This window comes from Clarias gariepinus, chromosome 21 (genome assembly GCF_024256425.1).
Source record: "Clarias gariepinus isolate MV-2021 ecotype Netherlands chromosome 21, CGAR_prim_01v2, whole genome shotgun sequence".
NCBI classification, from domain to species: domain Eukaryota; kingdom Metazoa; phylum Chordata; class Actinopteri; order Siluriformes; family Clariidae; genus Clarias; species Clarias gariepinus.
Window position 1 is genome coordinate 2,315,001 of NC_071120.1, and position 427,500 is coordinate 2,742,500.

Consider the following 427,500-nt stretch of genomic DNA (forward strand, 5'->3'; position numbering starts at 1 on the left):
GATAATTGATTGATTGGTTGATTGCAGGTATATCGAGTACATGTGTGACATGATGGCGGAGGAGCCCATCATCCCCCACAGCAAGCCCATCCTGCTGCGCTCCATCATCATGACGCCCGTGCCGCTCTTCAACAAGCAGAGGAACGGCTGCCGGCCCTTCTGCGAGGTGTACGTAGGGGACGAGCGGGTCGCCACCACCTCGCAGGAATACGACCGGATGAGGTGAGTCACATGATCAGACGCTGACGGTTTGGAGTTCATGCAGTCTGGAGATGATGATGATGATGATAATGATAATGGAATTCTTTCTCCCTTGCTTTGTGTGTGTGTGTGTGTGTGTGCAGGGACTATAAGATCGAGGAGGGCAGAGCTGAGATTCCCCTCAACGTGTTGGTGCAGGGAGACGTGCTGGTGGTCATCTACCACGCCCGTGCGACACTCGGGGGACGCCTGCAGGCCAAGGTGTCAATCATTAGGAAATAAGATAGACTCGTTTGTCACGTGTACCTTACATAACAAACGTCATCACAGTCTGGAGTCAGAGCGCAGGGTCGGCCAGGACACAGCGCCCCCTGGAGTAGATAGGGTGGAGGGTCTCGATCAGGGGCTCAACACTGGCAGATTGGCAGGACTGGAGCTCGAACCTCCGAACACCAACGTTTTAAACTTTAAAGATCCGAACCCGAGTTCTGTTCAGGGTCAGAGGTCGTGAACGATCAGTGATGAGTAACTGACTTTTATTGAACGTTTTTATTCACGTTGAAGACAGTCTGAGACACAGGACATTCACACCTAGTGGACAAAATTTCCCTGTTTAACTGCAGTCAGAGGCTGAAACCAGGGCAAATCTAACTCACATTCAAGTGTTGGAAAGACTTAACATACGTTCCAGGTTAGTGCAAAAGTAATGGCACTGTTTGCCCGCAAATTGTTCCTTGCGAACCTAAAAGCTCCAAAATTTTAATATTATTTGTCACATACACAGTCGTACACAGTACGATATGCAGTGAAATGCTTTACAACCGCCAGTGACCTTAAAAAGAAAATTAAAGCTTATAATAAGAAATATATAGGAATAAAAGAAATACAATAGAAAATTAAATTTAACTAGGATAAAAATAGAAATATACTGTATAATAGAACATTTGAATTTTTTTTTTTTATTTGGTGACAGAAAGAGTTTTTTTTTGTGCAAATAGGCACAAAAAGTCTTTTATTAAACTTATTAAAGTGTCTTTGTGCAATGGTCCAGAATGTAAACATTATTACAAGCTCCAGTTGTAATAATAAATTATTAAGTTTATAGATGTATTAGACATAAAAACAAATAACCAAAATAGAAAAAATCTTTACTTACTGTTTTTGATGGCGAAACCTTTCAAACAAGTGGTGGTGTTTTTTTTGTTTTTCTGATGCGTGACTAAACCAAGTAAACAAACTGACCTTAAAGGACGACACAACATGGCGCTGTGTCAGCAAAATGGATGTGAAGTAAAAGTTACGCCAGCTGATCCAGGAGGACAGAAACAGTGACGCTCTGAAAAGTATGGATTTTAAATCCATCTCCGGCGTTTGCACGTTTACACGTGATGTCCACTGACAGACGCTGCAAGACTTTCTCTAGAAGGCAAAAGTCTTTTACTTGACCCTTGACCTCAACAAAGACGTCAAACAGGGAAAGGGGCGGGTTAAGTTATGTTTCGCATCCAGGGTCTCTGTAACGATCTCCAGATAGACCACAAGACTAACGGTTTATTAATGATGATGCAATATTATCTCAGGGTAGTTAACTTGTACTTATACAGTGTATTACTGCATTGCTAATCTGAGGTGTGGGCCAGGTCCCATATTCTGTAACACCCTGTTCTAGAGTGTTGTGTGTGTGTGTGTTAATATATTTCGGTGTGTGTGTGTGTGTTTTGTATAGATGGCCTCCATGAAGATGTTCCAGATCCAGTTCCACACTGGTTTTGTTCCTCGAAACGCCACGACCGTCAAATTTGCCAAGTGAGTGAGGGACAGAGCTGATCTCAGATCAGAGACTCATTTACTCTCTCTCTCTCTCTCTCTCTCTCTCTGTCTGTCTGTCTCTCTCTCTCTCTCTCTCTCTCTCTAATGATAATTTGGAGTTATTTGTATATTTAAACAAATGTATAAATGATGTACTGTTGTATAAGATATAATGCTGATGTGTGTGTGTGTGTGTGTGTGTGTGTGTGTGTGTGTGTGTGTTACAGGTATGATCTGGACGCATGTGACATCCAGGAGAAATACCCCGACCTGTTCCAAGTGAACCTGGATGTGGAGGTGGAGCCTCGCGATCGCCCCGCCCACAAGACCCCACCCTGGGACAACTTCTCCACTAAAGGCCTAAATCCCAAGATCCTGTTCTCCAGCCGAGACGAGCAGCAGGAGATCCTGGCCAAGTTTGGTGAGGAGCTCCACCTCCAGTCTGTCTTATTCTGGTTGTTGGTGTTGAGATACGGGAAACGTCGGTTCTCTGCAGTTATACGATCGGTCCTATATATCAGCGTGTTCGTTCTTCTCTTGCCGTTTCTGCAGGGAAGCCAGAACTTCCTCGGCAGCCGGGTTCTACAGCGTTCTATGACTCGGGCAGTGCAGAGCCGGATTGTTCTCCTGAAGAACCTCATGAAGACTCCCCCTCACCGCCCAGCACCAGCACAGACTCCAACGCTAACAACTTCTTCCAGACGCTGGACTGGGAGGGTAACGCTGCTCTCACCTCACACTTACAATGGGGTCTAAAGAGGGTGCCAATATTAATGCTCTAAAGCCCAGTACTTGCACAGCTTTGCTGTAATAATGACAATGAGCAATGAGCTGTTTCACATTCCACAGACTTGATCACATGACCTCGTTGCTAGCCTTTCTTCTGCTTAGCTAAGCTAGCTTGCCTTTATTTATCACTGTGCTGATGCTAACGTTCAGGTCGCTAGTCAGGTTATTAGGCTAATTATAATGTTGCTTCATTAAACTGTACGCTAAGTAAATAATTGTGATCAAGTTTACGTTTGTTAATTAAGCCCCGCCCCCACTGAGAAACCTGTATAGGAATGTGCGAGATGATTTAAAGTATTATGGGATGTACTTTACCAAGGAGCTTACTTTAGATGTTCAGACGTTCCTGTAACTGTTGGTTCTGTTGTCCAGACATGGGCGGGTCGCGTGTGGACGACCAGGACGATCTGAGTGGCGGCGAATCGGGCGAGGAGTCCGTCTCCTACTCCGCCCCTGTGGAGGGGCCCCTGTCACGTGATGCCAGCGAGCCCCTGTTCGAGGCGGAGTTCGGCCCCTCTGACCCGCAGCCTGACACGGAGGACCTGCTGGGCCTGAACTCTGACCCCTGTCCTCCGCCCGTCGCCCCGGAAACAGGGATGAAGAGTTGCTCCAGTAACAGTGATCTGCTCAACGACTTGTTTTGCGCCGCCCCTGGCCCCGCCCATACACCAGACACGGAGGATCTGTTCTTCAGCAACGCGCCCAGCCAGCCTGCAGCTGCCCCCAACACAACTGCCCCCACCGCTGCTCCTGCTGCCCCCAAAGGTAGGACACGGTACTGCCCCTCAGCTCTACCTCCACAAGGTTCCACCCGGGATCTGATGAGTGTTTTAGAAGCTCCATGAGGTTTATGACAGAATCATCACCGTAGTGGAAATGTTCTCCTGTAGACCTCTGGATCCTCAGGTCTGGGGTGTTCAGAACTCTCACCTCTCTCTCTCTCTCTCTCTCTCTCTCTCTCTCTCCACAGTGAATGACATCTTCGACCCGTTTGGCGTGGGGTCAGGGGTCACAGGTGGATCAGACCTCTTAGGTGACCTGCTTGGGTCAGAGGGGAGTGGTTTCAAAGCTCCGCCTCCTGCCACCAACTCCAGCCTGTTTAACCTCAGTAAGACCTCACGTCTCTTATCACCACTCTGTAGAGTCACATGACCTCATCCTAAAGCCTGATTGGCTGTCAAATCCTATGGCAGTGTAATTCTCCTGTCTAAGCTGATTTTTGTCGATTTGGTGTTGGGAGGTGTGTGTGTGTGTGTGTGTGTGTGTGTGTGTGTGTGTTTAATAAATCAGAGTGTTAATCAGATGTGATCTTAATGCTAATTGATTAGATAAGCTCACGGCGGATGTGCCCAGGATGACATCATCAGCGAGTCAGCCTGATTTATTGGGAGGCTGGGACAGCTGGACCTCCGGAACCTCCGGAACCACCGCTAGCATGTCTGCTAATGCTAAAAAACCCGCCTTCACTGGTAACCAATCAGCTGATCAATCACACAATCAGTGCAGCTGCAGTTTCTACACTGGTGTATTACTGGTCTACTGGTGTTTGTGTTTGTATAGATACAGATGTATACTGTGTGTGTGTGTGTGTGTGTGTGTGTTAGCTCCAGGTGTGAACACATCATTTTCCAAGGCCAAGTCTCAGAGCTTTGACCCCTTTGCTGACCTCGGGAACCTGGGCTCCACTCTGCCAGGTCAGAATCTCACACACACACACACACACCCACACACATTAAACCAGATCATTTCCGACTGACCCCGTGTGTGTGTGTGTGTGTGTGTTTCAGGCTCCTCCAGCAGCGGGTTCTCAGGTTCTGGTTTTAAATCAGCGCCCCCTGCTGGACCGTCAAAGAGTCAGTCGAGTCAGTCGTGGCAGCAGCAGCAGGCGGCGTCTCAGCCCGCCAATAAACCCTGGGCACCTCCAAGCTCCGCCCCCAAACCCAGCACCACCCAATCAGCAAAGCCCAACTACAACCTCGGCTTCAGTGTGATTGGAGGACGAGACGAGCGAGGTCACAGGGCACCTGGATTTGGTACACACACACACAGCCGCGCACACACACACACACACACACACACACAGGAAAACGTCTATAGACAAGAACGCTGTAATGTAACTGTGTGTGTGTGTGTGTGTGTGTGTGTGTGTGTGTGTGTGCGCGCAGGTCCGAGGCCCAAAGTGAAGGAGGATGATTTTGAGGATTTGTTATCCAATCAGGGCTTCGCCTCCAAACCGGATAAAAGGGGCGGGGCTCGCACCATCGCAGAGATGAGGAAACAGGAAATGAGTCGAGATATGGATCCACTCAAACTACAGGTACACACACACACACACACCTACGCACACACATAAGTGTAAATTGTTAGTGTGTGTGTGTTAATGTGTGTGTTAATGTGTGTGTGTGTGTGTGTGTGTGTGTGTGTGTGTGTGTTAGATCTTGGACTGGATCGAGGGGAAGGAGAGGAACATCCGCGCTCTGCTCTCGACACTACACACGGTGCTGTGGGAGGGAGAGACGCGCTGGAAACCCCTCAGCATGGCCGACCTGCTCACCCCGGACCAGGTCAAGAAGTTCTACAGGAAAGCGGCGCTGATCGTCCATCCCGACAAGGTCTCTCTCTCTCATACACACACACACACACGCATCATTCAGTACATATCAAGTTGTAACTTTCCCCATGACTAGATTAAACTCAGTTCCTCTGGTGTGTGTGTTTGTGTGTGTGTGTGTGATGCAGGCGGCGGGGAAGCCGTACGAACAGTACGCTAAGATGATCTTCATGGAGCTGAATGACGCCTGGTCCGAGTTCGAGAACCAAGGATCTAAAGCGCTCTTCTGAGTGACGGAACCGCACGCTCCTCTGTCTCTGACGGGAAGACGGGGAGACGCTTCTTCAGACAGGAACCTGCTACAGAGGGAAAGCGCAGCGTAAACACACCTCTCTGTAACACAACATGCCTTTAAACAGACAGACAGACCGGTCTGTCTCTCAGTGAAAGGACAGACAGCTGGAGGAGGAAGTTCTGTGTGTGTGTGTGTGTGTGTGTGTGTGTGTGTGTGTGGTTAAGGGAACACAAATGAAAGCAATGTGGGTCACTTACTCTTCTTTACTTTTGTGTACTTATTTCTTTTAAATCTTATTTTTCTGTCATCTGGTATTTATGTTAACGTTCCGTATCACCAATCAGTGTATTGTTAAATCCGTCGCTGTGTGTGTGTGTGTGTGTGTGTGTGTGTGTGTGCGCGTCTCTGTGTTTATGAACAGTCTTATTTATTGTTCGTGAGGCTGCACGCAGGCCACTGATGTCACCATGAAGCATGAGTGTGTGTGTGTGTGTGTGTGTGTGAGAGAGAGAGGGAGTAAGTGTGTGTATGCAGCAAAAATCATTCCAAAGCACCTACAGATGTGAATGTGCTTTCTATCTTAAAAACAAAGCTCTTATCAGCTGAACTCCAGCGTGTTCCAGAGGCATTCATCATTCATCATTCCCCTCTTTAACGTTTCATCATCATCATCATCATCATCAGTGTGGCGCTAATCATCATCATCATCATCACACGGCGTGCGTCATTCCTCTGCTCCGAAACATGACCAAATGTACAATATTACCCTGTATATCACGAGTGTGTGAGAGAGAGAGAGAGAGAGAGAGAGAGAGAGTGTAAGACAGAGAAAGAGAAAATGAAGCTTTTTTGTTGTTGTTGTTGTTGCTGTAGTTGTTTATGAATCATTATTTAATCGCTTTATAAAAGAGGACTGATTACAGATTTTAGCTCGAGGTTAAAAATATTTTTGTGTGAAGATGTAATTAAGAGGAGACGCTGAAGGACTTGTGCAGTATTTATGGTGTTGGAGAAGCTGATCATGACTCACAGTGATGGACGAGGTGTTAGAGCTCAGGGTGGGGTAGGAACACACACACACACACACACACACACACACACACACACACACACACACACACACAGTAACACACTGGATGATGAAACCTGTAGACTTGATCTCACATGAGAGAGTGTGTGTGTGTGTGTGTTCAAGCACAGCGCACTAACCAGCAGAGTTGGAGAGATCCTCAGGCTGAGAGACACGCCTCCTTTGTGTGTAATGATGTGACATCATAGTCTGATCTTACACACACACACACACACACACAAGCGTTAATGTTGTATTATAGTGAAAGGAAGCGTGATTGATTGATTGTTGTTTTTTTGTTTTTTTTGGGGGGGGGTCATGAGAACACTATAAAACCTAATTTAGTTAGAAAAACACAATGCTGGTTAGTGCGCGCGCGCGCGTGTGTGTGTGTGTGTGTGTGTGTGTGTGTGTGTGTGTGCTGAGTCGGGGAATAAACCTCCATTTTTGTGAGATTTAACAGTGAGTTTTCATGAGAAATAAAACATCAGCATCTTCAGATTTCAAAGGAAATTGATTGTGATTAAAGTTAAACTTACTGATGATGATTTTGTCTCGTTGCTCGTCAGTGTGTTCCGGTTCCTCATCCCTCCTTCATGAACAGAACTCTGTAAAATAATGCTCTATTTTGGTAAAGGACGCCTCTTTCTATTATTTTGTAGTTTTGTTGTTCTTCAGGGCCTTACACCTTAGTTTCCCTTTATTTTCTTTAATCGGTCTTGCTAAAGACTGACTCACATGATCTGCCTGTTTTTTGTTTTTTTGATTGAATGAAAAATAAACCTCAATCAACATCTAGATCAGACTCAAGTGTGTTTTTATTTATTTAATTTATTTATTAAATTTTAATTTAGTCCATCGTTAATTGCGGGTCTTTAATTCTGATTTATCGTCATGTTGCGGTTTTAAGACTGAACCCAGTGCTGTGTTGTAGACGTGTGTATGAGACAGTGAAGAAGAACACACTCCATGTTACACACTCTTACAGGAAAACTATCAACAACTGGATTTGTCTTAGGAACCCAAATTATTGTAAGTTGGTTATATTCCAACAACAGCTAACAGTTTTATTGCTTTTATACTTTAGCACTTTGATTATGATTCGTGAGTCACATGTCCTCGTCTCCACTGTCTAAACCTCCACCTGGGTTTCACCTGCAGGTATCTCAGCAGTGTTCCTCACAGCTCCAGACCGCTGCTGTCTCCTGTAGTGACATTAATCCTCCACTTAAACATCTACAGACACACACACACACACACACACACCTGAGTTTATAACCTGAGAAATCCAAACTGAGCTTTAAAACTTGATCACGCTGAGACACACTCGTACACTTTCCTGTCCACTGGATGGAGGTTCAGCTCTACACCCTACACCAGGTATTATTTATTACAAGCCTTACAGCTCAGCTTGGAGTGTGACACGACAACATTCAGTGCATTGCTATATGTGTGTGTGTGTGTCTTGATCCCACTGACCCACTTAGTAATTTGGGGGGAAAATCTGAGAAAGTTGAATTTTTCCCCTGATAAAACAAAGTGTGTTTTAGAGTGAAATGTTGACTTCCTCTGATGTTCTTCATACTGACAGTGTTGGTTATTGAGGTGGAGACGAGGACAGGAACGCAGATTTGGTCTGAATGTCACACGCCAGAGCTGAGACACGGGGCGTCGACTTCACACCAATTACACACAATAACAGGCACCAGTGGGGCATTTGTGGGGCATTTGTGGGGCACTGGAATGAGAGTGCTGGTCAGAAGGGTTGTTCTCTTCACCATGTTATGAGCTGAATTCAAGTGGAAACGTGACATTGTGTGTTTTAACATGTAAATCATGTGATGAAGGATGAATCTGGTGAGTAAATAAAAACAATATATTATACTCGCTACAATCACACACAACATTTAAAATTAGAAATTACAATAAAAAAACAAACAAGTCTGGAAGTGTATTCTAGAAGCATTCAGATTAGCCGTGTAAATATGATTCTGATATCATCAGATATAATTGTTCACACTGATAAGACGGAAGTGTATTATATAATATAATCTAACATAAACACAGATTCTTTATACGTTTAACACAAGAGCAGACATGATGTAATGAGTAATACATCATTCTTCGTGTCATTAGCGCGCGTCTCGTGGCGTCTGTTAGAGGACCAGACTACGGGGTCGTACTTTATTCCCGCCCTCCGTCATGTGGCCGTGGTTTAGTCTAAGCGGGACACAGAAAGGTGAAGATCAGCATCTAAGTAAAGGATTAGAGCGAGACTCGTAGTGAGCGCCGGCGATATCATGTGATAAAACGAGGGGGAAATGAAACAGGGTTGATCGTTTTAGCTGGAGAAGTTCTAGCGTTAGAGAGCTGATTAGCTGTTCGGCTAACAGGCTTCAGGTTTCATGATTTTGATCTTAATGAGCAAGTCGGTTTAAACAGATGCACACAGGTTTTTAGCTAGCATGCTAACACACGGTGGCTAGCAGCGCGTACGTTAATCAGATTACTCTAATTCAGAGCTAAAGGTTGACAGTAAAGTGCTTTTCACAGCTACTGGTTGGAGGTAAAATGCTAACGTTAGGCAAAAAAGTAAGTGTGTCCCTGCAGTCTGTTGTACTAAGACACAATGTCTCTCTGTCTCTCTGTCTCTCTCTGTCTCTCTCCAGAGTTCCAGCATGATGCTTTCTGAAGTAGAGATTTGCTTAATCTGATTAAAATGCGAGTGTGTGGTGTGAAAGAGTGCTCCAAGAGGAGAGCGCCAACAATGGGCCTCCCTCCAGCTCACACTGCACCTGTCCACACACACACACACACACACACACTGTGGACAGCCTGTCACATACTGATAACGCTCTCTCGCTCTCTCTCTCTCTCTCTCTCACACACACACACACACACACACCCTCCACCTCAATGCGATTTTCTTTTCAGGGATAAAGACAGAGCGATTCAGAGAGAAAGTGGAGAAATGTTAACATGCAGAGTGTGAACTCGCTACAGGGGCAGATAAAGAGATCAGGCTAATCGGCTAATACCACACACTCATTCATCCAACTGCACGCACACACACACACACACAGAAGTGCTTTAGAGACGAAGATGGTATGAATGAGCGTGAGATGTGTATGTGTGTGTGTGTATGTGTGTGTGTGTATGTGTGTGTGTGTGTGTGAGTAAATGTTATGAGAGACAGAGAGAGTGTGTCTGAGAAAGAAAAGGAAAGAAGGAAGAAGAAACGGGTTTAAGAAAGGGTGTGTGTGTGTGTGTGTGTGTGTGTGTGTGTGTGTGTGAGATCTGCTGTAGTGTGATATCAGATTTAGTCTGAGTGTGAGAGAGAGATAAGGAAAGATGCTCAGAGCTCTTTATTATCATCACATTAAGACTCGTGTGAGGGGAGAACACACACCCCACACACCCCTCACACACTCACACCCACACATGCACACACACACACACACACACACACACACACACACACACACACACACACACACACACATGGGAGGAAACAGCAGGTCTGAGTGTTTAACTCTGCTGTTTACTCAGGGGTTTTAGACACTAACACAGCCGCCGTGTCTGAGTTGTGGAACAGCAGGTTGTGTGTAAGTGTGTGTGTGTGTGTGTGTATCAGCTGCATTTATGATCCTCGGTTTGTTATTGTGTGTGTAACAAATAATATTAAAATTGAATGTTAAAATTAAATATAGTCGTCTAAAATGAAAAGCGAGCTCATTACTTATTAAACTCATCTCTGACTCAGCACCAGCACAACAACTTACGACTGTAACTAACGTAACAACAACTAACGACTGTAACTAACCTAACAACAACTAACGACTGTAACTAACCTAACAACAACTAACTGCAACTAACGTAACAATAACTAACGACTGTAACTAACCTAACAACAACTAACTGCAACTAACGTAACAATAACTAACGACTGTAACTAACGTAACAATAACTAACTGTAACTAACGTAACAATAACTAACTGTAACCAACGTAACAATAACTAACGACTGTAACTAACCTAACAACAACTAACTGCAACTAACGTAACAATAACTAACGACTGCAACTAACGTAACAATAACTAACGACTGTAACTAATGTAACAATAACTAACGACTGTAACTAACGTAACAACAACTAACGACTGTAACTAACGTAACAATAACTAACTGTAACTAACGTAACAATAACTAACTGTAACTAACGTAACAACAACTAACGACTGTAACTAACGTAACAATAACTAACGACTGTAACTAACGTAACAACAACTAACGACTGTAACTAACCTAACAACAACTAACTGCAACTAACGTAACAATAACTAACGACTGTAACTAACCTAACAACAACTAACTGCAACTAACGTAACAATAACTAACGACTGTAACTAACGTAACAATCACTAACTGTAACTAACGTAACAATAACTAACTGTAACCAACGTAACAATAACTAACGACTGTAACTAACCTAACAACAACTAACTGCAACTAACGTAACAATAACTAACGACTGCAACTAACGTAACAATAACTAACGACTGTAACTAATGTAACAACAACTAACGACTGTAACTAACGTAACAATAACTAACTGTAACTAACGTAACAATAACTAACGACTGTAACTAACGTAACAACAACTAACGACTGTAACTAACCTAACAACAACTAACTGCAACAAACGTAACAATAACTAACGACTGTAACTAACGTAACAATAACTAACTGTAACTAACGTAACAATAACTAACGACTGTAACTAACGTAACAATAACTAACTGTAACTAACGTAACAATAACTAACGACTGTAACTAACGTAACAATAACTAACGACTGTAATAATACCTATTAATTGATTAGTAACTTTCAATTAAATTCAATTTTATTTGTATAGCGCTTTTAACAATTCTCATTGTCGCAAAGCAGCTTTACACAATCAAAAGAATATTATGGAAATTTGTATAAGTTTGTATGGAATGTGAGTGTGTGTGAATCAGAATGATCAGATTGTCCCTGATGAACGAGCTGAGGGTGACGGTGCTGAGGGAAAAACTCCCTGAGATGGGAATAGGAAGAAACCTTGAGAGGAACCAGACTCAACAGGGAACCCATCCTCATCTGGGTGATAACAGATAGCAGGGATTGATCTGCACTCATACTGTGTGTTAGGACGCTGGTTAATATGGATTCCAGGTCCAATAACTAACGACTGTAACTAACTAAATAACACACGACTGTCACTAATGTAATAATAACTAACGACTGTAACTAACAAAATAATAACTAACTATAGTTATACTATAGTAATAACTAACGTAAAGATAACATACAACTGTAACTATCAATAAAAACATAATAATAACTGATGGACAGAATCGCTGGCAGATAAAGTGATCAAATTAAAACTAATATTAAAGTGATTATCTAATAAATCTAATAATATAAAGTGAGAACAGCTGAAGAAGGGAACTGAAGCTCCATTAAATCAATCCTGTCTAATAATGATTATTAATATTAACCTCATACAAAAACCCAGTGAATAAATCATCACTTCATTTAGCAGCTGGTGTTAAACAAGTCAAACTTCTAACATAAGAATTACTGTAAAACCTTCCACTTGATCAGACGTCTGAACTCTTTCTGTCTGGAACTAAACAACAACAACAACCGTCATCAACTCCAACAGGAAACAAAGTTTATTTGGCTAGAGGTCTCACACACACACACACACACACACAGCCCTACTTGGTCAGTTTTGACTCCAGCGTGACCTCTGACCTTTAGGTGATAAGTTAAGCTGTGCTTTCTCTCTGCTCTCAGGACACTCCGGCCATCACAAAGCTCATCGCTATGGTCACACATCTCCTAAATGACCCCACAAAGGCTGTCGTCATGGCAACCTGACTCTCGGTTGACCATCGGTGGGGTCATCACTATGGTCACACACCTCTTAAATGATCATCAGAGCCAATAAACACTGCTAAACACACACACATGTGCTTTTATGACGTTTCCATTGTGGCATCAGGTTTAATGGCACCGTGTGTTTGTATCCTTTTAATACGAGTTTATCTAAACTATTTCACACACAAACTTCTCAGTGGACACCTTCGATTTGTCCCAGCTTTAGTCCTACTGGGCTTATCATTTAGAAACTCTGACTGATTTTGTGTATAGTGTGTGTGTCTATAGTGTGTGTGTGTGTGTATAGTGTGTGAGTGTACAGTGTGTGTGTCTATAGTGTGTGTGTCTAAACTCACACTCTAAACTCTTCAGGATGTTTGTGTTCACATTTTATTGAGTAAAAGTGTTACATTGATCCAATTAATAATACGTTCCAGTGTTGACAAACACTCAGAGGTACTGGGCAGAAATATAAACAATAAATAAAAACAATCTTTGGCTGTGATTTTGTTTTCAAAAAATCTAAAATTTTATTTCTGTTCAATAAATTAACAAATAATTTAGAAATGTAAAAAAACAAAAAAATAAAAATAAAAATGGTTATTATGTACAGAGTAATCACGACAGGACGATATGATGGTCATAAATATAAAACAGAATAAATACAAATAAATAATTTACCTTTAAAAGAAAAACTGTTAATATTAAATATTTTTTTACATTCCTTAAAAAAATATTTTAATGATAACAAATAAATGCCATAAATAATAACGCTACATGAGGTCAGGGACAGAGTTAAACCTGGCGCAACTTGGAAATGTTCCTGAACGGGCTCTGAACGTTTCTACAACGCTGCTGCAACGTTATCACAACGTTCACAACGTTATCAGAACATTAGTTTCAGCCCAACCTTTAAAACCCACTAAATCCTGTCTACCACATTGGAAATCATTATAGTGCTGTTCTTGGTCAATGTGTGTGTGTGTGTGTGTGTGTGTGTGTGTCTTCTAAGAGAAAGGAAGTGCGAGGACAGGATCTAATATAGATTCCTCACTATTAGAACAGAGGTTCTAGAGCCTCCTATTGTGAACACAGCCGAGGTTCTAGAGTTTGCTCGTGAGGTTCCAGGCTTCCTACACAGCGCTGCAGAGGTTCTAGAGTTTGCCTGTCGTTGTACATTTGGCTGCTCTGTTCATCACAAATGAAAGAACAATTTAAGAACTACATCATGGTGGAGTAAAAGTTCTCCATCTGAATTAAAGCAGATGATTCATGCAGATCAAGCAGGGGCTCGAGATGGAGAAGTTTGTGTAAGTACTGCAGAGGAGCTCATTACAGTGAATCTAGAGCCCAAACACTCGATGCATTTTTCCCACACAGTCCGTGTAGCTCCAGAAGGTTCTTTAAGTTCTCCAGACTGTATTTTCGGTTCTACCATGTCTCCGCACCGTCACTGCCGGACCCAGGAGAGTGCGTTTCCGTCTGTGAGCTCAGGTTCCTCATGTTCCCCGTGATGAGCGTGATGAGGGTGGAGGAGGAAGGTTCTGTCGCTCTGTCTCTCTGGTTCTCCAGCAGCGTGAGCAGGAAGGTGATGTAGCGCATGGCCAGTCTCAGGATCTCGTTCTTGCTCAGCTTCTTCTCAGGAGGATGAGTTGGGATGAGCTTCCTGAGTTCCGCGAACGCCGTGTTCACGCTCTGCTGCCGCCAGCGCTCGCGGGTGTTACTGAGCACCTTACGTGTCATGCTGGAGCTGAGAGACAGAGAGAGAGAGGGTGGGGGAGGGGGGGGTAGGGGGGATTAGTCTCTCGCTTTTCTGCATCATTACATCAGAAGGGTTGGGGGTTTAATCACTGACATTACAATAAAAAAAGCTTGATTTCATCTGTAAAAAGAGTAAAAACGTAAAAAGAGAAACTAGCTTGTGTCTCACAGATTTCTTGCATCATAAAATAAAAGCAAATTTTCTACAGTGATTCTAAAATATTACATACAAACACCTGAGATAAATAAATATAAAATGACTAGATATGATCTTTAACACTGTAGTTACATTATAAAAGAGGATGAGATTTGTTCTGTAAAGTTGCAGCACTAGAGAAATTATAACATAATTCCACATAGGAACTTTTATTTTGTAAAACTATAACATGGGTTCGGAATTTCTGTATATTATAATAAGGTTCAGATAAAAAAATTAGATTTTTAAAGAAGCAGATTGCTTTAGCTCTATTTGCACTTAAAAATCTTTATAGTTAAATAAATCTGCTTCGTTCAGTCGGCATCATCATGATGAAGAGCTTAAACACACACATTAAAAACAAATACCGGTTTTCTAGGTTATTATGAGATAATAATGATGAGATTATCAGACTATATTATAAACAACATGTGGAAGATGGTTCTTAAGATTCTACCTCAAAGAAGTCACCAGTCACCAATCATTACTGCAGATTATTTATATACACTAATACACTGATATACTCAAGACACTAAATTTATATGGCGTCACAATTTACTAGGAAGCATCTGAAGCCCATGTAGAGAGCTTACCTGTGAGTGTGTCTCACTACAAGCTTCAGAGAGTCCCGTCTTCTCACCCAGCTCTCGGAGAGATACCAGTCAGTGTGTCCTCTCCCTGTGGGCGTCAGTGTGTCCTCTCGCCGAGACTCGGGCAGTGCGTCTCTTTACTGCTCGCTTCTGAGAGACTCTGAGACGGAAGAATAGATGAAGAGAGGGAGGGATGGAGGAATGGAGGGGGGGGGGGACGGCAGTACGGGAAAGGGATTATGAATTTTATAGCTGTATTGTATTCACTCGGACAAACACACATCCCTAACACACACACACACACACACACACACACACACACACACACACACACACTTCAACCAGCCAGTAATAACAGTACAATAACATTAACACACTTGTTTTTAATCAGAACTCTCATGGGGAGCATTTTTGTGATTTAAACAAATTATAAAATCAGGCAGTCGAGACATGTCCTTTTAAAGCACAATAGGCTTTTATGATACTGTCTTAACTTTTAGTAAACACAGCAGTGGTTGTAAAACGGGTTTATAAACTTTTCCCCAGGAGCGAGAGTGTTTAAAGATAGTGTATGTGAAATTACGATGTGGATTATTGCTAGAATGAAACCAGATTATGCTGAATCAAATGTTTAAGAATGTATCTGTTCAATAAAATCTCTAGTCCTAAATGTATCAGGAAGCTGTTACTTGTGATTATTACATTACATGAAGTGTCGTCCCTAATATAATGTCAATATAGTTATTTACTGAGGATTTGTTCAGTGAAAGAAACATTACTTTAATCCAAATTACACATACAGGCTGACGGTCAGACCTCAGGTGTTAGTTTCTCGTGTTTTTTATACCTCTGTGTGTGTGTGTGTGTGTGTGTGTGTGTACTCAGTTGTCGTCTGTCTTCTAATAACCCTGTCAGTAAGAGGAGGTTCTGATTGGCTAGACTCGGGCTCTATCAGCTGTGTGGGGATCTGGTTTAGCCTGACCAGCGGCGCTGCACATCATTTACACACTTATGAAAAAATTCACCAAAACCTGAGGGTTTACCAAATGACCCAAAGCTCTCTCTCTCTTCTTTCTCTCTCTCTCTCTCTGTATCTCTTCAAATTTTAAACTTTTATATATGTACTGTATATATAATTTTTTTCCGGAAAATTCAGCCAGTGCAAATTTTTTTAAACAAAATATTTTTCCTTTTATGTTTTTCTCCCTCAGTCTCATCACTCTCTTGCTTTTTCACCCCTCCACCACCCCCCTCTATCTCTCTGTCTCACTCTCTCCTCTCAGATCTGAAGCGTCTGTCTAGCTGAAGACATTGTGTGTGTGTTTTCTCCTCTAAGCGCTGGAGTGTTTTTGTGAAAAGTCTCTTGGATTTTTGGGGATTTGCATAATGGGATTATGGAGGGCAGCCGGAGTGTATTCACACACACAGACACACACACCCAAACACACACACACACACACACACACACACACACACACACACACACACACACACACACACACACCACCTGCACTGGCCATTCAAAGCTGAACTAAATTTGTCCTGAGCGTCAGTAAAATGATCGTACGTCTACTTCCTCCTGCAGCTCTCTCACCACAAATATACGACATACGCAGTGTACAAGTAGGAAATTCAGACCTAAAGACCTAAAGTTTGATTCCCAGCCAGTGTTCCAAACCCACAGGTCATCCTTAGTGCGAAAGAGCATGGAGAGCATCCTGAAGTATAGAAAAGCTACAACATACAGTAGTGACGACTTCATAAACATTAGGCCAAAAAAAATATTCAGGCCTTGAAATCAGACAATTTAATTGATGCAGATGATGAACTGACCACACCACATCACAACCAGGAATATTTTTTTGATATTTTTGTAGATTTAAATGGTGATTATTAGGCATGTTCTCAAGTTAAGTTTAGGCCCATTGCTTTCTTTCTCTTTACGCACTTCCTCTGGGAAACATAATTCATAAGCATGGTGTTAGTTTTTCCTGTTATGCTGATGACACACAGTTTCATGTCTCAGTTATGTCAAATGAGAAAAGCCTGCTTAATAAAGATGAGGTATGTGTGCAGGACATAAGAGACTGGATGTTGATTAACTTTCTTCTGCTTAATCCTGACAAGACAGAAGTACTGGTACTAGAACCACATGCAGCTAGAAGTAAGCTTTTTGATCACATAGTAACTATGGAAGGCATTTCTGTTCCATCTAGTGCAATAGTAAAAGACCTCGGTGTGATAATATTACCAGGATAGCATTCTTTCACCTTAGAAATATTGCCAAGATAAGAAATATATTGTCACTAAACGATGCAGAAAAACTAGTTCATGCTTTTATCACCTCTAGGTTGGACTATTGTAATGCCTTACTGTCTGGTTGTTCAGCTAGATGCATAAATAAGCTTCAGCTAGTCCAGAATGCAGCAGCGAGAGTCCTCACTAGAACCAGAAGATATGAGCACATCACCCCTATCTTATCTTCACTCCATTGGCTCCCTGTGTGCATTGATTTTAAATGGTCTCGCGCTGCAGTACCTGAGCGAACTGCTAGTGTCTTACGATCCGCCACGCCTACTTCGATCAAAGGATGCAGGCTGCTTATCAGTACCGCGTATTATGAAAAATACAGCTGGGGGCAGAGCTTTTTCTTACAAAGCCCCAAAATTATGGAATAGTCTTCCAAACAGTGTTCGGGACTCAGACACAGTCTCAGTGTTTAAGTCCAGGCTAAAAACCTATTTATTTAGCCAAGCATTTTTATAAATAGATTAGCCTTAGGTAAAGGAGCAGATCTGGGGGACTCATGGACGTAGAGTATTATGGTGAACTGGTATGTTTGGATGCTGTCTTCCTCACTCTCATTGATCACTCAGGTTTGTTGACGGTGAGGTGATTAGTTGCTTTACATCTCAGTTTCCCCTCATGTTTGTGTTTCCTTCCGGCTCCTCACTTTTAGTTATGATGTCATAGTTAGTCCTGCCGGAGTCTCTGCTTGCACTGTACACTAAATATACATTCACATTATACATTATCTGACTGCGACCATACCTAACTGTTATCTCTCCTCTTCTGCTCTCCCCTCTTCTGTTCTCTCTCCCCCTCTCTCTCTTTCCCTCTCTCTGCCGAGCTACACATGTCGTTCCTGAGCTGCCAGTGATCCAGACTCCCTCTGCCTTTTGGACCTGTCTGACCCATCCTGGTGCCCCGCTTCTGGTTGGAGATTTTGCGCATGGATGCCCTGTGTGTCTCTTTGGGATGCGTCTGGTGTCTGGGGATGGTTTAACTCTACCATGAAGATGGTTCTGGCCTCGCCTGGTGTTGGCAGCTGTTTCTCTGAGGACCTTACTTGGCTGCAGTTGCTCAATAGTTCAAGACTGGAATTTCCTACAAGTCTACCTGAGCCTCCAATAACTACCTGGACTTTATATTAACATCAATTAACATCAGCTATTATAGCTGAACTGCCTCCCACCCTACACACTGTATAAATGCAGATCATTTACTGCTTTCTGTTTCACCCAAATGAGGATGGGTTCCCTGTTGAGTCTGGTTCCTCTCAAGGTTTCTTCCTATTACCATCTCAGGGAGTTTTTCCTTGCCACTGTCGCCCTCGGCTTGTTCACCAGGGACAAACTGATCATTCTGATTCATACACACTCACATTTCATACAAACTTAAATAATTCTTTTGATTGTGTAAAGCTGCTTTGCGACAATGACAATTGTTAAAAGCGCTATACAAATAAAATTGAATTGAATTGAATTTTTCTGTCATAGCAGTGATAGCTTTGACCTTGTTAGGATCGTTTGAGTCAGCATTTATATCCACAACATGCTCCAAGATCCTCACACTTCTTCCGAGACATTTTTTGGGGTCCAGTTTCAATCCTTGAGCATGCAATCTGCTAAAGACTATCTCTAGCGTCCTGAGAGTTTCATTTTCATTGGGCATATACACATGCACATCATCCAAGTAGCAGACAGCGTCAGGAGGTTCTGGTCACTAAAAACACCCATCATGAGCTGCATGAGGCTTGTAAGGCTGTTACAAAGGCCCTGTGGGAGTGTGTTGAACTCATAAACCCCCACCAGCATGGTGAAAGCTTAAAGGTTATGTCTTCCTCTGCCATGGCGATGTTTTAAAAGCCAGAAGTGAGGTCCACGGCACTGAAGATGGCACTCCCTCCCAGAGCTTCAAGACAGTCAGACTGGTGTGGCAGAGGGTGCATATCCTTAACTGTGCGCTTTCAACCGGCTGTAATCTGCACATATTGTGATATCACCATTCTGACCCTGCAACTTGAGTTCTCCGGCTGTTTTCTGCCCAGATCTTCAATGACAATGCAGGGTGACACATCTGCCACCTTGGTGTTATGCTTTAAGGTGAGAGGCTTTTCAGTGGTGTTCTTGCTTTGGAAAAAGAGTCAAGACACAGGTGATCACAAGGAAGAACTAAAGCTAAGGAAAACACAAATGACCTCTAGAGGCCTGGAGAGAAACTTCAGAAGGAACAAATGGCTGACACAACTTAAAACATATCTCTTTCTTTAATACTTGGACTAACCCCTGGATTATGAACATAATTCCCCATAAGAAATAATGGAAACTCAAATCATTCATTCCACAGCCCAAAAAAATAAATACATAAAAATAGTTAATACAATATATAAAGTAAAAACACAACAAATTAACCTGCACTTTACCTTTAAATAAAGGAAAAATAAATCCCAACAGATAAGTGTTTCCATTTGTCCACGCAGGCGCTGTGTGTGTGTGTGTGTGTGTGTGTGTGTGTGTGTGTGTGTGTATCTGTGTGAAGCTAAAGTAAGAGGGATTATGTGACACATGGCATGTGCGCACTAAGACAGAGCAGGGGAGACGATTACCCACAATTCTGAAGCACAAGAGAGAAAAAACATTGGCTCAGCTGTGATTATGTGACACACGGCATGCGCGCATGCGTGCTAAATGATACTCTGTATTCGTAAAACCAGGCTTGTTCATTTTTCAAGTCTGATTTAAAAAAAAATCTTTGTTCATCTTGCTTTGTTCAACACTCACAAACCGCGTTACTCACAATCCAAGGTTCCACTGTAGTCCTACAATTTGCCAGCCACATTAAACAAGCCCGCCTCTTTCTGCAAGTGGTGTAGAAATATTTAAGGTATGTTGACTCCTGCCTGCCATGTTTAACATAAAGTCACAAAGTGACAGTGAGCAAAAATATTAGCAAATCACATGAAATATTACCCTCATATCACTTTACCTCTATCATGAACTTGTGTTTGTGATGACTGTGCTTATGCAAATTGCCAGAAACCACCTTGGCATCTAAACTAATTTGCATCCCACCCATGCCCATGGAGCTATAGTGAAGTTATAACCATAGGGATTGTTGCCAGAAATGTAAACGGCAAATATACAGTAAATATTGTTTTGCTTAAGGGCACTGCATTTTTGAATGTTTATGCAGTCGTTGACTATATGTACTAAGGTAGTCTACATGTGAAACATATCATTTGGCAATTTTGCTAGGTTATTTACTGCTCGAATTGCTTTGTTTATTTAGTTTCATCTGGAGAAAAATATGTGTGCTGTAAAACTGGAATTATTGTTAAACTCAATTGAGCCAAATGTAAAAAATTTTTGTTTTTTTATTGTCTATAAACTTTTATTTTACTGTTTGTTCATTATTTTGCTCGTTGAAAAATAATATTTTGAAGAACATATTTTAAAGTACATTTTAATATACAATGATTAAATTATTGATGTATTTATACATATTAAAGTCACAGTTCTCTAAGGATTCTGTAATGTTGATGTTAATGATGATGATGATGATGATGATGAACTACAGTGACCAAGCTGATGGTGAAAGTACCGAGGTGAATGATGATGAGGAAGATGCAGAGCCACCTGATCTAAAAGAGAGTCTGAGGCAATGGGTACTTTGTTTTTTATTTTCATTCACCTTGTTTATCACCATAATGGTTACACCTATTTTCTTAGTATGTAATCATTTTATAACCAATAAAATTAATAAATACATTTCTGGAGATAGAAAAGTGTTTTCTATGGCCGATGATGAAAAGAGTCTAATTTAATTTCCAATTTCCAACTTTGCCATCACTTATTGTGCCCAAAATGGGTTAAATATCTTTTTAAAAGTCTGTGCTATTTGTTCAGAGCAGGCTCTAAGGAACTACCTTAACATCTCATCTGGTATGGCAGCTTCCTAGGGTTCACTTTCCTAAATCATTCTTACATATCTTGCTTAAATGCCATTAACAGTACTAGCACCATAAGCATTGCTAGTGCCGTTAGAGCTGTTAGCAACAATCTCAGTGTGAGAGAACAAAGATTTTAGTGTGTGTACCAGAGAGGTGACTTATTTCATTAGTCCAGAGGTTGTTTATTAATAGTTCATTATTTTTTTATAAAGTTCTGATTTTTTTTATGACAACCCACCAATTGGTTTGTCCAGCTCGTGACTTAATGGAGTACAATATTGTGGAGTCCTTGCACAACTTTCATTCTGGGAGAACATTTGTAAGTCGGATTCATTCATAAGTCTGACAAACTTATACACCTTTGACACAAATATACAATGTAAAGCATAAGAAAAAACAAACACACAGGTTTTGTACTCTTTAAAAAGGGGGGGGGGGATCCTGTGATGCAGCGGGGTCAGCTGACCGTTTTTATAGGGAACCCAGAAGGGTGGGACAATGCTAAATGGTGGTTACTGTGTGCCTAAATGGACACCATTTTTTCTCAGAGATCTTTTCCACTGTATTGTATTGAACTGTTTAGGATTATGATTATCGAGAAATTAGGATTTTCGGGACAGTTTTACAAGACAGTAATTTTTTATCATCGTGCTCTTGAACTGATTCATTAAACCCCCCACATGCACACATCTACAATATACCAGACATAACAGAACAGGACATTTTATATATTCACCAACATTATATTGTATATAATTGTACATATTGGTATATATTTACATTTACATTTGGCAAACACTCTTATCCAGAGCGACTTACATTTTTATCTCATTACACATCTGAGCAGTTGAGGGTTAAGGGCCACGCTCAAGGGCCCAACAGTGTCAACTTGGTGGTTGTGGGGTTTGAATCTGGGATCTTCCGAACCGTAGTCCAATGCCTTAACCACTGAGCTACCCCTACCTATAGTATATAGTTCATTATTGGTGCAGTGTCCTTTGTTTTCTACAGTTAATCTTTGATAATTTGATCTGGAAGCATGCTTTTATATCTAAGCAATCATATATCAAAACGAATTTCCCCACAAGAATATTAATAACAAGAGTAATGGACCTGATTATGCATTGCACAACCCAAAAATATTAATATAAAAATAATTAATACAAACTATAACCTAAAATAAAATAAATTAACCTGCACTTTACCTTTGAAAAGAATTGTGACTGGTGTTAGACGATATAAGATCAGGAGGAGGGTGTCTACAGTGTAGGCAGACTTTCACACACTAACGGAATCACTCTTCTCTGACCGAGTCTCCATCTGGTTACTGAAATCTTTTTTTTTTGCATGACTTTATCACGTGATCTTGTTAAACAGATTTTTATCTCCCGCACTGCTACAGACTATAAAAAAATGTCAGTACACACGCACAGATGTTGACTACGTATACAAGTGACGCACGTGCACTGAGACTGAGCATGGGTGACCTTTACCCACAATCCCGTGGTGTGCGCAAGATAATAATGATTGGCTCATGTGACGCTCGGCAGACAAAGTGTATACATGCTACAGTACTCTTATATCAAGACCTCACTCATTTAACAAGTTAAAATTAATTAAAAAATTTTGCTGATTTGTGATTTGTTGTTGAAAGTGTGGCACTGTGTGTTTGAGGTTGACACAATGAGTGCAGCATCCCAGTGATGAATCTGGTGTTGCATGAGACCATGTAGTTCACATAAGGTGACGTCCCTGCCTCGCTGATATGGAACATAAGTGGTACTTCCAGAGGATTGGAAAAAGGTGACATTTTGTGGTACGAACCTCAAGTTTGTGTACCATACAGTACACAAACCACCTTCTCTAGACTTATCTAACCCCATTGTGCTGTTCAAAACTCTGGTGGTTACATGATGTGGTCACGGTGACTCTGGATGCTGCTCTCTCTCTCTCTCTCTCTCGGGCACCAGCTTGAATGACTAGCAGAATAACTGCAATTACAGGTTTGTTTGTTAAACTGTCCTTAAGGTCTTAAGGTCTTAAGACTGACATTGAGGCATAAATAACTAACTATCTAATTAAACAGAAAAACAAAAACAAACTGTTCTTTTTCCATAATTCAGCACTAGTGATTTTCCAGGCTGGAAATGGAATATGTCTCATAATATGCAGCAAATTCACCAAAACTATAAATCAAATATCTGAAATAAGCTTCTTGAATTGATTTAGCTTCTTTACCAGAATAGCAAGGTTGGGCTTGATTTGATTTGTGTAATAATTAAGTCCTTTAATCTTTATTGTTTCTGAAACTGAAATCTGCAGTTAAATCTGTGGGTTTGTGAGCATAGAATAAGAGCGAAAATAAAAGAATGAAAGGTCAGATTTGAACAGCATGCGTGTTTCTCACAGTCTGAGCGAGAGAGAGAGAGAGAGAGAGAGAGAGAGGCACGGTCACTACTACAGTGCTATAGCTGTGCTTATTTCCATGCTGCTCTCCTTCCCACACTAACTGTCATTCAGAGGTTTTTATTGAGGCAGATACAGTAAGTGGAGAAAAGTAAACACACACTCAATAGATCGGTGGTGTGTATCATTTATAGAAACTGGATAGAAGCCGAGAGAGAGAGAGAGAGAGAGAGAGAGAGAGAGTTAAGTTAAACACAAAAACACATGAGACTAAAGGTTGAAAATAAGACACAACTGGAAGAAAGAGACGGACAGAGACAAAGAAAAATGGAGGAAAAGAGAAAGAGGGGAGTGTGATGTCCCTTGGGAATAGTTTTGTCCGGGTTCATTCCTCTGAGGGCCTGGAGTGAGACTGCTGCTCTCTCTGATAAGCACTGACTCTCCTGTCTCTCCTCAATCCTCCCTGTCTGTCTTCTACAGATAAGGAGACTTCTGTGCTACCTTTCCTACATTTAGACAGACAGACAAACCACACACACACACACACATTGGAATTGGATGCTTATCATTTTTATTTGCTTAGTAACTACAGAAGCCCGAAGAAACACATTCAGAACAGAAAAAAAACAAAAATCCCAAATTTCCAAAATCGTATATGACTTCAATCCTCACTGATTATTACTAATAACATCTGGAAAACATCATGATTACCCTCAAAGAGAAAACCCTCTTACAAACTCAAGTTAAGTAGCTAAGAAGAAAATGATGAAAGGTTTTAAAAGAAGCATTACAAGGCAGTTTATGCATGTTTTGTTTTTCCCATCACCTAATACCATTCTTATTCATTTTAACTGTGTTTTAAACCCCGTTAGTTCACTTGTGTTCTAGTCTAAATGCTTTGACATGAATATGTTGTCTAAATGAGATTCAGTGTGAGATAGAAGCTAAGATAGGAAACTCTGATTATGATAAATGTTAAAGAAAGTAAATAAAACTTGGCAATATTCATGGATGCATGCTGCAGATTCACTTCACACAGATTTGGTGTTTTTTATCCCTTTCTTGATCTGCACTGCTAGTTTCCACAGAGCGATGCCGTATTTCATCTTCATCTCTGGAAGAACCTTCAGACACTCGATAGCCTTCTTGTTGATCTCATCACAATCACAGAAGGCGTCAAAGGTTTCCATAATTCTGTGCACGAGATAGACATATTGGATAGTAACATTATTAATAAGCTCATGCTTGCTGACTTTCTGACATACTGGCTCAGCAACTCAGCCAACATCAACAATTCATTAATTTCAATTTAAATCATTTATTATTTTGTGTTCATGAGAGCTTCCTGAAACAGAGCACACCTACAGTATCTATTACCTAATGATCTGGCAAATCTAGTAATAGACTAGTAATAGAATAGACATGTAGCAAAAAACTACCTGTGTGGTGTAACATATTTAATGAATAAAAAACTCACGTCCATTTTGGTTGGACTTCTTTGAGCTTCATGTTTAGAATGACGTAGTGAAGCTCAGTGATAAGAATATCCAATTCAGTGATGTCTGCCAGAATCTTCATATTTTCTTCCTCCTGATTTTTTGTGAACATCTCATGAAACTGTTGGTCCTCGATCATGATGAAGGGATTCTAAAACAAAGAAGTTACACATATAAGTTCTGAAAAATTTGGTTCCATAACTGTTGTTTTCATTAGCACTTATAACTGTACTCAAAATATTGCATTACTAATTAATACCTGTTTTATAACCATCTTATACACTTATATAATGCCTTTATTAAAGTTTATACATTGCTCAAAATGATTTAAAATGCAGCCTTTATGGAAAGCGACCTAAAGTAGAATGAGAGGAAGTTAAAGCTTAATTGTACCTGATTCATCTCAATGAGCAGTGATGACTGTCTCAGTGATAACGCCTCCCACAGGGACTGAATGTGCTTCACCTGGCTGGATCTCAGCACCTAAAACAAAAGTGAAAATGTTATTAAAATACACAATTATATATTTATACACTTTTATACGGAAAACAATATAATACAACAATACATAAAACATCATAATACAATAATCTTTTTACCCTCAACATCAAGGCTTGTAAACGTTTGACTTTTTCTGTATGTTGATCTCCATTCTAACAATGTTATTCGACTAAAAGAATAATGCATTTTTTTCTTACAGAGTTAAAACAAGTATTGTCTCTAAAAGGAAAAGTAGGAATAGAGTCCTGTTGTATGGAATAACAGAAAGTAGCAGTTAGAACTATGTAGAAAAAGTGGATGCACCTGTAAGTTGAGTGTGTGTGCTCGGTCTTCCAGTTTCAGGTCTTTCTTCAGGTACATCACAAGCTTCAGCTCAGGTGAAGGAAACGACAGCTTCAGAAATCCAATAACAATGCGGAGAGTGGAGAGCGCTGCGGAAATCTCATTCAAAAACCGGAAATCATTCATTATGCAGTTCCTGTCATTGGTGTTCAAGGGCTCCTGGTGGGGGAAAAAACATAAAAAGTCATGTTTTTTGTCAGATGTCAACATATCTATTTGTACAATAATTTGTAATGTTTAGAAATGACTGCTAAGCACTTTTATTGGTAATAAATGTCTTTGTAAAACCTCATTTTATTTTCAGTGCTACAATTTTCAATGTTTTTACATTACTGTGTAAAGAAGAAACAGTACAGCTGTAAAGGAAACAAGTGGACTGAATGTCATGGAGTTCTCTGCTGATTACAGTATAATAATGAAACATTAATGCAGAGTAATGATCAGTTCATACCAACTTGTCCTGCACTTTGCTGAAAAAGGCACGCAGCGTTGTTCCTGTGTTATATTCAAATAACGGGACTGTCTATAAAAGGAGAAAATAAGATTCTTTTAAATATAAAACATCCTTCATTGAGATAATTTGGTGTAGACAATAAACTTTGTATAATTAAGCACTTTTCAACATTTTTAATCATGATCAAGTGATTAAAAATAAATAATTTGCCTAAAACAGAACATCACTAAATCTTTTACTCTGTTGTAATATTTGGCAAATATGTGTGGTTTTAATAAAAAACCACACATATTTGCCAAATATTACAACATTAACAACACAGCTATAAAAACTTTGGAGACTCCTTAAATAAATGTTAAATTAATCAACTATTAACTGTGTGCTTCTATGCTACAGTATTTCTTTTTTAGGGTATGATGGTGGTGACACTGTATGATGGTTTATATTCTGGCAAAGAAGCAACTTTATTGCAGGATAGTTGAATTTTTCACAGCATTGTGTATTATTTTCTAAAGTCTGAAAACAGCTTACAGTGACTTTGATCTTTGGTTTCTCTGCGAAGAATCGATCTATTATCTGGCTCTCCACAGTTTTAAAATTATAGTTGGTGCTCTGTTTCCCGTCCTGATACACCACATGGTCGATGTTTGAAATGGCAATAGTGAGGAAGTCTTGCTCAGGAACACAGGTGATGACATGGGAAGGCTTCAGCTCATTGACGGTTATTTCTCTTAAACACAGAAAGTATAGAAGATAGTAATAAGAAAACAAAGTCATGTAACAATAGGCCTCAATCAATCAATCAATCTATCTATCTATCTATCTATCTATCTATCTATCTATCTATCTATCTATCTATCATGTTTAGAGGCTATTCCAGGCAGGGGAAACCTGGACAAGGCGAATCTGTATGCCCTGGAGGGAACCCACCATGCCCGGGAAGAACAAGAGGGTTTTAGTGTACAGTTTAAATACTGTACATACAAATTGCACAAAAAGTCCTTACTGTCAGTCAAGGTTTATTAAATAGTACAGCTCTGAAAATCGACTGTCAATCAGAGCATATTAATACTGCTGTACTATTAAATAGTACAGAATGTCTGAAAATGAACCTCCATTGCTGTTACGCACTCCCAGTCTCAGTTACACTCCAGGTGTTATAGTATACCTGTCTGCATTAGGGTTGGTCATCTGTATGAAGTTGTTCTGCATCTGGACGAGGTACTTTGTTATAATCCGAGTGACCGAGCATTCCGTTGGAAGGAGGTCCAGTATCTTTAAGTCATCCTCATGTTTATCTTTCACCTCAGCTGGTATCTGTAAGTCTAAACAACAAATGCTTATGATACTGCAACACATCCTCATGTAATTTTTCTATCTAACTGCTAAATTTATCTTTACAGGTGTATGAAGTTTTGTTCTATTTTGCTTCACTTTTACAATATTGAAAAGAAGAATAAAAACAACTTACAATTAATTGACTTTAAATGTTTCCATAATGACTTCACAATGTCAGCACTTTTAATGAACACCAGTTGCTCGTTATCTAAAAGAGATAGATGTTTATAAAAAGGTTCACGACATCATCTTCATCAGCTTACAGTGCATACAGCTTTAACAGCTTACTACAACAGCAGAGGTACGGGATTTCAAAGTTTGCTAATAAATAAAATAAATAAATAACTTCTAGCAATTCTCATTTGAGCACTGCCACTGGCACACTGCCACCTCCTGTTTCTTTTTTCCCTCCTTCCAGACCACTCTTCCCGCACACCGGCTCCTCATTGAAAGATGATTACCACAGGTATATAAAAAGCTCAGGGTTCACCTCATTGCCCGATTATTGCGTGCTCTCTAGCCCAATTCTCTTGCATTCTTCCTTAATTGCGTTCGTGTTTCAGGTTACCTTTTGTCTCACATTTACACCTTTTGTCTTATGATTTGGACTTATTGCTGCACTAACTGGAATCACAGCTTTGAACTCTCGCTCTTGCTTTCTTGACAACGACTCAGCATCGTGACTTGGATTTGTTTCAGCATAAACTGAAATCACAGCTCCAAACTCTTGCTTCTGCTTCCTCAACCACAACTCTGTGATCCGGATCTAACACAGCACTGACTGAAACCACGGCCCCAAGCATTTATCTCCACACCTTCAACTACAGCTCAGCTGTACAAATTAAGATTCACGCTTAGAAATTCTTTCACCAGATTTTTCAATAATGCAAGTGCCCAAATGGCTAAAGGTAAAGACACATGCTCCTCATACATCAATCTCCTACTACTGGACCCATTCACTCATGGCGCTTTGAAACCCCTGACAGAAATATAAAAAATGTTATGTCTCACTTCAATGGCCTCTTTGGCTAAACTTAATGAGTAAAAAAAAAAGCAGTGTTTTTATATTTCTTTATCTGGAAGCAAATACTGTATGTAGAGCAGTTTGCATAAAATCCAAGATGACAATCCATATTTATTTGCATATGTGGCTGTTCTATACACCTCACCTGCCACATGTTCCTTCATGAAGGTGTTTATGGGCACTTTACTGTAACACTGCAGATCCAGGTTCTCAAAGTAATACATCAGTTTCTGCTGGAGGCTCAGCACTTGTGGGAGATATCGGAGATGTTGAATGTGAACATGCTGAAAACAAACAAAAAACAAACAAATAATAATGAATCTATCCAATGCATTTATTTGTTTTATCACAAACAAATGATGTGTGGTGGTCAGTTTTCCTGCAAAGGGGGTGAGCGACTGCAGGTTTTTATTACAATCAATCATGAGCCACAGCTGCATCAGCTGATCACTCATGTAATGTCTATTAAAGACCCGCTGATTTTCCTGACTCCTAACTAAATGAAAGCCAACAGTCACACCAGGAAATTTTGATTGATTCATTCATTTTTGAGGTCATTGATGATTCATTCATTCATCCATTCACTTATTTATTCATTAATTTATTAATAAAAACAATTCACCAATACTCTACTCTCTTTTCTGTTGTATGTATAGTACTTCTGTTGGTTTAAAGGTCCTACACATCATATTTTTCATTAAATGTTAATATGATCTTTAGGGTCCTAATGAAAAGTTTGTATTATACCTTAATTAAAAATTCAAAATTATTGTGTGAAAAAAACACTACTTTTACCTGGTAAAAACTAGCTCTGTTCTCAGCAACCTGTTTCAGTACATGCTAATTTAAATGCTCATGACCTCTGCTGAGCCCGCCCCCCCCAGTTCTGTGGGGCGTGTCTTCACAACACACGTGGGGTATAGCCACGGAAGTGTAGTCCAGTGCGGGCAATGCTTTGGACTGCATTACCCACAAAGCATTGCCCACAACGCAGTGCTTTGTGGGTAATGCAGTCCAAACTGGAAAACGCTGTAATATAGAGCCTGAGTCTGTTTTCTTCAGTCGATTTTGGTTTGATTTAAGTACGGAACCTACGCGGAAGTTTGTAATATCGCCTGACAACGCAGAAATTAAAAGAATGGACATGCATCGACTCGATTTGTCTTTCTCATCACTGCATGGGCATGAATTAACAGGCTGTTGCACTGCCGCGAGCAACAACAACAAAAGCGGAGAAACTTACTGAGAGAGATACGGACGCGATGTGTTTACTGATGTGTTTACATGACTTCTTAATCTTCGACAGACATCGTTATAAACCATCTAACGTGACAAAGGTAAGCATAATATAGTTTTCCGACTACGTACACAGTTTGCAACTAGACAATCACCTCAATGCATTGTTTATTATAAACGGGCGATTAGGGATTATATAGAGACGGATGTACATAGAGAAGAAGCCATAACCATGTTCTATGAGAGTATAAGTTAACTTACACTCCGCATTCATCGTGATTATTAGAAAAGGCGATCTGCAAAGAGTCATAGTAAAATAAATTACACTCACTGAGCCTGGTGAAGATGAAGCAGGAACACGAAGCGTTAGTACAGATCCATTTTTAGGAGCAGCTTCTTAGTAAAACCTGCTTTATATTGACCCGCGTTTATAAAGCAGTCTGGTGAAAAATGATTATCGCAAACATGAACGCATTTAGGTAAATCGGCGGGGACGTTAGCTTTAAAAACTAAATTCAGCCACTGCGTCCTCAGTGGCTCAGATACCTAACCCTAGGTAGGTACCCTAGGTCACTAACCCTAGGTAGTGAATGACAACTGCTGTGTTCGCTATTACACCCAACAACTGTACACAACACTCGCTTAGGCGCCATTTTGCTCCAGCGGCGAAAAACAATGGCCGACAGCTTCTTCTCACTCGGGGCGGGTCTTTGCTAAAACACCAGTGTCAATCAACTAGTGTAGGAACGACCTCTTGTGGTGTGGCGTCACAGTGACAGGCATTTGCGATTGGCCTGATTTCAGAAGGGGCATGTTATTGTAATAAATGAAAAGAAAAACACTGGGCGGCTCTTTATCATCGTAGAGTGGTTGTGTACGCACTCTCCTAACACACAGTTCAGTCCAAACAGATTAAAAAAGTGCATGTAGGCCTGTATGACCCCTTTAAATGTTCTTCATAAATAAAATTGTGACATTAAGTCTACTCATTTAGCACGGTATAAATGATATGTAAATGAATTACAATCACTACATCATAAGACTCATACACTTTTCAGGAGTTCTGAGAGAAGAGGAACATTTCTCCTTTCATCTTTCTGCTCAATCAGGTGACTGAAGCGCTGGATGGTCATCCTCTGCTCGAAGCTCCACATCAGTGGAAGGTTGAACACTCCGGAGGTGGGCAGGTCCTCCAGCGCTGGCTCCTTACTGTAGATCAATTGTGCCAAAGTATCCATGCCACTTAATTTTAGAATATTACTCTGTACCTCCAATAACTGTGCCTCAAAAGTCTTCAAAAACAAAGAAAAAAAAAAGATTAAAATACAAATATTATAAAATTGAACTCATACTGTTTATCATAAAGAGCTTATAAATAAAATCTTTCAAGCAGGTTGAGGCACACATTTATGGAGGCAGATCGGTCTCATAAATAATTCACACAAAAGATTGTCTTTTGTCTGAGACCGATCTGCCTCCATACATATAGAAAGTAAATTCCTCACAAATCTGTATTAAAAAGTGAAAATTTTACCTGAAAGAAGACCTGAAGTCTTTGGTAAATGTTCTTCTCCCATTCCTCCCGTTTTTCCTCACTGTCTGTTATCTGGATCTGAATGTTTGGCTCTGCAAGAGAACAACACAGAGTTTATCATTTTTGCCTTTTTTATTTAATAGAATTAAAAATACTTGGATTAAATGATCTTACATGAAGATATACTGTATATTTAAGATTTTAGTCCCATGATAATCATTCATGTCAGTGTTTTATTAATTATTATTATTATTATTATTATTAATAATAATATATTTTTTTTACAAAATAATAAATTAACAGATTTGGATATACGAATGTTATTATAGGACACATGGCAAAAAAAGCTGTTTCCTTTTCTAAATGTTTATGTATAAAGACAGCGGTCTATATGCTTTTAAAGATTCTGAGATGTGCTTCTACTCCAGAAAAATATAATTTAGTTTCTGGTTGTGAATCCAAGTTTTTTTTTTACTGGCGTAACAGTGTGTGCATTTGTGCCATACCATTAGGTACAGGACACTCAGTTTGGTTTACGTAAAGTGAATATAGTCTAGTTTAAACATTACGTGCGTAACTGTGTTATGCTCTGATTGACAGTCAATCTAAACGATAATAAATAGACAGTGTGGCTTCTCTTCTATTGAGTGTGGAACTGCAATTTAAAACTTCCATGATGGAGCCATAGCTTAGCAACAAAATTAGCACATGTTCAGTGTTTAAGAGTTAGCACAATGACAGTATTTTTTTTTATTATACATATTCTTTTATAAAAGTACTTTTTTTTATATATCAACCTATTGAGTGAGTGGAAAACTTGCAGGTCCTAGTCAGCATAAAAAAAAAAAAAACTTGCTCCTCTACTGAACTTCAGTTGATGAAACTGCCACCACAGTTTCCCCCTCCCTATACGATCTCCTTCAGTGTGGAGTGCAACAAGGTTGCTGATAAAGACACTTGCTAATGGCTTGATGATGTAGGGTGACATCTGATATAAGGAACCGGACAGCTACTGGACTGAGTCTCCAAAGAGGCTCTTACATGCATCAGTATCTGACGATTACACATCTAAGTACTGTATAGTCATTGAAGCAGTGAAAAAAAACACCAGCACAAGATAAATGAGCATCAAAACATCAAACAAATAGGCAGGAACTGACGGCAAGTTGACAAACACACTGGTGCCATCTTGCCCCACCCTAAAGCAGGGGAACATAGTCCATGGAGCTGTGAATGATTTGTGACCAGCCTTGGAGAGGATTAGACAATGGATTAATGCCGTTATGTGCAATTCTTATACATTAAGGAAATGATGACCAGTTTGGCACTGTTTACAAGTTTGAACAAGGTTATATGTTAAATGAAAGGATATTTCAAATTTTTTTTTTACTTCTCTGTAACAAAAATGTACTGTGACCTAAACTGAGGTACGTACTGGACTATGACTTGAAAATGATGGTACAAGCCAAACCTTGGCTTTTGCATTTTATTATATCCCTACTAGTTACAGATACTTCTGAAATACTAGTTACTAAATCTACTATTATAACTAAAGTGCTCCTGCTGTGTATCAGTCAATATATTTCCTAACTGGCACTGATGTAACAATTATTTACATTATCAGATTCATGAAAAACAGTTACATTTGAAAATATTACCAGAGGAACTTTCCAACAAGAGCTTCAGAAATAAGTGGACAGTCATCTCAGCATCTTGCTCACTCTTTCCTAAAGCTTTGGCAAGTAGTTCGATGTCCTTCCGAAGATGTTCAAGGAGATACTTCCTGACATCATGTGCTCCTTGTGGCATCACAATGAGATTCTGCACCTCCTGAACACCACACAAACATGTTAAAGTTAACTCAGTACACTACATGGTGGTAACTATTAATCACCTGGTAACTACTTTAAATATTACATTTGGATCAGGTCAAAATGATCCAACTGAAAAAAATAGGTTTAAAAATCTGAAAGTATAGGAAAATACTCCTGAACTCGCTGAGGGCATAATGTACATATAGAATTCAGAAGTACATGACTGCCTATGGAAGCTGTGAAATTTATAAAGCTCTATTTTCTGCTTAGATTTAGTCAAATGCTGCAAAACTGATATCAATGATAGTGTTTCACAATACACTCGGATAACGACCCAAAATGCATAAGGAAATACAAGGCAATGAGCAAAAATGTTCTTGAAGGGCCGAATCAGTTACCTGACCTCAACCCAATAGAGCTGCTTTTCACTTACTGAAGACTGAAAGACTCAAAAACAATCAGCAGCTAAAGGCAGCTGCATTAAAGGCCTGGCAAAGCATCTTAAGGGAGGAAACTCAGCAGTTGATGACGTTCATTCGCTCCAGATGTCATCAAGTGCAATTTATTCGGATCTAAGTATTACACCTACTTTTAATATTTACTATTACTTTGGTTGTCCACTTTGTGGAGCTTTTTACAAATTACTGTAATTTCAAAACGGTTATTACAATATTTTTGTTAAACCCATTGAATTAAATCTGAAAGTCTATACTTCAATTATATATTGTTTTTTTTTTATTTCAAATTAATAAAAAATAATATGAAAACTGTGTAATTCTAAAATACTTAGAATCCTATTGTATTCAAATAAATTTTATCGTTTCAAAAAAAAAAAGAAGCAAGAAGTAAGCAATGGCACATTTATAAAGATATATTTATGCTCCATTTTGTCATTTAATACCAACAAAAGTAGAAAAGTTTGTGTAGTATGTTTAATAATCCCTCACTGTGATTACCTGAAAGCTACCTTATTATTTCCTTATAATTATAATAATCATAATGCTACAGTTTGTGCTGTTGTGACTGCTGACCTAGAAGTAGCTATACTGTATGAACACTTTTAAATATAGCATTTGAAACACACACACACACACACACACACACACACACACACACACACACACACACATTGAAAATTAAAAGTTCAGCAAAAAAAAACTTAACATACCTCAGTGTGTTCACTGGTACCCCAGAGCATAGAGGAGTGGATTAAAGCTCGCACCATGTGAAGGTTAGCACCATAAAGACTCCTCTTTCCATCCTGCTCCTTGCGATTGTTGGGGTCACCAAGGTTGTGACCTCTTCCGCTACCCTGTGCATCACTTATTTAAACAAACAAGAACTTGTAACTAACCTATGACACTATTATTAAAATCACCTAAACCATAGCAGTGTATTTTCTGTCTTTGTCATTATCTCAACATTTTAAAAGTAGTGTCAAACACCTGTAGACTGCTTCCACAAATCATTTAAAACATGCAAGGGGTTAAATGTACAGATATCAGACTAATGAAAATAATAATGAAAAAGGTATTACTGAGAATATGTGCAAAATATGATAAATATACTGTAAACAGGGCCTTGTCAAGTCTAAATCTAAGTTCAAAGATCTAAATCCAATGTTTTACATCATATTAATGTAAACTCCCATAATCAGAACTTGAGTAAAAAAATTACTTAGACAATAAGTGAAAATATGGTATACTGTGCACAGTTTGGTATTAAGTTTAACAAAGTTTTTTTATTCATACAGTCGCACAAACACTTACTTAAACTCTGTAAAACCTTCTACTGGGACGTATCCTTCACCACCAACTTCATTGCCACAGCTTGCACACTTTGATTTTTCATTTGGTCTACCACACTGGGTTAAACACATACACATTTTATAGTGTTAGTACTGTATAGCTTGAACATGAGCAAAATCAAAAGCATTATTTGATGAAATGGATACTTACATTACCAATCAAAACAGGTTCCCCACACCCACACACTAGAGAGAAAGTATTAAAAATATAATTTACAAAAAGAATTTATGAAGAGCAGTGAGTAAGGGTTAAATGAGCAGCAGTGTCGTGCCAACAACAGGCCATCACAAACTAACAAACCTGGCACAACACTTCACCACCACACGAACAATTACCCAAGTATTAATTACACCCTGCTGTTCCACACTCAAATCCTATATATACAGTCTTTGAACTTTTCCACTTTGCAAGGTAATGCCTGGTGTGCAATACCTGAATTTACAAGCCTTGCAGTTTTTCTATTCTCAAGTCAGCAAGAAAGTATTTTGGACTTGCCCTTAATACCCCTTTTTGCCACACAGTTTGACTGTTTGCATGTGCCAGGTGGCATTAAAAACTTTACTTTGCCACCACTGTAGATGCAGCAGGAGACATAAATCCAGTGTAACAACCAGATTTGCATCAGGCATTTCTATTGTTTCTGTATATTTTTAAGGGTTATGGAAGAGATACAAAATTATCTGTTAATGTGGCTTAGGCAAAGTGCATTCAGAAGTTATATTGAGTTCATTAAGTTTAAAATTCTTTCACTGAATAATGTCTTATGTACGGAATGTAGCGGTGTTATTATATTGTGAGTCTCCCTCCACATTGTCACCTGTGGTGGTGCGTAAGGAGTTGAGGGGGCGGAGCCAAGGAAAAGAGAAAAAAAAAAGGAAAAGACTTCAACAGTCTTATACTGAAAGAGAACAGACTTTTGTTTTGAAATACTTTTATTTTTCTTGTTGATTCTGCTTAAAAAACACTAAAAGGTGCACATTTCATGTTTGGTATAAGTTGGACTAACAATGTTTGTATGCTAATATCTGTTTCTTTGTCTTACCGGTTCCTGGAGTTGACTAGTGGGAGGGGCCGCGAACAGGCAGTAAAATATATGTCCTCCTGAAGGGGTGGCTTTGGGCTATTATGGATGTTTGGACTTAAAATTCATCAACGTGTAAATATTGGATTACCAATACCAAAGATGAAGGTTGTTTAAAATACTTTTTGTTCCCTGTAAAAGGCTCATTTAGTAACTACCTTTTTGGAAAACCTGTGGCACAGGAAAAAAAAAAATTCTTGGACACTGTTGGAGTCTTTGCCATTTCTCTTCACAGCTGGTATTTAGAAATACGCATGCTGGAAAACGCGTGCTTCATGTCCATAGACGCAGGTTACGAAGGAGGACGGTAAAGCTGCTGCACAATAGTGAACATTTGGCGACTGAGTGGAAGTTTGGTTCTGGTGAAGCAGTAAGAGCTGTTTTAAATGTATGTAAAACGTGGACGTCCTACAGTTTCTTCATGAGCTCCAACAGTTTTATTGACCTTTAAGCAAAATAGAATATGTATTGTTTTATGCAAATCACTGTTTTAACTTTGACTAGTTTTGGAAGAATAAAGTTATGTTTAGTTTTTTTTGTGTGTGTGTCCAATCACTTCATGGCACAATGCACTTTGTTGGATAAGTAGTAACAGATCAATTGCATTTTATGGAGGACTTCACAAGCACCCCAGACGTTCATATTGATCATTCCGATAAGGTATTCAGGTAAGCCATACATTTGTCCTCTCACCACTTACTGACTTTGGGGCAGCAGACTAATTAATGGATCAAACCACTGTACTTTGTTCACAATGATAATTTCATGGATCAAAATAAAGGTAATTTGTTTATAACTAGTGCAATTGCAAAAATCATCACAAGAACAAGACAGAAGGATGCACTATACTAATACATCAGTTGTTCCTGCTTAAGTTAAAGTGACTTCACACAGCTGACATTTATTTGCTCATTACCTTTGTTCAAAGCAGTTGTATTCACAGCAAAGGAATTAAATTTACTTGTAGTTACTGATATTGTGACCACTCTTAGGTTTTATAATTAGTGAGGTAAAAGAGAATGCACTATAATGTTAAGCTAGTGTCACCAATTCAAGAGTGGCTAACATGTCAAAGAGCACAGACGCTAATGATAAGCTAAAGTTAGGTGCCTGCAATCAATAACATTACTACACAAGCTCAAGGTTAAATAATGCCACACTTTTAAAAGTCAACTGTATTAATGCAATGCCGTGTTCACTGGTGGTGGTTCAGGCTGGTGAGCATTGGCGGCGGGCAGACTGGCAGCGTGGGTTCGCTCGTGCTAGCTCTGCTCTCAGGGAATGGTCGGACCGGCCCCTCCCAGCTCTATCTGTGGGCGCGGCCTCAGACGGGAGTCCTCTGTGATGTCCAGCGGCCTGGCGGCTTTCCCTGGCTGGGAACGGGCCGTGACGTGTACCTCCTTGTGGCCTTGTCCTTCTCCGCGGCAGGGTCATGAGAATCCGGCTCCGAGTGAGTGTTGAAGAGCCACGGGAGCCCTGGAGTGAGTTTAAAGGTGTCCTTGTCTTGAAGGTCAAAGGCGCATTCCACTCGCCTCTGTCCCTGGGGCTTGTTCCATTGCGCATTTTTAGCAAGCGCATCCCACTCTATGCTTAGGAAAGTCCAGTATCCCAACAGCATCCCCAGAGCTACGCTCCCCGCTGTGTTTTATAGTGCCGGAAAAAAGCCTGGGATCCATTACTGGAGATTGCTCACCAGTGCCTATTTCTGTTGCCCCGCCCCTTTGCACACCTGCAGAAGGGGAGGCCGCCTAGCTAGTGAGCTTTGGAGTGAGCGTCAAGCAATATTAGATTTGTGCACACGCCCATCACAGGTGCACGCTGTGACAATAGTATACAGGTGCCTCTTAATATATTAGAATATCATCAAAAAGTTGCATTATTTCAGTAATTCAATTCAAAATGTGGAACTTATATGCATTCATTATACACAGACTGTTATCTTTCAAGTGTTTATTTGTTTTAATTTTAAATAATATGGCTTACAGGTAATGAAAATCCAAAAGTCAGTTTCTAAGAAAATTTGACTTAAGACCAATAATAAAAAAAGATTTTTAACACAAAAATGTTGGACTTCTGAAAAGTATGAACATGTACAGCACTCGGTACCTGGTCAGGGCTTACTTTGGATGAATAACTGCAGAAATGCGACAAAAAAAAAGGCTGGACTGTTGCTCAGTGGGCCAAAGTCCTCTTTTAAGAGGACTTACTCTCAGAAAGTAAATTTTGCATTTCATTTGTACAATAAAAGGTCCCAGAGTCTAGAAGAAGAGGAAAGGCAAAGAGTCCAAGTTGCTTAACGTCCAGTGTAAAGTTTGCAGTCAGTGGTGGTTTGGGGAGAATTGTCATCTGCTGGTGTTGGTCCACTGTGTTTTATCAGGTCCAAGGTCAGAACATTCATCTACTAGGAAGTTTTAGAGCACTTATTGTTTAGAACATGCTTTCCTCCGCTGACCAACTTTATGCAGATGCTGATTTCATTTTCCAGCAGGACTTGGGACCTGCCCACACTGCCAAAAGTACTAATACCTGGTTTAATTATCATGGTTTCCCTGTGTTTGATTGGCCAGAAAACTCGCCCAACCTAAACCCCATAGAGAATCTATGGAGTATAGTGAAGAGGAAGATGCGAGACACCATACCCAACATGCAGAAGAGCTAAAGGCTGCAGAGCAACCTGGGGTTTCATAACACCTCAGCAATGCCACAGACTGATCGCCTCCATGCCACGCCGCATTGCTGCAGTAATTCATGCAAAGCGAGCCCCGACAAAGTATAGAGTGCTATACATGTTCATACCTTTCATTAGTCCAACATTTCTGTGTTAAAAATCATTTTTAAATGTATTTATTGGTCTTAAGTAATATTCTGTTAAGTTTGGGGTTTCATCAGCTGTAAGCCATAATCATCAAAATTAAAAAAATTTTTAACCTGAAATACATAGAATAGTCTCTGTATAATGAATATATATGTATATGATGTATGAACATACATACAATAGTCTCTGTATAATGAATATATATGTATATGAGTTTTGGTGGATGAAGAGTGATGTTCCATTTTAAGAATGTTGAAAAATTGCTCTTACTCCTACTGCTCAAAGTAGGACCAAAATTGCATCACTCTGAGAATTTTTGGCCCCCTTCTAGTGTTGAGGATGCTGTCTTTTTCTAAGATCCACCTAAAGGCTGTGACATCAGTGATGGGATGCTGGTGAAGAGTGATGTAACCTCAAAGGAAACCATGGTTTGATCAGCATCCAATTTCAGTTCCCTGATCTTTGAAGCAAGATCAAAGACCATTTTGATTCATACACATTCACATTTCATACAATCTTAAATAATTTGTTCGATTGTGTAAAGCTGCTTTGTAACAATGACAATTATCAAAAGCTCTATACAAATAAAACTGAATTGAATTGAACAATTTTGTATGTTACTGCATCAATCCTACTGGCTATTGGTCTGAGGGGGCACCTCCCTTGTGAATTTTAGAAAGTCCATAAAAGCACTGAGTGGCTTCTCCAGGGTACAAGCGATGGTGAAAAGGTCAGTGTTTTTGTTGTAATAATCTGCAGTAGTCAAGACAAGAGTGCATCATTCTTTTTCTGAAGGTAGGATGATGGTTTTATCTCTGCCATCTCTCCTGTGTGGTGACAATGGATGACCATTGATCGATGCTGCAGAAACTTTCAGTCAGTTGTTCAGCTTTTGCCACTTATAGATTGTTATTGTAGATGGTGGATTCTATTTCTGTTTCAACAATAGGAACATGTTTGGTTGCGATGGCAAAGTTAAGGCCTTAAGTCAGGCTGAGTTTCCTGTATGAAGTGTTCTTTACCCACTTTCCTTTGTGTCTTCTGTTATCATACCATCCTTTTTTCTCCAGACAGGCTCCCCTGTAGTCTGTTTGGAGCAGAGAATGTAATCAAATTCCTTTGTTTGTCACTCCTTTTCTTTGTGGATCGTAGGTGTACATTTTTGGGGATGAGTCTCTATTGTCTGCATCTGAGGTTGATTCATAGGTGGTTCCTGTAATCTGCCACATTCCTTGATGTCCTTTCATATTCCTGTCAGGGAGTCTGTCCCAAAGTGTGCAGCTATATGTCTGTGAAGACTCTTAGTAATCCAGGTGAAGTTATCTTCGCCTCAATATTCTCGCGTTTTGTTTCATGGTTTTCACTTTGTCGATCCCGCTTTTTTTTTTCTTGTTTCCCCGCTTCTCGTCTCACGATTTGGATTTGTCGCTTTGCTCTGATGTAACGGCTTTTGATCTCTCGCTCTCGTTGATTGCGGTTCTGCTTCGCGTTTTTGCACGATACGTTCACTGATGGATCTCATGGCTTTGAAATCACGCTTCCACTCTGTCAACCATGCCCCGCTTAGAAAATTCTTCTGATCACAACTCTGATGGATCTCACAGCTTCAGGCTCAAGGCCTTGAGACCACACCTGCAACTCTGCACCTGAAACCATCTCTCCGCCCCTTCGTCGCCCTTCTGACAAATAAAGGTTAACATTAAGAGACACATAGCCACTGCTTTTTGCACATAGCCACGGTCATTGAACCAGGTTTTGGTGCTTTTGGCAGTGTGGGCAGGTGCCAAATACTGCTGGAAAATTAAGTCAGCATCCCCATAAAGCCCGTCTGTGGAAGGAAAAATCTTCTGGTAGACGGCTGCGTTGATCCTGGACTTAATGAACCACAGTGGACCAACACCAGCAGATGACATGGCTCCCCAAATCAACAAAGACTGTGGAAACTTAACACTGTACTTCAAGCATCTTGCAGTGTGTGCCTCTCCATTCTTCCTCCAGATTCTGGGTCCTTTGTTTCCAAATGAGATGCAAAAGTTGCTCTCATCAGAAAAAAGGATTTTAGACCACTGAGCAACAGACCAGTTCTTTTTTTCTTTAGCCCAGAATAGATGCTTCTGACGTTTGTTGTTCAGGAGCGGCTTGATAAGAGAAATATGACATTTGAAGCCCATGTCCAGGATCCGCCTGTGTGGGGGCTCTTGATGCACTTACTCCAGCCTCAGTCCACTCTTTATGAAAAACCCCAACACTTTCCTGACAATCCTCTCCAGGCTGCGGTCATCGCTGCTGCTTGTGCACCTTTTTCTTCCACACTTTTCCCTTCCACATAACTTTCTATTTATGTGCTTTGATACAGCACTTTGGGAACATCCAACTTCTTTTGCAATTATCTTTTGAGGCTTTCTATATCCATTTCGATTTCCATTTAGGCATTTGGCAGACGCTCTTATCCAGAGTGACTTACAAAAAGTGCTTTGACGTTTTCGTCACTGGATGGTTACTTACACTGGGTTACTAAGTTATTAACTAAGTGCCATTAGTCAAACACAATTAGGAAGGAGATTTTTTTATGGGGGAGGGGGGATAAGTCCAAGTATTGACAAAACAGATATGTCTTGAGTCATTGTTTAAGGATTGTCAAGACTCTGCTGTGCAGACATCCAGAGGAAGTTCGTTCCACCACCTAGGTGCCAGAACAGAAAAGAGTCTGGATGAATGTCTTTCTTGATCCCTGAGAGATGGTGGAACCAGGCGAGTGGTGCTGGACGATCGGAGGAAATGTGGTGCAATGAGCGGTGTGATTAGAGCAGAGAGATAGGTGGGTGCTGGGCCATTTTTAGCTTTGTATGCAAACATCAGGGTTTTGAATTGAATTTCTCTCCTTATGGTGGATGTCAATGATGGTTTTCTGCACAACTGTCAGGTCAGCAGTCTTTCCCATAATTGTGCTTCCTACTGAACCAGACAGAGACCATTTAAACGCTCATGAACCCTTTGCAGGTGTTATGGCTTAATTAGCTAATTAGAGTGGGACACTTTGAGCCTAGAATATTGAACCTTTTTTACAATATTCTAATTTTCTAAGATTGTGGATTTGGAGCTGTAAGCCATAATTATATCAATAATGACAAATCACGGCGTGAACTATCTTGCTTTGCATGTAATGGTTAATTTTTCGAGTTTCACTTCTCTAATCCATTGTTTGTTGTGTAGAAAATTATTATTTTTGTTAATTTTCTTTTTTTTGTATGTAAAGACTATTTTGTAATTAAAATAAAAGTTTTAATTGTGGACTGGAAATAAGGCATCTCTGTTCTTATTCAATACTTACCTGTGAGTCCTTTGACTTTTGACTTTGAGTCCTTTGACTCCTCTTTTTGAGGAATAGGTAAAATCTAGATCTTGGAGTGAAAGTTAAAATAGTAGAATGGTTACCATGCCCACTGGTCACACAGGCAAGCAAAAATGCACATTATCTGATGCAACAGTGTATAAGTTCCTAAAGAAGAGGAACACCTCTACTGAGCCAATTAAAGTTTATTTGTTTATACCGATTATGCTTATGATTATGATTATGAGATTTTTCTCTTTATTTTTTTGCCAGCAAGGTTTATATAGGTTTCATTCATCAGGGATTTATTTACAGTAGGTTTTATTTAGCAGAATTTATTAGGTTTTATTAATTACTTAATTAATTAATTAATTGGGAAATTTGGGGTGGGATATGCAGCTGTAAGGTCTAACTAAGGTTTTGTTGTTATTTCTACTTAGGGAAATTTTGTTTAAATAATAATAAGCTGGAATGTTAACGCTGATAAGTGTGTGCTTCTTTCTACTGGAACAATAATTTCTGTAGCATATTGACAGTTAACCTAAACTCTGCATAAGGGAAATATCTCTCACTAATCAACAACCAAGTCATCACTGTTGTACTATATATACTGTAGAAAATCTGTAACCCTTGTAGGGGCAAGGAAGGTGGACTGAAATCTTGAATCCATCAACCATGTAACTACAACTCTCACTGCACACATACAGAGACCGCGTAGGATAAAGTAGAAACCCAGTTTCATTGTACTTCTGGAGGAGCTTTCACATAAATTGTTGAGGCACAATTAATAGACCTTCATTAAATTTGCAAAACACATGCAGAAAAGATCATCAGACATTAGATTCCAACATCAAAAAGCAAGTGTGGATCTCTAATCAAGAGTTTAGGAACAAGATTTTTTGTTTTGTCTTACTATACCTAGTCCAATCTTTTCCACTACAATTTCCTCACCTTGCCATAACATGGCTGCTTTGCCATCACCATGACAGAGTCTCAATATATCAAGGGTAATTGTACACATTGATAAAGGGGAGGTGAGTAATTCTAGTGTCAGTAAAATGTATTTAGACGAAATAGGAAAGCATGCAAAAACTTTACCCCATATTTTCACATTCTCTGCTGATTTCGTCGCATCCTTAGTCCAGTCTTTTATTTCATTTACTGGGTTTGGCATGGTTGGGATGAAGAAACCCTGTACATAAATAAGTGTATGTTTGAGGGGAAAATGAATGCACATGGATGTCTTCATAGCTTCAACAACATCAGCTTAATATTGTATGAATGTGACATTGTAAGAATAACACAAACAGGAGGTCGCAATAGCAACCAGTGACTGAGACATTGTGGCTACTTTGTTTATTTTAACAAATTACATTTACATGCTGCAAAAAGAAAAAGCTTTTACACAAAATTGTCATCAGACCTTGACCTACCACTGGCAGTTAATTAACCATAAAACCAGACCATTCATGACATTAGCTTTGTACCCACCTTGCATTGTCCTGGATTGAAGCACAGAGCATTTAGCAGTTTCATCTCTGGTCCTGAAGATACTTGTGCTACTAGTGCAGTGTGTAAAACAATTTGAGACAAACTGCAATCCTTTATCTCGGACAAACAGATTTTAACAAGCTGTCCCCAGCTGGGGTCTGTGATTGATTTCATCTTCATCTTGGAGATCTAAAATTACAAAGTTAACCATTTGATCAGATCTGCCCAACATTTACACTACGCTCTTATCCAGAGTGACTTACAAAAGTGCTTTTAAGTTTCTGTCATTGGATAGATCTTTACACTGGGTTATCAGGTTACTAACTAAGTACCATCAGTCAAACAATGTTGGAAGGGTTTTTTTGGGGGAGTGGAGGTGGGGGGATAAGTCCAAGTATTGACAAAACAGATATGTCTTGAGTCATTGTTTAAGGATTGTCAAGACTCTGCTGTGCAGACATCCAGAGGAAGTTCGTTCCACCACCTAGGTGCCAGAACAGAAAAAAGTCTGGATGAATGTCTTTCTTGATCCCTGAGAGATGGTGGAACCAGGCGAGTGGTGCTGGACGATCGGAGGAAATGTAGTGCAATGAGAGGTGTGATTAGAGCAGAGAGATAGGTGGGTGCTGGCCATTTTTAGCTTTGTATGCAAACATCAGGGTTTTAAATTGGATGCTGGCTTTCATTTATTTATTTATCATTTAAAGACTGCCAGAAACACAGCTGTATGGCAAGCATCTGTGTTTTGAATTTGATGTGAGCAGCTACAGGAAGCCAGTGCATGGAATGGAGAACCGGGGTAGTTTAGGAGAAGTATGGGAGCTCCGGCAGTAAGCTTGCGGCTGTCCTAGTTGCAGAGATCAAAGTACTCGCCTCTTTGAAGTCCCTGGGGCTTGATCCATTGCCCCATTCACTTGCATTCTTTCGCGCTCTTGCGCGTGCATTGCACTCTCCACTTTAGTAAGTCTAATATCCCAACAGAATATATGTGGGGAGAAGCCCGGGATCATTAGCGGAGATTTCTCACCAGCCTATTTCCGTGGCCCTGCCCCTTCGCACACCTTTAGAAGGTGGCCATGCCTAACTGTTATCTCTCCTCTTCTGCTCTCCCCTCTCCTGTTCTCTCTCCCCCTTTTTCTCTTCCTTCTCTCCCTCTCTCTCTTCCCCCTCTCTGTTAAGGTACACATGTCATTCCTGAGCTGCCAGTGATCCAGACTCCCTCTGCCCTCCGGACCTGTCTGACCCATCCTGGTGCCCCGCTTCTGGTTGAAGATCTCGTCGCATGGATGCCCCGTGTGTCTCTTTGGGATGCGTCCGGTGTCTGGAGATGGTTTCACTCTACCATGAAGACGGTTCTGGCCTCGATTGGTATTGACAGCTGTTTCTCTGAGGACTTGACTTAGCTGCAGTTGCTCGATAGTTCAGGACTGGAATTTCCTACCTGAGCCTTCAATAAATACCTGGACTCCATATTACCATCAATTAACATCAACTGTTATAGCTGAACTGGCTGCCACCTAACACACAGTATAAATGCAGACCAATTCCTGCTTTCTGTTTCACCCAGATGAGGATGGGTTCCCTGTTAAGTCTGGTTCCTCTCAAGGTTTCTTCCTATTACCATCTCAGGGAGTTTTTCCTTGCCACTGTCGCCCTCGGCTTGCTCATGAGGGACAATTTGATCGTTCTGATTTATACACATTCACATTCCATACAAACCTAAATTATTCTTTTGATTGTGTAAAGCTGCTTTGGGACTATGCCAATTGTTAAAAGCGCTATACAAATAAAATTAAATTGAACTGATTAAAAGGGGGTTGTGATTCAGAATAGAACGTGCATGGGGTCCAATGCATTTATGTGATTTAAATTATATGGATATGGAGCTTTACTCACTTTTTTCAACACACTGCTATTATTTTGAACACCACTGTATGGTATCTGTTTCTTCACTACTTCAGTTAATCCCAGTGTAAGGATCTATCCAATAACTGAAACTTAAGCGCTTTTGTAAGTCATTCTGTATAAGAGTGTCTGCAAAATGCTTAAATATAAATACTATATCAGTTTATAAGCAGTGGTTTGATATTTGATGATTTTGCTTAATCCACCACAGTACAAATAAATTTAGTGGCCTCTGACTGACATGTTATTTACCTTGTTTGAAATTTCTGTTAAACCTGTCTACATTGGTCTGTCATCAAAATAGCTAAAATAAAATAAATTTATAACTGTATGAAAAAAAGTCTCACCAGAGATCCTTCATTGTTGGTTGAGGCTGTGTTGTGTGAGGCCTGTCTAACTGCAGCCAATGCCATACACACATAGAAACATGGACTGCCGTCATCAAACTCCTGTTAAATTAAACACATTATGCAAAGTAAAGGGATTGGTGTTAGCATTACAACATGGCATTTCCTAATATTTATTCATTACAGAATTCTGTTGTCTTCCTATGCACCGTCCATGTAGAAAGTAGAATGTAGAAAATAAATCACAAACAAAAACAAAGAAATTTGCAAGTGACCCCAAACTTTTTAACAGGAGTGTATGTGTGTGTGTGTGTATATATATATATATATATATATATATATATATATATATATATATATATATATATATATATATATATTGTACATACATACAGTACATACCCACATACACATACACAGTGGGTACGGAAAGTATTCAGACTCCCTTAAATTTTTCACTCTTAGTTATATTGCAACAATTTGCTAAAATCATTTAAGTTCTTTTTGCCCTAATTACTGTATACACAGCATCCCATATTGACAGAAAAACACAGAATTATTGACATTTTTGCAGATTTATTAAAAAAGAAAAACTGAAATATTACATGGGCATAAATATTCAGACCCTTTGCTCAGTATTTAGTAGATGCGCCCTTTTGATCTAATACAGCCATACGTCTTTTTGGGTTTTTCCACACCTGGATTTGGGGATCCTCTGCCATTCCTCCTTGCAGATCCTCTCCAGTTCTGTCCGATTAGATGGTAAACGTTGGTGCACAGCTATTTTTTTAGGTCTCTCCAGAAATGCTCAATTCGATTTAAGTCAAGGCTCTGGCTGAGCCATTCAAGAACAGTCACAGATTTCTTGTGTGTGCTTGTGTGTTCTTGTGTGTGCTTAGGGTCATTGTCTTGTTGGAAGGACCTCAGACTTCGGCCCAGTCTGAGATCCTGAGCACTCTGGAAAAGGTTTTCCCTATACTTGGCCGCATTCATCTTTCCCTCGATTGCAAGCAGTCATCCTGTCCCTGTAGCTGAAAAACAACCCTTACAGCATGATGCTGCCACCACCATGCTTCACTGTTGAGACTGTATTGAACAGATGATGAGCAGTGCCTGGTTTTCTCCACACATACTACTTAGAATTAAGACCAAAATGTTCTATCTTGAAAAAGAATCTTATTTCTCACTATCTTGGAGTCCTTCAGGTGTATTTAGCAAACTCCATGCGGGCTTTCATGTGCCTTGCACTGATTCGAGGCTTCTATCAGGCCACTCTGCCATAAAGCCCCAACTGATGGAGGGCTGCAGTGATGGTTGACTTTCTACAACAAAAGATCTGTGTCTTGCCACAATTCTGTCTCTGAGCTCTTCAGGCAGTTTCCTTGACCTCATGATTCTCATTTGCTCTGACATGCATTGTGAGCTGTAAGGTCTTATATAGACAGGTGTGTGGGTTTCCTAATCAAGTCCAATAGTATAATCAAACGCAGCTGGACTTAAATGAAGGTATAGAACCATCTCAAGCATGATCAGAAGAAATGGACAGCACCTGAGTTAAATATGAGGGTCACAGCATGTGTGTATCAAACACGCCAAATTTTGCCTTATATAACCTCGGTCGGGTGACGTCATCTGATGAGACGCACCTGCAGGTTATAAATAGGAGTGAACCGGAAACATTCCTCAGATCTTTTGTCTTCACTGACCTTGTTGTGTATGCGTGTGTGTTTAAACCAACAAAATAAGAAAGTGTTAAACTCACCGATATGGCAGAGTTTTAATTGAGATATCCCTACGTGTCTGATAAATACATATCGGAGGGCGATCTCTACACTTTACTATTTCGAATAAAGTGCTCGCGCGCGCCCCGCATTCCTTGAGAAGCACCGGGCCGCGGCGCATTTCTGGGGCTTAAAACGCGTGTATCCAGCAGAGCTGTGAGAGACGGATTTAAAACTCCAATCTCTCACTTCCTCGTCGGATCGGAAAATTCTTCTGTCCGCTCGCAAGCGCGCGCTGCGCTTCTTGTGAATGGGCAAGGATAAACATTCTCTCTCGGAAATAGCACCCAAGCACTTAAAAAAAAAAAAAAAAAAAAAACATTAGACGGCAGGTTCTGTCGGGTGGCCGGGGGGCGGAGCCTCAACAACGCTCTCTCCCTTTTTCTTAGCAATCTCCATATGAGTTAACCCTTTCATAGAGTAAGCTGTATCTATCATGTGTTTTCCTGCCATCTACTTTATTTATTTGTTTAAATATAGTTGAGGTGGAAGCGCAGGGTTATATGATGACACCCAGATAGAAGAGACGCTTCCAGGCTATCTCTCTCCTGGGACATCATCCTCCCTGAAAAGCTAATACTTCCTTTCAAGCTGTGTAGACTTTTATCTTCCCTGGAGGAAAAAGCTTTTCAGGCAGCAGGTCTGGTTGGTGCTCCATTGCACACCATGACGGTTTTGCAGGTCTACCAGGCTGACCTGCTGAGAGACTTGAGTACTGGCGGGGCTCTTCAAGATAGGGCTTTCTGGAATTACGCCGGGCCACACTTATGGCTGAATCTCAGCGGCATCAAGCATAGGATTGCGCATTCCTCCTTGATGCCCCTATTTCGCCTTCCGGCCTGTTTGGCAATGTCGTTAACTCGTTCGCCACTAGGTTCATGAGGCAAAGTTATATGAACAAGCCTTCGGAAATTCCTTCCCCGCTGTGCCCAAGAGTTGGGACTGTCGGCCACCCAGTCTCAACCGGGTCTGACGCTTGCAAGGCGTGAAACACACAAGGAGAGTGCTTTTGAGCCGGGCACCCCCTCGTTAAAGATTGGGGTGTGTTGCGCTGCGCTTCGCAATCCGCCTCAAAAGAGCTCAGACTGGCATATTGTCTTCTTCACAAAGAAGTCCTGAGGTTCATGTGCCCAGGACCATGGGGGTGGCCCCCAATGGGGAGAGGCACGCAAAATTCCTTTCGAGAATGAAGTGTTCCACCTGGCACCCCAGGGGGTCGGTGTTTTTGCTCCGCCACCACGTGTTTCGGGCAACAACAGTCTCCAATAAAGTGTTAGCGCTTCGGTTTTTCCTGCTATGTTTCAGGATGCCGAACATCTAACATGCCCCCCCCCCCCCCTTAACCAAGCCACCGAGACTTTTGCCCCTTTCAGAGAAACAGCGTGGAAGCTACTGCCAAGCATATCTCCTTGGGTACTAAGCACTGTAGAGAGAAACTACGGGATACAGTTCTCACATCACCCTCCGTGTTTCAACGGCGTGGTCTCCTTTTCCGTAAAACCGGAAAGTGCGCATCTGCTGACAGAAGTTGCTGGGGAATGGGGCCATGGAACATGTTCCCCTACCAGACAGTGAGTCAGGCTACTACAGTTGGTATTTCTTGGTTCCCAAGAGGAACGGGGGGCTACGTCCAATTTTTAGATTTTCGCGGGCTGTTCCGCTATCTAAAATAAATAAATACAGCTTCAAAATGTTGACTGTCAACGTGATTGCTCTCAAATCCTATCAAGCGATTGATTTGGGACAATCGATTGAAGGACGCTTACTTCATATAGAAATATTGCCACAACACAGGAGGTTCCTAAGGTCGCTTTCGGGGGCAAAGCTTACCAGTATCGGGTCCTTCCATTTGGTCTAGCTCTCTCACCCGCACATATATGAAATGCATGGATATAGTTCTGGCGCTTACGACTCCAGGGCATCCGTATTTGAATTACATAGATGACTGGCTGGCCCAGTTTCAGTAGCTAGCGCTTTGACATCAGCATGTCATCCTAGCTTATCTTTGTTTCTTAGGATTGAGACCCAACGCCATGAAAAGCGTGCTCTTTACTGTTCAGAGGACAACATATTGGGTGTCACATGTGATTCGATCGTAAGCAGGCACAGCTGTCTCCCGCTCGTGTCGAATCCATTCTCAACACCCTCAAGGAAATCAAGCTAGACCAGAAAGTGACCATCACTTTCATAGATCTTAGCTCTTATGGCAGCTGTATCCACGGTGACACCTTTGGGCCTTCTGCACATGAGAGCATTTTAGTTGTGGCTAAGAACCAGGGGATTTCACTCTAGGGCCAATCCCCAATGAAGGTTACGCGCCAGGTGCTTCGTACCCTTCCTATGTGGTTCAGACCCCGGTTTCTGACTTTAGGTCCCACTCTAAGTTTGTCTTGTCAGATGCTAACAACAGACGCTTCCTCTTATGGGCTGGGGTGCGGTCTTAGATGACCGTCCAGCCCAAGGGAGCTGGAGAGGCCATCTTTTCGCGCGGCACATCAATTGCCTCGAAATGATGGCTCTATTTCTGGCCCTAAAGCACTTCCTCCAGCAGTTGAGAGGCTACCATGTCCTAGTGCGGGTGGACAACACCTGGTCTCTGGTTCCTGTCTCTCAGGGCAATTTACATTCCAGGGCATATGAATGTGGGAGCAGTTGTTCTGTCCAGTCAATCTCTGACACACGGGGAATGGAAACCCCACCCCAAAATAGTCAGTCAATCTGGGAGAGATTTCAGGTAGAAGAGGTGGACCTCTTTGCCTCGCAAGATCAGCAAATGTCCCCTTTACTACTCTCTGACTCTTCCAGCTACCCCGGGTCTGGACGCCATGGCCCGTACATGGCCCTGGTTACGCCTTTATGCGCTTTTCCTGATAGCTCTAATCCCGGGAGTCTTGGCGAGGGTCCATCAACAGTGTTTGCGCCTCTTATTGATAGCGCCCTGTTGGCCGACCAGAGTGTGGTTCTCGGATCTAGTATCCCTCTTCAACGGCTCACCATGGGTGATTCCAATGAGGTGGGATCTTCTGTCTCAGGCGCAGGGGACGATATTTCATCCCCGGCCCGAGTTTTGGAACCTTCACGTTCAGTCCCTGAACGGGACCAACTAAGTCAAGCTGGTCTTTCAGCCAGCGTAATTAAGACTATTCTAAGTGCTAGGGCTCCCTCCCCTAGAAAAGCTTATGTCCTCAAATGGAATGTATTTGAAAGTTGGTGCATGACGAAGCAGGTAGACCCAGTCCACTGCCGAAATGTTTCAGTGCTGGAGTCCCTGCAGGAAAAGTTGTCCTCGGGCTTGTGCCCTAGTACCCTCAGGATGTACGTAACTGCTATTTCAGCCTGCCACGTCCTGATTGGTGGGGTTACTGTGACACAGTCCCTTTTGTGGGTTTTATCTATCGTGCTTGAAGAGCCAATTGACACCCTTTTTTTTTGAACCACTAGAGTCAGCGCCTCAGGTTTCTGACCTTTAAGATGGTTTTTCTAAGGGCCGTTACCTCTCTGAGAGGATTGGAGATCTGTCAGTCTCCCCATCCTGCCTAGACTTTGCCCCTGGGCTAGTCAGGGCCATTTTGCATCCTCACTGAACTATCTTCCGAAAGTTCCATTCTCAACATGCACCCTATTGTTTTTGAAGCCTTCTGTCCTCCGCCTTTTACAGCTTCGGAGCAGGAGAGACTTACTGTGTCCAGTACGTGCTCTTCAGATTTACGTCCACCGCATCAGCCAGTGGCATAAGTCAGAGCAGCTTTTACATGTTTTGGGGCCGCAACCAGGGGGGCGGCAGCCACTACACTGGGTGAGAGATGCTATTGCCCTCTCCTATGAGGCGCGTGGGCTCACTTCGCCTCTAGGAACCAGGGCTCATTTAACCAGGGGGATCGCCTCATCTACTGCACTAGCAGGATGTATTCCCCTGCAGCAAGTGTGTGACGCGGCGGCGTGGTCCTTTCCGCACACATTTGTTATTTTATAATCTGGATGTTCATGCCACTCCGGGCTCACAGGTCCTCGAGTCAGCTTTCCAGATATAGTTCTGAGACCTTCTCGGCCTTGTGCGCACACGCTACACAACCTTTGGGGTCCAGACACTTGCAGTGCGGCGGCGTTGGTATTCTCGTTCCCATAGCGTTTTCACGCAGCATCGAGTGTAGCCTTTGAAATGGAACGTCTCGGGTTACTTTGCTGTAACCCTGTTCCCTGAAAAGGCGGGAACGAGATGCTGCGTCCCAATGCCGCACTGCCTATGTGACCGGACGTCCGTTCAGACAAATCAATCTGAGGAATGTTTCCGGTTCACTCCTATTTATAACCTGCAGGTGCGTCTCATCAGATGACGTCACCCGACCGAGGTTATATAAGCAAAATTTGGCGTGTTTGATACACACATGCTTCACAACCGGCAACATGACAAGATGTTTCCCATAGCGTTTTCACGCAGCATCTCGTTCCCGCCTTTTCAGGGAAAAGGGTTACAGCAAAGTAACCCGAGACGTTTTTCTGTCAATATGGGGGGCTGTGTGTACATATACAGTGGGGGAAATAAGTATTTAATCCCCTACAGATTTTCTAAGTTTGCCCACTTACAAAGAAATGAAGGGTCTATAATTTTTATCATACATTTATGGTAAAGGATTGAGACAGAATATCAACCAAAAATCCAGAAAAAGCACATGATACAAATGTTATGAATTAAGTTGCATGTTGCTGGCAACTCAAAGTTACAGCTCTCTCCATAAATTTTCTATTGGATTAAGGTCTGAAGACCTTCTCCATGCCCTTAATGTGCTTATTCTTGAGCCACTCCTTAGTTGCCTTGGCAGTATGTTTGGGGTCATTTTCATGCTGGAAGACCCATCCGCATAGCATCTTCATTTTTCTCATGATTATTCTTACTCCATGAGGTGAAATCTTGCATACTGTATAGGGCCATTAATGGTTATTTTGTATTTCTTCCATTTGTAAATAATCGCTCCAGCAGTTGTCTCCTTTTCACCAAGCTTCTAACTGATGGTCTTGTAGCCCATTCCAACCTTGTGCTGGTCTAAAATCTTATTCCTGACTTGCTTTGACAGTTCTTTGGTCTTGCGGATGGTGGTGAGGTTTGAATGAAAGATAGAGATTTTGTGGACAGGTGGCTTTTATACACATACCACATTGTTGTTATAACCACCTTTTTAAATTAATATGTGTACCACAAGAGCACATAACCAGTCTGTGAAAGGCAGAATTATTGTTGGTTGGTAGGGGATCAAATACTTATTTCCCTTATTGAAATCTAACTTAATTCATAACATTTGTATCAAGTGCTTTTTCTGGATTTTTGGTTGATATTCTGTCTCAATCCTTTACCATAAACTTATGATAAAAATGATAGACCCTTCATTTATTTGTAAGTGGGCAAACTTAAAAAATCTAGGGGATCAAATACTTATTTCCCCCACTGTACATATACACACACATACACGTACATACATACATACATACATACACACACACCAGGAACTAACACTAACATAACATCACCACCAGTTGACAGGTTAATGGCCTCTCAAGCCTCAACAATGCCAGACCCGTTCCAGGGGCACAAGGGGAAACACAAGCACCCTGTGCTCTTTGTAGGTATTAATGTTATGGCTGATCTGTGTATATATAAAATGTGTAATACTAATAATAATTATTTACATCCATATGCAGTACCTGTGCAATTTCGTGTGAAGGCTCTTCTAGAGCTCTGAATGAATCCAAGGTAATCTTCTTGTACATTTCACCATACATCTGGAATTGATCCACTGTTTGTTTAGACATGTCCTGCTGCGATGACAAAATGTATTACATTTAGAATAAAATTACAAACAAAATAAAAATAAAAAATTACATGCTAAAAAAGGCCATAACAAAATGTATGTTTTAAAGATGCAACTATCTGTATTTTTGTCCTAACTGATGTTAAATACATTAAGAATTAATAGTCAATTCATCCTTAACATTTGATAACAAAACGTACATTTATCTCAGTTTAAGCTAAAAAAAAACAACTCCAGCAGAACAATGCTAACAATGCAAACAGACTTTAAAAACTGTCAAGAATTGTTATTGTCTCTCTGTCCTCATTCAAAAAAGAGGCTACTTAAAATGTCCAGTATTGCACTTCCCCTAAACTGAGATTGCAATACATAGTTGAGCCACAGAAATTATTATGCAAACATTGCACAACATTTAAAAACATAAAAATATTGATTAAAGGTATGTTGCCATTTAATTAATAATGATTGAACATTAACTTTCAAGATGTTAAGGTTCTCCTTGGGAGTGACAAGGATGGATAGGATCAAGAATGAGTTTATCAGAGGGACAACCCACGTTAGATGTTTTGGAGATAAAGTCAGAGGGGCCAGATTGAGGTGGTTTGGACATGTTCAGAGGAGAGATGGTGAATATATCGGTAGAAGGATGCTGAGGTTGGAACTGCCAGGCAGGAGGTCTAGAGGAAGACCAAAGAGGAGATTTTTGGATGCAGTGAGAGAGGACATGAAGTTAGTTGGTGTGAGAGAAGAGGATGCAGAGGATAGGGTTAGATGGAGGGAGATGATTCGCTGTGGCGACCCCTGAAAGGGAACAGCCGAAAGACAAAGAAGAAGAAGAAGATTGAACATGAACTTCCCTAGTATGTTGTGTAGAGTATGTTCATGCATTCCTTCATTAATTCATTCCCAAATTAATGATTGACAAGATTCCAAAGACAAATGAACAGATTTGTACCTGTTCTTTCAAGACTTGTCTCGGTATAGTCCACCAAAATGTTTCACTTTGTCCCAGTTGATAGATGAAGCTGGATCCATGCGTCTCACAGATGTTGCGTAACAGAAATATCTGAATCCATGGATTGCCAGTGTTAGACAAAAGCTCCTTCAAGTTTTGCAGGAGTTTAGAGTCTTCAGCATCAACTGTTCCTGCTGAGGTATAAAATATTACACATACTTTATATTTTTAGAACCATTTTACAGAATTTTTCCCTTTATCCTCAAAAAACCTTTAAAATATAAAAAGATATGGTTTCACTCCAAACACGATGAATGTATTTTATACTGTAATATATAAAAAGAAATTGCCCTCCAAATTGTGTCCAAATTTTATATTCGGCTAAACCAGTTACATTTATATTAATTTATAAAAATCAGAAGAGTTTGTATTGTAAAAGTTAAGAAACTAAAGGACCTTTAGACAGAACAGTCCTGATGGCATCTGAGGCAACTGTGATGGCAAAGCGCAGTTTTGCGATGGTGTGTAAATCCTTGGCGATCATGTTCTGGTCAGACTCACTGAACACACATGTACTAAGACATTTGATTGCCTCTTTGATGAGACGGCCTTGACTGGAAAAGTGGATGTGATCCTGTGGGACATTTTAATAAGTACAGTTTATACATTGCTGCTTGTGTGTTAATTACTGTACTGGTGTCTTAAAGATTTTTTACACTAGTTACCTGGACCTTTAAAACAGAACTGTATGTATAAATGTACTAGAAAAAAAAAAAAAATTATAGATAAAATGATTGGAAGTGAGATGAGAAAAGCAATGGTGACAACAGACCTCGATGCTGCGCACCACCATGAAGTAGATATCATCCGAGTTTCTATCATTTGATTTCACAGCCCCTTCAATGAACCTCTGAAGCTCTGGTGCCGTTTCCTCCATTCTGCTCAGAACACAAGTGCTGTTTCTTAATTTGAGAAGCAGTTTGAACGAAATAGTACAGCATGACAATATAAACGCCACAGTGCTACTAAATTCTACCTTCCGTTTGGCCTGAAGTGAACACAGGACTTATTTACTGACACTGCACAATATTTCACGTACATTAAATGGAATTTGATATGGAAATAAAAAAAGAAATTATTTAATAGATACAAAATTTTTGTCAATCTGACTTCATTGTGTCACAGCAAAAATACACAAAATTGATTAATCATATAGTTTCAGTTCTAACACTATACCAATATGGATACAAAGTGAAATTCATTAAAAGTTTGTTTTCTTAATTATATTGCAATGATTATATTCAGTGCATCACCTTTTAAATGTGCTAATTGAAACAAAATTGTCAAAATTATAAGACATTTAAACACAATACCCGCATTTCAGCAGGATCTTGAGTATGAGAGACTGGACAGCACGGTCTGGCTTCATGCACTGCTCTAATGTAGACCTCACACTTGAAACTGAGAAAGGAATTTGTAACATATTTATATCCCTGAGATTAAACAATTTTACATAATAAGATAAAATTCTTATCTGTATTTTAATGTACTTTACTTAGGCTTGCACAAAGATAAACAGATTTAAATAGCCTAATTCTTTAGACTCCTTCACTACTTCAACTTCAACATTATTATTATTATTATTATTATTAATAATAATAATAATAATAATAATAATAAATAGTATTTTAGTGCTTTATTGAATATAAAATATTAGTAAGTCTCTTCACTGATCACCTTCTGGAGCTGGGCTACATCCTACATAGTCCATGAGCTTATTTAATACTTTTTCAGTCAGTTGCTCTTTGCTGCTGATGAAGTTCCACATGAACTCCACAAAGAATGAGTTGCACTTTCTTCTAAATCTGTTGACTTTTAGAAAAGTTTCTCTGGGGAAGAGAAAAGGGGAAAGGAAAACAATTAAACTCATGTATACTTACTGTTTACTGTATACATTTCTGAATTTCTGTACGCCAAAATAAAACGGTAAAAAGGAAATAGAGATGTTCCTACTTGGCCACAACTCCACATGGTTTGTAATCTTGGGTGATCTGTTTTTTGCACTTCCTACACTGAGTGTCACTGTGCTCTCTTAAACAGGATAAGTGAAACATGTGTCCACATTCCACCTCAGCTGTGTCGTCCTCAGTGAAGTCCTTGTCGCAGTAGCCACACACGACGCTGATGACACAAGAGAACAAAAATATTACTTTAGCGGCATAACTTTAAATTATTATATTGATAGCTGAGTAACATTTAATAGTGAATATGTTAGAAATTTGTGGTATGTGTAAGTTTATCTTAAGTTTATTCTCCTTTCACACATATTCCAGTGTTTTTTGTGTTCTCCCACCAGACAGAATGCGTTATACAAAATGGTATTTTGTACTATGTGAGTGTATTTACCTTCACAAGACATACAGTATGGTATTACCACTGGATATTATTTCTACCAAGGGTCATTTTGCATGTGTGTGCTATACTGTACATAACGCTTTCCTTAACTATTAACATTGACAGGTAACATTATCAGCATTTATACACCATATTTTTTTAATAAAGTGAATTCATGAATAAAATGCAATAAAATAAGCAAAATAATACAAAGCTGCTTTACTCTCTTAATTAATACTTAACTTGATGTTTAATTTGCTACATTTATAAGTAAGAACGAATAGTAAGCAAGAATATCTAATTGAGCTGACAGCTGGTTCATTAATTTGATTATTGGTTTAAAAGGAAGTAATTAATCAATAAAATTTTGTATACACACTGATCAGACATAACATTATGACCATGGACACGTGAATGTTTAATGGATCACAGATGGCATCAGGATGCACAGAAGGCAAGCCAGCTGGGGAACTTTAATGCTCTGAGCAAAATCCTGCTGGGAATCATTGGTTCCTGCTGTTCATGTGAACTTTAAACGAGAGGGGATAACACGGCACATATCGGGCAGAGCCCCGCCCTCACCTCGGCTACTCGGACCAGATCTCTCTTACGCTAATCCCAGCATAAAGACCACTTGTCAGGCGTTCAAAACCAGTTTTGAAGCAGGTGAAAGTGAAGACAGCAGAGAAGATCATCAGGGTCTCTCTCCCCTCTATCTGAGACATCTACACCACACGCTGCATCCGCAAAGACACCAGCATTGTGGCTGACCGGACACACCCATTACACACACACCCATCACACACACCCCCCTCATACACAACCCTCTCACACACACCCCTCACACACACACACACACACACCCCTCACACACACCCCTCTCACACACCCATCACACACATCCCTACACACCCCTCACACACACACACACCCCTCACACACACCCCTCACACACAAACCCCTCACACACAAACCCCCCTCACACACACCCATCACACACACCCCTCTCACACACCCCTCTCACACACACCCCTCACACACACCCCCCTCACACACACCCCCCTCACACACACCCCCCTCACACACACCCCCCTCACACACACCCCTCTCACACACACCCCTCTCACACACACACCCCCCTCTCACACACACACCCCTCACTCACACACACCCCTCACACACACCCCTCTCTCACACACCCATCTCACACACCCATCTCACACACACACCCCTCACACACACATCCCTCTCACACACCCATCTCACACACACCCATCACACACACCCCTCACTCACACACACCCCTCACACACACACACCCCTCACACACACCCCTCACACACACACCCCCCACACACACACCCCTCACACACCCCTCTCACACACCCATCACACACACACCCCTCTCACACACCCATCTCACACACACCCCTTACACACACCCCCCCCCTCACACACACCCCTCACACAAAAACCCCTCACACACACCCCTCTCACACACCCCCCACACACACACCCCTCTCACACACACCCCTCTCACACACACCCCCCCCCTCACACACACCCCTCACACAAAAACCCCTCACACACACCCCTCTCACACACCCCCCTCACACACACCCCTCTCACACACACCCCTCTCACACACACCCCTCACACACACACACCCCTCACACACACACACCCCTCACACACACACACCCCACACACACACACACCCCTCACACACACACACCCCTCACACACACAAACCCCTCACACACACAAACCCCTCACACACACACACCCCTCTCACACACCCATCACACACACCTCTCACACTTACCCATCTCACACCCCTCACACACAAATCATTCAGTTGGTCATAATATTATAGCTGATACCTATAAAAAAGATTTCATTGATTCTGTCGACACCCTAGTTTCTGGGTCTGTATTTTATGATTTAAATATGTGAATAATGTATATTGGTTGTGTGTGCTAAAGTGAAAAATTTTTTTTCTCAATTGACACACTCACATGAACACATTACAAGCATTCTTGTTACATTTAGCCAGAATCGCTGTGACATGATCGATCACACTCTCCATCTGCTTCCCTTCTTCTGAGTTTAGTTTCTATACAGTGCATTTAAAATATCAAGTGTTATATACAGGAAGATAATTTCGAATAATTAAAGATATATGTTAAAAATGACAAAAAGGACAGAAATACTCTGTATTAAAAATACAGATATACAAAATACCTTCCATGCAAACAGCAGATTTCTCACGAGAAAGGTCAGAAGTTTTTTCTCCATTTCCTGCTCGTTTTGCAGAAGGTGGTCCATCAGTAAATAGATTATCCAGATATTTTGCCAGAAAAGTCTAAAATGTAATATAGATTTTAATGATCTTGTTTATTTCCTGAAACTACTCTTCTGCAACTTGTATTTCCATGTGTTGTTTGAGGTGTTACTTTTTTTTAAATGGTTAATCATTTAAACCCTGAAACAATTAAACTCTGCAGTTACTGTATCCCAAAATTGATCTATTCCTTCATAATAAAACTAAATTAATAACATTTAAACACAGAAACTTAAGACCATTGTCAGTGTGTATGTAGAAATTTAGCTTAGAACATACCTGATTTTAGTGAGTAGCGTTTCTGCATTTTCAGCATGACGTGTCACCAGAGAGTCCTCTGAAAGGATCAAGTCAACAGCCACAGACACAGACTTCACTTTCTTTAGCCACTGCTGGCAGCTGTTGAAGTCTTTCAGCTCACTTTCTTTTGGCTGAAGGCCCTGAAGTACCTGATTAAGTGCCTTAAAAATACCAATATTAATGTGTTTATTGTGCATTATTATCTGTGATTGTGTTGTCCAGCTGAGATGAAAGACTTTTAAATAGCAAAACTGAAAATCAAGCAATAAATCCTACCTCAGTTGCTTCCCCTGCAGTGACCACATCTGTGTTTTGTAAAAATAAACTGTATAAAAGTTGATGGTTGTCATGCATGTATTTGTTAACTACATACAGCCAGGGCAGAGGGACACCTTCAGGATCATTTCCCGTTAAATCATGATAGAGACGTGGTGTGAGTCTTGTGAGTGTTTCTGAAAAAGACTGTAGGAAAGAACCAGTGCACATTCTTTTAGTTTATAAAAGAAATTAAAAGTAAGATACAACATCCATCTGTTCTATAGGAAATAATGTCCCATAGGAAATCATGTAAATGCAAATAATCTGTTTCAGACACCCAAAAGTGTTATCAATACAGTATTGCCAAGGTTCCACTCTACATAAAATCTAGCAGGAGTTTATTTTTTTACTTACTTTATTTAGGTCATGTGGAAACAATGGCATTGAGATGTTTACAAGATCTTCAGAAAAATTGGCAAACAGGTTATGGTCTTTTGTTATGCTCTTAATCCAGGGAAGAGGTATCAGTTCTTCAAACTTCTCCAGGTACTCCTTAGCAGGTCTAACAGCTGGCCCTTAAAGTACATATGATTGATTTAATATAAGTAAGTATGTATGTATGTATGTATGTATGTATGTATGTATGTATGTATACATGCATGCATACACACATACTGTACATATTGCACATACTTACTGTACACCTCACCTATGTAGTGTACAGTACTAGTCAAAAGTTTGAACACAAATTTGAATGTACAATACTGGATTTTGTAAAAACTATGAAATAGCACATATGGCATTAAGTAATTACGTAACAACAACAACAGTCAGTTGTTCTTTTAAGACAGCAAGGTGAGCTATTCTGGAAGAGTCAACTGTTCAAATGAGATTATTGCGTATTTAGGATGCCTTCAGCATTGTTTTACAAAAAACTAAACTTTTACAATGTAAAAAAAAAAAACACCCAAAAAAGGCCATGGAATTAGGTGTGTCCAAACTTTTGATTGGTAGCTTATGTTTATGTTCTTGCAATGTGTGTGTCTAGTAAATTTGCTTTTAGTTTAGGGTTTTTCCTTCTTATAATGTTTTCTTTAATAAATCCATAGTCCAAGGTCTATCATGTCAATTCCAGTATCAGGTCTATCATGTTAATTTCAATAAGTAGTGCAATGTCAACATGTAGACATAGTTTTGTGGCATTTGTTCTTCAAGCAGCTCAAACCTCTTGCATGTGCATGCATTACCTTTCAGACTGATGACACATGACCATATCTCATCAAATTTCTCTTTTAAAGCCCAGCTAAATGGGAAATGACATGTCCATGACTTAGTGTGGTCACCACTCGTTGAAAGAATGGATACTTTCCCTTGAAAGCTGGAAAAAAAGCTGAAATTTATTTCTCAAAATTCTAAATTCCAAAGTAAATTACAGTATGTGTATATAAGTTCCAAGATTTAATCTATGCACAAACATACTGTATGTACAATACACATGTAACAGCATTGACCATGGGTCTAGTAAGATACTTGTTTGAGTTGTTTGAATTTTAGGATGTACATTCTGCCTTGATAAAAAAAAAAAAGAGATAATACTGACGTAGTGACTGGAATCTTCAGCAGATCCCACTGATCCTCCTGAAATACTCGCAGCCAGAAGTCAGTCTTTTCTGTCGGTTGATTATTGATCAGATTATCCAGGTTATTGTCTCCATCAATGACCGCCAGTATGTGGGCTAGAGCTGAGGCCACAGTGTCCTCCAGATGAACCCACAGCACATGTCTGGAAAACAAATATTATTGTTCTTACACAATTATTTCATTATTATTTTTCTTTTAATGATAAGTTTAATAAAAATGAATTATGCACAATACAGTTATTTACCTAAATGAGCTGCCTTCTGCAACAAAGCCATCAGAAAGTGCCTGAGCAACAACCCAGTTCTCTTTTCCCTTTATTTTCTCCTGCTCTGAAAGAAAGCTGACTATTCTTCTTTCCATGGATTTAATGAAAGCATCAGACACTGAGGAGAGCAAATTCATCAATATGTACATTTAGTCATCAGATTGCATGGAAGTATGCATCACAGTAATTGTATTTTCTATAGACAATTGTGTACAATTATACACTACAGTTACTGAGGAGCCCACAAAAAATTATACACACATCAACAGTCATTATCTATGCCCTTCTGTAATTGAATTGAATTATGGCAGCAGTGTGTAGTATTATGTTTCTTCTAAAGATGTCAGTAGTTGCAACTTACAACTAGCTCACTCACTCGCTCATTGTCTATAACGCTGTATCCTGTATACAGGGTCATGGGGGCCTGGAGCCTATCCCAGGAAACTTGGGACACGAGGCGGTGTATACCCTGAAGGTCTTGCCAGTCCATTGCAGGACACACACATACAAGCAGTCACACACTCTTTTGCACATTATGGGCAATTTGGGGAAAGCCAATGAGCCTTATCTGCATGTCTTTGGACTGCAGGAGGAAACCGGACTACCCAGAGGAAACCTACCAAGCACGGGGAGAACATGCAAACACCATGCACACAGAGGCGGGAATCGAATTTGACTGGAAAATGACCCAAGAGCTGCAAGGAGACAGTGAACCACTAAGCCAATGTGCATACTTATAAGTTTCTGTTTCTGAAGAAATATTAAGGGAATTAAAATTTATGGTCAAAAGTCTGGTCAATAAAATTTTCTTTCAGCCGAGGTCTGTGGTGCTTCACAATACTGATTTTTATTAGCCTCATGGTTTCGGAACGTATGAGACGAATTGATTTTAAACTTGCATGAGGAAGAAGGAACATACAGTACATTGATCTGTCCACTCATTTTTGAAGGTTCAGTTTTCATAGTCTACTTTAATCTTATTGAGGTAAGCCATGCTGTGTGGCTCTATTGTTTCTGTTTCTTTTGTTGATTGGCTTTGTTGAGTGATGTGTATAGCCATGCACATCTATTACTGGTATATTAATTATTCTAATTTATCAGAAAAGCATCAGGGTCCGCATGGAACTGTCACTTGGTCCGGATCCAGATATTTAGTGATGCCTGCTATATATAATAAATACCATACTTAAAAATTAATAAGTAAATAGCATTACAGGGGAATATTTAGATGACGGTAAAAAAAGAAATATAGTACAATACCAGTTTTCAGATGAAAACTATTTACACTGCTGGAATTTGCATAAAAATATAAAGGAGCGAGCAGCAAGCTCAGTAAAACCTAACAACTATTTTACTTATAGTTCTGTGCAAAGGTTGTGGGCACATACAAAAATATGGCTTAAGCAAAAGATGCTTTTGGAAAAATTTCTGCATAAAAGAAACATCTATAAAGAGCAATAAAGAGCAATAAAATAAACAGTCAATATTTGGAGTGAAAACTTTTTTTTAGAGTTTAAGACACAGATTTGTGAATTTTTCTAAGAAAACTGCTGTTGGATTTTACTTAGCATGCTGGAGAATACAGTATGAGTTCTTCTGGTAACTTTGTCACACTCGCTCCATTCTATTTTTATACAAATCCCAGAAGCCTACATTAGGTTTTTTGTTTCCACCTGGTCTTGTACTATATTTCTTTTCTTACAGTAATGCATATATTCCCCTGTAATGTTATTTATTTATTAATTTTTAAGTTTTATATGGAAATACTAAATTATTTTGTACATAATTATGCAGACATGATAATCATACAGTATATGGCAAAATTGGTACAGCATATAATATGGTACTTTTGCACAGTACTGTATTTTGTAAATATTGTTTTCTTTGTTGGTTTTTGGTGCACCTTTTTGTTTAGTTTGTGTGTATAATACACTTTTGTTTTTTGCTAATTGCTCGTGTTGTCCTTCTTGTTTGTGGGTTTTTAAAATATCACCAACACCAAAGATAAAGACCTCATTAATAACTGGGGTTGTATAATTAATCTGATCATTACAACTGAGGCAATTATGCAAAAATGTTTAAACTTGACTCCTCACCAGTGTATTTCTTTTGCAACAGCCCATGGAGAATTTCTACACGTGTTGTTGCTCTTTGTGTGTTATCTGCTTTGTCACGCAGCTGCAAAATACCCTTCTGTAAAGATTTCTTCATTAGCAAGAGTGTGTCAACCAAGACATCCTGCAATCAAAAATTGGGATTAAACATATGTGAATTTAAATATTAACTTGAAAACAACAAATAGCCCAGCAGAAGACACAAAGAACAAATAAAATGATTAAAAGAAAGCTTCCATCATAACAATAAATCTGGCAAATATTTTGCGAAATATATGTAACAAAATAAAGATAAAACAACACTCTAGATTATTAAGGACACAGCAGTGGAGCCGACCAATTCTCCAGAAGAAATAAAACTTTCAATGTTTTTTTACAGCAAATTATATTAATCAGCAAAAGACCTGAATCAAAACAATATCAATTCATTCTTTAACAGTATCAACCTACTGCAACTTAGTGAACATAAAAAAAATAGCCTGGAACCACCCATATCACAAGATGAACTTTCTACTGCTCTTAAACTCATGCCAAGTTACAGTACAAGGCACCAGGTCCTGATGGCTTTCCTGATAAAATCTATAAAGATTTCTTGACCATTTTATGAATGGGTTTCCCAGATAGCACTACTTTGTTGGCCGAACATTGGCAACATTTTTAGTAACCTTTTTTTTCAGTACGCTGATGTCGGGCAAACATTGGCTCAACGTCATTTTGTCTGTTAGCCCAACGTTGGCCCCTTGGTGTATGGTTTAGTAGATAATTACAAGGTAGGTACAACAATTGTTCAGTAGATAATTACAAGGTTGGAAATTAGAAATAAAATTATATTGCTTTAGCCAGTGCAACGGGCTCTCTCAATGATGCCATCACATCAGGAGCTCATATGAGGTTTGATTACTACTCTAGTACATAAATAGCATTAAAAGAACCATATATCTAACTCAGTGGACACCGCCGTTGGCCCAACGTTGGTCCAACAATGTCATCTGTGTTGCTCTCCCTGATAGGCGGCCACACTTCTCTGCGTTCGTTCTACTGACTGACCAATGCTGAATGTGTGTGCGCCTGTCAGGAAGTATCACCACTTTCCACTTGTGAACAATGTGTACAAGGACAGACATTGCTTTTTTTGAGAATTTCTAGCTATTTATAAGTATAATTCTGTTTCCTAAATATTGCATATAGAACTATGAATATAACTATAAATATTTAGTGATCCACGAAGCCTGTGAGCTTACTGTCTGGATGTTCAACTGGGTCAATAAACAAGCTCTAGAGGACAAAGAACTATAAAGGTAAAAATTAGAGAATGTAAAATGTTTGCGTGAACCCGCGGCGTGCGCGTGCGCTCTTTTCCTTTGCCGAGTTTTGATCTAAAGTCAGATGAATGCCCGCGCTGAGAGATTTATAAGAGATTTCTTTTTCCCAGAAATATAACAAACACACATTTATACGTGTTAAATAAGCGCTGTCTTTGCGGCGCTGTGCGAAACGCACGCCAAAGTGAGCCGCCTTCCTATCTCAGTCATAATATACAAATATGTTTTTGCTGTGTAGTGGACCGCGCGCGCACAACCTCTCGCGGGTGAGCCTCTGAATACGCCATTTTAACGGGGCTGGGAATAAGAAACACCGCACTGGCAGAACTAGACTAATGATTATGAATGCGTCGGGGAGGAAACTGACTGGCCATTTTGATAATTTATTGATAAGTTTATGTCTCTGGTTTCGTCTGTGAGTAGATGTGCTGTAGTAATCCTGATAAAATATAAAGGCTCACTGTGTTAACATTTACTTTGCTTAAATTCGATGGAACTAAGAAACGCCTATATTTAAGTTCTAAATTTGTACTGTAATTTTAGTACTGTGATGATAAATTCGTTTAATGTTTCACTTGTATTTTATAAGGTTTTCGCCGGCGGTGATGAAGCGCAACGGGGGTGCTGGGATGTGAAAATGTAATTTAGTAAAACGTTTTCATTATTTATAAAGGACATGATCATAACAGCCTACTGCATTTAATTCTTATAATAATGCAAAAACACATCAACATGTGCTGACGCAGTAGCACGTTTCAATTTTTATGGTCCTTTATTTTCGTTTATTTCAGTTAATAAATCTACTACAAATTTAAAGAACACAAAATATAAGATGACAAAAAACATACATGCGTAGCTTTTCTAATTACACATAATAAGATCTAAAGGCTCACTGTGTTAACGTTTACTTTGCTTAAATTCGATCCTAATTAGATTTAATTTAATTTAAATTCTACATTTGTACTGTAATTTTAATACTGTGATTATGAATTTGTTTAACTACAACGTTTCACTTGATTTCATCCGCTACTACGTGCAGCTCTAATGGAGCGCGGCTCATTAATCCCTGAGAGAATGAACTGATGCCTGAGGCGTCAGTCTATACTTATATAGCGCCACTCAGCGGTAGAAGCCAGCAAACACACAAGCCCAAATGTAAAATGGGAATACAGATGAGTAACATCTGTATAATTCACTTTTCCAATTATGGATTACATCGTCTAAAATTGGACGTCTAAAACAGTTTTGGTTCATTTTCTGACACGCTCAAGTTCATCGAAAAACAATACAGAATAGCGCACTCTGTTTGCTTTCATTTTACAAAATCATAAAGTTTTTGCGTCATTGTGAGTGCGCTTAAATAAAAGTGGATCTTATAAAGGCTATGTAGCTTATATAGTTTCATTATATCATTTTTGAATATTAATCTGGCAAACTTTTTCTAATGCACACCCGGAGCCTGTTATCTGGGTATATGCTAGTGTTACGCATGATATAATCTAAAGGCTAAATATAAAAGGAATAAATTTACTTTGCTTAAATTCGATGCAAATAAGAAGCGCCTAAATTCTATTTAAATTCCAAATCTGTACTGTAATTTAGTACTGTGATGGTAAATTCGTTTAATGTTTCACTTGTATTTCATAAGGTTTTGCCAGCGGTGGTACAGCGCAACAGGGGTCATTATTTATTAGTAAAGAAAATTATGATGATCATAACAGCCTACTGCATTTAATTCTTATAATAATGCAAAAACACAAGCGGGGCTGAATGACCGACATCTGCTGACGCAGTAGAATGTTCTGACAAAGTTTTAATTTTATGATCATTTATTTTAATTAATAAATCTACTAAAAATTTAAAGAACACAAAATATAAGATGACACAAAACCCTATAGATTTAAATCGACTGCTGCTTGCCAAGAAGGCCATGGAATCAACTTCCATGCACTCTCTTTCCCCACTTTTACACACACACCTGCATCTGACCTGCTGCTTCTTTTTCCTTTTTGCTCGCCCCCCAAAAAAATTTCTTCCCCCCCTTTATCCGCATCTCCTTGTGTCTGTGTAATGGGTTTCTCAGCCTGACAACTCACTATATATCACATGTAATGTCAAATTCTTTGTTTGTATAAAAAACTAAAAAAAAACCATATGCACATGCATGCGCACATACACAGAATTTACCTGTTTTCCACACAATGGGGCTTTAGGAATATTCATGTCAGGATTCTCTGTAAATATTCAAAATAATTACTTTAAAATTATTACCAAAATACAAGAATGATTTCTGATGTGAGGATAAAAGGATTTAAGATCTGAATACAGGATGCAAAATTATATCAACATTACCTGTTGCAGGTAAGGAACTTTTTGCGAGACTTTCAGAGATAGTCAAGCACTGTAGCTCGTAAATGTCACCAGGAAATCCTGGAGTTTTAATTAGTTCATCCATGTGTAGTGAAACCCAGCCATCTAAACACACACACACACACACACACACACACACACACACACACACACACGTACATATATACCTACAGTTAAATATATGGAATTTATCAGATGTCCTTTTCCAGAGTGAAAAAAGGCAGTCTTTTTCATTAGTTCCCTTTCAAAGGCTGCGTGAAAACGCTATGGGAACATCTTTCTGTGTTGCCGGTTGTGAAGCATGTGTGTATCAAACGCCAAATTTTGGCATATATAACCTCAGTCAGGTGACGTCATCTGATGAAGCGCACCTGCAGGTTATAAATAGGAGTGAACCGGAAACATTCCTCAGATCTTTTTGTCTTCAAAGGACCGTATTGTGATTGTGTGTAATGTGTGCAAGCGAATTTAAAAGTATTAACTCACCGATATGGTGGAGTTTGAAAAAAAAAAGACGACAGGCTGCTGTCGGGTGGCCGGGGGGAGGAGCCTCGGATAAACGGCACTCTCTCTCTCCCTTCTTTCTGGGCAACCTTCATGACGAGTTAACTCTTTCATGGAATAGCCTCATTCATCCCGTGTTTTCATGCCATCATCTTCGATTTATTTGAATATTGTTGATGCAAGGCACGGTTATATGATGATGTCCCAGATAGAAGAGACGCTTGGGGCTATCTCTTTCCTGGGACATCATCCTGCCTGAAAAAGCATACACTCCCCACCAAGCCGTGTAGACTGACATCTTCCCGGGTGGGGAAAAGCTTTCAGGCAGCTGATCAAGCTGTTGCTCTACTGCACACCATGGCGGTTTTGCAGGCTTACCAGGCTGACCTGCTGAAAGACTTGATCATTGGCGGATCTCTTCAACGTCGTTCCTGGAATTACGCCGAGCCACAGACCTCTCTCTTCGTGCAACAAAGCAGACGGCCCGTGCTATCGGCTGTTTTTACGGCTGCAATGGTGCTCTGCAGAGAGTTACCTGTGGCTAAATCTCACGGGAATCAAGGATGAGGAGCGTGCATTCCTTCTTGATCCCCCCCATTTCACCCTCCAGCCTGTTTGGCAATGCCGTTAACGTCGCCACTAGGTTGGGAAGGCGAAATTATATGAACAAGCCTTCTGGAAATTTCCTCCCCGCCATGCTCAAGAGTCGGCCACCCAGTCCCGACCGGGTCTGACTCTCGCAAGGCGTGAGAGAGAGATAGTGTTATGAACCTGGCACCCCCTCGTAATACTGGGGTGCGACGCGCCACTCTGCCCCTTTCGGAGAAACTGGCAACGTGGAAGCTACTGCCAAGTATATCTCCTTGGGTACTGAGCACTGTAGTGAAAGCTACAGGATCCAGTTCTCACATCGCCCTCCGTGTTTTAACGGCGTGGTCTCCACTTCCGTCAAACCGGAAAGAGCGCATCTGCTGACTCTGGAGTTACAAGACGTTCCAGGGAATAGGGGCTGTCAAATTTTGACTGTCAAAATGATTGCTCTCGAATCCAACCAAGGGATTGGTTTGTGATAATCGATCCGAAGGACGCATATTTTCACACGGAAATATTGCCACAACGCAGGAAGTTTCTGAGGTTCGCTTTCGGGGGCAAAGCTTACCAGTATCAGGTCCTTCCATTTGGCACATTAGACGACTAGCTATGCTGGCTCAGTCTCAGAAGTTAGCGCTTTGACATCGGGATGTCATCCTAGCTCATCTCCGTCCCTAGAATTGAGACATAACGCCATAAAAGTGTTCTCTTACCTGCTCAGAACACAACATATTGGGTGTCACCTACGATTCGATCGCAATGTGAACACAGGGGTCTCCTGCGCGTGTCAAATCCATTTCCAACACCCTGAAGGAAACTAAGCTAGGCCAGAAAGTGACTGTTTATTACTTTCAGAGATTTTTAGATCTCATGGCAGCTGTGTCCACGGTGATACCTTTGGGCCTCTGCACATGAGATCGTTTTAGTTGTGGCTAAAAGCAAAGGGACTCTGGGCCAATCCCCAGAGGCAAATAAGGGTTACGCGTCAAGGGCTTCGTACCCTTTCTATGTGGTTCAGGACCCAGTTTTTGACTTTGGGTCCCACTCTACGTGCGACTTTTTGTCGTCGCAGAAGCTAACGACAGACGCTTCCCTCACGGGCTGGGTTGCGGTTCTGCTTTGGGCACAGGACGAGTTTCTGTCTCTCAAGGCAATTTACACTCCAGGGCATATGGAGTTGGGAGCCCTGGAACCTTCAACGCACTAGAAGAACTTATGCCCTCAAGGAGAGGGTATTTGAAAGTGGTGCATGGCGAAACATGTAGACCCAGTCCACGGCCGAATTGTTTCAGTGCTGGAGTTCTGCAAGGAGTTGTCCTCAGGCTTATGCACTAGTACCCTCAGAATGTACGTAGCCACTATTTCGGCTTCTCATGTTCTGACGGATAGGGTCTGGGACACCCCTTCCAAACCACTAGAGTCAGCGCCTGTCTGGCTTCTGACCCTCAAGATGGTTTTACTTATAATCACTTTTGGAGATCTGCAGGCTTTCCTTCCTGCCTAGACTTTGCCCCTGGGCTATTCAGAGCTATTCAGCATCCTCACCCGAACTATTTTCATTCTTGACCATGCACCCAGTCTTCCTCGAAGCCTTCTTTCCTCCGCCTTTTACAGCTCCGGAGCAGGATAGGTTTCATTTACTATCTTCAGTACGCACTCTTCAGATTTACGTCCACTGCCCTAGCCAGTGGCGTAAGTCAGAGCAGCCTTTTTTCATCATATCGGTGAGAGATGCTATTGCCCTAGCCTACGAGGCGCGTGGTCACACTTCGCCTCGAGGAATCAGGGCTCATCCGACCAGGGGGATTGCCTCATCTATTGCGCTGGCAAGAGGTGTTACCCTGCAGCAAGTGTGTGATGCGGCAGGTTGGTCCTCTCCGCACACATTTGTAAGATTCTATAGTCTGGATGTTCATGCTACTCCGGGCTCACAGGTCCTCGACTCAGCCTCCCAGAGATAGTTCGTCTCGGGTTACTTTGCTGTAACCCTGTTCCCTGAAAAGGCGGGAACGAGATGCTGCATGAAAACGCTATGGGAACATCTTGTGTACCAAACATGCCAAATTTTTGGCTTTTATCACCTCGGTCAGGTGACGTCATCTGATAGGACGCACCTGCAGGTTATAAATAGGAGTGAACCGGAAACATTCCTCAGATTGATTTGTCTGAACCGACGTCCGGTCACATGGACGTAAATCTGAAGAGCACGTACTGGACACAGTGAGTGAAGTCTCTCCTGCTCTGAAGCTGTAAAGGCGGAGGACGGAAGGCTTCAAAAACAATAGGGATGTACAAACCTCTTAGAGAGGTAACACCATTTAGAAAAACCATCTTAATGGTCAGAAACCTGAGGCGCTGACTCTAGTGGTTCAACAAGGGGGCACAAGCCAAAGGACAATTTTTTTCTGCAGAAACTCCAGCACTGAAACAATTCGGCAGTGGACTGGGTCTACCTGCTTCGTCATGCACCAACTTTCAAATACATTCTATTTGAGGGGAGGCAGCCCTAGTACTTAGAATAGTCTTAATTACGCTGGCTGGAAGACCAGCTTGACTTAGAGAGTCAGAGAGTAGTAAAGGGGACATTTGCTGATCTTGCGAGGCAAAAAGGTCCACCTCTGCTAAATGAAATTTTCCCAGAATGTAAATCGCCCTGAGGGACAGGAATCTGGTGCGCTAGCTATTTAGCGGCGCGAGCACAGTCCGCCCTGGCGATTAATATATGAGACTTCCATAGTGTTGTCCACCCGCACTAGGACATGGTAGTCTCAACTGCTGGAGGAAGTGCTTTAGGGCCTGAAATAGAGCCATGATTTTGAGGCAATTGATGTGCCGCGCAAAAAGATGGCCTCTCCAGCTCCCTTGGGCTGGACGGTCATCTAAGACCGCACCCCAGCCCATGAGGGAAGCGTCTGTCGTTAGCATCTGCGACGACAAGACGAACTTAGAGTGGGACCCAGAGTCAGAAACCGGGGTCTGAACCACATAGGAAGGGTACGAAGCACCTGGCGCGTAGCCCTTATTAGGGATTGGCCCTAGAGTAAAATCCCCTGGTTCTTAGCCACAACTGAAATGCTCTCATGTGCAGAAGGTCCAAAGGTGTCACCGTGGATACAGCTGCCATGAGAGCTAAGATCTCTGAAAGTGATGGTCACTTTCTGGTCTAGCTTGATTTCCTTGACGGTGTTGAGAATGGATTCGACACGAGCGGGAGACAGCTGTGCCCGCCTCTGCTCAAATTCCATTCCAAATTCCATCTCAATCCTAGGAAACGAAGATTAGCTAGAACGACATGCTGATGTCGAAGCGCTAGCTACTGAGACTGGGCCATACGATCCTTCTCCTTGATGCCCCTGAGATTCAACCACAAGTGGCTCTCCGCGGAGACCATAGCAGCCATAAAACGGCCGATAGCACAAGCCGTCTGCTTTGTTGCACGAAGAGACAAGTCTGTGGCCCGGCGTAAGTCCAATACACCTCACCTTGCAGAGCCCCGCCAGTACTCAAGTCAGCAGGTCAGCCTGGTAGGCGTGCAAAACCGCCATGGTGTGCAATGGAGCACCAACCTGACCTGCTGCCTGAAAAGCTTTTCCCTCCAGGGAAGATAAAAAGTCTACACAGCTTGAAAGGAAGGATGATGTCCCAGAAGAGAGATAGCCTGGAAGCGTCTCTTCTATCTGGGAGTCATCATATAACTCCGCGCTTCTACCTCAACTATATTTAAATAAATAAATAAGTTGATGGCAGGAAACACGGGATGAATACAGCTTACCCCATGAAAGGGTTAACTCATATGGAGATTGCTAAGAAAAGGGGAGAGAGCGTTGTTGAGGCTCCGCCCCCTGGCCACCTGACAGAACCTGGCGTCTATGTTTTTATTTATTTATTTTTAAGTGCTTAGAGGCTATTACCATCTCTGCGGAAGCAAAAGAGGATGTTTATCCTTGCTCATTCGCAAGAAGCGCAGCGCGCGCTTGCGAGCAGACAGAGGGATTTTCCGATCCGATGAGAACGCGAAAGAAAGGAGTTTTAAATCCGTCTCTCACTGCTCTGCCGGATGCACGAGTTTAAGCCCCAGGAATGCGCGGCGGCTCGAGGCTTCTCAAGGAATACGAGGCGCGCGCATAGCCCTTATTTGAAGCAGTAAAGTGTAGAGATCGCCCTCCGATATGGATTATACACACGGAGGGACATCTTGTTTAAACTCTGCCATTATCGGTGAGTTAAACACTTATTTTGCTGGTTTGCACAACCCGCTCACAACTTGGTGAAGACAAGAATCTGAGGAATGTTTCCGGTTTACTCCTATTTATAACCTGCAGGTGCGTCCTATTAGATGACGTCACCTGACCGAGGTGATAAAAGCCAAAAATTTGGCGTGTTTGGTACACACATGCTTCACAACTGGCAACATAACAAGATGTTCCCATAGCGTTTTCACGCAGCATTGAGTGTAGCCTTTGAAAGGGAACTGACACCTCCTCTGTCTTTGTGCGCACACGCTACACAACCTTGGGGTCCAGACACTTGCAGTGCGGCGGTGTTGGTATTCTTGTTCTCATAGCATTTTCACGCAGCATCAAGTGTAGCCTTTGAAAGGGAACGTCTTGGGTTACTTTACTGTAACCCTGTTCCGTGAAAAGGCGGGAACGAGATGCTGCGCTCCAATGCCCCACTGCCTGCGCGACTGGACATCCTTTCAGACAAAATTGATGTGAGGAATGTTTACGGTTACCTCCTATTTATAATCTGCAGGTGCGCAGATGACGTCACCTGACCGAGGTTATATATGCCAAAATTTGGCAATTTTTGTACACACATGCTTTACAACCGGCAACACAGAAAGATGTTCCCATAGCGTTTCCACGCAGCATCTCGTTCCCGCCTTTTCAGGGAACAGAGTTACAGCAAAGTAACCCGAGATGTTCCTCATGGTGTAGGTCAGGTACTAAGTGTACAAGCATCGCTATACAGATTTGTGCATATAATTCACAAATGCAACATAAAAATTGTTACACATTGGCACAACTTTGTAAGAGAATAACATATGAGATCTTCTTCATTTTCACTTTATTTGAATTATTTACTAGAATGAAGTAATGTAAACAATACATTAAACATAAATAACCTTCAAAGGTAGCAATATATCCACAGCCTCCTGAAATCCGAGGTAGACTTGTAAGGAGCACAATGTCAAAAGCAGTTCCATCTGAGAATGAAGTTTTGATTTGTGTAATGCTGTGTCTAAAAATCACACACATTAAAAAAAACAACAACAGTAAAAAATTTTTTAGATGAGGATTTAACAGTCAGTAAGCAATCACAAGGGCTTATTTATAGGCAGACACAAACAGTGCAATATTTATATATTTAATATTACGGTGGAACCTCGGATTGCGAGTAACACGGTTTGTGAGTGTTCCGCAAGACAAGCAAAGACTTTTAATAAAATTTGACTTGAAAAACGAACAAGTCTTGGTTTACGAGTACCGAGTATCATGTATCACGCATGCGCTTCTTGTTTTGACGCTGACCGTCATGTGATCACAACTGAGCCAGCGTTTTTTGTCTCTTTTGTGCTGCGGAATTGTTGGTAATCATCTCCCCTGCTGGGTCTTAGTGCTCGTCTCTTACTAGTATAATCAATATGCGTATATGTGTGTACTGAAACACTGTGACCACATGTGTGTGCGCGTTAAACATATTTGATTTTGTGTTCGAAATCGTGTGTGTACAGCATCTGTGTACTGTCTCCCATAACACACGTGTGTGCATGCGTGTAAAGCAAAAGAAAATCTCATTAGAGGTTAAAAATCCATTTACTCGCGCGTAATTTGACACCGTGCCGGTTCACTCTCTCTATCTCGCCTTCAGTGTGTGTGTTTGTTTGTGTGTGAAGCACCACCTCTCTGCTTCACACACACACACACACACTAAAGGCGAGAGAGAGAGAGAGAGAGAGTGAACCGGCACGGTGTCAAATTACGCGCGAGTAAATACTAAAAAAAATTTGTTTTAATAAAAAAATTAAAACTAATTTTATATTTTGTATTAGTTATTTTTATGTATTTTTTTTTGGTGAAATGAATAATTAAAATTTCTATTATTTCTTATGGGAAAATGTGCTTTGATTTATGGTGTTTTGGAATACGAGCCACTTCCAGGATAAATTATGCTCATAATTCAAGGTTCCACTGTATCCTTAGATGACATAAAATGCTTAAAAACTTTTTTTTTTTTAATTTACAGCCAAAATAAAACTTTCAGTAACACTTATTATGGTTACAGGATAAGAAGGGAAGCGCATGAAGTGATGCACCTATCATGCATAGTGTCCTATCGTACAGGCCTCTGGAGACAGTCTTATGATCTGGGGTTGCTTCAGTTACTTAAGTCTAGACTCAGCAATGTTGGGTGGAAATAAAATTAAATCAGCTGACCACCTGAATGTACTGAATCACCAGGGTATTACATCTATGGAGTTTTAAATCCTTGCTGGCACAGCCATATTCCAGGACCCAAATTGTAAAAGAACAATTCTGGGACCGTGAGAAATTATTTTCACAAATTATATACTTTAACATTATCACCAAAATAATAGTCTGTGGACACCACAGTATGTGCACAATCATCAAAGTTGAAGGAGGTCAAGGGGTGATCTGCCATTAGTTTGTTTGTTTTTCTCTTAAAGTGGCAAATTTAAGATGCTTTAAACTGTTTATAGACAATTAAAATACTCATTCTTCATTTCTCAGCAGACTGAAATATTGGCGATAACTATTCAATGACTTTACAGTGTTAATGAATACTTCAATACTACTACTACTACTAATAATAATAATAATTTTAATTTTTAAGTATCATTATTACCTCACACAGAAGAGAAGCCGCTGACTTTGCCTTGGATCATCAAAGTAAGACTGTAGTAGCAGGAGTTTGCGTGCTCCTTTATCAATACCAAGAAATTCACTGGAAGAAATAACGACCTCATCAGTTTTGTCACAACCCTGTGCAGTGTCCCAGTAAGTCAATTTGTTTTTTTTGTAATAGAGTAGTTTAAATTGTTCATCAAAAAATGTCCATAATGAAATATATTTCATAAGAGAATAACATCGTTACCTTACTGCTTGAGAAAATGACTGCTCTGTGTAAAATTCATTCAGTAAGAAGAGACACGAATCACGATCTGCAATACCAAGCTCCTTACTGATCTTCTCCACATCTCTTTTATTGAGCAGTCGAGAATATGTGGATACCTATTGCAAATATAAAATTCCAATAAACATCCAAAATGCATAATAATATAAAATTACATAAAATATTCAGTGAAGAATTCACACATAGAACATACCTCAAGACAAATTCCATCAGTTTCATGCTCTCGGTATGTCTTTAAAGCCTTTATTAGGTTGCCATGTGGCTGCTTTGAAAAGTACACCTCTAGAAGCTTCTCAGAATTTTCCTCCATGTATTTTGTGGCTCTCAAAACAGAATCTGGAGTTGCACACTGAAGAAGCATTTCCTGGGCCATTTCAAGAGTTTTCTCTCTCTCATCATGATCCAGTTCCCGGGACACTATTTGTGGACAGCAGTGTAAAAGTACAGATGCACACGTATCTTCTGTGTAGCCAACTATAGTGTCATATTTCTTCTTGTTAGAGAAGAGCTGGTTTCTTTCAGATAAATCCTGTGTCACGAATTTGTTAAGCCCTTCCTCCAGTTCAGCCTGCAGCTCTTGAGCATGGTCTGGGAGAATATCACTAATCTCCAAGCAGTGTTTTTCCAAGCGATTTAGCAGCGGTGTAGGGAACTGCTCATACACTGTGCTTTTCTCTTCGATGACAATCAGTCGAAATTCATCTTTGACTCTGCATTTTACTCTATGAGATCCCAGCCCCAGGTCAACATAGTAACTCCCCCCTAATTTCACATAGCATTGATTCAAAGCATCGTAGAGACTCTCATAAAGGCTCTGAATATTGAGTAGGACAACTGACCTTCCTGTCTCCATGCAGGTCTTTATTTTGTTTACTGTGCGGCAAACCTGAGAGTATTCTTCATCATGTGGAAATCCTGATCCAAAGATGATTTCAACATTGCTTTCATTAATGATCTTCTGGGATTTCAAAATCTGAAGAGCAGCGTGATTAACTGTTGGCAGTAGAAGGTACCTGGAAGTAAACCCTGAGGTCTCTATGTTCAGGTTTTCTCTGAGCAGAGAGACAGTGTCACATTTTTTTGTTATTTCCATAAAAAAATCCCTAAATATTTTCAGAACATTTAGAGAATCCAAACCATCAAAATTCCTTTGCACAGCTCTGGTTAGATCTTCATCTGCTGGCCTGCCATTTGCTTCTATGACATAGGACATGATCAACTTTACAAGACTGTAAAAATCCCTGAGTCCAAAGAATTCAGTTTTCTGTTCTTCAAGCACTCTTAAGTAGAACTTGGTAAGCTTGGGAATCAAGCCCCTAATCGCACTGTTGACTGCCTCCTTATCGCTTGAACAAATGTCATGAGCTGTGTTTTTAAGCTCTTCTGCCAGTGGTGATGTTCTCAGAACCAAAATGCCACGGTTCATCTTCGCTGGATCCAGTGACCAGTTGGAAATTCCAATAAATCCAACTTTCTTGAATTCATCAGGACTTTCATCATCAACACATCCATATTCCAGTAGGGGGTGTAATGTTTTTAGTGGCATTTTTGGAGAGTCTTCTGCTAATCCAATTTCATCAAGAACCACAACAGCAACATATTCATTCAAATTTTTATTATACTGAAACTGTGCACATTGCCTGAATATTGAGATGATCCCATCAGGAGTCGAGTGTGGGCTGCACTGGAATGAGGCCAGTTGTGCCTGCTTGTATCCCTTAAAAAGATCATTTGGGGAAGCCTTTCCCTGCATTGCATGAGCAGCAATTGTCTTAGACAAAGATTTTGAGCTCCCAGGTTTTCCAACTAGAAACAGTGGAATTCTTAAGTTCATGCATACAACCATCATGAACACATTTTCCTTTAGAGCATTATTCTTTGCCACTGAAGTGGGGCAGTCAACATTTGATATAAATGCTTCTTTGCAAAACTCAATCTCTCTCTGAATGTCAACACAGGACAAAGCGAAAGCTTTTGAAATTTGTTTTAAGTATTTATTTCGATTTTCCAGTGAAGCCAAGTAGCAAACTCCAACTGCAAGAATAAGCGACCGAACCAAATCATTATAAATTTCTTTGCTTCCTTCTGCTTTCTTCCTTTTGTCAATTTCCTTAAACAATGAGTGCCTTTGTTGGTAAAACCACATGACTGTTTTCATGCACCGCTCTATGTCTCTGAGACTGACCATCCGGCATTCATCAGTTAACTCTGCCATATGCTTCTGAGAGGCAGAAATAACCTTTGTAAATAATGCTTGATTTCCATCATTTGGAAGTTTTTTTTTGTCAAAAAAAGTCTTGACCATCTGTGTGATGTAGAGCTCCTGTGTGTGCTCGTTTAACTTTCCAAAGTCCCATACCAGAGGAGTAAGACTTGGCGGTAATGGCTGAACTCTGTAGACCAGCTGCCGCATTGGTATCTGCCCAAGTTTCTCCCCAGTGTTCTCACTTCTGACTCTGTATCCCAATCCAGCTCGTTCCAGTTGCTCTATGGCCTCCTTTGAGTGCTTCCTGTAAGGATTACATGCTGCAATGATTTTAAGGCGAGGTGCATTGATCTGTTCTCCATTGACAGACTTGTCACAGATCACCTCCTTAATTGCATTAACGGCCTCTGTTGTATTAGCTTCATCAAAAAACAGCACTGTATCCAATTTATGCATTTCATTCTCTTTTGAAATCTTAATTGCCTTTCTTACTTTGCTGTAAATTACCTCTGATGATGTGCCTCCATGTACCCGCACCACAATCAGGTTTTGTCTCTTTTTCTTCCTTGATCTCAGCAAATCACACATGAACTGAACCAGCCGGGTCTTTCCACATCCTGTTTCTCCCATGATGATTACAGGAATGTCTGACTCAAACCGAAGATGAATGGCAAGGATTTTCATCACATTATCTAACGTCAACTGATATGTATCATCAGGATCCTCAATGGTCTGCACTCCTAGCACTCTGCCTATAATACCAAGCTGCTCTTCACGGGACAGATCCTCAAAGTCAATGTTAAATGGCACTCTTTGAGCCTTTAATTGGTTAAAAAGTCTCTTATCAATAATATTCTTCTCCACTACAACCTTAGTACGAGCATCAACTGCATCCAAGTTGTGAATGTGGAATCCTAAAAAAGTCATGGACTCATTGTCTGAATTGAATACAATGTAAGGGTGAGCCTGTTGTTCCCATCGTCGTCGGAGTTGGAATTCTTTGAGAGCCATATCTTCTGCTGCTGCATCCTGCACATTCTTATCACTGTCATCCGACGTCTTTAGGGATCTCATGGAAAAATCCTTGGACATTATCATCATGAATTTCACAACAAATTTTTTAAAGCCTGTCAGGTCATCTTTTAAGGCAGCACTACAAAAACACGATTGTTCGCATTTCTTCAATTGGCTGTTTAGAAAGTGTGTGAAATTCCTCAGTTCTCCCCAAGATGGGTTTTTAAGGTCACAGAACTGCAAAAGGCACTCCAACCACTCCTTTGGTGAATCTTCAACAACTCTGGGATTAAAAGAGAAACCCTCAAGGTGGTCTGGTTTGAGTCTGTAGATTTTAAAGTATTGGTAAGTGCGCTGAAAGGCTTCACTATGAAACTCTGCATCATCCATTAGTTGGTAGTCTTTATCACATGATCCCTTCTGCTCTAGATATCTCAGCGTTTTCTCAGGAGAAAGACACTTAACAGTTGGCAACATTTCCAAAAATACATCTTCTACTTGAGGTGATATCTAAGAGCAAAAATAGTGACAAAAATTATTAAAATGTCCTTAAAAATTCTAACACAATGAGAAGCTAACCATGTCACATAAAAAGTGTTAAGAATTGTAATTCACAATAACACAGAATCTAGTCAAATCACAAAAGCCAGAACCTTCTGGAACTTAAATTTACAACAGCTACAGAAATTTAATTCACAAACGAATTTTACTACGGCGATTACCTCCGAGCAGTGCTGGTCACATTCCCTGTACTTTTTTTTTGTGTATTCCACCAAGTAAATGTGGGAGTCATTGCACCTCCATATGGTACCATCAGGGCTGTGGAAACATCTCAGCACAAACAGCTGTAGCAGAAATGTGTACAGTCCTTTTGTCACCTGAACACAGGATGCAAATTAGTGCTAGAACAGTGTATGACGTGTGGTATGCAGTATTCTTTGGGCACTATAGAAACACCACATACCATGTTCAATAAATCCTTTTCTAGTTCAAAGTAATGTATCAAGATTACATGTATTTTATTTCATCAGCATTTTATTTAAACAGTACTAACCACAGGGGGAATGTCAAAGTGAAATATTCTTGGGACTTTTTCCATGGGTTTGTCCTCATACTGTTGCAGCTGAGAGACAATGTCTTCAGTCCTCAGCTGCGACTGGCTCATCCGTATTGTTTTATAAGTAAATCCTGAATTTTTAAGGTTTTCTTCAGACACTTTTACAAGATTTTTCGCATAGAGGGATTTACCTGTTGTACAAAAATAAATAAGAAAAAGTAAAAAAGTAAAAAGGCAAATGTCCTGAACAATTTTAGCTTAATAAATGATATTTTATTTATATTATATTTCATTTCAGATATTTCATATACTGAAGACTTTGATAATAGTCAAATGAATAATTCATCTTACCCATGCCAGCATGTTCTGAGAAAATGAGTTTTGTTTTCAGCTGAAATTGATCAGGTTGGTTCAATTTCATAAATCCAGTTTCATCTTCTGGGGATGTTTGGTGCTTGTGTAGAAGATACTGTTTAATTTCCTCATTTCGTTTCAGATTTTCAGTGACTGTTCTCTTATACATGTCAAAAGCAGTGGCAACATAACTCTGATGTGCCTTTGAGTCACACAAGATAATGAACTGGTAATTTCTCTTGTACATGTCTCCCTGGACATGAGTCTCCTGTGTTTTTTGGTAGAAAATGGATTCAAACTTTCGGGACACATCGTGATTGAGTTTTTCTGCATTCAGTAAGCAGTAGATCTTCTCATGCATGCTGCCAGACTGTACAGCTCTTCTGATTATCAGTTCCACCTCTTCTGCGGTCGTGTCAGAGGTACAGACCAAAACTTCATCGTAGGCTGGTAACGGTTGATCTTTATCATTGTACAGAGACAGACAAAGTGGAAGCATTTCAACATCTTTACAGGAAATCAGGTTGGGTTTGCCACCTTCCAAAATAATTGGCAGTTTTCGTTTCACGGTCACTTCTGCAGATTTGGAAAGGTGGTTCATGGTTTCCCCAAGAACATCTAAATCTACAAACTTGTCAGATACGAGTCCTGAGAGTTTGTTGTGGTATGTCTTCCAAAGCATCGCAATCTTCTCATCTGAATTTTCCAAGTTGGCAAATGCTGCTTCAATCTGCTCCTCAGTCATTGAAAAAGACACTTCTTCTGTTGTGAGTCCACCTTTGAATTTCATTTGATTTTTAAGGACGCATTCCCTTCTTTCCTCATACTTCTCATACCATTCCTGGACCCATTCGTCATCATTTTCATGATCATCAATGCATTCCATCACAGTGTTTCGGTACTCCTCTGTAGTCTCTGAATCATTATAATCTTCTGGTACTTGCTCATCTTCTTCACAAAACTTTATTGCTGCTTTGATCTGTTCCTCTCTATATCCTGTATCAAGAAAGTATTCTATTATGTCTGGATAATCATTGAGGAACTTCTTGAGCTCAAGTGATTCCTGTGAACCACCGCTGTCAACTGGGGTTTCGAGTGCTTTGATGAGTGCATTTTTCACATCATCTTCTTTAATGCTGTCCTTTATGATAGACAACATGTTTAGAAGTCCAGTGCTGATGTTCTCCCACCCAATCCGAAATTCAGCCAGAGAGCAACACAGATAGACCAGCTGTTTGGCTGTAAAGTAATTTAAATGGTAGTATGTGTTCCTTTTCTGCTCTATGTACTTTAACCATTCAGAGAGACAACCTCTCATGCTTTCACACAGTCCTTTCAACTCATCAAGCAACTGTCTGTAACCTTTGATCTCTACACTTGTAATACCAAATTTCACCCAAATTTTAATATCATGTGCTTGTCCGCAGTAGGCCGCCATCTCCCAGTCTTGAAACAGAATATGTCCAGCATCACGGAGCTCGAGGAAGCACTTTCCCACATTTATCATCTGCTCCAAAACCTAAAAAAAAAAGAACATGGCAAACACTGTTGCTTTTTCAGAGTAGCAGCAGCAATTCTACACCATGTGCGTAAACCCCACCTTAAATTAAGGTGGAGGGTTTATACCCAAGCACTACCAATCTGCCACTCCTAAGCTGTTAAGCAAAACCCTTAAATATTTGCTCCAAATAAGCATGGCTGATCCTGGGCTGTGCCAACCTTCCTAAATGGGATATGTGAAAAAAGACCTGAACTCTGCTGTAGGATACATGAGACAAACTGTCTAAACATATCTAAAGTGTCTGTCATTTGTTAACATGTCTACATTTATTTAAAATTTTGATGGTCATCAGTGTTTTAAGAACTGATCAAGCAAACAAAGTCTGCAATTAAACAGAGAAAAGCCTTTCAACTGAATTGCCTAATAATTAAATTTAAATTACTTCACTTTCAGATTATTCTGACTCCATATTATTCTGTCTCCTTCCTCCTCAAGTTTCCTAGTTTCGCCTGTGCTAGCTCGTTTGCCTGTATGTTTGTGGCCTTGATTCTGCTTCACGTTTTGGATGCAAACATTTCTTTGCATTGCCAAACCATTTATTTATTTTTTCAAGTATATGACCTTCTTTAAATTCTGAAGTATCAAGTTCTCTGTTTTTGTATCTGTGATTTTGTCCTAATGTTTTTTATTCTCTTTTGATTTACCAAAGTATACATGCATGCTTTATTTCATTGTTTGGATTTAACTAAGAGCATTTGCATTTAAGATTTGCATTTTAAACAAAAATATCTGGGGGCAAGCTGTTGCCCCATCTGAATTGTCTTAGACCTGTTGCCCTGCATTGACTTTTAACATTGACATGTTCCTGAAGGCTTTGACTAACAGGAGTGGGGTTGGGAAAGTAGAATTCAAGCCAAATGTGCATTATGGTATTACCTAGTGATGCATTAAACATTCTACAACACAGATATAGATAATTATAGTCTTTCTTTTTAGTTTATAGACCCTGTGAGAATTTTGATTCTTCCTACTTTAATTCTTTCAGCTGAGATTATTCAAGGTACATACAGTTTCTTGTTAGTAAGGTGGGCCCAGAGAGCAGGGTCAGCCATTATACAGCGCCCCTGAAGTAGACAGTGTCAAGGGCCTTGTTTAAGAGCCCAACGGCAGCAACCTGGTGGGGCTGGGACACGAACCGTCGACCTTTCGAACTACCACCCCCACTACTATTTGGTAGTATTTGGTAGTATTTAGGGAGACCTTTTTGTTATCTCTAGCTTTGTTTACTACTGTACAGTACGTAGATAGTGACCTGTTTAACTACACAAAAAAGGAAATAGCTACATTTCTATGAAATGGTTTATTTTTGCAATCAGATGTGTAAATTCTGTCATTACTTAAGTATTTTGAGGACATTATAACTTCAACCATAAACCTACCTCAATATAAGTGGTGATTTCATCCTCTCGGTTTTTAACACTCACAGTAATCAGCATCAGTTTGTTTTGCAGTTCTTGAAGCTCAGCAAGATTGTATGTTCTACACTTTACATCATGTCCACCATATACATTTTCTTTGCATCTTAATGTGATGCAGTCTTCCAGATAAATCTTTAATACATAATCAGGGAATGCAGCAAGTCATTTAGTACAAACAAATCATGTATTTTGCTTTAATTTTGTGTCCTCAAAATTATATAATTAATAAGTTATAGTGCAAGAGCTTAAACTATAACAGTGTCTGATAGTAATATGTTAGGTGCATAACTAATATCCTTAGTGATAAAATAATAGATATTTAATATTTTACCTTGGTTTGAGCTCCAGATGGAATTTTGATGCTGTAAATCCCACTTTCATTTATATCAGTGGCCTGTTGCAAAGACGATCTCTCAACAGATCCATGAGTCTCATAGGCGATTTTAAGCCACTCCATGTTGGCACAGGAGTCTCTCTGTTAAAATTTTTAGTAACACATTTTTTCATTATGTAATAGTGGTGTTTTGTGGTGCAGATAAGAAACACACAAAAATTTACATTCCTATACACATCACAAATTTCTTAGTGGGGTTTGGGGCAGCAAGGGGAATATTCTGTCCTGAGATCAGGACAGTGGTAGTGTTTGCACAGTGTAGAATAAAGTTACTGCACGTGTGTTTGTGGATATTAGTTTGTGGCTTTGGTAAGGGTGTGTGTTTGTAAGAGGGATGCTGTTCAAGGAGATTCAAATTTGGTAGTTTTAATTTTAATAATGTAGAGTTACTTACATTTTTATTTAATCAACTAGGTTTGTGTGTTTATAACATTGATTGTCAATTTTATCAGTTTTTTTTTTTTTTTATAATTGAAGGTTTATATAAAAGAATCTGTATAAAATATACAACAATATTAAGTTTAATTTTTAGCATTCACATCAGATTATATTAATTTTGTTTCTTTTAAGATTGTGTGCAATTGCAGAGTGCTCAAAAAAAAAAACTCCACATAGTGTAGGACAGAAAAGTAGGAATAATCAAGAAGCAAAGCTGAGGCTGATTTCTTTTTCCCCAGACAATAGATTTATGTATAAGTGACAGATATGTTTATTACACATTCTGATTTTGTCAACAATAAGTGCAATGGTATGTCTAGAAACCTGTATTGCTGTGACAGCGAGCGGTGCAGTAACTATAACCTTTAGCAGTATAGTGCACAAGGGGGGAATCTTTTTTCATGTACACTGTAAAAAATCCAACTAGATAAATGTTGAATGAATTAATACTGTATTGTTGGCCCAACTTCTTACAGTGGTATTTGTTGACACAACAGGTAACAATGTGTTCCTAAAAGGTTTTGGAGACACAGGTTAAATAATTTAAAAAAAATCAAGTTGAGCCAGAAATTTACGTTTCCTGAGATGCAATCATTTGATTTATAAGACTCCCCCCCCCTCCCCCCTGTCGGACTGATGCTATAAAACTGGTGTATTTTACTGATCTTTAAGCAAAATAGAACCTGTGTTCTTTTATGCAGATCACTGTTTAAACTTTGACTAGTTTGAAAGAATAAAGTTTTTTTAAGTAATGTTTGTGTGTTTTAATTGTTGTATCAACTAGAGATATCTTACCTATTTAAATAGGTGAAACCTCGGGCTAAGTATATTTAAATTGAGCCCACAACCAATACTACTTGAGTTGACTTTAATATTTAAATCACAAGTTGAGTCAATTTAAGATTTTGAACTGGGTACACAATGTGTCAACTAAACAGCAATGTGAAATACTTTTTGGCCAGCAGCTTTTTCTAAAAATGGTTTAAACTTGTTACTAATCTTTTATATGTTGAGGTAGCTTTATTATATATATTTTTTTTTACAGTGTAGAAGCAAAAATGCATTTCAAATTAAACATACCAATTTATCTTTTAGTTTTTCATCACTTTCTAAAGCACGTTGAATCTTTTTGACAGCTTGAAGGAGCTCTTCAAGGTTTTCAGATGGATGGTATATTATTGGTGCAGTGGCAGATATGGCGTCTCTGAAACAGCACACTTTGTCAATGTCCATGGTATTTTCTCCAGCAGAGATCGAGGCCAGCTCCACAAACGCAGTTAGCTCTGCAGTGTCTAAAAAAAAAAAAAGATAAATTAAGTAATAAATAGTAAGCAAATTTCATTATTTTAATTTAAATAGAAATAACTGTGGCTTTATTATTATTATTATTATCATTATTATTATTATTATTGTTATTATTATTATTATTATTATTTATAATTGCTTTGTAAGCATTTTCAAAATTTCAATAATGGCTCATAAAGAATGTGCAAAGAATTTAATTACTTCTCGGCCAAGAGGTGTTCAATATTCATGTTACTATTATAAAGAAAGAAATATTGAACACTAACCTTTTATGATTTCTTTAATCCAGGAGATGAATCCTCTTCTGATGCATTCATTTAATTCTCTTAGAAAGCTAACTGTTTGTTTTGGAATTTTCATCAATTTGTTTCCAACTTTTAACATACTTTCACTGAGATCACACAAGCGCTTTCCATCCGTATGCTGCAGTTAGACATTAGAACAACTTCATATGCAATGTTTAAATTATATTAATTATAGGCATGGCATTTCCAAGGATTAATGAATACATTTTATTTAAAGTTTACTAAGGAACGTATAACGTTAATTAAATATGATTATCTTTTATGCTGTTTTATCTATACATTTTAATAATGCTCAGCTTCAGAATATTCATGTATGTTCCTTATGTCCCATTTCTCCTTTATTTTAGTCATAGCCAATTCCCATTTGTCTACCATCAAGGCAAAAACTACCAAACAGGGAGGGTGAAGACTTTCACGTGCTTCCTCCGAGCAGTGTTAATGAGAGATGCACCACTGTCACCACCACTTTGTATTGCATGAGCTCACAGATGCCCATGATTAGCTAGTGTTGCTTAATTGATGTAAGCTGTGAGTGTGCCATTGCTTTCTCCGATAAACATCCAGAAAATAATGCTGTCACACTCTTTATATAAAATTGGCATTGCATATACTCCTGCTCAGGTCTGATTATATAATTCTTGTGACAAAAGTTTGAAATTTTTGCTAAAGTTGTAATCTGGAAAGAAAAAATTCAAAACCTTCATACCTCGATGTTATCAATGCCATCAAAGTCTCCACATAGACCAAGGTTATTTTTCATTTCAATGATCACATCTGCATTTTCTTTTGCAGCCTGAAGGGCTCTGTATCTTTCAATGTGTTCTTCTGTCTTCTGAATCCATTCATCTTTATCGTCACCAAACACTTCCCCCATTGTCTTCAGTTCTTTTGACATGTTATCTAAAAAATTGCCCAGTTTAGTCTTCAGGTCCTGCAGACTCATTGACAGATCCCTCAAGGTCTCATACGAGTTTTTAAAATCTTTAAATGCTGGCTTGTAAATTTCATCGTACACTTCATCCAGTGGAATTAATTGAATATCTCTGAACTCAGTGTCCTTGACATGATTTGCTGTTTTTCGCCACAGTTCTTTAAAATATGTGCTTGTACGCAAACAATTAATCTTCTCAAATGGCTGAGCATTGAGGAAATATGTATCACTTCCAGGTTCTTCACTGAATAGCGTGTCCATGATTGTTTTCAGAGAACGTTCCTCCTTGTCTAGATCGATCAACAAAGTTGTCTCAAGATGTTTTACATCAACTGAAAAACAATAATAGAAAATGTAGTTACTGTATATTAGAATTTCATTTTTTCTGCATTAATTTGTCACAAAATGTGATCTGATCTTCATTTAAGTCAAGAGTACTGACAAAAATAACAACACAAACTAACAACACTGTCTAAAATAACAACACAAAAATAATAATGTAAAAAAACATGTCAACAACAACCATAAAACCTCTAGTGTGTGAATCCTGGAGTTACTGACCTCAAAAAAGCTCATTAGAGTCAGGTGTTAGCATACCTGGAATCCTGTTAAGTAAATGAGTTTGGAGGTGTGGACTAAAGCTCCTTTGACTGTTAACAATCACACAAAATTTTGGAGTTTGCTCCACGCAAGAAGAATACACTAATGTGAGCCAGGCCTTGCCAAAAAGAGCTTTCAGAGGATCTACGATCAAGAACTGTTGATTTACGTAAAGCTGGGAACGGATACAATTCAACTGTCTATAGGTGAATTACAAATAATAGTTAAATTAGAGTTAAAGTACAAATAATCTACAAATGAAGACACTTTGGGACTGTTTCTACTCTACCAAAAAGTGGGTGCTGAGTCAAAACGACCCCAAGAGCACAACGAAGACTCATCAGTGAAGTAAAGGAACAACCCCGAGTGACAGACAAAGATTTGAGGGCATCTTTGGAACTGGGTAACGTCTGTGTTCATGTGCGTAAAACATTAAACAAGCAGGGTGTCCATGGCAGGACACCACAAAGGAAGCTGCTGTTTACTAGAAAGAATATCGCTGCACATCTGAAGTTATTGAATAAACACATTGACACTCCACAACAGTATCAGCAAAATGTTTTGTGCACTGATGAAATTAAGATTGAGCTATCTGGAAAGAACATGCAGTGCTACATTTGATGTAAAAAGGCACTGCATATCATCATGAAAAGCATTAAAGCAGCTTTGCCAGGAAGGTGGTGGGCAAAGTGGCGGAGTGGGCCCACGTGAGCAGCGGCTCCTGCATGCTCCCTAAAGCTGCTCCACTCACTGTCTTGGCCAACTGGCCCCTCCCTGCTCTCCTTGGGTGCAGCCACAGACTGGAGTCCAATCCAGCATCTGAAGGCTTGGTGGCTTTCCTGGCTGCGAACAGGGGCCTTACCCAAAGCACAGTGGCCTTTTCCCCTTTGGCGGCAGGATTACAATAGCTGGCTCTTGGCAAAAGTGAAAGTGCCTCAGAGCCCGTGCAGTCCTTTCGCGGCTGTCCATAGGGCGAAGATAATTACAAAAAACACTGTCTCGGTTCGATATTTTATTTTTTTTTACTATCATTTTTTTGGATTTTTACCAGATTTTTCTCCCTAATTTGGTCGTGTCCAATTCCTCCCAGTCACTAGGGGGCTCCCACATTAAGCTTCTACTACCATTCAGTCGGGAGGGACGCAAACTATCCCGTGTTTCCTCTAAGTAATTATTTAAGAAGGATTGATTGGGGCATGAAATTATACAAAATCAGTTTTTCATACAGGTGTGTTTTATATAAATATTTTGGCCTGTAATGAATGATGAGTGGTAGTGAAAATAAATTGTAATATAATTATAATAAAACTGCTTAAAAAAGGAAACATTCCACTGTACCTGGCAGATCTTGATTAAGTTCATTGAGTACCTTTACTTTGCTTTTTTGGCTTTCAAGTCTTTTAAAATTCTCCTTTGCTTCCTCTATTGCCTTCTGAAATACATCCATGTTTTCTCCTACACAGAAAAAAAAACAGACTGTGTTCTCTAAAAATATGGTTTTGGTTCAGTTCTAGGTTACCCTGAAGTATTTGTTTAAAATTATTCTCAGTTGCTAAATATGTATTATAACAAACATCCATTCATGCCAGCATTCTCAACTTCTAATTTATCTCCTAATCAAAGGCATAGCTTTGCTAAATAGCGTTGCTGTGGGACTTTACCACACATATAGTACCAGTCAAAAACTTGGACATACCTTCTAAATCCAAGGACTTTACTGATTTTTATTTCTTTCTACATTGCCAAAAAAAAAGAGAAAAATGCTGAAGGCATTCAAAATATACAATCATCTCCTTTGAATAGTTGATATTGAGATGTATCTGCATGTATTCCTGGGAAGGTCTTCATGAGAGACAGTTTCATCATGGAGCTTGATTGGTTTTGCAAATGTACTTGACAATACAGTGGAACCTTGGATTGCAAGCATAATTCGTTTTGGAAGCGGGCTCATATATCAAAACACTTTTTGACACAGATTATTCGTACAACAACCCAAAAATAAATACATAAAAATAATTTATCCAAAATATAAAGTAAAAATAAAACTTAAAAAACTTTACCTTTAAAAAAAGTAAAAATAAATCCTGACAAATAAGTGTTTCCATTAGTATTTCTGTGCGCATGCACTGTGTATGTGTACGCACATGGTGTATATGGTTGTGTGTTTGTTTGTGCGCGTATGCGCTGTGTATGTGTGTTTATGTGTGTAAAGCTAAAGTAAGAGAAGAGGAGGAATGACTCCCTCTCCCCCCTCTCATCTTACACAGTAACCCTTCCTCCTCTCTTATTTAAAAGGAAGAGGACTACTGTGCTGGACGAATTTCACACAAACACATACACATACACACTAACGGAAACACTGCCCCATTGGGAAAATTAACAAGAAACATCTCTGACACTCGAAAGCATGCACAAACTAACAGACTCACTGCTGTAAAGTAAAAATAAAACTAATTAACCTGCACTTTACCTTTGAAAAGAATTGCCACAGAGCAGTGTTTCTATTAAGTGTGTGTGTGTGTGTGTGTGTGTAGGAAAAGAAGGCGTGTGTGATGGAGGGAAGGCGGCACAGTGTCCAATGACTCGCGCACAAACATTAAGAGAGAGAGAAAATGGATCTTTAACCTCTCTAATGCCACTTGCTTTTGCTTTACATGTGCGCACACACGTATTTTATAATAAACGCTGTACACACACACACACACAGACACAAAATTAAATGTGTTTTACACACACACACACACGTGGTCACAGTGTTATAGTAAACAGTACACGCGTGCACAGATGTTAAATATACCAGTAAGAGACAAGCACCAAGACCCAGCAGGGGAGAGGATCACCCACAATTCTGTAGCGCGTAAAAGAGAACCGTTGGCTCAGTTGTGATCACGTGACATTCGGCATCAAAACAAGAAGCTCATGCGTGATACATGATACTCGGTTCTCGTAAACCAATACTTGTTCGTTTTCCAAGTCAAATTTATTAAAAATCTTTGCTCGTCCTGCGGAAGGCTTGCAAACTGCATTACTCGCAATCTGAGGTTCCACTGTACTGTTCTTGCATGAACTGTTCCAAAACAGCCGCATGTCCTAAAATAACATTCGACTGTTGCTATTGTTGTTTTTACTTTACATTACCTAATGCCATGTGTGCTATTTTTATAGCTGTGCAGTATTGTTCCAGAAAGTAGAAAATAAATCACAGGAAAAAACCTTATATTAGAAGGTGTGTCCAAACCTTTTAACTGGTACTGCCAAAAAATTGCTCATTTGAAATTACCATGATTAATTAACTTTGGTATACATCATGAAAAATGAGGCTATGGTCTGTATAAATCTGTATATGTTGTGCTGGAGCATGGTCGAGCGTTGCCTGCAGATTGAGAGGACGGGCAATGCCTCCCACCCGTGGTTTGTTAAATTTACTTATGGTGTATTTTTGTCAGGGGAGAGAGAGCTGAGCAGCACAGAATTTTGTGTGTGTTTGCGTGCATGCATGTGTGTGGGTGTGTGTATTTGTGTCAGAATATCAAAAGCATAATGACAAATAGTATTTTAACCCTAAGGGATATTGAACCATTTGTTATTGAGGTGGGAACCTGTCTCATACACACAAAATGTGCCTAGGGAAAATTTACACAAATCGAAAGTTTAGAACTTACCTAAAAAGTAACGGTTGATCTGTTGCTTTCTTTTGATGATCTCTTTCAATAGTTTGCATGGTAGAGACTTGTTCATAATTTTCCTAATCAGTTGGTCCATTAGATTCTTTACTCCTTGTATTTGTTCTTTTATTTTGGGATGTTTCTTGCAGATTTTGTCCATTCCTTGTTGCTCTGCATGGACAGATGGAAATTCTCATTAGTACCAGATATATATATATATATATATATATATATATATATATATATATATAGTATGAATCTATCATACAAGTGGCACCACAGATATACCTACACGAGATGAGGTCTCATAAAAAAACAGTAATTTTATTAAGGAAAATGGGAAAAGGTAAGGAGTGTTTTATTGAAGTAGGGAGGATGAAAAAAAGGGAAGGAACTCAGAGGAACCTCACCATGCTACATACTGTACTACCTTTGAGAGCTCTATCATACAAATTTGAGAAATTTCTGTTTCACAGACGTACTTTGTGATTTTAATCCCGTCCGAATCTGCCATGTCTGTCTTTCTCTCACACGACCTCTGTAAAAATTCCAGAGCAAATTGCCTACTGTTTTTCAGCAAACTCTGCGATCCTCAAAGAAATCTAATCCCGTCCGAATGCGAATGTCTGTGATTGCCAAAATGTTTTTTTTTTAAACGCGTTTTCTTTTGTGTTTTGGTCAACGTGAACTACGGTACTATCTCTAGCACGCCGGTATTCAAGTTTGCGCACCAATAATGGATGTAGATGTGGATGGACAAACGTGACAAAGTTTTTTATAAACTGCCTCCCAAACCTTGTGGTTGTGTACACAATTTTCAAACTGAAAACTGAAACGTAGGTTCGCTCCAAACAGAAATTAAAGCTAATGTTTGCTCCCGACTCCAGTGTCGCATTGCTTTCTTTTTCGCGGCTATTTCACCATATCGGTCATATGACCATACGCAATCCACGCATCCTGGACATGTGGTCTTGTGCAACGCCCACATGTAAAACACAGACACTCCTACCTCACGGAGATGTTAGTCCCATCCGAATGCATACATGAAACGACAGACGTCGTCTGAAAAAACTTTGTTTGGAAAACTAGTCCCGTCTGAATAGGGCTATAGTTCTCGAAGAACTGAGAAAGGCAGAGCTAATAGCAAACCCCAAAAAATTTCATCAGCACATCATGGCAATGATAACGGCCTCCCCATGGGGCATGCTATTTTCTGGTTGTCCAAGCTCCACTGCACACAAGTGAGGGGAGGGGGGAACCTTAACTCAATTATAACTCAATTTTAAGCCACCATCTTGCTGTCATCTGCTCCTCATAAAAGGATCACTGAATGTCAGTCCAGGGAGTAGTATGACAAATCTGGGTTTGTAATGGAATGTTTGCAGGGTGTTTTAAAGCTACGCTAGACACATCAGTGACATGGTGTTCATGGTGATGGTGGCCATCCAGTGTTCTGGTAAGATGTTAATGGGAAAAGATCAGCTGAAGCCATAAAACCAGGACCAAATCAAAAAGCTGATACATCTTCTGTACCTGAGTTGTTTGCTGACTGCAATATTTAATCTGTGCCACACATCCATTTTCCTTTCATTTTTTAAAAAAGAAGCCCATATTCTGTGAGTGAAAACCATTCCATTCCAAAACCATTCCATTGTATTACTGCCACCTCTATATTACTTAATTTCACCTCTATATTTGTTAATTGAGGTTATAGTGGCTTGCACATACTGTAGTGCTTTAACCTTTTATAAAACAATTTAAACAATTGTACTTCTTTTTTTTCAGTAGATATGTTTCACTACTCATCCAAGTAGCTTCTTTAGTCCAAGATAAGTTGGAAAATCCTTCTCTCAACAGAGGTAGAGGTGTTCAACACAACCTGTCCCCTATTTTTTATGCCACACTTTCATCCATCCCGAGAAAGATCAGGACACATATCACATATCCATCAAAAAATCCACACTTAAGGACTCCCCTAACTCTCTCTAGTCGTTACACCTTAACTACTCTCCCTAATCTCTCTCTATAGTCATTCTAACAGCTCTCTCCCTTCTATTCCCTCGATTGTTAATGCAACAAGCCTTTTCAGAAAGGGAAGGATCCTTTGACCTTGGAGGAACTTTCCAACTTACCTTGACTGAAGAAGATTCTTGGATGAGTAGTGAAGTGTATCTACTGAAATAGGTACATTTGACATAATTCAACTTCCAGATCCTTCATGTGTGGTTGTACTGTATGCAACTACCCATATAGAGTATTCAAATACAATAAAATATGAACTTGAGGAAATGCTTGACATGGGGGTAACTGTCGTCGGATTGCTGGTCATAAACCGGTAAACCCTAAAAAGTGCATGATTGGTCATGTGAATGTACGATATTTTGATTTCCACTTGGGTTAAAACCAAGTACTTAGTGCTCCCCCAAGTTTGTAATTCCCAAATGTATCCCCAAGTTTGATTCCACAGCTATCCATAACCAGTACTCTAGAGAGCAGATTGATTGGTGATTTAAAAAGATGTTGTCTGTGATGAAGTCATGCCTTAAGAGATGAGTGGGGTATTGGACACGACTAAAATTATTGAGTAGGATCCCAATGTACCATGAAAACAGCTATGATCTGTCAAGGCAATGACTTCATTAGACCTCTGAAGGTGTGTGTGGTATTTGGCACCAAGTCCTTAGGAGCAGATACTTTACTGTAAGTCCTGTAAGTTGTGAGATGGGGCCTCTGTGGATCAAACTTTTTTTCCAGTATATTCCACAAATGCTCGATTAAGACCTGGATAATCTGGAGGCCAAGTCAACACCGCCAACTCATTGTCAGGGTCCTCAAACCATTCTTAAACCATTTTTGCAGTGTGGAAGGGTGCCACTGCCATTGCTACAGATCTGGCCTTTAAAAACGCACGTTTTCGGGAAAAGGGATCCCACGACTTGCCGCAGCTGCGCGTGGCAGGCTGTGAAAATGCCCTTAATTACCTGTAGGGGGCAGTCGTGTTTCAGTCTAAAGTATTGTGTGTCTATATGCAATTTATGCTTTCATAAGGAAAATATCAATTTCTTCCATTTCGAGGATTAAAAACCATAACAATGTGAACTTTAGAATCTATAATCCAGAAGATAAAATTTACACAAATTTAAAAAGAGGCCTTAATCACTGAAAGTCTTCAGAAGAGCCTCAGATTCAAGAGGTTTTTAAAGTGTGGAGAGGCGCATTACAGTTCCTCTTAATGTATACAGTAGGGAAGAAACAGCTGATTCACACTTGGGGAGAGTGAATAATTTGCATTTGAATGTTGTCTGGCATTGTAAAGCACACACACACTAAAAGAACAACAACCCAGGATTAATAGGAATAGGAGGCACTAAAGAGGAGGATTTTTATTTAGACTATAAAAAAATTAACCTGCGTCTATTTTTAGGCGTGCCAGCTGCCACTTTTTAGTTGGAAGTTTTCAGTACAAATCTTATAATAACATCAAACATTCCCCTTGTTAATATTTTAACTATTACCATCCGTGCCTAATTCCGCAGCCCCACTGCTTCGCATATCTGAAGGAGAGGCCGCCTAACTAGTGAGCGAGGAGCGATATTGATTTGGGCGCACGCCGTGAAAGGCTAAAAAAAACTATTGTCCTCAAAAATGTAACAGATGAGGACTCTGATTAATGTGCAAAAACTATATAATAAAACTATATAAGACTACATGCCTTTATAAGACTCAACTTTTATTTAAGCGCACTCACAATAACGAAAAAACGTGATTTTATAAATGTTTGAAAGCAAATAAGGTGCGCTGCTCTGTATTGTTTTTGGTGAACTTGAGCGCGTCAGAAAATGAACGCAAACGTTTTTTAAATGGTCAGAGTCAGTCTGCTTGCTGTTTTCCCGACGCGTTCATAATCATTAGTCTACTTCTGCCGGTGCGCTCTGGAAAACTCCATGCATGCGGCTGAGCGCTGATTAAAACTATGGAGTAAATTAAAGAGGAGAATCACGATGCCGAATCAAAGTCCTGAGCCCAAACCTCATTTAAATTAAATTAACAAATACTATAAGTAAAAAAACAATAGCCCACGTTTAGAAACCGTTTATAAATTCTTTCCAACATGAGTTGGCCCGATGTTATGCGCAGAGCGCCGGGAGATTTCCTGAAGCTCCGAAATCACTGGGGCATTTTTTCTAAATAGATGCTATTGTTAATAACTGATGGAGGTTTTGAGCTGTATACACACACATTTTTGAGGGGTTTAAAACGAATTAATAAGTCCGAGCAGACCTACATGAAAGGTGAGAAGTGAGTAACTGCGCGCGCTGTCGCGGTGTATATACTGTACAACACACGTTTATCAACCTTTTGATAAAAACGCTGCCTTTTGTAACGTGAAAGTAATTTACAAAAGACGAACAGCTTTATTTCAGTCATGAATTCACAATCACATCACATTCCAGCTATTATTTCCAGCCGTGGTTAAATAATGGATGAAATAATTATTAAATGCTGGACACAAACAGCAAATATGATGATTATTATAAAAAGCCTGAAGAACTTTGTTTTCATAAAATTATATTTACTTACTATGATAAACCATTACGTTTTAATACGTTTTAAATAAGATACGTTTTAAATAAGATATGTTGGCATATTCACGAATCAGGACATTCGCATAGTTAACACTATCAGATAGCGTACTATCAGGAAATTAAATTAATTTCAACACCATGTAAACCGAGACATTGCCATGTCTTTCACTGTTTTGTCCGTGTTAAGGCATTACAAAAAGTATATAAGAAACTTTTAAAGCACGAATTTGGGCATCTCATTTCATCATTATGAAAATAATATGAAGCACATATACACACATTTATCATGAAAGATCTGTTGTAAAACAAAATAAAATTCATGTTTGCTTCAGCATTGGGAACAATATTGTTTTAGACTAAGTAATTATACACAGTTCTTCATTGTACAGTACTTGGTCCGGCTTTTAGATAAAGTCCTTCCATGCGCCATCTGGCGGATATTCAGTGAAGCACAACACATTTATTTAAATTCCCGGATGTTGCTTGTGGCAAGTCGCGGCACGCTAAATTTGCGGCATCTCGCGGGAAAACACACGCAGTCTTAATGGCCACATCTGTATTAGGGAACACTGTTTCAATAAAGGGATGTACTTGTTCAGCAATGTTTAGGTTGGTATGTGTAAAGTAACATCCTCATGAAAGGCAGGACCCCCAGGCTTCACAGCAGAACATTGCTCAAAGCATTTCCTCACCTTCTTTCCATAGTGCCTCGTGCTCCAATCTCTTCCCAGGTAAGGGACACACATGCACCTTCCCATCCACATGAATGTGAAAACATTAGGACAGGCCACCTTCTTCCATTACTATGTGGTCCAGTTCTGATGCTCCTATGCCAATTGTATGCAGCCCCATCTGCAACGAACTTTGATGCGCTGTGTGTTCTGACTCGTTTCTATTGGGCCAGCTTTTACCGGTCCAACTTATTCAGCAATTTGAGCTATGCTAGCTTTTCTATTGAATTGAACTACATGGGCCAGCTCCCCATGCGCATCAGTGAGCTCTGGCCGCACATGACCCTGTCACTGGTTCATTGGTTTTCTTTCTCTGGAGCACGTTTGATTGGTCCTGACCACTGGAGGTGGCAACATCCCAGCAATTTTGGAGTTGCTCTGACCCAGCTTTTACCCACCACATTCTGGCATTGTCAAAGTCACTCAAATCCTCATGCTTGCCTATTTTCTTCTGTTTCTAATACATCAACTTCAGGAACAAAATCTTAACTTGATGCCTAACATATTCTAACCACTTCCAGGCTAGAATACTTTAATATTATTCATGTCATTTGTCAGAGGTTAAAAGGCGTGATAATAGAATGCAAGATTATGTATGTACCCTGTTCTATAATTACTTAGTTCATAATAAAACATGGTATCGATTACTTTTTTTTCAGAAAATCATGCAATTTTCAGTGTTGTAAAAGTGAAAGTAGTGACATCACCGAGAATTAATATTTCATCATAACTTTATACACACAAAAATATAACTGACATAACTAGCTGAATAAGTCATATTTTAAAAGGAAAAAAAGATCTTACCTATTGTCAAGAAAACATCTTTTAGTTGTTCATCATAAAGAAGATGAAAGCAGTTCTCATGGTTCCAGTCTAGACCACATAGTTTGTTGTCGATAATGATGGACAGTAGTGTTGCACATTTAGGAAACTTTGATGTTGATTGTAATAGATTCCTCTATTTGACAGCACAGTTGTACTTGTTAAGGACATACATTATAATGCCAAAAGAATACAGTGCATTAAAGAAATATTTAACCTCAGAATTCAAATTCAGCTGGATTACAACGGACACTTTTGTAAGTCTTACAACTAAAATGCTGCTTGCAGAAGTATTTGTCCACTTCAGACTAGTAATTGGCAGAATCACCTTTGATGCAATAATTAAATCTGTTTGTAATTTTGTGATCTTTGATTTTAGCTTATTATTCCTGCCAAATTTGATGTGGTGCAGTATATTTGTTGACTGCAATAATTAATTAGTGCCACACATCCATTCTCCTTTAAAATAATTTTTAAAAGAAGCACAGATTCTGTGAGTGAAAACCATTCCATTCCAAAAACATTCCATTGTATTACTGCCACCTCTATATTTATTAATTTCACCTCTAAATTTGTTAATTGAGGTAATTGTGGCCTGAACACAAATTTTGGGCTCATCACACCAAAAACCCCACATCTTTACTGGGTCACTCTGGTGCATTTAAAGTTCTCTCTCTCTTTTTTTTTTTTTTTTTTTTAGAAATTGTGTCCTTTTAACCAACCACCTTAATTCTTAATTATGCAGAGCCACCCCTCTAAATAACAGTCCTTAATTATGCAGAGCTACCGAAATGGTTTTCTGGCATCTCTGTTATCCACTGTTCTATGTAACTCCTTCAGACTGACTGGTGGCCTCCCTGTAGCTTTTCTCACCAGTCTCATGCATGTGTGCTACTGTATGTTTTGAGGGAAGGCCTTTTCTAGGTAGCGCTTGGGTGATAAGCTTCCAGTTCCTGCAGTGTTTTATTTAAAAAATGGGAGCTGTTTTAACTTTCCCTTGTTTAAAATATCTTAGGTAGGTCCTGGTATTGGGGAGTAAAAGCTTAATGCAAGCAACACTTTTCATTTTTTTATTTTCTTTTTTGAAATATTTTATATATTATATTTTCCTTTTTTTTAAATACTGCTGATCAAATATCTTTTTTTTTCTGATCAAATAAAAATAATCTTGATCTCACTGTTTTAGAACATGAATTTACAGTAGAAATAATGACAGAAAGAATATGCTTATTTATCTTTTGGTATTCAGAAAAATATTTTCAGCACCAGTTGGTAAATACTTTACTTTTACTTTTTACTTTACTTTTTAGAATACTCTGAATGTGGACACCTGACCATCACATCCACATACACCATACCAGTAAAAAGTTTGGACACGCCTTCTAATTCCATGATCTTTCCTTATTTTAATTTCTTTCTACATCTTTATATTATGAACAGATCTTAAAAGAGCTCTAATCTGAGGTGCTGGTTGTTAATTGGTGATTTCTAAGGCTGGTGACTCTAAATGAAATTCTTCTTTGCAGCAGAGCTCAGTTTTGGTCTTGTTTTCTTGGGAAGATCGTTATGAGAAGACGTTATGAGCTTAATGGGTTTTGCAAATGCACTTGACACAATACTGTTCTTGCAAAAACTGCTCCAGAACAGCTTACCTTCATGTCTTTAAAATAACAACTGACAACTGTTGTTGTTGGTACTTAATTACCTAATGCCATGTGTGTATTATTCATCATTTTTAAATCTCCAGTATTGTTTTAAAATGTAGAAAATAAATCACTAAACAAAAAAATCATAATTAGAAGGTCTGTCCAAACTTGTGACTTGTACTGTATGCTTTTGCCTTCCATTTGTGTCGCCCAACTTTGCTGTTATAATACACTCCACTCCATGTGTGGGGAATTTGGCCATTCAGTTAGAGGCCTGGTGTAGTAAGTGTTCCAGTTCAACCTTAACACATCGTTTATACAATTTTGTGCTCCCAGGTTTGTAGCAATAGTTTGGAAAAGGTCCAGATATGTGAGATGTGAGATAGTCAGGTAGTCTTTACTAGTCTGTACTTTTATACAAAGTCTATCAACAAATAATCCATAACATCATTTATAATCTGGTACATGTTTATATTGTATTATGTCTGTGTCTATATTAGACTTACCAAACTGGACTGCGGTCCTTTCGGGATGCTCTAAAAATGCCGGGGGGGGGGGGGGGGGGGGGGGGGCCGGAGGGACGATGAGGCAGTGGGAGAAATGCATAAATTACAATTGCTATACTTGCAATAAAAGAAATTTAGAATTCCATAAACTGAACACATGATTGCACACCATAATCAGAGATAAAGGCGGTCAAATTAAATATTAGAAAGTGTGATTCAAGTGTGATTTAAGTTAAATGTCTTAATATTATTTGTTCAGCTGTCAGTGTGTTTATACGGGTCTTTATACAGGTTTGGTAGGTTTTTGATATTAGCAGTGTAACTGGTTGCTTAGGGCCCCAAATAATCATGATAAACAATTATTTAAACAGACATGCATAAAGGCAACAATTAAAACAAAGGTTTATGTATTTAGCAGTCCCAGGCGCCTTTCAATGGTGTGAAAAGAACAGGAAACTCATTAAATTGATTTCAGAAAATCCTGAGGAAACAGTGACCAAAAAGTGTTCATATCCATATAGAACAGAAAAAAAGAAAGAAAAAAAGCAGAAGAAGAGTTACTCACTCTCACTCATCTACTAATACTGCTTTATCCTGTATTAAGGAGGGGGGCCTGGAGCCTATCCCAGGAGGCTTAGGGCACAAGGCGGGGTACACCCTGGACAGGGTGCCAGTCCATCACAGGGCACACACACACACATACACTCACTCACACAATACGGGCAATTTTGGAACACCAATTAGCCTAATGTGCAGGTCTAACACATTAACTACCATGCCGCCCAAGAACAGTTATTGCAAAACTTAATTATACTGTAGCTCTTACCTTAGACGTCAGTTTGTTAATTGCATCTTGGGCACAAACTAACATGCACTCTTCCATTGCTGGACAAACACCATAATAATAACAGTAGTATTTCACTTGGTCAGTGATGTTTTTCTGTTCAAACAGAATAATAAATATGCATAAATATAAATTAATGCAAATACATTTAGGTTATTTTTGTGTGTGCTGTTAAGTAACTGATATATTATACTCTATATATTCTTGTCGATTAGCAATTCTATTTTTCGTCAGAGCCAATCTTAATTTTTTTAACTAAATAAAAATAAGTTATATATTATTAGAACAGACTCTATGCCTGTCTACTTTAATATGCCTTTAATAGCCTGTCTACTTTAATGATTTCAAATAAAACTTGCCTTTTTCAGGTGCTCTTTATAGTGCTTCTTTAAAATTTCCTCCCAGTCTTTTTGCCACATATTTGGTAATCGAAGATTAAACACGCCATTCCAATGCTGAGAAAGAAACCACAACCATTCTTATACTAGTTTGTTTGGAGTCTGTGATCTGAACATTCATTTGCAGAAATGCAGGTGTATTCAGTAGAAATGCATATTCTTTTCATGATATAGCAAAAAGAATTATTATGCGTACTGTTATTTTCAATGTGTCTCTGCCTTGCTGGCATCTGGAGATGCATGCAGACATTTTCTCCATTAGACGAACAATACTGGGCTTGTAATCATCTGTGTTCTGCAAAATAATAAAATATAATATATGAACGGAAATACTTTATTGTCCCAATATATTTACTAGAATTTCTTAAAAATTAATCTTACAAACTATAGTGTTGGCTAGTCCATTAGGACATCTACTTCATGCATGACACAAGTAAATTTTTTCAAACATTTCTTGACAAATAAATTATTACTTCTTATTCACTATATCACAATTGCAGTGGGTCAGACTTTTACTGTACATACCCTCAGTTGTGAAGATGTCTTAGAAGTTTCTGATAGGGTAATAGACGTCATTTGAGTCAATTTGGAGTGTACTTGTGAATGTACCCCGCCCAGCCAAAAAAAGGTCACGGACTGTAATATTTTGTTGGTTTACTTTTTGCTTCGATTACCGCATACATTCGTGGTAGCATTGTTTCAATTTGCAATGTCACAACTGAAAAAGTGTGTGCGAGCAAAGTGGCCTATAAACCTGACTCAGTTACACCACTTCTGTCAGGGGGAATGGGCTACAAGTCCAACAACTTGTGCAACCAAGCTCTGGAGCTTATGGAAGACAACCTGAATCTTTTGACCCAAGTTAAACAATGTAAAGGCAATATCACCCAGTACTAGTACAGTGTACAGTATGTAAACGTCTGAGCCACTGGAATTGTGATGAAAGAAATAAATCATTAAATAAATCTTTCTCTCTACTATTATTCTGGCATTTCACAAAAAAAAGTAGTGATAGTAACTGACCTAAGACAGCGATTACTTACTAGAATTAAACTCAGGACTTTGCAAAACTGAGTTTAAATGGATTTGGTAGTGATACTAACTCACCTAATCCTAGTAAGTATTCGGTCAGTTGATATCACTACTGACTGATCTATTCCCTGTCTTAAGATCAGAAATTAAAGATCAGTTATTGTAAAAAAATTAATTTAACTATATCTTTGGTGATATTAAATGTAACAATTTATGCAAAGTGAACTCACACTTAATGCACACTATTTTGAAACCTTACATAGTGAACTACTAATTATTAATAATACATTAATTAGTAATATTTAATATTACTAGTTATTAGTAATATTAGATATATTTACATTTTAATTGAGATCAATATTTAACTCTTGAATAGAATTTATATATTTACCTGTTCATTTTTCACTAAATGTGTAGATTTGGTAAATGTAATATGTTAATTAAAAAAAAAATCTAGTAATATGATTATGTTTAAATTTTAGCTAACAGTGTAATTTCAATAACTGATTTTATGCACATAGAGTCATGCTTATAAACTGTAAAGATTTACCATGTTTTCTACAAGACGGTCAAAACAGTCAGTGAAAGCGTTCAGAAGCTGTAGCGCTACTAGGACATTGTCCCAGTGTTCTGTCCACTTCATTTCGTTTAATGATGTGGTGAGGAAGCTCAGTGTTTTTCCCAGGCAGGTGTGTACTTCCTCCTTCAATATTTCTGAAGTTGTTCTTTCTTGGCTGTTTGTTGGAAATATGGAGTAATTTTAACAGAAACAGAAATAATTACAATCTCTTGTTAAAAAAAGGTATATATTTAAGTTACAGTTAATCATTACGTTGTTAGGTTTGACTTACCTTTTTTGTAACCAGTAATTAATCTGCACAGCAACTGTTTTTGCAGCCTGATGCAGTTTCTGGCAAAATAAAGAGAAATCCTTTCTGAACCTTTGGAGCCCTTAGTTACAGCATTCCACTTTAAATTTATATCTTTCATTATCAGAAAGGAAACTTTCCAAAGACATCCTTTTTAAAAACAATCCCCCCCCCCCAATTTGGTCACCTGCCAATTTTCAACCACCAGCCAGCTCTCCTTTATCATGAAACAATTAACAATAATTATTTCATTTTATTTATTTATTTATTTTTTTACATTGTTTTCCTGAAAGGGAGCTGAAAGGGAGAGGAAATATTCTTTTGTGCCAGAATATTTTAAAATAGTTGCTCCTAATAAGCACTGTAAATCTTAACAGTCATTTGATGACTGTTGCTTTGTATGCCCACAATAATGATCCTAAATATTATTTGCATTATTGTTCATACTGCCAATTGTCACGGCGTGCACCTGTGATGGGCGTGTGCGCCCAAATCTATTATCGCTCCTCGCTTACTCCGTAGGCTCCCTTGGTAGATGGCACCCCCTTCCGCAGGCATGCAAAGGGACGGAGCTGCTTATTCTGGCCGGCTGGCGCTAATTAACGTTAATAGGATCTTGGGCTACGCATTATAAAAGCAAGGCGCAGAGTTTAGTCCGGGGTCTGGGAAGAGTGTAATGCGGTAGAGCAGGAGAGTGGCATGCGAGTGGGGCAATGTGACGTGATGCGCCCCAGGGATTTTTTAAAAAAGGACACTGGAATTCTGTCCTTGGATCTTCTCGTTGAGGACACCTTTACTCCTGCGCCGAGCCCGCCTCCAAAGCCACGCCTTAAAGCAAAAGGCAGAGAGGAGAACTGCGTTAAGGCCCCCGATCCCAGCCGGAAAAGCCGCCCAGTCGACAGACGTCAGCGAGGACTCCCATCTAAGGCCGCGCCCACGGAGAGCTGGGAGGGGCCAGGCCAGCCATTGACAGCAGGAGTGGAACCATTGCGTTCAAGAGCGCTGCCTCCGCATGCTCCGTTCTGCCACTCCGCCTACCGCCACCTTTCGCCAGCTGCATGCCCGCATGCCAGCGTGGCACTGCCCTGGACCTGCACGTGCACCTCACCCTTTCTTTTCATCCTCCCGCAATTTAATAAAATATTACATTGAGTTGAACAAGATTTATCTGAAACAAACATTCGTAAAACTGGGTGGACTACTTTTTTTTAATATATATATATATATATATATATATATATATATTTTTTATTTGGCATGATTATAGATTCAGAATCAGGACACCTATATATTTAGCCAAGCCTTTTGTAAATACATTTGTCATAGGTGCAGATCTGGGGGACTCATGGTCGCAGAGTATTACAGTGAATTGGTATGTTTAGATGCTGTCTTCCTCACTCTCATTGATCACTCAGGTTTGTTGACGGTGAAGTGATTGGTCGCGTTACATATCAGGGAGCCCTCATGTCTGTGTTTCCTTCTGGCTCTCCCTTTTAGTTATGCTGTTATAGTTAATCCTGCCGGAGTCCCTGCTTTCACTCTGCACTAAATATACATTCACCTTATACATATAACTGTGACTATACCTAATTTATGTCTCTTCTCTTCTCTTTTCTTCTATCTCTGTCAAGTTATACATGCTGAGCTACCAGTGAAATAGACTTCCTCTGCCCTCTTGACCTCTCTGACTCGTCCTGGTGCCCCGCTTCTGGTTGGTAATCTCATCTCACCCCGTGTGGTCTGCTTGGGATGTGTGTGGTAAGTGGGGACGGTTCCACTTTACCCTGAAGATGTTCTGACACAGGCAGGTGTTCCTTGATGACTTGTGACTGCAGTCATCAATTGTTCAAGCCTGAAATTTCCTCAATCTATTTTGTACCTAAGCCTCTAATAACAAACGTGAACTTCATATTAATTTAAACACATCTTTTATTACATTAAACCTCCCGCCACCTAACAATCAATTCCTGCTTTCTGTTATCACCCAAATGAGAACGATATCACCCTGTGAATCGGGTTACTATCAAGGTTTATTCCTATTGTGATCTCAGGGATCTCAAGGTTTTTCCTTGCCACCGTCACCCTTGGCTAGATTATCAGGGACAAATTGAAATTAAATTAATTGAAAGGGGCATTGTGAGAACTCCATTGACAGAGCAATGACACAGTGACATAGCAATGACCACTCTGGAATACAAGCTTTCCTGTCTTTACTGTGCTTGTAGTATGTCAATGAAGTCCCTAAGAGGTGTTAGTTATGCTGTTGACTGGTCACTGCCATCATTCTTATTATGTTCGTCCTGCGTCTTGCTTCGCCCATGTCCTCAGGCTTTTTTTAACATGTCCAAAAAAGGGTGATAGCTCTTTTGTCAAGGGAGATAATAATACATTATTATTTGTTTCTACTGGATTCCTGTCAAGTTGTACAAGTTCATACTGTGTTCACCCAATTCATAGTGAGAACATGGTTTAGTGGGAAGAGGGTTACCAAACAAACATTGTCTCAAACTGCATATTTATCTCTTACTCAGACCAGTAGTTTAAGCAGTCCAAGTAGTATTTGAATTTTATTTGAAAACTTTTAATGTCACTTTAAAAACCACCATTTTTCAGAGTTTTTTAATAGAGATGTTTTTGATTTGAGATGACAAGACAATTTGTTTAAAATCAGTCTGAACAGAATTGGCAAACATTTCACAGTTCCCTTTCAAAGGCTACACTCGATGCTGCGTGAAAACGCTATGGGAACATCTTTTTGTGTTGCCGGTTGTGAAGCATGTGTGTGCCAAACACGCCAAATTTTTGACATATATAACCATCTGATGAAGCGCACCTGCAGGTTATAAATAGGAGTGAACCGGGAACATTCCTCAGATAATTTTGTCTTTAAAGGACCGAATATTGTGTTTGCATGTGATGTGTGCGAGCGAATTTAAAAATAATAACTCACCGATATGGTGAAGTTTGTTAGGAGATCCATGCTTCCGCTCTTTCGGAGCGCGATCTCCACACTGTTGTTTCGGCGCATTCCTGGGTTAAACAGTGCAATCTGGCAGACGTGCACGAGACGGGAATCCCCCTTTCTCTCTCGTCCTCACCGGATCAGGAAGTTTTGCGTCCACTTCTCAAGTGCGCTCCGGCGCTTCTTGTGAATGAATAGGAAAGACTTACTCTCGCTTTCGCAGGTAAGTAACGCATGCGATCAAGCGATCGCGTTTCGTATTTCGCCGCAGAAGCGGGATTTCCCCAAGCGCTCGAAAAAAAAAAAAAAAGACAGATTGCTGTCGGGTGGCCGGGGGGAGGAGCCTCGGATAAACGGCGCTCTCTCTCTCTCCCTTCTTTCTTGGCAACCTTCATGACGAGTTAACCCTTTCATGGAATAGCCTTATTTATCCTATGTTTTCATGCCATCATCTTCGAATTATTCGAATGCTTGATGCAAAGGCGTGGTTATAGGATGATGTCCCAGTTAGAAGAGACGCTTGGGCTGGGACATCATCCTTCCTGAAAAGAAGCATACACTCCTCACCAAGCCGTGTAGACTGACATCTTCCCTGGTGGGAAAGAGCTTCAGGCAGCTGATCAGGCTGGTGCTCTACTGCACACCATGGCGGTTTTGCAGGCTTACCAGGCTGAACTGCTGAAAGACTTGAGCACTGGTGGGGCTTTACAACGTCATTCCTGGAATTACGCTGAGCCACAGACCTGTCTCTTCGTGCAACAAAGCAGACAGTCCATGTTATCGGCTGTTTTTATGGCTGCGATGGTGTTCCGCAGAGCTACCTGTGGCTAAATCTCACTGGAGAATCAAGGATAAGGATCGTGCATTCCTCCTTGATGCCCCATCTCGCCCTCTGGCCTGTTTGGTGACGCTGTTAATGTCGCCACTAGGTTCGGGAAGAGAAATCATATGAACAAGCCTTCGGGAAAGTCCTTCCCCGCCATGCTCAAGGGACGGGACTGTCGGCCACCCAGCCCCGACCGGGTCTGACTCTCGCAAGGCGCTAAATGCAGGAATAGAGCGTTATGAGCCGGGCACCCCCTCATTAGACTGGGGTGCGGCGCGCCATGCTTTGCAATCAGCTTTGAAGAAGTCGGACCTACGTATTGTCTCCATCACAAAGAAGAAGTATTGAGGTCGTCCAGGACCATGGGGGTGGCTTCCCCCGGGGAGGGGCACGTAGAATTCCTCTCAGGGATGAAGTGTTCTCCCTGGCACCTCCAGGAGGTCGGTGTTCCTGCTCTGCCACCACTGATGTTTCGGACAACACCGGTCTCCAAGAAATGTTAGTTTCTTGGTACCTTTTTCCTTGCCATGTTCAGGATGCCGAACAGCTAATAACCCCCCCCCCACACACCCCCCCTGTCTAACCACAAAGACTCTGCCTCTTTCGGAGAAACTGGCAGCGTGAAAGCTACTGCCAAGTATATCTCTTTGGGTACTGAGCATTGTAGTGAGAGCTACAGGATCAAACTGGAAGGGTGCATCTGCTGACTCTGGAGTTACAAGACGTTCCTGGGAACAGGGGCCATAGAACATGTTCCCCAACCAGGCAGAGAGTCAGGCTACTACAGTCGGTTTTTTTTTTCTTTCCCAAAAGGAACGGAGGGTGGGGGGGTGGGGGGTTTGGGTAGTGGGGGGCTGCGTCCGATTTTGGATCTTCGCGGGCTGAACCGCTATCCAAAATAAGACAGGTTCAAAATGTTGACTGTCAAAGTGATTGCTCTCAATCCAACCAAGGGATTGGTTGTGACAATCGATCTGAAGGACGCATATATTTCACACGGAAATATTGCCACAACACAGGAAGTTCCTGAGGTTCGCTTTCGGGGGCGAAGCTTACCAGTATCGGGTCCTTCCATTTGGTCTAGCTAACCCACACATTAGACGACTAGCTATGCTGGCTCAGTCTCAGGAGCTAGCGCTTCGACATCGGGATGTCGTCCTAGCTCATCTCTGTTCCTGGATTGAGACTCAACGCCATAAAAGCGTTCTCTTTCCTGCTCAAAACACAACATTTTGGATGTCACCTAGAATGCGATCGCAGTGCGGGCACAGGGGTCTCCTGCGCGTGTCAAATCCATTCCAACACCTTGTAGGGAAACCAAGCTAGGCCAGAAAGTGACTGTTCATCACTTTCAGATATTTGTAGGTCTCATGGCAGCTGTGTCCACGGTAACACCTTTGGGCCTCTGCACATGAGATTGTTTCAGTTGTGGCTAAAAGCAAGGGGATTATACTCAGGGCCATACCCCCAAAGCAAATAGCGCCAAGGGCTTCGTACCCTTTTTATTTTTGGTTTAGACCCCAGGTTTTTGACTTTGGGTCCCACTCTACGTGCGTCTTTTTGTCATCGCAGATGCTAACGACAGACGTTTCCCTCACGGGCTGGGTTGCGGTCTTGAATGACCGTCCAGCCCGTAGGGAGCTGGAGAGGCCATCTTCTAGCGTGGCACATTAATTGCCCCCACTGATGGCTTTATTTTGCCCTGAAACACCTCCTCCAGCAGTTGAGGCTACCATGTCCTAGTGCGGGTGGACAACACTACGGTAGTCTCGTACATAATCGCCAGGGCGGACTGTGCTCGCGCCGCTTGAATAGCTAGCGCACCAGGTTCCCCTTGGGGGCACAGGACAAGTTCCTGTCCCGCAGGGCGATGTACATTATAGCTAAAAGCCAGGGGATTACTCAAGGGCCAATCCCCGGAGGCAAATATGGGTTAAGCGCTAGGTGGCTTCATACCCTTTCTATGTGGTTCAGACCCCGGATTCTGACTTTGGGTCCCACTCTACGTGCGTCCTTTTGTCGTCGCAGATGCTAACGACAGACGCTTCCCTCACGGGCTGGGGTGCGGTCTTAGATGGCCGTCCAGCCCAAGGGAGCTGGAGAGGCCATCTTCTTGCGTGGCACATCAATTGCCCCGAACTGGTGGCTTTATTTTGGCCCTGAAACACCTTCTCCAGCAGTTAAGAGGCTATCATGCCCTAGTGCGAGTGAACGACACTAGGGTAGTCTCGTACATAATCGCCGGGGCAAACTGTGCTCACGCCGCTTGAATGAGCTAGCGCACCAGTTTCTGCTTTGGGCACAGGATGAGTTTCTGGCCCTCAAGGCAGTTTACACTTCAGGGCATATGGAGTTGGGAGCCCTGGTAACTTCAACGCACTAGAAGAACGTATGCCCTCAAGGAGAGGGTTTTGGAAAGTGGTGCATGGCGTAACAGGTAGACCCAGTCCACTGCCGAATTGTTTCAGTGCTGGAGTTCTGCAAGAAGTTACTCGGGCTTATGCCCTAGTACCCTCGGAATGTACGTAGCCGCTATTTCGGCTTGTCATGTTCTGACGGATGGGGACTGGCTGACACCCCTCCCAAACCACTAGAGTCAGCGCCTGTCTGGCTTCTGACCCTCAAGATGGTTTTTCTTATAATCACTTTGGGAGATCTGCAGGCTTTCCTTCCTGCCTAGACTTTGCCCCTGGGCTAGTCAGAGCTATTCAGCATCCTCACCCGAACTATTTTCATTCTTGACAATGCACCCAGTTTCCTCAAAGCCTTCTGTCCTCCGCCTTTTACAGCTCCAGAGCAGGATAGGTTTCACCTACTATCTTCAGTATGCACTCTTCAGATTTACATCCACCGCATTAGCTAGTGGCGTAAGTCAGAGCAGCCTTTTTTCATCACATCAGGGAAAGATGCTATTGCCCTAGCCTACGGAATCAGGGCTTATCCAATCAGGGGGATTGCCTCATCTATTGCGCTGGCAAGAGGGTTTCCCCTGCAGCAAGTGTGTCATGCGGCAGGTTGGTCCTTTCCGCACACATTTGTGAGATTCTATAGTCTGTATATTCATGCTACTCCGGGCTCACAGGTCCTTGAGTCAGCCTTCCAGAGATCGTTCTGAGACCTCCTCGGCCTTTGTGCGCACATGCTTCACAACCTTGGGGTCCAGACACTTGCAGTGCGGCGGCGTTGGTATTCTCGTTCACATAGCGTTTTCACGCAGCATCGAGTGTAGCCTTTGAAAGGGAACGTCTCGGGTTACTTTGCTGTAACCCTGTTCCCTAAAAAGGCGGGAACGAGATGCTGCGCTCCAATGCCGCACTACCTGCGTGACTGGACGTCCTTTTCAGACAAAATTGATCTGAGGAATCTTTCCGGTTCACTCCTATTTATAACCTGCAGGTGCGCTTCATCAGATAACGTCACCTGACCGAGGTTATATATGGCAAAAAATTTGGCGTGTTTGGCACACACATGCTTCTCAACCGGCAACACAAAAAGATGTTTCCATAGCGTTTTCACGCAGCATCTCGTTCTCGCCTTTTCAGGGAACAGGGTTACAGCAAATTAACCCGAGACGTTCAACTTGGTAACCTGATGGACAGTGAAGTTCTGGCTCTGACATGACGTGTAGTTAATGTCACTTCTAAATGTTCTGGATGTAAGGAACAGATTTACAATTTATGTGAACAACGTCACTTGCGTACCCACTGCTGATGCAGATGGCAAGTATAAATCAGGCTCTTCTGCTTAATGTAAGGTCATATCACACCACTCTGGTGTGGATTACTTAACTAAAAACAGCACAACACTAGATCACAATGCAAGATCTTGGGCTTAAGTCGAAAACCAGGTACTGTTTTTATATTTTTTACACCATGTCAAACACAAGGCTCCACTAGACTGGCAAGTCAGTGCAAGGTTTCAAAAGAAGAAAAAGAATAAAAAATTCAAAGTACAAGAATGATTTGAAAGAAACAAGTCTCCAGTCATTTTTTGGGTAAACCAGACATGTCAAACATTAATTATGATCAGCTTTTTGCTAAACCCTTCAAAGCTACAAGTCTTTTTAGAAATTGATATTGTAAAAAAGGTTCCCATCCTGGGTGGAGCCCACCTTGTGCCCCAAGTCTCCAGATTTTAAATGATGAGTGAGTCAAAATGCTGAACAGTATTGTACTGTACTACATACACTATACTATAATTCACATTATCATATACATGACACAAAGCTGTGAGATGAACAAAGAGTTTAGTGGGGTGTGTCTGACATGTGTGACATGGAGTAAACAATATAAAACAATAACAAATCTTAGGCATCAGTCTGAAAAGAAAACCTGCGGTAACACTGACCCTTTCTGAACCTCTGGTATAGACAGATATACAGTATATAAACACAACCCAATCAATACTTACATGGAAACTGTAGGAGTTCTGCCATTTTATCAGCTTTGACAGGTGTTCATCTGGAGTGATGATGAGATTCAATAAGCATTCAAGGTGTTCTAGATTAGCCATATCTAGTACAGCAGTTCTGAATGCTTTCTGTCTGTTTATCACTGAGGAGTGGGTCTTGGTCATTTCTGAAAAGTCCCTAAAGAAAAAATACATGATTTAATTGTAAATAAAATTTATGAAACTTCCAAAGAACACATGTGTCAACTGCCCACTGAACATGCTACTTCTAAAACTAAAATAGCTAGTGAACATCTACAGTCTTATGCAAAAGTTTGGGCACCCCTTGATAAATAACAGATTTTCGTGCACAATATTTTCAGCAAACATTGATGCCTCGTTATTTCCTATGCCATCAATTGAACAAAAATAAAAACATTATTATGGCACTGTGCAAAAGTTTGGGCACTTTAAGAGTTTTAGATTATTTTTACAAGGTTTTAGACCTTAATCAGCTGGCTAGATCTGATGCATGGCAACAGCTGTCATTAGTAAATGCTAATTTCAAAGCTTTACAAATATTTTGACTTCTCAAACCTTGTGCACGCACTTGCGGACACCCAACAACCATGGGTTCCTCTAAGCAGGAACCCATGGACCCATAGACCCCTCAGAAGTGTGCAACAGAACATTATTTTTACAAGGTTTTAGACCCTAATCAGCTGGCTAGATCTGATGCATGGCAACAGCTGTCATTAGTAAATGCTAATTTCAAAGCTTTACAAATATTTTGACTTTTCAAACCTTGTGCACGCACTTGCGGACACCCAACACCCACCTCTAAGCAGCTGTGTAAGACCCGAAAATGAAAGTTATTGATGCCCACAAGCAGGAGAAGGCTACAGGAAGATAGCAAAGTGTTGTCAGCTTGCAGTTTCCACAGTGAGAAATGTAATTAAGAGATGGCAGTTTAGGGGATCTGTGGAAGTCAAGATAAGATCTGGAAGACCAAGAAAACTCTCGGAGAGAAGTGCTCGTATGCTGGTCAGAAAGACGAATCAAAACCCCCATTTGACTGCAAAAAACCTGCAGGAAGATTTAGCAGACTCAGAAGTGGAGGTGCACCGTTCCACAAGACCTTCATGGAAGAGGTAGCAGAAGAAAACCTTACCTGCATCCCCATCATAAAATCCAACCCCTCAGAAGTGTGCAACAGAACATCTACAGAAGCCTGATGCGTTTTGGAAACAAGTGCTGTGGACGGATGAAGTTAAAATAGAACTCTTTGGCCACTTTCAGCAAAGGCATGTTCGGAGAAAAAAAAGGAGCAGCATTTCATCAGCATTTCACCTTGCTAACTATTAAGCATGGCGGTGGATCTATCATGCTTTGGTGTTGTGTTGCAGCCAGTGGCACAGGAAATATTTGCACGGGGTGGAGGGAAGAATGGATTCCACTAAATACCAGCAAATTCTGGAAGCAAACAGAAAAGCTGAATCTGAAAAGCGGATGGCTTCTACAACAGACAATGATCCTAAACATTGATCCTAAACTCATATTTATCTCATGGTTATAACTGCCAGCTTCTTTGTTTTTCTCTTATAAATAAATCCTTTTTTAATTTATTATTGAATGCATCTGGGTGGATAGTTGCATGAATTAAATGCTTAGAACCGTGTATGTGAGTGAGAGTGTGTAACGTCAGTAAACTCAATCATCAGCTGGAGTGTCTGCTGTGCATGTGCAGATGTGTAACAGCAAGTTTCACCTAACAGGAATTTGCATAACACAATTTTGTGTAAAATCATACTGGGTGCTCTTGAAGTTCCTTTGGTTACATTTCATTGGCTGTTAAAGTAGCAAGGTATGATGGACAGCAGACACACACATGAGCGCACATGCAGTGATAACACAGAGGTCGGATGAATATCGATCCCTTTATGTGTCACCTATGCTTTACAGGCAGGTGACACGAATTTTTTTTTTTGTCTTCTTTTACCACACGATGATATTATCTTTTCAAATTACATATACATATTCACATTAAATATATAGGATTGTCAGATTATTTTATATTCACAGCCCTTGGTGGAGTGGTACCAGAGAGCAGATCGATGGTGCAATTATATGCTTGATGAGAAGCAAGAGAAATGGCTCAAGACTTGTTGAAAACGTTTTATGTATTTTGCAAGTACATTGGAGATATCTGGTTCGCTTGTAGCCAAGCAGGTGGAATGTGGAGAGACAGGAGAACGCAATAGAACATGATGTGGGGCATGAGTTGCTCCATCCTGCGATGTCCCTGGCCCAGACAATTTGTGGGCAGATTTCTTCAGAATAATTAAAAGAAACTCTTAAGGTCAGTGAGGAGGTTTGATGTGTAATGGATCCCGTATTGTGTATTGAAACCCTGTACAGTGAATAGAGGATCAACAGGTAAGAAGGGAATTCTCTGGCAGTGGAGGAACCTGGGGTTCATAGAGGAGCATCATGGACAGTAACGGGTGTTGGTCCTGGAGTCCCTTTAAAGTCTTACCCTCTAGTGCTCCCAACCATGCTAGAGGGTGCCTCCTTCTACTGGGCAACCTCTGAGTATGTGACTGAATTTCCCACAGTGAAAACAAGCTCGTTCCAATGCCACCACTCCTCCAAAGAGATCCAAGTTCTGTTCAGCTGGATGGGTTACTTCTGATCGCTCTGTTGTGGAGGAAGAGTCATGTGGGTTGTCCTCGGGGATGGCTTCCTTGTTTGTCTTCTTAAACAGAGGCGTGAGTCCACAGGGCCCATCAGGTCCATCAGTTCTGAGAGTCCATAAGATTTGAGAGTTCTGAGAGTCCATGAGAGTTGTGGGTAGTTCTCAAAAGATCAGTTAATCTTTGACTGCTTTTGACAATCCTTCTGTGAAAACCTTTGACAGCGATTGATCAGTCCAACAGCTTAAAACTGCTACGGTCCAAAAGTTATCATAATCAGGTGAAGTCTAATTAATTTGGTCGCAGAAACAAATCCAAACCATGAGGCAAAAATGGAAAGGTAAGACTAAAGTTAAGGTAACGTGAATGCATGAAATTAGTCCAAAAACGACCACCAGGGAACTTAGGAATTGAAGATCAGAGTAGAGAAAACATGACTGCGTGGGAAAGGAAACATCATTCAAAGAGATGAATTGGAGTTGTGGGAGGTGGACGTGTAACAGTTTGGGATGGCTGGCACAAAACTTTAAATGGTTCTGGGATGCACTAAAACACATAAACACACCACACCACTCCATCTTTTCCCCAGTGCACATTACAGAAAAATTTTAACTGCATAGTGAAAAAAAAAAACATTCTTATTTACTTGGTGGCTGTTTTCAAATAGTATGACCCAACTAAGGTCTATGAAAATGAGTACAAGTGTGACCAGTTAGGTATTCATTTTTATTGGGTTGACCGCTTTGGAGTTTAATTTTTTTGGTATTTGACTCGTGGGAAGACACAAATATTGGCATGGAACGGCATCAGGAAATTACAGTAGGTGCACTTAATAAAAGTGTTTTCAGTAGCATACAGCGACGCTCCTCTTGCCGGTGTTCCTGTTCTATGGGCAGCAATATTGGTTTCTCTCTCTCTCTCTCTTTGCATTTTGTTTCCGGTGAGTCGCCTGATATATTCCCTTTTTGCATAGTCACAAGTCACTATCTTAACATGTGTTTGTCATAAGGTAAGTGTGTGTGTGTACCGAATGCTGGTAGCAGAGAGTTTATTATAGTCTGAGAGTCTCACTTGGGAGGCAAAAGTTTATTTCAGGGATTTTTTTTTTTGGAGAGGGGGAAATCGTATAAGGCATCTTTCAATAACAACCTAGTTGGCGTAATCAGGTCGTATCACTTCAAGCCAAGGGTTACACAAGCAAACTAAAAAGATCTGCATTTTCTTCCTAAACCATTGCTTTATTGCACAAGTCTTCACTTAGTGTTCATTAAAGTATTCATAAATGCGGTGTGTCCTGTTACTACTGTAGATTACTAGATAATGTCCATAAGAAAAAAAACTTATAGGTTTATGTGTAGCTTTACCTTTTTGATATTTGTACTGTAGGTTGCTGTATATCTGTGAACAGCTGAACAGGTTCTGAAGATACTGCATAGAAGAGGGCCATAAACCAAAGAGCTGCATTTGGTGATTTGTTACAGGCCAAGTTGAACATAATATGCACAGCTTGAGAAAATGACCTGAAAATTAAAGCAAGGTTATTTTAGTGGCGTATTGTCATCATATATAGGGATTGGACAATAAAACTGAAACGCTGGCCAATTTAGTGTTCGAGGTTTCATGGCTAAATTTAACAGTTTTATTTATTTATCATTTTACCAGTAAGAGCAGAGTGTGAATGTTTAATTAACAAAGAAATAGCACAGTTTTGCTCTAAATATTGCAATGCACCAGAGTTCAAAAGAGAACAAATTGTTGGTGCACGTCTCGCTGTCGCATCTGTGACCAAGATAGGAAGTCTTTGTGATGTATCAAGAGCCACAATATCCAGAGTATTGTCAGCATACCACTAAGAAGGATGAACCAACAGGGGTAACTGTGAAGGCAAGAGGAAGCTGTCTGAAAGGAATGTCCAGGTTCTAATCCCGATTGTATCCGAAAAACATAAAACCACTTCTGCCCAACTCACTGCAGAATTAAATGTGCACCTCTCTTGTTTCCACCAAAACCTTTCGTTGTGAGCTCCACACGGTCAATGTATATGGCCGAGCTGCTATAGCCAAACATTTGGTCACTCATGCCAATGCTAAACATTGGTTTCAATGGCGCCAGAAGCGAAAATCTTGGGCTGTGGACATGTGAAACATGTATTGTTCTCTGAGTCCACCTTCACTGTCTTTCCCACATCCGGAGAGTTAAGGTGTGGAGAAGCCACAACGAAGCGTACCACCCAGACTGTTGCATGCCCAGAGTGAAGCTGTAAAGTATGATGAACATGAAAGTAAAGTTGAACATCTTCCATGGCCTGCACAGTCACCAGATCTAAATATTTTTGAGCCACTGTGTGGAGTTTTGGAGGAGCGAGCCAGGAAACATTTTCCTCCACTAGCATCACATAGTGACCTGGCCACTATTCTGGAAGAAGAATGGCTCAAAATCCCTCTGGCCATTGTGCAGGGCTTCAATTCGTCTTGGGAATGACGGATAGATGCTGTATTGCCTGCAAAGGAGGCCCTACACCATACTAATGAATTATTGTGGTCTAAAACCAGGCGTTCAGTTTCAGTGTCCAACCCCTGTACATGATTGTGTATTGTGAAAAATATTCATACTATGTTTTTGTCACCAGGCCTACTTGTTTACAGACATCTGATTTATACAGTGTAACTTCTTTTGGTTATGTTAATCACGACATTCCCAAAGTAAGTTAGTTTGAAATAATCAGGAGAAATTAATCTATTCCATATTCATAAAACTGAACTGCACATGAAATTATATTTTATTTATTACTGCATTGAAAACATGTTCACAACAGCATGGTTGAATTTTAAATTATTGACCAGAATTGTTAATTTTCTATAACAGCAGGTCTAACACCTGGGAGCTTCCAGACACAGATTCATATTTTATGTATGTAACTTTAATACACTGTTCTAACTAATGCTAGACTTAGCACACACTATTGGTACCGTGTGAGTCTTGTATTTTCAGGGGGGTTAAATTATTGTCCTGCATCAAGCAAAGAACACAACTAAGGAGACTGAGCTGAAATAACTGGAATTATGTTAAGAGCTGTCCAACACATTATTGAATCCTAGAAGGATAGTGCTGAATACTAAACTTCACAGAAGAAATGTAGTTAGAAAAACATTGAGTGAGCATGATTAGAGATCACTTAATCAGTTGAAGTTGCATGATGATAAATGGACAATAGAAACTACAGCCCGGTTTCTCGAAAGCTACTTATAGTTCTTAAGTTGTACCTTAACCTCTCTCTTAACGTTATGGCGCCATTCCCGAAACGTTCGTACTGGACTAACTCACTCTTAGCGTAGTTTCAGCTCAAGCTGATAGTCGTCGCCACTGAGCAGCAGTCTTTATAAATCAGCGGCGTATACAAGCACATTATGGCACGTTATCAAAGTCGTATTAATGATGGAATATACTGTAGGCCTGTTTAAGGATTTTATTTTATTTTATATCAGAACTAATAGAGTGACTTTTAATTAGCCTATTTCATAATGTGACTAATGCATTAAAATTGGCAATCACTTTTAATATTGAACAGGTGGCAAACAATTTGGCAGCGATACAGCGTGTTGTTGTGCTAAACTGAAGACGGCGCCGTCCGCGAAGCCGTGTGAGTCTTGTATTTTTTTTTTCTTTAGGCCCTTTTCATATTTTGCCTGAGGTGACTGACCTGCTCATACCTGCACTTGCCAGGCCAACGCGTCGAACAAACACTCAACGTGCCGATGTCCAGCTGCTTGCTGCTTTTTGTTTAAAATATCATTGATTAGCCATCATTCATGACTGGATGGACTTTTCTTTTGACACATTTTATTTTATGATGAAATTTATAAAGAAAATAAACTCGGGAGTTTTATACCTCGCATGCATTCATTTTTCTGAGTGACTGTAATGCTCTTGCGCGGTGGCCATAAGTACGGTTCACCCTGATTTAGCGCAAGTTTTGGCGCTGTGATTACGTTTCCATCCTTCCGCGCGAAAAATTAAACATTTTTAATTTTTTTTATTAAATTTTTTAATTAAACTAAATTTTTTGCCTGTCCCTCGCGAAAGCTGCGGCCTACGGCCACCGCGCGAAACCGCGTAGGTAAGATAGGGGTATTAAACCTCGACTCTGTCATCTATACAACCCCAAAATCTGACATGCTTCACATTGTTTCTGAAGCTGGTGAAGAGTGCTGTCAGCTGTTTGTCAATCAACTATGATTGTATACGCGGTTCGTTTTACCACCACTACAGGTTACATGGAAATATTAGCGACAGTTTGGTGATTTAATTTATATATTTGTCTATTATGGCATGCTATTGATAAGTTAACCCATGTCGAAATAAACGTTATTAAAAGAATTTAGTGCCATGTTTAATTTGCATAGAAAGTGCCGTCTTTGAAAAATCGATTCCTGAGCAACCGATGTCAGCTAATTCAGTACCTTCACTGTAGACAGCGCCTTGTAACATTGGACGTAAGAGGCAGAGACTTAAGAAGACTTCTAAGGGACAGTTTGAGAAATACACTTGGAAAAGTTATCACTTTACGTAAGATATATCTTAAGAGTCTTCTTAGCGCGCAAAGAGTGTGTGGTATCGAGAAACCGGGCCCAGAGCATTTCCATAACCACAATGTAAACTTGCAGGATTTGAATTAAGCAGCTGCGTTCATAAGAAAATCACTTGTTAGTGAGAATCCTCAGGAAAAAATTGCTTAGTCTGCTAGGAAGCATAATGTATGGACTTTGGAGCATGTGATCTGATGGGTCCAGATTGAGCCTATTCTAAAAGATTCAATTCAGCTGGCTCATCATGTTATATGGCAATAAAATGAAGTTAGGTGGGTTCTGACATTTGACATGCTATCTAAGAATGATGTACTGTATTTTGCTTAGACCAGAATATTAACAGGATCATACGGTACTCTGGCTATTTTTAATTATCTCTCAAAACAAAATTAATTATCTCTGTTAAACAAAATGAAGGGACCCGAACTCACCCTCTCACTGAGTCTTTGAGACCTCCAAGTGTGCCTTGAAGCTCACCATTGCTTTTGATCATTTTAGACAGCTTTTCAATGGTAGCTTTTTCAGGATTTAAATCAAAATACATTGAAAGAAATGCTGCAGCAAGAACATACTGAACTGGAGTGTTATCTTTCGACTGCTCAATTGTATGCCTAAAGGCTTTGTCCAGTTTTTCCTTCAGACTGTCCTAAATAGGAATACAGCACAAATGATTAGTATATAGTAAATGTGTTTTAAGTCTTAATCTTATTTAGAATAAGAAAAATTCATTGTGTGCTTGAAAATATATATTTTTTTTCTCCAGCAATAAATTTGCTGAGTTTAAACAACATTCTGTAATTATAGCAAATATATTGGTTTTGCATTATTAAAAAAAAAAAAAAACATTATTATAAATCAATAAATTAAGTAATTGTAGTATTTCTCTAAATTATTACTTCTGTACTTACCCAAGAAAAGTGTAATTTTAAAGCACTCATTTTTACAGAGTTTAAAAAACTTCTGGTTTGTAGACACTGATTAAAAAAATATATTTTAGAGTGCAGATCTGATAGTTCTGCATTTGTGCAGTTCATTAGCTGTGTTAATGTTAACTGAATGAATTCCAGTTGTATTGTCATAATCTCCAGGGTCCTATTCAACATCCATCCTGGTTGCATGCATACATCATCAAACTGGTAGAATACTGTAAAATAATAATAATTATAATAATAATAATAATAATAATAATAATAATAATGCATTTTACTTATATATGCATCTTTCTAGTCACCCAAGGCCACTGTCTAAAATTCAAACAAGAAATAAATTAATAACATTGAGTAGAAAATAACATTATAACAATGTTAAATGAAACAGCTGACAGTGTCATCACCTTAAATATTTAAGATCACATGGAGATTTAAATTCAGCCTTACATAATGCGGAATAGGCACTTCTAAATAAAGGTCTTAAGATGAGATTTGAATGTGGTTAAAGAGTCTACAGTATAATACAGATGTTTTCAGGACGGGAATTCCAGAGACAAGGGGCAATGCAGCTAAAGGCTCTAGAGAGGGTAGAACTGTATAGTATGTAATTATGAAGTCCTTAAAAAGTGAGGAAGAGAATTTGAAACTCTATATGGTACTTGATGCGGAGCCAATAGTGTTGTTGAAGGGTGGGGGTGATGTGATGAATTATGGGTATTTGGGTTTTGATATAGGCAGCTGAATTCTGGATAAATTGAAGTTTATTGAGGAGATTTGTGGTCGACCAGTTAAAAGTAAATTACAGTAATCAATACGGGAGTTGACCAATGCGTGGGGTGAGGAATGCTTTGGAGTTGGAGTTAACATGACCTACAGACAATATTAATATGGGACTTGATAGGACAGAGTGCTTTTAGAGATGACTCCCAGGTTTTTAACCTGAGAAAAGGGAGAAATTGGGGAACCACTGATGCAAAATGAGAAACTGTTGGATGTGGATTGGATGGATTTTGACCCTATGGATAGCAAGTGCTTTTTAAGGAGTTATAGCAGTTGTTTTGAAGGATGATGGGACAATGCTGGAAATGTTAGAGGAGTGAATAATACGAATTATGAGTCAGGAGAGTAAGGGTGGACAGGCTTTAACCAGCTAAGCTGGCAGAGGATCAAGCTGATATGAAAGATTTATGTTTATTAATGAAATATGAAATGCCAGAAATGTGAAAGTGCGTCAGATAGTTTCAGAATGCTGTTTACAGTGGAACACAAGGCTTTTGTGTTCCATTCACCAGATGTAAGCAGCTTATTGTAATTAAGAGATTTAGTTGAAGTCAGAGCATCTTTATAAAGCTGCACATGCACACCAAACTGTGATGTGCTGTGTGTTCTGACTCCTTTTATTCAGAACCAGCATTAACTTTTACAGCAATTTGAGCTACAGTAGCTCTTCTACTGGATCAGGCTACACGGGCCAGCGTTCACTCGCTGCATGTGTCAATAGGCCTTGGCTCACAGGTTTTGCTTCCTTGGGACACTATTAGTAGGTCCTGACTATTGCAGACTGGGAGCATTCTCAGTATGGAAAACATGATGATGTTCTATAGCTATGGCCTGGAGCAGCCAATGCAGTGTCTAGGTATTGATGTCTATGGTAAAAATGCTGCTAAAAGTAGCTAGCCAATAAGGTGGCAGCACTGTAACACAGATGTAAACCCAAAATCATCTGACCAATGGTTATCCAGCCCTGTTACATCCAATTAAAGCAGCTGGCCAATGAAGGCCCAGCCATGTTACATCCAAGCAAAAACAGCTGGCTAATGAGGATGCAGCCCCTTAATGACTGTAACACCCACTTGGTCATTGAGGAGCGATGTGCTGAGCGATCTGTTTTTGTTGCATTGTTCTGGTTTTGTTAAGTTGTTAACATACTAAATAAACACAAGGCTGGAGTATCGTTTAAGTTCTGCCTGTTTTCCAAGCCTTCCTCCAGACTCTCAAACACAAGGGTTTTCCACCATACAACCATTATGTTTCTACTTTGTGTACAATTTTTTATAAATTACATGAAATATTTGACACTTTTAAAATAGGCTTTGTGTGATTTTCCAACTGTAGAATAATTTAGCAACCTATCAGCTGTAGGTAACATGTAAAAGAGGCTAGAATAAGCTATAATGTTAGGTAGGTTTTTTAACTTTTTATTTTCAACAAATAATAGTTTTTTTTTTTAGAAAAAACCCCATCATAAGTCAAGGACTATCTGTATACAGAACATGTCTGTTTGTGTGAATAACACTTGACCATAAAACTGTGATTACGAATTATCCAAACAACAAAGAACTGATTGTGTTCTTAGAACATTTCTGTACTTAGTATGTATTAATTAATAACAGGGATGTGGGCACCCAAAGCTCAAAGGCTGGCCCATCTGACCTGCTCGCACAGAAGAGCTACTGTAGCACAAAATTCTGAAAAGTAATGCTGGCTCTAATAGAAAGAAGTCTGAATACAGAATGCATCACAGCCTGCTGTGTACTCTGTTGCCATCAAGAGGTGTACTTTCATCAGAGGCCTCTTTCATCAGAATAAATCACTCTGCCAAACTGCAAAAACTGTCTACCCCTCAGATCGGTTATCTCTCAAATGGCCTATCACAAAATCTGTTATTTTTTTAATGACACAAAATACATGAGTCAACAGCCACATCACCATGCTGTCACCAGTCTGGGAATGTTACCAAGTCTCTTTAAAAGATGTCAAACTTGCAATATGCAACATCTGCCAAAAGCTTTAACACAACAAACCTAATTTGTCACTTAAGAACAACACAGCGTGAAGAATTTGTGTATGAAAACGTATCCACAAAGGCAGTGTATAAATCTTGTAAGTTAACCCCCCTACTCAGCCACGCATAGCAGAAGCACTCAAAAGCTTGAGCATTACACTGCGTAGACTAAAACTAATAAAACCATTTTTACTCAAATAGTAGCGAAGAGAAAAATAAAGAGCGGTTCCCAGCTCTGGCCGAGACAGCGCAGGTTTACCTCACTGCTTCATGCATGCGGGCTGATAGTGAGCGACTACTGTACTTAGCAAGCCTGTACACATTCTGATTGATAAGAGGAAAAGACTGTCTCTTAAAAATGCAAAAATTCTGATATTTACAAAGAAATACCTGCCCTCACTGCTTACTATTGAGTAGCCATGATTGTCTCGCCAAATACAAAGTGACACTGGTGTGCAATGTGAGTTTCAATTTAATATTCATTGATGCAGCCCTGTTCCATGTGCTGTTTGTTATAACAAGTGAGTATAGCAGAACAGTCACATTTTAGATAAGCATTTTGGTGTGTGTTAGAGCCCCTTGATGCTAGTTAAGGAAATATTTTGCTCTTTAGTCAAGGATAGGCTGTTCTCTTGGTTTCAGTTTCTTTATAATCTACATGAAATTGTATGAGAATGGACTATGTTGCCTTCCAATAAATAAAGGTTTTTACTGCTATGAATAGTAAATAAGTAAACAACACTACACAATAAACAGCACACTTTAAATTGAACACTTTAACCCGTAATAATTTTAGCTCTTTTTGACATAACAGGCTGATAGACAACAGGATGATCTTACCTTCATCCTTTTCAGAGATGTTTCTGAACAAAGTTCTGTATGAATACTTCTGATTTTCATCTTCAAGGGTTTCGAATTTGTCTTTCTTCTTTTCAGTGAGACAATATATGTAGTGAAACATACTTGTCCTGGGAAGTAACAGCTCTCGTGTGAAAATCTGTCCATCAGCATCACTCCTGGAGAAAGGAAGTTAGGTTTCTACATTCTCCCCTATGAAAATTATGTTCTACCTCCCTTTATGTTGTAAAGGTTTAATTCAGTGAAATGATGATACTGTACTATATTTTAAATTTTGTTATCATTTTGCATATCATATTGCATTTTATCATTTTGCATTTTGCATATCATATTGCACACTTTTTTATTGTGTTATTGATTCTCATTCTGCCTACAACAGATTTTAATAATGAGGTTAGTTTTGGCTGAATTTGGGACAATTCTGAAAAATGTTAACTTCAACAATGTTGGATTATACTGCATTAAATATGACAATTGAGACTTTTTACTTTCATTACACAATAACTTACTTTAAAAATAACAGTTTTGTGATTTCTATTTCAGCTTTCATCATCTACCACACATTTTCAATGTGTAAATAAGCTTTGTTAGAATGTGACTTAACTTTAATCAGTTAGCTCAAGTTAGCTTTTTTAAAAAAAAAGAAACTGTGTATCATTTTTATTTCATTATAGAAAGCAAATAAATAAATACAATGAAATAAAACAAGTAACCAACCGTTTTTAAATATTTGCTTCAAAACACAAAATTAGAAAATAAGCCGTGACCTGTTTATTAATTTTGGTTTTGGAAGAAATTCTGGAAAACATGGTTCTTGTTTTTGATAATTGGTTTTATAATGAAAAATTAATGAATAAATAATACATAGATTCAATATTAGAGAAGATAGTTCAGGGTCAATGAACTTCACAACATAATGTACAATCAGGCTGTAATTATTTCTGAGGTCTGAATACCAATATGCTTAACATAATTATTAAATGTTGAATTTGAATTCCTTTCTTTTTGTATTAGTGCAAAATGTATAATTCAACTTTCTTACTGCAGATACTTTGCTTACTAAAATGTCAGTCAGTTACTTACTGAAATGTCAAAAAAGTCTGTGTGGTTATAATGAGCCAGGTCCTTGTGTTGGTTAAAATAGAATTATAAACTTACCTTAATGGCTTCATCTTATATTTTTTGCCATCGCAGATAAGATGCATCTCATCATGTCCTGTACCAGCTCCCTTCCGAAGAACAGCATAGAATTTCACACAAATCTTGTTTTCGCTGTAATATCCAGCCCCACTGTAAAATGAGAGGTGAAGTGTGGTCACTATAGAGGTTAGCTATCTGTGCGAATTCATATGCCTACCATGTCTGGTTGGTATATGAGAACTAATTACATACAGCATCCAAATCTGAGTGAGACAGAAAAAAAGCACAGTGGCAAAAGCTATTTACAAACTGAGATGAAGAGAAGCCCTCTGATTCTCTTAGACAACTACTGATTCATCATAATATGAAGAGTGAACCATTTTGCATTGGGACATAAAATTGGGACTACACTCCAGCATGTTAACTACATTTACTGTAGAGGCCTTAAGACATACACAGTCATCCCTGTTTCAAAGTGGAAAGTGGTCTATGGTCAGCCAAGTCCAAATTTGACATTCTTGTTGGAAATCACAGATGCGGTTTCCTCTGGGCTAAAGAGGAGGGAGACCTTCCAGCGTGTTCAGAGATGATGGTATCGGGGTGCATAAGTGAATACAGTATGGCCAGTTTTTTTAAATGTTTTTTTTTAAGGCACTATGAATGCTAAAAGGTATATAAATGTTTTAAATGACGACTTTTTCAAGGAAGGACTTGCGTATTTTAGCAGAACAATGCAAAACCACATACTGCAGCTATTACAACAACACTTTAATAGTAGAAGAGTCTGGGTGCTGAATGGCCTGCCTGAACATTTGGTGGATCATTAAATGAAAATTACGTACATCAAAGATAACCACGAACTCTTTAGCAGCTGGAAACCTATATCAAGAAAGAATGGGAGCAAATTCCAAAACCAAAACTCCAAAAACTCACAACCTTAATGCCCAGATGTCTTCAAACTGTTTTGCAAAGAAAAGGAGATGCTACACCAGGGTAAACATGTCCCTGTCCCAACTATTTTGAGATCAGTAGCACGCATCCAATTTGAAATGAGCTCTGTTTATTCTCTATATTTTTTATGTTTTATTGTGAATAAAATATTGGCCCATGCGATATAAAAGTCTTTTAGTTTTCATTTTATTCAAATAAAAAAAAAAAAGGCCCATCTTTTCCGGAATTCGGGTTGTACCAAACCTGAGTTGACAAAGCATTCTATATCGCTTCCTCTACCCTCTGAAACTGTCTTCCATTGTATATTTAACACTCTGCCATCCTTTCTCAATGTAATTCAGCACTGAAAATTTATCTTTTTAGGGTTGTTTTTAAATTATGTTAAGCTCTGTTTGCAATGCTGTATTTACGTTAAATCTTGTTTTTGCATCTGTGAATTTATTAGTATGTTTTTCTCATAACCTGAGCAAAACAATCCATTAAACTACTTTGGAATCCACAGTGCATCAAATCTATGAATTAAGAGCTGTTGAACAGGAAGAAGAGAGCCTTCAGGGATGGGGACAAAGACCTGATGAAGAGGGTGCAGATCGACTGAAAGTTAAGCTAAGATGTCTACAGGAGGATGCTTGAAAATAAGCTCCAAGCAAACAATGTGAGGTGTGTGTGTGATCTGGCATAAAGAATATTATTGGTTTTAAGGCCAAAGATGGCTAGACTGATAAAGACCTGAGCAGAGCCAGTTAGCTGAGCCGTTTCTTTAACAGGTTTAGTACAAGCTGTCCCCTCTGCTCCCTCCTCCAGCCACACAAATGTCACATCCTCTCTCCCCACACAGTTATTACACAAAACCTAACAATAGCAGATCTCTCTGTTTATATCTCCATACACAAACCCCTACAATGTACCTCCTTCCACCTTGTCCAGCAACATGGATGTACCCTCTAATCCCCTTACCCCCTCTCTGTTTCTAGAACTGGCAGCTGAAGAGACTGAATTAAACAAAACAAGGCACAAGGTAATGATGGTACAGTATCAGCTCCAGAGTTGGGATGAGTTAGATTGGGATGCTGTGGAAGACATATTGCCTTGTTTTAGTCCCAACAAAGACAGTTTAAACCACCCTCAATGACTACAGACCAGTTGCCTTACATCTCACTCACCTTACACGTTCTAAAACCCACTGCAGTTTGTCCACGACCCTCAGGTTAGTGTGGTCGATGTGATCACTCATTTTCTCCTCTGTATTATATGCTAAAGTGTACAAAAAGGACTTAAGATGAGATTTTAAAATAGGAAGAGTTGAGGCCTTCCTGATGTACAGGGGGAAACTTATTCCAAAATTTTGGGCCTGTGTGCTCACCCCGACTCTTCAAGTTTAGAAAATGTAAGTAAAAGTAGCTCCCCATGCTGGCTTTAAAAGTTCAGAAATATATTGAGGTGCTAAATTATTCAGGGCTTTATATAACAATACTTTTTTAATTAACCCAGAACATCACAGGTAGCCAGTGTAAGGAGACAACACCAACATAAAGGGCATTACAGTAATCAAGATGACTGAAATAAAAGTGTGTATAATCTTTTTCAAATCTTATTTTGTTAAAAATGGCTTGTCCTTGGACAAGAGCCTAAACTGAAGAAGACCTAGCTTTAACAACAGAGTTAATTTGGTGTAAACACCCAGGTTCCTAGCATTTGGTTTTAGATGAGAGATAAGACTTAGATAAGGGAACATGTCTCAGTGAAAGGGTTAACACATGCTCCACTGTGTCCAAATACTAACACTTCGGTTCTTAAGCCATTCACACTTTGAAATTCTCTAGTTATTCCAAAAGTGGTGTTAAACTGTTTGTATCCCTCTTTTTCAAAGATAAATTTGAATATCATCTGCAAAAAAAAGTGAAAAGACATTCTGTACTTCCTAATAATGGATCCCAATGGCAGTAGATAAAGTAAAAATAATAAAGGCCAAAGAATAGACCCTTGTGGGACCCCACATGTGGAACTGCTGATGAGGATAGAAAGACACCAAGACCAGCAGAAAAACTTCTGTCTAAAAATCTTCAGTAAGATCTAAACCAGTCGAGAGCAAAACCAGTAATGCCCACACTGTGCTGCAAACGATATACAGTATGAAAATGGAATGATTCACAGTGTCAAATGCAGCAGTAGAAGTAGAAGTACTGAACTGAAGGTATGGTACAGTACATACGCACAAATCCTCTTAGTGGAGATGCAATGGAAGCGAAGGATTCGGTTTAACACGGGAGTTTTCAAAATGACTGACAGCTTTAATAATTATAAAAGATGCATTCTTTACCCAATTTGTGTAATTTTGTTCTCAATTTAAAGAAAAGGTTTTGTTTTATTCCATTTTGTTAATAAAACTGTTCTTAAAAATGTGACATTTTGCAATCATTTTATATGGTTAATTGTACCACACTCCCTTTTCAGTTACGCTGTCATAGTTAGTCCTGCCGGAGTCCCTACAGTACTTGCACTCTGCACTAAATATACATTCACCTTATACATTGTTCAACTGTGACCATACCCAACTGTTATTTCTCCATCTCTTTTGCTCTCTCCTCTTCTGCTCTCTCCTCTCTCTCTCTCCGTCTCTCCTTTTTCCTCTACCTATCTCTCTGTCGAGCTATACATGTCGCTCCTGAGCTGCCAGTGATCCAGACCCCCTCTGCCCGCTGGACCTCTCTAACTTATTCTGGAGTCCTGCTTCTGGTTGGAGATCTCATCACATGGATGCCCCCGTGTGGTCTGCCTGGAATGCGTGTGGTGACTGGGGTTGGTTCCACTTTTCCATGAAGGTGGTCCTGTCCTCGACTGATGCAGACAGCTGTTCTCTGAGGACCTGTGACTTCAGTCGCTCAATAGTTCAGGACTGGAATTTCTCACAGTCTACCTGAGCCTCCAGGAACAAACTGGACTTTAATCTTACACATCTCCTCTTATACTGAACTTCCAGTCTCGCATATTATTATGCACATCAATCCCTGCTATCTGTTTTCACCCAGATGAGGATGGGTTCCCTGTTGAGTCTGGTTCCTCTCAAGGTTTCTTCCTATTACCATCTCAGGGAGTTTTTCCTTGCCACTGTCGCCGTCGTCCTAGGCTTGCTCATCAGGGACAATCATATAATTTTGATTCATATACATTCACATTTCATACAAACTTAATTCTTTTGATTGTGTAAAGCTGCTTTGTGATGATGTAAATCGTTAAAAGCGCTATACAAATAAAATTGAATTGAATTGAATTGACTAAAAGGGACTACAAGGCTATAGATCAGAAGACTGAAGCAATGCGTGGCTGGCATGGTATAATCTCTCCATGACTCTTTACCCTCCCGGAGTTACCCGGACTATAAAAATGAGAGCTTGAAAACATTGGGAAACACTTGCTATTCTGTTGTCTTCCGACTCCAGAAGGCCACTCAGCTGCTGCCTTCACTTTCTGCTTGGAAGATTGCATGCTTACTGAATTCTTGTAGAGTGGTTGTCAGTGGTTAAATGAGTTAGGTTAGGTTAGTTAGGTTAATAGTTCAGTGAGTAGGAAAGTGAGTAAATGGTAAGTAAGTAAGTGAATGGGTAAATGGTTGAGTGAGGTAGTGAATGTGTAGACATGATTCTGTCAAGACTCCATGGAGAGAAGGTAAAATATCTGATACATATAGATGACAACTTATGTATACTGTACACCTTTGATATAAATATCAAAGCTCCATATGTATGTAAACCAAACTGATTTGACATTATATAAAAAGTTATATAAAAATAAAAATATTCTTACCCGTCTTCATAATGTGGCCCATGTTGTCCATATTCTGACTCTAAAAAGGAATTTCATGTATATAAGCTTTTTCTTCCAGTGAAAGGGAGCAAAATTATTTGTGTATAAATGAAAACTGAAGGGGAATATAAACACTATTACAGTTAGCAGTAATAAAACTAAAAGAAAAGAAAAAAACTTCTTATACAGTACCTTCATCTGCAAATTCAGACACAACCTATAAGTAAGGGATGAAACTAAGTAATCAAAATCGAATTTGATATATGCACAGTACCAGTCAAATGTTTGGACATACCTTCTAATAATTTTTTTTTTGTTTTGTTATGTATTTTCTACATACAGTAAACTCTAGAACTTTAGGCTTTACAGAGCATAAGTAAGACACATTTAAATATCAACTGTTAAAAGGACATAATTGCATATTTTGGACGTCATCAGCATTTTACATGGGATCATCACATAGAGCATGGGATTAGAAGGGGTGTCCAAACTTTTTACTGAAAGTGCATTTACTTATATATATATGCAATGAAAACATGCAGTACATGATGCACGGTGGTATACAATATACAAAATGCAAGATTTTCATTTCCTAAAGTGTGTATACATTTTTTGGACACACAAAAAAATATTTGCCCCTTTCTAAAAAAAAATGTATGTTGCCTATTTGTCACACTTAAAAGATTAAAATTTTCAAACAAAATTTTAACAAAGATAACCCCAGAAAATACAGAACACAGTGTTAAAATGTTAATTACATTTACTAATGAAAAAATTCTTCTGCAAAGAAGAGTGAGCCAAAATTCCCCCACAGCGACAGGGAAAACTTGTTGCCAGTTATTGCAAATGCTTTTTTGCAGTTGTTACTGCCAAGGGTGGCACAATCAGTTATTAGGTTTGGGTTGTTAGGTACTTTTTCATATTGGGAATTTAATTATTTAAATCTATTCCATTGATATATATAAAAAAAAAAGAATTACTCCTTACCACATATTCATCCTCAGGTTGAACAGACTGGGAAGGGTCCTGTTTAGGATCATTCTCAGGAGGGTTCCCTTTTAGTTCACCTAAATACATCCAAACATTTTTACTGTAGATGGCTTGTGGGTCACAGACTTCTGTCTGAAACATTTGTAATATGTGTTAAAACGGCATATTCAGAGAAAGGCTCTAAAGCGAGAGGTTGTGCGCGCACGGTCCACTACACATTAAAAATATGTTCGTATGTTACTGAAATAAAGCGTCTCACATCGGCGTGCGTTTCGCACAGCCCGCAAAGTCAGCGCTTATTTAACACATATACATTTGTGTTTGTTGTATTTCTGGGAAAGAGAAATCCCTTATAAATTCCTCATATTGATGCACAGGTTCTTCTGACTTTAGATCAAAACTCGGCAAAGTAAAAGAGTGCACACGTGCGCTGTGGGTTCACAAACATTTTACATTTACTAAAAAGCTTATTCACAACCACATTTCAGCCATTCACACACATGCATTGTGCTATGTTGTTTGTACACACTTTCACTTTTCATCTCCCCTTTGATCAAAATGTCTCGATATGAGCCGACATGAGCAGCCTTGTTTCAGTTATCATATTCATCTATCATAAAGAGGGGCGACATTTGCAAAGCAAATGTAAAATTAGTACACCAGAAGAACAAAAGAGCACAAATATATACCTTGCTGATTAAACACTACATTTTTTCAAAGTGAAAGCAATGAGTTAACTCGCTCTTGGAGCAAGCCCTATTCATCCCGTGTTTTTATGCCATCGACTTCGATTTATTCGAATATCGTTAATGCAGAAATGCGGGGTTATACGATAATGCCCCAGATAGAAGAAACGCTAGTGGGCTATCTCTCTCCTGGGACATCATCCTCCCTGAAAAAGCCAAGACTTTCCTCCAGGCCGTGTAGACTTTAATCTGCCCTGGTGGGATCTGCTAAAATACTTAAGCACAGGCAGCACTGTGGATGATAGAGCGTTTCTAGAATTACGCCGATCTACAGACCTATCTCTTCCGAACTTCTAACTCCAACCCGCCCCCACCCCTGAATTGCTAGAACTTGTGCCCCTTTCTCAGAAACTGATGGCGTGGAAGCTACTGCTAGGTATATCCCCTTGGGTACTAAGGACTGTAGAGAAAGGTTAGAGGAAGGACTAAAGGAAATCAAGCTAGACCAGAGAGTGACTGTTCATCACTTCCAGAGATCTTTAGGCCTCATTGCAGCTGCATCCATGGTGATACCTTTGGGCCTCCTGCATATGAGAGCGTTTCAGTTGTGGCTGAGAGACGGGGATTTCACTCAAAGGCCAATCCCCGAAGGCAAATAAGGGTTACGTGCCAGAAGCTTTGTACCCCTTTTATGTGGTTTAGACCCCGGTTTCTGACTTTGGGTCCCACACTTAGATGGCCGTCCAGCCCAAGGGAGCTGAAGAGGCCATCTTCTCGCATGGCACATCACTTGCCTTGAAATGATGGCTCTATTTTTGGCCCTAAAGCACTTCTTTCAGCAGTTGAGAGGCTACCATGTCCTAGTGCGGGTGGACAATACTAAGCTAGCGCACCAGTTTCTGCTTTGGGCACAGGACAAGCTCCTGTCCCTCAGGGCGAATATACATTCCAGGGCATATGAATGTGGGAGCAGACTTGCTGTCCAGACAAGTAACCCTGTACATTGCTGTAACCCTGTTTCCTGAAAAAGCGAGAACGAGATGCTGCGCTCCAATGCCACACTGCTTGCGTGACTGGATGCCCTTTCAGACAAAATTGATCTAAGGAATGTTTCCTGTTTACTCCTATTTATAACCTGCAGGAGCGCTTCATTAGATGACATCACCTTACCGAGGTTATATAAGACAAAATTTGGCGTGTTTGATACACACATGCTTTACAACCGGCAAGACGGAAAGATGTTCCCATAGCGTTTTCACGCAGCATCTCATTCGCGCTTTTTCAGGAAACAGGGTTACAGCAAAGTAACCCGAGACATTTCTCCGAGTGTAAAGGTGAGAACACCTGGGGAGGGTGTATTATTTGCATTTAAATGTGTCTGACGTCGCAAAACTCCCAGGTGAAAAAACACTGCTTTGTGTAGTTAACATCAATGACAAAAATAAATAAATAAAATAAACATCAATAACTACCACCAAAAAGTCTGGAACGCAGAGTACAGGATGTGTCAAACAGCGGCGATATATTACACTATAACCATATTATACCAAAGATAGAAATGTATTTTTTAGTTATTTTAATGCTCTATTCTCAAAGTCTATTTTGAAGTTATTTCTAAATTTAAATTTTGATGCCTTTAAATGTAACACTTTTTTTTAACAATAAACAAACAAAAACTATATAACAGTTCATTCTTTGTAAATCGTTAGGTAGCTAACTTAATTAGCTAGTCTAAATAATAAAAATGTTTTTACAAGCCCTTGACAAGCCTGTTGTTAGTGCTTGTTTGGCCAGTCAGTTTCCTTGCTGTTTTCCCCGACGCATTTATAATCATTAGTCTAGTTCTGCCCGTTCGGTGTTTCTTATTCCCACCCCGTTAAAACGGCGTATTTAGAGAAAGACTTGCCCGCGAGAGGTTGTGAGCATGCGGTCCACTACACAGAAAAAAACGTTAGTATATTATGACTGAAATAAAGCGGCTCACATCGGCGTGCGTTTCACACAGCGCCGCAAAGACAGCGCTTATTTACCTCGTATAAATTTGTGTTTGTTGTATTTTTGGGAAAGAGAAATCTCTTTTAAATCTTTTATATCAACGCGTGCATTCATCTGATCACAACTCGGCAAAGTGAAGGTGAGCACACGCGCACCGCGAGGGTTACACTAACATTTTACATTCACTAAAAGGCTTATTCATAACCACATTTCAGCCATTCACACACATGCATTGTGCTGTGTTGTTGGTTACACACTTTCACTTTTCACTTTACATCTCCCCTTCAATCAAAATGCTCCCAATATGAGTTGACACGAGCAGCTTTGTTTCAGTCATAATATTCATCTATCATAAAGAGGGGCAACATTTGCAAAGCAGACAAAATTTTAAATCAGTACCCCAGAAAAACAACAGAGAACAAATATATACTTGCTGATTAAACATTCCATTTTTTTAAAGCGCACGCGATGTGAGCAGCTTTAATTATTAATAATTAAATATTATTATATTAATAATTTGGATTATTATTATTATTATTATTATTATTATTATTATCATCATGTTTTTGCTGTTTGGGTTCAGCGTTGAATGATTATTTGAAACTGAAGTGCTTCATGTAAATTCATTCCACGAGTCATTTTATCATACAAAAATTATTACATTAAGTTCGGACCACTGAGCTTTTGCGGATTCCAGTTACCGTTAAAAATATAAATGTTTTTACAAGCCCTTGAGCTATTGTTTGTGCTGTTTTCTTTAATGATAACAATAGACAGATAGAAACAAAGAGTCTGTATAAACAAAATTAATTGCAGACGTTTTGCAAAATGTCCCTTTTCGCCACCTGGCGGTCATTTTACAAATTACTTTGAATTACGACTGATTTATTTTGGCTGTTGCCGTTTGGCCACGACAGAGTGCGTGGCAGTCATAGACATTCCCCTTGAGTAACCACTGTACTTGGATGCTTATGGTGACATGCAGTTAGTAAAGTGAATAACAAAAAAAACACAAGATATTAATTTAACACTTAATTTAGCCTTTTCTGATTGCTGTTAAATTTATTAAGTTAAGTAAAGCCTTTATTTGTCACATATACATTACAGCACAGTAAAATTCCTTCTTCGCATATCTCAGCGTAACTGGGGTCAGAGCGCAGGGTCAGCTATTATACAGCACCCCTGGATCACATAGGGTTAAGGGCCTCGCTCAAGGGCCCAACAGTGGCAACCTGGTGGAGCTGGGGATCGAACCGCCGATCTTCAGAACGGTAACTCAGTGCCTTAGCCCTCTGAGCCACCACTGCCCCAATGATGAAGTAATATGAATTTAAGTATGAATGAGGTTCAGAATTTCCTATTTTATTCTCGGTAGCTGGTGAAATTAACCCAGTGTTGGTGTAACTGGAGTAAGTTAGTTAATATTGGACAGAAACATATACAACATTGCAAAAAAACTAAGTTGTCGTACAAAAGATCTCTCATGCCTTCCCATCCAAACCCTGCCTCGAGTCGATCAGTAAATATTTCCAGTCGGGATTCAGTCACAATTACGCTAACAAAGCAAAATTAAGTATTTTGTAAATCACAGTGGCTACATGAGTCCACCTAATTAGGTTATGAAAAAGGATCAAATTTTGGCTACTAAAAGTAGGTTTTGGCACCTAAATATTTTGAGTTTAGAAGTTGAAGCTGCCTAAACATATATGATTGTCTGGAGCCCTGCTATGTAAGTGTACATTAAATAGTAACATATACTTAGTTGTGGAACTTATAGTCAAGTGTCACAATTTACATGCTATATATCCTCCATGTTAGCAAATTGTTGTTTTCTCATTCAGGAAGTTTTACCTTGAGGAAAGCTCTGGGGAAGCCTGTCAGCATTCTCCACAGCATCCAATCTTGCTTCAGCAGGGTTCTGAAAGAAAGTTAATTAAAAGAACTAAATTACAATTCTGTATGCTTTGTCAACAGAAAGAACTGAAGAAATGAATATTCCTTACATTTTGAGCACCCTGTTCTGCTTTTGCACCTGTTTCCGGAAAATCCATTTTTACCTCAGTATCAGTCACGGGTTCTCCTGTAAAAAGTATTATTATTATTATTGAGTGAGTTTTATACTGACAGCATTTGGCGAGTGCTTTTATCTGGAGTGACTTTTATTTATTAGATTTATGCAACCTAAGTAATTAAGGATTAAAGGTGTCCATCCAGAGACAGATCACAAGATGTTGGCTCGAGTTAGGGGGAGAGGGGGAAGGAGACAGGGAGAGAGAGAGAGGGGGAGAGAGAAGGAGAGGGAGAGAGAGAGAGGGGGAGAGAGAAGGAGTGAGAGAGAGAGAGGGGGGGAGAAAGAGAGAGAGACATACAGTAAAGAGATAATGGGAAGGTGAGCGTGGGAGCGGATCCAAGAGGAGACAGGAAGATAGCAGCAGGAAAGATTTAACACATTAATATCAGATCTATGAGGAAGAGAGCAAGAAATAGCTTATTTATATATAAAATAATTCTAACAAACAATTTCTGTAAATGTAATGTTTTTGAGCATAATATAAACTAGAGTATTTTACCTTAATTTTTACATTTTTTTGTTTGGCAGCCGTTGCTGCCAGTCATTTTTTAAAACGTTTTTTTTTTTTTTTTACAGTGTAGGAGTATAAATGAGGGTGTGGTGGCAAGGTTGCGGTTGGGTGCACCCTCGAGCACTCCCAGCACCCTGCTAATATGTCTGTGTGTGTATTGGTGGTAATTATAATGATTTTCCAAATGCTGTAATGCAATTAATTATTTCACAACAATCAAGAGAATAATAGTTTGACCACCATAGATCAATCTTAAGTTCCTAGAGCCTTTTAACAAATAGGAATGAACATTTTCTTATTTGTCTTACCTGTTAAAACATTGGCTTGGTGTGTTTCAAATGGGTAAGTTAATTTATAGGCGTTTTCTTTTCATTGATCATTTTTATTCTGAATACAGTTAAAAAGGATATCTTCTCATTTGCAAAATCCAGCAGGTCACACAGTACAGGGGACTTAAAGGTATCTTGCTTTTGTCTCAGACAAGTTGGACTTACTACATTTATTTTTCTACAGTACATCAAAAGAAGAAAAAAAAGGCTCTAAACACAACACTGGTCTGCCTGCATGCTGCCTGTGAGCAGGTCTGCCAGACTGGTAGTTATTGCAAGACCAGCAAGAACGAAATGTACTTACTCTGAAAATCAGCTCCTGCTCAAACTGAACATCAAAGTTACACATTAATAATTTAAAATAGCTCCACTGTTATAAATTTTAATATATCATGTTTCCATATTTTACAAAGCATTTTATTAATGCCAATTTTTTCCATAATTTTTTATTGCATTAAGTTTTTTTGCAATGTCTATTTTACCATAGGAATATTACCCTAACTTGAGTAAAATTATTTACTACTTTAATTTTTTTTAAATAGGCAACAATTAATAATAATAATAATAATAATAATAATAATAATAATAATAAAACATACTGAAGATTTGGTCAATGCAATTATGAATTATTAAATCATGAAGTAAATCTTATTGCAAAAAATATCTTTCCAAAAAATCTTACCTGTTCATGTTGCATTCTACAGTAGACAAAATTTCTGTCTCAGCAAGCAAATGAAAAGCACAAATCACAAAGGGGCAAGTATTTATATCAGACACAAAGTCACATGGTTTCTGAGAAATTTTACATCGTTCTATAAACTTCTGTTAAAAGAAATCACATGATCTTAGTGAAACGCAGATCCTCCAGGGTTTTTACTAATTGTGGTTCAGTTTCAGTTTCAGTATGAAAAAAGGATATGACAATCCTAATTCCCATATATATTTATTAAAACATAGTAATAAAACAAGTGGATAAAAATGCTCGGGGTTTTAAGGGATATATGCTTTAAAACACAGTGCCATCTTTGTACACTAAACAGTGTTAAGTTATTAATTTTTGACTTGATATAACTGTATGGGAGATTCTCATGAAACCATTAGAACACCACGGCACTAATGATTTTTTATATAAAATGTGTAATTTTGTAATATAAAAAAAGCATCAAAATACAGACAATACTTCTTTCTAAACTTGCACAATGTGTCATTTCAACATGAGAATTAATTATTTTTTTATTTTACTACATTTTCTGCTGAAATTCTCAAAACCGCAATGCGTCCAGTTGAATGTGCGTTATGTTGTACAAATGAACATAAAAAATTTTTTGATGTTGTACTAGTTTATTTTGGATGTCAGAAAAAAATATTTGCTGAATATTCATTTATTATGATAATGAAAAAAGTAGGAAAATGTGTCCATTTCTGATGTTCCCATCCTCCACAACACTTTTTAAGGACTGTTTAAACACATACAGAATGTAAATAAAGTTTGATTATGAGTGATGGAGCATATGGGACAGTTACTTCAAGATGGCTACCAGCTTTTGCAAGCCACTGTGTATATATATATATATATATATATATATATATATATATATATATATATATATTACAGTGGCTTGCAAAAGTATTCGGCCCTCTTATGCTTTTTTACAATTTGTCACATTATAGCCACAAACATGAATCAATTTTATTGGAATTCCACGTGAAAGAACAATAAAAAGTGGTGTACACGTAAGACGTGGGACAAAAATCATACATGATTACAAACATTTTTTACAAATAAATAACTGAAAAATGGGTGTTGCACCTTTTGCTGCAATTACAGCTGCCAGTCTCTTAGGGTATGTCTCTACCAGCTTTGCACATCTAGAGACTAAAATTCTTGCCCATTCTTTTTTGCAAAAAAGCTTCAGCTCAGTCAGATTAGATGGACAGCGTTTGTGAACAGCAGTTTTCAGATCTTTCCACAGATTCTCGATTGGATTTAGATCTGGACTTTGACTGGGCCATACTAACACATGAATATGTTTTGTTTTAAACTATTCCATTGTTTCCCTGGATTTATGTTTAGGGTCGTCGTCCTGCTGGAAGGTGAACCTCCGCCCCAGTCTCAAGTCTTTTGCAGACTCCGAGAGGTTTTCTTCCAAGATTGCCCTGTATTTGGCTCCATCCATCTTCCCATCAACTCTGACCAGCTTCCCTGTCCCTGCTGAAGAGAAGCACCCCCAGAGCATGATGCTGCCACCACCATGTTTGACAGTGGGGATGGTGTGTTCAGAGTGATGTGCAGTGTTAGTTTTCCGCCACACATAGCGTTTTGGATTTTGGCCAAAAAGTTCCATTTTGGTCTCATCTGACCAGAGCACCTTCTTCCACATGTTTGCTGTGTCCCCCACATGGCTTGTGGCAAACTGCAAACGGGACTTCTTATGGTTTACTGTTAACAATGGCTTTCTTCTTGCCACTCTTCCATAAAGGCTAACTTTGTGCAGTGCACGACTAATAGTTGTCCTATGGACAGATTCCCCCACCTAAGCTGTAGATCTCTGCAACTCATCCAGAGTCACCATGGGCCTCTTGGCTGCATTTCTGATCAGCGCTCTCCTTGTTCGGCCTGTGAGTTTAGGTGGACGGCCTTGTCTTGGTAGGTTTACAGTTGTGCCATACTCCTTCCATTTCTGAATGATCGCTTAAACATTGCTCCGTGGGATGTTCAAGGCCTTGGAAATCTTTTTGTAGCCTAAATTTCTCAATAACTTTATCCCTGACCTGTCTGGTGTGTCTTTTGGACTTCATGGTGTTGTTGCTCCCAATATCCTCTTAGACAACCTCTGAGGCCGTCACAGAGCAGCTGTATTTGTACTGACATTAGATTACACACAGGTGCACTCTATTTAGTCATTAGCACTCATCAGGCAATGTCTATGGGAAACTGACTGCACTCAGACCAAAGGGGGCTGAATAATTACGCACACCCCACTTTGCAGTTATTTATTTGTAAAAAATGTTTGGAATCATGTATGATTTTCGTTCCACTTCTCACGTGTACACCACTTTGTATTGGTCTTTCACGTGGAATTCCTATGAAATTGATTCATGTTTGTGGCTGTAATGTAACAAAATGTGGAAAAGGGGGCTGAATACTTTTGCAAGCCACTGTATATATATATATATATATATATATATATATATATATATATATATACATACATATACCCTAACCCTATAACTTCCAAGGAGAAAATCAACACCTTCAGTTCTGCTTCCTCCAGCTCTGGCTCCTGTCTCTCACTATACAGCATGGCCGGTCTCACCACTTCTTGCACATCTTCTCCATGATTTTCACTGATATTTTCACACAGAACTCTCTACACCTTAGTCCATACATTCCAATCTGCCTGCACTCGCTTCTTCACCTCTTTCTTACACTCTCCATTATCTTGGACTGTTGACCCCAAGTACTTAAACTCCTGTACCTTTTTTACCCTGTGTTCTTACTGTTTCACTTCGCTCCATTTCATTGTAGCATTGTTGAGTACTGTAGCATGGTTGTTAAGAATTAATAAACATTACAATATACAGGACATGTTCTGACGCGTCTCAGAAGCGTCTTTCAGCAGGCTATATGGATTCTCAATCATAACACCACACGGGACCTAACACTCTAATCTGCTTTCTTACATTACACAATATATATTAACTCACATTTGCACATTTTGCACACCATGGAACATTATTCTGAACATTGTTTTGCTCATTACTGGAAATTGTTTTGCTCATTACTGTGGTCCAATGACCACAAAAAAACTCGTTTAATCCGACGTTGTGCAGTCAGAGGGTGAACCCAGTATATTATATAAAAATATAATAATTTAATTAGAATTTTTAAAACAAGAAGATTAATGTCTAATATATTAAAATGGTCCATATTAAAAATAGGCAATTCAAATAAAACGACAAGGGCTTTTATATCCAGTTCCCGACACACTGCCCCCACAGGTTAACACACAAACTACAATTTGGGCTGCAGGCTGGAGTTAGACAGAGCCAAACGAACGCCGGTGTAGAAGTCAATCAAGCGCCGCTACAAAACGCAACATAAACGTCTAGGACGTTCAGAGCACGTTTGTTTATCCAAAAAAATTAAGCCTGTGTAAACAAGGCCTAACCTCTCTAATAAGACTTGCTTTTGCTTTATTCATCACGCATGCTGTACACACACGCATACAGACACAAAATAAAATATGTTTTACACACACACACACACACACACACACACACACGTGGTCACAGTGTTATAGTAAACAGTACACGCAGCACAAGAGAGAGAAAAAACGTTGGTTCAGTTGTGATTACGTGACACTTTTGACCCCAAAAGGACAAAAACCCTAAGGAAGTCTACAGTAGGATAGAAGAAGGTAAGTTAACATCACAACTGCAACCTACAACATCTTCCAAGCAGCACGGGCCGCTGCTGGCGTCATCCGCTCTTCAAGAACTCTCAACGAGACTTCGTGCCAGAACTCCAAAGTCCCGCAACGAAGGAAACCTCAGGAGAAGTTCCAGAGCGCAGCCATCGGTAACCAGGCAACCAACGCCTCACCGAAGGGCTTTCCCGACAGACGTCATCTCTACAACAGCGCACCAACCAATCAGCAACGCCGTGATTCCCTTCGCTGGAGGCGAACCAACGGATGAGAACGAAACATAACGCAAGTAAACAAACAAAGCTGCATACCTTGCTGAAGTTGGTGCTCGTTTCATAACTAAACCGTAAGATTAAACCCAAGACTCTGCTCTTGTGACTTTCGTTGATCTAGTAACCAGCACTGGAATAACTTCAATTCATTTTCACTTGCCAAACTGTTTGTATGTATGTGTGTGTGTGTGTGTGTGCGTGCGTTCAAGTAGTGTAGTTTCATGTATCGTAGATTAGTCAAATAAATTCTTGTTTCTTTATAAAGTACTGTTGTCTTGGTCATGTATTTTAAAGTCTAAACATTTGCCCAGATCGTGTTACCTTGCTAATAATTGCTAAATACTAGATTTTGTGTTATAGCCGTTGGCACACGGTTCGAACATGGTATTTGTTATGGACAATCCATGAATAGCACAGAAATCCAATAACAAAACACAGCTTGGGTTTGGACCAGGGAGGCCGTTCCTCCCAATCACACCCCTCCAAGTATCTCTGTCATTGCCCACATGTGAAATAAAGTCCCCCAGCAAGATTATGGAGTCCCCTACTGGAGCCCGATGCAGTGCTCCATTCAGAGTCTCTAAGAAGGAAGAATCCGTCCCTAAACCCTATATATATATATATATATATATATATATATATATATATATATATATATATATTTTTTTTTTTTTTTTTGTATTATTCAGGATTGTAAAGTCAAGAAAGTTCATGCCACCATGTTCCTGTGTATACTTCCTCTACACAACATATCCAATAACATTCTGTCAATTCAGTTTAAATTTGAATCATCAACATATAAAGAGAACACTGCATGTTTGAGTCTGGAGAGGCCTTAGAGAGCAAAATTCTTCCCTTTAGAGATAAATCTTTCTGAAGCCATAAATTGAAAAATTTGAAATAGAAGAAAAATTGGAAAGGCATGTTGTTTACAAACTTAGTATAAAATTATAAACTTCTAAGTACAGCATGTAACATGATTTTGGATAGAAATATTGCAAATACATAAATGGAATTCTGCAATTGTTTATTGCTGTTAACTTACATTTGTTTATATTCACGCATAAAGCAGAATCAATTAAATCTAAAGCATGAGGAATTTGGGATAAATCTTGCAAAAACAGAATGGTATCATCAGCCAACTGACTGATAATGAAATGTCTTTCTGCCCCCCTAATGAAACTCAAATCACTTTGCCATATATTTTTTTTTTTTTTTGCCAGGAAGCGAGAAGCAATTAAGAAAAGGTAATAGGAGATCTTTGTCTAATATCACAAGATTAATTAAAATGAGAAGTTCCATATTTCAATGTAATAGAGCTGATATTGTACAAATTTTTAACTATTTGTTTTAAAGGGCCCAAACCCACATTTTTTCAATGCAAATAAAATTATGCTCTACAGAGTCAAACGCTTGGTGGAAAACAAAAAAATAAAACAAAACTTTCAGTGTCAAAGAGGTCACAATAATCCTCACAAGTCCTTTGAGTCACTTGAGTAGGGATTCTGACTGTGTTTTTCTATGGTCCCTCCACTAGAGGGCGCTCATCAAATACTTAAAATCCACAGAATCCTTGGAGATGCGTCTGGTGTCTGGGAATGATTCTCTCTACCTAGAAAATGGTTCTGGCCTTGACTGGTGTTGGCAACTGTTTCTCTGGGGACTTGACAGTTCGATAGTTCATGACTGGAACTTCTTACAAGTCTACCTGGGTCTTCAATAACTACCTGGACTCCATATTAACATCAGTTAACATCAGCTATTATAGCTGAACTGCCTCCCACCCTACACACTGTATAAATGCAGATCATTTACTGCTTTCTGTTTCACCCAAATGAGGATGGGTTCCCTGTTGAGTCTGGTTCCTCTCAAGGTTTCTTCCTATTACCATCTCAGGGAGTTTTTCCTTGCCACTGTCGCCCTCGGCTTGCTCACCAGGGACAAACTGACTATTTTGATTCATACAAATTCACATTTCATACAAACTTAAATAATTCTTTTGACTATGTAAAGCTGCTTTGTGGCAATGAAAATGCTAAAAGCGCTATACAAATAAAATTGAATTGAATTAATTTAAACCTGACTGGCTGTAGGGTTTTATTTTGTGTGTAGAGTTTTCATAGATTAAGCTTGAGACTTAAACTGTTGACCATAAACTCAGGGCTCAGTCACACGTCACTGTACACCAGGGAAAAGTACAAGGACAGTAAAGTTTTATTGCTTTCTCGACAATAACAATTGTTGGAGTGCTATAGAAATAAAAATTATATTAATTGTATTTTTGTAACTTATAAAACTGTATAATTCATAACTATAAAACATTATGTGTACAACTAAAACATATTAGATATGTAGACTTAGTTATTCATGTATTCACAATTAAAATGCATTAATATAACCTGTCATAAACAATAGTGATGAACTGAGATAACACATATCACTCAGGAAGTTATTTATTGTTAGTCACATGACTTTTTGCCATTGAAACATTCTGGAAGTAAAATGAAAGTCACTGAACAACTGCAGCACACAAATGAACGAGTCATAATTATAGCATTTCCCACATGCCTGTTGTACTGCTTTAGAGGCTTTTACAGACATTGTGAAATTATTCCATATACATTTTTATTTTACAGATTATTGCATCATAGTCATCATTGAAAACTTATCAAGGGCCAATGCAGTATTACGTGAGATTTGCGAAAACTGCCCTCATGTGCAAAATGTAGAAACAAAAAATCTCTTCTTTGCCTTAGATGGTGAATGAACCACTATCTTGTAAACAACATGGACGCCAGAAGCATGCCATTAGGGAACAAATCCAGATCACTAGACAAAACAGGTCTCATGTTCATGTGGTGTGTGAGAATCTCGCAAATGCTTATAGGAATGCTTTAAAATAACAAGTCTGATTACAGATAAAACATTGCTTCTCCACTTTTCTTGTAAAAGTCATTTAGTCATCCTGAACAAGCAAAGGTATAAACATGGTATTCAGAGCTGTTACAGGAATAAACTGGACTGCTTATTTGTTAAAAAATTGTTTTAAAAAAATCGCTAAGAAAAATTCTAAACATTATAAACGTACAGTATTTATTACATTATAAACAATACAAGCCAGAAATTTACCAAAATTAAAGACATGGAATGGCCATTAACGCTCCTTAGAGATACAACCCAATCACTGCATGTAGTGCCAGTCCAAGGCCTTGTTACAAACGTTATCTAACTGAGCAGATCAAATGATCCAATGTGGCAATTCCTAGGGGAGAAGGGACAAGGAAAAAAAACACTTCAGGAGTTTTAATGTTATCACAGGCTTTAAGTTTAAATTGTACTCCATGCACAGACTTAAATTCCATATTAGACTGTAAACTCCATCATGTCTTACTCTCTCAGTTCAGCAGGAAGACACACAGTCAGACTTTAAGAGTTGTTGGAGGAAGAATCTCCTTCAGAGGCTGTAAAACATTCACATCCATCACAAAGTGACTAAACACTGTGTATAAATAATGTAGTGGTTTTAAACATCATTTATGGATCATAAAGGTTCACTTACAGGGTTTGGGTGGAACAGGTTTGAAGCCTGAAACACAGATGATGGACAGACAGTTAGTATTAAAAATAAACTATATCTATATAAACTTGACATCTGCCTCCTTCCTCCTCTCACCAGAGTTCTTCTTCTTCCAGACCACAATTCCAGCAAGAACGGCGACGAGAGCGACGAGAGCCGCGACTACAGCAACGATGATAGCAATCGGTGCTCCACCTGTTAAATCAGCACAGAGTCTTTATTATCTGCTGCAGCAAGAAATCAGCTTTCACTCTCTACAGCTCTAGTTTATTAGGACCTTTTGGTACTTCTTGCACTAAGTTCTTCTCCAAGCTGCTGTGCTGAACCACGCAGGTGTAGGTGTGTTTCTGCAGCACCTCAGCTGGGACTCTCAGAATGCTTCTCCTCTGGAAGCTTCCATCCTGGTTATGTAACGTCTCTCTGAGCTCCACGTCCTCATGCACGTCCTCTCCGTCCTTCTGCCAGGTGATCATCACTGCTTTGGGAAAGAAACCTGTAGCGTGACACACCACCTCTGGAGAAGACGAGTGTTTATGGAACACTGACACCTCGGGACGAACTGCAGAGACACACAGACTCAATATAATATTGATTTTATATAGAAATCATTATATCATTAAAATTACTTTAGCTGGGTTTTCATAGTCACACATATGAGGAAAAGTGTAAGTTGCAACGTAATTCAAGGTGAACAACATAATTTTTTCTCTGGACAGTAAAATTAAAGATTATTATTAGATGTTTTAAAACGATGCAGATGTACAAAGCAGTTAGAAAACTATAATTAGATCTCAAACTACATATACAGTAAAAGGTTTATTAAAAATAGACACATTTATGTCTGTGTTCTTTTGTGTGTGTGGTGAAGGAGTGTGTGTGTCTGACAGATCACAGATTAGGTCACACACTCTACCTTTCTGCTCCAAAGTCTCTCTGCCGTAAACCAGGTACTTCTTTAATGACTCAATACACTCTTCCTCCAAGAATTTGTTCACAATATTAGCCCAGGTTACATCAGCGTCCCATATGTGTTTAGTGATGACCGCTTGAGGTGTCGGAGCAATCCAGGTGTCACTTCTCAGGTCCAGACTGATGAAATCTTCTCCATCATAACCGTCTTGGTAGTATCCTCTAGTGCTGCCGTCATCATCCAGCTCACAGCCGTACATCCTCTGGACTGTGTGAACTCCTGCACACACACACACACACACACACACAAATAAATCACACACCTTTCATTTAAGTGTGAATTTTTACTTCTATTTTGTATTTTTATGTACTTGTTTTTTTACCTTAATAAGCACATTTTTTTGCAAATACATTAAAACCTTGGCCTGTGAGTAACTCTGTTAGTAAGTGTTTTGCAAGAGCACAGATAGCGCAGCATGCTATCTCATTGCCAGATTATTGTGTGTTGCATTGTTGTCAATAACAATTTTATGTTTTCCACGTTGCTGATTTTACTTTGTTTTCATGTTTTCTCGCCCCTCGTCACACGATTATGGCTCAGTTTACCATCTTGGCACTGTTAAATCATGCACAAATTTCACAGCTCTAATCTAATGCTTTCGCCTTCACAACAGTGGCTAAGTTTAACATCTCAGCAATGTTATATCGCGAACAATTTCACGACTCTATCTACATAACACTGATCTAACAGCACCTCTATCTCTACCTGGCCATCACACGTAGGACCCCTCCATTAACATTATATAACATCCAGAACGTCAGCTACCCATTCTGAGGAGATCTGCCTCTTCATCCTTAACAAGTCACACGCCGCTTTGGTCCTTGGGCTCCCCTGGCTAGCGCTTCATGGCCCCCAGATCGACTGGACCAAGCATGTCATCACAGGTTGGAGTCACTCATGTTCCGCGAGCTTTCTCTATCTCCTATTCCTGCTACGCTCGACGAAACCACGGACATCTCTAATGTTCCCACTGAATACCACGATCTCAGGCAAGCCTTTAACAAGGCCCGAGCCATGTCTCTCCCACCATACCGAACATATGACTGTACTATTGACCTCCTCCCGGGCACCTCCCCTCTCAAAGGCAGACTTTTTGTTAAAGAGTGGGAGGCCATTAATAAGTACATCACAAAGTCCCTTGCCGCCAGAACTATCCATCCATCTTCCTCTCCTGCTGGGGCGGGGTTTTTTTTGTCAAGAAATAAGACAGGACCCTATGTCCCGCTCATGACCACCAATTTCGAACTTCTCCAGGGAGCCGACATCTTTACCAAACTTGACCTAGGAAATGCTTATCACCTCATCCGCATCCGGGAGGGCGATGAGTGGAAAACAGCCTACGACACCCCTACTGGGCACTATGAGTATTTGGTGATCCCGTTGAGACTGACCAGTGCAACCTCCATTACTTCCTGAATTTCTTCGTGTTCGTCTAATTGGACGACATTTAAATTTTTTCTCTAGGCCTGGAGGAGCGCCGGCACCACATTCGCGGCTCCAATGGCTCCTGGGGTCCGCAAACTTCTCTTGCCATTTCTTGTTGGAGGGCACAGTTCCATCACCCATCCCACAGCAATGTTCTGGTGGCCCAGGTTAGGGGGGAGGATGTAACCAGGTTTGTGGCAGCTTGCGACATCTGCACCCGAAGTAAGCACAACAACCGACCCCCTGCTGGCCTTCTCAGAGTCCTACCAGTGCCGTGCCATCCCTAGTCCCATATTTCTCTAGACTTTGTCACTGGCTTACCCCCACCTGACAGCAACACCTGCATCATGACCATTGTTGACCGCTTTTATAAGTCTGTTCACCTCGTTACACTTCCCAAACTACCCTCCACCAAGGAGACAGCAGAGCAACTAATACTTCACATTTTTCCGACTTCATGGCCTTCCCACTGACGTTGTCTCAAGTCGGGGTCCACAATTCACCTCACGATTCTGGAACGCCTTCTGCAAGCTCATCAGGGCCATTTCCAGCCTGTCCTCAGGATTCCATCCCCAGTCCTATGGACAAACAGAGTGGAAGAATCAGGCACTGGAGGTCTCTCTGGAGGCATGACCACTCAGGAACATACATCCACAACTCCCTACCATCCACCTCCATAGGGCTGTCCCCGTTCCTAGGCTCCCAGCCTCTGCTAATCTCAGCACATGAGGCAGAAGTGGATGTCCCCTCAGCCCAGCAGTTTGTCTGCCACTGCAAACAAACATGGTTATGGGCAAGCCGTCAGCTTGTACAAGAAACAGGCAGATCACCATCGTACCAAGGCCCCTAAGTACTGTACCATGTAGGGAACAGGGTCATGCTCGCTATCAGGAATATTCCCCTAAAAACACTGTCACGCAAAGTCACCTCGTTTCATTGGTCTCTTCACTACTGTTACCAAGATTGTCAACCCGTGCTCCCCTCTTCTATGTGACACATTCACCACACTTTCCATTTGTAACACCTCCGACGCATCATGAACTGCCCACACGGCTCTGATCTAACACTTCCTCCTTCACGACTGCTGCTCAGTCTCATGTCTCAGATGGATCCATCTTCACAGCCCACGACTCCCATCCTTCTGACACTGCCTCTGTCCCATTGCCGTGCGTTATCGTATAGTCAACTGTGCGCATGTACTATTTCCTATAACATTGTAAACATGTGTGTGTGTGTGTATGTGTGTGTGCATGTGCGTAAAGCATTTTTTTATTTTGTTTCCAAGTGTAGTGACTGTTCATTAGTAATTGTACTGCAACAAAGGCCTCCGCAAAGAAAATGGTTAAAAAGTCTGCAGCAGTGCAGGAGATCAATCTGTTTAAAAAAAAATGTAATGTCACATTTTAGCGAAATCCTCAATAGGAGGCACAAGCAAGTGTCATTAGAGAGGTTCCATATTAAAATCACACAAATAAAGTCTGCCTGACAGGAGTGCTTCCTTTAGTGTGAAAGTCAACCTACACGATAACCCTCTCCCCCTCCTTCTCCATCTTGTCTCTCTCATCTTCTTCACTACAGCCACGATTCATTTCAAAGGTAAAGTGCAGGTTAATTTGTTTTATTTTATTTTATATTTTGTATTAATGATTTTTATATAATTTTTGGGGGGTTATGGGCCGAACCAGCTAAGTTTCCATAATTTTTTATGGGAGAAATTAGCTTATACGAATACGAGTGTTTTGGATTACAAGCATGTTTCTGGAACAAATTATGCCCACAATCCAAAGTCTACCTGTACTCAATTTCATATAAAATACTGATCAAAGCAGTGTGTGTGTTTCACCTTCAGTCTGATTATAGCGCTGCATCAGTGTAGCCACGTCGCCTCTGAACATCTCCTGCGTAGACTGCATCACCTCTGTGTAACTGTCCCAGTACTCCGGTTCATCATCACTGATCCTCCTTATCCACTCTGTCTTTGGGACGTTCCTTCCGATAGTGCTGTCATAGTACTCGATCTGCACTCCATCAAGCTGACTAAGAGAAATAAATTCTGGGAAATGGATTCCTGGTGTCACTCCTGTGTCGAAGATCTGCAGAGTGTGTGGGTCTGTAAAAGTGTGTATATAGACATTCTTACTGTGTTAGTAACTGATCAGGTACAAAAATGCAAAAGAATCTACGTATCACTATCACAGAGGCTTGTGTGTGTGTGTGTGTGTGTGTGAATTAAAAACAAAATCCTATGATAAAATCCTACCTCTAATGAGTCCAAAATTATGACTCATGAACATGTACTGAAAATAAATACATAAATAAATACACACACACACACACACACACTATTTACACGCAAAATTCCAAACAGTCGCATATTTTACCAACCTTAAAAGTCATTCACAAAAAATAGATCTAACATCTTCCATAACCTTCCATAAAGAATCAGTCATTATCTATAATAATTATCTATAAATATTTTCAAACTCACCTTCCAATGAAAACTTCACAAAACATGTGAGAAAAGTCAGCAGGTTCCCGGTTACTGTACTGAACACCATGTCTATCTCTCACTGTAGATCATAGGGATGTTAAACAGAAACGATTTAAATAAACTAAATACCACTTCAACCTTTTCATAAATGTGAGATATCTTATAACTAGAATCAAAAATGTGATCACTTCCTCCTCTTCAGTTCACCAGGACACCTGTTACTGAAAACAAACAAAATCCCATCAATTAAAATTTACAATTCAGTTTATGTCATCTGTTGCTATCCAGAACTGACACGTGCAATTGTATACAGAAAATGAAACTCACACACACACACACACACACACTTGCACACATGCACACATACACTTAAATTAAGGAAGAAAATAAAGATAAATGGTTTCTATTTTACTTTTTACTTTTGTTAAAACTGTTATAAACCCCATAAAGCACTATAAAAGTGTGTGTCCTGCATTAAACAATGCACCGAATCCACTGCAGAATTTTTCTCTGCATCAGAGCTACAGAATGAAAGATTCATGAAACTTCCAGACCCTGTCTGGTAAATTGAAATGCTACCGAGACCTAACCATGGAAAACAATTGAGCTCTTGGATTTCTATTAAAGGTCAGCAGATTGTTAGTTAATGTATTAAATTGTAATTGACGTGGAAGCCAGATAAATATGAGAGGAAATCCTGTAATTTCTTTACTAAAATACCCCTTCACAAGGCGATCAGATAAAGAAAGAAAAAAAGGCTAAAGAGCTTGGACCAGATCGATCTGATCTTCTAATTAAGCAGCAGTCAAGTGATCAAGGCTGAGCTTACACTCTGTGCTTTTCCAGCACTTCATATGGCTATTTACAGGCGATTATTAAAAGTTTAATTTAAATGTATTTGCGCAAACCCAAACATTTAGCACCAGCCATCACTGCCCTACACTCTGAGCAGTATTCTGCCCCTTAAGAAATAAGCATATCTCCTGCTCATTTTTAAACTGTTAAAATGACCTGGTATTATTGTTATTATTATTGGATACCTGCATCTCTGTAAGACTTCTGTCGGATGTGGGGAATCTGCCTGTGTTCTCTCCTTATGCTCTTTCGTGTGCCAGTTTTGCATGTGTTTTATCAGGGTTATGGTACTGACTCAACACCATACCAACTTTATATCTTCTGTCACCTCTTCTCTTTATTGTTGTTTACAAGCAGGAAGCAGCTATGAACACAGCTTTATTATCTTTCTTCCACTGTACAACTAATGTTTAGAATGTCTTTCTGCCCGACTCCTCCTGGCCTTCTGTACGCCTGAGGGAGCAGACTGACAAGGCAGAAGGTAAAGTAGTTCCTATCCTAAACAGCAATTGAAAATCAATAATGAATCAAATGAAGATAACATCATCACTACTTAAAGACAGAGCACAATATAAATCTGTTCATATAGAGATCGCTTCTCAAAACTGGACCATCAGGATCAGAAGTGTTGATGCGTTAATATTGATCTGTCCATATGCTTTAAATTATTGTACTTACACAATTATTTCATTTATATTTGCTCAGTCAATGAAATAGTTCATGAAGAAGCTCCAGCTGGACTGAACAGTGTGTGTTTCCATGGTAACACACAGCATGACTGATAAGTATAAAGAACTGTCACTACAGACGAGTGGAGTGATGCACACGGTAAAATACTAAAACTGGAATACATAGACATGCAAGCACAAACAGTTCTGATAACAGTATTAACTTAAATTGGCTTAGATTAGATTTAATCAGTTTTATTGTTATTGTCCAAAGTACATGTAAAAGACATGACTTAACTGAATAAGTTTAGAAGAAGAGAATCTGTAGAATATTCAGTAAAAAAGTAAAATGTACAATGTAGAGGTGAAAGAGTGCTGCAGGTGTAGCTGATGTACAAGACTCTGATTTAGTATTACATACACACACACTCCACAATGACAGGGGGAAAGCATTGCATACACGATGTAATGTTTCAAATGAGCAGATAAGCTATTGCTCTGCACCCCACCAACTCTTTAACAAGCTCATGCACCAGTAGCTGTGTGCTGGGATAACGTATCAAACATTAAATTAATCATTTAGTTTAAATTCCTAAAAGAGAGAGAGACAGCGAGAAAGAGAGCGAAAGAGAGAGAGAGAGAGAGAGAGAGAGAGAATGCCTTTAGGTTTAAATGGTGTAACAGGACCACAGGCTGAAGCGTCCAGTGACATCATGCAGGAGGAAAAGGTCCAAGTCCAGTCTCTAAATAATCCCAGAGCTGGGGTACGACTCAGTTAACCACACGCCAGCTGTGTTTTAACATTTTAACTCTTGTTACTGTCCAGATAAAAAATAATCTCTCCATGGCACAAAAAATAATGTTTTTATTATTCATCACAGTCCAACGGCAGCACCAACAGCAGTCGGCTATGACTTAAGATTAATAGACTACTTACACAGTCTATAGTGACTTGCAGTGTGCAGTGATTCATGTCTGAGAATGTACCTGGTCACAAAACAACTCACAGAAAAGCATAAACAGAAGTGTTAGTATATAAATAATAATAAATAATATATAATAAAATTTGGACCGATAGTATTAAGAAGGTGAAAGTTGCTTATAGAGAATCACTACAGGAGACGAGACACAGATTCATCACTATGAGCCTGAGAATAAACAGCAGAGTCTGGAACGGAAACATCCTTAATCACTAACCGAGAAAAAGTTTAAAAGTCGACCATCAGCTTTAAAATTCATTAAAACTTTTGAAACTTTTGAAGTATTCTGGGATTCTCTAGGGCCAGAAGTATTGGAACAGTCTCAGGAAAAGGGTCAACAATCAACAGTAAATTGCTTATTTAAAAGCTGAAGATTAAACCACTGATTAAACACAGAGAACTGATATCGAAGTGCGTCATGATCTCGCATGACGATGCACGTCCTCAACCTTCTGCACACGCTGTCGACACTTTAAGGTGTTAAAGCTCCTGGTGGAGCTGGGGCTTGAACCACCGATCAGTTACTCAGAGAATTAACACACTGAGCCACCAACACCACATCTTAATTTCTTTTGGTGTATAAAAACAGATTTTCGTAATGGATAACAAAATGACAAAAAATCATAGCATTTTGTCTGTAATCAGATTCATTTATTAATGATTTAAATATTTGTTATCTTTTAATTTATTTAATGTTAATTTTTTTTTAAATAATGAAGTTTATAATGTATAAAATCTACTACATTTAGTACAGTTGTTTTCTTCATGCATAAACAGAAATCTCATCTACAGAAGAGCTCACTGACAGCTTCTCAGATCCTGTAGTGAAGTTGACACTGAATATCAGAATAAGTAAATCAGATTTACTTTATTTAATGGCAGGGTGTTTATCACCTAGTTGTTGTTTCTTACAATCTCTGGTTTTGGCATTTCCCCTGATCAATATCCAACCTATAATCCCCTGCCTGTCTATTTCAAACCAAAATGCCGTTACACACAAAAAAAAAACAATCAACCACACAACACATTATAATGAAACACATTAAGCCTTGTATTGTGCTAGTTTCCCTTGTGCCAATGAGGCAGCTCTGGCGGTGTGACTCCACAAGATCTCTGAGGGTGTGCTGTGGTGTCTGACACCTGGATGTTAACAGAGAATCCTTTGGGTGCTGTGGGTTATGGAGTGTGACCTCAATGGATCAGACTTCTTTGTCCGGTGCATGCCATGATGCTGGATCAGATTGGGGTCTGTGCAGGGTGGGCAGTTTTAGACTGTGTTCTGGTGCCTTTCTATCCAGGCTAGCATTGACTTGTTCTAGTGAGATGAGCTGCACTGTTTTTTCTGTGGAGTCAGACCAGACAGGCTGATGTTTAGTCCCTGTGGCCATGGGTGAGCCTTGGGTGCCTATGATCCTGTCACCAGTTTACTGGGGTATAAATAATAATCAGTGTTATTTACTTCACCTTATTTTTGAGTTAATGTTGTGTATAATCATAATCCATAATGAAGGTTTTATGAACATGTAGAGCATGACGTCTTTAAACAAAACATCTTCAGCACCCTTATTGATATCTGAGTTGTTTTAAGGTTTTTTTTTTTTTTTATAAATAACAAAACATTGTCATTGTCTATACTGTTTGGGCCTGGGAGCCTATCCTCGGAGACGGTTTAAAATTCAAAACTGGAAATTAAATTATATTGCTTTAGCTTTGTGCAGCAGGCTGTCTCCATGATGCCATTACATCAGGAGCTCATATGACGGTTGGTTACCAATCTAGTACGTAAATAACATTGAAAGAACTATACCTCTTACTCAGTAGATACCGCCATTGGCCGAGCATTGGTCCAACAATGTCTCCTGTGTTGCTTATATTCTCCCTGATAGGCGGCGACACTTCTCTGCGTTCGCTCTACTGTACCCAATGCTGTGAGTGTATGTGCGCATGTCAGGAAGTATCACTACTTTCTATGTGTGAAAAATGTGTACGAGGACAGATGTTTTTTTTTAGGATTGCTAGCTATCTGGGTGTATAATTCTGTTTCCTAAATATTGCCTAATCCTATAACTATGAATATTTACAGATCTAAAAAATAATTTGTAAGGAAATGCAACGAATTGAGAGAATGTGACAGAGAAACAACAACTTGCCAATTATCATTGCCAATTATCAACACAAACATTATGTATGCTGCCAGAAGTCCCATTATCATAAATTTTATCTAAATGGATTCACTATGATGTCATCTCTTACTCACAGTGCTAACCACTAAGCTGGCACCAAATAACAAAATATTTTAATTGTATTTAATAACATAGATAAACACATAATTAACCCAAAAGAACCCAGACTCATTTTTCCTTTAATGATAATATAACCCATACATGTGATATATGTCACAGCCATATTTTCTTTATTTGAATTATATCAATTTGTTCAGGAAACGCAGTCAGAACAGGTTAAATATAAAATATGAGACGTTGTTAAATAGAAGGAAAAACAAGCTTTTTAAAATGAGCTAGCTCTGTCACGTGATACCCAGACACACCAGTGGCGGCTGGTGAAAATTTTTCCTGGTGGGGCTGATGTGACAAAATGTTTCGTTGCTTAGTCCAATATAAGAATTAAAATCAACAGTCAGACGATGATTACAATTAACAGTAATGATTTAATCTCCTCCTCAAAATCACCAGTTTCACAGATAAAGTAAATGAACAAATTTCCATTGTATAATACGCCATGCATGCTTAAGAGAGTATCAAATACAATAATCAACATCAAAGGGTATGATCAGCTGGATCACCTTTCAAGCAAAGTTGCATCTCAAAGTGGTTCACACAAAGAAAAACAGTTTTAAAAATACAATTTAACACAACAGTCTAAAACGGGTATATTAATAAGGATCTCACCGAATTTGGTGGAAACTGCTCTTCGCTCGTTAAGTTCGCCATCATTACTCTGATTGACCGCGCCTCTCTCTGATTGACGGCGCCTCAAAAGAAAAAAAACTTAAATCTCGCGGTATTTTCTGCGGCTTGGGGCAGAATTTTCAGCGCCCCAAGACCATAAAATTCTGAGAACCTGATTGGCCGCATATTTATTAATTTACCCTAGCAACAGCTACATGACTGGCTATTTGGCTGCACTCAGGGGCGCTTTTTCTCAGCGCCCCATGACAGAAACGATACAAGTCTGTCTGTGGAAATTCACTGTTGAATGAATGTCACTAGGTGGGAAATGTTGTATATGTTATTCATATCGCATGTAGGCACATACTGGTGGGTAAACCGAATTTAAAAACTTAATTTGTAAAAAATATATTTTACATTTTTAGCCCCTCTTATCAGGGAGGGCGGTGCCCCAGCGCCCCCTATGGGCCGGCCGCCACTGAGACACACCACCATTTCGGAAATTATGTCATGGTACACAAGTTCATAAGTGTCTCATGACTGCACCAAGACACCTGTGTCTCTGTGAGTTCTTATGGGTAAAACCTGCACACCTGTCCCAGCTCGCCAGCTAAGTGGGTCTCTAAGTTAGCTGGTTACTTTTTTGTTAATTTATGCTGTTAATTTATGTTGTATGTACAGTAGCACCGTGGTCTTGGAGGAACGCCGTGTCGTTTCATTTCACTGGTACTAAACTGTATATGGTTGTAGTGACAGTAAAGGATTACTGGACTGGACTTAACTTAAAATCAGCAATAAACCAAACCCAAGCTAACTTGTAATCAACGAACTAATCCACTGAAATATTAATTGACAAATAATACTTAAAGGGAACATTTTGGTTAAAGTACATTGATGTACATTATTGTTACGTGCGGCTGTAGTGCACGTATGTGCGCGTGCGCCCGTGGCTGCTGGTGCTGCTCTCTCTCTCTCCCTGCCTTTCTCTCTCTCACGCTCTCCCTGCTGCAGGAAGTCCCGCCCTGATTGAGCGTGCTGCGACGTGCGACGGGATTGGCTGGCCGTGAAGAAGCGCGTCCTTTTAACCGGGCTGGTGAAACCCGGAAGCGCGCGTGTTGGGAGTTGGAGATGTGTGTGTTGTGTTGGAGGTTATATTTGCTAGTGATTATAAAACTGTTGAGTCGCGCCGGTGTTTTTGTGGGTTGTAAAGTGTTGGTTTCTTGTTTCTTTTGTTTCTATCTTTTTGTTGTTGTTGTAAATATTGTAAATAGTTTTCGGTTTGTTTGTACTTTTTTTGTTGGAAGCAGTAGGGGTTGGGTGCCATTTCCTTTAAACCCATTTTTCTTCTGTTTTTGTGTTAGTTAGGAAGTTAGGTTAGTTTATGTATTTTGTTTAAAGTTTTCTTTTTGATAGGTTAGTTAGCTTGTGGGAGGAGATAGGGGGAAGTTTTGTTTATTGTTTTGGCCTTGGCCCAACCCTGAAGCCTAGAGCTTCCTGTATGTGTATGTGTGTGTGTGTGTGTGTGTAAATAAAAGACCACGCACACTCTATCCTGTTGTAAAGGATTTCTTTCTTTATTTTCTTTTTTGTTGCGGCCCTGAAACCTAGACTAAGGGGTCGTAACAATTATATAGAGCATTATTATTAATGTCCACAATGTGTCTCTGTGCATCAGTACAGTAAGTACAAAGTTAGCATGGATGCTAACAGGAAAAACTATTCCTCAGATTGTTTCTTTTTTTTGAGAGCAACTTATCAAGTTAGCTTTGTACAATAATCTGAAATAAATATGTAACTAAACCAACACAGAACAAGTCATGGTGTCCGAGTATACAGGCTAAGTACTTCTTACCCAAATTATTTAAAAGGTTTAAAGCATTTTATTGGATACCACAACAGATCCAGGGTCAGTTTCCTCTTATATGTGTATATAAAATGAATAAACACTGATTCAAAATCAGACCTACGCTGTCAAACTATGACACTAAATTATCATACATTTAAGGATTTTTACAATTTCTGCATTGTACAGAGACCCAAAGTATCATACAAATAACAAATGTCATTTTTATAACAAACCTTAGATACAACCAGACGAGAAGAATGTTAATTTATGGGATTATGTTCATTTAAAGTCATTGGCTGTGTTCCATTATTATATATATACACTCAGCAAAAAAAGAAACGTCCTTTGACTTTTAGCTGTTTTTCCTTTCAGTAAACTTAACGTGTAAATATTTGTATGAACACTAAAAGAGTCAACACCATAAGACATAAACTAAAAATGTTTCCCAATGTGTCCCTGAATGAAGGGAGGCTCAAAATCAAAAGTACCAGTCAGTATCTGGTGTGGCCACCAGCTGCTTGAAGTACTGCAGTGCATCTCCTCCTCATGGACTGCCTATTGCGGACAGTCTGAGCACTGATGGAGGGATTGTGTGTTCCTGGTGTGACTCGGGCAGTTGTTGTGGCCATCCTGTACCTGTCACGCAGGTGTGATATTCGGATGTACCGATCCTGTGCAGGTGTTGTTACACGTGGTCTTCCACCGCGAGGATGATCAGCCGTCCTTCCCGTCTCCCCGTAGCGCCGTCTTAGGCGTCTCACGGTGCGGACATGGCGATTTATCGCCCTAGCCACATCAGCGGTCCTCATGCCTCCCTGCAGCATGCCTAATGCACATTCACGCAGATGAGCAGGGACCCTGGGCATCTTTCTTTGGGTGTTTTTCACAGTCGGTAGACAAGTCTCTTTAGTGTCTTGCGTTTTTAGAACTGTGACATTAAATGCCTACTTTCTGTAAGCTGTTAAGGTCTTAACGACCATTCCACAGGTGCATGTTAATTAATTGATTATGGTTAATTCAACATGCATGGAAAACATTGTTTAATATTCTGATCTTTAATGAGTTTGGAGAGACAAAATAGCAATAAACAACAGTTATAATGAATTAAACAAAACAGATGGAATAAATTACTGGTTAGTTCGAAAAAGCATTTTCACTAATATATCCAAAGTAACCACTGAGGCGGCCCCCTTAGACTGTTATGCTCTTATGTACAGTGAGGTCAATAAGTATTTGATCCCCCTGTGATTTTGCAAGTTCCCTTTCAAAGGCTACACTCGATGCTGCGTGAAAACGCTATGGGAACATCTTGTCATGTTGCCGGTTGTGAAGCATGTGTGTATCAAACACGCCAAATTTTGGCTTATATAACCTCGGTCGGGTGACGTCATCTGATGAGACGCACCTGCAGGTTATAAATAGGAGTGAACCGGAAACATTCCTCAGATCTTTTGTCTTCACTGACCTTGTTGTGTTTGCGTGTGTGTTTAAACCAGCAAAATAAGAAAGTGTTTAACTCACCGATATGGTAGAGTTTTAAACGAGATGTCCCTCCGTGTGTATAATCCATATCGGAGGGCGATCTCTACACTTTACTGCTTCGATTAAGTGCTACGCGCGCGCCTCGCATTCCGAGCCGCCGCGCATTCCTGGGGCTTAAACACGTGCATCTGGCAGAGCAGTGAGAGACGGGTTTTAAAACTCCTTTCTTTCGCGTTCTCATCGGATCGGGAAATCCCTCTGTCCGCTCGCAAACGCGCGCCGCGCTTCTTGTGAATGGGCAAGGATAAACATCCTCTCTTGCTTTCGCGGAGATGATAATAGCTCTAAGCACTTAAAAATAATATAAAAAAAAACATAGACGGCAGGTTCTGTCGGGTGGCCGGGGGCGGAGCCTCAACGACGCTCTCTCCCCTTTTCTTAGCAATCTCCATATAAGTTAACCCTTTCATGGAGTAAGCTGTATTCATCCCATCAACTTATTTATTTATTTAAATATAATTGGGGTAGGAACGCGGAGTTATATGATGACACCCAGATAGAAGAGACGCTTCCAGGCTATCTCTCTTCTGGGACATCATCCTTCCTGAAAAGCTATTACTTCCTTTCAAGCTGTGTAGACTTTTTATCTTCCCTGGAGGGAAAAGCTTTTCAGGCAGCAGGTCAGGTTAGTGCTCCATTGCACACCATGGCGGTTTTGCACGCCTACCAGGCTGACCTGCTTAGAGACTTGAGTACTGGCGGGGCTCTGCAAGGTAAGGCGTATTGGATTTACGCCGGGCCACAGACTTGTCTCTTCGTGCAACAAAGCAGACGGCTCGTGCTATCGGCCGTTTTATGGCTGCTATGGTCTCCGCGGAGAGGCACTTGTGGTTGAATCTCAGGGGCATTAAGGAAAAGGATCGTGTATTCCTCCTCGATGCCCCATCTCGCCTCCCGGCCTGCTTGGCGATGTCGTTAACTCGGTCGCCACTAGGTTCATGAGGCGGAGTTATATAACAAGCCTTCGGGAAATTCCTTCCCCGCCTTGCTCAAGAGTCGGGACTGTCGGCCACCCAGTCTCGACCGGGTCTGACTGTTGTGAGGCATGAAACACAAGAAGAGATCCGCCTCAAAAGAGGTCAGACTGGAATATTGTCTTCACAAAGCCCTGAGGTTCAACAGGATCATGGGGGGTGGCCCCCCAATGGGGAGAGGCACGCAGAATTCCTTTTAAAGAATGAAGTGTTCTCCCTGGCACCCCCAGGAGGTTGGTGTTCTTGCTCCGCCACCACTGGTGTTTCGGGCAACTCCAGTCTCCAATAAAATTGTTAGTTCTTCGGGTTTTTCCTGCCGTGTTTCAGGATGCCGAACATCTAACATCCCCCCCGTTTAACCAAGCCACTGAGCTTTGCCCCTTTCTGAGAAACTGGCAGCGTGGAAGCTACTGCCAAGTATATCTCCTTGGGCACTAAGCACTGTACAGAGAAACTACAGGATTCAGTTCTCACATCACCCTCCGCGTTTCAATGGCATGGTCTCCACCTCCACGAAACCGGAAAGTGCAAGAGGAACGGGGGGCTGAGTCCAATTTTTTTTAGATTTTTGCGGGCCTTACCGCTATCTAAAAATAAATCAATGGAAATATTGCCACAACACAGGAGGTTCCTGAGGTTCGCTTTCGGGGGCGAAGCTTACCAGTATCGGGTCCTTCCATTTGGTCTAGCTTTTTCACCCGCACATACACAAAATACATGGATGTATTTTTGGCTCTTACGACTCCAGAGCATCCGTATTGAATTACATGACTGGCCGGCCCAGTCTCTGTAGCTAGCGCTTCGACATCAGCATGTCGTTCTAGCTAATCTTTGTTTCCTAGGATTGAGATCCAATGCCATGAAAGCATGCTCTTTCCTGTTTAGAGGACAACATTTTTGGGTGTCACATGGAATTTGAGCGTAAGCGGGCACAGCTGTCTCCCGCTCGTGTCGAATCCATTCTCAACACCGTCAAGGAAATCAAGCTAGACCAGAAAGTGACCATCACTTTCAGAGATCTTAGCTCTCATGGCAGCTGTATCCACGGTGACACCTTTGGACCGTCTGCACATGAGAGCATTTCAGTTGTGGCTAAGAACCAGGGGATTTTACTCTAGGGCCAATCCCCAATAAGGGCTACGCGCCAGGTGCTTCGTACCCTTCCTATGTGGTTCAGACCCCGGTTTCTGACTCTGGGTCCCACTCTAAGTTCGTCTTGTCGTCGCAGATGCTAACGACAGACGCTTCCCTCATGGGCTGGGGTGCGGTCTTAAATGACCGTCCAGCCCAAGGGAGCTGGAGAGGCCATCTTTTTGCGCGGCACTCAATTGCCTCAAAATCATGGCTCTATTTCAGGCCCTAAAGCACTTCCTCCAGCAGTTGAGACTACCATGTCCTAGTGCGGGTGGACAACACTATGGCAGTCTCGTATATTAATCGCCAGGGCGGACTGTGCTCGCGCCGCTAAATAGCTAGCGCACCAGATTCCTGTCCCTCAGGGCGATCTACACTCTTGGAAAATTTCATGTAGCGTAGGTGGACCTCTTTGCCTCGCAAGATCAGCAAATGTCCCCTTTACTACTCTCTGACTCTAAGTCAAGCTGGTCTTCCAGCCAGCGTAATTAAGACTATTCTAAGTACTAGGACTACCTCCCCTCAAATAGAATGTATTTGAAAAGTTGGTGCATGACGAAGCAGGTAGACCCAGTCCACTGCCGAATTGTTTCAGTGCTGGAGTTTCTGCAGAAAGAAAGAAAAAAAAAAAAAAAAAAAAAACTGGCTTGTGCCCCTTTTGAACCACTAGAGTCAGCGCCTCAGGTTTCTGACCCTTAAGATGGTTTTTCTAAATGGTGTTACCTCTCTACCAGGGGAATCGCCTCATCAATTGCATTAGCAAGAGGTATTCCCTTGCAGCAAGTATGTGACACGGAGGGTTGGTCCTCTCCGCACACATTTGCCAACATGCATCCTATTGTTTTGAAGCCTTCTGTCCTCCGCCTTTACAGTTTCGGAGCAGGAGAGACATCACTTACTGTGTCTAGTATGTGCTCTTCAGATTTACATCCACCGCATTAGCCAGTGGCGTAAGTCAGAGCAGCTTTTACATGTTTTGAAGCCGCAAGCTCCGTGAGAGATGCTATTGCCCTCTCCTATGAGGCGCGTGGGTTCACTTCGCCTCTAGGAATCAGGGTTCATTCAACCAGGGGAATCGCCTCATCAATTGCACTAGCAAGAGGTATTCCTTTGCAGCAAGTCTGTGATGCGGAGAGTTGGTCCTCTCCGCACACATTTGCCAATATGCATCCTATTGTTTTGAAGCTTTCTGTCCTCCGCCTTTACAGCTTCGGAGCAGGAGAGACTTCACTTACTGTGTCCAGTACGTGCTCTTCAGATTTACGTCCACCGCATTAGCCAGTGGCGTAAGTCAGGGCAGTTTTTACATGTTTTGAAGCCGCAAGCTACGTGAGAGATGCTATTGCCCTCTCCTATGAGGCGCGTGGGTTCACTTCGCCTCTAGGAATCAGGGTTCATTCAACCAGGGGAATCGCCTCATTAATTGCACTAGCAAGAGGTATTCCTTTGCAGCAAGTCTGTAATGCGGAGGGTTGGTCCTCTCCGCACACATTTGCCAATATGCATCCTATTGTTTTGAAGTCTTCTGTCCTCCGCCTTTACAGCTTCGGAGCAGGAGAGACTTCACTTACTGTGTCCAGTATGTGCTCTTCAGATTTATGTCCACCGCATTAGCCAGTGGCGTAAGTCAGAGCAGCTTTTACATGTTTTGAAGCCGCAAGCGGCGTGAGAGATGCTATTGCCCTCTCCTATGAGGCGCGTGGGCTCACTTCGCCTCTAGGAATCAGGGTTCATTCAACCAGGGGAATCGCCTCATCAATTGCACTAGCAAGAGGTATTTCCTTGCAGCAAGTCTGGGACGCGGAGGGTTGGTCCTCTCCGCACACATTTGCCAATATGCATCCTATTGTTTATGAAGCCTTCTGTCCTCCGCCTTTACAGCTTCGGAGCAGGAAAGACTTCACCTACTTTGTCCAGTACGTGCTCTTTAGATTTACGTCCACCGCATCAGCTAGTGGCGTAAGTCAAAGCAGCTTTTACATGGTCTGGGGCCGCAACGGGGGGTGGCCCCCACTACACTGGGCTATTGCCCTCTCCTATGAGGCGCGTGGGCTCACTTCGCCTCTAGGAGTCAGGGCTCATTCAACCAGGGGGATCGCCTCATCTATTGCACTGGCAAGAAGTATTCCCCTGCAGCAAGTGTGTGACATGGAGGGTTGTCCTTTCCGCACACATTTGTTAGATTTTATAATCTGGATGATCATGCCACTCCGGGCTCACAGGCCCTCGAGTCAACTTCCCAGATATAGTTCTGAGACCTTTTTGGCCTTGTGCGCACACGCTACACAACCGTGGGGTCCAGACACTTGCAGTGCGGCGGCGTTGGTATTCTCGTTCCCATAGCGTTTTCACGCAGCATCGAGTGTAGCCTTTGAAAGGGAACGTCTCGGGTTACTTTTCTGTAACCCTGTTCCCTGAAAAGGCGGGAACGAGATGCTGCGTCCCAATGCCGCACTGCCTACGTGACCGGACGTCCGTTCAGACAAATCAATCTGAGGAATGTTTCCGGTTCACTCCTATTTATAACCTGCAGGTGCGTCTCATCAGATGACGTCACCCGACCGAGGTTATATAAGCCAAAATTTGGCGTGTTTGATACACACATGCTTCACAACCGGCAACATGACAAGATGTTCCCATAGCGTTTTCACGCAGCATCTCGTTCCCGCCTTTTCAGGGAACAGGGTTACAGCAAAGTAACCCGAGACGTTCTCTTATTTAGAAATCATGGAGGGTCTACAATTTTTAGCATAGGTGCATTTCCACTGTGAGAGACAGAATCTAAAAAGAAAAATCACATTGTATGATTTTTAACAATTTATTTGTAACTTACTGTGTGTAAATAATAAGTATTTGATCACTTGCTTATCAGCCAGATTTCTGACACTCAAAGACCTGTTATTCTGCTTTTAAATAGTCCAGCTACACTCTGCTCATGATCCTAAATTAGCAGCACCTGTTTGAGGTCGTTAGCTGTCATAAAGACACCTGTGCACCCCACAATCAGCCAAAGTCTAAGTAGATACATGGGCAAAACCCCCCCAAAAAAAGAGCTGTCAAAAGACACATGAGACAAAATCATGCTGGAAAGGGCTACAGGGCAACTGCCAAGCAGCTTGGTGAAAAAAGAACAGCTGTTGGAGACCCATATGTCTAGTTGTATTACGTGTAGAGAGGATGAGAGTAAGTGTAGAACTGATCCTGAGATCATGTGCTTTAAAGAACAGAGATATAAAATAAAACTCAGAGCACAGACTTTAAAAAATAATCCACTTTATTCTTCATTCAGATTGTTACACTGACAGAACAGATGCATTGTGGGAGAGATTTGGGTGGTACAGGATTGTAACAATGGATTGTTTTAGCTTTAAACTGAGTTGAATAATAAATAATCAGCAGCTTGTGGTTTAGTTGATTTGAGTTTACACTTCAGTCACTTTATCTCTTCAACACCTCTCACATCTGAAGAACCCAGGTTCTGTTTGAGAATAATGTGTGTCTGTGTGTGTGCGTGTGTGTGTGTGTGTGTGTGTGTCTGTGTGTGTCTGTTTGTGTCTCTGTGTGTGTGAATCACACCTGTCATGTACTGACCTCATCATCCCTATTAAACTCTACAGGAAATCATGTGATATACATTATGTACAGAGTAAAGAAGCTCATACACACTCCTGAAACACATTAAACTCAAGTACATATAAAACTCAGAGTATTTACATAGTGCAAAAACTAAAACCTCCAACAAGAAACTGTATCAGTCCCCAATAATCCAATTTTACAGCAATAACAACAGATTCATAATCAAATTATACACCAGGATTACACACTGGAATAGTGTGTGTGTGTGTGTGTGTGTGTGTGTGTGTGTGTGTGTGTTGAGAGTCTTCCTTCTCCCTCGCTCTTCGTCTCTCCTAGAGAAACAGACAGAAACAGGATGAGCTCTGAGCTGAGACTGAATGTTACTTTTCTGCTGGATTTTCTCTCCACACACAGATGTTTATTCCATATTAGACTGTAAACTACACCATGTCTTACTCTCTCAGTTCAGCAGGAAGTCACACAGTCACAGTTTGTTGTTAGAGTTGTTGGAGGAAGAATCATCATCAGTGGCTGTAAAATATATAAAACATTAATAGTTACATTTTGAAATAAAATAAAATTCTTTAAACTTTAAATATTTGACACATCAACTGTTGTGACACCTCAACACCAGCAGAGGCGCCCTCCCCAAGTACCAACTGTCACATCATCTCTTTATTTACATTAACAGTGGTGGCTGGTCAATAGAGAACGCTAAGACTCAGTCCTTCCTGGTGGAAAGTGCTTATTTTTAAAATTAAAACTATTTTACAATTTTGTGCAATGTTATCTTTATTAAACTGAATTTGATGGAATATGATTTAAAAGCATAAAACAATTATATTTTAGATTCATTACATGTAAAGAATATATTTTAAGTCTTTTTTGTTTTCATTTTAATGATGACGGATTATAGTTCTAAAGACAAAAATCCTAAATCTATCTCAAATTATTAGAATAGTATATCAGATTAAACAAAAAAGGATTTACAATACCAACTTTTAAGAATTATGTAAATTTATGCAGTTAATAGTCAGTCAGGGCTCTGTTATCATGAACTACTGCATCAGTGTGGCATGACTTGGAAGTGTTCAGCCTGTGGTACTGCTGAGGTGGTACTGAAGACCAAGTTGTTTTGATAACAGACTTCAGCTCGCTTGTATTGTTTAGGTCAGGTGAGTTGGCTGGCCAAACAAGTACAGTAATATAATCATTAACAAACCAGTTAGTGGTAGTTTTGGTGCTGTGGGAGTCTTCTCAAGATTTTTATCACCAGACCCATGACAACAGCAGAATCAAAGAGGTGCTTTTCTATTTTATAGATGATCAAGACCTTCTTGAGGAACACCATGATACAGGAATATCTACTGTAAATGCTCTCGCTGTCTTTATGAAGAAAAACTGATCAGAGACATCCCTGACTTCACTTATAGGATCATTGAAGAGTTCGCCATGGAAGGAAATAAGGGCAATATTTCTGTACACCAGTGGCGATTTCTTTAAGACCTTTGCAGGTGAAGTGCTACGAAGAACTGCTGCACTCTGTATTGTTTGCTGGTGATATAAACCATTTTTGTTTGTACAAATCATTCTTTAAATAATAAAAAAAACATATTATAGCATTCTTAACTTTGCTCAGTGTTTCAGCATTGTAAAGTTAGTTTGTTTATATAATTAAAGTAGCTTGTGGAAGGGGAAACTAGCCAGAATTTACGTACAAATAACATAATGAATTTTTTGATGAAGTCCTAATATGAGCTTCCCCTGTTTCAAAAGCTAGCAGCCGCCACTGCAGTACACACACCGGTTCTCATACCGGGAACTAGGTTCTCATACACACACCGGTACACACAAAAGACACATGCATGTTCCCCAGCTCTATTCTTTATTGTATATAGTGTATGATTACAAATTTATAAAATGTTATTTATAAAAATCTAGCTTCCAGTGTAATAGTATATAAAGAGTTATGTACATTGGGTTTTACATTTTGACAGTGACATTGACATTTAGGCATTTGGCAGACGCTCTTATCCAGAGCGACTCACTTTTTTTTTTTATCTCATTATACATCTGAGCAGTTGAGGGTTAAGGACCTTGCTCAAGGGCCCAACAGTGGCAACTTGGTGGTTGTGGGGTTTGAACCTGGGATCTTCCGAACCGTAGTCCAATGCCTTAACCACTGACCTACCCCTGGCCCCCATTTTAAGGTAAAGAGGTGGACCAGGTGTCAGAGACATTAACCTCTTGTCTTTATGTACTTCCTGACCACTGGGTAGGGTCCCAAAGTCAATGTGAATGCGAATCTCAAGGCCAGGCTATGCCTTTGTCTCTATGATAATGTAAAGGTTTGGGTGATACTGTCAGGCTGATTAGATTAGCACCTATACATTTGAAAGCCACTGTTATGCTGATGAGATCAGAGCTGGGAAACTTCAGTTACCAGGCTGACTTCTGTACTAGACTATGCTTTGTTTAGCTTGTCTCCACCTCTTCGTATCCCTCCCTCTTGTAAAGCATAAACTCTCCAGAGCTGAGTTTTTAGTCAAGACTTGGATGACTACAGCGATGCTCGGCGAGTAACTTCTGCTTGACTGATATCCCAACATCTCCTGGTCTCTGAAAAAGTTCCCAACAGTTTTGGTGCCATGACCCGGATAAAGCTCCTCACCTAAATCCAGATTAAAACTTCAAGCAAAGATCTGACTTCATTCCAGAATGAATCTTTTTGTACAAGCAAGGATTGGTGAGTGCCACTCTATCCAAAAGAACCTTTAAGACCACTACAAATTTGTTATCCTCTTTGCCGTCAGAGAAGAGTTAACAGACTGCTGTAGGGTTTGGTTAACTAAGTTATCCTCTAAAAGTTTCTGTTTAGAGATGGTTATCCTCTGTTCAGGCAGGGAAGATTAGCATTAAGTGCTAATATTTTTGTGTGTTATTCTCTGTTTTGGCAGGAAAAATTATCATAACATGCTAATATTTGTGTTATTCTCTGTTGATCAGAGAAGTTTTTGTCACGAACCGGGTGTAATGGCGGATGTTGATCGCCGTGGGCAGAGAGAGCAGGCATAAAGGCAGAGGGATTGTGTAACCACAAAAGTCCATTAATAATGGTTGTCACAGAAATAATAAAGACACAAAACAAACAAAGGAACAAACTCAAACAATACTTAACATGGGGTTAAGCATGGGTTCTCTGGCAGGACACAGACTAAGGGACACCAACAGGCTCTAATACCTGTTACACTACATTTAAGCTATGTGGCGAAACACAGGCTGAAGGACTCCTAGCAAATTAACAATGGCAGTCAGCTACACATACATCTAGCTAAGCATGTCTTTAGCCCGACATGCACTAAGCTACACTTACCTAATAGCTCAACACAACACTAGGGAATTGGGGCACAGAAACACAGAGACGGGATACCCAGTGGCTAGGCTAGGGGACCCTCAAAGGCTAGGATCACTGGGACACTAGGGAGGCAGGAAACACAGAAAGGCTAGAGACACAAAGGGGCTATGGCTAGAAGCATGATAGTTAGCTATTGTGCACTCGCATCACCTGACCGAGCTGCCTTCTGGGAAACTAAGTCAGCCAACAAAAACTACACAGGACAAACAGCGACTTCTAGTGGTGGTCCCTTACAGTTTTAGTGTTTTGTCTTAACAAGCATGACAAGCCTGTGTTGATCAGAGAAGTTTAGTGTTTTGATTGTGTGTTAACCAACAAATTTACAAAAAGTTTAAAAAACTAAAAAAAGGTGACCTTGCGACCCCTTCATGGTCTAATAGTGAATTCAAATCACTGTTAGGAATGCAAATGAACCTAATAGTTACTGAGGAAGTGAGACAAGAACTCAGAAGTCAGAAGTATGAGATCCATCCAGACAAGAGTTGGTCTGTAGATGAGTGTAAAAAGGTATTAGGAGCATGTATTCGTAAGAAAAATGTGAAAGGCATTATCTGCTGCCATAGAGAATTTGGTTTAACGCTAAGTACACAACGCTAAGTCTCAGCATATCTCAGAGCTAGAGGAACAGATCCAGGAGCTCCGTGCCACAGTATTCTCTTTGATTAAGAAACTGAACCGCAACAAAGCTTCAGCAAGAATTAATGTGGATGAAGTTAGTCAGTCTAATAACAACTATCCTGACTTTATTTAAAACCAATGTAGCCATTAAATCAATGTGCCTGTAGAGTCAGTGAACGTATCTGGTGCTAGGAAGAGATCTCAGGTAATTGTGGGAATTGCAAGTGTTACTCGCAACTCTTCTGTTGTCCAAGTCCAAACTGTTACTAAATCACTAGGACCTAAGGATATAGAGAGACTATCCCAAAGCTTACCCTCAGCACGCAAATTTTTCTGAATTAAGAAGAGCTTTGATCAGCAAAATGCGTCTCTACAACATGTCATTAGAAGAAGTCACACAGCTGATGTCACAATTAAACCGTTTTGAGTCTGCTGTTACTTGTGAACTACAACATGCCAGTAAATGTAATTTGAGAGAAGGTGTCTTGAAAATTCTTAAGTACATCATAGGACCCAAGGTAGACTGGTCAAGAACTATTAACTGTGTGCAGAAAAAGAAGAATCTGTAAATAAATACATTGAATAGTTTTGTCAGTCAGCTGTAACTTACAGTGGAATAGTTGAGGATTCTGAAAGTGTGCTTGATGATAAGGGACCCCTAGTCCGCATCTGGTCAGATGGCCTTATGGCCGAGTACAGTAATAGATTGCCATTTCTAAATCTAACTTGGTCTACCATAACTCTCAAAAGTAACTATGACAGGTTAGCTGCATGGAAAAGGGATGCTGATGTTAAGGCAAGGGTGAGAGTGGCAGCAGCTTCATTTAGCACAACAGACCAAGACAATGGATGGGCTAAAAAAGAAAGGCAAATGTAACTACTGTGGAAAAATGGGACATTGAAAGAAAGAGTGTAGGAAGAAGTTGCAACATGGTAGAAGAAATACTTTGCATGATTCTGCAAAGTATATCCTGCCTACAACCCTGAAGTAGTTTCGCCATTGTATACTTAAACTTTAGGAAAGCTTGCTCAGGCTATTCTAAGAGCACAAGAGAAACAGGAAAAAAAACTAATTATTGGGGCTGTGAGGAGCTACCTTTCCCCTGTAATCCATCACTTTGTATCCCTCCCTCTTGTAAAGTATAAACTCTCCAGAGCTGAGTTTTTAGTCAAGACTTGGATGACTACAGCGATGCTCAAGAACATTATCCAGCAATAAATTGCAAAAAAAGTTTTGTCGTTTTATTGTTTTTGCTAATATTGTTGTGTTTCTGACATGCACCAAGCTAATGCTAATCAAAATAAAAAGTATTATAAAAATAAATAAAAAAATATAATGTAACTTGATAGTAATATAAACTGCAGTATCATTTACTGTGAATTCCAATAAAATAATCACTCTAATAAAAAATAAAAGTTATCATCCAGGTGTATTTAAATGTATCAGCACTGTCTCATGGATTCTGTTATGTTTAATTAAAATCCTCCTGCATGTGGATCCCAAAACCCTCACCCGAGTCTCTGGTGCTACAGTTTAGTTAAAAATCTTCTAAACGACACTTACGTGGTGAGGAGTTTTGTGGAACTGGTTCAAAGGCTGAAACACAGATGAATTAATTAGTTATTACTGAATTACTTATCATGTATAAAAATTAATCTAATTTTAAACACAACTATATCAGATTAGTGACTGCTGGAAAATCCACGTCTCTAAATCTGTTGTTGTAAAACATGCCTTTATTCCTCTCACCAGACGAGTTCCTCCAGACGAGAAAACCAACACAACCGGCGAGAGCAGCAAGAGCGACGAGAGCCGCAATTACACCAATGATGACATCAATCGATCCTCCACCTGTTAAATCAGCACAGAGTCTTTATTATCTGTTGCAGCAAGAAATCAGCTTTCACTCTCTACAGCTCTAGTTTATTAGGACCTTTTGGTATTTCTCGCACTAACTCCTTCTCCAAGCTGCTGTGCTGAACCACGCAGGTGTAGGTGTGTTTCTGCAGCTCCTCAGCTGGGACTTTCAGAATGCTTCTCTTCTGGAAGCTTCCATCCTGGTTGGGTAACGTCTCTCTGAGGTCCACCATGTCCTCATGCACGTCCTCTCCGTCCTTCTGCCAGGTGATCATCACTGCTTTGGGGAAGAAACCTGTAGCCTGACACACCACCTCTGGATAAGGAGACGAGTGTTTCTGGAACACTGACACCTCAGGACAAACTGCAGAGACACAGAGAAACAGAAATATTTTGTCTTATTATAAATAATATGAGGGAAAGTGTTTTAACACAAAGCTAAATTCTGTTAGAACTGTGCCAGAAGGTTTTTTGCTCTAAACACTCAAATTAACTTGGTATGTGATAACAAGGGAGGGTTTCGTCAGGAAGGGCATCTGACATAAAACCTGTGCCATGTTGTTGTGAGGTTGGTTTGCTACTAGTGACCATTCGATGGGAGCAGCCGAAAGACGTAGTTAGCTAGTGATCAATATTTCAAACCTCTAATGTTGTAAAACCAGAAAATATTGTGGCGTGGGCGGGGCAGCGGCTGACGACCAGCATGCCTTGCAGGGATGTCGGTGTGTTCACCATGTTGGGGAAAGGTGTTTGGGTTAGTGGCTTCGGCCCTGTTTGTGTGTGGTGTGTGTGTGACGTGTGGAATGTGCTCCGGTTCATGCTTAGGCTGAATTGGAGGAAGGCTTCGGAGTATTATTTATTAGAGTAAAACGCTACAATATATTTCAATATTTAAATTGCATAGAAAAGATACATGTATTTATTAAAAACTCCTATATAACAGACATGTAGGATAGAAAAAGTGTGTGTGTGTGTGTGTGTGTGTTACATTAACAGAGCAGCTCACACACTTTACCTGTCCTCTCCAGAGTCTCTCTGCCATAATTCAGGTGTCTCTTTAACTCCTCGATACAGGTGTTCTCTAGGTAGTTCTTCCACTGATTAGCCGCAGCTCCTGTTTGATCCAACTCGTTCTTGGTGATCAGAGCCTGAGGTGTCGGAGCGATCCAGGTCAGAGTCTCCAGATCAAAGCTGAGGAAATCTTCTCCATCATAACTGTACTGTGTGTATCCTCTAGTGGTGCCGTCATTATCCAGCTCACAGCCACACATCATCTGGACTGTGTGAACACCTGCACACACACACACACACACACACACACACACATATGCGCACACACACATTTGGTATTTAAACAATCCCACTACATTCTACTCCACATTTTGTGTGCGTTAGAACGTACGTTTTTAAAGCTTTGAGTGTGTTTACCTTCAGTCTGATTAAAGCGCTGCATTCCCGTATCCACATTGCGTTTGAAGATCTCCTCCTGAACCTGTCCAGTATGTGTGCTTTCATCCCAGTAATCTGCACCTTCATTTTTCTGTATCCACTCAGTCTTTGGGATCGCCTCCCTGATGTTACTGTCGTAGTACTCAAACTGCACTCCATCCAGCAGAACCACAATAGTGAATTCTGGAAAATTTATTCCTGGTGTAACTGCTGTGAGGAAGTGCCAGTAAGTGTGTGTATCTGTAAGAGATCAAAAACACATATTTATATTGTTTAATAACAAACAACAGGGGAAACTCTACCCAAATTATAATGTTATTAAAACGCTTTTGTTTCAGTTCAGTTACTGTATATTCCTAACATTAGAAAACTCTATATTTCTGATCAGTCTGAATAAATAAATCATCATTAATCAAAAATATATAACTTTAATAAAAGAAAAGTTAAGGAACAGTGTTTATGTTGTTTTGTTATGAATTATTTGTTTTTAGTTCTAATCTTAAGTTCATTGTAATTAGGGAACTGATGGTGTGTACACACTCTATACACTGTCAGAAAAAAGGGTACGGTTGGGGTGCGTTTGTGACACTTAGGGTACAATTTGTGAAGTTGTACCCTCAATGGTTCATAGTCGCACCTTGGGGTACTTATATGTACCATTTAGGGGTGAAAAGGGTACAAATATGTTTTCAACTGTCTGAGGGTCCATTATTGGACCATTTAATCCCCAAACAAAGGTACAATCACTTGTGTGACAAAAGGAGTAGGCCAAAGTGTATAAAACAGTCACCTCAAATAGATTAAACAGAGAAGATAATCATTTTCATGAGTTGGTTATTTGGAAAAGATGCATAAAATAACCAAATATATTCATGAGCTCACATCTTCACTGAGTAGTTCTGAACAGTACACAAGCACATGACATTTTGATTATGCAGATCATCAAGATAATAACTTTTAAACATAAATCACATGCATTAAAGGCTGTATTTTTTATTGTAATTTTAAACTGATATAAGAGCGGTTTTAAGTTTTGCTTTTAGAGTTAAACAAATACATGTACTAATCTTTTTTAGCAAAATCACAATGTATTTTACATTTTGTTTATTTAACATTACATGGTGAACTACTTTGCTCAAAGTTCAAGTACGCATTTTTGCAGCCACTCTCCTTTAAATATTTGTCGTCCAATTGTACCCCGCGCGGTGCATTTTATGCGCGCGAAGAAGTTGAGATTGTGCACGACGGTTATTCGACATCATGGCTGACTCACTGCTGATGCTGTCGACAGAGGATCTTTTTCAAAAATTAAAAGAAGCTGGAGTAAACGTCACTGAAGACGAGGCAAAGAAATTCAGAGGTAAGTTTTGCTTTAAGAACTGTGAAAAACCGTTGATTCAAGTTCACTTGACATTGCGTCTGTAGGCTTAACGTTACCTGACGCGTGAGGGAAACCTTTCTTCAAAACCACTGTCTCCTAATTAGCCTGAAATACTATAATTTACGGATATAATCCGTGTTGATTAATATCAGTTTTATTTGCTATAGCGTTACGTTCTAAACATAAGAATCATTTGTCCTGTCACATCGAGGAGTTACGTCACGTCGGCATTGAGCCCTTTCAAGAGCAACAAGTGAAATGTGTTTAACGTTACCGTTATTTATCAAAACTGGTAAACTCGTGAAATAAGTTCTATGAGCTGCTTAATTAAATAATTTTGCGTCTAATCGGTTATTCTCAGGGGAAAAAATGCAGTTCTCTGTTAGTGCGTTAAGTGTACATATTGGTACCTTTCAGCTTTTGTACCTAAGGGTACTACCCAAATGACAGTTTTGTACCTTTTTCTGAGTGTGACGCTATGCCAGAGGTTCTCAACTCTGGTTGGCGAGATGCATTTTCCTGCAGAGTTTAGCTACTACCTTGATCAAGCTCACCTGCCTGTAACTTTCTAGTTATCCTAAAGACCTTAATTAACTTGTTCAGCTCCATATCCATATAATAACTTTTAATTTAAATCACATAAATGCATTGGACTGAAAAAAGACATGAACATCTTGGATGACAAGGGGGCGAGTACATCATCTGTAAATTTTAGTTCTAGAAGTGAACTTCTACTTTAAAAAAAAAATGTCTATAAAAATACTAGTCTAATGTACAGTAAAACATTTTCAAACCTAAAGTAGAAAATAATAATTTTAAATAATAATAATTATTATAAATTAATAATTTAATTTAAGACACCACACTGTAACATGCAAGTGTATAACAGTGGAGACAATAGTCCAAATTTTAGTTATTGCCCACTCCTACTCTGATCAGCAGTTTATGGACCTTACTGAGCCTAATTAAAATTTAAAATTTTAAATTAATGAATAAGATACAGGCTATTTATAATATAAAATGTTTGAAAAGTACTTAATTTATTTATTTTTACAATAGATTCTGACTTTCGTGCAGCACTGATCCTGCTGCCCCACATCTTTAAAGAGAAAGCTGAGAGCTTAATCACATTGGGAGAGGTATGGAACTATTTGTTAAACTCTCACTTTGTAATAATCTGATACAGGTCTGGTTATGTAATTGTGACAGATGTTGCGTTGTTTAGATGTTTAGATAGATGTTTAACATTTTCTTTTCTTCTCACAGTGTGATGCTGATAATTCATACCCAACCATACAGTTGGTAGAAACTGACTGGAAAATGGCTTTCTCCAAGAGGGTTCAAGTCCTTGTCAAAGCAGATGGTGTGGAGGTGTACAGGGGAATAGGAGATGAAGAAGGGATACTTGCAGCCTTTAGTGCTCACTATGTTTTCAACTTGGCTTATCTACCCTACATGAAGAATACACTGACTTTCCTGCAGCATGCCATAGCAAAGATTACTGAGGTGGGTGGGAAGCCCCTTCCAATAACTGTCAGCCGAGTACTTAATATCCTGTGCTAAATATGCCACAACCATATCGATGCACAAGGTGTAAAAGAAAAACCTTTACCTTAATGAAACTAGTTCAACATGTTGGTCTGGTTCACAACCATGATTAAATACATTTTAAATATCAACACTGTATGGTTTCTGTGCGGCAAGTGTTTAATACAATTGTTGTATGATTCGCACTTTCACGCTTGCACAGTTAAAGTTGACTTTGAATGGAGTGTAATAAAACCAGGGCAAGAGATGGACTTTCAGGCCCTTGATACGTAATTTGCTGATGATAAATTGTTTGTGATACTCAAGAATGTTTAAAAGATTCAAATGAAATGTGTAGTACTGTGTTTATGATCAAATGTTTTAAGGGTATAAAGTTACAATTCATGTGTAATGTGTACAAAAGATTGCTTTGTGAATTTACTTAACATGAGATCTAGTGCTGTTTTAAAAAAGTGAAATTACTATTCTTAATGTTACATGTTTTAATACAGGTTTTAAAAAGTTAATGTTTTTTAAAAGGTTCTAAATTTTTAAAAAGAGATTTAAAAATTTGTTTAATATGCATCCTTTTGACACATTGTGATAGAGATTAAAACATTAATCGTATGAAAAATGTGAGAATGTATTGAATGTTCAATAAATGTCATGAATAGCATTCTGGCCTTTTTAATATGTTGTATGGAGTACAGATTTGCCATCACAAGGTACAGAAGGCTTGTCACTGGGGCAGTACCCTGCACTTTTTTTAAAGGTACACTGTGGTACCATAGCACTATAAGGTACAATTAAGTCAGCAGGAGGTACATATTTGCCTTTGAAAGGTACATACTGCAAGGGTACAGATATGTACCCATATAAAAGGGTACAAAAGGTGTACCCTTGAGGGTACTGCCTCAGTGACAAGCCATTGTACCCCTAAAGGTACAAATTTTGCACATTTTTTCTAACAGTGTAGTGAATGTATTTTTCCCACTTTTTTAATATTAGTAGTAGTAGTAGTATGCAATACCATTTTTCTTTTTTTTTCTTTTTATTATCTATTATATTGTATTACTTATTATCTTCACTCCCCCCATTTTTGGCACTGCTCCTGCACCCAGAGCTTTTATATTATGCCATGTTTGTACAGATCTAATGTGGTCCTGGTGTAGAAATGGCATTGTTCTTTCATCACTCTTTTTAACATTGAAATAAGCAGCCATGCATTTAAACATAATAATAATAATAATAATAATAATAATAATAAAACGGCCAAACAAACATCAGATTGTGACATTATTTACTTTGCCATCTTTAAAGTGCTCTCTGTTGCTGTTGAACAAGAACTCTTTGTCTAGTTATTAATATACTAGGTATGTGGCAGCACATGGAACACTTTATGTACTTTGTGCATCAGGTGTAATATGATTTACAAGTTAGTAAAACTGCTTAGAACCTTTGAACAGCTTTGTTGTTAAGGTTAAAGGGTGAGAACAGAAGACCTGCTGCTTGTAGCTATATTTACATGAACTTGTTATGGTGAATAAAGTAAAAGGATTGTGCTGGAGAATATATTCCTTAATGGTTACATTCAAAAGTAGGAACCAGTGGCGATTTCTTTAAGACTGCAAGGGAAGCTCAGCTTCCCCTATAATGTCACAAAATTAATGGTCAAATTATGTACTATTGTATTAACATTTTATTGACTAAAAATGCGTTAGAAAACGTTCATCTCAAAGACGAGTTCGTTCAGAATCAGTTAGATATAGCAGGTCGGCTGACTTGATTTTCTTCTCATACATTCCCGTAGCGTCTCAGTGCATTTCCCCGTTGAAGCCCAGCGTCCATTGACTTCAATGCGGCTGCTTTGAACAGTTTTTTTCAGTGCTTTGAAACTAGACGGTCGTTGGATAAACGCTGCGATTATGTCCCGCCAGGGCCTGGATGCTGGAATGCTGCATGATGATTGGAGGAGCTGTTTAAAGGGCGGAACCCCTTTTTTGATTGACAGCATGTCTTAAGTATACATCAGCGCTACAGAGATTCGAGTTCAGTCCCATGCGGATTTGCAGGTGAACTGGTACGACGATGCTGCACTCTGTAATGTTTGCTGGTGATATAAACCATTTTTGTTTGTACAAATCATTCTTTAAATAATAAAAAAAACATATTATAGCGTTCTTGACTTTGCTCCGTGTTTCAACATTGTAAAGTTAGTTTGTTTATATAATTAAAGTAGCTTGTGGAAGGGGAAACTAGCCAGAATTTACGTACAAATAACATAATAAATTTTATGATGAAGTCCTAATATGAGCTTCCCCTGTTTCAAAAGCTAGCAGCCGCCACTGGTAAAAAGATATGCAGGTTAATTATAGTGTGTACATCCTTATTATATAACCATGATTCTTCACACCAGTTGTGTAAATAGTGTCTTCACATTCTGTTCATTGAGTCTACTGTACAATTTCTCAGTATATACAGTGTTTACTTCACTCTGGAAGCTCAAAGTAAACTGAAGTCTCTGCTTTACTGAATCCACTATGATTACATGATGTTTGTGTGCACTATACTGATGTTCAGCTATAATATATTTGAATTCTAAAGCCAGATCTGGTCAGTATCTACCACCACGAGAGAGATCATGGGGCTTTACTACATACATCTACACAAGTTTCAAATATACTGTAGTTATTATAAAATGTGTTGGTGAGTTAGTATTGTATAAGGATGGGAAAAGGACAGTTCTTTTGTCAATATTAAAAATCTCTCCAGTCGATCACTGTTACTGTCAGTATATTGTGTCACGTCCTCCTGCTCCATATCTCAGTTCATTAGATTGTCTGTCTTCTTGTGTTAGTTTGGTTTTTATTATTTAAAAGCAGATTATAAACAAAATAAAATACACAGAATAACAGACTGCATCAGTGTGTAGGAGGAAAAATTATAAGCAAGAGTTAGTAATTAAAAATAGCATAGCATTAGGGAAACAGCTTTACATGGTAGAAATTAAAGTTTAAAAAAAAGGGTGTATATTACAAATATATAAGTCCAAAAAAAAGAATAGAGAGAAAAATCTGCCCAATTTTATTATTAGTTGTTTGTGATTGCATTTGTGATGTATTTCCTCTTTAGTTAAAATGTGTTGTTTCTGTTTGTTTCTCCTCTTCCTTTTGCAATTCTCATGATATTAGGTTATTAGGATATTAGATAAGAGACTTTTGTATGTGGGCACAGGGAAGGAGTCGTGAGGTGAGAGTCACTGGCGTTTTAGTCTCATACGCAAAGAGTTATGAAGTTTGTTTAGAGTTCCAAAAATAGCTCATTTTAAAATAACCACATGTTTGGTTACTGAGAACATACAGTAAGTGTGTGTATACAGTAAGTGTGTGTATACAGTAAGTGTGTGTATACAGTAAGTGTGTGATGTGACAGAAATGAGCAGGTCCAGTCCAGTCCAGTGGAGTGGATCATTATTCAGAGTTATTTTCATCTCTTAATCATGACTCCTGGTTTAAGATGGAACTGAATCTCACATGCAAGTGATGTACAGTATATAACAATTAGGAAGAAAACCAAGTCAGACATTTCAACCTGAGAATTAGCTCAGTTATTAAGCCACGCCCCCAAAGCCAGTCTACGTCATCGGTAACCAGGTAACTTTACCTGCTTCATGTTATAAATGAAAGTAAACTGGCATCCTGGTGTTTATTATAGTTTTATAATAAACACTGAGTACTGAAGGTGAAGTGGCTAAAATAAAGTCAGTAGATGAATACAGAACAAATGAATAAATCCTGGACAACGTGTGATCACATTTTATTACAGCTACTGTAGAAATTAATTACTCAGAGGTGTAAGTTGTAAATAAGTGAGCCTATTTTATAATAATTCAGTGTTTTCATTAGGAGAATGATTTAAAAAGCAAATACAGGGTTTAGTGCTTATTAAAGTTAAAATAGTGTTTATTCATTTAGTTTTTAGCGATTAACGATTCAGTTTTAATTTTTAATGACATAAACATTTCCCTCTAATCAGCTGTTTATGACTTTAAAATCTTGTATCTTCCTAACTGATCATTGATATTGTATAGTGTATATAAATATCTGATTAGCAGCAGGACTCACTGTGCTGTCTGCAGACTTTAGGAGCAACAATAGAGATTCGGGTTTATAGCAGGACTTTAATATTTAATCTACTGAATATCACTGTATATAATGTTCACTTCTATTCAGTGAATATAACACTTTTACAGTGTAATAGTTCTGATACATTATTCACACTTTTACTAAAGAAAAGACACAGAATCAGTGTGTGTGAGCTAATAATGAACATTTATAATGTAACTGGTTCATGTTTAGAATAAAGTTATAAATAAACCTGACCTGCTGCTGTCAGATGAACCCCGAGCGCGAGGAGAAGCAGGATTTCCATCAGTGTATAAATATTGTGTATATAAATATAGAATAAGTAGATCCTCGGGTCCCTACATGTCCTCAGTCTGTCTCTGCGCTTCTGTAATTCTTCTCTTTCCTTTCTTTCTGTTTTGTGTTTACATACCTGGGGAAATATACTGACCAATCAGAATTACTGTAGAATTCCGGTTACGTCACCAGTTGCCAGATGATAAAGAATAGTGCAGGTTTACACTTCACCACCAGGTAATGTTCCTCAGTGTACACCCGGAAATGGTGAGGATTAAATTTAAATAAAATGAACACTAAAAGACTTTCAATTCACATCAACCAATATTTTATTCACAATATAAGATATTAAACATATGTTTATAAACTGAGAACACTTGTATGCACAAAATGATCTCATGTCAAATTTGGTGGCTGCTACAGGTCTCAGAATAGTTAAGATGGCGGGGTGTTTAATGTTGAGGTTATGAGTTTCTGTATATGAGTTCCATTCTTGTCTGATATAGGTTTCTAGCTGCTGAAGAGTCCGTGGTCGTCTTTGACGTATTTTTCATTTAATGATGCACCAAATGTTCTCTACAAGTGAAAGATCTGGACTGCAGGCCAATTCAGCACCAGGACTCTTCTACTACGAAGCCATGCTATTGTAATGGACGTCATCTAAAACCTTTATTTACCTTTTAACATTCATAGTGCCTTCCAGAACATTAGTGATGGGATTTGTGGCTCTTTAAAGGGATCCGGATCTTGGCGATCCATTCCTTTCAAAGAGCCGTTCAAATTTATATAGCAGAATGCAATATAATTTACAATAATAAGCTTTTTTTTCAAAATGGGTTCCATTATTTCACAATATCATTCTCATATTACATATATGTGTCCTATTTATTCATAGAGTTATTTATTTCATCATGTCCTATTGATTTATTTATTTTTGAACACTTTGGAGTTCCATAGCTGGAAGGTCTCCCTCCTCTTTAGCCCGGAGCATGGGCGTCACTAGGCCATTCTTAGGGGGGCTTTAGCCTCCCTAACATTTGTACTCAGCCCCCCTAAAAATTCTCTATAAACTTCACACACATTGCTGGTTGCCCATCGTCCCCTTTAAATTTGATATGAAAGCGGTGACAGACTTCGGCTCCTCCCCGTCTTTCAGCGGCTCTTCAATTCACCATCACAGAGGGAGGATTAAGACAAGGTGTGTGTTTTTCGATAAATTGTTCTATCTGCATCAGTTCAGTCCTTTCTCATAAATACAGTTTACAAAATGTCCTGAGGGATTAATCAGTTAAATCTTCGCTGTGTTCACCCTCATCACACCAGCTGTCTCCTCTAGTGAACATGAAGCCTTTAATACACACTGAACCTATAGTCTACTTTATACAACAATCATGCTGCTGCTGTTTTAATTGGAAAACCTAACTGTCTATATAAAACATTACACAGTGCTTATGGCATTAACTACCATAGAGTTATACACATAAATGATTAAAAATACTGACAGACAGCATTCAGTGCACTCGGTTTAACTGTATATCAGTGTGATTTACAGAGATAAAAAAAATATTTTTTTTTAATTTGTATTTATATTAGTATTTAAATGTATATTAGTATTATTTAATTGTATTAAATAATATTCCAGATCATGAAATACATTTATTAGCCTTAGAGTAGGGTTTTGGTCACTTTGATTTAGAAAAAGTTACTTTTTTATGAATAGAAACAAAAAAAGAATGATATTAAAAACATGCTTTGTGTAATTACATTAAAACAATGTTTGTCTATATTAATAAATTTAAATAAATAGCCTAGTAGCTATAATACGTTAAGCGGTTGAATAGAGAACCTACTGTCTAATTTATGTAGCTAAAACACTAAATTAAACCAGATAACATGATGATCAAAGTTTTAATATTTATATTTGACTGTAGATGGAAGGTTTTTCAAGTCAAATGAAAAAAACATGTTCTATTCTTACCTGCTGCTTATTTGGAGACCTACTCCCATGTGAGTTATAAAACCCTTCCATCTCCAGTTCTCTGTTCAGTTCTACAGTTAGTTCTCTGAAAGCGCAGCCTCTCAGGAACATTAACACTGGTTTCCCAACATTGATTGAAGTCATTGCATCAGACACTATTTTTCACATTTTTTATGTCTGCCAGTTTCCAACAAAAAGCAGCAGTATTGTCAAAGAATGAACAGATAAATGTTTGACATTATTGGCACCCACACAATTTATTCCATTGTCCAGCCTCATACAGTGGTGTGAAAAACTATTTGCCCCCTTCCTGATTTCTTATTCTTTTGCATGTTTGTCACACTTAAATGTTTCTGCTCATCAAAAACCGTTAACTATTAGTCAAAGATAATATAATTGAACACAAATTTAAGTTTTTAAATAAGGGTTTATATTATTTAGGGAGAAAAAAAATCCAAACCTACATGGCCCTGTGTGAAAAAGTGATTGCCCCCCTTGTTAAAAAATAACTTAACTGTGGTTTATCACTCCTGAGTTTAATTTCTGTAGTCACCCCCAGGCCTGATTACTGCCACACCTGTTTCAATCAAGAAATCACTTAAATAGGAGCTACCTGACACAGAGAAGTACACCAAAAGCACCTTAAAATCTAGACATCATGCCAAGATCCAAAGAAATTCAGGAACAAATGAGAACAAAAGTAATTGAGATCTATCAGTCTGGTAAAGGTTATAAAGCCATTTCTAAAGCTTTGGGACTCCAGCGAACCACAGTGAGAGCCATTATCCACAAATGGCAAAAACATGGAACAGTGGTGAACCTTCCCAGGAGTGGACTGGCTGACCAAAATTACCCCAAGAGCGCAGAGACAACTCATCCGAGAGGCCACAAAAGACCCCAGGACAACATCTAGAACTGCAGGCCTCACTTGCCTCAATTAAGGTCAGTGTTCACGACTCCACCATAAGAAAGAGACTGGGCAAAAACGGCCTGCATGGCAGATTTCCAAGGCGCAAACCACTTTTAAGCAAAAAGAACATCAAGGCCATCTGTTAGTCAACTCAAGCTGAAGCAATCTTGGGTGCTGCAGCAGGACAATGACCCAAAACACACCAGCAAATCCACCTCTGAATGGCTGAAGAAAAACAAAATGAAGACTTTGGAGTGGCCTAGTCAAAGTCCTGACCTGAATCCTATTGAGATGTTGTGGCATGACCTTAAGAGGCGGTTCATGCTAGAAAACCCTCAAATAAAGCTGAATTACAACAATTCTGCAAAGATGAGTGGGCCAAAATTCCTCCAGAGCGCTGTAAAAGATTCGTTGCAAGTTATCGCAAACGCTTGATTGCAGTTATTGCTGCTAAGGGTGGCCCAACCAGTTATTAGGTTCAGGGGGCAATTACTTTTTCACACAGGGCCATGTAGGTTTGGATTTTTTTCCTCCCTAAATAATAAAAACCATCATTTAAAAATTGCATTTTGTGTTCACTTGTGTTATCTTTGTCTAATAGTTAAATGTGTTTGATGATCAGAAACATTTTGTGTGACAAACATGCAAAAGAATAAGAAATCAGGAAGGGGGCAAATAGTTTTTCACACCACTGTAGGTGTGTTGTTTATATTGTTAATCAATGTAAGTTTAAAGTTATATGCTGTTTCTGGTTATATTTTTCTGATTATACCTGTACATAGAAAAAGGTTTATACGGTAAGCAGCGTGTGTGATCAAGAAGACTCATTTGAGTACTGATTCTGAACAAGACAAATATGTGTTAAACATATAATAGGGGCTGAGCCCCCTTAACTGAAAATCCTAGAAATGCCCCTGGCCCGAGGGACACGGCATCCAGGATTTCCAACAAGAACATCAAATTTGGACTCGTCTGACCATATAACACTTTTCCACTTTGAAACAGTCCATTTTAAATCAGCCTTGGGTCACAGGACACAACAGTGCTTACTTGTGTCATCTAAGGCCCTGTAGACCACGGGTATCTAACAAAGCCCTCGTCCCTTATGCACAAAGATTTCTCCAGTTTCTCTAAATCTTTTGATGATTTTATGCACTGTAGATGATCAGATTTACAAAGTCGTCGAAGTCGATGAACGTTGTTTTTAAAGTATTCCACATTCCATCTTTTTATGCACTCTTTCACAGATTGGAGAGGCTCTGCCCATCTAAGACATCTCTTTTATAGCTAATCATGTTGCAGACCTGATGTCTAATAACTTAATTAGTTGCTTGATGTTCTCCCAGCTGAAACTTTCCCAACGTTCCTGCTTTTTCAGGTGGATAAAAGTGTACAGTTTCTCCATTTAAACATTTATGTTCTCTATTTTCTATTGTAAGTAGAATATTGGCTCATGTGATTTAAATGTCTTTTAGTTTTCATCTTATTAAAATTAAGAAAATGTCCCAACATTTCTGGGATTTGGGTTGTATTTACCTGAGCATGCTGTAGACTTCATGTATTCATGCATTTTAAACAGAATAATATTACTGGTACTTTGTGCTTTATTCTAACTTTTTCTTTTTCACATATCTTTTTTTAAGTTGATGTGTTTAAAGCAGAAAAAATGAGCAAGTGTAAGAATCTGATCAACAAGGGACAAATTGTGATGGCTAGATGACTGGGTCAGAGCAACTCCTCAATATCTGCAGCTCTTGTGCGGTGTTCCTGGTCTGCAAAAGTACATAAGATCATGAGCTCCCAAGGCACATTGATGCATGCAGGAAACAAAGGCTTGCCTGTCTGGTCTGATCCCACAGCTCAGCTACTGTAGCACAAATTGGCTAAAAGTAACTAGTTATGGGGATGTGAGCCTCAGAACTGGATCATGGAGCAATAAAAGAAGGTGGCCTGGTCTAATGGATCACATTTTATTTTACATCATGTGGTCCTGCAATTCATTGGGATGTTAATTCACATAGCTATTTAATACATACCACCTAAATAAACATTGTTGTGTATGCACTTACTTCATGCAGATACGTACATCAATCAGAGGTATTACAAAATGGCCAGATGTTCTTTTAAAGAAAGGAGAATGTGCTAGAAAGATGAACATCTCTACAGCACTGCAGCACTTAGGCCTTCTCAATAAACCCCAACCACCTATTGTACTTACAGGGGTTGGACAATGAAACTGAAACAATTCATCTTAAGAATGACAGAAACAAGTCCTGCATGCTGGCCAGAGGGATTTTGAGCTATTCTTCTTGCAGAATAGTGAATAGGTCACTATGTGATGCTGGTGGAGAAAAACGGTTCCTGACACCCCTTCTCCAAAACACCCCAAAGTGCCTCAATAATAGTTAGATCTGGTGACTGTGCAGGCCATGGAAGATGTTCAACTTCACGCTCATGTTCATCAAACCACTCTGTCACCAGTCTTGCTGTGTGTATTGGTGCATTATCATCCTGATACACGGCACCGCCTTCAGGACACAATGTTTGAACCATTGGGTTCACATGGTGCTCCAGAATGGTTCGGTAGTCCTTGACAGTGACGCGCCCATTTAGCACAAGTATTGGCCCTCGGGTATGCCATGATATTGCAGCCCAAATGATCACTGATCCACCCCCATGCTTCACTCTGGGCATACAACAGTCTGGGTGATGCGCTTCTTTGGGGCTTCTCCACACCGTAATTCTCCCGGATGTGGAAAGGACAGTGAAGGTGGACTCATCAGAGAACAATACATGTTTCATATTTTCCACAGCCCAAGATTTTCACTGCTGTCACCATTGAAACTGACGTTTGGCATTGGCACGAGTGAACAAAGGTTTGGCTATAGCAGCCTGGCCATATTGACCCTGTGGAGCTCCAGACGAACAGTTTTGGTGGAAACAGGAGAGTTGAGGTGCACATTTAATTCTGCAGTGAGTTGGGCAGCTGTGGTTTTATGTTTTTCTGACATTACCCTGGCTCCTGATACATCACAAAGACTTGCTGTCTTGTTCACAGATACGCCAGCGAGTCGCGCACCAACAATTTGTCTTCTTTAGAACTCTAATATGTCACCCATAATGTTCTGTGCATTGCAATATTTTAAGCAAAACTGTGTTTTAGTTTCATTGTGCAACCCCCACCCCCTGTACTTACTTCAGGTTGTGATTAAAACCATAAGCACACTCAGGCTGTGAGAACTAAACTCTATTAGTCTAAAATTTACATGTGAAAAACAAATTAACACTTCTTTTAATTAACACTGATAAATTCTGTATCTGTAGTGAAGCATGGTGGTGGCAGGATCGTGTTACAGGGCTCCTTCTCACTGACAGGGACTGGAAAGACTGGACGTGTTGGATGGATAATATAATAAACCGGAAATTCTGCTCAAGACAATGTAAGAGTGGCTTTGTTGCTGAGAACAGAAGACAGTGCTGCATATACAGTGGGGGAAATAAGTATTTGATTCCAAGTTTGCCCACCTACAAAGAAATGAAGGGTCTATAATTCTTATCATAGGTTTATGGTAAAGGATTGAGACAAAATATGAACCAAAAATCCAGAAAAAGCACATGATACAAATGTTATGAATTAAGTTGCATTTCAATGAGGGAAATAAGTATTTGATCCACAAGCAAAACATAATTTAGTACTTGGTAGAGAAACCCTTGCTGGAAAGCACAGTGGGAAGATGTTTCTTGTAGTTGTTTACCAGATTTGAACACATCTTGGGATGCATTTTTATCCACTATTCTTGACAGATTTTCTCTAAATGTTTAAGGTTTCTTGCCTGTTGCTTGGCAACTCGAAGCTACAGCTCTCTTTGTGAATTTTCTATTGGATTAAGGTCTGAAGACTGAATTCGATCCATGCAGGCGTATTGGGTTACCAATGGTTTGTTTGGTGATTGAGCTCCCAACTGCCTTGAGATCATTCACAAGCTCCTCCCGTGTAGTCCTGAGCTGGTCCCTCATTTTTCTCATGATTATTCTTACTCCATGAGGTGAAATTTTGCATATAGGGTTATTAATGGTTACTTTGTATTTTTTCCATTTGTAAATAATCACTATAACAGTTGTCTTCTTCTCACCAAGCTTCTACAGTAGCTGATGGTCTTGTAGCCCATTCCAGCCTTGTGCTAGTCTAAAATCTTGTTCCTGACTTGCTTTGACAGCTATTTGGTCTTGTCGATGGTGGTGAGGTTTAAATGGAAGATAGAGATTTTGTGGACAGGTAGCTTTTATATACACACCACATTGTTGTTAGGAGCACTTTCTTAAATTAATATGTGTACCACAAGAGCACATAACCAGTCTGTGAGAGGCAGAATTATTGTTGGTTGGTAGGGGATCAAATACTTATTTCCCTCATTGAAATGCAACTTAATTCATAACATTTGTATCATGTGCTTTTTCTGGATTTTTGGTTGATATTCTGTCTCAATCCTTTACCATTAACCTATGATAAAAATTATAGACCCTTCATTTTTTTGTAAGTGGGCAAACTTAGAAAATCTGTAGGGGATCAAATACTTATTTCCCCCACTGTATATGAGCTGGAAACTGACTCAAGATGAAAGGGTCCAAAAAATGTAAAAAAAAAAAAAAAACTAAATAAAAAAAGTGGAGGGGGCATAGAACTCTGTAAGAGGATTCTTCCAGATAAGATGGAAAAGATATCTGAAGCTATTGACATATCACATCGCAGGGGAAAACCAACACAAATGACTCCCAAACCAAAAGCCAACATCATCCACTTTGCTACAAGAACCAAGAGAGATTCCCTTTACTGAGAAGGTCTTCATGAGAGACAGTTTCATCATGGTGTTTGATGGGTTTTCCAAATACACTCGACACATTACTGTTCTTGTAAGAACTGTTCCAGAACAGCTGACCTTCATGTCTTATAATAACAACTGACTGTTGTTGTTGCTGTTACTAATTACCTAATTTCATGTGTTATTTCATAGTTTTTAAATCCCCAGTATAGTTGTAGTATATAGAAAATAAATCACAAAAAAAAAACATAATAATTTGCAAGTGATCCCAAACTTTTGAGCGGTAGTGTGCAACACTTTCACTGCCCTGAGAAATCAGCAGTTGTTGTGTCTCTGCAAACAAATTCACTGGTCTACATATGGACACTGACCCAACACAACATTTTTTTTTTTTAGCTTGTGAAGCTCAACAAGGCTGTCTTTATCATCTGTATATGGATATAATTCCATATCAGAAAACATACAGGTATTATTAGAGAAAACACACTGGTTAAATAAATTTCCAAATTCTTTTGGAATTGGAGGAGACTTTAATGTAATCTTGTTTTTGTCCTTAGCCTCCCAGCTGCTCCTGGCAAGGGGTCACCAAAGTGGACCACTTTAAAGTACAGTGAAATCTCGGATTGTGAGTAACGCGGTTTCTGGTTTCCGAGTGTTCCACAAGACGCGTAAAAGGTTTTAAATAAATTTTGACTTGGAAAATAAGCAAGTACCAAGTATCATGTAGCATGCATGCACTTCTTGTTACTACCACCTTTTGGGTGGTATGCCCCTCCCTGAAAAAAACCCTAACCCACTTTTCCTTACCACCTTCTTGAATAATTGTCGACCAGAAATCGTGAAAATTTTAAAGTTTCAATTGTCAGATCGTTCTACAATGACTATTAAAAAGTTAGGTGAGCGTGTAAGAACACTAGAAGGAGATGGTATTTTAGAAAACAAACAAGTGGCATGGGTCAGAGTGTACCCCGTAGATCTGGTTATTGTTATTATTGTTATAAAGAAGGTCATTGGGCTTGTGAATGTCACACGAAGGCCCGAGATGAGGGACATAGTGGACAAAATGACTCAGCTCAGGTAAATGAGTTGCCCTTTATAGAATTATGTAAAGATGGTTCCGTATTCTCTTTCTTGGTTGATACGGGAGCCACAATGTCGTCTTTGGGTCATAATTACGAGGGGCCACTCTCGAATAAAAGTATCAGCTCTGTGGGAATTGAAGGGGTTGCTCAACGGAATTATTTTACTCCTCAGTTGACTGTAACATGTCCTTTAGATAAGGGAATTCATCTTTCTCATCGTTTCGTTTGCATACACATGTCCATGACTTTTTCTGGAGCGAAACTCACTGTTGAAGTGCCTGATTCAGTTCCTTTTTCCCACCTTACAAATATGCGTGTAAATAATTGTTTCCCTTTTTTCACAGAACAGCTCTCTTCCTCCTGCCCTTGAATGTGTGCCAAGCAGTCTGTGGGCTGAACATAAGGATGAGGTGGGGTTAGTTCACTGTGTGCCTTATAAAGCTAAATTAAAACACTTGCAACCTGTGTACATCAAACAATATCCACTCTCCGAGGCCAAGGCTTCAGGAATAGATGAGATTTTAAGCTCACTGCTCAAGCAGGGTGTTGTTAAACCATGTGTAAGTTCTTATAACACACCTGTTAATCCAGTAACGAAACCTGATGGTACGTGGAGATTTACACAAGATCTGAGAAAAATAAATGACATAATTATCCCTGTAGCACCTGTTGTGCCTGATGTGCTGTCCATTGTTTCTTCTATACCTTGTCATCATTCGCATTTTTCTGTTATTGACCTTTGCTCTGCCTTCTTCAGTGTTCCTGTGGAAGAGCAGACACAGCCATTGTTCGCCTTCACCCACAGGGGGTGTCAGTTCACCTGGTCTTGTCTTCCTCAGGGCTGTGTTGACTCACCGGCTGTTTTATCAGCTGTAGTAAGAGATGCATTTGGTGATCTAACTCTCCCCACTGATTCTGTTGTCCTATCTTACGCGGATGATCTACTGGTGTCCGCCGCTTCGCCTGCTGTCTACGAAGAAGCCACCATTTGTTTTCTGAAACACCTGGCACAGAAGGGTTTCAAGGTATCAAAGACTAAATTACAGTTTTGCAGAGACACTGTAAAATACCTGGGTTTTGAGCTCTCCCAAGGCCAAAGAAGGCTTTTAAAGGAACGAATCCAGGTTATTCTCAACACTAAACGTCTCAGCACTAAACATGCTCTCATGTCTTTCCTGGGACTGATCAACTACTGTTGTCAGTGGATTCCTGACTGCTCATTTCATGATAAACGCATCAGAACAGTCATCTCACACAACGATCCGCTCCAACAACCTCTGACATGGACTGCTGACATGATTGAGGCATACAAGGAACTAAAAAAGGCCCTATGTTCCGCTCCAGCACTGGGCCTGCCTAACTATCAGAAAACGTTCCATCTATATGCGTGTGAGCACGGGGGCACCGCTTCTGCTGTATTGGCACAGAAGAAAGGGGGGGGGGATGATGAGACCATGTGCTTTCTTATCTAAAACTTTAGATGCTGTGGCACAAGGTTTGCCTGCCTGTCTCAGGGCTGTGGCCGCCTGTGCGATGATGGTACAAGATGCTGAGAAGATTGTTCTCTCTCATCCTTTCATTTTGTATTCTCCACATCAGGTTAAACAAGTGCTACAGAACCTTCAAACACAACATATGACGGTCAGAGACGGTCTGGGTATGAGATTGTCCTTTGTTCTACAAGTAACTTAGAGATAAAATCCACCTCTTCTTTTGACACCCTTGGATATGCCCTGGCACGCTTGATCAATGCACAGGACGACAGATAGATACAGATCATGACTGCTGTTCAGATATCATTCACTCCACTAGTATACGCCCTGATCTGTCTTCCACTCCATTACCAATTGGTGACACTCAGTTTGTAGATGGTTCCTGTTCAAAACCGTATGATGGGAAATTTCTCTGTGGTTATGCTGTGTGTGCATTGCCAGATATAACCATTGAAGCTTACTCTCTCCCTTTCTCATCTGCTCAGGCAGCTGAACTTTTTGCTCTAACTCATGTGTGTGTTCTTTCTGAGGGAAAAGATGTCACTATATACATTGATTCTCGTTACGCTTTAGGTATCGCTCATGACTTTGGCCGCAATCCAGGGGTTTTCGTTCTGCTGAGGGTAAGCCAATTTCTCATTCTTCTCTAGTTCAGAATTTGATAGATGCATGCCATCCACCTAGTACTCTCGCTATTGTAAAAACTAAGGCTCATTCTTCTGGTGACTCTACGGAAGTGCGAGGTAATTCGCTAGCTGATTGTATTGCTAAAAAAGCAGCTCAAAAACAGACTTACTCTGATTCTGATTTGATCAATACATCCTTACTTGCTAGCTCTTTGATTCCTGATGTAGATTTATGGTCTTTGCAAGCTTCAGCCACGCCAAATGATTCCTCTTTTTGGCAAGCTCAAGGTGCCTACCTTGCTTCTGATAATTTATGGTATTGTGCTGATGGTCGTTTGTGCCTGCCAACTCATTGTCTTTCGTTCCTCGTGCGCGAGTTCCACGGTGTTACACATCGCGCGAAGGGGGGTTAATGAAGATATGAAAAAACTCTTTTGTATAGCCAACATGCTTGGAACAATTCATTCATTAATATCTAGATGTTTGGTGTGTGCTCAGAATAATGTGACAAAGAGTTTAGGTAAACATGAAAGTCTTCCATTACCTACTGCCCCGTTTGCAGAGGGGCAAATTGATTTTACACATATGCCTGCATGTGGCACATTCAAATATCTTCTGGTTTTGGTCGACAAGTTTTCTAGGTGGGTGAAAGCTTTCCCGTGTGCTCGTGAGAATGCAAAGGTGGTGACCCGAGTCTTAGCGAAAGAAATAATACCTTGTTATGGCGTGCCTCATGCTATTGACTCAGATAAAGGAACACCTTTTACATCTCAGGTAACACAGAATTTGTGTAGATATCTTTCACTGTCCTGGTATTTTTACATTCCTTATTATTCACAGTCATCAGGTATAGTAGAAAGAACAAATAGGACACTGAAAGAAAAATTAACTAAAGTAATGCAAACCATGGGGAGTAAAAACGTCTCGGGTTATTTTGCTGTAACCCTGTCCCCTGAAAAGGCGGGAACGAGATGCTGCGTGAAAACGCTATGGGAACATCTTGTCATGTTGCCGGTTGAGAAGCATGTGTGTATCAAACACGCCAAATTTTGGCTTATATAACCTCGGTCGGGTGACGTCATCTGATGAGACGCACCTGCAGGTTATAAATAGGAGTGAACCGGAAACATTCCTCAGATTGATTTGTCTGAACGGACGTCCAGTCACGTAGGCAGTGCGGCATTGGGACGCAGCATCTCGTTCCTGCCTTTTCAGGGAACAGGGTTACAGCAAAGTAACCCGAGACGTTCGCTTTCAAAGGCTTCACTCGATGCTGCGTGAAAACGCTATGGGAACGAGAATACCAACACTGCCGCACTGCAAGTGTCTGGACCCCAAGGTTGTGTAGCGTGTGCGCACAAGGCCGAGAAGGTCTCAGAACTATATCTGGGAAGCTGACTCGAGGACCTGTGAGCCCGGAGTGGCATGAACATCCAGATTATAAGATCTAACAAATGTGTGCGGAGAGGACCACGCCGCCGAAAACACCTTTTACATCTCAGGTAACACAGAATTTGTGTAAATATCTTTCACTGTCCTGGTATTTTCACATTTGTTATCATCCACAGTCACCAGGTATAGTAGAAAGAACAAATAGGACACTGAAAGAAAAATTGACTAAAGCAATGCAAACTATGGGGAGTAAAAACTGGGTTGATCTGTTACCTGCTGTTCTAGCTGAAATAAGAATGACACCAAGAAAAGACGTGCACATGTCCCCACATGAAATTATATTTGGCAGACCTTTTCCCGTGCCATGGAGGAAAGGTAAACCCGCGTTAGGAACAACTGATCTTGATGTACATATTACTGAATATTCTGCTGCTCTAATAAATACTCAAACTTAACATTATGAACAAATTGCTGATGTGACTCCAATACCCTCAACAAAACCCTCCTTCCTTTTAATGTGGGAGATACTGTTCTGGTAAAATCTTTGACCCCCAGAAAACTGGGAGATTGTAAATATGACGGACCAGCAGAAATAATCGCAATTACTCGTACTGCTGTCTTAACTGATCTTTTTCCACAGTGGATCCATGCTACTAGGCTGAAGAGATGTCCTGTCGGCGTGAGACCAAAAGATGAATAAATGCGTGTGTATTATTATCTTTCTGTCTCTGTGATTTTTGTTTCCTAGACTAAAGACGTGCTGCAGTGATGTCCAACCCGTGATGTGACATAGAGAGAGTGATGTGACACAGAGGGATCGTCTGGGGTTGCCACTGAACGACTTTACTTATGCTATTAGTGTAGCATTTCTGGTGGTGTCTTAGTGCCTCGTAAGGTGGGACGAGTGCAGATTGGGCGTGCCCGCACTCTGAACACTGTATCGTCAAGAAAGGCAATAGTTCACCACTAGTAGTTATTTATGAGTTTGCACTCAACCTGTTGTATTTCTGTGTATTCTTTAGGTCACACTCCATCCTGTAGAGTTTGTAGAACAGCACTAGGAGTAGAGTGGAAGCCTCTCCTGCCTAAGGATGAAGTTTCTTTTTGTCCTCCTAATCTTGAACAAGGGATTGTTGTACATAGTGCAACCTCATTCCACATGATAATGTTTTTTGGCGATTCGCTAATTAGACCGCTAAGCAATATACCAATGAATCTTGTTATGTGTGCCAACATTTCCCTTCTGCTGTAGGACAGACGTCACTGAGACCCCTACCTGGTAATGAATCAGCTCTCTTAGTAGCTGCAAGAGTTCCTACTGTCGAAATGGTACTCAGTATATTAACTCTAACCTAACACATAGCTTATTTTTAAATCAAACCGGGTCTGACTGGTGGTGCAGACTGATGCACTATGATCATAATTTCTCAAACCCTTGTGACTATTCACTTACCTTTAGATATTAGCCTCCTCCGCTTCAGCACGAGGAAAAGAGCTCTCGTCACTGCTTTCCAGGTCTTCACCTTGCCCGATTTTAAATATCCTTACTGCTTTATACTTTGAACTCTTTTACACTGGTCGCACGAAACCCACGTGGAACCCAACATCATGCTCGCCTTAAGCGAGATAGTGATCCATTCCCTCCCCCTGATCATCAGTTACAGATTAAGGCAGTTAAATTTTGGCATGCTTTTTTCCCTCAGTATGGTGTGACTCAGTTATGGAATCAGATTGAGGTATCACATTACAGGTTAGCTTCTTTTGTTAATGCCACTAATATTGCTGTAACCCTAGAAGGTATTAAAGGGGAATTAACTGCTCTTCGACTGACCACGGTATAGAATGGCCCTCGATTTATTCCTTGCAGAGAAGGGGGGTGTTTGTGCTATGGTAGGTGGTAGACATGTTTACAGCCTACAAGTGACTCAGCCGAGGTTCATCATTCTAAATATGTCCAAGATAACAAGGGAAACACATCCTGATGGCTAGAGTTCATCAAAGGATTAAAAAACGCTAACAATGTCCTTTTTGGCCTTTACTGCGTTCTGTAGAAGCTCAGTGGTCCGGGCATATAGACAATGTCTTATAGCCAAACGAAGCTACCTTCGGTATTATTTCGCGAACTGGCGCGTTCACGTTGTTGTCACGTGTTGGACGCTGTCGAATCAAAAGAATCTACGGTACTGTGATTGGATGTCGTGCCGAATGCGCGCATGCGCTCTGTCACACACACGCGCACAGACTCATAAACAGAGATAGAGCGGACCGTGTTAACATACTTTTTATCTTTGGGCTTTTTATGGGAAGTAGCAAGTCTTTACAAGTCAATAGGCGCAAGTCCAAGTGAAAGTCCGAGTTATTTATGGTAAAGTCCAAGTCGAGTTGCAAGTCTTTTTATATTTTGTCAAGTCGAGTCTAAAGTCATCAAATTCATGACTCGAGTCTGACTCGAGTCCAAGTCACATGACTCGAGTCCACACCTCTGCTGATCATCGTAGAGTACTATGAGAGTCATTTTTTTTTAAACCAGTTAAATTTTCTGTGGCACAGAATAACCACTTTTGTGCTATCTGGCAAAACTGACCAGTTGGATGTATTTGTTAAAAACAAAAGCTCAAATATACACAATATACCTATACTTGTAATAAACACTGTACAGTATGAACACATTGACAATTTTCTCATGTAGCTCTAAAAAGCCTACTGTTATCATAATGGTCCTCAGTTTTGTTCCCTCATGAGCATGTTGGGTAATATACTAAGGTCGGTACATGTTCTTTGCAAATATATAAACAATATCTGCCGCACACAAAGCTTGTTTTTTATCTGTTGGTGTACAAAGTTGGCACCTCGTTCTTTTGTCTCCTCCTTCTTTGGTTATAGTGGATGTTACTCACCAATGCAGCAGAGGATGGCGTTCATGAAAGGTGCCGGCACCCCTGAATGATGGGCTCCTCTTGGGCTCCCAGTCTCCTCTTGTAGTTTTTGCCCTCCAAACTACAAAGTCATTATATTCCAATGCTTCAATGATATTGAAAAGTCTGTGAGGAAAATTTCAAACAGGACTGATGTGATGTCCATCCATGCAGGATGTGGAGTATCACATCCTGATCACATTTTCACTTGGAAGCCAACCTCTTTTCTCAGGTGGGGAAATTTGCATTTTTTGACTAAAAGGAAACCACAACTTCAGCTGGGTCTTTTTCCTCATCAGTGTCTCATCAGGACAGTCTTCCAGTCAAATATAATTCCACAGCTTTACATGCAGTATATCTCTTGGGCATCATGCTCATAAAGACTGAACTGTAAGGCCACAAAAAAAGATTTATATTCCAGAGCTGGATGAAAGTTATGATTTAAGAAATGTTGCAGTTTGTTTTTTCAACAAGCGTGGTTCCCGTGGGGTAAAAATTATATTATTAATAGGTTCCTGTAAGGGTTGACATGAAAGCCAAAAAGAAACCTTGAGAGCAACTGGACTCAACAGGAAACACATCCTCATCTGGGGGAAACAGAAAGCAGGAATTGATCTGCATTCATACTGTGTGTTAGGTGGCAGGCAGTTCAGCTATAAAAGTTGATGTAAATTGATGTTAATATGGAGTCCAGGTAGTTATTGAAGACCCAGGTAGACTATCGAGCAACTGCAGCCAAGTCAAGTCCTTAGAGAAACAACACCAGTCGAGGCCAGAACCGTCTTCATGGTAGAGAGAACCCGTCCCCAGACACATCCCAGAGAGACACACAGGGCATCCATGTGACGAAATCGCCAAGCAGAAGCGGGACACCAGTATGGGTCAGACAGGTCCGTAGGGCAGAGGAAACTGGATCACTGAGATATAACAGTTAGGTATGGTCACAGTCACATAATGTATAATGTGAATGTATATTAACTGTAGAGTGCAAGCAGAGACTCCGGCAGGACTAACTATGACATCATAACTAAAAGGGAGAGACAGAAGGAAACACAGACATAAGGGCTCTGTGTCTGAGTCCCGAATACTATTTGGAAGATTATTTCATAACTTTGGGGCTTTGTAAAAAAAAGCTCTGCCCCCTGCTGTAGTTTTTATAATATGCGGTACTGACAAGCAGCCTGCATCCTTTGATAGAAGATAGTCTTACATATTAATTTCTAATAACCAGTTATTTTTGACCGGGAACACCATGGGTGTATAAATGTTCCATAAAACACACAAATTTTTATAGAATTATTTATTTTTAAATGTATGTGTTTATATGAACCTTATGACAACCAGATGTAATTAACTGCACTTTTTTGAGAGATGAAACATGTAAATCGGTCACATTTGACCAGAACACAACATGAGGGTTAAAAACAGAAAAGTCATGCTGAATAAATCAATTGGAGATCATATGCAGTGACTAACATACCATCAGTATAAATTTTTAAACAAAGATACGTTGTTTTTGCGTGGGGGTTACATGTTTTCCTGATGCTTGTAACACTACACCATCAGTGTTATGATTTATTGCATGTTGTTTTATATATTCATTTGTAGTAAGATGAAGTGACAGCATAATGGGCCTTTTTTTTGTTTCTTAGTAGTAGATACTATTGTAGTAGATGCTTGACACTGCTGCCAACACATCTCTCCATAACCTTTCTATTATTAATGTTTAAATACGTATTAGAGATATTTATGTGCTCTGAAGATATTATATATCAAATATATTGCTTTTTAAAGTCAAATTCAGTAGTATTTACATTTCACAACTAACAATTTAACAGTGATTAAATTTCAAAATGTGTTTTTTGAAAGGCTGATATAATTTAAATATTATAATGCCAATTTGCTTCCATAGTGGTTTGGAAGTAAAAATGAGTGGTTTGCACCTTGTGGTGAAGTGCCTGTATTTACTTTATAAAGCTGTCTCTTGACTTATAGCCTTTAGTTTATGGTTGTAATAATTACTTTTTACCACCAGATGTCACCAGATTAGTTTTCAATGCTTTCAATTTTGGCTTAAATGTCACCTAAACATTAACTTATTAATTCTGGTCTGTCTGTTTCTTAAAAGGTAAAGAAGGCTTGGTCACACTCAGTCACTAACTCACTAACTAGGATGCTACTGTAAATAATGCAAAAAATGTTTAGCTCCTAAAATAGATTGAGACCTATATCAGACTACTTTTAATTTATATTGTAGCGTTTTTACGCCGGAAAGAATGCTGGAGAGACGAGTGAGCTTTTTGCTGCCCAATGCAATGGCTGGGAGTACTTTATTAGGCACACAGCAGGTATGGAATGAACAGCACCTTCACTCAGGAGCCTACATCCAATTCAGCGTCAGCCTGAAATGGAGCACATTTCACACGTCACACCCTCAACACACACGCAACAGGGCCGAAGTCACTAACCCAAACACCTTTCCCCATCATGGTGAACACACCGACATCCCCGCAAGGCATGCTGGTCGTCAGCCGCCGCCCTGCCCACGCCACACTGCCCCCACCCGAGCTGTGACCGTCCCCGGTCACCACGACGAACTTTGTTTCGGAGGCATGGAGCGGTCGGCGCTGGCGGTGGGAACGCAGGCGTCCTTTGGCAGGTGAGGGATAAACGCGAACATAGTCCTGAGGCGGTCCGGCCTCTACAAAGTTCGATGTTTCATCGGCGTGCGGCTGGTGAGGCGCAAGACGGTCCCGGTGGAGCAAAACTCGTACCCGCCCCGCCAACCGCACCCGGTAGATGACATCGGAGAGCCGAGCTATTACCGTACAGGGGCCCACCAAAAATATATCCTAACAACCTTTCGTCAAAACGAGAGTTGACAGTTTTATTGCCCCTTTGGGATTTTTTTTATGACCCTAGGAATGTGCAGGGAGGGGTGGGGGTGTTTCACCTAAGCATTCCTAGACATTCACTTATTTCATTTATTTTTATTTATGTACGTATTTACTCATTTATTTAATCATCGTTTATTTCATTTATTTCATATATGTTTTTTTCATTTACTTTTTGTAAGAATTTGTTCAGTGTGTTTTTGTTTTATTTTTTGAAACAACATGCTTAGTGTGTGAACTCATTTCAAGATGTTTGTGCTTAACTATTAAGACGGGGAAGTGTATTTATTACCAACGGGAGAACATGGAAACGTTTATTCAGTGTGATAAGAAAAAACGTGCATCACTTTAAATGACTGAGGCCAATAGAACTTGTTACTTTTTTTTTTAAGTTACTTTTTTAAAAAAAAGAAGAAGAATAAGCGTTACCGGAGGGTGAGAGCCCTGAACCTTTGAGAAGGAAAAACTATTGCGGCGTGAGCTTGTCCGATGTTATACGCATGCGAGGCGTGATCAGCGTTGTCTCGTCTGGTACAGAATGAGCGCTGAGTTTGTCGAGCGACTGAACGAAACGAAATGGCCTTCCCTTCAGAAGCTGCGATTGGCCGGATCTGTGCGTGACGAAACTCCGCCTCCTCTTTTTTTAATTTTTTTTTTTAAAGTAAGTTTCTCTAACGTTCATCTAAAAGCTTATGTTTTTTCACTAATAAAAAAAATAGTTTTACAACTTTTTAAAACAATTAGAGCTAAAGAAGGTGTCTGAAATAAAATACTAATAAGAGAAAGAGAAGCGAGCCAGGGTCCGTGAAATATCAATGTAAAATGTCTTACGACCTAATGGGACAGAAAGGCTCTGATGGTTAGCAGGGCGTCGCTCTAAGGAGATGGGTTGTAGGCCTAACTGTTTTTTTTTTTACCTATACTTATAAGTCAAAACTAGAGTAAAAAATAAATAAAATAAAATAAATAAAAATAAAAATATATATATAAAACATGGTATTTTTTATAACTTTAAGAAAAAACTTTCACCGTTAGTGTTAACAACCACTATGTTATGATCGATCTCTAGGGAGCGATTATGGCCATTGGGTAGACTTGTATGTTAAAGAAATAACAGGGTAGCGCGAAAGTTCTTGACGTTTATTTTATGACCGTTTATGTTTTATGTTCTCGGGGGTGTGCTATGAGGTTGTATAAAAAAAAACTACAATTGAGTGAAGCCGCAAAAAAACTCTGGCATTTCTCCGTGGGTCTGCACAACAACGTGTCTTCGCTTCTCGCGTCTTCGCTATGGCTCCAGGTAGAGACTAGATTCAAATGTTATTTATCTACACTAGTTTTATGTTGTCCTTTTTTTTTAAAAAAAAAGAATTCGTTTTAAACTCCGCAGTAAACAACCTGACTATTGATTCTTACGACGTTGTATCAGAAGCCACCTGGCAAGACGGTGAGTTTTTTTTTTTCTCTTATGTATTTGTGTATATATATATATATATATTTTTTTTTACCTTCTAGAGAAATTGTTGTTGTAGCTAAACTGAGTTTCACTTTTTTTTTAGAATTAGAAACGTTAATTTTTTAAAACAACGGAGCCGTCGCGATCTACGCCTAAGGTTATCGGTGAGTTTACCGTGATTTAGAGGGGAAATATATATATATATATATATATATATATATATATATATATATATATTAACCTAAAATATTAACCTATATGATGTTTCAGAAACTGCTGCTGACGGAATATCCGATAAAACGTCTGGTCCGCCTCATCTACAGAGGCAATCTGATCCTAGTTACGGTGGGTTATTTTCTACTCGTTTATTTATTTTATTTTTATGTTGATGCATTGAAAAAAAAAAGGTTACTCTTTTTTTTTCTTTTTTCCTTCATTGGTAGTAGAAGACGTTGAGCTGATGAGCGTCCTTGAGCCCGAACCCTTAGAGGTGACAACATCAGGGGGAGCGGAAGCCCCCGAGCAAACTTTGAACGGGTCTACAGCAGGAGGAGCGGAGGCCTCCGAGCAAACCTTGAACGGGGCTAAAAGCAGCTCCTTGCCGGAACAATCTGAGCAGCCGGGTGCGCTTCCTCTTCAAGCTCGAGGTGAACAAGAGGGGTTAAGCGAAAGATCCCGACCAAGTCGTCGTCTGAGAACTTCGGCTTCGCCCTCTTCATCCTCATCATCACACGGTGAGTTTTTCCCCCCAGGGGCTGTATCTTTATCACAGGAGTAGAAAAAAAAAAAATTCCACAACCTAATTTCTTGCGCTTCTGATATTCCTACACAGAGAGTCATATTCGACGAAGAAGAAGAAGAAGATTGAGCTACAGGAGCGTTTCAGCACCGTATCGCCGTTATCACCAGCCTCCGAGGAAAGAGGTTCTCTGGGCAATCGGTATTACGTTTAGCGCAACTTTGCACTCGCTTCTCCGTTGATTTTTTTTTTCTGTACCAGGGTGTTTTTTATTTTTGTGTTTAAACTGTGTTGAAAAGTATGGCCTTTCATGTAAATGTTGATGATGTTGATGTTGCTACCATTGACTTTACAGAAATGTTAGATATGGAAAATGAGCTAGTAAATAATGATAACCAACACTCTTTGACGTCGTCTTTGTCTGATTCACGGGGTTCCCAACCAGAGTTACACACACTATCAATAAACGTTCCATCGGTTCCTAACACCGACGCTGCGGATCAGCAACAATATCAAGTGTTAATAAATTAGATATTATCCCTTCACCGTCCAGACTCTGTAAATACTCATAACACAAACTCTATAAACAATGAAACAGATAAAGAGTCTCTGACATTTCAGCTTTCTGAAATAGAAGCTGCGCTACTACAGTTAACAAACGGTTTACGCGGCTCGAAAGATGACGAGGTAACCTCTACAACGAATCATCAGCAGCGAATAGAATATCAGTCATTAATAAACCAGCTAAAATCCCTCCGACAGCCCGAGTCTGTAAATGAGGACGTACAACATCACCAATCACAGACATCACCAGATCACGCACATCACCAATTATTATCAGATAACGCGCCCAAGTCTTTAGCTTCACGACTCGCGCAAATAGAAAACACGTTACTTCATTTGGCAAGCATAAACAATCTTATGCAGGAAGCTTCCACGGATCACCCCTGTTCTGTTTCTCCCCCTTCTCATTCCGTAAACTCAACGGTAGACATTATCCGGAGGCTCGAAACAGAGCAAATAGGAAGAGGAGGTGACGATCTCGACACCTCGATAGTAGAACCCCCCGCTGATCCCCCATGCTCTAATAATCAAAGTAGCACTAATAACCCATCGGAGACTGCCTCAGACGAACCCCGGGTGGTGACGAGGTCACGATTTAATAATATAGAAATAAGACAGTTATTAAATTTGCCACAGAACGAGGTAGCAGATTACGGCTCTTTTTACGGGGACGTGATGGGTGGCGTGTTTGACATAGTCAATAAAGCGCTTTCATACGCTCAGGAGGGAGACGTGATACAGCTAGAGTTAAGAGGCGAGAGTCTGAGAAACGGTCTCTCTTCCATGCTACAAGTCTCAGAAGGAGCCGATCTGTCGGTTTTCCAGGATTTACTAGACCGCTTAGTTCAATCTAACATGTCGTTGTTATGCGATAAGACCCTAGAGCTTGTTGTTCAGATTGTTAGAAATCATCGGGGCGGGGGGAAGAGGTTGTTAAAAAAAACGTTGGACTGTGAAATCCTTAAAAAGAAGCAGAGATTGCTCTATTTAGTAGAAAATCCGTCCGATCAGTTATGTTTCGCCATCAACCTAGCTCATTTGATTCAACCCGAGATCACTGATGCTGCAGCCGAAACGCTCGGTCGGGAGATTCAGATAAAAGCGGGATTGTCTGAGCATACCCCGTATCTTTTTCAGACATACCTAAATTCGAACGTGTGTTGGATTGTAAAATTGTAGTGTTTTACAGAACCGATGAGAGAGAGACACTGGCTAATTTCCATACTTCTACCCCTCAAAAATCCACCACGTTGTTCTTATTTCTCTTTGAGAATTATTACTACGGTATAAAAAATTTCGCAGCTTTTCTAGGTGTGCGTAAGGTCTGCGATTTCTGCTACAAGGGCTACGAAAACGCTCTGTCGCACATGTGTGAAGGTCATTGACGTGTGTCTGGATTCGGGGTGCAGCCATCACGAACCGGAATATATAACGTGTCATGAGTGCAATAGATCCTGTCGCTCTCTTTACTGCTTAACCATGTATAAGGAGAAAAATTGGCATCCGAGAGCCGGTGTCTACGCGAGTCAATGTGACACGGTCAAGAAATGCTTAACGTGTAAAAGATTGTATTCTGTGAGTTTAACTAAACCTTCAAAACCTCACGAATGTCCAGGCTTCAAGTGTCAGATTTGCGGTCAGAAAACAGAGTTTATTTCAGAAGCAGACCGGCACCAGTGTTACATACTCCCTATGCTCATCGATATACGTTACACAAGGAAAATCGTGTTTTACGATTCTGCGCTTCAGGAGGCCCTGCTACACCCGAGCCATCTTTGTCGCTCATAATTCAAAAGGATTCGACGGGTACATTATAATCAACGCAATGATCGACCTTGGCATAAAACCAGAGATCGTTATGCAGGGGAGTAAAGTGATTCTATTCACAGAGCCCGATTATAAACATAAATTTATCGATTCCGCGTCTTTTCTCCCATTCCCTCTCTCGCAGCTTCCAAAAGCCCTGGGTTTTTCCGAAAAGGTTAAAGGCTATTTTCCACATCGTTTCAGCTCCGAGGGGAATCTGACCTATGTAGGTGCTTACCCTGGCCCCGAATATTACGGCGTCGATCAGATGACCGAGAAACACAGAAGCGAGTTTCTGACATGGTATAGCACCGTGTGTGAGGGGACTTTCAATTTTAGGGAGGAAGCCAGGTATTATTGCAGGAACGATACCGAAATACTCAGGATGGCTTGCTCAAAGTTTAGAAAAGAGTTTGTAGAAGAGGCCGGGGTCGATCCCTTTAAGTCAGCCACCATAGCGTCGGCCTGTATGTCTGTTTTCTGCACTCATTTCCTACGAGAACGCACAATCGCTATACCTTCCCCCGACGATTACAGGAAACAGTATAAACGATATTCGGATGCTGGTATTCAATGGTTAGAATGGGTAATGTTCAGCGAAAATATATTTATCCAACATGCTCTGAACACGGGCGAAAAGAAGCTGGGGCGGTATTTTGTAGATGGTTACTCCGTGGTAAACGATGTGCCGACAGTTTATGAATTCCAGGGTTGTTTTTATCACGGCTGTACGCAATGCTTTTCTCCACAAGACGTTAATCCTTTAACGGGTAAAACATACGAATGCATAAACGAGGAGAGTGAGGGGAAACTGCGGCGCTTACAACATACGCACGGGGTGAAACTCGTAGTTATAAGAGAGCATACGTGGGTCGAGATGAAACAGACCCATCAAGGTCTGCAGAGTTTTCTTAAAAGCTTTAATCCCCCTCAGCCGCTCTCCCCCCGCGATGCGCTGTACGGTGGCCGGACCTGCCCCGTAAGATTGCGTTACACGACGGGTCCCTCTGAAAGCGTGAGGTATGTAGACGTGACGTCCCTCTACCCCTATGTAAATTATTCATTCACTTATCCGATGGGTCATCCTGAAATAATCTTTAAGGATTTCGGAAACCCCCGCGAATATTTCGGATTAATAAGAGCTCGAGTTTATCCGCCAAGAGGTTTATTTTTCCCTGTTTTACCTTATAGATCGGCGCAAGGCCGTTTGGTTTTTACTCTCTGTCGTACATGCGCCGACCTGAATTTCCAGCGAGGTTCATGCACACACACTGACGAGGAACGCGCATTGACAGGGGTCTGGGTAACGCCAGAGTTTACTCTAGCCTTAGACAAGGGTTATGTAATAGCTGAGATCACCGAGGTATGGCACTTTAATGAGAAGAGTGCCGACCTTTTTAAGGGTTACATTAAAACTTTTTTAAAAAGTAAACAAGAGGCAAGCGGATATCCATCGGAGGTTACGGACGAGGAGGGTAAACAACGTTACATAGCCGACTATAACACTAAGCAGGGAATTCTGTTAGACGCCACCAAAATCGCCTTTAACCCTGCCAGAAGACAAGTGGCTAAACTCTGTCTGAACAGCTTCTGGGGTAAATTCGCTCAGCATTCTAACATAATTAACACCGAACTCATAAACGATCCTGAAATCTTTTTTAATTACATGTTTTCAGGTAATTACAATGTTAACTATTTTAGTTTTCTAAACGAGAACGTAGCGATGTTACAATGGCAGCACAGCGAGCGTTGTATCGCTCCCCCCAACAAAACAGATAATGTTTTTATTGCGGCCTTTACAACGGGCTACGGCTGAATGACACTGTATGGTTATTTGGATCAGTTGCAAGAGCGAGTCTTGTATTATGACACCGACAGCCTGATTTATATAACCAGAGAAGGCGAGACCCCTCTCGAGCTGGGGAATTATTTAGGCCAGTTAACGGACGAGTTGGACGGTGATACGATAAAAGAATTTGTTTCTGCCGGTCCTAAAAGTTACGCCTATCAGACTAGAGCATCTAAAGTAGTGCTGCGTGTTAAAGGCATTACACAGACGTACGAATGTTGTCAAAGAATCAACTTCGACACCGTGAAAGACCTCGTTGAAGATTATATCGGTGGTTCACGCGAGAGTTTTCTCACGACGCCGCAACACACCATCGTTCGCGAGAAGAACGGTTTTCGCTTAAAAAACTCCTCGATCGATAAAAAGTTTCGTGTCGTTTTTGACAAGAGACGTCTCTTGACCGGAGGCGCGAGCTTACCTTTTGGTTACTGAAAGAATGTCGCACCTCGAAGTCTCAGAGCAAATGGTTTTCGACCCTAGACTAAAATTACCATTTTCCTGTCTGGTTGTGGGACCCAGTGGGTCAGGGAAAACATTCTTTGTTAAGAACGTGTTGGAAAATTGTAAACATGTTTTGGATACACAGCCTGATAATATTGTATGGATATACACGTGTTTCCAGCCAATGTACAGTGAAATGCAAAAAATCTTGAATAAAAGGATAACATTTTTAGAAGGTCTGCCTGATTCGTTTGATGATAAAACAATTTTTCCTCAAGATAAAAATCATCTGATTATTTTGGACGACGTCATTTTGGAAGCCTCCGATCATCCCGAAGTTGTTAAAATTTTCACGCAGTATCGTCATCACAGGAATATGTCCGTTATGTTTCTGACTCAGAACATTTTTCATAAAGGTAAATACAGTAGAACCCTCAACTTAAACTGCACTCATCTTATTTTATTTAAGAACCCCCGTGACAAGCTACAAATGTCTATATTAGCAAATCAGATATTACCGAGGCAGAGGGCCCCCATGGCTATTTATTAGTAGACTTGACACCCTCTTGTCCAGACCGCTTCAGACTGAGAGCCGGTCTACTACCCGCAGAGACGGCTTGTGTATATTTACCCAAGAAAAAGTAATCATTTAAAAATAATAATAATAAAATGTCTGCTCGTATGAAAAGAAACATGCCCCTGCTCAGATCCTTAGTCTCCATTCCTCCGCGTCAGCGTAAAGCTATATTGGAAACGTGTTCAACTGATGTCATTAGAGCTCTGTGTGAGATTGCTTTAAACCTCTTGAAAGGGAATATCCCCGTGTCGAGACATCAGTATAATAAACTCAAGCGACAGAAGAAGCACATTAGACTGATCGTCGATAAGAAGACGCCCGTATCGCAGAAAAGAAAAATTCTTCAAACAGGCGGTTTTCTCCTACCTTTACTTACCACGGCTCTACCGTTCGTAGCGCAGCTGATCGGCGGTGCTATTTCTAAATAAAACAATGACCTCGCGCAAAATGTATCTCATCACCCCTGAACAACTAAACCAACTAAACGACAAGGTTAAGCACGGTGAAAATATCAGAGAGACGGCCGAGAATGAGCTGGATCAGAAGATGAGAGAGATCCTGGATCAGAAAGGCTTATCACCCGACGAGAAAATAAAAAAGTACAACGTTCTCCTGCAAAGATACCTTAATCTTCAGAAACAGAAGCAAGGGGAGACTCGAGAGATCACCCTTACTTTACCTAAAGAATCTGAAGGGCGCATCGAGGACCAGAAAGAAAAGAAAGACGTTATTTTAAACGACGTTATCGACTGCGTTAACCCTCGTTTCAAAAGGAATGCAGGTTATATTTTACAAAAGATATCAGAGGCCTCAGGGCCTGGGGAGTGGAACGAAAATGGGGAGTTTATTTTTAAGAAGCGTGTGATTAACGGTTCCCACATAGTCGATTTGATGAAACATTTAACAAGTACACGGAAGATGTCTCTTATCAGGCGCCCCGCTGGTTGGAACGCTTTTACACAGACACTCTCGATCCTGAATATCCCCTTGTCTATCATCCCCAACAACCAAGTGCGGCGGGACATTGAATCGCTTAAAGACGGTGGCGCGGACGGCTCGTCGGGTAAAAGTTACGACGCTGATACCACCGCCTCGCCGCCTCATCAGGCAACGCGTGCGAAAACGGCCGAGACACCACCGCTATTGGTATTTGAAAAGAGGAGGAAGAAGCGGCGACTCGCAAATATCTCGCCGCGATGGCTTAATATTTCATGAATGAATTGAGTGCATAAACAACACATTGTTTTTATCCTTTTTGAAAATAAAATCTTTATTGATTCGAATACAATATATCATGTCTTTTTTTTATGTTCACTCTTTTAATTATATATCAAGGCATATGAAGAATAATATTAGAAATAAAATAGAAATAAAAAAGGGTATTTTTATGTTCACTCTTTTAATTATATATATCAAGGTATATGAAGAATAATATTAGAAATAAAATAAGAATAAAAAAGGGGTAACACTCTTTTAAATATATATCAAGGTAAATGAAGCTAAAATATTAGAAATAAAATAGAAAAAGGATAACACAGTCTTTTGATTATACTGCATATCAAGGTTTATAAAAAATAAAATAACACACTCTTTTTTGACTATATAGGTTTACGGAAATAAATATTAGAAAATAAAAGGGGTGTAACACACACACACACACACACACACACACACACTTAAAAAAAAAAACTATTACATATTATGACACTTGGTGAACATCTTTAGAGAGCAGACAGTGTGATTAAATAGAACCGCCTGATGATTCCTTATACAACTCTGATATCTGTTCATAAACTCCGAGACCATCCTGTCATTTTTTATCACATCATCTCCGTAAAAAGATAGCACGTCTTCGTACGCCACTCCGCATGCCCTATGACACAGATAATACACGCAATGTTTCCCGCAGACAGCCGACACGGGGCTCTGCAGCTGTCTGTTATGATAGAAAATGTTTTTCACCCCTCTCTGATTTTCCAGAAAATCCAAGATTGCTTTTGGGTAATACATAAAGTCCGGAGGGAAACCGAAAGATTCGAAAAAGCTCGCTCCCCCGTCGGCGTCCAGAGAGAGAGCGAGCCAGTGTTCTCCGGGCATGTGTCGCGGGTGCGTGTTAACTATGAAATAGGCCGGTCGATGAAAACTTTTAGGCAGCATTGGTAGCTCGTCAGAGGCGTAAACCCCGCTGAACGAATCTCCCAGTAGATGACGGAGAAGATTTTCCAACTGATGAACCTCTCCCGTCGGTACAGACTCAGTAATAGTTGAGTAGGACGTTTCTTTTAGAGTTTATTTCAAGAATTGAATTATAGCACGCGTACACTATCAGCGTGGTTGTGTGAGGTAACGGGGTGCGAAAACGTAACTCCAGTCTGAGAGAACCGTTGGATACAGGAGAAACAGCCTCTGTGTCTTCGGAGGGGCTGAGGTTAAAAACGAATAAAGCGTAACCCTCGTGGAAATCCTGTCTGTCGATGGCGAGTGGTAGATCTTTCAGATGTCTTCCTGTAGCTGTAAATATGTTGTAAAACTCTCTGACGGCCAAGCCGTTGTTAAATTGAGGTTGGAACGCTTTGGCAGGGATTTGTCTACCGTCTTGACACAACGCTAGATATTCGACGTCGTTATGCATAAAATTAAACGGTGAAAGGTCACATTTACCTGTGAACGCTTCGTGATTCACCATAGCCAACACCACGTATTTAGGGGTAGCCCCTAGAAATAGATTCTCGTGGTTACATACGCGGGAATTCTCAGGGATCGAGTAGGTCTTCACGTTTATACGCGAAATAGGATACAAGGCATTGCCTCGTGCCAAGGCCGTCTCGTGACCTAAACGTACAGCTGCGGCGACCGAGACCTTCTTGACAAAGAGAGACGCTCCCAGTATTTTTAGATTTTAAAAACGATTGCTCGGATGCATGAGGGAAAATTCTTCGCTAGAGCGAATCAGCCTGATTCGCAAATCCACACCGTTTAATAGGAGCCTTTCGCAGAAGAAAATGTCTGCATGAAGGGCGCCTAGCAGATGAATCTCCCTAAATTCCTGACTGAATCGGGCCCTCTGAACAAGGCCTCGATTTGGGCCGTTTATCACCACCACTGAATCCATGGCTCCCGCTGTGTCTTTGTAAAACAGACCGGCGCTGAATTGACTTTTCAGAGTGTCCTCTGAATAATTCAGCAGAGTCTCTATAATAGCCCTGTAAGGATGCGTGGCGCTGGCTTGGAAGATCAATCGGTCTCCCAGTGTAACGTCGCATTGTGAAAAAATTGTGTTTAAGGGGTAATTCACTAACCCCACGGGCGCGTCGGGTGCGATATCAGATCCGTCTGGATTAGTAATTTTTAATCTTAAAAATAATAATGTTTCAGAAAGGTCCAGATATTGATGTCCGCTACCGTTTATTATGAATTCTATCGGACCTCTATCGGTTATTGCGGATAAAGGTTGAATCTCTATGCGTTGGCTCTCTTCGATAGAGAGCTGGGTCATAGGGGCCGAAAATAAATCAAGCTCCGTCATGGCGCATTCGGCCGATTTCTCGTGTAAAAGAGCCATGTCTGATTTTTGTTTCTTTTTTTTTTTCAACTCTGAAATATGTCTCTAGACCTCGCCGTCGACCTCCTTCCCGCAGATCTACTTTCACCAACTGATTTCCTCTTCTTAGATACTCTTCGTTTTTTAGACTTTGATACACGCTGACCGGGCGGGCGTTTTAGAGCTCTCCGAGATAGAATTCCGATTCCTGACCCTTCCTGATCTCCCGAACCTTCGCCTGTTTTCCTGACGGCTCTGCTAATCACGTCCGAGGCGATGCCCTTAGCAGCTGTTTTTAGATGAGGCTTAGCAACGCTAAAACCCTTTTTTACCAGAGGTATTATAAAACGAAACAGTCTCGAAAAAACCGACCCGACTCCTCGTCCGTACATAACCGGGGCGCCGGTAAACCCCGGTAAGCCTCCTACCTGGTTTTCATAGTAAGTTACAAAGCGCCTGGGGTCCGCTCTGTAAGTTAACGAGGCCATATTGACGTTTTAACAGGTCTGAAATGGAGCGTGAGTATCGTCTTACCGTAGGTGAAGACTACTTGTTTATTCTGATCAGATTTAATCTCCACGTGTATGTTTTCAATATGGTTCTTAGCCACTGGTACGTATTGGGGAGTGCCGTACGAGTGAGTGATAACATCACCATATTTCCCCTCTATTTTAACCGCGCGGAGCAGAGGCGCGTATGCGTCACCTACGATCTGAGGGGTGATAACGTCGGTATAGAAATAGAGATGATAAAATCCCGCTTCCATGTCGGCGGGAAATGGGGAAATTTTTGGTCCGGGGCCTGTCGTAAACCATTTAGCAGGCTTCACACCTAACATGAAACACAGAGGCGCTGTAAAACGCACACGATAGCGCCCGCTCCCCATCCATTGGAAACTCTGTAGGTTTCTGTTAAAGCTCAACCCAACGTCACATCCTATCAGTCTAAACTCCTCGTTCAGAGTTTTCATGAGGTGATCTTTATCTTCATAAACACCGTATTTTATTTTTGCTCTGTGCGGGGTAAAGGCGCTCAAATCCAGCTCGTCGGCGCCACCGCGGCCTCCGTGTTCCCATGTGTCTATCCACGTAAATTCCGCTCCCTCTCTTGGCAGGTTATGCCAGGAATGCAAATATGATACATCGGTTAGCGCCACTTCCCAAGCACCGGCAAGGACAATATGCTTCGCCAGGTCGACACGAAAACTCGAGTTTGTATTATTTTTAAACACGTCGTAGCTGGCGTTCGAGGGTAAGGTGATGTAAAAAGCCTCTCTGCTTGAGCGTTCCATAGCGTGAATGATACTGCATCCTCGAGTTTGATATTTTATACATTAATCAGATCGCAGGCTTTCACGTAGCTGTTGAATTTCTCAGGCCAGTTTCGCCATTTCACTAGATAATGTTTCACCCCCCTTATCATACGCTCACCCCGAATTTCTTCTATCTGAAAGACTCTGTCTTTTGCGACCTTTACTTTCTGTAATTCGGCCTCGTAGAAAGTACCCTCTAACGCTTCACCGTCATAATCCTTTAATCTATACACGGGAGGGAAACGCGGTATGCATTCGGATACCTTAAATATCTCATCCGTGAAACTCTGTGTATATTTTTTCTCGAAAACACCTCTCAGCTTGGATATTCTGACCAGGTCGCCCTCTTTAAAATTCATCTTTAATTTTTTCTTATGCCGTAGAGGGAACGTACCGTAGAGGTTTTGAAAAACTTGGGAAGTGTTTTCGGAGGTCACTTGCATAGGGGTCATTTTTATACTGGAATGGTAGGTGTTATTATAGCTATTGACGAAATCCTGCAACACGTCAATGTATCTTAAAGTGTTTTTAGCGGTAAAATAGCGAAAGAGTTTCGATTTCAACGTCCGATTATATCTCTCGACCACGCACGCTTTCACATCGCTGGACGTGCTGAAAAGCGTGATATTATTCTTTTTCATTAAAGTTTGAAAGGTTTTATTGTAGAATTCGCTCCCCTTGTCCGTTTGAAGGAAACGTGGAATCCCGCTGTCTTTTAAAATCGACGCAAAGGCGCTGGTTACTTCGGTAGCTGATTTTTTCTTTATAGCTCTTACATATGCTTTCTTTGAAAAAATATCTATCACCGTCAGTAAATACTTAAAACCGTCGTTATAGGACGCCAGTTTTTGCATATCACAGAGATCTGCTTGGAACTGATTGAGAGGTCTTGAAGTAAAAACTCTATTTCGCGGAAATCGCGTCCTGGCCGTTTTATGCAGTGTGTACGCGTCTTGTTCGGCTAGAAAATCCTTAACCCTCTTGATATTTATTTTCTGCCCAGACTCGTTCTGTACGGCCTTATGCAGCCTCTGCACCCCTCCAAAACTAGCGGGGTGCGATGGATCGTAATATATTTTTTCCATCATCTATCGAGGTTTCGAGACATCTCTCTCTATCCGATTAACTTTATCCTTGATCCGAGTTAGTGTTTATGGTTAAGACTCAGTCTACTCTTGTCGTTTAAGGTGTGTGAGTTTTTTAAAAAAAAAAAAAAAGATCTGTTAGGCTTAAAACCGATTCATGTTTTATGACACTCTAAAGTGTTTTATGACCCATTTAGCTTTATCACTCGTCTAGGAAGTTTGTTTACATGTTGTGAGAATATTCTTTATTTTGCTAAATGCTCAATTAGGAGGTGTGAGTGTGTTTTTTACGACCCTTAGGAAGTTTGTTTACAGGATGTGAGAATATCCTTTATTTTGCTAAATGCTCAATTAGGAGGTGTGAGTGTTTTTATGACCCTTAGGAAGTTTGCTTACACGCTGTGAGAATATCCTTTATTTTGCTAAATGCTCAATTAGGAGGTGACATGAGAAGACATGAGAGTTAAAAAAGAATATCCTTTATTTTCAGAAAAACAACATACAAGAAGAAAAAAATCACGTATCCCTTCAAACCTTGTGTAAGGATTACATTAAAAAAAACATACAAGAAGAATCGTGTAGTAATATTAACAGCGTTTGATTACGTTCAAAAGCTTGTATAAGGATTACATTTATATATATAAAAAACAAGAAGAATCACGTAGTAATATTAATAGCGTTTGATTACGTTCAAAGCTTTTATAAGGAATATATATATATATAAACAGACAAACAACAAAAAACAAAAAGAAGAATCACGTAGTAATATTAATAGCGTTTGATTACGTTCAAAGCTTGTATAAGGATTATATATAAACAGACAAACAACAAAAAAAAAAAAAAGAAGAAGAATCACGTAGTAATATTAATAGCGTTTGATTACGTTCAAAGCTTGTATAAGGATTACATTGCCATTTCTATATAAAACAGCATCATGTATTTTCCGCAAGTCGTTAACAACGTCTACAGAATGATTGTTTTTTAAAAAAATAACCATAATATCGATAAACAACGCATAAAGTGTAAACATATGATGCATGTTCATTTCTTTTTCAATCAAAACATCAATAATCTTACAAAAAGTAATAACTGGGGAATTCTCGTTCATGTGTAATACAGCCTGCACAAGCTCGTCCCAGTATGTAGAACCGGTTACAGATTTAATAATACATAGAATCTCTTCGAATCTCTTTACCTCGCCGGGTACACAGTTGAAATTGGATTTAAACTTTAAAGAGTCGTCGACTCTGTTTTCGAACCCGTGGGAATAAGTTCGGCCACCCACCTGGACTCGCGCTGTGCGACACGCCCGTACCTTGACGCAGCCCCCAGCAACGGTGCGGATGCTGAAGGCAGGATCAGGCCATCGGCGAACACGCTTGCTTTGCCCCAGTACTCCGGAGCGCAGCAGCGAAACAGTGGAGCCGTTGTCCACGAACGCCCGCAGTAAGACGCCATCCAGCACACAGTCAATGTAAAGCCCAGCGCGGCTTCCCAAGCGTCCTCCCGGCGCTAGTTTAGCGGCTGCTGGTGTACGCTGTCCCGTGCCTCGTCCTCGCCGCGAAACGTCGGAGAGTTGCTCGTTGCCTAGCCGCGACGGGTAGCCCTGTCCCCGGCTAGGTTCACGAACCGAGCGCCACTGAGCTGCGGGCAGTCGCTCGGCTCTTCCGCCGTGATGTACCGCCGATATGGGCTCAGCGCGCTCGGCCTTGCGCAACGGCAGGTCGCTTTGCCGGCTAACGGCGCGCGGAGCTGTATCTTGCTCCGGCGCTTGCGCAGCGCCAGCCTCTGCCCCGAGATCCAGCGCCGGGACTTTCTTCTTGCCGCTCCGCGTTGGTTGACGTGGTGTGCTCGCGCTAGCTCCGTCAGGAAAGCGCTTCTTCTGCGCGAGTAGTCGCTCCGCTACTCAGCGGCCCGCTTGGATTTTCAGAAGGTCCTCCGTTGTGCGCTCGAACCCGTTACTCTCCATCCCACTTCTGACACCAATGTAGCGTTTTTACGCCGGAAAGAATGCTGGAGAGACGAGTGAGCTTATTTGCTGCCCAATGCAATGGCTGGGAGTACTTTATTAGGCACACAGCAGGTATGGAATGAGCAGCACCTTCACTCAGGAGCCTACATCCAATTCAGCGTCAGCCTAAAGGACATCACCTTAAAGCTCTAAAGGAGGTCCAACAATTGAAGCAAAACCAGGTTCTTCTCAAACAGGTCCTGGAGCGAACCTTAACCTCACACTCAACAAGCTCATCCATCACATCTCCGGTAACTTCAACCCTGGCCTCACCTCATTGGTGACTTGGCCGGAAAATATGCTTTTTAACAGCATACAGTACTGTGCAGAGGATTGGAGGGAATAAGCTCAGTTCCTTCGAACGGCTGAGTATACACAGAACTCTCTCATCTACTCCAGCGTGGGACTGACCCCATTGCAATGAATGTTAGTATAGGAACTACTGTTTTTGTTGTTTTTCCAGTGGAATGCCACGCTATATCACAAATACATCTGACCTTACAAGATCATACAACAAATCAATGATGTAACCTACAAACTGGAGTCACCTTGGCACTGCCACCTCACTCTCTCCTTACATATTTTACAGCTTAAACCAGCAAAAGTAAATGTATTACTTCAACACACCTTCTGAACCTTTGCCGATCAAGATATGTGCCAGCATACAGAATAAAGGCCATGTATAAATCATGATGAAGACAGGGAAAAATATAATAACTAATTGACTGGGAAGGGTATACTCTGGAGGAACTGTTGGGTCAATTGGCAAACATGCTAGATCCTTTAATGATTTAAGGAATTTTATTCCAGCCACCCCTGCCAGCCACAACTGCGCCCTAGAGGGAAACCTAGGAGATAGGGGCTCTCTCAGGCCCCCAGCAACCAAGCTGTTTATCTTCATTGTGACTTTTGTGTATGACCCTGCTATGAATTCATTGACTACTAACCCTGTTTTTCCATCTATGGATATTTTTCTTACCTGATGGCACAGGCAAATTCATCAGGCTCAAATTGTGAAAGGGTCTTTTGGGAACGCGAATAACCCACATGTCTTTGGACTGTGGTAGGAAACCCACCAAGCACGAGGAGAACATGCAAATTCCATGCACACAGAGAGGGGAATCGAGGTGCAAGGCGACAGTGCTTACCACTACACCACCGTGCCGCCTACTGATTTTATTCTGATTTTATTTAAATTATATGATTGTTATTTTAAATAAACTTTTACTTGAAAAACGAAAAAGTCTATTATACAAAACAAACCAACAAACAAACAACAAGGTGCACCAAAAGCAATATATACAAAATAAGTACAAATATAAATAATGGATGTAGTGTATGCGAGTGTGTGTGTGTGTGTGTGTGTGTGTGTGAAAGTCCAAAGTCAGTGTTATTGCAGTGGATGAAATGGTGTACGGGGGAGTTGGCTCAGCCTCACCGGTAAAGATCTTGAATCCGGGAGTTCGAGAAACGGAACGAGAGGTGAAATGTAAGTGTCCACAAAGATTAATTCAACCAGGGAAAAGTAATCCTTTGGAAGCAACAAACAAACTCTCTCTCTTTATCAACCCTCGCGCTGCGATCACTCATGCTCGCGAGAGCTTAACCCCTGTGGACTCGAACACTGTCATGGGACATCTAAAACCATATCAGGCACATTTCCTTGTGCAGGTGAGCTGTATTAGCTCTTTAATTATTAGCCTGCTATTTTACAATGCCCTTTTATGTGGTCGCGCTTCAACGTGATCACAACTAAGCCCAGGGGCGTCGCACCCGTGGGGGATGTGTGTGTTTTAACACCCAGACTTTTCCCGGTGAGAGGGTTTAACACCCAGACTTTTTCTACAGTTTTCCCGCAGTTTTAAACAAACACCTTCACATTCGCTCCTCCGTTTCTCTGGCCGCTCTGTGTCTCCGCTCGCTTCAGCTCTCCTCTCCCCTCCCTCTCAAACATGACACCGGCTGATGATTGGCTGTTCTGCCTTAAGTCCCGCCTCTCTTGGTGTGTTAGATTTATCGGTCAGCTCATGCAGAGGAGGCGGGAACTTATGGTTGTTATGATTATTTACATCTCCATTTTCCAGCTACTTTGAATGTTTATGCTTTTGAGGTTTTTAAATAAGCTTGATATATGTTTGGGAAGATGTTCTGTTTATGTTTTGTTGACATGTTTGTTGACATTTTCTGTATTATATTTCATTTTTTAGACTGATGGTAATTGCTAATTGGGATAGTGTTCAGTAGCTAACTGAGCTAAATTCGGTTATGTGTGTGGCATTAATGCATAAAGTAACTGTGATGAAGAAGGCAGGAAATTGATGAGGAGGGACAAACCAACAATGTTAAGCAATGTATTTATGGGTTTATTGCCAGTGCAATTGATTTTGATATTTTGAGCATTGTTTGTTCATTAGCTGACCGGCCTGTTGTGTTTGATTGGATCTGTTGAGGAGAAAAAAGTGAGAAATAATTTCAGTTTGCATAGCTGTTGACTATGGAAGAATATTATTTTAATGTGTATATTATTATAATGTTTAAAAACAGTAAATTATTTATACTATTATTTACATTATTATACTTTTGTTTATAATATTATTATTATTATTTAGAAAAAGCTTTTTGTGAGGACTTTTTTTTTGTTTTATATCTTCATTGCTTACTTGCTTATCTGCAAAATGTATCAGTCCCAGTCCTGTCAGACCCATGCCACTATCAAGCTTCCCACTGTCCTTTTGTCACGCAGTATCATTAAGATGCAGAAAAGAAAGAGGCAGGAGAAGATTGACACCTTTTATAAGAGAAATCCTGTAAGTGAATTTGAGAGATGAAAGTTGAAAAATGTTGACATTAAACAACAGTAGCCTATTACCATTAGATGCTGTTTGCATTTATTTCATTGTATTACTTTTCAATATTCACTGACCCAAACTCGCCTCAACAGTGTTGCTGTGTGCCGTGTACATAAAGACAAGCTGGACAGGGGAAATAGAGAAAAAGTTGCTGAGCAGTTTGTCTCTTGTAAGGAGAGCAGAAAGAGCACTTCTGGTTCTTTTAAATGAGAGATATAGTTGGTCATATATTATTTGGTCAGTTGTTGTTGTTGGTTGCATTTATATATGTACATAGTTGTTTATATTTTTGAATATACAGTATGTTGTTTGTATGAAATGTTGTCTGTATGTTTGGAGTAACAAAATAATTTCTCCCTGAGATTATTAAAGCATTTCTAATTCTAAATATTTTCAATTGAAAGCTTTTTATATCTTGTACAGTGGTTAATCAATCGGAATGTAGGTCCTACCGTTGCCGCGCTCGGCGGTACCGTTTGGCTTTGTGCGTTTGCTGGCTTTTACCGTTGAGTGGCGCTATATAACTACAGACTGACGCCTCATGCCTTAGTTCATTCTCTGCTGGATTAATGAGACACGGAGTTTTAGAACTGCACGTAGTAGCGGATAAAATCAAGTAAAACATTGTAGTTAAACAAATTTATAATCACAGAACTAAAATGACGATACAAATGTAGAATTTAAATTAAATTAAATCTTATTAGGATCAAATTTAAACAAAATAAATGTTAACACAGTGAGCCTTTAAATTTTATCACGTGTAATTAGAAAAGACGCGTGTAGGGTTTTGTGTCGTCTTATATCTTGTGTTCTTTAAATTTATAGTAGATTTATTAACTAAAATAAATGACCATTAAAAATTATAACATTGTCAGGACGTTCTACTGCGTCAGCTAATGTTGGTCATTCAGCCCCGCTTGTGTTTGTGCGTTATTATAAGAATGAAATGCAGTAGACAGTTATGATCTGTAACAGGTTCGACCCATGTTGCACGGGCGGCACCATAAAGCACGGACACGAGGCGAGGTCTTACGGGAAAAGGGTCATTTATTTAGGTAAAATGGGGAAGGAAAGTGTTGAAGGAGGAAGAATGGGATAAAGGTTGTGCATGTGCAGTTCCGGGGGCTGTACCACACTGGCATGCGGGCACACAGCTGACGATAAGTGTTGGTGCGCGGAGTGGCAGAACTGAGCACGCGGAGGTAGCGCTCCTGCACGCTCCCTCGTGACGGCGCTTCTCCCGCTGTCGATGGCCGGCGCGAGTTCTCGCTGACGCAAAAACCTAACCACACTTTTCCTCTTCGGCAGCGGGGCTGCGAGGGCGGGAAGTGTAGATGCCGCGGGAGCTCGCGCAGCTCTTTCTCGCGGTGTCCTCAGCGCGGAGAACAAAGGGCGGAATTCTAGTGTCCTTGTTTAAAGTGCCTGGCCGCGTCACATCTCCCCACTGACATGCTTTTTTCATATTCTCCATTACATCACGTACTTCCCAGACCTCAGACAAACCTCCGCGCCTTGCTTTTATAATGCGGAGCAAGCCCGAGATCATATTAACGTTAATTATCGCCAGCCGGCACAAATAGGTGGCTCCCGTCCCTTTGCTGCCTATTCAGGGAGCCTACGGAGTGAGGGAGTAGTTATAGTAGATTTGGGCGTACACCCATCACACGCGCACGCCGTGGCAGATCATCATAATTGTCTTTAACTTGTATTTCATAAGGTTTTCCGAGCGGTGGTACAGCGCAACGGGGGTCATTATTTACTATTAAACATTAAACGAATTTACAAAACTTAATGCGTGCGATTAAGCGCTGATTCCACGTAGGAAAGTAAAGAAGAGGATCCTGATGCTCAACATTCCGGAGACCAAACCCCATTTAAATTAAATTAACAAATATTGCATGTAAATAACAATAGCCCACGTTTAAAAAAGCATTTTTATTTAGATTATAAAAAAAATAATCCTGCATCTGTTTTAGGTGTTCCAGCTGCCACTGTTCTAGAATTCAAATTAAATCAAATCTTATTAGGATCAAATTTAAGCACAATAAATGTTAACACAGTGAGCCTTTTGATTTTATCACTTGTAATTAGAAAAAAAGCGTGTAGGTATTTGTGTCATCTTATTTCTTGTGTTCTTTAAATTTATAGTAGATTTATTAACTGAAATAAATGACCATAAAATTAAAACAGTGTTAGGACGTTCTACTGCGTCAGCAGATGTCGGTCTTTCAGCCCCGCTTGTGTTTTTGCGTTATTATAAGAATGAAATGCAGTAGACTGTTATGATTTGTAACGGGTTCGACCCATGTTACTCAAACAACTCAGTTCAGGTGTAAGTTAATGGATAGAAAGTAATTGTCTGTGCTGTTTGGGGGAGGGACGTGCTAATGATTTGTTCGGCTCTGTGTGTGTGTGTGTGTGTGTGTGAGAGACAGAGAGGGGTGTCGCGGTCGTTTTCAGTGAAACAAAGGCTCAGCTGAAAAATGTTAGGCACATCAGTCACTTAACCCCCAATAAAAGGTATTTGAGTGTTATGATAGTTGTAATATAACAGATGCGCACTGAATACTAAACCAGGCACGGAGATTAATGAACCAAGATAGCCCCCATACCCGTTTAAAAAAATAAATAAATAAATAAATAAATGCCAAATAATATTATTGTGTATAGACTGATTAAAAACAATGCAATTTATGCTATCATAAGGAAAATAACAAGTTCTTCCATTCCAATGATTAAAAACGGTAACAATGTCAACTTTAGAATCTAGAATCCAGGAGATTAAAATTACACAAATTGAAATCACTAAAAGTCTCCAGAAGAGCCTCAGATTCAAGAGGTTTTTAAAGTGTGGAGAAGTGCATTTCAGTTCCTCTAAATGTATAGGTGAGAACAGCCGATTCACACCTGGGGAGGGTGAATAATTTGTGTTTGAATGTTGTCTGGCATTGTAAAGCACTATAGTGACACTAAAAGAACAACCCAGGATTAATAGGAATTCTTATACTGCATAAACATTATTTAGCACAAAAAAATTCCTCGCGCTCGGGAAAACTATGCGTGCGGTTGAGCGCTGGTTAGACTATAGGAAATTAAATCGGAGGGTTTTTATTTAGACTATTAAAAAAATAACCTGCGTCTATTTTTAGGCGTGCCAGCTGCCACTTTTTAGTTAGAAGTTTTCAATACAAATCTTATAATGCCCACATGACATGACGGAATAAGGCACGGCTGGTGATGATTGGGGTTTGTTGGGTTACAGTGGATTTTACTACGCGGTGTGAGTGCAATGGCCATCCGTCTGCTCGCGCTGACTCTGCTCTCCGCGGATGGCCGTACCGCCCCCCTCCCACCTCTCGCTCCTTTGAAGTCCCCGGGCGCGTTCCATTTGCCCTGCTTGCATGCCGCACTTCCGCGTTGTTGCACGCGCGCTGCATACACAGCGCGTAGTAAAATCCACTGTAGCCCAACAAACCCCGAGTATTTTATAGCGCGGGGTGCAAGCCCAGGCAACGATAGCAACGATAGCTCACCAGTCATGTGTAATTCTGCGGTCCCGCTGCTTCGCATGTCTGAAGGGGAGGCCGCCTAACTAGTGAGCGAGGAGCGATATTGATTTGGGCGCACGCCGTGACAGGCTGAAAAAACTGTGTCAGATTAATGTGCAAAAACTATATAATAAAACTATATAAGACTACATGCCTTTATAAGACTCAACTTTTATTTAAGCGCACTCACAATAACGAAAAAACGTTGTGATTTTGTAAGTGTTGTGATTTTGTAAGTGTTGTAAGCTGCGCTGCTCTGTATTGTTTTTGGTGAACTTGAGCGCGTCAGAAAATGAACGCAAACGTTTTTTTTAAATGGTCAGAGTCAGTCTGCTTGCTGTTTTCCCGACGCGTTCATAATCATTAGTCTACTTCTGCCGGTACGCTCTGAAAAACTTAATGCATGCGGCTGAGCGCTGATTAAAACTATGGAGTAAATTAAAGAGGAGAATCACGATTCTGAAGTCCTGAGCCCAAACCTCATTTAAATTAAATTAACAAATACCATAAGTAAAAAAAAAAAACAATAGCCCACGTTTAGAAACCGTTTATAAATTATTTCCGACATGAGTTGGCCCGGTGTTATGCGCAGAGCGCCGGGAGATTTCCTGAAGCTCCGAAATCACTGGGGCATTTTTTCTAAATAGCCGCTATCTTTAATAACTGATGGAGGTTTTGAGCTGTATACACACGCATTCCTGCCTAAACAACTCTTAAAACTACACCTGTGACACATAACAGTAATATTTCAAACATTCTGCAGGCTGATATTTGGAGAAAGGAAAGAATAATGAATAAACCAGTTGTTGGGTCAAAATAACCCAACCAGGTGTTCATTTGTAAACTACATCTCATATGAGCCAACATGAGCAACCCAACAATGTGTTTAAAGTACCTGAAATAATCCAGAACTTAAATAACAATAAACAGATACAGAGATACGCTGTATAACGGTCACTGTTGTATTTACGGCAACTAGCGAAAATGTCACTTTGCGCCACCTGGCCGCCATTTTACGAATGACTTTGAAATGCAACTGATTTATTTTGGCCGCTGACGTTTTTACGCGGCGGTGAGCGCGACGGTAATAACCATTCCAATTGATCAACTACTGTATGTTAATACCTTTTGTACCCTTCTGTCATTGTATTCATTATTTTTATTCTTAACAAACCACATTCCTCCCCCACACTTTTGAAAAGATTGCCACGCCCCTGACTGAGCCAACGTTTTTTCTCCCTCTTGCGCTGCAGAATTGTGGGTAATTGTCTCCCATGCTTGGTCTAGGTGCTTTCACTGGTATAATCAACATCTGTGCATGCATGTACCGTTTACTATAACACTGTGACCATGTGTGTGCGCGTAAAACATATTTTGTGTTCGTATGCGCGTGTACTGTTTATTATAACACACAGGTCTCATTAGAGAAGTTAAAGATCTATTTTCTCTTTCTCTCTCTCCCTCTCTCTCTGTATGAGTCTGCCGTGCCCCTTCACCCACACGCGTGCACACACACACACACACACACACACACACACACACACACAGAGCGCCTGCGCGCACAAATGGAAATACTTATCTGTCGGGATTAATTTTTACACTTCCCACAAACCTGTTTCCGGAATGAATTATGTTCGTAATCCAAGGTTCCACTGTATGTTTGGGTCAAAGTAGGAAAATTGTGGTAAAGCGCTCGCCCTATCATCCGGAGATCGCTGGTTCGAACCCTGGGTGATGCTGTTTTCCTCTCACAGCCGGAGGCACAGAGAGAGCTGATTGGCCGAGCTCTCTCAGGGGGGAGGGATGAGAGGTACTTGCGCTCCCACATTAATCACGGCTCTACAGCCAATCAGGGGCGTCTGTGAGCTCGCGCACACTGAAGGAGCAGCTAGCGCTTACCTCCGAGTGTGTTACTCCGCCCCTAACGGTGCGTGAGCGAGCAGTTTGAAAAAATGCGGTCGGCTCGGAGGAAACACGTGATAGCTTGCGTCCTCCCGACTGAGTGGTGGTAGTAGCCTTAATGTGGGAGCCTTCTAGTGACAAGGAGGAATTGGCCACGACTAGATTGGGGAGAAAATCGGGGAAAAAAGAATTGGACAGGACTAAATTTTAGCAAAAAAAAAAAGTAGGAAAATTCTTTGCATTGTTTATTATTGTATAGTAATAGCAAGAAATTGGGAATGCAGGACTATGCAAATTAGCAAAATAAGCTCAGATCTTTTGCAATGTTTACAAAGCAGATTTTATTAAAACTTCATAAGCAATAATAAAAAAAATCTTGTAAAGAAAAAGCAGTTTAAAATAAGACATAATTTTTACTGATGCACATCTATTATGGTTTTACAATGTCATTATTCTTAAATACACACATATATAATGTCAGCATGGTAACACAACATTGCTAGATTATTCTCTAATGGCTGAATATACAACATGTGGATCCACCACTTCACTGTGTCTTCCTGTCTTTCTGATGTTCTTCCTAGAGATATGCAAAGCAGCATAATTCACTGAATCAGGCCCCTGCAATGACACAGACGATACATCAGACCAACTAGTGCATTTGCATGCACCATGAAAGAACACTGATCTGCAATCAAAAGTTGCAAGCAGTATTCATAGTGCCCTTTTATATTGTTATAACCCTTAAATGTGGCTTTCATTGGTACAACCCTATATTCTTCATCATGTCATAATACAACTTAAACACTAATTTATTTGTCATATTTTAGGAGACTGTTATTAATTCTTGGGACCACTGAAGTTTACAAAAATTATTTCCTTGCTTAGATTTACCTCATCATGCCTAATGGTGTTATCACCTATAAAAGGGGGAAAAAACAAATTATTTCATTATTTTAACATTATACTGGATAGATAGAGAGAGAGGGGGGGGACTTCATTAGATTAGATTCAACATTATTTTCATTGTGCAAAATACATGTACAGAACCAATGATATAGTAGCATGAAAAAGTATGTAAACCTTTTGGAATTTCATGGTTTTCTGCAATAATTTGTCAGGAAATGTGATCTGATATTCATCTAATTCAAGAGTATTGACAAATATAATGTACCTAAAATAACAACACAAACAAATTCTGATCTTTCATGTCTGTATTAAGAACAACTATAAAAAAAAACAACTCATAGTGCTAGTGGAAAAATGTGTGAATCCTGGAGTCTTGTTAAGAAATGTACATTTACTTTATGAGTTTGTTTCACACAAGAAGAATACGCTAATGTGAGCCATGCAAAACACCAGAGCAAGTCCATAAAAGTACGGCTTCAGAAAAACAAAATCCACCATTTGGAGTGGCTGAGTCAGAGCCCAGACCTCAACTCAATAAAAACGATGTTAAACGACTTAAAGAGAGACACACATGAGACGTCCAGAGAATATGACAGAGCTAACGCAGTTCTGTCAGGAAGAATGGACTAAAATTCCTCCTAAACCGTGTGCAGGTCTGATCTACAGCTACAGGACGTGTCTGGATGAGGTCATTGCTGCCAAGGGGGCGGGGTCAATCAGGTATTAATTCCACGGGTTCACTTACTTTTTCCACTACTATTTTAAATGTTGAATGAGTGTGTTCAATAAAGACATGAAAGATCTAAATTATTTTGTGTTATTATTTTAGAATTTAGATTTGTCAATACTTTGAACTTAGATGAAGATCAGATTACATTTTATGACAAATTAATGTAGAAAACATATATGTTTTGGATCTGCATAAAAATAGAAATGAGCGAGTGTGACAAAGTTACCAGAAGAACTCATATTCTCCAGCAAGCTCAGTAAAATCTAACAGTTGTTTTCTTATAAAACTGCTGTTTCTGAAAACTTGTCTGTCTTGTACAATTTTTCTTTCTTTACAGTCATGCATATAATCTTCTGTAATGTTATTTATTTATTTTAAATTATATATGGAAATACTGAATGGTTTTGTACATAATTACAGTACAGTATGCAGACATGATAAAATATATAACAAAAATGGTACAGCATATAATATGATGCCTAGGACTTTTGCACAGTACTGTATTTTTTTTTATAGAGTTATATATTATTACACTGAATTGAGAGCAGACGCTTACCACTGTGTCTTTTTCTGTACTTCTGTATGATGAAGATCAGGACACTGAGAAGAATCACAATCACCACACCAACAACCACAGTCAACACAAAGAACACAGCAGGAGTGTCTGGAGCTTGGAAAAGGAGAAATCGCTTAAAGTCAAATCATGTTTTAAATTAAAAGATATGGAGATACACATCAACAAACCTGTAATCATATATACTGTATACAAAGAGACTGCAAAAGCTTTTTTTGGAATAACAGTTAAACGACAAACCTTTTGCTCTGTCTGAGATCTTATCTGCCTGAGATCCATCTAAAAAAGAAGAAGCATTATTCTAACCTCAGTAATCTCAGTGAATCTTTAATGAAACTATTGACTCTGTATAAACTTACCTTTCACTTGTAAAGAGGTCGAGTTACTAAATATCATTTTATCACCAAAACCGCAGTAATAGAGTCCTGTATCAGAGACATTTACTGCAATGATGGTGAGAGACGTGTTCTTGTTATGAACAGACATCAATATTCTCTCACTTTCTGTAAAAAAGTAACACTTTTCTGATGGAGCTGACGTCCTAAATTGTTTACATGCCAGACGAAGTGGAACTGAATCACACGTGTGTTTTACCCAAAAGATGAAACTTGTAACAGTCAGGTCATGTTGGCACCAAATTCTAACTATAGTTCCAGCTTCTGCCTCCAAAGTTAAAGAGCACAGAGTCTCTGAGAGCAAAACTGTAGCAGAAAAACACAGACAGCATTTATAACAGAATATCTCAGAAACAGGTTTTGATTACAAAAGTTTCTAAATAAATATTTTTATTTTCTCTCTACATTTTAGCTTAACTTAAAGTAATGAACTTTAGACATCGTGGGGTTCAAATTATAACCATTGCTTATGGCAGAAATGAATAACTTTATATTTTACAATATAATTAAACAATTTAAACTTTTGTTTTAGCATTGCATTTAATTGTGCTTTAATGTTTTAATGTACCAGAATTTGTGTGTATTTAGACAAATGTTAATCCTTGAGGTCTATATTCTTCTTTTTTATATTAATTAAGGCTATTAATAAGATCATTAACACTTACCATGCATGAAGAAAAACAAAGGCAAAGTCATAAACTGAACCATTCCTGCTGTGTATCAGGCAAGAGAGAAGAAGGAAGCTGACTGACGAGTGAAACAAATTATGATATATACTGTATATGTGTAGGGGGAGTGGTATACGATCCTAGTTGTTTCATCACCAGGACTTATCATATTATTCAGCCCACAGTGTAGCTCGTTTATTTAACTAACAACTACTACATTTAAAAAAATTATAAAAAATGAATAAAAAAGGGGCCTGTTTGGCAAACATTGCTGCAGATCAGCCTATTCCACAATGTTGTGTAAATAATGATTTCTGTCCAGTTAGACTTATATAAACACTGTAATATTTATCACGAATGTACACACTTGATGTACATAGCACTCAGATCACTGCAAAAAATTACAGCTAAAAACCATCAAGGGTAATCATCAAGGTAAGCTATGTACAGTGGTGAAATTCAGTAATCTAATGACATTCTCATTTTTAAAAAAAGAATAAATTATCAAGAAAATAAGAATATTTTTTTATTTATGCAGTGAAATTGCTCCACAACGATCAATATTAAGTATGAAGCCCTCTATTCTTCAGAACCTGCTGGATCCTGCTGGGTATAGAGTCAAAAAGATGTCTGCAGTGCTCGATGTGTCACTCACTCAATCGATGCCTGCTTGAATGCGTCCTAAAAAAGCATCTACAAAAGACAATTTGTTACATACCCAGTTTCAGTTTTCAGTTAATTAACTCTTTATCCAAATAGACTCAAACTGGTTAATAACATGACCCATTTTAGGCACAAGGAGAACTATAATACATGGTACAGTATATGTTGTCTTAATACTACTGGCCACTATTATAAATTGTTTTACTTTTTTTTTTAACAAATGCCTTTTCTAAAACATTTGGCATACAATATAATCTGACTTCTGTATTTTTGCTTTCATAGACCTTGCCTTCTTAAAACAAACACTGTCACAAAAGTATTTACTCCTATTGCCATTTGATACTTTTGTCCCTTGTAAACCACTGGCTATGACATAAGCCTTATTATGGAAAATAAAGTTTGTTTGTCTGGTTGCGATACTGCAGGTGGGGACAGAGGGGTGCTTGTGGTTGGGCTAGCAAAATAGCTGTGCATCACTTTGCGGTTGGAAAATATTCTGTTGTGCATGTCTTTCTCTGAAATGGGCAGATGATGTGTTAGTTGAGGCAAAAGGTTGTGGTTTATTGTTAAGCTGTCTGTATATGTTTAGAGTTGTATCTAGTCTAGGCTCTTTTTTGCTCCTGTGGTACAATTCATCAATATCTCTTTTTTTAATGGATGAAATTATTAGTAAAATTAGTAAAGCTGGTGGTGACAAAGCTTGTACGTGTATACTGAAAAACAGTGATTATTCAGTGAACGTGTATCAATACTTCTTTTAGATTAGCAATTAACTTGAGGATGACAGTTGTGACTTTGTAGAACCAGTGTAAAAAATATAAATGGGGCTCTTGTAGTGCAGCCACATAAAAGGTACTTTTATAAAGGCTTGTGCAGGCAGTTTTTATGATAAAAAGCTGCGGTGCCTTGTAAATAGGGCCCGGTATGGTTTAAACCACCTTTGGACTTTGTGTTTTGGTTCCAGGTTGAGCTCTTGCAAGAATGCACAGCCAGTTCGCACGGGAAGACGGTGATGCACGAGGTCACCTGACTCGGCTTAAAAGTGCACCCAGGAAGAAGCTTAAGGAGGAGAGAGTATGGTATGGTATGGTATGGTATGGTATGGTATGGTTCCGCGTCCTGGTTTTGCTGCCATTTTCACATGGAGTTTACAAAGAGAATCGTGGAGACTGTACTGTTGAGGATTTTCTCATTTCAGTATTATTGCCAACTGGACTGCTTCACAAGATTACTCTTATTCCTACACTGTGCATCACATACAGTACATATGTTTCTTTGTTTTGTTTTGGTGCACCTGTTTTTTTGTATAATACACTTTTTGGTTGTTTAATCTGTGTTCATCTTTCTCGCTCTTTAAATTTTAATGCAAAACCAACACTAAAGATAAAGATCTCTAATTTAGTGTAACTTAGTTAAAAAAAATTATAATCTGATCGTTACATATTGGTGCCTTGTGGGAGGAGCTTGTTTTGCGTGCTTTTTGGTGTTTTAAAATTGAATGAGCAAGATGGATAGTACTGTTAAAATCGCTAATGGACAGGATTGCAAAATGGCCGACCCTGGCGCTCTTAGGTATGTACACTGTAAAAAAAATCCCGTAGTTTTTACGGAAAAAAACTGGCAGCTGGGGTTACCAGAACAATTCCGTAAAATATACAGCAAAACAGTAATTGCTTTTACTGCATAACATGTACATTTTACAGTTTAAACCAGCATATAACACACTAGACTTCTGTTATATTTACTGGTTTAAACTGTAAAAAATACATGTTATGCAGTAAAAGCAATTACTGTTTTGCTGTATATTTTACGGAATTGTTCTGGTAACCCCAGCTGCCAGTTTTTTTCCGTAAAAACTACGGGATTTTTTTTACAGTGTATATAAAAGTAGATTACATCTTAACATGAACTACCGTTAGGTACACCACTATTTAATAGCTATTAAACATAATATTTCAGTAATTTTAGGTCCATTTGTTGTTTATTGTACATCAAAACCCATTTGATTTCACTAAAAAATAAACATTATTTTACTACGAAATCACCATTATTATAGGACTATACTGGAACAGAAATCAAGAACTGTCACAGATATTCTGTTAACCACACAGACTTTATTGTAAAAACAAAGCCCAACTTTTGTTACCACAAGGCTGCCACAGAACCGTCAAATGTATTATCTCAAGAACATTGGTTCACTCAGAATCAAACATGTTCACACAGCATCAGAATCAAACATGTTTTGTGTGTGAGAGTAGATGTCTGTGTTAGAGTGAGTCTCTCTCTGTGTGTGTGTGTGTGTGTGTGTGTGTGTGTGTGTGTGTGTGTGTGTGTGTGTGTGTGTGTGTGTTTGAGAGAGAAAGTGTGTTTGTCTGAAAGTGTGTGTATATAAACACGCCCCATGTGTGTGACATTGTAATAAACAATAAAGAACCAAAGCCCAACTTTCAGTTATCACAAGACTGTCACAGAACCATCAAACATAACATTATCTTAAGAACATTGGTTCACTAGAGCATAAGAATCGTGTGCGTGTGTGTGTGAGAGTACATATGCCTGTGTAAGAGAGAGTCTCTCTCTCCTCTTATGTGTGTGTGTGTGTGTGTGTGTGTGTGTGTGTGTGTGTGTGTGTGTGTGTGTGTGTGTGTGCATATGACTGCATGTAGGAGAGTATGTGTTTGAGAGGATCATCAAAGATGAACCATACTATAGGTCATTAATGTGTTTGTGTGTGTGTGTGTGTGTATATGTGAGATAGAGAGAAAGTACATATGTCTGTGTAAGAGTGAGTATGTGTGTGTGTGTGTGTGTGTCTCTGAGTGTAGATGTGCACATATGAGTGCATGTGGGGGAGCATGTGAGTGAGAGGATTGCCAAACGTGTGTGTGTGAGAGAGAGAGAGAGAGAGAGAGTACATATCTCTCTCTCTCTTGCTCTCTCTCTCTCTCTCTCTCTCTCTCACACACACACACACACACACACACACACACACACACACACACACACACACACACAGAGTGTGTATGTGTTTGCATGCTTGTACATGTGTGTGTATGTATGTGTGTGTGTAATGCATGTACTGTATGCATGTATGTATGTTTGTGGGCGGATGAGAGAGAGAGGGTGGATCATCGAACACGCTTACTGTGAGCACCATTCATGGTCAGACAGGTCTTGTATAAGTGTAAGAACTCTCGGGTTCACATGGAGGCGGGATTTGCTGGTCTTTTCCACCTTGGTCCCCCTCTCCGGATTGATGGAAAAGAAGGAGAACAGTGAAAAACGAGAGAAAGATAACCAAACTATGTTAAAAGCACAAAGGCTTCATAAAAATAAAAATAAAACATATATATATATATATTTTTTTTTTAAATCTGCTCATTAACCATTTCCTCAACATTCAATGACAAATTATACAAACTATAAAGTCAGTATAGGTACTAAGGCTGATGCCAAATATTTAATATTTAATAATAAAAAAAAAAGAAAAACCTCTGTAAGAACTCCAGCGTGGATGCGAGGGCTACTGGATAGTAGATATTGAAGACATAGAAGCTGCCAAACATCAGACACAGGGCCAGTATGAATGATGTGATACTGGGCTGTACAATCATTTGGTCCACACTCAGCATCCATCTCTTTGCCGAGAAGCACGATTGTCCTACAAAAACAAATACAATTAACAACAAAAAGGTGAGAGGACAATGGATGTGGGTGTGTTTCTGGGACACAGTTTGGCATGTGTATGCCTGTGTGAAAGAGCACATGGTCAACTTACCACAGACAACAATGGTTGGTGTCAAGGGAACTTGGTCCATCTGCACCTCCTCCGCCAGGCATGTTTCTTCCACGTATGTGAACATCATGTCTTCCTTCTCGTCGAAGTAAGACAACAGGAGCAACACCATTTCCAACACATCGTCTGAGGGCCCAGTGTGCTCTCTCCTCATCAGCTGAATCTTGGTAAAAGCTTGGACTAGCCTCTTTGACTTGTTCACAGCAACTGTTTTCAAGTAATTTAAGAGTCGTTCCCCCTTTAGGTCCAAATTCCTAACAAATTGGCTCTTTAAGACTAACTCCAGTGAGTAAGTGAACAGCCATGCCCATCTCATCAAACAAAAATGGCCAGTCTTCCAGTAAGTATTTGATTTCTTTCCCGTTGTTGACCTCTTTGCGTTGGGTGTAGAATGTTGACCTGGTCAGCTTTTTAACCACATCCTGGTTTGGGGCAATTTGTTTAGACAGGCTTTTCAGTTTGTCTCGGCTCTGCTGTTGGCTCTCTGCAGTCTCCCCAAGGGGCATGAACTTCATTTCCCATTTGATACAACCATAGATCTCCTGAATTGGAGCTCTCTTTTCAGCAGGCATTTCATCTGTGTCAGACTCTGCGTGCAGTTTTCTTTTTCTTGTTTTTGGTGTTGTGAAGCGTTTTGCATTTTCAATTCTATTTTGGAGCTGTTTTACGAGGGAATGGTACCCTGACCCAATTATGTCCCCTTCAATTACATCCTGCAGTGATTTGGGATATGTAGCCACTATTTTTTTGGCCACAATAGTGGTGTGCCTTTTACTTATGTGTGATGACGTCTGCATCATTTCACGTACCACAATCCTCACCATCTCCCTCCACTTTTGTGGACTTGGACGCTTCCCTCTCTCTAAGGACTGTATCAATTCTTCAGGAAACTTCTTCCACGGAATGTCAAAAGTGTCTGCCCAGTCAACATCTGGGGTGCGAGAGCCACTGGAAGAGGTTGATATTGGTGAGAGAGACTGAGAGGATGAAGAAGGTCCTGGTGAGACTGAGGGAAGAGATGAAGCACCTTCCTGGATGCTCGATAAACTGTTGCTATCCTGGGTAGTATCCTGGCCTTTAAAACACACACAAATACACAAAAGATTATTAGGGACATACACATTTCAGATCAATCTTATTTCCTTTTATGGGTGACTGCATGATACTCACATTTTACCTTCCATGCAGCCACAGCTTTCCGTGCTTGAATGGGTCTTAGCGCTGACAATAAATCTGCCTCTGTTACATACTGCAAGTCAGAGTATGTCTCTACACCCTGTGCTAACAGTGTTTCCACTAACATGTCTTTTGCCACATCAGATAGGTCAGGCAGGACCTCACGGATGGAATCGTGTAGAAATGCCATTTTTCTAGCAAGCATATTAACTATATACATGTTCACCTATAAACTATATGCATAAGTACCTGTCATTATGCCTGTAATAAGTCATGCCTTACTGGTTGATGCAGTATGTCTGATAGCATGCTGTAGACAGACATTTTATTTACAGTACAGTGTGTGTGGAACTTCATTGTGACAATATACTGTGCTTTAATGGAATGATTCTGTGCCCATTGATGATGTATGACTTTAAGGGATAAAAATCTACCAAATTAGCAATGTTAAGGCACAGCAACTGTGCAGTCAGTTTTGTTACAGAGTACATGTGATATTCATTGTGATACTCAGATGTGTGGATGTCCAACACAAAATAAACAGTTGCATTATGTTGGATTAAAATGACAACAAGCTCTCCAAACTCCATGTACTCATCATTTTTTGTAACGAGGAAATCTCCCTTCTTATATGATGTGCCCTTATACTGGATGTCTGTGGAGACACATGTGTCATTTTCTGAAAAGCCAAAATCAGTAACAGCATGCCTAATTGCATCACTGTAAAAACTGTTTTTCACATGTAACAACTGACTGCATCCTAGTCCAGCCGATAGATACGCCTGAAACATTTGATGTCTTTCAGATAAAGTGGAACAGATGTTTTTAAAGTTTTTTAAATGCCTTTTGAAATAGGCATGCTTGCTTTCAAACCGCATTGTCCATAGTCTGATAAGTGGGCCAAATTTTAGAATTAGTGCAGGATAATGCCACAAGTAATGATGTTTTGGCTTTAGGTGATTCTCAGGAAACAGGCCCTTTCTTGAATCCAAATAGTCTTGGATTGTGATTTCAAGATAAGCTACCTGTGGCATGGAAATCTTCTGAGCACAAACCAAATCCACAACATCTTTAAGCTGTAGCGTTAACTGCCACACATCATCATCTTGATCTTGCACCTTATCACCAATCAGCACAGGCAACAACCTCAAAAAATTCCAATTTTGCACAGCCTGACCAGAGAGTTTGCATGCAACAGGGTTGACACTGCATGGCTTTGTGAGGGCATCAGATCCTTTATATTTGAATTGTTTGATTCGCCGATTTAAAATTGAGTATGTAAACCATTTCTTTGTTTTTATAAAATACTTCAAGAAGAGTGCAACATCATAGGATACGATACCCTCGAATAAGTCATGGCCCAAGCAAGGTGGAAGACCCGGCTGACATACATGAAAGGATTCCAAGTTATTGAAAACGGAATTTACCTTAATTCCTTTTACGTCTTGGATGCCTTCAGCTTGTAGGTGTCCAAGAGCTGCCTCGTAATTGTCTGGGTTGCGCTGTGGACCACAAACATGTGGGTCATCATGAAACTCACGTCGTGTAATTTCACAGTATCTGCAAAAGTACTGAGATTGACTGAAGTTTTCTGTAAACCCTCCAATACTGTGTGATCCCAAATTGTCACCAGCAATACAATACAAAGCCCCTTTGACTGTTTCACCACCAACAGTAATCCCCTTTTCTTCCAAATCTTTTAAATCCTGTAACAACTCTGAAAAGATCTTTTTCAAAGTGTCCAAAGTGTTTTAAATCATTCTCACCACATAGTAAGACAAGGGACATGTGATCAGTGTTGGACCTCACATGAACAGGTAAGTTAGCAACAGAAAAGTAGACTGCAACAAGTTTGTGTTTTTTCTTTGCTGATCCAAGAGGATTTACGATTTCAAATGCATCCTGGTACAGAATCAGCTTAAGACACCCTGGATTTTCTTTAAAGAACTTGTTTGACTTGCAGATTTTTCCATCTTTTATATCACAAAGCACATCTGTATCTGAGTCACAAGACTGTGATTTTGCATTTTTCCATAATTCAGATTCTAATAAGTTGGCCAATGTCTGCTTCACTGGAATGTAATAAGCAAACATCTGTGTCAAACTTTCATCACTTCCTAATGCACCTTTGTAGGTTCTATGTACCGGAACATGCTTTTGAATGTCTGTGCTCTTGAATATATTGACCTTAGTGGGCCCTGGTGAGAGTTGCAGAAGAGATCTGAATCCCTCAAACAGGCTTCAATTTTATCAATGGCATCATCTGTCAGACTCAGTTCCTCTCTCAAAAGTGTATGCAGTTTACTTACTGTGTATTCCTGTCCCATTTCATGCAAATTTGGCATTTCTTCAACAATTATTTGTATGGTTGAATCTGGAAGGAGGAGCTGGCCTTGCAACTTAAGATAGAACATGCACATATTTCTAAGAAAAGTCTCGTTCAAATTCTGAGGCAAGTCATTATTTGGCGCATCATTTGGGGCTAGATTCTGGGAGGCATCATGAAATGCAGCATCAGAGGACTGTGGTGTAACCTCCTTATATATTTCACTGATGGTACTAGCTGAACACTCCCTATGTTTCCTGGACATGTGAGCAGTAAAGGATGACTTTAAAGTAAACGAACTTTTGCAGCCTGTTACCGGACATGCCACAGGTCTCCCCTCCACAAGATGTTCTTTTAAGTGGGATATAAGTTCTTTAACGACCTGAAATTGGCGTGCACACAGTGGAACAGCACAAGCAAAATTCGCAATAATGGCTGATGTACCACAATCAGAAAGAACAGAGTGCGTGGGCGCATTGTGTTTGCGATAGAAATGACCCTTAAACGCTGAATATGTACAAAATGTCTGCTTGCAACAGGCGGATTCACATTTAAAAACACAACGGGGTTCATTTCTGTGGATTCTACAGTGCAGTACATAACATTTCAAACTTGCAAAATATCGGTTGCAAAAACGGCAGACAACCATTTTAGCTAGTGCTAAACTCTCACATAACACTCGAAAAATTACCTCACAACTGACAAACACATATTTGAAAAACGTTGTCTCTAAAAGGCAGTGCAGACTTACCACGCTATATAAGCAGGTGGCACTTAATTTTCTATAAAAATTGTATAAAGCGTTATAAACACCACGACAAGAAGAGAGAGATTTCTTGCTGTGAGGGCGCGCTGAAACTTTCTTCTTCTTCAATTTAATTGGCGGTTGCCATCCAACATGGTGCATAACCGCGACCAACTGTTGTGGATGTGGGGACTTAGACTCTTTACATTAAAAATAATAATGATAATAATAATAATTTAAATTCTCTCAAATAGTCTAGTTGATTTTAGAAATGTCATAACATGCTTCCTTGCTGATGGTCTAACTGCAGAACGTCTGAACTGAAGCAGAAGCAGAAAAAAAGAGGGATTTTTAACGATTTTAGGCTACTTACCAGAGACACTTTGCACTGATCCTTCAACGTTCTTCAGTGTTCATTTATCCAGGGTGTTTTGTTTAAACATTCCCCCTAAAATTATCGCTAAAACAATCCAAATACTGCTCACCTTTGAAAAAATAATAACATACTAAATAAATAGGCAACATTGAAGTGACCGTCTTTCTTACAGCATTTTGGAAACCATGCATGTTTTTATTTAAGTCTACAGAATTTAATTGAAATTTTAACACTATTTCATTGCCATTTATAATGTATTGCATTGTATTGCAAAAACAGTGTTTGTGTGTCAAAATAACATCAATGTCTTTTCAACAAACAAATTCTGTTTAAAAAACATCATATTGATGTTGAATTTACAGTTACATTTGGTTTAACATTTTACTAAATTACACTGTAAAGTATACAATGTTTCAGTGTAATTCCCTTTACAGTTTTTTTGATGTTGTGATTTTACAGCCTTTCACTGTTATTTTAACGAACATTTTTTACAGTGTACATAATAATGCTGTAGATTTTTCAGTAGGTCCTTTTGTCACTGTCGCAATCCTGCAGCTAAAATAAAGTCTTTACTAAGTACATATCTGATGAACATTTTAATGGTGATGCTGATATTTGTGATGATGGTGTGTCTAGCACGGGTGCGATACAAACAATGCAAGTAGATGTGATGCAGGTTAAGGTGGATTTATTGACCTTAGTTTTCCTCTGACCAAGCTATTGATCTTTGTAAGATATCGAAAGCCCAACAGGAAGACAGGAAGATAGCTCAGCTGAGTACTGGAAAAAAACAGAGGAAAACACAAGACCAAAGGATCAGCTTTGAACATCACCAGGGGGCATTATGTCATTAAGTTCCTGTGAAGCAATATGAACGATTCCAACTGGTGGTCCCCCAATCCTTAACACAGAGGTTCTTGCAGTACTACCATAACCGCCAATCAGGCGGACACATGGGTAGGCTAAAAACCCTTTTGCAGCTTCTAGACGTCGTCTGGTGACCCACTGTTAGCAAGGGTGTCTGGCACCATGTCAAGTTATGTAATGTCTGCCAGAGCCTCAAGCTGGGTAGCATCAAACCTGGTAAAGAGCACAGATGTGTCCAGGGCATTTCTAGGAGCTTGACATCATGGGACCACTTCCCAGAAGCAAAAAGCTAAACTCTATGTCCTTAACTCTGCCTATTGAGAAACCACAGGAAACACTCCAGCGGACCTAATGCTTGGCAGATCACTCATGAGACCACTAGAAAGGCTAATTAACCAACCACCCACTCCTGATCAAACAGCCTACATATTGAGAGACAAAGAACCACCGTAAAGGGAGTAAAATACCACAGAGAAACACAGAAAGCCAAACAATTAAAATTTAATGTCTCTGAGCCACTCACATAAAAACTGATATTGTAAATGGTTAATTTAAATGCTATTACGAACGCAGCCACATATAGGGTACTTTTATATCGGCTTATAGTGTTTCGTCTTTCTTGTTCATTGGGTTTTAAGATAACACTAGCACTAAAGATATAGACCTCTCTTAGTGTAACTCCGTTAAAGTAATTAATCTAAACATTACACTCTGATCCTAATCCAGACATTCTGGATGGATTGGAGGCTCAGGAACTAAACTGTAGGAAATTATACAGACCTGAACTACTGAGCGACTGCAGTCATAAGCCCTCAGAGAACAGGTGTTAGCATCAGCCAAGGCCAGGACTGTCTTCATGGTAAAGTGGAACCATCCTCAGTCACCACACACATCCCAAGCTGACCACATGGGGCCTCCATGTGACGAGATCTCCAACCAGAAGAGGAGCACCAGGATGAGTTATACAGGTCCAAGGGGGAAGAGGGGTCTGGATCACTGGAAGCTCAGGAGCAGCATGTGTAGCTTGATAGAGAGAGACAGGGAGAGGTAGAGAGAAGAGAAGGAGAGAGAACAGTTAGGTATTATCACTAATTACCAGTTAGGTAATAATCACTAATAGTAAAAATTATTATTATTATTATTAAAAAGTAAAAAAAAAACAAAGAGTAACAAAAAGTAAAACAAATTAATCTGCACTTTACCTTTGAACAGAACTGTGGATGTAGTGATTAAGACCAGGGAGAGGAGACAAGAAAAAGGGGAAGGGGGCTGCTGTGCGTGAAAGTCGTCATATACACACACACACACACACACACACACACACACACACACACATACATACAAACACAAAATAAAAGATGCTTTACACGCACACGTGGTCACAGTGTTATAGTTAACAGTACACGGATGTTGTCTATAGTGACGCACACACACTGAGACCAACACGTGATACGCATGTTAGAAGCGCATGCGTACCACGTGATACTCGATGATACTTTGTACTTGTATATCAAGACTTTATCAATTAAGAATTTATCAAGTAAAAATTTATAACCAAATTTTGCTTTTCTTGCAGAATGCTTACAAACCGGGTTACTCAGAATCTGGGGTCCCACTGTATTTTAAAATCAATCTGAAATTTACAGGGAGCCAATGCAGTGAAGATAAGATAGGGGTGATGTGCTTGTATCTTTTGGTTTTACTGAGGACTCTCGCTGCTGCATTCTGGACTAACTGAAGCTTGTTTATGCATGTCATTTAGTGACATTATACTCCTTATCTTGGCAATATTTCTGAGATGAAAGCATGCTATCCTGGTTAAATACTACATGAGCTTCAAATGACAGATCTATAATCACACCAAGATCCTTTACTGTCTACATGATGAAGCAGAAAGGCCATCCAGAGTTACTGTGAGATCAGAAAACATACTTTTAGCTACATGCGGTCCTACGACTAGAACTTCTGTCTTATCAGGATTAAGCAGAAGGAAGTTAATTAACATCCAGTCTCTTATGTCCTTCACACTTTGCTCAAATTTATTAAGCTGGCTTTTCCATCTGGTTTTGCTGAGACATATAACTGTGTGTCATCAGCATGACAGTAAAAACTAATAACATGCTTATGTGACCAGGTGGTAAATAGAAGTTTATTTCTTTCTTTGCATGGTGAAATTTTCTAATTCCTGTATTTTCCCTAAAGTGGACTACTTATCGTAGTGTCCTGTTCAGATGTAATTCTAGAAAGTGGAATACAATAAAATTTACAAATGTTTCATGTGTTTTCATGTGCCTTACACATAATGTGGTTATTTACACAGTGTACTGCTTGAATGCTTGAGATTTTAGCCTTTGTAAGAAAATGTGACTGTTATTTCTTTTAATTTTTTTTCACAATAAATGTGCAAACGAGTAATATAACAATGTACTAGTTTTTGTAATGCAATGTAATGTTTTTGTTTTGCACAGTGTTCCCCCTGCCATATTGTAATGTGTATTACCACATTTCTTCATTCCACATTTTTGTATTCTCATGACGACTGTATTTTTACCATCTGTGCACTGATGTTTAAGAGTGTTTTTTTTGTTTCCTTGCGTACTGACTGTGAAACTTAAGTGTGTAGCAAATTAGAGAGAGATAAATATGCACTACGTAATATAAAGCTGTGGAAATTTAAGTTGTATCATCAGCTCTTGCCATTTTTGTTTTCTTTATCTAAGATTAATTATTTGCTTAATATTAAAAAATTTCTTATTATTATAATTTTTTTTTTTTCATTTATTTTTTATACTGACACCTTTTTCGATGAAAGCTGTGAGCTTGCACTGCTTCCCATAAATTTTTGAGAAAACGGTGTTAGAACAAATTCTTTTTAAAATAATAATTGAATAAACTACAGAATAAGTGAAACCGCTTTATGTGTTCCTGGTGGTAATTCAAAATCCTAGGTCACACTTACGAATTATGTTGCCCAGAGGGGGCATGTAAAGTGAAAAAAGGAAGTGGGCCTAAAACTAAATCCTGTAGAACACCAAATTTTACTTAAGAACATACAAAATAGTCACCATTTAAATCTACAAACGATCATTTAAATAGGATCTAAGCAGGAGAGGCAAAGAAACACAAGCAAAGAAACCCAACCCTGATCAGAGGCCAATAGGATGTCATTTACTACTTTTACAAGTGCTGTCTCTGTGCTGTGATGAGGCCTAAATCCTGACTGATACAGTTTGTGTATGCTATTCATATGTAGATATGAACATAGATACTGTACTATCTTTTCCAGGATCTTGGAGATAAAGGTGAGGTTACATATTGGCCTGTATTTGGACAGCTGACAGGGGTCAAGGTCAGGTTTCTTAATTAGTGGTTTAATAACTGATCATTTAAAAGATTTTGGAACATACCCAATGCTGAGTGAAGAATTATTTATTTTCAACAGAGATTTCTTTTTTGCTTGTACTACCTGCTTGAAAACATGTGTTGGTATAGGATCTTCAACCCGAATTCCAAAAAGTGGGGAAATTTTTTAAAACATTTGAATAAAATGAAAACAAAAAGACTTTCAAATTATATGAGACAATATTTTATTCACAATAGAACATAGAGAACATAAATGTTTAAAAAAAAGTTTTACATTTTTATCCACTGAATAAGCTTATTTCATATTTGATTTATGCAACACGTCTTAAAAAAGTTGGCATGGGGGCAACAAAGGGCTAAAAAAGCAAGCAATTTTGAAAAGATTCAGCTAGGAGGGCTCATCATGCACAGTACTCAGGGGTCCAGGAATACTTTCACTATCTGCTGTGCCATCTGCAGATGCCAACTAAAGCTCTATCATGCAAAAAGGAAGCCATATGCGAACATGGTCCAGAAACGCCGTTGTGTCCTGTGGGCTCTTTTAAAATGCACTGTTTGTGGAAAAAAAAAGAGGAAAAGTGTTCTATGGTCATACAAGTCCAAATTTGACATTCTTATAGGAAATCATGGATTCTGTGTCCTCCGGGCTAAAGAGTAGGGAGACCTTTCAGCGTGTTATCAGCACTCAGTTCAAAAGCCAGCATCTCTGATGGTATGGGGGTATTACAACAGCATGGCTTTATAGTAGAAGAGCCTGGGTGCTGTATTGGCCTTCTTGCAGTCGAGATCTTTCACCTATCAAGAACATTTGGCGCACCATTAAACAAAAAATACAATCAGAGGAATAATGAGATAAAAATCTGCCATATATATACAGTATATATGCCCCTGTCCCAACCTTTTTTGAGACTTGTAGCAGGCATCAAATTTGAAATGAGCTCATTTTGTGCATAATGTTGTAGAATTTCTCAGGTTAAACATTTATGTTCTCTATGTTCTATTGTGAATTAAATATTGGCTTATTTAATTTAAAAGTCTTTTAGATTTCATTTAAGGCGGCATGGTGGTGTAGTGGTTAGCACAGTCACCTTGCACCTCCAGGGTCTGGGTTTGAGGCCAGGCCAGAAGAAGCAAGGGCAGGTCTTTCTTTAAAAAAATAATTTCTGCATCTTTAAGTCTGTTCCTGTTTTTTATTTTCCTCTGCATTCTTATTTCTGTGATAATGATTTTAGCCTTTTTACTTGTAGTAAATAATAGTTCCCCTTGAACAAATCACATAAAACATTGTTAATGTCTGAGTGCCCTCTACTGGCCAACTACTGCAATTTTACTAAAAGACCCCCAGAAAAGAGACAGGGGTAGCTACAGATCGGAGTAATGGGCGTGTCGAAAGGTTGGGGCGTGCCGAAAGGTCTTTATAATTGGTTGTGCAAGTTGCCTGTTTCACACAAAGGCTAATATTAAACGCTATTGTTTTTTCTAATGCGTTTAAGTAATGCAGCGTTTAAGTAATGCATACGGTGGCCCAGAAGGTCAAATAATCTTTCCCGTATATGTGTATGTTTTTTCCCTTGTGTGTTTTTTCCCTTGTAAATGTGTTGTTGTTTTTTTATTTGAAAATGTTTGCTTTTTCCCTTTATAAATGTGTGCTTTTTCCCTTGAAAATACATTTTAGCGCATAACCCTGGCTTGATTTCGAGTGTTCATTTTGTCCGTGTTGGCCTCAAATCGCATAGTGCCTTGCGCATTAGCTTTAGCGTTTAGCTTGCAACTTAAACGAGAAAGTTAGTTCTCGCACACAGGAGAGATGCTTTGCCATTTTTTCCCCCTTGTGATTGTATTATTTTTCCCTTGTGAGTATATTATTTTTCCCTTGAATATGTGTACTTTTTCCCGTGTACGTATATTAGTTTTCTCTTGTAAATGTGTGCTTTTTTCCGTGTAAGTATATTATTATTCTCTTGTAAATGTGTGCTTTTTCCCGTGTAAGTAGGCTATATTAGTTTTCCCGTGTACGTATATTATTTTTCCCTTGAAAATGTGTACTTTTTCCCGTGTACGTGTATTTTTTTTCCCATGTATATATATAATTTTTCCCGTATACATATATTATTTTTCCTGTGTAAGTATATTTTTTTTTTCTTTTTATGTGTATGAAATTTCCCTTGTGTGTGTGTTTTTTTTTCCTGTGTAAGTATATGATTTTTCTCTTGTAAATGTGTGCTTTTCCCCGTGTACGTATATTATTTTTCCCTTGTGTGTGTATGATTTTTTTCTCTTGTGAATGTCTCATTTTCCCCTTGTGGTCTATGATTTCTTTTCTTTCTATGTGTATGACGTTTCCCCTGTGAGTGTGTTTGTTTTTTCTGTGTATGTGTTTTTTAAACACTTGCATGAGTATTGTAATTATTTGGCAATTTATGAAACTCTTATTCTTAAACATTCCCTTTGCAGTACATAGATATAAGTTGTTACTATTCATAAGCCTACATGTTTTTAAATAGTTGGTGTTTTTATGTAACCCATTGCATTAAGCTGTTAAACATGACACCCTGGTTATGTTAGCAAATCACACTTGAAGCATTCAGCTTGTAAATTTATCCCAGATTTCAGCTCATCTTTCCCATGAAACCTAAGGTCAGGTGAGATGGCTGGCCAATCAAGCAACAACATGGTCAGTGAAATAGTTGGTGGTAAAGTTTGACCTTAGGGGGCTTACACTCCTTCTGGAAGGTATAGATGATCATCTTCTGGACAACTTGTTAGGTCAGCAGTCTTCCCCATGATCGAAGTGAAATATTCTAATATTTTAACATACAAGATTTTTTATGAATAACAAAAAGTTATTTTTGGAAATGCGCTATAAGTAAATGTATGCAGAGGTGTTTGTTTTACAGTTGAAGGAGTCCTTCGCTGTAAAATGTTTAAGAACGTCTGTTTTAACTGCTGAACATATGGGATTAATGAATTCATAAATATTACTGAATATGTTATTCGAACTGAAACAGAGATGTCACTAATATCTCAGCATGCTTCAGTTAGTAGAAAAACATTATTGATGCTAAAATCACATACTGTATATAAGCCTGTACCCTCACACAGAGTGGAGTAACATCTGATTCTATTCAGTGTCATTTGCAGCAATGCTTTACATGCACTTTAACTGTTTTGCTAAATAATAAGCAAACTAGAAATAAATACTCAACTATAAATTATATTAAAGACTTTATTTACAAATTAATAAAATACATGTATGTATTGGTGGTGAAAGAAGGCAGAGCATCAAGGGTCCGTCCTCTCCACGACAATCTACAACAGGGGAGAAATAAAGACATGTTATTATAAGTGTCTAGTAAAAAGACTTCATGGTGTTACTATGCAGCTCCATGGCATCTCTGTAATATACATCCACATATGGGTTTATAAGCAAGTTAATATCACTTCATGATGTTTGACATCATATGACATCAGTTTGACACACGCAGGCAGGACATGCACACAAAATTTCATAGAATGCAAGCTTTTAGTAATGCTGTGTATTAAAACCAATTATTTGGTTTTGCTATTAAGGATTGCTGCAAAATTTGGCCCCATCTTCACCATTCATTAACACACACATGTTCATGAAGAGAAATGTGTCCCTGTCCCCTGATTAAGATGTGCTCAGTGGTGTTCTTGAAAAGAGAGGTAAATACTTCTGAGCACTCACCTTCTGCTCAGGATGTAAAGCTGGTGTAGAAATCAGCTGATACACAGGCAGTTGATGATTTACACACAGTTCACTGTGAGAAGAAAAACACACAATCATACATATTATAAGGAGTATAAACATATATTTTAAAGGGGTCATACAGCACTACATGCACTATTTTAAGCTGTTTGGACTGAACTGTGTGTTAGGAGAGTGCGTACACAACCACTCTACGATGATAAAGAGCCGCCCAGTGGTTTTCTTTTCATTTATTACAATAACACGCCCCTTCTGAAATCAGGCCAATCACAAATGCCTGTCACTGTGACGCCACACCACAAGAGGCCGCTCCTACACTAGTTGATTGACACTGGTGTTTTAGCAAAGACCCGCCCCGAGTGAGAAGAAGCTGTCGGCCATTGTTTTTCGCCGCTGGAGCAAAATGGCGCCTAAGCGAGTGTTGTGTACAGTTGTTGGGTGTAATAGCGAACACAGCAGTCGTCATTCACTACCTAGGGTTAGTGACCTAGGGTACCTACCTAGGGTTAGGTATCTGAGCCACTGAGGACGCAGTGGCTGAATTTAGTTTTTGAAGCTAACGTCCCCGCTGATCTACCTACAGTGGTGTGAAAAAGTATTTGCCCCCTTCCTGATTTCTTATTCTTTTGCATGTTTGTCACACTTAAATGTTTCTGCTCATCAAAAACCGTTAACGATTAGTCAAAGATAACATAATTGAACACAAAATGCAGTTTTTAAATGAAGGTTTATGTTATTAAGGGAGAAAAAAAACTTCAAACCTACATGGCCCTGTGTGAAAAAGTGATTGCCCCCCTTGTTAAAAAATAACTTAACTGTGGTTTATCACACCTGAGTTCAATTTCTGTAGTCACCCCCAGGCCTGATTACTGCCACACCTGTTTCAATCAAGAAATCACTTAAATAGGAGCTACCTGACACAGAGAAGTAGACCAAAAGCACCTCAAAAGCTAGACATCATGCCAAGATCCAAAGAAATTCAGGAACAAATGAGAACAAAAGTAATTGAGATCTATCAGTCTGGTAAAGGTTATAAAGCCATTTCTAAAGCTTTGGGACTCCAGCGAACCACAGTGAGAGCCATTATCCACAAATGGCAAAAACATGGAACAGTGGTGAACCTTCCCAGGAGTGGCCGGCCAACCAAAATTACCCCAAGAGCGCAGAGACAACTCATCCGAGAGGCCACAAAAGACCCCAGGACAACATCTAAAGAACTGCAGGCCTCACTTGCCTCAATTAAGTTCAGTGTTCACGACTCCACCATAAGAAAGAGACTGGGCAAAAGCACCCTGCATGACAGATTTCCAAGGCGCAAACCACTTTTAAGCAAAAAGAACATTAAGGCTCGTCTCAATTTTGCTAAAAAACATCTCAATGATTGCCAAAACTTTTGGGAAAATACCTTGTGGACAGACGAAACAAAAGTTGAACTTTTTGGAAGGTGCGTGTCCCGTTACATCTGGCGTAAAAGGAACACAGCATTTCAGAAAAAGAACATCATACCAACAGTAAAATATGGTGGTGGTAGTGTGATGGTCTGGGGTTGTTTTGCTGCTTCAGGACCTGGAAGGCTTGCTGTGATAGATGGAACCATGAATTCTACTGTCTACCAAAAAATCCTGAAGGAGAATGTCCGGCCATCTGTTCGTCAACTCAAGCTGAAGCGATCTTGGGTGCTGCAGCAGGACAATGACCCAAAACACACCAGCAAATCCACCTCTGAATGGCTGAAGAAAAACAAAATGAAGACTTGAGTGGCCTAGTCAAAGTCCTGACCTGAATCCTATTGAGATGTTGTGGCATGACCTTAAAAAGGCGGTTCCTGCTAGAAAACCCTCAAATAAAGCTGAATTACAACAATTCTGCAAAGATGAGTGGGCCAAAATTCCTCCAGAGCGCTGTAAAAGACTCGGTGCAAGTTATCGCAAACGCTTGATTGCAGTTATTGCTGCTAAGGGTGGCCCAACCAGTTATTAGGTTCAGGGGGCAATTACTTTTTCACACAGGGCCATGTAGGTTTGGATTTTTTTTCTCCCTAAATAATAAAAACCATCATTTAAAAACTGCATTTTGTGTTTACTTGTGTTATCTTTGACTAATAGTTAAATGTGTTTGATGATCAGAAACATTTTGTGTGACAAACATGCAAAAGAATAAGAAATCAGGAAGGGGGCAAATAGTTTTTCACACCACTGTAAATGCGTTCATGTTTGCGCTAATCATTTTTCACCAGACTGCTTTATAAACGCGGGTCAATATAAAGCAGGTTTTACTAGGAAGCTGCTCCTAAAAAATGGATCTGTACTAACGCTTCGTGTTCCTGCTTCATCTTCACCAGGCTCAGTAAGTAATTTCTTTTTCTATGACTCTTTGCAGATCGCCTTTTCTAATAATCACGATAAATGCGGAGTGTAAGTTAACTTACACTCTCATAGAACATGGTTATGGCTTCTTCTCTGTGTACATCCGTCTCTATATAATCCCTAATGGCCCGTTTATAATAAACAATGCATTAAGGTGATTGTCTAGTTGTAAACTGTGTACGTAGTCGGAAAACTATATTATGCTTACCTTTGTTACGTTAGATGGTTTATAACGATGTCTGTCAAAGATTAAGAAGTCATGTAAACACATCAGTAAACACATCGCGTCCGTATCTCTCTCAGTAAGCTTCTCTGCTTTATGTTGTTGTTGCTCGCGGCAGTGCAACAGCCCGTTAATTCATGCCCATGCAGTGATGAGAAAGACAAATCGAGTCGATCATGTCCATTCTTTTAATTTTTGCGTTGTCAGGCGATATTACAAACTTCCGCGTAGGTTCCGTACTTAAATCAAACCAAAAACGACTGAAGAAAACAGGCTCAGGCTCTATATTTCAGCGTTTTCCAGTTTGGACTGCATTACCCACAAAGCACTGCGTTGTGGGCAATGCTTTGTGGGTAATGCAGTCCAAAGCATTGCCCGCACTGGACTACACTTTCGTGGCTATACCCGACGTGTCACGCCTCACAGAACTGGGGGGGGGGGGGGTTTCAGCAGAGGTCATGAGCATTTAAATTAGCATGTACTGAAACAGGTTGCTGAGAACAGAGCTAGTTTTTACCAGGTAAAATTAGTGTTTTTTTTACACAATCCTTTTGAATTTTTAATTGCCGTATAATACAAACTTTTCATTAGGACCCTAAAGATCATATTAACATTTAATGAAAAATGGGATGTGTGGGACCTTTAATGACTTCATAATAGAATAGATTGAACCTAAACAAAAGCCCCTTTTCTTGACTGTTACATACATTGTGTAAGCACATAACTAACTATTCAGAAGATCTCTAGCTATGATAAAACCACTACATTATACAGCAGGATACATTATATGGCACTCAGGAGCTCCAATGAACTACATACAACAATTCATTAACCATCTGTAACATTACACATAACAGGAGCAGCTCAGGGATAATTAGCAATAGTTAATACGCAACAGTTGACATTGTGCTATATTTTATAAGCTAGCGCTTAGCATAATTATATTATGGACAGGCATCACGTATATGTGTCCAACAACATTATTAAATTATTATATTTTATATAAATGAACAAGCTAGTTTCCGGGTGCTAAGTGCTAGTGGTTAGCATAGAAATATTAACTTGTTTATAAATCCATATGTGGATGTATATTACAGAGATGCCATGGAGCTCCAATAGTGTTAACACTGCTACAAAGTTATCATTAGTGCCTAAAATAGTAACATCTGAATAATTTTATATATTAAACATTACCTGGTAAGTGTATCTAGTTAAAAATTTTGTGAAAATTGTAACGTTATCATGCTATAATTGACTGTATACTCCATCATGTTGAGTCCTGTAGCTAATATCCGGAAAGGGACAAGGGGGGGAAAAAGCACACATTGACAAGGGGGGGGGGGGGAAAGCACACATTGACAAGGGGGGGGGGGAAAGGCACACATTGACAAGGGGGGGGGGAAAGGCACACATTGACAAGGGGGGGGGGGAAAGCACACATTGACAAGGGGGGGGGGGAAGCACACATTGACAAGGGGGGGGGGGGGAAAGCACACATTGACAAGGGGGGGGGGGAAAGCACACATTGACAAGGGGGGGGGGGAAAGCACACATTGACAAGGGGGGGGGGAAAAGCACACATTGACAAGGGGGGGGGGGGGGGAAAGCCAGACATTGACAAGGGGGGGGGGGGAAAAAGCCAGACATTGACAAGGGGGGGGGGGGAAGCCAGACATTGACAAGGGGGGGGGGGGAAAGCCAGACATTGACAAGGGGGGGGGGGGGGGGAAAGCCAGACATTGACAAGGGGGGGGGGGGGGAAAGCCAGACATTGACAAGGGGGGGGGGGAAAACCCAGACATTGACAAGGGGGGGGGGGAAAGCCAGACATTGACAAGGGGGGGGGGGGAAAGCCAGACATTGACAAGGGGGGGGGGGAAAAGCCAGACATTGACAAGGGGAAGAAAAAAGCCAGACATTGACAAGGGGAAGAAAAAAGCCAGACATTGACAAGGGGAAGAAAAAAGCCAGACATTGACAAGGGGAAGAAAAAAGCCAGACATTGACAAGGGGAAGAAAAAAGCCAGACATTGACAAGGGGAAGAAAAAAGCCAGACATTGACAAGGGGAAGAAAAAAGCCAGACATTGACAAGGGGAAGAAAAAAGCACACATTTACAAGGGGAAAAGCACACATTTACAAGGGGAAAAGCACACATTGACAAGGGGAAAAGCACACATTGACAAGGGGAAAAGCACACATTGACAAGGGGAAAAGCACACATTGACAAGGGGAAAAGCACACATTGACAAGGGGAAAAGCACACATTGACAAGGGGAAAAGCACACATTGACAAGGGGAAAAGCACACATTGACAAGGGGAAAAGCACACATTGACAAGGGGAAAAGCACACATTGACAAGGGGAAAAGCACACATTGACAAGGAAGAAAAAGCACACATTGACAAGGAAGAAAAAGCACACATTGACAAGGAAGAAAAAGCAGACATTGACAAGGAAGAAAAAAGCAGACATTGACAAGGAAGAAAAAAGCAGACATTGACAAGGAAGAAAAAAGCAGACATTGACAAGGAAGAAAAAAGCAGACATTGACAAGGAAGAAAAAAGCAGACATTGACAAGGAAGAAAAAAGCAGACATTGACAAGGAAAAAAAGCACACATTGACAAGGAAAAAAGCACACATTTACAAGGGGAAAAGCACACATTTACAAGGGGAAAAGCACACATTTACAAGGGGAAAAGCACACATTTACAAGGGGAAAAGCACACATTTACAAGGGGAAAAGCACACATTTACAAGGAAAAGCACACATTTACAAGGAAAAGCACACATTTACAAGGAAAAGCACACATTTACAAGGAAAAAAACACATTTACAAGGGGGAAAGCACACATTTACAAGGGAAAAAGCACACATTTACAAGGGAAAAAGCACACATTTACAAGGGGAAAAACACATTTACAAGGGAAAAAGCACACATTTACAAGGGGAAAAGCACACATTTACAAGGGAAAAACACATTTACAAGGGAAAAACACATTTACAAGGGGAAAAGCACACATTTACAAGGAAAAAAACACATTTACAAGGGGAAAAGCACACATTTACAAGGGGAAAAGCACACATTTACAAGGGGAAAAGGACACATTTACAAGGAAAAAAGGACACATTTACAAGGGGAAAAGCACACATTTACAAGGGGAAAAGCACACATTTACAAGGGAAAAAAGGACACATTTACAAGGGGAAAAGCGGACACATTTACAAGGGGAAAAGCACACATTTACAAGGGGAAAAGCACACATTTACAAGGTAAAAAACACATTTACAAGGTAAAAAACACATTTACAAGGGGAAAAGCACACAATTACAAGGGAAAAAGCACACATTTTCCTGTAAAATATCGATATTACAAATATTCCTTTTTGAACGTTCTACTGCGTTGCCACGGGTTACTGACGTCATCCTCGCGCGTTTGAGTCATGGTCGTGGCTAGAAGGGATATATAGCTTCGACCGGAAACTAACAATGAAATTTATTGATATACCTATTGGATCGTTTTTCACGTCTAAACCTAATCCTTTCTTTAATACAAAAAGTTTTATTGTTGTACAGTGAGAGAAAAATAACGTTAGATTGATGTGCGCATGCCCAATAGCTAGAGCTGTATGCCGCCATGTTCTTCCACGCTAAACTAAAGGTACTTACTGTACATATAAATAGGATTACCGCTGATTGGCCAACATGAAGCTCCTTTCACCAATGATAAACCTTTCGACACGCCCCCTACCTCTCGGCACGCCTATTGCTCCAGCCTGCAGTTATCCCTACTTGCCAGAAAATGTGAACGAAACGCCTACAAAAGTTTTCTTGACAGTGCTAAATATACATTTATCAAAATGAAGTAGTTTGAATATTACAGTACTACTGTCTGGGTGTTTCTAATTGTCACGACCCGCTCGTTTAAGGTTGCAACATAAAAGGGGATCACACCAAAATATATAATCAATAAAGACTATTTATTTATTGATATGAATCCAACAATAAAAATAATTAACATAAAGTCTAGGGATAAATAAGCGAACAATCATAAACAGAACTTAATCTACATGTTACCAAAAAGAGAAATGCACAAGAGAAAACACAAAATTAAAGAGTCAACAAAAAGGTGACATTACACAACAGACCCACTCCTGAGACTCCCTCCCCACAGAGCCTAGCCTCAATTAACCCCCACAGAGTCTTATATAGGATGCCAATTAGCGACTAATTATAGGATAGGCCAATCAAGATCAGCTACTCTCTTCCCAGTAGGATATGAAGAAATCTCAGGGTCGTCACACCTCCCAATCCAAAAGGAGGTTATCTAAAGAACCGACAAAAACAATAAAAATATACACCAACCAAAAACACTAATTTAATAAATAACATTTTATAATTTAGAAAACTAATACTCATCTCCATAAATTCCACTCCACTTCACTCTCAGACCCCTGGGCCCTAGGATATCAGAGAGGAAACTAGAGAGAAAAAGAGGGAGATTGAAAACAAACAAACAAAAAAAAAAACTAAAGGAGAGAGAAAAACAAAACAAAAAAACTAAAGGAGAGAGAGAAAAAATATATATATACCCAACACTACTGGGATACCTTTACCGCCGGGAAAGAGCATCAGCAACCATGTTGTCTTTGCCACGAATATGTTTAAGGAGTAAGTTGAATGGCTGTAAAATAAGACTCCATCTCATGAGTCGTTGATTCTTACCACGCATTCGATTTAGAAAGGTCAAGGGATTATGGTCGGTATAAACAATGATAGGACCACAGATTGAAGTTAAGTAAACCTCAAAATGTTGAATGGCTAAAATCAGGGCTAAAGCCTCTTTTTCAACCGTAGAATACACTTGTTGGTAACGATTAAATTTTTTGGAAAAATAGCTCACCGGATGTTCAATTCCCTTAGCATCTTCTTGCAAAAGAACTGCACCAGCACCATAGGCACTAGCATCAATGGCAAGCAAAAATGGTTTTTCAAAATTTGGTGCCATCAACACAGGAGCATTTGCTAAAAGAGCTTTAGCATTATCAAAGGCACACCGACACTGCTGTGACCATTCAAATGGCTTCTTTGGACTTAATAAATCTGTTAAAGGGGCAACTACACCTGCAAAGTTTTTACAAAACCCCCTATAGTATCCTACCATCCCAAGAAAACGTCGTAACTCACGTCGAGTAGTGGGAGCAGGAAAATTACAAACGGCTTCCACTTTTGCGTTGTTCGGTTTTACACATCCTCCACCAACCACCTTCCCTAAATACATCACTGTAGCCTTACCAAATTCACACTTGGCCAGATTTATGGTTAAATTTGCCTTAACCAGATGCTCAAAAAGTTCATTAATTTGTGCAAGATGTTCAGACCAAGAAGAACTGTACAAAACAATATCATCCAGGTAAGCTTCACATCCCGTCAACCCAGACAACACTCGATTTACTAACCGCTGAAATGTAGCTGGAGCGTTTCGAACTCCAAAGGGCATAACAGTATATTGTAAGAAACTATCAGGTGTAACAAAAGCAGATAGTTCCTTAGCACGAGATGTTAAAGGCACTTGCCAATATCCTTTCAGGAGATCGAACTTGCTGACAAACTGTGCAGAACCCACATGATCGACGCAATCATCAATTCTGGGTAAAGGGAAACAATCAGGTTTTGTGAGAGAGTTAAGTTTCCTATAATCTGTACAAAATCGATAAGAATGGTCCGATTTATTCACTAAAATACAAGGAGAGCTCCAAGAACTAAAACTTGGTTCTGCCAAATTATGTGTTAGTAAATAATCCACCTCTTTTTGAAGCAACTTCCTTTTTATAGGGTTTACTCGATATGGATGTTGCTTTACTGGTTGAGCTATACCAACATCGATGTCATGTTCGATGACATGAGTTCGAGTAGGAACATCAGAAAAAAGACAGGAGAAAGAACTTATCAAGTTAATTATATCAGTCTTCTCTGGCTCACACAAATGAGGCAAATAATCAGGCAAATTTTCAAGAACGTTAGAGTTGTTAAGTCGCCCTTCCACCATATTACGAGAAGGTCCATTTTCCACCTCCAAAACACCAGACATCTCTACAGATGTTGCTGAGACACTTGGATTTACCATATCAGCTACAACCTTAACAGGCAGAGATAGTACAGGAGTTACATAAGCCTTCAATAAATTAATATGACAAACCTGTACTTTCTTTCGACGATCAGGCGTATTTAAAAGGTAATTGTTATTAGGATAGCATTTTGCTATCATATAAGGTCCCGTAAACCTAGCCTGGAATGGGCTACTTACTACAGGTAATAAAGCAAGGACTTGATCACCTACCTGAAAACTTCTGGACTCAACCTTACGATCATATAACCTCCGCATCTTTTCCTGAGACTTACCCAGTTTTCGTAGAGCAATAGCTCTGGCTTCATATAGCCGATAACGAAAACTATTCACGTAGTCCAAGACATTCTCAGGTGGATCAGACATCTTCCATTCATCTGCCAAAATGGCAATAGGGCCTCTGACAGTATGCCCAAAGACTAACTCATTAGGGCTAAAACCTGTGCTCTCTTGCACAACCTCACGAATAGCTAACAGCATCCAAGGAAGTCCCTCTTCCCAGTCACAATCAAGTTCAACACAATATGACCTCAAAAGTGACTTAAGAGTCTGGTGAAATCTTTCCAATGCTCCTTGGCTCTGAGGATGGTAAGCACTTGAGATGTTATGTTTAACCTTAAGTTGTTGCATGATCTTTGAAAACTGTCGAGACATAAAATTTGAGCCCTGATCAGACTGAATGGTTTTTGGAATGCCAAAAACAGATATGAAACTCGTTAAAGCCTTTAAAATTGATTTAGTGGTTATCGATCTCAGTGGATAAGCTGCAGGATAACGTGTAGACTGACACATTACAGTAAGCAAGAACACATGTCCTGCCTTTGATCGAGGTAAAGGACCAACACAATCTAAAATCAAATGTTCAAATGGAGTGCCGACCACAGGAATAGGTTGCAAAGGGGCCAGTGGGACCCTTTGATTTGGTTTCCCAGTCGTTTGACAAATGTGGCAAGATCGTATAAAATTAATTACATCTTTCTTAATTCTAGGCCAATAAAATTCCCTCAGAATTCTATCATACGTCTTCCGTACCCCCATATGACCAACAAGGCCCTGGTGTGCTAGTTGTAAGACAGGCTGACGAAAAACTAGAGGAACAACAATTTGACTCCTAGGATGTGGAAAATCAGAGCTCATAGGTGGTTGTCTGCAAAGCATTCCATCTTGGAGATAGTAGAAAGAAGACGAAGTTTTATTTTCTTGTCCAGCAGCAGCTAAAGAATACAATACTTGAAGAGCTTTATCTGCATGCTGTGCGTTAATCAACTCAGCTCGAGTCACACTATAAAGTGGAGACAAAGAACAAATATTAGCTTGATCACATATGAATGGTCTTTCAGACATAAAAGCAGACTTGTCAACCTGGTCACCAGCACATGATAACTTGTATACAGAAATCTCATCTTTTCCTGCAGTGCGCACAGTATCAGGCTCTGATTGAGAATTTATAGATGAAATAAAAGTGTCACTTAGAACATCCATTTCATCTTGCACCTTCCTCTTGGCCATCGCTCGAGTTATTGCACAAGCTGGAAACAAGTTAGAACAGTCATCTCTAATCGATTGCTCTATAATAGGAGTAACTATAGGTGAAACTTCACCATCCGGCTTCTCCCAAACATCACCTCCAGCCAAGTCATTGCCAAGTATAAAAGTAACCCCAGGAATAGGAAGCATTTCACGAATTCCTACTACCACATCACCGGTCACAAGTTTGGAGTTAAGGTGAATACGGTGTAAAGGAACCTTCATGTAGCCCATTTCAAGCCCTCTAACCAGCACATGAGATCCAATGGCAGTATATTCAGATAAAGGCAAGAGTCCTTCCATCAGAAATGACTGCCCAGCCCCAGTATCTCTAAGGATACGAACAGGTACTCTTTCATCACTGCCTAGTAAAGAAACACTTCCATCAGTAAGAAATGGCCCAAAATCAACACCATTTTTAACATTCTCCATTTCAGGGATGTTCCTCTGCTCAATTTTCTTATCAGGACTAAAATTCACATTCGAAATAGAAATTAACCCAACAGGTTTAACAGCTTTGTCTTTTTTTTTAAGAACACTACAATCTGATATTTTATGTCCTGGCTTCCTACAATAAAAGCAAACCAACTCTCCTTTTGTACGTGTAAACGAAGCATTATCAGCAAAAGTAGACAAAACACTCTGACGTGCAACCATCTTTTTATTTTTAACACTCGGCTTCGATCTGCTCAGTTCATTTAAATGAGCAGTTCCTTGATGAGTAAGAACAAATTCATCCGCCATAAGAGCAGCATCAGACAATTTAGTCACCTTATGTTCATTAAGATACATAGCAACAGCATTTGGAACACAACCTTTAAACTCCTCTAAAAGAATAAGCTCCAAGCTGTTCCTTAGTGGTAATTTTTACAGAAGAACACCAACGATCAAACAAATTCTCTTTCTCTCTAGCAAACTCAAGATAAGAACTCTTCTCAGACTTAATATAAGTCCTAAACTTCTGGCGGTATGCCTCCGGTGCTAATTCATAAGCATGTAAAATAGCAGGCTTTACGACCTCATAATCAGCGCTTTGCTCAGTTGTCAACGCGGAATACACCTCTTGTGCTCTCCCTACTAACACGCATTGTAATAATAAAGTCCAAAATTCTTTTGGCCATTTTAAGGACTCTGCTACTCGTTCAAAGTGTTGGAAATACTTCTCTACCTCTTTCTCCAAAAACGGCGGCACAAGCCTAATGTTTTTATAAACATCAAACACCGGCGCAGCAAACACAGACTCACCAGATGGCACTTGAACAGCAGGTGGATCGGTTTTTACTTTCAGCTCTAACTCAAGTTTCCGCAGCTGAAACTCTCTCTCCTCTCTTTCCTTTTCAAACTGTAATTCTAGTTTACGTAACTCTAACTGCTGTTGTAACCTCTTTATTTCAAAATCATTCTCTAACTCTTTTTCTTTTAAAGCACAAACATCACGTTCGGCACGAAGTTTCTCCGCATCAATACACAACTGCTTCTCTTGTAGAGACATCTCGTTAAACTTTGCATTTTGATCGTCATCACTAGGAGGGGGGGATAAACACTCCTCAGGATTAATAGGTCGAGCTCTTACCTCTAAAACGCCTCGCTCAGAAAGTGCGCTCTTCACAACTTTAAACAGCGTTTCCTTGAGCTTCTTATCACTGCCGGTTACCTCCACATTGAATTGTTCGGCAATCTGCAAAAGCTCTTCCTTCGTGCACCTCTCCAATAATATTTCTGAAGGAAATGCAAAGAAATCCTCGACTACTGAGGACGACGACATACCTACTAGAAGGGACAGCAGAACAAACACATCAGCGTAATCACATGTGTAACTAGAGCGTAAAAAATACAAATCCCATCAGACACTTTGCCAGGGACCATCAGCAAACAGCAAACACGCTCAAAAAGAAACCTCACTGTTACAAGATAAATAAAGACTTATCACAAGTCATTTGTCAAATTATTCTGATCTCTGGAAGGCATCACAAACCACACATATACGGACAACCAACGACAAAGTGTTACCTTATGAAAAATGAAAGACTCCAATGACTACAAACAAAACTTAAACCTACCTAGTCTTCAAAGGCGTACCGGACTCGAGGCGGCATTTAAACGCTGAACTCGAAGACAATTGGCATTTCAAAACAAAAGCCCGAAGCGTACCCCCGACAGAGATTTAAAACCTCCATCCAGAATAACCTTCAGAAATAACAAAGGAAAAATAACAAACAAAAATAACAAACAGTGTCTCGATGGAAGGATTATAAATCCAGCTGAAGACACTCTAACTACTGAAGTCTCATTTACACAGGTAAACACACAAAATCTCTATGCATTTGCGTACACATGTAGTATCGCGGACGAGCTCCCAATTTTATGTCACGACCCGCTCGTTTAAGGTTGCAACATAAAAGGGGATCACACCAAAATATATAATCAATAAAGACTATTTATTTATTGATATGAATCCAACAATAAAAATAATTAACATAAAGTCTAGGGATAAATAAGCGAACAATCATAAACAGAACTTAATCTACATGTTACCAAAAAGAGAAATGCACAAGAGAAAACACAAAATTAAAGAGTCAACAAAAAGGTGACATTACACAACAGACCCACTCCTGAGACTTCCTCCCCACAGAGCCTAGCCTCAATTAACCCCCACAGAGTCTTATATAGGATGCCAATTAGCGACTAATTATAGGATAGGCCAATCAAGATCAGCTACTCTCTTCCCAGTAGGATATGAAGAAATCTCAGGGTCGTCACACTAATGTTGCATTGCACTCTCTATACTCATTACACTAACTGTATTTATCCACATTTCTGCACTTCCATTTTCCCTGCAATTATTCCATTTAGCCATTCAGATGTAGATTTACTGGTGTGCTTTAAATTATTTTCCTGTTGCATGACCCAATTTTGACTTGTTACAAATAGCCTCACATTTGCCTCTATTCAATTCAATTCAATTCAATTTTATTTATATAGCGCTTTTAACAATGGTCATTGTCCCAAAGCAGCTTCACAAGAAAAAAAATGAAAGATATTTTTTTTTTTTTTTTTTAAGAAAGAAAAGAAAAGAAAATATTTGGAAGTGTGTATGTGTGAGAAAAATGTGTCTAGATAATAATTAAATGAATGAATGATGAATGAAATGTCTCTGATGAGCAAGCCAAGGGTGACGGCGACAGTGGCAAGGAAAAACTCCCTGAGATGGCAATAGGAAGAAACCTTGAGAGGAACCAGACTCAACAGGGAACCCATCTTCATCTGGGTGATAACAGATAGAAATAACATCAAGTGTGTTGTGCAGGTGAAAGTTCAATATATCAGAAGTTGTGTAGATTCAGTTCAGCAGTAGGTGCAGAGGGCAGATGGGGTCAGATCACTGGAAGCACAGGAGCAGGATGTGTAGCTCCAGCCATCATAAAGCAGAATCTAGCTGGAGCAGGTCCTTCTCAAGATGCTTTAGAAACCTCGCAGGGTTGGCCTTTGTCTACTGAAGCTGGCACAATCTCCAGATGTCTCAGGATGGGTAGAAAAGTACAGAAAAGATGGAGAGAATTAGCGTAGTTGCCATTCAGGATAAGTGTAATGGAGTATGAGGTTATGGGTTGAGTTACGCGTATGCCAGATTAAAGAGATGTGTCTTGAGCCTACTTTTGAATTGGGAAACCGTGTCTGCTCCCCGAACAGTGTCTGGAAGGCTATTCCAAAGCTTTGGAGCCAAATATGAAAATGCCCTGCCCCCTTTTGTAGATTTTAAAATTCTGGGAATTACCAGAAGTCCGGAGTTTTGTGATCTTAAGGGACGTGGTGGATTATAGCGTATCAAAAGACTGGTTAGGTATGAGGGAGCTAAACCATTTAAAGCCTTGTATGTAAGTAGTACTATTTTGTAATTAATTCTAAATTGAACAGGTAGCCCGTGCAGGGATGATAATATAGGTGTTATATGATCATATTTTCTTAATCTGGTGAGAACCCTGGCGGCTGCATTTTGGACTAACTGTAGCTTGTTTATTGAGGATGCAGGACAACCACCTAGTAATGCATTACAATAGTCCAGTCTGGAGGTCATGAATGCATGAACTAGCTTTTCTGCATCAGATACGGATAGGATACTCCTAAGTTTGGCAATATTTCTAAGATGGAAAAAGGCTGTTTTTGTGATATTGGAAATATGATTTTCAAAAGACAAGTTGCTGTCTAATATCACGCCCAGGTCTTTTACTGTTGAGCTAGTAGTAACAGTACATCCTTCTAAACGCAGGCTGAATTGTGAAAGCTGTTGTGTGCTGGTTTTTGGGCCGATGAGCAATATCTCTGTCTTATCTGAATTTAGTAAAAGAAAGTTATTGGTCATCCAATCTTTTATGTCCTGGACACACTCTGTTAATCTAGACAACTTGGGTATTTCATCTGGTTTTGTTGAGATGTATAATTGGGTATCATCAGCATAACAATGGAAACTAATCCCATGCCTTCTAATGATGTTTCCCAGGGGAAGCATGTAAATTGAGAACAGGAGAGGTCCTAAAACTGACCCTTGTGGGACACCATATTTCACTGGCATTACATCAGACGGTACTCCATTTAGATCTACAAAATGGTATCGATCAGACAGGTATGATCAGACCTTGGTCTGAAGCTAAAAACAAGTCGTTTGCAATCTTAACTAGTGCAGTTTCTGTACTATGATGTGGCCTGAAACCTGACTGAAATTCTTCTAGGATGTTGTTTTCCTGCAAGAATGTGCATATTTGAGCTGATACTACTTTTTCTAATATTTTTGATATAAACGGAAGGTTTGAAATCGGTCTATAATTTGTTATTTTATTCGCGTCCAAATTAGATTTTTTAAGAAGCGGCTTAATAACTGCCAGCTTTAAAGGTTTAGGGACGTGACCTAGATATAATGAAGAATTAATAATGTTTAGAAGTGGCTCTCCAACTGTAAGCATCACTTCTTTTAAAAATCTGGTTGGTATTGGGTCTAACAGGCACGTTGTTGATTTAGCTGAGGTGATAAGTTTATACAGCTCTTCCTGTCCTATACCTGTAAAGCACTGAAAATCTAAATGTGAAGCTCTAGGCTGAACTAGATCATGAGATGCTATTAGAGGTTGAACCTCTGTTATTTTCTTCCTTATGCTATCGATTTTTTCATTAAAGAAGTCCATAAAATCTTCACTACTAAAATGTTGTGGAGTACTCTCTGCAGGCATCTTAGGTTTTGTTAGGCAGGCTACTGTACTAAATAAGAACTTGGGATTGTTTTGGTTTCTTGCTATCAGTTGGCTAAGATGCTCGGTCCTAGCGGTTTTTAGAGCCCGTCTATAGCTGCACATACTGTCTTTAAACGCAATTCGAAAAACTTCTAATTTAGTTTTTTTATTTAGTTTTTCTCCATTTTCGCTCAAGGTTACGGGTTGCTCTCTTTAGGGCGCGAGTATGACTATTGTACCAAGGAGCAAGTGTTTTATCTCTGACTTTTTTTAATCTGATGGGAGCAACAGTGTCGAATGTACTGGTAAAAATAGTACCCATGCTGCTGGTCACTTCATCTAGATCGTCTGCATTTAGGGGTCTAATAAGAATTTGGGACAGATCCGGTAGATTACTTGTGAATCTGTCTTTAGTAGTCGGATTCATATTTCTAACAAATCGATAACGTGGAGAGACACAGCTAATCTGTTCTACGGGTAGAGTATATATCAGGAGGTGATGATCTGTGATATCATCACTTTGAGTTAAAATCTCTATATTAGTGACATCTATACCATGAGATATAATTAAATCTAGTGTATGATTACAGCGGTGAGTTGCTCCATTTATATTTTGTTTAACCCCAAAGGAATTTAGTAAGTCCATAAATGCGAGGGCTAAAGTGTCATTAGCATCATCTACATGAATGTTAAAGTCACCTACTATCAACACTTTGTCAGAGTTAACAATTAGGTCTGATAGCAGATGTCCAAATTCTTTTAGAAAATCGGCATATGGCCCTGGGGGTCTGTACACGGTGGCCAGAGTAAAATATAGCGCGGGTTTATTATGTATTTCATTAAGTGCAACATTAATGACGAGCACTTTAAATGAGTTAAACCTGGGCCTTATTTTCTGAGTAACAGTGAGTACATCTTTGTAGATAGTGGCGACACCACCACCGCGACCAATTAGACGGGGCTCGTGCTTATAAAAATATCCTGACGGAGTAGACTCATTCAGACCAATATATTCATTTGGTTTAAGCCAGGTTTCAGTGAGGCAGAGTGCGTCAAGGCAATGATCTGATATAATTTCATTAACAATAAGTGCTTTAGGCGTAAGGGATCTAATGTTGAGAAGTCCAAACTTTAGAGGTAGACTTCGATTACTTATTTGGCCTTTTTCTGGTTTAATGGTTACCAGATTGTTTCGGCTGGATTTAACAAATTAATTCTTTTTTCTCACTAATCGGGGAATAGACACAGTTTCTATAGTACAAACTATGTGTGTGCGTCTATTAGTATGGTGAGTTGTATTGTGGCAATACACAATATTGCCACAATACAATATAGAATACTCTGGTATACAAAGGAGTTCATGGTTGACTCAGTGACTGCAAGGTGTCCAGGTCCTGTGGTTGCAAATACAAGCCTAAATCATCACTCTTCCACCACTATGCATGACAATGTGTACGAGGTGTTTCTGCTGAACTGCTGTTTGGTTTTCCCCAAACATGGCGCTAGGAATTTAGGCCAAACAAATTTACCTTGATCTCATCTGTCCATAGAGCATTATTCCAGAAGTATTATGGCTTGCTCAGATGCAGTTTTGCGAAGCTCAGTTGTACTTCTATGTTCTTTTTAGACAGAAGAGTCTTTCTCCTTGCAACCCTTAATAATAATAATAATAATAATAATAATTTTTTTTTTTATTTATATAGCACTTTTCAGAGCTCAAGGACACTTTGACACGAGTAGAAAACAGTCAACAAACAGACACACACAAAAAAAAACAGACATGCAGAGGACAGGTGAATTCAGGTGTACCCTACACTCGGAGGTATTAATTATACCGAAGATGCTTTGGCTGCATTAGGAGAACAATTAGTAGCTACTAGTACAATGACCTGGCAAAATAGACAAGCATTAAATTGGTTATTGGCTGAAAATGGGGGTGTATGCATTCTGTTTGGTGATCAATGTTGTACGTATATTCCTAATAACACAGCACCTGAGGGAACTTTTACTAAAGCCATGAATCAACTAAAAAATCTGAGACGTGAAGTAACCGAAAATGCTGGGAGGGATAGTAAAATATGGGACTGGTTAGAGCTTGGGGAGCATGGTTTGCTAAATTTAGTATGTTCTTGGGATTTGCCATATTAATAGGAGGATTGTTGTTCTGTTGTGTGCTTCCTTTGTGCTCCTACTGTGATTCACAAGAATCAAAAGAGGATTCAGGCACCTCGGACGAGGATGAAGAAAACGATGAGCCATGCCTTGGGTGAAAGCACTGGCCTGGCCTCTCCCCAAAAGGCGACCCTCTATGATGCACAAAGTATCTGGGTTGAAGATTCATATATTAGGACACAGCTGTTTAAAATTATATCTGCTTTTTAAATTGTACTGTATTATGCGTGCTTCATGTTAGACTATATATGTTATCCAGGTTATTTAGGTTAGTGTAATCCTAGAAAATCACTGTATTAATCACATATTCATGTCATGCTATTGTGTTATGGAAAGTATAAGGTCATGGAGGTCGACTCTTTTACTTTGTCCTAGTCAAATAAGGGCGGAGAGGTTTGGCTCAATCTTCCCTAGAGTACGAATACATAGGTTGGTCATTGATAAAAGCGCTGCCACATAAAAGGGTCATTTTAAATAGCGGGCTAGTAATTAAGGAGCTGATAAAGCTCACCTGCGCAGGGAAATGAACCCGATATGGTTTTAGTTGTCCCAGTTGACAGTGGTTGGTTACAGGGTTAAGCTCTCGCGAGCATGGGGAACCCAGAAGCAGAGTCGGGTTATGTGATCCGACATAAAAGTGGAACCGGCAAACATGTCGAGGAGGAGAGATGATGATACACAGCGCTGTTTCTAAGAGAGAGAGAGATTGTTTGCCGCATCCGAAGGATTATGGTTCCCTGCTGGATTAATCTTTCTGGACACTTACAATAGACCACTCATTCCATTCCTCGTGCTCCCGGACAGAAAATCTTTTACCGGTGAGACATAGCCATCTCTCCCAGCCACCATTACACACACACAAACAATAACACAGACTTTGGACTTTCATACATACATACACACACATACTCGTACATTATTTATATTTGTATATATTTTGTATAGATTGGTTTTGGTGCACCTTGCTTGTTTGTTTGATGTTTTGTTTTTCACTACCTCCTACTTCCTCTTACACTTTGGGTTTGTTTTGAAATTGTTAGTGTCGTGTCGTTGCTTGTTCTTCTACACTTGCGCAACACCGGAAGTGATATTTACTAGCCCTTATTTAGATTCACGACCCCATAGCATTGTAACTAGCTGTAATGTCAAACTCGAACGTTACAAGCTGTCCAGTTACAGGCCAATATCAAACCTCCCCTTTATCTCTAAGATTCTGGAAAAGATAGTAGCGGAGCAGCTATGCTCATATCTACATAGAAATGGCATACATGAACTGTATCAGTCAGGATTTAGGCCTCATCACAGTACAGAGACAGCACTCGTTAAAGTAGTAAATGACATCCTATTGACCTCTGATCAGGGTTGTGTAACCATGCTTGTATTACTCGACCTCAATGCAGCTTTTGACACCATTGATCATAGCATTCTCCTTCACAGATTAGAAAATGTAGTAGAAATTAAGGGTACAGCCCTCTCCTGGCTCAGATCCTATTTGACTGATCGTTATCAGTATGTAGACTTAAATGGTGATTATTCTGCATGTTCTCTAGTGGAGTTTGGCGTTCCGCAGGGTTCAGTTTTAGGCTCACTCTTTTTAGCATGGTATTAGTTCTCATTGTTATGCTGACAACACACAGTTATATGTCTCATAAAAAACAGTTTTTTAAAGAAAAAACAGCTTACTAAAGTTGAGCAATGTGTGCAGGACATAAGAGATTGGATGCTAATTAACTTCCTTCTGCTTAATCCTAAGACCGAAGTTCTAGTCATAGGACCGCACACAGCTAGAAGTAAGATTTTGGATCACACTGTAACTTTAGATGGCCTTTCTGTTCCATCAAGTGCAACAGTAAAAGACCTTTACTGTTGACCTTAAAAGATCTTTGATTATAGATGATTATAGATATTTGATTATAGATTCCAGCCTTTCATTTGAAGCTCATGTAGATAATATCACCAGGATAGCATTCTTTTACCTCAGAAATATTGCCAGGATAAGAAATATATTGTCGCTAAATGATGCAGAAAAACTAATTCATGCTTTTATCTCCTCTAGTTTGGACTATTGTAATGCCTTACTGTCTGGTTGTTTAACTAGATGCAAAAACAAGCTTCAGCTAGTCCAGAATGCAGCAGCGAGAGTCCTCACTAGAACCAGAAGATATGAGCACATCACCCCTATCTTATCTTCACTACATTGCCTCCCTGTGAAATTTCAAATTGATTTTAAAATACTACTCTTGACATATAAAGCATTAAATGGTCTCGCGCCGCAGTACCTGAGCGAACTGCTAGTGTCTTACGATCCACCACGCCTACTTCGATCAAAGGATGCAGGCTGCTTGTCAGTACCGCGTATTATGAAAACTACAGCTGGGGGCAGAGCTTTTTCTTACAAAGCCCCAAAGTTATGGAATAGTCTTCCAAATAGTGTTCGGGACTCAGACACAGTCTCAGTGTTTAAGTCCAGGCTAAAAATCTATTTACTTAATCAAGCATTTTTATAATTAGATTTGTCTTGGGTAAATGAGCAGATCTGGGGGACTCATGGACGTAGAGTTTTATGGTGAACTGGTATGTTTAGATGCTGTCTTCCTCACTCTCATTGATCACTCAGGTTTGCTGATGGTGAGGTGATTGGTTGCTTTACATCTCAGGGAGCCCTCATGTCTGTGTTTCCTTCTGGCTCTCCCTTTTAGTTATGCTGTTATAGTTAGTCCTGCCGGAGTCTCTGCTTGCACTCTGCACTAAATATACATTCACATTATACATTATGTGACTGCGACCATACCTAACTGTTATTTCTGCTCTTCTGCTCTCCCCTCTTCTATTCTCTCTTACCCTCTGTCTTTCCCTCTCTCTTTCCCTCTCTCTGTTGAGCTACACTGTTGAGCTGCCAGTGATCCAGACTCTCTCTGCTCTCCAGACCTGTCTGACCCATCCTGGTGCCCCGCTTCTGGTTGGAGATCTTGTCACAGGGATGCCCTGTGTGTCTCTTTGGGATGCGTCTGGTGTCTGGGGACGGTTTCACTCTACATAAAAGACGGTTCTGGCCTTGACTGATGACAGCTGTTTCTCTGAGGACTTGACGTGGCCGCAGTTGCTCGATAGTTCAGGACTGGAATTTTCTACAAGTCTACATGAGTCTGCAATAACTACCTGGACTCCATATTAACATCAATCAACATCAACTGTTATGCTGAACTGCCTGCCACCTAACACACAGTATAAATGCAGATCAATCCCTGCTTTCTGTTTCACCCAAATGGGGATGGGTTCCCTGTTGAGTCTGGTTCCTCTAAAGGTTTCTTCCTATTACCATCTCAGGGAGATTTCCTTGCCACTATCACCCTCGGCTTGCTCACCAGGGACTATCTGACCATTTTGATACATACTTCACATTCCATACAAACTTAAATAATTCTTTTGATTGTGTAAAGCTGCTTTGCGACAATGACAATTGTTAAAAGCGCTATACAAATAAAATTTAATTTAATTTAATTATTTACTGAACCAACGCTGAATCTTTGGCCCCATCAATAGGCCAACAGTGGGCCAACAGACAAAATCACAGTGGGCCAACCTTTGATGCCAATATGGGCCCAACGTATGCACTGCCATTGGCCCAACGTAGGGCCAACATAGGAACACTGACCAAAGGTTACCAAAATTTTGCCGACATTGGGCCAATAAAGTAGTGCTATCTGGGCTATGAACACAGCTGTTCAGAAGCAGTCCTAAACATAAGCACATGGTCTATTTTTGTTTTTAATTGAAATACATCAATACATTAATAATTTTGTCTCTGTTACACAGTTATTTTGATGCATTCAAGGTAAACTGGCCATAGACACTGTTTATTTTGCTGAACAGTGCATAGTTGATAAACAATATTTAAAATAAAACAAACCAGGAAGTAAGTGTTCCATGCATTACAGTACTGTTTATAAATAAGTGCTCTGACAAACAGCTGCACTGTACAGTAAAAAAGCAAAGTATGTGCGCTGCTGGGGATTGAAAGATTTTCCACTGTGCCCCAGTGTTTTTCACTATCTTAGTACATTATGAAGGTTAGTGATTAAAATGGTATGTGTGTAACCCTCCAACCTACACAAACAATACCAAATTTACAAGTCAAAAGACGGTCAGTGGTGTGAATGCGCGTTTCTGCTTTGCTCTGCGGTGTGCGTTTGTGCTTTAGATTCCTAGGGATGCATTCTTAAATTCAATCTGTCTTAAACGCCATATAAACGCCAAGTTGGGAAAATCATTGTTGAGAAAATGACATTCTATATCTGCAACGTTAGGAAATTCTCTAGTGTAAATACACTACCGTTGAAAAGTTTGTGGTCACTTTCTAACTCCATGATGGTTCCTGATTTTTATTTCTTTCTACGTTGTAAAGGAATGCTAAAGGCGTCCAAAAAATGCATTAATCTCCTTTGAACAGTTAATGGTGAGATGTTTCTGCTACTTCTGCTCTGTAAAGACTTCATAACGCCTCTAATCTGAGGTGCTGTTAATTGGTCATTTTTCAGGCTGATAACTCTAAATGAACTTCTCGTCTGAGGCAGAGGTAGGTTTTGGTCTCGCCCTCCTGGGACGGCCTTCATGAGAGCCAGTTTCATTATGGTGCTTGACGGATTTTGCAAATGCACTTGACAATACTGTTCTTGCAAGAACTATTACAGAAAGGCTGACCTCTGTGTCTTAAAATAACAACTGTTGTTTTTCTTGTTGTTATGTAATTACCTAATTCCATATGTGTTATTTTATAGTTTTGAAATCCCCAGTATTGTTGTAGAATGTAGAAAATAAATCAGTAAACAAAAACAAAGAAATTTGCAAGTGTTCTAAAACCTTTGAACGGTAGTGTATATATAAAAATATCTTTTTTATTTGTTTATTTATATACATTTTTTGACACTCATTTCATACTTTTGTATATTTTTAATTTTCTTGCTTAATTCTAGGTTTGAGATTTTGTATACCTAATTTTTTCTTTTTTAATTATTTAAATTATATATTTATGCTTATTTTTTTGTGCCATTCATTAGGCGGCCAGCAAAGAAAGAATTTCATTGTTATGGGGGGAACATGTTTCTTTATTGTGCATATAACAATTATTAGTCTATCAGATTAGTTTTAACTAGTCATTGTGCAAAGTAAATGTACAGAGCGAATAAAATGCAGCTAGCATCTAACCAAAAATGCAAAAGTAGCTTGTTTACAGTAAAATAAACACCAAGTAAAACTGATTAAAAGTAAAATGAAAAGTACAATACCACAAATGTCAACCTTAAACATTTCAATGTAAAGTGAAAGTAAAAATCACTCGACAAAAGTACCCTAAACCCCGCAAAATTTATTTGGTTCTCAATTAGTTGTACGTTTTTGTAAAGTAAAGTGCATTATGTGTGTCAAGTCACCAATAAACAAGCACAAAATTAAACCATAAATTGGTGGAATAAAAAAAATCCACGTCAAGACAGTCATTTTTATAGATATATTTTTTTTCATTATGAGGACTAAACTATGAGGAAAGCAGTATAAGCACAATAAATGGACACAGCCAATCTGCATCAGTGGGTGTCGCTGCCCCTCTCCTCATCTCCCCTAAAAATCAGACAGACAAAAACAGAATGAGCTCTGAGCTGAGACTGAATGTTACTGCAGGCTTTTCTTCTGGATTTTCTCTCCACACACAAACTTTTATTCCATATTAGACTGTAAACTACATCATGTCTTACTCACTCAGTTCAGCAGGAAGTCACACTTTAAGAGTTGGCGAAGTTTGTATAGGAATTTCCCTTCTTTAGGAGCTGCAAATAAAGCAAATAATTTACATCCATCTGAATATAACACTGCTACTGAACAAAATATTCATTTTAAAATATTTCTTAAGAATGAAATGTTCACTTACTGTATGCAGAGTTTTGTGAAACAGGTTTGAAGTCTGAAAGACAGATGATGACAGACAGTTGTTACAAAAATCTGTGTACTAATGTAGTATGGAATTAAACTAATCTTTATATGACATTGGGTCAGTATCGGATTGGAGTCTCATCTCAAAACCAACCAACTTCAAATACAGTGGTATCTGAAAGCTTGTGAACTTTTTTCTATAGTATATTATTATGTAATTGTGACCTAAAACATTATCTAGTTTTCACACAAGCCCTAAAAGTAGACAAAATATTTAACTTGGACATTTATTTATTGAGGAAAATGTTCTGTAGCAAAATCATGTGAAACTTTGTGTTTGGTATCTGGAGTGACTCCCTTTTGCAGCAATAACTGCAATTAAACAACTTGATTAACTTTGATCAGCCCTGGACGTCACCTTGGAGGAACTTTTCGACTCTTTGCTCCATACAGAACAGCTTTAACTCTTACTGTAATTGATGAATTTCCTCAAAAAAGCTTCTTACTTCATGGGTTTCCATAACATTTCAATACGATTAAGGTCAGGACTTTGACTTGGCCATTCCAGAATATTTACTTTTTTTGTTTCTTCTTTAGCCATTCTTTGGTAGAAAACTTGAATGTGTTTGGGATTATTGTTTGCTGCATGATCCACTTTTTACCTTAAAAAAACCATATCCCAAACACATATTCTGATACTTTACTTTAAAATTAGCTCGTATAATTCATAGTTCCATCTATAATGGCAAGCTGCACAAAAAAAGAGGTCCATATATGTTGATAGTACCACCACCGTCTAATGATCTTTGGAAATCTCTGAATGTTGTTTTTGGATAGCACTGCTGTTCTCCTTGCAATCATGCAATGCACACTATTGGTGTTCAGTGCTCTCCTGATGGTAGACACATGAACATTAACATTAGCCAATGCGTGATAATCTTTTAGTTGCTTGGAAGTTACCCTTTTTTTACATGCTTCATGCTTGGAGGGGTCTTAGTCTACCCCTTCTGGGTACAGTTACAGTGGTCATAAATATCCTCTTTTTGGTAAAGTCCAAACTCTTCAGAGATGGTTTTATAAGCTTTACAAGCCTGATGAACATTAACCACCCTCTTTTGCCGAGGTCCTTGAAAATTTAGTTTGGTCAATCCATGATACTGTACACATCCACAAATGTGTGTTGTCCGCTAACACCTGATTGTCATCCCACTAAACACCTGCTTGTGATTTCATCTTAATTATTATCACCTAAATTAACTGCTAATCCTAGAGATTTACATATAGCTTCTTCACACGTCACTGGATAATTTTTCCTAATAAATAAATACCTTTGTGAAATTTGTTTAATTGTGTTCTCTTTATCTACTTTTATGACCTGTGTGATTGTTTTAGTATGACATTTTTGTGAAATATAAAAAGTTTTAAAGAGTTCACAAATATCCAACCACCACTGTATCTGTTCTCTGGAAACTTCCCATCTGCCTCCTTCCTCCTCTCACCAGAGTTCTTCTTCTTCCAGACCACAATTCCAGCAACAACGGCGACGAGAGCGACGAGAGCCGCGACTACAGCAATGATGATAGCAATCGATCCTCCACCTGTTAAATCAGCACAGAGTCTTTATTATCTGCTGCAGCAAGAAATCAGCTTTCACTCTCTACAGCTCTAGTTTATTAGGACCTTTTGGTACTTCTTTCACTATTCTCTCATCCCCCAAGCTGCTGTGCTGAACCACGCAGGTGTAGTTGTGTTTCTGCAGCTCCTCAGCTGGGACTTTCAGAATGCTTCTCTTCTGGAAGCTTCCATCCTGGTTATGTAACGTCTCTCTGAGCTCCACGTCCTCATGCACGTCCTCTCCGTCCTTCTGCCAGGTGATCATCACTGCTTTGGGTAGGAACCCTGTAGCCTGACACACCACCTCTGGAGAAGGAGACGAGTGTTTCTGGAACACTGACACCTCAGGAACAACTGCAGAGACACACAGTTTAAAAAATTGGTACAAAATATATAAATAAAAATGTATGTTTAAAACATGAGGTTATGTTACGTGTAGATATTTAAATATGAAATGAACAGAAGTGTGTGTGTGTGTGTGTGTGTGTGTGTGTGTGTGTGTGTGTGTGAGAGAGAGAGAGAGAGAGAGAGAGAGAGAGAGAGAGAGAAAGAGAGCTGAAAAAGTGGTAAATTGAAATACAGGTTTTTTTTTTAAGAGTTATGTATAAACATAAACATTAGACACTGCAATATTTGTTATGTAAATATTCTCTGGGTGTGTGTGTGTGTGTGTGTGTGTGTGTGTGTGTGTGTGTGTGTGTGTGTGTGTGTTTCAGTGACAGAGCAGATCACACACTTTACCTTTCCCCTGCAGATTCTTGTTCCTGTATGACAGGTATCTCTTTAACCAGTCGATACACTCTTTCTCCAGGTAATTCTTCAGGTGATTATTATACTCAGTATCAGACTCCCACTTGTTCTTGGTGATCAGAGCCTGAGGTGTTGTAGCGATCCAGGTCAGAGTCTCCAGATCCAGACTGAGGAAATCTTCTCCATCATAACCGTCCTGGTAGTATCCTCTAGTGGTGCCGTCATCATCCAACTCACAGCCGTACATCAGCTGCACTGTGTGAACTCCTGCACACACACACACACACACACACACACAAAGCCATTTAAATAACATTTAACTTTTCATTTTCTGTTTTAGCTCTTGATTTAATAAAATGTACCTATTGGTTGTTTTTAATAATTTGTTCTTTCATACAATCCATCCATCTAGGAAGCTCTGTAGTCTATCTAGGGATCATGGACGGTAATAGTAATCATTGAATTTATTTCCATTTTTACAACTGTGGTAGGACCTCCGGTCAACATTAACACATTTATTCACTCAGTGCTGGCAATTTGGGAAGACCAATTAGCCTAATCTTATACATCATGTGACTGTGACCATACCTACCTGTTATTACTACATCCTTTCTTCTCTCTCCCTCTTCTCTTCTCTTCTCCCTCTCTCTCTTTCCCTCCCCCTGTTACTCTGTTGAGCTACATATGTCTTTCCTGAGCTGCCAGTGATCCAGACCCCCTCTGCCCTATGGACCTGTCTGACTCGTCCTGGTGTCCTGCTTCTGGTTGGAGATCTCGTCATCTCGTGAATGGGGATGGTTCCACTTTACCATGAAGACGGTCCTGTCCTCGGCTGATGCAGACAGCTGTTCTCTGAGGACTTGTGACTGCAGACTGGAGTTTCCTACAGTCTACCTGAGCCTCCAATAACCAACTGGACTCCATATGAACTTCTCCACATCTCCTGTTATGCTGAACTTCCAGCCTCCTAACACACAGTATGAGTGCAGATCAATCCCTGCTATCCGTTATTACCCAGATGAGGATGGGTTCCCTGTTCAGTCTGGTTCCTCTCAAGGTTTCTTTCTATTACCATCTCAGAGAGTTTTTTCCTCTCAGCACCATGAAGGTTACTTTCATATAAAATACTCAATAGGTTTCTCCTTGATTTATGAAATAAAAAGCTGATCTTAAATTATCCTCCTGCAGCAAAAAAAAAAAATGCCGCCTGCTTCTGTGACATCATCCTTTTATCACGTGTACTGGAGTGTGCAGTCAGTGGTCAACCTGAATTAAACCTCGAAAAGCTCAATAAATCCTGTGGCGGTGAGTGCTGCACATCAGCAATTTTTACACATATTTAGAGCGATGAAAAATGAAACATGTTCTATTTTAATCTTACAAGATCACGATAATCTTTGAAATTTTAATTACATAAAAAATAACTAATTAAATTAAATACATTTAAATTAAATACTTCCAAAATTTTCCAAAGCCACAGGGAGCCAAATCAAAGGGATGAAAGAGGCACATGTGGCCCTGGCCCACACAGGGTTGTGCAAACAAACAACAAACAGACAGGAAGCCATCCACCAACTACAGCACATGAACAGGATGTGTGCTTCACATTAAGGTGCAATAAACATGGACATTCATATTAAATGCACATTCTTGATACTTGTTTATAAGTGTATGTTGATAAGTTGATAAGTGTATGTTGTCAAAGTATTTGTGGACATATAATTAGGAGAAAAATGTAAATTAAGGATGTCTTGAAACATAATGCAGTAACTATTTATTTGAACACGGTAAAGGTGTTAATGTTTCGATGTTTCGTACATTCCTTTATTCGTCCTTTCTGTTTGTGTTTATATATATATATATATATATATATATATATATATATATATATATATATATGATGGAGATTTACACTGACCTAAAGGATTATTAGGAACACCATACTAATTTTAAACTAGTTTGACCCCCTTTCGCCTTTAGAACTGCCTTAATTCTATGTGGCATTGATTTAACAAGGTGCTGAAAGCATTCTTTAGAAATGTTGGCCCATATTGATAGGATAGCATCTCGCAGTTAATGGAGATTTGTGGGATGCACATCCAGGGCACGAAGCTCCCGTTCCACCACATCCCAAAGATGCTCTATTGGGTAGAGATCTGGTGACTGTGAGGGCCATTTTAGTACAGTGAACTCATTGTCATGTTCAAGAAACCAATTTGAAATGATTGGAGCTTTGTGACATGGTGCATTATCCTGCTGGAAGTAGCCATCAGAGGATGGGTACATGGTGGTCATAAAGGGATGGACATGGTCAGAAACAGTGCCCAGGTAGCCCGTGGCATTTAAACGATGCGCAATTGGCACTAAGGGGCCTAAAGTGTGCCATGAAAACATCCCCCACACCATTACACCACCACCACCAGCCTGCACAGTGGTAACAAGGCATGATGGATCCATGTTCTCATTCTGTTTACGCTCTGACTCTACCATTTGAATGTCTTAACAGAAATCAAGACTCATCAGACCAGGCAACATATAATTATATATATATATATATATATATATATATATATATATATATATATATATATATATATGTGTGTGTGTGTGTGTATAATATGAAATATTATATATATTATGTTATAAATAAAAAAATAAAAGCTTTGAGATGATATATTTGGCGTATGTTGTGTTTAATTGATTAAACTTAAACGGAAACGGAAAGTGCAAGTGCAAGCCACGGGTTTAAGCACGCCGGTTTTAAATGAATTTTAGAAAATGTTTAATGCACTGCAAACCCGAATAAGTTGGCAAAACTCAAAAAATTTATAAAATACTCACCAAGGTCTATTAATGTGAACTAATTGTAATTATTTAATAACATGAACAGAGCTAGTTTTTACCAGGTAAAATTAGTGTTTTTTTTAACGTATAATACAAACTTTTCATTAGGACCCTAAAGATCATATTAAAGGTCCTACACATCATATTTTTCATTAAATGTTAATATGATCTTTAGGGTCCTAATGAAAAGTTTGTATTATACGTTAATTAAAAATTCAAAATTATTGTGTAAAAAAAACACTACTTTTACCTGGTAAAAACTAGCTCTGTTCTCAGCAACCTGTTTCAGTACATGCTAATTTAAATGCTCATGACCTCTGCTGAGCCCGCCCCCCCCCAGTTCTGTGGGGCGTGACACGTGGGGTATAGCCACGGAAGTGTAGTCCAGTGCGGGCAATGCTTTGTGGGTAATGCAGTCCAAACTGGAAAACTATGGAATATAGAGCCTGAGCCTGTTTTCTTCAGTCGTTTTTGGTTTGATTTAAGTACGGAACCTACGCGGAAGTTTGTAATATCGCCTGACAACGCAGAAATTAAAACAATGGACATGCATCGACTCGATTTGTCTTTCTCATCACTGCATGGGCATGAATTAACGGATGTACAGAGAGAAGAAGCCATAACCATGTTCTATGAGAGTATAAGTTAACTTACACTCCGCATTCATCGTGATTATTAGAAAAGGCGATCTGCAAAGAGTCAGAGAAAAAGAAATTACTTACTGAGCCTGGTGAAGATGAAGCAGGAACACGAAGCGTTAGTACAGATCCATTTTTTAGGAGCAGCTTCCTAGTAAAACCTGCTTTATATTGACCCGTGTTTATAAAGCAGTCTGGTGAAAAATGATTAGCGCAAACATGAACGCATTTAGGTAAATCGGCGGGGACGTTAGCTTCAAAAACTAAATTCAGCCACTGCGTCCTCAGTGGCTCAGATACCTAACCCTAGGTAGGTACCCTAGGTAGGTACCCTAGGTCACTAACCCTAGGTAGTGAATGACGACTGCTGTGTTCGCTATTACACCCAACAACTGTACACAACACTCGCTTAGGCGTCATTTTGCTCCAGCGGCGAAAAACAATGGCCGACAGCTTCTTCTCACTCGGGGCGGGTCTTTGCTAAAACACCAGTGTCAATCAACTAGTGTAGGAGCGGCCTCTTGTGGTGTGGCGTCACAGTGACAGGCATTTGCGACTGGCCTGATTTCAGAAGGGGCGTGTTATTGTAATAAATGAAAAGAAAACCACTGGGCGGCTCTTTATCATCGTAGAGTGGTTGTGTACGCACTCTCCTAACACACAGTTTAATCCAAACAAGTGCATGTAGGCCTGTATGACCCCTTTAAGGCTGTGGGTTTATACACGCCGATGAATGAATTTTTAGATGAATTTTAAAGCATCTTTTTAGGCCTAAATATAAATTTTTATTTATGGCCCAGGTGTATTACAAAGTGAAGACCCATTGTTCGGTTATTCCCTGCACGGTGTATCTGCAACAGTTTGTGGGTGTCCGCGCGCGTCTCATACTGTAAGTCTGTATGCAAGTAGAGTTTGTGTGTGTGCTTGTGACGTTATCTTCTCCTTCAAACATGCTTCCAACCAACCAACCCTGGCCTCCAAACTCAGAAGCTACGTGTCCTAGCCGATAACTGCTCCTTTGATCTGCTGCTTACAGCGGGGCGCCGACTGCTGATCAGCGTATAGTAACCTGTACAAGCCAAGCTCTTCCCCAAAAAATAGTGTTAATGTCTGCAACAATCACTAACCATTAAAATGTTAAGAAATTAATTAAACACAAATATATAAATTAGAATTTTTTTTATACATAATATTTTCATTATATATAAACTCATGCTAGGGTACTTTTACTACGCTGAAGTACCATTTAAACCTATTTATTCATTTCTCTTTTATTTGCTTACTTACTTACTTACTTACTAACAAGACAATGCTTTAGTAAAGACCTTTGAAACAACGTCAATATGAATGACAATGGAATATTACAGAACGTGCGAGTTGACGCCTATGCACCCATCACTAACATTAAAATGTTGGATTTGAATTAAAATGCCACATATATATATTTACTGCATAAACACTGGAACAAAAGGGAGAAAACCGAGAAGTTTCTTTTTCCGTTTTTTTTCACTGAGTTCAATCATGCAGCACTTTTAGTATTCATAGCAAAAGCAACCCAACAGTGTGATTAAAGTACCCGAAATAACAAAAAATTTTGACCCAGCATAAACAACCCAACGATATGTTTACAGAAACCCAGCATTTTTTTGTGTACTACTACAGTACGAACGAATAAACAAAGTGCAGTCAAAGCCCGGGGATTATGTGTGCTGTCGTGTTGTATTCAGAGAGTAGTACATATTTTTGTGTTTGTTTAATTTTATGTCTGTAGTTTTATCGATAAATCTGCTCATATCTGCACACGCGTTTATCAGACTTTTGATCAAAAAGGCGCACACGCAACTCACTTTCACTTTGCACAAGGCACTGTTTATTGTTTAGTGTATATTTAAAGCACATAAACACAATAAAACAATAATGTTTTAGGCTAACATATTATACATCTTTGTTTTTCATTTCGCAGGAGCCCTTTTCTCGAAACATGCGTTCTTAATGGCCAGATCTGTATCCTTGACCAGTTTCGCCTGTTCCTCTTTGCAGCATTTCTCAAGCTCCATCAGGTTGGATGGGAAGCGTCGGTGCACAGCCATTTTAAAATTTCTCCAGAGATGTTTAATCAGATTCAAGTCTGTCCTTGAGTGGCCCAGCCTGAGCCCATTAACAGATTTGTCCTAACGCCAATTCTTTTGATATCTTAGCTGTGTACTTAGTGTCACTGTCCTGCTGAAAGATGAATTGTCTCCCCAGTCTGAGGTCAAGAGCACTCTGGAGCAGGTTTTCTTCCATTCATACATTGCTGCAGTCATCTTTCCCTTCATCTTGACTAGTCTCCCAGTTCCTGTCGCTGAAAAACATCCCCACAGCATGATGCTGCCACCACCATCTTTACTGTAGGGATCGTATTGGCTTGGTGATCAGCGGTGCCTGGTTTCCTCCAAACGTGACGCCTGGCATTCACACCAAAGAGTTAAATCTTTGTCTCATCAGACCAAAGAATTTTGTTTCTCATGGTGTGAGAGTCCTTCAGGTGCCTTTTGGCAAACTCCAGACGGGTTGCCATGTGCCTTTTACTAAGGAGTGGCTTCCGTCTGGCCACTCTACCATATAGGCCTGATTGGTGGATTGCTGCAGAGATGGTTGTCCTTCTGGAAAGTTCTCCTCTCTCCACAGAGGACCTCTGGAGCTCTGACAGAGTGACCATCGGTTTCTTGGTCACCTCCCTGACTAAGGCTTTTCTCCCCCGATCACTCAGTTTAGATGGCCGGCCAGCTCTAGGAAGATTCCTGGTGGTTTTGAACTTCTGCCACTTACGGATGATTAAGGCCACTTTGCTCATTGGGACCTTCAAAGCAGCAGAAATTTTTCTGTAACCTTTCCCAGATTTGTGCCTCGAGACAATCCTGTCTCGGAGGTCTACAGACAATTCCTTTGACTTCATGCTTGGTTTGTGCTCTGACATGAACTGTTAACTGTGAGACCTTATATTTACCCCTTTTCCACTGCTTTGGTTCCCGTGCCGATTCTATGCCAGTTCCCAATTTTGGAACCAGTGCCGCGCTTTTCCACAGAAAAAAATTGGTGCCAGTGCCCTAAAATGAGCACCGAACCAGCCCCTAAACTCTGCTGGTCTAGTCACGAGAACCCGTGACATGACGAGCGGTGGGCGGAGTTATAGGGATCGTAAAATAAAAAATGGCGGAGACCCAAAGTCCATTAATGTGAAGCGCGGAGAAAACAAAAGCGCTTTTGGACATCCACCGAGATTTAGCAGAAATTGGAAAGTGCTTTAAGAAAAAAAAAGTGTTTGAGGAAATGAGAGAAGAACTAATAGTCGCAGGCTTCACACGAACAACCGACCAAATAGTGAATAAGCTAGTTGTCTATGTCGATCTCTTTCAGCGGTTATAAGCGTCGAATAAGCTGCCTTTGGATACTGAAATACATTTTCATAGTTTGGAGAATAACCAGTAAACTGACTTCAGAAACTTTTTTGTTTAGTGGGCGTGGCCTGTAACATATTATCATGCAGCTCCCGCTGTGCTCCTGTCTAGTGTAAATGCGGGCCGGTTCTCAGTGGTTCACAGTCCAGCACCCAGTCCGGCACCTGGCACCAGCACCAGTGTAGTGGAAATGAGGTAATAGACAGGTGTGTGCCTTTCCAAATTATGTCCAATCAACTGAATTTACCGCAGGTGGACTCCAATTAACACTAGAAGCGCCGAGCAGCGGTCATTTGACCGCAAGGGGGTAAAAAAAAAATAATACTTCACACTCGATCAACTTCCAGGACCCTCCTTTCATGACTTTTCCTAGTTCTGTGAGCTTAATCACCCTGTATGCTTAAATTTTTAAAATCGCACCAGTAAAAGCCAGTATAAAGCTATTTTGCTCTTATTTACGTGAAATCGCTGACAGCTGCGCGGCGGCATGACGTTTCCTGTCTTTTCCAACCTGCGATTTTCATTTCTCTCAGCAGATGGCGCAAGGAATCGCGCATACTATCTATGCGTCATTCAGTGTGTATGTGTAACTAGCTCATGTTTCATTCCATATATGCAGTTTATATATATATATATATATATATGCTTCCGTAAAATATCGACAATTCGCCATTCGTTCTGGCGTTGATAATCAGCGATATTTTATAAGGACATTTAGGGAATTTCGCTTTATTTAATTTTTATAAGGTTTTGAGAAAATTTATTAGTTTGTTCGTTCTGTTAGAAGCTTCCGTGAAATTATCTCTAAAACAATATTGTTTTACATATTACATATGTAATGACCCCTCCTGAGGATATAAAGCCTCATTATTAAATGTAAATAAATCAGATCTACCACAGCAGATAATAAACTATGCTATGTCATAACCGAAGCAAACACCACGATTATGCCTCGTTTCGTTTAATGTTGCTAGGCAACGGACCACGCGCCTAATCGGCGGAACGTGGTTCACTTGGCCGCAGTGTATTATAAACCTGCGGAGTGTTTCACTGCTTATGCATAAAAGCGAGTGAAATGTGGAGGTGATGTGTGGCCACTGAATGAGAACTAAATCAAAGATTTCGGTAACTACACTGAGTGTAACATCTGCATAGTGACACTAAACAGCTGAACAACTTCACTTTCCCGTTTACCTCTGAGAAAGAAAAGCTGTATGTTGTTTGTTTATATGTAGAATGTTTATAAAAGTACAAGAAGTAGGCGCGCACACAGACACACACACACACACACACACACCTCCCCTGAGCCCTCGGTCAACATCTAATGACCGTCGATATGCAAATGAGTCAAGACGTAGCCTAACGTGGTGTCGTGTCGGATTTCAGCGGTCAAAGAAAGTGGAAAGACTTTGAAACAGTTGCAGCGTTTTTTTCAGTTACAACAAGCACAGCGATGAGTCCACGTTGTTTCACTGGTTATGACATAGTGACACTAAACAGCTGAACAACTTCACTTTTCTGTTTACCTCTGAGAAAAAAAGCTGTATTTAGTTTGTTTATATTCAGAGTAACACCTTCCAACCACCTCTCATAGTCTATTGTTAGTTTTAATGATTTGGCTGAAACTAATTATCACTACATAAGTACCCCAACACCCCTGATCATGAGTTTCAGCTGAAACTAATTCTATACATGCAACAGAAAATGTAGATGCAGATTCCAAATGTATAAAGATACATGCTATATATATATATATTCCGCTTCAGCGTGTTTCTTAATCTTTCCCTATATATATATATATATATATATATATATATATATATATATATACTTTTCAAATAATTTTCGCTATTACTTGACCCTGAAGTTTAGTTTAGCACACAAAAACTGAAAAGTCCTTTCTGGTAAATCAACTGCATATGTAGTTTATTCACAGCAATTCATTAATAAAATGAATATATATTGTACAGTACAAGGTAAACACGAGAAAGATTACAAAATAAAAAAACAAACAGTGTCTTCTTTACAAACAGCTTCTACTGTGCGTCGAGATGCTGAAATCCCTTGCATGTTGCCCCTCAATTTTGTGCTTCCATTTCAAGTGGAGAGATATTTGACCAACAGCTTAGAACAAAAGAACTGTAGGTGTGATCACAACCCCCTCCGAACGACCGTGCCATCAATCACTGACCACCTCAGAAGTTCCCTCCAATGTATGCTGATGTTTTGCAAGTATTTTTGCAAAACTATGGCACTCTTTTGAGAGGTGGTTGGAATGTGTTATTCGTTCATTTATTCTATTCTGTAGGGCACTAACTACACAGACCAAACTGATACCTTATTTTATTCTTATACTCATCGCTGTGCTTGTTGTAACTGAAAAACGCCGCAACTGCTTCAGGGGAGGTGTGTGTGTGTGTGTGAGCGCGCGCGCTGCAGCCTGTGAATGAATACGCACAGCAGAGGGACAGAGACATGAGGGACATCTAATACCTTATTGTGTAGTGTCCCTTTTTCAGCGGATTTCTCTGCTACCGCAGATCAGTTTATCAACTTGTAATATATTAATTTTAGGAATATATTAACATGTGCAGACATTTAGTTGAGCGCTGCCCCTCTTGCCCCTGAATAGAGCCAGCCTCGATTACACTCACATACACACACATATATATATAGCATGCATCGAATACACACACACATATATATATATATATATATATATATATATATATATATATATATATATATATATAGCATGTATCTTTATACATTTGGAATCTGCATCTACATTTTCTGTTGCATGTATAGAATTAGTTTCAGCTGAAACTCATGATCAGGGGAGTTGGGGTACTTATGTAGTGATAATTAGTTTCAGCCAAATCATTAAAACTAACAATAGACTATGAGAGGTGGTTGGAAAGTGTTACTCTGAATATAAACAAACTAAATACAGCTTTTTTTTCTCAGAGGTAAACAGAAAAGTGAAGTTGTTCAGCTGTTTAGTGTCACTATGTCATAACCAGTGAAACAACGTGGACTCATCGCTGTGCTTGTTGTAACTGAAAAAAAAAACGCTGCAACTGTTTCAAAGTCTTTCCTCTCCGTGACCGCTGAAATCCGACACGACACCACGTTAGGCTACGTCTTGACTCATTTGCATATCGACGGTCAATAGATGTTGACCGAGGGCTCAGGGGAGGTGTGTGTGTGTGTGTGTGTGTGTGTGTGCGCGCGCCTACTTCGTGTACTTTTATAAACATATAAACAAACAACATACAGCTTTTTTTTTCTCAGAGGTAAACGGGAAAGTGAAGGTGTTCAGCTGTTTAGTGTCACTATGCAGATGTTACACTCAGTGTAGTTACCGAAATCTTTGATTTAGTTCTCATTCAGTGGCCACACATCACTTTCACATTTCCCTCGCTTTTATTACATGAACATAAGCAGTGAAACATTCCGCAGGTTTATAATACACCGCGGCCAAGTGAACTGATTAGGCGCGTGGTCCGTTGCCTAGCAACACTGAACGAAACGAGACATATTCGTTGTGTTTGCTTCGGTTATGACATAGCATAGTTTATTATCTGCTGTGGTAGATCTGATTTATTCAAATTTAATATTGTTTTAGCGATAATTTCACGGAAGCGAGTTCAGAACTAAATCGCTGCTCCGAGACGTTCAGAAGCTTCAAATAGAATGAACAAACTAATAACATTTTCTCCATACGATATAAAATTAAGTAGAGCTTTCCTTTTTGTTATAGTACTAAGCCCCTAGATGGACAAAGGAGGAGAAAAAACGGCAGAAAAAAGTCAAAAACTTTGGGTTATAATTCCAAACATGACTTGTTTTTCCCCTCTTCGTTTGTCCCCTTAGAGACTCTGTAGTAGGTTTTCTCAGTTGAATATGAAAAAAAGATACCGCTTATTACCAACGCGGGAATGAATGGCGCATTGTCCAAGTGCAAGTTGATCTTGGAGCTAAACTATTTGCTTTGGGTGAAAGCGCCATCTAGCGATCATTGTGTGTCAGCAGCAGCTTCCCATTCAAAACAATAGGCGGTCAAATGACCGCTGAACCGCGCTTTTAGTAGGTGACACTGGCGCGGCGCTTCTAGTGTTAAGCTGCAGAAACATCTCAAGGATGATCAGGGGAAACAGGATGATCAGAGGAAACAGGATGCGCCTTCATGACAAACACTGTGAATACTCATGTACATGTGCTTTCTCAAATTTTTTATTTTTTTATAAATTTGGAAAAAATCTCATGTAAACTTTTTTCATGTTGTCATTATGGGGTGTTTTGTGTAGAATTCTAAGAAAAAAATTTATTTAATCCATTTTAGAATAAGGCTGTGACATAATAAAATGTGGAAAAAGTGGTGCGCTGTGAATACTTTCTGGATGCCCTGTAATATGGTAATATTATTAATATTATAATAATATAATAGACACCATACTATTTTTCTTTTCTGAAGAGTGCACACTTTTTTTTTTAGGCTGACTCTGTATATAAACAGTGATAATGTATTATCATGAATAGAACATCTGGAAAACTGTATTAAATCATTTATTTTTATTAATTACCTTTATCTTCCACCACCATTTAAAGCTAGACTGGATTCACTAATATCAATATGTGTATTGCTATACCCCTTTGAGACCATGTTCATTTCCATTACAAATTCTCAATATAATCCAAATTGGCAGTGAGATAGAAGAGATGATTAAATGTGTAATACTGCTAGAAAACCAGAAAACTAGGAAACCAGCATGATCCAGCCTGATTCACTTCTACTTCACACATCATACTTTTACACCTTCAGACTTCCACCCCAAACTATTAATTACAAATTATTATATTCACATAAATACAATGGTGTCAACAGAGCAACAGCATATTGTGAAGAGTTTCTGTACTGTAAAGCAGGTTCTTTGTGTTTTGAGTGTACTGTAGGTGAAGTGCCATGAAAGGCTACACAGCATAGTTTAAATTATTGATGCAGCACTACAACAGTTAACAGTAAATAAGCTAGGTAGCACACTTAGCTACTAACTATGCAATATAATAATCAACCAAATAACTTCCTAGTGAAATAGACACTGTGTGTGTTTACCTTTAGTATGGTTAAAGCGCTCCATCAGTGTAGCCACATTAACTTTGATGGTCTGCTGAGTAGCCTGCAGTACCTGTGTGTACCTGTCCCAGTAATCTGGGACATCTGCATCAATCTTATTCATCCACTCCGTCTTTGGAATCTTTCTTCTGGTGTTGCTGTCGTAGTACTCAAACTGCTCTCCATTTAGCTGACTGAGAGCATTGAATTCTGGGAAATTTATTCCGTCTGTGACCGCAGTGTAAAAAATCTCCATGATGTGTTTATCTGAAAAAATACTTTTTTTTTAGTAATTGATCAGATGCAAAAATTATACATAAACAATACTTTGACTGAGAATTGAGATTAATGTCTCTTCTGACCACATCAGGTTAATCTCTAATCTGACCACATCACACAGGACCAGTGCAGAATCAGCATTTTGTCTGTAATCAGATGTATTAATAAATAAAGATTTTACCACTGTGTATTTAATATTTATTTTTATTCTTGAGTCTAGTGTACTGTTCTTTGCATCTTTTCTAAGGGAGCACATAACAGCTTTGTTAAACTGAAAAAGATTATTTAGGATTTGTGCAGGACCAAGCACAGCAGCACCATCAGTGTTTGCAGATAAACAAGAAAAGTGGTATGAATGAACAAAGTAGATACAGCCTGTGAGATACAGTTGAGCTAGGTGATTAAACAGGGAAACAGGCCATTAGATTTCATGTACATTGGAGCTAAAATTTTCAGTCCACTTTTGCAATATAGAAATAAAAGTAAAAACTCTATCCTAGTCATTAGGGATGGAAATCACCAGTCACTACTCAATACAATGTTATCACCATTATCGATTTATATTGCAATTATGTATCATAAATTCATAAATATCCCCAAATTGATATTACATTTTTTTCCAATTTTGTTACAATTCTAAAACCTTAAACCTTTAAAATAAAAAAGTTGCCAGAATGCAAACATTTTATATCTTAGCTTTATCCAACAGCTTCAAAACTGAATTCAACATGAGCAAATTAAATGTAGCCCGTTCCTTATAACATCAGTTTTCTCACTTACTAACCAAGTGCAGCATTCAAACAATTGGCCCAAACATGGTATTGGTGCTAAAAAGTGTCTCACCTGGGTGATAAAGTGATTTTTAGATAGCATCATATAACACCATTGTAACGACGCAGGTCTTGCGAGGGGCAGGACGGCGTAAAATACTCTGCACAGTTCAGAATGGGCAGCGGCGCGGCTATTTATACATGCGGTTGCCAGGTAATGCCACATGTTAATCAGCCAAACAAGGCATGTTAAACAAAGCAATCAGCCTGAACACGCCACACCTGGCAGCGTGTCTATTTAAGCATCCTGATAGCACTCCACTTCATGCGATCATTAGGTAGCACCGGTAAGGTATCAGAGCCAAAGACAAGCAAAGAAAAAGAAAAGACAAAACACATTCAAAAGACAAGAAGCAGAGACGCAGCCTCTGTTTCCTAAGACGCCAACGAGTGAGAACAAAAGAAAGACTAACACGCTTCAGTTCACCATGCTCTCTTAGTTTAAGTTATAGTGCAAAGCACAAAAATACAAATAAAGTCTCTCATAAAAATCCTTATTAAGAGCATAGGCTCCGAGGATCATAATTTAGTTTCCAGGGCCTTGACAGGTCTCGCGGAGATGGCGGAGCTCTGTTTATTTTGTGTTTTCAGTTGTTTTTTTTTTCCTTTTAGGTTCCTAATTAATAATCCCACGCTATCTCCAAATGGAAACGTCTTCCCATCTTCCACTCTCACAACGTCCTGTTCCATTGACCCCGTCTGAACTCCTGCATTAGGGCTCTTATGAATACTATTACATCTCCATACCACACATATACAGAATTTTTGCACCACCAGAGGAGCCCAGTGTAATATTTTTCCTACTTTTTTTTCTTCAAGAGGGGTAATTGGTAGCAGATTATGCAGTCAAATTTCATACCCGGGCCACCAGCTCAGGGTGGAATGATGCAGCCCTAATGGCTGCGTACTGTATATTCAAGGGCTCTCCTAATGGCTGAAGGAAGAGCTACCTAGAGGATCCTCTACGGGATCTGGAGGAATTACAGTATATAAGCTAGCCATCTGGGTAGATAACTGCCTTCATGAGTGTCAGGCTGGACACTGGCAGATCCAGGTGGGGAACATCCCCCGGCTATAGGGGCAAAGCCTCACCTCTGCTCATGGGAACTGAGTCTGAGGGTCCATATCTGTCTCTGATTCGGAGCCTGAGTTAGAACTAGAGCTGGAAGACATGGGAGAGCCCACGCAGATATTTGTCACTAGACATGTCCCTTTTATTGACGGGAGACCGCAGCACTGGGCATTCCAGTTAGCCTGCTCCTTTCTGCCATCCTGTTTTTCTCCCTGGCCGGCCAGTGAATAAAGTTGGGGTGCATGATGCAGAAGACAGCCCAAGTTACACTATGGCTGGGACGTCATGCTGAGCGAATCTTGTTTCTGGTAACCCGGGTGCCAGAACAGAGTAGTCCTGGGGTTCCCCTGGCTTCAACGTCACAACCCTTGCATCGACTGACCGACCCATTTAATTTCAAACTGGGGATGTCAATCAGCCTTCTGAACCTGATAAATGTCAAATTTGAAGAGTCGGATGAACAAGTTTATGTCGAATAGAATGCTGGATTACACCATAAGCTGTAATTCACTGATTGGAAACTGAAGGACACATTCCCATATGCACAGTCATTAAAGCATTTCCTTAAATAACCTGAAAAGATTATGCGCTCTGGCAAACAGTGAAAATGTATGTATACAGTAATGAAATTAATTTATCATTGATTACAGCAATCAATTATTACACATTTTTTACGTTTCTTAAAGGTATAATAACAGCTCCTTCAGATTTCTTTTCCATGGGCATCATATTGACTGTTTATCTTATTACAGCACTACATGTACAAACTTTAAATGTTAATTATTGTCTGTGCAGTCGAACTATAAATAATGGGGTTGCTGATATGGAACAAGTGTTATTCATTCAGCTTCCCATGGTAACCTTTATACCTGATAGTTAATAAACCACGCCCCCAGAGTCATAAGTTACTAGGTAAATTCAACTGCTGTACATTAGAAACGAAAGTAATTTGTTCCGTGGTTCGTTTCTGTTTTATAATAAATACTGATCGTAAATATAAGGGTCACTGTTTATTAAATAAAAGCAGTGGTTTAACAAGTTTTACGAGCTCTACTTCATAACAGTTGATCGTGCAACTGATTTAAGAAGTAAAAACAATGTTTACGGCTAACTGAAGCTCAAATTGTGTTTATTTAGTTATTTAGTTAAGCCTTGTTGTTCCTTTAGTGAAGCAAACAATGAAGGATTTAGCTTTATTTTAATGACGCAAAGGTTTTCCCTTCAAATCACCTGTTTAAATAAGGGTTTGAGCGAAGCTTTTAGTTAAATATCGAATGTCTTGTACTTATAGAGCACTGAATTCAGGCATAGTATAGGCTAATGACTATTTACAGATTATCGGAATACAGTTATTAATAATCCATTAAACTGACCTGCTGCTGTCAGATAAACACCAAACGTGAGGAAAAGGATTTTCATTAAACGCGTCATCCAGCTAAATTTCTCGGTTTTCCGAGAGTTTATTCTTTCTGATGTTCCACTGTCCGCGTTCCTTCTCAGGTCTTCCCGTAAGAGGAGAGGTTGCTCGCTACAGAGCCAAATGGGAGGAGTTCAATAGATCTAGTGGGCGGGGCTTGAGACGGTATCAAGCGCTACCAAGTGGATGTTAATGTCAGTGCAGGTTCAACCATAACGGAAGTAAATGCTTATCTTTCTTTAATATTTGTCATGATTATGATTTATTATTTTTAGCATGGCCAGTACCATTTTTGTGACTAACGCATTATGTAAATCCTTTATTTTAATAATGCTTTATTGCCCACAAATAGTGTAGTTTTACACAAATACTTGATAAGAACATTACTCACACTATATATATGTGTGTGTGTTTCTAATACCTTTTTAAACGTTGTATTTATGTAAGCTTGTCTTATTTACTACTTATAAGGATGAATAGTTTCTTCACTTTTTAAGTTGCTTTGAATAAAACCGTTGGCTAACTCTCTGTGCACCCCTCTTTAATTCATAGACTGTTCTAAAGCATCTGATTAATAATGTAATAAATAATAATAATAAATAATGAAGTTTATTTAGATTGAATTTTGACTATAATTTTAGACAGACTCCACCGTCATGTGATAGGCTACACATTATGCTATTTTTTATGTTTTATTATTATTATTTTAAACGGAAATAAGTGACCAGTCCAGTAGCCTAAAACCAGCCATGCCACTTCATTTAATGGTCACATACTCCACTGTCCTACAAGTCTTTTGCTGGATTTATTTGGAAAACAGAAAAATGTGCATCTAAACACAAAATAAATCTTAAATTTAGATAAAATGTCATAATAAGAAGTCATAAAATTATAAATATATTTCAAGAACACAACACTTCTTTTCACACAAGATTTTAATGGTATAACTATATTAAAATAAATAAATATATATTAAAAAGAACACAACACTAATTTTTTACACAAAATATTAAAGAATTTTTACAAAACAAAAATCTATATTTACATTACAGTACCCCACTAGTACATTCACAAGTGAGGGTTGTGTAAAGAAAACACACGGATGTCTCTTTTGTCTCGTATTTCCTGCAAGAAAATGTCCATGTCCTCAACTCTCTGAAAAGTAAAAAGAAAGGGAGCCCAAATTTCTTCTTTATCCCTTTCACCTTCATAAAACATGGTGTTTAGGAACAAGTCTCGCATTGTGATAGCCAACAATGCATCTTCCTCCTTCATCTTCAGGATCTTTGGCAGTTCAATCTTTCCAGCAAATTGGTGTTGGTTCTCCTCCACCCACTTACAGGCCAGCAAAATGTTTTTCATCGCCGCTGTGCAATATAAGGATTCCAATAATAATGTAATTATTGAAGTTCTGCTTATAAACACCCATATAAAACAGAAAAGATAAATGCATAAACGATTCAAGCAATACATAAACATTGTGTCTACATACATAGATTCCTGTGGATGGGGTGATCTCCAAGCTATCTGACTCAGCTGGAGTGACTTCCATCATGTCATCTGGATTTGGTAGTTGTTCCTGGGTGACTAGTTGTTGGACTTGACTGTGGCAAACATTAGGCATGGTTTTAGGCATGCATTGTTTATATATTGTCTGCACACTGAAAATCCACAGTATGGATGTTTAAATCAAAAGTATGATTATCAGTATCATACCTTGTCAGAGGAAATGTCTGAATTAACTGATAGCACCACCACTTCATGATTATAGGCATGTCAGACTAATAAAAGATAGGAATTGAAAGGCTTAGACTTTTTTTTAATGTTCTCATCGTCCTTTTTGCTTTATAAATAACCATAAGTTGATGCAAACTCACCGCAGGGCAAAATCAAATGGCTTTAAGAGCGTAACATGGAGTGCAAACTAAAAACCAAAACTTTATTAATAAATGTGGTGTTTAGCACACAAACACAGCTGCATAGCAATTATAAGACCACTTACCATCAACATGAATTTCCCACAATCAGTATTAAATGAACAATATATTTTAAGATTTAAATGCTAGGGAGAAATGACAATGCAAAAACTTAAAGGTTCAACTAGCATGATGTGTTTCTCACACGCACAGTACCACAATTAAAATTATTCACAACACACATACCTTCTTCTTGAACTGCATTTCGCATGTATTGAGCTACATGATGCCGGAGCCCATGCTAATGGTGAGCTACAGTGGTATTTTTGGCAGCACACTGTGCATCTCTGGATAGACAGCAGGGGATCCTGTCCTTCCAAAAGTATTGTCTGATGCATCTGTACAGGTTAATCTGAAATAATAATAAAAAAAAACTATGATTATATATAAACACTACACATGCTAAAATGTAGCATGGGAGATGGGAGAATGCTAGCATTAGTTACGCGAAAAAAAAAAAAACCTGATTAACGTTTCTGTTCAAGGGTGTGAAAACATAGCAACCATAGTCATGTTGAGACATGTTGAGGTGTGGTAGATGATAATTTTGCATTCACTTTATAAAATATTATGTACAGGATAACCAAAGAGTGCTCTGTATCGTGTGACCTGATTAATTATAATATTTTATAAGCAAAATACTACATTTATAAATGCAGATATCTTAAATCTCCTCCTCTGTTTATGACATTTAAAAATGACCTAAAATATTTCTCGGATGATTTAAATCTCATTCATCACAATGGACTGATCCTTTTTTGAGTCATTTAGTTAATTTCATTTGTTTGATCAGAATTAAAATAAAATATAACATTTTTAATAAACAGACCCCCAACACGTCTTCCATGGACGCTATGCAGTGCAGTACACAGGAAACAGAATTGAGCGATTCTTTCTCAAGGACTCTTCTAGTCCGAGTCGCTTGTTCTTTTGTCACATGCCCATTCAAAAGAACGAGCGACTTCGACTGGAGGATATGATGGTGAGCTACTCATTCTGTTTATTATAATATGTCCTTAGCTGCATTGTAATATTATCATAACTGGAACTACAGACTAAATTAGTGTATGTAGACATATTGGGGGTCGGTTTATTGAAGATGTAACATTTTATTTTATTTCCGATCAAAAGAATGAAATGAACTAAACTTCCCATCACTGACAAACCCACAGTCTCACATCCACACACACAAATGGGGCTTGAATGATTGAGCGGTTCAGCTGTAACGTCACAGGAAGCAGTGTGGCGGGTCTTTTACCTCCAGTGTTGTGTCCAAGTTGGTTCCCCCATCGGAAAAAGTGAGAGAAAAAAACTGTTAGATTGATGTGCGCATGCCCAATAGAGCTCGAGCTGTATTCCTTCTAGCCTTAACTGTATTAAACCCATAATCAAAATCAAATTACAATTATTTAAAAGAATATAGTACCACAAACTGTTCATAAAAATTTTAATGGAATTTTAATATTTTTGGAATACTATTAACTTTGTATTGGTTAAACAAGACCGAAAAAAGTTACAGAATTAGTCATTCAGAATGTTTTGAACTGACAGTTGTTTTCTGTAGTTTTACTAGAAGTGTTTGTGTTCTTAAAGTTTTTTTTTTTTTTTTAGGTTTATTTAAGTTTTTTCAGTATTATTTGTAACAAGGGTTGAGAGAAATGTAATTTCAATTCTCTATATGTATGCACTGTACATGTAGCAGAATTGACAATAACGTTGACTTTGACATTGCCTGATAAGGACAAATATAGTTAATAAAACACCACAATAAAGAGGAGAGGGAGTTTACAGTTTAGTAACCTTTGAAGTGGCACTTATTTAGTAAACAGACACAATTTTAGCCAATAAAACATTTTATTTAGAGGCAGAGCTGCTCAGTTTAAGAGTGTACTCCACCCAACCTGTACACTCAATCTGCTCATTCATTCATTTATTTATGCTGTAGTAGCAGTCCATGGAACAGAATTCTTCAAACTCTCGGTCAGAATAAAATGACGAGGCCTAAAACATTTCACGAGGCCTAAAAACATCTGTAGCACAAAACCGATTCAAACTGCCAACCCTTACTTCGAGGGAAAACCTGTCCGTGTTTCATCTCACAGTAATATGTGTCTGTCAACAACAATTAAATGAACAAAAAAATTAAGTAAATAAAGAAAAAAATTATAACGACTCAGTTAACCACACGCCAGCTGTGCTTTAACATTTTAACTCTTGTAACTATCAGGATAAAAATAATCTCTCTTTGACACAAAAAAATAATGTTTTCATTATTCATCACAGTCCACCGGCAGCACCAACAGCAGTCGGCTATGACTTTAGATTAATAGACTACTTACACAGTCTATAGTGACCTTCAGTGATTCATGTATCAGAATGCACCTGGTCACAAAACAACTCACAGAAAAGCATAAACAGAAGTGTTAGTATATAAATAATAATAAATAATATATAATAAAATTTGGACCGATAGTATTAAGAAGGTGAAAGTGTCTTATAGAGAATCATTACTGGAGACGAGACACAGATTCATCACTATGAGCCTGAGAGTAAACAGAGTCTGGAACAGAAACATCCTTAATCACCGACCGAGAAAAAGTTTAAAAGTCGACCATCAGCTTTAAACTTCATTAAAACTTTTGAAACTTTTGAAGTATTCTGGGATTCTCTAGGGCCAGAGGTATTGGAACAGTCTCAGGAAAAAGGATCAACAATCAACAGTGAGATGCTTATTTAAGAGCTGAAGATTAAACTTCTGATTAAACACAGAGAACTGATATCAAAGTGCGTCATGATCTCGCATGGCGATGCACGTCCTCAACCTTCTGCACACGCTGTCGACACTCTGAGGTGTTTAAGCTCCTCCTTATAATCCTGATTTCACTCAATCAGACTTTCACCTGATTGGTCCCCTGAAAGCAGCCCTACAAGTACGAAGATTCACTTCTGATGAAGAACTGAAGACAGCGGTGCATTCGTGGCTCACAGCTCAACCTAAAATAAGCAACAACTTTTACTGAGGGAATACAAAAGCTTCTTGACAAGCAAGGGGATTATGTCGAAAAATTATGTATTTGTATTAAGGACTCTTTAACATTTAATAGAATGACAGAGCCCCTTTACATTCCAGGTAATCACCTTAAGTGGAATTGACATCTTAAGTGTACAGAATAAATGTAATTACACTGGCCTACAAGACAAAAAAATTATCAGAATTAATTGAGTTCATTTAAACCAAGATAATGGAAAACTATAAAAGCCCTGCCAGGCAGGTACAGTACAGGGCCAGCCCTGCCCCCAAACAAAATTACAGAGATAACAATCAGTAACAGTATAACTTCCCGAGCAACCACCACACAAACAAAAACAAACAACAAAAACTTCCCTACATCCCTTAATGTCAAGTAAAGTCACCATAGTTGTTTCAGTTATTCAACTGCTGTAACTGTTAAACAGTAAACTGTTTCAGTGTCAATAAGTGTATTCAAGTGTATTCTTGTTTTAAAACAATATTTGTATTACAGTTTTTACCAATTGCTTAAACACTATTGACAGATGCTAAAACCAAAGGAACCCAACTTGAAGTTGTTGTGGCTGTTCCTTAAACAAAGTGTAACCATACCTTAAACAAAAGTGCTGCTTTGCACTTTGGTTGCAATTCTGCAAAACACTAGCTCCTTTCTACAACACACTTGCTCCTGCTCACAACACACTATTTCATACATAAGACACTTTGTTCAAAAATGAAATCTCGCAGTACCATTGGGAAAACACATCTATTCAAAATACAAAACACAGTCTGTCATTGAAAACAATTAGACACACACCTGAAAACATTTACTAACAAAACTGAACACCAATCAGTCAGCTACAAAAAGGCCTTAGCTAAGCCATTTTGGAGAACTTGCCAGCATGGAGGGAGGGAGAGCTAGAGGCAGAGGCAGAGGAGGACGTGGACGAAGAGGCCGTGCAAGGACCATCATTTCTGATGACATTAGGGCAACTTTGGTGGACCATGTCATGGTCTGACTATGAGGGAAGCTGGACAGAGAGTCCACCCCAATCTTAGCCGTTTCACGGTCGCATCCATCATAAGGACATTCCGACAGGAAAACAGGCATGTCTTCAATTCCTCTACTACAGTAATGTAGCTTGAGTATTTACAGTACTGTCTCATCTTACATGTATATGTTACGTACATGTACTGTTACACCAGTACTGTACTGAAGGGTGGCTCCTTGTTTTGTGAAACATATAATCATGTCTTAAGATGTTTTACAGTACTGTAATACAAGTACAGTAAATACAGTAAAATACAGTTTGTACAGTACTGAAAAATAGAAGAAAACAATTACAAATTCTGGTTGCATTTTTTCTACAGAATGATTAGAAGACCTACTGGCGGTGGACGTCAACGCCTATTTACTGAACAACAAGAACTTGTATTAGTGGACATGGTCAGGGCAAATAATGCGATCCGTCTCCACCAGCTACAGAGTCACATAATTGCAGATAGACAGGTTTTTGGCAATATAAATACAGTAAGCATTACCACCATTAGACGCATCTTGACAAAGCACCATAATACAATGAAACAACTGTACAGGGTTCCATTTCAGAGGAACAATGCCAGAGTGAAGGAACTTCAACGTGAATACGTACAGGTAAGTGTTTCAGTCCTCTACATTTACAATACAAAAGAGGAGCAGTCAAATAGCTAAGTCTGTACCATTGGATCAGTACCACATTGACACTGTATATTCAGAAAGCTAAACAGGCCCCTGTGTGATGAGGTGGTTCAATTCTGTATGTGTATCAGTGTAGTTGTGTACTTTGAGTAATGCCATCCATACAGTACTGTACAGTACAGTAATATGTACTTTTTCTTGAAGAGAATGCTCGCCATGGATGGAGCTGCTCAGCCTCATGAGTGTATTTACATCGATGAGGCTGGATTCAATCTGACAAAAAACAGACGACGGGGGCGTAATCTTATTGGCCAAAGGGCAATTGTGCACGTCCCTGGGCAACATGGAGGAAATATTACATTGTGTGCTGCCATTAGCCTTCAAGGACTACTGCACCATCATGCCAAATTGGGGCCCTATAATACACAGGAAATACTCACATTTCTTGATGGTCTTCATGACATAGTCATACAGAATAGACCAGAGCAGCCCAGGTTTGTTGTTGTGTGGGATAATGTTAGTTTCCACCGGGCTGCTCTGGTCCAAGACTGGTTTACTAATCATGAAGGATTTGAAGTGGTGTACTTGCCCCCTTACTCCCCATTTTTGAATCCTATAGAGGAGTTTTTTTCAGCATGGAGATGGCCGCCAACCCCACGCCCGAATGCCACTTTTACAAGCAATGGAACAGGCCTGCGGAGATATTGAAATCAGGTCAATTCAGGGATGGATTAGACACACAAGGGGATTTTTTCCCCGATGTTTAGCCAGAGAAAATATTGCTTGCGATGTGGACGAGGTCCTGTGGCCCGACCCCGACACACGGCAGGATCCATACATGTAACTTCTTTTGTGTGAAGTTCAGTTTGTTTTATTTTTGCTTTAACTGAATTTCCTGTCATATAAATTTCACTACTGTAATGTAATTGCAGTATTTTGATTTCAGTATTTTATTTTTGTAATTATGTGAAACATTTGGAATTGTAACTGAATAAAAACAGTAAAAGTGAAAGACTGCAGTGTTTTATATAAAGTAGACTAGTGTGTTGCCGCTGATATGAGAGTGTATTGACATGTGGAAGTGGGCATCATTTAGTCATCAAAGTGAGGTTTTGACAAAGGATTGTTCAGTTTTGATGGCAGAGTTTGTATTTGGCATAGATGTGAATGGTTTATTTCCCAGTGTTTTTCCTTACTTCCTTGTGTGTAGAGTTTTGGCACCATGAGCCAAGTTTTGCAAAATGTGTTCAAGCAATGGACAAAAACTGTAAACAAGAATACACAATTCCATGTTTGTTTGTGAATGAAAATGACATTGTCTCCTTATCATCATTACCATCATCAAACACTCCTTAGCCTTTGACAGAATGTCTTATAAACAGTGCATTATAAAGTGAGAGAAAAAGAAGAAACAGAAGAAACTAACTGCATCACCACCTTAATCAAATAAAATACACAGTTTGTTCTTTAATTTATCCATCTGTGGAAAAGTTGCTGCTAAATAAATTGTCTGGTTCCTTTGTTTGTCCTTTGTCCTCAGTTTACATGGCTGGATGTTGAACCCACAGTAGATGGTCGCGTCCATAAAAAGATTTTTAACAAAGTTGAACTCACATCACTGCCTGATGGTTTTTATTGAAAGGTTCTCAGTAAAGTTCTGTATAACTTAATCCTGCATGGATAATTTTTCAATTCTTACATGACCAAAAAACTAATTTCTTCTTCTGGAATTAAAAAAAGATTAATGAGCACCGCTCTGTGCTGGTTCGGGATTGGTGATGCTCGTGTCCAGTGAATTCCAAAGTGAAAGAATTATCTGATGCCACTGAGGGACACAGTCAGACTTTAAGACTCGTTAGTTGAAGAATCTCCTTCAGAGGCTGTAAAACATTCACATCCATCACAAAGTGACTAAACACTGTGTATAAATAATGTAGTGGTTTTAAACATCATTTATGGATCATAAAGGTTTAGTTACAGGATTTGGGTGGAACAGTTTTTTTTTTTATTCATCAAATTTATCAGTTCAACTTAAACAGATGCAAAATATTTGGGGAAGAAACCTGAATCGTGATACAACACCTTTGGAGAAGACGAGTGTTTCTGGAACACTGACACCTCAAGAGGAACTGCAGAGACACACACCGACATAAACTTTAAAACACTCTGTCAGATTTCTACATTCACAGCCAAGTTCATAAATACTGGAACAATGATAGGTTTGTTGATATTTGTCCTCTGTACACCACTACACTGAATTTAAAGTGAAACACTCTAAATGTGAGCAAGGTGAAGGACTTTCAACTATAATTTAAGGGGTTTGACTAAAGTGTGGCAGTAACCTTTTAGGTATTACTGTCCTTGTCATACACACACACTTTTTAAAGTGGGATTATAAATAATAGGAAAAAAAAACATAAGAAATCCTTTACAGCCTGGAAGTCTGGAACCCATGGACATGAGCAAATGCTGAGTTTCTTCCCTCCAGATGCTTTACCTTCAGTTTCTGCTGGTCTTTAGTCTTGTCTTTAGTAGGTGAAAAGTATGCTTTATTGGGCTGAAATCAGGTGGTTACAGTTTTTGCCCGTTGCTTGAACACATTTTGCAAAACTTTGCTTATTGTGCCAAAACTCTAAACACAACATGACACAACACTAGGAAATATACCATTCACATCTGTGCCAAATTGAAACTCTACTCTCAAAACCTAAACTCTACTCTCAAAACCTAACATTCCTTTGTCAAAATGTAACTCTGTTGACAAAATGAAACAAACTTGCATCATATGCAAACACTTTCAGATCAGGGGGAACACACTAGTCTACTTTTTATAAAACACTGCAGTCTTTGATTTTCATTGTTTATTCAGAAGGCATATTTTCAGGAGACACATTTTCAAACAACCAAAAAAGCAAATAGGCCTACTCAATATTGTACATTGCAGCACTGTACATTGCAGTACCATGAATTCAGATAAAGCAAAAAAAAAAAAACAGTAATAGAAAAAACACTATACTGTAAACACAAAAAAATCATGACTCATGGCTCATGGATCCCGCCTTCTGTTGGGGTCTGGCCATAGGACCTCATCGACATCGCAAGCAATGTCTTCTCCCGCTAGGCACCGGGGAAAATATCCTCTTGCATGTTGAAACCATCCATGGATTGCTGTCACCTGAATGTTGCCTGTTCCATTTCCTGCAGAAGAGGCATGCGGGCATGTGGTTGGCGGTCACATACACGCCATCTCCAAGCCGAAAAAAATTCTTCTATAGGGTTTAAAAATGGTGAGTAAGGGGGCAAGTATACCACTTCAAATTGATTGTGGTAGGAGAACCAGGCCTGGACCAGAGCAGCCCGATGGAAACTGACATTATCCCATACAGTATCACCACAAACCTGGGCTGATCTGGTCTGTTCTGTACAACCATATTATGGAGAGCATCTAGAAATGTGAGTATATGTTGGCTATTGTATGGACCTAGCTTTGCATGATGATGCAGAAGCCCTCGAAGGCTTATGGCAGCACACAATGTGATACTTCCCCTGTGCTGCCCTGGGACGTGCACAATTGCCCTTTGGCCAATTACATTACGACCCCGTCATCTTGTTTTGCACAGGTCGAATCCAGCTTCATCAATGTAAATGAATTCATGAGGCTGTGCAGCTCCATCCATGGCCAAGATTCTCTGTAAAAAAAGAGAACATATTACTGTACTACAGTGCTACACATACAGAACCCTCACCCCATCACACAGGTACCTGTGTAGCTCTCAGAATGGATCCATGTGGTACTGATATGGTACATATTCAGCTGCTACTGGATTTCACCAATACTGTATTGTAAATGTAAAGGACAGTTACACTTACTCGTACATATTCAGCTCGAAGTCCTTTGACCCCGTCACTGTTCCTCTCAAATGGGACTCTGTAGAGCTGCTTCATGGTGATGCTGTGTTTTCCCAGGATGCGTTTGATGGTGGTGATGCTTACATGGTTTATGTTGTTCAACACTTGCCTGTCTCCAAGTATTTTCTTTCATAGCTGGTGGAGACGGATGGCATTGTCTGCCCTCACTAGGTCCACCATGGCAAGTTCCTGCTGTGGTGTGAACAGGCGTTGGCTTCCTCCCCCAGAAGGTCTTCGAGTATAAGTAATCATATATATAAGTATATAAGAATATAAGTAATCATGGTATGTTTCACAAAAACTACCACTTGGGCTGCAAAAGGAGCATTAGCACCCTGCAATACCCTGTACACTTGATATGGTAATGTGATATACTGTAGAAGAGTGCTATAAAAACCATCTGAGTAGAGTAGAAGGTAGAGAGGTGAAGACATACCTGTATTCTAGTCGGAATGTTCTTATTACAGATGCCACTGTGAAGCGACTTAGATGTTTGTGGACTCTCTGCCCAGCTTCCCTCATAGTCACTCCATGGTTGATGACATGGTCCACCAAAGTTGCTCTTATATCATCAGAAATATGGGTCCGTGCATGGCCTCTTCGACTTCGACTTCGACCTCGACCTCCTCCTCCTCCTCCTCCTCCTCCTCCTCTTCCTCTCCCTTCATCCATGCTTGCAAAGTTCTTGAAATGGCTAAACTGAGGGCTTTTTGTAGTTGGCTAATTGGTGTTCAGTTTTGCAAGTAAGTGCCTTCAGGTGTGTATTTGAGTGGTTGCAATTACCCGATGTGTTTTGTATTTTGGATACATGTGTTTTCCAAATGGCACCCTGAGATTTCATTTTTGAACGAAGTGTCTTATGTATGAAATAGAGTTTAGTATGCAGGACCATGTGTGTTGCATAAAGGAGTAAGTGTGTTGCATAATTGCAACTAGAGTGCAAAGCAGCGCTTTTGTTTAGGGTATGGTAACAAAAGCTTCAAGTTGTGTTACTTTAGTCTAAGCATAAGTTTATAGTGTTCAAGCAACTGGCAAAAACTGTAAATTGGCCAGTAAAGAATATTTCATTTCATTGCCTCGAGTCGCTTTCACTGTATGTTTTGGATTATTATTCGTCTGCAATATGACATCAGTTCTGCCCTTTACACTTCAGAATACATCCTGATACTTTTATCAGCAGTGAGGTCATCAATAAACAACATCAATAAACACCAAACATCATTTTTCATGATTTTCTGTTATATTAAAGAAACAAGATTTATTTGTAAAAAGATGTTAAGCATCTATATGTTATTGAAGTGCCCCTCTGGTCTCCCTGATGTAATCAGCATTAACCTTTACCTCAGTTTGATCTACACTAGCTCTTCTATTACATCAGACTACGTGGACAGCCGTCACTCCCCATGTGTTATTTGTGAGTCTTGGCCACCCATGACCTGGTGAGTTAAGGCAGGAGGCAAGTGTAGACTGTTCCTTAATGAAGTGAAGCTTAAACCTCATAAACAACAAACAGGAAATCCAAACAGCAACAGAACAACAGTGACTGTAATGCGTGTGTGTGTGTGTGTGTGTGTGTGTGTGTGTGTGTGTGTGTGTGTGTGTGTGTGTGTGTGTGTTTGTTTAGTTTGGTTAAAGCGCTGCATCAGTGTAACCACGTTGGCTCTGAAGGTCTCCTGATCCCTCTGCATGTCCTGTGTCCCCCTGTTCCAGAACTCCGGATCGTCAGCAGTGACCTTCTGTATCCACTCTGACTTCAGGATCGTCTCTATGATCTTACTGTCATAGTACACAAACTGCTCTCCATCTACCTGACCAAAAAACAGTTTCTGATGTTACCCCAGTGCAGAGAGTGTGCGAGAAGAAATACAAAAATAAATGTGGCAATGTGGGCAGTGGGGTCTTCTTCTCATTGGCTCACAGGTAGGTGATTTGTCACCCACAATAGCCTATCAGACTGGTTCCCGATAGTACTTAAGGCTGGATTTTATCTTACCTGGTATACGTCACGACTAGGACCGCCGTTACGGTGTGCGCGTAGACAGAAGGTGTGTGGTTGTTGTTTTTAGCTATGTGGCTAACGGAGAGGTGGGCATGCACATTAAAATGCAGATGTTTTATTTTTTCCCTTAGTGCGCGCATTGGCTAACTGATATCTGGTTAAGTCAGACTGTCCACTCGTTATCGATAGGTATACGCTCATTACGTGCTGCGCATACGGTGACAGTGGCAAGGAAAAATAACTGGTGTCACGGTCACTGGTGTTGATTTACAGCAGGTAGAACTACATGACACCCGTATAACAGTGTGGACTGAGGTGTAGAAGGAAAATTGATTCTTATAAAAGACAAATAACCGAGCAGAATATTTCCTGAAGTGAGCTTAAATGAAATGTAACAAATAACACCAGCGTAAAAGGTACAAAGCTTATGCCTGATAGTTTGGTACTGTATAATCTGCTCAGTTACGGCTCTGGTGTGATGGAGAAGGTGTAGACTTGAATGTTTTGGTGTCTCTGTGCATCAGTCATTGAGTACAATGTTAGCATGGATGGAATCTGAAATAAATAAGTAACTCAACCAACACAGAACAAGTCACGGTGTGTGAATATCATACAAATACGATAACTATTATACATCTGGCAACACTGGGACACACCCACTAAAGCTCAGAGTCTACACAGTCAAATTGCGAACGTTAATAAATAATAGTGTTAAAGTTACCTTCAGAAGATAAATGTATTTTGCTAATACCCTTATTTACTACTAATTATTAGTGATGCCATTCATCTTTGCATTTTGCATTAAACTTTATCTTTAGCTGCATCTTTTATTATATATGACTTTTCTTCTTTTGCATTTCTAGTTTTACTAGCGGAGAAAATGAAGCGAAGAGCGTTAACATTAAAGATGTGGTGTATATGTAATCTACCCAAGTCATTTTTATAACAAACCTGAGACACAACCAGACCAGAAGAATGTTCATTTATGTCATCATGTTCATTTGAGGTCATTTACTGAGTTCCATTATGAGATGATGTAAAAGCAGTAATTCTGAACACGAGTGTGTACTGTGACAGGGGGGCGTATTTACAATGACACATCCAGAAGAACAACACTGTAGTTCTCCAGTTTAATGGCCGCACACATAAATACAAACATTATATACTATTTATTTTGTTATTACAGAATTTAATATGTAGGTCCGTCCTTTAGCCCCATCTCAAAAGGAAACAAACACACAGTCCATGTTTTATCTCCTCAGTATCACAGTTCCTGGTTCTCTTTAAGTTAGTGTTGATTTTTGCACTCAAATGCTGCAAAGAAAAATTCTAAAGAAAATCAGTCAATGACGTCTGCCTTTAGGCCTGTTAGTCACTAATCTAAATGATAACAGTTCAATCTGATGGTTGGTCACTGGATAATTATGGTTATGAATATTGACAGGTCTTCTTTGTAATTCTTGCTAACATATACAGATATAATAACAATACTCAATATTTGCACATTTATAAGAAACTATTCTGGACCATAAACATCTCCACCCAACAGAGAATGTAATAATAGATGGGGATTTTAATATGCTGACAGATGATTGGTTGAATCGATTCCCAAGTAAAATGTTGTATAATGACCAACACAATAATGGCAATATTCTGATCTTTAATAAATGTTTGGAGAAATAGGAATAGCAATAAACAACAGTTATCATGGATTAAACCAAATAGATTCATAGAATAAATTACTGGTTAGTTAGAAACAGCATTTCCACTAATATATCAAAGTAACCACTAGTTGTATTACGTGTAGAGAAGATGAGAGTAAGTGTAGAACTGATCCTGAGATCATGTGCTTTAAAGAACAGAGATATAAAATAAAACTCAGAGCACAGACTTAAAAAAAAATCCACTTTATTCTTCATTCAGATTGTTACACTGACAGAACAGATGCATTGTGGGAGAGATTTGGGTCGTACAGATGTGAACAGGTGTTTAATGGATTGTTTTAGCTTTAAACTGAGTTAAATAATAAATAATGTGATCAGTGGTTTGTGGTTCAGTTGATTTGTGTTTACACTTCAGTCATCACATCACACATCCGGAAGAACCCAGGTTCTGTTTGAGACACACAGATCAGCTCCACACACACACACACACACACACACACACACACACACTGATACTGAGGACAATCTCACTGTGTTAAAGATCAGTAATGTGTGTGACCTCATCATCTCCATTAAACTCTACAGGAAATCATGTGATATACATTATGTACAGAGTAAAGAAGCTCATACACACTCCTGAAACACATTAAACTCAAGTACATAGAAAAACCTACTATTTGCAAAGTGTAAAAACTAAATCCTCTAACAAAAAACACTAACAATCCCTAATAATTCAATTTTACAGCAATAACAACAGATCCATAATCGAATCATACACTAGGATTACACACTGGAATAGAGAGAGAGTGTGTGTGTGTGTGTGTGTGTGTGTGTGTGTGTGTGTGTGTGTGTGTGTGTGTGTGTGTGTTCGTGTGTGTGTGTGTGTGTGTGTGTGTGTGTTCCTCATCCCCTCTCCTCGTGTCTCCTATAAAAACAGACAGACAGAAACAGGATGAGCTCTGAGCTGAGACTGAATGTTACTTTTCTGTTAGATTTTCTCTCCACACACAGATGTTTATTCCATATTAGACTGTAAACTCCATCATGTCTTACTCTCTCAGTTCAGCAGGAAGACACACAGTCACACTTTGTTGTTGGAGTTGTTGGAGGAAGAATCATCATCAGTGGCTGTAAAATATACAAAAAAAAAACATTCATAGTTACATTTTAGAATAAACAAAAATTCCTTAGACTGTAAATATTTGACACATCAACTGTTGTGACACCTTTACACCAGCAGAGGCGCCCTCCCCAAGTACCAACTGTCACATCATCTCTACATTTGCAAAGACTCAGTCCTCCCTGGTGGAAAATTTTTAAAACAAAACTATTTCACGATTTTGTGCAACAATATTTTAACAAAATTGACTCTTATATTCTAGATTCATTACATGTAAAGCAAATATTTCAAGTCATTTTTGTTTTAATTTTAATAATGACGGGTTATAAAACAAACATCCGCTGAAATGAATGTATATTTATGCACTGGTCAGGGCTTTTTTTTTTATCATGAATTACTGCATCAGTGCTGCATGACTTGGAGGTGATCAGCCACTGGCTCTGCTGAGGTGGTACTGAAGACCAGGTTGCTTTGATAGCAGCCTTTGGCTCATCTCTATTGTTGGCTCAGGTGTTTCTCACCTTCCTCTAAACAATAGCTCATAGATTCTCTATAGGGTTCAGGTCAGGTGGGTTGGCTGGCCAATCAAGTACAGTAAATAATCATCAGCAAACCAGTTAGTGGTAGTTTTGGTGCTGGGGGCAGGTGGTCCTGCTGGAACAGAAAATGAGCATCTCCATAAAGATTGTCAGGAGACAGAAGCATGAAGTGATTTAAAATCCCTGGTAACGATGCTTTATGGGTATTTGCTTCCAGAGCACCAGGTAAAGTTCCCTGATTCAGGCATGGAAATCACATTTGAAGTCTTCCTCATGATGGCTTGCGGTGATGCGGTGGTGCACTCTGATGCAGTTTCTCATGGAAAGAACATTCAGGGCATGTTCAGTGAGACAGTGAATCTTCTCAAGATTTTCATCACCACATCCATGACAACAGCAGAATTAGAGAGGTGCTTCTCAACTTTATAGAGGATCAATACCTTCCTGAGGAACACCATGATACAGGAATATAGAGAAGACACAGGCATGTTCCCCTGGCTCTATTCCTTAATGTATATAGTTTACCCTGGAATAACACATTATCCAGCAATAAACTGCAGAAAGGTTTTGTCTTTTTATTGAGTTTGCTAATATTATTGTGTTTCTGACATGCAACAAGCTGATGCTTGGAACCAGGTGTAGCTCAGAGGTTAAGGCATTGGACTACGGTTCAAAAGATCCCGGGTTCAAACCCCACAACCACCGAGTTGCCACTGTTGGGCCCTTGAGCAAGGCCCTTAACCCTCAACTGCTCAGATGTGTAATGGGATAAAATTGTAAGTCGCTCTGGATAAGAGCGTCTGCCAAATGCCTAAATATAAAGCTAATCTACATAAAAAGTTAAATAATATGTTACTTGATAGTAAAATTGTGCATTGTTCTTTCTATAATATTTATTATATAAACTTTAAACAATACTGTACAATATTTTGAACATAATATAAACTTCAGCAGTATAATTTAACAAGAATCCAATGAAATAATCACCCCAATAAAAAATAAAAGTTATCAGCCAGGTGTATTTAAATGTATCAGCACTGTCTCATGGATTCTGTTATGTTTAATTAAAATCCTCCTGCATGTGGATCCCAAACCCTCACCCGAGTCTCTGGAGTTACAGTTTAGTTTAAATTTTTCTAAAGGACACTTACATGGTGAGGAGTTTTGTGGAAGTGGTTCAAAGGCTGAAACAGAGATGAATTAATGAGTTATTACTGAATTACTTATCATGTATAAAAATTTATAAAATTTTAAACACAACTATATCAGATTAGTGACTGCTGGAAAATCCACGTCTCTAAATCTGTTGTTGTAAAACTTGCCTTTATTCCTCTCACCAGACGAGTTCCTCCAGACGAGAAAACCAACACAACCGGCGAGAGCAGCAAGAGAGACGAGAGCCGCAATTACACCAATGATGACACCAATCGATCCTCCACCTGTTAAATCAGCACAGAGTCTTTATTATCTGCTGCAGCAAGAAATCAGCTTTTACTCTCTACAGCTCTAGTTTATTAGGACCTTTTGGTACTTCTTTCACTATTCTCTCATCCCCCAAGCTGCTGTGCTGAACCACGCAGGTGTAGTTGTGTTTCTGCAGCTCCTCAGCTGGGACTTTCAGAATGCTTCTCTTCTGGAAGCTTCCATCCTGGTTATGTAAAGTCTCTCTGAGCTCCACGTCCTCATGCACGTCCTCTCCGTCCTTCTGCCAGGTGATCATTACTGCTTTGGGTAGGAACCCTGTAGCGTGACACACCACCTCTGGAGAAGACGAGTGCTTCTGGAACACTGACACCTCAGGACGAACTGCAGAGACACAGAGGGACAGAAATTTTTAGTATATTCATTAATAATATGAGGGAAGGTGTTTCAACACAAAGGTACATTCTGTTAGATTGGACTTTTTTATTGTCATTGTACAGGTGCCTGAACAACAAAATTAGCCAGCCAGGCCACAAAGGTGCAAGAAAAAGTGACAAGTGACAGTACAATAAATAGAAACAATATTAGAAACATTATATGCACGTGGGAATGTGTACAAGGGCATCATAAATACAATAAAGGGTAGTTTAGAATAATTAAAACTATTAGGTAGAATGGTAATTGCACATCTCAAGGATTAAAGGATTCAAAGAGCTTTATTGTCATACCAGCACACTTCCATGTTCTGGTACGAAATTTGGACCCAGGTCTCGTTTAAGCCACAGAGATAGCATAGTAGTATAAATATGAGGGTGTAAATATGTATATACATGAATATAAATAAGAGCAGTCAGAGATATATTATGCAGGAAATTATACATAAACTATACATAGTGTATTGCACATTTTCAGAGGTTGGATTGCACACGTTGTTTATTCGACTTATAGGGTTATATATATGTATTGCACCATAGAGTTATATATTACACTAAAAGTTTGATTGTGTTTAATGGGAGAGGACCTACAGAGCACGGCTAGAGTTCAGCAGTCTAATTGCTTCAGGGTTAAAGCTGTTTTTGAGCCTGGTGGTCTTGCACTGAAGGCTCCTCAGCCTTCTGCCCGAGGGAAGAGGTTGAAATAGAGCATGTGCAGGGTGGATGGAGTCCTTAATAATGCGGAGGGCTCTTCCTCTGCATCTTGCAGTGTACCATTCGGTGATAGAGGGGAGCCTGCTACCCACTGTCCTCTGTGCAGCCTTAACTACTCTCTGCAGGGCTTTCCTCTCAGCTACGGTGCTATTGCCATGCCACACAGTGATATAGGAGCTGATGATGCTTTTAACCGCTCCTCGATAGAAACTCTTCAGAACCAGGCTTCAGCTCGTTTTAGCTTCCTGAGGAAGTAGAGGCGCTGGTGGGCCTTTTTAATATCCCACAGATTCTCTATGGGGTTCAGGTCAGGAGAGTTGGCAGGCCAATTGATCACAGTAATACCATGGTCAGTAAACCATTTACCAGTGGTTTTGGCACTGTGAGCAGGTGCCAGGTCGTGCTGTAAAATGAAATCTCTCCCCAGTCTTCCTCCAGACTCTGGCACCTTGATTTCCGAACGACATGCAAAATTTGCTTTCATCCGAAAAAAGGATTTTGGACCACTGAGCAACAGTCCAGTGCTGCTTCTCTGTAGCCCAGGTCAGGCGCCTCTGCCACTGTTTCTGGTTCAGAAGTGGCTTGACCTGGGGAATGCGGCACCTGTAGCCCATTTCCTGCACACGCCTGTACACGGTGGCTCTGGATGTTTCTACTCCAGACTCAGTCCACTGCTTCCGCAGGTCCCCCAAGGTCTGGAATCGGTCCTTCTCCACAATCTTCCTCAGGGTCTGGTCACCTCTTCTCGTTGTGCAGCGTTTTCTGCCACACTTTTTCCTTCCCGCAGACTTCCCACTGAGGTGCCTTGATACAGCACTCTGGGAACAGCCTATTCATTCAGAAATTTCTTTCTGTGTCTTACCCTCTTGCTTGAGGGTGTCAATGATGGCCTTCTGGACAGCAGTCAGGTCGGCAGTCTTATCCATAATTGCGGTTTTAAATAATGAACCAGGATGGGAGTTTTTAAAAGCCTCAGGAATCTTTTGCAGGTGTTTAGAGTTAATTAGTTGATTCAGATAATTAGGTTAATAGCTCGTTTAGAGAACCTTTTTATGATATGCTAATTTTTTGAGAATTTTGGGTTTTCATGAGCTGTATGCCAAAATCATCAATATTAAAATAATTAAAAGGCTTGAACTACTTCAGTTGTGTGTAATGAATCTAAAATATATGAAAGTCTAATGTTTATCAGTACATTACAGAAAATAATGAACTTTATCACAATATGCTAATTTTTTTAGAAGGACCTGTACTTAAAGCTGGAGACCACTTCCACAGCTGCTCCATCAATGTGTAGGGGGAGAGGAGTTAGCTTGTCCTTTCTGAAGTCCACCACCATCTCTTTGGTCTTTTGTACATTGATGCAGAGGTTATTTCCCCTACACCACTGTACCAGTTGTTCTACCTCCTCTACCAACATATTGCACATAAATAGTAGCAGGAATGAAATAACGGCATGGGAAAAGTCTGCTAATGAGCACACTCACACTCACACTCAACATGTTGCACATAAATAGTAGCGGCAATGCATAACGTCGTGGTAGAAGTCTACTTACGCGCACTCGCGCACACTCATGCACACTCACGCACTCATGCATACACTCACGGTCACCATCGTTTGTAGAGGAAGATTGAAGATTGAAGGAGTGGTGTCAGTGTTCTGGTGCATTAAGAGTTCTGACAGCTCACGGGTAGAAACTATTTTTTTTGTCTGTTGGTTGTGCACCTGATGGATCTGAACCTTTTTTCCAGAGGGCAGGATGTTAAATAGGTGGTGGTGGTTAGGATGGAGGTGGTCTTCTATAATCGCCCTGGCTCTGGAAAGACATCTAGAGCTGGCAATGGAGTCCAGTGAGGGGAGAGGACAGCAAATCACCTTCTCTGCTGTTCTGGTGACCCTCTGGAATCTCTTCTTGTCGGCTGCCGTGCATCAAGCGTAAAGTCTTTGAAGAGCATACTTACTGAAGTCCCATAGTCCTTCAGGTGATGCAGTGCAGAGTGGAGGGCAGTGGAAATTGCATCCTTGGTGGACCTGTATGCCTTATAGGCAAACTGGTGGGGGTCAATGCTGGGTGGGAGGCAGTCCTTTATGTGCTTTAGGAACAGCTTCTCAAAGCACTTTGCGAACACGGGTGTCAGTGCAATGGGTCTATAGTCATTAAGGCCATTGATGGTGTTAGACTTGGGGACTGGGACTATTATTGCAGATTTTAGGCAGTGAGGGACAGTGGCGTGTGACAGGGAGAGGTTGAAAAGTCTGGTGAACACAGAGGACAGCTGGTCAGCACAGGCTTTGAGTACACTCCCAGGTATTCCGTCAGGGCCAGCAGCTTTCCTCTGATTTACTGCTCTAAACACATTGCAAACCTGATGTTCATGTGTATGGTCTGAGCTCAGGCTAAGGAGGCTATGGGCAAGGCAGTGCCCGTGGTAGGGGTATCTACAGTTCTCTCAAAGCGGGCAAAGAAGTGGTTTAATTCATCTGATAATAAAATGTCCATGTTACCTGTATTTGTCCTGCCACCTTTGTAATTGGTAATATATTTTAGGCCAGATAGCTTAGTTGAATAGTTCAGTTTTGCTTCTCTGATGCCTTTTTTGAGGTCTGCTCTTGCTCTGCGGTATATATCCTGGTTCTCAGATTTATATGCAGAGTGACGTGCCTTTAACAATGCCTAAACCTTACTCGTCATTTTGCGGTTGGGGTAGACCCGAACCCGCTTTTTCATGGTGACAGTGTCCATGCAATGCGTGATGTAACCCAACACTGCAACTGTAGGAGTCTCTAGGTTGTCATGTTTGAATACACTCCACTCTGTGAGAGCAAAACAGTCCTTTACCTGAGCCAGAGCTTCATCAGAAAAGGTGTTAATGGTTCCGGTAGTGGACTTTTTTTTTTTTTTTTTTTTTTCCCGGCCTGTCAGTATCACAGATAACACATAACAGAGTGTATCATTCACAGCCATTTTTTTAATTATTATTATTATTTTTTCTTGTTTGTTTGTTTGTTTTACCATATTATGACAGACAAGACCAGGGGACCAAAAAAAAGAGAAGAGAGAGTAAAAAAAAATAAATAAAATAAAAAATAAACAAAAACATTTAAGGGAAAAAAAAAAAAAAAAAAGGAAAGGAGAAAAAAAAAGGGGGGAAGGGGTGTGGGGTGGGAGGGGGTGGTGGAGAGAATATAGCCAGAATCTGTTTCCGTACCTGCTGAAGAAAAAGAGAGAAAACAACAGAAGACACAACAGCAGAGAAATTGCAGCCACAACCAACATCTGTATGATTCGCAGTAAATCATAAAACCTAAAACCTGTTGAGCCGCGAACATAATAAAATATTTTGAAATAAACATTTTGTTTTGAAGCAACCGCAAAGACAGTGTGTGTGTGAGCACCTGTTTGTACACCAGTGTGAACGTTTGTGTGCACACCTGTGTGTGTGAGCGCGCTTGTGTTCATAAGGTTCCTCCATGTAAATGTTTAATAGTGTGTGTGGGGAACCACAGTCCCGTCCCGCAAGGCATGGAGCAGACACGGCAGAGACACGGGTCCCAGACATCCAGAGGCCCCCCAGAGCACAGGAGTCTCAGGAGAACCACCGCAGGGACAGCCCCCCCACCCCGAAAGGGGCAGCGGAGAGCCCAGAGGGGGGTCATCTAACAGCCCCAGTGCAGACGCCCCAGGGGGCCGTGGCGACAGAGGCAGTCCGGTCCCTGGGTCCAGAGATCCCAGGGCCCCTCCATCCCCCAGCCGGTGCCCAGCCAAGCCAGGAGAGCCAGATCCCGCCCAGCGACCGCCGCGAGTGAGCCAGCGCACACCCGAGCGCCCCGCCCCGGAGCGAGAAACCAACAACCCACCAGCGGCTGGGGGCACCCCACAGCTGGGTGTGGTGGCAGAGCAGGGGGGGCCTGGGATGTTGAGAGAGGTGGAGTCTAGGACCTGACCTGACACCTAAACGTAGACAGCCAGGCACACACATACACAAACATACCTTCCCACCCTCATACAAACAAATATTCACACACTCACACATGTAGACACACAAAAATAGACAGTATACACACTCACACTCCCCATATACCCACTTCCCTCTGCCGTGGGTACAGAAAGACCCCGCAGCAGCGGAAAAGCAGCTCCGGTCCCCGCAGCAGCGGAAAGGACCACCAGCCCAGACCCCGACCGAACGGCCAGCTCCTCCTCTCAGCCCCCGGCCCTGGACCACGGATAGAGAACGGGGGTGTGGAAAAAAAGAAGACCCCCGCTTCGCTCCTCCTGCTCTAATGTAGTGTTGATGTGTGTTGTTCTAAAGTGCTTTAAAACAAGGGAGGGGCAAGGCACTAACCACCCTCCGGCAGCTCGTGTCAGCTCTGCCCCTCCCAAGAACCCTAAATGTCTACGTGCCACTTAAAATTGGGAAGTGGGCACTGGCACCAGAGGTAAGGCTGATTAAACAGCCCGCCCTCTGGACGCCATTCAGTGTGCCCACCCCCAAGGCCCTATATGTATGTGTAACATGACAGTAAGTAATGAGAGTGTCTAAGATGTGATATAAAATTGAGATGCAGGTGGTCACAAGGAGACAGGGGAGGAAAACCTCCCCTGCATCCCAGCAACACCCCCGCACCCCAAAGCCCTACCTGTATGGTGTTGTGATGGAGCGGAAGAGGGAAGCATCGGAGATGGGGAGGAAATAATCAGAGGGGATAAGTACCCCCCTTTTGGGACCAGCTCCCCTACTGACCCCCATAGGCACCCCCGTTGCTCAAAAATCCACCCAGGGCCAGGGGCCCGGGCCCATCCAAACCAGGGCCCATGGCAGCGTCCCCACCGGCCACCGCAGAGCCCGGGGCAGCCCACCAGGCCCCACAACAGAGGGGAAGAAGAAGGAAAAAAAAAAAACTACTCCCACCCCCACATTCAGTCGACTCCCAGATTACATAGAACAATAGACACCCAAGTTAGGCCCGTCCTCCTCCTGTAATGGACCCCCCCTGCAGAGAGGATACTCGCAGATGGTATAAACACACCCACCAGCTGAAGAGGCCTCCAGGGCCGGGCACCAGGGCAAGCACCAACCCACATCCCGGCAGCACACCAGCCAGGACCCACGCCCCCCAGGCCCAGCCGGAACCCCAGCCCAGAGGCAGAGCGCCCCCAGGACCCCAAACCCCCCCCGGACCTACCTCGGAGCGGTACGGCCGCCAGGCCGGCAACCTACGTCCGCCGACACGGGCCTCCCCAGCAGCGCCGCGTGCGGCCGGTAGAAAAAAAAGAAGAAAAAAACACCGCCCAGGAGCCACCCGCGCCCCATCCAGGCCAGGACCGCAGCCCCAGCACCGGACCCCCCAAGAAACCCACCCCCCGAGAACACCTAGACGGCACAGGCCAGCATGCCCCCCGCCGCATCAGCAACCAGAACCAAAACCGGACAGAACTGCGGCCCCCAGCCGCACTAGGTAATGGAGCCGATCAAAGGAACCCAGAGAGATTGATCTAATGTGGCAGCAGACGCCGTGTCAAGACTAATATAGTCTAACAAACGATCTCTATATTGGTTGATATTATTATTATTGGTTAAGATTATTTCTATTTTTCCAGTTCATGAGGACAGTCTTCTTAGCAATGCATAAGGCGGTGAAAGCCATGTGGATTGTGTTGACCTCTGTAGTGACACCCTCTAGGTCACCCAACAAGCAAACTGAAGGAGAGGCTAGAATGGAACATTTAAGACACTTTGATAAGTCTTTACAAATCTCATACCAGAATTTCTGAACAGGTGGACAGAACCATAGAGCATGTATGTAATTGTCAGGTGTGTTGTTTTGACAGTGTGAGCAGTTGTTAGAAGCTGTAAGACCCATCCGGAACATCCGATTACCTGTTTAGTGCACTCTATGCAGAATTTTGTATTGTATTAATTGTAAACTGGGATTTCTAATCAGTTCAAAAGGTTTTAAACATATCTGAGACCAGAAATTATGGTCCCAGCTGACTGATAGATCTGCCTCCCATTTTGCAATAGGAATCAATACTGATTCATCTATTTTGGATAGTGTCCTGTATATATTAGATAATAATTTGGGGGTCCTGAGATTAAGGAATTCTGCCACTCTTGGTGGTATTTGTAATTTGATACGACCGGAATTAAATTTCTTTTTTACTATAGATTTAACTTGTTGATCTTCTAAAAATCTGTTCTTGTTAATCCCATATTGATTGACCAATATATCAAAAGGAATAAAATCTGTCCCTTCGAATATATGTTCCAAGTATTTAATACCTTTACCACTCCAGTCCATGAAGTTTATCATATTATTGTTTTGTACTATGTCAGGGTTGTTCCATATGGGAGTGCGTTTGCATGGGATTAGTGAAGACTCAGTCATTTTAAGAAACTCCCACCATGCTGTCAGAGAGGAGCTGATACTGATGCTTTTGAAGCAAACATGTCGTTTGATGATCGGGCTAATGAATGGTAGATCTGAAATCTCTATATTATTGCATAGTGCCTGTTCTACATCTAGCCAAGGCTCATCTAAGAGGGTGTGTTTTAACCACCCTGATATGTGTTGAAGCCTGTTGGCTAAGAAATAGTGGTGAAAGTTCGGCAGATCTAGTCCTCCTTTGTCCTTGGTCTTTTGTAGTGTTTTTAAGCTAATACGCGGGGGTTTACCTTTTCAAAGGAATTTAGAGATGGAGGAGTCTAGAGATCTAAACCAGTCAGTTGACGGTTTGCTTGGGATCATTGCAAATAGGTAATTAATTCTTGGCAAAACCATCATTTTTATTGAAGCTACCCTTCCCATGAGTGATATGGGTAGAGACTTCCATCTGGTTAGATCATCTTCTATCGTCTTTGAAAGTGGGATGTGGTTTAATTTTGTTAAATCTGACAGCCTAGGTGAGACATTAATACCTAAATACTTAATATTTCCAGATTGTAGTGGAGTGGAGGAGGAGGACTGAAAGGAGCAGTTAATCGGAAGAACAGTAGATTTTAACCAGTTTATTGAATAATCGGAGATTCTTGAGAAAGAGTTTATTAATGTAATTACCTCAGAGAGAGTGGTTTGTGAATGCTGGAGAAAAAGTCATCTGCGTAAAGACTAACTTTATGTTCTATATTCTTGCATTTAATGCCTTTAATTGCTATAGTCTGTCTAATAGCTGCTGCTAGTGGTTCAATAAAAATTGCAAAAAGTGAAGGGGAGAGAGGGCATCCCTGCCTGGTGCCCCTCTTAAGACGGAAGCTGGAGGATGATTGGTCATTTGTCCTGACACATGCTGTTGGAGAATTATATAATATTTTTATCCAGTTTATGAAGAAGTTTCCAAAACCAAATTTGTGTAAAGTTGCAAATAAAAAATTCCAATTAACCCTATCAAAAGCCTTTTCTGCATCTAAAGACAATATTGTAATTTGAAGGTTTTTATTGCATGAATAGTCTATCAGGTTAAGTAATCTGTGCGTATTTGTTGAGGAGTGCCTTCCTTTTATGAAACCAGTTTGGTCTGGATGGATTATGAGAGGGGTTACCTTCTCTATTCTTTTTGAGAGCGCTTTGCAGATTATTTTAATGTCAACATTAATAAGGGATATTGGACGGTAGCTGTTAGGCAGTACCGGGTCTTTACCTGGTTTTAGTAAGAGACTAATGTTAGCAGAATTCATATTTGGCGGGAGTCTACCATTTTCCTTAGATTCCTGCAACATTCTGTTGAATGTTGGTGCCAGAATTGTCCAGAATTCTTTATAGAATTCTGCTGGGAATCCGTCTGGACCTGGAGCCTTTTTATTGGGCATACTGTTCAAGGCTTCCTGGAGTTCATCTGATGTCAGTGGAGAATCCAATGCCATCGCTTGATTGTCTGATAATTTCGGAAGAGTTATATGATCAAGAAACTGGTCAACTTCTTCTTTAGACGGGTTCATCTGTGGTGAATAAAGAGATTCATAAAAGTCCCTGAAAGTATTGTTTATTCTTCCAGGGTCATATACTGTGTCCCCAGTTGAGTTTTTAACAGCATATATAGTTGTTTTTTCTTTATTTATTTTTAACTGGTTAGCTAGGAATTTACCAGATTTGTTACCATATTCAAGGTTTTGCCAGCGGAGTCTTTGTGCTAAGAACTGAGTATTTTTATCAATAATTTCATTTAATTCTAGTTTTGCTTTACATATTTTCTTCAATATTTCCTTCTCTTGAGAGGATACATAAGCTTCTTCTAGAGATTTGATTGTTTCTTCTAATTCCTGAATATATTTATTTTCTCTTTTCTTTTTATGTGATGAGAATGAGATTATTCTACCTCTCATCACAGCTTTGCCTGCTTCCCAGAGAACAGATGCTGAAGTTCCAGGCTGGTCGTTATAGTCTAGATATAAAGCCCATTCTTTCTTAAAATAATTAATAAAATCTTCATCTTTAAGCAATGATGTATTAAATCTCCAGTTTTTACATGGTGGAGTGTCCTTCTTGTTTTTTAAAGTTAAAGATACAGGAGCATGGTCGCTGACAGCTATGGTGTGTATTTCTGTGTCTGAAATGTCACTCAGCAGTGAGCTGCTGACTAAAAAATAATCCAGACGAGAGTGACTGTGATGAACTTTTGAAAAAAAAGTATATTCTCTACAGTTGGGGTGAAGAGATCGCCATGCATCGCAAAGTCCGTAGTCGCTCATGTACTGTTTAACTATATTAGTTGATTCCCAATTACGCTGAGTTCCAGCTGTGCTGAGCCTGTCCCTTTCTTTATTTAGTCCAAAGTTGAAGTCTCCACCAAGAATCAGTGTACAGTCTAGATGTTCAGAAAGTGCAGTAAAAAAAAAGTGTGGAAAAAGGAGGGGTCATCAACATTTGGACCATATATACTGGCAATACATAACTTTTTATTAAATATAGATAATTTAATGATTAGATATCTACCCTCTGGGTCTATAACTGTGTTGAGTACTGTAAATGTAACATTTTTATGTAATAAAATTGCTACCCCCCTTTGCCTAGAGTTATAGCAGGCTGCGAACACATTAGGGAACTCAGCTGTTTTAAGTTCATCTATAGCTGTGGCAGGTCTATGAGTCTCTTGTAATAAAACAACGTCTGCCTGTAGTTTTTTAAGCTGGTAGAATATTTTTAATCTCTTCTCTCTGGAGCCAGCTCCATTCACATTCCATGTGACAAGCCTTAGTGCACCCATGGATGTGTGTATGTAGCTAGTATTGCCTGCTGTGTGTGAAGCTCAGATGAATGAAATATGAGCGAGCGTGTATGTGTGTGTGTGTGAATATGTCCTGTGTGTCTGTGTGCGCTAAGAGTACGGTGTGGTAGTATTGACGCTGAGTGAATATATATATATGGTCGTGCCGTGCCGATGTGTAAAGATAAAGTGCTGTGTGTCTGTGTGTGTGTGTGTGTGTGTGTGTGTGTGTGTGTGTGTGTGAATAAGGCGGGTGATCAGTGCAGTGAGAGAGGTTAGTATTGAGAAAGACAGCAGAAGAGGGAAAGAAGTAAACAGGAGGGGATGCATAAAAATAAAATAATAAAAAAACAAAAAAAATAAAAGTCCGGTGGTGGACTTTGTCTTTTTCCTAAGTGTGTATGTCGGGACAACGAGCAGGGAGAGGTAATCAGTCATACTCAGGTGGGGGAGGGAAACATATCTGTAGGCTTGCTTGATTTGTGTAAACATGGTCCAAGATGTTGTTCCCTGTCATAGGGCATTTCACATGTTGAACAAATTTGGGCAGCACAGTTCTTAAGCATGCTTTGCTGAAATCCCATGTTGATTATATGTACTCCTTCTGGATAAGTCTGTTGTTGTTCAGAAATTGAGTCGTGGAGGTAGGCAAGGGCTGAGCTAACGTTAGCATCTTGAGGTATGTAGACTGCAGTTATTAGCACTGCAGATAGTTCTCTAGGCAGATAGAATGGTCTGCACATGACAGACATTGTCTCTATGCCTGGGGAGCAAACTGTGGTAATGATCTAAGTGTTTGTGCACCAGTTGTTATGTGTGTAAATGCACAAACCTCCACCTCTGCTTTTTCCACCTGTAGCCTTTCTATCACTGCGGTGTTTTGTGCGGCCTGCTAGCTGCATCAAGGCATCGGGAATTTTCTCTCGTAGCCATGTCTCCGTGACGACCAAGGCACATCAATCACAGACGAGTGGCCGTTCAGCGAGTAATAAGTTCAGTTCGTCAATTTTGTTGATGACCAACCGTGCGTTGGTCAGGAAGATGCTGGGTGGTTTAAAGGGCTGCTGTGCGCGCCGCCATTTTGGAAAAGTAAAAAAAAAAAAAAACTTAAAATGGTGTCAGAAGGTTTTTTGCTCTAAACACTCAAATTAACTTGGTATGTGATCAAAATATTTAAACCCCTGCTACTAGATTCAGTGCCGGTCCCGAACCTAGATAACAAGGGAGGGTTGCGTCATTTGACAATAAGCCTGTGCCATGTTGTTGTGCGAGCCGGTTGGTTTGCTATTGGCGACCATTTGATGGGAGCAGAAGAAAGACGTAGTTAGCTAGTGATTGCATAGAAAAGATGTATTTATTAAAAACTGCTACATAACAGACAGGTAGGATAGAACAAGTGTGTGTTTGTGTGTGTGTGTGTGTGTGTGTGTGTGTATGTTACATTAACAGAGCAGATCACACACTTTACCTTTCCTCTCCAGAGTCTCTCTGCCATAAGACACATACTTCTTTAACTCCTCAATACAGGTGTTCTCCAGGAAGTTCCTCCACTGATTAGCCGCTGCTCCTGTTTTATCCCACTTGTTCTTGCTGATCACAGCCTGAGGTGTCGGAGCGATCCAGGTCAGAGTCTTCAGATCAAAGCTGAGGAAATCTTCTCCATCATAACTGTACTGTTTGTATCCTCTAGTGCTGCCGTCATCATCCAGCTCACAGCCACACATCATCTGCACTGTGTGAACACCTGCACACACACACACACACACACACACACACACACACACACACACACACAGTCGGTATTTAAACAATCCCACTACATTCTACTCCTCATTTTATTTCTAACATACAGTACATTTTAAATGTATTTATTTACCTTTAATGATTGTTGTTCTGCTATTTTTTTTATTATTGTTGTTATTGATTTTTTTTAACTGAATCATGAGATAGAAGGCTTTGTTGATTAAATTACAAGAGTTATATCACAAATATGCTCAGAATCAGAAGCTGATGATCTCCTGCTGGGATTCACACACACACACACACACACACACACACACACACACACACACACACACACGTCACTCCTATTCACTCACTCAGTGTGTCTGGGTTTATCACACCACTGTGATAGACTAGTGTGTGTGTGTGTGTGTGTGTGTGTGTGTGTGTGTGTGTGTGTGTGTGTGTGTGTGTGTGTGTGTGTGTGTGTGTGTGTGTGAAACAGTGTGTTAATGCTAGCAAGGCAAGAAAACCACCACATGGATGGAATTAGTACAGCATGAGTGTACTGTAAGTACTGTAACCATTTTTTTTTAAATTCATACATATCAACAATTTGACAACACACACACACACACACACACACACACAAATGTACTAACTGCTGTCAGTGTATGTGCATGTGTGTGTGTTTACCTTCAGTCTGATTAAAGCGCTGCATTAGTGTATCCACATTGCCTTTGAAGCTCTCCTCCTGACCCTGTCCATTCTGCGTGTTCCTTTTCCAGTAATCTACACCTTTGTTTTTCTGTATCCACTCAGTCTTTGGGATCGCCTTCCTGATGTTACTGTCATAGTACTCAAACTGCACTCCATCCAGCAAACCCACAACAGTGAATTCTGGGAAATGTATTCCTGGTGTAACTGCTGTGAAGAAGTACTGGTAAGTGTGTGTATCTGTAAGAGTGTAAAAACATATTTATAATGTTTAATAACACAAAGAACAGAGGAAACTCCTATAACTAAATTATAATGTTATTAAAACGCTTTAGTTTCAGTTCAGTTACTGTATATTCCTAACATTAGAAAACTCTATATTTCTGATCAGTCTGAATAAATAAATCATCGTTAATATGAAACATATGACTTTAATAAAAGAAAAGTGAAGAAACTGTTTATGCCGTTATGAATAATTTGTTTTTAGTTATAATCCCAAGTTTATTGTAATTGGGGAATTAAGCACTGATGGTGTGTACACACTCTATAGTGACTGTATGCTTCCCACTTTATTATTATTATTATTATTATTATTATTATTTTAATATTGTAGTAGTATGCAATAACATTGTTCTTCTTTTTTTCTTTTTATTATCTATTATATTGTATTACTTATTATCTTCACTCCCCCCTATTTTTGGCACTGCTCCTGCACCCAGAGCTTTTATCTTATGCCATGTTTGTTCAGATCTAATGTAGTCCTGGTGTAGAAATGGCATTGTTCATTATTGTAATTTTTCATCACTTTTTTTATCATTGAAATAAGCAGCCATGCATTTAAACATCATCACAATAATAATAATAATAATAATAATAATAATAATACGGTCAAACAAACATCAGATCGTGACATTATCTACTGAACTTGTTATGGTGAATAAAGTACAATAATTGTGCTGGAGAATATATTCCTTAATGGTTCCATTTAAAAGTAGGAAGATATGCTGGTTAATTATAGTGTGTACATCCTTATTATATAACCATGATTCTTCACACCAGTTGTGTAAATAGTGTCTTCACATTCTGTTCATTGAGTCTACTGTACAATCTCTCAGTATATACAGTGTTTACTTCACTCTGGAAGCTCAAAGTAAACTGAAGTCTCTGCTTTACTGAATCCACTATGATTACATGATGTTTGTGTGCACTATACTGATGTTCAGCTATAATATATTTTAATTCTAAAGCCAGATCTGGTCAGTATCTACCACCACGAGAGAGATCATGGGGCTTTACTACATACATTTACACAAGTTTCAAATATACTGTAGTTATTATAAAATGTGTTGGTGAGTTAGTATTGTATAAGGATGGGAAAAGGACAGTTCTTTTGTCAATATTAAAAATCTCTCCAGTCGATCACTGTTACTGTCAGTATATTGTGTCACGTCGTCCTGCTCTGTATCTCAGTTTATTAGATTGTCTGTCTTCTTGTGTTAGTTTGGTTTTTATTATTTAAAAGCAGATTATAAACAAAATAAAATACACAGAATAACAGACTGCATCAGTGTGTAGGAGGAAAAATTATAAGCAAGAGTTAGTAATTAAAAATAGCATAGCATTAGGGAAACAGCTTTACATGGTAGAAATTAAAGTAAAAAAAATAAAGGTGTGTTAGTGTGTGTGTGGGGGGGGGGGAGCAGTGAGTGAGTGTTCAGGGCTGGAGGTCCATTCAGTCTTAAAACTGAGGAAAAGTTTGCTTATAATTAAATTAGAATGTTTTATCATTGTTAAGTAAAATACATATTTAAAATGTGTGTGAGAGTGTGTCAGTGTGCGAGTGTGTGTGAGAGAGAGGGTGTGTCCGCGTGTGCATGTGTATGTGTCCTCACAAACACTTTCGATATACAGCACGTAGATCACAGACCCTCTACTGGTCAAATGTATTACTGCAATAACATTCCTGCAGTCATTAATGATGAGGCAGATTATCTACCAGGTTAAAAAAAAATAACTATTGCAATGACTATGTTTCAGCAACTTACAAATATATATGGGTCATTGACGGATAAGACTTTTTAATAGGCCAATTTTAAAATACCAAAAATATGGATATGTTTGACCATTTTGTATCATTAAGACTAGTTGAACTCATATCAGTAAATAGATAAACTGATGAAGAAAGATAAACTTTAGTGCCCTTTCATTTTATGAAAACCATTATTTCACAAGTTTATTCTATAATATCAGAGTCTCCTTCATTATCCAGTTAAAATAAATGTTTATCCCTATAAAAGGAATGGAAAATGGCTGAATTTAGAAAAAAAAGATAAAATATACAAATAATTATACTTAAACAATTAACTCTATGTATATAATTGATGTATAGAATATGAAAACTACAAATATAGGACATATATCTATCATTTAACACATTTAGCAGTGGTCGCCCCACATGATACTCGGTCGCCCCATATGATGTTTTCAAGTTTACTCAGGTATAACAGGCTAACAGTTAGCCTCAGAAACCAAATTAGCCTCTTCTAGTGACAAAGCACTATCAAATTTATCATCAAAATATAGATTTGTGGATAAAAATTATAATTCACAGTTTTGGGGTGGTCGCCCCACATGATGACCAAAAGTGACTACGACATCACAGCCGTTAAAAAACAGCTTTTGTCTGTGTGTATTGGTGCATTATCATCCTGATACACGCCACCGTCTTGCTGTGTGTATTGGTGCATTATCATCCTGATACACGCCACCGTCTTCAGGACACAATGTTTGAACCATTGGGTGCACATGGTCCTCCAGAATGGTTTGGTAGTCCTTGGCAGTAACACGCCCATCTAGCACAAGTATTGGCCCTCGGGTATGCCATGATATGGCAGCCCAAACCATCACTGATCCACCCCCATGCTTCACTCTGGGCATACAAGAGAAAAGGCAGTGAAGGTGGACTTGTTAGAGAACAATACATGTGTCACATTGTCCACAACCCCGGATTCTCGCTGTTGTCACCATTGAAACTGACGTTTGGCATTGGCACGAGTGACCAAAGGTTGGCTATAGCAGCCCGGCCATGTACTCTGACCCTGTGGAGCTCCAGACCAACAGTTTTGGTGGAAACAGGAGAGTTAAGGTGCACATTTAATTCTGCAGTGAGTTGGGCAGCTGTGGTTTTATGTTTTTTGGATACATCCCTTTCAGACAGCTTCCTCTTGTGCCACAGTTACTCCTGTTGGATGTGGTTCGTCCTTCTTGATGGTATGCTGATGTTACCCTGGATACCGTGGCTCCTGATACATCACAAAGACTTGATGTCTTGGTCACAGATGCACCAGCAAGTCGCGCACTAACAATTTGTCCTCTTTCAAACTCTGATGTGTCACCCATAATGTTGTGTGCATTGCAATATTTTAAGCAAAACTGTGCTGTAACTCCGCTAATTAAACTTTCACACTCTGCTCTTACTGGTGGAATGTGCAATCAATGAAGACTGGACACCAGGCTGGTCAAACTTAGCCATGAAACCTCCAACACTAAATTAGCCAGTGTTTCAGTTTCTTGTTCAACTCCCACCCCCTGTACTTACTTCAGGTTGTGATTAAAAGTCACCATAAGCACTCTCAGGCTGTAAGAATTAAACTCTATTAGTCATAAACATTAAGATTTACATGTGAAAAAAATTAAACAAACCCTTTAATTACCACTGGTAAATTCCGTATCTGTAGTAAAGCATGGTGGTGGCGGCATCGTGTTGCAGGGCTCCTTTTTACTGACAGGGACTGGAAAGAAAAGTGTTAGATGGATAATCTATTAAACCGGAAATTCTGCTCACGACAATACAAGAGTGGTTTTGTTTTTGAGAATAGAAGAAAGTGCTGCATATATTCCTATATTTCCATCAAAGCTACACTCTCTACATGCAAAATCACTTTTGTTTTCGATAGGTAATAAAATCAAACAGGACATCCTACTTAGCAGCCATGGCAGAAAATTACTGATCATAGAGATTAATTTAAGTCCCTATACATGAGATGTGACAATAGAGACATATTAGAGTGAATGATGTGCAGCTGCACTACTGTCGGAGCTGATGTTATAGAATATTAATCACCACCTTCTGACCAATCAGAGCCCAGAAGCACCTGGTGAATAAACTGCACAAACTCAGACTGGTTGTTTAGTAAAGACTTTAGAATATTACAATGTGTACATGATTGAATTGAATAAGTTTACATTGTACAGAAGAAATATTATTACACATGATAATACAGAAGTTTACAGTGACGCTGCTTCTCACATTCCTATAGTCACCTGCTGTTTCTGTAGTGCAACCGAGTCCAAGAAACATCCTCAAGCACAGAAACCACAGGAAAGAAGAAGAGTTTAGTCTTTTAAGGTAAAGGAGGGGGATTTTATGACATCATTAAAGTCTGAAGATCATCAGTCACACTCAGGCTGTAACTTCTGTTCTCTTTAGTTTGTTTTGCATTAAAGGTCATCTCTTCAACCAATAGAGCAGGTACACACAGACACACACAGGGATGAGTGTATGAAGACCAGGCACACACACACACACACACACACACCGCTCCATCTGGATAAAAACACAGTCCAGAGCCCGTGGGTTAAACTCTACAGGATCAGCAGCATTGTTCAGCTTCAGTCGTACAGAAAAGAGGATTCGAAAGAAGAAATTCAGACGGATGAGAGCAGAATACAGAGCTGTTAGTCAGAACGGGGGGACGAGTGAGACAAGCAGCAGTGACTCCCGAACCTGGAGACTTCTGAGAGAAAAAAGACGTCTGTCCAGGATCAGTCACATGACAGCAGTGCTGTGTGAATGAGAGACACTAATACTGGGATTAGAAGGACAGAATGTGGACAATATGCAGTAATAATGTGGAGATGATTTAAGAGTCTGATTTAGGACCACACACACACACACACACACACACACACACACACTAGACAGGGAAAAGCACTGCACTGTATACACAATGAGCAGACAAGCTATTGCTCTGCACCACAGCAGCCCTTTAACAAACTCCCGCACCAGCACCATGCTTCAGACGTCTCCTTCATCATCACACTCTTCATCTGTACATTCCTAAAAGAGAGGGGGGGGGGGGGGGAATGCCCTCGGGTTTAAATGGGGTAACAGGACCAGAGTTTTGAGGCGTCCAGTGACATCATGCAGGAGGAGAAGGTCCGAGTGTGTTAGAGTCCAGTCTCTAAATAATCCCAGAGCTGGGGGACGACTCCGTCTTCTCCTTCAATATGGCTTGTTTCCAGTGTAACACTCTTAACACTCGTGCTGGAGCAGTGTGTGTGCGTGTGTGTGCGTGTGTGTGTGCGTAAAATAAAGACATTCCTTCACATCATCTCCACTCGAGACAAAAACACACAGTACAGCGCCTCCATGGGGTCAATAAACATGAAGCAGGAATTAAAACAAATGGTAAAATAATTAATCACCTGAACAAAGGAACATTTTGGAGGGAAAAAAAACTATTAGTGGGAGTCATGTGACCCAGGATGGGGCGTCTCAGACACACACACACCTTAACAGACTGCGTTTGTGTCGCGCTGCTGGTGGTTTGTGCCGCGCGGATCCGTCAGTTTCTCTCTGATCGTCTCAACGTTACAACAATAAACTCCGTTAAACTGTTAGTCTGATTAATTTCCACGGAGACTCCAGACAGCCGGGGCTACATTAAATAACGTGCAAATAATAATAACAATAATAATAATATTAAATAACGTAATGTTAATACGTTCTCTCTCCTCCTGTAGTGTGAACACAAAAAACATGGGAATTTATTATTCTAGATTTTTCACACAGGGAAATCCTCAGCTGTAGTTTCTCTTAAAGTTTTCTTCATGTGTGTGTGTGTGTGTGTGTGTGTGTGTGTCATGGCTTTGTGCTGCATCTGTATTGGTTTCTGTTGCGGAGAGCGAGAGACCGAGAGACGAGTCTACGTCTCCGAGTCCCCGTCTCTGTCCGTAAGCCTGAGAGACACCCTCGGACGCGTTACTGTGATGACGTGACTAACGTGAGGGGTTCCGTCCTGACCCTCACGCAGAGTTTAAAGCTCCCTCCAAACGAGTCGTGAGATATTTTATAGCTAAAGGGTCACGAGGTCGAGCTGATACATTGAGGTCATACATTGAGGTCGGGGTCAGGGGTAGCTCAGTGGTTAAGGCATTGGACTATTGTTCGGAAGATCCCAGGTTCGAATCCCACAACCACCAAGTTGCCACTGTTGGGCCCTTGAGCAAGGCCCTTAACCCTCAACTGCTCAGATGTATAATAAGATAAAAATGTAAGTCGCTCTGGATAAGAGCGTCTGCCAAGTGCCTAAATGCAAATGCAAATGCAAATGCTGATGAAGATGAAGTGAAGAAGGATCTGCTGGAGGGGTTTGAATAAGGCCAGTACAGACACTTTGGTTTCAGATGCTGAGTAGAGCTGAGGTTTCCATTCAGTGTGTGTGTGTGTGTGTGTGTGTGTGATGAACACACTGACTGATTCCTGTGTGCTGCAGGTAATGTCTCTCTGAACGTCAGAGGTCTGGATTTCCGCTTCCTGTCTGCCTTCTGATCACTGCTGATGTGTGAATCTCTGACGGAGTGTGTGTGTGTGTGTGTGTGTGAGGACGTTCAGGTTTGTGTTAAGAGAGCTCGAAGCCCGTGTTCATGCTGATGGCGTAGCGCAGTTTGTCCCTGAGGACGTGCTTCTTGCTGTAGTTGGGCAGTTTGAGCAGGTTGAAGCAGGTGGAGGATGTGGGCAGGCGGCCGGCCGGCTCCTTCTTACGGATGGTGAAGAAACCACGGAGCACACTGCCCAGAGTGTCCCCCGTGTCCTAAACACACACACACACACACACACACAAATACAAAAATACAAAAACACAGGGACATGAAATACCATCTAGAGTAAATGATACTTAACCTCAGTATTGGCTGTTAAACACCAGCGCGCTAACAAAGTCTCGTCACAACGAACCTCATCCTCATCTGTACGAGGTGACTCGATTTGACTTAGAGTATTATGTAACAAAAACATAAAACATTCACGTATTTGAATAAAATATCGATTGACCAAATTTTTTCCTGTGTCTAAGATGAGACGATCGTGAGACGACACGAGTATTACTCGGGCCAAAGAGAAGTGACGACATTAGGCACATTTTTATAACACGCCGTATACGCTTTAAATCAAACTTCACTCAAACACACACATGCAACAGTCACACATGCATGAATAATACCAACTTTAATGTGTGTGTGCATGAGTGAAGTCTGGTACATTTTCTCCATATCAAACTGGAGAATAAAAGTATGTGTAGTAATATCAGAGGGGAAACAGGGGGGCACACAATTACTGGAAAAAAAATACCACACACCTGAAGAGACACATCAAGGTTTGTTTGTTGTAATTATGTTACACATGTTACCATAATTATGTTGTGATTTTATTTTATTTTATAGTTAATCCGTTGCTAAACACATTAAGCTAACAGGTTAGCAAATGATTGGGACCCAAAGGAGCTACAACAGTCCAAGTGTGTAAATTCATATTAAAGAGAAAAAAAACGTTTCAACACACTGTCCAAAACACTCCTATTGTTTTGTAGTAAAATAAATAAGGATAAGCAGCAGTTGTTGTTAACTAAAAACATCAGATAAAATGATACATTTAAATAATGTATCTGTGCCATTTCTTTGCCTATGTGACCCATATTTATTTGTGTGTGTGTGTGTGTGTGTGTGTGTGTGTGTGTGTGTGTGGTGTTGATATCTGACCTGGTCGTCGGACACTTCCACACAGCGGATGGAGAAGGGGGGTCGGAGATAGGCGAAGCCCAGCAGAGGAGGTCTGGAGCAGCTGGTGACAAACTGAACATCACACAACACCATGAGAAACACGTCTGGGACGTTTACATCGTGTCTCATCATGTCCGTGTGTCAGTACACACACCCTCCAAAAGTATTGGAACAGCAAGGCTATTTCTTCAACATGGCAGCTTTTGTTGTTTGAACCATATGAACCTTTCTGTCACCACTGACTCAAACAGATCAGACTCTGTGTTCCTGGTCAGGATGTGGATGTAGGGAGCTCGACCTCAACACCACCATACTGCCCCGGTTAAACCCTTCAACAAGACCCTTAACCCTGTCTGCTCCAGGGGGCGCTGTATCCTGGCCCACCCTGCCCTCTGACCCCGCCTTCCTAACTGGGATATGACAAGAAATCATTGCTGTGACTTAAGGTTCATGTGACAGTAGGAGAATCTTCATTTTAACTTTTAAATGATCAAAAGTATTGGAACATGTCGCTGATAGGTATTTCTTGTTTCCCAGGTCTTTCCTGTTAGATTATTTGTTTAAAAAATCTCTGAATGTGTACTCTCGGTCTCAGCCGTGGGTTTTACCTGTGAACGCTGCATTTGTTATTAAAATGGATGAACCAACATGAAGACCAGAGAACTGTCCAAAGGGGGGGAAGCGAACCACACAAACATTAGGAGAGCACTTAGATTTCAAACCCAAACTGTCCTCAAAGTGTAACAGGAACTAAACAGTTAGCCTAGCTTTTCCTGCACTTTTAGAGTCGGGTGTACACACACACACACATCTGTCCCTGCTCAGTGTGCTGCGGTGCTTCACCTTGAGGAACATGGCTCTCTCGTCAGGAGTGAACTCACTGGACAGGATCTCCCACAGCCAGATTATCACCCTGTGGCTGCTGTGGAAGCCGCCGTAGTACACAGTGTGCTTCCTGAAAGACAAAAACAGCTTCCTAGAGTCTTCTGTAATGGACGAGTTCAGAATAAAGGATTTCATACTGTAATTAAAAAAAAAAATTGTTTGAACCATGTCCTGTAAAAGAAAAAAAAAAAGAAAGAAAGAAAAAACTCTCTCTTATAAACATCTACATAGACATAATAAAGCAAAGACGAAGACAGTGACACAGAGACAGACACAGGAAAACAGAGAGACGGGTGTAGACGCACTTGAGGTCGTCCAGGTCGATCTCTGCGTTGTCCCCGGAGATGAGACGCTGCACCTCAGGGGTACAGAACATGTCCAGCCACTCGGGGTTGATGATGCTGCGGAATCCGCGGATAAACGCCCCCGTCTGGTCCTTTATCTGTGTGTGCATGCGGAAATGCGCCATCAGGTGGATGTAGCTGATCCTGGAGAAACACAGAGACGCATTTTAAAGGTCAAACAGTTTGATATCCTTCAGGTAAAGATATTAACATCACATTTTACAGTCATGTCTTTATAAATGCACAATAAATGGTACAACAGGACACAAACTTGAAAACAAACCTGCTACTATTAAATTATAGACATGAAAATAAAGCAGAGAAAGTTACACACTACACGTCGTCCCCCACTTATGAACAAGTTCTGTTCCGGGAGCACGTTTGTAAGTCCGATTTGTTCTTAAATCTGACAAAGTGAGTTTTATACAATATAAACAACACCAATCCACTTGACTTTCACTTAAATCTGTCCCCTTTCCCCACACTGCCATCATGTGGCCAAAAACCATAAGAAATGAATCTCACACATGAAATGTAACAGTGTTCTCTCTGTGTTTTTAAACTGCGAGGGGAATCCCGGACGCCATTTTGTCTCAGAGCTGTTTTCCACTGTATTAGACTGTGAACTCCGTGTTTTGGTCTGTTGAGTATTTTCTGAAATTAGGATTATTCTCCATCAGGACAGATTTACAGGACAGACATTTTCTACTATCGTGCTCCCAGACTGATTTACTGAAACCAATGAGGCCGACTCATTTCTCCCCTCTCACACACGCACACAATATGCCGGACTTTAGACATTTATACATTCACTTCCACACTGAAAATATTGTATATAATTGTAAATATTGGTATCTGTTGCACTGCAGTGTCAGTGACTCTATACAATACACATGAGCTACTTCAGCGATTAAACCAGAAGTAGAACCGCGGTCCGTTCAGATCTGCGGAGATCCATAACTCTAATGTTCGTAAGTTGGGGACGACCTGTTCACACTCTGACACTAGTGTGCTAACGCTGTTTGAGATGAATAAAAGCATGAAGGACTCACTTGTTTTCATTGGTAACAGGAATAGTCTTTCCTCCTGGAACCAACTCGTGACACACTAACTGTTAAAGAGATAAAAACATGTCTGAAGATGAACAGAATCAACTAGAAGACGGAGGAAGTAAAGACGGAGAACAGAACGAGAGTAGGAGAAGAAGACAGAAACATGTCTGTGATTACCTGCCCCATCACATCCTCATCGTATGATAAAGTCAGACCCAGATCACTGACATCACCATCGTATCGCTGCAAATAAAATAAAAAAGAAAGTGTGTTATAAGTGGACGTTTATAAACGAGTTAGCGTTCTGGTTTCTACATCCGAGCTGTGCGGAGCATCTTGATGGACGTGAGGTTCTTGTAGAACTCGGAGTCGAGCGAGGGCAGCTCGTCGATGGAGCTGTAGAAGGAGCTGTGGTGGTGTCCGAGCACCTGACTCAGGAAGAACGAGGCGAAGGGGACGTCCAGCACGATGCCCTCGTACAGAGCCTTACCCAGCATCTTACCCACAAACTCGAACAGCAGCAGGTGGTTCTCATGGAGCCCGGACGTGGGGGACGGGTACAGGCGCTCGTTCCCACTGGTCGTCTGGACGGGCGAGAGGAGAAAAACAAAACGGCTGATTATAGTAACGAAGGGGAATTCGGTAACATGATTAAGGTCTGTGTAATTCCACAGAAACAAATCATAATTAAAATAATACACAAAGAGATGGAAAGGAAAAAGAAAAATTAAAAAAATGTACATTTTTAAACTCACTTGTTGAGAAAGAAAGAAATTAAGTATGGTAGAAATTTAGAATTACAATTCCAGTGTATAATCAATTTATCTGTCTAAGGACATTTTCTAATACAGCTTGGTTATTAAATATTTTTATTTATTTACATTTTTGCTGTAAAAGACATATTTTAGTGATTTTATTGTCCACTGAAACACACACACACACACAGAGCATTTTACCCCATAAACATCTGATTAACACCCGACCCTGAAGACATTAGTGTGCTGTACAAGACAGAGACAGAGAGAGAGAGAGAGAGAGAGAGAGAGAGAGAGAAAGAGAGAGAGGGAGAGAGATATCCTGTTAAACACCTTGAAGAGGTTGAGCGCAGGGTTGAAGACCTTCTTAATGATCCCCTCGAGGAACTCCTTAAACACTCCGTCCTGATCGATCCCTGCCTCGTCCATCCCCAGGTCGTTCACAAACTTCACACGGATCACGGATGAGGGATGTACTGCAGCAGCAGCTGAGCTCTCTTCCTGCCTTTATCCAGCTCCTGGAACAGCGTACTGGGCTTCAGGTCCCTGATGTACACACACACACACACACACGTAAACACACACACAGTGAATACACAAGCTCTACACACAGAGCTATATTCCAGGTTTTACGTCTTCTGGGACGTTCAGACATTTTTGAGAGAATGTCCACTCAGAGTGTCTCGTGTACAGATTAAACCCTCTGAAACTCTGGACCCTCCCACGGTGAGACTCACCTGCGCAGCCAGTGTTCATCAGGTGTGAACCTCCTGCGACAGTCTCTCTCATACAGCACCATCAGCCAGCCGTGCACGCTGTGGAACAGGTCCAGCTTCTCCCCTCTCGCATTCTCTGTACACACACACACACACACATCATCCCTGCACTCACACACACACACACCTTCCTGTGGTGTAGTGCAGAGTGAAGAGTGACTCACCCAGAATTCCGTCCCAGATCATTTTATACACAAACGTGTTCAGGAAGGAGGAGATGGTGATGAGCTCCTCCATCTTAAAGGAGATCTGCTCCTCATAAACCTCGATATCGTCCAGGATCCTGTTCATCACACACCACACACACACATCAGACAGATAACCAGACACTGGTGTAATCAGATAAGGTTAAAATACATTTTAACAATAGTATGTAAAGCTGACACACCAGTCAAAAGTTTAGACACACATTCTTCTTCAGTGGTTTCTCTCTATTATTATTATTATTATTATTATTATTATTATCAACATTAATACTGAAGACACCTCGACTGTGAAACAACACATGGAATTATAATGTAGTAAACAATGAAGTGTACACAACCCTGAATGTGTTTTATATTTTACATTATCCAAAGTAGCTACATTTAGCTTTAATGCTAACTCGGCACACTCATAGGGTTCTCTCATTTAGACTCATGAGCTCGTCACCTGGAATGGTTTTTATTACATAGCTATGCCGTGTCAAGTGTTATTCTGTGACATTTCTTTACACTTCATTAATGTGATTTAGACCATCAGTTGTCCAGTACAGAGTCAAAACCAGGTTACTGTAAAAAACACTCAGTTAAATGAAGAAAAAAAAATCCATCATTACTTTAGGAAATGAAGATCAGTTCATTAAAAACAAAAACTTTGAATGTATCCCAAAGTGCAGCTGTCAAAACCATCAAACTCTGTGATGAAACAGACAGAGAGAGAGAGAGAGAGAGGGAGAGAGAGAGAGAGAGAGAGGGTGGAGAGAGGGAGAGAGAGAGAGAGGGTGGAGAGAGGAAGAGAGAGAGAGAGAAAGAGAGAGAGAGAGAGAGAGAGAGAGAGGGTGGAGAGAGGGAGAGAGAAAGAGAGAGAGAGAGAGAGAGAGGGTGGAGAGAGGGAGAGAGAGAGAGAGAGAAGGGAGAGAGGGAGAGAGAGAGAGAGAGGTGGAGAGAGGGAGAGAGAGAGAGGGTGGAGAGAGGGAGAGAGAGAGAGAGAGAAAGAGAGAGAGAGAGAGAGAGAGAGGGTGGAGAGAGGGAGAGAGAGAGAGGTTGGAGAGAGGGAGAGAGAGAGAGAGAGAAAGAGAGAGAGAGAGAGAGAGAGGGTGGAGAGAGGGAGAGAGAGAGAGAGGGTGGAGAGAGGGAGAGAGAGAGAGAGAGAGAAAGAGAGAGAGAGAGAGAGAGAGAGGGTGGAGAGAGAGAGAGAGGGTGGAGAGAGGGAGAGAGAGTAAAATCGTACAGTAGCTCTTCTGAGGGACCGGACCAGTCTCCCCTCAAAGATAAGTGAGACTTGGGTGCCCAAGACCATGTTGCTGGTTTGACAATTGTCCTTCCTTGGACAACTTTTGGAAATTACTTGCCTCTGCATAGCAGAAACGAACATTATTAATGGAACAGTGTTTGCATGCTAAAATCGTTCTTCTTAACCCAGATTCCTGGAACAAAGGTCGCTGCTGCAGATTCCTTCAAACGGAGGTGATTTGTTCGCATAATGTTGTTTTTCTGCTCTCTCTCTCTTTAACTCCTCCCCCTTCTTTCTACGCAAGTCTCTCCTGAGCTGCCAGTGATCCAGACCCCCTCTGCCCTCTGGACCTGTCTGACTCGTCCTGGTGTCCCGCTTCTGGTTGGAGATCTCGTCACCTGGTTGCCCCGTGTGGTCTGCTTGGGATGCATGTGGTGACTGGGAATGATTCCACTTCACCCTGAAGACAGTCCTGGTCCTGACTGATGCAGACAGCTGTTCTCTGTGGACTTGTTACTGACTGCAGTCACTGGATAGTTCAATACTGGAAATTTCTAAAACAAACTGGACTCCATATTTACTCAAAGCCATATCCTGTTGTACTGAACTTCCATTCTTCTAACACACAGTATGAGTGCAGATCAATCCCTTCTATCCGTTATTACCCAGATGAGGATGGGTTCTCTGTTGAGTCTGGTTCCTCTTAAGATTTCGTCCTATTGACGTCTCTTCCTATGTTCATCAGGGACGATCTGATCATTTTATTTTATACACTTTCATATTTCCCTTGTCAAAAAAAAATATTTTAGTGTATTACAAATATATTGAAATCCTCGATAGTACATTGCAAATATACTAACAAAAAATTGTACCATCAGTTAAAATATAAAAAGTATACTAACATGATGCTTTTACCAAATTTTGGAATTAAACTTTCAATATACTTCAAAATTATTGTACTATACAGTAGTACACTTTCCAAAAATATATTATTGGAAAATATACTTTAAATAAAAGGTTAGTCTAATTTTCAAAGTAAACTTATTTAAACTTTGTTTTTCAATGTATTTTTGGTATATAAAAAAAAATATGCTCAAAATAATCATTGTACAAATGTACAGAAAGTATATATTAAAATAAAAAATTATATTATACGGTAGTCTATTATATATTATATATTATCAGTTACATTTAAGTGGACTTATATTTAGTGCACTACTCGTTTTTGCACGCTAAATTTCTCTCTTGCGCGCTTTCTTAAACTCGTTTTTGTGCGCTGAAAATCGTTTTTGCACGTTCAGGATCATTTCTGTTTGCACTCTCTCACTCTTCTGTGTGCTCAGTGTCATAAAGCTACACTTGCACAAACTGTAGCAGCGTTAGAACTCTGCAACTATTCCAGCCAACCAGAGACCAGAATCGGCGCGACACCAGCCAATCATCTGTTTCCTGATTGGCTCCCTTTATGCTATTAATTTATGTTGTATGTACAGTAGCACCGTGGTCTTGGAGGAACGCCGTGTCGTTTCATTTCACTGGTACTAAACTGTATATGTTTGTGGTGACAATAAAAGATTACTGGACTGGACTTAACTTAAAATCAGCAATTAACCAAACCCAAGCTAACTTGTAATCAAGGAACTAATCCACTGAAATAATAATTGACAAATAATACTTAAAGGGAACATTTTGGTTAAAGTACATTGATGTACATTATATAGAGCATTATCATTAATGTCCACTGTTCACTATGGCTTTAGACCGAATAAACTCCACAAACTGTAAACAAGATGCAGTTCTGGACGTTCAGTGTCAAATACAACAAAACAGAGGAATTTACAAAATGTATGGAAAAAAAACCTTGTGTGTTTGGACCTCTACTGGTCAAGTGTGTTACTGCAGGGACACACCTACAGTCATTTACAATGTTTCTGTCACTGGTGTTGATTTACAGCAGGTAGAACTACATGACACCTGTAGAACAGTGTGCACTGAGGTGTAGAAGGAAAATTAATTCTTATAAAAGATGACAAATAACTAACCAAGCAGAATTTCTCCTGAAGTGAGCTTAAATGAAATGAGACAAATAATCAGGGCCGGTTCTAGACAGGCACATATGGGGGAGGGGGGAGGGGGGCAGTGAGAAATGTGAAGGGGGCATCATGTGTACACATCATGTTCGAGCACTGTTTTTCCCCTGTGCTTATAGTAACAGTATTGTCCTTGCTGAATTGTGTTGTTAGCTGCATCAGAAGCCTGGAGAAGTGGATTGCACTTTGTCAGACCTCTACCTTCAGACCTGTCCAACTTGGGTGTCCCACTTGAAGACTAAGCTCCTGCTGGTATAGATCTTAAGGTCACTGAGGCACGCAAACCCCCTGACCACAATAAGGTGGCAATCCCTCAGGGGGGGAACTAAAAATTTTAAATTAAATAAATAAAACTAAATAAAATAAAATATCCTCAATCCAGACTTTATCAATCAATGACATAACATTTATCTTAGCTGGATGGTCTAATTCTCAAAAACTTTTAACCTAAAGTAAGACTTAACACACTATAACTAGAATATTTACAAAACTGAAAGGTTGTCTTATGAATAATAAATAAAAACTAAGTTAAAACAGATGGGCTATAGAACAGATCATATTATATATATATATATATATATTATTTATATATTTTTTATAATTAATAAAGAGCTCTCTTCTCTCCAATCCACTCTTGCTACTTCTTGACTCATTTGCATACGGATGGTGATTGGATGCTTACCGAGGGCTCAGGGGAGGAGTGTGTGTGTGTGTGTGTGTGTGTGTGCGCGTGCGCTGCAGCCCGTGAATGAATACACACAGCAGAGAGATAAATGTATATTGCAAATACCCTTATTTACTACTAATAATTTGTGATGCCACTACTCTTTGCAATTTGCATTAAGCTTTATCTTTAGCTGCATCTTTTATTTTAAATGACTTTTCTTCTTTTTTCTCTGGTTTTGTCCTACATGGAATTAAGTGCAGAGAAAATATATATGGTCATGTTCATTTGAAGTCATTTGCTGAGTTCCATTAAAAGCAGTACACGACTGAACATGCTGAACATGACTGAACATGACTGTGTACTGTGACAGAGGTTTGTATTTAAAACAAACCGCGGAAAGATCGGAAGAGGGGCGCAAATTGTTTTCAAGAAAAAACAGAGACAATGCATTATTTGGGCACTGGGTGTATTTTATTGCATTTCACCTTTCAGGTGATCGTATGAGTAATAAAAATGTTGACATGTTTCCCAACTTCGCTGACTGTGTGCGAGAGACAGGGATAAATATCTCTCCTTTGATTGATACAGTTGCTCAGCATGTAGAGGGACTAAAACAGCAATTCAGGCATTATTCCGCTGAGGATTTAAGTTCATCTACGGAAGCAGTTGTGGGATTCATCGGGAAACTAGCGGATGATACCGTGGAGAAAAAGACTATCAGAACATTTCCCAACCAGAAGCCGTGGGTGGATAAAACCATCCGCGACGCTCTGAGATCTCGCACCGCTGCCTACAACTCTAGGAGCCTGTGGCAGGGATTAAGGACAATTACGGACTATAAAACACCAACATCCGGTATGACGATGCGGACGTGACTCTGGCAGACAAGCTGAACACTTTCTATGCTCGCTTCGAGGCTGCAGCTAAAGACGCTAGCGATGCTAATGCTAGCGGCGCTAACGGCTGCAGACAGGAAGACACTGCCAGCACCGGAAACGCGTTCATCATCACCGAGCATGACGTGAGGAGAGCCTTCAAGAGAGTGAACACCAGGAAAGCAGCAGGACCAGACGGCATCTCAGGCCGTATTCTCAGAGCCTGCGCAGACCAGCTAGCACCTGTGTTCACTGAGATATTCAACATCTCTTTATCTCAGTCGGTGATCCCCACATGCTTCAAAGAGTCCATCATTGTTCCTGTTCTGAAGAAACCTCATCCTGCTTCTCTCAACGATTATCGCCCTGTAGCCCTCACCTCAGTAGTGATGAAGTGCTTTGAACGCCTAGTGAGAGACTTCATCATTTCTTCACTACCCGACACACAGGACCCACTACAGTTCGCATACCGTCCAAACCGTTTCACAGACGATGCAATCTCACATCTCCTCCATACATCTCTCACTCACCTGGGGCCTCATGTATAAAACTTTGCGTAGATTTCATCCTTAAAGTGTGCGTACGCACATAAGGCAGAATTTGCGTACGCACAAAAGTTTTCAGATTTATAAAACCGTACGTACGCCAGAACCTGTGCAAGGTTTGCTTTATAAATCACAATTATCTGAATATTGTGCGCAGATGCACGTGCTTATAGCCCAATCTCCTCCCGAAATAACCATATTTGGAGGTTAAGACCACCTATTTTGAATATGTATGATCTCCCTGCATATTAATACGACCGATAATTGTCATTGATCTGTTGGCTAAAAATGGAAGAACAGAAACGAAAAGCAAAAAAAAAGAAACTTCACCGACTGCGAGATGGAGGTACTGTTGTCTGAGGTGGAGGGCCGAAAAAAAGTTTTATTTGGTGGGCTCTCTGCGGGAATTTCAAATAAAAGAAAGATGGTAGAATGGGAGCAAGTAACAGAAGCAGTCAATGCTGTTACATCGGTGCCTCGCACAGTCCAAGAGACCAAAAAAAATGGTCAGACTTAAAAGTTGTGGTAAAAAAAAGAATATGTGCACACAGGCGCAGTGTTGTAACAATTGGTGGTGGTCAAGGAATCACTGAGCTCTCAGCCTTTGATGCAAGGGTGGGCGCGATTATAGGGGAAACAGGATTAAGTGGAGTTCTTCCAGAATTCCAAAGTGATACGGATGTGATTCGCAGTGACGATGGTAAGTAATTGATTTATCTACACATTATATAAGTTTTTGTCTGTTTAAAATTCTGCTTTTTATTGTGGATAATTTAAATCAAACAATTCAAATTCTGCAGAAGTGGAAAGTCCTAAAATATCCAAGTGACAAATCTAGCAATAGATGCAGCTGTATTTAAGATATACGTTTATTAAAACAGTCGATTTTCCTGTTTATTCATATGCAAAAAATTTAACTTAAAAAGACAAAAGCAAGTCATCAAGTGCACATTTTATTTCACACATTTACAGATATGCAATACAACCTTTAATTAAACGTTTTTTTAATGATTAAAGGAAAAGTTAATCCTGGAATGTCTCAAGCCCGGTGAGTGGTCCAAGTAGGGTAGACAAGGGATGTAGGCTTAGATCCTACGTGCCACCGCCGCTGCCATCCTGTGTGCCTCCACCACCATCCTGTGTGCCACCACCACCATCCTGTGTGCCTCCACCACCATCCTGTGTGCCACCACCACCATCCTGTGTGCCTCCACCACCATCCTGTGTGCCACCACCACCATCCTGTGTGCCACCACCACCATCCTGTGTGCCTCCACCACCATCCAGTGTGCCACCACCAACGTCCTGTGTGCCACCACCAACGTCCAGTGTGCCGCCATCATCAAATGCCCAAGCAACCCCATCCTGTGCGCAATCCAGTGCATCATCATCATCATCCTTTGTGCCACCACCGAGCGCTGGTAACTCAAGGCGTGTACTGACGGAAGAAGTCATGCAGACCCAACGTCACATGGTTCATGCTGTTAATGCGGTGTGTTCCGAACTGAAAGAAATAAAAACAATTTTATCAGAAATAAGTGGTTCACTTAAAAAACTTGTAAAAAAAATAAACAGTTTAAATTCACTTGCCTTTTTACATTGCATTTATTACATTAATACGCCGCTGTATTGCCATAGCATTATGCACTGCATTAGGAGGGCCAGGGTCGGGTTCATTATCTTCAGGCTGGGCATTCGATGGAACAGGTATACCTTTCTTTTGAGCAATGTTGTGCAACACTGCGCAAGCCACAACAATGCGGCAAACCTTTGTAGGGGTGTACAATACTGTGCCACCAGACGTATCCAAGCACCTCCAGCGTCCTTTTAGCAGACCAATAGTGCGTTCGACCACTGAATGCGTCCGGCAATGCTTCTCGTTATAACGCCGTTCTTGTTCGGTTTGGGGTCTAGTTAGTGGAGTTAGCAGCCACGTTCTAAGGGGATAACCACTGTCTCCTGAGAGGTAAAACATTTACAATTTATTTAAAGGAAATATAACAAAACAATGAATGTAAATACAATGGGACAATTACAAGGACATCATTTCAAGTGCTAGGCAGAGGTAACAATTATAAACAATATTATAAAAATACTTTAAAGAAAGTACATGCTTGTAATAGCCTCCAGATAGCTTTTTGTTTTTTCCAGGGCAATATTGATTCAATATAACATTTCACTTAATTTTAAAATGCTATGAAACATGTTTTGTTTCCTGAAAATTTGCATTGATGTGAAATTTTGCATTAAAAATATTAAAATAAGTGTGGGGTTGTTTATCATTGGAGATTATAATTATACCTAAAAGAAAAAACAATTTAAAAGGTATGCCCTAAACACATTTGCATCATTACTCAATTACAATTACATGCGCATTCCTGCCGACTTACCAAGAAGCCATCCATCACGCACAGCTCCTGTTTGCAGTCTGTTCCCTACACTGCTGTTGGACAAAATGTAGGAATCATGAGTTGACCCAGGCCATCTCGCAACTACATTTGTCAGAGACATATGCGCATCACATATGATCTGCACGTTCAAAGAATGAAAATGTTTTCGGTTAACGAAAGCAAATTTATTCTCAGATGGTGCCTTTATTGCAACTCGAGTGCAGTCAATAGCACCGATTACATTGGGAAAACCGGCGATTGCTGCAAATTGCATTTTGATGTTGGCCTGTTCAGCTTGCGTGTAAGGAAAACGGATGTATCGGGGTGCCATCCCCACTATGGCATCCCATACATATGGCATGACACGGCTCAGGGATGACTGCGACATACCCGATTGGTCTGCCAACTCTCGCTGGAAAGTACCAGTGGCCAAGTGGCCTAATGTGGTCAATACTTGTACTTGAACACACAGCGCGTGGTTTCTCCGCGAGGGTCTTTCCAATACTGGCCGTAATTCAGAACACAATTCCAAGAGGATGGCTCTTGGGAATCGAAATAGGCTCATGAGCCAATCATCATCATGAGCAAGGAAATCTTCACAGTCTCTGAAAACACGCTCCCTCCATAGAGCGTCATTAGCAAGGTCTTCTAACAGCGCTAGAGCATCCATTATGATGATATGTTATATACGCACATACCTTTTTATAGCCCATTCATTTAAAAAAAATAGTTAATTCAAAGTATTTGCACCTGGTTAAGAATGCTGATAATGATAATTCAGGTTGATGCAATTTGATTAATTGGGTGATGACTATTTTAAATAGTTATTGCTATTTGGGCCAGTTGGTGTCGCCAAAACACATACTCTTCTAAAAGAGTGCGTACGCACGGTCAAGAGCATCCTTACGGTGCGCACTTATTTACGCCAAGTTTATTTTTTATAAATCCCGATATGTGCGTGGAAAAATGCGTACGCATATTTCTATGCCCATTTTGGGCGTACGCAACGTTTATACATCAGGCCCCTGGACACTCGGAGAGGGAATTATGTTAAAATGCTCTTCATTGACTACAGCTCTGCATTTAACACCATAATTCCATCCACACTCACCACCAAGCTGGAGCACCTGGGACTCAGCTCATCTACAGTATGTATATGTTTAAAATTATATAAAATGTCTAAAGGTCCTTTACAGGATATAGTGTTCTGGCATTAATGTTCTTTCAGCTTGCATTTAGTGACAGTGAAAGACCTGGGTGTAGTATTAGACAGTAACTTGTCCTTTGAAAATCATATTTCCAATATTACAAAAACAACCTTTTCCATCTTAGAAATATTGCCAAGCTTAGGAGCATCTTATCTGTATTTGATGCAGAAAAACATCTCGGATTACTTTGCTGTAACCCTGTTCCCTGAAAAGGCGGGAACGAGATGCTGCGTCCCAATGCCGCACTGCCTACGTGACCGGACATCCGTTCAGATAAATCAATCTGAGGAATGTTTCCGGTTCACTCTCGTTCCCGCCTTTTCAGGGAACAGGGTTACAGCAAAGTAACCTGAGACGTTTCCTTTCAAAGGCTACACTCGATGCTGCGTGAAAACGCTGTGGAAACGAGAGTACCAACGTCGCCGCACTGAAAGTGTCTGGACCCCAAGGTTGTGTAGCGTGTGCGCACAAGGCGTCAGAACTATGTCTCAGCCTGGGCAGCTAACTTGAGGACCCGTGGGCCCGGAGTAGCATGAACATCCAAACTATAAATGTAACAAATGTGTGCGGAGAGGACCAACCCTCCGCGTCACACAACTGCTGCAGGGGAATACCTCTTGCTAGTGCAACAGATGAGGCGATCCCCCTGGTTGAATGAGCCCTGATTCCTAGAGGCAAAGTGAGCCCACGCGCCTTGATTCAGCCACAAGTGCCTTCCCGCGAAAACCATCGCAGCCATAAAACGGCCGATAACACAAGCCGTCTGCTTTGTTGCACGCAGAAACAAGTCTGTGGCCGGGTGTAATTCCAATACGCCTTATTATTTTTTTTTTTTTTTAGGAGCCCCGCTAGTGCTCAAGTCTCTCAGCCGGTCAGCGTGGTAGGCCTGGAAGACCGCCATGATGTGCAATGGAGCACCAACCTGACCTGCTGCCTGAAAAGTTTTTTCCTCCAGGGAAGATGAAAGTTTACACAGCTTGAAAGGAAGTATTAGCTTTCCAGGAAGGGTGATGTCCCAGGAGAGAGATAGCCTGGAAGCGTCTCTTCTATCTGGGCGTCATCATATAACTCCGTGCTTCCACCTCAACTATATTAAAGTTGAGTTATATTAAGTTGATGAAGATAGCTAAGAGGGGGGAGAGCGCGTTGTTGAGGCTCCACCCCCCGGCCACCTGACAGAAACTGCCATCTAATGCTTCTTTTTTTTTTTTTTTTTTTCTTGGAGGCTATTTCCAAGAAATTTCGCGGAAGCAAGAGAGGATGTTTATCCTTGCCCATTCACAAGAAGCGCAGGGCGCGCTTAAGAGCGGACAGAGGGATTTCCCGATCCAACGAGGACGTGAGAGATAAGATTTTTAATTCCGTCTCTCACAGCTCTGCCGGATACAGTTTTAAGCCCCAGAAATGCGCGCAGCCCGAAGCTTCTCAAGGAATGCGGGGCGCGCACGGGCACTTTAAACAAAGCAGTAAAGTGTAGAGATCGCCCTCCGATATGGATTATCACACGGAGGGACATCTCGTTTAAAACTCTGCCATAACGGTGAGTTCAACACTTCTTATTTTGCTGGTTAAACACAGACACACAATCACAACTAGGTCAGTGAAGACAAGAATCTGAGGAATGTTTCTGGGTCACTCCTATTTATAACACGCAGGTGCGTCTCATCAGATGACGTTACCTGACCGAGGTTACAAAAGCCAAAATTTGGCGTGTTTGATACACACATGCTTCACAACCGGCAACATGACAACATGTTTTCCATAGAGTTTTCACGCAGCATCGAGTGTAGCCTTTGAAAGGGAACTAGTTCATGCGGTCATGAACTGTTAGGTGTTGGACTGTGGGTATGAAGATGAGGCATAGGCGCAGAGGGGGATGATGGCAAAGTCTTTTAATGATACAGCCAACCATGAACTAAACATGAACAAAAGATGTTGGCTTTATCTTGGAGCGTGCTATAAACAGAACTTATGTCTTGTCTGGTTTCTATCCCCTGTCTGTATGGTATATTAATTTGTGTAATCCCTAGTCTGTGTATGTTTGAGTATTATTTGAGTATAATACTCAAACATACACAGACTAGGGATTACATAAACTAATATACCATACAGACAGGGGATACAAACCAGACAAGACATGACACACTAAATAGACTAGAGGACTAAACACAGTGGACTATACATGCAAGGGGCTAAACACCCAAGACAGACTTGGCTAGACTTACTAGCAATTATGCACATTAGCTGCTAAGCTAGATAGTAGCTAAACAGACTAATTGCTAAACAGACTAGTAGCCAGAGACCCAAGAGACAAACAGACTAGGTACACAGCAGACCTGGTATGAAACAGACTAAGAACTATAAAGGTTAGTAGTTACTAACCTGTTCAGCCAAGCAGACTAAGATCCAATCAGACTAGGAGACTAGACAGACAAGGAGACCAGACAGACTATGAGCTAAACCGGTTAGAAGTGCAATGGTTAGTAGTTATACAGAACAAGAACTAAACATACGAGAGGAACTTACACACAAGGGTAAATACACAAGAGGCCAATTCTCCTAGAGGCTAATGCAAGGCGACACAAAGAAACATACTAAATCAAGACTGATGCAAACTTAACTTAGCCAGCTCCATAAACCAAATGCCAACTATAACAGAATAAACTTAAAACAGAACAGAACCAAACAAGTCAAAACAAATACCGACTTAACAGAACTATCAACATTACATTAATGCTCCACCCAGTTTCCCAGAACAACCAGCAATTTATAACATAACTAATGAGCTGCCTTGGTTCAGATGAGCCCCTGCATCACGAGACCGAGGTGCCTTCTGGAAAACTGAGTCTACAAACAAAAACTACAAACACAAAATATTGTGAACTAGTGGTGAACCCTCACACATGCATTCATGACCTCCAGACTGGGCTTTTGTAATGCATTACTAGGTGGTTGTCCTGCATCCTCAATAAACAAGCTACAGTTAGTCCGAAATGCAGCCGCCAGGGTTCTCACTAGATCCAGAAAATATGATCATATAACCCCAATATTATCATCCCTGCACTGGCTACCTGTTCAGTTTAGAATTGACTACAAAATAGTATTACTTACATACAAGGCTTTAAATGGTTTAGCTCCCACATACCTAACCAGTCTTCTGATACGCTACAATCCACCACGCTTCTTAAGATCACAAAACTCCGGACTTCTTGTAATTCCCAAAATTTCAAAATCTACAAAAGGGGGTAGGGCTTTTTCATATTTAGCTCCAAAGCTTTGAAATAGCCTTCCAGACAGTGTTTGAGGCTCAGACACAGTTTCCCAGTTTAAAAGAATACTCAAGACACATCTCTTTAATCTGGCATATACGTAACTCATCCCATAACCTCATACTCCAGTACATTTAAATACAGATTCTCATCTAGTGCTGCTAATATAATGAATGGCAACTACGCTAATTCTTTACCACCTGTTCTTTTTTTCTACCCAACCCGAGGCATCTGGAGATTGTGCCAATAGACAGAGACAATACCTGCGAGGATCCTTAGGCATACAGAGATAACCCGCCTCCAGTTGGATTCTGCTTCATGATGGTTTGGAGCTACACATGCTTGTCCTGAGCTCCGAGTGATCCAGACCACCTCCTGGACATTTTTGTCTGTGCAAACCTAAATTTCCTGCATTTAAAAAAAAAAATCCATACCAAATTTATCTTGTTTAAAAAAATAAACAAACAAATGAATGAATAAATTAAAACTTCTCCATCCCCTGATACAGGGTAATTAACTGAGAAAATGTAATTAATTACCACCAGCACAAGGTGGCGTGTAACACTGGGTTTGAATAACACTGAATTATAGTCATATTTACTGTCTGAACATTTAGTGATCTCTTAGACTAAACTGAGACTTTGTTATTAAAAATAAACCTGACTGGCTGTAGGGTTTTATTGAGGTTGTGATCCTGTATGTATACACTACCGTTCAAAAGTTTGGGGTCACCTGCAAATTTCTTTGTTTTTATTTAGTGATTTATTTTCTACATTCTACAACAATACTGGGGATTTCAAAACTATAAAATAACACATATGGAATTAGGTAATTACATAACAACAACAAAAACAACAGTTAGTTGTTGTTTTAAGACACAGAGGTCAGCCTTTCTGTAATAGTTCCTGCAAGAACAGTATTGTCAAGTGCATTTGCAAAATCCGTCCAGCGCCATAATGAAACTGGCTCTCATGAAGGCCGTCCCAGGAGGGCGAGACCAAAACCTACCTCTGCCGCAGACGAGAAGTTCAGTTAGAGTTATCAGCCTGAAAAATGACCAATTAACAGCACCTCCAATAACAGATTAGGTCACACACTCTACCTTTCTGCTCCAGAATCTCTCTGCCATAAACCAAGTACTTCTTTAATGAATCAATACACTCTTCCTCCAAGAATTTGTTCACAATATTAGCCCAGGTTACATCAGCGTCCCATATGTGTTTAGTGATGACCGCTTGAGGGGTCGGAGCAATCCAGGTGTCACTTCTCAGGTCCAGACTGATGAAAACTTCTCCATCATAACTGTCCTGGTAGTATCCTCTAGTGCTGCCGTCATCATCCAGCTCACAGCCGTACATCCTCTGGACTGTGTAAACTCCTGCATACACACACACACACACACACACACACACACACACACACACACATCAATCACACCTTTCATTTCAGTTTGACTTGTGATTTCTATTTTGTATTTTTACGTACTTTTTTTATCCTAATTTAGCAAAAAAAAAATTTGCCAATACATTAAAACCTTTGCCTCTGAGTAACTCTGTCTGTGAGTGTTTTGCAAGAGTGCAGATAGCGCAGCATGCTATTTCGTTGCCAGATTATTGTGTTTTGCATCGCCTTAATTTTCTTGCATTTTATTTAATGTTTTCCACGTAGCCGATTTCGCTTTGTTTTCTTGTTTTCTCGCCCCTTATCACACAATTACATCTCAGTTTACCATCTTGGCACTGTTACATCAGGCACAGATTTCATAGATTTCATGACTCTGATTTACCACTGATCTAACAGCACCATTATCTCTACCCGGCCAACACGCATAGGACCCCTCTGTTGACATTAAGAACATCAGGAAACCATTCTGAGGAGATCTGCCTCTTCGTCATCGACAAGTCACATGCCACTTTGGTCCTTGGGCTCCCCTGGCTAGCGCTTCATGGCCCCCAAGATCGACTGAACCAAGCACGTCATCACAGGTTCCCTCATGTTCTGCGACATGTCTTCACTCAATGCTTCCTCTACCTCCTATTCCAGCCGTGCCTGACGAAACCACGGACATCTCTAATGTTCCTACGATCTCAGACAGGCCTTTAACAAGCCATGTCGCCAGTTTATGGTAGAAGTGGATGCTTCCAAAACTGGCATTGGGGGAATCTTCTCCCAAAGATGCCCATGAGACAACAAGATGCATCCTTGCTCATTCTATTCCCGTTTCCTAATGCCAGTCGAGAGGAACTATTTCGAGGCGACCGAGAGCTCCTGGCCATCAAGATAGTTCTGGAGTGGAAATATTGGTTGGAGGGGAACGAGCTCCCCTTCATAGTCTGGACCGACCACAAAAACCTAGACCAGAAGAATGTTCATTTATGTGATCATGTTTATTTAAAGTCATTTGCTGAGTTCCATTATGAGATGATGTAAAAGCAGTAATTCTGAACACAAGGGTGTACTGTGACAGGGGTGTGTATTTACAATGACACATCCAGAAGATGAACACTGTAGATCTCCAGTTTAATGGTCACACACATAAATACAAACATATCTATCTATCTATCTATCTATCTATCTATATTTATCTATATATATATATATATATATATATATATATATATATATATATATATATGTAGTTTCAGTTTTTTCTCCGTCCTTTAGCCCCATCTCAAAAGATAACATATACAGTGGAACCACGGATTACGAGCATAATTCGTTCCGAGAGCAGGCTCGTATTCCAAAACACTCGTAAATCAAAGCACATGGAAATTAAAATTATTCGTTCCACAGCCCAAAAAAATTAATACATAAAAATAATTAACACAAAATATAAAGTAAAAATAAAATGAATTAACCTGCACGTTACCTTAAAAAAAGTAAAAATAATTTATGCGCATAGGCGCTGTGTGTGTTTTTCTCTCTCCTGCGCTGCTAAGTGTGTGTTTTGTTTGTGCGCGCGCATAATTTGACACCGTGTTGATTTGATGCCGTTAATTTGACGCCGGTTGTGTGTGAGTAAAGCACCCCCTCTCTGTTTCACACAGACACACACACACACACACAAAGACATTAAAGGCGAGAGAGAGAGAGTAAACAGGCACGGTGTCAAATTACGCGCGCGCACACACATAACACACACACTCAAACACTGACACACACACTAACGACGAGAGAGAGAGAGTGTGTGCGAACCGGCCCGGTGTCAAATTACGCGCACGCACACGCATAACCATAACACACTCTCTGCAGCGCAAGAGAAAGAAAAACACACACACAAACACACACACAAATGTTGATTATACCAGTAAGAGATGAGCACTAAGACCCAGCAGGGGAAATGAATACCCGCAGCGCAAGAGAGAGAAAAAAAACGTTGGCTCAGTTGTGATCACGGGACACTCGGTGTCAAATCAAGAAGCGCTTGCATGATACATAATACTCGGTGCTCGTAAACCAAGACAATGCTTGTTTTCCAAGTCAATAAATAAAAATCTTTGCTCGTCTTGCGGAACGCTCGTAAACCGAGTTACTCGTAATCCGAGGTTTCGCTGTACACATATAATAACAATACTCAGTACTTGCAAATTTATCAGAAACTATTCTGGACCATAAACATCTCCACCCAACAGAGAATATAATAATAGATGGGGATTTTAATATGGTGACAGATGATTGGTTGAATCGATTCCAAAGGAAAATGTTGTATAATGACCAACACAATAATGGCAATATTCTGGTCTTCAATAAATGTTTGGAGAGACAAAAATCATCATGGATTAAACAAAATAGATAGAATAAATTACTGGTTAGTTAAAAGCAGCATTTTCACTAATATATCCAAAGTAACCACTGTGGTGGCCCCCTTAGACTGTTATGCTCTTATATATGTCTATTTGTATTACTGTATGTGTAGAGAAGATGAGAGTAAGTGTAGAACTGATCCTGAGATCATGTGCTTTAAAGAACAGAGATATAAAATAAAACTCAGAGCACAGACTTAAAAAAAATATCCACTTTATTCTTCATTCAGATTGTTACATTAATAGAACAGATGCATTGTGGGAGAGATTTGGGTGGTACAGATGTGAACAGGTGTTTAATGGATTGTTTTAGCTTTAAACTGAGTTAAATAATAAATAATGTGATCAGCAGCTTGTGGTTTAGTTGATTTGTGTTTACACTTCAGTCACATCTCTTCAACACCTCTCACATCTGAAGAACCCAGGTTCTGTTTGAGACACACAGATCAGCTCCACACACAGATACTGAGGACAGTCTCACTGTGTTAAAGATCAATAATGTGTGTGTGTGTGTGTGTGTGTGTGTGTGTGTGTGTGTGTGTGTGTGTGTGTGTGTGTTATGTACTGACTTCATCATCTCTATTAAACTCTACAGGAAATCATGTAATATACAGTATGTAAAGAGCAAAAACCTCCAACAAGAAACTGTATCAATCCCTAATAATCCAATTTTACAGCAATAACGACAGATTCATAATCAAATTATACACCAGGATTACACACTGGAATAGTGTGTGTGTGTGCGTGTGTGTGTGTGTGTGTGTGTGTGTGTGTGTGTGTGTGTGTGTGTGTGTGTGTGTTCCTCATCCCCTCTCCTCGTGTCTCCTATAAAAACAGACAGACAGAAACAGGATGAGCTCTGAGCTGAGACTGAATGTTAGATTTTCTCTCCACACACAGATGTTTATTCCATATTAGACTGTAAACTACATCATGTCTTACTCTCTCAGTTCAGCAGGAAGACACACAGTCACACTTTAAGAGTTGTTGGAGTTGTTGGAGAAAGATTTATCACCAGTGGCTGTAAAATATATAAAACATTAATAGTTACATTTTTGGAATAAACTAAAATTCCTTAGACTTTAAATATTTGACACATCAACTGTTGTGACACCTTTACACCAGCAGAGGCGCCCTCCCCAAGTACCAACTGGCACATCATCTCTTTACATTAACAGTGGCGGCTGGTCAGTAGAGAACACTAAGTGTAAATGACCATTAAACCCCCCCGAGCACAGAAGTGGGACGTCATCTTTACCTCCAGCAATAGAGGGCAGTGTTGCCATAAATGACTTATAAAAGTTTCACAAAGAAGGCCTTTTATTTAAGAACATTTATAAGAGAAACTCTTTAATGGTTGTGTTTTGTTTCTTACTTGACGTTAATTAGAATATGGAACCTTTATTCTTATTTGTTTTACATTTGTGTTTGCATTTTATATCACAGACTTTTATTTTGACGTTCATAAAAGAAAGTGCAGTGGCGCTGTTTGTGAATGCGCACTTTATATGTACTTTACATGTGATGAGCGTCTGGCTGGTGTGCACAAAGGAGCATATATTAACTTGCTTGATTTAAGGCTTTTTCCTACCTCTCAGCACCTGGCTGATAAAGGGCAAAAGGTACAGTTTTGGGCTGTTATATTGTTTACAGTAAATGGTTTATTTTGTCATTGGTATATTTTATGTTTCTTAATTGCACTCATAAGGAGAGGTTGTCAATGTTTAAAATATTTTGTTTTTGTTGTTGCAAATGCTTTATATACATTTAGAAAATAAATGATCAGTGTTAAAATAAGTCTATTTAAAATATTGTAAGGCAAGGATATAATTTAATATATATTAAAAGGGATGACATTGTCATTTAATTTATGGTAAATACGTATACATTATTGTACATGTTTATTGTTAACATTGGTGATGATTCATACCATTTACAAGCAATGTCTATTGTTTGTTTGTTTGTTTGTCTTTGTTTTTATTTATTCAGCTCTTACGGTGTTTTGGATATTAAAATATCTTTTTAAACATCAGTCAAGAGAGTAAAGTGCTTATGTTCAGCCGGGAATGCTACACTAAGACTCGGTCCTTCCTGGTGGAAAGTGCTTATTTTTAAATCAAAACTATTTTACAATTTTGTGCAACGATATCTTAACAAAATTTAATTTGATGGAACATGATTTAAAAAGCGTGAAACTCTTATATTCTAGATTTATTACATGTAAAGCAAATATCTCAAGTCATTTTTGTTTTCATTTCAATGATGACGGGAAAGAGTTCTTAAAAATTAAAAATCCAAAAAATATATATTAAATTATTATATTTTATCTGTTTTACAGTACCATCCTCTAAAATGAATGTATATTTATGCACTGGTCAGGGCTCTGTTATCATGAATTACTGCATCAGAGGTGATCAGTCTGTGGCACTGCTGAGGTGGTACTGAAGACCAGGTTGCTTTGATAACAGACTTCAGCTCGTCTGTATTGTTGGCTCAGCTGTTTCTCATCATCCTCTGGATAATAGCCCATACAGTAGATTCTCTATAGGGTTCAGGTCAGGTGGGTTGGCTGGCCAATCAAGTACAGTAAGATAATCATCAGCAAACCAGTTAGTGTCACACACACTCGCGCCACGACCGGCACTAGGACCCGGAAGTAGTCAGGTTGCAAAACAGGAAGCATAAAAGGAGACAAGATGGCGCTTTACATCGCTCAGTCATTGAGTTCGCCCATGTCGGTCAGACTGTTCGTCTGCCATTTCGTGAGTACTCACTGTCTTGGGTTTTCTTTCTGATTCTGTGTGTGTTTATAGGACGCGGGTTAAATTTGTGTTTTTCCATTGCTCCCCTTCTGTGAGAGTCCTTAGACTAAATCGCATGGTTATCCTGCCTACTCGCTTGCTTCCGTGTTTGGGTTCACCATCCACGCTACAAAGGGCTAACCACTAAAGCTACGTCTTCTGGTCAACCCAGGTTAGTTCACTGACAATTAGTGATAGTTTTGGTGCTGTGGGGAGCTGGTCCTGCTGGAACAGAAAATCAGCATCTCCATAAAGCTTGTCAGGAGACAGAAGCATGAAGTGCTTTAAAATCTTCAGTAACAATGCTTCATGGGTATTTGTTTCCAGAGCAGCAGGTAAAGTTCCCTGATTCAGGCATACTAAATATAGAACTGGCCACCATCTACAAGAGTGATGATTAAAAGGCTTGAGGTCGTGCACTGGCAGTTTCTCATGGAGAAGAACATTCAGGGCATGTTCAGTGAGCCAGTGAATCTTCTTAAGATTTTTATCACCACATCCATGACAACAGCAGAATCAGAGAGGTGCTTCTCCACTTTATAGAAGATCAATACCTTCCTGAAGAACACCATAATACAGGAATATCTACTGTGAATCCTCTGGTTGTGCTCTGATCAGGGACATCTCCCTGACTTCAATAATAAGATCATGGAGAAGTTCACCACACAGAATGAAAAAAGGGCAAAATTCAAGTAGGTTCTCATAAACACACCAGCACACACAGAAGACACAGGCATGTTGCCCCGGCTCTATTCTTTATCGTATATGTTTTACCCTGGAATAACACATTATCCAGCAATAAACTGCAGAAAAGTTTTGTCTTTTTATTGAGTTTGCTAATATTATTGTGTTTCTGACATGCACCAAGCTAATGCTAATCAAAATAAAAAGTTAAATAATATGTAACTTAATAGTAAAATTGTGCATTGTTCTTTCTATAATATTTATCATACACCCTTTATACAGAACTTATACTTCGGCAGTATCATTTAATGTGAATTCCAATAAAATCACCCCAATAAAAAAATTAAAGTTATCAGCCAGGTGTATTTAAATGTATCAGCACTGTCTCATGGATTCTGTTATGTTCAATTAAAATCCTCCTGCATGTGGATCCCAAACCCTCACCCGAGTCTCTGGAGTTACAGTTTAGTTTAAAAGTTTCTAAAGGACACTTACATGGTGAGGAGTTTTGTGGAACTGGTTCAAAGGCTGAAACACAGATGAATTAATTAGTTATTACTTAATTACTTATCATGTATAAGAATGAATCTAATTTTAAACACAACTATATCAGATTAGTAACTGCTGGAAAATCCACGTCTCTAAATCTGTTGTTGTAAAACTTGCCTTTATTCCTCCCACCAGACGAGTTCCTCCAGACGAGAAAACCAACACAACCGGCGAGAGCAGCAAGAGTGACGAGAGCCGCAATTACACCAATGATGACACCAATCGATCCTCCACCTGTTAAATCAGCACAGAGTCTTTATTATCTGCTGCAGCAAGAAATCAGCTTTCACTCTCTACAGCTCTAGTTTATTAGGACCTTTTGGTACTTCTCGCACTAACTCCTTCTCCAAGCTGCTGTGCTGAACCACGCAGGTGTAGGTGTGTTTCTGCAGCTCCTCAGCTGGGACTTTCAGAATGCTTCTCCTCTGGAAGCTTCCATCCTGGTTATGTAACGTCTCTCTGAGCTCCACGTCCTCATGAACGTCCTCTCCGTCCTTCTGCCAAGTGATCATCACTGCTTTGGGGAAGAAACCTGTAGCGTGACACACCACCTCTGGAGAAGGAGACGAGTGTTTCTGGAACACTGACACCTCAGGAACAACTGCAGAGACACAGAGGGACAGAAATATTTAGTATATTCATTAATAATATGAGAGAAGGTGTTTTAACACAAAGCTAAATTCTGTTAGACTTAGATTTTTTTATCGTCATTGTACAGGTGCCTAAACAATGAAATTAGCCAGCCAGGCCACAAAGGTGCAAGAGAAAGTGACAAGTGACAGTACAATAAATAGAAACAATATTAGAAACATTATATGCACGTGGGGAGAGGGATGTATACAAGGGCATCATAAATACAATAAAGAGTAGTTTAGAGTAATTAAAACTATTAGGTAGAATGGTAATTGCACATCTACCAACATATTGCACATAGACAGTAGCAGCAATGAAATAACGGCGTGGTCGAAGTCTTCTAACGAGCACGCTCACACTCAACATGTTGCACATAAATAGTAGCAGCAATGCATAACGGCGTGGTAGAAGTTTACTTACGCGCACTCGCGCACACTCACGCACTCATGCATACACTCACAGTCACCATCGTGCATCCAGCATAAAGTCTATGAAGAGCATCCTTACTAAAGTCCTCCAGGTGATGCAGAGCAGAGTGAAGGGCAGTGGAAATTGCATCCTTGGTGGAGCTGGCATCCTGGTGGACCTTATAGGCAAGCTGGTGGGGGTCAAAGCTGGGTGGGAGGCAGTCCTTTATGTGCTTTAGGACCAGCTTCTCAAAGCACTTTGCGACCCTGGGTGTCAGTGCTATGGGTCTATAGTCATTAAGGCCATTGATGGTGTTAGATTTGGGGACTGGGACTATTATTGCAGATTCCAGGCAGTGAGGGACAGTAACGTGCGACAGGGAGAGGTTGAAAAGTCTTGTAAACACAGAGGACAGCAGGTCAGCACATGCTTTGAGCACAGTTCCAGGTATTCCGTCAGGGCCAGCAGCTTTCCTCTGATTTACTGCTCTGAACATATTGCGAACCTAATGTTCCTGAAGCGTTAATGTGTATGGAGAAGACTATGAGCAAGGCGGTACCCATGGTAGGGGTATCTACAGTTCTCTCAAAGCGGGCAAAGAAGTGCTTTAATTTCTCTACTAATAAGATGTCCATGGTATCTGTATTCGTCCTGCTGCCTTTGTAATTGGTAATATGTTTCAGGCCTTCCCATACCTTGCTGGGGTTGTTGTCTGAGAGGTGGTCAGATAGCTTAGTTGAATAGTTCAGTTTTGCTTCTCTAATGCCTTTTTTGTCCGTTGTTGTTCAGAGATTGAGTCGTGGAGGTAGGCAAGGGCTGAGCTAACATTAGCATCTTGAAGTATGTAGACTGCAGTTGTTAGCACTGCAGATAGTTCTCTAGGCAGATAGAATGGTCTGCACATGACAAACATTGCTTCTATGTCAGGGAAGCAGACTGTGGTAATGATTTTGTTTGTGCACCAGTTGTTAAATAAATGCACAAACCTCCACCTCTGCTTTTTCCGCCTGTAGCCTTTCTATCACTGCGGTGCTTTGTGCGGCCTGCTAGCTGCATTGAGGCATCGGGAATTTCCTCTCGTAGCCATGTCTCCGTGACGACCAAGGCACATTAATCACAGACGAGTGGCTGTTCAGCGAGTAATAAGTTCAGTTCATCAGTTTTGTTGATGACCGACCGTGCGTTGGTCAGGAAGATGCTGGGTGGTTTAAAGGGCTGCTTCTTTAGCCTGGCTAGCAGGTCTGACCAGCAGCCATGCTTTGTTTGTGTTCCTTCCGCCGCCTACGTCACTTGGTAGAGCCGATAACAATCCACGGAGTGCCCAGTATCCGCGCTATCCCTGGGGGGATATTGTTGAACCTCTGATAATCACTGGTAACGGAGATCTGGCTATTGTATCCGATGTTGCATAATTCCAGATGTCTGTAGATAAGTTTGCAGCAGTTCATACAGTAAAACACTATAAGAGCGAAAAACAAATAAAACAAATAAAAAGAGAAGCACCTAAGTGGAGAGCCTGAAGCCGCTGCATCTGTGCGCGCCGCCATTTTGGAAAAGTAAAAAAAAAAACTTAAAATGGTGTCAGAAGGTGTTTTGCTCTAAACACTCAAATTAACTTGGTATGTGATCAAAATATTTTAAACCCCAGCTACTAGATTCAGTGCCGGTCCCGAACCCAGATAACAAGGGAGGGTTGCGTCATCTGACATTAAGCCTGTGCCATGTTGTTGTGCGGGCCGGTTGGTTTGCTATTGGTGACCATTTGATGGGAGCAGAAGAAAGACGTAGTTAGCTCAATATCAATATTTCAAACCTCTAATGTTGTAAAACCAGAAAATATATTTCAATATTTTAAATGCATAGAAAAGATACATGTATCTATTAAAAACTCCTAAATAACAGACATGTAGGATAGAAAAAGTGTATGTGTGTGTGTGTTACAGTAACAGACCAGCTCACACACTTTACCTTTCCTCTCCAGAGTCTCTCTGCCATAAGACACATACTTCTTTAACTCCTCAATACAGATGTTCTCCAGGTAGTTCTTCCACCAATTAGCATCAGTTCCTGTTTGATCCCACTTGTTCTTGGTGATCAGAGCCTGAGGTGTCGGAGCGATCCAGGTTAGAGTCTTCAGATCAAAGCTAATGAAATCCTCTCCATCATAACCATACTGATCGTATCCTCTAGTGGTGCCGTCATCATCCAACTCACAGCCAAACATCACCTGCACTGTGTGAACTCCTGCACACACACACACACACACACACACACACACAATTGGTATTTAAACAATCCCACTACATTCTACTCCTCATTTTATTTCCAACATACAGTACATTTATTTACCTTTAATGATTTGTTTTGCTATTTTTTATTATTGTTATTATTAATTTTTTTATTGTTCTTCTGTTTTAACTGAATCATGAGATAAAAGGATTTGTTGTTTAAATCACAAAAGTCAAATCTCAAATATGCTCAAAATCAGAAGCTGATGATCTCCCGCTGGAATTCTCTCTCTCTCTCTCTCTCACACACACACACACACACACACACACACAATCTCTCTCTCAGTCCCTGAGTGTAAATGATTTGATCAGACTGGATGTTGTTCCTGATCTCCATCAGTGTATCTCGTTCCCTCAGTCTCCTGTTCCTGATTGACAGGAGAGGAACCAGGTCATGTGATCTCCTGCTGTTGGAGCTCATCCACCTAAAGGTTTCATGTGTTTAGATGCTTTTCTGCTCTGTATAAAGAGTGATGGTATGAGTGACTGTATCCTTCTGTCAACTTGAACCGGTCTGATCATCATCCCTGTTCTCTCTCATTAACACACACACACGTCACTCACTCACTCACTCAGTACAGCATGAGTATAAGTACTGTAACATTTTTTTATTCATACATACATATTTAACAATTTTTAATTCATACATATCAACAATTGGACAACACACACACACACACACAAATAAATAGTATAAACTAACTTCTGTTATTGTGTGTGTGTGTGTGTGTGTGTGTGTGTAATTCAAGCTGTGTGTGTGTGTTTACCAGTAGTCTGATTAAAGCGCTGCATTAGTGTATCCAAATTGCCTTTAAAGATCTCCTCCTGAACCTGTCCATCCTGTGTGCTTCTTTCCCAGTAATCTGCAGTTTCATTCTTCTCCATCCACTCAGTCTTTGGGATGTACTTCCTGATGTTGCTGTCGTAGTACTCAAACTGCACTCCATCCACCAGTCCCACAATAGTGAATTCTGGGAAATTTATTCCTGGTGTAACTGCTGTGAAGAAGTACTGGTAAGTGTGTGTATCTGTAAGAGATTGAAAACACATTTATAATGTTTAATAACTTAATTAACACAAACAACAGAGGAAACTCTACCCAAATTATAACGTTATTAAAACGCTTTTGTTTCAGTTCAGTTACTGTATATTCCTAACATTAGAAAACTCTATATTTCTGATCAGTCTGAATAAATAAATCATCGTTAATATGAAACATATGACTTTAATAAATGAAAAGTTAAGTAACTGTGTTTATGTTGTTTTGTTATGAATGATTTGTTTTTAGTTCTAAAATCATTGTAATTATAGGATTGAGCACTGATGGTGTGTACACACTCTATAGTGTCTGTATGTTTCCCACTTTTTCATAATAAAAAATAATAATAATAATAATTATTATTATTTTAATAGTGTAGTAGCAATAGCATTGTTCTTCTTTTTTTCTTTTTATTATCTATTATATTGTATTAGTTACTATCCACACTCTCCCCATTTTTGGCACTGCTCCTGCACCCAGAGCTTTGATATTATAATGTTTGTTCAGATCTAATGCAGTCCTGTAGAAATGGCATTGTTCATTATTGTAATTTTTCATCACTCTTTTTAACATTGAAATAATAATAATAATAATAATAATAATAATAATAAAAATACGGCCAAACAAACATCAGATTGTGACATTATTTACTTTGCCAGCTGTAAAGTGCCCTCTGTTGCTGTTAAACAAGCATTCTTTGTCTAGTTATTATTACACTTGGTGTGTGGCAGCACATGGAACACTTCATGTGCTTTGTGCATCAGGTGTAATATGATTTACAAGTTAGTAAAACTGTTCAGAACCTTAAACAGCTTTGTTGTTAAGGTTAAAGGGTGAGAACAGAAGACCTGCTGCTTGTAGTTATATTTACATGAACTTGTTATGGTGAATAAAGTACAATAATTGTGCTGGAGAATATATTCCTTAATGGTTCCATTTAAAAGTAGGAAGATCTGCTGGTTAATTATAGTGTGTACATCCTTATTATATAACCATGATTCTTCATACCAGTTGTGTAAATAGTGTCTTCACATTCTGTTCATTGAGTCTACTGTACAATCTCTCAGTATATACAGTGTTTACTTCACTCTGGAAGCTCAAAGTAAACTGAAGTCTCTGCTTTACTGAATCCACTATGATTACATGATGTTTGTGTGCACTATACTGATGTTCAGCTATAATATATTTTAATTCTAAAGCCAGATCTGGTCAGTATCTACCACCACGAGAGAGATCATGGGGCTTTACTACGTACATCTACACAAGTTTCAAATATACTGTAGTTATTATAAAATGTGTTGGTGAGTTAGTATTGTATAAGGATGGGAAAAGGACAGTTCTTTTGTCAATATTAAAAATCTCTCCAGTCGATCACTGTTACTGTCAGTATATTGTGTCACGTCCTCCTGCTCCGTATCTCAGTTCATTAGATTGTCTGTCTTCTTGTGTTAGTTTGGTTTTTATTATTTAAAAGCAGATTATAAACAAAATAAAATACACAGAATAACAGACTGCATCAGCATGTAGGAGGAAAAATTACAAGCAAGAGTTAGTAATTCAAAATAGCATAGCATTAGGGAAACAGCTTTACATGGTAGAAATTAAAGTTTAAAAAAAAGGGTGTATATTACAAATATATACGTCCAAAAAAAGGAATAGAGAGAAAAATCTGCCCAATTTTATTATTAGTTGTTTGTGATTGCATTCGTGATGTGTTTCCTCTTTAGTTAAAATGTGTTGTTTCTGTTTGTTTCTCCTCTTCCTTTTGCAATTCTCATGATATTAGGTAAGACTTTTGTATGTGGTCACAGGGAAGGAGTCGTGAGGTGAAACTCACTGGCTTTTTAGTCTCATACGCAAAAAGTCAAAGTTGTAAAGTCTGTTTAGAGTTTCAATAATAGCTCATTTTAAATAACTATTTTTACAACACATTTGGTTACTGAGAACATACAGTAAGTGTGTGTATACAGTAAGTGTGTGCATACAGTAAGTGTGTGAATACAGTAAGTGTGTGAATACAGTAAGTGTGTGAATACAGGAAGTGTGTGAATACAGTAAGTGTGTGCATACAGTAAGTGTGTGAATACAGTAAGTGTGTAAATGCAGTAAGTGTGTGAATACAGTAAGTGTGTGATGTGACAGAAATGAGCAGGTCCAGTCCAGTCCAGTGGAGTGGATCATTATTCAGAGTTATTTTCATCTCTTAATCATGACTCCTGGTTTAAGATGGAACTGAATCTCACATGCAAGTGATGTACAGTATATAACAATTAGGAAGAAAACCAAGTCAGACATTTCAACCTGATAATTAGCTCAGTTATTAAGCCACGCCCCCAAAGCCAGTCTTTGTCATCGGTAACCAGATTAACTGCTTTATGTTGTAAATGAAAGTAAACTTCCTGGTGTTTATTATAGTTTTATAATAAACACTGAGTGCTGAAGGTGAAGTGGCTACAATGAAGTCAGTAGATGAAAACAGAACAAATGAATAAATCCTGGACAACTTGTGATCACATTTTATTACAGCTACTGTAGAAATTAATAACTCAGAGGTGTAAGTTGTAAATAAGTTAGGCTATTTATAATAATTCTGTATTTTTATACGGAGATTGATTAAAAAAGCAAATACAGGGTTTATTGCATAATAATGTTAAAATAGTGTTTATTCATTTAGTTTTTAGCGATTAACGATTCAGTTTTAATTATTAATGACATAAACTTTTCCCTCTAATCAGCTGTTTGTGACTTTATAATCTTGTATCTTCCTAACTGATCATTGATATTGTATAGTGTATATAAATATCTGATTAGCAGCAGGACTCACTGTGCTGTCTACAGACTTTAGGAGCAACAATAGAGATTCGGGTTTATAGCAGGACTTTAATATTTAATCTACTGAATATCACTGTATATAATGTTCACTTCTATTCAGTGAATATAACACTTTTACAGTGTAATAGTTCTGATACATTATTCACACTTTTACTAAAGAAAAGACACAGAATCAGTGTGTGTGAGCTAATAATGAACATTTATAATGTAACTGGTTCATGTTTATAATAAAGTTATAAATAAACCTGACCTGCTGCTGTCAGATGAACCCCGAGCGCGAGGAGAAGCAGGATTTCCATCAGTGTATAAATATTGTGTATATAAATATAGAATAAGTAGATCCTCGGTTCCCTGCATGTCTCTGTTCCTGTTTTGTGTTTACGTAACTGGGGAAAACTGACCAATCAGAGTTCAGGGTTCCAGTTACGTCACCTGTTGCTGGATGATATTGAATAGTGCAGGTTTATACTTCACCACCAGGTTCCTCAGTGTACACCCCAAATTCCGGAAATGTTGGGACGTTTATTAAATTTAAATAAAATGAACACTAAAAGACTTTCAAATCACATCAACCAATATTTTATTCACAATAGAAGATAGAAATTAAACATATGTTTATAAACTGAGAACTGATTTTACACCTGTATGCACAAAATGAGCTCATGTCAAATATGATGGCTGCTACAGGTCTCAGAATAGTTGGGACGGGGACATGTTTACCATGGTGTATCATCTGCTCTTCTTTTTAAAACAGTGTGAAGACGTCTGGGCGTTGAAGTTATGAGTTTCTGTGTATGAGTCCTATTCTTGTCTAATATAGTGGAGCATTTTTACCGCTGGAAGGATCTTGGAGACACAAGTTGGCTTGATTGTTACCCAATGCAAATGGCTGGGAGGAATTTATTTCAGCACACAGTCACAGTAGAGCATGGGAAACACATTCACCCAAGAACCACACCCACGTCATTCAGCCAAAGCATAAACTGGAGCACATTTAGCATGAGGTAACACTGACCCCTAACACCCAAACATGGCCGAAGCCACCAACCTAGCTAATCTTACCCAACAGGGTGAACACATAACCACCAACCCTACCCCCAATTCTGAGAGACTCTGCCTCTCTAAGACATCATTTTTATAGCTAATCAGACCTGATGTCTAATAACTTAATTAGTTGCTAGATGTTCTCCCAACTGAATCTATCCAAAAGTTTCTGCTTTTTCAGGTGGATAAAAGCATACAGTTTCTTCATTTAAACATTTATGTTCTCTATATTCTATTGTAAATAGAATATTGGCTCATGTGATTTGAATGTCTTTTAGTTTTCATCTTATTAAAATAAAAAAAAATGTTCCAACATTTCTGGGATTTGGGTTGTATTTACCTGAGCATGCTGTAGACTTCATGTATTCATGCATTTTAAACTGAATAATATTACCGGTATATTATATATATGGTACATATACTATGTGCTTTATTCTGACTTTTTTTTCATATATCTAATAATTTTTTTTAAAGTTGATGTGTTTGAAGCAGAAAAAATAAGCAAGTATAAGAATCTGATCGACAAGGGACAAATTGTGATTGCTAGATTGTGATGGGTCAGAGCAACTCTTCAATATCTGCAGCTCTTGTGCGGTGTTCTTGTGCTGGTCTGCAAAAGTACATAGGATCATGAGCTCCCAAGGCACACTGATGCATGCAGGGAACGTCTCGGGTTACTTTGCTGTAACCCTGTTCCCTGAAAAGGCGGTAACGAGATGCTGCGTGAAAACGCTATGGGAAACATCTTGTCATGTTGCCGGTTGTGAAGCATGTGTGTACCAAACACGCCAAATTATTGGCTTTTATAACCTGGGTGGGTGACGTCATTTGATAAGACGCACCTGCAGGTTATAAATAGGAGTGAACCGGAAACATTCCTTAGATTGATTTGTCTGAACGGACGTCTGGTCACGTAGGCAGTGCGGCATTGGGACGCAGCATCTCGTTCCCGCCTTTTCAAGGAACAGGGTTACAGCAATGTAACCCGAGACGTTCCCTTTCAAAGGCTACACTCGATGCTGTGTGAAAACGCTATGGGAACGAGAGTGCCAACGCCGCCGCACTGCAAGTGTCTGGACTCCAAGGTTGTGTACCGTGTGCGCACAAGGCCGAGAAGGTCTCAGAACTATGTCTGGGTAGCTGACTCGAGGACCCATGAGCCTGGTGTAGCATGAACATCCAGACTATAAATGTAACAAATGTGTGCGGAGAGGACAACCCTCCGTGTCACACACCTGCTGCAGGGGAATACCTCTTGCTAGTACAATAGATGAGGCAATCCCCCTGGTTGAATGAGCCCTGATTCCTAGAGGCGAAGTGAGCCCACGCGCCTCATAGGAGAGGGCAATAGCCCAATGTAGTGGGGGCCGCCCCCCGGTTGCGGCCCCAGTCCATGTAAAAGCTGCTCTGACTTACGCCTCTAGCTGATGCGGTGGACGTAAATCTGAAGAGCACGTACTGGACACAGTAAGTGAAGTCTCTTCTGCTCAGAAGCTGTAAAGGCAGAGGACAGAAGGCTTCAAAAACAATAGGGTGCATGTTGGCAAATGTGTGCAGAGAGGACCAACCCTCCGCGTCACACACTTGCTGCAGGGGAATACCTCTTGCTAGTGCAATAGATGAGGCGATTCCCCTGGTTGAATGAGCCCTGATTCCTAGAGGCGAAGTGAGCTCACGCGCCTCATAGGAGAGGGCAATAGCATCTCTCACGCATCTTGCGGCTTCAAAACATGTAAAAGCTGCTCTGACTTACGCCACTGGCTGATGCGGTGGACGTAAATCTGAAGAGCACGTACTGGACACAGTGAGTGAAGTCTCTCCTGCTCCGAAGCTGTAAAGGCGGAAGGCTTCAAAAACAATAGGGTGCATGTTGGGAATGGAACTTTCGGAAGATAGTTGGTGAGGATGCAAAATGGCCCCGACTAGCCCAGAGGCAAAGTCTAGGCAGGATGGGGAGACTGACAGATCTTCAATCCTCTCAGAGAGGTAACACCATTTAGAAAAGCCATCTTGAGGGTCAGAAACCTGAGGCGTTGACTCTAGTGTTTCAACAAGGGGGCACAAGCCCAAGGACAAATTTTCCTGCAGAAACTCCAGCACTGAAACAATTCAGCAGTGGACTGGGTCTACCTGCTTCGTCATGCACCAACTTTCAAATACATTCCATTTGAGGGCATAAGCTCTTCTAGGGGAGGCAGCCCTAGCACTTAGAATAGTCTTAATTACGCTGGCTGGAACACCAGCTTGACTTAGTTGGTCTTGTTCAGGGACCGCCAAGGCATCCAGACGCAGGGGCTGGAAGTCAGAGAGTTGTAAAGAGGACATTTGCTGATCTTGCGAGGCAAAGAGGTCCACCTCCGCTACATGAAATTTTCCCAGAATGTAAATCACCCTGAGAGACAGGAACCTGGTGCGCTAGCTATTTAGCGGTCCGTCCTGGCGATTAATATATGAGACTGCCATAGTGTTGTCCACCCGCACTAGGACATGGTAGTCTCATCTGCTGGAGGAAGTGCTTTAGGGCCCGAAATAGAGCCATCATTTTGAGGCAATTGATGTGCCGCGCAAGAAGATGGCCTCTCCAGCTCCCTTGGGCTGGACGGTCATCTAAGACTGCACCCCAGCCCATGAGGGAAGCGTCTGTGGTTAGCATCTGTGACGACAAGACAAACTTAGAGTAGGACCCAGAGTCAGAAACCTGGGTCTGAACCACATAGGAAGGGTACGAAGCACCTGGCGTAGGCCTTATTGGGGACTGGCCCTAGAGTGAAATTCCCTGGTTCTTAGCCACAACTGAAATGCTCTCATGTGCAGAAGGTCCAAAGGTGTCACCGTGGATACAGCTGCCATGAGAGCTAAGATCTCTGAAAGTGATGGTCACTTTCTGGTCTAGCTTGATTTCCTTGATGGTGTTGAGAATGGATTCGACACAAGCGGGAGACAGCTGTGCCCGCTTATGCTCAAATTCCATGTGACACCCGCCTCATGAACCTAGTGGCGACCGAGTTAACGACATCGCCAAGTAGACCGGGAGGCGAGATGGGGCATCGAGGAGGAATACACGATCCTTCTCCTTGATGCCCCTGAGATTCAACCACAAGTGCCTCTCCACGGAAACCATAGCAGCCATAAAACGGCCGATAGCACGAGCCGTCTGCTTTGTTGCACGAAGAGACAAGTCTGTGGCCCGGCGTAAGTCCAATACGCCCTACCTTGAAGAGCCCCGCCAGTACTCAAGTCTCTCAGCACTCACTGGAGAGAAAAGCTTTTCAGGCAGCAGGTCAGGTTGGTGCTCCATTGCACGCCTACCAACCTGACCTGCTGCCTGAAAAGCTTTTCCCTCCAGGGAAGATAAAAAGTCTACACAGCTTGAAAGGAAGTAATAGCTTTTCAGGAAGGATGATGTCCCAGAAGAGAGATAGCCTGGAAGTGTCTCTTCTATCTGGGTGTCATCATATAACTCTGCGCTTCTACCTCAACTATATTTAAATAAATAAATAAGTTGATGGCAGGAAAACACGGGATGAATACAGCTTACTCCATGAAAGGGTTAACTCATATGGAGATTGCTAAGAAAAGGGGAGAGAGCGTCGTTGAGGCTCCGCCCTCAGCCACCCGACAGAACCTGCCCTCTATGTTTTTATTTATTTATTTATTTTTATTTATTTATTTTTAAGTGCTTAGAGCCTATTACCATCTCCGCAGAAGCAGGAGAGGATGTTTATCCTTGCCCATTCACAAGAAGCGCAGCGCGTGCTTGAGAGCGGACAGAGGAATTTCCCGATCCGATGAGAACGTGAAAAAAAGGAGTTTTAAATCCGTCTCTCACTGCTCTGCCGGAATGCACGAGTTTAAGCCCCAGGAATGCGCGGCGGCTCGAGGCTTCTCAATGCGAGGCGCGCGTAGCACTTAATCAAAGCAGTAAAGTGTAGAGATCGCCCTCCGATATGGATTATACACACGGAGGGACATCTCGTTTAAACTCATTATCGGTGAGTTAAACACTTATTTTGCTGGTTAGACACGATACGCTCACAACTAAGTGAAGACAAGAATCTGAGGAATGTTTCCGGTTCACTCCTATTTATAACCTGCAGGTGCATCCTATCAGATGACGTCACCCACCGAGGTTATAAAAGCCAAAAATTTGGCGTGTTTGATACACACATGCTTCACAACCGGCAACATGACAAGATGTTCCCATAGCGTTTTCACGCAGCATCGAGTGTAGCCTTTGAAAGGGAACAAAGGCTTGCCTGTCTGGTCTGATCCCACAGCTCAGCTACTGTAGCACAAATTGGCTAAAAGTAACTAGTTATGGGGATGTGAGCCTTAGAACTTTCATACAAACTTAAATAATTCTTTTGATTGTGTAAAGCTGCTTTGCGGCAATGAAAATTGCTAAAAGCGCTATACAAATAAAATTGAATTGAATTGAATTGAATAGAACTGGACCATGGAGCCATGAAAGAAGGTGGCCTGGTCTAATGGATCACATTTTATTTTATATCATGTGGTCCTGCAATTCATGGGGATGTTAATTCACACAGCTATTTCATACATACCACCTAAATAAACATTGTTGTGTATATGTATATTACACACACATATCTAATTGGTCATAACATTAAAGCTATGCGTCAGAGTAACATCCACATGAATGGAGGGACCCCAGGTTTTAACGTTTTTAGCAGTTGAGCAGTTTTGAGCAGTTAAGACCATGTTGCTGGTTTGACAACTGTCCTTCCTTGGACAACTTTTTGGAAATTAGTCGCCACTGCAGACCAAAAACACACATTATTAACGGGACAGTGTTTGCATGCTAAAATTGTCTGACTGTTCATTACTGTAAACATTGTGCAAAATGCTCCACTGCATAACGCTTTCTCACAAAAATAAATAAAATGCCTTATGTGTACTCCAACCAGCACGTTTGTCATTTGGACTTATTTAGACATATTGTAGTGCACTTGATCTGCAACTGAGTGGAAATGTTTGCATCATATCTATGGTCTCCTGGTGACAAATATAGCAATATGTACTGTATTTTACACAAGATATTTACCCTAATGATTATAATAAACAGCTCTTTAAAAAATTCTCACACTATTAGATACAGTACACACATCTCCTGCACCACTGCACAGCCTATTCCATTGCACATACAGTATGTGCCGACCACGGTATGTGTGATATTAGTGTGTGTGCACCACCTCACTGTAGACAGTGTTCATATCGTTCACGTAGATTCTCAACCCAGATTCCTGGAACAAAGGTCGCTGCTGCAGATTCGAATAATTACAATCAGGCCAAATCTGAAACGATTTCAAAATTAAAATAGGGTACATACTGTATTTTGTTTCATTTATACTTACTTTATGCAGATACGTACATCAATCAGAGGTATTACATAATGGCCAGATGTTCTTATAAAGAAAGGAGAATGTGCTAGAAAGATGAACATCTCTACAGCACTGCAGCACTTAGGCCTCCTCAAAAACCACACCCACCTACTGTACTTACAGGGATTGGACAATGACACTGAAACGCCTGGTTTTAGACCACAATAATTCATTAGTATGGTGTGGGGCCTCGTTTTGCAGCCAATACAGCATCAATTCGTCTTGGGAATGACAGATACAAGTCCTGCACGGTGTCCAAAGGGATTTTCAGCCATTCTTCAGAGTAGTGGCCAGGTCACTACGTGATGCTGGTGGAGGAAAACGTTTCGTGACTCCAAAACACCCCAAAGTCCCTCAATAATATTGTAGCGTTTTTCACTGCTACGGAGGGACTTGGAGAGACGAGTGAGCTTCCTTGCTGCCCAATGCAAATGGCTGGGAGTACTTTATTCATCATGGCACGAAACAGCACAAACCACACAGTCAACAGTTGATAAACACAGATCAAAAGACACACTTCTAACCCACACACACACCCTGGCCAAAGCCACTAACCCAAACACCTTTCCTTGACTGGGTAAACACCTAACAACCCCTCCCGCAAAGCATGATGGTTACTATTCCAAAACCCCGGCCACGCCACAATATTTAGATCTGGTGACTGTGCAGGCCACGGGAGATGTTCAACTTACACTCATGTTCATCAAACCACTCTGTCCCCAGTCTTGCTGTGTGTATTGGTGCATTATCATCCTAATACACGGCACCACCTTCAGGATACAATGTTTGAACCATTGGGTGCACAGGGTCCTCCAGAATGGTTTGGTAGTCCTTGGCAGTGACGCACCCATCTAACACAAGTATTGGCCCTCAGGTATGCCATGATATGGCAGCCCAAACCATCACTGATCCACACCCATGCTTCACTCTGGGCATACAAGAGAAAAGGCAGTGAAGGTGGACTCGTTAGAGAATAATACATGTGTCACATTGTCCACAACCCAAGATTCTCGCTGCTGTCACCATTGAAACTGACATTTGGCATTGGCACGAGTGACCAAAGGTTGGCTATAGCAGCCCGGCCATGTACACTGACCCTGTGGAGCTCCCGACTAACAGTTTTGTTGGAAACAGGAGAGCTGAGGTGCACATTTAATTCTGCAGTGAGTTGGGCAGCTGTGGTTTTATGTTTTTTGGATACATCCCTTTCAGACAGCTTCCTCTTGCGGCCACAGTTACTCCTGTTGGATGTGGTTCGTCCTTCTTGATGGTATGCTGACGTTACCCTGGATACCGTGGCTCCTGATACATCACAAAGACTTGATGTCTTGGTCACAGATGCACCAGCAAGTCGCGCATCAACAATTTGTCCTCTTTCAAACTCTGATATGTCACCCATAATGTTGTGTGCATTGCAATAGTTTAAGCAAAACTGTGCTGTTACTCTGCTAATTAACCCTTCACACTCTGCTCTTACTGGTGGAATATGCAATCAATGAAGACTGGACACCAGGCTGGTCAAATTTAGCCATGAAACCTCCAACACTAAATTAGCCAGTGTTTCAGTTTCTTGTTCAACCCCCAGCCCCTGTACTTACTTCAGGTTGTGATTAAAAGTCACCATAAGCACTCTCAGGCTGTGAGAATTAAACTCTATTAGTCTAAGATTTACATGTGAAAAAAATTAACACTCCTTTTAATTAACACTGGTAAATTCCATATCAGTAGTAAAGCATGGTGGTGGCGGCATCGTGCTCTAGGGCTCCTTTTTGCTGACAGGGACTGGAAAGACTGCAAGTGTTAGATGGATAATCTATTAAACTGGAAATTCTGCTCAAGACAATACAAGAGTGGTTTTGTTTTTGAGAATAGAAGAAAGTGCTGCATATATTCCTATATTTGCATCAAAGCTAGACTCTCTACATGTGAAATCACTTTTGTTTTCGATAGATAATAAAATCAAACAAGACATCCTACTTAGCAGCCATGGCAGAAAATTACTGACCGTAAACCAAGAGATTAATTTAAGTCCCTATACATGAGATGTGACAATAGAGACATATTAGAGTGAATGATGTGCAGCTGCACTACTGTCGGAGCTGATGTTATAGAATATTAATCACCACCTTCTGACCAATCAGAGCCCAGAAGCACCCGCTGAATAAACTGCACAAACTCAGACTGGTTGTTTAGTAAAGACTTTAGAATATTACAATGTGTACATGATTGAATTGAATAAGTTTACATTGTACAGAAGAAATATTATTACACATGATAATACAGAAGTTTACAGTGACGCTGCTTCTCTCATTCCTATAGTCACCTGCTGTTTCTGTAGTGCAACCGAGTCCAAGAAACATCCTCAAGCACAGAAACCACAGGAAAGAAGAAGAGTTTAGTCTTTTAAGGTAAAGGAGGGGGATTTTATGACATCATTAAAGTCTGAAGATCATCAGTCACACTCAGACTGTAACTTCTGTTCTCTATAGTTTGTTTTGCATTAAAGGTCATCTCTTCAACCCATAGAGCAGGTACACACAGACACACACACAGGGATGAGTGTATGAAGACCAAGCACACACACACACACACACACACACACACACCGCTCCATCTGGATAAAAACACAGTCCAGAGCCCGTGGGTTAAACTCTACAGGATCAGCAGCATTGTTCAGCTTCAGTCGTACAGAAAGGAGGATTCGAAAGAAGAAATTCAGACGGATGAGAGCAGAATACAGAGCTGTTAGTCAGAACGGGGGGACGAGTGAGACAAGCAGCAGTGACTCCCAAACCTGGAGACTTCTGAGAGAAAAAAAGACGTCTGTCCAGGATCAGTCACATGACAGCAGTGCTGTGTGAATGAGAGACACTAATACTGGGATTAGAAGGACAGAATGTGGACAATATGCAGTAATAATGTGGAGATGATTTAAGAGTCTGATTTAGGACCACACACACACACTCACACACACACTAGACAGGGGAAAGCACTGCACTGTATACACAATGAGCAGACAAGCTATTGCTCTGCACCACAGCAGCCCTTTAACAAACTCCCGCACCAGCACCATGCTTCAGACCTCTCCTTCATCATCACACTCTTCATCTGTACATTCCTAAAAGAGAGGGGGGGGGAATGCCCTCGGGTTTAAATGGGGTAACAGGACCAGAGTTTTGAAGCGTCCAGTGACATCATGCAGGAGGAGAAGGTCCGAGTGTGTTAGAGTCCAGTCTCTAAATAATCCCAGAGCTGGGGGACGACTCCGTCTTCTCCTTCAATATGGCTTGTTTCCAGTGTAACACTCTTAACACTCGTGCTGGAGCAGTGTGTGTGCGTGTGTGTGTGGGTGTGTGCGTAAAATAAAGACGTTCCTTCACATCATCTCCACTCGAGTCCGAAACACACAGTACGGCGCCTCCATGTGGTCAATAAACATGACGCAGGAATTAAAACAAATGGTAAAATAATTAATCACCTGAACAAAGGGACATTTTGGAGGGGAAAAAAAAACTATTATTCCGTTAGTGGGAGTCATGTGACCCAGGATGGGACGTCTCTCACACACACACCTCGAGCTCCACCTGCTTGTTTAACAGACTGCGTTTGTGTCGCGCTGCTGGTGGTTTGTGCCGCGCGGCTCCGTCCATTTCTCTCTCTGATCGTCTCAACGTTACAACAATAAACTCTGTTAAACTGTTAGTCTGTAATTTCCACTGAGACTCCAGGCAGGGGGCGCTACATTAAATAACGTGCAAATAATAATAATAATAATAATAATAAACGTTAATACGTTCTCTCTCCTCCTGTAGTGTGAACACAAAAACATGGGAATTTATTATTCTAGATTTTTCACACAGGGAAATCCTCAGCTGTAGTTTCTCTTAAAGTTTTCTTCATGTGATGTGTGTGTGTGTGTGTGTGTGTGTCATGGCTTTGTGCTGCATCTGTATTGCTTTCTGTTGCGGAGAGCGAGAGACCGAGAGACGAGTCTACGTCTCCGAGTCCCCGTCTCCGTCCGTAAGCCTGAGAGACACCCTCGGACGCGTTACTGTGATGACGTGACTAACGTGAGGGGTTCCGTCCCGATCCTCACGCAGAGTTTAAAGCTCCATCCAAACGAGTCGTGAGATATTTTATAGCTAAAGGGTCACGAGGTCGAGCTGATGAAGATGAAGTGAAGAAGGATCTGCTGGAGGGGTTTGAATAAGGCCAGTACAGACACTTTGGTTTCAGATGCTGAGTAGAGCTGAGGTTTCCATTCAGTGTGTGTGTGTGTGTGTGTGTGTGTGTGTGTGTAATGAACACACTGACTGATTCCTGTGTGCTGCAGGTGATGTCTCCTGTCTCTGAACGTCAGAGGTCTGGATTTCCGCTTCCTGTCTGCCTTCTGATCACTGCTGATGTGTGAATCTCTGACGGAGTGTGAGTGTGTGTGTGTGTGTGTGTGTGTGTGTGTGTGTGAGGACGTTCAGGTTTGTGTTAAGAGAGCTCGAAGCCCGTGTTCATGCTGATGGCGTAGCGCAGTTTGTCCCTGAGGACGTGCTTCTTGCTGTAGTTGGGTAGTTTGAGCAGGTTGAAGCAGGTGGAGGATGTGGGCAGGCGGCCGGCCGGCTCCTTCTTACGGATGGTGAAGAAACCACGGAGCACACTGCCCAGAGTGTCCCCCGTGTCCTAAACACACACACACACACACACACAAATACAAAAATACAAAAACACAGGGACATGAAATACCATCTAGAGTAAATGATACTTAACCTCAGTATTGGCTGTTAAACACCAGCGCGCTAACAAAGTCTCGTCACAACGAACCTCATCCTCATCTGTACGAGGTGACTCGATTTGACTTACGTATGATGATGTAACAAAAACATAAAACATTCACGTATTTGTATAAAATATTGGTTGACCAAATTTTTTCCTGTGTCTAAGATGAGACGATCGTGAGACGACACGAGTATTACTCGGACCAAAGAGAAGAGACGATGTTTAGGCGCATTTTTATAACACGCCGTATACGCCTTAAATCAAACTTCACTCAAACACACACATGCAACAGTCACACATAGATGTATAATACCAACTTTAATGTGTGTGTGCATGAGTGAAGTCTAATTTAAGCCGCGAACGCCGCCTGGTACATTTTCTCCATATCAAACTGGAGAGTAAAAGCCCATGTGTAGTAATATCAGAGGGGAAACAGGGGGGCACACAATTACTGGAAAAAAAATACCACACACCTGAAGAGACACATCAAGGTTTGTTTGTTGTAATTATGTTACACATGTTACCATAATTATGTTGTGATTTTATTTTATTTTATAGTTAATCCGTTGCTAAACACATTAAGCTAACAGGTTAGCAAATGATTGGGACCCAAAGGAGCTACAAGAGTCCAAGTGTGTAAATTCATATTAAAGAGAAAGAAAAAAAAACGTTTCAACACACTGTCCAAAACACTCCTATTGTTTTGGAGTTAAATAAATAAAGAAATGCAGCAGTTGTTGTTAACTAAAAACATCAGATGAAAAGATACATTTTAAAATGTTAAGATAATTATTTTATGAAAAACTAAAAAAAAAAAAAAGGTTTTAGCTAGACTAGATTGACTGTGGGGTTAATTAATAATAATCTTATTGATAAAATGTTGTATTTATTGTCTAAAACTAGACTAAAATACTTAAATGTTCCTCTGACTAAAACTAGACTAAAACGTCCAGACTTTTAGTCGACTAAAACTTGACTAAACAAAAAAAGGATAAGGTTGAGTAAATAAGATATAAACGAACAGGGACATTTATCCCAGGACTAAGACTAAGACTAAAATTAAAAACAGCTCACAAAATTAACACTAATGTCAAATGAAACGAAAGTTATCATCCCTTTTATGAAGGATATATTTTACAACTACTGGAACATGTGAAAAACATCGCAAAAATGTAGAACTCTCAAAATCAACACATTATTATCATTTTTAGTCACAGAAACAACCGAAAACAATAGAAACATGTGATCATGTCTATCTGTGCCATTTCTTTGCCTATGTGACCTATATTTATTTGTGTGTGTGTGTGTGTGTGTGTGTGTGGTGTTGATATCTGACCTGGTCGTCGGACACTTCCACACAGCGGATGGAGAAGGGGGGTCGGAGATAGGCGAAGCCCAGCAGAGGAGGTCTGGAGCAGCTGGTGACAAACTGAACATCACACAACACCATGAGAAACACGTCTGGGACGTTTACATCGTGTCTCATCACGTCCGTGTGTCAGTATACACACACCCTCCAAAAGTATTGGAACAGCAAGGCTATTTCTTTAACATGGCAGCTTTTGTTGTTTGAACCATATGAACCTTTCTGACTCAAACAGATCAGACTCTGTGTTCCTGGTCAGGATGTGGATGTAGGGAGCTCGACCTCAACACCACCATACTGCCCCGGTTAAACCCTTCAACAAGTTCAACCTTAACCCTGTCTGCTCCAGGGGGCGCTGTATCCTGGCCCACCCTGCCCTCTGACCCCGCCTTCCTAACTGGGATATGACAAGAAATCATTGCTGTGACTTAAGGTTCATGTGACAGTAGGAGAATCCACACAAACATTAGGAGAGCACTTAGATTTCAAACCCAAACTGTCCTCAAAGTGTAACAGGAACTGAACAGTTAGCCTAGCTTTTCCAGCACTTTTAGAGTCGGGTGTACACACACACACACACACACACACACACACACACATCCGTCCCTGCTCAGTGTGCTGCGGTGCTTCACCTTGAGGAACATGGCTCTCTCGTCAGGAGTGAACTCACTGGACAGGATCTCCCACAGCCAGATTATCACCCTGTGGCTGCTGTGGAAGCCGCCGTAGTACACGGTGTGCTTCCTGAAAGACAAAAACAGCTTCCTAGAGTCTTCTGTAATGGACGAGTTCAGAATAAAGGACTGTACGATAAACTATTAGGATTTCATACTGTAATTAAAAAAAATAAATAAGTTTGAACCATGTCCTGTAAAAAAAAAAGAAAAAAAGAAAAAACTCTCTCTTATAAACATCTACATAGACATAATAAAGACAAAGACAGTGACACAGAGACAGACACAGAAAGACAGAGAGACGGGTGTAGACACACTTGAGGTCGTCCAGGTCGATCTCTGCGTTGTCCCCGGAGATGAGACGCTGCACCTCAGGGGTACAGAACATGTGCAGCCACTCAGGGTTGATGATGCTGCGGAATCCGCGGATAAACGCCCCCGTCTGGTCCTTTATCTGTGTGTGCATGCGGAAATGCGCCATCAGGTGGATGTAGCTGATCCTGGAGAAACACAAAGAAAGAGAGAGAGAGAGAGAGACGCATTTTAAAGGCCAAACAGTTTGATATCCTTCAGGTAAAGATATTAACATCACATTTTACAGTCATGTCTTTATAAATTAACAATAAATGGTACAACAGGACACAAACTTGAAAACAAACCTGCTACTATTAAATTATAGACATGAAAATAAACCAGAAAAACTTACACACTACACGTAGTCCCCCACTTATGAACACGTTCTGTTCCGGAAGCACGTTTGTAAGTCCGATTTGTTCTTAAGTCTGACAAAGTGAGTTTTATACAATATAAATAACACCAATCCACTTGACTTTCACTTAAATCTGTCCCCTTTCCCCACACTGCCATCATGTGGCCAAAAACCGTAAGGAAATAAATCTTACACATGAAATGTAACAGTGTTGTGTCTGTGTTTTTAAATTGCGAGGCGAATCCCGGACGCCATTTTGTCTCAGAGCTGTTTTCCACTGTATTAGACTGTGAACTCTGTGTTTTGTTTTGTTGAGTACTTTCTGAAATTAGGATTATTCTTCATCAGGACAGATTTACAGGACAGACATTTTCTACCATCGTGCTCCCGGACTGATTCATCAAAACCGGTGAGGCCGACTCATTTCTCCCCCCTCACACACACACACAATATGCCGGACTTTAGACATTTATACATTCACTTCCACACTGAAAATATTGTATATAATTGTAAATATTGGTATCTGTTGCACTGCAGTGTCTATTTTTTGTACAATACACATGAGCTACTTCAGCGATTAAACCGTTTAGATCTGCGGAGATCCATAACTCTAATGTTCGTAAGTTGGGGACGACCTGTTCACACTCTGACACTAGTGTGCTAACGCTGTTTGAGATGATTAAAAGCGTGAAGGACTCACTTGTTTTCATTGGTAACAGGAATGGTCTTTCCTCCTGGAACCAACTCGTGACACACTAACTGTTAAAGAGATAAAAACATGTCTGAAGATGAACAGAATCAACTGGAAGACGGAGGAAGTAAAGACTGAGAACAGAACGAGAGCAGTAGAAGAAGACAGGAACATGTCTGTGATTACCTGCCCCATCACATCCTCATCGTATGATAAAGTCAGACCCAGATCACTGACATCACCATCGTAGCGCTGCAAAGAAAATAAAAAAGAAAATGTGTTATAAGTGGACGTTTATAAACGAGTTAGCGTTCTGGTTTCTACATCCGAGCTGTGCGGAGCACCTTGATGGACGTGAGGTTCTTGTAGAACTCGGAGTCGAGCGAGGGCAGCTCGTCGATGGAGCTGTAGAAGGAGCTGTGGTGGTGTCCGAGCACCTGACTCAGGAAGAACGAGGCGAAGGGGACGTCCAGCACGATGCCCTCGTACAGAGCCTTACCCAGCATCTTACCCACAAACTCGAACAGCAGCAGGTGGTTCTCATGGAGCCCGGACGTGGGGGACGGGTACAGGCGCTCGTTCCCACTGGTCGTCTGGACGGGCGAGAGGAGAAAAACAAACGGCTGATTATAGGAACAAAGGGGAATTCAGTAACATGATTAAGGTCTGTTTAATTCCACAGAAACAAATCATAATCAAAATAATACACAATGAGATGGAATGGAAAAATTTTAATGAAAAAATAGACAGTTTTAAACTTTCTTGTTGGGAAAGAAATAAATGTAGTGTGGAGTCAGTGTATAATCAATTTATCTGTCTAAAAACATTTTCGAATACTGTTTGGTGATTAAATACATTTTTTTAATTTACATTTTTGCTGTAAAAGACATATTTTAGTGATTTTATTGTCCACTGAAACACATTTTACACCGTAAACACCTGATTAACACCTGACCCTGAAGACATTACTGTGCTGTACAAGACAGAGAGAGAGAGAGAGAGAGAGAGAGAGAGAGAGAGAGAGATATCCTGTTAAACACCTTGAAGAGGTTGAGCGCAGGGTTGAAGACCTTCTTAATGATCTCCTCGAGGAACTCCTTAAACACTCCGTCCTGATCGATCCCGGCCTCGTCCATCCCCAGGTCGTTCACAAACTTCACACGGATCACGCCTTTGATGGAGTTCACGGGCAGCTTACGCAGCTGGTCATATCCGTCCTGCAAAGAGGGAGAGAGAGAGGAACAGATGAATTGATATTTATTAATACCAGAGTGTGTTTTATGGACGTACACAGACTCGGGATGGGACACACGCGTACCTCGAGCATGCGAGAGCGTCTGATAGTGATGTGCGTCACATGTGGAGAGGCGAAGTTCGTCTCCACCAATCCCAGCCTCTCCTTCTCCTTCGTCACAATGTTCCGGAACAACAGAACCCTCTGATTGGACGAAATGTTAGAGAGTGTAATGTAAATAAATAAATAAATAAAATCTACACTACACTACATAAACACAGGACAGAAACAGACAGTATTTAGGCTCTATAAAGGACAGTAAGTCTGTGTGTGTGTGTGTGTGTGTGTGTGTGTGTGTGTGTGTGTGTGTTCCTGCACTGCAGTGTGTGAGGTGTGATTGAGGCGACACTGACGTTCTTGTGTGGAATGACGTGAGGGATGTACTGCAGCAGCAGCTGAGCTCTCTTCCTGCCTTTATCCAGCTCCTGGAACAGCGTACTGGGCTTCAGGTCCCTGATGTACACACACACACACACACACACACACACACACACACACACACACACGTATTATAACATCTCAGTAACAGTTCCATCAATTACACCAAAGTTCTGCCTTTTATAATCTCATGTCGTGTCTGGGCTGCACGATGACGTCTTCTGGGACGTTTAGACATTTTTGAGAGAATGTCCACTCAGAGTGTCTCGTGTACAGATTAAACCCTCTGAAACTCTGGACCCTCCCACGGTGAGACTCACCTGCGCAGCCAGTGTTCATCAGGTGTGAACCTCCTGCGACAGTCTCTCTCATACAGCACCATCAGCCAGCCGTGCACGCTGTGGAACAGGTCCAGCTTCTCCCCTCTCGCATTCTCTGTACACACACACACACACATTATATATATATATATATATATATATATATCATCCCTGCACTCACACACACACACACACACCTTCCTGTGGTGTACTGGAGAGTGAAGAGTGACTCACCCAGAATTCCGTCCCAGATCATTTTATACACAAACGTGTTGAGGAAGGAGGAGATGGTGATGAGCTCCTCCATCTTAAAGGAGATCTGCTCCTCATAAACCTCGATATCGTCCAGGATCCTGTTCATCACACACCACACACACACATCAGACAGATAACCAGACACTGGTGTAATCAGATAAGGTTAAAATACATTTTAACAATAGTATGTAAAGCTGACACCCCAGTCAAAAGTTTAGACACACATTCTCCTTCAGTGGTTTCTCTCTATTATTATTATTATTATTATTATTATTATTATTATTATTAATACTGAAGACACCTCGACTGTGAAACAACACATGGAATTATAATGTAGTAAACAATGAAGTGTTACACAACCCTGAATGTGTTTTATATTTGACATTATTCAAAGTAGCTACATTTAGCTTTAATGCTAACTCGGCACACTCATGGGGTTCTCTCATTTAGACTCATGAGCTCGTCACCTGGAATGGTTTTCATTACATAGCTGTGCCGTGTCAAGTGTTAATCTGTGACATTTCTTTACACTTCATTAATGTAATTTAGACCATCAGTTGTCCAGTACAGAGTCAAAACCAGTTTACGGTAAGAAACACTCAGTTAAATGAAGAAAAAAAAAAAAATTCATTATTACTTTAGGAAATGTAGATCAGTTCATTAAAAACAATAACAAAAACTTTGAATGTATCCCAAAGTGCAGCTGTCAAAACCATCAAACGCTGTGATGAAACAGAGAGAGAGAGAGAGAGAGAGAGAGGGGGGGGGAGAGAGAGAGGGAGAGAGAGAGAGGGAGAGAGAGAGAGGGAGAGAGAGAGAGGGGGAGAGAAAGAGGGAGAGAGAGAGAGGGAGAGGGGAAGAGAGAGAGAGGGGAGGGAAAGAAAGAGGGAGAGAGGGAGAGGTCAGGAACTACCAGTGCTGCAGAGGATAAGTTTATTAGAATGATCAGCCTCAGAAGCACTGATTTACGGCACCTCCTCAGATTAGAGCCCACAGAAACACTTTTGGGTTCAGAGGAGACTTTGTGAGTCAGGACTTCATGGTCAAACTGCAGAGAAGAAACCTTCACTTTAGAGGAATATAACGCAGAAGAGTCTTTCAAAGGAATGGACATTAGATCAGTGGAAAACTGTCCTTTGGTCGAGAGCGTTTGTGAACGTGTGGTTCCCACTGGAGGAGGAGGAGGAGGAGCAGGAGGAGGAGGAGGAGGATGAGGAGCAGGAGGAGGAGGAGGAGGAGTGATGATGTGGAGTTTGCTTTGCTGGTCGTAACTACGAGCACGATTAACCAGCATCCTACAGCGACATGCCGCCACATCTAGTTTGTAGTAGGACGTTCATTTTGTTCTCCAACAGGACAATGACCTCAAACACACCCAAGAGCTACTTGTCCAAGATGGAGTGCTGCATCACATGACCTTGCCTAATTCCAGTTAAGATGGTCTGGGGTTGAGTTGAATTAGGAAAAGCAGCCAACAAGAACTCGACACCTCTGGGAACTCCTTCAAGATGGGTATAAACTCACTCGGGGTGACGAGCTCATGAGGCTGACTGAGAGAATGGCAAGAGTGTGCAAAGTCAACATCAAAGCCAACATCAAAGCTAACGGTGGCTACTTTGAAGAAGCGCCACCATTCTGGGTTATTTAACACATTTCCATTGACTCCATAATTCCAGTGTCTTCAGTATTAACATACAATACAAATAAAGAAAAAACACTGAATAAGAAGGTGTGTGTGTGTGTGTGTGTGTGTGTGTGTGTGTGTGTGTGTGTGTGTGTGTGTGACTGACGTTATCAGATGTCGTGAGCAGTCACAGAAGAGCATGAGCATGGCGAGCAGCTGCTTGGACTCGTCCGTGTCGTTGTTGAGACACTCGAGGAAGAGTTTGAGTCCTCCCTGAGGTCCGAGCTCACAGATAAACGCCCACAGCTTCGGCAGCAGCTCGTCCAGGTACGTCAGACCTGAAACCAGCCAGCAGGGGGCAGTATATAACATACAGTGTGTGAAATGGAAATAACATTACATACAAAATAACAAAATAAGGCGTGCACCTGTGAGGATCTGGAGGCGGATCTGTGTGAGCGTGGTGAGGGCCGTCTGATACAGCACACACACACTGCACACCTTCTTGACCTCGAGCGAGTCGACCCTCTTCCCCCCGACCGGCTTCAGAATGTTCCGGACCGACGCCGACCGCTGGAACGCTCGCTTAAACAGATCTGAATAAAACACATGAGAAGATACTCAGCGTACGTGTGTATAATAAGGTCATTAGGTTTACCTCTAACTGTACACACACACGCAGGTGAACGTCGGTACACACTTTTGACGGGCAGGTTGTTCTGAGACGTGCTGGGCTGAGGAGGAGGCGGGACCGAGGACTCCTGTACCTCCAGTTTCTTACTGAGGACGTCACAGAAGAGCGTGCAGATCACAGAGACACTCCAGAGACACTGCAGCTGCTTGGTCACCAGCGGCATCGACTCGTTCAGCCTGAGTTCAGTCAAAGACCCAAAACATCACGTCTCAGACGTCATCAAACATCACACGTGTTAAAGGCCTCTCATCTGCCTCTTTCTCCAAATTCTTACACCAGTCTCACGACTCCGCCAGCGCTAATTAGTGCATTCCCACTCTGTGTGTGTGTGTGTGTGTGTGTGTGTGTGTGTGTGTGTGTGTGTACCCGTAGTCAACGTTCTGTGAGAACCAGCCCAGCACCGGGTGCCAGTGTGTGAGGTTGGACTTCTTCTGATAGACGTATCTCTGGCAGTAGGACAGCATGTGTGTCAGATCTCTCACAAAGTGTCCCGCCTCCTCCTCCAACACCTTCACGTTCAGGTAGCCCAGCTGGATCAGGTTACCTACACACACACACACACACACACACACACGTAAACAAAAACATGATGAAAACCTAAAACTATAAACAGAATGTACATTAGCAGTCTCTGTTGTTGGGTGTAAGATATAGGGATATAACAGAACACTTTATAACGCCCTAATAACCCCCCTATACCACCCACCCCACATCACTCCACCCCCCTCTGACTCCAAGCCAGCTTTACAAGAAAGTCTAGACACCAGGCATGTTTAAAGATAGACAGGAGAGAAACGAAAAAACATGAAGCTGGAGGTCTGGGTTCTGTGTGCAAAAATAAAAGGGAAAAGAGAACACAAACAAACAAACCATAAGATACGAAGGGGATTAAACTATACATTTATATGAAAAAAAGTGAACTAGGGCCGCCACACCTGGTAAAATTTCAAGTCTGAATGATGGACTGAGTAGTGAATCTTTCACAGGGACAAACAGGACATAATGTCTCTGAGACACTGGGCGCGAGTGGGTGACGTGACATCATCCCACTCAGGGTCTAGAGGGTCTGGTTCAAGATTACATTTCAATATGTACGACAAGGTTTTAAAGACCAGACCCTCCAGAAGTTTTCCATGTCCAGTACATATGAATAAGAGACGCCTCTCCGGTTTTACATTTATCACAACAAGGATCGACGTCTGGGGAGAAACGTCTACGTCTGGGGAGAAACGTCTACGTCTGGGGAGAAACGTCTACGTCTGGGGAGAAACGTCTACGTCTGGGGAGAAACGTCTACGTCTGGGTAGAAACGGGAGAGTTTAAGTTTGGAGAAATGAGCCCAGTGTACAACCTTAAACTGTAATAAAGAGCATAAGGAGACACATAAGGAGGTCGAGTTGATAAGTCTGAAAATTTTATTCCAAGTATCATCTAACAGGGTTAAATTTAGATCTTTCTCCCAAGCAGATTTAATTTTACACAAAGAGGTGTGACTCGAACCCATCAGTCCACCATAAATAGTGTGTATTAGGCCTTTACGCAGCGGGGACAAACAGAGGAGATTATCTAGAATATTTACATCAGGAGCCTCAGGGACATTTGGTATTAAAGAGTTAATGAAGTGTCTGAAAAAGTGAGAATTGGGAAGGTTAAACCTTTCAGACATCTGTTCAAATGATGCAAACCTCAACAAACAGATCTTTACAAATCTTAATGCCCTTATTGTACCATTCCTGAAACACTGAATGATGTAGAGAAGAGAATGAAGAGATGGTTAGAGACGATAGGACTGGAGAGAGAGAAGACCAGGAGACCGCTGAAGATACTTCCTGAACTGATCACACACTCTCAAGGCGTCTAATAACCGAGTTATTGATCGATTTAATTGAGGGGATGAGGAGTGCAGAGACAGAGTGTGTAAGAACGTTAACGTGACCGGACTGTACACGTGATGGTGCTGTTCGTTTTCTTACCCAGTAAACAGAGTGTGTGACTTCCCTCCAGACACACACAGATGTCTAAACACTGCTCCTCACGACTCAGGAACAGGACAAACTTCCTCAGCAGATCATGAGTCTGTATAGTGACCATACACTGTACACACACACACACACACGCACATCAGTATATTGACATTAGCAAACACAATAACATCGATGTAAGAAAGCGCTACATTTAGCATGTACGAGTACACCACCGTCTGGAGTGAGTGTGTATGTATGTCTGGGATGAGTGTGTGTGTACACAAAAGTCTGGGGCGTGTGTGTGTGTGTGTGTGTGCGTTGTCTGAAGTGAGTGTGAGTGTATATGTACACATGGAGCATGTGTGTGTGTGAGCAATACATGTCTGTCTGTGGTGAGAGTGTGTGTGCGTGGTTAAGGACGATGGCGTCGTCTGTCGTCAGGTAGGTCTGTATGTGAACTGTAGAGGGTCTGGGCTGTCAGAGTGGGCGGAGCTAACATGTGTTTTGACTAGACGCTGGAAGCACTTTATGGTGACTGGGTCGATAAGACGAGAGAGATTCAGTGTTTTAAGAAGAGGAACAATGATGGACGTCTGGAGGAAGTTAGAGACCACAGACTGACTCAGAGAGGAACCCCGTCACTAGGGTTGGGTATCGTTTGGGTTTTTCTCGATACCGGTGCCAAATCAATACTTTTAAAACGGTACCGGTGCCAAAACGGTGCCTGAACCGATACTTTACAAAAGCCACAGAATGATGGTGGATGACTCAAGAATACATTTTTACTGAACGAAAAAAATCTCCTTAGTCACATTAGTTTTCTTTGCAGTGGTAAATGGGGTCAGTGTTGTAGTGCTACTAGTACCAGCTGGAAAGCCATAACTATAAACAGAATCCCTCTTACATTAATATTTTACAAATCGTTTGACCATTTGTTAGCATGAATGTGTGTGCAAGATTTGCATTTTGTAATTAACATTACATTAGCCTACGACTAACCTGCGTAAAGGCTGCTGTCGTCATCATGATCGACTCCTTTTTGCTACGGTTGGTATGACTGGGTGTTGGGGTTCACCCACACCGATAGTGCCAGCTGTTGTCCACAAGCTGTTAAACACGGTGCCTCCCTCTGCTTTTAACTTTATTCCGTGTATTTATTCTGCTTTTAACTTTATTCCGTGTGCCCTCAAATGTTTCGTTAGATTTGACGTGTTTCCTCCTTTACACGCAACTGCTGTAAAACATTTGCTGCACGTCGCGGTGTCGGAATCCTTTCTTGTGAAATATAGCCACACTTTCGACCGTTTGGTTTTAGGCAGTTTAACGAAAGTTGTTTAATTTATCAAGCTAAGATAGCGGTAGATCAGCTGCTGCTGCCGTTAAAGCGAGTGTAACGTTAGTTGCTGCATTCACGCTCATCTCGGATGGTCTCTCATTTACTTATGTAAAAATTTTTTATATAATCTAATAAACTTTTAATCTACAGAAATTAAATGGACAGTAACATTACTGAAACAGTGTTTTGGTTTTTGTATTATCAAAGCTTTCCGAAGTTCTCAAGATTTTTCTAACTAATGAAATAATTCATTTTTCCGATCATTTCCGACACCCCGTGAATGCAGTATTTAAATTTAACTGCTTATTACATCTGCGTCATTCAATCGACAGTTCTCGACCGAACTCAATCAACCGAAATGAGGCACCGAAATTTGTGTTCAGTTTCGGTCCGGTACAAACCGGTTATAGAGGTACCGGTGCTGTATTGGAACCGGTTTTCGGTACCCAACCCTACCCGTCAGATAGTCAGCGCACACCATCGGGACCTGGAGCGTGTGTGTGTGTGTGTGTCTGTGTGTGTGAGTGTGTATACGTACGTCTGGGGTGAGTGTGTTGAGATGGGAGATGATGGCAGGGACAGACATGATGTGGAGGAGGAAAGCTCTCAGCAGGTTATCAGAGAAATGTGCTGCTATGACGGGTCTGTAACACACACACACACACACCACATATGAGAACAAGAGAATTCTCCTCCACAGATTACCAGACGCTGATCTCCATGGTAACAGACCTGAGTGACAGGGTGAAGATGGCGGTGAGCGAGCCTTTAGACAGAGACGGTCTGGACCGAGCCAAGCCGTTCGTCAGCAGGATCTACAGCGGAGACAGAGAGGACACGGGGGACATCAGGGGACATCAGCGTTAAATATATAAATATACACAAGTATAAAAATGTTAATAGGTGTGTGTGTGTGTGTGTGTGTGTGTGTGTGTGTGTGTGTGTGTGTGTGTGTGATTTAGACCCAGGGTTTACCTGCAGGACGTAGTAGAGGCCCTTCTGGTTCAGGTGACCCATGATGTTCTCACACAACCTGTTTAGGGCAGGCTTCAGGGCCTCACCTTTACACACACACACACACACACACACACACACACACACACACACACACACACACACTTTTCAGTTTCACATGATCAAATAACTTTTCAGATCACAGAGACACACGACTCAGACACACACACACACAGAGCACTAACCTTTCCCTCTGACTATTTTCCATGTTGTTGTGTCAGTGAAGGTGATGAGCATCGTCAGATAGAGGGTCACTAACTTATTATCCTGCAGGATGTCCGGCTACAGACAGACAGAGAGAGAGAGATTTTATACTATTATATTTTTATTTTGCTTTTTTTTAAATACATTTTTTTACCTTTTTCTCTTTCCATTCTTGTTATTTTTCTTCTAAATTAGAAGAATTATTTATTTCAATATAACTTGTACATATTTATTGTGCCATTGAAGCACCTCAGAGAGAGAGAGAGAGAGAGAGAGAGAGAGAGAGACAGGGACAGAGAGAGACAGACAGAGAGACAGACAGAGAGAGAGAAACAGAAAGACAGACAGAGAGACAGACAGAGAGAAACAGAGAGACAGACAGAGAGACAGAGAGAGAGAAACAGAGAGACAGACAGAGAGACAGACAGAGAGAGAGAAACAGAGAGACAGACAGAGAGACAGACAGAGAGAGACAGAGAGAGAGAAACAGAGAGAGAGACAGACAGAGAGAAACAGAGAGACAGACAGAGAGACAGACAGAGAGAGGGAGAGCTAGACAGACAGACAGAGACACACTAGATCCTAGTGATTATTATTCCGACCCCTTCATGATTTCCTGTAATGAGTTTTATTGATGAGGTTTTTGTCTGCTTTAGTGTTACAGCCTCACAAAAGTATTCACACCCCTTGAACTTTTCCACATGTTGTCACGTAACAACCACCAACATAACTGTATTTTATTGGGGTTTTATGTGACGGACCGACACAAAGTGGCACGTGATTGTGTTTTTTTAAATTGTTTTATGAATTAATCCAGTTACAGTTTATGACTTTTGTCAGACAGCGTTATCCAGAGCGATGTACATTTTTATCTCATATCTAAACAGTTGAGGGTTGAGGGCCTCGCTCAGGGGCCCAGCAGGTGCAGGTGCAGGGTGGCGGTGCTGGGGTTTGAACCTGGGATCTCCTGAACCACAGAACCAACACCAGAACAATCGATCCACCCCTGACCCCAATCAAATAAGGACCCTGAACCAAACGAAAACTTGGAAAGTGTGGTGTTCATTTGTATTCACTCCCCCTTTACTCCGATTCCCTGAACTAGAATTCAGTGGAACTCATCGCCGTCAGAAGTCAGCTGATTAATTAATAGAGTCCAGCTGTGTGTAATTTAATCTCAGTATAAATACAGCTGTTCTGTGAAGCCCTCAGAGGTTTGTTAGAGAACATTAGTGAACAAACAGCACCATGAAGTCTGAGGAACACACCGGGCAGGTCAGGGATAGAGTTGTGAAGGAGTTTAAAGAGCAGGATGAGGTTATAAAATAATATCCCAAGCTTGTGTTTAATCGTGAGCGTGTGTTTAATCCATCATCTGAAAATGGAAAGAGAACGACGCGACTGCAAACCTACCAAGACATGGACGTCCACCTGAGATGCACTGTGTGGCATTTTGCAAGGCACTGTACTTTATAACTTATATTATCATGAACATCAGTTTCATATACTTCATGGACGTTCGTTTAATCAACTTCAGTCGTCATTGATGAGATCAGAATGTTTCTGTCTGGTCTAAAGTGAACACCGCTCTGTACACGTGATCGCTCACTAAAAGATAAATAAATACATATCTTCTCTCTGAGCAGGCATTCTCGTTATTAATGATGTACCTTGAGTTTTTTGAGGAACTCGCAGGAGAGCCAGAGCAGGTCTTTGATCTGTTTGAGCCAGGACATGGTCAGGTCTTTGGACAGCGCCAGAGAGACGTACCAAACCTACACACAGAGAGAGAGGAACGCTGTCACGACCTCACTGTCGCGTAGAGGAACCGCAGTCGTGTTTATTTTTATTTTACTTACTTTCGGCTCGTTTTCGGCGTCCATGCTGCTCAGAATTATTCGACAGAGCTTCTCAAACCTCTGTGGGAAGAAGGACAGGTTAGTCAAAGTTCACCTAAAGCAGTGACGGGGAGGGGACGGTCTGAGGGGACGGTCTGAGGGGACGGTCTGAGGGGACGGTCTGCGCCGATACGTACCGCCGAATCCTCCTTGTCAAATACGAACAATAACTTCCTTGCGATTTTGAAGATGGACAGCGCGTTTTTCTTAATGCTTCCTGTCTCAGCTGCTGTGAAGAACTCGTCCACATCGTTCCTGAACAAAAACAAGGACTTAAATACTCAGACTAAAGAGACGGGTAATGACGTGACACTCCACCGCCTGACCACGTTTCTGTCCGTCACACTCGCAGCAGCTCACCTGATGTCCCTTTGCAGGCGAGAGCGACAGACGAACCCGCGCACCAGAGCCTGGATCTGCGTCGCCGCTCTCTCCTTCTCCTTCTGTCCCTTCCTCTCCTCCCGCGCCAGCCGCGCTTTGTCCAGGAACTGGGACTTGGATATCTGCGTCGCGCTGAACATCTTTCACCTGCGCAAGGTCAATGGCAAGGTCAGTTTACATTACGACCCGAGGCGGCATGAGCGCACAAAAAAAAAAATGAACAGAAGATAAAAGTTCAGAATGATGATAACGTTTGAAACCACATGTCTGGTTTATTGTCTGGTTTATTATCTGGTTTATTATCTGGTGTGTGTGTGTGTGTGTGTGTGTGTGTGTGTGTGAACAGTTGATATTGAGATGTATATCTGCTCCTTCTGCTCTGTAAAGCTTCATAACGGCTCTAATCTGAGGTGCTGGTTGTTAATTTGTGATTTCTGAGGCTGGTGACACTAAATGAACTTCTCCTCTGCAGCAGAGCTCAGTTTTGGTCTTGTTTTCCTGGGAAGGTCTTCATGAGAGACAGTTTCATCATGGAGCTTGATGGGTTTTACTAATGTGTGTTGTTCCAGAGTTTAAAAAAAATCCATTATTTATATATATACAGTGGTGTGAAAAACTATTTGCCCCCTTCCTGATTTCTTATTCTTTTGCATGTTTGTCACACTTAAATGTTTCTGCTCATCAAAAACCGTTAACTATTAGTCAGAGATAACATAATTGAACGAAAAATGCAGTTTTTAAATGAAGGTTTATGTTATTAAGGGAGAAAAAAAACTCCAAATCTACATGGCCCTGTGTGAAAAAGTGATTGCCCCCCTTGTTAAAAAATAACTTAACTGTGGTTTATCACACCTGAGTTCAATTTCTGTAGTCACCCCCAGGCCTTATTACTGACACACCTGTTTCAATCAAGAAATCACTTAAATAGGAGCTACCTGACACAGAGAAGTAGACCAAAAGCACCTCAAAAGCTAGACATCATGCCAAGATCCAAAGAAATTCAGGAACAAATAAGAACAAAAGTAATTGAGATCTATCAGTCTGGTAAAGGTTATAAAGCCATTTCTAAAGCTTTGGGACTCCAGCGAACCACAGTGAGAGCCATTATCCACAAATGGCAAAAACATGGAACAGTGGTGAACCTTCCCAGGAGTGGCCGGCCGACCAAAATTACCCCAAGAGCGCAGAGACAACTCATCCGAGAGGCCACAAAAGACCCCAGGACAACATCTAAAGAACTGCAGGCCTCACTTGCCTCAATTAAGGTCAGTGTTCACGACTCCACCATAAGAAAGAGACTGGGCAAAAACGGCCTGCATGGCAGATTTCCAGAGCACAAACCACTTTTAAGCAAAAAGAACATTAAGGCTCGTCTCAATTTTGCTAAAAAACATCTCAATGATTGCCAAGACTTTTGGAAAAATACCTTGTGGACCGACGAGACAAAAGTTGAACTTTTTGGAAGGTGCGTGTCCCGTTACATCTGGCGTAAAAGTAACACAGCATTTCAGAAAAAGAACATCATACCAACAGTAAAATATGGTGGTGGTAGTGTGATGGTCTGGGGTTGTTTTGCTGCTTCAGGACCTGGAAGGCTTGCTGTGATAGATGGAACCATGAATTCTACTGTCTACCAAAAAATCCTGAAGGAGAATGTCCGGCCATCTGTTCGTCAACTCAAGCTGAAGCGATCTTGGGTGCTGCAGCAGGACAAATACCCAAAACACACCAGCAAATCCACCTCTGAATGGCTGAAGAAAAACAAAATGAAGACTTTGGAGTGTCCTAGTCAAAGTCCTGACCTGAATCCTATTGAGATGTTGTGGCATGACCTTAAAAAGGCGATTCATGCTAGAAAACCCTCAAATAAAGCTAAATTACAACAATTCTGCAAAGATGAGTGGGCCAAAATTCCTCTAGAGCGCTGTAAAAGACTCGTTGCAAGTTATCGCAAACGCTTGATTGCAGTTCTTGCTGCTAAGGGTGGCCCAACCAGTTATTAGGTTCAGGGGGCAATTACTTTTTCACACAGGGCCATGTAGGTTTGGATTTTTTTTCTCCCTAAATAATAAAAACCATCATTTAAAAACTGCATTTTGTGTTTACTTGTGTTATCTCTGACTAATAGTTAAATGTGTTTGATGATCAGAAACATTTTGTGTGACAAACATGCAAAAGAATAAGAAATCAGGATGGGGGCAAATAGTTTTTCACACCACTGTATATATACATACCCCGTGTAAGCATTAATTATAGCTCAGAGAGTAATTAGTGACAGGTCACTCGTCGTCGTCCACGAGGGATTGAACCATCCCCTGGTCCTTCAGGAACTCATTAAAGAGCTGAGTTGCTGCAGGTATAAACAGAGCAGCTGACCTGTCTCAGTCTGTTACTCAACGTGTTCTTTTTATCTTATTAAGCAAAAACACAGTGGGTGAGAGTCACTGCACAACAGGGTCTGTAGTTGTTGTTTTAAGTGCTTTTTGCTGAATCACCGTCTTTAGTGAGCGTGCATGAAGCATATGCTATTTTTCACATCGTAACTTTAGCAAAGTTAAGGTGTAGCTGAAGTAACAGCCCCCTCCCAGACTGAGAATCACACTCACTCACTCACTCATCATCTGTACCACTTTATTTTGTATACAGGGTCGCATGGGGCCTGGACACACACATACCTACACACTACGGGCAATTTGGGACCCACCAAAAAAATCAAACCACCAAGCACAGAGAGAACATGCAAACTCCATGTACACAGACCCTGAAACCTTGGAGGATTCAAGTCCAGAGTGCTAACCACACAAACGTATACCAAAAGACAAAACTCAGAACAGAAAACCAAAGCCGTGCAGCCATCAGGCCAATCAGTCTCTGATCTACACTAGAACATTATGATCGCCCGCACAATATTAAGCAGGTCCCACTTTTTGCCACCATAACAGTGATGCCCTCTGATGTAAACATTCCCAATCTGTAGTGGTCAGGACGTACCAAAGGTGATCCAAAAGTGAACCGGTGACCTGAGGCCAAGTGTCACTGATGTACATGTGGAGTGAAGGATGGCCGTGTAGTCCAATCCAACAGAAGAGCAACCTCGGTTTAAAATGAGGAGAAGGTTAATGATGGTTCTAACAGAAAGGTGTCAGAACATCACTGTTACGGTGGTAAAAGACGGACCTACATAATATCAGGCAGGTGGTTATAATGTTATGGCTGATCGGTGTGTATATACAGTATAAGTCTAAAGCACTCACACAGACATACTACAGCGTGATGAAACTATATACCAAGGTCTGTTCAAGTCAAACCGGGACTTGTGGGCTTCCGGGCCACGTCTCACTCACCTGTCCTGGCCGTACCAGTCTGTAGTGTCGTGTCTTCTTATGAAGCTCATATGAAGGCTAATGAACACCTCCTTCTCTCACAGCTGACATCAGGCCTATTGATCATTCACATCAGCACTGGGTTAAAAAGAACATGATTAATTCATTATTAGTTTATCATTATATAACTGAGATCTGTAAGTGTGAGGTGAGCACGAGTTTATCAGCAGTGCATGTGGCAGGGCAGCACTGGCTTACAGTCATTATTACCCCAGTCATTGTTACCCCAGGCATTATTACCCCAGTCATTGTTACCCCAGGCATTATTACCCTCACAGCGTCCTGCAGCCGCTTTATTACGTCACGGACTACATTATGCATTACTAAGGCACTGAACGTCGCTATACGCAGTGAGGTGATGTGTAATCCTCACCGCTCCTCGGCTCCAGCTGGCAAACTGTAAACAAAAACACACACAGGCTAATCGCCCCTCATGCTAGCACACCCAGCCGTTTCTACACACCGCGGAGAAAGTTAACGTTGTCACGCGCCAAGCACGCGACAGCCGAGCGCTCGAGCCGGGGGGTCACGCGGTACCGAGACCTGCTCGAGCGTCCGGGCGTCGTTTTCAATAAACATTAACACTTCTGAGAGTCTTACCATAACTGCTGCTAGCAAAGCGTTAGCCTTCCCGCTACCCGTATTCCGAATAATCCCGCCTACGCAAGAAGACGCGCGCGGTAATTGGACAGCGCAAAATCGTGGGCGCGATTACAAAAATCGACAGCCAATCGTCTTACGGGAGATGGGTGGTACTAGCCAATCAGAGAGCAAGGGTCGCAAAACGGATAGGGAAACAAAAACTAAGAATTGCTGCAGCGGTGTTCTCTCTGTCTGGTGCGACTCTCATAATGTTCCGGGTAGAAACCGGGAATTTTTAACATTAGTGCCACTAAAGTAACAGACCTAAAATATTACTATTAATATTATTTATATTATGATTTTACACACACACTGTAAATTCCGAACATACTATAATCCAATCCAATAATTCGTGCTCTCTGACACGTTGTGACGCTAAATTAAGGAAAAATACCCCAAACATGAAAAAAATCCTTATAGACCTGAGATTAAATATAATTTGTTTATTTTTTATTCAATTTATTCATTTTTCAGATAAATTACAAATTAACAGCTCAACTAACAACTCAATTTAATTTAATCTTTCTTAAGATACCATGTGACGTCACCGCGAAGACAGAGAAAAACGTCACCGCTGAAGAATGCGACTTTATGCGCATGCGCAGGCTCTAACCGGAAGTGATTAATCCTAGCTAGGCTACAGGGCCCGAGAGCGTCGGCAAGGATTTCTATGGTAAAAAAGGATTTAACCGTGTTTTTTCCTCATTTTGTTTAACACTATTATTATTAAATATGTTATTATATGTTGTGGATAACATTGTGTGGACGTGTGGGGGGTTTGTTTCGCTGTTTAATCCTTTCTCCAGGCGATGCGTTTCATTTCATTAACACCTAACTGGCATCTTTCTGCTCTTTATTTTTAATAGTTTTCCTCAGAAATACGTTTAAAACCTGTTTTATAGTTAATGGTGAATGATAAACCGGATAACGAACCGCATTTTTATAGCGTTTTATTTGTTTATTTATTTTTTCCTCTGTCTGTATGTCTCTATGTCCCGCCCACTCTTTGCTGATTGGCTCATAGTTGCTAAGTGACACGGAACCGACCAATCAGCGAGCAGGCTTCGTCTCTGTCCTCGCTCAGGAGGCGGGGCTTGATGGAATACATGATGGTTTAATGTTAATATTGTTCAGGCGACAGATTTACTTATTTTACTTGTTTATATTGTGTTTATTAAACGTGTTTGTGCTGTATTCTGTGGTTGTTTACAGTGAGAAACACGTCTGTAGGGTTAAAGGTTAACACTTCCTGCCTCTCCCTTCTTATCTACTCAGACCAGATTATAGCTCAGATTTCCTCTCTGTGTGTGTGTGTGTGTGTGTGTGTGTGTGAGACAGGAAGAGATGTCAGGAGAGAGCGCTGTGAGCTCGGCTGTGCCGGCCGCGACTACCCGGACCACCTCGTTCAAGGGTTCGAGTCCGAGCTCCAAGTACGTGAAGCTGAACGTGGGCGGAGCTCTGTACTACACCACCATGCAGACACTCACCAAGCAGGACACCATGCTGAAGGCCATGTTCAGCGGCCGCATGGAGGTGCTCACAGACAGCGAAGGTACGCTAACACACACACACACGTGGGTCATGTGACCAAATCCATCCACAGGTACAGATAAGATGATGACCCTCTCTCTGTCTGTGTGTGTGTGTGTGTGTGTGTGTGTGTGTGTCTCCCCTGCAGGCTGGATTCTGATAGACCGCTGTGGGAAACACTTCGGCACTGTCCTGAACTACCTGCGTGACGGCGTCGTCCCTCTGCCCGAGAGCAGGAGAGAGACAGAGGAGCTGCTGGCCGAGGCCAAGTACTACCTGGTGCAGGGTTTAGTGGACGAGTGTCAGGCGGCGCTGCAGGTACCGCGCGCACACACACACACACAGACCTACAAACGGAGCTGTTTTTAATTTGTTGTATATATTTTGTACAGAACAAAGACGCCTACGAGCCTTTCTGCAAAGTGCCCTTAGTGACGTCACCTAAAGAGGAGCAGAAGCTCATCGCCACGTCAAACAAGGTACCACGCGTGCTAAGTTTTCACGTGAGTCTACTTGTAATAGTGCGCACTTCACCAACACTTCTCTCTGTTGTTTATTTTCCCCTTAGCCCACAGTTAAACTCCTGTACAACAGAAGCAACAATAAATACTCTTACACCAGGTGAGTCAGAGTGTGTGAGAGTGTGTGAGAGTGTGTGAGAGTGTGTGAGAGTGTGTGAGAGTGTGTGAGAGTGTACGTACAGACGTCAGGTTAAACCCTGCCTTTGATGTCTCCGCCTCCAGTAACTCGGACGACAACATGCTGAAGAACATCGAGCTGTTTGATAAACTCTCTCTGCGCTTCAACGGCCGCGTGCTCTTCATCAAGGACGTGATCGGGGACGAGATCTGCTGCTGGTCGTTCTACGGTCAGGGCCGAAAGATCGCCGAGGTCTGCTGCACCTCCATCGTCTACGCCACCGAGAAGAAACAGACCAAGGTAACGAGCGGTCCTAGTGCCCGCTGCTCTTTGTGTGTGTGTGTATATATGTGTGTGTTCACCCGTCCCCTGCCGTCGTCCCTCAGGTGGAGTTCCCCGAGGCGCGGATCTACGAGGAGACGCTGAACATCCTGCTGTACGAGTGCCAGGACGGCCGCGGGCCGGACAACGCGCTTCTGGAGGCGACTGGGGGCGCCGCGGGACGCTCGCACCACCTGGACGAGGACGACGTGCGGGAACGCGTGGACCACGTGCGCAGGATTCACGTCAAGCGGCCGGACGACCGCACGCACCACCACCAGTGACCTTTGACCTCACGACTGACCTCGCACCTGCAACCCCCTGTGCCTTAATCACCCAGTTCTACTTCTCTGTCTCTCTCTCTCACACTCACACACACACACACACACACACACACTCTTTTTCTAATAGGGATCACAGCGCTCTGACAGAGAAACACACACACAATATCACTGATTTCTGATGTCGGCTCTGTACACGGTCTGAAGCTCTGACCCCAGGTTTGCGTCTCTCACTTTCTTTCTTGTTTCCTTATTGATTGTCAGCCGTTAATTCAGTTTAAACATCAGCACCGAGTCTGACTGCAGCTCTGAGACGGACAGTGTTAGCTTTTTATTTTTTTGTCAGCTTGTGTCACGTTACTGTGTGAGTGAGTGTGTGTGTGTGAGTAAGTGTTTGCTGCTCCTACGGTTTTTCATCGACTGTGACGGATTTGTTACATTTTCCTGATCGTCATAAAGCTTTAATCACTGAGAACGTTAAGAAGGAAGTTTGTCCACCAGAGGGCAGCAGTGTGCACGGTTTGTTAGTTGTGAAAGCAGGATGTGGTCATGTTGAGTAATAACTGTCCCAGTACATCATGTCAGTGGTTTGATGACCAGAAGGAACACGCGCATCATTTCACTGTAAATCACCTTTAATGAACGAATGAATGAATGAATTGTTTACTTAATGACCCAGAGGTCACATGGTCTCTCTCTCTCTCTGTGGGTCTGCACAGTGACCAGTGACGAGAAGGAACTGTAGACTCTGCTGAAGGAGTGTTTATTTTTAGAAAACCCACAGATCCAGGATCAGCTCTTGATGAGTTCGTCTCGTATTGAGAGTGTAGGACTGATCCTAGATCAGAAGATGTGTCTAATGTACTTTTAGTTTGTTCTATTGTTTAGCGTGTGTGTGAACTCGTGCAGTCGCGTTTTGTCCTAAATTTAATTATAAGCTCTGTGGAGATGTTTGTACAGACACACACACATGTGATTTAAGAAATGTTTTACATATGATTATATTTATACACAACCTTATGGCAAATAAATCTTTCTACAAGTTTTTTGTTTCCAAAATCAGACTGTTTTGTGTGTTTGTGCTTCTCTTTAGTACAATTAGGTATAAACTTGTATCGGTCATGTGGTTACGTGATCTGAAATGATACTTTTAAGGACGTCTGTGTTTATAGTCTGAGAGGGTTTTTTAAGCAGATGACAGAAGAACAGGAAGCTCTGGGAAACAATCCGACTGAGTTTAATAAAGATTTAATACTTTAAACTGAAAGCAGTTAAATCAATTTCAGTTATATATAAAATAGTTTTTATCCTGGATGTTCAGCTGAAGGACAGGAGGACGAGTCTGGTCTTCACCACTGCTCTCACATCATCGTGAACGCACCCTTGGTGTGACCTGAAGTGGACAAACCATAAACATCAGCATAAATAAAGTTATCTGAGGTTTGTTTAAATATAGTGATGTGGTCACATGATCCAGGTGTGTAATACAGGTGCGGTTTTGACTCACCACCGTCAGATGTCCGTTCTTCTTGTACACCGCGGCTTCCTGTCCAGTCTTGAAGTCCACAAAGTTCTCCTTACCTCCGCTGATCTCAAACTTAATACTTAAACAGGACGAGACAGGACACGGTCCAGGTGTAATAAATAAATATATATGAATAATAAATGAAGCAATTCTTTACCGTATGTATGGACAAGATCAGACAGGAAGTGACATCAGAGTCCCCTCACCTCGCCTGGAGCACATTGACGGCGTCCTGCTTTTTTGCCAGAACGCTCAGTTTGGTCAGAGCTTCATAAAGGTGATCACACTGAAGGATCAGATCTCCCTGATGGAGCACAGTGAGGTAATGGACTGGATAATTAACAAATATTATAAAAGAAATAAAACTTTTAGCTGTAAACTTTTGTGAAGAGGTGTTCGAGTCAAACCGGGACTGGGAAATTTCTGCTAAATGAAGGCGTAAAATGAATGATATTTATATAAGAGTTCAAACACAGGACGGTGATGATGCTCTTAATCGCCCCATCATCTGTCTGTGTGTGTGAACTGTACACACACTCGTTCACCAACACCACTCCCACGTTACAGGACCACGTCTGGGAGTCATTGCCACGCCCCACCCCATACAGTCCTGACCTCGCTCCAAGACATTTCCACCAGGAGTTCCTGGGGGGCCGGCGTGTCAGAGAATCACGGCTCCTCTATACTGAGAAAACCATGATGGTGTCCAAGCACTAGTGAAACACCGGGACGAGTGTGTTAGTGACGCAGGGGATGATAGAGAGACATAAAGGGAGTCGCAATCAAAAGTCCCGGTTTGACTTGAACACACGTCATAGCTATGAATATCGTCGACAGGTTCCCCCTGGCCTGCGTACCTTCTGCTTGGGGCCGTCACTCACCACGTGGAGGATCATGAACGTGTCTCCCAGGTTACTGACAGAAACACCTGCATGACACGACGACATCACAACACCGTTACACACACACACACACACACACACTGCACTCCATCAGGTGTAATCCGTTAACTAAACAATGTAAAGTTTAACGTGTGTATGAATGCGGTGATGTTTGATGTCGGACCCCTGAGTGAGGCGAACTCCACTCTCTGTTTGATCTTGGCCTCTTCTATAACATGCAGTGCCACCTGGGTGAGAATCAACTGCCTGGGTCTCGGCTTGAACCCGTTCCGGTCGTATTTCACCACGGGAACGCTGTACTGCACGCACACACACACACACACACACAGTGATTATTCCTCTCTGCTCCACAGTCAGTGTGAGTTACAGTGTAAAGTACCTTGATGCGTTCCTGTCGTATTATCTGCAGCACCTGCTCGTTCAGGTCCTGCTCACCTGCAGGGAGACACCAGGGATTATTCAGAGACAGTTCAGATCAGATGATGATGATGATGATGATGATGATGTAATATACTGACTGATCCTGGTGTCCATGAAGGGCACAGCGACACTCTGAGGGTAGCTCTCCTTCTTCCCCTTAAACATGGCACTCGTGATGACCTTCAGCTGCAGCTGGCAGAGGGAAAGTCATCATTACATCATTAATATTATAAACACGAGGACTCCAGGATGTGGGTTCGGGGGTCTGAGGGTCATCGGGTGACAGGTTCGAGAATAATTAAAGGGAACGTGGGGAACACTGTCTCCAATCAGACTCTGAGCGACAGACTTTAGTTCCTTTATTCTAATCAAGTTTTAACCTTTAACCTTCTAATGAAAAAACATCGCAGAACATTTAATATTATTATTATTATTATTATTATTTTAAATCTACCTTAATTATCAAACGCTGTTTCACAACTAACTTCACTTGGTGTTATACAGACAGATGGATGAGTCAGACAGAGACGTTATTTAGATTAGACAGGTACATTTGTTTTGATTTTGTGTCAAAAACTATATAAATAAATAAAGCTATTATTATTATTATTATTATTATTATTATTATTCTGTACCTGAGCTTTCCTCTGAGGCGTGGTCCCCCGTACGTACTTCCTCACCAGCCAGCGCGTGTGGATCCTCCGCAGTAACTCCGACGCCTACAGGGACGAGAACATGAAACCCGTAACCGATCCGTATTCACTCACACAACGTGATGATGATCATTAATCCAACATCATCAGGACGTGTCCAGAGTGTGAGGGACGTCACCTCTCTCATCACAGCCGGAGGTGTGAGCCACGTGCTCTTGTCCAGGACCGTCGCCGGGAGGTTATTGACCAGACGCTTCAGGTAGCTCTGTCTGACAAACGCCAGGTACTCCGAGTTATCCGTGGGCTTGGCCTCGCCGCGCGTCATGTACGCTTTAATAAACCTACACAAACATAACATACATTCAAATAAAAAAAACAAACTCTAAAACTCTAAATCGTAATTAATCCAGCCTGACTGAGACTACAGTAAACTCTCCAGGATTGTATCAGATAATCTCTGGACCACAATAACAAAAACAAAACCTCAGACTTAACATTGGCCTGATTAATTAGCAGATTGTTTACTTTATAACATAAAGACATTTCCTTACTTTTTGATGACCTTGACGGCCCAGGCTCGTCTCTCTCTCTCCTTCCGAGCCTGAACTCCTCTCCAGCACGTTTCAATTTTAGTGGCTGATGGTAGGAACACTCACGTCTTACTTCAACACGTCTTATTGTTCTTTACACAGTACAGTATCAGGGACGAAACGACGTACGTTACCTGCTTCCTTCTGCTTTTTGAACTCTCCTCTGGTCCGGTAGCCCTTATACTTGGCTTGGATCTTTGCAACTACAAAAACAGAGATATAAAGATATTCAAATGTAAGACGTGTCCCTGTGAGGAACCTCAATCGATCGATCGATCATTAAGACGTCTGGCTCCACTGACCCAGCTCGTGTTTACAGAGCTCATAGGCGTCCTCGGTGGCGAACAGCGTCCTGGCGTATCGGATGAAGATTTTAGTCCTGCAGAGAAACACAGGAAGAAAATCACAATATATACGAAGGTACACTCATCAGAACCAGACTAAATACTCTGCTTCTGATCTACTGATTATAATACAGTATGAGATTATATATCAGGAATAATATTTAAATATAAGTTATATGTGTACATATATTGTATAATGTATATGTATAATGTAATATAATATAATGTGTGTGTGTGTGTGATATAGTACCTGCCCATCTTGTACTCATCAGGCTGGTATCCCAGGTGCTGCACCAGTCTCTCCACTCCCTCAGCAGGAACTCCTCTCCAGTGTGGCCAGGTGTCAGGGCACAGAGGTTTATACCTGCAGCACCAACACCAACAACATCACTTCAGTGTCTCATCATCATCATTACATACTAAAAAATTATACAAATTTATACAAACAGTCCCGTTCAGGGAGCATGTTTGTAAGTCAGATTTGTTCGTAAGTCAGACAAAGTGAGTCTTATACACCTTTGGCATGAATACAAAATGCAAGCATATATATTTTTTTTAAACAGCGCCTTTAAACCGCAAGGGGAATCCTGGTGACGCAGTGGGTTCAGCTGACTTAGTTTAAAGGGAAACCAGGAAGATGTCAGGGCAGGGGACAATGCTACATGGTGTTTACTGTTTTCCACTGTATTGGACTGTGAACTCTGTATTGTTGAGGATTTTCCCAAATTAGGTTTATTCTCCATCAGGACAGATTTACAGGACAGACATTTTCTATCATCGTGCTCACGGACTGATTCACTGAAACCGTTGACTCATTTCTTACACACACACACACACACACACACACACACATGCACTATACCGGACTTTGGACATTTTATACATTCACTTACACACTAAGAATACTGTCTATAATTGTAAATATTGGTATATGATGCACTGCAGTGTTTGTTTTTTTGTACAATACAAGTCTACGAATGTTCTTAGAGCCGCGGTCCGTTTGTATCTGATCGGTCCGTAAGTTTATAACTCAAATGTTCATAAGTCGGGGACGACTTGTATTATCTGAAACACTATTATTTTGATTTGCTTAACACACACAGGTTAAATATAGTATTTTTAAGAAAAGTACTCAGGAGACTTCCGGTTGAGCGTTGATGGAGTAGGACGTAAGTTTGGGAGCTCCCACCGATTTCGATTAAATTGTTATTCATTCGCGATTTTTGGTCATAATTTTAGTCCTGTTTTATTTTGTAGTTCATTGAGTTAAGAGGTTTTACACTTGCAGTACTATTTAAACACAACTAAGGCCTAGTTTGCAAGCCGCGACCACATCCTCGAGTGTGTCATCACCTGTAAAGCCCCCCTCGAGCCAAGCTAATCCGGATATTGATGCTCTTAAAGTCGAGTTGTTAGCCTCGCTGAGGAAAGATATCGCCAATATTTTTAAAAAAGAACTTCAGGAAACTCTTGGTGATGTTTTGTCTACTATTAAGTTTGACTTGCAGGCGGAAAAGACGCAGCTGGCGATCGATAAAGCTGCTAATGATGCTATCGTGTCCGAGCTAAAAGGTACGGTCAGGGAGATGGAGCACGCGCTTACTGTGTGCTCGGACGACATAGCCGAGAAAAAAAAAATACTATCAAGTGTCTCACAGCTTACGTAACCAAGCTGGAAAATAAATGTGAAGACTTGGAGTCTAGGTCGCGCTGTAACAATGTTAGGATAGTGGGAGTACCGGAGGGCCCTGACACGTGCACCACTGCGGCCGTGGCCTCCTTGTTAAAGAGCTACATACAAGGCTTTAAATGGTTTAGCTCCCACATACCTAACCAGTCTTCTGAAACGCTATAATCCACCACGCTCCTTAAGATCACAAAACTCTGGACTTCTTGTAATTCCCAGAATTTTAAAATCTACAAAAGGGGGTAGGGCTTTTTTATATTTGGCTCCAAAGCTTTGGAATAGCCTTCCAGACACTGTTCGGGGCTCAGACACAGTTTCCCAGTTTAAAAGTAGACTCAAGACGCATCTCTTTAATCTGGCATACGCGTAACTCATCCCATAACTTCATACTTCAGTACACCTATCCTGAATGGCAACTACGCTAATTCTCTCCATCTGTTCTGTACTTTTCTACCCATCCCGAGGCATCTGGAGATTGTACCAGCTTCAGTAGATAAAGGCCAACCCTGCGGCATCCAGAGAAGGACCAGCTCCAGCTGGATTCTGCTTTATGATGGTTGGAGCTACACATCCTGCTCCTGTGCTCCCAGTGATCCAGACCCCATCTGCCCTCTGCACCTACTGACTCCCTGTGCTGAACTGGACTTCATGTTAATTTAAAGAATTTCTGTTATATTGTACTCTCGGCTACATAACACACATGGTGTTATATTATCTCTATCTGTTATCACCCAGATGACGATGGGTTCCCTGTTGAGTCTGGTTCCTCTCAAGGTTTCTTCCTATTGCCATCTCAGGGAGTTTTTCCTTGCCACTGTCGCCGTCACCCTTGGCTTCCTCATCAGAGAAATTTCATTCATTCATCTCGTTATTATCTAGACACATTTTTCTCACACATACACAATTTATTATTATTAATATTTTATTATTTTATTATTATTATTATTATTATTATTATTATTTTTATTTATTTATTTATTTATTATTATTATTATTTTTTTTATTATTTCATCTTTGTGAAGCTGCTTTGAGACAATGACCATTGTTAAAAGCGCTATATAAATAAAATTGAATTGAATTGAATTAAAGAGGCAGAGCGCTTGTTATAACGCACTCGTGGCTCATATCATGAATATGGCGACAAGGCAAGTAGCTTGTTGGCACATCAGCTACGACGACAAGCCACTTCGCGTTTAATACCTAGTATTAAAAACACTTATGACACTATGACTACAGATCCCTTGGAAATTAATTCTACCTTTAAAGCATTTTACGCTTCGTTATATAAGTCAGAATTTCCTACAGACAAAGCTAAAATGAACGAATTTCTTTATAATCTTTCAAACCCTGTTATTGATACTAATACTGCCGGGCAATTGGACTCCCCATTTTCAGTTGAAGAAGTTTCAAATGCTGTTACAGCTATGCAGTCTAATAAAGCCCCAGGCCCTGATGGGTTTCCAATTGAATTTTATAAAACATTTATTGGTAAATTGGCACCATTGCTTTTATCTGTGTTTAATGAATCCCTGGGAGTACTTGTTTGCAGTTTTAAAGAAATTTGGATTTGGCGATAAATGTATTTCTTGGATTCGGCTTCTTTATTCGTCCCCTAAAGCCAGTGTTCATACTAATGATGTTTATTCTGATTATTTTGCTCTGGGTCGTGGATGTCGTCAAGGTTGCCCTTTGTCACCTTTACTCTTTGCCATCGTCATCGAGCCTCTGTCCATCACATTGAGATCTTCCTCTGTATTCAAGGGAATCATTCGTAATGGAATTGAACATAAATTATCATTGTATGCAGATGATTTGTTGTTATATATAAGCGATCCTGCACTCTCCATCCCTGCTGTTTTAGGTATTCTGGAGAATTTTAGCTCGTTTTCTGGTTATAAATTAAATTTGGGGAAAAGTGAGTGTTTTCCCATTAATACATCAGCATGTCAACTTCAACAGTCCGATCTACCCTTTCATCTTAGTCCATTGGGGTTTAAATACTTGGGGATTAATGTGACTCGTTCTCTATCTGGCCTTAAATCAGCTAATTTTACTCCCCTTATATCAAGATATTCAAAGATGGGGTAATCTCCCCCTTTCATTAATCGGTAAGATTAATGTTGTTAAAATGAATATCTTACCAAAATTTGTATTTTTGTTTCAGTCGATTCCCTTATTTTCGCCAAAACATTTTTTTGTCTCACTGGACAAGATTATTAGTTCTTTCATTTGGGAAGGGGAAGCCACCTAGGGTTCGTAAAACTTTACTGCGGAGATGCAAATTCAGTGGAGGACTTGCATTAGCTAATTTTCTAGCTTACTACTGGGCTGCTCACATCCATAAACTGTGCTACTGGTTAAAATCTTCTGGATCCTCTTGGTGTAAATTGGAGCTCTCATCCTGTAAGGGATCTTCTATACCGGCTCTCCTCTATTCCTCTTTACCTATAAAACCCTCTATGTATACAGATAATCAGGTGGTTCTTAACACACTTAAGATCTGGTTTCAGTTTAGATGGCACTATAAATTTGTAAGGGCATCTTCCTCGGGTCCTCTAAACGATAACCATTTGGTCCCCCCATCACTCTTGGACTAGACATTCTCAATGTGGAGTGAAAAGGGTATAAAACAATTTAAATATTTATATGTGGATGGTGTCTTCGGTAGTTTTGCCAATTTGTCATCTCGTTATGGTCTCCCCATTACCCATCTGTTTCGCTATTTTCAAATTCGAAATTTTGTTGCCAAGTGTTTCCCTAATTTCCCCTCTTTACCTCCAGAACAGCAGTGGGAAACTATGCTATCATTTATTCCTCATCATAGAGGAACCATTTCTAAACTCTATGATTCTATCCTGTCTGTGTGTGTGTGTTTTTTGTTTTTGGAGTGTTTTTGTTTAGTTTTTTTTTTTTTTTATAATATATAAATATATTTATTTAGAAAAATGAAGAAAGGTAAATTGTATGTCTGTAACTGCAAGTACTGTATTCTTTTCCTTTTTTCAATAAAATATTTGCAAAAAAAAAAAAAAAAAAAAAGAGAAGTCTCCAGACCGTGGACGCTTGTGTTTTTCCACCGGGTTAATAAAGATCACGATATTATAATTATTATACCTCTTTAGAAACTCCTCGTATCTCCTCCGATACGCGAAACCGGCCCGCCGGACTCTCAGGTGCTCCATCAGACCCAAATACTTCACCTGGTGCCGCACCAGCACATCATCAAACCTTCCTGAACAGACGGAGTGTGTGTGTGTGTGAGACGGAAACAACTGACGCAGTCAGAAATACGAGACAATCAACTGTACATTTAATAACATCTGAGTTATGTTATAGATACATATATATTAATTTACCTACATACATATGGGTAAATTAAAGTGTGTGTTGTTTGTGTGTGTTGTTTGTGTGTGTGTGTGTGTGTGTGTTGTCTCACCCGACTGCTTGTTGTCGTTAGACTTTAAGCAGCGGACGTACCAGGCTTCTTTGGCCATCAGGATCTCGGTCAGGCCCTGCAGGCTGTTCTTAAACTGAGTCGCCACCTGCGTTCACATTCACGTCCACATTCAGACCGATTCAGATCACTCTGATCCGGTTTCATCTGGTTCTATTCTCCATCACACCTGTCAGTGCCTCACCGTCTCGGGTCTCCTCCTGCTGTCCACCTCATCACAGGAGAAACACTGCTGCATGATGGAGTTCTTCGACTGCCGCATCACCTGTCTCACACACACACACACACACACACACACATGAAGTGTGTGCAACACCTTTAAGTTGATAAGGTTATCTTTATTGAGGTCAGCTTCTGTGTGTATGTGCGAGTGGGCGGAGTCACCTCTTTAATGTGTCTGTACAGCAGGTCGTTGTTCTTGTCAATGAAACCTGTCAGAAATGTAAGAGGAGACAAATGGCTGAAGGACACAAGAAGAAGAGAGAGAGCGAGACAGAGAGAGAGAGAGAGAGAGAGAGCACACGTCTCTAACTAACTTGTTCTGTTCTCAAGAAATGGATCTGGGATTCTGTAGCGAAAGCCACTAATCAACACCGTCTAATTATTGGAGTCAAGCAAGAGAAGAACTAAGGAGATTTGAAATGACTGGACTGATGTCCACCACATCATTGATTCCCGTGAGTACGGTGCTGAAACATAAACTTCACTACAGAAATAAACACTTGGTGACGTCGCAGTGCAAAAGAAACCAGAGCTGTGTGATGAGAACTCACAGGATCGGGACTAAACATCTGTGTGTCCATCAGAGAACCTCTCGTTAGTGAGACTCATCAGGAAAGAACGGTTTGATTTTGTTAGAGATCATAAAGACTGGACTTTGGAGCGATGGAAAAAGGTCATGTGATCTGATGAGTCCAGACTGACCCTATTCCAGAGTGATGGGCGTGTCAGGGTGAGAAGGGAAGGACATGAAGCGATGCTCCCATCATGCATAGTGTCCACTGTACAAGCCTCTGGAGACAGTGTTATGATCTGGGGTTGATCAGTTACTCAGGTCTAGACTCAGTAACGTTATGGGGCAATAAAATGAAGTCAGCTGACCACCTGAATGTACTGAATCACCAGAGGATCACATCTATGGAGGCTTCAATCCATATCTCAAAACTCAGATTTTTATTCCTGATGATTTAACCACACTGTAATGTAGTTGTAATAATAATAACCGTGTAATGTCTTACCCACGACGCAGTAGGTGACCTCGCCGGCGTAATGAAGCAGACGGAAGTCTCCTCTCTCCAGAGTCCTGCGGATGGTCTTGTCGGCCAGCTTCTGTCTGTTATCCAGGAAGAAAGTGACTAATGTCAGTGTTTATGAGTCTTCACAGGAGATCAAGTCTTCAGGACAATAAGCTGATCAGTACTGATGACCGTGTTCCACCGTATGGACCTGTCCTTATCCAGGGACCTTCAGGAAACATCATCATCATCATCTGTGTGATCAGCTACCAGGCGACTAGCTAATGTTAGTTAGACAGGAACGCTGCTATTCTCAGCACTACTAGCTGTTAGCATTAGCGTTAACCAGATCCCTGGCTGGAACGCTGAGGAGACACTACGAGGTACAGTACAGTATACTCCAGTGTAAAACCTAATCATGCACAGTTCGGTCCACAATGAGTTAGTAAATCCCCAGGCAGCACCATAACGAGTTTTATTTTGACTCACGTAATAAAATGAGGATGGTTGCCCATTTTCTGCTCCATCTTGTCCAGGAAGGTGAGGTCTGTGGCATCACCTGGCATTAAACACTCCTCATCCTGAAGGATATATATCACACACACACACATTAAGATGAGGTTATTGTTTAGTTATGACTTGTTACAGGAGACCGTCAGTGTACCAGTACTGAGATGATCCCTCTGTGCTTCTCCTCCACCATGTCACAGATGATTCTGTTATTGAAGAACTGCACAGGTTCCCACTGTCACACAAGAAATAAGAAAAGGATCAGTGATGTAATGTGATATGATGAGATGTTGTGATTAATAAGGAGTCACCCTCGTGTTACCTCGATGCCCTCGGCCTCGTACTCGTCCTGCTCGGCCTTCAGGGTGAGCTGGATGAACAGCTGCTGGAGCTTCTCGTTACAGTAATTAATGCAGAACTGCTCAAAACTGAAACACAGCCATGTACACACACACACACACACACACACACACTATAATATATACAGAAACAGGAAGATGTGTACATGCATGTGTAAAACCCTACAGCAGTTAGAACATATGCACTTATGGTGCACTGCAATGACACACATACTGTATGCGAGGATCACAAGCACCAGGTCCTTCATTACAAGTGTGTGTGTTATTCTTTAATCAGCATGCTGAATATTAATAAAGGACACGGTTGTTAAACATTTTCATCAGTGTAATAAGACTGAAGACACTCGAGGTGATGATTGACGGACCTGTTCACGTAGAAGACCTCAAACCCGTAGATGTCCAGCAGTCCGATAACGGTTTTTCTACTCAAGTCCTGCATTAGAATTAAAGTTATTGATTGGGTTGTGTTTAATTTACTGGCAGTTTATTAAACTAAACATCAATATTAATTAATCCTACATTTATTTAATCCCTTAAAAGTTCAATTAAATTTTATTTAACAGCGGTCATAGTCACAAAGCAGCTTCACAGAATCTAACTCCCTAAGACAGCGAGAGGAGGAACCCTTGAGACCCAACAGGGAACCCATCCTCATCTGGGTGATGATGGAGCGCAGGGATTGATCTGCACTCCTACTGTGTGGAGGTTCAATGTAACAGGAGACGTGTTTAAGTTAACTGTCCTGGACTGAAACGGGCTTCGACTGATACAGTTAAAGAAAAGTTTCTTGTCTTTTCATCTCCACCTGATTCTCGAGTGACTCGTTGATGCGGTTGACCAGCCAGGTGAAGGTGCGTCCGTAGATGGCTTTGGCCAGCGCGTCCCTGGCGTAGATGGCATGATCGACGGTGAAGGGACACAGGACCTGGACAACATTCAAGGACATGAGTCCATTCAATAAGAACAGAGCTGAACAGGGTTATAGGAACCAGACTTGACTTTAACCGTTTCACTGATGGACTGATGGACTGATGGACGGTCATGATGGGGTTTTACCTCATCTGTCCTCGCCTCGATCTTCCTGTAGGTCAGAGCCTCGGTCAGGACCTGCACATGGACCCCGATCAGCTGCACACACAGGAAGAACCATTAACCATCACGCGTGTGCGTGTGTGTGTGTGTGTGTGTATAATATGATCATACCTTTGATACCCAGCGCAGTTCAGTGTTGGAGTTCAGGACAGCGTTGCCTTTGGTGTCTCTGTCGAAGGGGACGTTCCCCAGGTGCAGGACACTTGCGATGATTCCAAACAGGTGCTACAGAAACACATATGGTAAGTGCACAAACACACACACACACACATATATAGCGCTGTCTCACTCCGTCCGGTCTCACCTGAATGTCGCTGAAATCGAAGCGCATGACCAAGAGGGCGTTTTTCACAGACTTCCAGTCGTTCCTGTCGTTGATGGAGCTCACTTTGGCACACTCACCCTGCAGCAACGACGCAAACATTAGGCTCTGTAAGTCAAGATATTTCTCTTCTCAACCATGTGATATTGTGTGTGTGTGTTTAAAGTTGTACATGTAGCAGGTAGTTGTAGTGCTGTGTGTCTCTCTCGAGGCCCAGGTGTCTCAGCAGGTCATCGTCTCCTCCCTCCAGCAGCTGGTAGAAGATGTGGAAGTTCCTCTCGCCGTGGTTCTGATGGACCACGCGGGATTTCTCCAGCAGATAACTCAGGATGTGACCTCCAACTGCGTCGCCCTACAGCGAGGAGCGACAGACATCCAAATGCAGGAAATAAACCGACCATGAGGTCAAAGCAAATCCTTCAGCAGTGTGAAAAAACCTGGATCTATGAGATAAAACCGGTTCTGACCTGGCAGTCGAACTGAATGTCCATGTACTTCCCAAAGCGACTGGAGTTGTCGTTCTTCAGAGTTTTGGCATTTCCAAAGGCCTGATGGAACATTCATAGTACAGTATGTCCTTTTAATACTTAAAACTCCTCTAGTATCTACTGATAAATATATCTTAAAATCAAGATTAATATGATGTAATTTTAAACAAACACAATCACAGCGTATATCATTAGATTAGACCTCCAGGATGGGGTTGGACATGAGCATCTGGTCGCGGACGGAGTTCAGGAGGGAGCTGCTGGGGCAGCTGACGGCGTAATACTGCAGGATCTTCTTGGTGGCCTCGGTTTTCCCAGCCCCGCTCTCTCCAGAGATCAGGATGAAGTGGTTATTAGCCTCGGCTAGCATGGTCTGGTAGGCGTTATCCGCCAGGGCGTAGCTGCAATCAGGGAGAAATAAATGCATCAGGAGGTGGAGACTGTGGCTGAACGGTGGCTGCTGCTGAGGTCTCGGGGACACCTGAGACACACTCGTCTGGGAGTCTTCGTGCAGCTACAGTAAGACATGCAGAGTTGAGTTTATAAATATGAATGGAAATGAGACTCACATGTGAGGAGGAAGCTCATAAAAGTTGACCACCATATAGAGGCCCATGTGTCTCTTGCTGTAGATGTCCAGCTCTTTATACGGGTTGACTGAGATCAGAAGGTTTCCGATGTAGGTCTTAAAAGACAAATAAAAAGAAGTGATACACCACTCATAAATCATGGGAGAACTATAGTATGTATTTTTTTCACACAGAGACGCGTGAGTGATCTGATCCTGTGGTCAGTCAGGGAGCGAGGTGAAAGGAAAGGTCTGCTCTCTGAGCGCACTCGGGTTTTCAGGTCAACCCAAACTCACGTATATCAGGTCCTCGGAGAAGCGCTTCTTCAGGTTGTCCAGAAAAGCCGTCTCGCTGTTGTGGGCGTCCAGCAGCACCATGTCCTGGACGCCGACCCGGTCTCTGGCGGTCATCGCTCGCTCCAGGTCCAAATGGCGCACCTTATCTTTTCCTTTCTGCAAAGTTTAACGATGATTAATGATTCAGGTGTAGACCAAGAATCTAATACTCATATTCACAGCATCGTCATAATGATGAAGAACAACAGCGCACTAATATGACTATATGACTTTAGATGTAGATACTCCAAAGTTCCACATTGGTTATTAGGATGAGGACAAATGATCTGAATGTATAACCACAGAACAGGCAGAACTGCTGTTTCGCTTTCGACCATGTCACACCTGTCTGTGGTAATCACAAACCCAAGACCAAGAGGAAGTGAGTTGTGGTCAGGCCACCACATAACCTCCCCAGTCTCTAACCATAAGGGATGTTAGAGCGGCTTCCTGTCGGATACATGTGGTGTAACGAGATATCGAATTACTCAGGTGTGTATGACTGACAGCATCATTTACTCTGAATCTCACATGAGCGTGAGCGCTCTCTCTCTCTCTCTCTCTCTCTCTCTCTCAGGCTGGAGGGAAGCCCGCTGATCGTATCGCAGCATCTCCACTTCACTGGCCTTTAAGTACGCTTGGGATAAAAATACTAAAACTACACAATGATGTGTTTGATTTTTGTTTCTACATGCCTACTGAAGCAGAAAGAACACTAAAATCTTTGATAGACATCCATTAATGTCCACACAGCACAGCACCTCATGTAGGAAGGGACAGGCCGTTACTATACATCGGGACGGAGCGCAGTCTTTGCACTGAGACCCTTTTCTCCTGTTCATTTTCATGTCTTCTTTTCCACACACACAATGCTGAGAACCACAAGTTATTTGACTTTCAAATTACAATGGAGAAAAAAAAAACATTAAATCTAATCTGACGAATCAAAGCCGTCCTGAAATCCTGCTCCTCACTCCCGAATTCACACACCGAACCAATCCTCATTAGCTCTTTCTTTTCTTAAAAAAAGCTTTTTTTCTTCTTTTTTTTTTGGTCCTGTAAATTCCCCCCTGGAAATAATAATAAAAAAAATGTCAGGACAATGAAAAAGCTTTTAAAATGCAGTCTACATTCCATTACATATATTCCCTCTGCATATCCTTTCACAATTTATTCATTAGAAAACATTTAACGTCAGGGCGAATTTCACACTGGCCAGTCTGTGGACAAAGGAGGAGATTTGGCCTGTTTGGGCTGCGGGAGGAGGACGGAGGGACGGAGAAAGAGGAGAGGGCAAGGGTGTGGGAGGGGGATTGAGGGAGGGGACGGGAGGGGAGGGGAGGGCTCCCCGTGTTTGTCTGATCAGAGCCTCTGAAATGAGGCCTTCTTGAGACTAAATAGTGCTGTAACGGTCCGTGTCCAATTAGAGCGCGCTGTGGCTGAACAATGGGGACTTGTTATGAGCAGCGCGGTAATATGGACTACAGAACCCCAAAGTTCAAGATCAGTGTGTGTGTGTGTGTGTGTGTAAGTGTGTGAGTGTGTGTGCTTGAGTTTGCCTTGGTGGTGACCTGTAACTACACTATAATTGCTAAAGTGTGATTTCCTTCCACCTGACAGACAATGATTTCAAATGATTTCCATTTCCAACACACACACACATCATCTCGGTCACCCCGTCCCATATCATGCCCTCAGAACCAACCCTAAGACACCCCCTACCCACCCCCCACCCCTGCTCACCCCTCGGTCTAAGCCAAAGAGGCAGGTGAACAATATCATTGAAGGTCCCCCATTTGAGATGTCAGAACTAATCTCGGTCTTGCGGTTATTGTGAAGAGGGTGGAACTCCCACACCCCCACACTTCCCAAACTCCACTTTCTCTCCGATTCGCCGTCAGTCTTACATGGGAACAGGCTGAACTTGGTGCTGAACAGGAGAACAATGGAACAAGGGACAGAATGGATGCCAACACACTGAAGGGATGTGACACACTGAGCGTGATAGAGAGCGAGGACATCATCGGCCGGTCCTGGGGACCCGAAATGTGTCCAAGCCAATGGTACCTTAGGCATCTTAGGACTTTGAACGGCCCTCAAAGTCCTTAAAGAACTTCTGCTGTAACGCTTTCCTGTAGGTTCTTCACACATTCTTAACAATCAAAAAAAATATTCGACCACCACCATAACACAAAAAAAGTCCATCAAGTCAATCAGTGCAGTCTTTGGTCAGGTAGTGTGGAACATTTCTCGAGTGTCTTAATTAAGAGATGGTTGTTTAGCCTAGTGTAGTGTGTCGGTCACAGCTGAGCGGAGATGACCTCATCTGAGGGAAAGAAAGAGTCAGAGAGGTAAGAGATAGAGAAAGAGAGAGGCACACTCATCTTCTAAAGTAGGCTAGGCGGAGAAGAGGAGGAAACATTATCCAGGAGAGGATCTCCTGAAGTGACCTCGGCGATCCTGTTACCTTCTTATTGAAGAAAGTAAGCATTAAAAGGTCGGGGATGCTTTCTATAGACCGATGATAAGGATTGAAATACGTCATGTGAAAAGCGCACTCGTCCTGTGAAGCGGACTAAATTATAACAGATAGACATGTGTAATTAATGAGGACGACAAGGACTATGCAAATCGTGCAAGTTTCAAGTAGCAGCTGGAGTTTCATTTGATTAGAGACGTGCCCGGTGTGTGTATACGCTGTATAAGACCAGGTTTTACTCCTAAATCAATGTGACTTTAGTGTACAAACGACGCAGACGTTACATTTTTAATAAAAAAAATGTGCTCTATGGACAACCAGACATACACAACACACCACCATCCTTTCAGTTATACCTGCATCTTAGCTGCTGTATGGACTGGTGGGCTACCTAATCTTCTCTACAGTTCCTCTAGAGATGCCACATCCAGATACAGACTCGTCTATGTATAGTTTACATGCTGATGAAGACCACAGAAGAACAGTAGCACTCCATTCAGGTCTTCAGAATCCACACATCTGTGTTATGTAGAACCTTGAAAGCTACGAAAATAACATGTGATCCATAAAGTATTAAATGTCCATCAGAATTGTCCTGCTTCACGTTATCCAGGAAAAGTTGTAGCAGAAGTCCAAAATCTCCACAGGATCCCTTCAGGTTTTTTCCAGTTTCAGCAGTCCGGGGACATTTTTATTCCATAGAACATCCAAAATCCTACTGCGCTGAACTTCAGCTGTCCGTTCCTCGCGTTGGCGTCATCAGGCCGTCCGGAGCTGGTGTGAACATGTGAACACTTGTCCCAGCACTCGGCCGCTCGAGCTACAGAGCCGGCATACTAAATCATTCATGGCCCGGTCGGACTGGGGGTTGCAGGCAAGCAGATCTTGTTCAGTGTTTAACTGGGTGTCTCCTAATCTACTGGGCGCAACAAAGATACAGAAACACAATCCAGCTCGAAGTCATTGACCAGTTCTCGCCAGCCTCTCCTTCAGGGCCGCTGCGCTACAATGCAGGTCCGGTTACGAATTGATCTTTGATTAGCGAAACGCAATGACACCCAATCACTCGGCTTTTCAGCAGACATGAGAAGAATGGTTAAGAAGAATGATGCTGTGATGAACACCATTCCTCCACACCACTGACCTCTTAGTAATAAAGGGTGAAGAGTCCGCGGTTCGCCGTATTAGTTTTCATAAAGAACTTTTGAAGTGACCAAGTTGTGGATTCTGTATGTCCTTCAGAATCTTGCTTTGGAGTGAACTTAGGTCAAATTTAGCTTTCCCACTCAGTGCTGGACATCAGATAATCTGGCATTTCTAATACATAATGCCCTATAGTTGTTCTCCAGATTATTTGTCTGTGAACAAAGTTTGGGAATGCCTTACAGTACGCACTGAAAACAGGAACGCCAGGGAAGGCCTTCTCCTTCAATCTGCTTATCTGCAGCTTTCCACAGTCACAGTTGTCCCGTTGCCAAACTGTGTTGTCAGGGGTACCGCGCACCTCTCACACCGCCACCCTCCCTTTACACTCGCACACCCATCCAGGACCGTAATGCTTGTCCAACCTTAACAGGCTTTGAGCCGCCCGCTGGGCCTCGGTACCGCACGAGACTCGGCAAATCCCATTACACATGAGTCACAGCATCTGATTCTCTCATTAGAGATTCCAAACAGAGAATAAGGGCGTATTATGACACAGGCTTTGCTGCGTTCCCACCGAAAATCCATCCACATCTCCCTCTCCGTCTCGCGCTCTCTCTCTCCCACTCTCGTTTTCCTGATCTGCTTCGTCTCAAATCTTTGCTGGGTTTGTCTTCTTTTATCAGTGTTTTTTCTCATGAGAAGGCCGCACAGTCATTCCCATAACACAACTCCGCGCTGATTTCTGCTTATACTGTACAGGTAAACCATGTGCTCGTTATTAAAGATAACGACTAAATGATGCTGATATTATTTGTTGTTACGAGAGATAATTAAAGAAGGTGTTTCAGTGTCACACTCTTGAACACGTGTGTGTGATGGCATCTTCAAAAGAAATCAAGGACAACCGGCCCTGACACGCACCAAATACGCAAGGCAGGGGGTTGACAAACGGATGATAAGAATGATGACGGGACTGACAAGTTCCTCTCTCGGATGGCATGAGGGTTTAATGTGACTTGTGGACGTGACTAAAGGTCTTTGGGAGGGTCAAGGGGACGACCCCTGATTGTGATGTCTCAAAAGGGGTCCGAGGGAGCGAAGCTAAAGACTCAGCAGTGGAACTAACGCAGAGGGGAAATGTGGCACACATCCAGTCACCGCGCCGGAGGAAATTCTTATATCCAATACTACGTGGCTAAAACAACACACACACAGCCAGGACACATCGTCTAGAAATATTTATATGGTATATACTTTGATAATATATAATACCTATAGATTTTCATGTGCATTATCATATTGTGAATCTCATGTTCTACCACTTTACAACAATTTGATGTTCTACTGGATTTAGGTCCAGTGACTGGAAAGTCCAGTGAAGGACACTGTTATGTCCGTGAAACCAGTTCGTGACGTTTTTTTTTTAATTTTGGGACGCACTGAATTATTATACTGGGAGAAGCCATTAGACGACACTCAGCAACAATATGTAAACAGTTTGTAGCATTAAAGTAATGAATGATTGATATTAACAGAGCCCAAAGTGTGCCAAGGAAACCTAGTCCCACAGCACCTCCACCAGCCTGGTCTCTTAACACATGCCAGGTTGGGTCCATTTGTTGATGCTGCTGGTGTCCAATTCTGACCCTATTATCTGTGTTTTTTTCTAGTCTTTTATTGTCTTGTCCTGTTTTGGTCAGTCTGTGCCAGTCTGAGAAACACTCAGTCACACTGGACATGGTCTTCTAAAGTTGTAAGTCATCTGTCTCAAGGTTTGACGTTGTACATTCTGAGATGCTTGTCTGCTCACCATAACTGTACCGAGTGGTTATCTCAGTTACAGTAGCCTTTCTGTCAGCTCAAACCAGTCTGGCCCTTTTCTCTTTCATCCATAACATGTTTCCACCTGCTGCAGACTGGATGTTTTTTCAGACAGTGTTGTGTGACTTATTTTAGCAGATTATCAGTTATACAATAGATACACCACCAACCAACAATTACTCTAACATCAAAAACACTTTTTTTTCATTCTGATGGTTAATATTAAATACTGTATAACATAAACCTGCAGTCTGCATCTGACTGATTTTACACACTGCACCGCTGTCACATGATTTACTGACTGCGTGAATAAGTGAGTAGGTGTACAGGTGTTCCTAATAAAGTGCTCAGTGCATGTATATTATAGATAGATGGGATGATGATGCTTTTGTTAAATAGCCTCTCATTGGTAAATGTTAAATGCAGGTCTTTTAGGAGTAGTTCTGCTCACATGTATACTTGTGATGTGTTCCTATCAGCACTTGGGGGTCGACATATTTTTCACTGTCCATGAGTTTTGGCTCAAAGTCTCAGGTCTAAATATTCAGATCTTCATGGAGCAAACATTTTTTTATAAGTTATATGGTTGAATTTAATACAGAGTGTATAATTTTTTTTACTGACGTTGTCGGATCCACATAAAAACAAAATTCGAGATTATTTTCACTTTACATATTTATTATGTAAATTATAATGGACAGATTAATACTGATAACTCAATCACAAAAAGCCTAAACCTACAGGTGATAGTTCCATAATACATCATAATTAAAAATAATAATGAAAAAAATAATTATAAAATAAGAGCTGTTGATTAAAGTTCTTCTTTAATCCTAAATTAGGTTATAGACACAAAAATAATTATTTGTTCCAATTACAGTATGGCTCAGAATATTACATCATAGTGTTGTTCATTTTTATAAAAATTAAACATATTCTCCATATTTAATTTTCTACATAAATGCATATCATCTATTATTTTCTTGGTGAGACTGATTAGATTTAACCCTGGATAAAAAGTAAAGACGTCTTTTACCAGGACAGACTCCAGCCAAACAGTCAGAAACTAAAGTTCACCAGTTAGAGCTCCTTACATGGTGATATGAGTGACACATTACATTCTGGTATAATAGTAGTTTAATAATATAATAGTAGAATTTGGTATCTACAATCTATGATTCTTTAGTCATTTATCTTGATGTAGAGAAAAAAATGAATAAATAATGAAATAAACAATTAACATCTTCCACCACCAAGATTCTTTTGGGTGTTAAGTACTGGATCTTAAGTTCCTTCAGGTGCCATCCAGATTCTCCCCATTCTGGAGATATAGCCGTCATTTCTGTGGCGGTAACTTAAAGGGGCACGTTGCCAGCTTAACGCCCGATTGTCATTCACACTCTACGGGAAATTTGGGAACGCCATTGAGACTAATCTGCACATCTTTGGACTGTGGGAGGAAACCGAAGTACCCTGAGGAAACCACAAAGCACGGGAAGAACATGCAAACTCCAGGCACACAGACAGACTCAAGGTGGGAATCGAACCCTTGACCTTGGAGGTGCGAGGCAACTGAGCCACCATGCTAACAATTTATTCTAAATAATGTTTTTAATTATTATTTTTGTTTCACCAGCAAAAATGATTAAAAAAATACAAAAATTAAGCAGCTGTTTAGAAAAACTAACTAAACTAAGAACTCTGTGCAATAGCAATTCTTTTAATTATTTTTTTAAACAGTTGTTATCCCTCAGGCTGTCTGATAACGAGGGTTAAGGAATGTTCAGAGAAATAAACTCAGAGTTCTTTTGCATCAGTAAATGAAATCTGGAAAAGTGGAAATCTATCAGTAAAAGTCAAACTGAGAAACAAGGACATTGCAAAAAATTGGATGGAGACAAAAGATGACAACTGAAACAATGCAAAGTATTTTGATGAAGTTAGTTATCGACGAGAGTAAATCGGGTCTTTTGGGCATGTATACAGGATGAGAGAATAAATATTAATCTAATTAATGTTAAAGACAACCAAAAATTACAGTAGGAAGACCAACAAGAAGATGGATTGATGACCTCAATTAATGGCTAGGAGTAGGAGAGATAGGAGAGAAAGCAATTAATACGGTTAAGGGAAAAAAAAGGATTCTGGGAAATATCAGGATGGGGATTATCATCACTGGCCTCCATGGGACCCAGACGGACTACAGAGGAGGTTCATAGACAGATAGAACAGATTGTGCTGTTTATTGCACAATAACTAGAACAAGAAATGTTTACTGTATTCACCATCACGTGGACAATTTATTTGCACCACCACGACTCAGCTCTGTATATCGGTTGGCGCTTCATCATCTACAGTAGGTGTACAGAAAGTCCTCAACATAAGTCCAAAAAACCTGTCCAGGTACTAGGACAATGAGACACTTGGCTATAACACAATGTAAAACTAATACCTTCCATGATCTTGTCGTTTCTTTAGAATCATCAAAAGATGTTAAAAGATGTTTGTTTGTTAAAAGAACGAGCGAACTCTGCCATCTTTTCACTTCGCTCTATTCTCTTCATTATTTTCACTTTCGTCTCCATCGTTATTGCTATACGCTTCTTAGCAGGACCGCCTCCATCCCTGCTGATGTTACACATCTGGGAACGCACGCTGCTCACATGTGACACTGTACACTGGACATGTGATTGAACAGACATGAACATGTTTGTATCTCCGAAAGGTCGTAACTTGAATGTTTGTATGTAGGGGACTTACTGTAGTGCATTGTGTCGTGGTATAGTTCTCAGCTAGTTTTTAAAAATAATTCTATTTATGGTGTTAATTTGTCATCTTAGCTAGTTAGCTAGTTAGGTCTTGTTTTAGCTAGTTTTGTTAATTTAAGTTGTATTTATGTTCTTACCTGAGTCCTGGAGGAAGGTCGTTCCGTTTGACTGTGTACTGGTGTGGATGAAATGACCATAAAAGCTGCCTGGACTTGACTTGATTGAGGACCTCAGGCACTAATACAGACCCAGGACATGAACCCGGCGGCACTAGGACCTTGAGGAAGCCGGGCCCGGGTTCCCTTTCTGTCCGTTACTCGGCATTGATCGTTGTGACGTGTCGGATTCGCCATCTGTAATCTCCCAGAGGGCTGGAAGTCAATTACAGCCCCGTCTCTCCCCTCAGGATTACTGGGGACAAACCCACCGGGGCATCAGCCCTCAGTGCAGCAGGGGGCAACAAGCAGGAGACTCACACACACACACACACACACACACACCACTACATCCACACTGATTAGAGGTTTATTAGAGTTTATACAGGATAGACTTATACACTCTTTTACTGATGATGTTTTATCATGATGTTTAGGTTATAAACTACTAAAAAAAACTTTAAACAATAAACAAGACTCAGTCAATAAATGTATACACACTTCAGGAAAAGAAAACCATGAATAAATATTTTAATGATCATTTTATGATAATATTATTAATTTTTTATTATCATAATATACTTCATACTAGTTTTCTAGTACACACACACACACACACACATATTTCCTGACACTCAGTGCTTGATGCTTACTGCCCTCATGTTCAATGTGTGTGCCACATATTAGTCTGTGCGCTCGTGCTCCTCTCTGCCTCGCGCCCGTTTTCCCGCTGCAGCGCGCGCGCCCTCCCGACGCGCCCAGTGTGAGGAGAAGGGTGTGTGTGTGTGTGTGAGGGAGAGTGAGGCTTTCACAGGTGTACACACACACACACACACCCTTCTTCACACCAACACGGAGCGCTTTACAGGAAAAACTCTCTCTCACACTGAGATCTATATTTTTGTTGTTGTTTTTTCCCCCTCAGTATTAATAATGATATTATTTAAAGTCGGTATGGATTAGCTGAAGGAGCAACAGGATGGACGGATTTACAGACCAGACGTCTGAGGATGAAGATGAAGAGAGGGTGTAAGGAAGTAAAAAACGAGAAACTTTATTATTTTTTTAACGGATTTTTTTTTATCGTGATTTTTGCGGAGCGCACGCGCACCCGCACTCTGAATGGACAATAAAAAAAAAAAAAGAAATCATGTAATAACAAGTGACCTGATCAGTGTGGATTGAAAAAAAATTACATTAAAATTTAATTAATCTGTGTGAAAATTCTCCACACACAGATAAAGAGAGAAGTTTTCACAGCTGCGCGTTTTTTCTGTACCGCGCATGCGCAGCTCTCTCTCTCTCTTTCTCCCCTCTCAACGGTACGGGACTCAGCAGCAAGTGAAAACTGCGCATGCGCCGCACCAGCTCTCATCCCAGTCTGAGCGGAGTTGTCGCACGCCGCGCACGCGCACCACGCTCTCCCCCGCGAAGTGATCAGAGTGGGAAATTTAAACAGCGGTGTGAGGACTCGGAGTGACTGCAGCATCTCTGAGCTCTCCATCTCTCTCTCTCTCTCACACACACACACACTCATTTACTATATACACACACACGCTTTATCTCAGCCGGTTACATCTCCGCTACACAGGTAGGACCGTTATTTATTTATTTGCGGGGAGGGGATGGGGGGGTGTGTATGGGGGGGTGTTATTGTGTTATGATGAGTGGTCATGTGACAGCTGAAGGGTGAATGTCAGGTTGTCATACAGGATCCGATATCAGTGTGTTTATGATCTAAACTCTCCTGCACCCGGGTTACAATGGAATTGGGAATTTCAATAAAAAAATCCCAGCAGGTTGTTTATGTTTTTAATATATTTTTTTTATTTCTGTTTTGCTGACAATCATAAAGATAAATATATTTTAATTTAAAAACAAAATTTTTTTTTTCTCCTAATAAACCGCCGGCTGTGTGTTGTGTGTTTTAGGAAATGATCGAGGCTGGATGTACAGACAGGATGTCGGGACTGTTGATGAATTCCGAACGCACTCAGGCCGCCGCGCCGGAATACAGGTACATGTCGTGACGTCATCATAACAATGCTGTCGTCACGCGCGTCCTTACGCTAATTTTAAAAGTATACATCCAGGCGTCCAGTACATACTGTACAGCGGAGCGCGAGGTCGTTGGCACGCACTGGCCGCAGTCCGGACAGCACGAGTGGACCGAGTCAGCACTCAAGTCTCTCTAGTCCGTCTGGTTCTGGTTCTGTTTAAACTAAAAGCTGAATCTCCTGATTTTCTCCTGCGATAAACTGAGCGCGTAATTGAGTGAGTTTGTGCGCGTGAGATAGAAGGAGCGCAGCGCGAGCGGATCGACTGTAGATCCCAATGGACGCATCAGATATGTTCAGGTCCGAAACACACACACACACACACACACACACACACACACTTTACACTGTTTTATTATTATTATTATCATTATTATTATTATATTTTATTGTTTATTTGATTTGATTGTATGAGTGAGCGGATAAACTCCCCGCTCCGGGGTCACAGTAATAACGGAATCCAGCGCTTTGATGACGTCGAGGGATTTTATCTCTTTATTGTAGCGCTGATGATTTATTTATTAAGGTTTAGTGGCTTAGTGTTTTAATTTATTAAATTTTCGTGTTAATTAAATAAAATACAATAAAATTAAACAAAATTAAACGCTCGTGATGAAGTGTCGTGTAGGCCCTGGCCTGTGTGTGCGCGCGCGCGTCCTCGGCCTGGGCCAGAAGTTCATGGCCTGCACTACACAGTTATATGTCGTGTTTTGGATGAAACCCAGCAGGTCAAATCCCAAAAAGGTCAAATAAAAAAATATATTGCCCAGATTTAGTAAAGCTGAGTTTGTATTTGTTTAAAAAAAAAAAAAAAAAAAAGTCAGACGGTCCCACCTGTAGTGACACGACCTGAACAGCTGGCCAATAGGAAGTCAGGAACAATCAGCACCACAGAAGCTTCTTCACCTCCTTTAAAGTGTCGAGTTTCATTAAAGAATTAGGGAAATTAGCTATAATGACGGTACGATAATGCCCAGGTGTCACACAACGACACCAGGCCTTTATCCTACATTTTGTACAATAACATTAAGCACCTGTTAAACCCTCTGTGTGTGTGTGTGGTGTTGAGGTGTCATTTCTGCGGTTTGGTTTTAGGCCTCAAAGCTTCAGGGTAAAGTTACACTCTGGCCTGTGTGTGTGTGTGTGTGTGTGTGTGTGTGAGAGTGTGCACGTGTGCGGTGGATGATTATTCATAGCCTATTTAATAGGGCAGGCTGGGCGGCCCGAGGCCTCGTCCCCAATCTCTCCTCTCCACTGTTGTAATTTATTCAGGTGACAGACAGAAAGTGTGCCTTATTTACCCCTCCACCGCCCCCCCCTCGCCCCTCCTACTCATCAACCCCCATCAGGCAGTGTGTACCACCCCCCCCTCCACACCCTTCACAGGCCCGAGGGGGGGAGGGGCAGGAGGGCCCGGCTCGGGGTGGAAACAGGCCAGCCAAACAGATGGCATCCTATTTGTGTGAGGCCTGTCATTCCAGCAGATTAATGCAAGAGGGTTGGTTAAAGAAAAAAAAAAAAAAAAAAAAGAGCGACAGACAATCAGAGGGTCGGGGAGAGCGAGGGAGGGGGGAGGAGGGGAAGACAATAGCGCCACGTGCCGTGGTGCAGATTTTGTCGTTCGCCGACACAATAGGTGATCATTTTTCAACGAGGCCCGGACCAACTGTTGCAGACGGCGCGAGCCCCGTTAACTGCACTTCGATCCCCTGTTTACGTACGATTCAGCCAATGGCTGACGAGTGCCAGCAGTCACCTGACTGAACTGTTTGGGGGGCGAGGGGGGGTGGGTGGTGCGAAGGGGGGGTTACTACAGTGTCTGCAAAAAAAAAAATAACCGAAAATAGTGAGGGTTGTCATAGCAACCACAATTATCAGGCTCAATAGTGAGCAAGTGGAGAGGATTGGAGGGCCCCTCTCTCTCTCTCCCTCACTCACTCACTCGTCTCCTCTCTGTGCTTCCTTGAGACATTGTAAACATTAAAATTTTAATACCAACCAACTATATATTTTCTTTCTGTATCGTTAAAGCCAAAGTTGGGAAAAAATCTAATTATTTAATAATAATAATAATAATAATAATACAACTATAAATTAGTTATTGATAATTTTTATCAATAATGACAAGTGTTTTGATTTAAAAGAAAACACACACAAACACTGATAATCACTTACAAAGCGATTCGCCTCTTAATAAACATTTCCCTGAGTGTAATTAATTGTATTAACATGTATTTTGATGTTTTTTCAGGCACCTGACGCCAGAGGCGTCCGACCTGAGCGCGTTCGACCCCGGTGACCTGGAGTCTCTGAGCTGGCTGACCACGGTGAACATCCCGCGCATGCAGCAGCTCCGCGCGGACCGGGCCGAGTTCGGCATGAACGCCCAGGACCGACTGCACGCGGGTCAGCTGAGCGACGTGGGCGTGGCCGGGGGACACGGGACGTCCGTGCAGCACCTGCAGAGCAGCATGCAGCACAGCCCTCTGGCCGTCCACAACGTGAGTTACTCTTCCTACAACCACATCAACTACAACCACGTCACCTACAACGTCGCCGCTCCCGCACAGGACATCCCGAGCCGCCCGACTGATCCAACTGTCACTTCTCCCGTTTCTCAGATGCCGCAGTTTTCTCCCAATTTCCCATGTCCCACTTCAGTCTATCAGCAGCCCATGACCTTCTCAGCACAGCCTAGCCAGCAGGTATGTCTCACACACACACACACACACACACACACACACACACACACACACACACACACACACACACACAGATCATGTTCAGTCAGTATTGATTTTTGTTGGTATCAGTATTAACAGCATTGTTGTGATTTCAGTGTTCTCCTGGAGGACTGTACAGCAACTTCACCACCCAGAGTGTGTACACACCTCCTCAGATACACACTCCACACACTCCACACAGCCAGGAGACGCAGCCCAAGACCTACCCCAAGCCCATCTACTCTTACAGGTGAGGCACCGCCGCCGCCATAGCAACCTGTGCACATATAGTCGCGTAAACCATGTGAGCACCCTGTCTAACACCCGTCTGTCTGTCTGTCTGTCTGTCTGTCTCTCTCTCTAGCTGTCTGATCGCTATGGCTCTAAAGAACAGTAAGACAGGAAGTCTGCCCGTCAGTGAGATCTACACCTTCATGAAGGAACACTTTCCATACTTTAAGGTGAGGTTAAACACAACTATACAGAGTGTGTGTGTGTGTGTGTGTGAGAGAGGAGGGATTGATTGATCAGGACAATACTGACTGACTGTCTTGTTTGCAGACGGCTCCAGACGGCTGGAAGAACTCTGTCCGGCACAACCTGTCCCTGAATAAGTGTTTTGAGAAAGTGGAGAACAAGTTGAACGGCTCGTCCAGGAAGGGCTGCCTGTGGGCTCTGAACCCGGCCAAGATCGACAAGATGGAGGAGGAGATGCAGAAGTGGAAGCGCAAAGACCTGATGGCTATCCGCCGCAGCATGGCCAACCCAGGTGTGTATCAGCACCGCTGATGCCGGACTCGCTGGAGTCACACCGGATAGTGAACTTTTGAACGGCTTTTAACTCGAATCTTATTGTTTCTTTTTTCTTCTTCTCCTTCAGACGAGTTGGACAAGCTGATCACGGTGCGTCCGGAGAGCTGCGTACGCACACCGCTGGACCCTCAGCTCCCTCCTCTGCACATGGCGCTTCCCCTGCAGTGTCTCAGCGCTCACCAACAGCCCGTCCTGCAGCTGCACTCTCAGCCCCAGCTGGCACAGATGTCCCCGGCTCCCGCGCAGACGCCGCCGCCGCTGCAACCCGTAGCAGAGCTCGTCAAACAGCTCCCGCAGATAGCGCCGCTGCTGCCGGAGCACCAACCGGAGCTTCACCCGCAGCAGCTGGCGGAGATCTACAACGTCCACACCGACTTCAGCACAGAGGTGGACGCTCTGCACCCCAGCCTGGAGTTCTCCATGCCAGGTCAGTCTCCTCTTCTGACTTCTTCTTCTTCATGTGTTTTTTCGGTTAAGTGTTCGCCTGCTAATAACTCATCTATGGAAGCATTGGTATGAGTGCCTTTTAAGACTCTTGTGAAAAAGGGTGTATTTTTTATATGTTTATGTAGATTTTTAATTTTTTTTTTCTTGTATATGTTGTATGTTCTGTTATTGGGCCTGGAGCCTGTAATAAAGATTATATATAACTCCAAGGTCGATAGCAAAGCCGCTAACCTTCCTCCCGTCTCCGTCTCTCTCTCTCTCTCTGCAGGAACGCTGTGGGACGAGTTACAGAACGACAGTTTTAACCTGGACGCTTTCAGGTCGTTCACTAACTCACCCGTGCAGATGTCCGAATCCGACCTGGAGGCTCTGACCACCACCACCACCACGGGCTCCAGCACCACCGAAATCCCCTTCTCAGGCGTTTACACAACCTACAGCACCGCGCTGGACGCCTTCAACAACCAGCACACGACACACACCAGCAAGAAGAGACACAACTTCCTGCATTAGAAACACAAACATGCACAAACTGTTACACACAAACTGTTACACACACACACACACAGAACAAAGACTTCACTCAGCTTCACTCCAAAGGACCATCAACATGGCGGATTTTAGTTTTTTTTTATTAGTCTTTAAATTGTTATTGCTATTTTTAATATGACTTTATTGAATGATTTTATTGTTGTTCTTATTCTTATTCTTGATAATTAATTTGCAGTGTTGTTTTCTAATACACCTAGTATAACCAATAAGACTGTATTCATGGGAACCAGATTCTAAAAAACTTTAAAATCATCATCACTGGGATAAAAACAATAGAAAATAATTAGGGGTAAAATGTCTGTAAACAAAAATATTTTCCATAAATGAATTATACCTATGTGTGTGTGTGTGTTTGTTTTGTTGTTTTACCCTCCATTCCAGAATGTTCTCTCAACAGACAGAACAATTTTATTGTGGTTTATAAAATCACCACAGGGACGATTCAACAGGAATCATTCAGCTAGGCTAACGAGCTAGCGATGCTAATGGGATAGCCGGCTAGAAGCGGGTGTGCTGCAAAGCAATTAAATAAACAATTAAACTGTGAATTTTGGATATGGTACAAAAAAATGAAAAAGCCGAATTTTTTTTATAGTTTAAACACTAAATATGATCCCAAAACTCTTCAGTTTTATTTTAAACTCAGCTTAATACACGACAATTACAAACAAGGTAACACCGTCCACTGTACAATCCCGTGTTATATTGTATACTGCACTCCTGTGTTATATCTTATATTGTCGATTTTTACATTACAAAATTTGCGAATCATACTGTTAATAGTTTATCGTTAAAAACACAAATAATTATATATTGCCACAGAAATACACAGTGCGAGAAAAAAAGCTTCTGCCTCCTGTTACAAACACTGAACATCAGGGGTTTATTTATTTATTTTTTATTTATATGTTCACACATTCACATTACTACATTTGGAATAGACCCTGCTCCAGAGAGACTTCAATTATTATTATTATTATTATTATTATTTTTATATCTTACATCTGAGTGGTTGAGGGTTAAGAGGCCTCGCTCAGGGGCCCAACAGGGGCAACTCGGTGGTTGAGAAGTTTGAACCTGGGACCTTCTGAACCCTAGTCCAAAGCCTAGGTTCACAAATTTCCCGTAATGTGTGAATGCTGACTGGAGGTACCACTGTCGTCAAAATGGGCATGAATACAACCATCATCACCACCACCTCTATGTGGACTACGAAGCTCCCTAGATGGATGGATGGATGGATGGATATAGATGCGCTGACATCAGGAGAAAAACCACTGTGTGTTAATTAATAACGTAAAGGATCATCAAACAAACACGAAACATCAAGTCTGTATAGAAACTGGTTTTATTTGAGACTTTTGTAGATCATACGACAGTCATCTTCTTAAAAACATCTGGATAAACAACATAGTTTGTTTTAAAAACACAATTCTTGTAGTGAAACAAACGTTATTGAACGTGAGCGCTATTGAACGTGAGCGCTATTGAACGTGAGCGCTATTCATGTTGAACTCCAGCCGTCACCGCTGATCTGGGTGTAAACACTAACCGCGTGAGAAACTCGACAGGACATGAAACGCTTCTCTCCAGCATCTAGGATTTTTATTTCCTCTCACTGATATGAGCTAAAAGGCACTTACTGGCAACGTTTCTTTTCTTTTCTTTCCATAATACATCATTATTTATTTATTTATGTTTTAAAAAAACTAAACCTGAGTTATTGCAGAAGAAAAACGCCAAACACGTTTAAAAGAGATTATTGCTTCACACAGGAGCGAGTGGTTCTCGTCATAACACTGCTACGTCTGTTAAAACTTGGCACCAGGTTCCCTGAACACATGTGTGTCTGTAAACACACCGTCTACACTACAGTGTGAAATGATACACTGATACACACTAGGGGTTAAACACAATAAAACAATAATAATAATAATAATAATAAAAACAATCAGGTTGTGAACCTTAGAGCTCTGTTCGGCTTCGAGCTTTAATGCTGATGAGGTTTTGTGCGTTTATTCTGGTTTAAACTTGGCATTGCTGAAGAGCGCCACCTCTGGTGTAAAGGTGTATAACATTCACACAGCGCTGATGGGAGTGAGCAGAGGTGTGTGTGTGTGTGTTGTGCGTTGATTATTTCAAGGCGACTCTGGTACAGTACACAGGACACTGAGAGATCAAACACCTTCAGTCTTTGAAGTGAAGTGAAATGCCCACAGTGTGACCTCAAGTGGCTTTTTCAGTGTTTAGTGTGTGTGTGTGTGTGCGTGCTCGAGCGTGTATGTGCGTATGATATGTGTACAGGAGACGTCCTCGTTCCTTTTCTCCCTCCAGACAGACAGAATGTCCACTGACGCTAATGAACGCCCGCTGATACTGGCACTGAGCTGACCAGTGAGTGTGTGTGTGTGTGTGTGTGTGTGTGTGTGTGTGTGTGTGTGAGAGAGTGTTAGCTGGTGCTGGTGGTGTTGTCCATGGTGGCCAGCAGGTGTGAGACTTTGGCCCTCTGAGACGGAGTGATGTTCTGAGCCATGTGCATGATGCAGTCCATCGCCACCTCTGGGTTCGCCTCCATGAGACTGAAACCGCAGAGACACAGAGAGACACAGAGAGAGACAGAGAGAGACAGACAGAGAGAGATAGACAGAGACACAGAGAGACAGACAGAGAGAGAGAGACAGAGAGACATAATAAGTCACGCTAATCTTAAGCTTAGAATGTGCATCACACCTGACATGAACTCTTGACCTTTACACAGATTTAATCCTGAGCTTAGTTTATATGTTTATTACTTTTATTTCTGTTTATTAAACGCTGCACATTGATTTATAAAAAAAAAACAAAAAAACAGCACATGTGGCTGAAGACATGGCTTTTAACTTGTGTGTGTGTGTGTGTGTGTGTCTGAGGCTGTGTTAGTTATTTACCTGTTGATGTGTTTGAGAGCGTGTTAGTTATATCTCTATTTATCTGAGGGTGTGTTGGTTCCCTCCAGATGTGTATGAATTAATTCTGGTTCCCTCCAGATGTGTCTGAATTAATTCTGGTTCCCTCCAGATGTGTCTGAATTAATCCTGGTTCCCCCCAGATGTGTATGAATTAATTCTGGTTCCCTCCAGATGTGTTTGAATTAATCCTGGTTCCCCCCAGATGTGTTTGAATTAATCCTGGGTCTCTCCAGATGTGTTTGAATTAATCCTGGTTCCCTCCAGATGTGTATGAATTAATTCTGGTTCCCTCCAGATGTGTTTGAATTAATCCTGGTTCCCTCCAGATGTGTCTGAATTAATTCTGGTTTCCTCCAGATTTGTATGAATTAATCCTGGGTCTCTCCAGATGTGTATGAATTAATTTTGTCTACCTCCAGATGTGTTTAAAGGCGTGTCAGGTCTTTTATCTAATTGTTTGTGGGCGTGTTGTTTACCTGCGCATGCATTTAAGGGCGTGGTCCCTCTTTAGGTACTTGATGTTCTCCCTGATGGCAGAGCGCACTCCGTCCTGCTGAGACAGATGTGTCTCCAGCCACTCCACCACCGCCTTGTTATTGTCCCACAGATACGCCTGGTCAACACACACACATTCACTGATCAACACTTTTCACCTCCTGAACAACAACCTGCACACGACCACGTTACCAACAAGACTGTGAAGGAGGTTCGGAGACAATAATTAATAATTAATCCACACATAGTTTCACTCTGCTAATAACAAAGACACGATGTAATGGTCTCACTTTGACCGTCCCCTCGGTCTCGATGAACCAGCGCCGCAGCATGGACTTGATGTGGCCGTTGCTCAGGTCTCTGTTGGCCTGCACGATCTCGCTCTTCACCTTCTCCTCCAGCAGGAGGCGCTGCAGACGCCAGTAGAAGAAGGACCGAGCGCTCTTCCAGTCCAAGACGTCCTGAAAATAATCACAGGACCAGAGCGGACCTTTAAACCGGACCACTGTAGGACTTGTGGACTAATGATAAATAGTGTTTAGATAAATAAACCCTGGTCGCTCAGACGGTCCGGTGTTCGTTACCGTGACGACGCCTTTCTCCTGCATCCTCCCGGGTGTGTCGTGCAGGTCGACGAACTGTATCGCCACCTGGTGGTAGATGGGCAGCAGGAACTCCTCCCTGGTCCTAAGCTGAGCCTCCACCTCGCCGCGCTCCTTCTCACTCAGATCCGCAGAACCTCGAACACACAATCAATAATAAATCATGTTCACACACTCACACACACTCACACACACACACAGTGTGTAAGAGGCCCGTACACTCACTGAGCGCTTGGTTGAGGCGCGAGTACTCGGGGTCGATCCTCATCATGGTCTTGACCAGATCCTTCCTCCTAAACTTGATCTCCACCGTGCCCTCTGGCTCTAACACACCTCCCCTACACACACACACACACACACACACACACACACACACGTACAGTAGTGTGTCCATGACTGAATGAAGTTATACTCGGTGTCTCGTGTCCCCACCTGCTGTCCCGGTCAGCGTAGAGCTCCATGTACTGCGGGTTGATGGTGGGGTCGATCACTACCCATGATCCTCCTCTCAGCTCGGCGTGCGGCGGGATGTAGACCAGCACGGGCTGACGGAACTCCCTCAGGGCGTCCACGATGTACGCGCCGAACTTCAGCACCTGGTCGTACATGTCTGACGAACAGGAAGTGGAGACACTAATATTAGACACGAGACATCGTCTATCAGACGTCATGATGTCATCGAGAGATCCACTGCACCTTTCATGCCGCCGGAGAAACCCCTCCAGTTAGCGAACACCATGAGCGGGAGTTTCTCTCTGTTGAAGTCATTAATGGCCTGAGCGGTTTTATACGCCGAGTCCGGGAACCACACCTGTCCCGCCTGCTGCACTATCTGTAGGACAACACGTTATTTATTACACACGTCCTGAGAGGGTGAAGAACTTCAAAGATCAGATAGTCTCAGTGTGTGTGTGAGACTCACCCTCGCCTCTGAGTCCAGATTGGCTGGATCTGCTGGGACGGTGACCTCGACGGTCCGCGTCTCCACGGCGATGACCCCGAGTGGAATCCCTCCCAGTCTGTAACACGCACAACATTTCAGCTTTTATTTTTTAAAGAACACAATACAGTATTTTATATAAGGTGGAAAAGTAAAGGGGATTGTAGGTAATCTGACCTGGCCCTGCCCACCACCACAGTCGGCGCCCAGGTGGACATCACCTCCATGAAGGTGCCGTGGTCGAAAAAGCCACTCTGCCACGCCCCCCTCACACCTACAGACACGATACAGGATTAAATAATGATAATAATATAAACATTATTAAAGTCGTGTGTTCACTGGATCAAACCCTCATGATGTGTTCAGGTCAAATCTGACCGATTTACATGTTTCCTCTCGAAAAAAGTGCAGTAAACTTTATTCATTTCTCGTGAGGTTTAATGACTTTGTTCGCACGTGGCATTTGAACACATAAAATAGAAATATTTTAATGAAAATGTGTTTTTTATGAAACTTTTATATACTCATGGTGTTAAAAAAATTACATTGGAAATTAATGGGTAAGAGAACACTTAGTGTTCTAGCACCCTTCTTATGCCCTTCTTTTTGGCTTTCATGGCAACCTGCATGGGAACCTATCAAAAACATTAAAAAAAATGCAACCAAACATCGTTTCAATCACACAACCTTCACACAGCTCTGGTATCTACAGCCTGACTCACAGTTCAGTGACGTGAGTACATGTGAGGAGGAGGAGAGAAGACAGGTGTGACTGTGTGAAGGGTTTAGAGGAGGAAGAGTCAGAGGTTGATGATGACACAAAGTATAACTCAATGAGGAAGACTCTGACACTAATGAGGAAGACCTTGTGAAGCTGAAGGTGTGATCTTCTCTCAGTCCAAAAAGTGAACCCAACCCTAACACTACGCAGATATGCCGTATCTCAAATAAATGATATCAAGTCCTGTTTTCATCTTTTCCTCAAGGACTCTATTGTTACTGATAACATGACAAACCTGGAGGGGAGAAGAGTTTATGGAAACACCAGGAAAGAGGCCGACCCAGTGAATATTGGATCCTATTCAGGTGTGATGTTTTTGTGTGGTGTCTACAGATCCTACAACAGGAAATTCTTCACACTACAATGTCTTTACAGACCATCCACATCCTGTCACGTGTGATTCGCTTTGATGACAAGAGCAGTCATCAAACGAGACAAACTGAGTCAACGAGACAAACTGGGAGGTGTGTCAGAAGTGGGTGGAGCTTCTACCACAAACCAGGACATGACATCACTGTTGATGAGCGTCTCGTTGTCTTTAAGCAGTACAGTAAATCCCAAACAAACCAGCTTAGTGTGGTGTAAAGATACGGGCAGCATATGATGTGAAGACGTGTTATATCGGGAACAGAGACAACCTGACTGATGGTGTTCCTGAGAGACATCAGGGTAATTGATATGACCCCTGCAGGGGGGAGGGGGGGTCGTAGAAATGACAGCAGGGCTACTTTATAATTGTAAATACGGTCATACAGTGTATTAGTCAAGCATTATATTTATAATATAATTTTTTCCCTGTGTACGTTAGGGTTTTTGTCTCCAATACATCATATCATACCAGTCAGTTCTGACCGGGAACACACAAGCTTTTATTTTGTGCCAATTTAAAAAATGTAACTTGTTTCAAAAACGTGACTTTGATAAACATTTCAGTGAAGAACTCTGTGAGAAACAGTACAATAGGTTTCATCTTAGTGTCTGTTATAGTCATAATAATATCTATATAAAGTTAATTTCCCTAAAAAAACGAGTGGCTCAGGTTAATGAGTCCTGCAGGACACAAACACACAACAAATACAAACATGTAACGTTCACCAGAGCTGGAAGTGATATGAAGATCTAACACAACGTCAGGTGATTATATCTGTATTATTGTGGATTTATAATAACATTATATCAAACATTATGAGTGTGAGCCACAAATACACACAACATGAGGGTTCAAGAGGTCGTGACCTTTATTCATCTAGAAATGATTCACTACTACATAAAGTCTTTCACTCATGAACTTTATATCCAGCAGATAGTTTAGAGCCACTTTGGAGATATAGATTCAGATCCATTACATCTGTAATGAAAGATTTATTCTCCTGTTTGTTTATTATTCTTTTGTTTGATTTGTATTTGTTTGTGACCTGCTGTTGTATTTTCTTATAGGGTGGGGCGAGTGGGGGGAGAATAGGTAGAACTAAAATATTATACCATGTACGTATATATGTACGCACGTACATCAATCAAGATTAAATTTCCAATAAGAAAGACTTTGGGGAAAAAAAATAAGCTAAAAATTTCATCTTACTACGATTATTTAGAGATGACACAAGGCGTGGTCTATATAAATAAATATAATAATTATAAAGCTTGTGATGTTTCTTTAATAAAGGTGTCTCTTACTGGGATGGGGACGTCCAGAGAGCATCCAGTGAGGGTCGTAGGGAGCCTTGGTAGGGACAAAGTCGATCTCTCTGTCCACCGGGTCAGTCGGGGGCATCAGGGGTGCAGGACTGTGCTTGTTCTAACAACAACACACACACACACACACACACACATCATAGATACGATACGAGAAACTTTAATCTGTACTATGATACACAGCTGGGACTGACTGTAATAATATTAATGCACAAAACCCTGAGTGATCTGACAGACAGATGAACAGGAGTAGAAGAGGATTTATTAATGTAAATAACAGACACTGTATCAACAGTTTGTGTGAGTTAGTACTGTTTTGTTGAGGATTTAGTCCTCAGGATGTCTCCCTCTGAGTGTGAGACACACCTTGGGCATGTAGGACAGCCACTGCAGGATGGTGAAGACGCCCTCGAAGTCGTCCGGCACCGTGGTGTGTGTGACGCCGTTGTTGTGCATGATCTGAACGCCGCCCAGCTGGTTGTTGGAGGTGTAGACTTCACGCCCGAGAACCTGAACCACAGCGCATAAATAAATAAGATACACAGTAAACATGTAGTGATGATGAGTGGGAGAGAGTCAGGTGTACAGTGCAGAGTGTGTGTGTGTGTGTGTGTGTGTGTGTGTGTATAAATCATCACCTTGTTCAGAGCTCCAGCTCCAGTCAGGATGATGTGAGAGTTCTCCACCTGGATCACTCTCTGTCCCAGTCGCACCAGGTACGCTCCGATACCGATCGCCCGACACGTCACCTACACACAACACACACACACACACATACATATTTACACACAGCCCTGTACGGATCTATCCAGGACGAGACACACACACACACACACTCTCTCGGCTCTCACCAGACTGATGGTGACGATCTCCTCGTACGCCTGTGACGACTCGCCCGCGATCATCCCCGAGCCCCTGAGGTTCTCCACACCGAGCCCGTCCTCCTTCCCGATGATGTCAGTGATGATGTACCTACAGCATCAACATCAATCAGAAAACATGACGACATCCAGAAACACAATAACAAACGAGAAAACACAACAACAACTGAAAAAGGAAGTTATAGTTTGTGACTTAAATTCTTATCGCTGATTTGAAGAGACATCTGTCACTCAGGACATACAGGATCCTGAAGCTTCATGACATGTAAACGCCGTCAGGCTGCAGTGTATGTCCTGCAGTGTATGTCCTGCAGTGTATGTCCTGAGTGACTGATGTCTCATCCAATCAGTGATAAGGATCAACAAACCAGAAAAGGTAGGCGTGGTTTGTACATGAAATCCTTACGGCTGATTTTGAGTGACAGATGTCTCGACCAATCAGTGATAAGAATTTTGTCTGCAAACTATAACGATCTTATCCAGTTTAACTGATCTGTTGAGTTTTCTCATTTGGTATTTCATTTTCAAATTTGTTATTTTAGTTTTGTTTTTTTGTTTTCAAATTTATTTTGCGTTTGAATTTTTTTTGTTTTCAGTTTTGTTATTTCCTTTTTGGTTTTGTTATTTTGTTATTTTGGTTTTGCACTCCTCAGCCACTAGTAGAGATAAATAAGAAGGCAGACTATTTTGACAGTTTATCTTCTTATTTGAGAGTATTTTAGAATTAAGACATATTTGCCCAATATGTAAAAGTGTAAAAGACAAACCAGTAAGAGTAACTATAATATAAACAAACGGTGTGACTGGTGACTGACCTGGACTCTCCTCCCTCCTCCACATGGCGACAGTGGATGGAGTTGGTGGAGCTGATGCGTGTGTAGTCCTGAGGTGTTAAATATAAATACTTAAAACCCTGCAGGAAAAGAAAAACAAAACAGAGAGAGAGACAAACCAGTGAGAGACAAACCAGTGAGTGACCAACAGCGCCCACCTGAGTCCAGGACCTGTCTTTACTAAACGTCTGAGAGTCGGACATCTCTCCTAAAACTGTGGGAAAATTCTCAGTGGCGTAATTCTGGTCCTACTTTTAGGAGTAGGAGTAAGAGCTATGTCTCAACATTCTTAAAACCTGAAACCACTCCTATATCCATCAAAATGTAGCAGAGGCGTCTGGAGACGTCCTGACTGGTTCAGACAGAGACTTAGAGGACAGACAGTAAACTGTAATTCAGTCCTATAGAGACGAACTCAGACTGTGATCAGTGTACAAGTACTGATCCGTTTCACCTTGTAGGGGTCGGCGGGGTCGACCCACGCCACCTGGAACATGTGCCTGATCTCCTCGGCCAGGCCGATGCGCGCCCCGCTGTTAGCGGCGATGTAGACGCGCGGGATCCCCTCGGCTCGCGCCAACTCCGACGCCCGCAGGAACAGCAGGTCCTCCCGAGGCCCGAATGAGCCGATCTTATAGGTGATGTCGTTACAGATCACGATGATGTCACGCCCCTCGGGGTACTCCGGGGTCCTCATAGTCATGCGGAACGCCACCATGCCCACCTGGAGACGGTGTCAGATAGTAGGGACACGTCCGGGTGCGGACGATTTGAGATTTATCATTCGATAATAATAAATCACTTGGTACGCTTTGTGATCTCAGTTGGCGATGTCATGTGATACCTCGTTGTCTCCCGGCAGTCGGTTCATCTGGACGAGTCGGTCCTGAGGGTCCAGCACCAGCTCGGTACACAGCAGGACGTCTTTAGGGTGGTTGTCTCCCGGACCCCAGAGCTTAAACAGAGCCTGAGACAGACAGAGACACGGAGCATAAAGGTGAACATAAAGTGATGTAACACTCTGACACACACACACACACACACACACACACACACACACACACACACACACACACACACACACCTGTCGGAACATCTCGGGGAAGTCGTAGACGTAGGTGGTGCCGAGGCTCTGGGCCTGGAAGCGTTTGGCCTGCAGCAGGTCCTTGGTGACGTACGGAGTGTTAATGAGCATCCCGTGCAGCGGGCCGTGCTTCTCTGTGTACGACTTGAACATGATCTGAAACACACACACACACACACACACACACACACACACACTCTCTCTGGACTAACTGCAGTCTCACACTGTGATTTAAGAGTGTTGTTATTATTTTGTAGTGATTTCAGTATCAGTCGTTGACTTTAGAGCTGAAACGATTCCTTGAGTAACTCGATTACAAAAAATAAAATCTTCTGCCTCAAAGCTTCTTTTAATTAATTTTAAAAGCTTGCGTTATGTTTTTGCGTAATTATTTGTTTGCCGTGACACAGCGCGCTTCCGGATGCCGCCAGTAAACACCAACGAAGAAGAAGCGCTGACGTCACCCACAAAGCGGAAGGAGACGCAAACAGTTAGTGTGTATTGATTTGAGGTAGCGTTCTGTTGCGAGATACAGAATGGAAGGGAGCGATAAAAATATATTAATATTTATTTTAATGTGTGACTTAGTTTTTTTGATACTTGAAGTCATTTAAAATAACTTTTTTTTAGTTTTGCATCTGAGAAAAGGCTTTAAAATAAGAATGTATAGCACTGTAATGCACTTAATTCATCTCTTTAACTTTAATATATTCCTTGTATTGTGAATAATGACAATATAAAATAATAATTTAATATAAAATAATAATTTAATAATAATATATTTTTTTTTTATTGTTGTCTGTATGCATGTAAAAAATAAATAATAGATTTTTCTAAAAAGAAAAGCAATCTTTGTTTCTCATAAATATTTTACATTGCTGTTTAATTAAGCAAAATTACATTTTATCCGATTACTTAATTAATCGATTCAATTTTTGGTCAAATTAGAATTTTATTTGTCACATACACAGTCATACACAGTACGATATGCAGTGAAATGCTTAGACAACCGTCAGTGACTTTAAAAATGAATAAATAAATAAATAAATAAATAAATACTAAAGAAAATTATTTTAACTAGTAAAATAAACTGTACAAATAAGGCCCTAATAAAAATATTACAAAATATATAAATATAGAAGAAAAAAGTATATATATAAAATTTGAAAGTGACAGTGGTTGTGCATATATGCATAAAAAGTGACTTATTAAAGTGTCTTGTGCAATGGTCCAGAAATGAAAATATAAATATGTAGTGTGTATGAATGTGTCCATGATTGTCCATGATTGTCCAGTTAGGAGTTTAAAAAGATGTTATTAGTCCTGTGTGGTGGTGTGATTGAGAGACCCTATCGCCTCGGTAGAATACTCCATTACTAAAATATTCCATAGCTAGTGTTGACTTTCACAGATCTAAGTGTGTGTGTGTGTGTGTGTGTGTACCTGTCCTGTGGCCGTGTCCGTGACCTCCTGGTAGAGACTGATGTCCAGGTAGTACCCGTTCTCGTTGGTGAGGAACAGGCGTATGGGGACGGTGCCGCCGCTCGGTGTGAGCCGGATGTTGATCTTGAGCTCCGCCTGCAGCACTCGCAGCTTCCACAGACGCCGACCGTAACGCATCACCATGGAGCGCACCGACTCCTCGATCTTACACACACACACAACATCAACTTTAATACATGACGCACCACCAGCCGATCAGGACACACCGTACCTGAGGACTATATTTTAATGTTTTTGGGAACGAGACACAGATCTGATATTCCTGACCTTCACAGGATCCATGATGACGGTGGGGACGAAGTTGAGGAAGATGTGGTTGCAGTCCGTGCGCGTGTGCGTGTTGCTAAAGGCCACCTCCAGCTCGTCCATGGCCTCCAGGAGCAGACGCTCGCCCTCGTTCTGCAGGTACTCGAACGACGCCTCCTTGGTGACGAGGTCCGAGTGGCGGACGATGGCTCTGACGAAGAAGCGGTAGTCTGTGACCTCGGTGCCCTTCTCCACGCGGGCCGCGCCCAGGTACAGGTGCATCTTGTGGTTGGCGCAGGGCATGGCGGTCAGGGCGAAGTTTCTCATCCGGTTCAGCTCCAGCTGGAAGGCCAGGGCCGGCTCAAGGTTCCGGTAGATCCGATCCTCCTGGAACTAAACACACACACACACACACACACACACACACTCTACTGTAACGTCACATGGCTGGAATGGTACATGGTGAAGGTTTAAAACGTTTAAGCTTTGGAATAGACGTCAGGTCTCATACACAGTTTAAAGTCCCTCAGTTTAAAAGTAGACTTAAGAAAGATCTCTTAAACCTGACGTACACATGATTCCCATGACCTCGTACTCCAGCACATCATCTAAATGTACATCATCTAATATCATGAACGGCAGCTACACTAATTCCTTTCCACCTCAAGGTTCCTCTCTGGTTCCTCTCAAGGTTCCTCCCTCATACCATCTAGGGGAGTTTTTCCTTCCTCACTAAAGGATGATTTTGTTTAACATCTAGGTTTTTTTTTTTTTGTTCATCATTCTCTGCAGCTGCTTTGAGACAAAGTTCATCATTAAAAGCGCTATACAAATAACATTTTATTGAAATAAATGTCTTTTTTTTTTGTACCTCATCTCTGGCTCGGAATGTGAAGAATTTAGGAAACTCCCTCTATAAAAAAACAAGAACATGTTGATTTGGATTAATTCATTAATTCCTCATGTAGAGTTTAAATGATGTCAGTAATTGTTGAGGAATAAACCATGATTTCTTACTTTCTGTGCTATCAGGAAGGTGATTCTCCTGATTCCGTACTCGTACAGCACAACTTTCTGTCAGGAAATAACAGTAATGATGATAATAAAAGTAATAAACATAAAAAATACTCTCAGTGCTAAGTTTCTGAAAAGAGAGAGAGAGAGAGAAAACATCTGTCTAAAGTTTTTGACGGGTGAATAGAACGACTTAATACATGTAAACCTCAGGAGCGTCATGCTGAAGGTGTGAAGTGAGAGTGTGTGTGAGATTTAGACCCGAGCCAGAGAACACACACTGACTTTGGACTGAGCGAAGTCGCTGAACTCGGTGACCAGAGCGTCGTCGTCCTCGGTGTCGGCGGACTTGATGGAGACGTTAATGATGTGGATGGGGTTCTCCCTCATACTCTGCAAACATCAGCACCGTTATACACACTGACAACTAACACCACAATGTGTGTGTGTGTGGTTGTGTGTTTGTGCAAATCCGTGTTGTTTTTACCTTAATGCTCTCTTCATCATAGACCGTCTCTGAGAACAGCGTCCCCTCACACAGCGGGTCGGCGAAACAGGAAATGACCTCATCGAAACACCTGCACACGCACAAACACGAGCATCACCATGGCTACAACATGACTACATGCCACCACAAGTGTAACACAACATACAAGTGTATAAGATCTACACACACACACACACACACACACACACACACACACAGTAATCACCTTCTGAAGTCATCGAAGCAGCGGAAGGCCACCATGGCTCCCATCCTCTGACAGGGAGGAGACAGCGCCCCCTCCAGGAAGAGCTCGCTGCCCTGACGTGGTATCGAATCAAACTGGCCCGAGCCGCTCGCTGGCAACCTGCATGTGTGTGTGTGTGTGTGTGTGTGTGTAGAATGTGGGTGTTAGTGATGGAAAGAACAGCATGCTGACTGTAATAAAGATGCTACACAGACGACAGAACACACAGACGTGTCCTACACACTACAGGTCGTCCCCTACTTACGAACGAGTTCTGCACTGAGAGCATGTTTTTAAGTCGGATTTGTTCTTAAGTTTGACAAAGTGAGTCTTATACGCCTTTGACACAAATATATACAATGTAAAGCACTCACGCACACACATGCACTATTGTATTATATATATATATTAATAAGGAGACATTTTATACATTCACTTGCACTAAAAATATTGTATATAACTGTAAATGTTGGTATCACGTATAAATGTTACAATACACGTGAGCTACTTCTGCGATCTGTTTACATCTACGAATGATTGTATAACCGCGGTCCGTTCTTATATGCGGAAATTCGAAACTCGAATGTTCATAAGTCGGGGACTAACTGAAGTCATATTCATGTAACTAGATGATGTATTTGTATTAATTGGTTAATGTTATCATGTAGGTAATTAACAGGAATTGTAGTTTCCGATTATCCAAACAACAACTTCTATTCTCTGGACCCCACTGATACACACTCTGCCTGCACTAGTACACAGGACACGTTCACGTTTGCGTGGAGCTCAAACTATTCAGATTAAGTGTAAATTACTCCTTAAAAAATTACAATGATAACTGTCACTTAAACGAATTAAGAAGCCTTTCTGAATGATCACTCCATCCCCTTTAAATGCTG

The 427,500-nt window shown here is 40.6% G+C and overlaps 11 protein-coding genes and 2 long non-coding RNA genes across 23 annotated transcripts in view; 2 read left to right on the top strand and 11 right to left on the bottom strand.

The window, feature by feature from the left end:
- gak (cyclin G associated kinase) overlaps nt 1-7,512 on the top strand; it is a 25,050-nt gene extending 17,538 nt beyond the window's left edge. Inside the window, exons 16-28 of one of the 2 annotated variants that reach the window (XM_053480951.1) lie at nt 28-222; nt 345-462; nt 1,928-2,007; nt 2,238-2,431; nt 2,563-2,727; nt 3,172-3,564; nt 3,770-3,907; nt 4,128-4,268; nt 4,404-4,493; nt 4,587-4,832; nt 4,965-5,116; nt 5,235-5,411; nt 5,539-7,512. In XM_053480951.1, the coding sequence (XP_053336926.1) occupies nt 28-222; nt 345-462; nt 1,928-2,007; nt 2,238-2,431; nt 2,563-2,727; nt 3,172-3,564; nt 3,770-3,907; nt 4,128-4,268; nt 4,404-4,493; nt 4,587-4,832; nt 4,965-5,116; nt 5,235-5,411; nt 5,539-5,640 (2,191 nt within the window). In that variant the 3' untranslated portion in view covers nt 5,641-7,512. The remainder of the gene's footprint in view (nt 1-27; nt 223-344; nt 463-1,927; nt 2,008-2,237; nt 2,432-2,562; nt 2,728-3,171; nt 3,565-3,769; nt 3,908-4,127; nt 4,269-4,403; nt 4,494-4,586; nt 4,833-4,964; nt 5,117-5,234; nt 5,412-5,538) is intronic. The other variant, XM_053480952.1, reaches the window with a different exon arrangement.
- Nucleotides 7,513-13,377: 5,865 nt separating this feature from the next.
- tal2 (T-cell acute lymphocytic leukemia 2) lies at nt 13,378-15,390 on the bottom strand. Its single transcript, XM_053481420.1, has 2 exons — nt 15,192-15,390; nt 13,378-14,391 (listed from the first exon to the last, which is right to left on the bottom strand). The coding sequence occupies exon 2, from the start codon at nt 14,382-14,384 to the stop codon at nt 14,073-14,075; it is 312 nt and encodes a 103-aa protein (XP_053337395.1). The 5' UTR covers nt 14,385-14,391; nt 15,192-15,390; the 3' UTR covers nt 13,378-14,072.
- An 8,990-nt stretch (nt 15,391-24,380) lies between these two features.
- LOC128509711 (E3 ubiquitin-protein ligase rnf213-alpha-like) lies at nt 24,381-126,179 on the bottom strand. Its single transcript, XM_053481544.1, has 64 exons — nt 126,109-126,179; nt 124,013-124,144; nt 122,837-123,012; nt 119,191-119,426; nt 118,714-118,928; nt 115,061-115,216; nt 111,025-111,202; nt 102,809-102,867; nt 102,508-102,691; nt 101,122-101,220; nt 100,887-100,982; nt 100,510-100,623; nt 99,684-99,713; nt 97,514-97,667; nt 91,390-91,563; nt 89,066-89,182; nt 86,903-87,459; nt 86,158-86,314; nt 85,667-85,878; nt 84,086-84,229; nt 83,716-83,886; nt 80,773-82,294; nt 80,419-80,612; nt 80,087-80,242; nt 76,338-79,874; nt 76,106-76,242; nt 75,857-75,955; nt 74,115-74,230; nt 67,874-67,996; nt 67,709-67,755; nt 64,182-64,323; nt 62,065-62,203; nt 61,780-61,962; nt 61,427-61,557; nt 60,594-60,754; nt 60,198-60,383; nt 59,901-60,082; nt 59,522-59,642; nt 59,296-59,393; nt 56,897-57,064; nt 56,621-56,772; nt 56,257-56,344; nt 55,716-55,821; nt 55,340-55,517; nt 54,884-55,077; nt 53,822-53,935; nt 46,344-46,445; nt 44,092-44,280; nt 43,699-43,792; nt 35,524-35,558; nt 35,335-35,429; nt 34,734-34,887; nt 33,410-33,581; nt 31,752-31,843; nt 31,267-31,509; nt 29,127-29,265; nt 28,091-28,165; nt 27,788-27,944; nt 27,151-27,349; nt 26,617-26,688; nt 26,127-26,324; nt 25,716-25,805; nt 25,304-25,473; nt 24,381-25,020 (listed from the first exon to the last, which is right to left on the bottom strand). The coding sequence occupies exons 1-64, from the start codon at nt 126,177-126,179 to the stop codon at nt 24,858-24,860; spliced, it is 14,145 nt and encodes a 4,714-aa protein (XP_053337519.1). The 3' UTR covers nt 24,381-24,857.
- Nucleotides 126,180-142,468: 16,289 nt separating this feature from the next.
- LOC128509189 (BOLA class I histocompatibility antigen, alpha chain BL3-7-like) lies at nt 142,469-281,335 on the bottom strand. Of its 2 annotated transcripts, XM_053480813.1 has the most exons (7): nt 281,278-281,335; nt 277,724-277,990; nt 265,677-265,952; nt 265,002-265,289; nt 264,821-264,919; nt 143,593-143,619; nt 142,469-143,494 (listed from the first exon to the last, which is right to left on the bottom strand). In XM_053480813.1, the coding sequence occupies exons 1-7, from the start codon at nt 281,333-281,335 to the stop codon at nt 143,460-143,462; spliced, it is 1,050 nt and encodes a 349-aa protein (XP_053336788.1). In that variant the 3' UTR covers nt 142,469-143,459. The 2 variants fall into 2 exon arrangements, 1 of the variants encoding a protein (XP_053336788.1); XR_008356013.1 differs by lacking the exons at nt 264,821-264,919; nt 265,002-265,289; nt 265,677-265,952; nt 277,724-277,990; nt 281,278-281,335 and adding an exon at nt 143,707-143,810.
- LOC128509195 (BOLA class I histocompatibility antigen, alpha chain BL3-7-like) lies at nt 143,848-148,702 on the bottom strand. Its single transcript, XM_053480819.1, has 4 exons — nt 148,494-148,702; nt 147,849-148,115; nt 144,524-144,799; nt 143,848-144,169 (listed from the first exon to the last, which is right to left on the bottom strand). Exons 1-4 carry the CDS (start codon nt 148,561-148,563, stop codon nt 143,865-143,867), a joined length of 918 nt encoding a protein of 305 aa, XP_053336794.1. The 5' UTR covers nt 148,564-148,702; the 3' UTR covers nt 143,848-143,864.
- Nucleotides 162,992-177,751, bottom strand: LOC128509188 (class I histocompatibility antigen, F10 alpha chain-like). The gene is made up of 7 exons (XM_053480812.1): nt 177,611-177,751; nt 170,300-170,560; nt 169,887-170,162; nt 168,948-169,235; nt 168,749-168,865; nt 168,578-168,610; nt 162,992-163,511 (listed from the first exon to the last, which is right to left on the bottom strand). Exons 1-7 carry the CDS (start codon nt 177,657-177,659, stop codon nt 163,465-163,467), a joined length of 1,071 nt encoding a protein of 356 aa, XP_053336787.1. The 5' UTR covers nt 177,660-177,751; the 3' UTR covers nt 162,992-163,464.
- Nucleotides 281,336-294,959: 13,624 nt separating the features above from the next.
- On the bottom strand, nt 294,960-350,947 carry LOC128509176 (class I histocompatibility antigen, F10 alpha chain-like). Of its 3 annotated transcripts, none has more exons than XM_053480796.1 (8): nt 350,842-350,947; nt 311,405-311,665; nt 310,455-310,730; nt 298,738-299,022; nt 298,539-298,655; nt 298,368-298,400; nt 296,633-296,685; nt 294,960-295,782 (listed from the first exon to the last, which is right to left on the bottom strand). In XM_053480796.1, exons 1-7 carry the CDS (start codon nt 350,888-350,890, stop codon nt 296,639-296,641), a joined length of 1,068 nt encoding a protein of 355 aa, XP_053336771.1. In that variant the 5' UTR covers nt 350,891-350,947; the 3' UTR covers nt 294,960-295,782; nt 296,633-296,638. The 3 variants fall into 3 exon arrangements, with proteins under 3 accessions (XP_053336771.1, XP_053336770.1, XP_053336772.1); XM_053480795.1 differs by lacking the exon at nt 294,960-295,782 and adding an exon at nt 295,785-296,482 and having other exon boundaries at nt 296,611-296,685; XM_053480797.1 differs by lacking the exons at nt 294,960-295,782; nt 296,633-296,685; nt 298,368-298,400; ... (2 more) ...; nt 310,455-310,730; nt 311,405-311,665 and adding exons at nt 343,432-343,625; nt 343,708-343,992; nt 346,401-346,676; nt 347,488-347,748.
- Nucleotides 322,767-323,278, bottom strand: LOC128509217 (uncharacterized). Its single transcript, XR_008356018.1, has 3 exons — nt 323,241-323,278; nt 323,038-323,152; nt 322,767-322,846 (listed from the first exon to the last, which is right to left on the bottom strand). It is a non-coding gene; the product is annotated as an uncharacterized LOC128509217 (long non-coding RNA).
- Nucleotides 339,562-343,372, bottom strand: LOC128509214 (uncharacterized). Its single transcript, XR_008356015.1, has 3 exons — nt 343,338-343,372; nt 340,300-340,378; nt 339,562-340,182 (listed from the first exon to the last, which is right to left on the bottom strand). It is a non-coding gene; the product is annotated as an uncharacterized LOC128509214 (long non-coding RNA).
- An 8,275-nt stretch (nt 350,948-359,222) lies between the features above and the next one.
- ube3b (ubiquitin protein ligase E3B) lies at nt 359,223-380,073 on the bottom strand. Its single transcript, XM_053480784.1, has 26 exons — nt 379,954-380,073; nt 376,589-376,756; nt 376,366-376,483; nt 376,190-376,249; nt 376,001-376,105; nt 374,312-374,408; nt 374,088-374,173; nt 373,845-373,927; nt 373,651-373,756; nt 371,786-371,906; nt 370,179-370,356; nt 369,819-369,988; nt 369,547-369,714; nt 369,285-369,456; nt 367,474-367,592; nt 367,240-367,354; nt 366,895-366,994; nt 366,566-366,685; nt 366,288-366,464; nt 365,592-365,840; nt 365,434-365,499; nt 365,257-365,315; nt 364,165-364,347; nt 363,806-363,917; nt 363,144-363,236; nt 359,223-361,711 (listed from the first exon to the last, which is right to left on the bottom strand). Exons 2-26 carry the CDS (start codon nt 376,747-376,749, stop codon nt 361,520-361,522), a joined length of 3,210 nt encoding a protein of 1,069 aa, XP_053336759.1. The 5' UTR covers nt 376,750-376,756; nt 379,954-380,073; the 3' UTR covers nt 359,223-361,519.
- A 1,160-nt stretch (nt 380,074-381,233) lies between these two features.
- Nucleotides 381,234-384,464, top strand: kctd10 (potassium channel tetramerization domain containing 10). Its single transcript, XM_053480817.1, has 7 exons — nt 381,234-381,307; nt 381,973-382,186; nt 382,313-382,482; nt 382,557-382,643; nt 382,733-382,785; nt 382,908-383,103; nt 383,190-384,464. Exons 1-7 carry the CDS (start codon nt 381,305-381,307, stop codon nt 383,406-383,408), a joined length of 942 nt encoding a protein of 313 aa, XP_053336792.1. The 5' UTR covers nt 381,234-381,304; the 3' UTR covers nt 383,409-384,464.
- An 88-nt stretch (nt 384,465-384,552) lies between these two features.
- On the bottom strand, nt 384,553-410,696 carry myo1ha (myosin IHa). Its single transcript, XM_053480827.1, has 32 exons — nt 410,577-410,696; nt 397,852-398,007; nt 397,556-397,671; nt 397,189-397,387; nt 396,966-397,046; nt 396,671-396,850; nt 396,481-396,579; nt 396,288-396,401; nt 396,141-396,212; nt 395,890-396,009; nt 395,450-395,517; nt 395,048-395,153; nt 394,880-394,960; nt 394,705-394,796; nt 394,219-394,313; nt 393,365-393,411; nt 393,165-393,245; nt 392,963-393,068; nt 392,641-392,758; nt 388,090-388,203; nt 387,798-387,874; nt 387,630-387,698; nt 387,457-387,541; nt 387,084-387,246; nt 386,888-386,971; nt 386,351-386,444; nt 386,212-386,267; nt 385,996-386,131; nt 385,788-385,858; nt 385,137-385,234; nt 384,913-385,009; nt 384,553-384,798 (listed from the first exon to the last, which is right to left on the bottom strand). The coding sequence occupies exons 1-32, from the start codon at nt 410,694-410,696 to the stop codon at nt 384,772-384,774; spliced, it is 3,222 nt and encodes a 1,073-aa protein (XP_053336802.1). The 3' UTR covers nt 384,553-384,771.
- Nucleotides 410,697-414,181: 3,485 nt separating this feature from the next.
- acacb (acetyl-CoA carboxylase beta) overlaps nt 414,182-427,500 on the bottom strand; it is a 35,474-nt gene continuing 22,155 nt past the window's right edge. For all 7 annotated transcript variants that reach the window (XM_053480777.1, XM_053480778.1, XM_053480779.1 and 4 more), the window contains 24 exons: nt 426,584-426,721; nt 426,358-426,448; nt 426,156-426,263; nt 425,874-425,930; nt 425,728-425,769; nt 424,878-425,249; nt 424,551-424,754; nt 423,108-423,263; nt 422,868-422,990; nt 422,478-422,747; nt 422,006-422,103; nt 421,161-421,281; nt 420,948-421,058; nt 420,676-420,819; nt 420,292-420,412; nt 418,014-418,110; nt 417,819-417,915; nt 417,593-417,728; nt 417,329-417,506; nt 417,122-417,234; nt 416,879-417,033; nt 416,585-416,755; nt 416,276-416,412; nt 414,182-415,430 (listed from right to left, as the gene is read on the bottom strand). In XM_053480777.1, coding sequence (XP_053336752.1) covers nt 415,301-415,430; nt 416,276-416,412; nt 416,585-416,755; nt 416,879-417,033; nt 417,122-417,234; nt 417,329-417,506; nt 417,593-417,728; nt 417,819-417,915; nt 418,014-418,110; nt 420,292-420,412; nt 420,676-420,819; nt 420,948-421,058; nt 421,161-421,281; nt 422,006-422,103; nt 422,478-422,747; nt 422,868-422,990; nt 423,108-423,263; nt 424,551-424,754; nt 424,878-425,249; nt 425,728-425,769; nt 425,874-425,930; nt 426,156-426,263; nt 426,358-426,448; nt 426,584-426,721 — 3,370 coding nt within the window. In that variant the 3' untranslated portion in view covers nt 414,182-415,300. The remainder of the gene's footprint in view (nt 415,431-416,275; nt 416,413-416,584; nt 416,756-416,878; nt 417,034-417,121; nt 417,235-417,328; nt 417,507-417,592; nt 417,729-417,818; nt 417,916-418,013; nt 418,111-420,291; nt 420,413-420,675; nt 420,820-420,947; nt 421,059-421,160; nt 421,282-422,005; nt 422,104-422,477; nt 422,748-422,867; nt 422,991-423,107; nt 423,264-424,550; nt 424,755-424,877; nt 425,250-425,727; nt 425,770-425,873; nt 425,931-426,155; nt 426,264-426,357; nt 426,449-426,583; nt 426,722-427,500) is intronic.

What these genes read in the sequence shown, in the direction of transcription:
- LOC128509711 (XM_053481544.1), bottom strand. Translation starts at nt 126,179, where the DNA reads ATGAGTGATCACATCGACCACACTAACCTGAGGGTCGTGGACAAACTG. An exon ending in ACTTAATCAAGATCTGCCAG is followed by an intron (nt 87,460 to 89,065) that starts GTACAGTGGAAT and finishes ATTGTTTTTCAG; the next exon opens with TTGATGTAAAACATCTTGAG. An exon ending in GTTGCAAAAGAAATACACTG is followed by an intron (nt 62,204 to 64,181) that starts GTGAGGAGTCAA and finishes TGCTCTCCTCAG; the next exon opens with TGTCTGATGCTTTCATTAAA.
- LOC128509188 (XM_053480812.1), bottom strand. Translation starts at nt 177,659, where the DNA reads ATGGAAATCCTGCTTCTCCTCGCGCTCGGGGTTCATCTGACAGCAGCA. An exon ending in GCGCTTTAATCAGACTGAAG is followed by an intron (nt 170,163 to 170,299) that starts GTAAACACACTC and finishes GTGTGTGTGCAG; the next exon opens with GTGTTCACACAGTCCAGATG. An exon ending in AGTGCGAGAAATACCAAAAG is followed by an intron (nt 168,866 to 168,947) that starts GTCCTAATAAAC and finishes CTGATTTAACAG; the next exon opens with GTGGAGGATCGATTGATGTC.
- kctd10 (XM_053480817.1), top strand. An exon ending in GGTGCTCACAGACAGCGAAG is followed by an intron (nt 382,187 to 382,312) that starts GTACGCTAACAC and finishes TCTCCCCTGCAG; the next exon opens with GCTGGATTCTGATAGACCGC. An exon ending in CCGAGAAGAAACAGACCAAG is followed by an intron (nt 383,104 to 383,189) that starts GTAACGAGCGGT and finishes GTCGTCCCTCAG; the next exon opens with GTGGAGTTCCCCGAGGCGCG.
- LOC128509176 (XM_053480796.1), bottom strand. Translation starts at nt 350,890, where the DNA reads ATGGAAATCCTGCTTCTCCTCGCGCTCGGGGTTCATCTGACAGCAGCA. An exon ending in GCGCTTTAATCAGACTGAAG is followed by an intron (nt 310,731 to 311,404) that starts GTAAACACACAC and finishes GTGTGTGTGCAG; the next exon opens with GTGTTCACACAGTGCAGATG. An exon ending in AGAGACTCTGGAGAGGAAAG is followed by an intron (nt 299,023 to 310,454) that starts GTAAAGTGTGTG and finishes GTGTCTCTGCAG; the next exon opens with TTCGTCCTGAGGTGTCAGTG.
- LOC128509195 (XM_053480819.1), bottom strand. Translation starts at nt 148,563, where the DNA reads ATGGTGTTCAGTACAGTAACCGGGAACCTGCTGACTTTTCTCACATGT. An exon ending in TGTGAAGTTTTCATTGGAAG is followed by an intron (nt 148,116 to 148,493) that starts GTGAGTTTGAAA and finishes ACACTTTTACAG; the next exon opens with ACCCACACACTCTGCAGATC. An exon ending in GCGCTATAATCAGACTGAAG is followed by an intron (nt 144,800 to 147,848) that starts GTGAAACACACA and finishes GTGTGTGTGCAG; the next exon opens with GAGTTCACACAGTCCAGAGG.
- LOC128509189 (XM_053480813.1), bottom strand. Translation starts at nt 281,335, where the DNA reads ATGACGCGTTTAATGAAAATCCTTTTCCTCACGTTTGGTGTTTATCTG. An exon ending in GCGCTTTAACCATACTAAAG is followed by an intron (nt 265,953 to 277,723) that starts GTAAACACACAC and finishes GTGTGTGTGCAG; the next exon opens with GAGTTCACACAGTGCAGCTG. An exon ending in CAAGAATCTGCAGGGGAAAG is followed by an intron (nt 265,290 to 265,676) that starts GTAAAGTGTGTG and finishes GTGTCTCTGCAG; the next exon opens with TTGTTCCTGAGGTGTCAGTG.
- ube3b (XM_053480784.1), bottom strand. Translation starts at nt 376,749, where the DNA reads ATGTTCAGCGCGACGCAGATATCCAAGTCCCAGTTCCTGGACAAAGCG. An exon ending in CGCCTGCAAAGGGACATCAG is followed by an intron (nt 376,484 to 376,588) that starts GTGAGCTGCTGC and finishes GTTTTTGTTCAG; the next exon opens with GAACGATGTGGACGAGTTCT. An exon ending in TGGAAGTGTCCGACGACCAG is followed by an intron (nt 361,712 to 363,143) that starts GTCAGATATCAA and finishes GTGTGTGTTTAG; the next exon opens with GACACGGGGGACACTCTGGG.
- myo1ha (XM_053480827.1), bottom strand. Translation starts at nt 410,696, where the DNA reads ATGCCGAACTCGGCCCGGTCCGCGCGGAGCTGCTGCATGCGCGGGATG. An exon ending in ACGAGTCACTCGAGAATCAG is followed by an intron (nt 395,518 to 395,889) that starts GTGGAGATGAAA and finishes ATTCTAATGCAG; the next exon opens with GACTTGAGTAGAAAAACCGT. An exon ending in GTGACGGCCCCAAGCAGAAG is followed by an intron (nt 385,235 to 385,787) that starts GTACGCAGGCCA and finishes GTGCTCCATCAG; the next exon opens with GGAGATCTGATCCTTCAGTG.
- tal2 (XM_053481420.1), bottom strand. Translation starts at nt 14,384, where the DNA reads ATGACACGTAAGGTGCTCAGTAACACCCGCGAGCGCTGGCGGCAGCAG.